Consider the following 446,270-nt stretch of genomic DNA (forward strand, 5'->3'; position numbering starts at 1 on the left):
CTGTGCTTAAAGAGAAGCCTTTTTGCCTTGATGGAGATAATTTATTCTGTATTCTGTATTTATGCTGTGTTCTGAATGTGGAAATTGGTTGGGACTAGGAGGCTGGCTTAAAGGCATTTTGCAAACGGGATTATTATTTTTGATCATTATTGTAATAATAGTTTTTTGATCAAAACCAGCCAAAATTATTTGTAAGCATTAGGCATATCTGAAGAGAATGCCTTTATTTGAATCGGCAGTTAAGGTGTAGTTTAGTCTGAGGCTGTGGTTTTATCTGCTTCTGGTGAATTTTTGAAGTGATGAAATCAGAGATACAAGGTATACTAAGAGTTATGAGGTAATAAGGTAATAATCTAAGTAAGGGTGCTGTCTTTTATATCTACAAGTGCAATATGCTTTTATGTAGCAGAGAGAAACTAACAGTAATGTTGCTTGAGCGAGATGTGCATGTGACAACTTGGGAAAAGGGATATCACAACTGGAGTGCAACAGTGTTTCTATGTCTGGCAGAGTGAAATCTTTCAAGACCTGAGTTTAGGCAGTCTAAAATAAATTGTTAGTATTCAGAAAACCCATCTTAAGCCTCTTTTGCTTACATAGCGTTATGGAAGTCAACTGCTATTGTAGAGAATTAATGATTTTTTTAATACATATTAACAAATACTACTATTTTAACTTGAGGCAGTTGAGTGAGAAATACTCACGTGTAGCATTTGAGGGAATGTCAGCATAAATCGCACTTACAGTAAGACTGCATTTTTAATTACTGTACTCGTTAAGATTCGATGATGCCACAAGGCTAAGGCCTTTTATCACAGATTGGTTCTGAACTAAAAGGTGTGTGCACACGTAGATATGCACATTTGCGTTATTTTCCTTAATTGGCTACAAACTAATATAATTAGGTTGGGGACTAGATCTTGGGAATTTGTCTATTATACTTCTGTTTGTTAAGGAATGTGCATAACATACAGCACCCATGTAGGCTTGGCTTGTGGCATAGTTGTCAAATTTAGCATAGACATTCAGACAGATAAGCAACGTACTCTTCCTGTGTGTATCACCTACAAGCCATTATGGCTTAGTGTGTAAATCTGTATGTAACTAGTGAAAAATCCACTTATGAATGTATATAGCTTAGAACTAATTTTTCCCCTTTGTTAATTCTTTGATATCAATGAGGTATTCTTCAGAAAATGTATGGACTGGTTGGTTGCATAAGGGCAGTTGTTATTTGGACAGAAAGCTGTTAATGGTCAGGGATTTTCCACTAAAATATTTGCAAATATTCCTAGTCAAACATCAGTTTGGTTTCTTTTTGGGGTTTGAGCTTGCATTAGTCCATGTTCAGAACTTTAAAATTACCTTTGAATTTTTTAAACTTTTTATATCACTTGAACAGAAAGAGCATCTAAATTAAAGCTTCAAGCTAACTTTATTTTTCAAGTAATTCTGGAATTATACCTCTGAACTGAGATTTTATAAGTTGGCTGTGTATTATCCTGTGTTAAAACGCTGTTATTGAAAATGGTCAACCAGGCCTATGTCACCCAAAATAAAAACGGGGGAATTGTGGATAACTGGCTAGCTGAAAAGGGTCACATAGACATAGTCCAGCTGGCTGGACAAAAATGCACATCGCTCTCAGCTTATCTGAAGTAAAGCAAAATACACCGTCTTTGGCTGTTTTTGTTACACAATAACAGGAAGATTTCTGTGGGAAAAGAATGTTGCAGGTGGGAACAGATAACTACAGAAGGGAAACTAGGGGCGGGCTTGGTATTTAGGCAACTAACCAATAATGAGCTTAACTTTTGTAATATGTATGAGCTAATTATAAGAAGGCATAAAAGGTGACTGTGAGAGACAATAAACGAAGTCTGCTGATCACTCATATTGAGTGAATGTGTCTTCCCTCCGTCGCAACATTATTTGACTTCTTTTTAGCTTAGGGCTTTTTTGCATCACCTTAGCTTAGGGCTTTTTCACATCCTTTTAGCTTAAAGGCTTTCTGGCATCCCCGTAGGTTAGGGCTTTCTCGAGTCGTCTTAGCTTAGGTGTTTTTCGCATCGTCTTAGCTTAGGGCTTTCTCGCGTCGTCTTAGCTGAGGGCTTTTTCTCCTCGTTTTGGCTTAGGGCTTTTTCGCATCGCCTTAGCTTAGGGCTTTTTGGCATCGTCTTAACTTAGGGCTTTTTCGCGTCGCCTTATCTTAGGGCATTTCCATGTAATCTTAGCTTAGGGCTTTTTGGCATCATCTTAACTTAAGGGCTTTTTCATATCTTTCTTAGCTTAGGGCTTTTTGGCAACGCATTTAGCTTAGGGCTTTTTCGCGTCCCCTCTAGCTTAGGGCTTTTCACGTAGCCTTTAGCTTAGGGCTTTTTCGCATCGCCTTAGCTTAGGGCTTTTACATCTCATCTTAGCTTAGGGCTTTTTCACGTCAATTTAGTTAGGGCTTTTTGGTGTCGTCTTAGCTTAGGGCTTTTCCATGACCCCTTAGCTTAAGTTTTTTTCATGTCGCCTTAGCTTAGGGCTTTTTCGTGTCGTCTTAGCTCAGGGTTATTTGACTTCTTTTCAGCTTAGGGCTCTTTCGCGTTGCCTTAGTTTAGGGCTTTTTCACGTCGCCTTTAGCTTAGGGTTTTTTCACGTCAGCTTAGGGCTTTTTTTGCGTCATCTTAGCTTAGGGCTTTTTTTGCGTCATCTTAGCATAGGGCTTTTTTGCTTCGTCTTACCTTAGGGATTTTTTGCGTCGTTTTAGCTTAGGGCTTTTTCGTGTCATCTTACCTTAGGGCTTTTTGGTATCATCTTAACTTAGGGCTTTCTGTCGTCGTCTTACTTTAAGGCTTTTTGCACGTCACCTTAGCTTAGGTTTTTTGGTGTCCCTTTAGGTTAGGACTTATACGCGTCCCCATAGCTTAGGGTATTTTCGCATCGCCTTAGCTTAGGGCATTTTCGTGTCAGCATAGGGATTTTTCACGTCCCCTTAGCTTAGGGCTTTTTCGCATCTCCTTAAGCTTAGGGTTTTTGGGCGTCATCATAGCTTAGGGCTTTTTCGCGTCCCCTCTTGTAAGGGCTTTTTCCATGTCTTTCTTAGCTTAGGGCTTTTTGGCGTCGCCTTTAGCTTAGTGCTTTTTCGCGTCCCCTTAAGCATAGGGTTTTCTCGCGTCTCCTTAGCCTATGGCTTTTTCGCGTCATCTTAGCTCAGGGTTATTTGACTTCTTTTTAGCTTAAGGCTTTTTTGCATCACCTTAGCTTAGGGCTTTTTCACATCTTTTTAGCTTAAAGGCTTTTTGGCATCCCCGTAGTTTAGGTATTTCTCACGTCGTCTTAGGGATTTTTGTCGTCGTCTTAGCTTAGAGCTTTTTGGCGTCGCTTAGCTTAAGGCTTTTTGACGTCGTCTTAGCTTAATACTTTTTCACGTGGTCTTAGCTTAGGGCTTTTTTGCGTCGTCTTAGATTAGGGCTTTTTCGCATCGCCTTAGCTTAGGGCTTTTTCACGTCCTCTCTAGCTTAGGGCTTTTTGGCATCGCCTCTAGCTTAGGGCTTTTTCACATCGTCTTAGCTTAGAGCTTTTTGTGCGTCTCCTTTAGCACAGGGCTTTTTGGCGTTGTCTTAGCTTTGGGCTTTTTCGCGTCGTCTTATCTTAAGGCTTTTTTGCGTCCCCTCTATTAAGGGCTTTTTCATGTCTTTCTTAGCATAGGGCTTTTTCACTTCCCCTCTAGCTTAGGGCTTTTTCACTTCCCCTCTAGCTTAGGGCTCTTTCATGTCTTTCTTAGCTTAGCGCTTTTTGGCTTCATCTTAGCATAGGGCTTTTTCGCGTCTCTTCTAGCTTAGGGCTTTTCGGCATCTCCTTTAACTTAGGGCTTTTTGGCGTCGTCTTAGATTAGGGCTTTTTGGCGTCGCCTTAAGATTAGGGCTTTTTGGCGTCGCCTTAGATTAGGGCTTTTTTTGTGTCTTTCTTAGCTTAGGGCTTTTTGGCGTCACATTTAGCTTAGGGCTTTTTCGCGTCTCTTCTAGCTTAGGGCTTTCTCGCCTCATCTTAACATAGGGATTTTTCACGTTGTTTTAGCTTAGGGCTTTTTTGCGTCGTCTTAGCTTAGGGCTTTTTCATGTCTTTCTTAGCTTAGGGCTTTTTGACGTCGCCTTTAGCTTAGTGCTTTTTCGCGTCCCCTTAAGCATAGGGTTTTCTCGCGTCTCCTTAGCTTATGGCTTTTTCGCGTCATCTTAGCTCAGGGTTATTTGACTTCTTTTTAGCTTAGGGCTTTTTTGCATCACCTTAGCTTAGGGCTTTTTGGCATCGTCTTAGCTTAATGATTTTTCGCGTCATCTTAGCTTAATGCTTTTTCGCGTCGTCTTAGGGCTTAGGGCTTTTTCGCGTCATCTTAGCTTAAAGGCTTCTTCGCGTCATCTTAGCTTAAGGCTTTTTCACGTTCTCTATAGCTTAGGGCTTTTTCGCATCGCCTTAGCTTAGGGCTTTTTGGCATCGTCTTACCTTAGGGATTTTTCTCCTCATCTTAGCTTAGGACTTTTTCGCGTTGCCTTAGCTTAGGACTTTTTTGCGTTGCCTTAGCTTAGGGCTTTTTCACGTCCCCTCTAGCTTAGGGCTTTTTCACGTCCTTTCTAGCTTAGGGCTTTTTCGTGTTCCCTGTAGCTTAGGGCTTTTTGGCATCGCCTTTAGCTTAGGGCTTTTTCACATCGTCTTAGCTTAGGGCTTTTTCGTGTCTCCTTAAGCTTATGGCTTTTTGTTGTCATCTTAGCTTAGGCCTTTTTCGCCTCCCCTCTATCTTAGTGCTTTTTTACATCTTCTTAGTTTAGAATTTTGTCAGTTCTCTTATGTTGGGGCTTTTTGGCGTCGCCTTAGCTGTAGGTCTTTTTGGCGTCGCCTTCGTTTAGAGCTTTTTGGCGTCGATTTAGCTTAGGTCTTTTTCACATCTTTTTAGCTCTAGGTCTTTTTCACATCATTTTTAGCTTAGGGATTTTTTTGTGTTGTCTTAGGTTAGGGTTTTTTTCTTTTCCTTTTAGCTTAGGATTTTGGGGCATCTTTTTAGCCTGGGTTTTTTTCACATGGGTTTATCTTGGGGCTTTTTCTAGTCACCTTAGTGTAGGGCTTTTTCGCATCACCTTAGAGTAGGGCTTTTTCGTGTCACCTTACCTTAGTGGTTTTTTGCATCACTTTAGATTAGGACTTTTTGATGTCGCTTTAACTTAGGGCTTTTTCACCTCTTTTTAGCTTAGGGCTTTTTCACGTCGCTTTATCTTAGGGCTTTTTTGCATTGCCTTATCTTAGTGCTTTGACACATTATTTTAGCTTAGGGCCTTTTTTGTGTTTTAGCTTAAGGGTTTTTGCGTTGTCTTAGCTTAGGGTTTTTTCATGTCGGTTTAGCTTAGTGCTTTTTTGCGTTGCCTTAGCTTAGATTTTTTTGCATTTTTTTAGCTTAGAAGCAAGTTCCAAAAGAATGGCAACAATAGCCTCGAATGATGTCGGCTACTGGTTCCAAAACTGAGTTTATGCTGAAGTGAAATTCTATCAGTGTGGTGAATTCAACATGCAGACTTTTTGTGAAGACCCTGATGACTACCCAAAGACCACCAGAGAAAGATGACTGCACAGTGGAGAAGACTGGAAGACTTTATGTGAAGACCCTGATGACTACCCAAAGACCACCAGAGAAAGATGACTGCACAGTGGAGAAGACTGGAAGACTTTATGTGAAGACCCTGATGACTACCCAAAGACCACCAGAGAAAGATGACTGCACAGTGGAGAAGACTGGAAGACTTTATGTGAAGACCCTGATGACTACCCAAAGACCACCAGAGAAGATGACTGCACAGTGGAGAAGACTGGAAGACTTTATGTGAAGACCCTGATGACTACCCAAAGACCACCAGAGAAAGATGACTACCCAAAGACCACCAGAGAAGATGACTGCACATGTAGACCAGACATTTGACTATGTTAATGAATTTCAGGATATCTCATATATCTGTCAATTATTTGTTTGAAATCTTTTCAGTATGTAAGACTTTAAGCTATATAGTGTATAAAAGTTTGCCAAATTATGTGAGCACTTATGGTGGAGCTATCCTCATTGCTGCCCCAGCACTGCATTAAAGAATACCTTGCTTAATAACAGTCTGCTTTTATTGAGTTTTATTATATGGGAGTCCTTACCCAGCTGCAACTAGCTTCCCACTTCAGCAAGGTGAGAAGGCAAGGTCATTTTGATGCTACTGCTCTTTGTATCACTGGCACCGATTTAGCTTAGGGGTTTTTGGTGCCAGGTTAGCTCAGGGCTATTTGGCACCAGTTTAGACAAGGGCTTTTCAGCACAGGTTTATCTTGGGGTTTGCAGGTGCTGGTTTAGCTTAGGGTTCTTAGGCTTTGGTTCATCTTAGGGCTTTTTGGCATTGGTTTAGCTCAGGATTTTTGGCATCTGTTTTGCTTAGGGATTTTAGCTTCGGATTTTTTGGTGTCAGTTTAGCTCAGTGCTTTTTGGCATCAGTTTAGCTCAAGCTTTTTGGTGCCGGTTTAGCCCAGGATTTCTTGACTCAGGTTCAGATTAGGGCTTTTTGGAGTCAGTTTAGCATAGGGCTTTTTTTGTGCTGGTTTAGCTTAGGGCTTTTTGGTGCTGGTTTGGCTCAGGGTTATTTGGCTCTGGTTTACCACAGGGCTTTTCAGCTCCTGTTTAGCTTTGGCTTTGCAGGTGCCGTTTTAGGTTAGGGTTTTGGTGCCATTTATCAAAACCAGGTGTAGTTATAGAAGAGGAAAAACAGGTTTAATGACTTTGCATAGAGAGATAAAACTGGTCTTCCACTGATTGAAAAGAATAACCAATATAGTAGAAACTCATCAAAATGGAGGACATGGTCCAATTTATAGTCTGTAAGAGGACATCAGTGCTGGCAGATAAGTTTGAGTGGCTGTGGAATTGATGACACTTGGCCTCCATGGTTTCAATAAATGTGGTAAGTGTTGGGGCTCAGGGACTCTGTAGGACCTTTGCAATAGCATGCTTTTATTATGTTGTGTTTTGTGATGTGATGCCCTATTTGGACCAAAATCTCTGCATGAGCTGCTTGTTGCATCTGGCGGACTTGAACATAAATCTCATAGCATCAGGCAAAAGCCCCATTGAATCAGAGACTGTGAGTGAGTCATGCATGAATTGCAAGCAGCTTGCTTTTTTAAAATCTCCAGAGATAATGTACAGCCAAATTAAGCAAGTACTATGATGGCCAATGCATAAACATTTTACAGGTTGGGAAGAAAAAACTAGCAACTGCATACTGACCTAAAGCTTTGAAGCATTGAGGGACAGTATGTTTCAAACAAGATGCACTAGACAGAATGGCAGATATGATGATTTAAACTTGTTACTTTTCTCCTAAGAGCATTTTTTCTGAAAGGCATTGCTCTGAATACCTGGATGTGTTAGGTGACTTGCAGGTGTGGTGTCCTGTGTCTGGTTGTCTAAAGTCAGAATTTTTGTGACAGGGTCATCTCACCTTTCTTTTCAGTGTAGCCAGGCAAAGTTTCATGATGTGAATTGCCTTTCTGCATTGTTTCTTAAATCTCCTTTTTGTAAATTCTGAATAACACGATGTCTTATGGTTTAGTATGCAACAATGAACAGCTCTTCAAAAAGCTGCTGATTTATTAAGACAGATAACATATCTAAAACTCAAGTAGAATTTCAGGCCTGACACATATGGAGGTGATGCAACATCAGAAGGTAAATTAGTTGAAGATTTCCAGGTATATACTTGCAAGCTGGTGAGCAGCAATTTGCTTAGAGGTGCTTTTTTTTCCATTAGAAAGCAACAGAGCAGAAATACAGAATGGGTAAATGTTTGCAGGAGGAAGGTAAACTTGTTTGTGACGACTGCCTGTCATGAGTGGGATGATGAGGGCAGTTAGCATGTCATAGAAAATATTTCTGTTCTCTCTGCAGTTTATGTACTTCTCTCTACAGTTTATTTATGTATCTTAGGTAAGTGCATCAGAGCCTTAATTCGGATACAATCACTCTGTCTCAACACTGCTTCATGCTGGAAAAACAGACCTTTTCCCATGACCAAGAATGAACAGATGCAGTTGGAAATACCTAGCAGATGCTAGAAGCAAGCAAGCAGGAATTGTCTTGAGGGGCCTGTCCGGGGGGAGACAGCTCTTCCTGGAGTTAGGAGGTGGGGAAAGAGCTGAGGAGGTTTTCCCTGAAGAGATGGTAAACAACGCTGGAATGATGTTTTTAGCTTAGGTGAACAAGGTCTCATTAAATTCCAGTAATTTCTATTGCACACACACACACACGCTTTTTTAAATTTATTTTGGAGACTTCAAGCATCTTGTGCTTCTTGGCTTGTTGTTTGGCAGCCTAGCTGAGACTGCTATCTTGGATAAATATTTAGTGCATAAGAATGGCCAGTATTATTATTATTATTAGTCTGCAGAAGTTGTCTAATATCTAAAAGGAAAGTACCAGCTTTTCTGTTGCCTCTTTGCAGAACTGGAGTGAATGGGAGAAGATGATAAACAGGAATAGGGCCATGTGAAAAAAACAGTGGCAAGAAAAATGTAATTAGTCCCAACTTTTTTCTCTGCAGCTTTGAAACAGCTGATTGTTCCCACCCAGCAATTCTGCAGAAGATTTAAAAAATCTCTTAAAAGGGGTGAGCTACTGGATGAAAAGCTGAAAATTACTGATGTAGGCATGGTGCTTCCAATGATGTAGGTTACCTGGCTCATTATTTTATATAAGATTTTACACATGGAGCATTAAGAAACTTGTTAATTTATAGAAATCTATTTTCAATCTACTTGTGAGACTGTGCTGTTGTGCTTCTCTGTTTCTTGGAAACAAGATGGTATGAAGAATCAGTTACTTTTCTTAAGGAAAAAAAAAAACCAACACAAAACCACTACCACCACCACCACCCCCAAAACATAGACTCCCAGCATTAATTGGGAAAATCTGACTGTATAAAGTGCAAGTGCAGAGAATGGATTTTATAGCAGATAGTGTGCCTCTGTGCTAATAAAACACAGATGGATTGGGAAGTGGGTGGAAAAAGTATTGTCATTAGCTCCAAAAGTATTGTCAGGAGCTCCTGACGTTGTTGAAGGGAGAAGGTGGTTAGAGCCTGGGAATCATAACTCCCCACTGATTACAACAGGAATCACAGAATAGCTGAGGTCGGAAGGCACCTCTGAAGATCATCTAGTCCAATTCCCACCCTCCAAGCAAGGTCAATTAGAGGTTTTTCAGGGCTGTGTGCAGTTGGGTATTGTCCATCTCCAAGGGTGGAGATTGCACAGCCTCTTCCAGCATTCTGTAACCTTTAAAGCTTTTTCTACTGTTTCTTGTTTGATATAGAATTTTCTGTATTTCAGTTTGTAGCCATCTTGTCCTGTCACTAGGCACCACTGACAAGAGTCTGACTTCCTTTATACTAACAATGTTGCCTTCCCTCCCACCCTGTTTTTATATACACACTGATCCCTCTGAGTCTTCTTTTCTCCAAGCTGAACAAGCCCAGCTTTCTCAGCCTCTTCTGTCTGATGCCCCAAGCTCTCATATTTGTAGCAGCCTTGCTCCAGTATGTCCATATCTCTCAGAACTAGACCTGGCACTGAAGATTTGTCTCACCAGTGCTGAACAGAGGGGAATAATCACCTCACTTGATTTCCTGGTGAGTCTAAAAAATATATATATATATATATATATATATATATATGCAGGGGATATAGGGTGGGTGAAGTCTCTGCTGCAGTAGCCATTCTATACATTGCAGCATTCTTTTGGAAGTATGTTCATTAAATGAGATCAGAGAAGAGAATAATGACCACTATGCAAGTGTGTATTAGGTAAGATAAAGGCTTAAAGAATATGAAATAAGATCAACCAGACATCCACTGCAGCCTTTGCTGGGGCTGAGAACCTTCCAGTGAGTGAGTACTCTTATAAATGGTAGCATGGCATTTCACTGGAAGTTAGTTAGTTCTAACAGAGAGGGAAAGAGAGGCTGATGATCACAGTATTATGTTTGCAATCATTAAAACCAGTCAGCAGAAACAGAGGTGAGTACTATCTAATGGCAGCCTTGCTTTATCTTTAAAAAAGAAGTGTTAAGTCTAGAGAGTACACTGATGGTGTTACATTTTTATTAATGAGAAGCTGGGGATATTAATCCTGCAGCAGGTTCTAACATAAGCATAGCTTCAGCACTGGTGTTTCATTTACAGCCAAAAAGCCATTTTATGTCTTCTGAGTAATTGAAGTGACACTACTGGTCCTTACCACTGAAAAAAAAATCCTGTGCAAATCTCTGGGGGAGAACATATTAATGGTTTGGCATTAAATCTATAACTGAGTCTAGCCCAGCTGCCCTGCTCTGACTTGTAGTTGTGGCTGATGTTGAGCTATTTAGCAGGGCTTTTACTGTCATTTTATTGGAGCTGATGTTACAAATCCCTGATCCCATGCTATTTAATGCTGTCTGTAACAGTAGCTTGATCCAATATGATCTGTGAAGTCCAGATGACTTTCATGAGATTGCCTATACTCTCTTAAAAGCAGACAGCAGTTTCCAGAGCAAAATTAAATACAACTAGATCCCTTCTAGGGCTCATGCTTCTCAGCATGACTGGTTACTGGTAGATCGGGAATTTATAAGCCCTTGGGAACACAGAGTCTGCCATACTGCCTGCACCCCACTGTGAATACTGTCCTTTTTGGAACAGAGGAGGGGCATGGGCAGGAGATGCTACCACTGCCTTTTGAATTGCTGTTTTAAGGCCTGTGCAACCTTTCTGACAACAATTTCCTTCATTTAGGAGCAGACCTCTGCTTCATTTCCCTACCACCAGCCTAGGACAGAAAACATCCCTGCTGTAATAAGTAATACACTATTTTTTGACTGGAGCTTTCCTATGGCATTTACAATTCAAGCACGAAATTGTTTTCTTCCAAAGCTCTTACTTTCTGTAAGTAGCTTTGCAAACCACAGTAAAGTGGTGTTTTTTAAAAGGGTAACATCGTTGTTGTTTGGGGGATGATAGCAGTCTTGTGCACCTAGCTTTGCAACAGTATAGAGGACTTGTCTCTAGTACATGAGTGGCAAAGCAAATGGGGCCCAAAAATAGCTAATCCTGCTCAGACTGTCCTGCACCCTCTTTTCCCAGTGCTCCTGAAGGATGATTCCTGTTAACAAAGATCAGTTCAAGCATCTAACTTCTAAAGATAGATGTTGTTGAATACATTCTTTGTCTGCACTGAAATACAAAACTATTTGCCTGTTAATCCAAACAGAAGACTGTAGGCTAACACACGGGTAGTTTAAGTATCTAACGACTTCCAAGCTTATGAGCAGAAACTTGTAACTAAATTTTTTCAGAGATTTGCACTGTGTCTTCAGCTAAGACTTGCATCTGGTCTCTTGTGCTATATTGGTTACCACAAGCTGTGGAAAGAAAGAAATATTTGGTCATTGATTGCATGGAATAATATACCAGGCATTCCTGATAGCTCAATTTGTCTTGTGTGAAACTGCTAAATCTTACTGTCAGATTCTGTACTTCTGTACTGACAGAACACTTTTAAGGGGTCACTAACAGTTAAATTAAAATCCAGGTTTTGTATTTCTGTCTGATCTTAACCATGTTATTGCAAGATTGGTGAACACACATGTATTTCATGCACCTATGTGCAGTTCTTGTCTCTAGCTGTTAAGATATACCTTTGGGGAAAACCAAATATCCAAATACTATTCTCACCTTTTCATTTTATCTGGTACCTATTGGTGACTCTTGTAAGTATGGAAAGTGTGACAGTGCTGTCATCAGTGTCTTGAGCAAAGATGAGCTGTTACTGCAGTAATAACACACGTGTGAATGTGTGATAAAGCATGCTTATTAAATAAGCAGATGCTGTGAAACTGGGGAAAAACCCCATTGTGTTTATATAGGATTGCTCTGTCTGTTACAGAACTGAGTAATGCTAGTCACTTATTCTGTCCTCACAAAGGTTAACACTTCCTTGGTTATACTGATTCAAATGTGAGCTCTTCCTGAAATGTAATCTGTGAAATGGTGAGGCTTAAAAAAACCCCAAAGCAACAAAATAAATGCAAGGAAATGAAAATCAAACTAAGTTCCTCCTCCTATTTCAAAGAAAAGCTAGTCAAAGATAGCTTTGATTTGTTTTTCATTATATATGATATATATATATATGTATGTTTGTATAAAAATCCACATAAAACCAAGAATAGGTATATATAGTTTAAAAACTAGCTATATACTTCTGATGGCAGATCTGCCAATGTGGTGACTCTTAGTAGGACACAAGGACGATGCTGGGAAAAGAACTGTCACCTGATGTTGATGATAACTTCCACTGCTGACAAAACAGTTAGGCAACCTATGCCCTTGGTATCAATAAGACAGCATTTAAAAAAAAAAAATAATCAAACAACGCCCCCAAACAAACAAACAAAAACCCCCACTCCTCAAAAAAAAACACCATAGGCCAGTTGAAAACTTCCTTCCAGATTGGGAGATCTTTTGGATGTTTGGCATTCCTAGGATCTTCAGGTAAATGAAGTCTTCCCTTGTAGGAAAGAAAGGATTAAGGGTCATTGTGGTTGCTTAAATATTGAACAGATGGGGTCGTCTAACCTTGTGCTGGGACTAAAGTAGCTCTTAACAGTTACAGGTGTCAGGAAATTATAGAAGTTCTTAACTTCTGCTGCCTCCTAGTTTGGACTCATACAGAGATCAGGCTGCAAGATTTAAGCACTAGGGACAAAATAATACAGGGTGTGTTATTAGGATTGGATTTTGTTTCATACAGATGTAATAGCTTTGAGCCTTGAGAGCACAGGCTAATGTAGAAATATATGAAGAAACAATGAAAACAGGTGTATGCATAGCTAATCTGACTTCAGGTTCATCTTCTATCTAATGCTAGTGCAAATCTGAAGGTCTTCTTATTGAAGGGGGTGTGTGGTGTGTGGGATTAGAGGTAGCCATTAGAAATCCATCCTTCTGATTTTTATTTTAGTTTTGTTCCACCTCACAATATACTAGTATCAGCTGGACTGTCATTTTTAGAAAAAATGAAACTTTGTGTCCTCTTTATAACTCTCTGTATCTGCTGTAATTTTGGAAACTGAAGAAAAATCAAAGTACAAAGAAAACGGAGTGCTTCTATCAGGCAATTTTCTGGTGCTTATTTATTTTAAGTTACACATTATAGATAAAATAAATTGTGATTTGTGTTTCTTCTTTCCTGCATAAGAACAAAAATCTGGTACTAGTATTTCAGCTGTAGCTATGTTCTATGGTTAAATATTGCCTGTCACTTTGCAATTAGGAAAGGTACCAAACACAGAAACTGTATTTGGAGAACTGAAGGGAAATATTGGTGAAAGCTGCAAGCACTTTAGAGACGAGTATTTTCATGCACTCTGAAACAAAGGCACCTTCTTGTGAACAAAAGAGAAGGGTCAGGAAACTGGGGAGTAAATAAATCTTTGTGGTGAACTTCCCAAGAAACCTGACAGTTTATCTCATTTTTGCCTTCATAAGTCTAACACTGGTGGCCACGAACCAGTCAATAAAGAAGATTAGATCCTGGGCTGAATATCTCTAGCCTTTACCAGTGGCTATGGTGGAGTCAAGATCATAATTTTTCCTACAGAGCTTTTCTAAAGATGAGTTAAAAACATATGGAGTGTGAATTATCACCGAAATACTACTATCAAGTCATTCTGGTTTGCCTCGTTATCAATAAGAATTTCACTGAAGTATCCAGTGACTGTTGTATAGCTGATAATGCTTTCTGTGATCTTGTGGAGTTCTGTATCATGCTGTGTCTCACCAGGAAGTCTACGTAGGTATCCTAATTTTCCAGAAGGTGGTGGTAGCTTGGGGAGATCTCAGTCTAAACAAAGGCATTGAAACACTTACACATAATTACTATGTAGAATAAGTTTTCACTATTTTCTATAGACATAAAGCTTTATAAATTACCTATGTGATGCCTTTTAAGAATAGATGAGTTGGAATTACGTTAATACTTCTTAAATATAAAAGTCCTGACCGGGGAAATGCTGAGACATTTCTCTGCTGTACAGGCAAGATCCTTGTTACAGAAGTAAAAAACCTCTTATCCTCAAAAACTGTAATCAGAGTTCTTCAATGGGAGTTCTGGTATGTTTTGAAGAACATCAGCATTCCTAAGATTTGTAAAACTATTAAATACCCATGTAACCTGCATCTCTTGTACCTTTAAAACCAACAGTGTCTACCCTCCTAAAGCTTCCTCTCTTGGCTGTTCCAGCATGCTCTGCATGTGGATGAGAAAGTTTAGTGAGTAATAGAGGGTATCTAGCCACTTAAGTTTGGTATTCCAAGAGAAATCCATCCATTTACTTTGACCAAAATGTCATCTGATGCCCTTGTTTAGCACTCTGAATGCAATCTGGCCAGACAGAGGATTGGACTGATGCTCCTGAGGAGTCTGAGTACCAAAGTAAACTGGCAGTGTTTCTTAAGAGCAGGCAGGTAATGTACCATAATTACAGATTTAGTCTTATTTGGGATTCTTGAAGCTATTAATACTGTATAGTATAGCTGTGGCCAAGGGAAAAACCAATTCAGTGTGCTGCTGTAAGTTTCTTTTACTGATTAGATTCTCACTTTCACAAAAGCCATCTCCTTCTTGATGTTTTTTGTCTTGTATTTTCCTTTTTCCTTGTGCCTTCATTGAGACAAACGGACACAATGCAAAAATACCCTTTGGGTGTGATCAAATTGTTGTTTGGTGGAGATGAGTCTAAATCAGTAACATTGCAATTCTGTAGATGTAGCCTGGCTCTCCCAAGCTTCAAGGAGTGCTGAAATTCAATAGCTTATTAAGAGTGCTTTGATCTTGTAGTCTTATAAAATGTGGCAATGTGTGCATCTTTGAAAAGAGCTAAAAGGGCTTGTCTCTGCTACTTCGAAAGAGATGTCATTGTTAGTCAAAGCGAAGAGTCTGAGTTAAACTTCCAGCATTCATTCCATAGGAGAATTCCCCCAACACAGTAACTTTTGTAAAAATGGTGAACCAGAAGAATGGTGGATTTTTTCCAGATGCAGCATGTTCTGTGCACAATACTAAACTACAGAAAGAGTGATATATCTTATCCATCGTTACAGGGACACTTAGAAAGTTATGACGTTCAGCCTTTTGAACTGGAAAGTCTGATCTTAAGTTTCAGTACCAGCAATTCCTGGCCCCATATCATGAACAGCAAGTTCTGAGGTTACAAACAATGTGTAAGCAGCGTGGGTTTGTTTTCTTGGCGACTACTTGAAGAGTCCTATGTATTTTGAAGAGATTTGTTGGATACAGCTTTTAGGCAAAACTGGAAATGGACACTATTCAAGTTGAGATCTCAGCTGAGGACTACATAACCTAGAAGATGTGCTGGGTCAGAATCTGGCTATGGTCAGTATCAAAGGCAGCTGAGAATAAACCCAACAGATTAACCCCATGTGCGTTTCTATACATGTCACTTATAAAAGGGCCCTGGAACAGGAAATTTAAAAGTTCGGTAGAAAATATGGATCTAACTGTATTAGCTGTCTTTTGCTGGAGTATTATGGAGGCATGCAGGTCATTGTAGCAATGAAAAAACAGCAGGACATTTCCTGGGGCTCTTCATTTGATTCATTTTTAGTACATTGGAGTGTTCCTGACTTTGCTCCCATATGCTGTGTGTAACTCAATGCTTTATTTAGATATTATGATGCTTAAAATCTTTTTCTAGTGTGTTTCAGCTTTTACATCTTCTTTTACCCAGTGCATATGCTCTGAGCTGGATATTAGGAGTTTTGCATCTCTGGTTTATCTGGAGTTCAACTAAAGCTCACTTAACACAGAGTGCTCTGAGTAGGGAGGCACTGTTACAGGGGACTGGAAATCTCTACTAAGGTTTTGAGTTGGGTTTTTCCTGTAAATGGAGAGCACTCATCTGCAGCACTTTGCTAATTGTAGATTGTACTGTGATTAAAAAGATAGAGAAGGAGAAATTGGAAAGGAAATGAAGCTTAAAAACAAAACAACAAAAAGCCTGTAAGGTTCCCTAGCAACAGGGATTTATAGAGTTTCTCTAGTGTGAGACTGCTTTTTGAGAATTTGCCCAAAACCCAGAATCAATGACCCGCTTTCCACTTGGGGGGTTGTAGGAAAGATAAGTAAATGATTTCTCTGGCCCTGGGAATATGAGGAATGGAAGGCCAAGAGAGGTGCTCTGTAGGGTTCATGTACTTTAGAGTTCTGCTTTTAATTCTTCAAATGACCCTCTGGAAATGCATTCACGTCTTAATTATGTTCTATTGTATATGGTCTTGTTTATTCTCTGTCTGTTTTCCCTTCCCAGAATTCTGCTATAAAACCTTACACTAAGGTTGGGCTAACAAACCTGTCATACTTGGATCATCCTCTCCTTCTGCCCACTCCCCAAAGGCAGGTTCAAAGTTTTTTACTCAGTTGCATAACCCTTTGCACTGAGGGCATGTTATGAAATCCTTCCTACCTTCCTACCTAATTCTGGGAATTAATTTCCATGTTGAAAATCAGAAGAAAATATTTTAAGTTAGGTTTTTTTTTTTTTCTGTCTAACTTTCATTTCCAAATACTTACTAGCCACTCAGTCCTTGTTAATGTGTTTCAGTTCATCCTCTTTCATTGCTAAGGGTTCACTTGTTTGGTGTCTATCTTTTGAGTAACTTTTTCCCCCAGTCTTCATTCAATGGTGCAATGAGCCAACTAGAAACAAATAGTGAGCTACTGTGGGACAACTTGAAATACTCACAGTGCTGAGTGCAAGCAAATGCCTCCTCACTTGCTATGGTTAGTTGCTGATGCTGAGCTTATATTGTCCCACAGCTCCTGTCATGTCAGTCTTGAAAAGATGTGATAGCTCATGTCATCTTACAGAAGTGCCAGAGAAAAAAGGTTCCCCAATATTTGCAGGACTTGGATTTCCAGTTCTTGGGTTTGTTTTATACTACTGAGGTTAATTTTTACAGTACAAGATACAGGTTCAGTTGGATATCTAGGCTAAAGCTTATCTGCTTTCCTTGAGCAGTAGAATAGGGCAGCTAGGTTTTTAGGAGTATATTTTCAGGCTTTGCATGTGGTCTTTCATTTAGGTGCCTAGAGACGATCTGTGCTTTTCCAGTTCTACATACATAAAATCCTTGGCATCCCTATGAGGCTTATCCACAAATTCTTCCATTACAAATGGCAATGTAATTACAATATTTAAGAAAAAAAAAAGGTAATCAGAAGCTTAAATTGAGAGGTATAATTCATGTTTTTCCAACCTTGTGGCACTGCAAAAACACCTTAGGTAAATTGCCTTGGTACACACTGTGCACATCTGCTTGTGCTCTAGATACAAGAGGCAGCCTATGACTGGACTTTGTTTTCTGACAGTACTGAATACTGGCCTAAATTAAAATTTCATATGCATAGGGACAGTGCCACATTCAGCTTTAGCTCATGTGACTTCATAGACTAATGGGTTGCTATGGTAAAAATTGCTGTGATGACAAGCCATGTGATGTCAAGCTAATATAAGATGGCTTTACCAAAATGAAGAAAATGCATTGAAAGAAGTATTAGGCAGATATTTTGGATGAATAATGCTCTTTATACTTAATGAAAGAAAATACTGTTCTACCTGAATTACTTCTCTTTGGCCAGTGAATTCAAACCAGATGGGGCTCATGTAAACATCTGGCCATTTGTTCTGATCAGTGTGCTCAGAAAAATGGGATCTAATTGACAGAGAAACATTGTTGTTTCATTTCATGCAGGCAATTTATAAATTTCCTAAGATTAAGCTGAATCACAGATGCTCTTGTGAGAGGAAGAATAGTGTGTTTAGAGAAAAAAACAAGTATGTCCAGGGACATGTGTTGGTCCTCGTTTTTGTTATCCAACTTTTCTAAATCTCCTAATGCTACTCTTTTGAGAAGTATGAGGTAGAACATCCATCACATTTCAAGATTTGTAGAAGTTCAGTGAAGCCTAGTAGATTCACACTAGGATTTATTAGTCATTAAGCTGTAAAGAAGGGACATACGAGTCCTGTATCTTTGTCAAGTGAGCTAAGATGAGCCTTATTTTTATTGTGGGATTTTTCAGTGCTTGATTGTTTATATAGTAGCAATTTTTATTAAAATGTCATACTAGTCTAAATAGTACTCTTCTCACTTTAAAGTTTTGTGATTTTTTGGGGGCTAATTTTTCAACACGGTTGTGAGTAAATGGCAAGAGAGACACTGCAGTAATTGAAGACATTTCCTGTTTTAAGTTCCAAGGAATGAAAATATTGAGGGATGTTATCAAATAATCAAGATGCAACATAAAACTGCTTAGAAATACACTAAGGAACTAGGGAAGTACCTGTTGAGAGAGCATTATGAGACTTGCATGAGTTCTTTAAATCTGAATTTGACTTGAAGCTTTCACTTGCAGATGTTAAGCCACTTCCTGTAAAGAGGATGTTAAAATGTTCTTCATGCCCTGGCAATGGTCAATTTATAAAAGTAGTAAGTTTACAACCATAAAATGGGTATGTGGGCTTCAACGTGGTAAATCTACTAGTTGTCTAAAGTGCTTAGCAGAAAATGGGTAGGTAACTTGCTTGAGTCTCTAAGAATAAAAGAAGCTTATTGGAATGGAGGAAGAGCAGTATAGCATTTAAAGGATATTTATTTTCTCCTTCACCTGCTAGTCCCCTTTTTCTGACGATAGCTACTCTTAAGCTCAAAGTATGATGTGCTTTTTTTAAATTTTCTTTTTTATAAGGATGAAAAAACTTTGCACTTGACAGTTTGTTTACAGTCTGAGCTGATTTCCTGTCTTGTGACCTCTTGGACTGCTGGGCTGAAAGAAATGGCTGCAGGCTTCATTTAACACTTGACTTATGTCCTTCTATTCATCTCCTCTTATTGTTGTTGTCACTTTCATCCAGAAGAAGTTATTTTCAAAGCTTCCTTTCAGCTTTTCTTCCTCTGGTTTCTAAAGTTTTTTTCCCAAATGGATTTTTCTCAGCTGTGCTGCATGCTGGTTGGGGAATGAATCTTTTACATCTGTAATACATAGATGGCTACTATGTTGCCTTTTCTCAAAGCAGTATTGAAGCACAAGAACACTGGTGGTGGTGTGGTTTAACAACTGCTGTGAACACCTCACTGATACTTCCTAGTGCCTACCCCTTCTGTGATGTTATGCTTGCCCTTGCATAGTCTCTCTGGGTCCTAAGGTTGGCTCAGGCTGGAGTGAAGGGTTTAGAGTGAGTCATTACTCTCCCAAATCACCATGACTGGGAGGAGCGTGGTGTATTTTTCAAATGTTTTCTGGCAAGCTTTTATACCTCGATTTTCTTGACTTGCATCGCCACATTACATCTAAATTTACTATATATACGGTGCGTATTTCATTTGTCGGGTTCTTTGTTTTCTGTTACCCCTAAAATTATTTTTATCCAGCTTCTGGCTTTGCATTTATTTTTATCTGCCTACTGGTGAGTTACTCATAGCCTTGGGATCTCCAGTGTCAGCCACATCACCCCATCCCTGTATGCCTTGCACCAGGGGATCTTTGTGTGAGTGGTTTTGTTTGGATTTTTTGGTGTGTGTTTCTGTGGTAATGTGGGTTGTTGGTTTTTCTTTTTTCTCTTAAAGAAAGAGTTGTCTCTTCAGCTGAAGGGTGACATGTGGCCTTTGCAGAGTACCTGCTGGGATGAATCAGCAAATGTTCTAGTGCTTGGCTTTCCCAGCCCTGACGGATGCCTTGGCTCCCTTCTGAGTCGCTCTGTGCAAAAGAGATCCTGTACCCCTTGGGGAAATCCTGTGGCACTTACTACTGCAATGGGGATAGCAAAGATCAGCTAGTACCGTTGGGGGAGGTCGAAGTTTAAGTCTCTTTGACTAAGGGAAAAAACTTCTATGGGCCATAGTAGGCCAGAGGGCTGCATTTTTAATTCTTCTTCTAAGATACTAAATCTGAGTAGCTTACAAAGAAAACTGTAGAATAATGCAGGCTAAGGTACAAATTCTACTTCTCTACTCATGTTGCTATGATGGCAGCTTAAAAAAAATAGTTGTATCTATATTCTTCCCATGTCAAAACAAATCCATACTCTCTCCCCCCAGCTGCAACACCAAAAATACCTTCAGTAGAATTTTAACACAGATTTTAACAGGATTGAATTAGGGGAGAATTAGGCTATCAAGCAAACTGACAGATGGCTTTTCTTCTACAAAGAAAGCAGTTAAGTACAGAATATTGTGCCATCCTCTAGCTATTGAAATATCATCAACTGGATTTCCCTCCCTTTCCTTCTCTACCTCCTTTCTTCCCACCCAGGCTGCCAGGTTAATTCCATGGATACACACACACTTATCCTGGGCTGCTGCCTTCCAAGCCCAAGAGGCTGGTTGGTGCCAGCTGGAGTTCAGTACCCAGATGTGTAGGGACAAGTATGGCCTTTTGATTCATGATCTGGTAGAGAGCTCATAACTGTTGCAGTACCCTGGTCTGTGGGAGAGTCTCTTTCTGCCAGCTTGCCCTACACAGCCAGCAGTGTCGGCTGCACTTGCCCCAGGCAGTGTTTGAAATCAGTCCAGCGCTCAGTGCACCTTGCCCTATTCTTGTTTCATGGTTTTCCTACTGTCAGTCTCCTCCTGCACCATCTTCCATTTTCTGCACTTTCTGCTATAAGTTGCTCTCTTCCTATCCCTCATAATGGCATTCTTATTCTCAGCCTATTCCAATCAAGTGACTCTATTTATAATGCTGAGAAGAGCAATAACAAATTGAGAAGAGAAGAGTATGAGAACGAAGACTCAACAATGTTTTCTTGATCAGGATTTAAATGCATCATTGGGAGTACAATAAAGTCCATTAGCTGGTCTATGTATTCTTTTCATATAACCTTGTCTCCATTGTGCTGAAATGAGTCAGTGGAAAAAACAGATTTTTTTTCTGCCCTCTAAAAACACTTAATGAAGAAAAGTTCCTTAAGGAAGCTTGGAAGCAAAGATACTTCTCATTTGTGTATTTATTTCTCATCTTTCACAAGCTTATATGGAGCAGAGGTGCAGACTTCTGCAGTGGTGGATGCTTTATCAAATAAAAAAATACTACAATCCAATCTCCTTGTGATGAGCAGAATAAATGGATTCCTCTATTCAGGCAGCATCATATTGTATTTTGAGGACTTGGTAAACAGCATTGTCTGCCAAGTCTCTTGTCTTAAAATTATTGGAAATGAGAATATTGCTCTTAAAAGTCAGAGTGACATACGTAGTTTAAGTTTGTGCATCATCCAAGTTTCATGGGCAGCTGAATTCATTCTTGCTTGTAGACTGCAATGTTTTAAATTTGTTTTCAGAATTCTGTTTTAAAGTTGGTTAAGTACAAAAGTGTTTCTTAATCACTGCTGTGCTTCATGTAAGCTTCCAAGAGAGAATACCTCCTTAGCTTTTAGCTATTCTGATCAGAAATGTGACCTGCTGTTCACATTTTCCAAGCTGTAAACCCCTGATTTTAACACCTTCCCTAGGAATCTGTTCAAATGCCCTCCCTTAGCAGTGGTTTGAGGAAAAGGACAATTCCAGGTAAGTGGGTATCATGGCAAGTATTAGTTTGTATCTGTCTTTGGTATTAGAAGAAAACAAGGGAGAGAAAATAAGAGCTCCTAAGGCTTGACCTTGTGTCAACAGACCCCTGGTGAGTGACAGTATTTGAAAGCTGAATGTCACACCCAATCCATTCCTGTTGCTTCAGAGGGAGCAGCTTCAAAGAATACAGTCTTACTTGCAGGGTTGGGGGAAGGTGTAAATGGCCCAAAGGATTTGTGAGTCACTCCCCTAGGTGTGGGTTTGAAGGCTGCAAATAAAGATAGCTTCTGACAAGTCAATGTTTGCCAGTAAGTCAGTAAGAGAGCTCAGGTACATGCAGATAAGCGAACACTTTCAAGTGGAGGTCAAAATTTGAACCTGGCTTTTGTTTTAGTTAATGTTCTTCTTTCCTGCTTGCTTCAGCAGCCCATGTAGCCATTCATTTCCCAAGGGAAAGATGCATTTGAAGCCCAGAATTAAATGACACATGCCAATGACTACAGATATTCTACTAGTGTGATTATTACAATTTTATGTCCAGCCTGGTCACTAATGAATTTGGGCTCCCTTGGTCTTCAGTGAGCTCTGCCTCTCTGGGGTAGAAGGGAATACATCTTCCCATCTCTGATTTGACTCGGGAAGTCTTATACTTTAAGTCACTAGCTATACTGTGCACAGGTCTGTATTTCTAAGTGCCCTTTCCAATGACAGCTTATTTTTTTATATCCTTCAATGCAAGTGCAAAATTGGACTGAAAAGAAAGGATTAGATTGAAAGTGGTTGCATATGTATGCTATTGCACACTAGATTTCTTCAAACCACTGGAGCTTTTTGAATTTTTATCCCTCAGCATTTGCTTTCTGGATCTTTCCTCCTCTCACTGAGGGACTGAGGGCTCTGTGGTGTTTTGTTTTGCTGTAGTGTGTCTGTTGCCGCCCCCCCCCCCCCCCCCCCCCCCCATTTTTTATCATTACTTTAAGTACTGTCTTGTCCTTCTTTAGATCTGGAAGACATTACCATAATCAGAATTTGCACTGGGAATAGAAGCAAAGTATAAGTGGATATTTGTCCCTTTTCCGCCCTGTAATGACCTGACATGTGATTGTATGTTAACAGTCAAAATGACATGAACCAATCTGTTTCTAACCTGAAATACAGTAGTCTCAAGCTCTTTTCCTTTTTTTTTTTTTTTTTTTTTTTTCTGTCTAGAGCCAATAATGTAGTTCTGGATTGCATTTATTTCATAAGACTTTTTAATTTTATTTTTTCCTTCTCTAATATTAAAAACAAACTTCTTTCGGTAAAGCAAACAGACTATGCAAAGCTTGTGTGATTTGGTAACTTACCAACTGTGGCTGCCAGGGAATGGGACCTAAGACTTCTGTCAACTGTTTTGAAAAATGTGTGTTTGCTTTCATAATGGAGCTGGAGTGTAGGCGAGTACATGAGGTAGGGAGCTAGCTTACCTCTTTACACAGAAAATGTTCTTAAGAAAACATGCTGATATGTGCACAATTATAATTAGCAATTATGGCCATTTCTGAGAGAGGCGAAAGTCAAATGTAACTGAAAGGACTGCAATTTTTTCCCCCTCCTGTAGAAAGCATTACATCAGACTGAAGCTAGTAAGGAGGAACAAGAAGAAACTAGCAGAAACAAGAATATGAAGTGAGTTGAGGCAACAGATTTTGTTTAGCCCTCTAAGTTACTTTCAGTTCTAGCATTAAAAATGTTAGACCTTGGTCCATTGCTAATATAACCTGATTTAGCTCCTGTTCTGACCTACTGTGTGGACTATGTCAAATTTTTACCACAAGATAATCTGACCTAATACAAAAAGCTTGTGTTAGTATGACATTAGGTCTTGTGCCAGGGTCATCAAACGCAGTGTAACTTAGTTTAGCAAAATGCAATGCGGATTTGTAACATGGAAGTGATTGAGAACACTGCAAATTGTCATTCAAGCTGCTGTGAGAAGTAAAGTTATTTTCTGAAAATGCAAGTTCTTGGAAAGAAAGTTGACATGGTAGTGTGCATACTGCTCTGGGAAGGTCTGTGCTGGGCATTGGTAGAACACTTCCTAAATATCAAATTAACAGGGTAACACAATGTACTGTTATTGCACCTGCACAGATTATTAATGCTGTTCTTGCTGCTGTTTCTTCCCTGTCATGCATATCACATCTTACATGGGGCTCTTATTTTACAAGTAGTTGTTTGTGGTGAAACTGCATGTAAGTAGTTCTCTTTTATGCTACACTGCAGAAACTGGGGGCTAATCACAGTGTTTGAGTCTTTCCTGAACCTGGCATTTATGGACATTGCTCTGCTCTCTATATAGTGTCAGGCCATTAAAAGTTTTGTAACAAGATGCATCGTCTCTGCCTATTCCTGTCCCATTCAGCTGGTGCTTCTTAGCGAAGGAGTGTATTCTGTGGTGCAAAGCTGCAGCTTTTTCCTGTAAACTACTTGAAGCGTGCCTGTATATGAGAGCCTGTGATATTCATACAGGGTTTTTTGGTTAGCAAACCTGTGTGTGAGTGGGAGGGGGTTGAGGGTGTGTAGATTTTTTGTTGTGGCAGATGTGTGGTCTGGAAAAAAAATAATTTCTGTGGGTAAGTATCTTCAGAGAGGTATCTTGAATCTCAAAAGGTTTTGAGATAATAAGGATAGTTAGCATTATTTATGAAAACTATTTGTTGTCCATTTTTCATTTCAATTTTCAATTGTACTGTAAAACTGGAAAAGCAAAAGCTAGAACTGAGGCATCAAAATAAGCTGAACACTCTCTTCAGTAAGTATGCATCTGCTCCGTTTCAATTTTTTATTTTGGTGTAAATATAGATCAGACATTTTGTCTCTCTAGCCCTTAACTGAGACCTCTTAAACTTATGCATGCAAGAAATATTCCTTTTACTTGAAAGTAAATGATAGACAAAGTTCATCTTTGGCATTCAAATTTCCGTTTATGGTTCTTCTTTTGCAAGATTGAAGCTACAGGTCACTATGACACAGCATGAAAATACTGTATTATTCTTACTGAAGTTAAGGAGATATGAAATGTTTTTGACATTTTCCAGAATAGCTGCAGTTATGCTGCCTGAAAGATAAATCTGGATGGGAGCTGCAGTGCCATAAGATGAGTAGGAAGAAGTAAAATCACAGATTTTTACGTTGCGGTGTTTTAATGATTTTCAGTAACCTTGACATCTGATACACTGATTTGGGAGTAGATTCCCATTTCCCCCATCCCAAACAACACCTTGTATCTAATTGTGAAATTACTCAGCATTATCTACAAGCATAGATTATTATCTACCAAAATCTGGCATCCTAGCTTTATGCCAGCTCAGGTAACAGCTTGTGCTTGCAAGATGTGTTGCTTTTATTTTGGAAGTTGAGTTTTTGGGACAAAGCAAGTCTTCAGTGTCCTTTGACCATACTGATTAACGCAACCTCTGTAATCTCCTGTACTATGAGAATGTGGGGTGAGATATTTTGTACTGCTAGTCATCGGCTCGAAACTCAACACGCAAAAGAAACTGGCTAACTGATTTGCTATGAGAAATAACTAATATATTAACATTTGCTTTCAGCTGTGATTTGCTGTTGGTCATTTTGTTAGACTATGGGGTTTCTGTCTCAAGTATTTATTACCATGTGTTTATGTGCATAGGACAGTCACCTCCCACACTACAGCATCAGTATTCAGAGCTCAACACTGCAAGACTGGAAATCCAGAGTTGAAAGTGAATTCACTGTAAACACGGCTGTGCCCTCTCCAGGGGTGTTGCTGCATGATGCATGAGCTTTGCTAGACTTTGCAGTTCTGTGAGTGCTGGTATCCCCACAAGCGTGGCGAGTGGTGGCAGTGGTAGATGCCTCTGGTGCTGCTGATCATGCTGGTAGCTGGATGCTGCATAGTATTTCCTTGTGCTGTGTAATCAAGTCACTGAAACACACTGGGCAGAGCATTACTGCATTTTCAGTCCATAGACTACCACCTGCACCCCAAAGCACTTTGCTTCCTTTAAAAATATAGGTATTGTATCTTTATGTATGAAAAAAGTGTCAGTTATTCCTCACATAACTAGAAATAAGGGCAAGAGAGTAGGGGAGGGAGCAGACCATGAGGTACTTCTAACAGAAGATGCATGAGGGATTAAAGGTAGGAGAGCTATAGGAGGAAAAGGGACTCTGATGCCTACAACTCAGTAGCAGCAAAGCAAAGACAATTTAAGAAATACACTGTAACTTGCAATAAAATGCAGTAACTCCGAGTACAGTGAATAAGACATTAATTCTTATTTGGGGTATGCGCACTCTTTATGTGAAAGCGAAGCATTGCTCTGTACAAATATTAAGTTTACAGATTGCATCATCTTTATAAGATTTAGAGTTTTTTCCTTAAGCAGGTCTCAATGTGCATTGCAGAGGAGGGGAGGACCGACTCTTTTCCTCTCCAGCTCATTTTTGGAACCAGGGTAATTGTGTGTCCTATCAGTAACTTGCAAAAGGTGGCATGACCCAGGAGCTACTCCATGCATGTTGGACCTCAGGGTAGGTCTCAGTCCTCTTCAGCCTGTCCACAGAGACCTACATGTAGAACCATGCAGTATGTATGACAGCTTCAGGTACTTTACATAAAAATAGGCACCGGAGGGTTTTCCTATTTACCCTTCTTTTGCATGGCTGGCACTGCCTACTAATACAGGAAACAAGAAATGAGAATTTAGGTGCTATTATGAGTGAAAAAATGGCACATAGATATATGCTTTTACATTGTCAAAGCAGTAATTGTATCTTGCTTTGAGTTTTGCTGTATCAGTGGGACTTTAGCCTGGATGTTAAGACCCTTGTGTTCTTGTGTTCTTGCATTGTGAATTGCATTTGAAGTTGAAAGTGCTCACAGTTAAAATATGCCCATCCTCTGAGGCCTGCTGGGGCTTTCGTCATCTAATTGTTCATTGTGTCTGAAAAATTCAGGCATGTCCCCAAAGGCCTCTCTGCCCTCCCAGGTACCCATGGGAATTCTGCAAGCAGAAGGAAGGCAGAAAGCCACTGCATGTCAAAGTACTCACTTTGTGAGCGTGCTGATGAGCACAGGGAAGGATGCATGCCTGGGATACAGGGCAGAGAGGAGCAGGGTGAATTAATTGAAAGCTCTTAAGATGAGTGTTGCCATGGAAACCACTGCCTTTCCTTTGTGTGTGCAGAGGTATGTTGGATGCTTACCTCTTGTGAAGTCAAGCTCATATCTCAAATCTGTGATGCAGAAGTGCCTCAGAGGTCCCTGGGGCTGTGCCTGCAGGAAGTCAGCAATGTCCAAATAGGGCTGCTTTCATCACAGCAGCTGAGGAGCTGGCCCAAAGTTTGGTATCTAATCAATATCTGCCTAAGCTTTCATGGTTTGTTGTGAGAGGGAACAAGTGTGGTGCCTTGTCAGGCCTGCTCTGATCCCTGCTGAGGAAGAAAGCATGACTGAGCCTCATGGGACAGGGAATCTGTATTCAACTCTGGACTCAAGTTCCCTTTTGTGCCTTGATTTACCCATCTGTAAAATAATATAGATTTTTTTTTTTAACAAGTACAAAAAGATCAGACCAACAACGTTTGTGATCCAAACTGATGAGAAAATCCTCCATAAAAAGCTCTTTAAGATAATCAAAGAATGAGCACAACATCTCAAATAGCTACGTAGCTGAAGAAGAGGCATCTGGCATCTCCTTATGTGCCCCTGCAGTCAAGGAGGGTTTGCATGGCAAGATTCCTCCTCACAACCCAAGTGCCAGCTTATTTGCCAAAAATCTTAAAATTCTTTCCCAATCTGTGCAGATGCTTTAGTTTTATTTTTTGTTTTGCAACTGTGGGACATGGGACACGTGGAGGGGGATGTAAGAAGGCACTGGAAGCTGAGGTAAGTAGCCTCTGGGTGGATTACAAGTCATAAACACCCCTCCTGGAGATGTCTGGGCCTTGTGACAGGGCATGTCAGTGTGGCATAGAGCTGGGCAGAGAGGACCTGTGCCCCATCTCAGAGGGAAGAGACAGGGACATGAGTTCACATTGTGTGTCCCACAGGACACATACAGTAAAGTGCAAGTGATTAATATTATACCTATAGCTCTTTGGTCAGATCCTCAGCTCCTATTTTGTTAATTTTGTAGGTGCTAGAAAGTGATCTGTATTTATGAACTGATGTCTTGGGTTCAGGCATGTAAATGTACCTAAGAAGTCTCTAATTTCATCTAGGATTAGTTTACTCTAGTACTGAATGCTATCTTTGTATTTTGCTTTCCTGAATTTGTCTTTGAATCCTTTTAAATGATTGATCACTTTTTCTTCTTGACATTTAGGTCTTGTTCTTTCTTCTCTTTCCATTAAAGAAAATATCAAAGTGACCAAATCAGTATTTCTATCTACAAAGCTGGAATAGCACTTGCACCGTTCTAATTTTGTGTGGCATGCCTCCTTCATTTTAACCTGATACAGTTGAAAAAAAGTCAGGCTGAAAACATGATTAAGTTTTGTGATCCTACTTTACTTTCTACGTTTACTAAGCCTTCAAAGTCCCCCTTTTAAAGACTTATAGAGAAAACAAAAATTGGGAATCTGAGAGAAGAATTGGACCCTGAGAGCTGGAATTCCAGGAGAACCTGTGGCTGTTGGATGCAGATCTTGTTAGTGTGCTGGACCTAGAAATCTTTACAATTTTCACAGAGGATCACTCATTTTGAAATGTATTTCTTGGTCTCTGCTCCCTGTGTTTATGAAATGGAGATCTCTTGCCTTTCATTTATCATGCTGGAGGCAGTCAGCCTCTTGGCAGGATAAGGAAAGGATGTATCTAATTACTGTTTGCTTCATGCTAATGCTGCTTTCAAATACTGCTAATGATAACAGCAATAGTTTCAAACTAGTTTCATATAGTTTCCTTTTGGTTTATTGTGACCTTGTGTGCTTCCTTATTGCCTTCTGCAGTTAGCTCATTTCATTTAAAGATACAGGGAAAACAAGAGACTGGAATCCACTGATTTTTAAAGACTCAGAGCAAAGGCTCTGGAGCAGAGCAGTTTGGTGACTAACATTTACAATAAGCTCTGATATGCAAGTCTTAAAGTTCTCCCAGCTCAGAGTAGGTGTAAATGAAGGAGGTGTGGTGACTGAGATAGTTTAGTTTGTTGGCACCCTTCTGTGATCTATGTGAAAACTGTTACAAAATCTTCTAGTTGAATTTATATTAAAAAGTGGGGCTGTGGATGTAAATTTGGAGAGTGTGTGCAGAAATTTAGGACCCATGTATTCCTTTAATAGGCGTCATACTATTTATGGGTTGCCCTTGGGAAGACTTTGAAAAAGTTATACTTGCTCACTGTTTCTGTATAATAAATGGTGTTTAGTCTCCTTTATACATTGTGTGTTATGTCATTGTAAAAAATCTTCCAGAAAGCTAGTATTTTAGATGGATTCATGGCAGTCAGGGCACAAAACTGTAATTAGCATGTGTTGACTTAATTGTTCTGGAGTGTGATAGGGGTTCAGATGGGAACTTCAGTCACTGCTGCTTTAAACAAGGTTAGATAACTGTTCTGGAAAAGTACAAAGCTTGCAAGATCAGATATTTAACGCCAAGATTTTCACTGTCTGGGGAAAGATAAGTTTATTATGTAAAAGTGAATCTGCCGAGGAGAATAAAGTTGCTAGTGTGCTACCATTGTGAAATGTAGAGAGGTTTTTTAATAGAGGAAGCAGAAAACAACTAGTTTCTATCAGGGTGGAGGTTGCTAAGAGTTGTGGATGATGGAAGAGGCAGTTTTATTGTGTTCCAGTGTAATGATGCAGTGCAGGAAAGTTAGAGCTGAATAGGAGCTACTCTGTAATCATTCATCAGGGTCAGGAGAAGGGTGTTCTCTGCAGAGGGAACATGCTGTACCCAAGATCCAGGGGGGATGTTACTGGCCAATGTATGAGTGTTCTTCCAGTATGATGCTGCATAAGAAATAGGAAGAAGGGATAAACAGTTTGCTGCTCCTGTGGCTTGGACTCCTGCTGAAACGGATTTGAAACAGACCATTTCACTGCACAAACATCTGTCTCCCCAGTGCAACTTGTTTACTTTTGCACACTGACAAATACATTTAAATAAAGATGCTGAAGCAATATGTAGGTTATTCCTTTTTCCTAAGTACCCCAGGCAGAGCTTAATTTTGAGGAAGCACCTTAGTTCTCAAATGTCATTAACTCAAAATCTAGACACATGCAAAACCTGGGTGCAGCATTACACCTGCCCTGCTGCAGATGTTTGGTATTTGTCATCCTTAAGAAAAACAAAAAAGGAATGCAGATGATGCAAGTTCAAGTGTAGTAGCAACAGCTAAGAAAACTAGAGTAGAACAAATTTCACATGGAAGAAGAACAGGTGGCTAAAGAAGTACCTCCGTATTAGAAGTAACAAAGTATTGAAGCTGGTACTTTAAAATCTTTAGATCAGGGGTCTGGAGAAAGGAAACCATGCTATCTCTGACAATAAATTGTTCTGTGACCCTGAGTGAGTCTTGGCCAATGCAAAAAAAAAAAAAAAAAAAAAAAAAAAACCAAACAAAATCACAAAAGTATTTGGGTCACCTAGATTTTCAAAGAGATTGGATGGTTTTACCTACCCTTAGAGATTCCAACTGATCTCACCAAAGGAAAAACAGAGGATTTAGCACTCCTGTATTTTGAGGAAATGTAACTAGTAAAATAATGCTAGAGCCTAGCCCTGTGGAGAGTAAGTAGATCCACCAAGTAAGCGACATAGGAAATTAAGAGGCTAATGCCTTGCTGCTATTTACAGAAGAAAGCATTCAGCAATTGTTTTCTCTTTGGTAGAATTTCTTCCAAGTCAGGAAAGTTTTTTTCTGAGACAAAATACTTGCTTTAATTATCTGAAATCAGGGCTAGAATTTGAAGGCCAATGCCAGTCCAGAACACAGTATTTGTCAGCTGATTTTGTCAGGTTATCTCCTTCACACTGCAGTACGAGTTCTTCATTGCAGTAATGGAGCATGTGAGTAGGGTGAGCTGAATACAGTGAAGGGCCATTGTATTTTGTGGAGTTCCTCTTGCCTTTTGTGCAGGAGGGAAGGCTCAGGGAATGGTGTCCTCCTGTAAATGAACCTAGGAACAGTGGTTCTTGGCACTGCTCTACTGATTCTGTGTTAGTCAAGAGGCAGGTCTGGGGATTTGTTCTTAAGAGAGCTGAATTTGTGTACCAGGGGAGGGTAGGTGGTCACACAGAATATTTTTTTGGAGTGAGGGGCCACAACTGAAGTCTTCCTAGCAAAGGTCTGTGGTCTCCCTCACCACCTGTAAGACCTTGCAGGGTGGTCTGTATGCTAAGAGATGGGAGACATGGTGTCAAACCTCCTGAGGAAGAGCAGGGATTTGAACCTGGACTGCCCATAGCTCTAACCAAGGGGAGCAGGGAACATAAGCAGACATGCAACTGAGTGCTACATGCCATGTCACTAATACTTCTCTCTAATGGTGCTGTAAAGCAGCAGCACAGTAGTGTGTTATAGGTAAAACACTAGAAATGCACGATGGAGTTGACTTGAACACCATCTGGGGGCTAGTTTTGTGACCACAAGACAGACGTGCAGAAGGTAAAGCTTTTATGGCCATAAAAAGGAATATTCAACAGAAGCCTAGTGAAGAGCTTATAAAGATCTTTGTGACATCCTAAACATGTTTGAGGGAAGATGACTGATAAACTCATGGCTAAAAAGCAGCCTTCCATGCAACATGTAAAACTCTTAAAATCAATTAGAAAGCCTTTATAAGATTTTGTCCCATGTCAGGAAGGCTAGGTTGAAACCTGTCAGGAAGCAGGTTGTAGGGCTCTGAGTCAGATGCACCCAAGGAATAATAATAGCATTTAAGAACTCTGGGAAAGTAAAGAACTACAGTAATTCAGCCTCCAGAGGAATACAAAAAAAAGGAGGAGAAGGAAGAAGATAAAAAGATGACATTTACGGTAGATCAACAACCCTTGTCCTGAGGGGCAATTCTTCCAGGCAATGTTATGCAGAGGATAAATTTAGGCTCTGCAAATTGTTCTGGAGACCATTGTCCCTTTAAAGAGAGATCCCATTCCAGGCATTTCCTTCCACATAAGTACAGCTTGTGCAAATGAGGAAATCTTTTTGCTGTTTTTAGTGGAACCTGGGGAGCCTGTTTTGTAATTAGAACAAATGCAGGAGGGAATCCTTAATGCTCACTACACCAGCTATTCAGTACAGCACTTTCTCTGTTACCAAAATATCCGTGTCTGACCTTTCCCGAGTCTTGGGGAAGGGGGTGAGCATCTGTTTAGCACTGGTGGGAAGAGAGACCTCCTGAAGGTAAGGTCATGTATGATTGTGTCAGTCTGGAATATGGTTCTGATTCTGTGGCAGGTTTCTAATATGACTTCAGGCAGGTTAATTGGTGCTGATTGACTTACCCTAATGCCAAATAGCAGTGATAAAGACACTTCCTTCACGAGAGTACCGTAATAACTAATGCTTCCTGAAGTATTTAGATATGATAAAGGTAAAGAGTAGCAAAGAAAAATAGATGCTTGCTGGTTTGAAATGTACTGCATACAGTCTGTGCTTATTTAGCTGTGGTAAATGAGCTGTAGCATATAATAGAGAAGACCTGACACTAGATCTTTTTCATTATTAAAGTTATGTGGTTCTGTCATTTCCCCTCCATCCTTCTAACATGCTGTTGTTATGGCAACAGTGTTTCTTCTATGAAGAGATTCATATGAACTACTAAACCCTCTTTGTACTTTTACCTGTTTTGCACACTCAAGATACTTAAATGCATATCTTCTTGAGTTGTTTTTTTTAGCTAGAAGGAATTTAATCATAATTTTGAGCAGAACTTCACTTGTTCAAAGAGGGCTTTGGCAAAATCATCATATCTGCTGTTAAGTACTGGGTTTTTTTTTAACACAACCTATATTAAAAAAATGTAATGTGATATTTCTCTTCCATGTCCTAGGGTTGGACAAAGAGGCCTTCACAGCTACCTCTTTCCAACTTTTAATAATCATGGATGAGTGGAACATGTATCATCAAATTCACACATCATTTACTACAAAGGATTGCATTTCATTTTACTTTTGCACACCCCATTTATGAGCTCCTGTGTTCCTCTAACAAGAGGCTCTGGAGGCAGGAGATGTCTCAGATACCACAGGATGTGCAGCTACGCACATAGCAATGTCAGAGCTAGCTGTTCATCCCCCATAATAAACAATAACAGCAAAGCGGCACTCTGACAGGATCATGGAATAGTCATGAAGAGTCCCAAAATAACAGATGGCAGTGAAGTGTTATTGGGTCTCCTAACCAAAAGGAATGGAGGTGTGTGATATTACAAGCTTCCAGATGGCAGAATATGGAAAAGACAGCTTCATGATCTGCTCTTATGAATCCTAACCACTGCATGTCACTGATGAATGAAAGGTATAATTATTTAGAGGGGGAGGGTGTTTTTCACTTCTTTGATATTTTGCTAGTTGGATGTGTTAACTCAAGTTGCCTTATGAAATATTTTCTGGGCAGATAGAGTAGGAGCTTATGCACAGTTCAGTTCTTCAGGTGTTTGGTATCTTCAGTAGTTTTCCTTAATTGTGCCTCAAATCTTAGTGTTTTTTATTGCCCTGAACATACCAGTAACTTGTTTCCTTCCTATAAAAATGGCTAGAAAGCACCTCATGAACAAATATGAAATAAACCATGATCAAAACTTGGCACACTTTAGTTATGCTGAATTGTGCCTTTAACTTTCTTGTGTTTATTTGGGGAGCATTCCTCAGTATGGATTTCCTTGAAACATTTCAGATTTGACAATTCCAGAGGGATGTGACTGAAAATCCTAATCTTTCTACTAATTAATTACTACAATCAGTCTTGGGCAGTAGCTGCTTCTATGGTATGAAAAATATAAACTACATCCTGATGTTAGATATATATATTTGGTTCTGTGATATTAGTCTTAATGTAAATCATAGGGAAAAGTTATCTTGGGCCACTGCCTTTGCAAATCATTTGAAACATAGTTTGTAATTGTGTTCTAGGTGTGCCAAAATATCTGTGTTTGGGGTTTGGATGGGAAATGAGGGTATGTTGATATTGGGTTTAATTAAAGAAACCTTATCTACTATTACTCTAAGCAAATGCATCTGAAGATACTTACCTGCTCTTTCACAAGCTGTATAATTTTTAGTCTCTACATTAGCTTTTGCAGATAGCAAGCTGTTACTGACACTGGTCTCAATAACCAGCTTCTATGACTTTTGTGTATAATTTAAACCTGCAGGAAGCCCTCTAAGAAAATTTGTTTTCTTTGCCTGTTGCCCTTAGGCTATATCTATATATGCTAGTAACTTGGTGCACTAGCACCCAGTAGATGAAAACAAGATGCCACAGCCCTTACATCAATATTGTGTGCTGCTTGTCAAGTTTGTCTGGGACTAGATTTAGCCTGGCCTTCTGGACTGAGTGCTGCTACCAAAAGGGCTTCAAAGCTGACCAAAGGGTCAGTCATTGATTCAGACTCTCCTGTACCAGTGACGCTTGGGAATACAGTCATGGAGCATTTTTAGAGGTGATGGTGTTATTGGCCTCATGCTCTGTAGGGTTCTGGGCAGTTCTGTACACCTGAGATGGGAGCAGCAACCTCCAAGGCAAAATCTGGTTGGTACAAATATTCTCAACTTGTATTGATCGAATGTTCATTACGTATGGATGATTGTCACGGGGGGAGACTGGAACGTGGTTAATTTTGATAGTGTTTCTAATTCTCTTTGCTGTCTTTCTGAGGTGTTTGCATGGTAAGCTGTTTACCTGACGGCTCACTCCAGTTGGTTTTTTGCTCCTCTGTCCTCTATCTACCTGTCTTCACTGAGATGCCTCATACTATACGCTGCCACCTTGTACCCTGTGTTTTGTCCTCCATCATGTGCTGGTGGAAAAACCCTCACTAAGGTGCTCTCAGATACATTAAACATACAAATGGAAAAGACGGGAAGGTGGGGAAAAGAAGAGAAGTTAGTTTTTATCTTTCAGTTATTATTGGGGTGCCTGCTGCTATATTGAAATGCCACCAGGAAGATTTCTTCTCCACGCAATGGTGTCTTTTTTTGAATAGGTGTGAATAAATTGCAACTGTAGTGCATTTTGCCAGGCTTCCCCATCTTTTTAACCACACTTCCTAAGGGTTTTTTTGTTGGCTAAGCTAATTCTTTTTTGTATAAAAGGAAATACAAAGATGCTCTGACGGGTTTTCCCCCCACTGCTGGTCTCTTTTCCAGTTGCACAGTGTTATTAGAAAATCTTTATGGTGTACAATAAGCATTTACCAAAAAAAAGTAAACTTTTTAAAACCAATTAAATACAGTTCTGTCATTAGTGGTGTTCATCATGCATTGGCATTTGTTAGCTGACCCAGTTGGTTTGCATTGCAAATTAATTTAATTGTCCATGGATGGCTATAAATGTGAACAAGCTATATTATTCATATGTAAATATTCTTTTGATTAAATCCATCTTCACTTGCTAATGCCCTAAAGTGCTTTGATGTTTATTCTTCTACAAGCTTATGGACCAGGATTTCAGCTACGCTGCATTTTTTCAGTGGTTTATGTCCGTTGCCTCAAAGTAATTTATTTTTCAGTCATTAAAAGTGACTATTGCAACACTTCCTGTGACTAATTAGAAAAATTGGTTCCAAGTATATCAATGTTCATCATCTGTTTCATCACAAATGCTGTTTTGGTGAATTTTTTAAAATTAATTAGGACATTTTTTCAAAAACAGTTTTTTCCTGGGTTAAAACTGAGATGAAGATAAGAACTTCTGAATTCTGTCAAGAGAGCTTTTTCACGTTCTTACATGCTGTTCCCAAACCTCTCATTAGTGGGTCATCAGTTTTATAGCCAGAAGGTAGTCTCCTCCCAAAAGAAAACTGTGGAAATTCTGTTTGAAACAATCATGCTAGTTTTATTTCTATAGCTAGTGATTATAAAGATAAACTTTCATGTTAAGCAGTACAGATGAATTAGAGGCTAATTGTTATCAATTTATAGAAGCTTTTTAATTTTCTATTGCCTTCAGGACCTAGTCTTTGAAAGCTGGCCTGAAGAATGCAAATCCTCATGAACAGATTTCCTTACACAGTAACGTGGTTGTGTACCACGTCACCTAAGACCAAACTGTAGTTTAGGTGCTAGTGATTCAGGGACTGGGCAAATCAATTATTACTGTCAATGTCTATTGGATCTTGCCTTGTATCTTAATCAAGGAGACTGGTTCATCTTAGATCCTAGTGGCAATTTTGTGCTACAGACAAGTGTCTCAGCTATCTATAGCAGACGGACATGTGTGCTTTTGTGTAATAGACCACCAGAAGGCATAAAGGCCAAGAGTATAATTCTTCTGATTTCAGAAGAAACTCATCCTGATTTACATCCATGTGACTGAGAACAAAATCAGACTCTGAATGTCTTAGGAGACATTATCCAATTAGAGAAAAGGTCAGGTTTGCACATTTACTGTCTATAATAGTATTTCTCTTCCTCGGTTACTGTTGGTCAGACCTGTGTGTGAAATGCAAATGGGCCTATGGGGGAGTGAGAATGTCATCTCATAGAGCAAATTTGAGTAGGAATAGAAAGTTTCCACAGAGAATATATTCAGAGCAAACTTGTCCATTAGTCACTTACCCCTATTGCTTTTCCAGCTGTCGTTCATCTCCTCGCTTGCATCTCAGAAACATTTTTTTTTCTTTGTGTGTAATTGTAAAAAGGATAAACTTAGGCTATCGGTAATGCATTGTTAAGAACAACAACACTAAATCAGAATTAATCCATGATTCCAAAATAAGAGGAAGCAATAAATGTGCTGTCTTCTTGTCTGAGAAATGGACATAACTATGTGGTAATGGATCCATTGTTATTAGGAGATACTTAAAAAAAATGTGAAGGTTTACCTTGTGAAGGCACAAGGAGCACACTTCAGATATAACTAGCTCTCAAAGTCCTCTCCTATAGAGAAACAGGAAGAGCAATTTTTATCTTCCTGAAGACCTTTCCAGCTCAAGGTCTTCACAGGGAAAGAAATTAAGAAATTGCTTGTAGAGTCCTAGATACACTAATTAATATTTGGTTTACATTATGTAAAATTATTTTTGTTAGTACAACTGGAACAGACTTGTAAAGAACTTGTAGTCTTCAGCCTAAGATACTGGGGAGAATAATGGTAAATGAAACTAGCATTTCCATGGCAGTGTAATTTTAGAGCTGTGACAAAGCAAGACTCCTGGGTGAGAGAGAGCAAAGCTAGCGGTGTCCCCTCTGCTGCTAGCACTACCCTATGTCTATGATTGCAGCCATGTGATGGAGAGAAAACTCCTTCTCCCTGCCTTCATTTTGTCTTCCTGCATATACCAAGACTGTGGGAAACCTGAGTGAAATGAGCCCCACACATATGAGTCTAATCTGACCAGGAAAAAAAGCCTTGCATGTAATTAAGAAGAGCTAAGTACTAGTCTAAAGAGAAAATTGTTTCTAGTAAAACTCACGTGTGACTGGGATAATACTGGAAAGCAGGTTGCTTTTAGGTATTAGTTGAGGATGTATATCTGGGACAATAACATCAGACAGAGCCTTCCTTGTGGGCAGTTATTTTGGTTATGGTCTATTACGGGAGTTTCTCTATTATTTGAAGTCTCAGGTCAGGACTACAGTGCGATGTGGGACTGGGCAAAGTACTCAGCTGAAGTTCTGTATTAGCTTGGATATGTGCTGTTTAGTGCAATGCAGTGGTGCTTCAGAACTCCTCGCTTTAGTCCCAATATATTTACGTGACAGAGTAATAACATCTGAAGTACATAAACCAGTCTACTGCCAAACTGCAAACTACGCTGACATCGCTGTTCCATTTCTTGAAGTCCCACAGACCTGCTTCACTCTGGTGTTGGTGGGGGGTGTTGAGGTGAGTTGTTAGCATCTGGAGTCCTTCACCAGGAAGAACAGGATTTTTTTGTTGGTTGTTTCTTCCTTTACCCTAGGGAATACTTGTTGACCTAGGATATACTTGGGCTCCTTTTTGTCTGTCTGCAACAGATTTTTTTACCTTTGCTTTTTCTTCGTTGTTCTGCAGCTCCATGTTACATTCCAATTTACTATATATGGCCTTTTGCTTGTGTTAGATGTTATTTCTTTGTTCCTTCTTTTGTTCTTAAATGAAGATTTTTTTTCTGGGTTCATTCTGCATTTCTCTAACTGACCATTGTTGTTCATAGCTGTGGAGTTCCCCTGCCAAGCCTGTGGCCCATCTCTTATCCCATCCCTGTGCTTCTACACTGCATCCTGTGTCTGCACTTCACAGGCCTGTCGTATGATGCTGCATTTCTCTGTACCGCGTGATGTTAGTCATAGAACCACACAAGGATACACAGAAGTAAACCGATTTAGCCATAGATATCTAGTCAATTAGTAAAATTCATACAGCTAAATGGAGCTAAAACTGAGTTGCAAGCAGGTCAAGGTAAGTCTTCTCACTTACAGATAGAGCAAGCCTGGTAAGTCTCAGTCCTGAGGTCCTGCAAACTCGGTACAAAGCTTACGGGCTGTGACTAGCAGTGGTATCGCTATATCACAGGGCTAGTCAGTTATATACTGCATGATGAATATATCCTGTGATGACTGGTTATGCTCAACTAGGACAATTGTTCAAAGGCTATTTTGAGTAATATTTGTTCTTACAAGTGAAAACAGCTATGGGAGAATAACTTTTAGCATTTCCACAGTGATTCTGTAACCTAGTAGTTTAAATCTGTAAAAATCAATTTCCACTGCGGTGTCATTGTTGTTGGTTACTCATCTGATCACCATGGGTTCCTAAAAGAGGTATGTTACTAAGAAAAATATTCATCAAAGAAATTAAAGTAGTTTATGTAACACATCTGTTAATTTTTTTATCCAGTATGGAGAGTCTGGGGAGTTGCAGGTGGCTGACAATGGAAGGTGATGCATGTAGGTGCAGCAGTGGAATGCTGGGCTTGTGGCTTTGGAATTTTGTGCTCTCTTACCAGTCTTCATTTGCTGCCAGGTCTCTGCTGAAAAGACATCTTCAGTGAAAAATGGGAGCAATATTTTAGTTATTCTCCTGCTTGGCCCACTGAAATAGTGGAGATCCAGGAGTGTTGATTTGAAAGTATAATGCTATGCAGTCACAGCAACTGATGCATCCTACCCTTATGGAACTGCTATTAAAGTTAAAAAAAGACCACAACAAAAACCAAGAAACCACACACAAGAAAAGGAGCAAAAGAAACCTCAGTGGAACATTATTGTCAGCCTTAAGACAAACTCTTTTCAGTCCCTTCTTCTGCCCCCCATTTCTCTTGTGGTTTCTGTAGAAGTGAGAACTTCCAAATAATCCCTTCCAAAAGCAAGCTAGGTAAAGTTTATATGGCCATCTCTTTCAGCCACAGCTGGTAATGTTTTTTCCTAGGGCTGCTCTTTCTGCTTGCTGCTGCTGCATGCTATTGGAAAGAACACTCCAAAAGGAAGTTTTTCTCTATAAATGTTCAATGCACGTACTTCTAGATCAATTTATTTTGAGAAACGTTAGAGTTCCATCCATAAGCAATATCTAAAATACAAGATAACAGGAGAGGAGATACAGAGGTGTGGTGTTCAAAAGTAGTCTTTCCTCAGATTTGGGGTTCCTGAAATATCTTTCCTTATAGGCCAGTATACCTGCAGAAGCAATGACTGCTATAGCTACTCTGAAAGTAGAAAGTTGCTTGATCAGGCTATGTTTAAGAAACATACCAAAAGGAAGAATAGGACCCAGCCTTTTAAGAAGCAGGGTGGGGAGTGGGGGGTGGGGGGTGGGGGTGGCGGTGAGAACCGACCCCAACCAAAGCATACCGCCTTCACGGGGATCAACTGGTATTACCATTTGGTTTGCCTGGGGACAAAGTAGCAAAGTTGGAGGAAGACTTTTCCACGTTCACCAGTTCACATGTGTCTACTTACCAGAAGGACGTGCGTTTATCTACTCTTTTTGACCCTGTTTAAGCTATGTGAGAACAGAGCCTAAGCAAATCCTTGACGCCCACGTAGTGTTAGCTGACCTGATGAGCAGCTTTGAAGTACAGAGTTGACCTGGATTTTGGGGGTCTGCTAGCTGGAAAACTGTCTGTAGAAGTTACTTTCTTTGGTTTAAGTTAGTTTTACAGCTGAAAGTATATGACAGTAAAATCAGACAATATCCTAGGTATGTTTTCTCTGCAGCATTGTTGTAAGCAAGGAGACATCTGTTTTATGTTGAGATGCTAGCTCCACTGACCAAAGATGTGAAAATGACCATTAGGATATCCTGTCAAAAGAGAGAAGATTCTTGAACTTATACACATTGTGTGTGGAGCCTGAAATTGCCACTCATCATATGAGACCTCTTAAACGGCAAAGACTGTATTACAGACCACTCTGGGCAAGCTTCAGCTTCTGGTAAGCCTGTTTTCTGTGATAACCACGTGTTATGGAAAAAGTGAGGTTACTGTTCTGTCTCACTATCACAGCATCCTAAATTTGTAGGAGCTCTCCCAAAGGATCCCACATGGCACGGTTCAGTCTTTTTTTGAACAGCGTGTAGGTCTTTGCCTATAGGTCTCTTACTATAGTTTCTGAAGGCAATTTCATGCCTGACGTGCTTATTTTGTATCGATTAGTAACACAAAATGGTACTTTGAATTTTTCTTTTCCTCTCAGGGTAAGTTATATTCATGTGATTGGGAAAACAACAATGTCTGCAATATGAGTAATTAGGAAGACATCTTACTTATTTTTGTTTTGACTTACTGCAGCCAAAGACTAAATATGTTATTCTCCCTCTCTTTATCTCTTCCCCCCTCCCCAGTAAGTGAAAACATCCTGGTTTTAGTCCCTGTTAGTGGAAAGGAATAAGTGAGTATCATACAATGGAATGAATATTTTTATATAACTTTTTGCCAACTCAGTACCCCCAGTGACTCATGATATTTTTAGAAATAGAAATGACTGGGACTCTAGCTAATATTTCAAACCATTTCACAGAATTTTTAAAATATTGTGAAAGGGGGAATGTAAGAAGCTGCCATTTTAGCTGTGCAAAATGTTCAGTATCAAACTTCAAAATTACATAAATTCATTGAAAGAACGTTATTCGTACCAAATGCCCTTAAGAGGGCGCTTATTCACCACTGCATTTGTTTTGCACATCTGTTATAATAATGTGATTTTAAAATAATGTTCTACTGCACTAGGTTAATATTTGACTGCAATGTGTTTGGGCCAGTTATGGTTACTGACATCAATAAATACAAAGTATATGACAATATTGCATTAAGTAGGGTTAGTTTGTACAGTAGTTCTGTCAATTTACAGGAGTGCAATTTCCACACAGATCAGCAGGCGCAAGGCAGTCCCACACCTCTTAAAAGAAACAGCTTTCCCTTACACAGCTGGATTCTGATTTGATTTGGGGTTTTCTTTGGCTCTGCCTTTGCTTTTCTGTGGCAATCGTCAGCTGTGATAAACATTCAAGCTTCGTCCTCTGCAGTCTTCCTTTGAGTAAACTATCACATAACTAGGGATGCAGTAGAAGACTCTGAAGGATACAGAACAACTCTGGTTACAAAATTGAGCTATCAAATGCCTGTTTTCATATGCTGCTGAGAAATTATCTGCTGTTTTCTTAGAAAGGATCTTTCTGATAAGAAGTTCTGCCGTGAAGTGCTTGTTTGTAATGATCATGGCAGCTGGATGGAGGTGCCAATGGTGTCATCTGATAGTTTTCTGCCCTGTTTCCAGTGTCTTCATTTTGAGTTTGGCTAAATTTAACAAAGGTACCTTTTCATCCATCTTGATGCTGTTCCCATAAGGGACAGCTGCCAGCAACAACTTGGGGAAATTTCTTTTGGTGGAGAGCAACCCACTGCCTACAGGCAATGCTGACCACTTTTGTATTATTTCTTACTCCTTTAACATAGCATAAAGCAGTACTGCATGGATGGGACATGTGACAAATCTCCCGGCACTGGATTGCTTATGCATGAATATGGCTCCATCTTCACAGCCCCTCTCATCTTTGCAGTTTCTGTAGATGTCTGTCGAGCCAAACACCCGAGAGGAGACAAGCTGTAGAATGATGCGTGTCCTGTGTTTAGGAAGACAGGACTGGCAGCGGGTATTAAGGCAAAGCTCGAGGTAATTAATCACTGCTTTAGCTGCATCCTTATAAATTAATGCTTGTTCAGAAATAAAATCAGGTTTGTGAAAGATCTCCGTTAGTCCAGACCTAAATCTTGGCAAAGAACACTGGAAAATGGAAGTGGTTGGTATAAACTTGGCATCACTATAATTGGATTATGCTGTATAACACTAGCAGTAATTTCAAAGTAAATACTTACGTAACTTTTCTATCACATAAGTGAACACAAAATGTACTTATGACATTGTCACTTTGGAATGGAAGGAGAGCTGATTTCCACCACCACCATCCCTCTTTACCGTGCTATCCTTTCAGATTTGGTGTTTTCACATGGACTTGAAAGATTGCTTAACTGGAGTCATCTAAACTGTATCACCAGAGCTAAGCTCTTCCATGCCAGTCAAAGAGCTGACCTTCTGCTTCAATTTTAAGCCTTCATTTTCCATCTTTAATTAATTCCTTTCATCTGAATCTGAAGGAGTCAGAACATCTCAGTAGCTTGTGCATAAAAATTAAGATTGTGTATAGGCCACAGACAGAATAGCCAGATAATCACCTTGCAGATTCATTTCTGTAGCAACATGGGATGTTATAATGATAGATATCCAAACTTCACATTGTGAATTTATAAAGGCATCAATATAAAGGCTATCATTTCAAACCATGCTGAATGTGTGTGCTCTCAAAGTTTGTGGTCATACAGTTGTACAAGTGAAGGCAACTACTTTGTTACTTCTAGGCAGCAATAGAATTGATTTTTATGGGTTTTTTGATACTCCATAAATGAAATTCAGTCTCTGCATTTGTTTCTCTCACAGATATCTGTGTGGCATTCTTCAGCTGAAACCAGCTAATTTATTCCAGTGGTCTATAGGGGGATCTGGCTTTTTAATAGCTTTCCATATCTTGTTAGCTTTTGTTTAATATTCACCTGGACAGAGACCGGTGACATTAAGAAGCACATATCTCCAGGATAGCATTTAATTTCTGTATCACTAGATATCTCCAGGATAGCATTTAATTTCTGTATCACTAGACAGGATGTAGCTTCTGATATTGGAATAATAAGATCTTCTTTTTGGAGGTTGTGAAATATTTCTTTGCACCTGTATTACCAGGTAAAACTGAGTGTCATGAAATATGCAATACCTCTTGTGCTTGAGGTTAATTGAGGAAGACATTTAATTACTTTTCCATAGACCTGTAGGACTGCTGTCTATTTTTAGGCCTTGACCACCTTATTGAATATTTTGGTAACAAAGCTGATGAGAGCAACTCCTTTTTTCTTTCAATAAAACTATCTGTTTTAATACATAAAACAAACTTTGTACCTATTCTGACTTGTAAAAAGGGACTCAGGGCTTTACAAGCTCATGGAAATGCTTTGACTTCTCCATATTTTAGAAGAGGTGGTTCTGGGGGTTTTGTCACAAAGCAACTTCTGCACTCCTTGTCTTTGTGTTTTGTTGCTGGTGCTGGGGAGATCTTGGGTTGTCAGGCATTCTGGGTGTCATTGTCCTAAGTCCTTACAGGTGTCATTGGGTGGTACTAGTGTAATAGGTATTTGGTGAACAATAGTGACAAAGGTGCTCCCTTCTTGCTACTAGGAAAAAAAGTCAGTTTAAGAAACCACAGGTTTTCTTAGCGCACTGAGCTAATGCCATTTGTTTAACATCTGAGGCATTCCTTCACTGGCTGAGTGACTGCTGGCATCCCAGGTGAACATGTAAACTCATGTCTGAACCTGACCTTCTAGATCTCATAGTGTCTTGCACGAGACTTCACTTGTACAAGAGTTTGTTTGCAAAACTCTGGAGTAATACATGCTTATGCAAATTTTACATTTGAAGACTATTTATGGTGGCGAGTTTAGCAATACAGAGCATAAAAAAATAACATAATGAGACTAATAATGGAGTTGCTCAGACATTGGTTACAGCTCCATGAAGCAAGATTACTCACTCTCAACTCTGCACTACAGAGTAGGTTTTGATAATCTGACCTATTCTCTATTTTTTTAGTAAATTAGAAAAATAAATTACAGAGACAGGACAGTTCAAGAAAAATATTTTTCTAACTTTTTGTAAAACATTTATTTAGAATGACAAAAATTACTCTCTTGTCTGTTTATTCAGATTAGGCAAGCCCATATATAATATTCTTAAAGGTAATATTTTTATATTACAAGCTTGAGGAGCCTTCATTTTCTTTCACTTTTAATTCCTTAGTCATAAGAAATCTCTCCCAATCACAGATTTTGTTGTTTTGTTGTGTTTTGCTTTTTTTACAAAGTACATAACAAACAATGGTTTTGTGGATAAATGTCTTGCTAATCTTTCTTCTATGCATATCAGGGAGTTGCAACTCAGTCTGGTAATCAGCTCTGGAATTATTTCTGAGGAAGTCTATGCTTACAGAGGAGATCTGTTTGCACTCAGATTCAGAGATGTCAGATCTCTTGTGTCAGCAAACACAGAAGTGGAGTTTGCCAGCATGTGTGATAAGGTCAGAATAAAAGAAGGGATTTTGATTTAAGCTTAAACAAAAACTTAAGTAACACGTTCCCAGTTTCTAAAACCGTGGTCTGCAGTATAATGCAGAAATGTGATCAGAAAGTCACCATTAGTTAAACAATTCAGTTTATACTACAATGGGTGGAATGAAGGCTGTGTCCACCTTCCATGAGATTTTGGGCTTGCATGTTGAATGAGTTATAAGCATTATAAGCATTATGCTTTGTTATAGTAACTGGGCCAGCCCCCCACAGGGCTCAGCTTTCAAAAAGGTATCTTCCTTATTGCAAATGATGGAGCTAATTGTCAGAGTGCATCTGAGAAAACTGCATTGGGGTGATGCATTTGAGGTTTTTTTCTTTGTGTAGCTTTTTTTTGCTGTGATTCAAATGTTAACTTCTCTTGTGTAGTTCACTCCCTTAAGGGCTTCATCTGAATAGGGCATTTTGATGTGTCTGAAAGGTTTATTGTAATCATCTTTACAATGAATTAAAACATGTTGATTAATATAGTTACCATTAACTCTGAGGAGTGCTTAAAATGGATCGAGATTCATGGCAGGCTATTGTACAATTTAGAACTTAATATAATTCTCTCAAGCTGGAGTCCTAATTTTTAGGCTATTCTTTATCTCGTACTAGCTAATATCCTTTCCCTATATGCCTTTCCCCATAAATAAGGAAATGTTTGTGATCACTCCAGCAAAGATTTACACAGGATTCTCCTCCTTCCAAATAGGATGCACACTTCTTAATATTTAAACATGAACTAGATTCCTAGTCTATTACTGTAAAGACAAAACTATCCATTTTCAATTATATAATTGACCGAGTTATATGACATTTGAAAGCTGTAGGAAGAAAATACAGGAGAAGGTAGGATCCTGAATCTCAACTTTCGATTTCTCCCAGACCCAGTTATTAAATACATGGCCTTGAATAACTCATAGAAATTTAACTTATTTTTTTCTGTGCTTGGTTCAACTTGTTTTAATATAGCTGTCTGCTGTTGGTTTTCCAGAAAGCAGTCAAAAATGCAATTCTTTCTTAGTAAGAGTAGGTTCAGCTTCAGTCAAATGCCTGCACTCTGAGCTGGTCTTTATTTGTAGTATTGTATCTGCTTTTCCATTGTATCAGCCATCAGTGTGTCAGCAGGGTATCCAACTGCTGAATTAATAGAAAAACTATAGAAAAAATAGTAGCACAAAGGTGATAAACACTGCCACACAAATTGCCCTCGGTACTAATCACTTAGGCTTTGTGAGAAACAGTGCGCTGAAATGTTCCTGAAATAACCTTACTCTGCCTTCAGCTTTTTAAAAATAGCCCCCAAAACATGCATAAACATCAGATGCTGTGAAACAAACCTCCCCTGCTAACTGTTTGTAGCTCTAATTAACACAGATTTACACAGTTAGGGAATTTGAATGCCTGCTAGTATTATCTGTATTGTTTAGAAATGTGTGTTGTCAGATGTATATTGATAAACCTCTTTCTCATAGTATTAGCATTTCTCCTTTTTCATCTTCTATGACAGAAGTGGAAGTTTTAATTATTATGACTGTTAGATTCATTACAACAGACTGAGCAGTAAAGTTTCAGGGCAAATACATCACTTTTAACAATAGCTGGTGGCGTGCCTGCTTACAAGCACCAGATTGGTGCTCTTTTAGTCTCAAGATGATGGGAAATCCTTCAGCATGTTAATTTACCTTTTTCAATGATGTAATCCACTGAACATGCAGAGCAGAGCAGAGGCCTTTATCCTTCCTCTACCCCCTTGCAGAAGTACCTATTTCACAAGAAGTCAGAGAGTGTTTTGGCATGTCTGTAAGAACGTGGATGGGGCCCACACATAGTATCTAAAGGATGAATGAAAGATGCTTGAGTCTCCTTGCCCTGGGCTTGATGTTGGTGACCAGGCAAATCTGGCTTTCTGTCTTATACCAGTGACAGTGACTTTGCTTCTAGAGAGTATCTAAACCAGAAGCACAGACTGCAGCATCTCCAATCCCAACACAGGTGGTCTGTCACCATAGTTATATTTATGGTTCCTTTTATCTCTCCTGCAGGTTACAGTTGGTTCTTGATTGGCCCACAAGTTTTTCCTTGCAAGAAACAATTTGAAATGCTTATGCTGTCTCTTCTCTCAATGAGCTCGATCTTCAAATCAAGCACCAAGTATTGCAAGATACACCGTGAAAACACCAAAACCTGCGGTGGTAAGTGAGTAGCTTTTATATGTCCTTTAATATTTAGATCAGCTTTATGTTAACTGCAAGTATCTCTGCCTTCCAGAATCCCTAATTTGTAGAGGAATGAAGGCAGTGGGTTGATTTGCACTGATGATGTATAGCTGTGGCCTTGCCTCAGAGGCAGTGGGTTGATTGACATGGATGATGTGCAGCTGTAGCTCATTCCCACTAAGTGGTTAAATAACTCTGAGGATGGTGGGAGAGGGGGCTGGGTGGGGGAGCAGCAGCAGAGTGGTCTGACCTCTGGAGGAAGGAGAAACAGCACAGACAGTAGAATCTGACCAATGGTAAAGCCTTGTTGCAGCCTACTAGTTTTTTTGTGCTGCAACACTAATTTACATAAGTCAGCTTTTTCCTCCTTTCCTTTTAATGCAAGTTTATACTTTACTCAAGACCATTTTTTCCTTCTAAGTTCTCTAACCTTATGCTCTATGCAATGTTGTGGCTAGATGTAGATTGGTTCACTTCAGTATGTAGTAGGATTCTCCAGCTTCCTTAACCATGACAAATCTGGTGCTTGTGCTGTTTCTTCAATGTTGCTGAATTTAGATCTGATCAGCTAAAGGGTAGTTTAATGCACCCAGGGATGCAGAAGATATTTTTGGTTATGAAAGTCCAGCCAAACTAGCATGGAATGCACTATGTAACAGCTTATGGGAGGGTGTCACATCAGCCTGCAATGGGCTGCCTTGCATCGCTTTGCTGTCCCAGCAGCCAGATCAGCTAAGACCTTTTCCTCTCTTATTTATTCTCTGTCTGAAGCAATGGCTGAAGGTTGCAAGCCTAGCCCAAGTGTATGTTCTGAGCGGTACTGCAGAAGCTGTAGATGTGTGAGGTACCCGAAGCTCCTGTAACACTGTATAGTCACTCATTTCTTTGCTGTCATTCGGAGGCTGTCAGTCTTGCAATGCTGATATACACCCCCTGGGAGCCGGTGTCACACTACTCAAACTCTTTCCCTTGTGCATTGTCACTGAACAGTAAAGGCCTTTGATTGCTGTCACTTTGGCTTGGCTTTAGAGGTTGAAAGCCTCTGCTCTGTATTGCTTTATTTGTATAATAGCAGCAGGGATGAAATAAGAACCCACTTTTCCATTTGCCCTTCTCACAGCTTCTTGCAGCTCAGCAGGAGTTGAGGGATTTGGACTACCTGTTCTCAGCCCAGCTCCTCCCTGGAGTGGTGCTGCAGCGAATGCTCCTCTCGCCCAGCCAGCCACAATAGCAGTGAGTCCCTGAAATGCCTAGCAAATGTTTAACCATTCAAAGCTGACGTAAAGAGCTGCCAAGAGGACACTACTTTGCAACATTCTGTCATTTTTATTGGTCCAGCAAAACCATAGGACTCCATCTTTGAAAGCCACCTAGTAGTGTTTGCCTCTGCCTCTGTACTGACACAGCCGTCCCCCAGAACATTTACCAAAGGTGAGGGACAGCCCCTGCAACTAAACTGAACAAAAGTAGCATTGTTCTCCTCTAACACCTGAAAAATCCATATAGGGATAATAAGCTACTAATCCAGATGCTATGCATCTGCCACAACCAGAGTTCAAACACAAGTTTATTCTTTTTTTGAGGTCCAGGCTAATGTGTGCTGAAGGTACGTGCTCTCCTTTCTTTTGGGGTTATGTAATGGACTGCATGAACCCACTCACATTCTTTCTAGCTTGCTTTACTGAGATGTGATGAAGTAATAGGAACATCCCTACAAAGCCATTTATTTTAGTTAAGATTTTACATTGGGATATTACTGTCAGTAAAGTACAGATTTGTAAAAAAATGTTAACTTGCTTTCTACAAGTGGCTGCACCAGCCCCCAGCATTTTAAGAGACAACCTGTATTTGGCTGTCACATAACAGGACTTCCCTCTAAGAACTGGAATGATGCTCGTGCATTACTTACAAGCTAATCAGAATTGCAGAGGACAAGGTTTAAAAATGACATTTATTATGACGTTTTGCTAAACAGCAGATGAGTTTTTGCTCGAGCATGTAAATGTCAAGGAGCAGAGCACCTAGCAACCAATTTGAAAGATGTTTTCAGCATGCAAAGAAGGCTTGTGGAGCCTGTTGGCAGATATACCTTCCTTAGTGTTCAATAACTGTCCCGGTTGCAGCCTTAGGTAGATAGACCGTCTTCCTCACCATTTTTTAATCAGCAATCCACCTAAGAAAATAATATTATGGCGTGATGGGTGTGCTCCAACCAGATGTCTTCTAGCTAGCCTGGGTCTCTGAAAGCAGTCCAGAGATCTTTTATGCAGGGAGGGTGTTGGGCTATAACAACCTTTCAATATTAAATCCTCATATCGTGAGATAAGGCCTGATGGTCATTCAGTCCATTCTTCTCTACAAAGGCAGGATTTGTGTCACTCCTGACAAGAGTTTCTTTTGAAAAGCTTCCTTTGATGGAGATCCTACCTTTTTCTCTGAGCAGTCTGAAGAATCACTGTCCTTATTGGTAGGAAAACATTTGGTTCTCCTGTTCTTCATAACTAACCTGAATTTTCCTTTGTGTAGATTTAAACCTAGTAGTTTTGTCTTCTACTTACTATGGGTGTGGAGAACATGTAGGATTGCAAGGGCTAATCTTGTGGTCCAGAGCAAAGGTCTATCTAAAAAAAGTCTGTCTCCAACAGCAGTCACAACAAGATGCCCGAGGAGGACTGCAAACAGGATAAGCATTTGTGATGCTGTCACGTTACAAAAGCACGGCCAGATCCGTTTTGGCTCGCAGGAATTTTTCACCTTGTTGTGGCTTCTCTGCTTAGTGACTTGCAATGGATTGTTCTTCCAAGTTCTTCTTTTGGTTCTCTTCTTGCAGCAGTTTTTTGTGGTTTTTGAATGCTTTTCTATCTTGTCCTTTTTCAGATGATTCTTCTTTAAACTGAACATTAATTTCATCTTCTCTCACAGGTCATGCCTTCTAGACTTGTAATCATTTTCTAAGCAATCTATGACTTTCTTCAGCACAGTTTCTTGGCCATATTACATCAGCCAAGCCTTCACCCCTGCTGAATATGTGCCTTCTTTATGTCCCAGATATATCTTACTGATCCCGTTAACATGCTGTGTTTTCTGGGAAGTGTGTGCTGTTACAGGTAGCATAATCAGGATTTTTGGCTGTGATTTAAGTAGGATCTGTGACTTGCTTTTGAAGATGCTTCTGCTTTTATTGAACTAAATGGGACATGAAGGCACTCACTCTTCACATGGCTATGTTTGAAATCTGTAACCATGGAGAGTACTGATACATCTCCCTCTGCATTGGAGACCCATTCTTACTGTGGTTATTGTTAGCGAGCCCTGACAATGCTTGCAGTAGTCAACTCATGCTGAAAATTATCTTTTCTTTTTTTTTTCTTAGCCACAAATTTCAGCCTGTCCCTGCAAGCTTGGAAGGAATCCTTTTCTTTTCCTTTTTAGTTTAGAAGAAGAGCTCATGCTTCCATACCCTGCTGTCAGCTAAGTGGTGTGTTCCTGCAAGTGGCATGTCCAACTTGTGAGTGTCACTATATGACAGTGCATTGGAATGCATTTAGTATTGTGGCTAACATAGGAGAAGGTAATCTATAAAAACCCACGTCCTCTTCATATTGTTATATATTTTGTTGTGGGGGACGTTCTGTGAGCATCCAGAGAAGTGTAGCAATACTCAGACATTTAACTCCTAGTTTCCTTAGCTTCTGTGTCATAACATACAGAGCCTTTAAAGTATCTTTCAGATATGCTGCAATCATATGAGGGCTAAGGCTGAAAATCATACTTGGTCACGGACACTGGCCCAATAAAGATTTAAAGGGGAAATTCAAATGACTGCAACATTCAAAAAAAGCTAAGTCTAGCTGAGCCCAGAAGAGCCCAAATGCATGTGTGGAACTGTTTTCCCTTTCTCCAAAGGGCTGTTCTTTGCAGGAGTATTAAAAAGCAACACACACAAATCTGTGGCTCTCAATGATGCAATGGTGGGAGGGATAGAGTGATGTAGATAATAGACAACCCAAAATGGGCTCAACCCTGAATTTTGTAGTGTGCTGTCTTTGTCATTGATACTGCGATGTGAATGAGTAACACTCATTCATCAACACTCTGATCTCTGACTGTTGTTCAGGGTTAGGACAGGGTTCGGTATCTCAAAGGACAGGTATCCCACTGAATATCTGTGTGACTGAGAACACCTTGCCTCTGAAAGGAATGCAGTAAGGTGAAAGCAATCAGAGCCCAGTGTCGTTCTCAACAGCTGCATTATTTAGTGGTTTGTTGCCTGTGCTGCTTTCTCAACAGCTGTCTGGTTCAAGGTGATATTTTTGTTTAGAGCTGTGTAAAGATTGTCCAGCCATATATATCTTGGAGGGGTTTTTAAAGAAGAATTACATTTATGGAAGAAAAAAAATAATGCTGCTTTCTTTTCAGCCCCCTTCCTCCCCCTGCCCAAATGAAATCAGCAGTCAGAAAACTCCAACTTTTACCAGTTAGAAAACATCAGCATTGTTCTGAATGCTGACAAAATCTTGCTTCTCAGTGAGTTGCAGTGTTTTCCTTCTCTGTTACAAATCAGTTGGTAGGAAGGAGGGTAATAGATCTGACAATTTTGTGCATCCTGGTCCTCAGCAAGTACTCTATCGTGGCTCTTACAGCTGTCCCAGCAGCTGAGAGTCTGTGCCAGACATTAGAAACTCTTTATCACCATTCCTTTCAATCCAAATCTTATTAGCTTTCATTTGCAGAGAGGTTGCCCTGACATGACAAAGATCTTGAGCGGTGTTTTTCAGATGCTGTTACTGCATAGCAGCCAGGTTGGCCAATGTATCTTTAATTTCCTTTTGGCATCCAGCCCACGGGAACATGCAATGAGCAATTTCCTCAAATATAGTATCAGTAGGAAATTCATCTTTTTCCAAGCCAGCTATGTGATCTAAGCAGGGGACAGTATAATTTTTGGCTTTGATACTCTGAAAGGGAAATTGGAATGTAAAATCATCCTCAGTCCTTGGATGTTTGTACTACCCCAGGGGGCATTTCAAGTGATATAACTGATTCCTTATCCTGATATTTTCTTAGAATTTCCTCATACTGTAGCTATCAGTAGGCTGTTTACAAAGTACTGTATAGTCTACCAAACCTGTGCAAATATTTTATTTCATGGTAAGAAGAGACAGTTTAGAAAACCAAACCAAACCAGGCAGGATGGCATTACATTTTTGAGTCTTCAAGATCCGCTTCTCCATTATTAATTGACCTCCTTAGTTTCTAGTCCTGATCTCTGTAAAACCACACCTATTTTTCTAACACTTACTACACTTGTCACTAAATTTCAGTGGTTTTATCTGATTCTTACCTTTACCTCACTTAGTCTTCCCCGTTGCCAGATTGTTCAAATATTTGAGGTTTTGAAACCATTCCTCGTGCTCGATTCTTCCCATTTATCTTTTTTAAGTGACAGAAACCAGCGTATGCATTACTTGCCAAGCCTTGGATAGATTTGCAAGATTTTTTGCTGAGCTAAAGATCTTTGTACAGCCTCCCACTCCACCTGCATCACTGAATTTCATAGTTCCCACAGAGATTTTTTTTTTTTTGGTCTGATACCTGTTACTATTGTATTGCCACACTGTGAGTTCAAATATAGGGCTTGCTTTACTGGAAGGACTTTGCAGTAACCACTACTGCAACTTAGCTGTTGTTCTCACCTCTCCCATCCATTTCTTTCCCTTCAGGTTTGATCTTTGGGGTTGAGACTTGCTGCCCAGGTGAATCCTTGAAGCTGTTACGTGTCAGGAGCAGGAATGCAGGTCGTTATGATAAAAAATGAATTATCACTTTGCTACTTTCATCTGATTTGTGTTTTCATGATTAATAGATGCTCAGTACATTGCTCCTCAATCCCTCTCAGCTGGAGTATTTTACCTGTCCATAATGCACAGGTTGTTTGGAATACAAGGACTTCAGTATAATTACTTGTCTCTCCCACCTCCTCTCTTTCTCTTCCACTGGTGGGTTCCCCTCTGTGATGGCAATTTCTTGAGGGTTTTCTTCTTTGTAATTGCTTAGGCACCCATCTAGCTTTGAGTTAGGACAAGTTTCATTGTCCTTGCTTGATGTGCATAAATGCACTTTGGTTTTCTTGGTAATCAGCCTTGATCATTAAAGACTGTCTTCTTCATTACTCCCTCTGTTCTGCTCTTAACATTTGTTAGTTCAGATGGTACCTTCAGTTCCTGTGGGGTTTTTTGAAACAATTTTCTGAAGTTTTGTCTGGCTGCCCAAGGCATCTGACACTTGCAGAAACACAGTAATTGTAAGTGTGTGTGGATGTTGTAGTTTGTCCTCCCTTTTCCCTGATGATTTTTGAGTCAGTCAACTTTTAGCTACATTTGATGAAAATAGTTGAGCAGCTGGACATCTGCAAAGAACATGCCAATGTATTTCCTGCAGAAAGGGAAATCAGCTCACAGTAGATGTTTTTGCTCTTTCTTGATCTTGATTCAGGAACGCTGGTCGTGTTTGCCTATCTAGTTAGTGTTTATTATCTCTTCCCCAGCATTATTTTACTTTCTGGGAACTTATTCATGTCACTTTCTTGAAGGAACACTTAGAGCACTCTCTTTGCTTCCTTCATCTTTGCTCATAAAGCGGAAAGGCTGACTTGAAGATCCTTCTCCTTTTTCTCACATTGTCTCAATGTGATATAGTTTTTTTAAGAAAGAATGTCTAAGTTAACCCAGAACTCAAGGTGGAGCAGGCAACTAACATTCATTCCCTTTCTCCCATCATAATAGTTTGATGGTTTATATTCTGCTTTACATTTTCTTCTTTATCTACTATCAAGCCAGTCTTATTCAAGTAGTTCAGCTGCTCTTGCTTTGTGTTGTTCTCTTATTATTTTGGAAATGGTTCCAACTGTTTTAGGAGTTATTAATGATTTTTCTTCTTCGAAAGAGAGCATGAACTCAGTAAGCACGCAGATGGTAGCATGGCAGGCAGGGTGAAAAAAAACCACAGAAAATCCAGGTCCACTCTTTGGGTTCGTTATTTCAGTAGCTGTGGCATCTCTTCAGGACAAGGGTAAATCTACCTCCCAGCAGAACCTCTGTCATAAACCATGAAGGAATGGGGAGCAATAAAAGCATTTGTGCTACTGACAGTTTCCTTTAAATTCAGCTACAAATTTAAGTACAAATATAGAGCAGTGACATTATGAGACACCTGGCAGAGCAAGAAGTGGTCTCTTCTTTTCAAAGAAACCCGAAGTGGCCCATGCTTTTTCCTCTTTTGCATGATACAGTATAGTACTCCTGGAGATTGTAGTCTTTCCTTTGCCTTCCCAGTCAAGTCAGCCTGCAAACTGGGTCAAAGCTAAACCTGCAACAGGAGATTTGAACATGGAGGTACTTCCTCAATGGCATCAAGCAACTTTTGTCCAAGCCATAAACAAAAAAATAAAAATAGAGAGACAGGGTAGAGGAGAAGCAATGATTTGCAAATAGCAGTATCTTTCACAGTGTTATAGTGGGTCAGTACATTTGACAGCAATGATAGTTTTAAGCTAAACAGTGAGGAATCTCATTCGTTATGATCACAAAAGAATTAGGTGTATGAATGTTTAAAGTGTATTCTAATGGTGCCCATCACTTTATTGTAGTACACAAGCTATATGCTCTACTTTACACAAGCTGTGTGGCTGCGATAAGACTTACTATCTTGTAAGTCGTCTTATCTTACTGCTAAGACTAACTTAGTAGTTAGTCTATCACTAACTACTGTGTTGCCTAATGCAACACAATGACAGGCTTGAGTTTTGTCTTGGTTTCACCCAAGAGATTTCCAAGCAGAACTGCCAAAATGTATTAAGCATAAACATTAGTACTGTAAATATTCTTTATAAAACACGTAGAAAACATGCTTTTCAGTGGGCTGCATGGGTGATAGTTCCTTTATACTTAAAAAATATAAATCTGAATATAAGATTTCAAACTAAAGGAAGTTGAAATCTGATGATATTAAATGATCTTATCTGCAATATACATGCTGTAATGCATTTTCATCAATTGTCTATATGATGAAAAGTTTGTAAATAAAAGTTGCCCTACACCATCTCTGTCTCCATGGGTTAGGTTAATTCACCACTGCATGTTTCGTCTTTTCAGAAATACAGCAATACTCACCATGGGATTAAATAGTATTTCTTATGAACCTCATGTGTTATGACTTCCATTCAGCCTTTTCCCTTGCAAGTTCTTTGATATTTTTTTTCCTTCCTTCCTCATTAGTGTAAAATTTAACAACACTGATTTTTTTTTTTAATATATAACACTGTAATTTCACTTCGTAAATTTTGTTGTCCTCTAGTTGCTTGATGAAAAAAAAATTTGGCTTTTTAAAAAGGCCTTGTGTTGTGTGTTGATATTGCTCTTGTTTACTGGATTCTGTTTGGCAGGAGTATTTGGCAAGTCAACAAGCTTTCCTCCTTCCCTCTCTTGCTGAATTGAGAACTGTTGTAGAAAAGCTTGCGCTCAGAGGAGTGGTCATCATTGTCCTCCCTGGTGCACAGACATGGGATGCTCTCCATATACTCTTCTGAATATTTACCTTATTCATCCGGCTTGCGTTAAACCCACCTAATATTTGTCTTGAATGTCATTAGTTGTACTACTGCTTTTTATATTATTTGCCTTCTCCATTTTTTATATTTGCCCATGCATTTTCTAAGTAATTTTCTTTATAGTCTGTGCTTTTTCTCCTGTTCCCCTATGACTGTTTCTTATTTGCTGGTTTGCTGAATTAGAACAAGCCTGCTCAACTGTAGAGGAGAAGGTCTGTGCAATATGCACAGCTGCAGAAGAAACAGGCCATTGTTTTGTTACTGCACTTCTAGCAAAATAGTGAGCTTGGAAAAAAACCCAAAAATACTTCTTCTGAAGAATCTAAATTTTGTTTGAAAAGTTAAATCAACTGCCAAAAAAAGTCAAACTCCATTATTTAAAAATGGATTCTTGGCACTTTTTGTGGCAAATGCTTTGCTTCTCTGGGACATGAAGTATTTTCCATGTAAGATTGCTGTGGGGGTTGGTTCCTCAGCATGTGGGGCTCTGTCTGTAGGTGAATGAACACTTTATACTTTCAAGAAAGGTTTGAAAATTTGTGTAGTCTAATCGTGTGATACGTATGGGCATGGGTCTCTATTTCATAATGTTAGGTGGGCTCTTAGCAGCTGCAGACCTGTTGATACGTGCCTCCAGGGATGCCTGTTTCTGCTGCTTCCAAGGGCAGTGATCCAAGTCAAGCTCCCGGTCAAGTCTGTGGGTCAGATCCTGAGCTGATGGAAATTGGTGCATGTCAATGGAGACAACTTGAGGAACTAGATTCAGGCTTTTTGTCAACGTTTTGCAATGAAGCAGAGTTATAAGATACACTAAACCCAGGTCTCATGTCACATGCTGGAAGTGGGTGGTACTGCAGTTTGAAAGAAGTTTTTCCCCTCTGATTTGACAGCACTTTCAAAAGTGCAGCACAAGAAATGCAACATCATAAGGAAAGATTGTTCCTACAGCTGTAGTTTCCTAACTGCAATTAAGATAGCTGGTGGCAAAAGGCAAATCTCAAAGGACTGCTAAAAAAGCGTGTTGTTCTATGGGGGGTAAATGGAAAGAAGCTCACCCATTTTCTGAAAGCTTTGGGTTTGCTGCTTTAGTGCAAACCTTGCAGCATTTCTGCTCTGCATACGAATTTGATATGTATTGTTCTTTATGTGTCCCATCTGTTTTTGTGTTTGTTTTTCATTAGATCACGAGAGACTGTTGTGAGGGATAGGATAACTTACATGACCATATTTGTTGTGATTCCACCGTAAAATACCTAGATATTTTCAGTGCAGACTTAACAATAGTTAGTGCAGTTCTATTGAACTCCAGCTCACGTTCAGTGTTCAGACTTTGGAAAACAAACAAAACTGGAATTACTTTAGAGTTCTTAGTTCTTTTTCTATGTCAGAGGGATTATGTTTGCTATTCTGGATTGGTCCAGAAGTTGATCCATCCTAACAAATGGTCTCAACCAGTAGCTACTTAGGAAAAACTGAGGAAGAGAGTATGTGACACATTGTGTGCCTAAAAATCTTCCCACGTGTATTGGTTTTTAGCTCTTGGTAATCTGCCGAGTACTGTTTTCCTGTCTGGGTGACTGGCTGAGCCATCCTGATTAATACCCACCCATGATGAATGAGTCTAATTTCTTCAACCTATTTATAATTTGGCTTCCACAACAGAATGGAGAGTTCTGGAATTAAACTAAGTATTGCATAGGGGAGAAAAAAAAAATCTTGTTTGTTTTTGGCATGCTGCCAAGTAATTTTGAGGCCAAGCACAAGAAATCGAAGTCTTGCAAACCTCTCAAAAACCATTTTGCGCTTGAGCTGTACCTGCCACTTTCCTAATGCTGAAGTTTCACATAAAGGGCTCAAGACTGGTAGTCTTTCAGTAGTACCAGTAAATGGTGATACCTAAATGTAGGGTCTGCATCCATGCTTTAAATATTGTATTTGGTTTTCTAATTAGCTTTGACACTGTAAATATGCCTGCTTTTATAAAGGAGGGTACTCTGTTGTGGTGGTAGAGGGATCCTGTGCTCTGTGGAGTTCTCGAGCGAAATCTTTAGGGGCTTGGTTGTGTATCTGAAAATACTTGCACCAAATGGCAAAAAGCAATTAAAGATTTCTAACAAGGCACGCCAGCCATTATGCAAGCATTGCTGTTTAATTATGCATCACCTTTTCCTCTGCCAGTTTTGCTTTCCTTCCTCAAATATCTGCTCTGGTTTAAATAAAAGAAAAAAAAAAAGTCAGGGGAAGAAATAAGTCATGTCTCTCCTTTAGGTGCTGTCTGATAGATGGTACAGATTCTGTGTGTATATCTCTAGGGAATGGTGGCTGATGGTGAAAAATAAGAGCATGTCTCGGGAAAAATTGCATGCAGTGGGTCATTGATGTATTCTTTGTACACAGCCATTTGATTACAGTTGCTACTATAATGGAGTATAATAAGACAGAGAACCCAATTAACAGTCCACCAGGAGCAGTGATGATGGTCGTTGTGTACTGTTGGGTCAGACTTACATCAGGATTTAGTCAGGCTGGAGGCTACTGCATTTACTGAATATTTTCCCTCGGTGGCAGAGAGGCTGGCTTTGTTCCTTTAAGGGGAGGAAGCAACATGAAATCCAAAAGAAAGCAATGAGTGAAGGTTGCTAACAACAGCAGAGGCTCAATTCAGTTTAATTTTGCCTGACAATTTATAATTACAGATCCCTTTTACCTAAACCCCAAATGATTCTATAGGAACAGAGCAAGTATGCTACTATTTAAAAAAAAAAAAAAAACAAACAAGCAAACACAAACCAACAAATTTCACAGTAACTTGGGATGGCTCAGTTCTGTTGTTTCTAGATGACCTTGAAGTCAGAAATCTTTAGTGAAAACAATACGTTATTTTCTGTAAAGGTATATTTATGTACTTACTTGAACTGAGGTCTTGATATAGTTACTTCACACAGATGCAGATATTTACAATGTTTATCTGCTTCCTTACTGATATTTTTTGATCAAGTTTGTACTTGCTAAACAAAAATTTTTTTGGCGCATTCTCTTCCTCAAATGACTTGTTTCAGGAGAGATGGGCAGGTCTCTGTATGACTGAAGTACTCTTTCAGGGTGGAGTGGGGCTATATGTTTGGAAACAGTCATGTTGGTGATTATTTTAGAAAGTCAGGCAACTGTATTTCAAGAAGTAGGACATTGTGTCTTGTTATTGAGTAAATAGAGCATCAAGGCCTGTGTGTTCCGGGCTGTCTCTCTGCTCTTGGTTTCTTGTCAGAGATATGATATTTCATGTCTACCATAATTAGGGGATGTAACTACAGTCAGTCCTAGCACTCAAACTGGCTTTGGTAGCTTGTGACCTTCCCACTGACAGACTTCAGTGAGTTCACATGACCTTGCTCGTTGTAACATTGTCAAGACTCTGTAAGTCACAGAAAGTTCTTGTTTCATGATAGAACGAGCTTTTCAACATGGAGCAGACAATTTTGTTGTCTTGAGCAGGACCTCAGTGTTCACTGTAGTAGTCCATCTATGGCTGACATGGCATTTCCTAAACCACTGCCTGTTTCACGCTTGTCATCTGTGGGGATTCACGCCTTCATAAAGGCAGAAACAAAAAATATTTATTTTAGACATAGGCAGACAAAGGCTAGTAAAGAAGAATCATTGCCCATTTCACCTTGGGAATGTATGCGAGCCAGGTCCTTTCACCCCCACAGAACTGTATGTACAGAAATCATGCTGCAGAATTGGGAATGAAATCTTGAATTAACTAGAAACTTAGCCTTCCCCTTTGTCTTCAGTTTCCTGATTTTATACTCTGTGCCGTTGTTCTCTGATAAACCCAAGCCCAGCCTTACCTTAGAAAATAAAGATATTAAGGCTCGAAGTTGAAAGCATAAATATTTGAAGTGCTAAAATAAAGCTGTATTTGCAGTTTTGGTAGTTTGACAAAGTTGTAAGCAACTGAACATAGGATCTTATAATGGGAAATGTTGGTGAATTCTAGTTGCAGTAATTATAAACTGGATTGTATATGGTTTCTTGTAAGAATAACAGTAACGGCATTAAAGAACAAATCTACAATGGTCTCTTTGTATGGTGATAGAAAAACCCTGCTGACTTCATTAATTATGTTAGCCTGTGGGGTCCATGCAAGGACTAAAACACCAGAAATGGCAGACTGATCCTTTTCTCATTTTCATGACTTCTGTTGCTTACAGGAATATCTGAAATAGCTTTCTGGCCCTTGCTGGAAACACTTGTTCTTTGCCATGCCCTGGAGTTGTCAGCACTGCTCAGCATGAGCTTTAGTTAGGATTGTTTTCTTTTTCTGGCAGTTAATTTTCTTTTGTTAAGTCCTGAGCACTCTAACAGTCTCAGTCATTTCAGTGTAATTTATTCATGTTCACTTTGGTTTTCCTCCATGGGAAATTAAAAAATGCTCTCATTAACATGTCCATTACCCTCTGGAATTGTGTCCAATAAACCTCCTCTCCCACTGGGACCTCTGGCACAGCCACATCCAAGACATACTTGCTTACTTGAGTTTTATTGCTCTTGTAAAGCTATTCTGTGTTTCTGCAGGTAGTGCTCTCATTTGGGCTGTGGAAATATTGCTTGTGTTGTCCTTTTCGCTAAGTATCTTCGAAAGCAATAGTGTTTAGCAAAGATTTCTCATTCTCTCTAGCAACATGCAAGCTGCTGCTACTTTCACAAATGGAGCTCCTCCTGTTTTAAACAGATTTACACACTCAGACCGCTACAGGAGTTTGTTACAACTTCAGCCTGTATTGGGTCTGGTCCTTTGTGCGTAAGCCTAAAAGAACAAGCTGCAGGTGTCCTTCCTGTGGGATTTGGCAGCTTTGTAGGTTCCCTCCAAAGCATGTAAGTTCATACAAATATCAAAAGGGGTTGCCTTGGTAACAAAATCTCTAAGCCTTCATTTAACTTCAGAGGAGCAGAAGGTCATATGCCCAGTCAGCAGGGCAGTGTCAGGTACTAACAGTGTAGGGAGAGTTAGTAAGGCCAAAGGTACTTTTGTTTTTAAATGTCAAGAAAATTGAAAACCATATAAGAAGCAAATGATAAACTTCCTTGTTGAAGATACTGACCTTTTTGCTTTCATGAGGGAAGAGGAGTCATTTTGCCAGGAAACAACCCTCTTTGCACATGTTTAATCATGCCGTAATCACAGGTGGCATTAGCATCAGTGTGGTCATGGGGACACGCTTTTGTGTCCCTAACAGCAAATGTAAGAGACAACCAGCCACTGACACCACCAGCCCTGTGTAGCTTGGGAATTACATTGAGACCAAGGAGAAGTCATAAAATTTGGACCAGACCTTTATGTGGTCTAAACACTGCTGCTCCACAAAACATGTTAAATCTACCCCACAGTCCAGCATGAAGAGGTGTAACCTCACTTCTGTAAATTGTTTCCTTGCCTTTTAGTGATTTACTTTGTGTACCTGATAGCAAGTGAGATTTAAAAACGCTGTTCAATTAAATGCAGCTGTTTAGAAGCAGCACATAATGTTACTGCATAGAACAAATACAGAGACCATGTCAAGAAGAACCCCGATGGCTCACCAAGGCACAGGTGGTCAGCTCTGCACTGGTGGTGTGATGAAATGGGCATATCTTCCTTGTTAAGGCATGGGATCCTGCTTGCAACTGCCTCTGTATGCAGAGAAGAGCAACTAAATGTAGTGGCAAGCAACTGTTTGAGGTTGGTCAATAGGGGTTGAACACTCAGCTGCACAGCAGCACTGTGCAAAGAGTGAAAAAGCCCAGCTCTCTCCCATCCTTTTTAGGTATTTTTCTGAAGTTCTGCTCTAGCCTGTATTGTTCTTACAGGAGAATTAGTCAGAAGTGATTTGGAAGCCCTAACTAAGCTGTATATGCACAGATAAACCAGCAAACATTGTAGGAGAAAGGTGATAACGGGAAGAGTGCTCTGAATGTCTCTTCTCAGTCCACTGATCCACTCCTACCTGTCCAGTCAAACCAAAGCATTGGCATCACACTACAATTACTGTTCTCCAAAATCCAGGTATCTTATGTGTGCTTCCCTGCCTAGATCAGAGAAATCAGGAGAAACAGAAAGAGAGGAAAGGCCAGACTCTCTTGGAGCCATTGGTGTATCAGTGTACACATTTTTTTTGGCCATCAACTTGTATTGACATAGCCCGCAGCCCTTTGGCTCCAGTTCCTTACGATGTCTGTTGTTCTGTTTAACAAACAGAAGTGAGTGTGGTTACTATTTAACCTGCCACTGTTCATCTGACACCATTTCTTATGAGTCATTTCCTTCCCCATGGATTTCTGACTCTCCATGTGGATTGCCAAGTAGAAACACAGATTTTTGAAGGTGGCTATCAAACTTGAAACCACCTGAAGAGCAGCCAGTCAAGTTGTGGATAAGAGTGTGCTTCAACATCCTATTTGTTGAAGATGTTCTCACTACCTACCAACTCTGTCACCATCACATCATGGGTTGATGGAGTTTGAATCTGTGCAGAGCGTTTTGTTCAAAAATATTTTGCTATGAAACTGACAGTTTTCTAGGTCGTGTTATCCCTGAGGTCTAAATGGTGAGATGAGAAATGGTTTTGATAAGAGAACAGGCAGAAAGTATCTGTTAGTGCTAACACTTCTACAGGTGACTGCATATTCATTCTCCTGGCACTGGCTCTGGAGTCAGCTGTGACATTTAAAATGGAGAACTGGAAAATCCTGAGACAGAATGGCAGCTGTAATCACTTTAGATACGGTACAAAGCGGATTGGAAGAAGTCAATACGTCGTTGCATTACTTTTGTGTTAGAGCTAATTAGAAGAAGAGAGGATCAAGTGTTCCTGCTTGCTCAAAGCCCTGGTTTACTGCCCTACCAGCTGCTCTTGTCTGCCTCCCTTCTTTCTTGATACAACCATGACTGAAGGAGAAAATTTCACCCGTGGAGAATTTGTGCAAGTAGTCTTCTGTGATCATGAAAATCAGGGAAAGCTCTGCTGGGTCTCGGCTCTTCTGTAATCAGGAATAAAAAACCTCTTGTGATTCTCTCTCTTGTTCTGCAGCTTCAAGTTGTTTTGTGCAAATCCATATTGTTCTGGACTGTTGCTTCAGCTCAGGACAGTCCTGCCCGTCAGGGTAGGTTATCCCTTTTCCTCCACAGCAATTGCGTGATCACTCTTGGGAACCCTCTGTGCAAAAACCTTCCTAGCATGAAACACATGTAGCTTTGAGGAACTTGCTCCATTTGAATAGGCATGGGACATGTTGTAGCAATGTGAAAACTGGCATGCTGGATAATTTCTTTCTAACCTCACTATGCCAACAAAGGAATAAAAAGGAGACTCAGAGTAACTATGTACTAGGCTGCCTTAATTGGGAAATGAAAACCTTGTGCAGAGAGCAATGTTTCAGATCACCAGGGTTTGCAAAACCACTACATGTCCTCATAATCAGGTTGAGGTTAAGTGGGAGACATGTAAGAAAAATCTGCCTGGAGATGATCATTATTTATAATCCCTTCGGTGCTGTTGTCAAAACAGACCTATTAGGCAGCTATTGCACATAAGAAGGGTCACTTTCTGCCACTTTGACACCTTGAACTACATGCAGTGCTGCTGTGTTTGGGGCATAAGAGAATTCTGCAAGGCCAGCTTGATGCCTTATTATTTGTTGTAAGTTCTGCTTCAGAGGTTCCAGATAAATGCTGAATCCTGATGACCATTTTCTTTCATTTGTAAAAACAAGGAATCTGAGAGTTCAGTCTGCCTGGTTCTTAAAAAGCAGTATCCATACTATTTTAGTTCATTGTCACAAGGTTGGGGTTTTTTCTGCACCCCCCCCCCCCCTTCCCAATTTTTAATGAGACAAGCTTATATAGCACAAAATTATGCTTGGAAAGCATATTAATTCAGCTTGATTGGAGCATCATGAAGATCTTAAACTTATGTACATAGATAGAACTGGAAGCAAGAATTACCCAGTAGCATTATCTTTTAATGGTTGTTTCTATTTTTGTGCTGAATTGATTTGTTTAGAATAATAGCTAAAGTCTTAAGTGGTATACGGTGAAAGCATCACTGATGGTTCAGTTAACAAACAAAGGAATAAATATTTTAATTTCTTGGAAAATTTGTTAATTAATTTGTTTCATGCCAAACCAGCATTTTGTTTTTTATCTAGAAATAGTTAAGCAGAATTGATGGCTAATAAGTTAGCAACAGGCTGAAATGGACTATTTGCAGAATAGTTGCGTTCACACTGAACAAAGAAGCAACATCAGTGTTAAGTATCTTGATTATCTCAAGATATCTCAAGATAATCAGTTATTCATCTTCTGAAGTATTCTGCTTTTCAGAGTTTAAAACTCATGGTAGTAAGGGCAAGAAACTGAAACCTTTTTCTACAAGATGCATCGAAGATAGAGGTTTTTTGTACTGCTTATGAAATACATATACAGTTGGTGATATTGCATTTTTATTGGGTTTCAGTATATTTACAGTCATTTGTTTTCTTTTTCTCTGCAGATAATTCTATATTTGATGTATGATGCTTAGGTAGTCTTTTAAAAGATTTCTGGGCTAAATACTAGATTCTAGAAACTACAAGGTAAGATCTGTCTTCTTGTGCTTTTGGTGCATTTATGTTGTCTGATAAAACAAGTGCTGTCTGTATGTGCAGCTATAATACCATCTTCAGTTTGGATTTTCATTGGTCAGGTATATTATTTGATTTCTGAAGATGAGCTTTAAAGATTAATTTCTTTTCATCTCCTCCATCTCAGAGATCCATTTCTTATTATTTATCCAGCACGGTCTTCAGGTTATTTGATAATGCAGCTGCTGGTATCTGCTCCATGAGATGAATTGTCTTCTGAAGGCAAGTGCCATGAGACCCTGTGCTGGTTGTTTTTATAATGACAATTTTCCTGTGAAAATATCAGTACACTTCTACTCAGGTTCATAAATGCATGCTACGCAGAGCTTTATACTATACAGTCATTTCCAATGAAAAAAAAAATAAAACCAGACCAAGCAAAGCTCTCCCCAAGTAGTGGGTGAGTAGAGCTCATTCATGTAATGATATCGTTTTGAAATGGATGCTACTGAAAAACGCACGGTGTGTAACTAGCTGCCATTTCCAAATATCATAGGAATCTTTGCCCTTAGAGAGTGACAGCAAAGCCTGGATCATGTTAGCTTTAAATTTAATATGGCTTGCTCTTGTGGTATATCCAGGCTTAGAGTTGAGAGAGGGGGAATGGATTTTGATTCCGTAAGTCAGTTTTCTATTAATTTTGCAAGATTGTTAATGATCTGGGTAAAATGTTTAATATACGCTTGCATATTTTTCAGCCCATATCTTTTAGTAAGTCTTAATTTTCTTAATAGATTAATGAATAGCTACTGAGCCCAACTGCAATAATGTGGGCACTGAATTTCATCTAAAATGTATTGACTTACCATTTTGTGTCATGTCAAGAAACATGCCAGATTTAAAAGAGGAGTTAACTTTTGTAAAAAGATGTAAAAGGAGATACATTAAAAGCTGATAGGGTATGTCAGGTGTGGGGATGGGGCTGGTGCAGAGGGGCCAGAGAATAACAACATGGGATCAGAGGAAGAGCTGGAAATTAAATTAACCCTCTAAATTACCCTTGTCAGTTAATCTTTATACAAGCCCCCTATTCCATTGAAAAAATAATGCCTTCCCTCACTAAAACATAAATACCTTTATCCTATTGAACAAAAACTATTTACAAATCAACTGAGGCCAAGCAGAGTCAAACCTTCCCACTGTTTTCTGCAGCACAACACCAAAAAGTGTCCTGTGGCTTTTCCGTATAAGAAGTTCAGTTGCTTTGATGGCGTAACACAGATATGCTCTCATGTTTGACATATTAAACAAAGATGTGCCACTTTGTCTTTGCACTGGCATTCTTATCAAACTAGTAAGTACCTGTGATCTGTATTTTTAGATAGATGTGAAGGCACAGATATGGATACAGATGCATGCAATAACCTAATACACATCTTTCCTGGCATCTGCATAAGAAGACTTTTCCTAACTATTTACCCTATTCCAAGAGATTTCCAATGGCTATGGAAGCCAAATTTACCAAAGTGTTCATCTTAATTTATCAGTACTAGGGGACAATGTTATGTGATGTGTGGGCTTGGACAGTGTAATATTTCCTGGATAAAGGTTTTTATTAAATAAAAGGGGGTTGAGCTCTATTTCCCCTTGAGGAACTTCAGAAGAAAGCCAAAGTGTTTCTAAATCTGTTTTACACTTACCTGAGGGACTACAGATTGCTGCCTGGCTGCATTGCGCCTGCCTCAACAAACAGCATGAGGAGCTAGTCCTTTGCTTCTCTTTGTTCCTTCACCTTTTTGAGTCATTTCTACCTATATTGAAGAAGAAATGAAAAATCCTAGTTTACAGGAGGACCTTTTTTTCTTATGTAGGTCTTATCTGGGGGAGAACTTTCTAAGTCTAAAACCTACTTGGAGATCTGCCCAGCCCTTCTCCTTTAGAAATTTCTTATCATATTGTTTGAAGACACTCTTATTGTTTGGTATAGACCAAATCTGATGTTTGGATTGCTTGTGCAGGAATACAATCTTTCATTTAGATTGAATGTGCTTTAATGGGATATTTTATAGGTGATTGGGTGCTCCGTTTTAAATAGAAGGCAGCCCCAAATTGTAGAATGGGTTTTGAACCCTACTGCCCCAATCGCCCTGCAGTCAGGTCTGCTTTGGCCAGCACAGCAAGAAGGGAGACTGTCTACCTGTGGAATGGCTGTTATTGGGAAGTGTGGCAGGAATGACACCTCTGACCTAATGTGTGAAGTGGCCTCCCAAGCAAATGTCATTTTGATAACATGATGCTATTTATAGCATGCTGTACTTCTTAGTCTTGCTTAGGATGAGGGTGCCGATTTGCAAGCACACAGAGAATCTTGATCTAAGTTGATAAAGCAGACAAAGGGATAAGAAAGGGAACAGGGAGGTAAAATGTCTTTCTCTCTGTATAGACAGACGCAGGAGTAAAATTCCATTGTTCTGAATCTCAGCCCTGTGTTCTGCCCCAAGACCTGTTCTGCTGGAATCAGCTCCCTTGAGGTACCGCAGTTGTCACAAATTTCAGGTCTGACCGACTTCCTGCTCATCTCCTCGCTTCTTTCCTGGGCTGGCCGAGGCACACAGGCTGTAGGTTAATTACTTCACCTTCCACAGTCAGAAACTGCAAGATTCCCAAGTGCTAGCAGTTTTCAGCAGCTCCCTAGATACTCATTCCTGCCCAATACCTGACTCTAGGGCTTTTCTGCTCAATCTCTCTAATTTTCTTCAATCATATGGGGTAGTGTAAGACAAAACTCAGCTTTTTTCCTTTTTTTTTTTTTTTTCTTGTTAGCGTTTCATGCTTGATTCAGGTATTTTGAAATTATGCAAAGACCTCAAATCTTTTGATGACTTGGAAAGAGAGAGTAAGACATGCAATTAAGTGTAACAAACCTTTTCCTGTGACAGAGGATATTTTAGTTTGCCCAGCTAGGAACTGTACTTCAAGCAGCACAACAAATTAATACTTCATTGACAGCTTCTCAGGTCTGGGGGTGTATTAACTAAAAAATGTTGTGCATGTCTACAGGAAAACAAGTATGTTTTCACCAAATAGCAGAGAGCTTGCAGAGTTGATGTTAGAGGCTGGTAATTGAAATGTAAATACAAAAGTACAGTCATCCACTCCTGGGAGGAATGTGCATATGAGGGAAAACTCAAGTAGTCTTACTCTAACCTAAGGACATCTCAGACTACATTGCAAAAAGACAGTAGGATGCTGCAGGAAGCCTGTATCAGCACCTTCCCCAGGGCAGATATGGGGCACAAGGAAATTGTTGGTTATATTTCTTTCCCAAGTAAAGGGAGAGATGCTCCTGTGTATCTGGGGTTTGACAAGTTTTGGTTGAATCCAATGTTGATGTCTGTGAATCCCAATAGGGATGGTCCAGCAGCTGCGGTACTATAGGGTTAAAAGATGATGTTTTCTAGATGTTCAGCTCCAGGACAGAGTAGCTCTTTCAACCCCTCTGATTTCAGGAAAGATCTGTTAATTCTGGAAGAGATTTGGCTCAAGACCGAGTATCAAAATGTTTTGATGATTGCCAGTTGGAGAAGGTCCATCTGTGTCAGTACTACTAATTGCCTATTAGAGAGCAGGGACTCTATGAGCCCCAAGGAGCAGTTCTTCCTGGGATCCTTCTGGGTGTTTCCTGTAATTGCTTAGTATGCTGTCCAGATTTCCTTTCTGTTCTGTGGGCTATAGGCTACATGGGAATGATTTCCTTTTAGAAATACTGCATGTTGGTATTTACAGAGGGGGGGAAAATCCCCCAAAACCAAACTTATTTTATCTTCCAATTTTGCAAGGAGCTTTTCATTTTTATTTTTTTTTTTTTTTATACTTCTGGCCAGCTGTAACCAAAACATAGATTTTAGCTTCTTTCCTTGCCAATTAGTCTATGTACTTTCATGGCTTGGGGGTTTTGATTTTTAATTCTAAATCAGTGCTGCTGTCAAGGGAGTAAAATTGTGGTGTAGCTGCTCAGAGGTGTCAGGCAGCTGGTATGTCAGTGGGTAATGCAAAAGCAAGGACAATTTCTAGCTTACAGTAAATCACTGAGTGCTAACAATTTCACTAGCTAGCATTTGGCCCTTGAGAAAATGTTGTCTTCAGTCTCGTTACACTGTCTGACAAAAAGAGTAACAAATCAGGAGTGCAAGCACGTTTGTATTCTCCACCATTAGTGGATGATGAATAAGGTGTCAGGTGAAGTTGTTTACTTGGAAAGCAAAATGGAGGAAAGCAACCCTACAAAAGGAGACGGTCCTTCAGGAGGAAGACAGTTGCTGAAGGAGCACAAAGCTGTTGTCAATTCTTTGCAAAGTATTATTTGAATTAGATTTCGGTAGCAGAAAAACTTAGATTTCAGTTGGAATTTAAAAACATACCAGATACTGGAAATTGGATAAATGTCTTCTTTGTTTATATTGACTATTCCTCCATCACGAGGCTTAGTGTATTTCTACTGTGAGCAAGCTTTTGATAGACTGAGACACGGAGAATCCCATAAACTATTCGTTAATAGGAAGAGATCAAGGAAATATTAAATATGGTGCAGGGAGAGGCTTGGTAGTGCAGGAATTTTCTCCTAAAACTGGATGAAACAACTTTCATATAAGAATTAGAGCTGACCTATCTCTTCATGCACAAAAGGAAACCTTGAGCTCTCTAGAGATTAAACCTACGGAGGGTTATACAGTCTGGATGGTTTGCTGTATTATTCTCTTTTTCAAGTCAAGTCTAGTAATTTAAATGTGGTCTAACTAAAAGTATAGCCCGACTAAAACATAAAAGAAGAATTTTTACCCGTTCCAGAAGCTTTTATGTTTTCTTTGGGCACAATAGTCTTCACTTTCTACTTGAATTATGTTAAGTTATGTTTTATTTAATGTTAAAACATTTACTGAGTTCTTCCGGAGCTGGTTGTGTATCCCTGCTTAAAAAATAGATGTTTATACAAGAATTAAAATTATTTTCTGACTGGTTGATTGGATCATTGCAATTAGGTTAGACCTATTGTGTCCACAGAGAGGTAAGACTCACATCTGCTTGATACTGTTTTTAAAGCATCAGCAGTGAGCATATCTGAAAACATTTATTATTGCCAGGATAGTTTCAGAGAGCTGTAACTGACAGTTGGGAGTTGCTGAGCTGATTATCTGGAGCATTAATATATTGCCATCCCTCAGCCCAACCTTTGCACTAAGCCAGAATAGCATTACTATTTCATGAGATAAACCTGATAGCAAAACATTTTGAATACAGATTGAGTAGCAGAGAAATGAGAGAAGCTGTTTGGGTCAGATCCTGAGCCATCATAAATTGGCCCCATTGGGCCATGGAGGTGTGCTGCATTTTGACATTGTTCCTTTGAGAGCTTCCCATCTGACAGCTGCAGATGAGGAAAGCTGTTTTCTCAAACTGTAGGCTGCAGGCTAAGAACAACAAAATGTTCCCCCTACTTATTATAGGCCAGAGGCATGGGAAGTCAAGCATGAGAAATCAATTCCAGATGCAAAATTGCTGTTTAGGGTGGGAGAGAACTGTGACTGCACCTCACATCTCCAGTTCCCTCCGAAGCAGTCCACCAAGGCCTGAATGTCTCTGTCCCAAGCCTTCCTCTTTTGCTAGTCAATTCCTGTGACAAAAGTAGCATAGCACAGCCCAGCCTCCGTAACCTTTCGGCACGTGATGAGAGGAAATTAGATCTGAAACTGGCTGCCTACGTAAGTGCAGGAACAGCTTTGGGGGTCCATTCAGGCACTACAGGAATGCGACAGCAGGCGCAGTTGAGACAGTGTGGTTAAACCCATGATGGTCCCTGCCCAGCACAGACAGCTCTCCCACTTTTTCAGCTCCATGGTTTTCTTTCCATAGCAGATGCACTTTCAGTCATCTTTGCATCAGTAACACAAGCTCAAAAGGCAGTATGAACGATAGGGAGCTGCTTCAACATATTTCTCTCTTACAAGGCAGTTGTGAAATTTTCATTAGTTGTAGACACAACAGAAAAGATTTTATCATTCAGGAGATTAATTGTACCTCACAGGGACCAGCATCATGCTTTACCTAAGCTCATCCAGGCAGTGAACAAAACCTGCTATGCTTGATGCCTGAACCTAACCCTAACAGAAACAGCTCTATTGTATCAGAGCACCACTGATAAAGACTAAACCTTATCAAGAAAGCTGTAACTCTTGTAAATATTAACCCATTTTGCTCAAAGGCAAGAGCCTCTGGTGCTTTGTAACTCCTAGAATAAAATAATTGAAATCCCATGGTGCAGGCTAAACAGGAAACCAATTTTTGAACAGGCTTTATCAGTGAAAGAGGCAGCCATTTTCCTGCTTTTAATTTAGAGGTTGGGTAACTAGAAGAGAGGCAGAAAATGTAAAATTAATTTTTTCCTGCAATTTTTATCCTTTGAAATTGAAATACACCTGGATGTAGCAGATGTCTCTGTAACTGTCAAGCGGGCAAATATAGCATTTTCAGAATGGATTAGAGGGACAAGGCGTGTTGAAAGGCACCTGGGTAAACTGCACTGAGAACCAAGTAGGTGCTGAACTCTTACTGAAATTTGAAAGGAGTAAGACTTGTATTTGTGCTAAAGAAAATCCTTCATTCAGTCTTCAGGTCTCATTCACACAGAGCAGGGTGGGCTTTTTCGTTATGCATTGTTTTTAAACCTACTTCTTCCAAAGGAAGACTCCTACGTTGGAAAAAGGGATGCACGTTACTTTAGACTGCATCCAGCAAGGGACTTGAGAAAAGAGAAGTTGGCCTGGCAGCCTTCTGACATGCTCAGGTGGAACCCATGTCCTGTAAAGGCCATGGGGAGAGCTTGGTGTTTGAGAAGAAACTTTCATCCTAATACAAACCAGATAATAAGATTTAAAAAGAGGTGGCATGAATTGTGAATCTGTTCCAGAACAAAAGTGAAAACCAAAAAGCTTTTATGGCACCCTTTCTTGGTAGCTATTTTTATTCTGTCGGCCTGCATGCTTCTTTTCCTGCTACCCCACTTAGTTATGTGCATTTTGCTTTTGCTGATGAACCTGCAGGTTTCAGATGAAAACAGTTTGCAGCTGATTAAGCATGGTGTGCCTAGCAATTTCTTGCTAATCTCTCTTATTGTGCCCTTCATAAAAATGGCCGTCACAGTATAAATCCTAGTTTAAAACAATACCTGCAAGTGCTAATCTCTGAAGAGGAAAATGTCAAATGCCTCCTGCTGTGTGCAAGGACTCAAATTGTATGGCATCAAACATTAAAGGCTACCTAAACTGTTCACCTTATTTTTTTTTTCCTTGGCCCTATACTTTGTACTTTCTTTTCTAGCGCTCATTATGTCATTAACCACTCCCACATAAAGAGTGCCTTAATGATGATAGGTGTCATGAGATATGACTTCCAGTACAACATTGTAATTTCTTGCCCTGTGGTGGAGCCAGCAGTGCTCCTAGCTCTCACCCAGGTGTAATGTCTTGGACACAGTGCCCTGAGTTCTGAGGTCAGCCTTCTTCCTTATTCATGCAACCCCTTCTGAGAAACGTTTGTAAAAGCTCTGAATGTCAGTTTTATATTTAAGTGCAATGTAGCACTTGAGGTGACCAGTGCTAGGATCTTGGGGCCAAAGTCAGTGGTAAATTTAGTCTTTGGTTTGGGACCCTAAACCCAGATTTAAAACTTACAGTCAGCATCCTATCCCATGCCCATGGATGCTTTTCTTGCTGATTAACATTAGGACACACAGCAGTTCCAAAAGCCTGTTTTTTTGCTCAAAAGTGCCAGAGGGTAAAAGCAAATAAGTAAATTGTAAGATTGAAAGATCACTTAGAAATGAGAACATAGTGTGTTTCAAGGTAAAAAGGCTTTACCTGCCCACTCTGCATCTGTTCCATCTCTGCAGAAGTATGTGCTCTGTTTTTTAAATTACAATTATTGGTTAGACCCTTTTAGCTCATAAAACTGTTTCAGAATGTAGAGAGAATTTCTGCTTTCACTGACATCCTTGGTCCTCTTTGAAAGGCAAGCTGCTCATGAATCTTGGTGCATTTGGGACCCTAGTTCTAGGAAGTACTTGAAATCATAGCTTTTTTCATGACTGAAATTAACAAACTGATAAAGACAGAAACTCCGTATGTTTTTTTACAACTTTTAGCAATTTTATGTGTTTTTATATATATATATATATATAAAGTACATACAGGCCTGAATTTTGTTTCTCATTGCATTAGTTCTGTTGCTAAAATACCAAGCCAAATTTTGGAAATCCTTACTCTCCTGTCATTGCATCCTTAGACAAAAATATCACTGACACTATCTCAGCCCAAGGAAGAGCCCAGGAATACTGTCACAAGCATCTTCAGATACATCTAAGTTCTCTGTTTCTTAGTTTCAGACAGCGGCTTCTGAAACATGTTATAGAAGCTCTTCAAACACAAGCAGCAGAGAGTGTGTCAGGCAGGAGTAGTTAGAGCTGGGGAATCCCTGTAATCTTGAGAAAAAAATTAAGTATTAACAGATCAGAGTCTCCAGCTGCACTGGGTGAAAGGCTTCCTAGGAACAGACATATGAGTTTGGGTTGTGTTCCCTTAGCCATGGAACAGCATTAGAGAAGTCTGACCACTAGAAAAGAGGCACGGTATTTCCAAATGGGCATCTGCAGATACACCAGGAATGCTGGGGTCTGTGGAACTAACTCTTAGGCATTTTCGTGAGCTAGGGAGAGCTCCCCTCAGAGGAGCAGCTCTGTTCTCCTGAGGATTTTTCTGTGTGTTTTCCAACAAAAGCTGCTTTAAACTGTCATCTTTGAGGAAGTGCCCTTGGATTGTGCATACCCACACTGATTTCCTCCGGTACAAATACAGTCAGAAAGAGCACATCTAACAGCCCTCATCTTTTCACAGCTCTGCAGCTGGGAGGACTGCCACTGTTCTGTCATATCACAAAAAAAGCTGTAGTTTTTCTGCTTATGGAAACTTTTGGACGCCAGGAGCAAAGTAAGTGTTGCAGAAATAACACAGGCTTATGAGTATAAAATTTGCACTTTTACACCTAAGACAGCTACTGCCAAATTCTGTTCACATGAACAGTCCTGCTGGGGGAACACCAGGTTTGTATGAAAGCAGGCTTCAGGGCACAGTCTGCTTTAGAGATGTTTACTACCACGTAAAAACAGTGCAGAACTGCAATCTGTTCTGCCTCCTTTGTGTCACTGGAATTTGTGTCAACCTCAGTAGAACTTGTATTGTCTGATGAGGCTGAAGCAGCACCTTTACTTTTCCTGGAATGAGGTCATTTAGTTCATATTAAGGGGTGGAAGCATCTCGCACCTCAACATTTTCATATTGCAACAAAAAATAAATGTAATTCAAGCAATCTCTCAGGAATTTGTGTGGTGAATCTAGTAGGCGGACTGAACCTTACTGTGGCTGCAGAGAACTGCATGATAAATCAACAACCGTTCACTGGTTAGATTTGTTTGCAGAGGCTTAAAGACATGCTGTAATGGTGCGGTACTGAAAAGGTGCTGCATTCCAGCCCTTACAGCTGTGCAGAGAGCTCACTAGCTGATTATTTAGAGTTGTTCTTAGGTGCTTTGCAAGATGCTATGTCATATAAGAATCAATAGATATGGAGATGAATATTTAGGCTACTGGGCAGATGTACCAGAAATGCAAGCTGTGGCAGGGAAGCTGCTTGGAAGGAGGCAGACAGGAGGCAGTGGGTTTGCCATGACAAAGAAAAGTACATCTCATTCACATATCCGCTCACCTTTCTTATTTCTCATAGCAGGTTTGCCCACTGTTCTGTTTGGGATTTGCACATCTTTTGCCCCCATCTCTTCCCTATGTGTCTCCTTTCATATCATCTTTGTTTTGTATATTGTCTTTGGTTTATCCATCTTCCCCTTCTTTCCCTCCTCCATACTTCCCTGCATTCCCATTGCCTTCCCTCCCTGCTTTTCTTTCCCTCAGTCTCGTGCACTCTTTTGCTTCAGCCCCCTTACTTTGCTACTCTTCCTACATTCTTTCGTCTCTACATTTTCCTGGACAGTGTGTAAAGGGCCAACTGGTAGGGTACAATCACCCTGGCCACATCCAAATGGGAGCAGGGCTGCAGCTTCTTGAGACCTTAAAACCGTAACATCCTCCAGGTACTCCTTGGATCTGAGAAAGAAGAGGACCAGGACATGGTTCCTCCAGCGCTGAACTGATCCAGGCAGTGTTGAGAAGGGCAGCTCAGAAGGGGAGCTGCCTCTCAGTTTCTTCTTCAGGGAGCCTCTGAGACTGGCATCCTTCCCAGGGAGGCCCTCAAGGTACAGTAAGTACCTGAGCTGTTATATTCATATCAAGCCTTGCCTAGGAGCACTTAGGTCTCCTGTATCATTTTGTAAAGAAAGTCAGGTCGAGAAATACTAACCATATATTTTGGGATTTTTGCCCCCAGTCATCTTTGGTCTAATGTAGTGAGAACTGGTGAAGTTTCATACAAAAGGTACAGGTGTTATTCTGCCAGAGGGATGTGTACTATAGAACATGCCTCGGGAACAAAGGGTTAGTACATTGTGTTGGAAACCGTCCTTGCTGCTGGAGAGTTTCTGTAGTCTGAAAAAAATCAGCTGCCATGTTTGGCATTTGCTCAACCCACAGAACTTGGTTATTATCTAGCATGAGCTTGTAATTTATTCATTAGCTGCCAAGCCCTGCTGATAGACTTATCAGAAATCTATCAACCTTTGATAAAATGCTTAGTCTTAGCTCTTTGCCTTTCTTCACCATGTAGTCACAGCAAATGTTTTAATTGTAATAGGGGAAAAATGAAGTTTAACAATTTTTTTGCAAATCCACAAGGGGGAAAAATATGTGGATTACTTCCTGTGTTTGTTCTTGAAGAAAATTGCCTTATATGAGCCCTGCCTTTTTTTTTTAATTATTATTATTTTTTATTATTTTAAAAGAAGCATTGGTATGAAGAACTGGGAGTGTTCTACCAGGTTAGCAATTCCAGTTCCACCTTATTAAATGCACCACATCGCAACCTTTTCCATAAGCTTAGCAAGCTATATCTTAAAACCTATTTCTCAGCCAGAAGACCTCACTCCTTTAATGCTTTTCTTTTAATGTTTTATCTTTTAGTTTCCAGTGTAATCATGCCTCAGTTTGGATTATTAATACCCATTTGTTCTTATAACAATACCGTACCTGGTTTTAAGTGTCATTACCTTGTCAGCGCTTTCCCCTAAATGTGTTTTTTGTGATTCTGTAACTGTGATTTTTCAGAGCAGTTCTAACCCTGCTCTTCTGTTGATTTGATTGGGTGGGAAAAAAAAAACAGCTGGACTTTGCAGTCTTTGGGCTGGCTCTTGGTTCCCATGACTGTCCCCATTGTTTTGTTGTGGATTTTTTCTTTAAATATCTACAGCAGTTTCTATCTTCCTTGAATCTGAGTGACCAGAATTGTTCACATTATTCCAAATATTCCCAGTGCAACTCATCAAATTCTTGAATAAGGAGAGAGACCCTGCTTTTGTCAGAAATGTTAGGTAACTAATAATTACCAATGACTACCAGCAGAAAGATAGCTAATAAATACTTCAATCTCAGATGCTCTTTCATTTTAACCTTGCAGCAAATACTGATTTTAAGATACAATTTCCTTTAGATATACATGAGTAGTTCCTATAATGTTATAATTATGTCTTCTTTCCAGAAGGCATTCTTCCTTCTAGCATTTGCCTCATTTGACTTTGTACATTCAATAAAAGAATTTCAGAGCTGGCAGCCAAATCCTCGGAGGTCAAGAAAACTGCAATAAGCCTATGTGCCTGTAGCCACAAAACTATCCTCCTCTCCTGCTGTCATGAGTGCCAGCTCACAGCCCACTCCTGCTTTGATTTCCTAGTGACCTTTCATTTCAGTGCTCATCCCTGTTGAGACTCTCATGAGGGATGCTACAGAAAAGGATGCAGTCGCTTCCTGAGCAGAGAAATGCCAGACCTCAAACAAGCAGCTGAGGCGGGCAGGGGATAAACGATTCTGAGTGGTCTGTTCTTGAGAAGGAAAAGCTTGGTTTTCTGCCAAAAATTTAGAATCCCTGTCAGTTGCTTCTGGAGTGAGCAAATGTGGGGTTTTGCATTTCCTCATAATTTTTCATGCAAATATTCCAATACTGGGTGCATGATTAAATTGAAGATGTTTAATATATGTAAATGCCCCCATTTTGTGGGTGAGTGCAACACTGGAAGTGAGTGGCAGACCTGACAGAGAATTCAGTCTCTGAATTTATGTATTTGAACCATGGAGCTCACTGCCTTTGAGGGCATGCTATCATCACACAGGTTTTCCTTTTTAAACCCTATCATCATCATCATCATCTATCATGTATATGTGGGTAGTTTCTTGAGATGACTAAATATTAATAGCAATCACTGTTCATTTATAAGATTATTAAGACTGCTCAGTTATTCCTCAATGGCATAATGGGTATGCTCAGCCCATGTCTATACACAGTGTCAAGCTATGATAGTCACCTGTTAACCAGGCTCATTCAATGTATGATTTTCAAAGTACGTACAAATTAATTTCATTGGTCCATCTGTACTGGGCTGTTTCAGGAAGAAATGGTACTTGCAAGGCAGCAGGAGTGGAAATGAGATGTTAAGCAGTGGCTGGCATTTGCTGGATTGGATGAAAGTGAAAAGAAAAAAAAAAAAAAAAACCAACAAAAATTCCTGGACACTTCATGAAGGAGGGGCTGTTTTCTGGCTGTACCTGTCAGGGAATATCTTTCAGAAAAGAAGGGAGAGAAGGAAGGCTGTTGTGTTAGGACATCAGTGGTGTCTCTCAGGCCAGCAGCACTCCAGCATTGTGCCATGCACCTTGGGCTGGGAGCACAGCACACGGCTCTTCCTGCTTCCACTTAATGGTTCAGAAACTGATTTATAGACACTTTCTTGAGAGCCAGCATAATGCTGGTTCACTGATTTTATCCAAGCTGTTTCTAAACTGATTCAGCTAAACTGCTAAATATTTTTTCCCATTTTTTTTTCCTAATATGTATTCAAGGCCTTTGTAGATTAAAGACAATAGTTACCATTTGTGCTAAGCTGCTTTCATCCCCAGAGCTCAAGTGCTTTGCAAGGATGAGTAAGTGTTATAAATCTGATTGAATAGTTACACATGCTCAATTGCAAAGACCTGAAGCAATTGTTGGAGAACTAGTGAATGAAACCCAGGCTGTATGGGCCCAGAGAACAAGGAAAGCTGTCTCTTGCTTCTCAGAGCTCAAGGACAGTCACATGTGTGTTTATCAGAGTGAGAAGGCACATAAGGAGGATCATAAAGGAAATAAAGGTTGTTTTATAACAATTCTTGCACTTCTGGAAATTAACTCTGTATAGTATTGAAACTGAAAATAACTATTCTTTTGACTGATGGAAAAGGAGTCTACTTTTACTCTACTGAAAAAGCACTCTGTCTTTGCCCTGAAATGGTTTCAAAGGAACTGGAATGGCCATGTGACTGTTACATATAATCTCATTCCTAGGATAAAATATGTTGAACATGAGCACTGCTGGTCAAGAGCTACTCTGACCTCTTGGCGTTGCTCTAAGCTCAGGAGAAAGGGAAGGGTCATTGCTGTTGACTTAATGAAGTTGATTTGTTGAAACAGAGGCAAACACGAATCAGGTTGTCAAATTTGTAAAAGCAGATAGTGCTATCCAGGCCATAGAATACATTTTATTAAATGCTCTGTCTTGAAAAGGAAGAAGAAAAATCTAGCAATGGAACTGGGGCTGTAGCTGTTAAGGCAGTAAATATGCAGGGATTTCTCATGCAAAGGGTTGAATGTCCTTGCTTGTTATCTCTCAAATATAGATGTGGAAGGATCATGATTTCTTAGCTGGTGCCTGAGGTCCTCAGGTAACAGTGAGGAAGTTCAAGCTCTAGTCCCTTTCCCAAGACTTTGCAATATTTCTTATCCAGTGACTCCTGAGTACGAAGTGCATAAAAAGACTTTTTGTCATGTCTGTGCTTTAGGTAACTACAGGCTAAGGGATTTCAGGATTGTGTTTCTGGGCATGGCTAAACTTTACCTCCTTGGAGCTTTAAGCCTTCTTTGGGATATGGTATCGTAAGCCTTAGACACAATACGTAGGACTTAGTTATTGGAGTCAGAATGAGATTTCAGTAGTTTTAAAAATTTAATTGGACACTATTTTTTTGCTAAGGTTATTCCAAAATGGAGGTTTGTGTTCTTGTATCACTTCTCTGCTGCTGAAAACTATTCAGGTTTAGAGATAATACTGATGCTAATTCTTTCTTACACCTCTAGTGCACAACTTGTAAACTTTTTTTTTTTTCTAATTCCATGGGCTAATGAGTCAACCCAGTGGTGCAGTGAATTGTCAAAAAGCCCTGGCTTTACAGCTGTTGTACAAGACATGAACATGAGCTGTAACCAACTGTATTGTCCCTGATGGAAAGGTTTGTGGGAGTGAATTGTGGAAGGGGGGAGCTATCAGAGGGGGCTGGGGTTATTTTATAAATGCTGCTGAGTAGGCCGAGGCTTTCGTTTGAAGTAATTGAACATTCTGGTTATGGACCGTGTTTATGTCTATAGTACTAAACAGAGTTGAGGCCAAAGTTAGAATACAATCTCTTACTATATAGTTTTGCTTTGTGTTTGTATACACATTTTGAGTGGCAGAGCTGGTGCCACCTCAGTGAAACTTGTGTGTTTCACCAGCTGTTAGAATACTACCCATACAGTAAAGAGCTCAGAAGAGGGGCACTGAAAGATTTAGAGCAATGCCACCTAGTGATAAAATATAATCTCCTGAAATAAGTCAATTCTAATTTTACAGGCTTTAAGATGCTTATTCCTTTACTACACTTTTTGGCAATTCCACTTGTTAGCATTTAACTTGGACGCCAAAAATGCCCTGAGGTGTAGTTAGAGCTTTTGCTCAGCAGCAGCTTGGATTTGTACATATGGCACGTATCCCACCGAGAGCAGCAGGTAATGCTGACCAGGACGAGCCCTCTTGCCTCACTTTTCTCCTGTCTTATCCCACTTAGTGGCTGAGTGCTGGTACCACTACTTAGCAGGAGGGAATGCATCTGAATCTGACTAGATTTTTAGCCTTTCATGCCTGATAGTGAATCTCTCCCCCCACCCCCCCACAACAGCTGCTTGAATAAAGTGACCATCTGTCCCTTATTAAAAAATAAAAAACAAAAAAAATCCTTTATTCGGTGCTTAATGCTACTCAGCGCTTAACATTATTCAGCCTATATCAATTAAATATAGGGTGTACTTTGTCCCACATTTCAGCAATAATCACACCGAGGAGTCTGTATCAAAGATACAAGGGTATGATTTGATGAGGTCAGTGACTGTTGCATAGCAAATAGAACACTGCAGGCTTTTCTTTCCCTTTACCAGGGTTCATTTTTTCTGTTTTTCATATTTCTTTCCATTATTATATTTCCTGGTAACACAAATGGTTATTCGATATCTATGATGCATTTACCGTGACCTTTTAATAGCCAAAATTATTTGCACTGTTCTATATTATGCACTTCCATAAGAAGGCTGAATTGATATATTTCCTGCTGAGATTATTTTTGTCTTCCAATGCCCTTCATGATGTGATGAACCTGGTGCTTAATTTCCTCATGCAAGGTATCACTATGGTTCAAAAGGATGGTTCCTGAGAGTAACCCGAACAGGACATGGCTAAAAGAACCTGCCAAAACAAACCTTTGGGCAAAACATTAATGCACATTGGGGACGGGGGGCAGAGTTTTTAAAGTAGTGGTCTGTGACTTCTATAAGACCATTGTCCTATCATATCTATTACGTGAGATACATATACAAAGGCAAACCTGTCTTTAAGACCAAACCTTTTGCTTCCTTTCCCATCTAAACTCCTTTGTCCTGAATTTGAAACTTGATTTCAAATGAAGTGTCAGCCTCTCCTCTTTCTTTGGCATTGTTGTAGTCTCTTCTCTGAAGTGAAATTCAAACAGAAAATTTGCTGTATCCCAAGTCCTCCCTTTGGATGCTGATGTAGCTCTGCTCCCATTGAGAGGTACAAGTTGCAAAGAGCTAAAAATTGTTGAGAAGTCTCTTGAAGGGCTCCCCCACCTTGAAGCCAGCACAGTAGTCCTGATGGAAAATAGGTTCTTACTCCTTAAAATCTAATTGTGTAGCAGAGTAAAAACAAAACCAAAATCAGACCCAAACCAAAAGCCAAATTAAACTAAACTTCCGTTTTGCCATACCAAGATGTTTATTGAAGGCTTGAACTCTCCTCTGCTCCTTATGGCTTCTTTATTTTCTACAAGTACAATTAAGATTTGCCAAAGATGGGATTTTTGCAGTGGTTTAGAAGTGAGCCTGTGAGCAGGGCCTGCACATGTATTTGTGATGTTGATTATTGTTTCCTTACAGCAGAAGGAATAACGAGTAATGCATTTCTTTATTAAGAGAATGATTATATGAGAGCAATTTAGGGGACAAATGATAGGTTTTTTCCTAATGATTTATTTTCTCATATTTTTTCCTTTTTTCTTACACTGTCAGAATTGACTTTTTGTTTTTCAATTATGAATGTGCAGTGGCTTTTTGGTAATTGTTTAGGAAGCCATGATACTGCTCAGTGTGACAAGATGTGTATATACACTTTGTAATGATTTGGAAAAGGACAGCACTATGGAAAAGAAGGCGTAGGAATAGATGTGTTTGTTTTCATGGTAAAAATCCAAACAAAATTATTTCTGCCAGGGGAGAATTTCAAAGAATAGATAGGCTTCATCATCCACCTCCCATTGAATTTCAGTAGGCTTTGTATGGCCTGCCTTTTAGAAAATCCTCCATTTTTCTTTATAGAAGGCTGTTTATTGTTGTCTACAGCACAGCATTCTGAACCTCAGACTGGAATGAGGCTTCATTGTGCGAACAGTCTTAGTAATCATTATACGAGGTGTATGTGAAGTGGAGGGAAAAATCCAAGTGTTTATTTCTCCCTATGTCCTTTCCCATAGCTAATCTGTCTCTTCCATGCTGGCTGTGGCCTCTAGCAAACAGCTTTTTGTGGCACAGTTAGTGACAGAGGGCTGGGCTGGTGGGGGGTGGCAGCCGACACTCAAAGCTACCATGCTGGGATGTGGCACACTGAGCCTCCCAATGCCCAAGCAGGTATCTGTAGAAGACTGCAACATCCTCTGAGCTTTGTGCCCCAGTTTTTGTCCTCTGTCAGCATCCCAGGTCCAGCGCCTCCATACAAGGAGTGTGAGAAGGTCACTGGTTGCAAGGGGAAAGGCTTTTAGGCAGAGCCTGGGAATGAGACAGCTGAACGTGACAAAATCTAAAGGTAGCTATGCACAGATCTTGAAGGAAATTAATAACTTAATAGGGGTAAATATCTTATTAACTTATAAATGTTACTCTGGCATGATGCTTTAAACTATTTTGGGGTGGGGGTATGTTGTGTTTTTTTATAGTGATGATTAAAACTATTTTTAATTCCTGATGACATGAAGGAAAAGCTGCAGGTTTGCAGTCTTTTCCAGGGTGGGAGGTGAACTGCAGGCATGTGAAATTGGTAGAAGAAAAAGCAGAGACAAATTTACCTCGGTCATGTATCAAGGTACCTAACTCTGGTAGTACTTGGCAGCTGAATTATGAAAAAAGTGATCTAGGCAGCCCAGCAGACATGGTGAAGACTGTTTTCCTGTCTTTGCCTCTACTTTTCAATAGGCTGCAAGGCTTTAATTTGAAATGGAAAATACAGAAATTTTGTAAGTTCATTCCATCAAAATGATATATACACAATGAAGTCTTGAAATGTTTACTTTCCTGTAAACAAGGAGAACAAAGTTAGTACTGGAAGCATTTAATTTACCTTTTAGAAACTTGGAATCTCAAAGATAAAGTCAAAAGAAACCTACACTTACCTAAATACATGGTGCCACATCTCTAATTTATGGAAGCGTAACTTAAGTCTGCCCATAGAGAGATTTCAGCTCAGACAGGAGCAACTTCTTGTTTTATCTTCACTCTTGCCTTTATAAATTATTTTTCTGTGATCATACCTCCTTCTTTTTTTTTTTTTAGCACTTGAGTTTGGGGGGGGGGGGGGGGGGGAAGGCTTTTCTGAGTTTTTGTTCTTGATCAGAAGCAAAGCCTGAAATTTTAATGCATGGAAATAAAAAAAAAAATCTGAAAACATATCTTTGTTTCATACTGATGATGCTAACTAGTGAGATTAAAGTTATTAAACATTCTATGGGGACCACACATTTGAACGAAATCAAAAATGAAATGGACAAGAGTAGAACCAAAACTTTTCAACATTGTTTAATTAGGAATCAAACACCTGTTTTTTACCCAACAAAATTTTCATGGAAACTGTCAACACTGCATATAGGTTTTGATTGCAATAAACTGCATTTTTGGTGGACAGCTGGTTTGTCCCATGTTTCAGCCAAACATTCACAATTAATGCTCCACCAGAGTCGAAGAGCTCATTATTAGTTGTGCCACAACTGTATATTGTCACCTATTTCTCTTTATCAAAGAGATGAACAATCACAAGGGCCCAGAAAGTTGAATGAACCGCAAATAGTGCTCTCTTCCCCAGCTTCCCTGAGCCCCTCTGTAATCCATTTGGAACACAGTTGGGAGCTTTCCAAGGCAAACAGTTAGATCTGTTAGTAATTCATGAAAGTTTTATCACACGTGTGGGTGGATTTCTTGGAGATCATCTTGCTGGATCTTTTGATGCTCCACTTTCAGTCTTTCCTCTGATGTATGATCTTTGTCCCTAACCCCACCTATCCAGCCATTTGCCTTTGGCCCAGTCACTCCCGTGAGTTACCAATGTCTTTTTTACCTTGACTTTCTTCTGTCCTTTTCCATTATATCTGCCGCTGTTGTTGGGTTTGGGTTTTGGTTTGTTTTTTATGCTAGTATTTCCAGGTCTCACTTGGGAGCTTTCTTTCACCCATTGTTATCTTCTAAAATGTCACCGAGAGCATCTGCTCCAAACTGACTCTGCCGAGCAATTCTAGTTCTCTAATGTCATTTGCACAGGCGTCATTTCCAGACAGATTTGGTCTTCAGCAAAGAACTCAGTAGCATAAAACCCAGACAAGCCTGGTAAATGTGTCAAGCGTGTCCTTTTAATATAAATGAACTGCATATTTTCATTACTTTTAGCACTTCTCTGCCATGGCTGCCCAAGCTGAACGTTTGCCTATGTGGGTATTAAACAGTGGCTAAGAGTCAGATTCAGGAAACAACTTCAGTACATGGGCAATCATATTCCCGTGTAGCAAACACACGTACATGCTGTAGTCCCAGTGAAATCCAGGAGGCTTTCAGCATGAGACTACCTTAAGCATATTCAGATGCTCATTTAAACACACTCTTCTTTCAAGAACTTTTTTTATTTTTCTGTTTTGTGAACCTGTATTTTACATGTAGGTCATTTCTCTCTGTCCATTTCAGATCGTAAACTCATAAAGTAACCATGGAAGACTGCTTTGACTGGTTATCTCGACAGTTTTCACTTTCTGCTTGTCAGACATCATGTTGTTTACCAGCCCCTCTGTTGTTCCTTATGTCTGGAGGTAATAAATGAAAGAAAACACAAACTGCTTGAGGAGGAAATGACACCTTTCCTCCTCCCATCCACTTTGCTCAGCCCAGCTGGCCTGCAGTCAATGGATGCTGAAAACAAATTCTTACACTCTTCTTTTTTACTCTTTGCATTATCGTGTCACTAAATTAGTACATAACAGTTCTTGTTCACTCTGACACTTGGCAGTATAACACTTGTATAGATAAATGTGTGCTGAGAGGATTCTGCCTGGAACTTTAAGTAACCAGAAACTGTGGATAAGGCTTCCAGTCTTCAAGTGTCCTTTAAGCTTGAAAGGCCCATGCAGTCCGCCAAGGTGAAATATTTCATCTTAGTTCTTAATTCCTGTGCCAACCTTCCTGGGTTCATGTATCTTAGGTATGAAGCGGTGCCTGCTCTATCCCTCTCTCCTCATTAACAGCATTTAATATAACATATAGCAGATCAGGAGCCATGTGCCTGTAAATAATGCTGCCATTGTTAATATATTTGTCACAGCAATAAAATATTTCAGTAGCATAAAGCAATGAAAATGTTCAGGCAAGTACTTTTAAATAGGCCAAATGATCTTGAAATCATCTAAGATAGCTGTATCCCAAGATCTTTAACCTAGAACCTCCACACAGAACCACTGTTTTTTCTTGGCTTCGTCAGTTTGCTGCGATAACTCATACATCCATCTTTTCATCATTGTGCTCAAACAGCCCAGATTTGTTTCATGAAAACCCTCTTTAGGGCAGTCATGGCTGATTTGGCAATCAGTCCAAAGTGGAGCAATAGTAGCTGTGCTCTCTCTGAACTCATTTACTGTGGTTTCTGCTTTGCTTTCCTCTTACCCCATGATGCTCAATATTGAAACAAACAAGTTTACAGCTTGTTCTTATACACTGTTACAAGATGATCCACAACAAGGTTGATAAATAGATGCACCTTTAGAGTGCTTATTCTTGAATCTTTCTGAAGTGACTTTTATCCTGTAGCTGAAGTGAGCCAACTCATAGCGGTGAGCTGGTCCACTCAACCAACTCACAGCAGCGAGCTGGTCCACTCATCCAACTCATAGTGGTGAGCTGGTCCACTCAACCAACTCATAGTGGTAAGCTGGTCCACTCAACCAACTCACAGCGGCGAGTTGGTCCACTCAACTGCTATGGCAGTTCCTGATAGCATTTCCCTCTGTTCTTTTCATACTGTACATTCAATTACACGGGTTCTCTGGTGTTCCTGATATGCAGAGAATATAAAGCTCCAGTTCTTGCTTTTATTGCTCTTTCATTCTCTGCCTTAGCAACTACTAAACAAGATTATCAAATGCTGTTTCACTTTCTTTCAATGTGGACTTTTTAACTATGCATCCAATTCTTTCCTTTTGAAATTTCTTCTTATGCCTTTTTAGTCCCATTTCTGTTGCTCCAAATATAGGTATTATCTTTAAGCCTGCTTCAGAGTCTACTTAAAGCGTGGTTGTATGCTCACTTCAAAGCTTCAGAAAGATCGGTTTAAGGGAGACTCAGACTTGTGCGAAAGGGTGCTCATGTGTTTTGCGGTCTCATAGCACATGAAATTTGACTATTGCAATATTTTGTTTCCAGCTCTTCAGAACGCTACTGCTCGTGCTCCTGCTAGAATGAACAATTAAAGATGAAAGCAATTTAAATCTTGTACTTAGGCCTTGGTTGACTTCCACAACAAGGAAACTAGTTCTTACAACTTCCTGTGATATACTGGTCTCTTGCCATGCTACTACCATCCTGTGTCGTCCCCAGGGAAAGAAACACCTCGTGTCAGTACTTTGCTCACCTCACATTGAATGCCAACTACTTGTAAAACGATTGTAGCAATTTAACAGCTGTTTTAAGATATGGCTAGAAATCCATTTGGGAACTGGAATTGTTAAACTAATTTTATATCATTTTTCAAACATTATTGTAGTTTTGACTTGTAAAAATAGTGGTTTGTTTATTTGCCTTCTGTTAGATAAGCCAAATTTATGCAGAATCTTAGTGTCTTTTACTGGACCAACTGATGAAGTTGGGGGAAAAAAAAATGAGGTTTTTGATCCATCATGTCAACAATATTGCTTGTGTCTAGGAGACCCTTGATATTGCATGACACGTTGGGCAATAAATTGGATACAAACCCAAAATGGCTTTTACGAAACAGACTAAAAACTGATTAAATGCTAGGTTCTTAAGTATAATTACAAAGTGGGAATCATTGCTGAAGTTGATTTGTTCCTGGAGAGGTTCCAGAGGACCGGGGCCAAGAAATGATCTCTGTAAGATCTTGCTAAATCCAGTACATCTATGTAAATTCATTACTAGTAAAGTTTGTAGGTTAAAGAAGGAAGTCATAAACTATAAAAGAGGAGTGCTGAGCGATCTGGATTGTTTGGAAAACTGCATGCAAGTAAATTGTGTGTATTTCAGTAAAGTAGGGTAATATATCTAGGGACAAAGATCATTGGTCACACAGGATATAATAACCTGTCCTAGGGAATGGCACTCCTGAAGATGGCTTGAGGGAGATGAGAACTGCACGAGGCAGCAGGGGTGCTGTGCTGCACACCAAGGACACTCAGTGGTAAGGAGACTGAATGAAATCCTTGGTGAAACACTGGCTACCCATTAAGAATAGAAATATGACGTAACATCCATTAGCACTGGCCTGACTTCTGCTGAAAAAATACCTGATGTAGCTATGGTTCACAATTCAAGGAGTAAAAAGATTTAATGGGAATGGTTGAAGGGATGGAAAACATGCCTTACATAAAGAGACTCAGGGAGTCCTAGCTAGATGTCTTTATCATCACAGTCTTAAAGCTATCTGGGGATAATAATAGTTCAGCAGCTCAATGGACAAATTAATAATAAAACCAGCACCTAGAAGTCAATGCAGGACCAATCATTATTTTAAAGAGAGGCAGAGTTACAACTTTTTACAAATGGCTGTAAACAATCATTAGAACATTTCCATGATGGCTGTAATAGATCAGTCTTGATTTTTAACTCAAGATTGGTACATAAAGGAAAAAAAAGAAAAAAAAAAAAAAGAAGAAAAAGACCAGAAGCCAGAATTAATACAGATAAGCCCTACAGTTTACATAAAACACAAGGTGAGAAATCCCAGTGGTTGTTTCTGGTCTTAAACTTCTGTACTCATTAACTCATAATGACTACTTTTACTTAAATGGCCTCCTCGATTTGATTTTTCGCTTGGCGTATTCATATCTGACTTTCTAAGCCAGTTTTTCCTAACCTAATTCCTCTCTCTTTCTTCTTTTTGGTGCTATCTCCTCATCACCGCAATGTCCCTGCCATATACTTCTTCAGTGGCACCAACTTGCAGAGTAATACTGCCAGCCCAGGGTGTCAGGAGATGAGCAGTGAATGACTTAGTCACACTTGTCACCCAGACAGGTGATATGTCCTAGTTTCTGAATGCTGTCTTGCTGATTTGAGAGAGCCAGAAGTTAATAATATTGCCTTTGTTATTGATGTTCCTCCTTCTGTGGACTGGCAACAAAATGGAAAGAGGTATGTCAACCGAGGGAAGACTTCTGGGAGCAGAAAGGCTTACATATGTATATATAGATAGATAAAGATAGTATTTTTTTTCAGAGACAGAAATTTAAAATACAGAAAATCTCTTTCCTCTGCTTCTTTTTTATTTTCCTTTAGTTTATGATCCCAAGGAACAGCTGTGGATGGAACCAGTAGGGCCTCCACTGGCTGTCAAGCAGTCGCCTGCAGGTATTACTGATCTGGGAGTCTCACGGGCCCCAAGTCACCTAGAAACACGTAATACAGCAGGATCTGCTTTAACACTGGGAAAAAGGTTGTAAGGAGAAGTGTTGTAGAATATTGATGAAAACAAACAACTTGGCTTAAAGAAATAACATAAAGTTGTTTTTAATAACTGTCTATGCTTAGAACAGGCATCTAAAAATATTCTATTGACATAGTCTCTTAAAGAGGCTGCAAAGATGTTTTCCTTCTCTGCTGTGTCATTTCTAATGTTTTACCTTTCCTTCATGCTTGATTTTTTTTTCCAACATCAGTCATTCATTTACAGCACTTCTGTTGATTTAAATGGGCTTTGGATCAGGCTCCAAGTTACCATTTCCTTTCTGTTTGAATAGGGATTTTTGTTTATCAAGAGGAAGGAAATCAATAATTTGTCATGACAAACCAATGCTTATTTGGATTCACAATCATGTGGTGAGTTCTTCTGTCATTTTCTAAAGCATTTTAGGATAATGGAAGAAGTCTCACTTGTGATCTCTGCTGTTTTCCTTTGTCTTCCCAGATTGATTTAAGGTCTGTGCTCCATCTGACTATTTGTGGAACAGAAACTGTAAATCTATCATTTTGTTTGTTTTAAAGGCAGTACTAACTTTCTGTGCCCTAAGCCTTTCCCAGGGGACTATTCAGGGATCCATCAAAGGATTAACCTTCGGCATGACAAATTCACAGACTTACCTGTAGGAAGAAGCTAAACTATACCTTGATGTAAGCTTGCATATACTGTACCATTTGTTTCCACTTGGAGTTTTGCAGATGACAGATTGTTTTTTGCAGAACAGAGTTTCTGTCCTCGTAGGTGATGCCACCTCTGAAATCCCACCAGTGCATGGAATGCTCCCCATCCTCTCTTGCCTCATCACAGGGAACGCCCAGGTGCTTTCCTGCCAGTGATTTCCCTGCAGACTCATGTTTGGGGATTGCTCAGGAAGCCTGGACCCCTGCGTGTCCCTGCACGGCTGAGTGGCTTGGCAGTGCACACACATCAGTGGTCAGAGCAGAGCGGGGGACCCTGGGCCTGAAGTTTTCCACTGGCTTCGTCCTGGGACCACCTCCCAGGGCCTTAGCTTCTGCAGAAAGAGGGATGGCAACATGTTGCTTGTTGCCCTGTGAGCAGCTGGTGTGGGGTGCAAGCTAGAGCGGGGTGTGCGGGGGCTCTGCCAGGCACTTCGTGTTCCCTGCGCTCAGAAGAGAAGCTGGGTGCTGGCCCTGGCTGGGGGTGGGTGTTGTGTGTGTTGCCAAAATGCTTAGCCCTTCTGACCCTACAGCCAGCTGCTGTGGGCTCCTGCTCTGGGGGGTTGGGCTCCACTCGCCCCCCTCCCCAGCCCCACGGGAAGAAGAGCTGGAGGGACTGGGGAGGTCCAGGGCTAGGCTGGGGGTACGGGGTGCTGCTCTGGATGCTGAACGGGGGCTGGCGCGCGGAGGGGGGGGGGGGGGGCGGGGGGCGGCTCCGTAGGGGGGGATTGTGAAAGGTGTGCGAGGTGTGGGTGGGGTGGGGTCTGTCGAGGGGGGGTGCGCGGGGTGCAGGGGGGGCGCTAGGGATGCTGCGAGGGCCGCGGGGTGTGTGAGCTGCGTGCTGGGGGGCCGGAGCGATCCTCCTCGCCCATGATTGGCAGCGCCGCGTCTCCCCTCCCGGCTGGTGCTTCCCCTCCGGCCGCCGCGGAGCTGGAGGCGAGGAGGGGCCGGCAATGCGGAGCTGGCAGCGCGCACCCGCGCTCTCACACTCGCCCCGGCGCCCCGGAGCAGCCCGCCGCCGCCCGGCCGGTCCCCGCCGCCCAGCTCCCCTCCTGCCTCCGCCGCTTTAAATTTTTTTCATTTTAATTAGTATTTTTTCCCCCTTCCCCTCCCATCTTTTGGGCGCTTCCCCGCCTCGCCCGCCCGGCGCCCTCCCCGCGGCGCGGCGGGCTGCCTCCGCGGGCGCGCAGCGCGGGGCCATGCCGGCGGGGCCGCCGCTGCTGCGGGGTGCCCTCCTCCTCCTCCTCCTCTTCCTCAGCGCCCCGGCCCGGGGAGCCGTCTACACCAACCATTTCTTGGTGGAGCTGCACGGCGGGGACCAGGCGGAGGCCGAGCGGGTGGCGGCGGAGCACGGCTTCGGCGGGGTGCGGAAGGTAAGCCCCCGCGCAGGCTCGGGGCGCTGGGCAGGGAGGGAGGCGGGCGGCGGCGGGGCGGCGCGGTGCCCTTCACGTTGGGCTGAGGGCATGCGGCGTCCTCCGGGAGCATCCCGGTATCCCGGCACGGTCCTGCCGGCTGCTTACCTGGGCAGAAGGGAGGGAGCGGAGCGCGTCCCGACCGGCCCCGCGGCCACCCCCCCTTTCCGAGGGGGCTGTAGGAGCAGCGGTGCCGGGAGCCCCTGCAAGCGCTCCTCAGCAGCGGCCCAGAAGGGTGGGTTTCTTGGACTGGAAAGCAGAGGAGTTTCCCACATGGCAGCTCGGTGCCTTTTGACTTACTATGTAAACATCCTCCAATTGAGCGCCCATCCGGCGGGGCTCGGGCGCCGGGGCTGGGCGCAGGAGCGGCTGGGGCCGCCCGGGGCTGCCTCGGCACGGCTGCAACCGAAACGGCTCGGAGCATTTCAGGAACAGTGAGAGCCCATCTCCATGGAGAAGCTCGCACACCATTTAAACGGAATATTTCATAGGGGGGTTGACACTCAAGTTTGTGAGGCTGGTGGTTTCTTCATAGATCTTCACAGCATAGAGAAACAGGATGCCCCCCAGGCTGGCGGAGCTGCATCATGTTAAGCATGATAAGCAATCAGTGCTTATCACTAATGGATGTAAGCTGGGAAACTTCAAGTGCCGTTGGAGGTTGTTTTCTCTCCTTGAGGTCCCAGGAAATCCTGGGTAGCCACAGTGGCAGGGAGTCTCTTCCCACTCATGGGGAGCCCAGGTCCACTAGAAATCTCTCCTATTCAAATAATAAGTAGATTTCTTAATATTTTAGGGTATAGTCACATCTAGGATGAAGACAGGGAGAGGCTAATACAGAGAACCCTGGTCAGTACAGTTCCTGGCAGACTTAATGCTCAGGTGGCACTGGGCTTGGAGGAGAGTGGAAAGTGAGCTGTGAGCGCTGCTGCTGCTGCTTGTGTAGGGTTTTGTTCTCTGCTTGGTAGTTATGCAATGGGAGTCTGATCCTCCTTCCAAGGAAATGGATTGGAATGGTACTGTGAACTTGGATGAGTGAAATGGCTTAAGATCTTGATTAAAAAAAAAACAAAAAAAAATATCAAAAAAGCATATGAAGTGAGACTCTCTCCCTCGGGCTGCCTTGTCTCAGCTCCAGTGGGAGCTCGTTAGAGAAATGAGGACAAGATCATTGTTACTTTCACCACAGCCAACTCCTGCTGCTGATAAGATGCTTTTGTTTTGGGCTCACAGCCTTGTCCTGATACTGACAGAGCTGGGCGGCTGATGCCCTTGGGAAAGGATCCATTGTGGGGATTAGGTCTTGTTACATGAAACTTAGGTACGGCTCTTTGATCAACAGTTTTCCCTTTTCCTTTCCCTCCTGTTTGCACTTCCTCCTATCCTGGGGATATCTGACTGATAAGGCCTTATGAGGGTGGAGGGGTACTTTTCTGCATGGCTAAATTTGTTACTACTTTTGCTAGACGCTCTCAAATGTCCTGTGACCCATGTAAGGAAGAGACAGGGAGAGGGGATTTTGTAGGATGAAGCAATGCAGTTTCTGGGCTGCTAGAATACTTTCCCCTCCACCATGCCTCTCCCCAGGGCGCCTTGGGCACATGAGGAGACATACGGATTCTTCATGGCAGTCAGTCTTGTAGCACATCTCAGCAGAGAGCTGGAGGGAAGTCCCTCGGGTGTGCCAGAGGAGAGTACCTGCTTTCCAGTACATGCCGTGAGGGGGCTGTTTCCCGTGGACGCGGGTGTCTCTAGGAATGAAGCCTAGCTGAGCTGTGGCATGATGTGTGTGTGCTTGCAGGGTTGGGGGGGGCAGATGGTGGCGGTGGCTCTTGTACGGAGCACATGCTGTCCCAAGAGGTTTCCAGATTACATCATCCTGGTCCCTGAAAAGCTAGAAATCCTCCCCCCCTCCCCTCCCCAAATGTGGGAGGAAATGTCACCCTGCTATCAGCAAGGCAGAAATTTTAGGGAATGGCAAAAGTTCACAGGCTTTGGCATTTAGCTGCCTGTGTCGGAGGATAATCGATGAGAGCTATCAGCAGTCTCCGTTCTGCAGGGGAAATCTGTAACGGGGCTTGGGTGGCGATAGGCAGCCGTTAATAAAAGCTTGTGCCATCCTACTCCTGACTCTTCAGTACTGCTGAACTGAAGAGTCTCCTGATCTGTTTTGCTATCATCAGACTTGTCTAGCATCTCTTCTTACAGTCTGCAGACTTAGCTTTCATGGCGATAACAACAGTGCAGAAAGTTGAACATGGCCATGTGTGTGTATGAAAACAGAGCTGTTAGTGGTAAACGCTCGGGGAAAAGCACCATGTGTAGATATGCTGTCTAATAAAATATTCAACAAATAGCAAAAAAAAAGTTATACCACAAAGAGGAATTATCTTTTCATACTTCAACCACACATACTGTTTAAGTAATATGAGTTATTTACTTAAAGCAAATCCAGTTACCTTTACCCATATTGGAGAAAATATGTTATCTGAAAATAATCACCTTGATTTCCATGCAGGGACTGTCCCAATAGGAGTGTAAGGTCAGATTCAGCTTTTTTTTTTCTGTGTGTGGATTTAAGACGTATATGCAAGGGATTTCTTTTACACTTGCTATGTATCACAGACCTCTTTTAACATGACCTTACAGGAGCTGATTTTTAAATTACATATCTTTAGTTCACGTACTTTCTTCCTAATAACAAACAATTTCTGAGCAAGTGCATGTTACATTACTTAACGGCAGGCTTCTGCAGAAATTCAAGAGAAAGCATTGCCTTGAAGATTAATGTTATGAACCGTGCGATGCACTTTCTAATTGATTCTTTGGCCATGCTTCCTACCATCATTCAGAAACCACTACAAGACTTCAGGTGGGCTAAAATGTGTACTCTAAATTCAGTGATTGATGAATTGATTAAGAAGGTCTCATACTTACATGAACAGACACCTGTGTTTAGATTTAGGATCCTAACACAAGACAGAGTCTCAAAAACACAGGTCAATTTTTCTTCAATCTTCCCTGAATTAATCCTGAATACAGACCTCTTTGTAACTCTGATTGTGCTCTCTGATTATTTTTTTTTTAATATATATTTGCAATTCTTCAATCCATTTGTACCTGCCAAAATTGATTCTATGTATTACTGGTAAAACAGATACTGTGATAAAGCATATTATTTTCATAATATGGTTAGCCTTACCATCTTTGAGCATTCAGGAGTCATGAGGATCCCCCCCTAAATAGCTACGTGTTAGATTGTGAGAACTACAAAAGGAATAACTTGTCTTTCTTTTTTTTTTTTTTCCTCCTTTTATTTGTCTCATGGCATGGTTGCCACTAGAATGCGTTTCTTAATGCAGGATGAAAAAAAGCTGCTTTCTGACCTTGCCTTGCAACTCTTAATTCATTTCTAACACAGGGAATTGGAAGAAGCATTTGGAAAGGTCTCCTATTTGGAGATCAGAGTTTAGACATCTCTTTCCATTTCATCAACAACACTGAGACAAGCTACTCAATGCCACAATAGCTAAATATTCCACTTCTGGTAGCATTGAGGTGAAGGGTTTTAAGCAATTAGATTTTAAAATAAGAACCAAACATGGATTTAAAAACATAGAGAATTTTGTTCCGCAAAGCTGGTCTGTTTTTTTTTTTCTTGGCGTATTTATCACCTGATCACCTCTCCCTCTAAATCTTGCAAAACTCAAGCTACCTCTTACAGCTGTGACTTTTGTGCTTCCCAATTTTGCTTAGGAGGCTGCTGGTTGAGGACCAAGCTTTCTGGAGCTGACCAGGAATTTCTGGATGAAACATTGGGAGCTTTGAGGTTTTTTACATTGCGTAAATACAGACTTACAGAAAGCAAAACTTTACAGATAAAGAAGGTGTATTTCTTGCTGCAGCAGCCCACTTCTCTGCATCTAGGCTGGGAGCCTGCGAGGTGGGTGTTACGTGGTGCGGAAGGCAGACCAGGAGGCAGAAAAATGTGTTTGCAGGTTCAGGAGCTCTTTGCAGGGATCTGCTTCAGGGATCCTGAAATCTTCACCCTGAGGTCCATGCACTAAAGCCCTGAAAATCCCCTCCTGTGCAGATCAGCCCCTAAACCTCAGGAGAGGTGTTTGCCAATCTTTGTATTTAAGGTGCCAGGCTCTGCTTCTGCATGGCTGGAATGCACTGTGATGGACAGAAGGGATTCTGTGCATGTAAAAAATGCTGGTTGCGGATGTGGGCTGATATGTGTATTTATATACATACGTATGTTTCTTGTTCCTTTTTCCCTAATACCTGTGCTTGGAGCAAAGAAGAGGAAAGAAGGGTGAATTCTTAGCCAGGCTCCTGGCTGACCCTGTGTGTGTATATATTAACCAGCCAATTTGTGCACATACATGGTGGTCCATACTTTACAGAGAAACGTGCCAGTGTTATCTTCACACCTGCTGCTAACCCCGGCATTCATGAAAGTGTTAGTTCTGGCTAGGTGAAGGCAGCACGGAGGGTGCAGACGTGCACCAGTGTGGAAATGGATGCTGAAGCAATGGAGCATCCCATGCAAAGAGGAGGCAGAGAGCCCAGGCCTCCCCACATGGGCTCGCTGGAGTCCAAGGACTGAAGATCAAGCCTCAGACTACATTGTTTCCATGCACAAAGACGTATTTAATAATTAATTAGTTTCGTGTTTTATGCTGGCCTTAGAGGAAAGATGTTTGCTTGCAAAAGAAATCCTTTATTAAAGAAACAGAAAAATCTCTTATAAATGGAAGATGCAAAGTAATTTTCTTGAGGAAATCAAGAGCTTAAATTTCCTAGATTTCACTGTTGCAGTATGTTGCAATCTTGCTCTAAGATACAAAAAAGTAAATTCCATGCAAATGTTAGTTGTGCAACTACTGAGATTTCAATAGGTCATCACACCATAACAGTGAATGCTTCAGTTTCCAAGAGATAGTCTGAGCTGTTGTGTTTAAATTAGGGGGAAGAAGCAAATAACTAGCAGGAAAAGTTTGATCCTGCTGTGGGAAGGCACACTGCAGGGTGGTGATGGAGAACTCCCTTTTCCAGAAAAGCCCTGGAAGAAAGTAATTGAGGAGATGCAGAGAGAGCAGCCATCTGCGCAGGGAGGGACCCTTGTCAGCTCCTCACAGGTGGAGTCTGGGCATATCCCCCAGCACAGACTGGGAAGTCCTGTATGCTCCTGTTTACACTTGAGAGAAATGTTAGTGGAATTAAATAAGAGTTTTGCTGTGCTAGGAGAGAGTTTGCCTCGTATGTGGAAATACAGTATTCCTTTTAAAATTAAGCTTTTTTGGTTTGAGGTATTTTATTTTATTTTATCCAAGGCGTTCTGCCTTGGATGCAGGTGCAGCCCCGGGAGGAAATACTATAACTGGCTAACTCAAAACAAAAAAAAAATGCCCTGTTATTTAAATGTACTCACTTATGCATGTGACAGCTGTAAAGTATCAACAAGAAGAATGTAAACCACAGGCTGAAGTACATCCCTAACCCAGTTTCTGTAGAGCTGCTTCTCTACTAGAGACTCAAACCAACTGCATGTTGGTGGTGAGTGTTCTATTTGAGGTATAAAATAATTACCTTGTCAGATTTTCATAGCATTTATTATCTGAGCATAAAACAAGGTCAGACTCCCCTACTATAGTTCCCTGTTGTAATTGCTCCATTACTGTTTTGAATACACGGTGTAGTTCTGTTTCTTGGCAAAACACACACACTAAACCTTACCTTTACAGAGAAGTTTTGTTTTGTTTGCTAAGCTACAGCTCAGTAAACACAAAGATATGAAAATATGGCTATTTATAAAGCTGCCTGCATTTATAATTTTGTTTATTCCATATTGCTTGAGCTCATTGGCAAAATTGAACGTGTGGTAGAGACCCAGGAAATGCGCTCTGAGTAACTCTTTTTTCACTTGTTTTTTTTGATGCTGCAGCCTAACTGAGGATGTGCAGTTATTTGTTTTCACTTCAGTTATATTTAGCTTTGCCAGTGTCAAGGAGAAAAACAGAAAGAGAAAACATACGAAGAAGTGAACAGCATTTGCAGAGTGTTGTGGTCCCAGCACCCCAGAACTGAACGTGGTGTGTACTAGCCGATCTCCCGCAGCCTAGCCCCGAGTGCCTGCCTGATGAAAACTTGTGGTGGTGTGGTATGAAGGCACCAGGGACAGCTTTCTGCTCCAAGGAGTAGCTCGACGTCTGAAGGGCATAAGCAGCTGAGGAGTATCAGTGTTGAAAGCATGGATGCCGAGGGGTGTGCCTACTGCTCCTTTCCTCACTTGCCAAAAGCTGGTGGAGCAGAAACATTTCACCTGGGCTTCTGTCTGCCGGAGGCTTCCTGCATGCCACCAGACTGCAGCCAGCCGCCCAGGCCAGCAGTTTCAGGATGACATGGCACTGTGGAAACCAGTAGTAGCCAGCAGCCTCCTGACTTGTTTTCTAGAGCCCCTGCTCCAGAGGCTACTTGCGAGGTGGGGGAACCCCCAGCAAAGCAGCCACAAGTTCTTTGTTGACATTTTATGGCAGGAAATGCTGTGTCTCCTAACCCTGGTGATGCTCCTTTTCCTAGTTTTGTGAAAAGTATTGCATGGAGTGGCTTCAGCTTCCCAGGTTATTTCTCTTCTTTGTACACCTCTGTGTGAAAGAGTCATGATGGCATGTGGAGAGCCAAATCTCTGGCTTTGTTTCCTTCGCTTCAAGTCTGCCAGTTCCTTAGCTATTTTGGACCTGTGCCGTGGAATTTATAGTCAAAGATGTTACTTTAATATCGGCACTAGATAAACAGAGATCATTAGTATGGCCTGGCTGTCAGTCTGGGATGTCCTTGCTTCTGCCCAGATAGCTTTCTTGCAGATGACTTCCAGGCTATTTCTGGACTCTAAAGCATACAGCTATATTAATTGCCTGTATGTGTTTGAACTTTGAGATCCCATATGCTGTGGCTCTGTCTGTGGCCCTACTTGAAGCTCTTACTCCTCCGGGCAGGTTTTTCAGGTATTGAAAGCAGCCTGAGAGCCGTTTCTAAGAGGCGATATGGGTATCTATTGCTGTTAACCTACACTAAAGTTGAATTTGTCCCCTGGCCTCAGGTTGCAGACCTGTGCAGCAAAAGGATAACTGTTTTTGTAATAGTAACCTGTCTTGAAGATTTGGTTTTTGGTATTGGGCCAGATGGACAGATCCTATTGTCATGCCTACATCCAGACCCAGATGGTTTAGGTTACTGAAAATGAGCTAGAGCATTTTGTTTCTAGCTTGGGAGTTCAAATCCGGATTAAAACTCTAGACCAAAATACATTGTCAGTTCATTCCCAGTTTGAAGTGCTTCCATGTGAGAGCCTGCAGCATCTTTGACATTTGTTTATTAGTGGGCACATGGTCCCAGAGACTGGGAGTGCTGCTAGGCTTGGCTCCTTCAGAAAAGCACTGAGGTACTCAAATTTATGTTATCTTTTAGAAGATCCAACCATTGTGTGAAGGTGGATGATAGCCATCTATCTTTCTCACAAAATGTGACAGATGACAAGATGTAACACCCTACCCACTCTTAGAAACTTTTACTGCTGTATCTATACTGACGTTAAAATTGGAAGACAAACCCAATTGCAGCACTGTTACTATCAGTGTAGGAGTACCAACATGTTTAACTCATTCCAAGTCAGAACAATATTAGCAGAAATTTCATTTATACTAGAGCTTTTACCAGTAAGACCATGTTGATTTAAAAAACAAACCACACCCAGCAATAAAACAAAGGAAAAAAGAGCATCAGACTTACTGGAATAGTTGTACTAGTAATACTTTACAGTGTAGCTAGACTCTCCCTCATCCATCTATGGAATTATTACAATTAATTAATCTGTGCAACTCAAGTTTCAAATGCTTATAATAAAGTACCTACAAAGTAGTTGCTGAAACATATGTAGAATTTATTTGGTAGGTAGTTTCAATTAGTAAGTCCTGAGAAATGTCTGTGCTCATGGAAAATTCTGTGAGCTGGAAATCAAGCCAAAATGCTAAAACAAATTATAAGTTCTGCCAGTTCTTACTAAAATATTATACCTGGGAAAGCCTCCTGTGGAGTTCTAGTTCGTCGCATGGGTGGCTAGTTTCTGTGAGAGCTGTAGTAACAAACTCAGTGCTGTGGTTAATGGATCTAAACTTTACCTTTGTCTTGTAATGCTATCGTAGTTGTCAGAAACCCTGGGTTTTTTAAATTTTTCTTCCAACTTTTTCAGATAATTAAGTGGGTCAGGTCTCTACAGGATGCTGGCTGCATGGTGGCTATAAATATTGCAGTGAGCAGCCCACAGCTTCCATCCATCCTTGGCCTCTGGTGGGAAGAAGATGAACTGCTCGACTATTTCTCAAAGACAGGATTTCTCTAACTTGAAGCAGTCTGGTGTGTTGCTCTTGTTGTAAATCAAGGCAAGTTCTACCTTTAACTCTCCTAAGTTCACTGAAAAGGTTAACCCTGTACTACTGAAATGGAGATTTAATTTCAGCTCAGCGATCCCAGGCTGTGCTTTTGGACAGAGCGTGCTATCCCAGAGAGAGCTGAATTTGGTGGTGTGTTGCGTGAAATTCTGCATGGCCACCACACACAGTTTATCAGCCCGTCTGAAATCTCAGTTTGGCCACGGATTTATGGCAGTAGCTCAAAAATCTAACTCAGCTGAACACTGGCAGTGTTCAACAAGTAGTGGCAGCTTGAACCTAAAAAAGGAAATTATGAGCTAGCCCAGTCTTACCATTTATACACTGGGGTTATAGACAAATAAATCAGGTAGTGATAGCTCTAGTTTACTTACTCAAGGAGTGAACTGGGATGTAACGTTCTTTGTCGTGTACTACCTACCTTCTCAAACAAAACTTCTGTGTAAATGTTACATTCTTAACTACTTTGTCCACAGAAAGCAAATGGAAAGAGTGACCTCAGTGTTTACATCAAACCAGTTGGCAAGCGTGTCCCAGATACTCATGACTGAACTAGATTATTTGCTTACCTGATGAGTAAGATGGTAATATGTCAGAGCTGCTTTCTCCTAGAGTATAGAACCAGAGTGTGAAAACTTGAAACCCGACAAATATCTATTTAATTACTGTTGTTAAGTAGAGAAACTTGTGCTGTCATTGGACAGGTATTGGGTTATCAAACTATGGCCAAACAGGTGAATCTCTTCCTTGTGTGGGTAGTGAAAGAGGTGGGATATAGCCTCCCCTCTCCTGATGACTTTTCTCCCTTTCCTTTCTGCCTACTCATTCTTTATGAAACACAAATAAAACGAAGGAGTGTGATTCTGAAATCTGCTCTGTGGGTGAGCGCGGTCTTTGTCACCTGCTGTGTAACGCCAAGGCTTTTAGCTGCAGCCAAGGTATGGTGAGTTAGCTATAACCACGCTGGGTAGCTTCGCACCAGTCCCGCAGGGACCTTATGCTTCCCTCTGTCAGTTAATTTTAGAACTGTGTTTCAAATGATTTTAGTAATTCAGAAGTTACTCTGAACCAGTTGTTAAGTGGAACTGTCAATTCTGAATTTGGGTGAAGTATCAAAAATCAGAACTGAAACACATTTGCAGGTTTGGAAAAATCAGTCGTTAACGTTGGTGGAATGACAGCTGTGGATCAGGACATCATCTGAAGTTTAGTCTTCACAGCATTTCCATCTCTTAATTTTTATATTACTGTTTAAACCCCAAAACTTCAGAGGCAAATGTACTTTCCTTCTTCCTCTTAATTGTAAAAACATTCCATTTCTCCTACCATTTAGATACAGATTCAGAATAAAAACCCAGACAGAAAAGCAAGTGGATTTTTTTCATCTTTCTTCTGATCTGTACTGAAACACTCAATTTCATTCTGTAAAATCCCTTTTATTCCCTCCTGACTGTACATATTTGATTCATATTAGGTATATTGTACCTTGGTAGGGAAACTAGTATTCCAGGCTCTAAAGGCTGGAACATGCTGAGTGATTAATTAAAAACCTACATTTGCCTTGCTTGACAGATGTAATAAAAGCAAGAAAATGTGTCAGCACATGCTGGATCGACCACAGTTTCTGCCAACAGTAAACTTATGTCATTTATTAATTGGTGACAACAAACAGTAAAAATACTTCTTTCACAGCTGCCTGAAGGGTCGGTGAGGTAGGTCCTGGGAAGAAGGGGGAGAGGTGGTGGTGCTATTTTCTTTCTCATCATTATTGCTAGCATTGGGGCAGATTTGGGTCATCCTTTTTCTTCCATCTAACATGAAGCTCTTGCAGGCACTCAGAGCAGTTGGTCTCTGTTGCGAAGTGATGATCGTACTGCTGTGTATTGGAGCCGAGAGGAGCTCTCTCCAGTTCATGATGGCGTTAGTAATGGAGTAATGGCAGAATTTGCCTTTGACCTGATCTCTTAATAGTGGGGATTAAAGTCTGTGACTTTCTCTTAGCAGAGTGAAGCAACTTTACAAAAGTAAGGAAAACAGCAGTGTCCCAAAATTTCTCTTTTGCTTGGCTCTGCTGAAAATGTTTTTCTAAAAGCTTGCTTGTCCTGCTCTTCCCAAGTCTACTATCTTAAGTTTAGGAAAAAAAATAGAAGCAATATAGCACGCACGTGTGTGTGTTTGTCTCTACTTTAATGTCACAGTTTTGTTTTGAATTGTTGCCCATCAGCTTCACTCCTGCAAAGCACATGCTTTTCACCAGGAATTAACTGCTCCTGTTGGAACTGGAAGACTTCTTCAGTGTGGTCTAACAACAGAAACTTCCCTGTGAAGCATTCTTTGCCGATCAGCTATTGCTTGGCAGCCTAGCATTAAACAGACGGGGAAAAAAAAGGAAAGGATAAATATTTTGAACAGAAAGAGAGCTACAAATCTTCCTTAAGTGTTGGTAAGAGCTAGCATCTTTGCATTAGTGCAATTCACCTTTTCTGTCCTTTCTTGAGTAGCTCTTGTCAGTAACCAACTAATTTTGGTCTGAGCTGCTTTTATAGCACCACTTCATTAGAGCCTGAGTTCATGACTTTGCTTTTAGGCACTACGTTAGCCGAGCAGCTGCACATGTTTGCCCTACATGCTTTGCTGTGTGGACATAGATTTAAAAATAATGCTGAAATGCTCTGTTGAATTTGTGCTGAAGTTCAGGGTGTCAGTGTGTAGCCATGTTTTGCCCCTTCTCCTTCCTTGAGATACAAGTACTAGTAATTTGTGGCTGCAGCACACTGCATCTTAATGATGTTTTAAGAACAGCAAACTTCTATCTCATGGCTTTTATCTCAGAGTTTTTAAAGCTGATGTGACACCAGGTTCCTGTGTGACAATAGTAGTCAAGCTGTTTGGTTACCTGCTTAAAAGGAGAGGTGGGGTGTAGATCAGGAGTGAAGCAAAGTGACCTTTGTTGGCAGTGCTAATTGGTGTCAGCAGTATTGATCCAGCTGGGTTAGAAATATACCATGGTCACTTAAATTTGTGGACTAACTAAATCAAGCTATTTCTTATAACATGTGTTTTCCCTAAGGCCAATTTACTGATATGAAGAAGACATTTCCATCATGTGTTATTTAAACATGTTAAAATATTTACTAAATATTTGTTGCTAAAGAGGTACCTGATTGCATACATATATATGTAGAGATATATGCATTAATATGTTTGCAATGGCACTTGACATTTTATAGTTATAGTTTTATAGCATAGTCTAGAGTGCTGTGCAAACATTAATTACATGAATCCTATCAATAAATAAAATAACTAAACAAATGCTTACTAGACTGTGCCATTTTACATGTAAGGCAATTGAAACAAGAATATTACAGCTGTAATTGCCTGAGATTTTTTTAGTATTAGAAGGTGCTGGCATTACCAAGCATCTCTGAAGATGCTGAAGCTTACATTTTGTGAGTTTTAGTCCTGGCTCTGTCTTAAAGCAACAGCGGAAAGGGGAAAAAGCAAGTGAAACAGTCCTGGATAGAATGATCTTGGCAAGAAGGTTATTTGATGTGTGAAAACTTTCACAGAATATTATCACCTTGGGAGACACTTTGAAAACACAGAAGAGCCTTGAAAGAGTGGCAGGGTACCCGGAGGAGCCCCAGTGCTCCAAACAGGCACTTAACAGCAGTTTTGTTTGCCTGTGGTAACAAACTGGAGAACTGGCAAAGCCACTTTTGCGGTACCATCCATTTTTTTCCCCCTGAATTCTTAAAGCATTGACTGTCACAGGTAAAATGAACGACAGTTAACTAACTGGGTCAAGTACTGACCGGCTTTCTGGCTGTAATGTCATTTACACTGCACAGTTGAGGAGCAATTCCTTGAAGTCACTACTAAAATGAGCAAGTTAAGAGAGTTAAGCCTAGGGGCAAGTGTTCCTAAAGAATGTCTGGGGTCTTTTTCTGGTTGGTTTTTTTGGTTTGGGTTTTTTTTTTTTTTTTTGGGGGGGGGGGAAGTTGGTTTGTTTGGTGGTTTTGGTGTTTGTGTTTTTTTTCTTTTGACAGGATAAGTAGAATTCTCCCAAATTGTGGGAGGTTTTCATTTTGTGCTACTGATATGTGTTTTAAGAAAATTTAATTGATTCAGCTTCTGATGGAATCGTATCTACTTTATTTTTCCAAATGATGTGTATGTTTATCTGTTGTGGTTGTGGTTGTTACGGAGCTGTGTAGCTGAATGATTGGAAGGGGCTGTCTCATTTTGCCAGTGGCCATTTGTTGCTGCTAAAAATGACAACACAACTGTTAGATGCTCACAGTGACTTCAGGGTGCTGAGCTCCAGGATTCTTCCTGATGCCCAGGGCTTGCGTGAGGTGCTGCTCTTGCAGGATCCTCAACATCTATGTAAGAGGACATAATGGTTGCTAAGCCTTCACTTCAGGCTGTCAACCAAACAGTAACAATCCCCTGCTCCAGGTAATGATGACCTGGATTAATCCAGACAGTCCAGTGCGAGTGCTAGTGTATAAGCAAGAACATTCTCCTCCAAATCTGAAAAGTAGATACAACAGTGCATGTGGCAGAATCAATAATGGGTTTTATGGTTACTGGGAAGTAACAGATAAAACTCTCTAAACTGCACGGATCCATTCACGTAAACTAGAATAACTCTTTTAAAAGCCTCAAATGGCTTCTCCAATTCACTGATAAAGCTATCAGCAAATCCACAGTCTTGGCACTGATGACTTATGACTGTTACGTGCTTGCAGGATGAAGCTCTTCAGTGACAAACTTAACAGCGATATAAATACAGTAAAACGTTAAACGTGGATGATTCATCCAATTGCAAATCAAATTCCAAATATTGCAGACTTGAAACCAAACCAATGGAACAGTGTTTTGTAAGTGCTTGGAAGCACTGTGTTAGATAATGTAAGAACAAAACTGATGAGAAAATGAGAGCTAAATGTGTAACATCAGAATTGATCTACCTGAACATAGACAGCTGTGCTGCTCTTATAGTTCCTGGGCTGAAAGAGGTGCTCCTGGGGCTCAGCTCTGCTCGTTTTAAAATGGCCACCTGAAACAGGTCGGATGAATCATGGTCTGAAAGTGCCTTTTCTTTTTTTGCCATGAATTGTATGGGGAGCTCAGATGAATTCTACATGGATAGGCTGGACATGTAAGCATAAAGCAGTCAACAACTGGTTCCATTTCTTCCATTTGCTTCCCTGTATTTACTAAACTCCTCATGTCCAGCTGTTGGGAAGACTGTTCAGTCTCATGGTTGCTACATGCAAGAGGGACTAGATAAAAGGCTTTGTTTTATCCTTTAGGATAAAATAAAATCCAAAGGCTTATATTCTTCAAAGTCTTTGGATATCACATTTGGCTTCACACTGTTTCTAGAGGAAAAGTCATTACACTGTGGGGGTGAGGGAACCTTTCAGAAACCATTTGAAACTGCTTCTGCTGCCTTGAGAAAGATTTCATAGAACTTTTTAAGCAAGGTTGCCGTGTTCTTACAGGATAACCAATATCCTAAATAACGATAACAGGTAGCCCTGTTACCATGTGTATGGCAATATTTCCATTGACTTCTGGATCTCTCAACCAAGTAGTCACAATCCTTTCTTATTACGATCACCTGTTTCCGTTAGGAGGTGGTTGGATGTGTATATGAAACACAGCTGAAAACATGTACTTGCGTAAGTGAGGCTTTTCTGAATTATTTTGTAGGAGAAACGTTGTACTGTGTGTTAATAAGTTAATTTCACAAGGATTGTCTTCTGATGATGTTTTAATATGAGATTTATATTTTGGGAGTGTTAAAGCTATGGCTCACAGACCCACCTGCCAGATTTGCCAAGACAAGCAGATTAGGCTTTAGTGGACGCAGCTGAATAAGACACAGGTGCAACGAGTAATGAGCCAGGAAGACTGTTATAACGCTCAGACCTGGACCTGGCTGTGTCAGTCTTTCAGGGTTGTTTGGAGCTTGTGCAGATCTCTAGCTTCACCTGAGATCCTTATGCTGAGCCTTCAGAGTAATTATAGCACACTAATGAAAGTGTGAAATCCTTGCCTGGGGCTGCGTGGATGTGGTGGACTGGATTTCAAGTTGGGTAAGCTCTGGCACAGCTTTACTCCTCTGTGCTATTTCACATTTCTCTGCTAATGTTTGACTTAATCCTTTCCTGTTCGTGCTTTGTTCTATGTTATTTTGATGCCGGGGGCTGCTTGTGTTTCTAGCTGGCTCTCCCCTTACATGGCTCTCTTTGCGATAGCGAGTGCGTGCCTTTGACTTCAGACTTGGCTCCCATCTGTGTATTTAAAAGTAAAATGATTTCTAATGCTAATTGGGGTGAGGGAAAATGAGAGAAAGAGTTTAAAAATTCATATTGAATATTTATAAGCATCCTCAGTGCATTTGGTGAAACTGGGATGAAAAGGTTTCTAAAAGGTTTCTAATTTCTGCTGGGAGGCACTTTGTTGTGCTTCAGCAGTAATGGCAGCTGAAGGAGTGAGGCCTGTGGGGCCCGGGAAGGCTCCAAATACATTTACTTATGCCAGGTTTGGGTCATATTTTCCGTTGGTGTAATTACTGAGTGGTAATGGGATGAAAGAGCTCACCTGTGTAGATTTATGGCCCCTTTTAAAGGCAGGAGCTGTACTTGGGCTCAGTGGGGGAGAGATGCTTTTTGTTACACTTTGTAAAAAAAGTATCTTTTTATTTATTTTTTTTCTTTTGGGGAATAGATATTGGTTTTTTTCCTCAGAGCAGACAAAGGGTTTCTTTAGCACCGGTGTTTGTTTGAACCCTTGCGTGCCTGGCCACATATTCATGCTAAGGCAGGCAAAGCGCCTTGAGGAGGGTCTTTGTCAGCCTGGCTGGATGAGAGCTTTCTATGAACCTCGTTCACTGATGGATCTGTTTATGCTGATTTTGGTGATGATCAAAGGAGGCAACCCTGGGGTAACTTGTTATAAATCATCCTCTACTTGTATTTCTAAATTATTTTGCTCAAAAGAAAGTCATTATGGACCATAGCCTCCATTGCCAGTTTTAGAACATTGCAGTGTCAGGGAGAAGTCGTTGGAAATGATGCACAAAAGCTAGTGATGTACTGTAGGAATGCTGCATTATGTGATGTAGCATGAAAGACAGTGTGGCGAGACTGGGCATCAGTCCTGTTAAAATAGGAGGGGGCAATCCAATCTGTTCTTATGCTTTTTGTGGGCGCCATAATTTGCTTGTTAGAGGTATGTAGAGAGAACCCTGAGGTGAGTCAGTAAAATCTAATGTTAAAGGTAAGCCTGGGAACCAAGATTCCTCTTTATTTTTGTGTTGCATTTGTCTGCTCTTAAAACTAGTTGACAGGCTGTGAATGCTGGACCTCTCACTGAGAGCCAGGTAAATACCTGATGGCACTGGCAGTTTTATTCAACTTTTTTTTTTTTAACTGTGTTTTTTGTTTGGTTGTTTTTTTGTTAGCATTTACTGCTGCTTTGTGATAACTTCGCTATTGCTAGGCTCTTCTGGTCAGATGATACTGATGCTCTTCCAGTTGTTTTCAGCGTTACCTCTGCTCAAGGTGGCCCCAGTGTTGCTGTTTTAGAATGCAGAACAGCGTCTGCATTGAGTCTTTCTGTGGCTTCTTTTCTTTAAACCCCTGTACCATTTTGCAGCTGATACCGATGTTCTTTGCTTTATGACAGGCAAAACTACATCTACTGCCACCATGTGTATTGCCCAAGGCAAGACCACAAAGAAAGGCAGTTTGATTTTCTCTGTCAAGTAGGCAAAATGGAATGGGAGCCCTCAGCTCCGAGGGAGCTGTGTGTGCAGCCCCATCCTAGATCAGGTGCTGGTGATGGACAGGCTACCTTACACCTGATTTTTCTTTCTTGGAGCAGATCAGTGGTTGGAGGCTGAGCAGTGGACTGTGTCTCTTCCTCCCCCCTCTCCCTTTCAGCACCAGGGCATGACTGCCCAGAAGCAATGCCTTGCAGGGGAGAATTGTAGCTGGTTATTTACAGCCATTCTTCCTGCGGAGTGGCATCAAGGACAGCACAGAGTAAACTTATTGCTCTCTTTTTTTTTTTTTTTTTTTTTTTTTCCTGGGGAAAGATTGTCAGATAAGGAGGAGAGTGCAGAAAGGCTGGGAACCATGAATTTCACTTACTTATTTTTATTTCAATATTAATTACACTTGGACTTCTCTGGTGGAGCAGCAGTCTAAGAACAACCAAGATACTTCAGAGTCAGAGGTATCGGTGCTAAAACTGTGCATGATATGAAGCATTGTCTGCTTCCTTCTATACCAAACGGTACCTCCAAGCCATTTTGCGTTCTAGATAAGCGTCTTCCATTTAAAGAGGCTTTCTTTCCTGCATTTAGTTGAACACTGAATTTTTAAAAGTTATTTTCTGGTCCATACCCTCTTCAGGAAGGAAGTTAAACTTAAGATTTTCATCTTTAGATGGTATTGTTAATAACCACAAGGAACCTGCAAATCTAAAGAAAAGGAGGAGACGGGTGGATGTATAAGGTTTTGCTCTACTTGCTGTGGTGTTTGTGATTCTGATTTTGTGTGTATTTTTGACCAGTAATTTTATACAAATATTGCAAGTAACAAAGTGTCTGTAATTCCTGAGATTTTCAGTTGTACTTCATATTGGACCATATTTATGTATCAAGGCAGTAGTAGACCCTTTTCTAACTCTAAATAATCCTCACTTGAATATTCAGGTGCTTTCCAGTACTTAGTTATCGTACATAATTGCTAATTTTTCTCTGAGGGCAGGAAGCTTTCTTTCTGTCTTGCAGAAAGAACCTGAGCCACCAGGCTGAGTGCATCACTTTTCCATGCTACATGCAGAGCCTGCTGCTGCTGAAACAGGAATTTCACTCAAGTACAGTGCCAGCTTTACAATGAGAATAATACCCAGTAGTTACCGCTGCTGACCCTTCGGAATTTTGGGTTTTTTTATGTACAGCAGCCCTTCTGTTTTCATCTCGCTTCATTACATGCACTGTTCATTTTGCTATTCGCTATTTTGCTTTAGCTCCCATCAGAGCAGGCCTCCTGGAGGAGCTAATTGCGGGACCGTAAACCCCGCTGGGAGCTACCTGCGTCCTGCCATTTGGTTGCCGCAGAGGAGTTACTGGCTCGGTAGCAGGGGCACTTCAGAGGTTGCTTGTCGTCAGATCTCAAGGCAAAATGCTCATCAAAATGTGTGATGTTTTAGGCCTTTTGCTGGCATCTCACTTCTCCTGTGTGTACATTCATTAGTGTTAATGTTACTGTGGAATTTAGATTATTCCAGCAAATTGCTTGGTTTCTGCTATTAATTATTCACAATCCATGATGTTTGATCATTTAATATTTCACGTACTGCCTCACTTAGCTGCCTTCCTGTCTGTCGTCGTGTCCCCCCCCCCCCCCCCCCCCGCCCCCAGTTTCATTAAGCAAGTGTGAAAACCATGTGAATTGTAAAATATCTGAGTTCCTGAAAGATTACTGGGATTATCTGTGGAAAGAGTGGAAGAGTCTCAAATTTATTAATTTAGTCCGTAAGTGTGATCACTGTTGTACTAACTGTAATTACCTTTGTTTATGGTCAGCCTTGAATACGCTGGCTTTAAACGTTTACTGTATCATATATTGCCTCATTCTAAGTGGCACTGGAAACTAACCCTGCACAGAAAATGAACAGTGAATACGAGCTGTATGTTGCCGATATCTTCAAAATTGCTGAGAATCTTCCTTAATGGAGGAACATCAAGATCAATGTTTGACCGGAATTGATTTGAATGGTTGATACTGAGATAGAAAGAAGGAAAATAGCCTGATTTCACTGAGGGAATTAGAGGGGTAATTGGACCACAGCTTGCGATGGATGGCAATGGTTAGTACAGTGAGTGGATTTCAAGCTGTAACTGATCTGGCTATGTGAGCTTTTTTCCCCTGCATATTTTTGAGGCATAGAGTAATGTTTCTGACGTGGGGAAGGGCTTTTTCCTGGACAGTCAGACCTATTGCCAAACTCTCTGGATTATGGAAATAACGTGATTCCCAGTGGGTAAAGATGTCAGATACAGGCATTTTAAACATAAATTTCCTTTTAAAAAGTTATGTAAACCCAGACAGAATTTGAGCCTTAAGATCTGTGGCTCTGAGGGGTAGATAGGAAGTATAGGAGACTTCTGTGGCCACTGCCCTGAGCTTTCATAGCCTCATTTTTCCTTCTGCCTCAGTTGTTCTGTTCTTCACATGCATGTGGAGCTCATGCAAAAAAATCTGATTATTTGCCCAGAAGAGCTCTCCAGTCAGCCCTGCAAATCAGCTCCAAGGAACCATAATGATTTTGACAAAATCTCCTTAACCTTTTATATACACTTAAAAAGAGGTCTTTCTATCAGAACAGAATGCTTTGTGGTGGTTTTTTTTTTTTAAGTTACTTTGCATTTATATATTATGTATCATACACGGTGCAATTTTAAAAGTGAAAATGAAATGTTTTTATTTCATTGGTATTAAATGTTTCAATTAACATAAAAAAAGAATTTGTAGAAAAAGAAACCCACAAAACTCACATACTCATTTTTGGAAAGTTACCAGATTTTAAACTTTCAGAATTCACTGTGAAATTTCCATTCCCATACTGCTCCACATGTATGCTAAAACATGTTTGCAGAACCACACCAGATGTACTGATAGATTTAATGAAACAGAAGGTAATTTAATAGAATGAAAATTGTATTTGTGAACTATGCATACCTGTATACAGGCATGGAAACTGTTTTATGGCAGCGAGATCCTGCTACCCTTATCCAGCCCTGGTTTTCACAATGAGTAATCTAGATGTCAGTCACAGTTTTTCAGTAAAGAACTTTGAACTCCTGCTAAAGAGGTTTATGTTATGAAGTATGGATAATAAAATAGAGAGGAACAGGGCTGTCACGGCTCTGGAGTATCTCTTTTAAGTAGTTATTTTACATACAGGGTAGTCTAACCTTTGAAGTCAAAATGTTCACAGCATTAACATATGACTTCCCAACAAGAATTTTTTTTTTAACTTTTACGAAGAGAAGCATAGTTTAAAAATAGACAGTTAGTTGCTTAGATTTAAATGTTCAGCTGGAATCTTCCTATTAATTGGAATGAGGAAAAAGCTGTACAATTTGAGCTGCAAATGGAGCTTTATAATTGACTGCTAGAAGTGAGATGCTATTCTCCTAATACCATGTCTTTTAGCCTTCCCAAAGCTAAATGTCTGCTAGCCTTCCAGTCACTCTCTGCCAGTCCCGTGGAGACAGGTGCATTTAATATCAGACATACATCTTCCTTCCCTGGCACCCGCCTCAGGTGGGGCTGGAAAGCCCTCAGGAGGTGTTTGCTTGCTGCCTAAATGTCTTGGACAGTAAAGTTATACAAGACTGTTCCCAGCTGGACACTGCGAGCTGTCTGTTTCCTTAAAGTTCTTTGTACGTTCTGTTTGCTGGTGTTCAGAAGAAATTCCATATATCATATTTTTCTGAGTGGAAATCACTCTGCTTCTGCCTTACCACTTACAGCATCAGCTCGGGTGCATTGTAATGGCTCAGAAAAGCACTTGTGTAACGCCTTATGGCTGAAGGATGGTTTGTGGTAGTTTCAAATAATTTGTGGTTCATTCTGTTCTTTTATTGTAGATTTTTCAGGAAATAATCTTGATGTGATTTGGGAAGCCCTTCAGAAACTGGCACTGTTGACTTTAAACATCGGGTGGTAGTACAAAGTGTGTACAAGTGAAGTTATGCGTTGTAAACCTGTAGCAAATAACTTCAGTGTTGTGGGCACACTTTTCAAAAGTAACATGGAGTGACATTCTCAAGAGTGATTTGGGTCCTCTGGTGTAACTCTTTGTAAGTTTTACTCTAGATTCCTGAGTCTCTTCACAGGTAAAAGTTTTCCATGTCATCCTTATTAGTAGCCAATAGCTTCATGATGTTTTTTTCTCTCTTCCTCAGCTCCCTTTTTTAGATACTGGGTACTTCTTTTATCACAATGGCATTGCCAAGGCCAGGAGAAGACGCAGTCTTCAACACAAGCTTCACCTGGAAAAGGATTCCAGGGTAAGTGACTCATTACGTGCACCTGTCATGTCGTCTTTGTGACACAGACTATTGTTCATGAGACCAGGTGATGATCAAATCTGTGGTTATGACTATGCATTTTTCCCCATGCTTGTTCCAAGCTTTGTAACTGCCGTATGCACACACCTCCCAGACGGCCCCAGCTTTTATCTTTATTTCACTACTACAAATACTTACATTCTCTGAGGTGTATGCTGTCTCCAGTAAGACTCAGTGATGCCACAGTCTCCAGGGCATCTTGGTGCACTCTGTGCTGTGGGGAGGGGTGATCTAGGGTATATCTTACAGTCACCCTGCCCCACCCCACCCCATGCATCCTGCTAGTCCGTGGGTTATCCACCCCAGAATATCTTTTGGTGTGAACGATGACATTTTCTCTTCAGTCACACTGGGGACTTTTTCTTGGGGAGTAGCTTACACACCAGATGCTAAGAGAGTGTATGTTGTCAAACTTCAGTATTTCTTTCAGAGGCTTTTGCTTGCAACTGACAAATGGCATGCTCTATTTTCAGAAGCACAAACCCCTCAGACGAAAGGTTAAGGCCCCTTTTGCAGAAGGCTACAATCTGGCACTAGCACATTCTTTTTTCTATTCTTCAGAGTTTTTACACCAGTGTAATGCTGGGCTGGAATGGGGCCAGGTAGCACAAAAAATGTATTTACTGCCCAAAGAAAGTAGATAAGCCTGAGGAATGATATCATGACAGCAAATAGATTATTTTTTAATCCTTCAGCACGATTTAAACTTTCTACACTGTGAGCAAAAAAGAGGGGGGAACAATTTTATTCCAGACAGAATTCTATTGCCAGATATTATATGGTATTGGAACACCTATGAAAATGAAAAACTGAGTAGGAAGAAAAGAAAAATAGGTTAAATAAGATTGTCACTGTTGTTGTGACAGCAGAGCAAGCAAGGTCTGATGAATTCCCAGCTTAATTTTCCTACAGAAAATTCAAGTGGTTCTGGGCCCAGGTCAAACTGGGATCCACATGGCTGGGCACTCCTGCAGCTGGCAGCCATGTGAGTGAACTACACAGGTTCCAGGTGCTGCCTGCCCCATCACTTCATCTTGGGATGCTGAGTGCTGGCAGGTTCCTTGAGGCTGCTGCTGGTCTTCCAGTGCTCTAAGGTACCTCTTCCTGGCCCCCTGCTCTAAAGCTTCCACCAGATACAGGTGAGGGGCTATAAGGAAGAGACGCATTCAACCTGCCTTGCACAGAAATTCTCAGATTTCCGTTTTCTTTACCAAGCAGGGATTGGAAAGTAAACCATTGAGAAACCATCCACAATTAGTGGATGCTAAGGAAATGTCCTGAGAGGTGTCTTTCATTTCCCTGAACCACCTGCTGTTGTTAAAAGCCGTTTCTGAAAAAGCATACAGCTAAGTATGTTGCAAACCAGTGACTGAGTACAGTCACTGTGCAGGTGACTATACTGGAAATAATCCTCTGACAATTTTACAAATATCTGTGATACTTGTAAGAATCCACCAATTCTCATTGCAGTCTCATATTGCATGGCTGAGCACTCCCGTATAATTCCAGACTGGCTTTTGCATTGACTACCTCTAAACCAAGTGTCTGCAGTGCTATTAAGAACAGCTTAAATGAATCTACCTTCTTGCTCAAAGACTCTCTGTTTCACAGTCATCTGATATTTGCAGTCTCTAGACTCTTAGTTGGCTTCTGTCACATGCAATGAAATCCCATTTTTGCTGTTAATCTCCACTTCTTCCTGGTGCTGCATACCAATAGCTCAGCTCTCCTCAGCTCCTTCCTTTGATCTGAGGGAATAAAGCCCCATGTTTAAATAACTAAGAGTATCACCCATGTGAGGAAAAGGATGATCCTGGTTGTATCTTGACCTAGTGGTTATGCTGGTGGCTGGAAGGGGGATGGAAGCAACATTTCATTTCCACATGTAACATGACATTTTTCTTGTCTAGCCCTCCTACTTACTCTGTCCTGTTGGATAGTCCTTGGCTCTTATGATACCGTATAGGTCAGTTGCTTTTTGTAATAATTAAAATAATTACTTTTATTTCCCTTCTTTGTTTTATATCTGGAGTTTGGAGAAGTCATTAAAATTCCTGTCATATTTGCAGATAAGTGGAAACATGAGTTGTGTTGGCAGTACTTAATTTCAAACTCCAAAAATAATTTCTAAATTTAATGGCAACTTTCTAGACCATTTACATTCAATTTTACTTAGCAACAAATGTCAGCACTGTCATGGTTAATATGTTAATGCATGAAGCCAAGAATAAAATGTTCCTGTTGTCAGGCTAGCCAGGAAGCAAACTTCCACCGCAGGGCTGTACAGATCTCTTGGGAACCGTTATGGTGACTGCTGTAGTTGCTTATCCCTACCCAAGTGTTGTGAGAAGGTGGGCTGCAGTTTCTCTGTATACTTTTCACTTTTAAGGAGATTACAATTCCTAGCTAATTTTAATTCTTAGTTGCAAAACAGCACAGATGTTCACTCAATTAATTAATGTTCTTTAATCAAGTAAGTCCCTTGAGGAACCATGTCAGTTTTTCAAGAGTCTGGGGAGATAGATGGCAGAGCAGTATGTGAACAGGTTACTGCATCATTTTCATGCTCTGCATGTCTTTTAAAATGCTTGAAAAAGCTTCGTTGTGTAAAATTTATTCTGTTTTTACCAAAATAATTTTGAAATATGCTAAACATACAGAGCAGTTGTGTGATAAACGTCATTGCTGTCAAAGGGGTGGGAATGGAGCATTAAAGTGCCTTCCTAGAGAATCCAGTAAGAACTGAACCTGCGCTCTGGAGAGCAGCCTCAAATATGATCAATTTGACATTAATACATCAGCGTTGCTGAAGCCTGAAGCAGCACTGGCAGCAGGTGAAGGCAGATGCAATAGTGGCAAATAGTGTGTTGTGCTATTGAACTGTTCAAGAGAAGTGCAGGCAGATGAAGCACCGTGGCTTTTGCTGTCTGTACTGACATCCTCTCAGGGATCCTTGCGTCAGGATGGCAGATGCCACAGTGAACTGCTTCAAATGGAGACTGTTTAGTTATTTAAATTTAATTCTCTGAGGTACAGAGAACCTTCCAGGAGAGGTTTGCTCAGAAACAACCGTTTTGCATCAGTTGCAAATTCCCATGATTTCCAGGTGTTCTTGTATATTGTTGGTTTACCATGTGTGCCTTTGGTGCCAAATAGATTTGGGGTGGGGGGCAGGATGAGAAGTCTCTAACATTTTTACATGTTAAAGCTGGAATTTTTAATGAGATAAGGCATAGCAGCTAGAAATCCAGCATTTGCCATGCAAAATTGCATTTTTGTCTGTGTTTATCTGTTAATTGCTTCAGCTGAAATTTCTCAGACCGAAAGGTCAGCCGTTAGGCTTGGTTTGCCTTGGGGAGCTTGACTGAAGTAGCTGCTGTGCTTAGCCCTGGAGTTGCAGGCAGGGAGGCACTCCTTGCCATGGCCCCTGGGCACAGGCAGCTGGGAGGAGGAAGCAGCAGGGTGACAGCAAGGGGCAAGGGCCCCGAGTGACATAAAGCCAATGAGGAGCCAGTGTAGGATAGAACCAGACATCAGCGGGAAGGTGAAGAGAGAATAAGTGGGACAGGCTGGAACAAGAGCCCAGAGCTGGAAAAATAGTTGAGTGATTTGGGCACAGAGCCAGCCCGTGAGCTGAGGAGGACGTGGAGAAGCACAGGGGTAGATTGGTGAGACTAGAAGCAGAGTGTCCACATTGACATCAAAGCACTCTGCCTTCCCAGTGCAGGTCAGGATGCAACCTTGGAGCAAGGTGACCTTTTTCAAGGGAGGCAGCTGTACGAGCCAGGGGAAATACAGCTTCTGTAAGAGCAAACTTTCATTATGAGAAACAGTGGTATGTTTCATCAGTGTGATTGCTCTGGAAGAGTAACTTAGAAATACAGCAATATTTCACACTGCCTTGTTTGTTAGGCTTCCTGTCTCAGAAAGTACGGTAGAGGCGGCGTGGGAAGTGGAGACCTTTTCTGCTCCACCATTGCTAGAAGAAAACCAGGGGATTTGCTTCACTTTGACTTTCAAAACCAACTTAGATTCTAGCCTCCTATGGAGAGACTCAGTTGTATTATTAATAAATGTTTTGAAAAGTTGCCACGTAAGTGAAAGGAAAGAAAAAATACATGGTCATTATGTTACCTTTCAGAGCAATGCTTCCGTAGTGTTGCTGTTGTTGAGAATTTTCTGTTAGTAAATAGTCTCTCACTGAAGGAGCAAGAGTTGAAACACAGTAGGTTCTCTCAAAGATTATTTTCCTTTCTTTCAAGTTTTAGATAAAACCTTTTTCCTCCCACACAGTCTCTCCTGTCAGACAGCTGCCAAGATTAATCCCGCTCAAGAAAGAGGCTTTAATAAACAGGGAAGAGTTGAGTCCCATTACTGGTATCTATATGCGAGTGCATCTGTGTTGGTATTGGGGGAATAAATATATATGTGCAGAGGGAGGAAGGTGAAATGAAAATCTTCCACTGAGAGTGAGCGAGTTTGGCACTTAGTTGATGACTTCTTTGGAAATAAACATCCCAGTGATGGCAATTGTTATGTTGCAGAAAGGGATTAAGAAAGGAGACTTGGCTGATACCTGAGCTGGTACAGGAGTCTGGGGAGGGCAGAACTGTAGCTTCTTCAAGGCGCAGTCTCTAGGTGCCCGTGGTTAACAGTACTTCCACATTTCTTGTGTCATGGGACATGGAAAGAAAAGAGGGCTGTAAATGATTTAATAAATCAAAATCTTCTGTATCCTTCCCATGCCCCTTAACATGACTGGCTTGTGGTCAGACCATGGCAACCTGTGAAGGTGGAAGTGCTGCCAGCTGGATATTTCATGCATGTTCACCTTTAACAGGAGGAAGGAGGGCCGGCAGCTTGGGCAGAGCACTGCCACTTACCAAGCAGCAGCCCTTAGTGGTGGCGGTGCAGTGTAAGTCAACTGTCAGTGCCGTTTCTGGCAGCATTAATGACAGGCTTGAGATGGGTTAAAGGTGGAGCCTTTTGCCTCACTCCCTTAGATGCCAGCACAGATTTTCCATTTGCAAAAATGAAAATCTTCCTGGTAAGATCAGGAGAACCCAGTTGTCCTCATTTCTCCCCAGTTCGCCAGCAAGTGTACGGTGCGGTGACCTGGGGCTGCAAGGGGGTAGGAGCCATTATAGCTTTCCTTGCAGATTTTGTTATCTAAATGCTGTGGAGGTGTAACCTATTTCTCCAGCCTTCTAGTACCAGAGACAGGCAATTCCATGCCTGGAACATAGAAATAAGAGCAATTTGCTGTCATTTTTATTAAAATGGCTACATTTGGCATCTTTACTCCTGCTCCATGCACAATGTGTTGATTTCTCAGCTTCCTGACCAGCGCTAATGATCTTCATTCCCTGATAAGTTTCTGATCAAAGCTTGGAAGGTATCTCAAGATGCTTCCTCCCTCTGAGAAGAAAACTGGCTCGCTCCTGAAAGCAAGGGGCAGCAATACCAAAATCCACCCTGCAGGAAAGGGCCAGCACTTGACCTGTGCACTGTTGTAATCCTGCTGTTGACTCCCTTTGTGGGTAGAGGGAATAATTTCCATGCAGTTCACCACAGCAGTGACCCCAGATCTATACAAAACTTTCAGCCTCTGTGGGGGCAAACATTATGTAAAGTGGATGTAACGCCCAGGACTTGCTACCCAGCCTCACATCTTAGGGGGAGGCGTTGGGTCCCCCAGCCGTTCTGCCATGCAGGGAGGTATGCATGTGTATGTTAGGACAGAGAGACGGGAGAAAACAGCAGGATAAAAAACTCTTCGTGTTTTCAGCTCTTTTATGTAGATTCATGCTGCAGATGGTAGAGGTGACAGACTTCCCAGTGAAGCCTATTTAGCATTGTCATAATATATGCTATCATGGGACTGGCATGCTGGTAGGATTATGCCCAGGAAAAGTTTGGAGCTGCTATCAATTTTATGAGACTATAGGGCAGCATTACACAAGCATTGGTGTTATCCTTTTGGAAAGAAATGGAACATTAAGTAATAAAAGCTCTGCTTAAGTACCTGTAATAAATACTGAACAGCCAAGGAAAACTCATTAGAGGAAATGTCTTCTTTCCAATGCTGAAAAAAAAGCAGCCACCCTCAAACACTGTTGGTTGAAGATGCATTGCCAGCTTGTTCACCAAACAAGAATGGAAGGCATTTCTGTCATCAGTCATACCGACAAAATGAAGCGTGTCATGCAGAAGAGAGTCAAAGTCTTCCACAAATGGATCCCTGGTTTATTTTTTTTCAGGTGTAAGTTGTCTTATGCTTTACCCAGTGTATTTGAGGAAGAGGTGCCAAGAGTCTGTTCCAGTTGACACAGGGAGGCCTGTTCTTGTATTAATAACTTTTTTTTTCAGGTTGATAGCATCTTGAACTCAATTTGTTTTGCTTTGTCATACAGCTCAGGGCCCATTTTGCAGATTTTATATTTCTAAGTCATAATGAAGTTGGTTGGCAAGCATTACAAGAAAAAAAAACACAACTATTTTCTTGAGGATCCTCTAGTCAGATATATGTAATCAACCATCTGATAATTGATCTGGTGTACGTCTTATTACTGAGAGAATTTAACTTTTAAATGAAGAAATTTTCTTTATGATATTTAGACCCTTTGCAGATGTTGGCAGGTGGCTGTTTAAATGTACAGGTTCAGGAGTGGGGCTATTTGAGAAGAAGAAAAGGAAGATGCAGCAGAGATTAAAGCATACTGTTAAAGTCAGATGCAATTAGCGTCAGTTCATGGGATGATGGAATTCAACCTGCACTTCAGATATGGAAAGACAAAGCCGGTAGGACAAAAATGAGTAAGTGTAGGAAATATGCTACATGTGTTGTATGATCTTTGTCATTCCAAACAAGAAGTTGACTGGGCTGCACAGAGGAGATTTAGGTGTCTGGTAAGTGAAGAAAAAAGTTTCCCACTAATTTGCCCTGTTTGTGCTCTGACAGAAGTAAGGGGGTACTGCTGTGCCTTGGGAGCATGAAGGATAAACTAGTCTTTAGGCCATGAAATTGTTGTAACGTCAAACAAAAGATACTGGAAATTCAGTGAAGTAGCAAATTCAGTTCATGACTCTACTGGACACATAGTGTGGCTGTTGTCACTGTAAATAATGACTGCTAAATTCCCTGTGATTGCTTTTTGAAAACTGAATCTCGGGGAGCCCCATTTCTTGATGCCAGTGGCCTACAGATTCTAATACGTGCCCAGCAAGGGTCGATGGGGATTAACTGCTGACAGAAAGCTCTGTCCAGCTACATCTTGCATAGTTGACCAACAATGACTCCAACTGTAAAGCACTTCCACTGCTCTTTGAGATACTACAATTATTGCATAGGAGTTAGTTTCTGTAATAAGAATAAAAATAACTCTGATATAAAAAATAACGAGGCCTAGAGTTACTCAGATACTTAAGCTGTCACTTAGGTTGACACAGTAGTACACTGTGGAGTGTGTTAAGCATCTGCTGAAGAATTTCCCAGTTTCTGGGTCTGAATTCCTGATATAAAGTGTGGGAATACTGGCTCATATTTGGACTACGTATATTGTATTTGTGATGTGCAATACAGTCCTAATGTAAAATATGACAGCATGGCTAGGGTTGGAAGGGGGCTGTGGTGATCATCTAGTCCAACCCCCTGCTAAGGCAGGGTCACCTACAGCAGGTTGCGCAGTCATGTCCAGGTGGGTTTTGAACATCTCCAGAGGAGACTCCACAGCCTCTCTGGGCAGCCTGTGCCTGGGTTCTGTCACCCTCAAGGTAAAGAAGTTCTTCCTCATGTTCAGATGGAACTTCTTGTGCTGCAGTTTGTGCCTGTTGCCCCTTGCCCTGTCACTGGGCACCACTGAGAAGAGCCTGGCCCCGTCCTCCTGACACTCGCCCTTAAGAGATGTGTATGCATTGATAAGATCCCTCTCAGCCTTCTCTTCTCCAGGCTAAACAGGCCTAGCTCTCTCTGGGCCTTTCCTTGTAAGAGAGATGCTCCAGTTCCCTCCTCATCTCCTTAGCCCTCTGCTGGACCTTCCCAAGTAGTTCCCTCTCTCAAACTGGGGAGCCCAGAACTGGACACAGCGCTCCAGATGCGCCTCACCAGGGCAGAGCAGAGGGCGAGGATCACCTCCCTCGCCCTGCTGGCCACGCTCCTAATGCACCCCAGGGTCCCACTGGCCTTCTTGGCCACCAGGGCACACCGCTAGCCATGGGCAACTCATTGTCCACCAGAACTCCGAGGTCCTTCTCCACAGAGCTGCCCTTGCAGCAGGTCAGCAGCAGCCTGTACTGTTGCGTGGGGTTATTCCTCCCCAGGTGCAGGACCTTATGTTTGCCTTTATTGAACTTCATTAGTTTCTTCCCCACCCAATTTTCTAGTCTGCCCAGCTCTTGCTGAATGGCAGCACAGCCTTCGGGTGTACCAGCCGTTCTTCCCAGTTTTGTATCGCCAGAAACTTGCTGAGGGTGTGTGTGCTCTGTCCCTTCATCCAGGTTACTGATGGATAAGTTGAACAAGACTGGACCCAGCACTGACCCCTGGGGAACACCATGAGCTACAGGCCCCCAGCCAGGCTCTGCGCCACTGATCACAATTCTATGAGCTCTGCTTTTCAGCCAGTTCCCCATCCACCTCACTGTCCGCTCATCTGACCCACACTGCCCGAGTTTACGTTTGAGGATGTTTTAGGAGACAGTGTCAAAAGCCTTGCTGAGGTCAAGGTAGACAACATCTACTGCTCTCCCCTTGTCTACCCAGCCAGCCATTCCATCATGGAAGGCTATCAAGTTGGTCAGGCATGATTGCCTCTTCATGAGTCCATGTTGACTGTTCCTAACGATTTGCTTTTCTTCCACACTGTTCAAGGTGACCTCCAGGGTGAGCTGTTCCATCACCTTTTCAGGGATGGAAGTGAGGCTGACCAGCTTGTAGTTTCCTGGGTCCCTCTCCTTGCCCTTTTTGAAGACTGGAATGACATGACGTTGGCTTTCCTCCAGTCTTCAGGCACCTCTTCTGTTTTCCGTGACCTGTCAAAGATGATGGAGAGTGGCTTAGCAATAACATCTGCCAGCTCCCTCAGCATTCAGGGATGCATCCCATTGGGGCCTATGGATTTGTGGGTGTCAGGTTTGCTTAAGTGATCTCTAACATAATCCTTCTCAACCAGGGGAAAGTCTTCCTTTCTCCAGACCTCCTCTCTTGCCTCCAGGGTCTGGGATACCTGAGGGCCAACCGTGGCAATGAAGACTGATGCAAAGAAGGCATTTAGTAACTCCCCCTTCTCTGTGTTCTTCGTCACCAGGGCACCACCCTCATTCAGCAGTGGGACCACATTTTCCCTAGTCTTCCTTTTGCTACTGATGTACTTGAAGAAGCCTTTCTTGTTGCTTTTGACCTCCGTTTCCACATTTAATTCCAAATGGACCTTAGCCTCCCTTGTCCCATCCCTGCATGTTCTGACCACATCCCTATATTCCTCTCAAGTGGCCTGTCCCTTTTTCCACGTCCCATTAAACTTCCTTCTTTCATTTGAGGTTTGCCAGAAGCTCCTTACTCATCCATGCAGGCCTCCTACCCCCTTTACTTGATTCCTTACTCATGGGGATGCACCTATTTTGAGCCTGGAGGAAGTGATGCTTGAATATTAGCCAGCTCTCTTGAACTTCCTACCTTCTAGAACCCTAACCTGTGGGATTTTTCCACGTTCCTCCTTGAAGGGGCCAGTTAGCTCTCCTGAAGTCCAGGGTTGCAATCCTACTTGTTGTCCTGTTTCCTCCATGGAGGATCCTGAACTCCACCATATCGTGGTCACTGTAGCCAAGGCTGACCCCAGCCTTCGCATTCCCCAACCAGCCGTTCTTTTTTTGTGAAGCCAAGGTCTAAGAGCACATCTCGCCTCATTGGCTCCTCCAACACCTGTATCAAAGTTATCATCAACATTCTGCAGGATCCTCCTGGACAGCATGAGCCTAACTGTGTTGTCTTTCCAGCAGACAGCAGGGAGATTGAAGTCCCCCGTGAGAACCAGGGCCTGTGATCATGAGGCTACCTCCAACTGTCTGTAGAAAGCCTCATTGACTTCCTCTTCCTGATCAGGTGGTCTATAGCAAACGCCCGCAACGGTGTCCCTGTGTTGGCTTGCCCCTTAATCTTCATCCATAATCTGTCAACTCATTCTGCATCCACCCCAAGGGAGAGCTCAATATGTTCCAGTTTCTCCCTCACATAATAAGCAACTCCACCACCTCTCCTTGCTGGCCTGTCTTTCCCAAAATTTACGTAGCCGTCCATTCCAGTCATGAGCTATCCCACCATGTCTCTGTAATTGCAATGAGATCATGGCCCTGTGACCACACACACATCTCTATAATCTTTCCTGTTTATTCCCCACACTGCGTGTGTTGGTGTATGGGCATTTCAGAGAGGTAATCGAGCGTGCAGGTTTCCCAGGAGCGGTGCAAGAGGATCCACTGTAGTCATGCGCATCCTCGAGATGGCTGGCCTTCTGATACTCACCTTGGGAGGCAGCTAAGGAACATCTACTGCTGCTCTGGTTGGGCTGGCTTATTCCCCAGTTGGGTGTGATGGCATGAACATTGCCACATTGGACCACTCCCTCCAAGTCCTTCAGTTTAAAGCCCACTTCACCAAGCTGGCCGGCCTGCTGCCAAAGAGCCCCTTGCCTTTTCTAGACAGATGGATCCCATCCCTCCCTAACAGGCTATAGTCAAAGAATGTCCTGTTGTCACAGAAGCCAGACCTCTCATGACAGCACCAGCTGCAAAGCCAGAAGTTGATGCACATTATACGCCTATTTCTGGCTGTACCCCTTCCTCTTACTGGTAAAATGGAAGAGAAAATAACTTGGGCACGAAAATTTTTCACCTGCACCCCCCAGGTCTTTAGTTTTCTTTGATTCTGCCCAGGTTCTGGCTTGCGGTGTCATTCGTGCTTACAAAATGATGCAGACAATGGGAGTGGTATGTCTCAGTCTTCAAATTTTGAACGATTTGCTACTGATGCCCTTGGTCCAAGTACAAGTGAATGTCTTTCTGTGCCACAGTCAAGTGAAGTTTCTGCTGTTCCATATTACAAACATTACTGAGTATGGAATATTAAATACTTCCAACAGTTTGCTACTGGAGCAAATACAGGTGTCCAGCATGATGTTAAAGCTAGAGCTGAAGTGATCTATTATTTCTATTTGTAACTAAAAAGACAGCTTCCAGCAGAAAAAAAACGATCCATCAGCATCAGCATTAAAGAATGTTGGAAATAGCTGTATTATATGAAAAAGCACCATTAGCTGCACACAATAAAATAACAGACCATCAAAATGACATCAAACTCAAACATACATGTGTCTTTTTATGGAAATAGTATATAACTAAAATTACAGGGTAAGCTAAAACGGCTTCTCATAGAAGGGAAATAAATGAATGTACTGCAAGATAATAGACTGATAAGTGAAGACACTGCTGTGCAGGTTCACATAGAATTTTCCAAAAATAAAAGTACTGATGCGCTGCAGTCCTGGTGCCACTGGGGGCTGGGGGCTCTGTGTGGTCAGTGGTTTTAAGACGGCGTTAGACAGTGATCATAACTGACTCAGGTGTGGCTGATTCCTCCCCAGGGCCCTGGGGTGGTTCAGTTGGCCTGTTAAAGTTGCTTCCAGTCATTTATTGTATCATTTTCATATGGCTGGACGTGGTAATTGGGGTAAGGTGGGGCAAGGCAATAAAATGAGCTTTATCCCTCAAAAATACTTGTAACCACGTGGAAGTTCAGTAATTTTACAATAAACCTCTCGAGACTGATGATGACATTCAGCCTCTAGTCTGCTGCCTGTAAATTGCTGAACTGGCGTTAGTTAAGTTTCTACTTTCTTGAGGGCTGTTCTCCTGACTGCAGCATCACTCTGCAGTCTCCCTCTGCTTTTTCCATCTCCCTCTTCTTTCCTGCCTGACAAATAGAGTCTCTGTTTTGTGGTGCAGGGCTTTTTTCTGTCTGTGCAATATGCCTGTGCAATTTCCAGCCTTGAATCATCAGTGGGGTCTGTTTAATACTATAGTGTAAGCATTGGTGAAAATGTGGTTGAGGGTTTTTAGGATGTTGAGAAGAATGGACAGTGTGAGCCAGTGACTTTGGATTAACATGGAACCTAGTGTGCTGCACAAGTTTGTTTTAGTGTGGGATAAGTTTGGTTTTGAATAAGAAATTAAATGTGGTGCTTTGACATGCTGAGCTAACAGTCACTGAAGGTTGTAAATATCTTGGCGTTCACTGGATCCAGGAATCCACAGGCAATAGTGTTGGTGATAATCATGCCTTTCTCCCTTGGGAAGTTTGAGCCAGCCTGCATTGGTGAGATGAAGGAAAGTCTTCTCTGGGCTGTCATCACACCAGCATCTCCTGGCCCTGTGTGGTGACGCTTTCCCTTCCTCTTGCCAGGGCTCAGTTCAGGACAGCTGGGGTTGACTTGGAAGAGTCAGTCATTTCCCAGGAGTGCTTCTGCTTGATGATGGCAAATATGTGGGCTTCAAAAGTGCTCTCCCTTCCCATGTCACCACATTGGAGCTATGACAGAATCCAGACTGCCATGGGAAAGCCCGTCTTCAGGGTTAACTTCACTTCCAGTTTAGAAAGTGTGTATATGCAGCTATACTTTCTTATTTTCAATACAGGTAAATTATACGCTAGTAAAACTTCCTTAGGAAAACACAAGACATTTTGAAGTCTTATTTTCTTTTAGCAAATCTCTAAGCCTAACAGAAATTTTGGATACTGGAAAATTGCATTTGAGTTAGACTCTTTTGAAAGGTTGGAAATACATTGGTTGACATATACTTTGGAAAGAATATAGACTTAGTTAAAATACTGCATCTGGTAGTATATGATGGCCATGCATTTTAGACTGTGACATGGCAGAAACAAATTAAATTTTTAACAGTTTATTTCTATTCTTTCTTGACTTTAGAAAATCAGCTGTTAAAACAGTGACTGGTTTCTTGTGTGTACAGTTAGGTGACCGGAACCATTTACTGTATATGACATTGGCAATAAATAAAAGTCAGTGCAGCTGAGGGTGTACAGTTCAATCAATAACAACATAAGACTGGAACGTTTTTTTGGTGTAGTTTTCTGGGGTATCTGAGCAGGGCTTGCATCTGAGGGCTGTGTCGTTAAAAAAACCCACCACCTTGCTACTTAGAGACTCAAGCTAAAAGAGTCGATAAAATAGCATATGTTACTATGTCACACAATAAATATATTATGTAGTGCATCCACTCATGCCATTTAACATACTTTACTGTAGTTTAAAATTTGATGAGTGTTTTTTTTGTGAACAGCATTTCAGTGTATTGGTTTATTGCAATCTGTTCCGAAACACTTTTGCTATCAGCATTCTGTGTTTCTAGATCTTCAAAGTGTGCATGCAATATCTTAAGTATAATATTTTAATTATTTTTTTTGCCACCAACTCAACAGCCCAGTAGCCAACAAGGAGTTATAAATACATCTGTGAAATCATTGCTTCTGTACATGATGTGTTCCATGAATACAAAAAGGGATTTACAAAGGTCAAAGAAAGTTGATTGCAGTATTTGGCGATACAGTGGAAATTAATTAAAGGTTTATATTTAAATAATTTCTGAATAGTTTTCTGCAGTAATTCTTTGATGCTGCATTGGAAGATGGCTTTTCAGCAAAACAGGTGCCTCTAACAGCTGAGAATAGTCAATAGTAATTAAAATGCTGATATGTATGTCATAGATTAGTGAAGTTAAAGAATGCTTCTTGACCTTGTAAACTTCTGTACTGAGGGGCAGAGTAGGACTGAGTAGGATAAAACATTGCAGAAAGACAAAGAAATATCTCAATGGTACATATTTTTCCTAATTAGTTGTATAGTATCCATTCCATACTATCATACATGGACTCAGGTCAATATTACAATTTTGCTTATGTGAAGTGATAGCTGAACGGCTAAATTTCTGTGAAGATACAGCTTTATGTTTTGTATTGATAGTCATCTACTGACTGAGTGATAAAAAGAAATATGCTCTTATTATGTGTACAGATTTGATATTTCATAAATGTAAGTACTCACTCTCCATTCATTTTATCTTTATTGATTCCAAGCATTATTGTTTCATACAGAGGATACACAGTAAGGTATCCATGAGCCTTGCAAATGTGAAGTCTTCACAGAAGAACCAGATCTAATTATTATTTTTATGCTCCTGGTCTCGCAGCAGTATCACTAAGCTGATTACTGCTGGGCTCTAGGTTATATAACGCTGCAGTGCTATGCTCAACATTAATAGCTGGTTCTCTTCTTCCTTACCAGCTCCGCACACTCTCTCCTGTTCCTTTTCTTTGGAGGAAGTCCAGATGCATTGGTTGTATCCTCATCAAGAACCTGAAAAACAAAATAAGCCACTGGGGCCAGGAGATGCCCTGTGTTGTGTCTCGGAGTCTGAGGCCGAGTGATTGATTACATTTGTTCGCATCTAACTTGGCTTTGTCATTGGGCAAATACGATAAACTCAATACTGAGCCCATTTTCTGTGTTAGGCTACTGATGTCCCTGGCGCTCAGCCAGCCTTCCCCTGCAGAGCTTCTGGGTCACTGGATCACTTTTGTCCTACTTGTGGTTCCACCCAAGTCAGTGCTATTATGCCAGGAGGCATTTTTTTCCCGGCAAAACAAGGAGCTCAAGGAGCTGCTGTCCCAGCCCCTCTGCTCTTTGGAAAAGCCACGTTCTACTCAGCGTCTGTACAGTGTCTTAAAAAAGTGAGATACCTTTTATAATCCTTACAGGTACCATTGTAACTTTTGTTTTTTCCAACTCAGAACAATCTGGGTTCTTCTTGTAATAGCTTGCCTCATGGATTTTATGGATCTGATACCATGAGGCAGCAAGCAATCTCTGGCAGAGTTTGGACAAAAAAGCTGATTCTCTTAGGCCGGGAGATACTGACATAATTGAACAGTGCTTGGTTTATTTTCTTTCCTCAGCTGTGATGCTCTTCTGGGAAAATGTTCATTGGAATCCATTTTATTTGTTTTGGAACACGAGCTTTTATTGGAATAATTCCCTTGATTGCTATAGGAAGAGGATTTGTGTTTGGGCTATTTATTTTCTGAAAAGAGGAAGGAAAACCTCGATGTTAAATTTTCACTTCCCTGTTTCCAGACTTAACCGTATTCGTATCTCATAAATCTCAAGGGTCTTTCCCCAAGTTGAAAAAAAAAAACTTATGAAATTTTTTTTCTATCTGACAACCAACTAGCTAAAATTATTATTTTTGTAAAGGAAAAAAATATTTGTAAGACTTCGACTAATTTTATTTCTGATAATGCAGTCACAGAGTGACAGGAGCAGAATCTACTTTTTCATATTTGAAATACTGAGTCAGGGCAAAAATATTTTATTGCGCCAAATTATTTTGTTTAGAAAACAAAGAGTTTAATTTTGTTTCAACATTTCTGGTTGGAACCTTTGTAAGATTTTTGTTTCATTATCGGTTTTGACTGTTTTTTCAGTTTCATTCTTTCCAAATGAATGTGCTATTTCCAGACATCCGTAGGTCCGACTCCAGTTCCCACAATGTGAAAAGTATGTTGCATGCGTGGAAAAATAGCTAGTGGGGGACAACATTTGAAACAAGCATCTGACTATCAGCCAGGGTTACAGCCTTCTGCTCTTAGAAATGGGTAACCCGCTGCTCACTTCACCGCTCTTAATTGTCTCTAAATGGCTAAGAACAAACTTAGAGGCAGCGGTGCTACTGTGAGGGCTTGAGCTTCTCACAGCTGTACAATGCTGTCATGCTGGTTAACTCCAGCAAACCTCCACCGGGTCTTTGGTCCATGGCCATTTTGAAAAATTGAAGCAATAAGGCTTGGCACAAGCTAAATGCTTCTACCGCTAATTCACCGAACAATGCCAATTCGCTGCACATCTGCATCAAAAATTTTGGGTTTTTTTTAGTCCTGTTTGGATGTTGGTCTATGAAGCCATTGTTACCCAAACCTGCCTGAAGAGTTTATCACAAACAGATCCAGGGGAGCTCAACTCACCCTGCCTTTGCTAAAACCATCTAAGGAGGCTGCGATTTCCCTCAGTCAGAGCATACTTAGCAGCTGCTTAAACCCTGTTCTGAGGAGGTGGTGGGGGCTAAGTGATGCATTCTTCCAAAGGAGGAAGTATTTTATTTTTTATTCATAGGCTGTAATTTACTGAAAATAATAAACCCCCAGTAGTTAACTTGAGACATACAGAAGATGAGGTATAAATATTTTTTCAGCAGCAGGAAGCTACTTGGAGAAAAACCTGGAAAAGGGGATAATAAATGATTGGGTTTGGTTAGTTAGCTCTAAGAAAGAAAACTTTTTTCTGAAAAAAAAGTGGGGTTTTGTTTCATTTCAAAGTTGCCATATGCAGACTTAGTGGAACTCAAGAGTTTAATTATGAATGTTTTCACTTTCATGTGTCAGTGAGGTTTGGAAGAAAGTTTGAGTGTATTGAAGAAATGCAAATTCTGGATTGAGATTGGAAGGTATGAAAAAAGACATTGCTGCTAGGAGTATGAGTCAAACTGACGTCTGCTGGTGCCCTGACGTTCTGTGGAATACTGAACATTTTTGCTTAGAGAAAGGACGTGTTTCTGTAAAGACAGCTGTTTACCTGAGAATGTTTTTTGTCAGAAAAATCTACCCATCGTGGTTTTCTTATTAGCACTGTACTTGAGAAGTGTGCACAAGGTGAATTACCTACCTGACTTGCAAACAATTAATAATTCAGTGTAAGCCAGAAAGTCAAATCGTCCCGAATACTTGCTATCTGCCTACAAAATAGATGACAGTGAGAAGGGGACTGCTTTGGTGACTTAATGCTTGCAGATCTCCCACTGAAATGATCTGTTTGTTAATCAGAATTTGTGGTCTTTTACAGTATGTAATGAAGTAATCTTTGCAGGTTTCAAAGCATGTTTCAAATACAGATTATGCCCATTTCACAAATGCTGGAAATGAAGAGAATGGGGACTTTAAATTTTCTAAATGCTCATACAGCAAAGCATAGCAGAAGTAGGAGTAGATTCTAGATGACCAATCTACTGTTCTGGAAGGGGGAGGAAAAAGAAAAAAACAAAAAAGAAGAGGTTGGATTACAGCCATTTGTGGTCTTTACAGCACCTGGGCAATAAGAAAACTGAGATGAGAACAGTGGGGAAAAAATAAAAACCAAGAGATTAGCGCAGATCCTCTGAAGCCTGAAAGACTTAGGCAAAGGACGGTAACCTTAAACTGTAATTACTGTTGTCATTTAGTGCTTCCACATGCATGATCTGGAGGCTCAGGGGAAATTACTGTGCTAGAGGCTATCTAAGCATAAAATAATAACAGAATTGCATGGAGGCATTTGTCCCTGAATATAATCCAGTACTAGTTGCCCTGCCTCTGCTCCTATCCTTGCTTCTCTATGGCTCATTCCAGCTTTTCCCAGGATGGCACTTCTTCGACCTGGGTAACAGCAGCAGCAGATGGAGAAAATACATTTACCTCTCTAGTGTTGACAGAGATTTGAGTGGGAGGTCTTTGTGCTCAGGAGACTGTGAGCCAAGTAACATTTTTTCATTACCTATTTCATTCTTTGCTGTCCAATAAGCAACTAATTTGTTGCAGAAACTATGCACAAGTTATTTGACTGAACATGCTGCAGTTTAGAATATACAGGTTTATATACAGTGTTTCCCAAAAGGTAAAATCCAACACTCCTCTGTGTTTGCATTTTCAGATGGAAAGAAGCAGAAAGTCAGGGAATTTTGTATCTTTGTGCTAGTTTAGACCTACTTTAGATGATGGTACTGACCCCAAATGTGTGTTGATTGGCTGGGGAAGGTATGGTTTGCCAGATGTATCTGTGATTTTTTACCACTTAGGGTTATGTAGGTGTTTCACAGGTTTTATTATAATATTTGCTCATGGAAATGGGAGCTCTCTTGAATCTCTGCACGTAGGAAGCAGACATTTAGCTTCTTTCAGTTCTCCTGCCCTAACTGCCAGGAGCAGCGGTAGTACAGCAGGACAAGGCATCTTCTTAGCTCTGATCCCAAACTGCAGCACTGCCTCCAGGCTGAGGTTCTGTCTCCATGTGCATTACCCTCTGGTGAAGATGTAGAATGCAATGATAAATAGTTTTTGTCACCTTCGTGAGGTGATTTGAAACCTCTTTTAATATGTTTTGCCCGATTGAAACAGCAGCTATCTACCGCCCCTGACTAGAGGAACTACTGATTTTGTTGAAAGACAGGATGAATTATTTTCTTGAGATTTATGTGAGTTTTTTGGTCAAGCCCTGAGGTAAATTGAGATAGGACATATTAAGGGGGAATAGGAGAGAACTTTTCTCAGTTCTGCCTTTATTTTTTGTTGTGATGGTTGACAACAGGAAAAAAATTTATTTTCTTTTCAGCCATGTTTTCCATAAGGGCCTCAGATGAGTTTGTACTGGGCAATGCAAGTAGCTTTCCAGGACTCTGTTTTCATAACAGATCTCAAGGAAAAACAAACAAAGTAACCATCTGCTTCCTTCATCCCTGACCAAACCATGACCTCAGTTACAAGCTTGTGTAAGGTACAAGGAGCTTGTGCTTTCTTCCTCTCTAAATGGTGCTGCTTTGTGAGTTACGATAAAGGGAAGAAAAATTCTCCTGGACAGTTTTTATCACCTGTAGGCACCTGTGGAGAAAGAGGGAACCTGGCCTAAATGGGAGGGAGAAGAAGCATATGAAGGGACAACACATGTCTCAGGTGAGGCTAACACTGGGATTTTTGCAGTATTTCTGTGCAGTTGGTCATGGGTGCTTATGTTGACTCCTCCATAAGCTCCAAGATGGAAATGCTGGAGAGAAGTGACCTGTGAGCCACCACTTCTGAGGTGCACCAGCAGCAGACCTACATCAGGAGGTCTGCAGGTCATGTCTGTGTGCTGTTGCTGCTTGAAGAGCCTGAACATACTAATTCATGAGGCTCTGCATGCTGCTCCGGCTTTGTAGCATGCACCTCCTGAGCATCCCTGCTTACTTGTTCCCCCTCAGTATCTCAGCGTCTTTTCCTCACCAGTGAGTTGCATATTTGGTTACTTCTTTGGAAATAGGCATTCTACCCTGAAGCAAAGAATAATAACTCATCCTCACAAGTTCAGCCCCACAAGTCCAAACTTGAGATCAACCGGAGGGAGGCTTTTAACAGGATTTCTCCTCCCAGGGATGGTGTTAAACACAAGAAATAGACGTTTCTCCAATATGCAGCAGTGAAGATCTGAAGTAGTATCACTGAAAGGAATGGAGTGAGTCTGTATTTACCCTTGGACAAGAGGAGGTGGCACCTGGGTCTTTGAACTTCTGAAGAATTGAATCTCAGCCAAGAAGCTTATACCAAATATATACTGTTCTTCCACTGTGGTGGTTTCACCTGATGTTTTTCTCAGTGGTGTTCCTTAGTTTAGGTATTTCTGCCTCCTTTGTCCTCAATGTTTGCTCTTCTGACATCATTTCTATTTTTTTGTTGTTGTTGTTGCAGGATTAGCTGGTGTTGGGATAGGGCATATGACTGCATTTTGAAAACTTGTTTCTAATCTAGAGCATTTTCCTGATCTCATTTGCATTTCAGTCCAGGGTGGCACGTGGTAAGGTGCTGGCCCTTCCTGAAAGGGGAGTGAGGAACAACAAGGGGCACTACCCAGTAGAAACGATGGTGATTTTCAGTCCTTTTCAGGGGCCTCAGGGTTTTTTTCCCCTATTTTTTGTTCGTATTTCCCCATTTTGGAGAATAATGTTGTTACTTTCCGTGTCATAAAATGACATTTTGAGTCAAGACTTTGGCAGCTTCATCCCTTACATAATTCTGGTGTATCTCTGGCAGTGCTTCATGGTTTGTCATTTTCCTTCGTAACGGTCATTCGTAGGTACAGCTCACCTTGCTCTTAAAGGAAAGGTCCAGAACAAAGGACATCATCTCTGACGTCATTGTGTTGTCAACAGCTTGCCAAGTCCATGATTCTGTCATTTGGCACTGGATGTTCTGCATTCTTCAGACTGCAGTGACCCAAGACATGTGGAACTTTATATCCCCAGTCTAGGCAGCTGTTCAAACTGCCATAAAGTCAATCCTTCTGCTGTAATAGTTTATTTCCCCAGATCTCTCTTTTGCTACTCTGTGAAGTACTGGTAGTCTCAAGCCACTTCTTCAGTGCTTGCTGTAACACAGGTTAGTGCTGGCTTTTTGGAAATATGAAGAGCCCCTAAATGTGTGTGCAGCAGGCACTGTTAGTATTAACCAGAGATCCATCACTTTTCATACCAAAGAAATGTAATTTCATGGGGGAAGCTTTTCCATTAAATTTTAATTCTGTGAAAACCATAATATGAATTGGGTCTCAAAGTCTGGACACAAAGAACGATTTCCATAGAATTTGCATGCATCATTTTTGATTGCCTGTTTTGTGAAGCCTGAGCAAAGGATTTTCTTCCATGGCATGCTAAATATTTGTCTCAATGGAAATAAACTAGGAAGAGCAAGAAGTATGTAATGAGGACAGCAGTTTACAGGAGTATATGGAAATCTTCGGTGATAAGCAGAAGCATATTTAGGGTTTAGTCTTTCTCAGTCCCTTGGGGTACACCTCCCTTTCAATGAGTGTGAATAGAGAGGTCCCTATTAATATTAATGCAAGTTATGTATGTGTGCTGGAAGGAAAATATACCCCAAAGTCTAATTATTTTATGCTAATAACTGAACTGAAAAGATACTCCCTCATTCCTGGCCAAAAAAGCAGCAATAGTTCAAAGAATTTGCAGCAGGATGATCATGTTATTACTTCATTTAAGCCAGTCTGTGCTCTGACCCAGCGGGGACAAGGGAAAATTCTGGCACCAAATCCCTGCCAGTGCAAATCCAACTCCGATTATAATGAGTTTTGTAGTCTTTGGGGGCCATTTTTAATAGCTCTCAGCAGTGGCTAAATAGAGGGGATTGTGACAAATCAGAATCAGTTGGATATCTCGGTCCCTTGAAATCAAGGCATAAACCCCTTTGTTTCTAAGATTTTTGAAAATAATTTTAATTGTGCAGATGTGCTTTGGAGAGAGGCTTGGCCAGCAGCCAGTGGGACAGGCTGCTGGAGAACATGGGCAGGGATGTAAAAAGCATCTCTGCTAAGGGGGCTGTTGAGAAGACCCATAAAGAATATTCAGACCAGGCTTCTGTGCCTCATACTGCCCTGTCTCTGTGAGAAGCTAAGGAGAGTTTCGGCTAGGATAAACTCTGAGGGTATTAATACTTGTCTCAGTTTCACAGGTTTTTCCGTCTCTGTTATTTCGCGGTGTGCTCTGTTATGCTGGGGCCGACTCTGTGCCCCAGCAGGCCATCTCTTCCCTGCTTTGTTGACCCCACCACTGCACAGTGTTAGGTCTGCCTACAGTCTCCTGCTAGATGGTGATCTCTCTGCCAAATCACTGTGTCCTGGTGACTTTCTTGACAAGAGCAGAGCTGTAGACTTTGCCTGGGGGAATGTGGGTTTGATACACTTCTCAAGCTGGGTGCTAGGCAGGTCGGGAGTTCAGGGGCAGAAGGGGGAGGTTTCTGCCACTTGATGGCAGCCAGATTCTGGGAAAAGTGCCCTGATGGAGACCTCTCTGCCTTGGCCATGCTCTCTGCCACTGTGCCGGGTACCAGCAACTCCGCAACTGTGCTCTCTGTGGGCTCCAAGGCAGGAACTGAAGGTGTTTAACTAAAGGATTCTGATGTACAACATGTCTTGACAAGGATCAAGGTCAGTCCTTTGAAAGCATCAAACTAAAAACTGATTTGGGTAAAGACCAGAACAGTAAGGCATTGGCTGTTTCTTCCCTTTTTGCAAACTGACCTCTTACTTCCCGGCTTTTCCTATCTTTCCTCTTCATACAGAAATCGTTCTCTAGAAACAGTTTTGTTTTGATGCTCCCTCTGTGGCAGATGGCCTGTCCCTGGCAGCTCTACACCACTAACCCACTGCAGTACAGCAGTGATACATAAACCTCTGCTGATTTTATTAACGTGCTCTGTGACAGGGATCCATAAACCTCTGAATCTAGGAGCTGAAGAACTGCAATTGCAACCTTTACAGTGCACAGCCCAATCAATACAGATCATCAGTCGCTTCCTGGGCTGGGAAAGGCATGCATGGGAGCAAGCTCCCTTGTCTTTTCTGTCCAGTGTATTTATGGTAATAGAATAAAGTGGTAGCTGTGCTATAAACAACTACTCTGCTGTTGGGTGCATAAGCAGATCCATGAATGTGAGCAGCAGCATAATTGCAGTTTTCCCTCTGTCATAAGGTTGGCTTCTGTTTTGTGTCTGGCTTCTAGTTATGAAATTTCCTGAGAGAAGACGTTGTACAGCCCATGTAATTCCCAGCAGGCAGCACTTTAGGAAGATCAGTGGTTTGCAATTCTGTATGTCGTCCCCACTGAGATAGCAACAGAGCTCTGAAGGCGTTAAAAATGGACAAGAAAGGCTCACTAATATATCACTACTGCTCATGTGGACCTTGAAGTTTAAGTATTACAGGTTTGAAATATTAGAATAAGCTTAGACTTTTTGGCAGTTGTTGCTATGTCACTCCAGGCAAGCAGCTTTGTAAAAATAGGCTTTCTTTTTTATTAAAGCTAAATGGGCCTTCTGCAGATGTCGTTACCACCTGGCTGGGGAGGTGTTGACAGCAGCGGGCAGCAATCAGTGGTAGCAGCCTGCTGCATGGTGCTGCGGGGACCTGAGTCAGAACAGCGATCGCGGGAGCTGCCGGGGAAAGAGTAAGTGGGCATTTGGGACAGCCGCCTCTGTCTGCGTGGAGGGGCTCCCTTCCATGTTGACTGAAACAGATGCCTCTTCAGGAGGTATTTGCCCCGATTCAAACTGCATTGTTTGCTCACAGAGCAGAAGAAACAGGGAAAGGAAAAACTGTTTCTAGCAATGACAGTGCTGAAGAGGTAACAAAAGAGAATAGTTGTATTCTCTAGGACCCTGACAGGGTTGCAGTTGGGAAAAAGAAATCAAAAAGCATTCTTGCCCTTTCTGAACCCAGGTTTGAGAGAGCCTGGATTCTGTACGGTGGAGCCAACCATTTGTTCGCTGTCACCCCCATGAGTTCAGGTTTTGAGGACCCACAGCTAGTTTTAAGTAATGGTTTTAATTCAGACTTTGTTAAATGAATTCAAATGAAATTGATTTTCAGCTCGGCTCATGCGCTGCGTGTAGGGCAACAGCACTGACATTAGTCTGCCTGCTTTCCCTCCTAGTGCCATGATACAATTTTTATTTTGGGAAGCTGCTCTTCAGCTGAGATCCTGGCAACAATTTTGTATGAAAATGTTTCACCACCACTGAGTCCAGTAGAGCCCATCTGTTCAGAAGGGCCATAAACAGCAGAGGAACCTGAAGTAAAATTTTACTTTAAGCCCCACTGCATGAGAGGAACCTCAAATAGCTCCTACCACAGTTACCATGACTGAATGCTGTCACTGGGCTTGCGGGGCAGTTATATAAAAATGGTTTGGGTTTTTGACTTGGTGTTTAGAAAAGGAGTACGCATAGAAAGCAAAATAAATCACAGGGCAACATGCAGCTTTTCAACGAGTCTGACATTGTGGTGTATTTGCTGTTAACATGAGAAGAGGATGATCCATGCCAGCAATTCCATGAGAGAAAATGTGCATTATATTTTTCCAAGCAGATGTTTCATGGCGAATGATGAGCTATTAGATGAAATTTGAGTGGGAAGGAGGCTGTGGAGAATGAAGTGAAAGTATGATGAGTTATAGCACAGGTCAGAAGCCAGCTTTTAGGTGCAGAATCACTTTGGAGACCAGGGGGATCTATTTTCAGCACATGCTGCAGACTGACTTTGAGGTCTCAATCCCCTGCTGATTCAGTTTCTCTAAATGATGATGCATACTTACACAGGCATATAACAAGGCACGTCTAGTCTGTGCATATGGAGTACGTCTATGTCTGTAAAGCAAAATGGCATCTTTAGAAAGGTAATACATGAAGTGAGGTAAAGCTGCTACAAATGATGCTTTATGACTGAAAATGCGTTTGGGCATTAGTAGGCAAATCCACGTGTTTACAAGAAGTCTCTTATGCATCAGGGTGAGTCAAGGGTGTGCTTCAACAAAGATAGTAACTTTACCTGGCAGTTGAGTCTTCCCATACAAACCAAACTGAACAGATTTTTTCCCAAAGGGATATTTTCTGACAGTCCCCACTTATCTGGAGACTTTCTTCATGAAATAAATTAACTAATAATCAACAGAGTTAGAGGAATCTTTAGCCTGTGAGCACTCCTGTTCTCTTGGGATGTATCAGATATTCATTGCTTGTGTGGAAGCAGCAACCATACTCATGGAATCTTTAAAAAGGTGGTTATATAAAGGTGGACTCTGTAGTACCTCTCTCCTTGTAGGACCAGTGAGCTATTGTGGAGCAGGAGGAAAGTCCTTTGCTGGAAGTCTGCCCAGGAATATAAGAAATGATCCAAAGATATAAATGAACAAATGACGATAAAGAGTAAATTATTAAATTAAAAGATTCAGCATCATCTGAGCACCTCTTTTCTTTGTATTGCACAGATATAAGCAAAAGCTAGTCTCAATGCCAAAAGGTTTGCAATCTTAAAGATGAACTGGGCCTGATTCCCATTTGAACAAAAAGCCTTTTATACCACAGAGAGGTTGCAAATGTAACGTAGACCTACTTTGAATATCATCTCAAAGCTTGATGGTGGCCTTTGTAATAATGAAAAGCACTCCATGAAAAGACTTTTACTGTGGAAGAAGAAAATGGTGGGTTTTTTCCTAACATGATGTTTTAAGAAAGGCGTATCTGCAGTACTTGGCAAAGGGATGTAAAAGAAGAGAAAACTGTGACTTGTAGCAACCAATTTTGCAGCTAAGAAGGGAGGATCTGCAGTCAATAGTGCTCTACGTGCACGGAGCCCAATTTTGTTTTCTGTCACCAGGCATGCTGCTGTTTACGCCTGCACTGAGAGGTGGTTATTCTGATTAATTTGAAAGACTGATCATTTTTGTGGCCCAATGTAACTGGTGAGACAGCAAAGTGTGAAATTTACCCACAAGCTGCTGATAAAGTGTCCCTGTGGTTTGCAGCCTCTCCAGATCCACTGGAGAGACCAATGCCTGCAGTTATAGCCCATCACTGGGGAATTTCTTTCTTAACAGAGGTCTTTGATTTTGTAACTGTAGTGACTGTCCTGCTGTCTTGCAATAAGACATTGTTTGAAATGTGAATTACTTTTACTTTTCTGTTGTTACATACCATAAATTGTAATGTCGGCTTCTCCATGTAGAATAAGCAGTTTTTCATTCCTTTTGGAAACATCTTAAGATTTCAGAAATGCTCCTGCTCTCCTGTTGGCTTGTTTAAGCAGTGAAAAAATTGGAATTAAGAACGAAGTTCCTAGAATAGCTAGCACCTGTGATAGTGTAGATCCTGGTACAGCCCTCATGCCAAACTGAGGAGAGAGCAGAGGTGTGAAGCAGTTTGCTTGTTCTTGAGGCAGTGCGCTGCATATCAAGATATACAGGGCTTATTTTGCTGTCTCAGTCTTTCCCCTTAATAAATTCTATCCCAGAACAAAAAAACTTTGTCAAAGAGGGCATGATCCTATGAAAATTTCTGGTTTACTAGACTGGCATTTCCATTGCAGACCATCCCTACTCAGCATTCCTTTTACGTTGCAGCCTAAACAACTCGCATTTCAAAGTAGCAGCTAGAGCAGCGCTATTGATTGCTTAGCTGAGCAGGTTGAATGTGATCTGCAGCCTCCTCTTACACATTGATTCCTTCTCTCTTTACTCACTGCTTCCTGAATGTCACTGAACTGTGAGAGGCCTGCTAAATGGACAAAAATATTGATTTCTTTTCCCTTTCTTTTATTTTTGAAAGCTCCTTATTTACCAAGCACTGAACTAATATCAGGAAAACAAAAGGTCACAAAACAAGGTAGAGGCAAGTCAGTTCTTGCATACGTTTTTGTAAAATATGAACTTGGTTGAAACACAAGATCTTTAAATTGCATTTCCATCAAGAAAGGTTAATTGCCTGAGGGGAACCTTTGAGTTCAGCCTGTTCACCTTCATATTTTATTGTTGTTTGATTGATGCGGAACTTCTGGGACAGTTTCCTAAATGGCCATACCTCTAATGTTTTAATTTGCAGTGGGTTTTGCAGAGAAAGTTAGTAAGCAGCCCAAACTACCCCGTGATTTGCTGTGCAAGGCAATCAGTGACAGTTTTGTCACACTTTAATGGTGCAGTATTTTGTCCCTGTTTTGTTCTACTGGAAGTGTGACACTTTGCAATACCATGTCCAGAGAAAGGGGTGGGGGGGTGGGGGGGTGAAGTTCAAAGAGCACAAGGTGGAGTCAAGTAAAACTGAGAAGACATCCCAAGAGGGATGCCTGGGCACAGTGTAAGTATCCAGAGGCTTTAGTATCTGCTTATGGTCTATATAAACTTAGAAGTGTTTGGGCAGGTAAATGGGGCTGGTTAGAGAAAGTAGAAAACTAGAACTGGTCCAGAACATCTAAGCGTAATAAACGAAAAAAACCCCAGCAGGTCCTTGATATCCAACACTGTTTCAACTAGTAACAAAAGAAAGAAGTAACAGCAAGTTAGAGACATGGTAAGAACAATGAAAAATGGATGTATTTTACAGTTGACATTACTTCACCTAGAAATCAAAGCAATTCTTATGCTGTCTATGTTTGTCTTTATGAAAATAGCCATTTAAAAATGTATAAAGCAAGAGTGATAAAAGTATTTTGATGGAAAGACGTGTTTTTACTTCAATGAAATCTTTCAAATTGAAAAAAAAAAAAAAGTCTTCCTCTGTCCTTTGCTTAGAAATGGCAGCAAAGGTTGTGTTGATAAGCTTTGTAGTTTCAAAGGACTTGTGCTTAAACAGCTGCTACATCTTTGTGGTAGCGGCTCTAACTGCACCTACCAAGGAGTGGCAAGATAGCTCGGGGAAGGAGTCCCTGTACGGAAAACTCCCCAGGGATTAATGGATACAGGTAGAATAGGCACTTGGAGACTCTGTCACGAATAATCTGCCAGACACACCTACAGTTAACAACAGGGACTTGTTGCTATGTATAGAGAGATCCATGAGAACCCTTGAAAGTTATTAACCTGCTTGAGAGGAGGAGCAGTTGACAATTAATAAATATTGAATGGTCAGTGAGACTCACAAGCCCCCCTCATATCCCTGCTTGTTCTTTCTGGGCCTTGAAACAGGCTCAGAAAGTTTCAAATCAAGCAGATGGATCCTGCTGTGTCAAGACAAAGGGCATCAGTTTTCTGCATTGCCATGGCGGGATGGAGTCTAGCAGCCTCACCGCCCCAGGTTGTCAGTTCTGTAGCAGAAACGAGCTGTCCCCATTGCCATTGAAAAGTGATTCAGTTTTATTCAGTTCATCTGACTTTAGTTGCAGTTCAAGTTGGTCTGTACTTTTCTTTTGCTTATGAGGAGGGTCAGCATTAATCTTTTTATTTTGTAGTGGAGAGTCACACAAAACTTGGTTATTTTGGGGCTTTAACAAAATTGTAGAATAATGCGAGATGGGTGCTCCTCTCTGACATCTTCAGAGCTCACCAGCAAGCAGCTGCCAGACAGTACAGGTGACAAGTGTGTACCTGGGACTGGGGTCAGTATTTCCCTAGTAGATATATCTGTTTTATGTTAGTTACATGGATAGTAAAATTAAATGCATTTGTGTTTACCTATACAGAAATCAGAGGTGAAAAAGACGCCCTCAGTCATTAACTTTGTACAGCATTTAGGAGCAGAGGGGTTGTCATTTATGGGTAAGACCCCCAAAAGCTGCTGTAAGTGCATGATATCTCATTCTCATTATTTTTTAAAGAGAGTTAGGTGTGTAATCACTCTGGCGCACTTGAACTGTTCTGCCTCCATGTTTTTTTGGCTGATGTGTTTTATTGGATATCAGAAATTAGTGATAGCAAGAGTCAGGACAAATTTCCACTAGCTGAAGGTGGGTTATTTGACGACGCCTTCGTGCATGTGGACACACTGTTCCAAACCAGCTTCACGGGAGACAGATTTTCAGTACGATTCATAGGGTCTGAGTCTGGCCACCAGCCTGACTTCTTCAAAATTCAAACCCAAAGAGTGATAGTAAATGGAGTTACATCCATTTGGTGGCCAGTCACCAGTGGTGTCCCCAGGGCCCAGTACTGGGGCCAGTTCTGTTTATCGCTGATGAGGGGACCGAGCGCACCCTCAGCCAGTTCCCAGCTGCCACCAGGCTGGGGGAGTGTTGACCTGCTGGGGGGCAGGAGGCTCTGCAGGGGGGTCTGGGCAGGCCGGGCCGATGGGGTGAGGTTCCACAGGGCTCAGTGCCGGGCCCTGCCCGAGGGTCACACCAGCCCCCCGCAGCTGCAGGCTGGGGCAGGGGCTGGGAACTGCCCGGCGGGGAAGGGCCCTCAGCACTGGTGGGGCCACATCTCGCACCCTGGGGTGTTTCAGGCCCCTCACTGCAGGGGGGACGCTGAGGGGCTGGAGCGTGTCCAGAGCCGGGCAGGGGCTGGGGACGGGGCTGGAGCACCAGGCTCACGGGGGGCGGCTGAGGGACCTGGGGGGGGTTGGCCTGGAGAGGGGGCGGCTCAGGGGGGACCTTATCGCTCTCTGCAGCTCCTGGCAGGGGCTGTGGGCAGGGGGGTCGGTCCCTTCTCCCGGGTGATGGGGGACAGGACAGGAGGGAACGGCCTCAAGCTGCCCCAGGGGAGGTTTGGATGGGATATTCAGAAAAATTTCTTCACTGAAAGGGTGGTGAAGCATTGGAACAGGCTGCCCAGGAAAATGGTTGAGTCACCATCCCTGGAGGTACTTAAAAAACATGCGTAGATGTGGTGCTTAGGGGACATGGTTTAGTAATGGACTTGGTAGTCCTGGTTTAATGGTTGGACTTGATGATCTCAAAGGTCTTTTCCAACCTAAATGATTCCATGACAAATGCAAGCGATCAGTTTCCAACTTCTTTAGTCACCTTCAGGAACAGACCTGTGTTGACCCTGAAGCTTTAGAGTAAGAAGAACCACTACTTCCTTTGGCTGGTCATCTCACTGCTATGTTGGTTTTCTGGTTTGGGTTTGTTTGTTTGTTTTTGTTTTAAAGCCATGCCTATTAGATGTCATCAGTGGGACTGCATTTTGCCTCTGGAATTTGGTCCAAATTCTCCTGTCCTGAAGTTCTTGATTCTTCAGGTTGGAGTTCCATGTACTGTTCCACTTTTGTGCACCCGCTGGTATAATTCAGTAAATCTGTCATTTATGCTTAGTATAACAGAGCCATTTAACTGCAGGAGCTCACCAGTACAATTAACCCTGTTCTGTCAAAACGAGGGGCTGATTATTTTGGCATTCATAGGAGCATAGAGCACAGTTAGTGCTGCGGTTTCTGGCCCTCCCTGAGCAGTATTGCAGTCAATTGATTATTCTGTTGATTTGTTCTGCATCAGTATCCTGCTGGTTTATTATTATCCAAGTGACTTTATGCGCCATGCATAAGTACAAGTATATTAAAAATCAATACTTGAACCTTTTTTCCTTATGAAGATCTTATTGTCCATAGGCTACCTTCATTCATACATGACCTTTATTCTCATTACAACACAGCTAATAACTTTTGCATGATTTAGTCACATGCTAATAAAGTAGATGCTCAGATTTTGCTCTCTACTTAATCCTGTATCCTGATGAAAAAGGAATAAATGAATTAAGAATGAAATAAAGAAAAGGCTGTTAATGCTGATAAATAAGCCTGATTTTGAGACAGTAAAATTCATACTATTTTAGTAAGAAAATCTCATTCCATCGCTAGGTTCTAATAAGTATCATGCTTAACAGGCTCAAATAATTTAGAGATGCAATTATCAGAACCCTGAGTCTTATGAATATGATCTTTCCTGCTTCAGGTAGAGAAAAAAGTATTTAAAAGATGGCATGAGGTTGCATTGTGCATTGGATTGAGGGCTGGATTCAAGGTTTGAAGTTGACACAGGCATATGGGATTATGGCTGTTACAAGATCAGAACGTTTTTCAATGATTTTCTACCGTTGCGCATGCAAAGCTGTTCTCTCCTGTGTGTGTTTGTGAAACATACTAGCTGCGACATGACACTTAATGCATTCATATTACTGATGTCATGGGACAGCCTCATCTCCTGTAAGAAGAAAACGAAGATAAAAGCAGAATCAGATGTGGTCCCTCTCCTGATCCAGACTAGATATGAAAGCACAAGTTCCCGGCTATAGAAAACACCATTTTTCTGCTGTAGATATCCAATTGGCAAGAAGACTAGGATTCTCCGAGTCAGCTGTCTGCAGCCCTAAATGGGCGGTTCTCCACTCAAATCATTGGATTTCCATTATCATTTTCAAAGTTTGTTCTGTTGGGCTTTTTTTCTGGAATATATGGATGTTGTCTGCTCGTGGGATCATTGCTTTCTAGACACGTTTTCATCAGGAGAAAGGCGAGATCTTACATGCAGGCTGAGATCCTCATACAAGGCAACTGAATTGAGGCAATTTATAGCTTACCTAAGTGAGAAACTACCACAGTCTTACCCAAAGCTTTCAACTCATTTCATGATAGAAATGCTTAATCTTTTCTGGATGCTTGTGAGCTGATAGTTATGAGTTACCAAAGGGAAAAAACCCTTAATTCTGTAGTGAAAAAGAAGCCTCTGAATTTACATTTGTGGCTAGTTAACATCCTGTACTCCTTTTCTCCATGTGAACTATTCAGAAAACAGCCTACAGAGTGATTTTAGTTCAGAGAGGGTTATAACTCCTCGAGGGGTATATTTCCTTGTCTCAGGAAATTATAATATAATGTAATATAATACAATACAAAAAATAAATTGTGTTTTGTTGTGAAGATGGAACAAATCAGACAAATGAGATGATCCTGAAGCGGGAAAGCAGCCTGTGCTATTTCTGCAAATTGCTCCCTCACTTCCTCCAGGTTGTCTTAAAGAAAAGCCAGGGCTCCGCAGCATTGCTTTTTAATTAGCAGAAATCCTTTTGTACTAAATCCTAATTCAGTGCCTTAATGCAGCATGTCCTGCAGAGCCAGCAAGCTTGCGTGGGAGCGCAAACGCATGAAATCTTTTTCTCTGGCATCCCTCTAAGTGAGGGTTGGCTTCTGTTCATAATTATTTTCTGTGGTGACAGCTCAGGGTTTGTAGTCGCAAGCAGAGAGGCAGGGGTGGTAACGGAGGAAAGCATAATGACAGGTGATTGCTCTGTTGTCTCCATGGCATCACTGAGCCTTATCTTAGAGGTATCAAACAGTATGCTTATACCTTTCTTCACTCTGTACAGGTACCTGGCACCACTAAGTACACCTAGCGTGGGTCCTGCTTAATCAGTGTTCTCCTTCCAGCTTATTTTGTATCAGTTTTTTTCTTTATTTTCAATTTGCTCCGCTTTTAATGAACCTGTGCAAGTAACAGAAACATACGTATAAATGAAAGCACCAATCAATTCAGTATTTTATCATTTGGTAAAGCACCCACCAGTTCAGTATTATATCATTTGGTACCTTTAGGAGTTAGAATTCATGCAAGTAGAATTTTAGGCACGTTTGACACTGCCTTTTCAGGGCACACTGCTCCATCCTGCTCACTATGAATTGGTATTCAGTTTTCAGGGTTATAGTGAAGCAATATAGCTGTGAGGAAAATAGTTTTTAGCCCCCATCAGTTAGATCCCAGTTTCATCTGAGCCTTAGGCACCTCACTGAGCACTGTATTTTGAGGCTTCTGCTTTAATTAACGGAGACAGAAGGACACCTCCAAGAATGACTCAACTGACCTAAGATCTGATTTAGCCTTTGAATGAATTTCTCCTCTGTTGATTTTCACTGACACTGTCTGAATTACTGTGACACAGCAGTATGACTCCTGTATATGTATTCTTAATCAGAAATGCCAAAGCCACATGTCTAGAAGTGGTTCTCTGAGTTATTAGATTTATTTAATAACCATGCATTTTTTTCAAGAAAATGCCAAAGGAAATGTTGGTGGTATTACTGCCTTCTTGCAGCACACCTCAAGGTGTGCTTAGTTTATGGTTTTAAGCATTTCTCCTTGATCAAGGCTAGATTTTTTAAACATTTTTTTTCTTTTTAATTAAATGCTGGGACTCTTCATGCTGTCTTCATTCCAAGTGTTAGGCTAAAGAATACAAAAAGAGCATGCCAAACTTGACAGCACTTCTGCAAGGTCTGAGAATATGTTAGCAGATATTATAACTCCAATTACAACCATTCAGTGGTCTCGTTTAGGAGTGCTCTTTTATGTGGGTACAAATAACATGATTGTGGTCTGACATGTGTAGTTCCTGCCTCCAAGTATATTTGTGTGTCTGACTTTTCTGATTTTTTACAGTGCTTACTTAAATGTTTCTATGGATTTGCTCTTCATAAAGAAAAAGATCTCTAAAAAAACCTATGGCTATTTGTGTTTCATAACCAGCATTTTCATATCTTATACTTCAGCCAGTGTGGTCAGCTTAGTGGCTTTTTTGCCATGTAGTTTTTCTTGCCAGTATATTTATTTATCACTTATTTCAGGGATTTTCCTTGCAGTAAAGTAGATCACTTTACAAGACGTGTTTTTTGAGAACCTCAGGAGTATGCCGAAAGCACACAACACCAGATTTTTTTTCTCCCAGCAAATCTGTTTGGCAGGAAAGGCTACGTAATACTCTGAAAATGCCCTGGAGAAAAATCTGAAAAAGTAAAAGCGTGGTTGAGACCTGCATCCTCATGTTATCAAATGCCAGCAGCTTGAAACAGTGACATATTGGCAATTAGTTAAATAATTCTGGCTTCTATTAACAACAATGTTTTGATTTTGCTGGCAGTGGAAAAGTAATGTATGGCAAGAAGATCCATGATAATAATGATGCCTGGATAGGGGCTCTTTCTTATGCAGATAGGTGGGAGCCTGGAACATGTTCAAGCTGTAGCCTTCCTCCAGGCAGGACACTTGTGGGTGTCTCTGCCCCACATAGCCATTGTAGTAGTCCTGGAGCTCTCTACCTCTTTGCAAATTTTCACTGAAATCAGTTACCGGTTTAGAAGTTGCAAATGAATGACACAGATACAAACAGTGTGATTTCATAAGCCTTACCTCTCATGAAAGCAAGGCTAAAAAAGTCTTCGTATATGTAGTTAAGGATGTTGAGCTAAAGATGTAAAATTTAACCTTTCCAGGTACGAAAAGCTGTGCAACAGGAAGGCTTCAGCAGAAGGAAGCGAGGATACAGAGACATCAATGACATTGACATCAACATGAATGATCCTTTATTTACCAAGCAATGGTACCTGGTAAGTTTTGAAAGAAAATGACAGTAATCGTAACTAAATAATTGGCATTCAAGCCATTCTGTGCTGTTGCAATGTTTTGCAAGAGTTCTTCCCCTGTATGTCACAAAAACTTGGGAATGGACCCAAGGCTCGGTCCTATTGTTTTTAACTGTACCTCTTTTATGCTGGGAGGACCCAGCACATTTCAAGAGCTAAATTTCATTTCAGTCAACGGAAAGATCCTTAGAAGGCTTGAAAGAGAACTGTATTGGTGTCCTGTGGGCATTCCTGGTGTGCTGATGTGACCCCTAAAACTGCATATGAATCATGTCTTTGAGCTGTTGCCAGGTAAAATACTGTTATAGAATTTCAAAAAAAGTTCTAGTGTATTGGCTAGAAAAAGTTGAGGTTTTTCTTTTCTTATGGAAATCTGAACTCTAATTTATTTTCTTCTGTCAGAAGCAGAACAGCTGAAAACTGATGAATTTTAGCTTAAGCTAATGTCAAAAGAAATTAATATTTTGCTAAATTGTTTCATTTTTAATGTGTCATATTTTGTAGGGAGAAGTCTTCAATCTCAAAAGAAAAATTAAACTTTTACATAGAAGTAGCCAAAATCATTTTTTCTATTAAAAAATTTGATAATGTAATGTTGGCTAGTTTTTAATGTTGCAACCTATGTATGATTAAATTCTTAGTCAATGTACTGCCTTGTTAAGTTAAGAAAGGTCTTTTTGCTTAAGAGTAGTGTTTGTTATTCTCTTTCCTTTTAATCTGTGTCTTATCTTTTATGACTCTATCTGACATGGCTGACTGTTAGGGTTTTTTTCCGCTCTAAGGCGACAAGAGTTTTCAGATGAATGAAGGCCCATTAGCATAGATGGGGCTTCGTTCTTAATGAGATGATAAACTAAAGTGTGGATTAATTCACTTCTTTCTGGTACTTCTATCAAAATATTGCAGTGATAAAAATGCCATTTTTATGAAGCTATAAATTTTTGAGATTATAAAGTACACTAAAATGTGTTTTGAAGTGAGATGTGTCTGACACAAAATTGAAAAATTTTGCCTCAGGAGCAGCAAAAGCTGTATTACTTTTCTCCTGGAACTTGAGAAATTTGTGAATGAGGTTGGGGAACATGAGTAATGCCTGATGAAACAGGGGATTACCTGTACTGCAGAACCATAGCATCACACACACACAAGGTGTTGGAAAGGACTCTTGAAGTTCATCTAGTGAACTTTCCTGCTTAAAGAAGGGCCCACTTGGTTATCAAAGATGTTGTTTCTGGTACTAAACCCAGTGGTCATGAACGTTGATCTGTCCTTTCAAGAGTAAAAGTATTTCCTGCTCGTAAAAAGTCTTATGTAAAATCTATTGATCTAACTTTTTCTGGATTGACCCACTGCCCTGACGTGCTTAAGTAGGAGTCTTATAAAATCTTATAAACCACAAAGAAGTGAATTTACCCAGAGTTGTTTTTTTAGTTTGTTTTGGTTTAGGTTTTTTTACCGCTGCATTATTGCAGTAGATATGATTATGTACAGATGTGCACTCCAAAGCAAATGGGATATATTTTCCATACCAAAAGATACATGCAGAGACATAAAGCAAAATTCAGCAGCTGTGGAAATGTATCTGTCAAGTAAAAAAGAGTATTCTTCTTTTTCACTAATGTATTAGATTAACACTGGTCAAGCAGATGGGACTCCTGGACTTGACCTTAACGTAGCTGAAGCGTGGGAGCTGGGATACACAGGGAAGGGAGTAACCATAGGAATTATGGATGATGGTAAGTGAAGACTGAGTGCTAATTTAATATTTTTAAAGTCGCTTTTTCCATATAATCAAAGTAAAAAAAAAAAAAAAAGATTAAAAAGTAATAATGGATTGCTTATAGTGGCAAGACTACCAGCCTCCGTAAAGACTTTGAGATCTTCAGGGAAAATACATTATAAAGACTTCACTAGGGGTACTGTAGCATGGATAACCAAGCTTTAAAAATAGTTTGCAGTTATCACTCAGATATCTTCCAGGGCACACCGTAATGGCCATTAAGCCAAAGGAGAGACTCCCCTTGACTTCTGTAGGCACTGACTGGGGAATGTAATTGCTGTGCAAAAACTATTTAAGAAAACATTTTCTGGGTTACATTATTCTCAAAGTCATACTTGACAGCTGAAATAATTAAACACTTTGATTCTGAATGTCAATAAAGACCTGCATATTAAATATATTACTAATTTGAGGTTAAGTTCAGGGAAGAAAAAGATAAAAGGTACGGTTGAAGTCACAGCTGTTCTTCTCATGGGTTCTTTGCTGAAGTACAGGAATTCTGTGCAGTCTCTCAGCACTTTTCTTTGGGCTACATTTTTTTGAATGTTTTCCTTTTATGGTGACTGAATAATATTAAAAACAAGTAAGTAAAATGTCTGGATCCATGAATGTTTTCTAGAGTCAGCTGAGATCTGTCCTCACTTAATTCTGTTCCTCATCTGCTTATTCCCAAGGCAGGGTTTTTGTGGAAGTCTTTAAGAAAGGAGACTCAGACATCTGCATGTTGAAGAGAGATCAATCACATGAGACATGACCTCTTACATGATGTCATGTGAAAACTCAATTTCCCTGATCCCAGAGACAGGACTTGGCTTTCAGAATAGCTAGGCCTGACTGTGATGGGTATGATGGCAAACTATTTGAGCTTCAGGTCAAATAAAGCTGTTGGCCCATCAGGTACAGCTTTTGGAGAAGGGGTTAATTTGCCTTATATTCACTTCCAGTAACTGTGGAAGAGAGCACTCGAATACCATGATTCTTTGTTGAGATTTTTGTTGCCCATCTGGACATTGTTGTCAGATGCTGTCCATCTGGCCATTTACATCAGTAAGGCTCTCCACAGATACAAGGGTGTCTTCATGCAAATCTAGTGCTAAGGACCCTGAATAATGGGAGGTATTCATTTCATCAGAATAACCAGGATAACAGCATCCTCCTTGGAGATAAAATTGAGCATGTAATACTGTGGTGGTTGGTGACGTGGGATAGAGTAATGATCAAAATGTAATATGAGATTGGTGGCCATTTCTTTGTTTGTTTTAACTGGTCAGCTTATCCCATCCAAGTGTAGATCTGCAGCTTCTGTTACACCATCCACTGGGATTTGTGTATTTGCCATATGTAGAAAGATGCCATGCATTAGAATGAGTATGTTCCACACCACTGCACTGTGATAATCTTTAGCACACTACCAAGGTGTGCTGCCTGTGCTCAGAGATTTGCTAAAATGGTCTAATCTAACATTAAAAGTTCTTTCATATACATAATCCAAAATATTTCCCTTAGTTATCTGCCCAAGTCTAGACTAGGTAATTTTCTGTCTACTTAGATGACAGTTTTCAGTGGTTAAAAATACTCCATCCTGTACTGATCCGCTGCTTACTGATCTTGTTAGTTTTGGTGTGCTTTGAGTTGCAAAGATAAATTGTGATTTAAATTAACCTTAATAAGTAAATATCATCTAGTCTACAAAACAGGTCAATAAATTTTGTCACTGAGCTTACCTTTTCAATCGGCACTTAGATTTTAACATAAATGATTGAAAATTCTGAGCTGGGACTGCACCAGAAATGGTACACCAGTTTAAAGGTCCACATTTAAAAGCTGGAATCTCACTTCAATCAGTTGCATAATTTGCCTTGATCATTTTCCTATTGTTGCAAAGTTTTCTTGTCTTGTTCTGTGATCATAGAAAATCCTATTTGAAACTCTTAACCTTTAGTTTCTGTTCTGTCATTATCTTATTGCAGGAATTGATTATCTACATCCTGATCTTGCATCAAATTACGTAAGTACATGCTGACCTTTTCTGTAAAATGTGGATTTTCTTATTGTTATAGTCCCTCTGCTACAAAATTTTAAGTAATGAGTGGAACAACAGTACAGCTGAACTGCTAATCTTACAGATGATAAATTTCACACTGAAAGAAGCAGACTAAAAAGGGGACTGCCTGTGCAGGGAATGGAAAGGTGACAAGGCTTTTTGCGGAGGAATGACAGTGCTGCCTCGCATTAAATAAGCCGCAGCTTGCACTACTGGATTTAGGACAGGAATGAGTAACCTGGGAATTGGCTTTAAATCCTGCTATTAAGATGCAGAATTCACCTGTCACTTGGAGGGCCATGGAGCTGTGGGCTGTGGCAAGGCATGTATTAGCCTTTGAAACCTCCAGGAACAGCTTAATTCCTTTGTAACAGGTGATTTGATCCAGTGCTTCGAAGCGTGTGCAGGGCAGATTGTGTATTCTCAGCACATGCTGTGTCCATTGATTATTCCTCAAACCTCCCTCAGGCTTCAGACCTTCAGACTAGAGGATTTTTATCTTTCTTTATTCTTCCAGGCTCTCCCCAGCCCCACTGACGGTAGCACTCCTGTCCCCAAGCATCTACAAGGGCTCCCAGCACCGATGCACTGTAGGCTGCCTTAGTGGTACGCTGCCCTCACGCTGTGCTTGTGGCAGGCTGGTGGGCAGCAGGCTCAGGAAGCTGTGGCTCCTTGCCAGGGGGGGTTGCAGTGTCTCTGCTTTAGGTCTTGCTATTCTCCTGCAGGCAGTGGCTTCCTGAGGGAAGCCCAGGCTTCTTCAGCTGAGCAACGTGGTTTAGTTTGCAGTGGCAATTTCATTAAAAGAAGACAAAGACAACTGGAAATTTTGGTTAAAACATGAGCCGTTCAGAGAGAACAGCTCCAAAATGACAAAGAGTAAACCAGTTATTTCTACATACTTGCAATGTGGAAAATAATAACACACAGGATGAAAATCTGTTTGTTGTTGCAAATAGCAAAGCGCATTTGGTAGAGAATAAATGGATAAAGAAGGCATTTACTTTGGGCAAGAAGTTTGGGAAATAGCTGACCACAGATGTAAAGGGCAGGACAGCCAGTTTCACTCTTTGTGAACTGGTGTAATAACTAGATAGCAGCTAATTAAACCCTGTCCCCTGGCTGCAAAATTCTCTCCCAAGAGTAACTCAGTAGGATGTTCCCATAAATTGATACAAATAAAGAAGTTTGTAGAAGGCAGTAATTTTCTTTGCAGGAATTGTGCTCCGTGTGCATGTTCTAGCATATGATTTGGGTAAAGCACACGCTCTTCACTCACTTTTCAGCAGCAGGTGTGGAAAGAGTATGTGGGAATATTCTGGTTCTGAAAATCATGTTTTGAACTAACAAGCAAAAAAGTCTGTACACTGTATCTGATACAATAGCAAATTGTTCTGTTGTCAACAGTGAACCTAGGATCATGCCCAGAAACTAAAAATAAGTGTCTCAGCAATGCAGTGTTTTCTCTTTTAATTCTAAAAATGTTTTGTGTTTGAGGGGTTAAATGCTTGTCAGGCTTAGCAGAAATGTATTGTTTTTAGAGTGGCAATAGTATTCTGGACATTAATGGAAAATGACACAGAGAATGACAGTGCACAGATACGATGCAAGGAAACCAGAAAATACTAGAGGTGGAGAGAAGTCTGAGAGTTCAGAAAAGAAACGCTGGGATGAAAATTGGAGAAGAGCTGTCTGGGTACGGGAACAACAAACCTTTCATGGCAGTCAAGAGAGGCTTGTGAGAAGGCTCATCTTGAGATGGGAATCTGAAAAGGTTTGTGTAGGAATGACTTTGTCCAGGGAAGGAGTGGTCCAGTAGTGGAGCAATGATCAGGCTGTGGAGGGACAAAGAAAGATTGTCTGGCCAATGCAGAGCGCAGAATTGGGCATGGCTTGTGCAGGGCAGATCAACAGTCAGACACAGGAGAAAAGACTGAGGAGCAAGTGGCTGGTAAGACAGTCTTTAAAGGACCAGCAGAAACCCCATCTGAAAGATCACAGTCTTAAAGGACATATCTCCCCAATGCTTTTAATACAGAAATACTAAATATGAGCTATCACGTGAAATCTGTGGTTCTAGGCTACCACAGCACAGAGGGGAAAAAAGGGGAAAAAAAAAAAAAAAGAAGCTTGAGTTTGCGTAGTTTGTCTGTATTGCCTAACGTTCACTTTTAATCCTGTGCTGAATATACCAGAGGACACAGCAAGGAAATGTGCTGGTAAATTAACACATTATATGCAAGGTAACTGGTAAAAGGGTAAACTTTGTAACCAGTTAGAGGTGCTGGCACTTCCTCACACAGAGCCAGCTGCAGTTGCTGTGTCTGAGAGATGACTGCCTGAAGGGCAAGGTTGGCTCTTGCTCCTGCTGCTAAAATCCGCCATCTCCTCCCGTGCCCAGGTACAGAACAGCAGTTGCAGGGCTTGCTTCACCTGCACTTTGCCTCTCCTCCTCTCGCTACAAGGCTGGGCAGGCATCCTTGAGTCCTAGGAGGTCCTGCTCTAACAGCATCTTCTGTGTCTCAGAGAATACGGGGGCCTTTTTTCCCAGTAGGTAGTAATTTGGGCATGAACTAAGGACAAGGACTTAAATTCAACTGAAGGAAAAATCAGTTAGATGTAAAAATGCAACGCTACGAGTCTCAAGGAACGAGTTGTTAACCCAGTTTGAGGTGGCATAGCAATTGCAGTCACCTTTGTACAATTCCTACACTACACGTTTGGTGTTTCAAGACACTTGCACCTTGGAGCAGCTTTCTTTTAAGTTATATCGTTTATTTTAGGAAATTAAAACTTTACAGATTGTGTTTCTCAAGAGTGTGAATCCTGCATACCCTGGCAATGTCTGTGCAACTTGCTTGAAAATTGGGAGCAATTAGAAAGTCTCTCAAAGGTGGTGTCTTTGGCACTTGAGCATTTTCAAGTATAAAAACTTGGCATTGGTTACTCAGTTTAATTTGGCTTTTATGTTTTTGATTTTCTGGGTTTCTTCCTTGAATAGATTAATGGGTGTTAGCACTTAGACAAAATGGAGGGTCAGGGAAGAGAAAAAGAGCTTTCTAAAGAAAAAAACGATTTGTATTTTCTCCTAAAAATTGCTGAGCTATGACCTATCATATGGAGTGCACTTCTATCCATATTTTACTTTGCAGTTTCTGAGCTTTACTACTTAAATCATCTATTTCTCTTTTTAATGCACTTTATATATGTGGAAAGGAGTGTTCTTGCTCAGTCTGGATGGACTGCTTTCTCAGCACCCCCTCCCAGCTTGCTGCAGTATAGCTGCTTGCTTTTCTGGGATCAGGGGGTTATGGCAAAGCTGGAATTTTCCATTCTGCACCGTGAATGCAGAGAGACTCATTGTCAAACAATCAATATTTTCTTCCAAGCCTTGGAAACCCTGCAGAGGTTCAGCCTTCAGGAAATTATTTTTTTCCCCACAAAGAGAACCCTTCATTATGAACTGATAATTAAAAAGCTGAAGCCTAGTGTACTCCATGGTTTTCTTTCAACTCAGACTGTGCATACAAAGCCACCGATTTTCAGGACTGACTCCTGCAAGATACAGCATCTGAGAAAGAAAAGTGAAGTAACAAGGGCTGCGTATTAGATACATCTAATAAAAGAGGAGAACAGCAGCTGGGGGTGTGCGTGTGTGTGTGTGTACATTACAAATCTCAGTGCATCGTTTTAAAGAAAAATTTTAGAGAGCAAATGGAGATTTGTTGTGCCACAAACAGAAACATAAGCTGATCTCTCTCTCTTACCAGTTTGTATTGTGGTACTTCTATCCTTGGCCAGTGTCTGCTGGTGAAGGTCAGTGTAGCTGCATTATACCATTTACAGCAGGAGGGAGCTGATCATCCCATGTGAGTGGGTTTGTCCCTGATCAGCAGTAGTGAGGAGAGACGAGAGACCACCAAAAGACTTGGGCCAGGAGTAAAAAATTCAGTGTCTGAACTCTGCCTGAAGTTGAAAGCTTGCTTAAAGAAATTGCGGAGGAAGGAAGAACAAGACAAGCATTTACTGTGGGGGAACGGGAGGTGACTGTGAATAGGTAACTGTGTTACAAAGTACCGATACATGTGAAATGAGAATCGTGCAGCCATCCTTAGTAACAGATAGGAATGTAACGTTCAGGTAACAAAAAAGATTTTGAAATCTGGAATGGCACAGATTTAACTTGCTCAAACCAACATGCAGTCATCCTAGCAGTGCTCTGTTGCCATCCTTCCCCTTTTTGTCTTCTCTGTAACGTGTCTTTACGGTACAGCCTTATGTTCCATCTTCCAAGGGTCCTTCCCAGCTGTCACTCAAGCTGTACACTGGAAAGGGTTTGCTGAGCTAAAAAGGCCCCATGTAAGGAATGAGGGAAGATTTTCTGGAGCTGAAGTTTTCTGACATCTACTATTTCTTACTCAAAGGTGAACAGCAGGTAGCCTTACCTGTCTTCTCCTTCCACTTTGGTGACATCTCCAAACACAAAGCAGTCTCTCTCTCACAACTTTTGGTAACTTGTCACCAGCTAATATGCTAACAGCTTCCCCCACCTTGCTGAGAGGCAGGCAGAAGCATATTTTTGGAATAATTATCTTATCACATAAGCAGTGAAGCAGAGAAATGTTCTACTTCTGTTATGAGCTGCAATTTCCATTGTTTGCTAGAGGAACAAAAACATTATTGAATAATCTTTACGGCCATGAAAGAAATAAAAAATAGTACAGGCAATAAATTAGATGCTGCAATATGTGCGGTGAAGCTTAGCAACAGCATAAAGGATCTTTTAGAAAGTCTGTGTTTCCTTCATTAGCATGAATTTCTGAGTATTTCTTGGCCCTCCTTGCATGCTGCCAAAAGGACCGGCAAATTGTGCTGGAGGCTATGAGCCTGGTCTCAGTGATCTACCGGTATAAATCATCAGTATCTCCACTGAAGTCACTGGGGCCTAGTTGTGGGGTTTTGTAAGTTGACAAAGCTCCATTGACATCTACTGAACCGTGCTGCTTTGACCCTGATGATCTGCCCCACAGAAATCCCAGCTGATGTAATTCCCCGAGTCAAACAGAGTTCACGTATAACTGGTGGCGAGAAAAATGATACCCTGCCAAGACTGAAATTTGTTGGAAACCCTCTGAAGACCTTGAAAAGTTCCCAGTGTCTCAGCACTGTCATTAATATCAGCCCAGGGGATCCGCAGTAAAGCCAAACCATAGCAAGTCAGGTTCATACCTGCCTGGCATCGGCGGGTGATTTCAGTTAGGTATAGGAGATCCGATTCCTACAGCACGATTTTCAAAAGAGCCAGAGACTGCCGTTTCCTACACTGCCATTCAAAGGGTTATTGAGCCCATGCAGTAGACACTTAATTTCAATAAACCTTTCCTGCTAATACATCGGTATTTTATGGGCAAACTCTGTGCTTGTGATTGTTGCTAGTACCTATTTTTAATTGCAGTGTTGAAGTATCACTTACATTATCAAAAAAATAAAGAACAGAATAAACTGCTTCAGATGCTTCAACACAGCCAGCACATTGGTTGGAGTTGGTTTTTTTTGCAGACAGGTTTTCTAAAATAAACTCTAGCATAACAATTTCAAATTATCAACCAAAACCTGGGATAAATTCCCAATACATCCTTCTACTAACACTGAAAATTCAGTAAGCACACTGTTTGATGCATGCTGTTAAAGCAGATGGTGGCAGAAATTTCATCAAGAAATTGTTGAGACAAAATGAAACCTCTCTTTTGCCAGGATAGGAAGATGGATCAAGTGTTTAAATGCCAGGCTGATGGATGCCTTAGCAACTGAAACTGATGGCCTTCTGCTGGGCTGTTTGCACTGCTCGGGTGGCTTCATGCAGCTAAGGGGCTGGTTTTGGCATTTAGAAAGATGATTGTTCGGGACATGCAAGACAATGAAGTTTCACTGGCATAAATTAGAAGTTACTGGGAAAAGAATGAAGTTCTCTGTTTCAGACTTGGCTATTTTTTTCTGTTGTTCTGTGCAGGATCAGCTTCTGGGCTCCTCTCTCTGTTCTGTGCAATCTGGGGTTTTTCTCTGAACATATGAAAGGCTGAAAAAGAGATGATGCCTTCTCTGATAAAATCAGCCAGGCAAATAAGGTTCTTTGTGTACTTGGAAGAGGGTCCTGGGTTTGTCATGTAGAGAAAATGCTTTGCATCTTGGAAAACGTAGTGCGGTTGTGCAGACAGTCCTCCCCTGCTCACAACAGTAACTGGTTTTGCAGTACATGTCACAGTGGTGCTCGTGTACTGAAGTCTAAATAAGATGACTGCACAGCTGCTCTTCTCTGCCTTATAGCTAATTAATACAAGCACTGCTAATGGGAGAGAGAAGCCATGGTGCTATGTAAAGGAGATGTCAGTGTCTTCTTATTTTGTGAAAGATAAAAATGTTTTGTAATGATAGACGTTATAACAGCCTTCTAGCTTTCAACTCAATTAAAAAGGTGGAACAGCAAACAGAATTTGAAGATGATTTCTCTGGATTATTTCGTACGGCCAGAGGGCATAGAAAGAGGCTTTTTCTGCAAAGGAGACTGCAACTTGTAAAGGAGGTGTGATTGCCTTAAGGAGAGATGATTTGTGCCACATACAGACCTGTGTTTGCAGCTGAAAACTGGATTTCTCTCACTGAAAGATGTTCTGCTAACTGCTTTGCTGAAGCCAGTGTGAGAGATCTGGACCCTGAATGCTTGGCAAATTCTGGGGCTTGGTGCTTCACGCTATCTATATAGCTGGAGTTGGTGCTGCTCTACTGATGTTGGTCTCTTCAGGGAGAGGCACTGATTTATACTGGGTGTAAAAAACAAAGTACAATTCTTTTGGAATCGAAAAGATACTAATATATTGTAGTTGCATTTGCCCGAGATTATTTTCAGAGCAATGAATGCTACAGAAAGTTTCCAGCTTTATTCTAGATTAGAACCACCTAAAAAGGATAATCTTCAAGTTAAATGCGTGCCTCGTGTGCAAGCAATGTGAGATGCTGCCAAAGACACTTGCTTTGCAAGCTAAAGACCTCACATTGTCCACAGCATTTATTTTTCTCTATAATCAATGTACTTAATTAATCAGCTGCACACTGAGAAAGTGCAAGGTGGCTAATTGCTTTAATCATTAAGCAGTGGTATTAATTTTCACTTAAGGCATCGTCAGTGGAAAGTAAATTAAGATTGCTGAAATGAGAAATGCACAGGAATAGAAGAGAGCAGATAAGGACATTTGTGCATCAGTTCTGGCTGGAGCTTTTGAAATTGGCTTGTGCCTCTCTCCAGGATTTCTCAAAGTAAGTTTTTTGGAAAAACATTCTTCTTTTATTTGGGCAAGAAAAGTAGAGGGAATATGTTAGTACTCACTGTTTGCCATGAAGGGACCTGGTATTGCTTTGTTTTGCTTTTTTGTTACTTCTCTTTCTGCACGCCAATTAGCTTTTGGAACTGTCCAGAAATCTTCCATTGGAACAATATTTTTGCTGGTAAAGATGAGTGATTTATAAAATCAAGGTGTCCATGGGAAAATAAAAGTGAAACATTTCTATTTTGGATCAGTTCAACCTCACTTTAAATGTTTGGCTTGTAGAACATGCTGAATTAAAACAGCAGCAACAAAATCCCACTCTGGTGTGTGGTCCACTTGGGAGAACAGGGTCAGACACACACACAGTCCCCTGGAGGCAGTGCACAGCGTGTAATTTAAAACCAAGTTCAACTAAGTGAAATAAAGCGCTCTGTTTCCCCAAAGTGAATATACCACTTTTGGGCTTAAAAAAAGCAAAACCACTTTTGAAGATTTTTCCATTTTGAAGTGTTTTGGTATTTTTTTAAATTTTCTATTATTCAAAGAATAGTTATTTTAACCTCTTGTACTGTTTAAGACACTAACCAATGTAGAAATCCCTGAATATCCATCAGTATTTAAATGGAACTTAATTAAAATTCATGCCGTAGTTACATTTTGGCTGCCAAGGTATTACCAGGGAAGTCTGAATTAGATGGGGTGTGTGGGAAACACTAGTCCCTCACAAAGCTTCGCCTAAATTTCACAGGTGTTAGGGAGAGACTTTCAGGCCTAGTGATGATTTTGGCAGAGTCTCAAACCCACTGTTAACTAGTGGGCATGCAACTGGTTTTAAAAGGGGAGTTTTGGTCAAGCCCTTTGGATAAGCCAGACTTGCAGAAGAGAGCAGAGAGGCACGAGGAGTCCGCTTTTTTCGGTGAAACTGTAACAGCCTAAAGACAGTAGATAAAGATGCAGATGATCTCCAGTACTTTAAACACCTCTCCTTCACTGAGCATGTAGATTAATTTGGTTCATCTGAAATGAATTCAATTTTTTCTGTCCTGGCACTTCATCTTGGCATGGTTGCTTTGCACTGTTTGATTTTAGTTGTATACATTTACATTCTTCGTATTAATATTTTACTTCTCAGTAGCTGTGTAGGTGGTGAAGATGTTTTTAAATGCCTGCCCTATTTCACATTGCTTTGATTTAAATATAATGTTCTTCTTTTCTGTTGCATTCCCAACAGAAGCAATAAGCATAATGTCTAATAAAATGTTGGCCTCTTTGAAGTCACTGGTAATTTTTCCATTAAGTTCAGAGCAATCAGAAATCTGGCAGATCATATAAATAACACATTTGTAATGTTTCTTCTATTGTGTATTCTGTATTCTGGGTTTTTTTAATCATCACAGAAAGATGTATAGGCCTCCTGGCTTCAGCTGAGCACATAATACCAAGGGCTGTGGAAACATGACTGCCCAGGATAACACGTTTTACTGTAGAACAGGAGCTTGTATTTGATGAAACTTCAGCCATTTCCAGTGCTGTGTAGCTGTTGTTTGGTGAAAGTTAAATGGATATGGTAGTGCATACCTCAGTCACATGTTCCCTGTGCTGTCTTTTCTCATAAGCTTTGATATAGGTTAGGGATCGTTGGAGATGTTCTGCAGGCGGATTGTGGTCTGGATTTTATTAGAGGAGGTGAATCTGTCTTTGAATATATACAAAGGAGAGCACAGAGGCTGTGCTACATTCAAGGGCTTAATAATTCCCATGCTAGCACACGTTTTTTTAGAATTACTTCTTGTGAGAAACTAAATCACTTTTATTCAGTGGCACTTAACTCAGTTGCAGAATTAGTCAACAGTGATACCGTGTCTGACGGATGTAATTATGAATCTTTATTTCAGTCAGCTAATGGTGTCTAGGATTTTTCTTAAATTTACACATCCAGTAAATTACTGTGAAAACATTAGCTATGATCAAATACACTAATCTTTAAGAGAAGAACCTGTAATGATCATGTACAATTGAAAAGCATGAACACTTGCAAAATGTAGTGTGTGTGGATTTACATGAGAATGTCTGTTCTGAAGATCCTACCTTCTCTCCCTGAAACTTTTTATGTAGCTGTCCATCGGTTTTGCTAATTCCACATGGAATAAACAATGCAAAATTTTTAATTAATGCAAAAGCATATAAAGTGGTCCATTAAAATCCCTGAGAACCCTGCATGTCTTCACAGATAGTCATATTACTAATGCTCCCCTGGGATGCTCTCAAACTATGCTAATGAGGTTAGCATGCAACTGGGATAAAACAAAATAGATATTCAAGACCTTTTAACTTGAAGGCATGCAAATCAACCTGTGTTTGCTTTTTGTGACAAAAGAAATGTAAATAATAGTTTGTATTATGGTTTTTGAATCTCTTCTCTGAAATTTTCAACTCCTTTTGATTCACCTACAGTGTTGCTTTTATGTGCTCATTCATCATCATCCATATGCATACAATTTAGGTGAGGTACCAGTTGAGCAGTTGTTAACAGTTTCTTCTCTTGTCAGCTGAGAAGGAGGAAAACACCAAACCACTTTTCTGTCTCATCTGTTCTTCCTTTCAGTTCTTTTGTATCACTAGAATAGCTCTCCCTGTCCTGCGCTCTCCCTGAGCACTGCAGATCGGGTCTGTCTGTTGTAGCTAACCCCCAAACCATCTAAGCCACTTCGATTTCCCTCTTTGGGAAGCTGCAGTTTGCCTCTTTTGTAACAACAGATTGGTGTAACCTGTTAAAGTGGTCATCCTGAATATCCTGCCAAATTTGGTTTATGCCATTATAACTGCATGTCCAGTATTCCTGCACTTTTCTGTGCAAATTGCTGATAATTGATCAGTTTTTAATGACTGTGACTGCGCAGCCTTTGCGGTCACAAGAGTGATGTGGGTGCCAGCACCCTCTAGCCACGCACAGCAGCAGGGAAGTGTTTGCTCTCCCAGTGCACGTGGTCACTCTTCACCCAGACTGTGTCATGCTAAGTGACTGGATTCAAATGACTGCTGAGTTTGTATGGAAAACTGAGCTATAGATTTTCTTACAGTGACGGAAGAAATTATCCCTTATCCACCATTTCCCACTTCAGAGACCTCTATGCTGGGTGTGATCTGAACCCAGCGGGCTGTGTTTGGTGCGAGAGCCCATGGCAGATTTTGGTAGATTGTAGTCTGGGCTCACGGGCAGGAACAGGAGGGCTTAGCTCCCTTCAGTTCCAGCTCATCCCTCCAAGAGGCTGTAAGTGCTGGCTGCCATCAAAACACTGCCAACACAACCTGTGCTGCAGCTCAGCACCCGGCGTGTGTCTCATGTATGGACAAACTTGTCAGTTATTTTTTACAGGAATATAACAAAGAATAATGGACCTGAACCTCATTTCTCTGCTGCCAGCTTTATACCTCTGTTGCTCTCTCAACTTCAGTAGGTCATGCTAATACGTAATCAAAGTATCTGAAGGCAGAAAAGATCCATGTATTTGGCAAGGGAGTGTGTGCCAGGTTTTTAATAAAATGGAACACTAAAGCTAGATGAAACGTGTGTTCACAGTATTTTTCAGTAAAAGTCATTACAGTGTTTGTATTTGCTTTTATGATAAAATAATCCAATTTATCTCTAGCCAGTTAGATGCCAGGTTTTTTCTTCCCCCTCCCCCCCAAATTAAAGATATCAAGGAGTTCACTCCACAGCCTGAAACTTTAAAGCTTTAAATTTGCTACATGCCCTGAAAATCTTTAACAGTAACTAGCTGCCTAATTTATTTTTATTGTACTAATTTTGTTGTCTTAGCAATATGCCTCCCTATGAACATTCAGTACCCCTTCAGTATGTTGTAGGTATAGCTTGAAGATTTTTTTGCAGCCCCTCTGAAAATTAAGGAACGTTTGACTGAGCAGAAATAGGTTTCGGGTTTTTTGTAGGTTAACTTGCTGTTGCCTTCAGAGCTGTGGCTCCAAGTAATTAACAACTGGTGATGTGCTTCAGCTTTCCTCCACATCAACTTGAAAATTGTGGAGCAGGCTAAGAATGCCAAGAGGTGAATTGTGAAGCAGCATCTTTATTACAAGCACAAGTTCATTTGGCTGCTTGCTTTTTAATAAAGTCTCATGCCTGCCTCAATTTCTTAGGCTTTTTCCTATGTCAGGTGAAGATGCAGGCTTCCCTGGAGGAAATGGAGAGTATCTCAATAAACTGGTTTTATTTATTAAAACTTTTGTTAGGAAAAAAAATTTAATTCTCCACTACTTAAAAATTCTGCCCAGCCTAAATTTTCTTTGCATATTTGTGATTCTTTCTTTTTTTTTTTTTTTTTTTTATCCTCTTTGACTATATACCCCTGAGCTGAGCATTAGCAAACAGCTGCAGAGAGTTAGATGGCATTTAGTTGGATGTGTTTGCAATTCCATTTTGTTTACTGGAAAAACATTCAACAGTGTTGGTACCTACAAATGGAATTGATCATTTCTTCTGTTCTTTGAAGCTTTAAAAAGTTTGTGCTTAGATCTACCTGTGTGGTATACATCACCGCTGTACTGCCCAGGTGCTTTATGCCCACGTGAAATAAAAAGTTGTTTATCCCCAGCCTTTCTTGGCTTGGAGAGCACCAGCCGGCAATGTAACTCATGCTGGTTTTCTGATTTGTCTGCAGGGGAAGTAGGAAGGAAGTTAGTGCTGAAAAAAAATAAGAGGTTATGTGACATTGTAGTGCCAAGTGATACGTAGAGAGGAACATCAGTTGCTTGACAAAGGAAATCTGTTCAATGTAAAGAAAGAACACAATGTAAGATGATCTTGGTGAAACTGTTTTTCTTCATAACTGTAATTTTAAACATAATGCTGTCTTAATTAAGAGAAATGTAAGAGTTAACATGAGACTCCATGAGGTTTTTTGGCTGCATTTTTTGTTTGTTTTTAAAGCTAAGCAGTGAAAAAAGTTTCAGCTTTGCAAAATACAAAGTTACATCAGAGGTTGGACAGCCAACCTGTCTTCCTATAAGTTCTAAGAACTGGAGGATTAGAATTGTTACTGCTTGTTATCTCAACTATTTTTACTATTCTAAATTAAGCAGTAGTCACCTGTTGTGTGTAGTCAATTTATCCTCTTTTGGCTGTAATTGCACTAGATTTGCTTTTGACCTAATCCCAGATGCTTGGTGAATGTTGAGGAAAGTGAAGTAACTACAAACAGAAATCAACATTGCAGTGTGCTCTGTACTTGCTCGGTCTGTGGCCAGGCAGGGACACTAGTGAATACCTGAAACTGGAATACTGGGAGGGCTTATGGGCACCTCAGGTGTTATTCAGGACCCAGCACACTTCTCTGCTCAATGCGTTTAAAATGATGCTCAATGTATTATTATTCAGTGACTGTTTTGAAAAGGACGGCGGAAGAGTGTGCTGCAGTCTTATCCATTATTCAAGATCTGGCTGTTGGTGTCTGGCTGTGTCTTTTTACTTTTGTGATGCACCTGTAAAAACAGGGTAAAAGGCTGATGTTTCTGGAGGGAGATGACAGCATTTGCCAGCAATGAATTTGCTCTTTAAGGTTAATATTTTTGACCATGGCCCATTATTTTGTGGATGTATTCTCGGTCTCCACAAGGTCTTGAATGCAGCTCTGAATTTGCTGGATAGTAATATAGGATATGTAAATGAGTTCATGTGAAGGCAGAGCTATTTAAGAAGTTGCAGGTTTTTTTCATGTCCATTTAAAAAAAAAATAATCCACAAAACAAAGCAAAATAGCATGTTTCCCCTGGCAGAGAGAAAAGGGCTTACTGTACTGACTACTGACTTAGCAACAGTGCCTCAGTTTTTCATTAGTGACCTGTGTGCCTTACAGCACCTCTCCTAGGAAAAATGTTGCCTCCTGGTGAGCGTATTCCATTTTCTTAAAGCTTGTGTGTACAAAACTGAATTTCATTTTTCCACATGACATTCGGTGTTATTTTAGAACAGTTCCTCTGAGATGTTATATGTTGTAATTTGAGCCCAGGGGTTTGCTCACTCTTTGGATCAGGAAAGAAATCAAACAGGCAAAAGGTATCTTTCTGCCTCAGATCTCTAAGGATTTGCAGTTGCCTGAAGAAGCTATGACCAGATGCCACCTGTGTTAAAAATCTTTCTCCTCTTTTAAAAGACACAAATCTCTGGGCTAAATTCAGCAGTGCTTTAACATCATGAATAGAATCAGACTGTGACCAGTGGGACTTGTGTCTTTAATTGTTTGTCTCCTGGACTAGCATGTGAGCATAGGCACATTTCTTGAGTCACAGAGAAAAAGAGAAGTGTGTGTGAATTATGCTTCAGAGGCTTGTAAAGCCATATAAAAAATTATGGGCTTGCTGCATTATTCAAGGTACATAATTTTATTATACATCTGAGCAACACATGGGACAACTGATATATTGTTATTGTCATATTTTACATAATGAATGTTTTACACAGAAGGTTTTACTGCATGTATTTTTAAAAGTACAGGCAAGTTCTTTGGGAAATGTCAGTCTAAGATTATTTTTAAGGCAAGCAGAATTTTATACATAGGCAAAAGTAGTCTATTCATGTCGTGGTATATAAGCCATTACTTAATAAAAGATTGAAAGAATCTCACCCGCTCATCCAGTACTCTTCTGTTAGCATCTTATTTGGGGTAGTGGCTAGAAAGGAAAAATAGAGATATGCCTTAAAATACGATACCATTCCTTTCTGTAATAGCATTTTAATTATATAATAGACATTATTTATAAGTAATTGTGTATAGATGGTGACTGATAAACATCAGGTTCTAACTGCTTTGCAACAACAAACTGGTTTTGATTGAACCTGAGGGATAGGATTATCTCATTCTGAGACTGTGTGCCTAATGACTAGTCTAAGGCTGGACTGCAGTCTGTGATCAGTGCCTAAGATTGGTGGCTGGAGTTGCTCCCTGGTGAAAAAGACCAGGCAATTACCTTGAAAACCAAATATTAGACACTTCAAGTCTAGGAGAATTAACTGCCAGACGATGAGTTTTGCATTAAAACTGGGAACTGAGTCACCTGAATAGAAAAGCAAAGTGTTTTCATTTCAGTATGCCATTGCAGATCCTCATCTGCACTGGTTTTGGTTGCCACCTCCTGGGTTCCTACCCTGATTAAATCCTAGCAGTAAGTTCCCACTTGCTGCCTGCTGGGGAGTCCAGCCTGTGGAGGAGAATGGCAGACCACAGATTTTAATACTGACTTCTCAAAACACAAGATGAAATATTCTAGCTGTCCACTGAAGCAGTTCCCTTTTTGGTCCGGTGCTGAAACTGATTTAATTTGTCACTGGTTTGTGCTTTAAAAAAAAAAAAAAATTAAAAAAGGTTGAGGCTTAGATGTTTGAGGATTTGATCTTTAAATTAGGAACTTGAAGCAGTCCATTTGTACTTGTCGCTGCTGTTTCATTGCCTGTTCCACTGCTTCCATAGTGTGGGCGGAATATTCCTTCATGAAGCTGAAACTCACTGTCTTTTCTCAAAGGTCCTAATGAAGATAAATTGTGCAGTCAGCAGTTGCTTTCTTTCCAAGAATTCTTCTTAATTTTGCCCTTTGTGGATGGTTCCTGCCACATTAGATATCTTTTTCCTTTGAGTGCAGTGATCCAAAATCAAGCAAGTAAGAGACACAGGATGTGGAAGAGTGCTGCAAACTTTGTTTATAGCCTGCCTAAAGCAACCTTTCCATAAGCTGACATTTGGGTTCATGGGACATACAGCAGAGCTGCAGTCTGCTGTAGGGTGGCTGAATCTTTCATGCTGGAATTCCTTTGCCTGATGCTACTCTGGCTACGAGTGGTACATCTGCACAGCTAGAAGGGCTTTTCCGTGTGTCATTTTTGCACAAGGGAATTCTAGAGTGGTTGATAGGTACCACAAGGTGCTTGCATGTCTGATGATGTCCTGAAAAATCAATCTCACCAGACCCACTTTGAGCTTAGGGTCTTCTATGGAAGTAGGACTGCATTTCTTCCAGATGGGAAAAAAACACAGCAGACCCGCAACTGAGTTTAAATTCTCGCCTGTACAATATTTTTAGAGTGAAAACAGAGCTTCTGACTGAATAAGAAACTGGCAATGTATTGAACTAATTGCATTTAGTACTGAGTTAGACCATACTTACCTGAAAGAAGCAATCTGAAATCACTGCAGCTAAGCTTAGTTATTTGCAGTCTGCATAGTTTCTAGGCCACGTCTGGTCCAAGGCAGTGAAGTTTCATTAATTTGTGATTGAAATGCATTTCTCTCCAAAGGTTGCCAAGCTAAACTCTGTGACAGAGTAGGTTTTATCTGCTAATTAAATTACTCTGAGAGAGTCATCGTTTCTATTTTGACTTTACTGTAGGATGTGATTCTCCAGCTTGCCCTGGTAGGAGCAGATAACTGCACTCGTTAATAAAGAACAGGACTGGATCTTCTGCTGACAAGCTCATTTTCTTTTACTGCCATGTGTTGGATGAAACCCGGCCCCTTGCACAAATCCTTGTCACCACTCCCCTGGACACTGCAGAATTCAGACTTGCTCTGTGGCATTAAGATGGGACGTCTGTGCCACGTGGCTTTTGTCAGGCACACTGGGTGAGGCCCGAAGGCTTCTAGCTCAGGATCCTGCCCCCAGCCGGTGGCCAGCAGCAGATGCTTGGGGACCAGTATGGTCACCAAGTCAGAGACTGTCTCCTGTCTACCCGATTATGGCCTCCCAGCTTCTACATTCACTGTTTCATGGACTGTTAGAGAAGGAGGAAGCACAGCATCTAATATCTCTTCCAGATTTATCTTCCGCTAATTTGCCTAACCACTTTATTATTTCATTCAGGCTTTGAACCTCTGTATTGCTGGGGGACAGTGACTTTTGTAACTCATCACATGTTCTGTGGAAAAGTAGTACTTCTTGTTCACTACTGCTTCTAAATCTCCCCTCTAGTGATTGCAACGGATTCCTGCTAGTTCTTGCATTATGAGAAGCAGTAAATAATAACTCCCTGTCCACCTTCTCTGTGCTATTCATGATTTATAGACCACTGCCAGATTCCCCTTCTTTCCCTGGCTGAAAAGTCATGTTCTGGTTACTCTTAGTTCATACAAATCTGTGCCATTCAGAGTGCTGTATAAGCAGTTGTGGTAATTAAAGAGGTAAATTAAACACACCTGGTCACAGAGACTTAGAAGCCCTGCGAATTTGTGGCTATAGCTGACATTATTGGAAGGCATCTTTCAGGCTGAAAATCAGGGCCTTGGTTTAGAGATACGGAGAGATCAACAAGGATATTCACCTGTGTCTGAGCTGAGAACAGCATCAAGCCGTGTGGTAACCATTCTGCAGATCTCTCTGCCATTCAAATGCTGCAAACTGTTTATTGTCCATGCTGAATCTAAGCAACGAGGCTTTCTGAAATGATCACCCCAAAAAATCACTGTACAGTAACTTGAAAGATACTTACTTTTGCCCTCCAAAGATCAAGGACAATGTTGTCCCTGTTTCGTTCTGGCACAAGTTTGGGGGAGTTAGGAGTTTTGAATCCAAAGCCCAAAGACTTTGGTGCTACCAATGGACTGTCTATTCCTGTACCCCAGGAACTGAGAATCTGCTGAAGGAGAATGTTTTTAGGAGCAAAGCTATTCATTCACGAGTCTCAAATTATCTTCAATAGCATGCTCAGCCAAATCTTAGAAAGAATGCAAGTACACATTAATTAAGAATTAACATAATTATGTTCCTTGAGTATAGTGTTTATTAAAATATAAACTCTGTGAACATACACTTGAGAGGAAGCTTCTAAATATTTTTAAAAGCTTAATTTCAGTCACCCTTTATTTATTTTTTCATTAAGAGAGAAGAAGGAAGATGGCACTTGACTTTCTGAAACTTTCCATTTGTTTCTCAGATTTAGCATCCGAAAGTTGCTGAGTGTCCTTAACTCTGCTGATAGGGCAAAATCAGAAATGATTAGATTTATATGAAAAGCAGAGACATGAGCTGACATTTTGAAAAGCGCCTGAAAGCTGCATTTGTGAATCTGTTCAGACAACTAAAGGACCAAGAAAATATGCAAAGGGATTTTCAGGCATATGTGCTGACCATTAATGCAGTTTTTACATTTGAATTTTGATAAATGTATGTTCTTAGGCATTGAGAGGCTTCTAGAAATCTGTCTGTTGTAGTACCACGAATGAGTTTTTGAAAAAAATAGTTCTATGATGACAGACTCAAGTGTGGTCACTTCCGCCACTGTTCGGGAAATGGGATTTAACTTTTGTCCTGCCACACCAAATAGCCCAACACCTATATACTGTTGTGAGTGTTGGTGAACGGTCCCTCAGCAGTAACCAGAGCTCTCACACCACCTCACCAGTTAGCCCACAGTTTGGAAATACTAATGGTCTGCAGGAGGCTTTGCACTCCAGAAAGCATCTTTCCCCAGGTGGCTGGTGTGGGAAGTGGCACAGCACAACAAGGACTGGTTTGTGTCCAGATGCATCGCACAGAATGAAGTGGACAAAGTTTGCTAATGATTCTCAGCTCCCCCTTCAATTTGTGTTCCGCTTTGCCCTGCATATCTGTTTTTCTGCTGACTTACTGAACAACTTTGTGTTTTGCAGAATGCCAAAGCCAGCTACGACTTCAGCAGTAATGACCCCTACCCCTACCCCCGCTATACAGACGACTGGTTTAACAGGTAATGGATTTTGATCAGCCTGCTCTTTGCTTTGGTTTGCTAAAGAAATTGCAAGTATTTCCTGGGAGTTGTGGAATGCCTGTTTTCTACTAAATTCAGCGGTTGCCAGAACAGAAGCTGCAGTCTCACTACTGCTTGAAAATTAGAGGTTAATTATGACTTCATGGTTTTTAGGTAACCTCTAAACAGAACCGAACAAACATTTTATAAATGAAGTTGCTGCTTCAGAAGAGTATGTATTTAGATTGTTTGAACACGTAACAGCCACATACCTTTTTCTGTCAGCTCTCCTAGGATGTGAGGGTAACCCAGATCTGTATAAACTGGTTTCCAGTCTATCATGTCTGAGGCAGTATCACTGCTAGTTTTAAAGGGAGTAAGCTAGAGACAGGAAAAGGCTTTGGGGGGAAAAAAGTCTTTTCACCTGTTCATAGACTTAAGAGGGCAGAAAAGCAGCATGGTGTAGAATGACCAGTTTAAAAACAATTAAATCATGTGTTAAGTTCTGGATTGTCTGTCTTTTCAACTTGATTTAAGGACAGTCTGCATGGGTGGCATTTCAGGGCTGATTCAGAGTTATTTCTAGCTGTTGGAGGAATTCAAGTCCATGTACTCTACTGGGAACCTGTTCCATTGTGTTTATAAACCTGGAACCAACAGTGCAGCTGTTCTTGTTGTGTTATTGCCCCTGAACACATCATGATTGCCCACAGCCCACTCCACCTTCAGTGTGTTCTGAACTTACCCAGCTTCCAGCAGGAGAAGGGCTGATCCTCAAGGTATGGTTTAGATAAGAATGGCTCAGAACAAAAGGCTTCAGATTTTGGAAAGTGTGGCTTTTTTGCTTCCCTAAACTTATTTTTTCTTAAAATGGAAGATGTTTCAACAGCCCTTTAAAAAACATGTGTGCCCTGAGTTCTGCAACTGTCCCATGAAAAAGCCCTTTCTGTCAGGCTCCTAGCAAGATGCTAATGTGGGCAAGGGTGCAGAGTCCAAGGCACACCTATAAGGTGTGTTTATACCCGGTGATCTCTGCATCCAGCATCTCTGGCTCTGCAGCATACTCCTCAGGGTCTCAGGTTCTAGCTTGGATTTGCAAAAATGGTTTCAGGATATTTTCGATGAAATTTCCAAATGTATTGCAAGCATTTACATGGCAGCACCACTGAGAATTTGAAAACTTCTAAATGTTTCAGGGCTCGGTCTTGGTGCTTATCAGAAAACATTTCAAGCCTATTTAATGTGGTTTTCATCTCTAATTTATGTATGGATGGTCTCAGAGTTTTGTATGAGGGTTTTGTTTTTATTTCTAAACAAATTAATTTCAGTTCTGTCAGAGTGACACAACAAAGAAGTGGAGCAGCTGTGCTTCCACCTCAGACACAGGCTTCCTGGAACGGATCAAACAGATTTAGGAGCTGTTATGTCTTCCTTTGTAGTCCTGCCATTTTTCAGCCAAAGCAAGATGCCAATGAGATTTCTCCTTCATTTCAGGAAAGGGCATCTGACACTTTTAAACTAGTATGAATCCAATTAGTGAATGGAAAGTTGGAGAAAGACTAGGGCTCTAATTTGTGAAGGTCTGCTGCCTTTCTCACTTTATTTATGCAAAGGATCTTTGTAGGAGAAAGGTATCACTTAGCTCTGGAGCAGCACGGAGGAAAATTAAATTTAGCTTTAGTGGATAATGGTAGCTTCTGTCATTTTCAGTGTGGAACTTCATAAAACTAAGTGTTTTCTGCCAAGCCCCATTAACACTGATTGTGCTGCTATCAAGTATTTTATAGTGGGGCACAGTTTGCAGTCCTCACGTGTTCTGCAAGGTGGCCCTGGAGGCAGAATTACCTCCTGGAGTCTCATAAAACGGGCCTCACGCATCCTGGATGTGGCAAGGGTTATGGTCTCTGGCCCCAGGTGCCTCTGACTAACTTCAGACACCCAAGTGAAGAATCCAGGGTGGAGCAGCATGGTCACCAGTGACCCGATCTGTAATCATTGAGAACAACATGATTCAGGGTGGTTTTTTCTATTTATTTTCTTGAGGGGATGGGGAGCTCAATTCAGGAGGAGGAAAACAATGCAGGATTTGCTTTGCACGTTTCTTTCATTATTCTTTCCCAAAAATTGGATATCTAGGAAGTATAGCATTCATTGTCATGAACCTTGAGATTTCTTTGGTGAGACGGAATTTTTTGCCTTGCAAGGTAAATCATGGGAGCAACACATTCAGTAAAGCAGCCCTTTCCTTCCTGCATGATTCAAGAAGGCTTTGCAAGATTTCATGTTTTCTCCAGGCTAAGATGCAAACCAACACACCATATCCAGCTGTTCAGGAGTAGTTGTGACTGTGTTTTATTCTGTGCATTTCTTTGCTGTGCTGTTAATCAAGCTGATGTGCTCATATAAGCTATTGTCATAACTTCTGACTCCTGGATTATTATTACTGGTAGGTTACAACTGTCTACCTGTGACACAGTCTGTCTATCCATATGTGTAGCCGCACAGGTGCGTCTGGGAAGAGAGTAGTTACACAGAAAAGCCATTCAGAGAAGCCTGCAGTAAAGGCTCCGTTTTGCTCAGTTTGCAGTCAGTGTTATATCTCCCATCGAATTTTATGCATGCAGGAGAATCAGACTCAAAATAGGATAGCATAATATCCCTTTTTCCATAAAGAATACATTTCTATGTGAGCAATTCAAGTGATTTGTGGAACGAGAAGCAGAGGACTGTTCACCAAGGGGCTTTTGTGAGCTGCCAGCTGCATGTGCAAAGTGTCATTACACTTTAAAAAAAAAAAGGATAGGTTTTTGCATGGAGTATTTCATTAATTGCAGCTGCTATGCTTGTAAGCACAGATTCCCCTTCTACTTTGTGCTTTTTAAGGCTTCTGGAAGCACTTTGGCCTTTGCATCTAGCAGCCACTGGCCTATGAAACCAAGCGGGGTGGGTTTTGGAAGGGGAGAGTGTGGTGCCTTGGGCGGGGAATTGCAGTCCAGCAGTTTGGCTGCTGTTACAGGGAGAGGCACATAGATGACTGGGTAGCTGAGGGATTTATTCCCGTGGTTACCACACTGACTGCTTGACTGTGTTCAGACCCACAGCCTGGGGACCAAGCCAGGATAAGGGGACACTGGGTGCAGTATTGGGCAGGGCTGTGTTTGAGCCTGAGGAGCAGTGAAGGAACCTGAACCAAGCCCTGTTCCCAAAAGCAGAGGCAGCCCCACAGCACTCACAGTGTTTTTTAGGAACAACTTTGGATACTGCCTGTCATTTTTAACACGCACTTCCCCTGAACCACATCCAGTGCCTTGGCATGCACCATGTTGTGCAGTGCAGAGGTACCCACAGGAGTCAGCAGTAGCTTGACGTGTCTGTACGGCCCCCTGATTTCTTGTTGTGAGCATGCAGAAGGAACGATTCAGGGCTTCCCATCTCAGAGCACTGCAATTGCAAATTTCTGCCATGATACAAATAGCCAATAATTATTTCTACTCCTGTAGCCTTTGTATTCTGTATATTCTTTCACTCAGATATGAGTTATCAGGGCAAAAATTTTCTCTGTCCCGGAACCCCATATTCTTCAGAGGTAGAAATGTCCTTTACCTGTTCTGGATCCAGACAAAATATCACTGAGTCAAGGAAAGAGCTCCCCTCGGCTTCCAGACAGCGCTCATTAACAAGGCAAAACCACCTACTCTGCTCCTCCTCCTTTTTCAATCCATGCAATGGAAACAACAAAACAACATAATAATTGAGAATTTGTATAAACAGATTTAGCAGCTCTTTCTACCTGCAGTGTTACGGCACAAGTGTCAGGGAGAAGTCACGGCACTGCTGCTGGTTCTTGGCGTGTTCGGATGCAGGCGGAGTGGCACTCTCCCCAAAGCAGGGGAACGCTTTTGCTTGTGCAAACGCTCAAGTGCTCAGAAGCTGACAATGTCATGTGAGTAAAAAGGGGATGGCATTTGCCCCACAAAAGTGTCCCTCTGAGCTTTGCATGTTTGACTGCTGCCCAATGCAAGCAACTAAAGTAATCAAGATAGGCAGATTGTCCCAGCTATTGAGAGTGCAGCTCTACACAGCCCTCCCCTGCAGACAGCTGAAGTTAGAAAGGATGGATCCTGTCCTTTGTTGTCTGCAGAAGCATTTCAAACCAGATGAAAAGGAACCTCGATGAAATCTGTGCCATCTTTGACTCTTCTAAAAAATACGTCAATAGAAGGGCATTAGAATAGCCTTGGCAGTGGGTTTTAGAAATAGAAATAGTTTCAAAGACAAAGCAAAGTGAAATTTTCGTAACTAGTACAGATGTGTTATTTAAACCAGATGAAGGCAAAACTGTTTTTCAATTGAATCACCCTCTCCTACCTTAGTTTTTCATGAATGTTCATGTAAAATGTTTGCATTTATATAATGTTTATAGAACATTTTCTCTGCATGCTAATACATGGTTTACCTTTGAAGTAATTTATTCATAGGTGAAAATAATTGTTTTCTATTCCTTTGTTATAAACACTGAAATAATGGTGAAGGGGTGAACGCTGGAGAGAGAGAAGCTGTGATTTGTGCCCATGGCATGGGTCACTTCATAGAAACCACAATGGGTTTATCAATGATATATGAACAGCGGATAGGGCTAAATTGGAAAAGTCTGCTATTTGCCATTAATAATTCAACCAAATGCTTTTCCACTAACTCACATGTGATTTTTTTTGTCTCCAGTCAGCAGCACAGTATCTAAACCCTGAGCTGCAGGAACAGGTCTGCTTGCAGTCCCTATCATGCAGGCCAGTGCACTGGGGAGATGAGATGGGGAGAAGGACCCTTCTTCTCACCAGTAAGGTCCTAATACAGTTTTTCCCTCTGTGAGAGAAAGAGCTCACCTGGCAGTGTCACCAATTCTTTTGCACCCCAGCATCGGTCAAGACAATTTTTTAACAAAGCCATTTATTCTGCTCTGTGGCTTGCAGCTAGACCACAGGTGACTAGATAATGAATGCCTAGCAACGGTATATTTTTTTCACAGTTCCTTGAACAAGGGCACGAGGGAAAATCTGCTTGATTGTTGAAAGAAATTTCTCCAGCAGCTAAATAAGAATTCTGTATCACTGTCCTCTCTGCCCCATTTGTGAAAGGAACTCACATGAGATCTTCTCCCTTTCATGATCGAGACACTGTACATTCAAGGCCACTGATTTTCTTTCATGGAGCTGCTTTTAAAAATATATTCTTCCAACTACAGCAGGAAAAAGAATGTGTTGCTTCTCACCTCTTCATTAGTGTTACAATCACCTTTGCCAGAGGTGCTTAAAAGGAGAGAGGGAAAAAAAAAGATTAATAAAACAATTCTACTGCCTCCTGGGATGGTTGATCTGGTACTCCGTATAGCCTTTATAGCACAGCACTGCTAATTGCACGAGTCCTTAGGTTGCTGTAGGAGCAATGCAGCTTTAACTCAGAGTGGATTGATGTGAGCGGTAGGATGGATTCATATTAATTCAACATCTTAAACTTAAAAAGGCTGACAGGTTTCACTGGTTTCTCTGCTGCTGTGCTATTTTTTAAAAACTAGATTGTATCGTCCATATTTATCTTCTCTGTGGTTTAATTTCTGTGATGAATTAGGAGGAAGGGAAATGCAGTCTGCCTTCCTGCAGGACTGCCTCAGAGGCACTGCCAGTTACAGGGTCTCCGTTAAGAGCTGTAAAGCACTTCACAGATGCCAAGTGTTCTTGAAATGCCATGTGTCAACCTGAACCTGGACCCCTGTGTCAGAGCAGAGACATTTCCCACTTGAGCAGAAAGCAGTAACTCTGTGAGCTGACAGCTGGAGCACCTTGTCAGCTCTCCTGGGAATTAGGCACTGGAGGAGAGCGATGCACATGCCCTTAGGTTTGGCCAGTTTTGGGCCTGGCTAGCCAGGCCACAGCTCCGCTGCTGAGGAGTGCAGCGACCATCATGGTCCTCCCCTCTGCTACTCCAGCTTGATATTGCACCCCCTCATTCCGTAGCATTTCTTTTGTGGGCAGGGATACGCTCCTTGCACGTGTTTGAACAGCAAAAAGGGGATCACACTCTGTTCTGTGGGGTTCAAAATAACGGGTGTCACACTGTCAAGTCACAAACCCAAAGGACTTAATATTGATCTTATTTTTACACTGTTTTGTCAATGGCCTGTTTCTGCTGACTAATAGCTGGTAACAAGGCAGAACCTGTTTGACAGACTTAAAAAGAAAAGGTCTGAATAACTTTACAACCGAATGCAGCATAAGTATGCATGTTAATCTCAGAGCAAGCATCCCTCATACTGCAGAGGGGAAGATGATTATCTCCTGCTTTAGGAAGGAGTGAGCTCATCTGAGTATCCAAGGGCAGCATTCAACACTTGGCCATGGAACGGTTTTCCTCTGAAGCACTGGGAGCTGACTGGGAGGCGAAAACAAGACCATGGTGATCCACCTCCACTCAGCATGTGTATTAGCTGGGATTCACATGGTGTCTCTGTCTTCCCTTCTGCAGCCATGGGACAAGGTGTGCGGGAGAGGTGTCTGCTGCGGCCAACAACAACATCTGCGGCGTGGGAGTTGCGTACAACTCCAAGGTAGCAGGTACGGTAGCAGTTCAAGGTGTCAGTGGTCCTTAACACGCTGTGCCTCAGGCAGAGCTTCCCCAGCAGAGACAGGGAGCGTTGCCCAGGACCCGACTGCAGCTTGGCTCTGGACCATGTGTTTATTACTTTTCACAGCAGCTGGGGAGAGGAATTTCTCCATGGCTTTGCCTTTTCAATTGAGGGCCTTATAGAGCCTCTTTAATGACATTGCAAAGGAACAGCTCTCTTCCTTCTTATGCCAGCTCCTGTTTGTGTACTGATTTTCACTGCTGCTTCCCTGCGTAGCTGCAGTATCATTTGTGACAAATCTCATTTCGCAGGAGGTAAAATACAAATTCCTGCTGCACTTAGGAACTATTTGAAAAGGCAAATCCTGTGCTGCTCTTATTCTCTAGGCTCTCACAGGGCAGGGCCTGCAGTGCTGTGAATCTCTGCGATGGTTGGTTTTCTTTATTTTAACAAGTGATGCAGAGTGGTAGGAGCAGATGCACAGAATGAAATGGGTGGTGCCTAGGACCCAGCATTCATACTGCGGGTGTATTGGGTATTTTTACTTTTAACTAGCTCTTGTCTGCACTGAGAGACTGAATACAGGCTTGGAGTGAGTTAGGCTCTTGAACAGCTTGCATCGGTTTAGTTTAATCTGAAGAAATCTAGTTTTCCCACTGTAAGACTGTTTCATGATGAGAACTGAGGCACAGCGAACAGAGATAGATGCTTATAAATTTCATTTTCATTCCCAGTCCACACCAAAACACCAGTGTGGATGTATCCATTGCTTCCTGGGACTGGTTTACAGTGTGTGTGCATGAGCATCTCTGCTCTGCTTGGCCAGTCCCTGTTTCACCCCGGTGTCAGAAGAGTCTGGGGGAGGCTGCATTTCACCTTGTCACCTACGTGATGGAAGGCTGAATCTCCACTGTAGGAGGGCACCAAGCAATGTTGCTAAGCTGTTACCCCAAGAAGTATCACTGAGAGCTAGTAACTCAATCACTGAGAGCTAGTAACTCACTTACTAGCTTACTGCTAGTAAGGCAGGTCTAGTGCTTTTCCCCTTTCTTCAGTAATAGTAGCATCCCCTTCAGGGATGGGACATTTTCCAAAACTTACATTCTGACAATAGCCACTTTTAGATGAATGTGAATTAAGTATGGGATTTTTACGGGACCTCATTTGTATTATTAGTACAACTTTATAACTTCAAGATAATTGCTTAAAAATCAAGAGGTGAAAGCCTCTTTTGCTGACCAACAGCCTACAAATCATTTTCCGTGCTTCTCCACTTCGTTCAAAATCCCCACAGATTTTTCAAAGTGCCAGCCTTTCCTGCCTGAGGACAGTACGCACCTGTAGCACCATCGTGTGGGCAGCGGGAACGTGGAAGTTGATTAGAGCTGAGAGTGTTGCTGGCATGGTTCAGGGTCTGTGGAAGGTGGAACTGGAAATTGGTAACGAAGGATCTGGGGCATTGTGTGTTTTGCTTCTTGTATGTCTTTTTTGCCCTAGAGTCAAACCAGATGGCTTGGCTCCTCCTGTGGCTCCCCTGCCTCCCCAGGCTCAATAATTAATTCTGTGGTTTCAGTGCCAAACCTCATTTTAAAAGCATGTGAAGGCACTTCTTAAACTCATTGAGTTTGACTTCATAATTTCTAGCTTGAATTAGCAGATCAGGGATATCCAGATTTGGCCTGGTTTCTAGTCGAGGTTTATACCACTTGCTCCAGCCTCACATTTGGCACATGGATTTTGTATTTAATATAGTAAAAGCACTGGCTTCTAAATCGGGGTCCTCGCTGCCATTCACAGTGGTAGTGATTTCTGTGTCCTAAAACTGTTGGGAAAAACTGAACTGCAACTTAAGGCTACCAATGAGAGTTGGAATGTACCCCTGGTTACTCAGGTCTCATCCAAAGGCCACCAAGAGGTTGGCTGTCAGTGAAACTGCCCTGTGTGGGGGGCATGGTGGATGTAACAGCTTGTGCTGTTTTGGTCTTGGTCACGCTCTCCGGCTTGCTTAGGGCCAACACTGAGGGTTTATGAAGTTGGCTTGTGCTAGGATTGTATCATTAGGACTCTGACTTGGTTTTTACTGCTGTATGGGTTAAAGGAAGCAGGTTTTAGTTAGCTTTGGCCATGTTTTGCTATTACATCTGCATGTTGACACAATTATATTTTTCCAGGAAATCATTGTGTAGTGTGTTTCCCCTCTCTGATTAAATTCTAGAGAAGAACCAAAATAAACAGGAAAATTACTTGAAAAATGAAGGGCCGGTGCATCACTGAGTATAAATTAGAGATGGGGAGGCCTTAATCCTTTCCCTAGTTGTTACGAAATACTATTGTAAATACTATTAACATTACTTCAACACTATGAAATGCTGAGATTGCTAAATACTACTGGTTTTAAAGTGTTTTCAAATAGATGGAAAATGCAATGTAGTTAGCTAACTATAAAGCACTCTCTCTGGGCATTGCTGTAGCTGGTGTTTAAGTGCTGGCATCCTGCTGGCCAAGCACACCCTGGTGAAATGTGAATGGCGAGTGCGGAATTACTGAGTGGGTGAAACTGCCAGAGAAGTAAAATACCTGTAACTGTGGGACTTCTCCAGGTGCTGGGATTTCATTTTGTGCTGGGTAATGTATAATTCACGTTCATGTTGATTAAATCGACAGGTATTCGAATGCTTGACCAGCCATTTATGACAGACATTATTGAGGCTTCCTCTATCAGTCATATGCCTCAAGTCATAGATATATATAGTGCCAGCTGGGGACCAACTGATAATGGGAAGACGGTGGATGGACCTAGAGAGCTAACGCTGCAAGCGATGGCAGATGGTGTGAACAAGGTAAGACTCTTATTAAATAATCTGGTTATTGGGGCAGAAAGACTTGTACACGCTCGCGCTGAAACCAATGACTTGGGAATGTGCGATCCTCCCATAGATGTTGCAGAACGCTATGCAGTTGTGTAAACTATCCCAGATTTCAGCGTATTCCAAGGTCCATTGATGTTCTCCTTGCAATATTGCGGCATTGCCTTTACCGTATAGTCTTGGCATACTGTGCTGTCTTACATGAAAATGTGTTTATCTCTAGTCAGCTTACATATGCTTTTCTGTGCCCTCACAGTCAAAATGGAAAAGCTTGATCCTGTAAGTATGCCCCAAGTTGAAACATGCCAGTGGTACTACCATCATCACATTGGTTTGGTGTGCTAGCAATTTAGTTATAGTTTTGGATTTGTAGTGTTTTTCAGGTCACTCATATATGGTCATTATTATAGCTGTGATTGGACCACAGCTGTTCAGGTATCCATGGAGTAATGTTACTCCACAGCAGCAGGAGCCTCCTTGTTTGTTCCCACCTTTCCACCTCCTTGTAGGAACAGTCTATGGTCTCTCAGTATCATCCTGGAATTGGTTAAACTTGCACTCTGTTAGAAGGTCGGGTAAAATGTGTGCCACAACTCAAAAAGAAGACGAGTAAGTTCAAACAAACAAACTCCATTTCTTCAGTGTCATGCAGCCAGGACAACCACAGCTGCTCCTGGTGCTGTGGGGAATGAGCCTCTTCCCCTTGGTTGTTTGTAGATAGGTTTCCACAATTAAAAGACCTGAAATTCCCCAGATTGTCTGGGGTAGTTTTGTGTGGGAGCTCTGCAATTACTCATTTTTCCATCCAAATTATTTCTTCCTCTTACTTATGCCAGTTTCTCCCACTCTTCATCACCACCTCATAGTGAGAAGCACATTCAATTTACCATGTTTTGTGACTTGGTAATTAAATCCACTGCTGTGGTAGGTAGCGGAGCATCTAAATCTTTCCTAAATCCTAAGCCTCAAAAGTTTTGCCTATAACAGGTGAATTATAGTCATCTTCATGCTCTTGCCAATAAAATTGGCAGTGTACTTCAATAACTCAGGAAGACTCATAAGAAATTTCTCCCAAGTCTGCTCAGTTTTGTTGTATAAAATTTACAAACTTCTGGGAAGCTCGAAGTCCCTCTGAAGTCATCTTACACAAGCTGGTGTTTCTTCTCATCACTTTCATTTGTCTTTTCCGTAAGGATCCCCTTAAATACTCCTGTCTTGGGGAGAATCTTTCTTAGGTATGTGACATGGCTGGTATATTTTTTGCAACACCTTGATGTCTTATACTTAGTGGACACTTGGTCTTCCTTCCACTAACAGCAGACATAAACTCTGAATATAGAAAAATTCCCACATAATTTTTGTGTTATTCTCCTCCCATGCAGAACTTGTCTATAAGTAACAGAAAAAGGCACTAATAACCCTGGCAGGGGAATGCAAACTAATAGATAGAGATATTTTACCCCTACAGAGAAGCAGATTTTAAATTTTAGTCATGTTTGGGGTTTTTTTGCAATTCGGTATTTAAAATGTCTTTGCATTACCTTGTTATTTTATCACCATATGCTTTAGTTTGTGGAGTTAACCTCTTTGAATGTTAAGTATAGGAGTAGGGATTTTTATTTTTTGTTTTACTGTCTAGCCATAGTCCCATACTTGGGAGTGTTGGGCACATTGCTTTTTTAATGTCTTCCTCTCAGAAGTGTTTGTAATTCTTTTTAAGAAATAATTTGCAATATTAAGATCAGAAGGGCCCCGAGATCTCTCGGGTTGAATGCTTGTGAAGGAGGGGGAATGGTGACGGTGAGCTGCGCTCTGGGAAGGATTGCTCTTGTACCTTATCAGAAAACATAAAATTAACAGGAGCATCTGCATTAGGAAACCAGTTCTATCTAACAGGCATTGCAGAATTAAGAGCAGAAGGAATGGTGGTGGATTCTACCTAAGAAAGACGCTGTTGTCCAGGGACAATTACACTTGTCTAATTCTTCCTAATGGCAGTGTCCCAGCTATCTCCTGGCAATACAAGCCCAAGAGACTGCTCCGCCCCAAATAATTCCCTTTGCATTGTGATCATAGCTTTAGCTACCCTTGTTTTGATTATTACATTTCCTTTCATAGAATGGGGTTTTTTTGGTTATAGTTTGTTCTGATCTCTTTTTGTGGAGAGCCGGATTTTCCAAAGATATTTCAAGACATCAGTGGGTGCTGGGCACTCTCCATGGTGCTTGAAAAACCCACTGCAGATGTTCCTGCATGTAAAGGAAGCCTAACAGGCCTTTGATGTAATACCCTTTTACCTAGTCTAGGTCTATATGTGCATCAAATTCTCATTGACTGAACAAATGTCAATCTAATTTATGATAATTTTTCAGGATAAAATCCTCTCTTATGAAATATAAATGTATCTTCTATAAACTGAGAGACAAATAAATGTAGGAATTTTCTTTCTCAGTCTAGAGCTGATTCTCACCAGAGGGATGGTTCACAAATTCATGATGAAGCTGAAATATTGGCAGGGAAGAAGCAACACGCTGAGAATAAAAACGTGTTATTAAACTAAGGGCAACACTTTCAAATGTCCTAGAAGGAAATGTAACATCTCTTGTACAGAGCAAGATTAATATCCTTACTTCTAATGCAGTAATCTAAAAATAAATAAGGGGGAGTGACACAGAATTCTTACAGGCAATATGCAGTTAACCAAGTTGACAAACACAGGTAATATTTACCTTGTTGCCAGCACACTTGCGAACCTGACTCCAGGAGAAACTCACTGTTTCATCCTTCCCCAATCTCTGTTCCACTGTTACGCCCTTTACAAGTCCTCCTTCCAGAGCTGCTGGGATGCCAGGGGTAGCTCATCACCTGATAATGGTAAGATGATGAAAACTGCAGAAACTGAGATTGATGTGTCTGTTTTTATAGCTTGAAGCAGTGCAGCCATAACCAGGTGGGCAAGGCTGATACATCTTAGCTTTCCTCTTCCATTTCCCATTCTTGGTGTTAAGCTAGTTAAGCTAATTCTTGCCTTTTGTCTTAATCATACCTTCACTTTGGTGTGCTTTTCACTTGTAAGGTAAATAGCATGCATAAAGGCAGCACTAAAATAGCATTATTAAGGATGGCAGAATCTGTCCATCACATTGGCAAGTCCTTTAAGGGCCCTTTTACTGACTGCGTTTCTAAGGCTGAACAGAAAGGGGATGGCGTGCGCATGAACTTGGTGTCAGCGTAATACATGTAATCAGAAGATATTGGGAAGGGGACTCAAGCTGCTTTTTGTTATTAAGACTCATTTTTTTAGTGCAGTCTACGCTTCGCTGTGTTATCTCATTACTTTTGTTCAGGGGCAATAGTCAGCAGTGTAACTGGGTCACTGAAAGTGGTAGTTGGACTGCACAGATAAATGAGCTCACAGCTGAATTAACAGGAGCTTGAGAACAGGGATTGGGAGAGTTTCACAGCAACATCCACAAGAGTTTGGCAGTCACCGGCACTGGTTTGACACAGACGAACAACCTTACCTAATGCAAATTGCAGCTGCTAGAAAAGATATATTTGGGGCGTAATTGGAAAGGACTTAATACAGCTTCTAGTTTGCAAAGGCTAGGTTGAAACTTGTGAGTACCCAGTGCCTGTCTAATCAGGGGGTCTTGCACTCGCCCTTTGCTGCGAGGCATCTAGTGCTGGCTGCCAGCTGTGACAGGAGACTCTGCTAGCCTGTGCCCGAGCAGCCAGGTACCATTAGGGCAGCCTGCAACAGGCGAAGGGACAAGTGCTGTTCTCTCTGATGAAAGAGAGATCCAGAGAATGTGCTGTCATGCGTGCTCTCTCTCTTTCTTTAAACACACCTGCACTTGCAAAAGATCAATACCTTTAATGAGATTCTGTTGTCTGGCCTCCAGACTGTCTGAGCCACATCTGTGATCATCAGCAGGCTATGGGGTCTAGGGAGGAAAGGTATGTGTTTCTGTACAGTCTCAGTAATCATCAGCCTAACGTTGTTCTGGGCTGTCCTCAGATATCTTAGCCCTGCACCAAGACCAGGATTTTCATATGCTCAGTTTCATTGCTCCTAATTGCTGTGTCACACATTTGCAGATGTATTTCTTTAATGAGCTATGGAGGGATTTTACTGCAGGTGCAGAAATACAAACTAAAAGGCAGAGCAGAGCAAGAAACCAGGATGATGGACTTGGGAACAAGCAGCCTGGCGGTGAACACAGCTAGCTGTCTCATCTGATTGAGAGGTACTTTTATTTGCAGAGAAGTGAAGAGTGAGCCAGTGATAGCATTTTATATATAGTATGGCTGGAGAAAGCAATGCTGTGCAATTTACATATCCCTTGTCTGACCTGTGCTTACCTACTTTGGGGGCTAGACAACTTGAAGACGGAGGTAGTGGTGGTAGATGGGATTCCTGTGACAGCACAACTCTCTTAAATATAGGCCTTTTGTTCTTTTTGGTACCTTGCATCCAGAGTTGTATTAGCAGTCATCTTAAACAGGGAACAGGTTACAATCAAGAACTAATTCCACCCATGGTTTATGGTACGTCCTGCCTTTAATGCAATATCCAGTAAATGTTTCTTATTTGCTGTTTTCATGAGTCCAGTTCTTTCCAGCTTCGGCTGTTGGAAGTTAAGGCAGTAAAAAGAAGTAATCGAGCTAAGCTGGTTTCTAGCTATTGCATTTTTATGATGTAGGCTTTTGTATTTGTATGTTGTGAAGAGTTGCTCATGGACTGAATTAATTTTTTGAGACTTCTTCTGCTCAGCCAGATTATATAAGATGCGATCCATTTGTGCTTGTGCTGGTGAAAACGTTATTGCTTCCATAATACAGTTCTACCTAAGAAAATGCTTCACAAGTACAAATTGCCAGGGGAGCAGTATTAAGAATTTATAGTCTCATCATGGCTCTGTAATTGGGCTCACCAATGAAAAAAGAAAGGACGGTGTTAAAAATGAAAGGAAATATTTCTCATTTGCCCCTCTCCAAGGCCACAGACATTGTTTTATTGTTCTTTGAAATATGCTGAAGCTAGCATGTTAATAGAGTATATGCGGTTAGATACCTCTAATGTTATTTTATTTGTTCAACAGCCAAATGAGGATAGGGGAATTAGTTTATGATCTGGCAGCCATCTGATTACTCCATTTCTGAGGAAGCCTTACAGGGTTCTTTATAACTTGCGAGCCCTTTACTATCGTATTGCTGTTGTGTCTGGAATATGCATTATGATTCCATGCCTTGTCTTATTTATATAAGATAAAATCAAACCTTATTAAAACCCCACATGAGTATGTTATATCTGCTTGGAATTCTGAAGTCACCCCATTCATCTGATGGGATATTTTCAGGCTTTTGTAAAACAGCACGGCCAGCTTTTCTGACCTGTACCCACGCAGCCTTTGTCTGAGTGCGTGACCCAGGTCTGGAGATCAGTCTGTGACCATCTGCTACCCTGCCACAGCTCAGGGAATGGACATGTGCCTCTGAGGGCAGGGTAGGGGCAAATCTCAAGTGCTGCTGACTTCTGTTGTGATACTGGTCTCCTCAGGGATGCCTTGGTCAATGGCTGTTGCAGGTTTGTGACAGGGTTAAATATTGCCCTTCACAAAGACTCAAACAGCTGTCACATGAAGAGCAGAAAGCTGCTGCCTCAATAGGCTGGGCCAGCATGGCAGCATTTGTAAGCTCCAAATGTAAATATTTTCTTTATTGACGTGTAAATTACTGTTTTCTAAGGAGGCTAGGCAATAATATAGCCTCAGAGTGTAGACTTTGATGTTTTGCTCTGACCCCAGGAGTGTTTTTGTCTACTCTCTTGCTGTAACTCAGCAGCCACATGCTATAGCTTCCCAGCAAGGCTGATGCTGCAAGGTGGGGAAGCTTTGTGCTGTGTTGCAAGAGCCACAGGTGAGGCTGTGAGAATGGGGTTGGTCACACCAGTTGGGAGCTCTGGGCAGGGAAATTAGCATTGACACTGGTGGAAAGTAAATTGGGCCTTTAGAAATTTTTTTCTCAGTGATAATACAGCTCAGAAGTACTGAAAAGAGGATGGGATTGGTTTTTCCAAATACTATTGATACCAGAATTAGGCCTGCAGAATTGTTGGACTGGAGTAATGCATTATTACTTGTGGTACACAGCCCAGGATCCAACACAAAAGGAATAGATAATTAGAAGGTTTTGCCTCATCATTTTCAGAGTTCCCTCCCCATTTTCCTGCTGGACTGAGCCCTAATTGAAACCTAATGCTGCCTCTCTTCACCAAAAGTGTAATTTTCCATTTGTTTCTCTTGGCTAACAGAAGTCTATCCAGTTTCAACAGTAATTTAGACATAGAAAGTGGCTTGAGCATTATTTTTAACCAAAGGAGGTATTGACAATTATGCAATTAATTAGGGGTTGGTGAATGGGAGTTCAGTACTATTCTGTGACCAAGTTTAGAATAAGTTACATAAAGCCTTTTGTTAGAGTTTAACAATTGCAGGGTGTAGTTCTTTGAGAATCTCATATGCAGAAGTCTCTTGTACTTTGGTGATTATTACTTGACCCAAATAGTTTCAGAAATCTACTAGGGGGAACCAGACAACCAGTTGTTGCAGGCAACAAAAGATGAAAGGGACAAAAACGGGAGAAGCATGACTGAAACATGGTTCTGAAGGATGGTTGTCTTCTGCATAGCAGCCAAATACTTAGCTGAGTTCTTGCTCTGCCAAAATGGCTTTTCCTCCTTCTCCATTGAATGCCTGAGAGTTAGACAGGCCAGCAGCAAAGGGACAACACCTTCAGCAGCAGTGACTGTGAGCAGGATAACCCAGCTGCTGTTTCTTCTCTGCTGAACTCCATGACTTGTGCTGGGCAGGCCAGACATCCTGGGCTTTTCCAGGGGCACAGTACAGCAGCTCCAGGCTTTTGGAAGGGGCTGGATGTGGGAGAGGTGCTAAAGGTGTACAGCTCAAATAAGACGGCTGTCCCCCTGAACGCGTGCAGCGGCAAACTTTGGAAATAAGGTATGTTTCCAGCTTAAAACTTTGGTGTCTGTGGGGTTAAATTGAGATTAGTTGACTGGCTGTCGAGCATGTGTTCCTGCCTAGATTTTGCTTTAGATTTTAGCACTCCCCAAGAAATCAGTATAGGAAAGGAGCACGGGGATCCAGAAAATCACAGGCTCCCAGATTGCTCTGGGCAAGTCAGCCTGACAGATGCCGAAGTAGCTGGTGGAGCCAGGAGAGTGAGGGCTCAATGGGCTGTCCAGCTGGCTCCATGTCAGGGATGCAGGAACACGCAGCAGGCTCCAGAGAACCCTGGCAGTGCCAAGGATGAGCAGCGGTTCAGCGATGCCAAGGGCTCGCTGCCTCCAGCTGGCTTACGCTGCACAGCCAGACCGGTCGTGCGCAGGGGGGGTGGGCAGACCAAGGCAGAGTGGGGTCTCCGCGTAGGCTCCTGGATGTCTCGAGAGCCCAGCCCAATGCTCCCCACCAAGTCATGACAGCGGGCAAGTGGTCCCACAGCTCTTCCACAGTCCCCCCTTGCCTTGGCATGCCCCAGCCTGCGGGTGCGATGATCTTGTGTTGCCTGCCCGGGCTGCAGAATGTGCTTTCTGAGATAATTAGCAATCATTACTGAAGGATGCAGTTTTAAATTAGGAAACACATAAGAATTTTCAAATAATTTGTCCTGAAGAGAAAGAAATGCTCTTTTCAGAGGAAAATACAGTCAAAATTAATGGGGGATAGAAACTGAGTCCAATTCATAACTGGATAGGACCCATGGCAAAGACTTGAAAAAGCTGTAGTATTTTTTGCTTTTCCTGGAAAAAACAGTCTCTCTCCTACCGTAGCAGGCACATAAATTGCTATTAAATTATATAGAAGGTGCTGAAACACTTCTGTTTCCTTAAGGGGAAGATTTACAAAATAGCTGTCATATGTCATGCAAAAAGAAGGATGCTTATAAAATAGTATATGCTTTGAAGTTGTTACAGAAAGCAATTTCCAGTTCTGTAATTTTTCATATTTTTTTCAGATGTGCTCCATCTGCATTTTCTTCCTTAGAAATGTGAAAATCCATAAACATCAGCAAACCATTTGGCTGCCCTTATCCCGAAATACCTTTTCACCATGCTTAAAAAACAACACAAAAAAGCTCCTCACGGACAGGTGCTGCTTTTTTTTCTTTTTATCCTGAGCCCATCTGCTTGGTGGTGTTCTGATGCTGTTGTTCCCTGGTGTTTGGCTTTTCAGGGCAGTTCTTTGTTTTTATCTTGTGCTGGTTGGAAACTGTTAGTCCTGATCGATGACAGAAGAATTAGGCCAAAGCAAAAGGGCATCAGAAACATGTTGTAAAGACTGTTCGGTTGTTTCCATCCATCTTTAACAACCCTGATGGCCACGTGGGCGTGGGTGAACTAGAGGAGTCATTGCAGAGGTAGTGCCATGTTAGAGGCCCAGCTGTTATGCACACGGGCACTTGCCAGCCTTGGTGGGAAGGGTCAGGGAAGCTGGAGGAGATCTATTTGTCAAATACCACCCATTTTATCTGGAAAGTGTGACTCACTAGTCAAAACTTTGAGAAACACTGGCTTTGGTGCTAGCCCAGCAAGCACAGTGAATGAACGCAGTAACAAGGAGGAAAAAAAAAAAAAAATCTCAAGATATGCCTGAAGTTACATAAGGTGAATTAGGCTGTAGTCCCCTGCCAGCTCACTTTTGCAAGGTAGTTCAGTAAAGAAGTTTTTCTGGGATTATTCTCTGCAGAAAATCAGAAAAGGGGTAAGAAAATGTCTCAGGGATATTTTTTGCTGGTGGCACAACATCCCACGGATGCTGGAAATAGAAAACCTGCTGTTTCTGCAAAGAGAGCTTCTCCGTAGCTGTCTGAGACTTCCTAAGCATCTAGCCTCATCCAGGATTTAATTCTGGTTTAGCCTGGATTGAGAGGTGGGCCTCTTTTGTGCTGGTACAAATGCACCAAGATCCACTTTCAGCTCTGAGTGGATACAACCTCAGGTGGCTCAGAAGAGTGGGCGCAACACTGTGCATGGCTTTTGGGGGAAATGAGCAGGTTTCAACAGGATCCTGGAGGAAAGACACTCTTTAAAATCTATCTTATTATCTCGGTGGTCTTCTCTGTTCCTCCTTGATCTTCTGTCACACTCCCTCTGGTCATTGTAGTATGTATTACTGCCACCTTCTCCCATCCTCCTTTTGCCTGAAGTTTACAGCAGCCCAAGCTGAGTCACAGCACTGAAACTTTTTAGGTTCATATAAGGCTGAGATGCAAATAGGGGCTTTCAGTTCACTTTAAATAAGGCACTTAGTTGACCCAACTGGGATTTTTCTGGTTTAGACTGTTACCATCCAGAGGTGGTAGTATTCACTTCCCCTGAAGCCATATCTTTCTACTTGGTAAATGAATTGGTGCCCGAGGATGGCCACCAAACGTTTGCCAGTGCAAACTGTCCCACTCCTGCAGATATGGCTGTAGGAAATGTACGCAGCAAGTCCGAAGCATCATTGCAAATAATGCACTTGGGCTGCTATCAGCTTATTCCCGTAGCATTTGCTCCCCTTTCCAGTTCTGGCTAAGAAGTAAAGGCAATTGAAATTAGAGTGTTAAGAGGTGAATTATGGGTTTTAACACTAAGCCACACTTGTGGATGTGACTCTGATAGAAGTGATACCCTGAGGTCATTCTCATGTTAAAGTGCATAAAACCCGTCCCCAGCAGGACTCAGCGGGCCAATTCCAACCATGAACTCAAGCCCAAATTTTGGTTTCTCTGTGAATTCCCCCTGCTCCCCACCAGCAATCTGTTACACCTGTGTTCTGCCATTCTGCCACAAATCCTGCCCATGGAGTGAAACACTTCGCAGCAATACCTGGTTTTGGCAGCATGGAACAATTTGCTGAGGGCGACTGAGTCTGTTTCCCTATGCCGAACGCTGCAGAGGCTAACTTCCAGGCACCAAACTACTTTTGTGAATTTATCACATGAAAATTAGGTGTTTCTTCTCCTTTTAAAATGGCTGGAAGGCAAAGGTTGTTTAAGAACAGGGTCATACATGCCAAGCGTCCTACTCCCGGCAGCAGCAGCCACCTGCTCTCTGCGCTGGGCAGCACCCTGTCCTTTGGGGACAGACAGAGATGTGCTCGAGCTGCCGCAGAGGCTGTCCAAAGGAGCCAGATGGTGGCAAGGTGGTGTGATGGTGTACATGGGCACGGTGGCAAGCTTGGGATGTAGCCTCTGAAGTGAGTCCAAAGCCCAGGTTTGGGCCCTGTAGGCTAACGGCAGTCAGAGCACAAGGTGGGATATGGGAAAAGTTAAAGGGCAAAAAGGCATAACTGTTTTTGTTATGCTGATCTTTGTTTATCATATTTTCATAATTTGCTGGAATTATTTTGTTGTTAGAGTGTATATTTTTGCAACAGTGTCCTCCTTCCTTAAAACTCAAATGATTGATCTCAGATCTTTGTGGGAGTTCTTAGACTGATTTCAATAAGCTTTTTCATAGTCATCATCTTTATTATGAAAATCTGTGTCCTGAGATGCTATATACCCGAGTGGCAGCAGACCTGCTGTGCAATTCAGTGGATTATAATGCAGCTCACTAACGTGCTTGAAATAATGAGGTTGCTCTGTTCAGTGGGGTATGATGAAAAATAGAAGCTACTGCTGGGAGCTCAAATTTGATTTAAATTCCTGACAGAAAAGGTTCCCTATTAAAATAGCATTGCAGGTTACTATGTTTGTATATTCTTTAACTTCCATTTAATGCTAGACAATGAAGAGGGCAGAAGGGATCTTTTTATGTTCTGCCCAATGCATATGAACAGCATGTTAAATTGAGGCCTTGCATCCTTCTGGTGCCGTTGGAAGTAAACGTTTGATTAGATTGGACTAAACGCAAGAGAGAAAGCAATTGTGCTGGAATCGGTGGGAGATCTCAGCTTTGGGTTTCCCTGAGCATCAGGGTTCTCAGGTCTAACCCTCTTCCAGGCAGCCCCTGCCTCTTTCTTACTGTGGGGTGAGGAGAAGGAACCGAGCTGATCCCTTCCCACTCCTTGCCGTGTGGAAGCTGGGGAGAGGATACAGATTTCTTTCTGTTAACTAATGGGAAGCCTTTATAGCTCCCCTGCAGCTTCAGTCTCTCCTGTCCATCTCTCGCTTTCTCAGCGTAATTGCTAGACTGTCTTTCTGTAGATGATTTATATGGCCTCATAGCTTTATTTTCTGCTTAGTAGTAGAAGCTGGTTTGTCAGAAAAACAGCTCTTGAGTCAGTGATACCTTTGGAGAAAGATCTATTGAAAGAAAAAGGTGCCAGTTTTACAGAGTTTTTTAGCCATTGCCTGAACCTAATTGGATCTTACAAACCGAGTGTGTGAGATGGCCTATATCCCTTTTAAAAGAACACTTTCCTCATAGCACTTAGTCCTTGACATAAACGCTAATGAATCTATAAAATGTCTTGGCGTCTGGCACAGGAGCCTTCAGGGCGTCAAGCAAAACGGGAGATAAATGTACATAAGATTGCATTGTCTGGGGCTGCCAGTTAGCCAGATTTAATAACCTGCAGAAGTCCATGTTATGTCAGTTTAAGGTTGATGTATATTTTGTTTGGACCAGTTTTCTCCTTTATAGATGCCTAGCTTTACAATTAGATGTGCAGTGTAACATAGCTGCTATCTCCTATTTGCAGTTTAACCCAAGAGGGTTGATTTTCCCCTTTCACAGGGCCGGGGTGGCAAAGGAAGCATCTATGTCTGGGCCTCTGGAGATGGGGGCAGCTACGATGACTGTAATTGTGACGGTTATGCATCGAGCATGTGGACTATCTCCATCAATTCTGCTATAAATGATGGACGGACAGCTCTGTATGATGAAAGCTGCTCTTCAACCTTAGCCTCCACCTTTAGTAATGGGAGGAAGAGAAATCCAGAGGCTGGCGTGGTGAGTCCAGATATTATTGTGCTGTTGCTGCTGTCTTTGTGCACTCCCACGACCTATTACAACTCTGTCAGCTTTGGAGCAGCAGATGGTTCTTTGTTGAGATGGATATTTTCTCATCTGCAGTATGTGATGGTGCCAAAACTGTCAGCTGAGGAGATGGGGGATTAACATTGAGAATAGCAATGATCTTCCATCTTTTAGAGCTTCATATAGTTGGTGCTTTCCTTTACCAGATACCAGATTTAGAAGTTCAATTGCAGTCTTTCCACAGGACAGTGACAAAAGGTCTCTGTAAAAATCTAAATGAAAGGTCTCGACATCTGAGATCATACTTACATGTACTGGCAGAGCAGTCAGGAACCAGGCTTCTGCTGTACTACAGGCTGCATGGAGCAGAAAGACATTGTCAGCCACAGAGGAAACGTGGGGGTTCAGCTTACCCTCGGTCTCCTGTTGAGCGGTGTGGAGCATCGTTCTCGAGTCCCTTACAGGGCCATGCCTACACCTGGAAAATACGCAGTTTCTGTTCAGGTGATTCTCTTCCGCTGTCCTGATGACGGCTCTTCAGTGCCTTCACACGAGCCAGGCCGTAGTCTGATCCACAGAGTGGAAAATTCAGGTGCAGTAACTCAAGGTTAGTTTTTGCCAAAAGCTGTTACGCATTTTCCATGGCCCTGTCTCAGACCCCAAAGGCACACTGCATGATCCTAAATGCCCACGTGCAGTAGCAGATGGAAAAATACTGTTCTCTGCCTTGGTATCGGGTCTCTGCTGGTATCGGCCAAGAGGATCTGTGGCACCTTTGTAATTGTCACCATAAAATCTATTTCTAAGGTTTTCGTCTGGTCTCTCCTAGTGACTAATCTGCATAGAAGGTATGCAGAAGGTATGCAGCCTGGTACTGCTGTTGGTTCTGGAGTTGCACAGATGTTAGAAAGCTCGATACTGTTAACAAGTCTAGTTTCAAATCCTTCTGATAAGCACAACAGAAGGCCTTTGGTTAAGCTGTGATTATCAGAAATAAATGCCGTCTATGTGAGTTTGAGTTCTAAGTGGCAGTGAACATTGTTGTTGCTACATCATGATTTATTCTTGCATGCACACCTTCTGTAACTATGTCTCTCTGTGGTTTTAAAGGGATACGTGATTCTAAAGAAGAAAACAGATCCTAGGCACAAACACACAATTACAGAGCAAGGACGCAAACTCCACTTTCTGTATTTTTCTGAGTCTGTAGCTGTAAAGAAAATGGACTAGCTGGTTTCGTTAATTACATCTAATGTCATTGCAGGCTACAACGGATTTGTATGGAAACTGCACGCTGCGTCACTCAGGAACGTCTGCAGCTGCCCCTGAAGCAGCCGGAGTGTTTGCCTTGGCCCTGGAGGCTAAGTATGCTGTTGAGAAATTCCTTGTGAGCTCTAGAGAGGAGAGGGCCTGTGGTTTGTTTAATGTTGTTCATCATCTAAGTTGGCTGCCTGTGGCACGGGGCTAGAACGAGCAGCTAACAAGCTGCCTGCTACTGTAGTGACGTGCAGGGTAACTTACAGATGGAGCAGCAGTCCTGCCAAAGCCATATAGCAGGAGCATTTTGGCTGACTTGCTCACTCTGTGTCCTCTCCATCCCCTGCTTCCAGGGTTTGTTTTCTCCAGCACCGTTTGGAGAAAGAGATTATTTCATTTCCTCACGTACCCAGCGTGGAACACCCAGCCCACATTTTTATGTACGAACGAACCTGTAATATCAGACAGGAGTTCACCTTGTGCCACATACTGTCTGCAATAACAGATGCTCAGGGGAGAGTACAACAAACGGGGATTAAGAGCAGTCCTTCAACAACAGCTCTGGCGCTCGGTGGTTTGGATTGAGAGCAGTCAGCCTGTCCTGTGTAACAGCCACAGGCAGGTTTATCTTCCTTGAGTCTGTCTAACTCTTTTTCAGCTTGTCTGTGTTTGGCACCCCTGTCAGCCAGTGGCAATCGGTTCCACAGTAATAATGCTTTTTGGCAATGGTAGTGGGGAATGTTTCCTTTGTTTCTTCTTAACCCATTGCTGGTAATTAACTTCTGTGCTACATAATTGCTCTGTTACGTGAAAGAATAGATTTCCAATTGGCTATTTACCATCTCCGTGCTGTTTGTGACACTGGAGCCCTCTCATAGGTCTTGCTTCATTATCTTCTTCTCTAATGATTAGAAGTTTTCCTTACAATAACCTATACCATTTTTTTACTTTGTGTTAAATTATTTTATGAAGTAAGGCAACATTTGCTCAGTTACACAGCTTTGGTTGCTGTAACCACAGCCTGGAGTGAGCACTGTGTACATAGTTTTCTTCAGCACTGCAGAAGAACTAAGGTTTGGCAGAGACAAAGTTTGCATCATTACCAGAGCAGTGATGGTTGTGCTCAGAGCGTGACTTGGGCCAAGTCTAATTTTTCAAGTTTTATAACATAAAACACACATGTCAAGTGTTTAACCTTGGATGATCATTCCTTCTACTGTCAAACTCATTCAGTGGTACAGCCACTATGTAGTATATTAATATGATCATAAAAATATACAGGTTTAATGAATTTTCTGACCACTGAACATTTAACTGGGACTACAACCTTAATACCTCAGTAATAATTATCATTCCTTTTCATTTGATCTGTCTGTGAAGACTTGAATTACTCTTGCCAAACGATCACAAGTAGAAACGAGACTAATACCCCTGGTTTGCAATTGAGTCTTTAGCCTTTGCTGGGAGGAAGGCGGGGGAGAGAAAGAACTGGCAGTGTCTCCTCACTTCTTCCAGGCTGGGTCTATTAAATTGCGTCACGCAGAACTACCCTGGGTGGGGTACGCCAGGCTTCACGGGGATCATGAGCAATCTCCCATGCAGACTCCTCTTGCCTGCAATATGTCTGTCAGCTCCTATACAATGTATGTCTGACATGTCCCTAAACACAGACCAATCTGTGAAATGGAAAATACAGCTTTAAGATAGCAGTAGCTCTTAAAAGATTTCAGTAAGAATGATGCAAGTGATATCTGGTGTTCAGCTATCTTGTGTCACCTTGGAAAAATGACAGTAATTGGCTATTGTGGTGTGCATTTGGCATGCACACGTGCTTATTACTTGGGGCACGGAAAGCTGAAAAGCGGATCCTTTTAGGTTGATGCTTTGAATCAGATATATTGTAATGTTGAAAGAGTTCATCATAAAACAACTGGAATAGCTTTAGTTATGTAGAATTAGAATGTCAGTTCTAAAGGTTCCAGAATAATAACTTGTAAGTGCCCTTCCTGTCATCATAATCACTGCAAATCTAGGAAGACAAGAGCTGATGATGAAAAATGATCGTCGAATCTTGACAAATGTTACTTGACTGCATCCATCCATGCTAGCGTATCGCGGGTGACAAACCCCTACCATACCTTATAATGTCAGCTTACAGCCGCCCGCAGCCCATGAACCCAGAGTCACAGAATACTGAAATTACTGACACCTCGGCTGTTGTAGCTCATCTGCTTCATCAGACTGGGGCTTCTTTCTTTTTGTATTCTTTTCAGGATCTGGTATAATATCCTACTCACTAACTTAGAAGTTGCATGGTGACCTATAATGGGTAGTTAAAAGCTGTTATTTGCAAGAATAGGGAAATAATCAGAAATTATTTTGCATTTATGTTGAATATATTTTGGGGAAGTAGTATACAATTAAAACCTATCCTTGTTCCCACTGAAATCAACAGAAGCTTTATTTATTGAAACGTATAGGTACAATTTCTATGTGATCCATAGAAGCAAATTTTACCAAAAGGCTTACTCAAACACACTTTCTTTAATATCTGCTTGGAAGTACTGTGCTGTTTATTTTCCCTCTTTCTCTTCTACAGCTTGGACCTGACATGGAGAGACATGCAGCATCTGACAGTGCTCACCTCCAAGAGGAACCAGCTTCATGATGAGGTTCATCAGTGGCGTAGAAATGGCGTTGGGCTGGAATTCAACCATTTGTTTGGCTATGGTGTCCTAGATGCAGGAGCAATGGTTAAGATGGCGAAAGACTGGAAGACTGTTCCCGAGAGATTCCATTGTGTTGGAGGGTCAATACAGGAACCTGAGTAAGTAAATACTCTGGTACGTGTGTTTGGCTGCTCCTGGGCATTTAGGAGACCCCAAGTGTGCAAAAACCTTGACAAAGACATGTATAGTCAAAGAAACATAATGAACTTCTCTTTCTATGAAAGCTTAACGTTACCAATAGCATTCCAACTATTTCAATAACTTGATAAAATGCACTATGTGACCTTTCAGTTCATGGTTTGCTGCAGGAGTGCATTCTGCAGCTCATCTGTGTCATCATTGGTACTGCCAGTAGCATTAACAGCAACATCCATTTCTCCTGGGTACTTACAGGTATGTCTGTGACAGAGACATAAAAAGCCTATGCACAAGTGAAAAGCTGGGAGGCTGGCACTCTAAATTACATAAACTGCTGCCACATGAAATATCTGTCAGCCAGGTCATATCTCCTTGTGACATATTCCAGCAGACAATTTTATCTCCAGAGTACTGAAACAATCATCTACAGGTACTAGTGATTCAGTTTGAACACTACAGCATTTAATTGTGTTTGGTTTGTGTTCTTCAGATCTCTAATTGCAGGCTAGGTGGTCAAATTATCTTCTGATTTACCTTCATGCACTAAAGTGAATAAGTCAACAAGTGAATGTATTAATACTAATTGACTGCAACAGCTATAGTTCAATTTAATTATTTGAAGTACTGACCTAATAATGGCCAATTTATGCCTATACCGTTTGAAATTGGACTTTTCAGTGCCATTTTTGAAGGCATAGTTATTCTATTGGAAAAAGAAAGAAAACCAGTATGCCACCCTGGGCACATAGCTCAGCTGGGCAAAGAATCAGTTGGTTCCCAACCTTCCAGGTGGGTTTGTATTTACAGGATCCAAGGCTCTACAGCTGAGGTCTGAGTTCCAGTTTATCTAGCCTACACATACTCACAGGTAGGAAATAAAAGGAGAGGGTGCTGAAGCTCATTTTGAGCTATCTCTTAGTTGATTCGTAATTTAAATACAGACAAATAATCTCATTTATCGTAGTGCAGCCCTTTACTGGAATTAAATCCTGGAGGAAGAGAGAAAATCTCTTTCCGTAGGCTTGGCTCCATGCATTAGACAACGTGGTAGAAATATTCTGGTAACAGACTGAGCCAGAGTCAGGCAGATGCTACGCAGTAGTATTGTTTCCTTCTGCCTTTGTTTTTCTGTCCCATTTCTGCTGTTGAACAAATAGAAGAGCAGAAGTGATGGTGCGTTTCCTCCAGCCCAGGAATCTGGAACTGTAGTAAAGCTTCCCTATAGCTGTCGTTGCTAACAAGCTCCCGAGTTGAGAAATACACTGCCTTGTATCTGTGTCGTTAGAGAGCAGCACCCAGGACAGGCTCTGTGCTTACAGCACACAGATTGATGAAGTTCAGCCGAGTCAGTCACCACCTAAGCCTCGTAACATTACCGCGATGTAACCTCAGTGTGTGGCCCGAATGGGTGCCCCCCTATAATTGCACAACATATCTATATGTTAATAGGACTGCTGTAGTATTTACATTCCCCAATGAAAATGTCCCTGACAGGAGATAATAAGCATTATGACTTGCAACATCTACATACCTCAAATTACACTGTAAATAAAACTAGTTAAGTCCCAGCATCATTTGGAAATGAAAACGACGCTGCACTTCTGCCATGGATAATTGGGTTATTTTTCTAGTTTGGCCTTGCTGGAGCAACATTTTCTATATAAGTATAGATATAATATATCTATATTTAGGCGTTTGATACAGAGGTGTGTACCAGAGCAGCATTGTCAGTTGGCAGAAAGAGTCCAGCACAGGATTGACAGCCTAGAATATACAGGGTGCTGAAAGCACTCAGTATTTGAAGTGCAACATATCTCTGCTGCATGTAGAAACACTTGTTAGCAATGGGAACTTTCCCTGAAAAGGGATTTTTGTTGGTCAGCAAAAAGAAAAAAAATTGGTAAGTCTGAGTCTGGCTGGTTCAGGGAGGTCAGAAGGTGATTTAGAACATCAAAGTCTGTTAGCTGAGCCAAAGGAGCGTGCTTGTAGGGAGAGCTGGCTCCCCCAGCTCATCTCTAACTGGGTACTGCATTCCATGCAAAAATGAATATACTATATATATAGCAATCGGGCAGCGGCACACCGTGAGGGTCTGAAAAACCCAACTCCTCTTCTGCTCCTTCTGCGTCAGGCTTTTTCCACCACCCCTGGTTCTCTTTGTTTCTTTGGGGAAATTCACCTGGACTATAGTAATTATCCTAGCAAAGCAGAGAGTATTGGATCCTAATTAACCAGAAAGGGCGAAACAGAGCAAGCCTTTTCTCTTGTGTGTGTTTTAGAGAGCTGAGATAACTTTTGCACTGCAGCACTTAAGAAGGTGGAGAGAAAAGCTGTCTGCAGCTGCCAGGCTGTCTGCAAAGCAGATGGAGTGGTAACACTGCTCTTATTTCTTTGGGTTTGGTGTTGATAGATAGAAAAGACTCACATTGTGGTGTCCTCCCTCATTTACTGGAGAAGATACAAAGCACTTACCACAACTATCAATGAAGCACTGTTTGACACAGCTTTGTCCACTGAGTTTGCTGGAAGACAACATGACTTCAGATTGCTTTGGGGATGATGCTCCCCATGCAGAGAAATTACAAGCATGTGGCAATTGTGAGATTATGAGCCTTCGTCTCTGACTGCATATAGTGCATTTTCCTTGTGCTTTGGCACACCAAATAAATCTTGAGGGTATTAAATACTGTATAGCTGAAATATTTGAACATATATGTTATACCAGCTTCTGCTCCAGGACATCCTTAAGATTCAGAGCAACAGTTTTTTCAGTTTAAGGTAAGTGTTTCAATGCCTTGAGCACCCGGACCTGAATATCATTTTACTCTGCAAGTACTCCCAGGAAGGCAATACTCTACAAAAGGGGGGCTGAGATTGGCCTGAGCCAATTAGTGATGTACTAAGCTGTAATACCTGGAGCTCATCTCAAGAAGAGAATTCCTGGAAGCTAGGCTTGAATGAAACACTTTCACTTGTCTCTGGAGAACATGCTATTTCGTTAGCAAAGGGAAAAGACTGGTATTCATTTCTTTTGAAAAGAAGCTGTTCATTACTGCGGTGTGGTCAGTGCCCTTTAAAAGGGACTCGGTTATTTTACTGCAAAAACCTAGATCAGGGAGAAGCCACTGGAACAGGTAATGACGAGCTGACTGAAGCCTTTTGTGACTTATTCCCGTTTTTAATGATTGCAGTAATTCTTGTCTTTCAAGTATTTCTTTTAGACAAGGGAAAAGCGTCGCAGTGCTCACAGCACACTGATGGTGAAGACAGAGACTTTTGTTTATGCTTCTGGTGTATTTTGCCAGCCAAATGAGGCAACTGTTAATTGCCAGTTGCATCCTGACCCTGTGGGGCTTAGCAGGCGCTCGGCAGCCTCAGCTGCTGGCAGGGCACTGCTCCCAGGCCAGGCACCAGTGCCCTTAGGCTTGCACTGAGATTCCAGGCGGGACTGCCCAGCACACAGTAGCCACCGGCCCCCTCTGTGAGAGCTGGAAGGGCATGAATGCACTGTGCTGTCCCCCAGCACGCTTTGGAAATGATGCTGCCTCATGGGTTTCCTCAGCCACAGGTGGAGCAAACACACACTGTGGGTGCCCAGCACACAGGGAGCCAGGAACACCACCCGACGTGGTGGTGTTCCCTGTGGTGTTCATTCATCCAGCTGACAGACACGGGTAAGATCATTAGCAGCTGAGTGCCTGCACAGCCCAGGCGCGAAGTGGTTTTCTCCTGGCGTGCTGACCTCCGGCGTTGCATCCTCGGGTATCTGACTCTCTCTAGTAAAGGAGCCCCATGTGCTGATAACGGGGATCTGGTTTCCATTTGATGACACGGTTCTTGGAAAACAAGTGCAGCAGGACTGAGCCTGTGTTCCAGCTGCGTGTCTGTCTGGTAATGCTTGAGGCAGGTGTCCTTGCAGTGAGTGGTTCATTTGCCTTCATGAGGACTGAATTATAACACCCAAGAAACTTGTGACTTCAGGGTGCAGCAACACTGGCAACAAGTGTGATGTCTTTGCTCAGTGTGTGTGCTGCCTTAGAGGAGCCATTCAAGGATAGCAGTTTTTGTGGAAAAATATTTTTCAAATGAGCTGACACTGGGATCCCATGTTTGTGCTGGTTTCCAGATCAGAACAAAGATGCAGATTTTAATGTGACTGCACTGAAATTCCGTGCAACTGGCTCCTCTGGCTCCAGACAGCCGTTTGCTCCTAAATTTAAAGTGACTGTCAGACATGACTGACCGCTCTTGATTCTTTTACTGAATACACACATTATTATTTTTTTATTACACAATATACTAGCGATAAGTAAAAGCCACTACTAAATATACGTGAATATTTCTTAAAGAGCAGTATGTACTTCCTAACTGTATTGCTTCTCTCTGTAGGTGTGCATTTCATAATGTATTTTCAAATATTTTCTAAAAAGCGAATGTTCTCTTTCTGGCTGAGTTTGCAACTGTTATTTCCTTACTTTTCCATATATTAGTAAGGAAAATAGCATGGGTTTTTCTGAGGCACCAAAACCTGGTAGTTTTAGCATGAGCCATGTTGCGCTGTGTATATCCTTTTAATTTGCTTATCTGTCTTTTGACCTGCAGAAAGATACCACCAAGTGGCAAGCTGGTCCTCACGCTTACGACTGATGCTTGTGAGGGGAAGGAAAACTTTGTCCGATACCTTGAACACGTCCAAGCAGTTATAACTGTGAATTCCACCAGGCGAGGAGACCTCAACATCAACATGACCTCGCCAATGGGAACAAAGTCCATTTTACTGAGCCGGCGCCCCAGGGATGACGACTCCAAGGTGGGTTTTGACAAATGGCCTTTCATGACCACACACACTTGGGGAGAAGACCCCCGAGGCACCTGGGCTCTAGAGATTGGGTTTGTCGGCAGCCTGCCACAGCGGGGCGTGCTGAAGGAGTGGACACTGATGCTGCATGGGACCCAGAGCGCACCATATATAGACCAGATAGTAAAAGATTATCAGTCCAAACTGGCCATGTCCAAGAAGGAAGAGCTGGAAGAAGAATTAGATGAAGCAGTGGAGAGAAGCCTGAAGAGTATACTGAGCAAGAACTAGTGCTGTTCTGCATGACGGTGTCTTTCCTTCCCCAGATCCCTCTACTCACCTTTCTACTATCCAAACCTCCGTGTTAGACATATTACAATGATCGTCTCTGTAGCCAAATTATCACACTTTCTTCATTTTAAAGTCTTATGTCTCGCCAATAATTATTTTAATTACCACTGAAGCAATCCTTTTTTTACTCTAAACCATAAATGTACTGTCCCCCACCAAATGCTATGTACAGTTTGTGACTGTAAATGATTTTTCTTTTGTGTCATACAGATAGGTAATAACCTGCAAAGAAGTTGATGGCTTTTCCCTTCATATTTTTGTGGTAAATGTTGTTTGTATTAAAAAAAAAGACAAGTGAATATTAACATCAGCAGTTGGTGATAATGGGCACATTTTTAAAAAACTCTTGTGAGAGAGGGAATCACAGAGAGGTTGGCTGGAGAGGTCTGTGAACGTCTAACAGCTCCTTCTGCATCACTGACTTCAGTGGGACTTTCCCCATTGGGTTCAACCAAAGTAGCACTAGACCCTACAAAAAATAATAACCCAGAGATGAAGAAAATCTAGCAATCCAATTCTCATGAGAGTTTTCTTTACTACGTACACTTACACAACATACACGCTAATGCTTCAGCCACAGAATGGGTCAACAGGCTTGCAATAAGGAAGGCAAAGCGATGCCAAAGCCGGGTGACAGGGGGAAGTGCTTTGCAAACAGGGTCAGGGCATTCTAGAAGCACAAGTTTCAGTTTTGTTTTGTTTTTTGAATTTTGGCAATTTAAATCAATTTACCATCTTACAGCAGAACGAGCACATAGGGAATGAGCTGTAGGATTTCTGGTGTGCAAAAGTGCATTTGCTTGTCTCTATACTGAGATGTACTACAGCAGCGCAAGATGAGGCTGTGTCAGCATTTCCAACCGCAGACCCCTGTTTTCTGGGGTTTACAACCTGGCAGTACATTGCTGTGGGAGAAATTTGAAGTGTGCAGTTTCCGTCCCAAAGCAATATTTTATTCAAACTTTCATTTTTAAAAATAGAGATTTGTTATTTTTATGTTAAACATATATATTTAAGGAGAAAAATATGCCTAAGTTATTAATGTGTGATGCAAAATTGACATTCTTGAGAAATAAAATGTAGTGTGTTCAGGAAGATTTGTTGGTAATCATTGCTCTTTGCTGTTTATAGAGTCAAGTCCCACCTTCGCTTTTCGTACATGAGTAAAATCAGTCTCTCAGAATCTGCTCTGGCTATTGCTGCAAGACATAACATCCTCCTTGGTGGGCATTACTCATGGTAGCAACCACTACATGTTCTCAGGTTTGAGATCCAAAATTTAACCTTTGAACAATAAAGGGTCTTGATTCTGCAAATATTTAGGCACTTGCTTTACAGTAGAGGCTACCAGTGAACCTACTCAAATAATACTTTTAAGCAGGTGCTTCAGATCTTTGCAGGATCCAAGATCTAATTTTTAGCAGTGACTAGTTTCAGAATTTTATTATGTATTTTTAATATGCAGAGTATTAATCTAAAACATTTTAATAAGTTGTCCTGGTTGATCAGGTGCATAGTAGTAGAAACACGTTCAGTAAGTAAATATTTATCTAATAAATTAAAAACATAACCCAAAGGTTGTATGGTGGACACGTTTCACTTAAGAATGTATTATCTATGCTGTTACTTCTTGTGAATATCCATCTTTTATCTTTCCATAAGAGGCCTGTTCTTTCCTTTACAAATCCAAATGCAAAATAAACAGCTCAGCCTGCTCAAAGTCTATGTGAATTACACTCTAAAGGCAAGACAAGCAGCCTCACGCTACTCACAGGTTCCTCATTGCGTGCAGCAGTCCCTTCAGACAATCAGGTCACACTGGAGTAAAACAGGCATCGGCAGGAGAAGAATCAGGCCCTGTGTGATTTTTATTTTTGAAGTGCTCTTGGTTATTTGTTCAAATACATTATAGTGCCAACTGTGTTTAATTTAGTGATTTAAAACTTAACCCAAGGACAAGATGGGTCCATTTCAAAGCATGAACTGGAGCTCAGGAGGCGTGAGCTCCCTGAAGTCGATCGGGTTGGGGACGGGTTTGCTGCTGTCTTTGGAAGTGAACGGATCACACTGATGGCAGTAGGTTTCCGTGAAAAGCACCCAGTTTCAGAAAGAGCAACATATGCATATCAGAGGGAAGAATTTACCATATATATCTCTCTATTTTTATGCATACACCTGTATGTCTAAATGCATACAACACATCTGTATCTCTATTACATACAATATGTGTATTCAGAGTCTGTTACATATATTTGCTTATAAATATATGTAGAATTACATATGGTATGTAATGTACAATACACGTACACACATCGTAACTTTTGGTGTGTATGTGTTCAAAGAAAGAGGTAACTGGAAGCTTTTGAAGGACTTGTAAAAGGTGGGAGAAGTTTTGGAATAAGCAAAGTCCATGTGGAAATCTTAGATGAACATGTACATGACTTTCCATTGCATTCATGTAATTTTACAGTTCTTTGTTCAATCATTAAATATCTTATTAAGCAGCAAAATAACTAGATGGCTGTTCATATTTTCATAACGCTGACATAATTTATTAAGTGAAGGATCACGATAATGAGTGATATACAGAAACGGTGAGTTTTGATATAAGTATATATAAAACTAAGTGTATATACAATATAGAGATCTTCAAATTCATCAGGATTTTTGCATCAGGGGATCGCTGAAAAATATGTCCAGTTAGACTAAGTTTTTATGGTATTGCTGATGGAAAATAAAGTTAATTTGTTAGTATTTCTAATAAAGGGGGAAATGAAGCTCATGATTTGAAATAGGTGAGCACTGTTTAACTAAAGCCCTGTGATGATGTTTTATAATATGAGTAAAATAAAGAGCTGTTGTAAACTGGCAGGTCCTATCATCATTGCCTATCCAAAGGTACACGGAGATAATACGCTGCTCTAAGTGGGATGACTTCCTACTCCTCTGCTCTTTGCACTGACAAAGAAATTTGTATCCTTTGTATGTGGGATATTGAGAAAATAAGCAGAGTCCTCCAAAAGAGTTGACAGCAACAGATGGAGAGTAACAGGCTTTGTGTTAACTCCGATACAGTGGGACACCGAAGATGAAGGCCGCAGGCTAGGAAGAGCCGTGGGCATTACTTACATGGTTCAAACCTGCTGGCTCCAAGGGCAGAGGCATGCAGTGATGCGGGTGCCGAGCTGCTGCCCTCAGTGGGAAAGGGGATGCTCAGGCGGACAGACAGTGACATTTTTGCACTCCACTTCATAAGCAGTTCTGGCCCCAAGGAAATGCTGCGGCAGATTTTATTTCTCTGCTGTTTGGAGCACTTCACAAAAAACAAACAAGCAAGCAAGCAAGCAAGCAAACAAAACAGAACAAAAGCAGAAACACTGCCCTCTTCCTCCCTACTTCCCACCCACACCTTTGGGTACTTTTTAGCTGACGTTCCCCTAGCACAGGGCACATTTCTTACCATGTCTGCAGCGGTAAAAGCTGGCAGGGAACCTCCCGGCACAGTTCTGACTGGCTCTGCTGAGTAGCTGCTCGCAAGTATTTCACTGTTACACTGCAGCGTTAGCATTTGGACACTTTGTTGAGAATCTGCATTTCAAGCAGCAGATACCCCATAAATCATGAAATTTACTGTACCTTTCAGCGGTCAGGTTTTACTGTACCTTTCAACACAGAATACTAGTGTTTTTTCTCTATAATTTTCATACAAATTCACAGAAGGATGCCTGTCGTCTGCAGCTTTACTGGGCAACTGCCCCATGGAAAGCAGGTCAGAGATCATAGCAGAGTTTAGGCCTTAGTTCTTCATGGCCCTTGACTTCTGCCACTGTCCGTGGTGCAACTCACCACCAGCTTGGTTCAAGTCTTGAACCTCGGGTTGCTGCCTGTGCAAAGCAGTACATCACTTCTTCAGTAACACGTGCCACCAAATCCACTTTAGGAGTGGTATTTATACTGCACAGCTGCTGAACAAGGTTGACGAGCACCAGAAAAAAATTTCAGTGTCAGCAGCGAAGAGTGGTGGAACCCAACCCAAATGAAAAAACCCAACACGATACAGAGGAAAGTCTTAGGTGATGTGAGAAGGCAGTCCTGAAGCGCAAGTGGTGCCCAGCCCCCTCCTGCACAGCTGATGGGAGCAATCACCCAGAAGGAAAAGGCACAACAATGCCAGCAGCTGAAACAAAAACTGAGAACTGGGATGGGATGGGAGAACGAACATGTAGAGCCCAAACCAGTGATGCACTCCAGTATGTGCCTCGCTTTAATGGGATTATCTGTATGCCTGAAGTCAAGCCGAGGGCTAAATGATGCAGCAGCAGTGTTTGCACATACACAGTTAGCAGTTTGTTTGTTGGTTTTTTTTTTTTATTCCTCCCCCCCCAGAGGCAAAAGGTTCTGGAAACTGCATGAGACGGTTGCAGAAGTGTTGCTTTTTGCGTCCCCAGGGTGCTTGTTCCAGCAACCCCATGGAGCTCTGTGGCACCGCCGGTGACGGGCCTGTGACAGGGCCCCTTGGCAGTATTACGCTCTGTAAAACGCTACGGTCTGAGGAAGTACTTAACAAGAAAATACCAAAACACACAGTCTTTTGAGTTGGCTGCAGTCTGCTCAAAAGCTTCTTGGCATCCATAAATACCTCAATTGTGTTGGGAAAAGGACAAATATTGCCTTTAGTATCTTTTATAAGAATTATTCCCCACTTTGGTGGAATTTCTAGTTTTATTCTGAGAAGATACGAAGTAAGAGCTTATTTCAGATAGAGTTTGTCTTTTGATCCAAAAAGAAAGGTCTGCCAAGCTCATCTCTAAAGACTGTAAACTGAGAGAGATCTAGGTTGACAGGCATCCAGCCCTTTCCCTGGAAAAAACGCTGCACACCCAGTCAGCTGACGTTTACTAGTAGAGACTTCTAGTCAACGGTAAAGGCAACACAAACCCACAGTGGGTATCTTCATTAGAAGGCAAAACTTTTATTAAATGAACCAGATGTCACAAGTTAACATTTGCAGCTGTCTGAGAGATGGGGAATCGTACGGCAGCTATAGGAGCAGTAGAGGAATACGCAGATTTGTTCCAGATACTGTGGAAAGCCAGGTAGCTCTGTAATTAATAATAATTACTTTCAACTTGTCCTAATCATGAAAATCAGTTGCATAGGATGTGCCTATTACTTGTTGCCCTGGAGCACTTTAGCGGTCGTTGCACCAAAGGTGAGCCTACATCAGACAGAATTACCATCACGGTATCAATCTGTTCCATACCAAACAGCAAAAACCTCACTACTGTATCATTCGGTCAGGAGGAAAAAAAAAAAAAAAAAAGAACAACACAAACAACCACAGTCATTTAATAACTATGCCAGACAAGTTGACTATCGAGGGTGGGGGGGGGGTGGGGGGGTGTCACTTAAGAGCCTTTGTCACCTGTTTTCTTCTTGCTTGTCTTCTCTATCATTGTCTCCACAATCATCGCTGTCTCTTCGTATGTCTGAATCCTGTCATCTGAAAACTTCTCAATGGACTCTACCACCTCCACCTTCTCATAGCTCATTGAGCCAGGCAAGCCTGCTTCCCTGAACAAAAGGCCCTGCTTATCTTCTCGGTCATATTCTGCCTCTCGAAGGACACCTGGCTCAGTTGGGCTTACCAAACCAGGGGAAGGAACTGTCTCAGGCTCAGAGATGTCTGGATACATTGTGATTTGCTCAATTTTTCCTCTTGCTTTTTTGCCCCATTCAAGCACATCTTCTTTCTCTTCCTCTTGGAGTTCAAACTCTTCTCTCCTTTCATAGATAGCCCCTTTCTCTTTTTCTGATGGTTCAGCAGGTTCTGGCAGCTCTGGTATGGGTTCCACATCACCACCGTTCATCACCTTCCCGTTGCCGGTGGAAACTGTGATGCCTCCCCCAGCTGGGATGGAAGGGGCCAGGATGCAAGGTTCTTCATAGCCTTCCTCCCCTGTCACCAGCACGTAACGCCCCTTAGGATGGGTATCAGGTTTAGGCTCTGGTCTCTTGCAGACTCTTATTTTCTCCCTCACAATGTTACACAATTTATCGAAGGCTTTACTTATGCGGGCTCCATCAGGTACGTCCTCTGGGCCTGCTTCTTTTTCGAGTTCTAATCCTTCCTGCCTGGATTCACATGTGACTGAGCCTTCATGCCTAAACTCCAGCGGATCTTGGTCAAAACCTTCCAGAGTTCTTTCATACATTCTTTCAGGCGAGAGACCGTCAGTTATGTCTTTAGACATCAGCTCCTTTTTCCTGGCAATTTTCTTTGTCAGAGCTTTTTGTCTGGGCTTTACACTGGCAATGTCTTGCACGGCCTGGGTGATATCTAGGGAAAAATTAGAACAAAGCAAACAACAAACAGTGCTGAACACAGTTGCTGCAAACGCTAGAGCCGCCTCTCACCCTCACTGCTGCAGGCGGAGAGCTGAACACCGCAGCAGTGAGCATGGCTTCAGTCAGCACCTTAATCAGCCTCTCCTCTTAACCTTAACCAGCCTCTCCTCGGCCAAGCGGCTGCTTGGTGTCTGAGGTCACCACTGTCATGCGCAGCGTGAGGACAGGACAACCATGCATGGGAGAGGCAGACCTATCAGGCCCATGCTAATACTCAGCAGAAGCGTTGGGCACCGGCTGCTGCTGCCAGGCTCAGCACCTTCCTCCCAGGCACCGTGGCAGGGTTCAGCCCTGCTAACTAGACAAGAAGCATCATCTCCTACAGCAGAGGTTGAAGCCAGGTGCCCCAAGTTAGAGGCACGGCCTTGCAGAAGGACTAAGTGCAAATGGCTTGTCTGACTTTTACAACTCCTGCTAGGGTTTAGGGGGGGAACAAAACCCAAAAGCCCTATTTAAAAACTTCCTGGCTGAACGCAGGGTTGCTGGGCGAGCGGGCCAGGTGCGTGTCACCACCAGCTCCTCCAGTGCTCCTGAAGATGGGCTCAGCAGGGGGACGCCCCGCCGTGGGGCTAAGGGCAAGCCAGGCACCCCCACTCACTTGGGTGTATGTGATGCGTGGGGTATGGCAGACGCAGGAGGTGCGGCAAGTGGCCACAGAGCTAAGCAGCCGCCCGGCCAGCAGCACGGTGCCGAGGAGCAGCATCCCGCATCACTGGAACACCAATGTTGAGCTCTAGACCCCAGAGAGGGCAGTCCTGCCCGCAGGCTATTTCTGATCCCCTGGGTTGTCAGTAGTCCCAAACCCCACGGCAGCTGAGCAGCAGCAGCAGCCACAGGAGCACAGGCAGGCTGCTGGCTTCCCTGGCACAAACAGCTAGAGCAGAGACACAGAGGCTGGTACTGGGAATTATGGAAACACATGGACAGACAGATATTAATATGCTTTCCCCAAGGAAGCTGTTTTGTCCCAAGTCACAGGTATCGCAATATACATGAAATGCCCTGTTTGCCTTACAGGTAGGAAGCAGAGGTGAGGCTGGAGACAGGCCGAATCTTCAGCAGGTATAAAACAACACTTTGCAACAAAGTAGTTATTTACAGCTGCTGAGGATTTGGTCTCAGGCATTATGGACCCATTTCTGCCAGGGTACACAGAGCAGTTGTTAGAAAAATTACAGCTGCACTCTAAAACCCCCTCAATTTGACAGTTTGTCTCCATTCTCAGGGCAGTTATTAGTAAAAGCACAGCTAGCCTTGGGTTTAAGCTACGCTAAGGTCATCCCATATGTTAGCACCTACAGCACCTTTCTATAAACCAACTCCCCTCTGTTAAAAGCAGCCATGCTACTTCAGTCCTGGCCATTTCTTTGTCACCAGGTTTACAAGCATTCTAATCCTAACTAGCAATCATACAACACGGAGGTACCACCATTCAAAGGAATCCAGGCCACGGGATGTAAACAGGCCCAAAAAAGCACCCTCCGCCTGCCTGCGGCGCTCAGCATGCCTTGACTGCTCTTCGCATGAGACTGCGGTGTGAGCCAACAACTCTCAACAACTCAGCACAAAACCCCTGGCTCCTTCCACAGTTTCAGGTGCCTTTTGACTTTGCTCTATCGATTGGCCTAGGTAGTAAATTGCAGAAATTAGCAAAGAAGCTCTTTTGCTTGTGGTTTTGGCCTTTGACAGCTTGTCCCAAAGCCAGCTGAGGTAAGCTGAAATTGTCATATTTACTTAGCAAGCCTGGAGTCAGGCTGTCACGGCTGGTGTTCATATGGAAGACAAATGGAAAAACATCTTAAAATACAGTGCTGCTGCTCTGGACAGACAGGAAGACATGTCACAGTTTTACCTCTTCCCCTCGAAGCTGGAGGCTGGACAGGTCTATAGATCTGCGTGAAGAGTGTGACTGGCGTTCCTGCTATAGCGGAGTTTAACCTGGCAGAGAAGACACACATCAGTCAGATCTCTCCCCCTTATTTCCATCAAGAGCAAGTGAAATTGTGCAAAATGAACCATGGAGGCTAAAGGAATGTATTTCTCTGTGGTGTGGATTCAAAGAGAATGATGGCAGCCTGTTTCTTATCTGGGGAGAATCGACAAAGCCCCAGCACCTTCACAGGACTTAGGCTGGTTTCCACCAGCAGGAGACGTGAGATGCTCCATTAAGTATGAGGTACGCCAGTGATTAAAACCCATAGCACCAGGTTTGTAATTTAGCACAGCACTTTGAAAGGATGGGAAGATTTTGGATGGGCAAACGGTCCATCCATGCCTATCAGAGGTCAGCAAGCGCTGTACATGCTGGCCTTTTGGTAGCCGTTACAAAGTTACCTGCGTATTCTTGTTTTCAGAATGGCAAGAAGAAAACTGAGCGGTCTTCCTTTGAAAGTATTTGAGGAGTCAGTGGTATTAAGGACTAAAAATTAAAACTGAGAGGCTGGCTCATATGCAAACCAGTTACTGTATCTGTGGCCCTTCTATTCTGCTCTGCCCGAATTTGAGAGAATATTTTGGCCTTTAGGGAAGATATATACCCTGTGTAGATACGCAAGAGATGCACGTTTTGATTTTTGGCACTGAGAATATCAAATACTGATCAAATACTCCTAACTAGAACTTGGTGTCCAAAATGAAATACTGAAAATTGATAAAATATCTGTTCCCTGCGTGAGATGATTGACTCTTAGTGAGTGTCCTCCCCCTGCATCTTCTGGACAAGCCAGAGCAGCGGTTTGGGCGCTCAGGGGTCTGGCCCTGCTGCATCTGCCTCTGCAGGCCCTGCTGTGAAAGCCCAGCTCCTTTTCTCATGTGAGGCTGATGGTTGGCATTAGAGGGAGCCAGCGCTCCTCCGTAGGTTTAAGCACAACCCAAATCCCTGCAAATTTCTTATATTCTACTTTTTTTCCTCCCACCTTGCCTGAAGAATGGGTTTGCTGTGAAGAGCGTTTTGCTTTACAGGACATTTGCCCTGCCTGAGCCCTGCAAAACCAACCTGCCTGTACAGCAGCAGCTTCACAAACGCCCGGGCAGTGGAGAGGGCGTTCAAATTGCTTTCATATATGTGCTCCTGACTTCTGCGTACTGATGCCAGGACAGTATCTGAAAAGGGGACCGTATGGAAGAGAGAAGTTCAAAATGGCTCTGACCTTTTCCTCGGCAGAGGCTTGACCAGATTAGGCTTCTATTTAGATTCCTGTCCCTGGATAGCTACCAGTGAGAGGTATGAAATGGCCATAGCTTTGGGTGGATCAAATGCCCTTAAAAATACATTTTTCAAAGGAGATAAAAGAGATCACTGGCCCCTTTGGAGGAGTCCAGAAATCCAGCCTTACCGGCTGTCCTCGTTCTCGATGATACGTTTGTACCGTTCCAGCTCGTTCTCCAGGGACTGCTGGTAGATCACCAGCTGGCGGCAGTCGGTCGTGTACTTCTCCAAGGTTCTCTCGGCCTCCTCTATCCCCTTCCTAAGGTTTTCAATCTGCTCATTGTAAAGCTGAATTTCATCGTCATAACTCTCCTGGGTGTTTTTAATCGCTTGCTCCAGCATGGTTGTCTGGTAAACAAAATTGGTGCGTAAAAGAAGCAGCTCTGAAGCATTCAGCATCCCCATATTTCAAGTGTAATAAAACATGTCTTGCCTTTAATTACCCTGTGTGAGGCCGCACTGCTGAAACAGCAGCCGTTTCACTGCATTTGTTTGGGTATTCAAAATCAGTAAGTCCCCCTGCTCCCTTATCTATCCCACGGCTTCTCTTCTACAATAAGCGTGATGGGATCAGCATGAACCAAGGGAACAGCTGTGTGATGTCTCCTGCCCCACACACAGGAGCCTGGCTGATGTCTCGCCGCATGACTCGCAGCTCAGCAGAGATGGCCTTGGCAGAGCCAGCAGTGTCTTACAAGGAGAGCAAAAGTTCTTAACCAGGAAGATGCACCTGGGCAAAACCTGTTCTTCCTTCTCTGTGGTCCGAGACCAAGCACTGAAGGTTAAGGAAGGGTCTTTTTTAAAAATAAAAAGCTTCCTTTTTAAATTCAATTCCTTGGCTTTTTTACTTCAGCAGTAGAAGTAACTGCTGTGCAGTAAGGCTTCAACTCCAGCCATGGGAGAGCACATCACCCAGGAGGTGGCGATAAGTGCTTTGCAAAAACAAGGGGCAGGCGTTACCGGTGGGTTATTTGACGGTGTAATTCTGCTCTTGCTTTCTTCTGCTATTTTCAGCCTTTTATAATAGTTCCTTTATCACCTGGGGGCTTTTTTCCCCCTTTTCAAACAGCTTTTAAAGAGGTGAACTCACAAAAAGCTAATAGGGCAATAACCGACTAATGGATTCTTTAATAATTGATTTATTTCTACATGTTACAGGCAAGATTTTCAAAAGCCTTTTCAGAGCCTAAATTTACGAGCTAAGTCCCTTGCCATTAGTTTGACTGCATTGCATTGTACAAGTGGACCAACAAGTTCTACAGACCTCTTTAGTATTTAGTGCTCACAAGGTGGGGTCAATAACATCTCAGCAGCACAGTCATCAGGTCCAGAAACAGGAAAGCAAAAGAGCTCGAGGACACCTCAGTCATCAGATCCAGCCTTCATTGTCACAAGCAATCGTGCCATCAACCTCCACTCATAAAGTTATTACACTCGTTTAATCTCAGGGCATGAGAATGAATGAACTAATTAACGCTTTCTAAATGGGACATGAAGATTTGATTTTGGAAGCAGTATGATTAATTCCCCAAAGAGCGCCTCTCTCCGTCTGCCAGCAGAAGGCTGATTTTCTCCCCTTTTTTCTATACTGATTCGTTATCTCACTTATCACTGTATTGATTCTTGCCCTTCCCAGCGTGCATGTGTCCTTTCCACCAGAGCATCAGACATGAGAAAGAGACCAAGGAAAAGACCTGGGGGAGCACTGTCCCCAAGTGCCCTAGTGAAAGGTGTTAAGCTCAGAAAGTTCAAAGCTGCTGCTATGGCTGTCCAGAAGAGTCCAAAATCCCACCAAAAGGTGTTTTATGCTATCATATCATTCCCCTCACCCTGGATGGACAACTCTAGGCACAAAGGAAGCTGGATTTGGAGGCCATAAGGTGGTCATTCTCCACCCCTATCTGCTAAGAAACATTCAACTGTGTGGACATAGACCTGCCATGGGAAAATTATTCAGGTCTGGTTTCTACTAACTTTAGTTGCTCCTCCGTCTCCTGCCACTCTCATCCCTGCATTGCACTCTCACTTGGAGACACTGGCTGGAGAAGGAAGATTGATTTACAGCAGGTTTGGCTGGGAGATGGGCAGGAGCAGTGAGTCAAAGCCTTGGCCAGCATTTTCTGCAAATCAGGAACTGGCAAAAAGCAGATGGTTTTGGTGCGAGTAGCGTCTAAGCACAGGAGAGGCCTTGACTCAGTGCTTAGCAGTGACAGGGATGAACACAGGTCGCCAGTGTAGCTTGGCACCTATTTCAGTTTTGATTACTAAGCCTGTCCAGTCCTTCTCACAGCAAGCTCAGCGCTGGATGTGGTACTGATGGAAAGGACTGGGAAGAGCCCAGAAGGTCCCCCATCATTTTTCGTGGAGCCAATTTCCAGCCTGAGCTCAGTAAGAAAACAAGCAAGACCGGCCCTGTGTGACTTTTCCATCCGTGACCTGCTGAGTCTGTCCTGCAGGAATCCAGCTACGATGTGGAATCCTTCTCCCGCCAGCTACTCCGATAAGTAAAGACAGCTTCATTTTGGCTATGATACTTACAGCCCTCCCTGGACATCTAAACCTGACAATTTGGACCTTTGGACCACTCAGAGAACGGGAATGAAGCAGCTGAAGAAAAACATGGAAAACTAAAAAGAAAACACAACTCCAAGTCAACTGAGTTCACAAGACCCTGATAAAGGCCACTCAGGTTTTATCATGTGACCATAAAAAGAGCTGAGTTCATGAGCATCATGGTTGTGTTTGTGGCTAGTGATGACAGTACCTCTGTCTGCAGTTTGTATTTCTGCGCCTGTAGCTGGCAGAGGATGCTCTTGTATTCCTCCAGCTGGCTCTGCAGAACAGGGATCCTCCTCTCTGCTATCAGTTTTTCCTGGTTGGAAGAAAACAACATGTGTACAGGAAAATACGTTACACTCTTTTAAAAAGAGCCAAAAGAAATTCCACTACTGGAAATAAACCGTAAAGACAAACAGAAAATTACAAGAGACAAATAAAAAGTTAGATACTGAACCTCAAAGTAAACCCCTGTGGCAGGGCTTTAAGAATAAAAGACGTCAAATGGCAGGACTGTAGAAGTACAGCTTATGTTGAAATTAGACCCTATAGATACAGCTGTTCCTATCTTCTTCCAACTAATAAATGTTCTTGGATAACAACTCATATTGATGGAAATCACCAAGTTTTCATCTTGTCTGTAGCAATTTATTTGATTACAAATTTTCACCACATCTCGCCCCTTCAGGACAAGATTTACGTTCTCTGTAAATACTCAGATACCCTGCCAGTTCCTTAGACAGGCAGCACAACTAATTCAACTAACTGAACAAGCCATTTTTGGGGCTAATACGTACACTGGGGTGCACCTGACTAACGTAATCTCTATCTCTCTTCTCCTGATCAATTCAGTTTTCCAAAGCTACAGTTAGTTTTCTGTCCCGTATTCAGTATTCAGTACTTACTCATACTTACTATGTACTTACTCATAGTTGTTGCAGTTTTCATGTAACTTTGGAATGGGAGTTAGAGGATCTTGGGGTGCTTTAGGAGAAAACATTGTCTCTGACTTGAAGCATTTATCAGCAGCAATACTTACCTCACATATGCCAGTGGTTATAGGGGACACGCGAGGTGTTGTCTGGATGATCTGCTGCAAAACATTGACATAGGTCTGGATTTCCATAAGATTCTGTGGTGAAGAAAGAAACATTTTCATCAGAAAATGCCATAGCAAGGTACTCCCCTTAATGTGCTCCACTTCTGGGGCTTATTCCTAGATATTTACTTCTCTCAGTATATAAAAGTCCAGTTCATGTTCAGACTTGGTTTTGCAGTGTGGTTTTAGACCTAATTTTGAGTGCATGTGTGCTAACAGTTTCATCATACTAAGGGTGCATTACAGGCATTTGACTAAGTGACAATATAGTTCATAGTCTTAATTAAAGATTCTCTGATTTCAAATTTCACACGAGATTTTCAAAATAAGAACCACAAATACCTTTGTATGTGGTCCAAAAAAGTAAGTCTCTTCTTTCAAAAGCAGTAAAGATGGGACAGTGGCCTGACCCCAAGCATCATATCTCTCCCAGGAAGGAGAAGGGGGCTGCATGTGTTAAAATTTGGCTGCAGTGTAAAAATATGGCCACAGGATTATGTCTGCTGATTAACTGGAACGTTCTGGCCCAGAAAACTGGGTATCCCCTTCTGATGAAAGAAATAGATTCTTAGCATGAAATACAAGACAGCTTGACCAGCATGCTGGGTTGAGTCATGGTAACAGGTCAACAAATTCAAGAGATTGCTACAGCTGTAGGCACTGGACACTGAAGGAGTGAATCTGGAAACTTGCAGCCATCCAGCTGTTGGGCTTGACCTCCTCAGCTGCAGCTGTTGGGCCCACTGAAAATATATAGTACTATATTTACCCACCAAAACACAAACGAGATTTGCTTTAATTTGCCACCGAACAGACCATGGAGAAGGAGAAAGGCAAGGCTTCACACGTGTCTCTAGAAGGAAGAGCTAAAGAAGATGGCAAATTCGGCCAGTTACCTTCTTGTATCTGTCCTTTGTGGCATTAATGTCATCCTGCAGGAACTGGGACTCAATCTGCAGCTCCAGGTTACACAGCAGTGCTTCATCAGCTTCCTGCAATGCAGAGACACGTGGCACAGTCAGCACATATGCCTGGAGTGCCAAAAACACAGCAGCCACTTAGCCATAATGCGAGTCATTGTACATGCGTAGCAGCCTGCGTGGAGGATTAAAGCCTACTGGGAGAAACAAAAGAATTGTGAAACCAACAAAAAACTGGCACCTTATTCATCATGTTCTCCCACTGTACACATTTCTCTTCTGCACAAATGTAATTTATGATACAGTTCAGCACTGGCACTGTCAAAATTTGTTTACCATATGCTTTATGAATGCTGGGAGCCAAGTAATAGATGCTATGAAATACCAGTCTTTGACACTAAAAGCTTGCAACAGTGCATGCATCTAAAACAGGTAACATCAACAGACTAAAGCATTGATTTCTTTAGTGTTTATGACAGGACCTGAGGTATCCAGATGCCTTTTTAATATCCCCAGTAAAGAAGCCCTTAAAAAAAAAAAATAAAAAAAAAATATCCAGGCTGGTCCAAAGTATTTTCACTCCTTTTGGCATGTTCTCAAGTACCACAGATGTTTATCAGTTTGGAGCCATTTCTAGAAATCAAAATGACAGATGAGCAAGTCCAGGAAAAATCACCTTGCTGCAGAAGTTTCTAATACATTGGGATTTGTGAGGACAAAAGTTCATAATGTCTGATTAATTCAGAGAATAAGGTGTATGACTCACAATCGTGATCTCAAAGTACATAGGTATGAGTGGCACCGGTATTTAAATCCAGTGAAATCTCCATTTCTGTTCAAAAGTGTAATTTAGATTTTTTTCCTACGTTATGCTATTCAATACAAACCCTTGAACACAGAGTAATTTCCATGGAACTTGGCAATATATTTTAGAAATATGTAAGGGTGAAAGCAACAGCTTGATTTTTCTACTTAATACACACCTTCTTGGTTAGGTTTATCATTAACTAATACTGTAAAATACCACTTTTGAGAAAGTAGTCAACTGAATCTTCCTTGCAACTCTACAAAATTTCTACATTCCTCTGCGAGTTTGCAATTTTCCTCAAGAAAATCTTGATTTCTGCATTTAACTCGAAATGTAAATAAAAAAAAAAACAAAACAAGGATATAAAAGTCCCCCTTTAAAATTACCTACGTGCTGTAAAAATGTCTCAGTGAGTGGATCACAGGTTGCAAATAAACCACTGAAATCTATGGGTGCAGCATATAACTCGTAGAAGGGAATTTTCCTTTTTTGCATGTGCACAGCATGCACTATTCCAAAAATGTGTAGATGTTAGCTGTCTCATTATGCCGCTGAGCCTCCCGGCCAGAGAGCTCTCCAGCAGTCTCTCTGCTTTGTGAGACAGTGGCTGATTCAGACACATCCAGACCAGCACATTCGGAGCTAGTCATCAGGAATGCCCACTGCTTTTCCGCACTCCTCTGCCTTCCTATTGAGAGGAAGATCAGTGGGATAATGGCCATGTTGGGAGGTCTGGGGGAGGGAGCCAGAAAAAGCCCCCAGGCCCCTAGAAAATAGCAATAAGCAAATATTTCTACATATAATAAGCAAAAGCAGCATTGGGTTTTCCAAATGTTCCTCCAAAGGGGAAAAATATTTTCCCCTTTATTCCCTTATGCTGAAGCTTTCAGATAGATCAGCTTCACCGATGGTGTATATCAGAACAGCACAGTGCCCAACGCATTTTCTTCTGAACTTTGCAGTATTTGCTAGTCACTCAACTTCTGAAAAACCATTCTGCTTTAGGTGCTGATTCCAGAACACTGATCCATGTGCTGAAGCAGCATTTTCATTTACCATGGAAGAGAAATCCCTTAGATCTCTCCAGAACCAGTGTCTGCTGATTTTCCAAACTGATTCTCCATCTGTCAGAACAGGCATGGGTTTACATCGGCACATGCAGGTTTTGGGCTACATCTTGGACACCGTACAGAAAATCAGATGCATTCCCTCCAGCATTCGGTGCTCCAGTGCAAGGAGCTGCTGCAACAGGGGCAGCCTGGGATAAAAGCTCCCTCCACAGCTCGAGATCTTATCAGCTGTGCCAAGGGTTGTCAAATCCATTAACTTTTCTTTAGCTACAGATTGGTTGAGAGGAACCATGAAGATGGACCCACCAGCTCCAGCTACCCCTCACAAAATATTTGCCTCCATAGGTATTTTTTAAAAGCTTGCAGCGCCCCCAGGAGCCCTACTAGCGCATTGGAAAATAGCACTGATGCAGGGTATCTAGAGCTCACTGGAGACAAAAATGCTAAAATGCACTACTATTTTTTTATATAAAACATCCTTATCATTGACATGACAGTGCTCAAGCAGAACAGCTCCTGCCACTTGTAGCAGGGAAACAGTAATTTTAAAAAAATCTCTATTTAATTCACACATAACTGTTCCCAAATACAGAAGATGAAGGACAAGCTGTGAAAAGTAGAACTGAGGAAAGATATAATACAACTTTCTTCACTCAGATAAAAGCTAGTAGGCAAGAGAGGATGAATCAGGTTTTCTCAGTTTTACAGACCTGGCTTGGAAACTTCCTAAATATGTTAGTAAACTTTCATCTTTTCTTCTTTTGTTGTTATTATTTCTCTTCCCATGGTATTATAACTCAGGAAAGTACAGCTCAATATAAACTTTCCTTGTGTTTTACTGTGTAAGGAATATATCAGGGTTTTTTTGTAGCTTCTCTTTTATCTGGAAACCTAATGGCGAGCTGAAGGTTTGTCCTGGTAAGGGATGACCACATCCTGCAAGGGACTGAGGAGCTTTGAGACACACCAGACTTCACAACTTTGACACAATCAGCATTTTCTCATGCCATGACATTAGTACTAAACATACTTTAATTTATACGGAGAAAGTATTTAGCAACACTTTTTCTCTGGTCTAATTTTGGACTCAGACATGTGAATTGGTTGCATGGTTTGACTAATAAATGGGCTTTTTCTTACCTCTGTGTGTAGACTCTAATTTGCTCAGAGAGAAATTGTCTTTCAACTTTAAAAAAAAATTGTTAAGAGTTAAAAAGAGTTATTAAAGGCACCTAAAGGCGTGCCAGATCTTCACCAAGGGTGAATTTTCAAAGTTCACATTGGGTGTGGAAGAAGCAACATGTGTGTCAATTGCAGATCCCAAAATGAATGCAGGAGGCATTTGCTGATGCTTGAAAAGGAGTGTTACACAGTTACACAGTAGGTCCTCCTAGCCCTTGGTCTTCCTGAAAAATTCATGAAGTCCTGAGCATAGCTGAGGCTGTGGGCTACGTGACCAAAATCAGGACTGTACAGAGCAGGGCGCTACACAGTGCATACACACAGGCTGAAGCTCAGCCATTTGCACCAGGCTTCAGGAGGGGGATGAAGGGGAAGGAGAACTTTTCATCAGTGCATAATGACAAGAAATGTCTTCCTCTGACATTTTAATTTCCCACTGCTGCTTCAAAGCAGCTTGCTGTAGTAAATGAAACCCAAAGAAAAAAATTATAAAGACCTTTTCTTTTCCACTTTTCCAGGCTTACCTTATTAAGGCGTTCAAGGGTTTCTTTTAGCTTCTGCTGATATTCACGTTCATTTCTATACCTGCAAATAGAACAAAGGAGATGAAGTTCAATGGTTTGTCCTTCTGCAAACTGCACTTTTGTCTGCACTATCATGCACAATATGTGCGTCACACCAAAGCAGAACATGAATCTTGAAAGGGCCCAAAAGATTTATTTATGCATTAGCATTAATTTTTTTTTTTGGTCCCAGATGCTGAGAGTAATTCTAGAGTTGAATAACTTGCCTTCAACTTACGTAGCAGAAGACAAGGGAATGCCACACATTTTCTATCATTTTTTCACAGTAAAGCCCAAGAACAGACTACTTAAAATAATAGGATATTTGATTGGCATTGGACTAGAGTGACAGCTGTGCATCAGTGGTTGCTACGTGAGTATTTGGTACATTAGCACATTAGCATTTCATTACATGGTACTTGGTTTTCTGTTCAACCTGACGTTGTTCAATAAGCATTTTCATGACAGACTCCTTAAACACAAGGGTTGCAATTTCACATATTGACTACATATGAATAATGTTATATTTAGGATGCTTTGATGGATCAATCTGTGTGTCCTCGTTAACAGCAATTTATATTTTAGCTTGGTCAAAATCACATGTGAATCTCAGAAAGGACTGCACTTAGCCAAGTATTCTTATGCATTTATAAAACGTCCACAAAAGCACAATGTGCATGTTCCTGTACTGAGTGAACAATGGATACATATTGTATTTATCTTTGATTTCAGGAATCAGCACATGTTCTTCAAGAATTAGGACTCTGTATGTGTATGTTAGATAGAATTGCCTTCTAGAAAACCCTTTTAACTGCAGAGTATACAACTTTCTAATTGTTTAATATTGTTGTTTATGCTTTTCCCTAAATAAACTACTTATGACATGTTTAACGGGAAATATGGTTTAATGAGACCCCATCAAAAAGAAAAACCAAAAACCACCCGCCAGAAGCATCCTATAGTACAAGGTAATGAGACTTCACCATCAGTACTGAACAAGTAGCTCATCAAACTCCATCTGCTGCCAGTGCAGAAGTACGTAAATATAGTCAATTCCTGTTTATCCCTTTGCTTTCCCTAAAATGAGATACAGAGGGATAAAAAGCTGTCATTTTCTTACAAGAAAACCTCATGGCACATGACAAGTCAATTCCGGTGGTGAATGTCCTTCATTTGCAGTACAAGCAATAGACATCAACAGAAGCATGAACCTTGGCTGAAATTCAGAATAGAACATAAGCCTTTGCCTGTCTTCTCAAATCATCGACTGAGCCCAGATATGCTGGTGGCATCTAAGGGACTTGCTCCATTTAACAGGGAACTTGCCAGTTCCTGGACTAAACTTATCAAGAATCAAGTTATAATGGTCATGTTAACCTCAGTTCTTTCTTTTTACCTCCTGAAGGACAAACAGCCAATGTTATTCTCATCTCTGTCAACAGGTCTTGGAAAGCTGAAAGGATGGGGTCACTCATGAACTGACCAGGACCACAAAGGAAGAACTTTGCAGAACAAAGAAATGGACCCAACTTGGTGCTCTCATTTCCCAACTTTCCCTTCTTTTGAAATCCCATAATATTAGCAGGGTTGGTCACTGGTCTGTTTTCAAATCTTACAACAAACAGCAAAGAAACAATTGGAAATGATGAGGTTTTATGTCATCATCACTCCTACAGACTGCTGGGCCTCTTCAGCTGAAGTGCTATTATAAAAAAAAAAAAAAAAATTCCATATCTTTTTGTAAATTTGTATTAACATGGGGTTCAATTCCAAGGATACACCCATGAACATTCAGCTTCAAAAGCAAGACTGCCATTGTTTCTGTTGTTCATTAAGTAGCTCACCTTCAATCAGTTTTCTATCTTCCAAACTTTTTGTGTGCAGTTGGCAATAAACACTTTGTTAATATAGATTCTTTCTGATAACTGAGCAAGAACGAAGCAGACTGTGGTAGCTTATGAAAATCAAACACACAGCTACAATAAAAGGCTAGATTTACACTCCTAGTAATATACAAACATTCAATAATCAGGGTCTAAACCTCAGCCCTAATGTCATTCAGAACTGCCCAAATCTGCCTAGTTGCTAGGTTATCACTCAAAAAATTCTCTCAATGACTGAAATATTCAGCTACATTTTCCTTCACTCTCAAATGACCCAAATACCTGCTGTGTCACACAGCCATAAATCCACCTGGCAGCCTTGAGAACATTTGTATTATGTGATTATCCTTTGAAGGAGCATTGCTTTTAAGTGATGTTCAACCTACTCTGAAAGCTCAGTGGAAAAAAGCTAAGGACCTCTTAGAAATTATTGAGATACCTCATGATGCTTCTGTGCCTGCTGAAACGTATCTATGTAAGTGCAGTGGCAGACAAATTGCAGCCCTGTTATCCTTCAAAAGTGATTTCACTGTTCAAGTAATTAGCTGGATGTGTTGAAAAGAAGTGAAGCTTTTCTTAGGTGGTTGCTGGTCAGCCTTTCCTGGACCTTAAGAGCCATAAGTTTATTTGCTTGGTTTTTAAATATAAAACAACAAAACACTTCCGCGCCTGGTCAAGTAGATATAGGGTTGCCATAAATGTTTTTGGACTGTTTAGAAAAAAAGGGATATTAATTGTTTTTCACATAGGGGAAAAGAAATGGAACAGCAGGGGCTGCCGGGCTCAGAGAAAGCAAATCAGAGCTTTAAACGTTCCCATCACCTCACCTCTCTTAAGCTAGCAGCTCTCTCTGGGGGCACGAACAGATTTACAGGTATTTGTTAAGCCCCTTGAGCCACCCTACAGCTCAGGGCACTGGCCCAGTGAAAGCATCGGGCATACAGGAGGGAAGCCCACCGCTAGGCTTGTTTCTACACCCAGAAAGCCATGGCTCCAGCACCACTGTAAATCTTTTTTCCCATCCCCAGCTGACAGACAGGCTGTGCTTACTCTTAAAAGATGGGGCCAGGGCAAGGTCCTTGTTTTTTGGACCCTGCCTCGGCTGCAGTGCAAAGGCTAGCTCCGCTCCAAGAGAAAACAGTCACAATATATCCAAGCGATGCTCAATGACCAGATAATTTCATGTCAAGCCTGCACCTTTAATACGATGAGAAATGCTGCCTCTCTGTTGAACCCTACTGAACTCTTCCAGCAATATATAAATCCTCTTGCCTTGCTGCTAGCCAAGGTTAAACTTCTCTACTACTTTTCTCCTTTTTGCTCTCCCTGAGGCACTTCACTAGCCTTTTCCCAATAGATGACAGTAATTTGTGTGCTAAAGAGAGCACAAACTGCAAAATGCTGGTCCTGCAAGGACAACAAACAGGGCAACAATGCTTGTGGGTTATACCCTGAAAGGTAGGACGAGCCCCGCGGGGGGCTTCACTCTTTTATGAACAGATTGCTACCTGTGTTATCAAGAGGCTGGGCTGACAGCCACACGGCAAGATTTTGGCAGTCTGAGGAGGGGGTGGAGGGCAGGCTGGACCTCCCTGCCTGCAGCAGGATAAAACTCTCCCTATCACCAGAGAAGGGGCAGCAGTGCAGAGATAAGCCCTGCAGACAGGGCTTGAAGCTGACTTTGCTGGTGGAGTCCCTACTGCTCCCCATACCCCATCTATTGTGTTTTCCTACTTGTTTTTATGTTTTCTCACACAGGCGTTGGGTCTCTGCTCTGGCCTCCAAGGTCAGAGCATCACCACGTGGCACAGCTTGGAGAACACAGCATCAATTTCCATGTTTAGTGACTTCCAAGGAATCATATTGCATGCAAAACCCACAAGATTAGCAGCGAATTAATTTTAAATGAAACAATCGATTAGCAAGACTTTTAATTTCTCAAGTTAATTAATCCTGTTCAGTCAAGGGCACTAAAATCTGGGTTTCAGCATCTTTCCTAATATCATGGAGAGAGAAATACAAGCCTTTCCCACAGCCAGATGCAATGTTGCTATAATAATGATGCTCAATAAAATTAGCATAATTAGCCTTTTTATGAGATGCATCCAAACAATCCCTAGCAATGCTTTTTTTTGCAACTTCAAGAGGAAGAATTCTCCACTGGTACAGAATTTGAATTATTCATGTTAATGTGAAAAGCTATGAATGTGACTACAGAGGGTTTAAAAATAAATTTTAATGTAAGATCTACTTTTCAACGGTTCATGCGCATTTAATTGTACAGACCCAGCAGTTCCAGGCCCTACTGTGTTTAAATGTAGCTTTAAAAGGTCTACTTATATATATAAATATATTTCCCAAATTGTTAATGTGAATAAAGGAATGGGTTGTAAGAGCTAAAATTCTTTGCGTTAGTGAAGGACAGAGACATTCGTCAACTAATTGATACACGATGCTCCACTCTAAGAGGGTTTTTAAGTCCTAGTGTGCCAAAAGTAGATGCTTAATGTTTCAAAAGGAAGCCAGAAACTCATGCTGCCCGCTGCCAACCGAGTGCAAACCCAGGTAGGGAAGCAGGTCTTCAGCACAGGAATCTTCTTGTTTTGGTAGCGTGGCAAGGCCCTACCTCAACACAGAAGATTATTTCTCCCATACTTTGTTTAGAGAGCTTTATTTATAAGTTTAGGTAGCTGAAATCATAACTAGCTGTAAGCTAGAAACATGGTGAGAAGGCAGAGCACGTGGTGTCAGAGCACTGGCCTTGTTTTAACACCTGCAGCTCAAAACCCAACCAATTTTTTTTCAGACACTGAAGAGACTTTCAAGTCTTTCTTCAGGTCAGATTCAGCAGCTCCCAAGAGAAAAAAAAATATACCCAAAATTCACTTCTTTATGTAAACCGAAGGCAACTCAGTTAAAAGTCAGTCAGAGCCCTTCCGTGGTAGCGGTTCTGCATATGTTTCATTTTTAAATGGCAACGTGTTGGCTTGGATATAGTCAAAGTATCCTTTTTACTTTTGTTTATTGCTGACTGAACATCCTGGGACTGTATGACAAGGCACCATCCATTTTCTCTTAAGTCATCACTAACTACCCCTGTAACAGGTCCTAAATCTCACTTTCAAATAGCACAACGCCTTCTCTGGGCATTTCCCCCCAAGGATTTTCAACACCCTGTATGCTTCCCCAGCTATTTACAGCTTGTGTAAAGCAACTCTAATAAAAAGTAAATTATCTTCGTGGCAGATCACAAATCCTTCTGCTGGGGAACTATACAGGCAGTTAATCCACAAAACTGCTCAGTTGGATGCAGGCAACCATCGAAAGGTAGCCAGGACAAAGTAATTTTTTCTGGCCAGTTTTTCTAATGTTTTTCTTGCCAGTTTTTGAAATCAAAGAGGGAGTTGTGTGTTTCACTGCACTGACTCTTCACCTGCCTGAAATACCCCAGACAAAGAGTATGCAATTTTGTCCAGCTGTATCACAGGACTACATGCTTCTATACAGTTTATACATACTGTTAATTAATATGCAGCTAGACCTTTAAGTACTGAGTTTAGTCAAAATCTCATGGACACCACATAATAAAACCATCTGAACAAGTATCAGAGTCAACAGCTAAATTATAGGATTGGCTCATAGCTGAATTTCCTGCTCATAAATATTGGAACACAAAACTGCCTAATCAAGTGCTTATTACTCACTGGCACCGAGCCAGGGCATCACGGATATCTGACCATTTCCAGCATTAAGCCTCAGTGCCCCGGGATGGGCAATTCTCTGCCATCAGATGAGAAAGAGAGATCAGGGCTTGGCATATCTACAGCTGTGCCGTAGCTCACAGCCTCCATGGGCTGTTCGTGTGGCAGCCCGCTGAACTGATCTGCAGATGGGTTTTGTTTTGTGGTTTGTTTTTTTTTTTTTTAGCTGGTTGATTTTCTTGATTCAAATCTCAAGGCAGCCACAGAAGTAGCTGTGGCAGCATGGCAGGTCAGATGGTGTGTGCTGAGCAGCACGCAGGGCTCGGGAGGGCAGGATGAGGGTGCTTTAGGACTGTACAGCTGCTGATAGCGATACATCATCAGACCACAGCCCAAAGGCACAGATGGCCTCAACGTCAATTATCTCACATCTGTTTTCTGGCTCTTTCCAGTTGAAAAATTATTTGAGACAGAAAAGGAAAATATTATGAGTCTTACACTTTCTAGTCCAGAGGAAAACCAGTAGAGGATCAGACTGAAAAATCCTGTGGTTTGAGCAAGTCAGACAAGTCTGTTATGGAGACAAGGGGTGAAATCTTGAGGGACCTATGTTTCTGCAGCTACAAGACAGTGCTCCAGAGGATTCACTTTCTGCCTTACCAAAAATGTTTCTGATGAAGTGTGGTAAGCGTTGCCTGGGAGTGGCTACACTTCTACCAAAACTGCATTTGTTGAAAATATTTCAGTTTTTTCCTTCCCATCACTGTCAGTGAGAAGTTTTTCTAAGCTAAAAGCATGTTATATCGAGTCCATCCTTCACACTTTGGTGGGGAGGATCAAAAGCTCCTCTTCAGCCTCCATGCTGCTGCCAGATTTTCCTGGGTGAACTAGCCAGGTGAGCATTTAGGGGGAAAAACCTGACCAATACGTAACAGGGAGCCAGAACCCTTCTCTCCTGTGAGCAGTCCCTTTTACGAGCAATACTCACCAAGTCTCATTGTGTATTTAATTAACCAACAGGGCCAAAACTGCCTGTGCCTGAGGGGAAAGGACTAGACATGGCTGCAGGCACTCGTATTCGTATGCCTCAGCCCCCAAGGCTCCTACTCTGATTTATGGCACCATTGAGGTTAAAGAGGTGCAGTTAGGGAAAACTTGTTCTTATAGCTATTGCTTTAGTAACATAAGATGGAAACAGCGGGATGCAAAGAAGAAGGGGAGGGGAATTAGGCAAATTTCACATACCAGGAAAAAATTTATTTACTCTTTTTATCTGGTATCTGTAGTGGTTGGCACAGACTGGCCCAGGTGCCCCACAATGCCTGTAAATAAGTTTCTCAGAGATATCCCACACACTTCAGGAGATGTTTGGGGTCATGTAACTCTGTGCTGCTCAGACACGAGACTTGCTTCAAGCTGTTTGGTTTTTAATTGTGTTAATCCCTCTTTGCAGCTCAGAGCACAATCCTTCTAAAGCTAATAAGCAGCGTGTACCATGGTGAGGACCTACTGCCACAGAAGGGAGAAGGCAGTTGCCCATCTAGTAGCAGTAAGACAGTGAAATGGAGCTAGAACTCTCTAGGTCCTGGAACCTTGCTTTTCACCATGGGCTTACATGCCATCCCTGATACAAGTCTGATACCCATAGAGAGGTATCACCAAAGCAGCCGGTGACACCAAACCCATCCTTACTACAAAGATTAACTCTAGAAATGGTACCAGCTATCTTCCCTCTGTTTGCAAGACTTACTTGTTGCGGTACTCATCAAGCATGCGCTGAGCATCCTTCTCCTCCCGCTCCAACTTGGCTCGGTCAGATGCCAGCTCCCGCATTCGCTGACGGTTGAACTCAATCTGCCCGGCGAAGGCTTCGTCCAAGCCCACCAGCTCGTCCATGCGCTGGAAGGTCTCCAGCTGCTTGCGCAGGATGGTGTTGCGCTGCTCCAGCACACGCGCCCGGTTGATGTAGCTGGCAAAGCGCTCATTGAGCTCCTGCAGGTTCTCCAGGCCCCGGGCTTGGGCCAAACTGTCAAATTCTGGGGAGCCTCGCAGCTCATCGTAAGCATCTGACCGCTCATACTTCTCCTTGCGCACCTCGCGGAGGAAGCTGCTCCTGTACATGGCTCCGGGGGGGCTGTGCGGTGCCGGGTTCCCCTCTTGTGTGCCTGCTTGTCTCTCCAGTTTGGATCTGAATTATGTCTGGGGGGTTTGGGGAGGAAGAACTGAACATAATCACCCCCCCAGATGATTAGGACTTGACTCCAGGGCGGATTGTGGCACTAAAGGCATCATCTGCAGCAGTGAACTAAATAAATCCCAATGGCCCCGCCTTGGGGCTGCCCACCCAGGCGTCAGCAGTTCGGAGGAGCAGCAGGTCTCGGGGGGGCGAGGGGCTTTTCTTTTTGAGTGTTGCAATTGTGTGCAGCCAGAATAAAAGAGAGCAACATCCAGCTTTTGCCCGGCAGATTAAAGCATTGTCCACACACAACAAAACAAGTGCTTTGCAGTTTTGGAGGCTGAGCTCAAAGCCTTTCATGGCTGTGTTGGGGGGGGGGGGGGGGGGGGGGGGGGGGGGCGGAGGCGAGTTTTGTCTCATGGCGGTGTCCCCAGGGCTGTGTGCAGAGGCCTTCTGCTGAGCCAGGAATTTGGTGTGAGTGGATGGCAGCACTTGATTTTTGTTATTTGACAGTTTTGCAATTGTTTAGGATGATGGGATGGTGTATAAGTCAACATGACTCCTGTTCCAAGTAAAAGATCTGGCCATTTGGTTCTCACGTCACGCTTCTTCACGTCAGCCTTTTCTGCAGGCTATTTCCACCTGACATGAGAGGCATCAAAGGAGCAGTGGTACTAAAAAGCCCATGCTTAACACTGTCCCATTGGGAGGCCAGTTTCCTAGGGGACAGCAAGCGCCATGTCTTTTCATGACTTGGTGGACCTACCATATTATACTATGGGGATCCACCATCCATCCCTCCTTCCTTCCTTCCCTTCACTCCCACCGTAATGGCATCTCATGTGCTGTCATTCGCTGAGAGGTTTCAATCTCTCTGAAAATGATAAATGTATTTCCTCCAGTACTTTTTTCCAGATATTTCCTTTGCAAAATCCCATTTCTTAGGCCTGTTGTTCCAGAAGCACATCTACTCGCTCAGCCGAAAAGCCCAACACCAAAACAGTCCAATGCTGAGATCCCTGTTAACAATTGATGTAGAAGTCACCCTTTCATTTTTTTAATGGACACGTCTTGTGTGAATATTTAAATTGCATGTATTGAAACCTTAACAGAGAGTGGCCTCACTGATGACAAGTGCAGAGGTGAAGAAAGAAGCTGGGTGTTCAGGTGACTCTAAAGTTTGGGTTCTGCACCATCAGATCTGAATCAAAAGGAAAAAAAGTTCATTAGAAGTTTTCTGCATCTTTCAATTCTGCTTCAGATTATTTGAAGCGCAATGGGGAAAGATCAAATGATCTTTCAGAAAATCAAAGTAGGCTCTGCACATGCATTGTGCAGCTCCACAAGCAGCCTCTGAACTATATAAATAGCAAAACAGGTAGATTTTTTAGAAACATTTGGGATCTTTACATAGAAGTGAGTGTGAAATCACTGTTCACGCTGCTTGAACATGTCGGCATTTGCAGCTCTTTGGCTGGACAAGCCTGCCCAGCGGAACAATGAGCTGAGCTTTTTATAAAGTTAGTCTTCTAGAAGAGATCAGAAAGTAGATGTTGCTGGATTGTGGGCGGTGTATTTCATGGCAAGAGATTTTTAGGCTTTATTGTACTGAAAGGCTATCTAATAGCCTATATGAGTTACTATCCCATCCCTCTTTCTGAGGCTGGAAGCAGCACTGACTCCATGCTGACCATACACCTTCACTCCTTAGGTAATGAAATGAAAATTTTTGTCCAGGCCTCTCAGTGACCCATCGTGTCCCTAAACAGAGCAGTCTGTCTGCAGGCGAACACTTGCAGCGCCAATTTTTGTTATTAAAATTTATCCCATGCTTTCTGCTAGGAAAATCTGCATTTGCTACGGCAAGCATTTCTATATGCTGCAGCATGTTTTGCTATTACATGCATTTCTCTGAGGTGGGCTTCCTGACTCCAAGATCTCACCTTGGGCTGTTTCCTTTGCTGACTTGCTATAGACACTGCTTTACTGAGGCCAAAGCAAGCTTACAGGACTCAGGTTCTGTGTTGGCGCCTTCTTGTGACAGAGGCTCTGACTTAGGTGGCTTAAGGAGACCCTGGTCTCCAGACAGCTCATGAGCACCCCAGTGCAGCAAACCAGAACGAGACAGCCTGAAAGGAAAAACAGCCTGGCCCAGAATGCAACCATTATTCTTTTTTTTCAAACAAAGAGCATCCAAAAAAACCACATAAAATTCAATCTGCTCCTGCTATGCACTGAATTATTTGGCTCATCTAACGGTCCACCAAGCTGAATTTCTTACAAAGGGATCCCGTGCACAGCTTCCTGTTTAGAGATGGCTCAAAGACTGAAGGGTTATCTAGGCACATTAATGAAGCATCTGACAAACTGGTTGGAAGCTTTTTAGATTTAAATCAGTGTATGTGTATAGAAACACACTTGTACACAAAATATGCAAACTTTTTAACCTCATGCCTGCAGTATAAACAAGAAGAACATAAACAATTTGTATCTTTACCTTTTCATCCACAAAATACACGTCATTTGCTCTCCTGAGAACAAAACCTAAAGGCTAGGCTCTTTGCGGTTCAAATGCACTACGTGATACATCACCATCACCCCAGAACAGGTGTTTACCTACTGCTGCAGAGCTCAGTAAATTCCTGGTACAAGAGGGTGGTTTGTTTCTTCTTTAATTACTTGTATTACTACGAACTCCTTTGCAGACTATAACCTTCATGCACAATTTATTTCGGCAGTGCCATCAACCTGCTTGTACTCCTTGTTGCTTTAAATCAAAACAAATAAAATAAAAAAAAACCAAACAAACTAAAACCAATCCAAAGAATCCTTACCTTTCTGCTAAGAACAGGCCCAGCCCCAGCTGTGGTCTCCCAGGTTGGCAGCAGAGCTTATGCTGGCTGTGGCGGTGGGGCAGCCCCGGGGCTCCTGTGCCCTCCTTACCCAGGGCCCTTCCAGCTCTGCTCCTTGCCTCATGGGGAAAACCTTCTGGCAGCAGTGGGTCGAGGCAGGGTAAGAGTTGAAACAGATCCCCATAGGCAGCCTGCTCAGGGTTTTCAAATTAATCCTCCAAGCTTCGTATTTTCTTAGAAATGACATGACAGCTTCTTGGTATGCCTACTCGGCTGCTATGAGATGGTCACAGTCAGCAGTGGGGCTCTACCAGTACAGTTGAGGTGTGGCACTCAGGTCACTATTGCCGTCTTCCCAAGTTATTTTACTTTATTCAAAGCCTGATAGTATATCTCAGTTTCCTGTTCTGTGGTCTGGAACAAAACTTCTGAGCAGGGCGTGCTAATGAAATGTGTCACGAGCATTTCATAGCAAGGTCTCATCAGATGGAAATTGAGGTTATTCTGCATTTTGAGGACCGATGCTCAGAAGCCATGTCCAAGTACGTCATGTCACATGACTGAAAATAGCTGCTGTAAAGGCATTCAAAGCCAAACTGCTTTGTGAATATGACCGATGAGAAAGATGAAATGAATTTGTGCTGATTAGCTTTAAGGAAGATTCAAAGGGACTTACATTCAAATATGGAAGAGTCCAGCACACTGAACAAAAGGTTTTGTTTCTTCTTCTTTTCCATGTCTGTAGTGAATAGGACAAGAAATAATGAGTTTAAATTTTACAATGTGATATATAAATGAGTTACAAGGACAGCAGTCTAACTGTTCCTCTAATGAAGCACAGGAAACAGATTGCAAAATCTCAGTCAACGAAGCACTTTAAAGATCAGGCTAAGAAAATATCACCCAGGACTGAGGGATGTTTTGTTCATCCTACCTTAGGAAGGAGAAGCGTTTATAGATGACTGTCAGAACACCGCAGAGGGAGGTCCTTACTGGCTCTTAGAGCCCCCAGGGCCCCAGCAATGATTTCTGAGGTCTCTCCCAATCTTGAGAGATCCATACCCTCTCCTGTTTCTTAAGCACCCTTGCATGCAGTCTTTGTGTTTGCTTTAGAAATTATTCTCTGGAGGATGATTTCCCTGTAGTACATCACAGCTGGATGCTCACTTGCACCCTGCCTTTTGGACTTTTCCCCCAGAGATAGTCCTACCTCTCCAGGCAACACCATAAAGGTCAGGGCCCAAAGCTGAGTTTTAGCTATAACGTCATGCAGCTTCTCGCAAAATACACGATCAGGTACCACCAGAGGGCTGTAGTCCTACAGCAGGAGTAGCCTGTGGGCGGGAGATTCCAGTACCTTGTGCACCAGTTCCTGACATCAGTAACAACAGTGATTCCTACAGAGAATTCACTCTGCAGTATGAAACAAGCTGGGGTTTGTCCTTATTATGATAGTAGATGTGCTGCAACAAGCTGTTGCTTCTGCTCAAGGGGACCAAACTCCTCTGAGATTAGGCTCAGTCCCCCCAACAGAAGTGAATGTGCTGTTGTAAAGGTGCATATCTGCTGCATTGGACACACCACTGTCCCCTGAAACCAACTTGAATAAATGTCCCAAAGTAACAGCAGCCCTGGGACAGACCCTTTGCTAAGCTCCCACGGTGAAACCAGGCCAGCAGATCTGCTGCACACCCCTGGTATTAGCTTGTGCTCTTCAGAGAGCTGGGCATGATACAAGGAACTGGATTAAAGAAAAGGACACTTAATTTTCTGTAGCAATCACAAATAAAATAAAAATGGCAATAGATTTTTGATCCATTTTGTACCGGCAAGTCTGTAGTAGTAACTAAGTTTCCCAGTTGCAGTGTTAGGCAAACAAGCTTTACCAAATTAAGTTGAGAGATTTCTTTTTCCCTTTGTTTTTGGCTACACAAGCAGAAGAAACACCACTCTGAAAGATGCCCTTTCAGTCAATGGATCAGACACGAAAATGGGGTAAATTCTCCAGATTATGTTTTTTACTTTCTACTTTCTTTTTAATCTAACCACCTGGGGGTTTTTTGTTTCCCTTTCCGAATAATTCACAAAGCAGCAAATGACAATAAATCAAAAAGAAATGAGATCTCTGGAAGATGACAGTTGTTTTAGACCTCAGACTCCTGGGAAAAAAGTGGAACTGAAGAAAATAAGAAAAACGTTTGAGCTAATCACATACAGCGCTCCTTTCAGCATTCAGCATCCTCTGACCTGGGGCACAGAATGGCCCCTATCCATATAGCTCATTACTTAATAATACTGCTTATTTGGAAGAATTGAACATTTTGGAGATACTCTGATACGTCTGCATGGCATCATCCTGAAAGTGCTGAAAATTGACATACCTATTTTGTCTTTGTAGAAATAACACCCATTTGTTAACATGTTGACTCAGAAAACTTTAAGTACTGTGACTATTTTCTTGGTACTTCAGAACAAACAAACAACTCATTTTAACAACTCTTGTTATTCAGAATGTCTCTTTGCAATGCAATATTTCAGCCCAAATTTTCCTATGCAAACTTAAGGTTTTTCCCATTTCCTTTTTTGGGGAAAAACATTGTAGTTTATACATAATTTTGATAGGGCCAATAACATACTTCACTGTATAAAAGAGAGAAAATTAAAGACCGGTTTTGCTCTGAAGAGTTCATAACACAAGGAGATGACGTACCACACTTCATAAACTACATAGCCTTTCCTTCCACCCAGGAAAAACAAGAGTAGGCAGCTTTGTTTTCTGATGGGATGTTTGTTTGCCATGTCAGGGGAGTGAGAAGGCAGTTGGACGAATCTGGACTCCACTTTAACCCTGTAGGCAATAATCTGAATTCATGTAACAGACAGAAGGAAGAAAACAGGAGCCAGAGGAGATGTGCAATCTCTGCTGGGAAATGTACCCTGAATGAATGAACTAACAGAACTGGGGAAGGGACATGAGAAGAGCCTGAAAAGGGGTCAGAAGGATAACTTAAATGTTGGGCCGGTATACAACAGCTGTCTGTACATGCCAACCTGGCTGTTCAGGAAGCGCAGCTAATGGTGATGCAGAGGTAGAGCTGGCTGCATCTCAGCAGTGACAGTGGTGGGAGGTCCAGGAGCCCCCAGCAGACTGAGGAGAGGGCAGAACAGCCTGAATCTCTGCTCTTCTCCTGCCCCTGCCCCAGGTGTGCCTCAGTGTGAAGGTCTTGTTAAAGACAGATGGTTGCCTTCAGCTGCCTTCACAGAGGAAGAGGAGTGGGACTACAAGCCACAAATGTTCCAGCACACGTAGATCTGAAAAGCTGTCTCTGATCATCCTTACAGCTACCAAAGTCACCTGCCACCCAGATTAAAACAGCAGTCAGAGCTGACGAGCCCTTTCTGCCTCCATGGACAAAAAAACCCAGTGAGATGGAGGCTGGACACTGGTCCCTTTCCCCCCACCACAGCACCAGAGTGTGCACAGCACCCCTTCCCTGCCCCTGAAGTCAGCAGCTGCTCTTGCTTTTTTCTGCCCAGGAGTTCATGGTCTAAACCCAAACAACTGACAAACGATGATGTTTTTCCTAACAGCATCCACACAAGGTGGTGTTTGCTCACTTTAGGGAGCTACTGTCAGACACATCTTCTCAGCAATGTCTCATCGTGATGCTGGAGCTGAACACATAGCCCCAGAATGGCATGGAGCATTACACACACAGCACAGAGAAGACTGCAAATTGTAAACATGTGCCATTGATTTTTTCTTCCCCCTCCTTCAATATTTAGCAGAGACCTGCTAAAATCCTGCGTTAAATTTCTAGATGTTTATAAAACTAGATAAGATGTCTGAATTCTCTCTGGCAGCAAATATATAATGAAAGGTACTGAGCAGGGCTGATTTCTACTGGAATATGTCTTCAGTGCAGTGTCACAAGAGTGAACCAGACAGCTTCTAATTCAAAAAGCAACTTTTAAAACCTGCACTGTCTTTCTGGAAAATCATTCTGCCCTCAGAGCTGCCAAAGCAGTCTAGCAACAAACTGAAACTTAGAGAGGCATAAGTAAACAACCCAAAGTTTGTGTCTTGGGGGCAGGAAACAGAATTCACCAACTGCAACAAAACTGATCAAAAGCAGGGGGAGAACAACACACCAGGCACATGTTTACTTGCTTCTACTCTTTCCTTGATTTCTTTTCAGTAAAGATGAAGGGGGAAATGTTATAGTATGCAAGACATGTAGAAGGATAAATTAAGGCATTCTGAGTGAATGAAAGCCGACAACAAAATTTTCTCCCTTCCTGATTGTATTGCTTTTCAGTCCTACTCACTATGAATCCCATTAAACAGAAAACATCATAAAGGACTTTATTAGCTTTCCCTCACTAAAATTTCAGAAAACAGGAAGATAATGTCTATGACTGGAGTAAAAAACATAAATATTTTTTAGAAATTAAACCCTTGCTATTGTTGAAGCAACAATACACCTGTCCACTGCCATCAATATCGGTTGCAATGGTACAGCAATCAGCTTGTTACAAGTTGCTATGGCGTAAGACTGGTTAGAGGACATGCAGGCTACAAATATAGAAATTAGTCGGGTTAATGCATATTGGAGAAAACATCAGCAATCACAATAAATCCAAGGTTTTCCATGTTATAAAGCTATTTACAGAGTCTCTTGCTCATCTCTCTGATTGCCTACATCAGGGAGAAGTTGCCCATGGACACAGCATTAATCACTGACATTCACAACTACTTAAGAATAAGAGTCCTGTTTATTCCCGGCCTGTTTCTAACTGGTTCCTGCTGGGAGCAGCTTGCCACGAAGGGCTTGGGTGCCTATTTCAGATTTTGGGGGAATAATGACAACCTTTGCTTGACTGGCCTCTGGGTATTTGAAGAGCGAGCTCCTGGAGACACCAAGAGTTTCTTAGGTTCTCCAGCTGCTCCTTCATCCCAATGGGTTGTAAGGTCTTTCTGACACATCAGTCGCTGGGATACGTAGCTTCTTAGGAACCCCCAAGCTTGCACAGAGGCATGAAAAGAAAAAAAGACCACCCCTGTGGGATTCACAGGTCCTCACAAAGAAGGCATAGCAGAAGTAGACCTGAACGTGGGATTTCACCTTTGTACTTCCTACCCTCATCTGTGCTGCTCTGCAAAGCTATTATCACTCTCCTGTAACACAGAGCACAGGTCACTTGAATGTATCACTGCACTGGTTTCCAAGCTGTGCAGGTATTTGGAGGCAGGATGGGAAAGCGCAGCTTATTTAGGAGGTACTTCATTACCCTGCCTGGTGATTGCTGCCTGCTCATCTCACTAATAAATGGCCACTGGGGTTTTTTTTTTCTTTTTTTTTTTTTTTTTTTTTCAGGGGGTGGGGGTGGGGAGGTGTCTTAGTACAGCCTGTTACGATTCATCTATTTAAACACCTCACTGTTTCTATAAAATGCATTTTAAAGCCTGTGTACTTTGCAAACAAAGTGCTTGTTAGAAAACGTATGAGTAGCACTTTTAATGTGAAGTGCTTCATCTTCCTTCATCTGTCCCTAGCTTCAGAACAGTGCTAGAAAAAGCCTCTTCAAGGCCATAGTCCTAATTAGCGTTTTAAGTGATCTGCTTTTCATCAACTCTGTCTTATACCAGTGCTGCTGTGGCCTGAGTCATCAGAGATTTCCTTGCTGGTACCACTGGCTGTCATCAAGCCTCCAGCCTTGCATCTAAATACCGACAGCAACAAGCAGGGTAGCAGTTCAAGACGGCTGTCAGCTGCATCAAGCTTCTGAAATGAACTTACAATCAGGAAAGATCCTCTCAGCAGTGAGAAAGGCCACAGTTTTCTTTCCTTTCTGAGATCCTCCAGGCAGATGAAAAGACAAAGTTTATTTCTTTAAGAAAATATTTTTTAAAAGAGCAGCTTTCCCTACAAGATCACAGATGTGAATAAATGCAGGGTATTAGAATACAAGTATTCCTCTAATTGAGTTTATCAAGGTGCCTCTCACATTGTGAAAACACTCAAATTCACTGCTTCACTGTTGAGAAAAATAACTACTTGTTTCCCCAATTACATTTCTCTGTGAATACTTGCTAATCGTAAATCTTCTAGAATATAAAAAATACCCTCGATGTTAATACAGAAACTACTTGTGTCATAACAAACCATCCAGCTTGAAGCTACATAGAGCATCATCTGCTGCATGTCTCTATACAGTTAATAAGGTGCACAGAAGGGTTCACACAGGTCATTATTGTCCAAAAACACTCCTACCAATTTTTCAGCACAAAATAGATCAGAACATTATGCAAATAAATCCTAGGGTCAATATATGGCTGTTTGCAGCTGGTGAGGGACCAGTTGCCTCTTGAGTTAATGTGAAAGGTATTGGCACCGATTTTGAGCAAGACAACGACTGTGAACCTCAGCCCTCTGGGGATGGCAGTGAAAAAAGGCCAAAACGTCAGGATCCTGCAGATAAAATATGTGAGGCAGGCGGTAATGGAGAAACAGGGAAACAATGCCAAGATCTCCAGCATGAGGAAGCCGTGTTTCAGAAAACCCATACTGTCCTATCTGCCCTTGCTGCTAACAGCCCCCAAAGCAAAGCAGATATGCTGAACTTTGAGGTGTCATCGCATGAGGTAATCTTCCCCACCTAAGTGATTCTATGATTCTAATGCCATGGCCTTTGCTTTCCAAAGCATTAAAAATGTCACTCAGCGTTCACTGCAGGATTATTCAATAGCCTCCTGCACTTACTCTGCCTAAACACCAAGTATTTTTCATGGAGCAAAGTTTTGGTCTCAGGTCAGTGCTTTGAACAACCTGATTTCTTGAAGCACACGAAGTAACTGCGCTCTGAACCATGCTAGAATCAATCAGTCTAGTGCCTGGACCAAAGGAAACCAGATACAATTCACTCTGAATTCATTGCATCAGCGTTTAGAAATTATTTCCTAAACACTCAAGGGAAATTCTCCAACTCTGGTCATGCAGAATTACTCTGGGGTCACTGCCAAGTCCTCCAAACATAGTATTATTTTGTGACCCCCTAATACAAATACAGAAAGTGGTCATTACTATGCAATCATCTGTGTGATTTAAATGAGGTGTGTTAGGGACAGAGAAATCCCCAGTGCCAGCTGGAAGAAAGGACACCAAGTACCCTGTGATGAGATGCATCTCAAGATTGATTCCCATTTTCTCCATGATATCACAAATTCCCTTTGATGCTTGGCAGGTTGAGTCATGGAATTAGGAAGGAACTGCCACGAAAATAGCAATTCTTATTGCCATGGAGAGAAAATGGCATTGAGAGAGATAATGGGGAAAAGCAGCTTCCAAATCTTCTGGTGGCTCCCAGTCAGGTGGTACAGCTCTTCCCCCGTCATACTGCTTGGCCGTGGCCACCACTGGTTACAGCTCTCTGGGGAAGGATCTGGCCTGGCAGTGCTGGGGTTTGCAAACGCCTGTGCTGCTCCTCTCGCTGCCTCCTGGTCCCAGCTGTCACTATGTACCCCTGTGTCCTTGGGAGCAGGGGAGGGGAACACTTCATGTCATTTGTTATCTGCATTTCCCTTATCTTCCAGCCTCTGCTTCACATGTGAACGGACTGTGCCCAAGTCACAAGTTCCCAGTTCTCTTGAGGTGTCTGGACCAATTTATCCTTTTGTCATCACTTATTTTAAGCATATCCACTCCACCTCATCCACGTGCTTTTTGCTTTAAGACCACACAATTTCTGGTTTGACCCGATCTTTTGCTCTCTGAAATTCAACCTCCTTCTAGCTCAGAGCTGGACTTGCTGGTTTTGTTTGCAACCCTCCGCATGTATTTTGCTGCAATTACTTTGATCAGCTTTGCTATTGCCACATCCACTGCAATCTGTGCAATGCAAAGCAACTTCACAACTTGTCACACCAAACTCACACACTATAGCTCCATTTTCTGAATTCTGCTCCTTTTCTGCTCTCAGTATTACTATCAATTTTGCATGTACAAGCCATTTTGTGTAAAAATTTATTTCTTGCTACAAAATATATAGAAAAGTATGGCTACCATCTTCAGAAAGAACACAATTTATTGGCATTGGTAGTGTTTTACCGTAAATCTCACAAATCATTAGAAACCACATGCCAATGTACAATTTTCCTTCCAGTGTCATGTAATTTATTTAGTGGTTTCACTGAAATTTCCAGAACAGGGACCAGACTGAACTGAACTGCTCTATTCCACAATCTTACCCTTTCTATCCTTACAAAGCTCTTTTTCCCCACTCCACCTGGAAGCTAGAATAATGTGAAAACTTAAGATCAATTTTCCATAAGGTGCATATGAAATCACAGAACAGATATTAGCAGAAGTTTTATTGGCATTTTCACCAACCCAACTCCTGTGTTCCTGGCACTGTTCAGAGGTTTTGCAAAACCAAAAAACTGGGACAAAAATTTTTGCCTTACCTTTGTGTGTAGATGAACTTGTAACACCAACTAAAGGTAGTAGCTGAAATCTTCTTCCAACACGTTTCGCTTCTGTAAAGGTCTTGCTGTTCTGAGATTTCTGAGTGATAAAATGAAAGGCCATACCAAAGCCTGCAAGAAAACAAGGGCTCAGTATACACCATAGCTATTTATTCCCTTGTGTGATACTGTTTTTCAGTATAGTATATTTGTTTAGGAAAAAAAAGAATATGTCCCAATAAACTCAGAGACCACTTGTTCCCCAGTCACTTCCTGACCTTGAAGCATCCTCTACAGTATCAAAACACTGAGTCATTATTTAATGAACACTGATTTTTCATATATAATTGACAGTTCATACTCTTTTCCCTTAAACAGCTTCCCTTCAGTGAGTACTAACTAAAGCACTTCAATTGTGGCAGGGTGGAGGCTGTGTGTTCACCAAAAAGAGTAAATTTGGAAAGAAGTTATTTTTATGTTGCTTCCTGCAGTCACTTAACATTGGTCTTCACTGTGGACATTTCCTGTTTTAGTTAAGTGTTGTTTATCTCCTCCCTGTGAAAGGTTTGTGCAGGGCTGGAACATCACAATTATTCTAAATGGCATCTAGAGACATGTTTATAACAAACTCCCCACTATGTGTCTTTTCATTTTAAGTGGCTTACAAATGTTAAAAACCTGACATAACAAAATAGCAAAAGAAATTATTCTAAATTATTACTGCAATTGTGCACAAAAAGCTAGTTGCCCACAGCCATGCTTAATCCTCAATTTATGTCCAGCTTGCTGCAAGGTAATATCAGATAATGTAAACAAATCTAGCTGCAGGATGGCAGATGTGTGCCTGAACTTAGAGATTTCCTAAGTGCTGTCCCAGCTTGCTCTCTTGAGTTCAGCAGAAGGCAATGATATTTTACTCTGTAAGGGGTAAAATAAGGAAACTACTCAGGGACCATGCTTTGCCAGTAAGAGTGGAGCCGCTGGTACCCCCAAGTTCCTGGAAGAAATCATCTGTGTGAACATTGCACAAAGCTGTGTTCCTGCTCAGCACTTTGGGTCATTGCACAGTGAGTGGCAGTCAGCCGGCTTACCCCGCTCAGGTCAGCTCTTTAGCAGGAAAAACAGGCAGCTTACAGACCTGCTTTTTGTTTAAATAGTGCATAAATACTCTCTGCAGATCACTTTATTAGCCACAGGGCTGTTTTTTGTTCGAATTGCCTAAGGCCAAAGCATACTTAACATGGAGCAGTTTCACCAACACCAGCAGCAATTCCAACACAGAGTCCTTAAGACCAAAAATTGAGAAAAGGAAACAGGAAAAAAAAGAAAAAAAAAATAACATGTAAAACCTACCACTGCCTTTACCAGGAGCAAGGTTTCCTGTTCTCCACCAGAGAGCAAGGTAGTCCAAAGGTGTGCCAAGGTTTAGCTGGCAGTTTTCTGTAAAAACAAAGGGAAATATTATCCTCATGCATGTAAAATACTATTTATACATTGATATGAGGAATCTTTCACATGTTGCAGTTGTTTTTCTTACACTCTGTGGAAGAGCTGGTGTCCTTTCTGTTAGCCTGCAGCCTAAAACGGCCCACGAGTGCCATAAGACATAATTTTTAATATGTTTTTCCTGTTCAAAGTATCCAAAGCCCCCTGTATACATTTGGTGGCTGCACTGAAAGCCATCCCCAATGATATTTTACAGCACAAGACTGAGCTGTGTTTTGCACTCAGTGGGGTCTAAAGCACAGCGATATAGCATTGGAGGCTGTGTAAGGTGGGAAGAGCTAAAGTTGGGGCAGTCACATCCCGCTGTCACTTGGGAGTGACCTGTCCCTCCAACCATCTCCCGTCCTTGTGAGAAGCAAAACAGTTCAGCATTCAATCCACTACAGCAACTGCTGGATTTCATTATTCCCCCTGCCTTGCCCTTTCCAGCATGCACAAACCTGTCCTGCATTTCAGGTAATTGCAAGCTTTTTATGTTCCCTCACTGCAGAGGCCATAGCCTTACGCGCTTGAAATGAGCAGCACACCCACACCAGCAGATCTTATTCCCTTTCCATTGATTTATTAGCTGCTTCTGAAGCAGAGCTCAAATCAAAGCGTGGGCCAGAGTCACTCTGGCTGTAAAAACACAGTAATTCCTACACACGTATGATGTTGCTGATGGCACAAGCATCTCCAAGGCATCTTTGATCAGACACACCCTTTTATAGCTAGTGTTGTTCATGGTGACATATTCATATTAAAGTGTATATAAATCAGGGAGATTTCCTTAAAAAAATTGTGGTTAGTTCCACGCTTCCCCCTTCAGTATCCCGTAATGCTCCTGTTAATCATCTTTTCCTCTTATCAGTTAAAAGTCCAGGTTGAACCTGTTTGAAGCTATGCTTGTAGATTTAGTGGCCTATCAGCTAGTGGCTGAAGTCTATCCTTTATCACTAGTTTGCCCAGTTTATGTTGCTGTGCTTGTTTATCACTTTCCCTGTTGCTTATTACTCCCTTTGAATTTATAGCATCCTACATCAGGGAGCCTGAATGAAGCAGGTGATTCCCATCTTTCCATATGCCCTCGCCTAAGAGAGTAAAAAAGTGTCTCAGGGTGGTTCGGACGAAAAGCAGCTCTTCAAAGGTCAGAGGGATTTGCAGTGCTAAACATACATTCCAAAAAGATCTCTTCTGCTTTTCAGTCCTTACCAGCGGCAGGACAGCAAGCACTTGAGTCCACCTGGTTGTAGCTGGTGAATAGCCCTGGAAGCTATTGGATTTCATTTGCTTTTTATACATTTTCAGGCTGCCACCGTTTTGCCCTCAAGGCTTTGGGCACAAGTTACTTGGGCTAATTTTTCCATTTCCCCTCTGCCCTGTAGAGAAAATACTTCTTGTTGCTTTCTGTTAAAAGAAAGCTATACCTATTTAAGCCTTCTCTCTTTTAGCAGCAACTCTCAGATATCACAAATGTCTCTCTATTGACATCTATTTGGCACCAGAAAACCCTCTATTTCTCAAGCAATATCATTTTGGTTCTTTGCTGCCTGAGGTGAAATGAAAGTAAGGATTTTTTTTTTTTTTTTAAAAAAAAAGTGCTTTCCAAGCCTGCTCACACCCTCACAATCCAGGAAAGGAAGGAAAAAAAAAGAAAAGCTGCTGTGGAGGGTAGATCTGGTGCTTGCCTTTGAGGGCACATGTAAAGCCCTCTGGTAGCTCTTCTAAGAAAGAAATTGTTTCACAGCCTTTCCATGAAACATTTGTTTGTTTCTTCCTCACAAATTACTATGACTAATATAGCAATGCTTTTCCTTCCTAAGCACAAACAAACCCCAAATTACAACAAATTATATCTGTTGAAAAGAAGTAATAATGCTGCCAACAATAAATAGCCTTCAGCCCTATAAATTAGGAATTGCAAGCCAATAAACACCTTATCCTTTCTTTTCTCCTGAAGACAGCAGCAGGTACCTCATAAGATGATTTCGTTCAGAAGTCAGAATTTTTTCTTTCTCCTTTTTCAGCTGACTGCATGGGACATACTAACTTTGTGCAGTAAAGTTACATCACTATCAGTGGTTCAGTAGACATGACTGAAGTCACCTATATTTTTAGGAGTAAAAATCAATGGATGCACTTATATGTCCGCTTCTTTAAAGAAGAAAGCTACACGGTCTGGGATTTGTCAAAGACATAGCTTGGTCCTCTTAAACTAGTATTACAGTTTGGATCCCCACCGCTGTCAACGAACAGACACCAGAGGTGTTTCATTTTTCCTCCCGTGTCTGTTTGCTGAAAAGATTGAACACACTGCAATTAAAAAAAGCCACTGCAAGCAAACTCTGATGAAGCAGAAAAGTGTTACCATGACTCCAAACTTCATTAACAAGGCAAATATATGTAGGTTTCTTAGAAACATTATTTGTTCCCGATATTTTCACATCTACCTTGACTCATTCCAAGCCATGCTACTCCATTAGCAACTGAGCCTTAATTTCTGTTTCCTTAACTTGCAGTTGGTATAATCTAAAAACGCAGATGACTGCAGCTTTGATTTTTCTCCTGTGATGATGCATCCTTTTATTGCTGTTTGAGGGTTTTTTTTTTAATTTATTCTTAATATAACTATTTACTTAGGTATGTCATCTCATCAAGCATGCTCCCTCGTTAATTAGGTTTGCTGAGTGTTTCTTAGCGTCACTGTTGGGCCCTCTATTTCCCCTTAACAATGACTCCACCAGACTGTCCTGCAGCGATGAATCGCCTCTAAGTTCTTATTTTGAATGTGTATTATGTATGTGCTTTTCTAGGCCTATTTAGGACAAAATTCAGAATACCCTTGAGAAGTTACAATAATTGACTGAAAAAAGAAGGGCAAATTAAAGATCCTACATTTAGTTGGTAATAATCATCTACCCAAGTACGAGATGAGGTGCAATTAGGTGGCTGACAGTTCTGCACAAAAGGATTGATGATAATAACAGGGAGTCAGCAATGTCTTCCAGTTTGTAAGGAAGATAAACATCAAATGGGGACATGATGCATGAGCATTAGACATTCACAGCAGTGACAGGAAACCAATAACAATTTCCATATACGAAAAGGATTTCTGTATAGAAAAAGAATAACGTGATCTCTGTGCCCTCTCTAGGAAAGATACCCATAACACTGGCAGGATGCTGAAGCAGTCACATGAAATGCAAGAAGCTTACTGCCTGGCTTGACATGCATCTCATGTAACGGATGTCTGCTTTTTGATGAATTAATGTCTGGATAGATGTGTCATTACACTAGGACGTACTCCACACAACCCATGTTTGGTCTTTAGTTCCTTTGTTTCCTAAATAGTAGAGTGAATTAGCAGAATATTCTGCTTTCGAGTCAGAAAGTGGGACTTGAGATGCAGTAATCAGTTCCATTCCATCTTTTCAATCAAGTGAAGATTGAGAGGGGTGTTCAGGAACAGATTCTCTGAAAAAAACCCAAGCCCGAGTATCTGGTTGATAATAAGAAGAGGAACAAATGAAGTCAAGCGTCTAGAAAGGTTAAATGCCATAAGTAGGCAGGAGCTAGTTAATAACTAAACTTCCAAAAAGAAAAATGAGAAAGAGCAGTTTGAATTGTTCAGTATATGTAAAAAAAAATCATCATCATCATCTTCCTGACAATGAATATAGCAGGTAAAAATGCTTAACTGCAAGCTAGGGGAAAAACATACAAGAATTCCTCCAGGAAATAACTTGATCTTCAAGATGTTTTCAAACAGATGTAGCAATGACAGAAAAGAAAGTGGGAAGGGTACTGAAAAGCTGTAAGTAATGTGACATTAACATGTAGTGAAGAAAATACTGACTGGATCTGAAGAGGATGTTCCTACCTAGAATAGACCTGGCTCTGGTGGCCTGATCTGAGTTTTGGCATCTGCCTCGCTCCCCTAGGCCTCCTCAGCCTTCAGCTTAGGTCAGTTTTCCCTTCAGCCCTCTCAAAGTAATTATTCCTCTTCCCAGAATATCCTCCTGCTTGTTACTTCATCTTTCCTTCTAACTGAGTTTAGTTATGTTTCTTTTTTTTGTTTGTAAGTTTACCTCCTACACCTGCAAGATCTGTTGATACTTATCATTACAGTTGTGGTTCATTAAGAAGCCTGAGTAACTGAGATGCAATTCAGTTGAAATTGCATGTATAACTTAATGCCATTTCATTATTAATTGTTTTCATTACCATTAATCACCTTTCTACAAAACCAGTGAGATCCTACAGTGCCTAGGCTCGAATGACAGAATTGTTAACTGAATTCCTGATTGAAGATCTGAAGCACTGGTAACTGCATCACACTGAAAACCATAACTGGCCTCTGGTATCTTAATAGAAGTCCCTGAAGGGCTGAAAGAAACAATTTTATTTCACTGTCCAAACTGAGGGAACAATGCCAAGGAGATATTAGGGAATACTTGATATCAGTTAAGAATTTTGAAATAAATGTACAGTTTCACATCTTGCTGTTGAGGTGCAGAAAATCAAGACTTTTGTTTCAGAACTTTGTGAGCTGATACTAAGAATTCCATACTTCATCATGCACTAGAGGAGACACAACCACCAGAGACATTGGAAGAATAATTATTTCAATCTCTGCCTTGAATAACAGATTGCCCTGGGTTGCAGCCAAGTGTTCTGCATGTCCGATTTGATTAACAGTGTCACAAGCCAGGTACCCCAGAGCCATTCATAATTGCATTACAATTCATTACAACTTTAATTCTACACACAGAGGAAATGCTAAGTTGGATGGACACCTTCTCAGACGGTCTCAGTAATAACCTGTTCTTATTCATCAATAGATATTCAAGTGCTCAAGGACTCTCTAGTTTTCAGCTCTGCTATCTCAACAAAGTTGAGGCTTTCCAACAAGAGGTCTGCAAACTTCCAAGGCTTTTCATTTTGTATAAGGCAGAGAGAGAGATTTAAAAGTTCAGTAAAAATATTGGCTTCAAACATCTTAGAAACTTTTTGCTCAAATTTTTAGCTCAGAGCTCCACACCACAAATTTCACCCCAGACTCTTATAAACTTCCACCAAACTTCAAGTGTATCCAATTAGAGTACTATAGTGGGAAATAATTAGCAACTTTAACAACAGATATTTTACTAGTCAAAATGTAGTAAGTATACTCTGTAATAAATTATCAATCTCTGGTTTTCCTTTAAGCATCTTCCCTTTTTCATTAAGATATTCACCATATTTGAATTTTCTGTTTGGAATGCGTAAGAGAGCAATAAATGACCAAAAGCTGACAAACCATTCACTGGCTTCTCTTTCTTTTCTGCCAAAGTGTTGCTGGTAACTTTGACACCAATCTTTCTCAAAAAAAAAGTCTCCCTCTCAAAGAGTCTATCAAAACCCAGCAACAGTTCATTCTTTCTTCTTAATACTTTCTATGGACACTTAAGCCCTGGCATCTCTGCCCGCCAACCTTATGGTTGTCCACTCTGTCCACTACAGGAGCCAGTCAGAGCACTGAAGCTGGAGGCTTCTTGTGAGAAGCAGATAATGAAGAGTAGTTAAAGCCCCTCAGAGCAGCCTTCTTGAATGACATGTGGCAGAGCAGTATGGGAAGCCCTCATACTAAAACCCATTTCTGTGCAAGTGTCCCTACCTCCAGCTCTTACGGCAATACTGTGGTTTCAGGATCAGCCGCAAGTTCTGCTAGTCAGGTAGTGTTTAACAAACTACTGCCAACACTTAGATTTCTAAATGCAGGACTAAACCAAAAAACCCTTCCAAAGCATTGAACTTGAACACTGAACTCCTAATAATTACGACAGAAGCCAGCTGGAGCTGTCAAGCGCACAACGCTTCCGAAACTCTGGGTTGCTAATTACCGAGCCAAGAGCATAACAGCAGATGTCCATCCACCACTGAACATCCAGGCGGCCGCTGTCTTACAGATTTCCACACCACCATTCTCTGCATGTGCTCAGCTAAAACATCACACTCGAAGCAAGCAGTTACTAAGCCAAAATTATTCACGCATTGAATTCAGAGTGCCTTTGAGATTATTTTTTCCCCCTTTTTGTTTCACCACTTATTTGATGGGGACAAGCATTTGCTTTCACTCCTATCTCTCTTCGTAAAGTCTCACTCTCTTGGTTTAGTGTCTGCTTCAGGTTTATTGTGGTAATATTAAGTCACAAGTCTTCCATTTTGGATAAACAGTGAAGGGTATGTTTGCTTATTTGTAGTTCGGCGTTTCTGAAGGACAGGGGTAGAAACTACAGGCTAGTGCTGCAGCAACAGTAACTACAAACACTAATGGTTTCCAAAGCCCAACATTTTAAATTGCCTTGTGTACAGTCTATTTCTTCTGCTGTCAAGAAGTCAGTAGAAAGTCTTGCAGCAATTTACTCTTTAGAGAGAGCATGGTGGAGAGTGAATTATTAACACTCAGAAGTCACCCATTACGTGGACATGCACATACATAGTAAGAAATATTATTTTGCAAATATGTGGTGATTGACCTGCCGATCACCACAAATTCAAAGCTGAAGCAGCTGCTCAAAGGCATGCCTGCATAAGAGTCTCTAGGTCCAACAGGTTGGGCTCCTGCTCATCACACCATCCTGGAGGAGACCAGCAGGTCTGAAATAACACATATCCACTGCTGGATACGGGGCTGCTTTAAGTCTTGTGCCTGCCAGCAAAGTTCATTAATACGTGTCATCGCTCAGACTCTCACCTAGCTAATACTGTGTATTCCTCACTGATACACAAAAGCCAACACCATGCGGTAGGCAAAGTTTTGCATACAGCCTAATGTACCCCGTGCTTGCTAGTCCTTTCAAATGCATGCAAGGTATGTCCCCCAGCAGCAGCACTGGCAAACAAAAATACTCCTTAATGAGGCATTTTTGGGTTTGTGCTGAACCAGCACAGCCTTATTCACGTTTCATGATTTCACTGATGCTGTCCGGCTGGGTTTGTGTTCTCTGGTTTAATGCTTCTGGACGTGAGCCCCATCATTGGTACAGCAAAGCAGAGCAGGTAGCAGAGTGAATTCTCCAGTTGCATGGCTGGCTGGCACCAGCAAAGGGCTTGGCTCTTCACTTAGCAGATGTCACTTTGTATTAGTCAATTGTCAGAGATCACTTTTTTTTTCCCTGACAGCACTGCTCCTATTACAGTTTGTGCAGCCTCTGTAGAGAGGTTTGCCCTTGCTCGCATGAAGCATTTAAGCACAGAGTCACATTTCATGCTGCTTTTAGCTGAACCCAGTTTTCACATCATTCTTCCATGTTGCTACAGCACCGTCTTGAACCACTCAGACATCTCTCCAATGCTGCCCACTATATAAAGCGTGGCTGTAAGGTCATTTGTTTCTTCAAGTAAAGATAAGGAAAAAGGAAATTAATCCTTTTGACTAAAGCTTCCATACATGGGTTTTTGGAGATTTTTGCTTGTTAGATTTTAGATTTGGCACCAGGGTCCATGATTGAGTGCCTCAGAGGGAGGACTACCTTGCTGCCCCACCTTTCCTTGCTCAGATGCCACCTTTATTTTTGCTAGGACAGCAGCCACACACAACCTGTGCTCCACCACCACAGGGGAAAAAATCACACTTCTATTGGTAAATTTTCTGTTTCTCTAAAAACATTTGGTGGATGTTTTTCACATTAGCCTTCTGTGCCTCTTTTTTAATTGACATGAGCAGACTACTTCATTTGGGTCTTCATATTGACATGAAAACGCAGCTCAGAAAACACTGACGCTGCCTTAAACCACAGCACTCAGTAAACTAGAAAGTCGTCGTTACACCAGTAGCTTCATCTTTAAATCAGTTCTAGGAGGGGGTGAGAGAAAGGAGAGCAGTGAGAGTATGCAGTAATTACACACTCCCCCTCATCAGAATTGCATTACCAATAAATCAGCTAAGACGACTGGCTTCTTTCTAGTTTCCTTGCATTTAGCCATTGCCCCACAACCTTGTAACAACAGAGCTGCAGTGTAATTAATCCATAGTTAATAATGACAGTATTTCAGCCCCACTCTGCATGTGCTCAGCCCAGTATGGTCAGCCATAGTCCTCTCATGCTCAGAAACCAGACCCCTGCCAGACCGAGAGGAGAACAGGAGCAGAGTTACAGGTCTGAACAAGGTAGGTTAGTCCATAATTATAGACACTGATCATGAAAAAGCACAGGAGGGTTTGTGTTAAGGAATAACTGGCACACAAGCGTCCAATGAACAAACTTAACTTATCCTCAGCATGCTGCCTTGCTCCTTGCTCTTTGTTCCCTGCCTTTCAGGTTTGTTGAAGAGCCATGAGGTTTAGTTTTAGAAACGCCTCATATCAATTCCTTTCTCCAAGCAATGCAGATCAGCACTTTCAGACCCCCAGACTCTGAACCTTTTAGCTTTGGCAGACCATACGTATATCATATTTATTTATTTGTTCTGGAAGAAGAGAGTACGTTTGGTTCGGATATAATTATATGCTGCATGTGTACTCGTAAAAGTGATTTGTGAATGACCTAAGTGCAAGTTAGCATCAGAATCTCTGTGTTGCAGATGGACACAGAGACGGTGTAGAGAGAAATCTGCTCTACACAAAAAACAAAACACATCAACACACTCACACACCATACACACAAGGGCCTCTGGAAACTACGCAGGCTGTCCAATTTCCCTTAATTAAAGTTATTGCAGATTCCTTCAATGAAATTAGACTAATCAAGGCTTATCAGTGAACCAGTACAAAAATCTTGTGCTGTTGAAGACAAGCTGTTTGTTGCAGGACACGCCGGATCACAAGGCAGTTATCTGGGTAATACACACCATGTGCATTACCATGGGATGCCAGATATGTTACCAAAAGATAACAGCTCACAATTCACAAGCAGCTAATTTATGCAATTGTTTTTGATGCACTGTATTAAACGCTCACAGTGCAGTCAGATGAGTTATCCAAAAACAAAAGCCCCCCTTTCCTCCTGCTGCTAAGATCAAGCCCAACACTTTGCAAAGCTGTACTGCTATCACAGATGAGTTACTACCGGGCAGAAAGATCACCCTTATGCTGAAACACACCTTAAACAGGAGAAAAAGTTCTGCCCCCAGAACAAAAAAAAGAAGTAACTTACACCCTAGGCTTGGCTGCGATCTGTCCAGGAGACAGGGCTAGAGCAGTGCCTGCACAGCTCAGCTTAAAGAAGGTTCTAGGTGCCTGGGGCTGACCTTAAATAAGCCTGCAGGTGTGACTGAGCCCCAGGTGAGGCTGTTTAGGGTAACGAAGTCATCAACGAGCTGGGAGTCTTGGCTAGCTCCTGCAGCTGCTGCTCCAGGAAGCCTGTGAGGGAGCTGGTAGCATTAGGGACTGGTGGCAGGGGCTTGGTGGTAAAGGGCTGTGAGCTGGGGCTGGTGAAGCAGGCTATGGTCTGGCGGCAAGAGTTTTTTGGGGTTACCTTAAAGCTAAACCTAGGAGGAAGACCTGTGCCTTACTTGTATTTAGCCAGGTTAACTGGGAAAAATACCTCTCCAGAGCTCCAGGTGGCATCAGCGACTGCTTAGACCCAGGCAATCCCTGGCCTCGTGCAAGGCCTCTGCTTAAAAGTAGCAGCTATTTGCTGACACCCAGAGTCCTCTAGATACTGGGAAATAAACCTGCTTTATTTTATAAGAAAACAGGATTCTTACTGAGCTTACGGAAGACTGCAGCTCTCACAGGGTATTTCCCATTGAGCTTCCTAGCCATGCAATGCTGAGCCTTAGGTGGTACCTCAGCCTGACGTACGCAGTGACTGCAGCATCTTGCTTCTGAAGCAGAGAAGTTGCGCTTGCAGAGATGCTATTTGATGACAGGGTGGGGGCATCATGTCAGTATGCTGCTTTTTGCAGTGGGTGTTTTATATAAACCTGTCTTTAAATGTCCTTTGCTGTGAGGGTGGAGAGATACGGGGAAGAGAAAACTCATCTGGGCTTAATTCCAGGTTTTATATAAATAGGTGAAGGAGAAACAATTGACCAACAGCCAATATGCTTGAGCTGAAGAAGGAGAATGGCAGCAGCACACAAGTAGCATTTTGTGTGTGGCAGATCCCTTAATTAAAGAAGCCTTGTCTTTTATCTACCTGAATCAAGCAGCTTGCTCTGAATACTACCGCATTTGACCCCGTTCTGTGTACCCTGTTCCTGACACCTGAAGATCACCCATGATGTTTGACTTTTCCTGGAGCACTGTGCACTTAAGCACTTGAGATGTGACACATGTTGTGCACACCATGATAGACAGGGAGCCTTAGAGAGGGACTGACCCTAGCCTGCAGGCAGAACAACCCGGGCTGCCTTTTTGCATGGCTATTTCTCCTGGCTGGTCTGAGATAACAAATGTAGAAGGAACAGACAGCCATCAAGGCCATCTTCTGCCTGGGTTAACAGCTCCTGCTCTACCACTGAACTGGTTGGAGCTGGCAGTGGGGAAGCAGTGTCCAGCAGTGTTCATTTCTAGCATACATGCCATCATATTCCAAAAAGCACTTTAACACTGTGATGGATTTAAAAACTACATATCTTCTACCTTATGAAGTTTACATTGACTAAAAGAGTAAATAAGCCATCTTCTGCTATGTGCCTGTACGATGCTTGGCACGCTCAGGTTGTAAGCTCAGCAGAGGCCCCTAAGCGCTGTGCGAAGTGAACAAGGAACGCTGGCTTTCAAGAAATCAGTATCTCCTGTGCTGAAGGGGAGAAAAATTATTCATATTCTCCATGCACTCTCAGGTGGGTGGCTTTGCACTGTGACCAGTGCTTTTCCACACTAGTGAGTCAGGGATAAAACTATAACTGGTAAATTTTTGTAAGAGAAGTGGCAGGCGACCTTGCAGAAGCAAACATGGTAACTTAAAGTGAGGCAACGTCCAATTACAGGATTTTTCCATTGAAATTACTATCATTTGCAGTTTTGTAAGTGCTGTGACAAGGCTGGCAATGGAGACATGTGGGCAGGAGGTTTTAGAGCCAAGGGAACCCTCACAAACACCCTCCCTACAAATGAATCTACTGAAAGAGGATGCAGCAAGCACTGATTCTGCAGCTAAATCAAACCAGCTCCTACAGTCCTTGTTCCTCAAATCCCAGCTATTTCCTTCTGTCCCCTTCTCTGGGCTTGGCTCCAGTGTAGTTTTGTTCTGTTTACCCCAGAAAGGAAACCCAACCCAGGGTCCCCTTCCCCTTCCTACCTGCAGTCAGAAGCAGTCAGGCAAGGCTAACCAGTGCTACCCCACGTACGTCCGTGGTGGTTCTCAGCTCAGTCCTGGACCCCTCAGTATGGCATGGCCTGTCCTACACAATCCATCTTCGCAGCAGGCATAATTTATCAGCATATCAGACTTCATGGTGTCTACGCAGCCTAGGTTTGGTTTGAGGTGAGGCTGGTGCCAGTAGCTTGGAGGAAATGCAAAAACATCTTTATATTATCTCAGTTACCTACCCCTTCCTTATCTCCTCACCCCCTGCCTCATGTCTTCCCCCCCATTTGGAGTACCCAGCCTTACGCTTTGCATAGCATCAGAGGCAAAAATTGCAAGATAGAGACTCTCCATTAAAACACCGTCCTTGACTTCTCTACAGACCCTTACCCTGTCTCATCAGTTCTGAACTGAGTGATTAAGGACTGAACCACTAATCTTTACTGCTTAATGAATACTGAAATACTGCCTGGAAATGAAAAAGCATAGCTTTTCCGTGACACAAACAAAACAAATATTTTCCACTGCAAATAGTCCTTGAAGTGTTCAGAGTCACCCTGGGAGAACCTCAGTTACGTCCCAGTCTTTGAACTAAACTGAGAAGCAGGAATCTTGTGGCTGATAAAAGCCAGGCCATTATTTTAAAAGTAAGAATGTTTAATGTACAATAACAAAGCACACGATGAGTCTTCAAATGAACAGAGGGGTTTTTTTTTCAATGCTATCTTCTCAGAAGCATAGGAATAAATGGTGACTTTTGACTCGGGAATCAGCTAAGCAATTACACTGGCACATTCTTACAGAGTATATTTCAAAAAAAAATAATATATATATATCCTGAAACATGCAGTGGTTTCTGGTCACTGCTTTGAAGTCAATTCACATTCACTTCATCAGCACTACATCAAAAGGAGTGTGGAGTTTATGTTTGCATTTAACTATGAGTACATCCAAACTAGCTTACTTTTTCAGAAAGGAAGGATGGGAAAAGAAGAGCAAGAAGGCATGGATTAAAACTTTTTTTTTTTATGTCCATAGGAAAAATAATAGTAATGACACCTCATACAAATGGGGTGTTATGCCCTCTATGCACTACATTCCATCACGCTTAGGCGATAGTTAGAGAAGGAATATTTCACTTCCACCTTCTCCTATGGACACAGATATTTCATGCCTTTGCAGTGCTCAAAGATGCAAATGCTTTTTGTAACCAAATCACAGACAGGCAGTTGGGAGGAACATTTTTGGTGGACAAATATTTCTCAGGCAACATGCTCTGCTGACAAAGGGCAGAACTGACGGTGGGGAAAATAGCAGGCTGGAGCAGGATGCAGCCGTGGTGACCCATCCTGCACCCGGCCAGCCATTTGTTGCAGCCACAGCTTTAAACACAAGAACCAGTTCCATGGAGCTTTGTTCCTGCACCGCTTCCTCCCAGCGGTGCAGGCAGAAAATGAGTGGCGCATTGAAGCTGGTGATAAATGATTTTGCTCATTAATAGTGAGGAACAACATCTGTTAAATGTTGATGCTCTACAATTACAAAAGAGTAAATAACGGTGCTTCCATGGAGAGAACTGAAGGTGAATTCCTCCTTGATATTATGTCTGAGCCACTTTCTGCCATGAGATATAAGACTGCCACATAGCCATGTTCCCGAGCGTCTGATTCTCCCTTCAAGGATGTAAACTCATCCTTTAAATAATGGTAATTCCCAAGCATAAAAGGCAGAAGTGAGGTGAGGCTTAAAGAGAAGACACCTAGTTGGTTTTAGAGTTTTTTGGTCCTTCTTTCCACCAAGTAGATAGTGAAATAGATGTGGGGTAACACCAACTAGGAAAAAATTGTCCTGCGGGAAAAGACAGTGAGCTAGTGAGGACTGCAGGCAGCTGAGGTCTTCCTGGGGGGCTCTAACCCCTATCATAGGAGCAGGACCCTGTGTCTAGTAGTGGGACCACAGCACCAAACTTTTCTCATTAAACCACACCCAGGGTGATATTATATTCAAACACTAAGAAATGTGCCACCTGTTGAACACTGTACTATTTCAATTTATAATATTATTAGAAAACACTCTGAATATACGTTAAAACCACTCAGATGAAATATGGCCTTGTCTGTTCAAAATACAGGCAGCTGATAATCAAAGGAGTTTTTAGGGCCAGGGGAACTACTTTTATGGAAAGAATTGTTTAAGAAAAAGCTGGTAACTGGGATGTCTGAGATCAGGATCTGGCCTTCTGCTTGCTGTGTAACTGCAGGTGCACCAGTTACAGTGATGGTCTGACAACAGCGCATTTCCATTACTGAAACTTCCCATGGATTCAGCACAGCAGTGTTCTGCCCAGCAGCATTCATAGTTTGCCTGTTCATAAGCAGGAGTCAATGACTGGAAGTTTTGCAAAATATTTTGAGAGATTAGGGATAAGGCTTCATTTTTCTTTTACCAAAACTGAAGGGAAAGCAATGCTGTATTTTTAACATGCAGGATGAATAAGTTTGATTCTATTGATCAACTTATGATTTGTAATACAGCATAAGATGAAATTAAACCTGGGTAATTTCAGCAACACTTTAAAAGATCCCAAAAGAAATGTTGGTTTACAAAACAAAGTTCTAGTACGCAAAATCTATGTTTTGTCTTTTTTACCAAAGGCTAAAACAATCTACCATGTATGTTTCATAAGAACACTTCTTTTGCTTTTAGCCCAAGACCTAAGGACCCTGCTTTCCTAATAAACTCATGTTGGAGCTCCAAGATGAATTTCTCATAACTGCATCCTGAAGAATCTATTTTGTGAAAATGAAAAATGAACATACTATTTACCTGTCAATACTGTAGCACATTCACCAATGCAAAACAGTGCCTCGCTTCCCCACTTCCAGCATTTTGAGAGGCAGGTTGCCATGACTTAGCTGTGCTGGGACATTATCTGTAATAAAGAGCTTTCAACGGCTGGGCAGACAAAATGCCTTTCTGCCAGCCAGCTGTTAATTACCATCATCTGAGTCTAATTCACTCCTTCACTCCCATGCAGAGTAGCTGTCTGCTATTTTGCTGCTTGCAGCAGCATTAATTGAACTGGCTTCCCATTAAAGTTGCTGTCATTCAGTAAGTGCCACAACACTGCAGCTACCAGGTTCAACCAGGTGTTTCCAGAAGATGACCCACGTTTGCACTACCCTGCCTTGAGTATTTTTTATTCCAACTGTTCCATAATGTGCAGCATAACATGCTTTAGGGGTTGTTTTCTCCAAGCTGCCTCAGAGGAAAAGTACCACTATGCAGCACCACCAGGCTGAGCTGTGTGTTTGGAGATGGGATGCTGCTGCCTGAGCCTCTTTCACAGGGTGATGTTGTGATCCAGAAAGGTGGTCACTGCAGACCACATGCTAATAATCCATCAGAGGTGCAGGATCAGTGTCTGGGTACAGCTTTTCAATTAACAGACACACTCTGATCACTGCTACCCTGTGCTGGCCATAATAGAGCATCGCTGTTCCTTGCAGTAAAAATAAATTCAGAGTATGACAGATAACACGTTTTGTTAGCCAAGAGTGCAGATGCCTATTCAGAAGTATAGCAACTGACAGAATAAAGCAACAGCAGAAGAGTTCCCACTACAAACACCTCATCCTTTTCATTAGGAAGCTCAACCACAAACCTCAATCTGTTATGACCACCCATGCTTTCAGAAGAAAGGTATTTTGGGGAGCATTTTAGGGTGGAAACATTGTGACAAGCCTCTGTCAGACCTTGCTGGTAGACTAAATGCTTCAAATAGATTGGAAAAAAGCACAGATTGTGGGCTGGGCTCTCATCTTGCATCTCATCTGAACATGCCACTTTCACCTTGATTTGCCTTGAATGTTTATTTTTCTGCTTTCAAAGTTTCTCTTTTTTCTACACTTTCAATGAGAGCAACATTAAATACTTTAAATTAATTGCATATGTTTCTGAAAACTAGAAATTTTGAGGAAAATTAGTCATCTTTTTAAAAGAAGTGGGATAAGGTAACTGAATGTTAATACGATAAAATAAAGTTCCAACAGCACCCAAAGCTTCCTGGAGTTTCTTGAACAGTTTAATCTGTTAATCTTTTGCAATGAGCAGACCTTTCCTGGATACCAACATTGAGCAGTAAAAAGCTACACTGAACGTATCAGTGTGCAACTGACTGCAGTTGTAATCTTCAGGGCAAACCCTAGCTGGAGCAAGGGAAGTCAGTGGAAATTTTGGAATTTATTTTAATATAATTGGGCTCTCTACTTTGTTTCTACCTTGTGGCCTCCGAGATGCCTTTTGTAGAAAGTGGAGCAACTTTAAAAATTGTGGGGAAAGGCTGAGCTCCCATAGGTACCTGCTTGGCCATTAGCTTCTGAGTTCATGCATCTTCCCAGGAAGCAGTGCACACTTCTGAAAATTTAAGCTGCTATAGCCCAGCTGCTCCCCACTTAGGTACTGCCACAGTTCAGGGAAATGGTCCCATCCCACTCAGTCTGAAAGGGTGAGCTTTCTAGTTCAACTGTAGTTTGACAAAAACAAAAACTTCAGTTTCAAGACTGAAACTCCATAGTGAGGCTGAGACATGACAGACAGCATCCTGCTGCCCTAGGCTGGGATTTACTTCCCTGCGGCACTGCCGACAGGGAGCAGTTACCTATCACTATGGGAAAAGCTGGAGAAAACCAGTAGAGAGGCGCCAAAGGCTGCAGTGAAGCTAGTCAGGAGGGAAAACCTACTAACAGATGAGTAACTGGCTTGTTCAACATGAAATTTATTCTTATATTCTTTTTGTTTTACAGCAGGAAATTGATAGCTCACTGCTTGCATGCAGTGCAGCTCCTACTAGAATTGCTAAAAAACGGAATAAGAACAAGGAGCAGAATGAGCAGTTCCTGTGTACACCTCCTCCACCACATATGGGATAAAAGTATTCCCAAAAAGCATTTATTTGCAGTGGTAATAGGAGTGAAATAAAAAGAAAGATAGATGGGGCGTCCAATTAGTTTTGCCTGTTTCCTTCCCCACATCCCCACTGTATTCACTGCCTTTCCCAATCCTCAGGTCTTTGCTGGCCTGAGCAAGTCAGAAGATGCTACCCAAGCTGTGGAGATCGCTGGATCCCTTCTGTGCATAAATATCTTGCACATCTAAATCTTTTCATCTTCCACACTGTGGAGAACTGCTCTAAGCTAAACCTCCTGCACAGAAGCTGTAAAAACAGTAAAAAAAAGAGTGGCGAAGAGGAATCACCATACATTTGCAGAGAAATAAAAGCCCATCATTATCAAATATGGTCATATCGCGCACCTACAAAACTTTCCAGGATGTGAATCTGCTGAGATAGTCCCAAGACCTGAAGACCTCTCCATCCTCCTGTGACAGATGTGAAAATTATGTACAGCCGTTTCCTAGCAGGCTCTGACGAAATCTAGAATCCAATATCCCAAGATCTCTTCTACAGAAAAGTACAAATTTAAAAATCTTGATAAACTAATGAAAGACCTCGGCAATACAGAATGAAACGTGCAATTGATAACAAGTAAAAGTATTTAAAAGAATTGCAGGAATAATATTTTCCAGGACTTCCATCTTTCAGAAATCATTCAAGATTAGGAATCCCAATAACTTTTAATGAGACTTCAAGGTAAACATTCAAAAGTGAGTTTGTGTTAGATTCCAAAATTATTTAAGCATCTGAGTATAGACAAGGGGTTTGCTACAGATGTTACTCATGTTACAGAACTAAGGGAGTTCATACACCTAAGACTATAAACAGACATCAGCATTTTTTAAAAATTTTCTTAATTTTATTTCATTTTAATTCATTAATATCCTACCTACGTCCTCGAAAGAACAGCATTTTCTGGAGCAATCCTAATTTACTTGCTGTAAAAAACAAAACTGAAATCACAGCATGTTTTGGGCCAGCTTTTGAGCGTTCATCATCCAGCTTCACCGAGTGAGACATTTCATAAAAGATCCAGATTGTCAACCCTCAGAGCAGCATGATTGCTCCTACAAAAAAAAAAAAAAAAAAAAAAAAAAGTACATTTGCAGATGCTCAAAGCTGAGCACTGTTGTAAATTCTGCTACATTACTCAAAAGCTTACACCACAGCTGAGCTGTTCTCACTGTCAAACCTCAACTGCCAGCACCAAATATTTTTCAAAACGTAATCCAATATAAGGTAACAAATGAAACTGAAGTCCTTGAATATACTACCCAGGGCTTCTGCAAACAGCCTTTGAGGCTTGAATGAAATATGTATTGAACCTGAAAGCCAGACTCCTACAGATTGTAAAAGGCTCTGAAACAATTTTAGTAAAATTCCCATGTTGTAAAATTTTGGGGGGCAGTGAGAGGAGGAATGTGTTGACTTAGGAATGGCAAAATAATGAAGTGTAAGAAAATGGCTCTCAGGGCAAACCCTGCACAGGTCACTGATGGTGTATTACCCTGTGTCCTTAGATCCTCAGTTACTGACACTATTCACCACCAAATTATCCTTGTCCTCTGAGCGTAGTAGCACAGAAACTTCTTTTCTTATGCTCAGAATCTAAAGCCATGACAATTAACCTTTTTGGTATCTGATGCCAAACAATCTTTTGCAAGTTTTATATTTTTTGGTGGTTAAGGGCAACCTTAGTGGCCTTCAGTGCTTGATCAGACACATCATCATTGAGAACTAGAGAGGAACTGACACAATAAAGACCCTGGCTAGTGATAGGCACCCTCACAAAGCTGCTGGGTGCCCCAGAGCCGTACTTGCAATCGTTCTGCTCCCTTACGGTAAGTTTAATATGGGAGGAACCCAAAGAAAAATGGACTGGAGGCCAGGAGATGGCTAGGATCGGCATAAGGGGTTCCCAGTGCCCTCTGAGACCTCTGTGGCTGTTTCTGTGACAATCATTACACAGAAACACCTCCCCAGGCCTCAAAAGCAAGCTGCAAAGAAAGATGACTTGTTTCCCTGGTGTGGGAAGTGTGCTCAAGAGAGTCCCCAGCTAATGGGAGGAGAGTTTCCAACTTTGCAAGCCCTGTAGTCTGTCTGCTGTATTTATTCCTTCCTGTGCTTACCTCCCCATACAAGCAGGTATTTTCTCTTGGTGACAGCCACCAAGTAACTGCCTATGTGAGGGAAAACACCAGTTCATTTGGGAGATGTAGAATCTGCCTGAGAACAGAAGAAGAGCAAAGTGTTGGAAAGATTTAGAAGATGACCCAGAAACTAAATTAAACTAAATGCCAGGACAATTATCTTCTGAAAAATAAATTCAGGTATCATTTTCATACACTGTCAAATTACAACAGATAAACAGACCACATAAAGAGAAAGACCTTTTAATTACAAAAAAAAAAAAAAAAAAAAAAAAAAAAAAAGGTTTGCGTACGGGGAGGACCAACCAGCTAGTATTTTGTATTTCTAGCACATTTGTCACTGATGTTTTGGTTTGAAGCTTTCAATTCTCTATTGTCAACAAAATTACTGTCACCATTCAGTTCACATAACACACCTCACACAGATCCATCCTGCAGAGACAAAAGTGACTGTCACGCTTGAAACAGATACCCTTGCAAAAGGGGTCCCACAGGAAATTTTTATATAATGGGAAAGTAACACTTCAAATAGTCTGGATACAGCTTAGTCGCCCATAATGAGGTAAACTGGTATTTTTGCGAAATGCTTACATAAACCAACCTTTCATATTTTAATAAGCAGGTGCAAAACGAAAGAATTAAAACTTCCCATTTTATTGGGATACATTAAAATGTGTGTTGCAGAGGATGCATGAAGCAGTCAAAAGGCTTGAAATTACAGCGTTGGGAAATTCATTTCCAAGGCAGTAGAAAAGGAGCCATGCTTGGCTTTGGGTGTCTGAAATCTGTTATATGCCTTTTCTCCCCCCACCTTATTATCCTGGTACTTCCTAGAGATCTGTATCCACTGGCCTTTTCTATGCTCTGTAACCTCTTGTGAGGAGGACTGTCACCTTGTTCAGTGCCACAGGTCCTATTCCATAGACACGGATACTAAGGAGTTTGCTAATGCAAGTGCTAAATAACAATAAAGACTAACGTTTCTTTGATATAAAGTATGCCAGAGGATCTGAAAGAGAGAGGATAATGTAATATTCTTTCTTTTTCTTTCCCTGTGAATTGGCCAAATCTTAGTGAACACTGGACCAATTTTCAGCCACTTCAAATGAAAAGGATCAGAATCCATGGTCTGCTGTGTCTAGAAGGTGGTAACTGTCAGCAGGAGTATTTTGACACCTACTTTTAGCTAAATATGATAACTTATGCTGGAATGGTTTCTTTAAAGATGTACAGCGTCAACAGATTGCATTTGTTGTTTTAAAAGGACAGTGGAAAAATCAGATGTCAGTTGATACACCAGCTAATAAGAAATACATAGGAGTCATTTTTTGTTCTGTTTTGCTTTTACAGGGGCTACAGAAGTACAGAGAGGAAGTTAGGAGAAGCCATCAGGACAGGCTATGTTAGTGCCTTTTAAGACAAAACGCTTATTGATTTCAACAAAGGATTCATTATATTTAGAAGTGCTTGTGTGCTAAATCGACTGGTCTAATGTGATAACTAGGTTTCCAAAGCTGAAAAATGCCTAGAGATACATGAAAGAAACCTGCATAACTCACAGCAACATCCCTGAGCTTTTAAAGTTGATACCTAAAGCTAGGGGGAAGAGTAAAGCAAGATAACCCTTGTAATAAAGCACAAAAATCACTGTCTTCACTCCCTTCATCATCTCCCATAAGCTACTTAGGAACTTTCTTAACACCTTATTGCAGAAATGAACTTCAAATACTTATAGAATCATTTAGGTTGGAAAAGACCCTTAAGATCAGCCCGTCCAACCATTAACCCAGGACTGCCAAGCCCAGCGTGAAACCATGTCCCTAAGCACCACATCCAGTGTTTCTTAAACACTTCAGGGATGGTGACCACCACCTCCCCGTGCAGCCCATTCCAGCGCCTGGCCACCCTTTCAGGGAAGAACTTTTTCCTACTATCTCATCCAAACCTCCCCTGGGGCAGCTTGAGGCCGTTCCCTCCTGTCCTGTCCCCCATCACCTGGGAGAAGGGACCGACCCCCCTGCCCACAGCCCCTGCCAGGAGCTGCAGAGAGCGATCAGGTCCCCCCTGAGCCGCCCCCTCTCCAGGCCAACCCCCCCAGGTCCCTCAGCCGCCCCCCGTGAGCCTGGTGCCCCAGCCCCGTCCCCAGCCCCTGCCCGGCTCTGGACACGCTCCAGCCCCTCAGCGTCCCCCCTGCAGTGAGGGGCCTGAAACACCCCAGGGTGCGAGATGTGGCCCCACCAGTGCTGAGGGCCCTTCCCCGCCGGGCAGTTCCCAGCCCCTGCCCCAGCCTGCAGCTGCGGGGGGCTGGTGTGACCCTCGGGCAGGGCCCGGCACTGAGCCCTGTGGAACCTCACCCCATCGGCCCGGCCTGCCCAGACCCCCCTGCAGAGCCTCCTGCCCCCCAGCAGGTCAACACTCCCCCAGCCTGGTGGCAGCTGGGAACTGGCTGAGGGTGCGCTCGGTCCCCTCATCAGCGATAAACAGAACTGGCCCCAGTACTGGGCCCTGGGGAACACCACTGGTGACCGGCCGCCAGCGGGGTGTAACTCCATTCACCACTGCTCTTTGGGATCAGCCAGCCAGCCAGCTTTTAACCCAGCGCACACCCATGCAAGCCACGAGCAGCCAGTTTCTCCAGGAGAATGCTGTGGGAGATGGTGTCAAGAGCTTTACTAAAGTCCAGGTAGACAACATCCACAGCCTTTTCCTCATCCACTAGGTGGGTCACCTTGTCAGAAGGAGATCAGGTTCATCAAGCAGGACCTGCCTTCCATAAACCCATGTCAGCTGGGCCTGATCCCTGGGTTGTCCTGCACATGCCACGTGTTGAGCCCAAAATATTGGCTGTTTTAATTCAGTATGTCAAAGCAACCTGCTCAAGGAAAAGGCCAAGCAAATGCATCATTATTTAAAATAAAAGTTCACCTTCTCCTTTGCAACTTCCAATTTAGCCATGAGCAATTTTCCATCTCATAGGTCTCATTTTGATATCTTTAATCGCAAGGCAAGGGACCATTCAGTAAATGTATTAATAACACACAAGTCATCTTCAGTCTTGCATTTCCTAGGTGGCAAAGTTCTTGGAAATTAGCGGAACATCTAATACAACAGTGGCTAATAATTGCTGAGAAACATGTGGATCCATTTGAGGAACAACCACAGCCCACTCTTAAGGCTTATGGGCTTTGCTCAGATACCCTCCAAGCTGGTTTCAGCACACTGCTGTAACACTTCACATAAAGGATCACTTTTTTTGTTTTCTCTTCCTTAAGAAATTTCTTACACCTACATAAGGGTCACTGCACAGGAAAGAAAGCAAGAATGGCATGAGTATTAAGTTTCCTGGAGTGTCTGCTCCTAAAACTAAGCATGAAAGATGAGAAAGAGAGAAGTATGTCACCAGCTACTGCATTCTGATGGGAAATCTAGAGGTTTTTTAGCATCTTCGGAAGCTCTTGGCAATTGCCTGCACCGCACAGTTGCGGCATCCAGATGCAAAGCAGCTGACTGCCTCTGCAAATATGGAACTAAGGCACTGCTCCCTGTCTAGCAAACCCTTGTGAAATGACCCGAGTAGCACTACACCAAAGCATAACCTGGATTTAGTCATGGGTTTCTGTTTCTGGCTGTTCCTATTAGAAGATTTGCATTCACAGTCTGTCCTCGATGCTTTTCAGGTACCTCTTGTTTCTCGCATTACTTTATAATATCAACATTCTTTTAATCACAACTGGACAAGTGCTTGAAAGGCAGAAATGCCCTGGGAAATCTTCAGCAGCCAAAATGCATAAAACCTCCAAACTGAAGTAGCCGTAGGCTGGGAGAGAATTAGGGGATAGTCTCATTTACATGAGCCTTGTACTTACGCTTTTCCATATACCTGCTTAATGGCCAGGGCTGGTGACAGTGCTGACCTTGAACCACACGTTTCCACCAGCACAGCTGCTCTGAGGTTGTTTCATATTTCACAATGAGCCTTACTCTGAAGTAGGGTGCCTCAGGTCCTGTAAAAGCAATTTGCAATGTTTTTATTTATCCCCCTCAAAGATATGCCTATCATAGCTGAGAACCATCTAAAACTTGTTGAGGACTAATCAGATATGAAGCAGTGATCACAAGGAAACAGCATATCTAACTTTGACCATTCAGTGGGCTGCCTTTTATTTTTATTCGCATTTCAGCCCTTGCACAAGTGACAGCTATGGCTGTCAAGTTCCAGAGTATTAAATGCACTGCAAAATATTGGAGAAAAACACAACTGCTGTAGAAGAGGTAACCTTATTATAGGCTTTATCTCTTTGGACATAAATCTGAAGGTTTCAAAATCTCTTCACGCCCTTACCCCTCTCCTGATCCCATCACCATCTTCCCCTCAGCATACTCCCTTCCAGTGTGTTTCTCCCTGAGCCTTTGGCTCAGCTCAGTTTCCCCAGTCTCCCTCCCTGAACTGAAGCTCCTTTTTATTCTTCCACTTTGGTGTATCAGCCACATCTTTCTCAGCAGCCCTACACTTTCATTGCCCTTTCTGTGAAATCAGCCAGCTGGTGCCAGATGCACTGTCTGAGCAATGTTTCAGCTATAAATCCATAGCTGCATTGGCTGAGCCGTGATCGAAAGATGTGGCAAGAGGTACCAAAGGCAGACCAGAAGGCAGAGGAGTTAGCATTGCTAGCGGTGCAGTTAAGCTCTGTTATTTATGCCAAGGGCTCTTTTTTGATAATTGCTCAGCAATATTGTCTGATCTGCTGGAAGATGTTATTTCTAAGGCAGAACATTTTCAGTCACTGAAGCCATCCAAGGAGACAGAGGGAGGAAAGCCAATTGAAATTAAATTTTTCATAATGAAGTAGGAAATGAATTTGCAATTTCTTATTTCCAAGTGAATTCCTTACCGTGCATTGTGAGGTTGCAGGCTCAATGCCATTAGGACCCAGCAAACTGGAAGTCTCTCACAGGTCCTTTTGGAGGGCAAGCCCTGAGGTGAAGGCAGCAGGGTCATCCCGTGGGACAGATCAGATTTGTAAAGCCTCTATTTCTCTCATGCAGTATAAAGCAAACAGTCCCATCCCAAAGCTGAAGCTTCAAAGTGGGCACTAGCTTCCTGTGGGAGTCATTCTCTGAATTTTGCAGGTCAATTTGAGCTGCTTATTTAGCCATTGCTCTGTGTCCTGTGCTTTAATAAACAATGCTTCGTATTTTGTTCTGCTCCTGTCCTCAGCTGCTGTCAGCAGGCAAAGCATTATTGATGTTCTCGAGAGAGCCAGGCTGTGAGTGCTTTGACTGTAAGAGCAAATAAGGTTAAAAAAGGGCTCATTGCGCAACAGTCTGTCTACTACAAAAACCAAGACCTGGCAGAAATCGGTGCGAACAGGTATTTTGTGATACTTTCCTCATCCTCCAGTAAATTCTTGGCTGAGTCACACCTCGGTTGTATCATGTCACCAATTAAAGGTGTTGAAAATGTTAAAAGTAGTATTAGCAATTCTTAAGGGCCTGGAAGGTTTTCCAGGCAATTTAAATCAATATATTCGGACTTCTCCAGAAAGGGAAACGTGGCCTCTCTCCTACCTTGGAGCATAGCACTAACCATTCAGTCATTGACTTTTGGAGCAATGGATGTTTCATGTTTTGTAGCTAGGGTTTTGGTTCTGGTTCATTTGTTTTCATTCAGTATGGCTTGAAAGGAGTTACAGGATGCACTTGCCAGAAATACAGTGTAACTTTTATGGTTTTCCCAAGAAAGTGATGATGATTTTGAGCTTTTTTTAATAGCTATCTTCAATACACAGATATACATGCACACACACACACATGTATTTTTAAACTTGGGTTTCTGGACAAATATACTCAGATGCATGCCTGCCCTCCTAGCTGTCAGTATTGCTAGATGCAGAAAATTTTCCCTGAAGTTAAGGTTACACATCAGCATGCTGCTGAGCTTAAAATGACCAAGCCCTGCTTCTCAGGGTTGCTTTTGTAACCTGCTTCAGAACAAGTTTCTTTGCCCCAGAAAAAGCATTTAAAGTCTTTCAACATAGCATGCAAACATTAGCAATATCCACTTTTGAAATAAATTGCAATCCCAGTCTTGCAGGCAAAAAATGAGCTGAAAGAGAGCTGCCCTGCCAGCAACCCAGCTTCGACAGCAGGAAGATCACCTTCCTGGAAGTTACAAGACACAGGCTTAGAAAAAGCTCACGTTCTCTCTAAAGAATGAGAAAGATGACTGCATGATCAGAAGAAATCACCTCAAAAAGCACATGCTTGGCTTAGGTAAGTGAGCTCTGCAGATGGGACCTGGCATGGTCTACACAGAGGGGACATAGGGACAGCTCAGTTAAAGGTTGTACCAGTGAGGCAGGGAGCCTACAGCCTCCATATGGGCAACTTTCTGTTATCATTTTACCCTCATAATCTGCTTCTGAACTCCCTGTTTCATGAGGAGCCAAACATTTCTCTAATAAACCCTGCAAGGCTGCCCTTTCAGGTGGACACAGGCTTCTTGTGAAAGCTTCATAATTAACATAAGCCTTTGAAAGCTGTTTCTTTTCCTTTCCCCACAGTAAGGATGCATGGCTACACCATGACCTGGACAGACATCTTAAGGTAACATAACTGTTAAAGCTCGAATCAGACATAACTTTTCCCCTTGTGTTGAGATTGCAAAGGAAATGCTAGTTTCCTCATGCTTGGGATACCTGTTTCATGAGGGAAGGTGAGGGCACCCTTAAGTCCATTGCTCTCTGCATGGAAAGAATCAAGGATTCACTGATCTGAAGAGCTCTTCCATCAGTGTTGTCCACTTCCCTGTAAAACAGTTGAATGCCCACTAATCCTTGGAGAAAGTGAGATTTTTATCACTTACTGTTGAAAAGCAATACTATCACCTTGCAGGTATATTGCTTCTTGCAAAACTGAGGCAACAGAAGTGGTTAGAGCTGACTCCTTTTACTTTTCCTGCCTCTTGGCTGAAGAACTGGAACTTCCAATTACTAAGAACAGAGCATGTTCTAAGACTGTCATTTGCATCTTGCGGAAAAAAATTCCTTAAATTTATGAGGACGTATAAATCTCTTTTTGGATGGTAAACTGAGGCACAGCCTTAAGACCCAGGAGTTAGTAACTGCACAGTTTTAGTGTAGATGTGGGTACATGTTCACACAGAATTCAGATTGTAGCACAAGTAGGGACTTGGCATATCAAGGCTCTGCAGCGCTCAAAAGTGGGAAAAAACCCACCTGCTTTCTACCAGGCCAGCATCTGAATAACTATCAGCTCCAATCCCCTCTTGTAATGTTTGTGATCATTCCGAATAACAAAGTATCTTATGTGTGCCTGGCATCTTTCAACAGTACACATCTGCATTTTGGCAAGATGAGACATGGCTGTTGATCCTTGAAGAAGAGAACACCTTAGGTGAATTTGGGCTGTTTGCTCCAAAGCTGCACCTGAGTCTGACCCCAAGAGATGCTGGACGTCTACAGCTCTTAACTGACCTTCCCTCTGCTAATGTGACTCTGCTGCTAATGGTGCAGTGCTTCCCTGTTAGTTATGGCTTTGTTGAAAGCCTTTATGGTATCTGGTTAGCTGCAGTCTACCTGAAATCTGATCATGGTACACAGTGGAGCAAGAGTTCACTGTTTATTACTGAGTCTGCCTCCTTTGGTCATTAGTCACTCAGGGATCGTCTTCCCAAAATGAAAGAGGAATGCCTTCGAGTTATATGTGTGAGCCACTTCAGTGTACTCACAAGCTCAGCAGTGTTCCAGTGCATCACCTATTGAATATGCCTCATGTCTTTCAGCTAATTTATATCCTACTTGAAATTTAACCCAATGAGTAAAGATAATTATATGGGTCAAGAATGTGCATGGCCTTCAGGTGGTGTAAAGCAGCTGCAGAAGACTGAAGGGATTTTCAAACACACCTACGCATAAACTGCTGCTGTTTGGAATAAATGTCCTGTCTCCAGTGTGACTACTTTGATGAGACTCCCTTAATAAGGTGCAACCTATGCCAGCATCTGTTATTATGATGTGCAGCAAGATTTTAACACTCCAAGGATCTGTTAGCTGGTGTCCCCGTCTGCGACTCCTCAAGCAGTCTGCAGAGGCGCGTTTCAACCATGACAAGCAATTAGGCACCAGCATGACTCTTAATGATCGGCAGCGAGACATGTCTGTCTTGCTGTGTCACTGACTGCTACAGTTTCAGGGTATTTGCTCTGCAGGCAGGGGAAGAGAGGTTTTATGTGTGTTAATAGAAGCCAATAAATTATAAGAAACAACCAAATAAAAGAAAGATTATATTGTCCTGCCTTGCAAATATTTAATTCCATTGTGGAAAATGTTCAGCTTCAACATGAGAGTACGTGATGGCCAACGCTCCAAAGCAGCCTATGGCCCTAGTGTGTTATGGCAGTCCTCCTCTATCAGGGCAGCTGGCACCCACCAGCAGATGAATTTGCTTATGTTTCCTCCATGAGGAAAAGACTTTACAATGCCTTCTGCATGCTTCCCTCCTTATTTACTTACTTTGCATGGCTTATCAAAGAGACTGAAATCCTTGCCTTAACGGTACCTGATGGCTCTAAGTTCTGTACTACTACAGCACTCACTCCTCATTTTTCTCTTGGAAGCTTACAGTTTTCACCTTTGCATCCTTTATTTTTATTCATCCTCTCTGTTCCACTATTTCAACTTGCCTTCCTTGTTCAAATGTCACTCAGTCTCTTCCCATACCCATATGCCGTCCCAAACACCTGACCTTTGATTTGCAGAGAACTCTGTGAGCAGTATCTGGCAGTTCCGTGGGAAGAGTTGCTTTTGGAAACCTCTCAGTCATATTTCACTGGTTTCTCCAGGCTTTATGTTTTGACAACCAGCATAAATTCAAACAGTCAGGGTACAAGTAGAGTCAACCAGTACAGGGACCTTATCAGAGGCGCTGCAAAAGGTTTTCATAGCTATAAACTGTTCTAAAGAAGTTTTTCCCTTAAATATTTTAGACTTCTAGCAAAAACAGACCATATTTTTAATGTTCTTAATTTTGATCTAGTGAATTCCAGCACTTCCAAACAAGTCTACAATGGAAATTTCTGTTTCATCTGCTCCTGGAAACAGTTACCAGCATGGCTTATATGCATAAACCACCAGATAAAAGACTCCTGAGACCCTCTCATTCTTCAGGTAAAAAAATAAATCATAAGAAAGTGCAGTAATACCTCCAAGAATCTGAGTTCAGATCCTATGATTCAACAATTAATTCACACTTTTCTGCTCCTCAACTGCTTATGCTTAGTCTGTATGCATGGATAGCCCTCATGGATGTGGCTGGAGTCAATACACAACGAATGCTTAACCAACTAATCAACCAATCAATTAACAATCAATAAACACTTAATTGCCAAAAGAAGAAAGGTCCTTTAAAGCTTGGAAGCCATTTTTCATCTGATGAAGACCACCAACACTGTGGACCCCCAAGTGTGGTACAGAGACCGGAGAAAGAATAAAATGTTACATCCAAATAACCCCTAGCCACAAGTGAAACTAAGTGCACTTATAATTTAAACTCCCCATGGTATGCAGTTTTGGGGTACATATTTTAATTCTTGCTTTACTTCACATCACAACCTTTTGACAAACACTTTATGCAGTATTTAAAAAGGGAAATGGGTTATCTGAACAGTGTCAGAACACAATAGCTGATACTTACAACATTTTAGCCTGCTGCTCAGTCTGTACAAATCCTGATGAAGTTAATCCTGTTGATGCAAAGTGAGCAGCTCACGTAAATCTGCCAGGGACCTCTATCACTGAGCTGCAAGAGTTCAGAGCACGTGAGCAAAATCACTCTCCAAAGTAATGGAGCTTGAGCATTACAATCAAATAATCATACTCAAGCTTCTTTCATTTCTCTTTTCAGCACATACTGCCAATTGGTCGTCCTGTGGGGAAAGATTAGGATGTGTTCTGTAATGACATTGAAAATGTACATTAACAATTAATGCAATTCATTATCACACTATTTTAAAAATGAATGCAAATTGTTTTTTGAATGGTATCCAAGCCAATTTGATTTAGAGTAACTGCTTGCAGCAACTTACCTCTTTGTGGTGCTTAACATTTACTGAAATAAAAATGCACTATTCTAAAATTTATGAGAATTGATTTCAATGTTTTGATGAACTTTTCAGAAACTGCAAACATCTTGGGTAAGCTGCTTAGGCTGAGATTCTGACACTAACTGGCTTTTAGGAGATATATTTTATTCCAAGATAATTATTAAGGTCCATCAAGGCCATTTGAAGTACCTAAACAAAAGTGTGTTTATGAGTAAACATAAAAGTCTGGTGTTGTGCAGTGTCAGTTATCAGAAGCATTGCTGTTCCTATATTGAATCAAAAGCACTCACCAGTTCCAACCACCTTTTTACAACCTCACAATCAATTAATACATCATCACTGGTTAATGTAAGAATTACAGGAAAGCAATGACAAGGAAGAATAAACACAAGCAGGAAATAGTTATTGAAAGTCCCAAACTCGCTAATGGCTATTTCTGATTAAATATAAATAGATGAGAAATGTCTGGCTCTAATCTTCTTGTCAGATCACCACGGGGTAAAAACACTCAAAACGTGACAGATCACACAGGCAAGCAGTTTTTCATGTAAGAAACAAGCCAGATGATCAATTAACTTATTTGGATTCTGCTGCAGGAAAGGGATCAAAGTGAGTTTGAGACAAACTCAAGAGATGTGAACCTAAACCCTGGTGACAGTTTATACTATTACAGATGCAGCAAGGCTTCCTGGAACTATACAAAAAGCCAGATCAGAAAATCACCATGCTATCATTATGCTAAGAAGGTGAACACGTTCTCTCCATCAAGTAGAGTCATTAATATAAAGGATTATACTGTTTGCACCTCGAGATTTTTGCAAATGTGAATTTGAAAACATAAGTGGAGGTTTTGTTCCTGCTAGTCAAGAAGTGGCCCACAAGGTTCAGAAGTTTACCATGAGTAGTCAGAAACTTTTTTAAAACAGGACAAGTTGGTGAGCAGGGTCCAAACTCCAGAATGGTACGCAGCAAAAGATAGTTCAGTAATACATATCAACTAAATATGACAAGGTAAGCACAAATATTTTTCCACACTATAATAATTTTAAACCAAAGAAGTAAACTTGTTATCTCATGGGAACAGATTTCAGTTAAATGACTTGTAGTTCACTGTAGCTTCACTTGTAGCTAACAACAGTCAAAGCAATAATAGAAAAAAACAACACAGCATTTATAAAACCTGGTAAAAGACAGTCATTTCAAGTCTGGTCAGTGGTTCATTTAATTCTTACTCAATATGAAAGCTTTAGACATTTCTATCTTTTTCTTCTTCAGTTTCCACATATTTCTTTTGAGAAAAATCATTATCCTCATACACATTTTAGATTTATGTCTTTCATTACAGCTTAATTATTTTCTCATCTGTTCCCAGCTGCCTTATCACTTCTTCATGTTGACTTTGCCATCCAACAGCAGGTAAATAAAAGTTTATTTACGTTGGTGATTACCATTTGAAAAGTATCATTCATGCTGGAAGAGAAAAATACCTTCTTCAGCTTTTGCTAAAGCCCACAACACTGACTTTAAAGAAACTGCAAACACCAAGACCAGTTAAAATAGGAATTTCACAGTAAAGGCATATAGTGCATATACCCTCACAAGGTCCTCAGCTTCCAGTGGGATATCAATGGCCACAGAGCTGCAATGGTATCAAACCATCAGCTTGTGTAACGTCTCCACTACCCAGCAACTCAACACACCAACACAGGGTCACAAGCCACTGTTGAAAGCCAGGAATGGAAAAAACAGTCCCTAGCTGGCTACATCTGACTCCAGCACTACTCGCTCCAACATGGATACTGCATGCCCTGACTCCCAGCTTTTCCCAAATGCGTTCTTTTTAGAACCTCTTGAAAATCTTATCTATGATGCTACAGGCACATCCGGACAGGTTAGTATGGGATTTACAGGCAGGGTAAGCCTTTCTATACAACCAGATCTTTATACAGTTAGGAAGCTATTGAGCTCCAGTAAAGCAAACAGTGTGAGGGCTCATAATCTACTTTGGGGCTAAGTAGTGATAAATTGTGTTGTTCTGTTCTGGATTGCACTGAAATGGGCTACAAATGCTCATTTACACTGTGCAAGCTGCAAGGTGGTGATGGATGAGGGAGGCATGTACAAACCACGCAGTTTGTACATCTGTCCCTCCAGCTATAACGTGAGAAGCTGCTCTCATCTCTGAGCTTATCACAGCGCAGGTACTTTCAAGACCCATCTAGAACTACAACAGGTGACTCACAGTATCAGAAGTTCTGTTGAAAACACTCTCATACCCTTTGAATTGCACCTTTTGTGAAATAAGTGACCTTTTACTCAAAGATGTTTCTTCACATGCACTGTAAGTCCACCTCTTTTCTCACAGCTTTCTGTATTGCATTCCCAGCACAGGGAGAATCATTTTTTCCAGGCATTAAGTGGCCCACAAGCACAGGGTAAAGGTAAATGAGCATTTAGAGCCTGCAAATGAGATACAAATGCTGGACCTTTCTCAGTCACTGTTAATCATTGATGCTTCTCTCACTCACTCCCAGTTAACTAAATTTTGGATTTTTCTGGTATGATAAAAATCAAAACGGGTATCTCCTGCTCCTAAATTGTAACATGTTCCCAGAAGCTGTGTGACACAGAACCCAGCTGATATCCCATGTGAATCTGAAAAACATTATAGTCATCTTTCCAGTGTTAGCACTTAAAGGCTAATTAGAGTCCCTGAGCAGAAAACCACTTTACATAGTTTTTAAATCAGTGGGACTACAAGCTAAAAAAATAGTAAACTGCAGGCTGCAGCTTTTGCTTTCAGAAGAGGGAGATATTTATGGAGTCAACACTCAAACTCCTGTTTTCTCCAGAATAATATCAGGGCCACGTGACTCCTTAGCAGCACCATGACAGAAGATGGTTGCTCTTGACTCTTGCTGGAAACTAAAGGGAGCAAAGCTCTTCCCAAGGAGCTCTCAGCTCTGTAAAGTGTCACATTTCTACATATGAAATATTTCCACACTGCCCACAGGTTCCTTGCACATTTGCTGTGTTATTTACCCATCTCTGTTTAAGTAGTAAATCTCTTGGGGCAGGAGCTGCCTCTCACAGTGTGTTAGCACAAAACTTTGCTTTTAATCTCAGTTGAGGCTTTTAGCTGCTACTATATGACAAATGATAACAGATAACCACAATATAGATGCTTTGTGGTCTCAGGAATGATCACCTGTCTACAAGATAAGTATTTCAGATATCTCAGCTAAAGTGTATGCTTCTTGTTTATATATGAGTTGAAATGACCCATGCCCAAAGAGAAGCAATCAAAACCAATTCATTTTCCTTTGGAAGAATAGATGTCTAAAATTCATTTTAACCCAAGCTTTTCTTGTTGGCTACACTTTGCAGAACCTTACAGAAAGGCACAGTTTTTTGGTTTGCTCAAGTCATGGAAAATTAGAACATAGTACCAGGCAAACATGGGGAATTGGTTTATAGAGAACTCCTACAAAATACTTCTGTCAGTATTCAGTCAGACAGAAAACACCCTTCACTTGTTCTCTCTGACCTAATCAATACATTAAGCAATTTAAAAGATCCCTGATGCCAGCATTTGTGGGTACAAATAGGTAGTGCACTTGATTCTACAAATGAATTCAGTGCAGGACCACAAAAAGAATCCTTCATTTCTCTTTAACGATTTCTACCCAATAAGCCTCTTGCAAAATACACTTTTAAAAGTCTTTCCATGAATTCAGGGCTCACAAACAGTACAGGTTTATCAGCCCTGAGGCATGAGATGCACAAAACACATACTGGAAAAGAAGAAACTTGAGAAAACCTCATGTTACCTATTTCCCAGCAGCTCCCCCACTCCCATCACCTTCAGAAAACATTAACCTCAAGGCTCATTGAGTCTTTCATTTCTCAAACCACAAGCAAGGAATAAGCCCTAGAGTCTGGGTAACCAACAAGCAGAATCTGAAGCAGCAGTGCTGGGACCAGATGGGAGGTCTTGTCCCCTCATTAGCATCCCCTCCCAAAAAAAATACAGAGGTACCCTCAGGAATACCCTTCAGTCTGTAAAGTGCTCCCTGGGGAGGCAAACCTCAGTTCTACTCAGCCGTATGGCAAAACCTGCCTGGCTGCATTTGCCAATAGCCCCCTGATGATTTTATTCAAAACAGCTACCACTTGTAAATTTACTGGAACTTTATTAGCCATGTCAAGCAAAGGGAAGCATTTAGCTTATTAAATTTTTCAATAAAGTTGGTGATCTGCTGTTACATGGAGATGGGAGTTTCCTGTGTGAACTCTTTTGAAATATTGCTGTTTGATTTTAGCTTAAAACAGAACATAGGACATCAACTTTGACATTCATCTCAAGGCAACATGTTGACATTGCGAATGGTGAGTTACCATAGTGTTTCATTGTACTTACTGTTTTTATTACATGCTATAAAAATCTAAAGAAAAAATAAAAACACTTAAATATTCAATTTTGAAAAAAAGAGAAGCTGTTCATCTCATGAAACAGAATTCTGACAAAGACTTTGAGGAGTCAGATTATGGCATGATTTCCTGCAGCAATGAAACTTGTAAGACCACATTTCTGTGTGACTGCCAGGCTGCCAGTCCCAGTGCCTATTTCTTTCTCCCGCTGAAACTCAATTCCTAGTATTGGCCACATTTGGGTAGAGGCTTTGCACACCTATTAAGTCTGCAAATGGGCAGCTGGCAGCAAACTTCTCTTGCAGAGTATATTATGTTTTCATGTTGTGTTTATGATATTAGTTTATTTAGGGTGAGAACATGCTAAGAGCTATTTTAGTATGAGAAAAAGTTACTTTGTCACTGGACAATAGATACAAACAATGTATTATGGGCTCAAGTTTCTTTCCACAGGCTGTTTTTCTTCTCCACTAGGCTTGTGAGCACAAACTTGATTTTTCCAACAGAGGGACACGGTAAACACAAAGCTCATCATAATAATCCAGAGAGCAGAGGTATTCTGGCTTTGGGGGAGTTGAGGAGAACAGTATCAGCAGTGGAGAAAAAGTTATGTATGAAAAGGGGTGTGTTTGTGTGATGCATCTTGATTTCAGGAAGACAAGGTGGTGAGAAGACTGAATATATACAGGGTGACCATTGCAGGTAGAAATCTGGTACTTCTGCCCTGCTGCATCACTCACAGCTCTCAAAACAGGAATCTCAACAGACTTGGCACAGTTTTGTGCTACAAGCCTCTGCACACTGGCAACCAGGAGTGTATTTTGGTAGTAATAAACCATCATGAAACAAGTTCCTGTCCCCCCAGATGATAAACCCATTTAAAAGTACAATTGAAACCAGTTGATGTCAAATTCCATGACAGGTGGCCTAAGACAGAGAAATGGACATAAATAACAACTGCTCCACAGCACACAGCCATTAGCTTTTGATATTTCTTCATTAAAAAAAAAATATTCTGGGATGGGTTAAGCAAGTAACTACAGGAAGGAGAAGCAGAAATGGCTATCTGCAGTAAAGGGTGGCTGTACGTCCTCCTCCTGTCCAATCCTTTCATGTTGGAGAACATAGGGACAGCTTTCATTAACCTCCTGTACCTTTTATTCCATTTCCTCTTAAAATACACATTCTTTTTGTTAATAATCAAAAAAGAGGAAATTATCAGTGAAATTATACATTTTGTCTAGAACAAAATGTCAATTCTCTCACTCTGAGGCATAACCAAACTCTTGTCTCTAGAAGTTAGTAAAAGACTTGCCTTAAAGGGCAAATTTTTCCATAAATGTACAGTTGCATTCTGCCCACCTCCAGACTCAAGGGTAATAACTTGAAAGCAAGTAAAACGTGTCAAAAACCAAAGGTCTGCACAAGTCAGCTTTCTCTCTCTAATTGTGAATACAGAGGTAGGCCGTTCCATAATCTCTTTATTACTGTTATTTGTTGTCCCCTGATATCAATTGTTTTTCTCCTTGTTTTTTCACTTCTCTCTTTTTGCACTTTCCTGCCCCAGATGACTGCATTGTTTCATTAGGTTCATGCCTGCCCATACAAGGAGGATCCAGTGGGGGCCAGAGGGAAGAGCCCAGGATCAGAGCAAAGAGAACAGTCAGACTTTTCCACAGGGGACAGAGCCTCAGCCTCACCTTTCCCCTCTGTTAGCAGCATCCATGTTTATGCTCTCTCGAGCTGCAAAGCAGAGTTTTTGCCACTGTGCATTAAGCCACGTGTGAATACTGGCTGCACACCACAACTGAACCTACAATGGATGATTTCTGAAACTGTTCAGAGACACTTTGTGAATATTTTAGATAGAAATAGGTAATAACTCGGCCTACAAATGAAATATACATAGAGTTGCCTATTACATGAGCAATGAACAGGTGTAGCATAGTAAATCTCCATTTTTCCAAAGAATGCCTAAACATTCATTTCCATTAATACGTGGTTAGGGGTTAGGGGATGTTTTGGACATATGAAAATCAGGTCTTGCATGGAGTCTTATATTTAAAAATTTTTCTGTGTCCATAATCAGAAAAGCTTTATTTTAATCTACACAAACCACACTTTCTTTTGCTTTTGTCATCAAAATCATCAAAAGTAAGGTTTGTTTGATCAGTATAAAGCAAAACCAGATAGAAATTTCCAAACTATGTACATTGTTGCTGAAAGTTACAACAGGCACAACATTTATTTCCGATACAGTGTCACTGGTAGAGGTTTTTGCTAGTCTTACGACTTCCATTACTGAAAAATATAAGTAACAAAATGTCACTGAGTTTTCAGTACTTCACTATAAACTAGAGTCTGGAAAACAAAGAATGTGCATTCTCTATTTGCATTTAAGAAATACTGTGTATGCTACTTTGGACATGCCAGTGAAAAAAAACTAAGGTGCTTATGACCAAAAGAAGTTATTAAATACATCCTCTTAAACTAGGAATATAAGGAATAAGTCACGTCCCCAATACAGAATAATCACTAAAAAATTATTGGGTTGAAAGTCTGACTTTTATTTATTTCCTGTCTTCATGAATTTGGGCTGATCTCTTTATGTTGTCAATGTCTTAGAGAAAATATTTTTTATATGGCTCTTCTAGCCTTACGAACAACCCTCCCGTCTATATATTCCACATGTAATTTCTGTTGGCTTTCATTTGTCTTGTCAAAATTTGCATTATCTCCCTTAGTCAGTTACACAAATACACAATCTAGAGTAACTTCACTGAATATAACAGGGTGATCCCAGTTAGGATCTAGGTAATGGCAATATGCTTCTGTCATTTGACCCAGAGCAGTCAGGAAAGATGGCCAAGACCCAAATCTGACCTTCCTAGCTGAAATCTTGTTCAGAGATTCCTGCTAAGAAGCATTCTCCCATTCCTCCTATGTGACCTTGCCGTTGACTTCCCAAGTTGAAAAAGCCAAGACAAAGAAGTGAGGTGGTGATTACAGGGATGCCTTTTGTCTATTCCAAAAATATCATGGCCAAACAATGCTACTGGTCAAACACCAACTGTGTACATGTTAACACAGGTAAATAGATAGGATTTGTTTTTCTTTCCAGAAATCCCAACTGTAGGGAAGTCAGTTTAGTTCCATGACAAGAACAGACAATGTAAAGATGAGGCATTTACTCATGTAAATAAATCAAGAATCTGCATCACGAAGTCCATATTCCAAGTGTTCAACTTGGACGTTACCTCCACTTTTATGTTCATGAAAAGTGAAAAGACACCGAGAATATAGGCAACCAAATGCTCCAGCAGAGAACTCAGTGTTAAATAGAATCAAAGTAATACACAGCAAGTACTAAAGCTCAGAAAAAAAAAAAAAAAAAAATCAGGAAATGTCAATGTAATTCATATTCCTGTGCATTAAGGCATAGCCTTTTAAACCAAGATCTTACACTATTTTACTAAAAGATCCCTCACCCATCACGATAGATACTTCACTCTTCTCACTGAACACCTATAGACTCCAGAGCCTAAATTACTTTGCACCAGTGTGGATCCTCAATTGGATACAACACTAAGAATTTCCCTGTGGGCACCCCATGCATTACTACAGCATTGCTCTGCATCTGACTGGCAAGGTTTGAGCTTTTCAGATTAGGTGGTATTTTTACGGTATTTTATACATCCAATGTACTAGCCCAAACCACAACCAAGATTACTCAGAATTACTGCAATTTTTTTTACCCTAGGTGTCTTTTATTAGACACCCATTATGCATGCTCAAGATCTGCACTTGATCCAATGTAATGGATCAAAGCGGTCCTGCACCTCCCTCCTCTTTCCTTATATTAAGTCTACTGATGTTGCAGCTGCAGGATGGTGAGTCAAATCAACGTTCATCTGAGAATTTCTCCTTCAGCACTGCCAGCTGAATTGTCCACTGGCCTGGTGGACTGATTTCACCCATTTTGCACCTACCCAAACACAAGAGCTGATACAGGTGAATCAGTTGGAGGACAAAGCCAGGGGTATGGGCAGGAGGAAGTAACCACCTTCAGAAGTGGAAGGTGCAACATGAAACCCTTAGGTCTGTCTGCGAGAACATGATGTGAGTGAGTATCCATGGGGAAAATTGGCATTTCCAGCATTAGACTGAGCTGCTCTGAGCAAGGAGGACAGCAGCCCCAGGAAAACCTCCTTTCCTGCACACTGTCAGTCTGCATGGATATGCAAACAGACACGAGTCTGCCAAGAGATGAGCTGTTAACGTCCTTCACCAAGAATATAGGGAAGGTTCAAGCAGCAGTTGTTACTCTGAGTCCCCATTTTAGTCCAGAACACATGAAAGACCATGTGGCAACAGTGGTCCTTGGCAAAAAGCAGCAGTCCAGAAGTAAATGGGCATCAGGTATGCTTCAGCTCAAATGATACCCATTTGTCATCTGACTTCCAGGAGCCAGACGCCTGCCTCCCTGATGGCATCTTTGAAAATCTCCCCAAAGAAATTTCTCAGAAGCCTGCAGTTACTCAGTGCCAGCACCCCCTTCACAATGTTAAGATGGTGAAGTGCATTATTTATGGATTCAAATGGCATATTCTTCTTCCAAAATAATCGTTGTATAATTGGGATAATGCCTTTGATTGTGTGCTATGGCCTAAGTAACACTTGGGTAGTAAATAACACTTGGCCTTCAGCCATTTGATCAATAGTCAGAGCTGACTGAAGACTTACCATCAAGGCATTCAAAAATAATTAAACTTTTGTAAGAAATGAAAAATTTCATGGTAATGTAGTCTTCCTTAAACTACAGCATTTTTTTAGGTCGGAAGAATTAAAACATTTTCCCCCTTTTTTAAACTTCTGCAACAATGTACAAAACAGTTATGAAAATCCTTTCTACTTTTTATTCTCATTAACCTCTTCCTATCATTAATCCCCTTGTATATGTCGATGACTGTCATATTGCAATAGGGAGCTATTACCTGTGTGTAGGCAATAGCTCTAGTGTTCATGCTGCTGCAACTATGGGAAGGTTTCAGAAGTTAAGAAAAGGTCTCCAGATTCTAGAGAACATGCTTTAGAATGCAAACCAGAGGAAACTGAGTCAATTTAGCATCTAAAAGAGAGAGTTACAACTATGGTAAACTTATTGGATGTGTCCACAGTGCTATCGTGGAAGTAAACATGCCCAGCTTATCATGGCACCACTGTAGCTGTATAGCCACAGTAACATGTCACTTGGCATGTTAATTAACTCAGAGTTAACACAGCTTTTAGCAAATTTAACAAGAACAGGGCTCAGCACTGTCTGCAAAGCTGGAAGGGCGGAGAACTCTTTCTTCTTGTGAACCTTGAAGCTATTTGCTGTGCTGGAAAGCAGCTTTTCCTCTTGACTTTCATGTCTAATTTGGAGAGATTCTCCTTTTGATAAATGTATAAAAGTGTCCTTCCACACTGCACTAAAAACAAAATTTCAAATCCAGCCCTAAAAAAGGCCTTGCAGAAGCAGACCCAAAGGCAGGAACTGCACCACTGAAATATCATATTTGTGAAACAACAGATCAACACTTATACATCGACAGTACAGCCAGTACTAAAGACCTGTGAGAGGATGAATAAAATGGCTCAGACACCTGGGACCACATACAGATATACCTCTTCAGGCTTACCAGCTCTAGCACGATTTGAATGTAATAAAGCACTGCCTCTCAGTATAGAGTTTGCTACTGCTTATTAGCAAACTCTTACCTCTCTGTAAACCCCGCACAATTTCTCATCAGCAAAATTGTGAAGATCTTTTCCCTTAAGTATCCAGCATTTGTATTGGCAAGGCTGAGCCTCCAAACAAAGGCAGATGCATTTCCTACAAAGTTTTCAATACTTCAAGGCATTTAACAGCTTCTGGTTTATTACTGCTAAGAGCTTCGCTTGCATCTGTTGCCGTTTCTGCCGGGCCGGTACTTTATTTCCCCCTTTGTAAAACGTGATTACAAATAGCGTTTCTTTACATCACAAAGATGCTACTTGTTTAGATGATTTCAACCGAACAAGCAGCCTACAACGGCAACAAAACTGTAGGAGAGATCCCCCAGATAAAACTGTGATTTAAGTATGGAAAGATTCAATGACCAAAAGAACCCCCAAAACATTGTTCCCTGTGAGACAAACTGGTGGGGCCAGGTGCTCCCTTTCTCCTCTCTTTAACATCTGAAGATATTAAATAATGACTGAGAAGGGAGCAACTAGTAAAAGTGAAACAGAATTATACATCAAAGAATCAAAATACATGGATGGATAATAATTTTCTGAACTTAGACATCTGCTATTACTGTTACTTCACCAAATTACTTTATCTCTGACTGTGCTTTAATTTACAAGGAATTATTTCCTTTTGTATGTGCAGATTTCTGTCTGGGTTAGGAACCTGGCTGTAGTATTGCATATCAAGTGACTGCTATTTTTCAGTTCAATTTTCTGATCAAATTATGAAGGTAAAAAAAAACAAAGCACAGTAAATACAATCTGTATCAAATCGGTTCTGTAGGTTTCTAATCCAGTAAGGAAGCAGAGAGAGGGAGAAAAACCATTAATCAATGAAGTGCTGCCTTTGGCCTTATTGATCTGCCAAGGGAAAAAAAAAAAACCAACCTACATCAAATATAAAAAATACTTGTTGATAGTAACGATACTGAAAAACACCATGAATCTTCCTGGCTAATTAATATGAGCTTTTAAAATACCATGATAAATGTTAATTACATGCAAATGACAACAGTAAAGTTGTTATAGCAGGACTGGGAGCTTGGTGATTAGCACTGTTACTCTTTGTTCCCTTGACCTCATGTAGTAAACCTGGAAACAGTTGTAAGCAAATAATGTAATGATTGATCATAACGAATCCTTTTCGTGCTGGGTAAAGAGGGTAAAAACTGTGCACTTCCTTGCACTGCATGAAATTGAGTAATGACAGTAGAAACCCAACCCATCAAGCAGAGTGCTGTGCTGCGAGACATTACAAGAAAAATGGACAGCAGCTCATTTTCTTGCCTTTCCTCCACAGTTCCTCTTACCCTCCAAGCTTCCTCTGCAGCAATACAAGCTCACCATCTACTTCCTAAATTTTCAGATTACATATCCTTGCTTAACAAAACAGAAAAACCACAAATAAACAAAAAAAATCAAATTGAATTACTGTGTTTGCCTCTTCTTGATTGTGCCATTGAGATTTCCCAACAGGAAGAGCTGCAAAGTTTCAGCTAAGCACAACTGTGAGACTCCTTGAACATCAGAGGTTTGCCCTTTCCTTCCCTCCTTAAGGTAACTACAGAGCAACACAGCTCAGGCTGAGGTAGCAGAACAAGAATCTGGCATTCAAAACTTTCTGAAATGCATTTGTTTACTACTGCATTACATCGGATGTCAGGCATTCTATGGTATTTCTTTTGGAGGAATTTTTAATTTGTTTTGGTTTCCAGAAGACCAGAATGCACCAAGGATACCTCTGTCAAAATACTGCAGAGCAATGCTAAATAGGCTGTTTCTAAACAAAATAATAATTAAAAAAAAATCTAACCATATCTTGCAGGCTCATAAGGGTTTAGGCTTTTAAATTAGTTTTTAGATGGCTAAATGAATGTTTAGGTTCTTAAATGAGTTACTATACCAACCGCTTTTCTAGATTTTGGGGTTTGGGTTGGGTTTTGTGTTGTGTGTTTTGGGTTGGTTTGTTTGTTTTTGTTGTTGTTTGGGTTTTTGTGATTTTTTTTTTTTAAATGAAGTCTTTAGCTAGCCTTCCCTTAGCTGAGACAGTTTGGGTCAGCTGCTTTTCCACAATTAGTGGATAATTAAATGACCAGTGTAGAGTAAGTACCAAGAGAGCACACACAGCTGAGGCGAGCTGCAATGAAAGTTGTGCCGTGGTCACTGCAAAAGCATTAGGTGGCACCAGCCGAGAACCCCTGCCAAAGCCAGGGTGCCAGGGTTACACCCTCCCCCCAGCTGTCTCCTGCCATCTCGGACACAGCGGACAGCCTGAGCGCAGCACATCACCAGCGAGTAGTGATGCAAACATGCAAGTGTTGCTGTAAGACACTGGAGACTTCCTCCATAGCTGGGCATGTCCTGCCCTTATATAAAAGAGCATAGCTGCGAATAATAAAAGTGGCTCTGTGTGGTTTTACACAGACGAGGATCTCACTCACAGGAGCACCTATCAAACTGTTTACACGGGATTACACCAGGTAAAATGTAACCCCAGCTGCTCAGAGCTGGGCAGACTGAAGTAATTCAGAAAACTCAAGCTCCATGGCCAACACCTCCAGAGGCTGACACACAGTGGAGTTACACACTCACACATCCCCTGAGCTGTGGAGTCTACCCTTGTGTGTGCTCTTCAGCCTCAGCAAACGTCATGAGTCATGCCTTCCAGGAATGAAAAGCTGAACATACTTGCAAGCACTCCACTGCCTCGGGAACGAAAGGATGGCCATCTGGCTCACTTCCCTACCTCTGACTGTGGCCAAATCAGGTACCTTGGGAGGAGGAGGTCAGGGCAAGCAAACATGGATTACCATCTCCCAAGTGCTCTCCCAGCCTCCACCAGCAGAACTGCTGGCTGTGGGCACACACCTTGTTGGCTCCCATGGCTGAGATGGTTTATGTGACCGTGTGCAAGCCCCTGAATTATAAACAGTGGTTTATACACTAATCATCCCATGGGCTGCATTATCTGTTAAAGCTGGAGCAAGCAGAGGCAAACATTCTAGCACAGGTATGCCTCAAGGAGAAGATGGCCAGACTCTACAAGACACTGATCACCTGGTCACAGCAGCGGTCTTGGGACCCTGAACAGATGAAGAGATGTCCTCATTCACAGACAGACCTAAGAAATGTTCAGGTGTTTCCTGAAATATTATTAGCTCTACTCAGGTATGAGAGCATTTCCTGCTAAGAGGCACAGATAACTTGCACAGGCCAGGGGCTCAGTGGGATCCCACGTCTGCAGACCCTCTCCCTGAACTCACTCAAAAACTACCAATATACTCTTGCCTTGTGACCTGACACACCCAAACTCCAAAAGCCTCATCCCTTATATGATGCCAGGACAAAGTATGACATTCACTATTTCCCTAAAAGACCCCAAGCTCAGTTTCATTGTTTTTTGTGGGTCTGCTCTGTCTGCTGCAGATGGTGACCATGAATTATCTAAGTGTTTTGGGGAAGAAACAACTGACAGCCTTTGTTCTGTTTCCTGTGCCTTTCTCATGTCTGTTTTCCAAAGACAGACAGATGCATGCTATTCTGCAACTCAGATGTACTCTAAGATACAGCAATGCATAGTAGGTGCCAACTTCAATCATATTTCAAGGCAGTCAGACTTCTTAAGGTCCCCACACTGCTGCAGTCTAGAAACCTGAATGCTCTGAAGATAGCTGTGAAGTTCCAACTGCTTTATTCAAATTCAGGATATCAACTTGGACTTGTTCATGAATACACAGATAAATGGGACTTACTATAGCAAATACAGTAAATATCTAGTCAGTAAACTGACATTTGCATTGTTTGCAGCAGAATTTGGATAAAGCCTCTGATTTGTCTCCGAGTGGTCAAAGTTGGGATGCCGGACACATCCCCACATGGGGAAAAAGCAATGTAAGAAAGGGGTATGCACAAAGAATAGAGTGACTGCTATTTCCAAAGTCTTATGATATTTCAATGCCACAGCCTGCTGTTTATCTTTGCCTGTTGTTATGAATAAGCCTCAAGTATTTATTAGAGCAACTTATTGCTAATAATGAGAAGCCGAACAGGAAATCAATATAGACTTCCTTGGGGGGGGGGGGGGGGGGGAGCTTATTCCCACTTCTGATAAACAGCCAGGCAGGTAAAGCTGAAGCACCTCCATGTCAAATGAATATCTCTGAGGCACTGAAAAATAAATTTCAGTAAATTACAGCAGGCTCATCTTCAAAGATGCCAAATGTAGCTTCATTTTTTATTCCTACCGGGCATGAAAGAGGTTTATACACAATGAAATCACTAGATGAAAGTACAACATGTATGGGACTTAAGCCTATTAAATTGCATTTCTATCACTTTGCCCAGTTTAGGTAGAACAGATTAATCATTGCACAGGTTCTCCTTATTTGGAATAAAAGGGCTCAATTTCTATTAAGTTTTATTGCTTTATTTCTCATATATGTCTTCTTAAAAGAGCCCAATTGCTCTTAACCTTACCCCACTGATGTCATAGCAAATATCTATCTGGCAGTCACTTTTCCTCAGCACCACCCAGCCCACAAGACTAACCAAGGCAGACCACATAGAAGTCCTCCACTCATTTCATGGCACTCAAAAAAAATCTACCACAAGGCACCCTCCAATTATTTCCTTTTCCCCCCCTGCTCTTACTTTTTCTCCATTTCAGAGCATCATCTGTCATCACCTTAACGCAACTCCTAGCCCACACATGTTGGTCTTTTTCCCATGACTTTATATCATGGGGTCATTCTCTGCATTTCATAGATGGGGACACTGCAGCAGGATGTGGTACTTAAGGTGAAGATAAAGAAAAGTGTAGGTACCTGTGGACCTCTCCCAGAGTATAGGAGGAAGAGGGTGACAAACATTAAGATACGACAGAAAATTACAGAGGGAAAAAAGATTTTAAAAAATAAATCTAAATTTGGTTTGGGCGTTTGAGGAAACTAATGCTTTGGGTACTTTCAAGGCACAAAAAGAATTGTATAATTGCTATTAATAGCTTTTCTAACATCATTGTATGTTATTCATGTTCCTGTTGTATTTTTCTCCACTAGATGGTAACCACAGAAACCAGAAGTCAAACAAAAAACGAGCTCACAGTGATAGAAGCATGGTGATACAGCGCAGAATGATATACTCTGTGTTTGTTATCTGTGACTGCCAGAAAGAGAGAGAGAGAAACAGAGAGAGAAAAGCAGGGTTGCTTTGAGATGTGTATTAACTCTCAAGATGTCAAAGCACAAAACCAGAAATACAGCATCTGTGAGAAACTTCTGAAGGGAGACAAGTAAAGCGTTACCCAATGAAATAGCTTTGGAAGATGAAGCTGGGTTTTTTCTCAGTAAATACAGCTCCATGATACAGTCTCTCTTAAATGTTGAATATAAGCTGTCAGCAGAGGGATGGGTCTAGAGAATATCTATGCGGTTAGCTGTCTGTAAGCTGCCTGCACAGGTCAGCATTCACTACTTGTGAATTCACTACTTGTCTAGCACATACACTCAAATGGGAATGAGATTCATCTGCTTGTTACACAAACAAAGCTAGTCCTCCTGGTCCCACAGATAGCTGGAACACAGGGAAGAGCCATATATTTAATCTATTCTTGAATAAATCTCCACTCGTACAAGCACAAACTTTTATGTCCACCCATACATAGAACTTTTAGAGGTGAAACCACCCAGAAGAACACTACCTTCTGGAGACAAGAAATGCAACCAGTATTAGGGTTGCACATTAACCTTGTGTTTAGGTGAGTGTTGATCCTTTCATACTTTTTTACTTGGAATAGGACAGTCACCATCATGAGCTGTATCTAAGCAGCCTCAAAAAAAAAAAAAAGTTTGTAACCTGGTTTACTTTCCACACAGATAGATTTACTTATCTTCTATAACAGTGAAAATGAATTAGACAGATAATACAGAGAAGCACTTCCAAGTCATGGATTCATAGCTCTTGCACTCTCCCTTACCCAGTGAGGCCAGAATTTCCTTGTGCGTGTGGCAGGGGAGGCAACTTCTGTTTGGACTTGTCTGAAGACAGACACCAAATCTTCTGAAGTCTAGACCATCAAAAAGCCAGCCTTAGTCAAGAGTCTTCAGCATGCAAGTGTCTGTCTCCACTTAACTAAATTTCATCATCCATTTTCAGTTTTCCTAATTTTGCATCTCAGCCTCCACCCTGCAGCACTCCACATCATTTCAGGGAGAATCTTACTCGAGTTCTCCATCCCCTTTCTCCAGACACAGTAATTGCCAGCTCTGAGGAGTCAAGAGGGCAAGTCCTCAGAGAAGCCATAAGAATAACTGATTTTAAAAATTGTATAACAAGCTACCCAAGAAATAATAATTACATTTTCCCCAGAGCCATAAGGTTTGGGAGCTTAAAGTTTTTTCTGTCCTGCTTAAATAAAATATGAGTGTCTGTCACAGGTTTCTAAGAGACAATGCTCTGACAAATATACAAAAGTTCTTTGCTGAAGTCATTTGGGTTGGCAATGCAGGTCATTGCTTCTTGTTTTCTTTTCTCATTTCATACTCAGCCAAGATGCCCAAAGCATAAAACACTCAAGTTCAGTTTCTGTTGAAGATCTGCCAGTGCCATGTGCTTCAGAAAATTTTTAGGCAGATGGTGAATGTTTTGGAAAAAAAAAACAAAACCATTTTTCTGATGCAAGATGAAGTTTCACATTAAATTGGAATTGCTGCCGCTTAATAAGTCCTACATCTGGAAGCAGCGGTAATAACTGTATCATGGCCCTTACCCCATGCCGGCTTTATAATATCAATACTTTTTATCTTTTCTGTAAACGCAAAGAGTAATTCATGTTTGTGCAACATGTTAGAAATTTCAAATGACATCTAGGTAAAGATAAAGATTTTTTCCCTTTAGCTAATCTAATGCTGTTATGTGCCTCTTCATACCACACTCAGGGCTACACTGGCCCTTCCAGCATGCCACATGGATACACTGCTACGTGGACAGACACTACACCCCACAAAGAAACCTACCAGTGTATCAGGGCTGAATAACCTTTTTTCAGATCAGATGGCAATGAACAGTTCCTGTGTTTCATCATTTAGGGTGTGTCCCAGCTTTCTTTTACCCATGGAAAACTGCATCCGAAACATGCATGGAATGAGTCCCCTTGGAAAACAAAGCAGAAAGTTTTGCAGAGGCCCCTTGGGAGACTATGCACAAGCACAAGCTGTGGTACGTTTGCTGGTCAGAATCTTTTTTAATAGACAGTTCTTATTGGAATATACTGATTTATTTTTAACAAAATTAAACAGAGCAAAAGTCAGTTTTGAGGAATTTCTCATCTGAACTTTAAGCTATGAAGATTTAGAAAAAGTTCCTCTTCATATTTCTGATAAACTCTGCTTCCTTTCTGCTTTGAAATCACTTTTGGTTTAAAAGGAAAGTAAATGTTAGAAATGAGAGGGCAGAATTAAGGCAAAATGTTTCAAATCTAGTCAGATGTTTTTAATTTTCATTTTATGAAAATTCTCAGCACTGACTTTTCACCTCAATTAAAACATCATAAAAACCAAGGGAAATGTTTCTGTGTACACTATTAAAAATGTGCAACTTTACTTTGTTGAATATAAATTGAAGAATATGTGGCGTCCAAGGAAACAGATATCTATCTTTTGGTTTGTGTAAAAAAAAAAAAAAAATTAGTGATGAAAGCATTTAATGAAGAACATTCATTTGAAATGGAATAGAAAGGACTTTTTAAAAGACTGGCTAAAAACCCCCAATATCAGCTATGAAGTGACGGTTTCAAAACCAAGTATTTTGTTAGCTGGGAATAATTCCTACTTTTTGAAAAGCTGATTTTATAAAGATCAGCTCAGCTACATCCACAGAGATGGCATGCCACAGACAGCTGCCCTAATAAGCCTGTGAATGATTTATTACCCTTCAGTGATCCTCAGAGAAACATGATTTGCAAGCATAACACAGACTTTTTCTGCTACTCTGGATGCAAAGGCTACTTATATTTCTCTCTTCCCCAGGTCAGGATGGGACACAAGCACTTTCTCTATACAGCAGCCAAGTACAGGGAAATTCCCCTCTACAGAGGGAAGCCCAGGCTCAGGACTTTGATTTATTCCAATGTTACTTGGTGCAAGATTTGCCCAAGAAACCCTTGATCCTGGACACCTCTGATTTCTGACACCAGCCCCCCATCTGATTTTCTGGGGCCACAAGTCATGAATCACATCAGTAGAAGAGGAAATCTCACTATTTTTGTGCACTTTATTCAGTGGCTTTTGAATGTGACAAGCCTTGCCACACCCAGTGAGACCCCCTATCACTTGCACACTTATATAGCATGGCTATGTGAAACAAAGCAGCTCAGCTAAAAAAAAAATAAAAATAAATAAATTAAAAAAAAAAACCACCAAAACCCCCCCAAAAAGTATTAACTGTTTAAAATTGAAATAATCTAACTGTGGTTAACTCCTCTACCAGCATCACACCATTGTGGACCTGAGGACATTCCTAGGTTGTGTATACATGTAGGCTGTGACTTTGCTATCCACGCAAAAATAATCACATTGCAACATTAGCATCCCCTCTAGCCTCAAGGTGCTGGTGTCTGCTGAAAACCGGTGCCAGGTATAAGGGCTAGAGGCAGGACTTGGGGCACAGAAAGTTTTCAGGCAGTTCTGACAGAGATTCTTTGCAGACTGACTACTTCAGTGGTTAATGATGGATTCATCTGGTGCTTTACCCAGCAGGGAACATATTGTCAAGAGCAAGGGGGTAAAGGTACAACACTCCCCAATTTTTTTGGCTGGTTTAATGCTGGGCTTACTTATGTTCTTGATTTTTTTTGAAAGACTGAGGTATGTTTCATATTAGGCAGAGTCCACTGTTCAGAGTATCTCATTCCTGCCCTACCAGGATATTCAGGGCACCCTTTGGAGGGAACCTGTTTGGATATACCCTTGAAGATTATGGAGCTTAGATCTCCTTGCCAAAAACAGCAGCACACCCTGAATCCAAATGATCCTCAATATGCTCTGGTGCTTTTAAACGGCTTTGTTGTGTTTTAAACCAATGGCATTAAGTGCTTGAGGAACCTCCATGCTTTGGAGAAAAACAGATAAATACAAAGGATTTACACTAGAGCCATACACAATGCCCTGGCGTTGGCAAAGGCATTTCACAGATAACTGGAAATGAAGCCAAGCAATTCTGAAGGACTGTCTGGCAGTCCCCATTGTTTTAACATCCTCAAGGATGGACAGGCAAGTACACTTCGCTACTTTTTGTTTCTGAGCCTACCAGTGACCATGCAGCCATATTAGCAGAAAGAACATGTGCACTCCAAGGAGGGCAGACAGATGTGCATTTGCTCTGCTCACACTTGTAAAACAGGTAGGTGCAAGCAGGTCTGGCTGGCAAGCCGCGCAACTGCAGTATCGCTGTGATGCTCAGAGGTAAAACACATTTGCTTGGGCACACCGCCACACTAATCCCATTATTTAGCTTCCGAACTGCACTGGTCCATATCAAGGTAAGATCAGAACCTGGACTGAGCAAACATTTGACTACCCACATGTTCCCACTGAGGCACAACCTGCTTGTTACCTGCTCCATGCCAGGCACGATCAGGAAGGAAGAATTGCTTAGTGCAATAGATAGGTTACTTTTGCAAACCCTTTTTGTTTGCCAGCATTCATCCCTTAAAACATTGTCTAAATTCACATATTCACAAACCAGGGCAGAGAGTCAAAGAGAGCAGCATTCCTGGGCCATATAGCTTTGATGTAGCTCCAGGAACTTGGAGTCTCTGTCTGCAGTTTATGGAAAGTGTGAGGAGTTACAGGACTAGTAGTGGTCCATAAAAAATGCTAACTGTAGGGGTGAGCCAGAAAACACCCCTCCTTCCACAGAGCTTTGGCACCTGACTCCAGTGCCCTGATCCCCGTAGGAACTGCGAAACCCTGCCCTGTGGGAGAAACAGCACTGGAGTTAAGAATTTTGGCACAGCTCTGGCACTTCCCATTCTGGCAAACGGATTTCAGTTCTGCTGATGGAAAAAGATCTATTTCACCTAGACAGAGACTGAAATTTAAGAGGTATTTTAGCAGCCAGCAGTCACAAATGCAAGACATTTTCTGACCTTTCCGTTGCTGCGTACCTGTTTATTTTAGTGTCACACAGCCTATTCTGACTAATGTCATGGTACTCCTGCCTTATGGGACATTAGGGCCTGCTCCATCCACACAGAGTTTAATGCATAATCAGAGAATTAAAGGACATAAGTGGCTTCTTCAGAGTCCATTTACCACTTCCTATATGTACTGAGTTGTGAACTGTTCATTGATGGAAACCAAGAGTACCATCTCCCCAGTACTACCATTACAAAGAAGTACTCAACACACTGATGCCAACAACAGACAAATATGTCTCTTTAGAACAATTTTAGAAATCATGGTCAGCTTGCACTGAGCAGAGGATACTATATCTATTCAGTAGATAAAGACTGCTTTAATGCCCAGTGCATTCAGGCAGAAGACCCTCTCACTCCAGTCTGACACAACTGCAAGCACAAAAACCTGTGACAAGGCTGGGTAAGACTAGTAAAGCTTATTATTTTGTACTAGTCCACTATATGATCAAGTGCATTTTCTTGCATAAGAGAGAATTAGGACAAAAAAAAAAAAAAAAAAAAAAAAGAGTGAAACTTTCTGACTTACTAGAAAGTAAAGTTAAGGAAAGTGCATGTTGCCAGAAAATTGTAGTTATCGATTTTGCCTCCAGCCTCAGTGACAGTGGTTAAAAGCTTTCCTACTCTACTGGAAAAGACGCTGTAATTTAAAAAATAAAATAAATTCATTGTAATGTTCAGTCTTAAAGCAGCACTGTGTGTTACAACCAAATGACAGAAGAGCCTTTGGGTATTAAACAGATCAAGAGGTTTTAAAGGCAGCATGATTTTGACAGTCTGCCTGTCACACTTTCTGCTTTCTGTATTGAGCTGCACCTAGGAGCAGACTGAAGATGAAAATACTTTCCTTTTCAAATAACCTGTTTCAGCCCTTATGGGTCCCTAGGGGAAGCATCATTTCCCTTAGAAATGAAAGAGATGAATACCATATATTTACTTCTGAGAGAAAAAATTTACTTTGTGCTGGGTGAACATCAAATATAGTATTTAAGCCTCCAGCAGGCCGACTTCGTACACACCTTGCTGTCAGTTTACAGCCACTTAGAGCTCTACAGAGAAGAACTGAAAGCATTTGCCAGGGAAGTATCTCAACATTAGCTGCTCTGCAGCAGAAAGGCAGCAGCTGAGAATGGATTTTTGCACTAAGCAAGCAACCTGCCTTCTTTACAGTCAATCAGCTCAAAAGGCACCTCTGAAGGCTGCTTCATCTTTACTGTCTGATGAGAACTACTATGGGATGGCCTGAAGTTTGGGATAAAATGTTCAACCTAGGACAGGCTGCTTAAGGTTGGCCGTCTAATTGACAGAAGTGTAAGTTTAGGAGAAACCACTTTCACCCATGATACACGTGTGAGAAAAGGAGAGCAAGCAAGGCTGACCAGCAGCACCCAAGGGACTGGCAGGATGGGTGCCCTGCTGAGAGGCATCCAGCAAATAGCTGGGACATGAGCAGGACACCTGAAGGAACCTTTAAGAGTTATATGGTGGCACTTGGCATGCATTGGTCCCAGCAAGCCAATGTTTGGGAGAAAACTATCAAAATTAAGTAAACTCAATCCTTCTGGCTACATCATAAAACCCTTCCCAGAAGTACTAAAGCTTTAATTGAATTGCTGTTTTCAGCCATTTGATTTTAAAGACCAACCTCTTTTCTGGGAATATTGGGTGGTTTTTTTTAACAGCCCTAGTATATCAGAGCAGCATAGTTTATACAATTAAACCAATCTTGCAGCAGTTTCCAGCTTGGTTGCACAGCACAGCAGTCCCTGGGCAGTCCACACCTTACTCAATATCTGCTCTTCAGTTAGACCACGCTTGGCGATAGTAGGAGGAACACTTCAACTCAGAGAAGAGTGAGAAAATGGTGAAATACATCCTCTTCTGAATGCTTGGCCTCTCTCCCCTCCCAGCTACACAGCCTCAGGTCCAAAGGCTACACGGCTAATCTCATTCCCTCATTTGAGACGCATGAGCATGGTTCATTCATTCCAGGCACAAATGGAAACTGCATGCCAGTGGGGTAGCCCAGTACTTCTCTGGGGCTGTTGCACATCGCCGTTGGAATAAATCAGAACAACCACCTTGAAATTACTTGGAGTATATCTGTGTACACAGTAACAAGGGATCTGGTCCCTTGTGACTTAAACAACTTTCCATTTCCCTTACTTAGCAGAAAGAGATCATTTAAATCAAATACTACACTTAAAATCATGTCCTTTCTTCAAACTAAAGACAATAAGTCCCTAGCTATTATTTACTTCCCAATTTCTTTGCACATACTGCAGTTCTTGTTATTCAAGCATAATCACAAGAGGAAAAACAAATGTTCTTCATGTAATTATATTTCAAATGTTTTACTTTCAGGTCATTAAATCTCTGGTATCTTCCTCCTGCTCTTCATGCACCCTCTTATTTCATTGCTCTTCAATGGCTGCTGCCTATGTGGCAAGCCCTTTCAGCTAGGGAGCCACTAATACTGCAAATATCATTATACTGCCATTAATGTAACACCCAGCAAGGTGCCCAAGTAGCTAAAATTATTTCTCCCAAACTATAATCTCTTGAATTTATTGACCATGAACTTAAAACGACGCTTTGTCATGCTATTGTGTTGCCTGCTCATTTCTCCAAAGAAAGGTGATCAGTCTTTTTTAAAACGTTTTTCTGTATAAAAAGTTGTCAGAGGCGCTTCCCCCCCCCCCTTTTTTCTCTTCCACTATTCTGCTACTCCTTTTTTTCCTCCCCTAGTCACTCATTACTACTCTTAGTATCAAGATCATTACATGAAGGGAAGTTCATATCATTGGTGAATAGACAGACTAGCAATTTGATGCCAGTCACCGCCCTGTCAGAAGGTACTACAGAAATTCAGCACAAGGCACCTGTAGTCTTCCATAAAATGAGGGAACAGTGTTCTATGCTCCAAACCCAGAGGTATTCTGAGATTGTCTTCAAGGCACTAAACCAGTGCCTCAAAGAAAGTTCCATTCTACTAAAAAAAAAAAAAAACAAACAAAAAAACCCACACACCACAAAAAACCACAACCCAAGAAAACCCCACTACGACAAGTTCATGATCTGAATACTTTTTCAGAAGAAAACTTCTAAACATGACCATGATAGAAATGAGGATAATCAGGATTATGATTGTCAGGATCAAAACATATATACTTCTGGGTTTGGGGTTTTTTTCCAGAGAGTATTTATGTTCTTGTCCTAAACTTCCACAGGTATCTTCCAACATGGTACTGACAGAGGACAACACAGCATTCATCACAAGGACAATGTGACTAGAGCAGCTTCCCAGAACTGAGCTACATTTGGTTCATGCAGAGACTTGTGAAAGGAAATTGTTCAAACAGCAACATGGATATATGAACAAACAGAATAAAGAATGGGAGTAAAGGTGATTAATAAGATTTTGAGGTGCTGATGCTGCAACACTAAAGTGGCTTGTAAAACAAAGTGATTTCCAAGTGCCTGAAGCCAGAGTAACATATCAAACTAGGTATTGGTTTGAAGAAGATTGGACCGGTAATCATGCAGGAGCAGATCTCTTGCACGCTTTAGGACACTATGGATTCTGGAGGAATTGTACTGGCTTCACTCTGAAAAATCTAGTTGACAGGTTGTTTAAATAAACATGCATTCAGTCCAAACAATAATGTTTTCTTCCTAAAGTGGCTAAGCATCATTGCAAAGTGGATTAATTGTTGATAAAACTCCAAAGTAGAGGGGACAGCCAGCAGTTTAAGCCCTGCAGCATGTTTGTATGAAATCAGGGAGTATAGAAATGATGTCTCTGAAATCAGTAGGATTGTTTTTATTTTTGTTGAACAATGATAATGCTGAGAAGGATTATCAGGAGCAGCTCTCATGTGCTGGTTTTCTGGCTGGAGTCAGCTCATTACATCCATAACAGAGAATGTCACTGATTTCCTCTCTTCAAAATAAAAGGATTGACAAATGTAAAAGAAGTGAGCTGAAATACTCACTGAAAGATTACAAAAAGCAAGGCAAAGTCTATAGAAATAATTGTTCTGCACTTCTTTTTTCCTAAACTGTGTGTGCTTGTAAAACATTGTGGCCAGCTGTTGTTCTTACACATAAAGAAGTTCTCACTGTTATGATCAAAATGATAATGAGCTCCCCGATGTCATACACAACGCTCAAAACATTGTCTTCTAAAGCATACAAAAGAATTGAATAAATATTTGTCTAGAGCTTCAAAAATGACATTCCATATGAATTTAAAAAAAAATCATAAACTGATTTGTATCTTAACCATGCAAAACACTGGATAAATTTTGAAAATGTAGAGGTTTAGAGATTTTAATTCATAGAAAATAGTAACAGAGGTATTTTGATGAGACTATCAGAAGTGGAAGTATGTTGAATACCAGCATGAAAAAACATTCAGAGAATAAAGAGATCAAATGCATAAAATTACTGGAAAAGTGAAGAACTGTTACTGCCTGAACTTGGTAGCCTGGTATTACTTCACTATCTGTATCCGCTATATTGAGTGTTGAACGTTTGTGTCATTAAGATCAAGACAAAAGATGAATTCAACTCCTTCACAAGTATCTCAGTAAAATGTACTTTACTCTGTCAAAGCAGGTGCATGGGAAATTACAAAACCAACATTGCTGGGGTTTAAGTTTCTTGGGTTCTTTTTGTTTGTGGAAGTGATCTGTGGATAATATTCTGCATTCTTTTGCAATTAGATTTACTTCAGTATACATGAAAAAAAATGTAGGTTTTGAGTATGGGAATGTAGTATTAACTTAGCAGTAGACAAGCTGTCACAGAACAAACTAGGAAAGTGATAACTGGGGCAAAGCATTGACGGGGATAATAAGAAAATAACTACACTACTTGTAAGCTATTTTCACTGAAAATAAAGGCTGATTCTAACCATACAGAAGCACTTTCTACAGACACAGAAAGGTTCTTCTAACTACTGATAGCCATCTGATACCAATGTTTCTTTGCCTTGTTTTTACCTAGCATTTAATTCTCAGCCTGCTCATGGCAATGACAACTTTATCCAAATAGAAATAAAGCTGGTTTCTTTCTCATCCTGTATTTTATAACCCAGTTTGAAGGATTCTTTGACTTACTCTGATTAAATCCTTAAACTTTGCTGTGACCACTCTTACCCTCAATAGCATCCTGAGACCCAAACACTGGTCATAACTACAAACAACAGAACACTAGATTGGGAAGAAATTCTACAACGTGAGGCCACACAAAGCCATTGAAGTGGTAATTCCTAACAGCATCGTAAACCTTTTCCTGTCTTCTCCTCTGCAAGACAAGGCATATTTGGTGATGAACACAGACTCTGGATGCCTAGAGAGCCAACAGACAGAACACAATTGCTACAAGGGGCTACCAAAACTTGATCCTACTATTTTCCAGCCCTCTTCTGCAACAAAAATTATTCTCCCCCAAGAACTGCACAGGCCAAGCGAATGGCACAGCACTCTCAGAGCTGGGCTCCTGCAGTGGAGGCTGTGAGAATCCATTTCAGGAAGTAAAAAAAAGAACAAAACCCAAACCCTTCTTAATGACTACACAAATTTAAAGAGAATAACAAGATTATCATGAATTCACAGTGATTAATTCCCACTAAAATCACAACAAAATTGATTCTCCTTTACACTCAAGTCTTTTTATGGTAATCCATCAAAATGAAGTAATAATATTTAAAGGCCCTTTATACTACTGCAGTAGCAGAGTCCCTAGGGCATGAGAATCAGATGTCACATGCACACAAGCAACTAAAAGCAAAATCTCCTCAAGTGCCTACATCTGTATTTATCATCTATGTATACAAAGAGATAACAGCTGCAGGGCTGAATAAAAATAAAACTGTGGTCAGCCTATAGCTGTCTTTCCTGCTTGGGGTTTTTTGGTCAGGAAGGCAGCTGAGGTACCTGAATGTTTTAAGAACTCCAGTATAATTTGATCTGTGAGAACTGAAAGCAGAATTGGAGAAAAATTGAGTTTTGGCAAAGCTATTTGGAAGGGTAAGTGTTCAGCAATGAAAAATGCAATATTGCTAGACTTTAGGGTCATAAGCCTATCTTTAGGCAAAAGTATGCTATGGCCCTACAAGCTGTGCTTTTTGAGAACTAGATGTCATAACTGAAGCAGGGTTTCTACAGAATCTTTTTGAAGGAGGATAACAACTATAATTTCTTAAAAAATTAATCACAAAACAAAGTCTTTTCACTTGAGTAAAGGATTACATGGAATGGTTCCATACCAAGCTGTCGCCAGCTTTCAGAAGTTTCCCCCCATTCAGCAAGCATCTTAGCAAGGCCACACTACCGAAAAGAGCAAGGACATACCATCAACACTTGGCAAAAAAACGTCAGTAGGTTCAGAGAGAAACATCTAATGGCCATGCCTTGTTCCACAGGGAAAATGCTGGGACAGATAACCCAGCCATTACACCACCAAACCCACCCTAAGCCTGCAGGGATCAGAATTGCTCCTCTGGCAGAAAAAGCAATTATGAAACACCACATGTAACTGAGTGTACTCCCAAGTGATATAAGCAGAGTAGCGCACACAATTAGAATGGAAGGCCCTTCAAACCAATGACACCCTCTGTCTTACGCTAATTTATGCCAGTTCAGCTCTGTTGCTTTGTACTGCAAAGCTTAACCCAGAGGGACTCAAGGCATATTAATTTTATTAAATGTTCCATCCTATCCACTGCTCTAAAGTAACTTATTCAGCTTTATCTGCACAGTCCCTCATCTGCTTCAGTGCTACCCGGCTCATTAAAAGACCAATATTTTTCTAATTTTCTCTATCTTTTTCTCTGTTGCCTGTCCTATAATTCCCCCTCTGCCACCTTTTCTGTATCAGAACTATACACTCCTTAAATTTATGTTGTAGGTGGTGGTTTTGGGGGGTTTTGACTGGGGTTTTTGGTTTGGGGGTTTTTGTTGCTTTGTGGGGGTATTTTGGTTGGTTTTTGTTTGTGTTTTTTGTTTTTAAAACAAGAATGCATAAGACTAAGAAGGAACATAAAGAACACCTTCCTACAAACCACATTTTCTAATCAGAGTAATGAAAGGAAAGCTATAATAAATAAACAATTTGGTGATTCTGTATTAAAGTCACAGGAAGTTTCTTAATGTAGCATGATACTGCCCACTAGGAAACCCCACAGAGAGTTAATAGATTCAGTGTCATTACAGAGCTGCCATCCAAGTATCCTAATATTGAGTCTAGCTGATGTTAAGGAGGGTGACTAAAAGAGGAGGAAGAAGCAAGCTTCCCTTCCCCACCCCACCCCTCCTGAGATGCAAGGGGAGAAGCACTGGCAATGTCCATTTTGATCATCTTTTGAGTGTTGGGGTTTTTTTTTTCCTTTACTATTCCTTTTAAAGTAAAACCACAGTCCCTATTCAGCAACTCCAATTTGTCTTACAGGGACATGTAAAAGCTCCACCTGAGGCCAGGGCCTCTGTCTGGTATGTCAGCAAAACCAAGGGCAATGAAGATTTGTTTATACTGTAGGTGTCAATACAGTGCTGAAGTATGGGACCTAGTGCAGATGTCAAAAATGAACTAGTCTTTGTAATGTGCAGCTTTTGAGAAACTGAATCAACAGGTTCACATGAGTGCATCCCAATAGCAACATATAATTTATCCTACTGCATCCTGTGCTGACGCTCTTAAGTATATTTGAGCATAAGCCCCATGTACATCCCATCCAAAACAGAAAGGGAGGAGAGTGAGATGATCTGCTTACTTCCCCTGAGGACCTACACAGATCCAGGAACTAAGGTGTCTAAATGCTCTGTCACCCAGTGCGCTACCTCTTGGGTGCAGCTGAACCAAATTTAGCATTTGTTCCAGGAGCGAGGATGTCTCACATAGGTTTGAAAGCCATATCCATCAGCATACTTTCCCCTCAGAAAACACTGCTTGGCTGGGTTACAAGGCGTATTGGAAAAAGAGATACTAATCCTAAACTTGGATAGTTTTGTTACCATGCTTCAGCACAGCTCTTACCAATGCCTGCTTCCATGTTCTCCATTTTCCATTTGCAATATGAGGAGCTGAGCTGCAGGGACATGAGCGAAGGCCCACAAGTGTGCATTTTCAGTGAGCAGGGTGCTACGGCTCAATCTGACAAAAGCAATCGTATAACCTGAAAAAGCCTCCCTACATCACACAAGCACCATTACTTTGTGGAACACCTGACACAAAGAAGACACAGGCGTGTACTAGGATACAACAGCTGAGCACTACAGTGTGAATTTTCTTGCTTTCCTTGTATCCTACCCAAATATTTAATAAATTATGTCATGGCAGACTTGTAGAATGGAGCGAAGTGCAGCTAGGAAGGCCCAAGTAAGTGATGGGGTTGTTTTAGATATAATAGGATTTCACATAAATATAAGAATCATAGGATAATTTAGGTGGAAGGGACATCAGACCCATCCCCTGTTCAAAGCATGCTGCTTTTAACCTAATTTGCAAGGGTTGCCTTAGATACATTACTGAAGAGCCACAGCAAGACCAACAGAAGCTGTTCCATATGTTCTCACCTCAGAGAAACACTTAAAATGAATGAACAGGATCGACTACCATTCACTTTGACACAATCCATGCGCTGCTGTTCATACTAGAAACACTTATAGAAGGAATGATTTTGTTCGCACAGATGTTCTTAAGAAAAATATAATTAGTGCTCTACTCACAATTACATCCTCAAACCTTTTACTAAAACTATCATTCTTTCACTCAAAAGTAGAAATAGCTTCAATCAAGCTATCTGATAATTCACAATATAAAAACATTGAGTGTCAGAAAGAAAAAAGGTACAACCTGTGTCAGAAGCACAAATTTAAAAGCCCTTGCATAAAATCTATTCACCCTGCAGCCAGCAAACAGAAGAGGCAGTTATTTACCCTTTTGATGTACAAATAAAGCCTGAGAACATGTAGTCTCTCATATCTGCTTTCATACCTCTATATGCATTACTTACAATGGTTCACATTGGCTGAAGCGATGTTGGATCAAAAGTCTGAATGGTGTATCTTTGATAAACATCTTAAGATTTCCTCCTTTCAATATTCTCAGCCTTAAAAAGGCATGACTAGTGTCAAACGGACTGACACCTACTACTACTTTAGCAACTGTAATTACAAAGTAACTGAGGAAAAAGAACACCTGTTTCAGTACTTTCCAATATCATGTATAAAGAACATTCACACTTTCAGAAGCCTCCAGTAAAAGAGAAGCAGCAAGTGTTGTGGACTAAAGAACTGGAAATTACCATTTTTTGTTGAGATGTGAGCAATTATTTTTTTGTATAGAACACTCCAAACACACCACATTAGACAGCATGCTTGCATTCTTCACTGGAAATAAAGACATTTAAGGATAAAATAAATTATTAGCTTATAGTTAATGAGGGGGAAAAAAACACTAGTCGTACCTTCTTTTCAAGGAACACACCAATAGGTATTCCTACCTGCAAAGTCTGTTGTTTCAGTGTCCCCACAACTGAGTTACTGACTGCTTGGCATTTGATGTTTGCTATGGACTTGCCTCCAGCTATGTTGCTCTTTCCAATGTGTCTGCTGTAACTTTGCATGCATACAGTAGGAACTGTCCAGTGCTGATTTTAAAATAATAGGTTATCTTTTCCAGCAGTTTAGCTGTATAGACACAACAGAAATACTGAACTGGTGAGTTGTACTGCTGTCACTTCGTGGAGGTGTTACTGAGAAATACAATGCCAATAATTAGTGTGTACGGTGGGAAAACGCATGTCAAATTGGCCTGTAAATGCCTGTTGTACCATTACTGCTAAATGGCATCTCACTGTATGTAATTACACGTTCACACAATATACTTGAATGATAATGCAAAAATAGATAATTTATGGAAGAAAAAAAAAACATACTAGACTGGATAACTGGAACTGTGCAATACATATGACCTGCACTGAAGTTTTCCGTGTTTCATTCATTAGCAGCCTATCACCTTTTAAAAAAGTTTAAAGAACCATTACGTGTTTCAGAAAATTGGCTCCTGCACTTCTAATAGGATTGTAGAAGCAGCAATAGTATTCTTCTGGAGCAACTGGTATATCCAAAAGAGACAAAGCTTGTCTCCTCCCACTTCCACCGACTTGTGAAATAAGTATTGTAGGGAGTGAGACAACATCTTTTATTTCACCTACATCATTGCTGCTTGATGATCCTGAGCCTGCAGAAATGTGTTTGCTCTGACCTCAAGGAGAGCAGCAAATCTGCCTCCAGGGACAATGTGCACATTACAGTTGTGTGCCCTGTGTGCTCAAAGCTATGAGAAAGCATATGGCTGGTATCATATGGGCCCATCATAGTGGCAGTCCATCACTCTTGGGCATGCAGCAAGGCTAGATGTCTCTCTGAAAAGCATGTTAGCTCAGGTAGCAGTTAACTCTCACTGAAGAGGCAAACAAATGTGTTCCTTCACTCGGCACTACTCTGCAAAAACATCACCTAGATTTTAAAGCTGATGAAAGAACACACCACCAAAAAAATCCCAGAATACCTAAGCTGTCACTTCAGGCTCTGTATTTATAAAACAGAGAGCCCTGCCAAGACGGAACACCCAACCTTCTACCACACACTCTTACTGCCCCATACCAAGGCTGCACCCCAGAAACCACCGGTCTTCCTACCTCTGCAGTTGAACAGCTCCTGCCCTGAGGGGCTTTTTCTCATTGTAGCAGCTGTCCAATGAAAACCAAGACACACCAAACAAAAAAAAAAACTCACCACAAGCCCACACAGCCTGCCTCCGCCAGAAAAAAAAAGCCAAACCTAAGGTTTGCCCTTCTTCAGCGCTATCTTCTAAATGATCAAGACTGATCTCTCACAAAGTAGCTGTAACGACAGCTGAAGAGTTCAAGAACAGGTCTTGCCTTTTTCTTCTTTGTGAAGAATTTATCTGGTTTGCTTTTTACCACACATGGATGGCACAGAAAGACTTTCCCAAAGGAGTAGGACTCCATGGCTCCACTGTAACAGGTTTGTTGGGTTATAATTCAGACTTGTCCTGTGCAAAATACACTGGGTTGTCAAAAACCCTGCAGTGTTGTTAATAAAAACATCTACTGAGAAATTAAACTACTGTATTTTATTTCCCAGGTTTCAAGTTTCTCTCTGCCTTCCCACCCTTGCCCCACATCTATCATCCAGCTTGACTCCAAAAAAGTAATGGCTGAGCAGAGGGCATAAACTGCCCTCGTCTAAATGCAGGAGGCAACTCCTTCTGCAGCTCCTGTGTTTCACAGTCATGAATTGCAGAGAAAACAAAAACTTGACTAAAATAATCATCAACCTTTTCAGAATCATTGTGGGGCAACTCTTTGTCACGATGATAAAAAGGTATTAATCGCACAGTCAAAGAAATCGCATTATATCATTCGTAATAAAGAGACGTCAAGATCATGCATATAGCATGACAGCTACAGTGAAGCATGTGCATCATTCTGACCTTAACCATTCCAAATTGTAGGAGTTTCAGATTGGGGTGTTTCAGTGTGTTGCATGCAAGCACTCTGTAAATCCAGATGAAAGCTTGGAATACACTCCTTCCAATCTATCCTCATTAGTGACAATACAAGGCAGTGACCGAAGAGAAAAACAAGTGAATTTTCCTAGCACAGGAAAGGCACTCACAGGAAGAAGAGTTTCCTCAAGGCTGAGAATTCTTTTAAATACTTGCACCCTACCTACGTAAATTGTTTTTAAGACCAAGCATGCAGCATGGCAGGCCATGCCATTTGGAAAATCCTCACATCTGAACTTCTGATGTGCAAAAGCTGAAACGTTTCACTTGTCAGACAAAGGCAGGGTCAGTGTAAGGTGCCCTGTGCTTTGCTGGAGAACTTCACCAGTGTACTGGCAGCAGTCTGTGGGGCACAGTGACATCCCAGTAACCTGGAGCACTTCAGCATATGTATTTCTAGGATTTATTCATGGAAAGCTATTCATATGGCCCCTGCAACACCCATGGAAGAATCCTAAATACAAGTATGAAAGCTCAAGATTTCACTTTTTTAAATTAAAATGGGGCTTAATTAAAAATTTCTCCCCGTCTCCCTCATTAAACAGCTAGCTCTCCCTCCAAATGCTTGCATGCAAAGCACATACAAATCTCAAAACACAAATCCCAATTAGTCTGGCACAGACATCACTTCAAGGCTCTCTGCTTCTAAATATTGATTTTGTGAAAATTTAAGCTGGTTTTCTGCCCTTAGAAATAAACAGATTATCTTTTACAAATGACGAAATGCACAGGTTACAGTTATCCATGGCCATGCCCCTCATGACAATCACCAGTAATCAACAGCAATCAGATCACTACAAAAGAGCAGGCTGAACAGGTATGTATGAAGTGCTGAAATTCAGCCTCCCTGGGAAAACAAAGTCACATTACCATGTGCATAAGAAATGTTCATTTTTGATTGTCAAAAAGCTGGGAATATTTCTAAAGACTCTTTTTTTCAGTTTTATATCCTCTGTGCACTTAGCCCCCCTCTCTGGATCCAGTTCTCAGCCTATGTACAGGGTACCAGTCCTCATGGCTCGGGCTCGGCACTATTGTGAACATACTAGAAATTCCACCTTGTTTCCCATTACCTTTTTGGCAAGGAAGAGCATCATAAACCCATCCTTGCCAATGCTGCAATGACTGCCAAGAGCAGAGCACATGCATATCATCATTCAGGATCTATTCACTATCTGGACTAATCCTGAGCGTGTTAGGAGGGGGCTTGTCAGCCCTGATGAAACATGTGCCAAAGCATGATCTGTTCAGGTCTGGCAGACAGTAAAAGCACTGTATATCTTCTTTTACACCATGTACACTCTTGATTAGCTCAAGTGCTTGGAAAGTTATCTTAAAGCTGCAGGAGTAGATAAGTAAAAGCAGAGGAGAATTTAGGCGATGACCATGAAGAAATATGTCTCAGTCCCTGCTTTATTATGAACATGAATTAGTGGGATGATCCATTCATTTTGGAGGTTTTCTGTATGAAAACAAATTATCCATGACCAATATGCAACACCTACATGGATTAAAAAGGAGCAAACATTGCCTCTTCTGCACAACTCTTTGTAAACAAAAGGGTGGCAAACAAACTCTCAGAATACTAAATAATGCATCTTCATATAATTAACTATATTTATTCAGAAGCCTTCAGATTCTATACTATTTAGACAATTTTCAGAATAATTATCTGGAAAGTCCAATTTGGACATTGCAGCCAGCATGGATTATTTTATTTTTTTTTCCAACTTATGATTGAACAGATTAAATTCTATTATCTGGTCAGGGCAGAATGATTTCTGAAAGTTATAAGTACTAAACTATCATGGTTTCCACCATTACACATATTTTCCTCTAATTAAAATCTCACATTTCTACAGCCACAGGATCATTTCTTTTACTAGGATACTAACATCAGCAATTCGTTTTTCAACAGTTTCACAAAGCACACACTTGGCAGCAGCTGGAAATCACATCAGGTTAGAAACGCCAAAGTAGAGGCCAATACCTGGGAGCTTTGACAGGAAGGGAAAGATGCAGGAAACCATCTATATAATGCTTCTGAGGCTGTTTCCTGCTGCTCCAACAGCACTAACACATCCCAAATTACAATGTGGATGGGGCTGCTATCTCCTTCTCTTAAGAGCATCCTCTCAAATAGCAGGTTTTCCCTATTCACATCTCGTAATCCCATCAGCAGTGACCAAACTAGTGAGTATACAGTAATAGAAGTCAAGTGTGGAAAGAGTGATTTTAAGAAAGTGATTTACAGATTGGATTTCCATCTCTTACAGCCACTGTTCTCACTGCACAGCCACATCCCATAAACTCAGTTAAATTCAGAGCCTAGCAGAAAACAAGGAATACCAGTGAATCGCATGTCCTGCAACATTAATTTTCTTAAAGCACGAGAATTCTTTTACATAAATGCATCACCCCTTCAGCTTCAAAGTCAGGTAATAATTTGTAGGGCTTGCCACTCACGAGGCACAAGCAATCCAGTTCAGCCAGCTTCAAAGATCATCATGATTATAAAGCAGCAGAACAAATGAATGGTGAAAATACATACTTGCAACCAGACAAATAAATAGCAGGTAAGAGAACAAAACAAGTTCTTCCTATTTTCACGGATGTTGTCACAGAACTAGCATTTTGAAGCATGACATGTTTGCATGCTCTGGTCAGCCAAGTGAAAAAGGTTTAGGAGGCTCACAGACCCCCACATAGGAGGCTGTGCAAATGCATCACCTCACAAGCACCCATGTCCTTCCTCAGCCAGGATGCTGGACTCCTTGGGTCCCTACTGCGGGGCCTGTCAGCCAAGCAGTTGCAGCCTGCAGGAGATACTGCGACTGCAGCTGTGCCCTGCCCTAGGACACAGAAGCTGTTCTGCAGACTGCACGGGGGCAGAAATGCTAACAGAGTGTGCTATGCTTATATCCAGCTGTGAAAAGTTCCCATCTGTGCATCCTTTAAAATTTTCCACATCAGAAGAAAAACAGATTGTGAAGTACTATCAAGGATGTTCATTCTATAGACAGAATGACTGCAGTTTTATTTCACCTATACCTTGTAACTGAAATATTACCATAGTCACAGAACTGCTTTTCTGCAGTTCTGGTGTATGACAGTTATTGGCAACAACTGTGCTATTCAAAAGTGATGTTCTGTAACTCACCTGCATTACCAACAAACCACAAACCTTCTTAAATAACTGCAGAATAAGGAAGGCTTGTGCCATTTGTCTCAAAAGATCTAGCTAAGGTCTAATATTCTGTTCTATATCGCAAATAAATCTGTTTTCCAAAGAAACCAAGAAGGCCCAGAAAAACTCAGGACTGCCCTCTTGCTGATGCACAAGTGCAATACTCAATGCTGGCATTTGATGTCTCTGTGCTGAACAAAATCCCTTCAGGCATGGATGGTCCCCTGCTACAAGGCTGCAAACAGCAGTGGGGAAGCTAATTTGGTTTTCTTCACTGCATCTCTTCAGCACCCATCTCTCTGAGACAAACTGCTGTGCAGTATGATACAGATGGTGTCAACCGAGAGACAACAAGCCAAAAAGTTGAAGGTATATAAAATATGCAAGAAGACCTTACAACTAATAACAGGAAGATCAGGAAGAAATAGATACCCCAATAGCTGGAAGTAAAGAGGAAGAAATGTGTCAGTTGCTTAGGAAAAATGAGCAAACGTAGTAAAAAGTTGAAACGATAAACATTGAACTACTCAAATACAAATACTGGCCAGTCATCCTTAGAAAACTGTGTTGGAAAATGGATAAGGAAAACCGAAGTATGAAAACATCTGCTTATTTCAGAGATAGCTAGTTAAAAAGTAGGTCAGCTGTGTTTTCGATACACTTCTAAAGTGTTTAAGTTACTCTGGTGTACCAGAAACCCTTTGCTTTTCAGCCAGATGTACTCTGGCTTAGAGAACTTGTGAGTTAGAAGCAAGTATCACCAGGGTTCTTCTGTGGTTATGCAGGAAACTGAGGGATGCACTTGTCTTCAGCGATCTTCCATCAACAGACTCGTCAATACAAGCCACTGACATGCTGATCCTCACAAGCATTTAGGAAATGTCAGGGCATCTTAAGCTTCCCCAGAAAACTACAATCCTCTAGTAACTTCTCAGCTATTCCTTCCCTGCTCCTCCCTGCATCTTGCAGAAGACAGTAGGCTGATTTTCAGCCCTACTAGATCTACCTGGTGGTAGAAAGCCAAGCTGAAAACCTGATCAGTGACTTCAAATTCCATTTGCCGAGTAAACTGCTTTTCAGAAGGGATGGAAACTGTGATGTAAGCTGGTCTGACATACAGCCAGTAACTCAAATGAAATTAAATATATCCCTTGTGGGCTTGATCTTTGATTTTATTTTCAGGTAACATGGAACAGTATGCAAATCTAAACTATAAACATGCTACTTTGTCCTTTCCATTTTAATAAGGCTATAAAATCTCTCTCATAACTTTAGAGTGTAAGAACAAAGCAATAAAATCATCTATCACCAGTTATTTATTTTAATATAGATTGCATTCTTACCATTTTAAAGCAATTTGCCATTCAGTGAACTTCAACAAATGAGATCTTTGAAAATACAGCTATTAAGAGAGATTAATAACAGTTTCTCACCTCTTATCCCAGGAGCCTGAGATATTCTCCCATTATTGCTATTCCTGTCCTCAACATACTCTTCACGCAGAATTAAATAAAAGGGCATGAGAATGTGGAAGCCATAAGCAGTTTTCAGTTGTGAAGATATGGCAAGATAGGCAATAACATTTTGCTTCAAAGCATAGCCTATTTAGTCTAGTGAAATTATTTTGGCTTTTAAAATCGCAAATCCACTTAAAAGTGGAGGTCACTGAGCATTCAGGCTGCCATGCAATATTAGTACAGTCAGGTGCCTTCTGATGCTTGCAAAAAATGTTAACAGATATGCTGTCATACTGTAATGCCTTGTTTCAATGCTCTCTTTCATTAAGGTTTGTTTATTACTAAGGAATGTTATCCCTTTAACCATGCTCCATATTCTACCTACTGTATTTTGGGTAATCAAGATGCTAGACTTTCTGAAAAGTGAGATTTCTTCAGAGAAAGGTCAGAACACTGCTTACAAAACCTAATTGCTCTGAATATACATATATGCCTTCTGAACCCGTACAACTTTCCTTTATTTAAGGAAATAAACAGTGAGCAGTTATCAAACATCTATATCGGATGTTCCAGTGTGAGATCAGTGCTGAGACTTAAACAGAGCCAGCTCTCTGTTTTGGAGGTCATTTGATGTTGACTCAGAGAAATTCTGACAGTTCCTCTATGAAAAGTACAGCAGTTAATGCAATACAATACTATAGATAAAACAGAATGTTCAAAGCCAATTAAATCTCTTTGGTAACATAACTACTTGTTATAAATCAAGACAAGGTTGTCACTCCCTTTGGATCAAGGTTAACCTACTCATAACCATTAAATTCACACATCCATTATCAAGGATCTATTTTATAGCTTCTCACTCCAATAATCTAAAGCATTACCAGCTGAACAGGGAGCAGAATGACTTCTTATATCAGATATGGAAAAGCAAGAAGGGATTTATACTGTCATGTCTGGCTTTCATGTATGTTTTTAGCTGTACTGGAATAAGATCAGTAGAAACCGGTTAGCAATACATAGTAACACAAAGCTATAAAAGCATAGAAAGACTGGAAGACTATTGTGGGTTTTTTAACCCAGCAGAGGATAGAGAATATTTCTGCACAGCAACAGAAGTATTAAACTATCTCCTCAAAAAGTGTAGGTGACCAAGCTAAGCCTCAGCATTCCCAAATGCTGGAAATTAGTGAATGCTGAAGCCCAGCCTGTATTCCTTTTGTTAACAAGCTGAAACTTTAATGTAATAGACTTTGCTGTACTACGTCAATGATACCTAACTAAAGATACCAAGTTTTCCTGTGAAAAATCCTGAACCACAGAGCAAAATCAGAACTCAGGTCTACCATTCACATTTCCAGGAATCATATTAAAAACCCTAGCAGCAGTAAAAGCCACATGTTTCGTTAAGAGTAGACAGACTACTACGTAGTTTTGCAAACAGTGCAGAGCAATAGTGGCTTTACACCACCTGAAGATTCACCCCTCTTCCTCTACAGCTATGTATTGGAATATACCCTGTTAGCCTAGTATGCTGCAAACCTGCTGGGCACTTTGTGAGAGCTATGTAGCACCTATGCTAGCTCAAAAGTCTAAGGAAAACCAATGATAAACAGAAGATAAATGCTAACTTGAAAAGTTTCCTCCACAATCCAAGAGAATTGCTTTAAGGCATATTTAATCTAGGCTAAGTGCATTTAGTGACCCGTTAGCATTTGCTGCTGAAAACAGCTGGATTTGAAATGTTAAGCCTCAGCTTTGATTAACTACCCCATAATCTAAAAGAGCAGCTCTGAGACACAGAACAGATTTATCTTTAAAAGGAAAAAGCAGGAAAACGCAAGCAAAATGCTTCCTCTCGTTAACTTTTGAAAAAAGAAAATACACAGGTCAGACTAACACGAAGATGAGGCACTGCCATTCTTTTTTGCAGCAGGAGTGAACAACGTAAATTTTAGACTAACTGTCCTACTTTAATGTTACCAGAGGTATTTTTGGTGCCCAAGATTAAACTCACAGCTGTGGCACGTTTTAGCATATGCAGTGCATTACTGAAAAGAAAGCCAAAGCTGGAGGCAGAGTAGTTTATCTTACATTTAACAAAACTCAGAAGATCCTCCAAGAACCATCCTGCATGAAAAGGCTGTACTGATTATGTGAATGCTCCCTAGGAGCATCACACTGATGCAGGATGAACAGACAAGGAATGGATTCACAGCACCAGGCATTCAGAAATTTAAATGCACATTTCACAAACAATCTAGTAACTAAGGTTTAAAACAGACTATAAAAAAAGATTTCAGCGAATTAGAAGTTCAATGAGTTCATCCATTGACATACGCTTTCCAAAGTGGCATTTTCACAGATTAAAGCAGCGCCAACCTCAGTATATTACAACAGGTGTAATTACCTGGCACTAAGTCACACAGTTTCTCTAAGGACGGTGACTGAGGTTTTATGAAGACCTGCATAGGCACTTCATAGAATATCAGCAGCACATTTAAACATCCCACATCATACCTCATCTCACACAGCCAGAAGACCTGGAGTTTTCTCATGGGGGTCTGGTGAATGTGGGGACCCCCAGGAGTGCCGAGGGAGGGGAGTGTTGCACCTGGGACAGAGCACACAGGAGCATGCATGGCCTCAGCACCGCAGGGAGCTCCAGGAAGGCTTCTGCTCCCAAGGGCACTCTGCCTCTGCTTCTCTCTCTTCTGGCAGAAGACACTAAATCTGGGGTCCTCAAACTACAGCCGGCAGGGCAGATACGGCCCCCCAGGGCCCTCAATCCGGTGCCCAGTATCTACAGAACCCCCCCCCCCGCCCACCCCCCACCCCCGCCAGGGGTTGGGGGGGAAACCAAGCAGCCGCAGATGACTGCCTGCCACTTCATCCGCGCGCCGGCCCCCTGGTTAAAAAGTTTGAGGACCCCTGCACTAATTGGACATGATTTGGAATACAGTTTTAGCCAGACTCCAACACATTTCAGCCCATGTGAAAGAACCAAAACTATACAAAAACATGTAACCTATATACCTGGTTTCATTTTTGTAGTAGCTTTTTTGAACCCCATAAAGTATAACTCCCTCCTAAGAAATCCTCCTGTTTCCAAACTAGAGAAGACTGGCATTGGTTTCAAAAGACTCCCTCAGGCACTTTTTCCATGTGCACAGTTTCTCAATACAAAATTTTACTGTCATGCCTTCACCTCTCTGCCAGTGGTGTGCTCATGGCGCAGTCTTAACCTGCTCATACTTCTCTGAAAGAACAAATGCAACAAGAACCACCCATTGTCTAATGCAACAATGCAGCTGAGTCCAAGACCATCAGATCTGTACAGGTAACATGGTAACGTCTACTCTGCTCTTGCACAGACTGAATCTCAAAGAATTGCTGGTCCTTCAACCCACAGCCCTGCTGAGGACTAATCAGGCTAAGTAAGCTGCTGGGCTATGGATTAAAATACCAAACTGAAAACAAGTTCGTGGAGCTTTCCCTTCTAATAGCATTTCTCTTGTAAATGAAGGGAGCTTCTACTCAAACTGGGCTCCCAGGCCAGGAAGGCAGCAGTGTCTAAATGCAAATACAGGTAAAGACAAATACTTTTCTTGCCACTTGGAACAAGAAGCAGCCAGCTGAGACTACTCAGCATCAAGTCAGTCAACACGAGAAGCCTTTCTGACAAGGCGCTAAGAATGCCCATATTCTCTGCCAAAATTTAACTTTAAATAGATCTAAGCATTTAGTAATGAAGTAAACTGCAGCATAACTGTACAACACTGATGAAGCTGAGGCAGGGATGATAGTAGCAAGCTTTTCACCCAAGAGGAAGGGACACAGCTGCATAGCCAGATGCCAGTAAGAACAACACAGTCCCAATTGTGTTGGACATGGCCATCACAGGCCAACCAGATGTCCGAACAGCATGGAAAACACTTCACAGAAAGAAACATGCTATCAAGAGCCCAGATCATAATCGCTGTTGATCCCCATTCTATTTAACCTGCATGAAGCCTTTTGAGGTGGCATTTATGCACACCCTAACCCCTTTTAGGAACTAAGAGAACAGTAACCTTCCTACTGAAGCAGTTAAAGGGAGAGAAGGGCTTCAGCATACTGAATACACTGTCCTTATTCCCATATCTCTACACTAACTCTTTCAATCAACTAAGTGTACCTGCAACATTCCTAATCACTACTGCATATTCAGGATCACAATGTGTTAATCCCAGCATTTGCAGTACTGAAGGTAATACAGGTTGGAGATTAGTAAAGTAATTCAATAGACTAAAATACTGGTGATGTTTTAAATATCATTATCAACACTATCTTTATTTTACAGGGTGTGTATATAGGCACCGTAAAAATCTTTTTGCCCTTGGGAAGGAGCGCAACTTGCTTTAACTTTATGGCATCACAGGTTTTCTTAATCTTTCCTCAGAGCTTTGGAACGTTTCTATAAATTTCCCAACTTATCTTGCAAATTAATTCAGACCTGCAAATATGGCTCTAGAGGCTGACTCTCCCTATGCCTGCACTCTCTTTAATTATGCCTAAGGAAAAGCAGCAGCAGCTGAGGACAGAATGCTGCTGCTCTGCCAGGTTAGCATTCACCATCACTGGGAACAGGAGTAAATGCACTGCGGATGCCAGGACTCTGGGGATCCAATGGTTTCAACTCACTCATACAAACCTACTAGAGAGGCCACTGCAAAGTGGGATGGCAGGTCCATATACTCTAATTTTGGTCTCTAGGTATTTCTAGGTCTTGGAATAACTCACAGAGAAAAGATAAATGCTATTAAGGAACACAAACAGTTCACCTCACATTTTGGAGCTTGGGAATAAAACCCACATGACTAAAAGCTATAATCGGCAGTTTGGCATTGGGCCATCCAGCTACAAGCATGATTGATATTACATTTGGTTCCATCAAACACTATGCCTATAACAGAGCTATCGGCACCTTAGAAGCAAAATGTCTTTTCTGATGCAGTTTTCAAGGTCACCTGTGTAGCACACCAAAAGCTTTAATTGAAGAAAACTTCTGTTGTAGGTCACCTGCCTCGGTGGGGTTCTGAGTCTCAAGCCTGACCCATAACCTGTCCCCATTTCCATCTACACAGAAACTCCCAATTGTTCACGGTTATCTCCTATGCAGTTCATCTGCTGACAAGTCACCCTTTGATATTAATGATGTTTAAACAATTTTCTATCAACCTGCTCCCAACAAAAGCAGATGACTGATTTTCTTCCATGTGTTCAGGTTTTTCGGTTGCTTGGCTCTAATTAAAGCTTGCCTTTTACAATCATGTATAATTTTGCTTGTTTTGCAGCCCTGAAGGCACAAACTGCCAGTAGTTCCCGTTCTGCCCTTTTTTTTTTTTTTATGACTGAAAATGTTTTTAGCTTAAGTCCTTCCCAAGGTAAAAGTGGGTCTCTCAACATGAGATGTAACATGAAGGTGCACAGTTTACTTCACTCACAACTAAAATCATTCCCTGTTAATATTCTTCTCCACAGTGGAAAAGACAGCCCAGCAGTGAATTAAGGTCCAAAACAGAAAAGAACAGCAAGACATTTCGGTAAGACAGTTTCTGATTGGCAGGTAAAATATTGTGTAAAATTCAGAACAGAATCTGTCCCTAGTCACTAGCTCCTGTTCCCTCAGTTTTCTCCTGAGGCTGATTTTAGTTCTCCTGTTCTTTCAGCTAAATTCCTACAGCTCTTTTGCAGATAATCAAGTCATTTCATTCCCATATTTTAAAAAGCCTAGGTGAATACAATTTTCCTGAAGAATAATTAGGGAAGTGGGGGTGCGCACAGGGAAAGATTGTCTTCTATTATTTATGGACAACACAGCTAGAACAATATTCTGCTAGATCAGTATGTTCTGCCACATCTTCATCCCTGCCTTTTAATTCACGTATTTGTTGTCTTCAATAAATTTGTTCAAGAAACATGTTGTCAAATCCTTGGCATTTACACCAGAGTGTTTCAGCAACTCGCCATACTACCAGAGGTTGAACCATGTCACATCTCCAACTATCTTGTCATTACTTCATAATGCATTTACACTGGTTCCAGAGGCCAGTCATCACATCCATAAAGAAATGTCTTTAAAGGGCTATTTCAACAGAAAAAAACCCAATTTGAAGCTTTAAAGAACCATGAGGAATTTAAAACACCTTCTTCAAGTTTCCTTCCACAGTCTTAGAAAGGCAAAAGCAGTTGCTTCTGCATATTGTGCGACCTGAATTTAATCTCAAGGACAGAGTAAAGTGTGTTATCCCAGGCAAAATAGTTTTAGAATAAGTGTTGAGACATTTCTGGCTGGTGTGGCGCCAAACTGTTAGAAAATAAATGTTAAATCAATTTAAATACTAGCTCCTAGTACAACCCAGGATTTGCTGAGCTAACAGTTCATAAACAGATTCATATGTTGGTCAACATAGGTCTGATTCAGCATATCATCCAACAATCAATACCTCCCTTTGTGATATTCCAGCAATCCAAAAAGCTGTATTTGAACGCTACCCACTTCTATGCATCACCAAAGCTGACCCTGCTTCACATAAACCACTGCTTTGTAGGCCAGCTGTTCCTTCTTGTGGGTAATGTAGGTTCTACAGTTGCAAATACCTGTGCATCCTTAGACAGCTGCAGAACTGCTTTCAACAGACCTGTGAAACAAGAGTGAGCATAAACTGACTCCTGCAGCGTGGGTAGGAGGGACGTCTAGAGTTAGATGAATTCTGAAAATTTTTCAGGTGTTTGCACCTGTTAACTGTGAAGCTATAATCAATAATTCGTCATGACCTAAATGATAGTATGACTGCCTTATGTGGTGCTTGTCATCTTCAGGTATCAAAACATTTTTCAAAAGACACTGGTATTACCCTTTCATTTCACAGTGAAAAAGCAAGGAAGTGTGCAAGTTAACCACAGCTACCCACTGAGTCAACAGCCAAATCAAAACCCCACAATTTCTTCCTTAAATTCCAATCCCAAGCTTAATATATGAGAACCCAAAGATTATTGGAAATACAATTTTGTTAGACCCTACATCAATTTCCATGACCTTTAAGTTCTAATACTAATAGTATGGGCATCTAAGCCTCTTTTCCCTGCCCTTGGCAAGCTATTTGATTCATATATCAAGACATATAGTGGCATATTTTTGTAAACTTTCTCTCTTTGGTGTGCAGACTTTGCAATTGATTTGGGAAGAATTTTTGCCTCAAAGCAAAATTATATGTCAGATTGCAATAACATCAAGTAAGTATGCTTTACAGAGCTTCCTTTAAAATTTAGTAATGTTTATCTCATATCTATCTCAAAAATATTATTTTCCAAGCATCACAATTCTTCCACAAATGCAGGGGTTTTTACCTGCTTATTCTAATATCATTCCTAAACCTAGCACATATACATGACTTCATATTTGCTTACACATTGTATACATCAGACCATAAAGGATAAGAAACTGCTTTGAAACTAAGAAGTACCTGAATCCTTCTTGAGCCTGCAGATTCAAAATAAAATCCATGTTTCCGAAGCACTCTTCTCAAAGCAAATGTTGCAGCAAAGGCAGTTTTCCAGACAGAAACTCAAGATCCATCCAGAACAGGAAGAAAGAGATCTGGAAGCAAAGCTGCAACATGAATCTACGGTCCATCCAGGAGACACAGCTAGATGCAACATAGCAGACAGGCACAGCTACAGTGTGCCTGATGCAGAGGGTGGGGATGTGCCCAGGGCTGACCCCAAACTGGGCTCCTGGGCCCCTGGGCAGGGGTGTGGGCAGAGGCTCCAGGTGAGTCTGGTTAGGGTCATTAAGGGCTATTAGTGCCTACAGAGCCCTGAGACTGAGTTTATGGAATCAACGTTTGGAAGAACTGGGATTTATCATTTTGTCTTTTTTAGAAGCTCGGTTTAAAGATGAGATTGAAATTATTTTTCCCCCCATAGAGAGCAGACTGATGTTTAGAGCAATGGAGGGGACCCTACAAAGTGTGTCTTTGCCAGCTTTGAAGCTGAAAGTGATCAACATCACTATCTGTTCTGAGAAATCTTGGCCTGGTAGTTTACCCTACCAAAGAGAGTAATGAGAAATACAAGGTTCGTCCCATCATTCATCATTTCTACCCACCACACAAATGAGAAAAATAAAATAACCTTTAAAAGTTATGCATACCTGAATACTGATTCTGGTACTGTGGGAAATTCATACTTGATGTATGCTGGAGGGTGGAGGGGTGGAAATTTTCAGCCATTTGTATACAGTCCTGTAGGCTCTATTAACCATGTTTCTATCCCATTCACGGAAATGATCTGTCAGAAACTGAGAGGCATCATCATATAAAAAGTAAAATCTGACCTTCAGGAGGTAAACAGAAATGTTTGATCCGGTATTGACAACTTGCAGAAACTTACAGGAAATTAAAGGGTTTGGAGTTTTTTTCCCTTTATGTGTTAGGTCACATAATCTCCTGAAGAACATCTGAGTCATTCTTGAAATCCATTGTGTGATATTTGCTGGACAAGAGTAGAAACAATTTTTCTTTAAATTTTAAATCACATCAATTTTGTAAAGACAGATCTTGTCGCTTCCTTTGGCAGGGGAGTGAAGCAGGCATTGACAGATAGAGAAGGCTTCAACGTTGTTTCAAATGTATCATTTCATAATTCATATAGTCAACATTCATAATATAAAGTTAACTACAGCAGCCTTACCATGGTGCCAGAACATCCACAACAGAAAAAACCCTTTCCAACTCCCCTTACCCCCACCCAGCTTAGCAGTAACTTGTTCGTCTGCCTGTGTGACTTCTGGAGAGGTTTATCATCTCTGAGCAATCCCAGGCAATCCAAATAATGTGATTAATTTTTAATCTTGTCCCAATAAGATCTTTTTCAATAGTTCACCTTTATGAAGCATTGTTTTTAATAGCCGGCAATTTGTGTTGCCGGCCATTTTAATTGCAGAATTTAAGACTCTTGCCTGCCAGCATTAAGGCTTAAACCTTAGACCACCCCACCAGCATCAGGAGACTTTCTTTAAAAAAACAGCAGAAGGGCTGCCTCAGGCAAGAGGACCTGTGTACCAGAGCTCAGCAGCCTGGTATTTCTGTTCATATTAGTAAAGTTTCAGGAAAAAAAAAGCAGTGCTGGGGCAGTGCAGAGCAACGCAGGTAGAGGAAGGAACTCTAAAGCTGCTGCAGCAACCCTTAAAATTATCAAAATTATCTTCGGGTGGTTTTTTTCTGAATAGCCGCAGGTATAAGTGGCACTGGTTTTAGGACCTGTTATCGGTATAGCGGAAGGTTCTCAATATTTTCTCGTATATTTCCAGCTGACTTGTCAGCTATACTACAGACTGTCCTACGGCTGGTGCAAACTGCTGAGGAGGAGCAGACTGACACATCTCCATCTGACATTAGACCTCCTGACTTAATCTCTTCAGTTAGAACTAGACTAGTAGGATGCCATGTCTCACTGTAGAAAAATGCATACCCTGAAGACAACGGGCAGCTGAAGTATTCTGGGGAGCACTGGTCCTTTGACTTTCGAAGTGTACTTTGAAATTGCTTTTCCTTAGCAGGGGATAGAGTAGGCTCCTTGCCTCCCACAGGTCTCCTTCACGCAATGTTTCACACCATCGTGTCTGCGCCTTTCTCACTAAGGGGCTGAAATAAATTTATACATGGTCTGGTTTTCTGAGTGTTTTAGCAAATGACCTCTTAACTCAATCAGCCAAACAGAATAAAAACACAAGCAAAAAATGTTCCTCTGCCCAGGAAACCAATACAGAAAGCTCAGGAAAATCCATTTGCCCTAGCAGAAGGAACATCACTTAATGTCCCTGTGCAGTAGGGAGGGGGCAACTTCCAGTTATCTTCTTTCATTGTACTTTTTGGCTGAAGGCTGTGTCAGGTTCAACAGACAGCTAGAGAGCTGGAATATGCAGCTAGCTCTAAAAACAGTAAAAGGTATACAAAAGTAAGATAGAAACCTGCAGTGGTAAGGTAATGTTTCAGGTACTGGATAGAAAAGAATCTGACAATGATTTGAGAGAGGGTTAGTAAGTCTGAAAGGGAAATTACCCTTAAAAAAACCTTCTGAATGGTACTCAAATATCTAATCTGTCATCCTTTTCTCTTCAAAATGAACTCCCTGCAGCAAAATTACATAGATTAGGGTACTGGGAAACTGTGAATTTTTTATATAGTTGAAAGTATCTTTATATGGGTGCTTCCTGGTGGCTAATGACAACAAATCAGTTAATAAACAATTTCATTTGAAAAAGGCCAGCTGGGCTTATATGAAATATTTCTTCTGGGAAAACTTTGGGCTTAAAATTTCAAGTTCATTTAAATACAAGTTTGCTCAGAAGAATACTGTGGGAAAGAGCAGGCTGTCCATCAGCAGGCCATCCTGCTACATCCCCCAGCCCGGGAGCTAACACACAAGCCTGCAAGGGCTTCTCTCCCCTGCCTCCCTCTTACAGCCACATGGACAGAAGCTCCTCCGAAGGATATCTCACAGAAGCTAAATTATGCTCTGATTCGCAAACAGCATTAGATCCACTACGCTGGCCTTTGTGCACTATATGCCACGGGATGGTATTTTTCACAGTGAGCTTCTACCAATTTACCTTGGTATCAGTAGTCAACAGGCTCAAATGAACTCTGAACACCTCAATTTCTTCCTAAAAAAACGTCTAGAGATTGCATTCTAGCTGATTAATCCATGAAGCTGAGAGATGGCAGGTTTGGCTGAACAGCCCATTCTTCCTGAGTTTTGTGGTGGTGTGACTGTGTCATAGCCCCTGTACAGTAGGTCTTTTAAGATGCTTATGATCAATGGGGTTTAATTTCAAAGCAATACCATTCCCTGCAAATTTTGGTCTCTACCAAATATAAGCAATAACAACCTTAGAAAAGGTTGGGACTTTGCTTATATTTTATTCTTCAAGGAGTTGTAATTCTGGAACTGAGGGCCACCCCTTCCCACCCAGCTGTAGCCATGCCACATTCTTCTACTGCTTCTAATTTGTTCACATGGTTTCTAAATACTCCATGAAAAACAGACTACCACTGTTTTGAACCAGAGGTGCTAATTTGTTGTGATGCCAGTCAGCAAGGCACTCAGACTGTTAATTATCACCTAAAATGCCACTTATTAGAGCTAACACTACAGAGAAGATAGTACAAGATGATCTGACACTCCCTTCAGACAGGGACCCCTAAGCTGTGCAGTACTGAATGGGTCTCCAACCGTGGTGCCGCACACCATGCCGGTGCCATCCACAGAAAGGTGATCCCACTTTGATCTTTTGAGCTTAAACAGGGTTTTCTGGAAAAAAAACCCCAAACAATTCTGTTCATCATTCCTACTATCATACAAAAAGGTTGTTTATATGAGAACTTGTTGCTGCGCTTTTAGTTAAAGATAAGGACGGACAGGTGGTATAATAGCCAGTACTGAGGGGATGCTGCCCACAGGCTCCTTTGTTACAATCGGCCACCCAAGATTATCTTGTAGCAGGGAATATGCACAGCACCACACAGGCATGAAAGCCAAGTTATACATGGGACGCAGGGCAGCACAGCACACTCTATACTTACTCAGGTTAACTGGTTGTGGATCACTAACTGCTCCACGGGCAATGGTCTTCCTGTTAGGACCGCTGTGACCACCAGCAGAGAGAAGGGCAGGTCTGCCTTCCTGCCACCACCAAATAGCAAAGAAGTGCCTTTCTCGGTCATTTTGTGGCTCCTGCCCCATGGTATTTAACTCCGTCTATATATTGCACCCCTGGGCTCTGACATCCGTGCCCCTGAGCTGTCCCTCTCAGATAAACCAGCATCTGTCTCCTTTTAAGATGGAGCCACAGAGTCATGGACAGGCCGCACATGCATGCTGCACCACACTCACAGCCATGCACATAGCAGTCAGCCCTGGGGTGCCCAGAGGGGCACAGCTACCATCCTAAAACATGGATGTGCTCCTTCTGGGATGGCTTTTCTTCATCTCCACCTAGTTTGGGGAGCACAGACATACCTTTCAACTACTGTCAGAGCAGTCACTTCTACAGTGCTACTCTCAGATTTCAAAAATATTATGAGAAGGTGGCTGATCTGGCCCTGAAGTTTTGACACCACATCAGAAGAACCACAAAACCTTTTTAAAAGTCAGAAATAAGGTGTGATAGCATTTTTTCGTGACTCATCCTGACGCCAAGATTGTGGTTTCATGCTTTGAGTAACTTCAAATGAAACTACCATTAGGCATTACTCTGCTGGGTTAGAATTCATTTCCAATGTGTGCAGAAATAACAAGCAGTATATATAATATCTGCAATAAGGCTTTCACAGTATACTAATCCCTTTCTCAGGTAGATACTGAACTCTGTCAGCCTTTTAAATCTCCAATAACTTCTGAGAAAAAGAGAACTATTAACTTTTCATGAATCATCAAAAAAAATATCTCAGGCAGTGGAATGGGGCATGTGCTTTAAATACCTCACATCTTGCTACAGGGAGAAACTGGGGACATGGAATAGATAAGACACCTCTCTGCATGTGCCTAAGCAAGCCAGACCTCTGTGATGCGCACTGCTTGACATACAAGGGCTTCAGAGTGAGTGGCATGCTCTGGTCTGCATGTTTATGCTGAGGCGGTAGAAATAAGGAAAAGGGGGGTGTCTTTTAAGTGAAAGTGGGATAATGGGAACTGCAGAGGGAAATTTTTGGAACAGTTCTGCCTGACATATAAATACAGGGTGAAATGCCAAATTGCCAATGAAATGGCAATGGCAAAACCACCACAATAGTCAAAAGAGGAGACATGAAGGAGCAGGATTCTGTCTGTGGCAAATGATGATACAAATCAAAGGGCTTTCTCAACAGAAAATAGTAATAGCAAAGGAGATTGCTGACAATTTAGCTTAAATTTGAGACTGTAGCTGTAATGGATGATGGTTAAATTTTTTAAGAAATGCAGCATACAACTTCTCCCACTTAGACTTACAAAGAATTCGGCAGGTTTTTGGAAGGCTGTATCTCCTACTGAGGCACTTCAATTAAAAAGCTGCTTCATTTCCAAAAGCATTCTGCAGCTCACAGCACCCACTGAAAGAGAAAATGTACTAAGTGTATCTTTGAGTAAGATCCAAAATAAACAAGACTGTCTCTTAAAATCCAAAGAAGTGACAAGCCTGGCTGAGATACAGGACATATTAAGATCCTTTTAGATCTTTCTAAATTCAAAGGGTTTTGAATATGGGCTGTGAGTAAACCAGTTCTTGAAGAGGCCAGATGCAGACTTCAGATCTGGATCAGAGATATTAAAATGAGGAATTTAAACTAGGACCATTTAAGTTCTATCTGGTACAGCTAAGAAACACTTAACAGTCTCATACAGAAGATGTGAGCTCTACATTACAAAATTTCTTCACCAACAGTCCAGGAAAGCATTTGTTACAAATTGTTTGGGTATATATAACACAGCCCAGGAACAGCAGTATAGATCAGATGATAATCCTGAGATCTCTTTTCAAAATGTTGTTCTGTATGAGCTATACATTATTTTATCTTAATTCTCTTAGAATAATGTTCAGAAATAAAGACAAACTGTCCACCTTCTGCAATTGTAAACCTTACCTTGTAAGTGTTCTTCTCTATAATGAAACAAAGGCAGAAGAAAAGGAAAATTTCCAATTTCCAGGTAAAACCTCCAGGTTTTGAGTTTGAAAAGGCATTTCTAGAAATTCAAAGTAATTGTAGTAAGATTCATTAGAGGCTGATACCAAGACAGAACATTTCAGCTGGCTAAACTGATCTTTATCTCCAATTGGCAAAAGTTTCCAAGCACGGATCTTTGCTATTCCACATGTCTAGCACAGGAGAGACAGAACTTACAGTGACGTGGCTTTTCGGGAATCTCTGGTAATGGGCTTGGCAGTCTTAGTCTAAAATTAAGCAGTCCCTAACAGCTGACTGGGACTGTTGTGGCAGCGAAGAGTCTTGGCCGAGAATAAAGCTGGTGAGTGGGGCAAAGAAGGTGGGCTCAGCAATCTTCTGCCTCTGCCACAGCGAGGAGATACCTTGCTGCACTCTGCCACTGCCCATGACCGGCACATTAGTATCCACCAAACTATGAGTGTGCCCAGGCACAGTTTGGGAAGAAAAGCACTTGACACTGGCCTTTCAGAGGCCTTCTGCTCAAGAGAAGGGTTTGTGGTAACAAACATTTGCTCTAAGGAAAGCTGAGTTACAAAAAGGCCACAAAGCATAACAAACACATTCAAATGAGAGGAGGAAAAAAAAGTAATATTTAATAATTAAATAAAATGTTGACTGTTTAAAGACTGAAAGGTTTTCTTTGTGATCATTCATGTTATACTACTGTGGCATCAAAACTTGTGCACATTCCCAGTGCCGGTTCCTGCTTTCCTGCACCACCCCAAATACTTCCACTTTTGCTTTAGGTAAGATGGGCTTCTCCAGTAAGGGTGGTAAGTGCTAGTTAGGAACAGAAGCTTCTTATAGCTATTTCTACATATTTCATAGACCGTTGTTGAGGGCAGGGGCGTGATTCTCACAGAAGATTGCCTTGTTAAGTTGAGCTGAGCAAAATAAACACCATTTTCTTACACAATCACAAAATGATGAACAAAACAGGAAAAGAAATAAGAACTGGGAAAAAAGAGACAAGTAAAGAGAAAGAAAATGTCTTCTACTTTGAAGAAAGTTGCTGAATGCCCCTGGGTCACCTTGCACATTAAGTGAGCTCTGTGCAGTACTGCTAAACCTTGAGTCATTTGGCTGTGACATCTGCCTGAATGCCAGTGTCCACAGAAACCTGTGCAGCTCTGAAAGAAAAAAGGCTTTTCTTTGCTTTTCCAACAGCACTGACCACCATGTTTGCAGAGTGTTACTGTGGTTGCTGACAGCCTGCTCTTGCTGCTCCTTCAGATGCTTTGCCCCTCTTTCTAAGCCAAGAAACGATCACTCAGGAAGGAAGCAGAAAGAGGTGGTAAGAGGTGTGTAGCAGGATGACGTAATCCATGAATAAAGGCAAACACCTCTCTGCTCTCTCCTTCCCAGGACTATTCCACAGCCCAAGTCACCATTGGAACAGCTGAGTATGGTGGGATTACTCCTGTGTGCACATTTTTGCCAAGCTCCATGCAAAAGTCACTTTTCTCTAGCACCACAAGGCCTGTTTTCATGTATTAGAAAAATACACCTAACTCTTTATGTAAGCAAGTCTAGTGCCCTCTTGAACATTAATGTCAGTTACACACTCTCAGATTTAGTAAAGCCCCTGAGCTGAATGTCTGGTTGGAACAGTGAGCAGAAATACACATGGCTGTAACCCATGAGTGCTGCTACCTTTTGTTTGTTTTTCCAGAAAATCACAGGATGTCTGATGCTTTTGTCACATTTCACCAACTGATTTGTATTAGCAACCTTTGTAAAACTCCAGCTATACTTTATGCAAAGCTTACGTAAATCCTCTGGGATTAATTACCTCCCTCAGAGTCCAATTTATTTAGCAATTAGGAAAAATTAGACAGTAGCTGGTGAGTTTGCTGTTTTGAAATGAAAGGCCAAAGTCCTTAGGTCTGTTCCCAAGCTAAATACTAGTTTTAGAAATTCATTATTTGAAAGTCTCTAAACAAGTACTTTACGTTGCAATCCTTTTTTGCATCATTTAGCCTGCAAATAACTTCCCTGTTCAAACTGTGAGCATACTAATGAAAAAAAAAAAACACAAAAACTAACAAAAAGGAAGTAAATTGTTTACATGATAGTTTTCAGTATCAGCTTCTCTTTCTCAGCCTGAATTAGTCAAACTGGTGGCACTGGTCTCAGGAAATGCATTGTGACACTGTTAAATGTTGTGACACCATCAGGGAACCACCAATAAATGCTGTAAAGGAGAAACCTGGTCCTATGCAGAAATCCAACATCAGAATCATGTGCTCTCTAGAAAATAACGGGGACTTTGAAATACAATGTAATAGAGTGTAATCATGTGACAAATGTATGTCATATATGTGCTGTGGGGATGGATTTCTCAGTGTCTGCAAGCCTCCCAGTGCCTGGTTCTAGGAAGAGGAGACCTGTAGGCTGCAAAGCTCCTGGACTGGGCAATCTGGGACCACAAAAATCCCAGTTGTGCACAGAATGGACAGCCATACCACAGCCCGGCTGCCCAAGGGAGCCGCTCTTTCATCACATTTACACCAGAAGTCACAAGAGACTACGGTTTTTGAAGGCAGCCTTTGGAACTTCTTATACAGTATCTGCAGCTGGTAAAATCTCCTGCATATACCCCATGGCTTTAGAATCCTTCCACTATTGCCCCAGCTCTTGTTATAGCAAGGCAGGTTACCAGAACAGTTATTTAGGCTCTAGACCCACCTTTTAACTTTCACTCTCCCCGTTTGGTTGTAAAGGTAGCTCTCTGCACCATTGGTTTCATTGTCTATTCAACAACTTCTATTCAAAAGCTTCTATTCAGCAACTACAAACCACTGCCTTGCACAGCACACGCAGATCACACCGTTTCACAGTATTTACTAGTATTCTCTGAGAAACAGTTTGACACATATAACAGAATTGCTTGGAGCATGGCAGGTGAACAAGTGCTGTTCGGAACCTACGTCCCAAGCATGAAATGCAGATCCAGAGGGGCTGTAGTTTGGTTATCAGGGCTCCAGTGCCAACTTGCCTTGAATCAGCAGGGACAGACGGTTCTGCAGCAGCTGCAGTTTGGGCCTAAAGGATTATAAATATTTGGATATCATGTTGCTTGATTAACTCACTAGATAACTTAATGTGAGACAGCTGAGCAAAGTCTTAAAGAGATCATGCACATTCCTAATGTAAAGCTTGCAAAAGCTCCCTTTAGTGTACTAGCTTTTCTTAAGGGACATTTAAGGTTTATGTGGCTCATTTTAGGGATCTTTGAGATGTGGTTCTGATGTACACCATAAGTTAACTTTGTCTTTCCCTATACTTACTATATTTACATTGTTTGTGACAGAAATCAACAAATGGACTGTATCTGATTTCCTCATTGTTCATTTAGTTGCACCATTTCAGGATATTAAAAATCCATTAATGGCTTTTCACCTATTACACTGACTGTTAAAAATAAAGCCAAGAAAAGTATTTGCCATGAAATTCTTAATGCTGTCTGCTGGATCCAGACAGTGGAGACTCTCTAGCTTTCTACAAGTTTTCTGTAGTGGCCTTTTTACCCCAGACGTATTTCACATTAACAGATTTCTTTCATTATCTCCTTTTTCCAGAGGTAAGTGCTCATAAGCTCAGGAAAGCTGAGTCTTGTGAGTGTGCATTGTAGGGCACGTATTTAAAATTTTCTGCAAAACTTCTACACTCTTCATGACCTTCTACAGCCTCCTACGGTCTCATCCACGTAATGTGTCTTAACTATGCATCTTGGAAAATGTCAGCTAATGTGAATAAGACTGGAGGTGCAGAAGAGGACAGGGGATCTGCTGTGTGTTTCCTTCCTTCTGGAGAACTGGGAAGCAAGAGAACTGCTCCCTGCAGTGCGAGTGCTTCAGAGCAATAAGGAAGCAGCATTAGCAAAGGACACAAAGTCCTTAAGGATTCACTACCGCTTTTCCGCTCTGAGTAATTCCCTGAGAGGGCAAGGAAGGCTGTCATGGGTCCTCTGATTTATGGCTATTCAACGTTTGACCCTTTTTCTGCAGGAGCTGCCACAGCTGCAGTCCTAAACACAATAGCCGGGGAGAGATCTATGGAGAAAGGTTCCTGGGAAAGTAGTTCAACCTCCTTCCTCCCCCTCCTCTCCTCTGGGAGGTTTGTGTTTTGCTTCTGTGTCACATCAGGTGTAGGTAGCTGCTGCCCAGCACAGACAAAACTCAAAGAACAAGTGCAGACTTGGGGTTTTATACCTTCCATGCTCAGACTTGGTAACAAAGCCGCTCCGCCAGTTTGATGCATTCAGGGGGTTTAAAGCAGAAAAAAAGAGAAAAAGGCTGTGCTCTATTGTCTCCGTATTGCACTGCCTCTTTAAAATCAGAAATGCATGGACAGCTTCAAGGTGCCTCCCACTAAGAAAAGGCTTTAGATGCATGCACAGAGACAGCAGAGCCATCCTCCCCTGAGCAGCAGGGCAAACCTGCTTGGGAGAGAAATGATCATTCAGCAAAGCCCTCTGGCTGCTTTCAGTGAGCCTTTCTCTGCTCTGGTCACAGCAGCACATTTGCAGGGGAGAAACTTGGTGGCTATCCCCAGGGTGCCTGAGACCTCCAAGAAGATGAGAGCAACTGCAGGTACAGTTAGCTGATAGTGTTGTGTCAATTTGTAGATGGTTGTGTTGTCTGTATTTATTTTAAAGCTCTCTCTTGGTATTTTGCAGGGAAACCTGTCTGAAACAGATGCTGCACCTTGCTTTGACCAACATATAGATTTTGCATCCAAGTATTTATTTAGTACTTCTCTTAATTGAATGTTCACATTTCCAGGCAGCTGTGGGGATGCCTTGTAAGGCAGTCAATTGTTTGAACTGTTACTGAGTTTCAGGCTTTGGCTTTCTATTATTCTGTTGTTCTGCAACTCTCAGTTTGAAAAGCAATGTGGAGACAGAAGTTGTACAAGAGAGTTTCTCTCAGAAATTTATTAAGTGTTGGTACATCAGGGGCTGAGGGTGGCTCCAGGGAAAGAAGGATGCAATAGCTCCACTATGCAGATTGTCCTTTGTAGCCATGATGGGCGTTGTTCAATAGCATTTGACACCCGGAAGACCCACTGTCTCAAAGCAGAAAAAGTCATAACGCCCCGTAATTTCCTTCTGGGATGGGGTGGGACTGTCCCGACAGCTGGGATTCTGGTGTGAGGACTCCCAAATGTGGCATGGGAAGATCCAAGAAGTTAGCCCTCCCAGCATTTTGATACAAAGTAGAGGCAAAATTAGGGAGTAGATTAGATCTTTTTCTTTCCTCAGTGTGGAAAATAAATCAATTTTTAACATTTGGTACAACCGGCAGTACAAAGAGGGGAACCTGCTTCTCCTCATTCTCAAAAATGCATGGCGCTTTGCCTTGCTTAAGGAAGATTTTCCCTTTCACCTCAAGAGCCTGTTTGTTGAAGCATTCTCCTTGTGAATGGCAGATCTGCCTTCACTGCAAAGCCCTACAAGCTGGGTCACGGGGCAAAATCTTGCCTATGCAAATTGTCAGAGCTCCACTGGTTTAAGAGGAACAATAATAGATTAAGCTGGCTGAAGATTTCATCCCCCTACTCAGTTAATGGCTGCCAAAAGGAAAGTGCTGGCTTCACTGTTTTCTTGGGTCTTGGCAACTCTTGCTTAATTAAGAAATGTACTTAGAAGCCAGGACATCAGTTGTCTTTTCATTCTCACCTATCACATCGCTCTGACCGAGACACCTAGAATAAAGCAAAAACTTTGTCCAAAAGGCACATCAGGTACTTTTCAGCAAATTGAGGTGTCATCTCATTTTAGTTTTTTTACCTTGCCATAAGCATGACAGCCTGTGGGCCTGAAGGCTGGCAAAGGTTTAAACTGGATTTTACACCCCTCCTAGATTGTCACTTCGCTGTGTGCTGAAAACAAAATTTCATCACTGGTAAATAAAACTGCTGGGTGTAACAACCAGTGTATTATGCAACTCAAGGGATTTTATGATAACAGAAGCATCCTTTCACAGTGCATTTCTTCCCACTGCGCACAGCCAGCTATAGAGCTGTGGGGCAGTAAGGTGGCTATTGCTTTCCCTCAAGCACATTATTTTTTTCTGTTATTTCCTCTCCAGAAATATTCTCCTCTTTTTGTTCCCACAGAAGGAGATAAATGAGGCTGTTGCTCTATAATATTATGGGGACAAAGACAAGGTGACTCACCGCTCAGAAGGAAGCTCTAGATGAGGTCTCTCGCCTGCCACGCCTTGTAATTCTAACACGAAACCAAGGGCCAGCCAAGCCACGTGTCAAAACAAGACAGACATGACCATGGAGCAAGCTGAACATAAAACAAATGCTACTGTCAACCTCAACTTTGCAGCAATTTACAATCTCCACGATGGGGATTTAACTGTCTTGCGAAACTTCTCTTTCCCTTTCAATTTCAGTTACAGCGATTATGACCTGCCACTGGACAGTGAAGATGACGTGACCAAAACCCGCACCTTCTTTGCAGCCAAGATTGTGATTGGGGTGGCTCTGGTTGGCATCATGTTGGTTTGTGGCATCGGTAATTTCATCTTCATTGCTGCTCTCACCCGCTACAAGAAGCTGCGAAACCTCACCAACCTGCTGATTGCCAACCTGGCCATCTCAGACTTCATCGTGGCCATTGTGTGCTGCCCCTTTGAGATGGACTACTACGTGGTGCGGCAGCTGTCCTGGGAGCACGGCCACGTCCTCTGTGCCTCAGTCAACTACCTTCGGACCGTCTCCCTCTATGTTTCTACCAATGCTCTCCTGGCTATAGCTGTTGACAGGTAAGTAGGGTGCTATGACTACGCAAGTAGATGGCCAGAGCTTCTGAGGTCGGCTGTCCAGATCTCTAGGTTTTGAACATACTCAGCTGTTCTGCAGGATTTGCTGATGTCCAGGTAGGTACTACGCAGACCTGGGTATCTTGTTTCATAAAAAATTTAATCACGTGAGGTCACGACTTTACCCCAGAGAAAACTCAGTGGAAATGTCTTGATTGGATTTTTCAGGTGGAAAGTATGTTGATTTATTAGAACAATTTTTTTTCTCATAAAAAAAAAAGTGTAGGAGAGGATTTATGAAATAAGGGAAAGAGGCGAAAGAGAGAGACAAATCAGAAACACCCAGACATGAGGGTGTTCATCAGCACTATATAACTGTGATCCAAACCATACATCTCTAAGGAACTTTCACTACTAGCCTACACAGCTTTTCTGAATCTAACCTTTTCTATAAACAGTGAAATACCCTTCAGCAACAGAAATAGTTGATTAATGATATAGAATTTGACAGGTGAGTTTCCAACAAGGAGGATATTTATTTCTGCCTCTAAGGTATTTTCCCCAGTTTTTATTTTGGTGTGAGAGTAAAAGATAAGACTTCTGCAAAGTAGAGTTCTTACTCTCTGTCATGCTGTACTGAGAAAACCCAACAATTATTAAATTAACCATTTGAGAGTACCGATATCATAGCTGGATGCTCCAGTCCAGAAGTGGATGCTCAGTGAGCATGGCCAGCACTCTACTCTTCATTAAGATGCTCTCTTATACTCTCCTCTCTCTTTATATGCCTCTCTGAGGATGGCACAGCTGCAAGCCAGGAAAAAGCCACAGGTCATTTATGGCACCCATATTTATGACACTGTCCAGAAAATGATAAAATGCTACACCAACCCAGTTAGGCTGAGATTTTCCTACAGCCTTCATAATGGGGTAAGCAGAACATAATGATACCCACCTGTTATTCTACCTGCTTTATACTGCAGTCCTGAGATATTTCTATGGTTGCCTCTCACCCCAGTAATTTTAACAATATAGTTTAATTATATGCTTTCTTAAGAGTCCTGGTCTCTTAGCCTTGTGCACCACAGACTCTGATGGACCTAGGCACTGAGGATCAGCTTCATGCTGACATAAGTCTGACACAACTAACTCACAAAAAGCCAGAGACCCGCAGAGTAAACTATAGAAAGACCATCACAACAAATCATCCTTTGTGTACAAACACCCCCTGCATATACACACTGTATGATTCCCACTCCCTCTTCCCCTTTTTTCCCAATTTCTCTCATGTGCCATTTTACGCTTCAGTCTAATGTTGCGTAGTTTCTGGTACCTGATCCAAAAGGCAGCTCAGGAGCAGTCAACCCTGCTGATGGTTGTATAGGTAACAGCTCCATGCACAGCTGCTTCAGCTGTGATTGACGTCAACAGAAGTCTGTGGACAGACTCTGGGGAAGTTCAGAGATGGTGCCTGGTGTAGGGAAAGGACAAACACCTCCTATGAAACAACTCCTTAACAAGTATCTAACAAATAACCTTTAAGCAGCAACTGAAGATTCAGGGTTAAGCATATAACACTATCATGTATGCATTACCATTTTCTATTACTTTTTCAGCTTCTAAAAAACTTTCTTGGAAAGCTCTGCTAGTACATCCCAGGTTGATGAAGTAACATGGGTCATTGAGCTCTTATGCCTGCTAAGAAATCAGAAGATTCCTAGCATATTTCCTCAGGCATTTTTAAAAACAATCCTGGAAACAATTAACCACTGAAGTCTGTTGTAAGAACACAGTGTTTTGGGTTCACTGAGTTTTGGTTGTTGGTTTGTGGGGTTTTTTTGTGAGCTTTTGATTTAGTAAACAGAGAAAAATCTCATTCATTTAACAATCAACAATTCCATGTTGGTTATGTCATGTAGGTTGTTGACTTCTGCTTCTAAAAAAGAATAGGCTCCTAGCAACAGCTTCCCATGTTTAGTTCATTTAAAAGGGCTCACTTGTGTAGAGAGGGTAAGCCCGTCCCACAGGATTCCCCTCAAGTAGGGTTCTCTTCCATCTTCCTTGATGTCTATTCAAATGAAATTAGGGATTTCACATATTTAAGGCCACATCTACAGTAGAAAATAATGCAATGTGAAAGGAGAGGATCTGAAGAGCAAAAGTTCATGCTAAGGGCCCAATATTCATGCTGCAAATATTCTGGGGGCTTTAGCTTTAGTTGGGTCCCCTGGACTGAATGCCCATGAGCACTTGGTGTGTTCTATGTACACTTTTGGAGCATACCTTCCAGGGCAGCTTCATCTGAACTCTGTTCGTGAGCTCCAGGACCACTCTGCAGTCACAGCCCAAGTGTGGTAAGCAATGACAATCAGGAAATCCAGCACAAAAACTCCCTCCTGACTCTCTTGTAGAGATTTACACCATGCAGCCAAATGTTTTGCTGAGCAGATAGGCATACTTACGAATGCATACACATACATTATCCCACAACCTTGTTTCCATAGGACCCAATCTAAAAATATTCATTTATCAGCTCCACAATGAGGCTGATATAATTCTGCTGTCCCTTGACATCCAGCCTGCACTGTTAAGAGCGATGAACAATTCATCTGCTTCCAAGATCTGGCTGATGAAATGTGCCGCTGATTTTCCATTTTATTTTAGAATTAATATATCCTGTGGATGCTATCTATGTATAGAATATATACAGATAGAAAAGCCTTTAAATGAATGAGAAATTCCTTTTTTTTGTAACAATCCTTTGTGTCAAATATAATTGTACTGGCAACTCTGGAGAGTCTTTGATAAAAATCTCCTTTTAAGAGAAATATCATAATCTTTCTGGGACAGTGTACTCTAACGTAAGCTCTTCTTACATCTATAGCTTCTTAAAAAATCAACACCCCCAAATTCCAACCAAAAAAATACCCCAGAGTGAATGCCATTGTCCTAGCTCCTTTTTAACTGATTTGAGGGCAATTGATGAACCTTGCAAGTAATGTACTTCCATTTCTCCACACTTCTTTGTGAAACACTGCAGTACACCTTGCAGCTTTACAGTCATAAGGAGTGCAACACCTAACTCGGGTTTTATGGTTTGGCATGTTACTTAACACAGCATATTTAAGATTAATTAGCAATAGTCACCTCCAGCAGAAGACACAAAAATTTGCATGGACAGAAAATGGATACACAGCCCTTTGTTGGTGGCTTGAAAACACGCTCACTTGTAACCATTCATTAGCATCAGCTTCAACTTTTTGTATCCCATGGAAAAAATATGAAAATAATAAAAACATTGTTACATATATTTGACCTGCTTGGTAAAAATATGTGTATTTAAATAGTTCTATGCCCAGGGAAACCTTTTTCCTGCTGCTGCATGTTTGCCTTTTTACCCGCACCTGACTAGGCATACATTATTGCATGTTTCAAACTCCTGCTTGAACATGCACTATCCAGCAAAGAGTCCCCATGTACTATATCATGGTATGTCCTGAGTATGACATCACCTGTGTATTGTGCTAGGTCCTGCAAACATATTTGTCAGTAATAGGAATATTCCCTCTCTTTCTCCTCTTCCTATCTTTTCCATAACTCCCAGATATGTAATCCGTGTTAAAAAGGAAAGTTTGTGATAAAAATTGCAACTCTTTCTGATCTTGTGAACAGGTAGGAGTTTTAAGACTCAGGTCTTAAAACCATCCTCAGACACCCTAACATACACTGAGATTTTCAGATTGTCAGGTACCCACTGTCCTAACAAACCACTCAGCCACTGGCTCCAGAGTTTCTAGAACCAGGAACTGATTCTTAGACATAAGAACCTTGCTTTAGGCTGCCACATCTGAAAATTTTCTTAACTCTCCTCACAGGCAAATTTGTCAGGCTTTCTCCTTAAGAATGACAGCAGTTTCCTTCTGCCTAATTCTGTCCACTTCTGTTTTGAAATGCGTTCTGACTAAGAGTGTTTTCAGACTTCATTTTAAATGAATTTATCTGTTCCAGGTACCTGGCCATTGTTCATCCACTGAAACCACGAATGAATTATCAAACAGCAACCTTCCTAATTGCCTTGGTCTGGATCATCTCCATACTTGTAGCTATCCCATCTGCCTACTTTACTACTGAAACAGTGTTATTCATAGTGAAGAACCAGGAAAAAATTTTCTGTGGTCAAGTTTGGCCAGTTGACCAGCAGATGTACTACAGATCGTATTTTCTCTTCATCTTTGGCATCGAATTTGTTGCACCTGTTGTTACGATGGCCTTGTGTTATGCCAGGATCTCTCGGGAACTTTGGTTCAAAACTGTACCAGGATTTCAAACGGAACAGATCAGGAAGAGGCTTCGATGCAGAAGAAAAACTGTTATGGTACTGATGTGCATCCTGACTGCCTATGTTCTCTGCTGGTCACCTTTCTATGGGTTCACAATTGTCCGTGACTTTTTCCCCACCATCTTTGTGAAAGAGAAGCATTATCTTACTGCTTTTTACATAGTTGAATGTATTGCTATGAGCAACAGCATGATAAACACCATGTGTTTTGTAACTGTAAAAAACAACACCATGAAGTATTTCAAGAAGATCATGTTGCTCAGATGGAGATCAACATATAACGGAAGCAAATCTAGCACAGATTTAGACCTGAGAACAAGTGCAATGCCAGTCACAGAGGAGGTAGACTGCATAAAACTGAAATAAATTTTCTGAAGTTCTAATCTCACATATTTTGGAAAGGGGGTAAAGAGGAAATAATGCCTCCTCAGAAGCTTCTCCCTTGTCTATAGGAATATCCACCACTGGGCAGAGTCCTTGAAAAGCAGCCTACTACATGTTTCCACCAGAACTCTTTTCACTGGACTGCTGTATAATCCCATAACTCAGACCGATGCTGTGCTTCAGGTCACAATATGTAAATACGGGATGTAGACCCTCATTTTGGAGTTGTTTAAAATTTAAGATGAACAAAAAAGTCTATGAATGCATTAAAATATATTACAGTGATGGAAGAATTGATTGCTGATCCTAAAAATGATGATTCTTTGTTTCTTCTTAAAAGGAATTTCTTTGATCTTATCATTTGTACCTTTAAGCTATTCCGTGTCCTTTTCCTTCTGTTCAAAAGATGTAGGATGGCAAAAATGCCCATTTTCCTTCGTGTCACACTTCATCCTCTCAGTTTACTTCTCAGGATGAAGCTCCTTGAAGTCTACAGACTACCAGCTTTCTATTGTACAATGTGCAGCACGCTCTTTTGAAAGAAAGACACATTCTCTACAAAGCTAAATACTGCTTCACAATCTAGTGAAAAACCTCAAGTCTCTTCCTGTGACACCTTGTTTAAGAGTATTTTATCAACATTCCACTCTGTAGTTTTATGTAGAATGGTACTCTGTTTATTGTATTTGGAAATGTCACAGCTACATATTGAAGGGAGCTGTTCCCTTCTCTTGTCTCCAGGCACCCTGTGGCCATATTCTGCTGCTTTGAGTCACGGAGCTCTTCACAGAATCAATCACTAAATCATAGAGGTGGGCAACACTTCCAGATTATCTAGTTCACCCCTCTGATCAAGCAGGGTCAACTAGAACATGTTGCCCAGGATAGTGTCTAGCTGGGCTTTGACTGACTCCAGGGATGGAGACTGCACAGGCTCACTGGACCACCTGTTCCAGTGTTCAACAGCGCTCACAGTAAAAAAAGTGTTTTCTTATGTTCAGACAGAATTTCATGTGTTTCAACCTGTTTTTCAGCGGGACCCAAGTAAAATTATAGCATGTTAGTGGGAAAAAATCCACTCTGCTGAACCAGGCCTAGACATCTTACCAAGTCTGTATACACCTTCAAAATAAAATACAAATAGGGCCAAATTAGCATAAGGATCTTGAGACAATCTGTCTTTCTGCAAGCAGTGGAGAGACAGACTCTTGGCTGCAGCGAGCCAGTCACTGTTCGAGTTGAGTAGGTCGTTATCTGGTCAAATGTGAGGCAACAACTCAAGATGAATTCTGCATTGCCTCCAACAGTGCTGTTTCTACTGTTCTGATTTTGTGCAACTCCAGGACAGGTGTTTTCGTAACTGATACGCATGATAAAGCAGGTGATGTAGCAGTAATACCTACTCATTTAAACTACACATAAGATAACATGAACTTTTGTGTATTCTTTTGTGTATTGAAATAAAGTCTTTTCTATTGTGATGACAAATGCTTCTTTCTGTTTTAAAGTATGTAGTACCACCCAGTTTTGGAGTAAATAGCTTTTGTAAATAATGTCTATTTGTGAATTTAAAGTGAGCAGCAAATCCTGCTAATAAAACAGTAAATATGGAGTCAGTACCAGCATTGTGAATTATTTTTTATATTCTTCCCTTAACCATAATTTTCCTACACAAGTGACTAATGTGAATTATCCCATTTCTGCTACAGAAAAACTACCAAGCTGACCAATTAAATCTAATGGCAAAAGGATATTCAAATCCATTAAAGTGTTTAAATGCTCTCATCATTAGCTGCTCTTAAAAAATACACATTGGAGAGGATCTCATAATTTGCTGTGTTAGGCAAAACAATTACTGAAATCATTCTTCAAAATGATGTTTTTTAATAGGGATAAGTACTAAATCTATTTGTTTCCCAGCCTGCCAAAGAAGTTTAAAGGACCGGAGAGTTGCAGTATTTTATCAAGAGGCTTAATCCTGTAATTTCTCCTGAAATCTCACGGTTTCTTCTGAAACTATGCACCCATATTTATCTCCTGAAACCTGTATTAGTTACTGGAGATTAGCTAGCAATCCTACTTGTTATCCAAGTGCCCTGATGCTCCTTCCATCTATTATTACTAGACTTCTCTTGGTGCAACAGACCCAAACAACCAACAACTTTCCACACCTGGAAATCCACCTCAGGCTGAGTTATCGAAAAAACAAAGCTCAACCCCCACCAAGTGATATAGTACCAAGCAAAAACTAGGGGAAAGAATTGCTTTCAAATTCTAGAAATCCCTTTAAGAGCTTCAAGAAGAGCTCTTCTGGCCCAGCCTGCAGAGTGTTCTAGGCCACCACCACATCCCTCTCCCTGTGAGGGGCAGCAAAGCAGCAGCTGCCACAGCCCCTGCTGTGGATTTAGGTTTTGGAGTCTGCAACATTGCTGCATTTTGACATTATGAGGTTTTTCCAGCTGCCAAGCAGTGTTCCAGCCTGAACCACTGGATAGGGCAGGAGAAAAAGCTGTGCTTTGCCCCCCACTGCATTTGTTGTGAACAGCATCCCCAGAAAGAGGGGGATTCCCGCTGCGGAAGGACAACCCTTCCCTGATGGGAGCAGCCGAGCAGTCACAGCCCCCTTAGTTTGTGTCCAGCTCCAAACACCCCAAAACTGGTCACAGGTTCCACTTTCAGGGACCAATGTCTGCTCCTAACCGAGCTGCAGTACCCAGGGGCCCAGGGCAGCAAGCCCACCGGCCTGGCCTGGCGACAGAAGCCCACTGAGCTTTCTTGACCCCACAGAGCTCATTTCATGTAGGGAGCGAGAGGGCACGGCCCCTCCATCAACCAGGGCCTGCCTCCCACCCCTGGCTGCACTTCAATGTAGAATTTAAGACTCATAAAGTCACATCAAAGCTCCCTTGAAGCACAGCAGCATGCGGCCATGACAGGCCCTGGGCCAAGCGGCTCCCTCAGGCCGGGGGAGCAGGCAGGCCGCAGTTCAGGCCGCAGTTCCCTCAGGCCGGGGGAGCAGGCAGGCCACGGTCTGACCAGAGCAGCCAAGGGAGAGGGCCAGACCCCAGGCTCCCTGTAGCTTAAGGGAGTTGTGCAAGGGGAAAAAGAAAGACAGAAAGGTTTTTTTGTAGCCACACAGCTGAAGCTAGGGAGTGTGCATTCCAGCAGGTGCTCTGGGGCTGCCCAGCTGCCTCCTGCCCAGCCCTTCCCTGCAGGAACACCCCCACCTACACAGAGCCGTGTGGTGAGGGAAGCCAATGGGGACTGCGCCTGCCTGGTGCTCTGCTGCAAGAGCTGTGCTTAAACACAGAAAGGGGAGCACAGGCCGGGAGGAAGGCAGCAGCTGTCATGGAGGACAGGCAGCCCCTTCCCACACAAGCTGTTACCCAGCAGAGCACAGCGAGCCCCCCGGCTGCCCACGGTGGGCTCCAGGGCATGGCAGCCATACGGGCTATGCCAAGGATGAGGGATGCCTGAGGTGAAGCACCCTTCTAAGAGCTGGTAACAGGGTTTGGATAACCACACAGCAAATAAGCCAGATGCCACCGTGTCTCCGTTGTGGCTGGCTCCGATTTCTATCACCAAAACCAAAAATGTCGTGCTCTGGTGCTGGATTCCTGTTCAGCTGTCCGCTGCAGCACAGCTCCCAAAGCCAGAGGCTCGTTTCCCCCTGGATATCCTGGATATCCTCCAGGGATAACTGGAGGTAAAATCCAGTCTCTGCTCCCCCACGCTGGCTCTCTGAAAAAACCCCACCAAACACAGGTGTAAATGAAAAATAAAATGGCGACCCCACGTGGCTATGAGAGGAATTAAGAGAAGTAAAAGCAGTCATTCTCAGCGAGGGGCACTAAGAAAACAAAGCACTTATTTTAATAAAGCAACAGCAGGAAAAGAAACTCCAGGCATTGCCCCGCTACGAAAGGAGTGCCTGCAAGACCCAGGCCAGGGTGGGTCACGATAGCCTGGGCATGAATTTTCCCTGAGGAACGCCTGCCCGGTCAGGAGCCCAGACTTCACGCTCCTCCCCGGAGCCCGGCAGCCTTTCCCGTGGCAACAGCACCCTCCAGCTGCTGCCTCCGCGGCCCGGCACGGCCCGGCCCGGCCCGGCACGGCCCGGCACGGCCCGGCACGGCACGGCCCGGCACGGCCCGGCCTGGCACCGCCCGGCCCGGCACCGCCCGCCGAACCGCACCGCCCGCCGAACCGCACCGCCCGCCCCCGCCAGCAGCAGCAGCAGCGGGTGATGTCGAAGGGAAACGGAAACGTGGTCACAAATGGCAGTTCTGCCTGCACGGAGCTGGAGGGGCGCGTTAAGAAAAACAAAGTGCTCTTTCTTAAGGGAAGTGACACAGGAGTAAATCACAAGAAGCCTTCAGTAACGAGGCGGTGCGTTTGCAGACAGAAAGCACCACAGCGGGGAGTGATGCCAGCAGCTTACAGCAGTGCTGGAATCCACTGGGCTACAGAAAGGTGCCGATGGAGTGGGAGCATCCAGCAGCTACAGAAGCTGTACTGCAAGGCTAAAAACATCGCTCCTGCTTTATAGGAGAGGTATGGTGCTATAAACATTCAGTACCCTATAAAAGGTGTATGGAAGAAAGCATTAATTTTCTTTACTGAGGTCCTGAAGACTTCTTCATGAATACCATGTGCAAGGGTGAAGTTAGGAAGCATAACAAAGATTAAAGGTCAGCTCACTGTACGGTAGGTAAAGGAAGATCAGCATCTGAACAGCTGTTAGAAAAAAGGTTTACTAAAACATAACATTTTTGGTTCTTATGTAAGAAATTAATTACACTTGTGACAAATTATCTTGTTAAGAGTTTATCTGTAAATCAAGCTGTACTACATAGGTTTTTTTATTCAATGCTATTTTATAGGAACCACTATGGCTTGTACTGTAAGCTGCTCCGTATACTCATAGTTTCTATTATATACTGATTTAAAATTGAGTATTTTAACATACAACCTGGAAAGATCTTGGAGGTAAATGATACTTCACACTAATCCCACCTGGTACGGCTTCTCCTTCTCCCCGTTCCAGGCGGCTTTGAGGGATTCTTTGCACACAAGGATCACCAAGCCTCTGCACAGTATCTCATCATTAAATAACTCTTCTCTGAGCCGATCTGACCATACACCAGCAAAGTACTTGCCAGGCATTCTCCAGCACTCTTTTACCAAGACCGTGAGACCTCTCCCTAGAAAACAGCCAAGTGCATCCTGTTCATGGATAAGCAAGCAAATGCATACACAAGCACTGCTGTTCAGTCGGAGTGTCCCCACTAATAGTTTCAATTTGCAATCAAGATTTGCAAACACACTTACGAGTAATACCGAGTTCCAGGATGACAGAAATGTAGATGAAGTCTACATGCTTCAAACCAGTGAACCGAAATGCCAGTCATTTGCATTACAATTACATAAACGTTAATAATGGGAGATAAATGAACCGACCAGTCTACAATTGTCTATTAGCTAAAACTGCTTTTAGTTGATTCTTCGAAGAAAATCTTACCTGGCCTGTGTACCTCTTGGATCCTGCGGAGATGAGGATACCATTCTCGTCCTTTAAGAAGCCACTGTGAGACCGACAGGCCAGATCAAAAGTAAAGGTCTTCCCATGCCCTGGATTCCTAAGGTCATAGATATCTGCGCTGTTGGCGTTCACAGAAATCACACCCTACTTCCTGCATCCTTCTCTCTGTGTATTAAAATTACAATTGTGCTATCAAAATACAAGCAATCAGTCATTTACTAATAATTCATTTTTGGTCTGGATTTAAACCAAGTTCAACAGCAATGCACGCCACACCAATGGCTGCTGTGGGATAAGCCTGCTCTCGGCTGCGTGTCACCTAATGCGATCTAAGGAGGGTCCTGAACAAACGGACACATCAGTAACCATTACATGTATTTTTCCCCTCTACCTCACATATTGGTCATCCACACAGCACAGTGCACTGGAAAATGTATTTTATTTTAGGAACAGCTTTCATTCAAAATGAAACACAGTACATTTATCTCCAAGCATATCAAAGAGACTCATTATCTTGACTAATTTGGTGAAAAAATGCATTTCTGGAATGGAAACCTGGAAGTTTTGCACAGAAGACAAACAGTACAAAAAATTAGAATTCTGTTATTTCGTAGTAGTTTCAGATTGGCCTAGACTAATAGGTCACAAGCATTGCCTAACAACTCACAAGAAACTATGATTTGGCTTCTGCCTGTATCTTGATTTTCCCCATCAGAAATCAACAAGCAAGCTATTTATGATTAGTTACATGGGAACTGATGAAATTGCAGCAAATGAATCTATTGTGCTGACAGCCCTGAGAGTAGTCTCCCACAAGAGGAAGTTCTGATGGGGGATTAAATTAGTTATCTGCAGCCTTATTTGCACACTGGGCATGTACAAATATTAAGGCAAATAAACCAAGTCAACATGAATCAGTTAACACTTTAAGCACCAAGTAGCTATCAGAAGTAAAATAGATTCGCTTTAATCCTCCTTCATGTTATAACCTGGAATGAACACTTACATCAGCCTTGGCTTCTAAACATTTGAAGAAAAAGCCTTGTGAATATTTGCATTAACTCTCTGAGTAACTCGGGGAGCCATTTCTACTAAAACGTTCATTCTCTTGACAAATTCCCTTTAACAACAGCCCTTAATCTTATTAATATTCATTCTCCCTTCACTAATATCTCCTACTATGTTTCCGGGAAATAAAATCTGCCATTATGCCGGTTTTTGTTCTTTCTGAAAGGTGTCTGCTATCCCAAGGCAGTCAACCTTCCAGTGGAATCTCCTCTGGGATTACAGCCCTGAAAGGTACAAATGCACAATTTAGCTTCAGCTTTTAGCTGTCTGACATTAGATCAAAGCAGATGCATCAAAACACTCCTGAGAAATTCCAGCTTTTCTTTAGGGGGAGAAAAACACACACCCCTCAAGCAAGTAAATTTCCTATAGAAAAACTTCAAAATTGCTCTATTTAGTGATGAACTATACCGAGTAGCTCCTGGGAAATTCACATCTCGGTCACAAGAGAATTGCAGCTCTATGCCCCTACAGCCTTACACATGCATCCACTACAATGCATCCCCCCCTCTTTCACGGCCCCTTGTCCCCTTCTCTGGCACCAGAATTATCATCTTCCTCTCAGATACATGTGCAAACACCTGCAATTCTATTAAGACTCCCAGCCAGCTCAGCCACTCACCCCGAAGCCATTTTAATCATTTAAAAAGGCAGGCTCCTTCCCCAATTCATCCGCTTAAGCAGCATGCCCATGCACTGGATCCTTCCCACCCTTCCTGAAATGATCTTTTCCACTCCATCCTTCACACGTTTGTAGCAAGCCTACACAAAAGAACACCCATGTAAAAATCTATTTTCTCCACTTCAATATAAACCCATCCTTAAGTTGCCATCATAACACTCTTAGCTAGCTTCTTTTCCTTTTCTCAGGCTCTAAATAATAATTCATAGTGCCTGTTTGCCCCTCTGTTTCCTTCTATGTCCTTCAACTTCCTGAAAACCCACTCCTCGTTACACATTATGCTTACACTCCTTTTTAAACTTCTCCCTGGGGAAACTGGTCAGCACCCAAGAACTATGCACTCAATTTAACTGGGGGGGGGGGGGGGGGGGGGGAACAAAAAAAAAAAAGGGGAGGGGGGGGGGGGAGGAAAACATTTTAACATACAATTGGATTAAAACTCCTTTAAAGTAAAAAATCACAAGACTATTCCAAACCTTTAGGAGGTTATTGAATCTCATGCCAATTTTGTTGTTGTTACTAATGCTTTCTTTTTTCCTCCAAAGCACTTCCAAATGATGGTAATTCAGCTGAGCTGGTTATAAAATAAAGAGGCTAAAAATCACTACAAATCTACAAATTATTAATAAAATTAGTTAATACCATGTTATCATTTGTTCTAATGGGTTTTCATACAAAAAAAATATATTGTAAGTACAAATGACAGAAACACGTTAAAACCCTACGAGGTAATCTTCACTAGCACTTCACCACTCAAGTCTATTTGATCAGGAATCGGAACATTTTATAAATACTCTTGTGCACTACACACAACATATATTCAGATTTGACATCCATTTTCTATTCCGGTTTTGAAAGTTTGTATTTTACCCCATATTCTGAGCTCTTTGCTGCATTTCTGTACAACAAGAATTTAAAAAAATATTGCTAGAACTTCCCCCCCTCCCCCTCTTTGACGATATTTATATTGTAGTTCAAATACAAAATATTCAGAATGAATTATTAACCTGACTGAAAGGTCTCACTCAAACCGACACTTTCAACATTTGGCATCTTTTTTAAGCTTTCATTCAGTGATGAATAATCCCAAGGAGAAAAATACCCTACTGCATGCAACTGCTTCTCTAGAATGACCTGTTCCAAGATAGAAAAATCATGGCCCCAGAAGAAACTTCTTTTACAAGCTTAGTCTGTTATTAATACATTCACCCACTATGTACAAGGTATTAGTTAACCAATAAATTATTTCTTAGAGTAACTGTACTAGTTTTTACTAATTGAAAAGTTTAATGTCACGTTCCACCATTCTGTAGTCTTCAAAGTTGCATCCATATATAAATTAACATACATAAAAATAATCCATTGTCTAAAAGACTGCACATCAAAATAGTATTTCCATGTCTGCTTTTAAAAGAATATTTGTTGAATTTATTTTTACAAATTGAAGCTTTATAGGGACATTTACTCCATAACCCAAGATTATTAATGAAACAATTATTAAAAAATATGGTTTGTAACTAAGATTTCTGTACATTTTTGTACCTTTTTCAGACTACTATGTTAGCTTTACCATCAGGTTTTCAGTGCTGTGATATGCAGGCTTCAAACACTGCAAAATATGTTTACAGACAATAATTAATTCAATTATAGTAACATTGCTATTAACCTTATGAAAATAATTTTGGCTCAAATTTCCAAGTATATGGGTAACATCCCTTTAAACCTGATATGCTATTTTAAGTATCACATCCTCTATACAGTCAATTTTTTGCTGACAACAAACTGTAAAAAATAGTGAAACATCTGAGATGTGAACTAGTTTTATGAACTAAAGAGCAGCTTTTGCAAAGTTTAAGACAAATACAAAAAAAATATTGCACACCTTAAAATACAATTGTTTACATTCTGACTTCGATACGGTACAAGTTAACCGTGAATGTAAGGAATTACTCGTTTATATTGTGAGCCCAATTATTTGTGCCAGAAGGTCAAATGTCATTTAGAAAAGTCAAACTAGTATGTTTCAAACATTTACTTGTTATAGGAATTCTAAGTAAACTTTTAAAAAGCTTAAAAAGCTTTAGGCCTCACTTTTGAGGGTCAACAACTCCTGCAAACCAACATTAACATTTCTGAGCAATACAGGCCATTCAACCCACTATTCCCTCAAAAAGCTAGAAGACAGTAAGCATATTGTGAAGTATACATTTTTATTTAACATTCCTAAAATAAGCTGTATTTACATATTATATAAATGTATGAAGTCTTAATATAAAAAACTGCATTGACTGAGGAAATCACACTCCATATGGAGTTACTTATTGAAGACCATTTGTTTATGAAATTTTACAATAATTTATATAAATTATCTCTTCCAAATTAGATAATTTTTTCTTTTTACTAATCCACACAATTTTGATGACTTTGCAAACAGTGGTGTATATTATAAACTTTAAAAACAGTTACAGCATCTTCCGGCGCACAACTGGCTTTGGAAAATTAGACAGTCTTTTTTTGTTCTTTCGCAGAGTCTTCTCTGCCATGTCTGCAGTTTCTTTCTTTGTTCCATCCACTGGACTTCCAAAAGGAGAGATGAATTTTATTTCCACTGGTGGAGGTGACCAAGAACCTTCTCTTCTTGTGGTTCTGAAAAGAAAGAGAAGTACCAAAATTTATTTTTTCTTACCCACAGCTTTTAGTGGAGGTAAAAATTACAAAATTAATGCCAAAGAACTTATTTATGGGCTTCTTTGTAGGCAGGATCAAGGCAAAAAAGGTACACAAATAAGCTTTCTTTTGCTTTCATTCCTTACCAGATTGTACCAAGTATTCTCAGTCACTGGTCATATTGAGCCTTTAGAGCACCCTAACCCAGCTTTTAAGAGGCAGATATCCTCAAACAGTTTTCCAGAATGAACCAGGAAACATGTCCAGAAACAAGAAGTTCCCTCTGTTCACTGACCCCCTCCTGCCTTGTATGGGCAACTAAAGACTGTTAAAAGTGAGTGTGGTTTCATAAAGGTGGAATACAACAATGTAAGAGCCCACCATCACTGCAAAGATCGGTATCCATTCCTTTTCTATCCCCTCCCTCTCCCATTTCTGTTAGAAAACTAAACCGTTAAGTGGGGGAAAAGGTGCCTGTTAGACCAGCAAGCTGGACAGGCTCGTAAGGTCAGAGCAGAACTGCTCAGCCAAGCAAGCAGAAGAAATTAGGTGGCAAACAGCTGAACTTGTGAAAACATAATAAAGGAATGCAAATAAGTGTTCAAAAATAATTTCATACTTGGTTGCTTTCCTCATTTTTGATTTTGCAGTTCTACCTCTCTTCAATTTTTGCTTTCCCACAGACTCTAAGGATTTGGTATCCTCTTCCTCTTTAGTTGGAAGCTCCTATATTAAGGCAACAAAAATATTACTCATACACAAGTTCTTACACTTCTACAGAATACAAATCAGTCTTTCTTTCATGCAGTCATGCCAAAGTTTTCTCCAAAAGCATTACAGTTTCTCTCAGCAAAACAAACCTTTCATCTGAAATTACTGTACCATCTTAACAGTTCAAATTCTGAAAATTAAAAGATAACACACCAATTAAGTTTAAAGAAAGCCACTGTGCCTTTTGTTAAAGGCAAAGCGATACTTACTAATTCTTGACTTACATAGACTCAAAACTGACTTTTGTAGCTAGTTTTCATGAAGGAAAAACCCACAAATTGTCTAGCTGCTTAATTTAAAGCTTTCTTTTTAGACGTACTTTCAAGAAAAAAGGCAAGGCATTGCAAAGTATGATTTGAAAAAGCAGTACAGAGCAAAAGTCAAGAACATGATACATCCAGAGTTTTTACTTACTGGTTCTTTCATAATTTGGGAAACGCTAGATACATTTTTTCTTCTTGACCTCAAAAGAGGTGGTGAAAAGACAAATTGAGAAGACAAGTCTGGGTCTAAATCCTTAAGCTGCACAGGATGGCCTGCTTTTCCAGCTAAAATGACAATGCATTGTTAACACGCACGTACATTACAAAGGACAGTGACATTAAGTTACAGCTCATAATCAAGAGCACAATACCTTCCCGAAATAAAAGCTCCAGTCAGGCTTATAAATACTCAGTGTGGAGGTGTCTTTCCCCCAGTAACTGCCTCTTGGGATCCATTCTTTTTCAGCAAATTGTGAAACAAAACCAAGCCAGTGTAGTGGTTTTACCTGCACTTACGTAATCAGAGGTATTATGCTCAAGAGGCATCAAGAGTCCCTACGCAACTCAAAAAAGAAAAAATTTATCATGTACACTAATAAAAAGTAACTTAAATAAAAAAATATATGCCCATGAAAAACAACCACATAATTAAACAGCTGTATAGTTTGCTGCAAGATGGAGCAGCCCAGTTGCAGTTAAAAACTGAACAGAATTTGGAAGCACGTCTCCTTTATTTCTCCATCGGGAGGAAGAGATAGCAATTGCATATTAACAGATACCCTCCAGTTTTCAAAACTGACAGAAATTAAGCTCATGACAAAAATTCACCTTAAATTTCTTTTCACTCAGATCAGCCTCCTCATCTATTCCCACCACAACTAGTCAGCCAGTCATGTAGAGTTCAGAAAGAAGATGAAATGCCTCTTTCCAAATTTGTTATTTTGCATGGTTACATTCTTTACAATGCTTAAAGCCAGCCTCACAGTCTGTTTTCTATGGTTTACAAAACAGGAACACCCCCTATTTTGTATATAAACACAGCACACTTGCCTTTAAATTTCTTTGCCAGTTTTGTGAGAGGAGGAGAGAAAAGGAAGGACTCATTTTCCTCAACAGACAGTTTCTGATGCATGGGAGTTTTGCGGGACCTGGTTCTTGTTACAGAATCTGTTAAAGTTCTTGATATTTCAACACGTTCTGATGGGTTTACGTCTTCAAGCAACATAGGGCTGCCATCAGGTCCTTTGGGGGAGGCCTCCTCCCCTGCGCTCTTCTCCAATACTGACTGCTTCTTCCTGCCCCGACGCCCTGTCCTTCCTGGAGTCCTGGGTGTGCTTGGTTCCTCATTTGGCTGTGCAGGTGTTTGCCCATGAGTATCTGCTTTTTCTGGTTTAGCATGTAGAACTCTTCTCACTCTTCTCCTAGGAGTATCAAGGATCTCCACTTCCCTACCTGAATGTATGTCTTCCTGAGTAGAGAGAGATTCTGCAGCTGCCAGGAGATTTCGTGCCACCTTCCTAGCACTTCTTCTAGGAGTGACAGGAAGTTTAAGCTCAGTTTGAGAAAGCAATGACTTAGAGAGGTCAAGGTCAGAATTTTCTGAAACTTCCGATGAATTGATCTTTTTTCTTCTGCCTCTTTTAGTTGGCACAGGTAAAAGTAGTTGGTCACTAGGCTGCACCTCTTGACTCTTGACAACATTTTCAGTAAATTCTAAATGAGTGCTTTTCTGTTTTCTTGCACTTCTACTGGGACTGGTTGCCAGTTTTATCTTATGACCTGGGTCACTCTGGCCAGTTTCTTTTTGTCCTCTATTCCTTTTGGAAGTAGCAGAAACAGTAACACTACCACCTTCAGCAAGAGATCTTTCCTCGTTAGCCTCTTCCAAGGGTTCAGATGCAGCTTCCTTTGCTCTCCTTAAGCCTCTTCTTGGAGTAACAGCTATAGACTGCGTACTGACGGACAATGTTTGTCCATCAGAATGGCCATCTTCTGTTTTTTCTACGTTAGTATGTTTCGGCTTCCTGCCTCGCCTAGGAGTCACAGGTATTTCCTCAGCTTGAGCATTTTCTTCTGTTTGAAGATGAGAAGTCTCAGCTGCTTCTTTCTTTCGCCTGGTACTTCTTCTAGGAGACAATCCAAACAGAACTGGATCATCCGTCTTCAACAGCTGCTGATCGCCTGCCGATGGAATCCTTAGATTTCTACTCAGTTGTCCCCTTGCACGTGTTCTAGGAGTGATGACATACTCTACAGGAAGTTTGCTGGTTTCATCTTCCACTACTTCTGGCACAGTTAAGGCAGATTTTGCCTTCTGGAATCTAGTTACCTTTTTACCTATGGTTTCATGAATAGACTGTTCTACAACTTCAGATGTAAATTCTTTACTTCTTGTGTCTTTGATTACATCCAGTAAGTTCTCAGCAATAGCCACTTTAATGGGTTCAGGCACATATGGGAGCGACTCTGTAACATTTTGAGACTCCTGATCACTAGTTACAGTGGACACTGAGTTTGTAACATGTTCTTGGTTTTCAGTATTTCCTAAATTGTTCACAGGTTTCTCCTCTGTTGTGGTACCAGCCGGTTTAGAAGCATCCACTAACACAGGGTCTCCCATCTCTGCTTCACCTTCTTCTCCTTCCAAGACTAAACTAAAATTACTCTCAGATATAAAAAGCTCTCCCTCAGCTGCATCACATTCACCATCTCTATTATCAGGCAAATCACATATAAACTGTTGTTCTGCAGTATTGTAGCTGTATTGAAAATTGCCTGATGGATGTAGTTCACTATCTGGTGATGTTTCAGGTGCATCTTCGGAGATCTGTGCCTTAACCGCACTATCGTCAATAACCTAAAGTTAAAAAATGTCTGTTAATGCATGATTAATTACCCAACTGACTTCAAAATGAGCTAGATGAAACTGAGGACAGTGAAATGCTGCTTTTCCTTTCAGATCACCACTAAATGCGAAGTTAGAAACATACAATGTATTCTCTCAATGTACTACAGATAACAAGTTTATGCATTTAAGGGACAGAGAACAGAGTATTCTGTGTATGCAATCACATGCTCCATTTCTGATCTGTTCATGACTAAGGATCTGCTACCACCCATGAACAAAGTGAGCCGTTTTGCAAAACAAAACATATACACAACTGGCAGTAACCATCACATGGCAGTACTTGCCCGACTGGCTACAAATCCAGACCGACTGACGAACTCTGCATCTGACAAGGTAAAACACAATCCTGTCCCCAGAGTTTAAAGTTTCAGTCACGATAGTTGTGACTGCAACACAGTCAAACCAGCCAGGTATCACATCCAACAACTCAACGCTGCACATTTAAGGGATCACTTGGATTGTGTGAGACAACACCTATATTCTAAGTACCTACAGCTCATGTTTTGCTGTAGCAACCACTCTTTTCTTCTAGATCCACACGAGACACTCAAGCTTTTATGTCGAGAACAGAAGTAGTATCTGTTACATATTTCAAGTGACTCAGATGGTCAAGATAATTTAATCAATGAATAAAAGACCTCTGCCCAGCCCTCTAAGTTGTAGTGCCAACGATGGCAGAAGGAAGAAGCCACTCAACGGGAATCTCCATAGAATCTGCTTATTTTTTTGCCTCCTGCCTTGTAACAAGTTGCTAAAGCATCATGTTATAGCAGCATGTCACGCTTCAAAATGGAATTTACGAAAAACTATCTGCATAAACTTTCCCTTTATGCTTACAAATCTACGAACAAGAAAGCAGGAAGTCATTTATCCTAAATTCAGTGAAAGCAGACAAGCCAAACCCAGATGTTTACTATAAATCTGTAAGAACCAGTTATAACAAAAGCAGAAAAACCTTCACTGTACTGCTACATGAATGACTGCAGAAGCTTTGTGACTGTCTCATGTACCTGCTCCCTTTTTCCCGTCACAGATTTTCCATTTACTCCCACAAGTGACTGATGTATTCCCAAGTCTGAAATCATCTTCTCTACAGTGTTGCCCTAAATCCCAAAGCTGAGACAAGCTAAAACAGTAACTGCCTATTTAACTTCACCTGCAATCTGGGACATGGAAAAGCATCGCCTATTACTTAAGACCTATCTGTTTGTGGTAGGCCTACCTTTCAGTTTGTATTTCACTCCATTATTAATTCCTGTGAGTATAACCCTACAGGAAATTGACAGTATACTCTCTACGGTACTTAGAGGACATCCACAATGAATCCAAGTAACTCATCAGCCCCTGTTGAAGAACAACACGGGGAAAACCTGGGACAACCAGACAATCTCTAGTTCTGATTTTCAGTCCATGTGAACAGCCTTTTAGAATACATATTTTACAACGTTTAGATGTTAAAAAAAACACGTGTTTTACAAATAAGTTTTAAGTAGCTGGAAGTACCTTCATACTGAAATTAACTCTTTACCTGGCATGTGGTTTATGTTAGTTAGGAACAAACAGTAAAGGCTCTAAGCACCTAAATCATTCTGGAAACGAGCTTGGTTCCCACATGATCTCATCATCTGGCAAATGGCCCCCAGTACTGAAAAACTGCGTTCCCCAACTTTTCCTATTAACTTTAACATTAAAACTATTTATTTTTAAAGTCAAGTAAGAAACATTAAGTTGTAGTAAACCAAATGAATGCATAGTTATTTAAAAAAAAATACCTCAGACATTTTTTGTACTACTACAGCTCTCAAAGGCCCAAGTCTTGACAGGTTCTATTTTGTGTCACAGATACAAAAAATGCCTAAGAGAAAAACCTAGCTGCCCTTAGGTAATGAGGTTTTAACTTGTGTTTTTGTGTGTGCGTAACTGTCAGTACAACAGGACTGCCCTCAATTTGCAAAGTGTGTTCTATTTTGTAGAAAATGGGAAAATAGTTTACTTACATTCATTTCCTCAGCTTTATGAGCATTGTTAGAAACAGCTGTTTCTTCCTGCAGCAAAGGAGCTTCAGCTTCAACTTCAGCCGCTTCTAGGTTATGTTCTTTAGAGAAATCCACACACTTCCCCTCAAGGTGATTTTCTGAATGAGTACTGACCACATCCTCACTGTCAAGAATACTTATCACAGCTGGAAGAGATTTATGTAATTTTAACTTAACTGCTATATAAATGACACAGGTTTAAGCAACAGAGTAAGAGAGGGAACAGGAGCCAACAATACAGTTCTCCATCCTGCCACACATATCGAGCTTTCTCCAAAAACCAGAAGCCAGAATTACCGTGCTGGTTTTGGCTGGGAATGAGATAATTTTCTTCAGAGTAGCTGGTATGGGACTATGCTTGGGATTTGTGCTGAAAACAGTGTTGATTATACAGGAATGTTTTTGTTATTGCTGAGCAGGGCTTACACAAAGCAGAGGCCTTTTCTGCTTCTCACCCCACCCCACCAGCGAGTGGCCTGGGGGGCAGAAGAAGCTGGAGGGGACACAGCTGGGACAGCTGACCCCAGCTGACCAAGGGGATATTCCATATCACATGATGTCATGCTCAGCACAAAGCTGGGGGAAGGAGGAGGAGGCAGGAGGACGTTTAGAGTTATGGTGGTTGCCTCCCCAAGTAACCATTATGACTGACAGAGCCCTGCTCTCCTGGGGATGGCCGAACACCTGCCTGCTGATGGAAAGTAACAAATGAATCCCTTAGTTTGCCTGTGCAGCTTTTGCTTTACCTATTAAACTGTTTTTACCTCAACCCAAGAGTCTTCCCACTTTTCCCCTTCCAATTTTCCCTGCCATCCCACCAAGGGGAGAGTAAGCAAGCAGCTGTGTGGTTTAAACCATGACAACTATATGGCAAAGGAGGCAGCCCCACAGTAAAATACGAAAAGAGGAAGGGGAATACCAGCTGGCAAGTCCATAATGAACAAGAACAACAGAGGAAAGGCTGGAAAGACACTGATACTACTTGTTCTTCGCAGCCCGAATACTGAGGATGCATCATCTTTTAAAATAGTAACTCAAACAGCAGATCCTACAGTACACAAATCAGTAGTAGTGCACAACATTAAAATAAATACTGATCTCTCCTAGTATTTTAAATTCTACCAGTTTTCTGAATATCTTTATCAAGAACAAGACCATTCACCATGCATTTCCTACAAGGACTTTGAGGAGGGAATTCTCTCTATAGTTTAATGAAAGCAGAAACATGCTAGTACTACTTCATTCGGAGACACTGGTATGGCAAGCTACATGTTTTACTTCAAGAGTTCAGCTACCTTAACTCACATAACATCTCCAACATACTGTACATACATTCTCTGTCTGCCTCCGGCAACTCAGAAAGCTGTGGATTTATTGCAACTGGTATGGCTTTTTCTTCTGATGAAGAGGATGTTTTGGACTCCTGGTGGTTTGTTTCGCTTCATGAACAGAAAGAGAGAAATTCATCACCAAGCTTCAAAACAAACATTGAAGAGCTTTACAAATTACTTTCTAATTTATCTTAATTTTTTCTGTTCTGTAACTTGAAGATTTTACAGTGAGAAATTCCCTTACAGACATACCTACCTACGTTCAATTCATTGCATAAAATGAGTCACAGGTACTTAACTACATTCCCAGCTATCTAATAGTAAATAATAACACAACAACAGAGTTGTATTAAAGAATAATAACTGATTTCTCTTTGGCAGGAAGAGTGCAACTGCTATACTGGATGTTTAGAACAAACTGATGAAAAGTCTGTACCAGTGTTAAGTCACCACTTGAAACTCAGGGTTATTTCATTGCTAACATTCTGTCTTTATTACTATGCAGTTGCAGCTTTTAAAGAACCTGGTGAGAAAACTGCTTCCCTTTCCATAAATAAATAGATGCTAATTGAACACACACAGAAAACAGAAATTAAGTGTACAAAATACTGCCAGAAAGTATTCAAAGCCCAAAATAAACCTGCTGAAGTTACAGGAAGCTCAGGCGTGGTTTTTAGCTACACAATTTTCAGGCAAAAAAAGGGCTTATGTTCACAGTATCTGCTTAGTAACCCTCAATCTAAAAAAGTTTGTATCATCTGTTGAATGAAGTCTTTATCATCGTTATACTTTGGGGTCTGCAATAATTTGAGAAAAGAGGCTCAAACCAACAGTTAGTCAATTTGATTTACATTTATGCCAAATTAATTCTGTTCACAGACAGAAAGGAATAGAAAAAGCATTATACATAAGAACACAGGAAAGAACCAAAAATCATGGTTTTCAAAGACAGGAAAGCCAGAAGTTACATGTTGTATGAACCCAAAGATGTATCTATTTTATAAACTCACCCTTCACTTGCAGTTCCAAAAGTAGCAGCCTCAGCAGCTTTAACCACCGATTTAGGATCCTCATGAAGAATAAGACATTCAGCATTTGATTCTTCCACAAATCCTACAAAAACAGACAGATGTATGACTTCCCTGTTGCACTTAACATCACTTCTTTTAAAACACTCATGTATTTTCAAAGTCAGCCTTTATACATTTCACCTATGATAGTGATCTAACAAAACAATGCTACCAGGCACAGAAGGTCTGAAATACTCTTTCTTTTAAAACAAGAAGTCTGATGCATAATTTCAGTCAAGAAAACAAAATGACCATCGATACTCTGTTTACACACTAGATTTGATACATGACCAATCTAATACATAAAACATTCAGAAAATACCCCTCCTTAAAATTGGGTAGGAAGTTCTCTTTTTTTCTCTTTGGGTATTTATCACATTCCAGCAATGCTTCTTTCTTTTCTTGACTCCATTTCCCCTGTTCTACAAGAATGCATCTAAGGTCTTTCCTTATTCTTTCCTCTAATGGTCAACTGGTGGTGTTGAAACCCAACTGTTTGCTAACTTGTTATCTCAACAGGTTCAATTTTAGAAACATCCTCCTTTTCTTTGTTTCTACTACCTGCTTCCTCCAGCTCCAGAGATCACCTTTGCAGACAGTATGCAGGACTGGGATAATTTCACTAGCTCCAGCCAAATAAGAGCTATACTGACTGCCCTCTAATGCCTCCAAACTACTGAAATTGTACAGAACTGTTTGTACCGTAGTCCAGCAATAAGGAAGCTTCTTTATAAGCTTATTCTTTAATAATTAGTACCTTATTATTTTAAATAAAAAGCAGCTTTAATTTCTTGTCCAAATACAAGGCAGCTAAAATAGGTAAGGCATTTAGGCACTCCCATTGTTTAAAAAGAAAAAAAGACCTGAAGAACTTCAGTATACAACAACCACTCTCCAGGATCCTTAAGAATCATCTCAGACTTCAGACTGAGTCAGGATGCATACGAGGCACTGACACTGGAGTACACACTCACTGCTACAAACTGTTTCAAGACCTCAGACAAAGAACTCTGACATGTGCATACCTGTCCCAGGAATAACAAACTTTTTTTAAAGAGCTGAACAGACTGAGCTTTGTTTGGCAAAATGACTCCATAGCTGTGCCTGCACATCTTGCTGTTCCTGCACTACTTTCATTCCCAGCTCATCATTGCTTAACAGCTAGTGAGCTACATCTCTTCTAATCTGCCAGCAGACCTGCTCATACGAATCCTCGGCAGCTGGATTGGCTTGAATGAGTTGAACAGAGCTGAATAACCAAGGACCAACTGAACTAGGTTTGGACAAGGCTGCAGAAGCTGTTGAGCCAGCAAAATGAGCAAGGAAAGCTGTAACGAGAGGCAGGCAGACAAGCAGACTCACTTCCAGAAGAAAACTATTTAACTGAGCACTAATAAGGTGGTTAAAAAAACAAAGAAAAATAAATCTATCTAGTCAAACCAAGCCATACAGTAAACTTGCTGTAAAAAAACCTGCAGCCTAAGGTATACCTGCAAAACATAACCGGAAGCATAAGTTTTCAACTTGCATCCCTCTCAAAACTCCCACAAGTCACTGCTGCCCCTCAGCTACAATTACAGCCAGTCAAACCCAGTATATATTCATAATGCCCAGGATATCTAAAGGAGGACTCAAACACAGTAGCGATTTTAAAAGCCTAGGACAAAGAAGTGCCTAGGACACTCAAGAACGCTCATCATTAAAATGCTGCACTCCTCATCTATTTAACCTTTTGAAGACATTTGAAAAATTCAGAAACTTAGGTTATCATAGGATGAAACACACCAGCTTCTTTTCTTAGTTCTGATGAATCTGGTTGTTCTATCTGGGAAGGTTTATTTTCAATAATGTCACTGTCTTCTTCCTTCTCCAGTTCTTGAAAATCGCCAGTTTCTTCAGTGGAAGAATTAGCTGGTTTAGCAGCTATAAAGATGACATCATCTTCAAAATCACCAGGTGATTTTGCATCATGATACTCCAAAGTAGTGTGGTCTGATACAACAGAGAAGTTACTATTTTCTTTGCTGACATCCATTTTCTCCAGACCATCTCCAGATATGCTTTCTAAAGACTCTTCCATTTCAGCTTGATGATCCTCAGGATAGCTCAGAGTAAACAGAGTTGTTTTATCTCTACTTTCAGACCAGGCATCCTCCACTACTCCACAATGATGCTCAGATGAAGCTCCGGGCAACGGTTTATCATCTTCTGTTACCTTTTTTTAAAAAAAAAGTTCACAATCAATAACATGCATATGCTTTTTGTCAAAACAAGACACCAAAAAAAGAACATATAGCAGTATTTTGTAAGTTTTATGAGTGTCACCTTAAGCAAGGTGCTACAAAATTAATTTACATCTTCACTTTTAAAGTTGAGTGTAAAAATTAATCACGCTTTTGACTGCCTACTGAGTTTCAACAACCTTGAGGAATTCAGATGAAGTGGGTCTTGTAAGCGCTTGCTTATACTGTCATCTCAAGGCTCTTCATTGGGTTCACTACTGTGTTTTCAAGAAGGAGCTCTGCAGACCTAAAATCATAACTCAGGATTTTACTCTTTTTTATGCTTGCTGTTTCAGCTTGCCTGCACTACTAAAATATTTAGTGTTCACTATGCCTGTAGCATGGAACAAGGAAATTAATCTGGCCACAACTGCATTATTATTAAGAACTTCATATAAGAGTGAGTGTCTTGTTACAATTGAGTAGTTCTTTATAACGGACAATAAAAGGTATCATAAATCCAGATTTCTTAGTTTCATATATGGAGATGTAGATACTAGTGCATGTATATACATATATAGTGCATGTAGATACTAGTGCATGGCCCTGCTCTGCCTCTGATTTTGGTACATTGATTCAGCAACTGCACGATGAGCTGAATCAGGGAATCCAACTGACAGAACAAAAGGAGTAGAGAGAGGCAACTTTTACATGGACCAACTTAATTGGACAACTATACGAATGCCATCCCTGGTGCAAGGTGAGAAGCAAAACTCAGAACTTTATGGCTAGAGAACACAGCTCTCTCCATCAGGAGTCTTGCTTTTACCACAATTTAAGTAAACCTAGCCTTGCGAACAGAGACCGAAAGTAAATGCAGCTCATGAGTTTTATTGCTTTCAAAAATACTTAATTCACAAAGCTTAACAAACCCAAACAACTGGCTCAACCTATATTCTTTACCTTCCTGCCACACCGCTATTTGAAAAGGTATAGCGGGAAGCTAGCACACAGCTCCTAACAACACCTGAGTAACAACCACCAAGGTCACTCACTGACTTTTATTTATGAACATGTTCCTGCAGGCATATGATTTTACAGAAGGTCTACCATAATCTTTTCTGTCCAAATTCAAGCCTGCCATTCTGATTTGCAATTCAAATTCTCAATATAAGGAGTTTTTGAAAACTTTTTAAAAAAATCTAAATCACAGTCTATAAAGCCTTTTAAATGTAAAAATCACTACCTTCAACCCAGCTTACCCCAGCAGTCCATTTTGCATTCGAGTTCTCTTCCCTGAAAGATATTCTAGGCTCCTTTGCTCGTAGAGGAGGAGTAACCGATCGCCCTGGTGATGCAGAGGGAGTTGCTAGGGGTGTGGTGCGAAGGCTGGATCTGAGAATAGACTGAGGAGTAAACCCAGGAAAACCAGAAGGAGCTGAGGCCAAAATCTTAGCTCGCTATGAAAAGAAATAAAAAAATTCATTTAAAACCAGTTAAACCTTCAAAACAGAAGGCTGCACTTGTCAAAGCTATTAGTTTAAATTATGAACTGGATATGTACAAGCAGAGAGGACAAAGTTTAGCCTCTGCTCTTTTTCCAAACATACAAATACCTTAATGATAAAAAACCAATGCTTTTTATGACTCTTTTGGTGGGGTTTTTGTTGTTGTTGGTTTGGGGTTTTTGTGATGAAACAGAAAACATTATTTTTCAAATTAATTTCCTGAAGAAACAAGGATATAGAATTCTTGTCTGCAGTGTTATCTAGATAATTTCTGCAATTTTGACACTGCTCTTTTAAAATACCTGCAGCTTCAAATGTTACCCCAGATACAGTGACTGAAAACACTGCCATGCAAAATGGCAATCAGCAAAGCAACAGCGATAGCTTAGTTTTTCACTAATTAATCAATCCACACACTAGACTAAATTAAGTGGCACTGCTGTAAAAATACCTGCACATCTTCATCTAGAAGTATTCAGGTCTGCTTACCTCAGCTCAGAAAAGATTTTACAGTACTGAAAGGGTTTAAAAGGAGGATAATGGAACTAGCTTAACAATATGGACAATATCAAATAAGAAAAAGGTTGTAATTCAGAGAGATCACAACTATTTTGTTCAGGTAAGCAAGTCAACTGTTATTCCCTTGCATTATAAGAATTTGATGGCCGTGAATGGAAATACAGTTTAACATAATTGATAACTAAAATTACTGCATAAGTCATCACTGAATTCGACACAGACTGACATCACTTAACTGACATTAAAGTAGTGTAGTTTCTCTCAACCATTTTTGTCGTTTTCATCGTTCACTCAACCAGATTAAGAAACTGAAGCATATACACCTTGCTGGTAGGTACGCAAGTCAAACTAACACAGAGCTACTGAGCTCTCAACAGGACGGTTAAGCTACAAATTGCATCTTTAGGTATCTAAGGATATTGAAAAGTCCAATTTTAACTTCTTTGGTTCCATGCAATAAAAACAAGTGTATTTCACAAAGCTATGGGACAACATGAACACGGCAATTAACTTAGAACTAAACTTTTCCTCTCTGAGACTGTTCCCAACATACTGCTTCCAAAAAGGACTGCATATACAATAACCACACGCATACTGAAAATACTCCACAATTTGAATGCAACAGTGTTTGTGCTAAATACTTTGATGGTTTTGTTTTAAACAAAGTTTCCAGGCTTTTGGTTTTGTTGGTTGGTACTGTTTTTTTTAAAATACAAACCTTAACCACAAGAGGAGTCTCTAGTAAATTCAGCCCTGATGCTCCTAAAAAATTCTTTTGTGAGGTGGAACCGTGTATATTTGATTGCAGCGGGCTGGATGCCACAAATGAAGTAGAAGCTCTGCATGGTGACTGCCAGCTATCCCCCTGAGCCACAGAACATGAAGGAAGAGGACGAACCACCAAATCCAGCAATCTGTTAAGATACGCAATTTAAAATACAAGAAATAAATACATTTAAAAAATCATGTTGCATTCAAGAAATCTGAGATGATTCATATCAAAAAGATTCAATGAACAAGAAATATAGGTGTACCCTTACTGTTGGGGCAATGTATCAGGCCCACAAACAAGTTAGAGGCGTTTCTTAATTTTTAGTTGTTTCTTTACATGTCACTATTTCCTAGATCACTGCCTCTGAGGCAAGAGTAATCCAATCCTAAGTGGCACAAGTGATGTAATTTTCATACCAGAAGAAAATTCATCTACACTTCAATGCTGACACCGTTTCAAATTCTCCACTTCTTTGCACCCTAACAACCTTTAACCTAAATGCAAACCGAACACTTTGCAAACACAGACAGTATATGCACTCACATACATATATATACACCTAGGAGAAGCAGCATGGTTTTGAAATACTCCTTCTGTAGATATACCGTACCTGGAACATTTGTGTGAAGATTTTAAAACGGGTGTCCCAACAAATGCATCAGGCAACTCTGTCTCAGGGAGACGGTGCGTTATGACCAGTGGTTCTGTAACTCTAGGACTAGAATTAAAAAGGAAAATATAAGTCTGACTTCCACTCTCCTGAAGGCCAAACATACCAGAACTCAAGTCTATGTGACCATACCACCTGTAGAGAAATCATCTGATAACCACTAGCCTCTTTTCTGCTCTTTCTAGTTCTGCCTATTTTTAAGCAAAGAAGGCAGAAACTGGGCAGGAAGTGGTATAAGATTACTATTTGATCACACAATTAAGTCTATCAAAATCTGTACACCAACAGCTTGGTGGTAATCACAGTTTTAGTTTCAGCAATATTAAATTCTGTAAACACATTTACCCTCATGTAAATATGTCTTTGCATAAATAAGATTACCACAGCAGAAAATCTCTGTCCAAATATTACTTATATAACATTTAAGAATCATATGTACAAAAAAGCCAAAGCTTTATTTATGTCACCTTCCCTCCGAAATACTAACATAATTCAAACGGATTTCTCTCTGTCTCTTCCCTGAAAACATGCAGCTCAAGACTAAACTTTGTTTAAAAGGCTGCTTACCTATCATATTGTGAGAAACTGGGTTTCTGCTGATTTTCTACCCACACTTCTCCAATTTTGGACAATACATTACTGATGAAAGTTGCTCTTGTAAGCACATTTCCCGCATTAGCTTGTTTTGCTACTGTTGATAATGGCTTTGGTCTTGAGACTGTAAAGCAAGAGGGGAAGAAATATCAGCCTTGTGTAATCAAAGTGATGGTTAGTTGTCCATGGCATTCTAAAAATTACCTTCTCTGAAGACCGATGAAGGCAAATGGTAAGGCCTGGCTCTCTCTGCAGCCAGCTTCCTTTGAACTCTAGGAAGGATCTTGCCATATTGATCTAATATAGAATTTCTGGCAACTGCTCTCTCTCTCAAGCAAGGATCACGATCATTCTGACAAATGAAAAGCGTAAAACAAAAAGTTAACTATTTACAAGAAGTTCATTGTGCAGAACAATCTGTGCTATTTCTAATTAGCGAATAAATTTCCTCTACAGGTATAGTAAGATACGTCCACTGCACAGAACTGCAGAAAGTGCTACCCAGAACTGCAGACAGCTCTACCCATCAGCACACACCAATTCAACTTGATATTTTTAGCAAAGTGGAAGGAAGACTAGATAATAGAACTCGCAAGTTATAAGTTAAAACAGTTCTGGTACTCTGAAGCACTGTAAGCTAATACACTTGTTATCACCTGCAACTTCCAAATGGTTTACAAATTAGCAGGCTTTCCCCTGTTTTACATAAAACACCAACGTCCGAGATGACTGAATATACAGGACAACTCCAAATCATGTTGCAAAAACACGTAATTTGTGAATATTAAAATGTATAAGAAAAAGCTGCCTACAGACATATGCAGGACCTAAAACTTTCAAGACCACCTTTTAAGTTTGATTCACTGGAAAACTATCACTCTGGAAAACAACAAATGTATCGCAGATTTGTAACAGAAGTTCACCTCACACAAAATTTCATCTGGCTACTTTGAGAAATGGAAGTTAGATGAGATCTTCTGTCATAGAAGTGGTAAAAAGTTGTGGAACTGCAGAGCTCAGGCTGTAATGTGAGGAAATAAATAAATGAAAAAAAAACCCAACCAAAGCACCACACAAATTTTACCTGTGGACTGGCATCCAGACTGCTCTCACCTAGAAAAATATACTTGCATGCAAGATAAAGAGAGGACATACAACATACTCTTTGTTCCACGGAAACGAGTGATACAACTTTCAACAGTCTAAAGCAAACATAACATACATATCTGAATAACTGAATGTTAATACTGGCTAACAGAAAAGATACAGATTTATTCCTCAGATGCAAACAAATGTTCTGAAGCGGAGTTCACAATGGTCTGTAACACGTAATTTATAACTTCTCAGAGTAGCTTTGGAGTAGCAAAATATTTTGTTCAACTTTCAAGTTCAGCTGTAACTTAAGGTATAGAAACTTATTCTAGTATTTCAAAAAATAGTATGAAAAACAAAGCAGGCTTTTCATTGAGTACTATCAAAACCAGTTAGTAACACCTAACAGAAACTTGCACACTGGACAGAATTTTTACACTTACCGGAAGATTAACATTCATTGACTGATTCAGCTGCAGTGCTGGGATATAGTTGGCACGCTGCAGGTGGTGGACCAAAAGATATTCATGATTTTGAACGCCAGCATTGGTCTTTAAAAACTTCTCCAAACACTCCTGTGAGAAATAACACATTTCCAAAAGCTGTTATGATTCTGCCTCTTCTCTTTTCAAAGAGACAAGTATGAGTTATTCTTGTCCACACTTACTTGTTCAGTGTCTGTGAAAGGTAGCTTCAGCAAGTCTTCCATTAGCCCCATCTCCTGACAGATTTCATACATGTGTTTTAACAGCTCTTCCATGTTTAACTTGGTGGTGTGTTGCTGCAACAGACCCCAAGCCTCCACCATGCACCTGTGATCAATTTTTTGAGATGTAAAGGAATATTAACAGTATAAGCAAAAAGATGCCCCCAAATCATTGCAGGCAGAGTTTAAAGGAAATTTAGGGGATCGTGTTTTGTATTATTTGTTCTCCACTTTTTGCAATATTTGAATTCCAAAATGGTGGAATATATTTCTTTACCTATTGGACAACAACACCGTGAGGAAAAGCCGCACTTCACTACTGCTTGACATTGATGGCTTCATCATCTGTATGTATGTCAGGGCTCGCCTATGCTCTCCTTGGCACATGAGGCATTGAATAATTCTCATGTGTTGCCACGATGCAGTTTTCATTGTAGCTGGATGAAAGAGCAGGGCCAGTGCATTCTGTAGAAGTTAGAGATCAGGTTTATTACGACATACACATACACACATGTGAAAAAAAAAAATATTCCAAAGTTTCTTAAGTAAGGGTGAATGTGTGTTAAATAAACTGATATAACTACCTAATGAAATACTCTGTACAGGACATATAAATAAAAAATCTTAAGTGTTTGCAGAGAAAAAAAATCCATTAGCCATACAGACTAAAGTGAGCGTTTGAAAAGGAGTAATTCACTTTTCTAGGTGAAGCACATGCTGGTATACAAACAACACTTTTTATAAATCCATTACTAAATAAAAGTTGCTCTCCCAATTAGATTATATTAACATCGTGATAGGCAAAGAACAACCTTCAGCACCAAAAAAAGCATGAATTAGGTTGAAAAGTCCCTTTTGCAGTCTTCGATCTCAAATCTTGCTGCTATGATCATAGTTTTAATATTAAAAGTTCCTAAAACACTGGTTTTGAGAAAGTGCTCAGCCGGTCTGCTGAAACAACATAAACTGATAGCTTTGAAAACTCAAATATCAAGCATTATTAACACAGATTTCTCCTTTGTTTTAATCAATTTCCTTTCAAAGTAATTAAATCAAAATTTCAAATCATAACTTACTGCTGAAGATGTTGCGGCAGTATTACAAAAAAGCTTTGAATTTTTTAGCACCTGTTATACAAGCGCTGATTTTATTAAATCATTTTGCAGATTACAGCTTTGTACTGTAATCTAAGTCTAACTGCAACATACTTACTTCATAATCATTGTGATCTAGAAGCCAGAAACCTTGAATAAGCTTAACAAGACCCCAAGGGATGGCAAAGGCTGTTGGGAAGGAGTCAATTGAAGTTTCTGTTTTATTCGGAAAGGAATGCATGATGTCTAGAAGCAGGTAAATTGTCTGATATCAAGTATCTAATTAAGGCTAATAAATTTGTAAGACCAAAAATTTATCACTTAATCTGTAGAAAAACACAATGAAAGAATATAAAAATGGTAGGAAGCGGGAAATATGAATTTACTAGTCTTGCCATTTTAAGCTACTATAACCTGAAGACAGTCAGACCCTAACCACAATATTGCATTCTGAATAAAAAGCCAGATTACAGATATTTGATTTCTGTAAGGCACTCAAAAAGGTTAATTTTACCTATTGAAACACTTCAGTTATAAACTCAGGTTCCCACTTTGGTCAGTGGAGCTACCGGTTGGACATTCAAAAGATCTGAGCATCCAATGCTTAATTATTAAAGCAACCAAATTCTACACTTGGTTTTTTTCCTCATTTCCAGAACATGTCAATTTCCAAAACAACATCAATCATGGTGTCCTTACAATACAACTTAGCTCTGAATCACTAAGACCAGACTCAAAACAGTATGCGGACCACTCATTGGTAGTGTCATTTTCTCTTGACACCCATTTTTAGGGACATGCTCTCAGAATACAGCTCTGGGGTACAACAGTTTTAAAACCACTTGCTCTCCAGGTTAGGCAACAACCAACCAAAGCACTTCCGTATATTTCAGCAGCTTAAAAATTAAGTTTCTGCCCAATGACTTCTGTGTTTATTAATTGTGTGCCTGCATTTTTACAAAACAAAAGCAAGCACTGTTAGCTGTTCTGGAAAATGGATGGTTTCGGCAAAGATCAGGTACTGGTGAACCACTGTTAGAAACCCTTTTGCTCTGAAGCAGAGCATTTTAGTGTACCTACAGATATAGGTGCCTTAAAAAAATTTAAAACAGCGTTAGATTTTGAGAAAAATTAAGAGTGTTCTTTATATTTAACATTTATTAGTAAATCTGTTTTCAAATATCAGAAAGGACTGCAACAAAACATAAACAAGAAATCGTAACAAATCCACAGTACGAAAATAAAACAATGCTTCTGTCTACAACTTCATTCTAAATTAAATGCTGTGGCTTGCATTGTGTTTGAAGCATAAATTAAAGGAGGCTATTAAACACACAGGTGACAAACATTTAAGAATATTTATGTTCGCACACTGAAGGTGTAATAAAAACAACTAGAAAGGATACAATCGCATGTTTGTAGCTTTCTTCAATGCTTTCTAGCAAATAGAGATCCAGCAGTGCCTGAAATGAAAAATTTAGATTTTCTTAAAAAACTCCAGTCTTTCACAAGTCACTGGCTTTTGGGTGGGGTTTTGTGGAATTTTGCTGTTGTTTTCAGTGACCATAACACTCACATGTAAACTAGCAGGTGGGTATTTCCCTGTTCCTCCTTCATCCCTCCGCCACAACTTCTCAACCTGGTCTCCTAACTGGGAAACCATTCCATCAATCATCAAGCAGTCAGAATCCCATTTTCCTCTGGAACAAAAGGTAGCAAGGATTGGGACAGAGTAAAACACTAATTCCAGCCTCTCAGGGAAACAGATTTCCTCCAGTCAAAACGAAAAAAAAAAAAGCTCCCATGAGTCAAAGAAAGTAACACACATACAAAGGCATGATTATGACTTGGAATACACAAAAAGGAAATTTGAGTCAGATGAAAGAAGTTGGTTAGATCACATTCAATTATTGAAGGACTTCAAAACAGAAATCCTGAAAGCTCTCTTACTAAAGGAAAAGTTGCAATGACCCTTTCGTTTCCAGATTTCGTTTTTTGTTGTAATAACAAGGAAGCGTAAACAAACGTTTTAAGTGTCAGAAATAACCACTCTCATACTGCCTAACAGAGGAAACCTAACATTCTCAAAACAGCAGGTCTATTCTTTATCATGAATCTAAAGCCTCAAATTGGAGTGTTTCAATACACAGCTCTGAGACAACATAATGGAAATTTCAGATTTTGTTCTCAGCATCTCACTTTTGTTCCTGAAAAGCTGTTTTCAGAAAGATGAGCATACAGGTAAATTTCAGTATCCTCCTTCAGCGGCATTCATGTTTCTGTACACATACAGTACAATTACGGCTGGCTGAACTTTCTTCAGAAGTCCATCACAGTCTTCTGCTGTGACGCTACCCTTTAATACGATGATAAAAAGCAGAACAAGCACACCAGAGGTTGTATGCTTCTACGCAACACACAAGCCTCTAAGTAAGTTACTTGAGAAGCAAGCTATGTAAGATGAACGTTAAAGTCAATACATAATACACTGCAGCTTCCACCTTAACCTTGCTCACAGTGCCATAGCCTAAGCTTCTTCAAGTCTTTATTTAGTTTTCAGTATAATTTCCAAAGAAAAAACTATTATCATTTAATCCAGGGCATATCACCTCTATGCTGGTAAGCTAGCCCTGTAAAGAGTGCGTTCATCTGGAAGGGACTTTAATGTTAATCACATGATCTTTTTAGTGGTAACAAATTATACCAATTAGCCAGTAAATTAAGGACGCTACCAAAAAAATGATATCAACTAATGGTACTAAGCAGAAGTATATATATACATTTTAACATAGGAAAGTAACCTCTGTGTTCAAGAGAACACATGCATCACTCAGGAGTACTACCAGCAAATGCATTAAGCACAGCAAACACTTTATTACTGATAAAAAAAGCCATTCACTTCTGCTAAATTTACAGTGGAATTGTTCTAGAGTTTTCCTGTAAGGCTTACCTTGAGAAACGCTCAAGTTTCTGTCGATGACCAGTATAGTAGCTCTGAATCAGAGGATAATTGTAGAAAGGTCTAGACAAATGCATAGCATCATCTACAAGCAAAAAAGTAAAAGCAAGTTAAAGAAGTAATATCACGTTTTAAACTAAAACTCTTGACTAAAAAGACAGAAATCTTACAAGCTAAGCATCAAGAAGCCTCAGACTTTGAAAGAAGCCAATCCCATTTCTGCCTTTGCTAAGAGATGTAAGACACAAGACTCAATATCTTCTTGCCTCGAGCACCCTTTCAAGTTTACAGTTGATGTAGCATTCAGAACATGTAGTATAAGCTGAAGTTCACTATAAAAAAACCTTAACAATTCTCAAAGGGAATGTTTTTTTCAACATGTCATGTAAGCATCTGTAAGACAATTACGGCTGACAACAGAATTTATAATCCACCCAAATAAAGAAGAATTTCCAAGGTGTATTTCTTCCTCAAGCAATAAACAAGAAGTTCAACAAAACATGCAGGTAATGCTTTTATTGTAAAAACAAGCACTCCAGTATTGATTTTTTAACAGTTATTTGATCAAAATCACAAATATACTTGTGCTGGGGACACAAGCAACTCCTTGAAGTCAAGAGGCTTATCGTTCCTTCTAAAAAACATCCAAGAAAAACTGCTTGCATTATTCTACACCATTTGAAAAAATAGTAAAATCCCAGTTTCACCAACAGAACTTCAGCACATATTGTCACTGAACCCACACGACTTACTGTCTAAGCATGTGTACACAGGAATCACTTACCAGACAGTCTCCTTGTTACACATGTATTAACAGTTTACACTTACCTAAACCCTCTGGAAGGAGACTGGATCGACAGAACCAGATGACCACTTGGGCATACAAAGAAATGAGGCTAGTTACCACCTGCTTATTTGTCAAGTCTGCAAAACCTGAAAAAAAGCACAGGATTATTTTGGTAATGCAACTCCTTTCATTTTTACAGAACTCCCTACCTCAGACTAAATAGAAAGTATAAAAATAACATGGTAGAAATCTTTGTCTTTACATTTTTCACTCTGTATCACTTTCTTATTTGAACAAAAACCTCAGAGCCACCATCAGAACTAAAACCAACCTCTCCAAAGAGCCAGATTCTCTAAAGGTTAAAATAATAAGAAAAAAATAAAGACTGAACTATTAAATACACTAATGAGTAAGATAGTTGTTTTTCACGTAGTAGAGATTTTTACTATAACAAAGGAGTAATTTTTTTCCTCAATATGCTAAGAACAATTTATAATTTAAAAAGATATAGAAACTCAAGTAACTTTACAAGGTACTCATTTATGCTTCCTTTATAATTTCTACTAATTTGCAATACAATATTTCCATGTGATTATAAATTGCTAGGTAAGAATTAAAAAGAATAGCGTTCAGCATCACCACATTCGATTGCTGTAATTTCAACCCAGCTGCCTACATAGCTTCTTGCAGAATGTAGAATGCAGCCTCCCCTGCCCACTTGCGAGAACTCCACAACAAAGTACTTCCCTGAGCCCAACCTTGCAGATTTAAGCCCCTTCTCCCAGCTAAATTTGACCGTCTTCTAATAATCAAAAATAACAACAGCTCACGTTTCCACACTTAAAACCTAAGCATAACCCCAAATCTTAATGAAACATACCAAAGACTTAGTAATACTATTACAAACCTTTCTCAGTAAGCTCTTGTGCTTCTGTTAGAAAACAGGTTAAGACTGTACTAAGGTTGCTCAAAAGCAACTGGCAGTGCTGTAAGGACTGTAGTGTCTGCGGGTCAATGAAGTTGCAAGAGCCATCAAACAGTGGAATACCTGTTCAAGGACAAATACAAAATCACCAGCCTGCAGAGAAATTTCAGATTTTCGAAGTATACTTAAAGAACTGCGTGCAAGGTTGTATACCAGCAGATTACTGGATAAGCTCAATTAGAAAGAACAATTTTATGTTTGCTGAATGACTACACCAGTACTCACATATCTGGTCAAATTCCTCTTTTGTATGGATCACTTTGTTCCATGTCCACTCAAGAACAAACCGTAAATTAGCAGCAGAACTTGGCTGCTCTTTAAAAAAAAGGAAACAAAAAATAAATGAATCAACAGTTTCAAACTAAAAAACATATAACACAAACCCAATGTAAGCAGGATTACCTTCAGATGTCCAATGCTTAATGCATCCAGTCAGAAGTTCTAAAGAACCTGACTGGACAGCAGCTGACAATACCGCTTCTAACTGCTCCTCCTAAATGTAACAGACAAAATAAAATGAGAATCTTACATAATTGGAACTTGGAAAAGTGTGTGCAAGTAACTATTTGCAGTAACACCCTCTGCTAACACCCACTCTGCATTTTGTGCATGGGCGTCTGCCACCAGCAATGTATGAAAGGGACCGAATTAATCCCCTGTTTGTGTGGAAACAGTGAAGCTAAGGTCAAGCACTTTTCTGGACTATGAAGACATGAAGCAGTTCTGACAGCCAAAACATGAAGTTGTAACTTTCTAAAAAAGCAGAAAAGAAGTGAAACATTTAAATTCTAACAGGTTTAAATTTTAAGTTGTTCCAACACTGTTTTCCAATGCAGCAGCAGTCCTTGAGAAGGATAACAAACAGGTATGCACAGGCAGGTGATAGTAAGTAGTAGCTTATTTCAGCCAGTGTTCTGATAGTTCTCTCAAATGAGCTGATCCTTCATAAAATTTTACTTTTTTTCTTTTTGTTTTTTTTGTTTGTTGGTTGGCTTTTTAAACACATTCAAAAGTATCTTTCCCTTCTAAATAAAATCATTACATTCAAAGCCATTTTTACGTATCAGAATACAGGTGTGCTATTTCCATCTTTTTCTGAGAGCGGGTCTCAGACAAGGAAACGCACCAAATACTACTTACTGTGGCAAACAAAACCAAACTAAGCTTCTGGCTCCTAATACTGAAATTTGCCTTCATAACATTTGAAAGAAATCTCTGCTCAAATGGATAGGAAGTCTCTGAACGATATGGTCACAATTCACCAAAGGTTATTAAAAAATCTCTTGATTTCCCAAATTATTTCCAAGCTGGAGTTGACAGCAGAACATCAAATTTGAATGCAAGAGTCTACCTCAGGCTCACAAAATAAGCAGTCTACCAGCTAGGTCAACTTGCCAAGAAATGTATTTTAGCTACCACACTGTGCAGAACTGTTGTTTGCCCTAACGCGCTTCCACAAATCTGGTGAAAAATCCAGTAGACGGGAAGACGAGGTCAGTGGGAAGACTGCTCTCCCCTTCCTCCTAATTGCTCTGCTGTATGATGACTAGCTGACGATTTAGCTTAGATCCTGCCCAGGTGAAGATGGGCTGCTCATCACAAAGGCTCCATCTCTCATGAAACCCTTCGGAGAGAGAAAGGTTGGTGCACTGCAAATGGAAAACCTGTAACAGGCAGGTGACATCACTATTGTGGGATAAAGCAGATAGCAGGTGGTGGACATCATCAGATAAAGGTGATAAAGGTCTTGCAGCAACAAGAGGGCAGACTAAGAGCAGTAAATTGGGCTACTGTAGCACAACACGAAGGCTACAGAGGTGAAGATCTGCTATGAGAGGATGCAGAAGACCCTACTGATGAAGGGAAAATGAGGGGAAGCAGTGATGAAACTGTCAGGTAGAGCTAGCAACGGTAACTGTTACCAGAGCCCACTTCCTTGGAAGCAAATGATCATGTATAGTGCAGCAAGCTGGTGTCTGCAATAGCTCACATCCAAGCAAGATGCACCCATCGTCAGCTACTGCATGGAACCTCTCGCCCTGAGAAACTGACAGGGACAAAGGTTGTTCTGAGGGAAAGATGCTTTACGTTACACGTGACCAGCACTGACCAACACTTCCTTGTGCGTATCTGTAGCAGAGAAATAAGAGAATGTGTCTCTAAAGACAGCTCTGTTAGGGCTGTTACCAGTCAAACTCAGTAGTTCGGATCTAAAAACACTACTACTTCTGCTAACTAAAGCCAACACCTACATTTTAATGCAACTTGCAAATAATAAGAAAATCAGATGATTATCGTGTCTTGTAGCCTCTACGGACCTGTCAGACAACACAGATGTCTTTCCCCCTTCACTCCCCAATATAAACTCACCTGACTCAAACTGGATGGCTGGACATCAACTAGTCTTGGAGACAGCAAGCCAGCTACAAGACACCTGTTGTAGCTGTCATGAATGGCTTCGCTTATTGAAGGACCAGACTTCCTTAAAAAATTCAAGGTCTGAAACATCAGTCAGAAATGACAGATTAAGACAGCATTATTATTCAATCACAAAGGATAATCACTAAGAGCAATAATCTAAATGTTCCCTTAAACTGTCAGAAAGCTTGCATCAGTAACATGCTTTATGTTAGCAAGCCGAGTAAGCATTACTACGTAGAGTCACAGTAAAGACTACGGAAAACCTTTAGTGAAGTCTATAGTATTCTACATATTATATATACATTAATATAGATACTATAGTAGCTATAGTATAGTTTATAGTAAAGACAGAGTAAAGTCATAGTAAAGACATAAAGATGGCAGCCAAACTAACAGTTACAGTTTATAATTCTCTGTCAAGACACAGGCCTTCCTTTTCCCCTGAATACCAATACAAAACACATCCTATATAAGCTAACACTAAGACACAACTTGAAATGACACACTCTGGAAGATCCTTTCTCCACTTGTTTGTGCAGAAGCTGATTTACATGGGAAATATTTAGAGAGCTGAAACTTAAGTCAACATTATTTGTCACAAGCTGCGCAGTGCCTTAGAAGTTACAATTTCGCCAAGTTTGGGAGAAAAAAAAATCCATTTCTTCTGAAACAGATAAATAGCTTTTCATTTTCTCCATTCTGTCCTCCTTTTTCAAGTTAATCAGGGATCAAAACCCTAACTCCAGACTATGTAGGCAGTTTGACTGGAGAGCAATAAAGTAGTAACAGCTTTTCCTGACTTGTATATTTTTGTTCTTGCTCCAAGACCACTGCTGTGTAACTTCCTAGACATTCAATCACTGATTATGCCTTACGCAGGAGACAACGGTAGATTTACAGTCCCAAGAGTGGACCTAAAACATGACCATTTACACAGAAGTGGCAGGATATAATTGCGATTATGCATGTGGATGAGCAGAATGAGTATAAAATGGTCTCTGACACTGAAAGCAGTGCAACTTCAAAAAGGTATCTCTCTTGACATTCTCCACAAAAATACAGTAAAAGATCACCTCCTTCTGGAAGCCAGTGCAAGTCATGTGAACAACTCCGGAGTTCAGCAAGCACGTACCATCTGCAGAAACAATGAACATTTAACAATAGTCCACACTCTCAACAGTTATGAGCAGTTTATATTGTTTAAGCAGTGGCATCTGGAAATTTCTAACAGTTCCCGCGTTCTTCGCTTTAAGTTGTTTTTTTTTAAATAATTACTGAATGTAGAAATTTCACCTCTAATGCTACCAAGGTGCTGTGCTTTGGCTCCAGTTCAAAGTAATTTCATTTTATAACCATCACCACTTCACAGGCTACATTGCAAGAGCACTAAAACTCAGCAACTGTCAGGTATGTTTCACAATATTAAATACCTTGTTAGTACAACACAACCCGAGTAGGGTTTGCAGGGGTTTCATTTAGTTTTTAAGTAACAAACAATGAACAAGAGAACCAAGAAATGGTATTTGACCTCAGTTTAGGCTTATCACTATCAAAAGCAGTGAAATACTTACCAAAGCTATAGGTGCTTGGATTAAAAAACTGCTCAGGTGGTGGATAAGAAGGAGGAACTCCTCGACTCAGACTCCTCTCATGTACCAAAATATCCAAGATGAGGTTTGGAGAAGTCATGCTTACTACAGTATCCAGTGACCACAATGCAAAATAGGGGCAATCATGAAGGAATTCTTCTGGCCTTAAAGAAAACAAGTGCATAAGCTAAACACCGACTTTCAGATGAATTATTTGTAGGGGTATTGAAAAGAACTTAAAAAAAAAAAAATCTACCTTAGTGAATCTGGCATTTGAGCATGATACCAGCGATTAATGTCAAATACACCCAAATAAGTAGATGGCTTTCCCTGACCGTATGTATTCACTTGCCAACTGAAGATCGATACACTGGTGTCAGGAGATATTACTGTAAGAGACAAGAAATTGTTTCTTATTTGTAGAAAATGTGGTATGTCTGATCTTTTTAAAACACCACTTTCTATTTTGGCGTCACCTTGTTATATTGCTAACGAAAAACAACACTTACTCAGAATAATAAAGAAAACGTACAGAATAGCAAACATCTCTATGACAGGTTTCAATCACACTGCCCCTTTTTCTTGTTCAAATGTTATCAGTTCTAAGTCAAATCAACTAGACAATTATTAGCTAATTAAGTTTCCCATACATTAGGAGTTGTTCAAGACACTGAACTAGGTGAATAGCTTAGGAAAAAAAGTAATATGCTAGCAACACATACATTGCTACTTTTAGAAAGCATACAAATATTTATCATATAGACTTGTATCACTCAGCAGGCATTATTACTTTCCAAATTTGACTCAATTACAAGTTTTAAGAATAGCTGCTTTCCAGCATATTCAGAATGAAAGAACATATCATCACACAAAATAAATTAATTCAAAACCCCCAAACCCAACAGGAAATAGGAATAAAGATTTTGACATAAAACATTGACAATGTTATACTCTGCTTCCCTAGTCCTGCTGGCCACACAGTTTGTGACACCAGCCCGGAGCTGGTGGCTCCCTCGGCCCCTGGGCACACAGCTGGCTCATGCCCAGCCGGCTCTGACCAGCCCCCAGGCCCTTCCCCGCCGGGCAGTTCCCAGCCCCTGCCCCAGCCTGCAGCTGCGGGGGGCTGGTGTGACCCTCGGGCAGGGCCCGGCACTGAGCCCTGTGGAACCTCACCCCATCGGCCCGGCCTGCCCAGACCCCCCTGCAGAGCCTCCTGCCCCCCAGCAGGTCAACACTCCCCCAGCCTGGTGGCAGCTGGGAACTGGCTGAGGGTGCGCTCGATCCCCTCATCAGCAATAAACAGAACTGGCCCCAGTACTGGGCCCTGGGGAACACTACTGGTGACCAGCCACCAGCTGGATGCCAATACAGTCATAGCTTTGAACAGGGGAAAAAATAATTCAGGTAACCTTCCTAAGTAATGGAGAGAAGGATCTTACTGTTCAAAGGACGCAGTTGGAGTAATAAAATGACTGACCAGCATTACACAGATGACCCCACAATACTATACTTTAGAATAACCAAACAGAGACATCAGAACAAACCTTCATTAATGCTATCCTCTCTGTCAACGTGGTTGTGAAATTTTTCTACAGTCTGACAGCTGAGTAATTTAGTATTGCTGGTCTGCCCTCTCAAAGGGAAGATTCCACCTGTGAGATCTAAACTGTACCTTTCATCACAGTATTCCAAACCCTGGGGAAAAAAAAGGAAGATAAGAAAGGTTATTCTGAGATAATAACATACGTTATACGTAAATATGAAAGAATGTCGTTATCTAACATAATATACATATTATACTGTATATTTCCCATGAGCTTATTTCGGATGGCAAATAGAAACTACATCTGACATGCAAGAGAATTAAGTGTCAAAATCGTAACAGACAAGTTTGGCTGTAAATGCTCTGCACATTTTCAAAAACTAGCATTTCCCTAGCTATAATTTGCTCTGAAGCATGAACAGTCCATACTGTTTCATATTTGTAAAAGCTGCTTCCTCTTGAGGAACTGAATTTATACAGGCTCTCTGCAGATAAATGTAGTTGGAACATGCAACACTGCAGCACAGAACTGCATGACATGTTTTCAAAAAGTATCGACAAGGGCCATGCCCAAGAAGACTCAGCAAAACATATTTTTTTTTTCTGGTCATCTCTGCAGTTTGATGGTAAATATTAGGCCTGCCAACTTAACTGATGCTTACTTAAGAGAAAATAACCATTTTCATCTCTTCACATACATGCATATCTTACCTCATACATGACTCGTCCTGATGCCAAGCGTTTTCTGTCACCAAACGCTAACTGCAACAGATGTAAACTCACAACATCACCTTCACTGAAAAAGGTATAAATTATGAAATTTGATTACAAAGCTGCTTTAGAGTCCTCAGTATCATTTTATTAGATCCAGACTGAAGCAGCCATCAAGAAACACCAGGTAGGAACTAGCAGGTTCCTCTTCACGTCTGTTAAAGCCTGTAAAATTTGCATTGCAAGCTTAACACCTTCCATACCTGAGAGAATCTCCTGCACAGCTAAATAAACAAAACAAATATATATGTATCAACTGCATGTGAACTAATATATTTATATAAAAAAAAAAAATCAGTGGCTTATGGTAAGTTTTTATTCACCTTTGTTGTGTAGACTGAACAGCCCACAAGTAGCAACAATTGCGAGGATCATTCTCAGGCTCTTGAAAAGTAACAGCATAGACAGGAATCCTTCCTCCTTCAAGCTGAGAGTGGTGCCTACAGGTTTACAAAAAAACCAAACAAAAAAACAAAAAAAAAAAAAAAGGAAAAAGGTAAGATTACTGGCCCTAACTCTTTGTAGATGGGTAGAAGCATCTCCTGAGAAAAGAACACCTGACATACTTATCCTCAAAGTAGAGAAGGTCATACTTCCATCTCCAGCAAGGGAGTCCAGGAAGTGACGACTACTTACACAACAGTCAAGAGGTGAGGAAATTACTGTCCTTCATACGCAGTAACCCAGGCTTATATCCTCCTCTGCCTGAGGAGGAGGAAACAAAATCCTTACCTCAGCTGCCAGGCAAAAGATTGTTCCTAGTCTTGTAGCCTACTTCAACGCTGAACATAAAATGCAGCGTATCATCTGAACAAATTTAAAGCAGCACCAAATAGTAGTTTCTCGTTTCTTTACTTGGACTACGTAAAGCATTTTTCTTCCAGACATCTGAACCTTATCTGTAACTTCACAATCTCTTCTTCCCACTTAACTATTCCTCCGCTGTCTATAAAACATCTAATAGTTGCTGGTGAATCACTCCAGATTTGCTTAACTGAATTCCTATCTCAATTTGGTCAAACATTTCAAGTGAGGTTGTTCTTTGACATATTTAAAAACGTCTCTTAATTTTTCTGTTACTTCTAAATTACATGTCCCTTATTCTCATCTCCAAGTCTTCCAAGCAAACTTGTACTTCTGAAAGAACAAACTGTCTCAAAAAAAACAGCTCTATCACACCCTAACTGACATAACCCACAGAAGCATACTCTCCAAAATTCCGCAATCCACAGGCACTGTGGAAATAATAATAAGGAAATATAATATAATAATAAAAAAAAAAAAAAAAAGGAAAATAATCCCAGCCCACTGGGAGAAGGTGGTCCACTTAATCCACATATGACTTGACAGTTATTTCAGAAAAAGATCTCTAAATGTTCCAGGATTATACTCAAAAGTATTTCAGTCCCTGAAAAAATTCTCTTTAAATTAACATACGTCCTTAAGCCAAAAATTGAGACCACTACACGCCAAGTGCTAAAGCCTACTTACTCCCTCTTCAAAGTTTTCATATTCCATAGCGACAGGTAGCCATCAGAAAAACCCACAACGAGCTGATTGCTTCTGCTTATGTAGCACAGGGTTGTTATTGCAGTTCCTGAAGGATTTTGAAATTGAAAACAGAGATGCCTCCCTTCTCTGGTCACAGTTTCTCTTCGTTGTGGAACTTCAGCTGGAATTCTAGTGACAACTTCTAGATCTACACACACAAAACCACACAATAAATCCTTGTGTTATTCCACTGAGGTTGCATTTTAAACACTGACGTGACAACATGTACAATCTAATTCTACCATCCTAGGCTAGGAAAAATACTCACTAATGCAACTTGGGTTTTGCTATTTCTATTTTGTACACATATTCAAGAACCTAAGAACTCTCTGATTGGGTAGGGTGTTCTTACTTGTATTTCAAAACCAAGTAAAAGTGTAACCTTCATAGACAAATTTTCTTGGCCTCAGTAAATCAGGAGTAAATAGGGTAAATCTGGCAGTCGCACTGACTCAGATGGTAAAATCATTACAACTTCACTGGCAAGAATCCTAGTGTCACAGGGATCTTGGTGGCAGAGGGGCATTTATAACATTAGGGAGTATTAAATCACTCCCATTTTTAATCAGTTCAGGACTGTATGATGTCAAACCGCCACCTGTAACCAGCAGTCATCAATGTCTGCATACTTGTATCTTCAAAGTGCAATGCATATGTTTTATTGAAAAGACAGTTTTCTTACATTTAAATTCAAGTTTTAAAACAGCAAGCTTACCTGATGCTTCTAGCTCATTCTGACTGCAAGATAAATCATCCAAACAAAGGTCAACCAGAAGCAGATGACCAACATCTGTAGCCACTGCTGCCACTCCAAAGAGCCATCGCAGACTTGGATGGAGGTGCTGAGTGCTCACACTGGCTCCTCCATGATTAGTTATGGGTTCTATAGCAGTTACCTACAGGAAAACTACAAGTTAATACTTAAGTGGTTTGACGAGTGAAAGAGAAATCACGCAAAAGTGAAGCCAGAATTAGCCCATCAGAAACAAGTAAGTAAATACAGGATCATAAAACTTAAGAACAAAGCATTGTTTCCAATTGTAACAAGAAGGAAAAAAAAAATCCCTGTACAAAATCTGTTACTGCCTTTCATTTACTTTATTTCCTGCAGCTATTTAGCTGAATTAACTTCAACTTAAAAATGATGCATTCTATTATTGCAGCTTACCAATTTCCATTTCCTACTTAGAAATCATTAACTAAGAAAACATAGAAAATCTGTTATATGCAAGAAACTACATCAATATTTACATCAATAAAAAAAAGTTTTAAATGCACACCAGCACTTTTATGAACGTAAAAAAAATTATAAAAGCCAGCCCAAAACAAGGGCAAAACCCAGCAGCTTGTTGGATAAAAAGCTAACTCCAACAAAGGAAGAAGTGCATACTGCTCTTTAACATGTGAAGCTGTCTGCATGCAACTTTATTACAAGGTGAAGACAGACCTTTCAGCACCGGCCACACATCCCAGGGACAATGCTGACTGCTACAGCACAGACAGAAGCACTTGAAGACTCCTGCACTAAAACCATGCAAAAGAGCATAGGCTGCCATTTAGCCTTCTTACAAAATGCAACACAATGAACAGGAAGCTTTACATCAATAACAAAGTTTTACACGTAAATAAACCAGTGAGCATCACAAGGTTGTCCATTTTGTTATTTAGCTGGGCTTTTTTTACTTCCAGAGGTGGCCAAAAAATAACAAAATCCATAAGCCCGGAAGTTTTCTCCTCTGCCATATCAAGCCAGGTTGGATGTGGCTTTGAGCAACCTGGCTTAGTGGAAGGTGTCCCTGCCCATGGCAAAGGGGTTGGAACTAGATAATCTTTAAGGTCCCTTCCAACCCAAACCATTCTATGACTATACTGACTGGCAGTCTATTATAGAATTTACCTTTCATCTTGGTCACAAGAATTCTAACCTTAAAAGTGCCTATGATAATTTAGACAACTCTATCATGATTCATATTTCCTATACATTTCTAATCTTCTCTGCTACTCAAAGGACTATCAAAAGTGTTTTGATTATTCAAATTCTTGCTGCCCCAAGTCTTGATGACCGTTATGAGGAAAGCAGAAATACTGTACGTATCTTGCAGCAGAAATCGCCAAAGTTCAAGTGTTGCTGCTAAATTCCTTTTAATTTTTTTTTCATTGTACAACTGGCTCCAAATTAGTATTTTCCATTTTTGCACGGTCTTTGTAAAATGTTTCCCACTCTTAACACTTCAATTTTCCATGTAGAAGCTCCTGAAAATGTGTATTTTTCCACTGCACTATTATGCACTGACTTTTCATATTCTCCTAGACTACTGCCAACTCATTCTGGGAATGAACAAAGAAAACTTTTCTCAGCTCACTGAAACTGAATGCTACCCTTCTGCCTCATACAAACCAGGAAAATTTGTGAAAACACCGTTCAATAGTTCTGAAACATACAACCATTATACAGCAATTTAATATAATTAATGTTTTTAACTCAGATTTGCTTTTACTAGAACCCAATTCAAATAATAGTCCATTAATGTTTTATGTTTTCTGCTGCATTTCACATGTATACCTAGAGGGCAATGAGAGATGCTCCCACAAAAAATAAAAATTATGCCAAAATTCTTTCTAAGCTTCTGAGTTTGGTTTTTTTGACTCATTCTTTTGCTCTCTGAATGACTACACATCTATTTCACTAAAAGGCAGTTGCACAGTCACTGTAAATGCCCTGTATTAACACACTAATGGCTTGACACCTTGGATCTGAATTACTCTAAGTGAGCGTTAACTTGTACAACTTGTTGTCCACAAAAGGTATACTAACACAGAAAATAATCCATAAATTAAGGTGCTTATTAAAGCCCTAAGCCAATAATGACAAAAGCTACAGAAAATGATGTTAAGAACAGATTCACATTTTACTTTTAAAACTAATCAGTGTGACAATCAGAGAAACATTCAGGAAGATTAAAAAAAAACCAAGTTATACATTACATAATATGCAAGTATGAATTACAGAATAAATTCAGAATATATGGTGAGTGGCCAAGTGCAAGCTTTATCTACTTGGTTTTGCTTACCCTTACTCTCCCTCTCAACTCATGAGCGATACCCATGTCCTGCCTATGCTGATCTAACTAATCTGACAGCAAAAAGACAGAAAGCAAAATGAAAGGAACAGGCCAAACATGCTTGTAAGCAAGAGTATTCAGGACATAAGAGTAAAAATTCAGATAAGCTTTGGCTTCATTCCAAAATTCATAACCTTCATCACTCAGCCAAGTTCTCCCCCCCAAGGCTTCCTATTTTCTCTTGAACCTTTTCTTTTTTGTGATATAGAAAACCACCCTAATAACTGATGTTTAAAACTACATTCTATGTCAAAACACTTCTGTAAACACAGATTTGATGTGAAATGACTCTTCTTAACCTTCCTTTTCCTATTCCAGCTTACACAGATTTAATAAGTAAAACTTAACAAAGTTACGTTATTTTTCACAAATATAATTTACCCATTGATTATACGCTTATATCAGCACACAGCTTGTCTTTCTATCTAAAACTCTTAAGATTTATCAAGATGACAGGTAAACTAAGAGTGGAGCACTAAACTGAATCATTTCTTCAGAAATTACCAAAATACAAATGCTTTCTACCAGTAATCCCTCTGTAGCATTTCAAAAACAAAAAGCCACCCGCATTCTACCAAGTCAAACCAAATCCCATTATAGAAAGCTGACTAATAAGTAAGCATTTATTTTTTGCAGATTCTAAGATGATAAAAATACAGCGAATCTTGATGTTCTATTAATTTCTGCTGATCCTCACTTACATTAAGATAATGAGACTAGGGGACACTACATCATTTGAGTTTATGGGTTATGGAAGACAGGAAAAATTAGTGACATCATACCAGTGTATCCCATCTACACAAACACAGTATTCAATGAGCAGAGAGATTCAAGGACTGCAGATCGAAAGCCATCCTTTCAACCACCTGTCAGATTAACTTTTTTCCTACCCTAGGTCATGATGAAAATGTGTTCTGCTCAAAAGTCACCTGCTTGCTGTCCTGGTTTCAGCTGGGATGGAGTTAATTATCTTTTAGAAGCTAGTACAGTGCTGTGTGTTGGCTTTGATGTGAGACTTCTAAGTTTCTCAGGACTTGTGAGAAAAAGGCTGGAGGGGCACAAGGAATTAGGAGAGGGCACAGCCAGGGCAGCTGAGCCAAACTAGCCACAGCAGTATTCCATACCATGGGATGTCAGGCCTGGTATATACACCTGGGGGTTGGCTGGGGAGGGGCAGATCTGCTCAGGGCTGGCTGGGCATCAGCCGGTGGGTGGTGAGCAGTTGCATTGTGCACCACATCTCTTTCTTCCTTTCCCTCTGGATTCTATTCTTTCCCTCCTCCTTTTCATTATAACTGTTATTGTCATAATTATTATTGTTCTTTCATTTTTATTCTATTTCAATTATCAAGTTGTTCTTATCTCAGCTTCTTGAGTTTTACATTCCTTTCCAACTCTCCTCCCCATCCCTCTGGGTGAGAGGGGAGTGAGCAAGCGGCTGTGTGGTACTTAGTTACCAGCCAGGGTTAAACCACACCACCTGCTAATCTGAGATTCATGGGAATATGTCCAAGTCATTGACAGCACAACTATAGAAGCTGTAGATATTTTAAAGACAGTATACTGACATAAATCAGCCATTTAGGAAATGTGTGATGTTCCAGACATTTTAAAGAGTGGGGTGTTTTTCTTTTTCACTCTGGCCAAAAAAAATTATTTTTTAATGCCTTTTTTTTTGCCACTTTTTTTTTTAATTTTTTAATTTTTTTTTTATTTTTTAATGCCATTTTTATTGCCACTTTTGTGGAAGTGGAGAATTATGTAACTATGTATTCTACAATAAAACAACACAATTTGTTTTACTATCAGTAAACTCAAAAAGTAATGGTACCGTTAAGCCCAAGAGCTTACAAGGCTTGGACTGAGTGGACCCTCTGAAGCCACAGGATGTTAATGCAAAACAGGAAAACTACCTCCTACAACGAGATGCTCCAAAGCTTTTCCTGAAACAGGATTATGCGGCACCTAACAATACAAAACCTTCATTCCTCCAATTAAGAGGTACATACCCTTCCTGGAAGAACAACTGCTTTAACCACTCTCGATGTTCCAAGGTCGTACAGACAGAGAACACTTCCCTCTGCTTCTTCCAACCCAACCAGCAGTCCAGTTCTCTTCTGCCAGGAAAACTCCTTTACCGTGCGAACAGTGGGAGGCTGTTCATTTACTCCATTGAAACGATAAGCAGAGAGCCGCTCTCCTGTCACAGAGTTCACTACCTCAAGTTGAGGACCACATGCCAACCACGCCAGGCCATTTCTCCCTGTGAGAGAAAAAGAAAGCTGACCAAAGCGAGTTTTCAACAGAAGACTGAAAACAACTGAACAGTCACTGTTGTTACCCCTTTCCGTCAAGAGAAGTACCTAATAGACAAAGACTGACTTTTAATTCTGGTCTGTTATTTAAAATCACCCACTGAAATCCTTAAACAATACCTCTTAAAAGTAACAACCTTCTTATTTTGCAATTTTACTTGTCATTCCTGCACTGAAGAATTTTGCTTGTGTGTGATAAAGATTACATACATTAAGCTAGAGTCTTCATACCCTGGTTCAGCTTGGTATTGACAGAAATCATCAAAATACATACAGGAAACGTTAAGTCTTGCAGCACACTTCAAGTATAAACCAATTCATTTCTAGTTTATTAATTTTACTTTAATTGCCTACTTTGGGCAGGGATTTGGACTTCAACAATAAATTATCTTGAAACAGGCACTGCATGTGCAAATTTAAACTTTTACATGTGCTGATCACAGAAAGAATTTAACACATTTTATTTCACTGAACTACTTCAAGTTCAAAGGAAGAATTAGCTCAATTACTGCACTTACAGTCAGGCAGATAAATTCTACCTGGCCTTAAGAGAAGCCCAGACAACCAGGAAAGCACCCAGCTCTACTTGCAGATCACCCAGAGAGTCAACTACCTAATCTGCTTAGCCACTTTCAGCAACTCTCACTGGGTACTCATTGGCAGCCTATTAAATACTTTGGAACTATGGCTGCAGTGCTTAACAGTGCTATCCCTCTTCCTTCTGTTTTTATTCAGACTAAGAAATAAGCAGGGGGGGGTTGCCTCTGTAACACTGTAGAAGAATTCTTTCTGCACATAACATTATAGTGGTCACAGAGCTTGAGCTGGTACAAGGAAGTACAGCCCAAAACAACACTACTACTTTCTTGAAATCTGCCTTTTCTTTCTTTAAAAATTGAGGAGGGCTCACTAACACAGGAAGCTTAAGGAAATTATTTTAATAGCACAAGATTGGTGCAGGTTGTTGTACTATGACCCTGTGTTTCAGGTAAGCTCCTGGGAGTAACAACCTTATACCAAGGCCAAATATAAAAGAAAATGCTCACCTCCAGAAAACTTCCCGCACAGCACAGAATCTAGGGTTATCTCATCTTCCCCAAGAGCCTGAACAGTCACCTCTGGAAACTGCAGTAGACTGCTCGTTACTTGAGCCGTTAGGTCTCGCATTCTTCACTGTAAATAAAGAAATGAAAAAAAAAAAAGGCAAAAAAACTCACATCAACCATAAATATTTTTGAGAGTGACAGAAGTTTCAGCAGTAGACAGTGAAAAAAAAATCTCCTATACATAGCCTGTAGCCCTTTTCCTTTGAAAAACAATGGCACTCAAGACAGTTTATGATCTCACAGCAGAGCAAAAAGAGAATCCTTTGCTTTTCTGAGGTCACCAACAAAAAGAGACACAGAGGTATCGACAAGATGAATAACAGGAAAAAAAAAACAATACACTGAGTTCAAGTCTATTCACATAAGTTAGTAAGATGTAACCTGAGAAAAATCATGTTGAAAAGCTTCTCAGTAAGAGGTATAAGTTTCCATTTGTCCTCTCCCTTATTATTTATTGTCAATTGTCTTCTAGTAGATTTCACACATAGTTTACGTCTTGTTCACTTTTTGCATGTTTATTTTGCGCATTAAGGAATACTAAGTTCTTAACCACCCTCATTCTCCAATTCTTCCAGAAAATGTACTGTTGATATTTTCACAGAAGCAGCAATACAGACTTTCATAGCTCATCAACAAGAAAGCAGTTTTCCATACACTTAGGATGCAAGTATTAGACAGCACTTCAAAACATTGGGGTTTTTTTCTGTACTTAAATCCTTACATTCCTTATTCCAGTCCCTTCCTTCCTATTACCCGTTCTTTTCACATCTCTGCAGTATTTTACAAAAACATCTAGGCCTCTCAGACAGCTTCCACACTTCTGTAGGTGCTCCACAAAGAGTTCATATTTCACTATGTCAAGATAGATGTTTTTGTGGAAAAACTGAAGAGCCGAAGCGATTTACAAGATTGAAGAGGTGCTGAAAAAAGGTGTTCACACACATGGAAATACAAACTGCTTTAAGTAACTATGTTTTGCAAGTTCTATAGGTTATTGAAAAAGCCTCCAGAAGACGAGATCAAACTTCGTTCAAACAGCACTGCTTTCCTCATGGTTTCAAAAGGCAGATACTCTACATAGTTCACTATTCCTGGATGTTACACATGCTGATCAACTCAGGCATCAAACAGAACCCTCACCCTATGCTACAAACCAGTACAGCAGCCACTTAAAAGCACACAGACTACTGCATTAAATGCACCATACAGGTTCTCCTGTAAGTAATGTTGTATCCCAGTTTTGTCCAGCGTGCGCTAATAACCTCTTTTCCTTACAGCACAGGAGGTTACAGCGAGTTTTGAAGACTAGGCTCTGGGAGCAACACCTAGTTATTAAGGGGAAATGTTTATACATAAATGCAATCTATATGAATTGTTACTACTGTGGAGACAGATTACGCTGTAAAACCTGGGCACTGGAACTACTACAGTTCAAGTCACAAGCGCTCAATTTGTGAACACGTTCCAGTAGCTTCTGCCAGCATGCAAATGAGCATGTGAAACACAGCAAGCATAAGTCAGGGTCCTGCACTAAGCATAAATCAATGTTTTGAAAAATATGTTGCCGATGCAAAGCCAGTATTGCAGAACGCTGCTGCAGCCGGCCAGGCTGACCACTCTGCCAGTGTTCATGACCAGCACCAATCAAGTTCCAAGTGGGACAAGGTATCTGCAGTAGTTTTGTTGTGTTTGCTTTTTGGTACTTGTCATCATTTCAAAGTGACAGCAGGATGAGGTTTTGCACTGCATCCAAAGGCTCCAGAGTAATAAGCCCCACAAACTGACCAGCATTCTGGCCTAGTTTAACTGCAACGATCTCATGAATATGTTTTATGAGTAACCCATCATAGCATCTTCTAATATAGACACATTGGGTCGGTGAACAGCACCTTTCACATGTTTCAGTGCGTGCCCGCTGTCGGGCACCACTGGGAAGTGCTTGGCTTTGTCTTCTCTTCCCCCTCCCTTCAGGTATTTATATGCATTGATGAGATTCCCCCTGAGCCTCCTCTTCTCCAGGCTGAACAGTCCCAGCTCTCGCAGAACTGGTACTCCAGTCCCCTCTAACCACCTTTGTGGCCCTTGGCTACACATTCTTCAGTACCTCCATCTCTCTCTTTTGAGAGCAGGGAGCCTAGACCTGCACAGAACACTCCAGGTGTGGCCTCACCACTGCCATTCAAGGAAGGATCACCTCCCTCCACCTGCTGGCAAGGCTCCTCACACAGCCCACCATACGTCAGCCACCTTCACCACAAAGGCACACTGCTGGCTAGTGGTCAACGTGTCCACCAGGATGCCCAGTCTTTTCTGTCCAGCTGCTTTCCGGAAGCTGGGCAGCCCCTGCATATACTGGTGCACAGGGCTGATCCTTCCCAGGTGCAGGACCCATCACTTCCCCTTGCTGAACTGCACAAGGGTCCTGTCAGCCCATTTCTCTAGCCTGTTGAAGACTCTCTGGATGGCAGCATGAGCCACTCTTCCTGCTCCTGCATCATCTGTCAGCTTGCTGAGGGTACACTCTGCCCCATCATCCAGATCATTAATGAAAACACTGAACGATCAACACACACACACCCCCAAAAGCAGCCTACTTTAAAATGTTCAGCTGGTCAATCCGGCTTGAAGGGAGAACATTGTCTATGCCAACAGGAAACTAATCCAGAAAAGTAGATTGTTTTCCAGCAGGTTAGAGAGCTAAACTGGCTTGCAGAGAGAACCAGCAAGCATAAAAGCTGGCACAAGGAAGGAGACAGGACAACGCATTGGGAAGAAGGAGAGGGCACTTGTCTGTCTCCATTTTGTGGCAGCAAGCCGTTATGTTAGCTCATACATGCATGAAACTACACACTCAGTTTGCAAGGAGAGCTAAAAAACCCTTACTTTTACAGTTGTTAACACTTCATTACCAGCATACCACACCAATAGGCCACAAACTCCAAAGACGGTCCAAATCACTGGAAATCATCAAGCAGGGTCACCTATAGCTGGCTGCCCAGGAACACGTCCAGGCGGCTTTGGAATATCTAAGTCTGGAACGGTCTTTCACACATAGCAGCCTGATGTGCTGAGCTGCAAAAACATTTGTGACACATGCACCAGGCCCCAGGGTTTTGGTGACTCCTACCCATTTAAGTATTCTCTCCACCACGCAAGCAAAACCATACCACACCAGCAAAGGCTCATCACTCTTATTTCTCCAAAACTACACCCGCCAGCTTACTAGGTAGAAAACACAAAATTAATAGAAGTCCGATGAAGTTCATTTCACTGACTCAGAAAAGCAAATCCCAGGCAAATCAATGCAGGAAAACTGCAGCTGATGCAGTAAGCAAATGAGGAGCTGTCCTCAGCAGAACAGGGGCCGGCACTGTGTGCCCAAGCGCATGTGACAGCAGACAGCCCAGACCCACACCGCCAGCCCGGCTGCCGGTCCTAAGGCACCACCTGAACCGCCACACACAGCCGGCACCCCCAAAGGCCTTCGGCACCCCCAACGGCATTAAGCCCCTACATTACCCATAATATGGCCAAACCTGATCAGGAAGCAATTACTAGACCCGAATGACTCACCACGCTGCTTTCTACCGGCAGAAGTTCCAGACCTGGAATCACAGATTATTACGGGAGAAAGCAGGCGCTTTTGTGAAAGTCAGCAACTTTGCAGCCTGCCGCACGCCTCACGCAAAGGGCAAGAGACCCCGCACCAGCTGCGCGGGGGTGCTGCAGCGCTCCGCGCCCCGGCCGCCCCCAGCCCCCCGCCCGCCGCCGCCGGCCCGGGCAACGAGAAACGGCACCGGAGGGGAGGGGGGGGGCAGTGTTAGAAAAAAAGGCCAGAGAACCCCGCCAAGCAGGGCCGGCCGGCCGGGAGGGAGCGCTCCCGGCGGCGGCCGCCGCAGCTCCCACGCCCCCCGGCCCTTGACGACCGCCTCTCGGCCGCGGAGCCTCGCACGGCGCCGTCGCCCCCCATGTGCGCTGCCCAGGCCGCGCGGCCGGCCGCCCCGCCGCGGCCGGGCCACGTGTGGCGGGGCACGGCGCCGCAGCCCCGGGGGTCACTTACATAAGGGGCCGGGCGACGCGGCCGGGCCCGCCCAGGGCCCCCGCCGGGCCCGCGCTGCGCCAACGGCGGCGGTGCCGGCCTAGCCGCCTCGGGAGCGCCCGGTGCCTGCCGGCGCGGCGGAGGGCGCCCGGGCGGGCGGGCCGCGATCAGCCGCCGCCGCCTCCGCCGCCTCCCCCCCGCGCCGCCGCCTCCCCGCCGCCCGCCCGTCCCTGCCCGGTTTTCCCCCGTACGTGCCGATGAGGGCGGCGACATCTCCCGCAGCGACTACAGCAGCCTCCGCCTGCCCGCGGCTGCGCGGCCGCCACACGCACTGTTCCCTGCGGCCGGGCCGGGCCGGGCCGAGCCGAGCCGTTCCCCTCCCCCCACCCGCGGCACCCACCTCGCTCGCTCACCCGCCGTGCGCGGGGGGCGGGGCGGGGCACAGTTCTCGCGAGAGCTGCCGCCGCCACCGCGGGAATTTTCAAACTGGCGGGACAGGGCCGCGGCCGGCGGCCGGCGCTGGACTACGCGTCCCAGCGCGCCGCGCGGCCCCGCCGCCTTCCGGTGCGGGCCGGGCTCGCGCGGTGCACGCCGGGAGCTGTAGTTCCTTGCCGGCGGGGTGCGGGGCCGGCCCCGTTCTGGCTCGGGCCCCAGCGTCCGCGCCGGGCGGCCTGGGATGAGGGTGGTAGCAGAGCCCACGGTGCCCTCCCACCCACAGCAAAACCACCCGGCGTGCAGAACCAGCTCTGGGCCCACCGCACCCAGCCTGCCCCCGGGGGAACCAGCGCAGGGGGGAGCGGCCCTCTCAGGCCGGCTCCAGCCCGTGCGGGGTCCCTGTCACCGCGGGAACTGCCTGGCCTCCTTGTGCCAGCCCAGCCTACGCGTGTCCCGCTGATCGCCGGAGCCCCCTGCCCTCCCTGGGGCACATGGGTCTCGAAGGAGCCTGGCCCTCCTCAGGCGTGAGGCCGCGCTGGCAGGAGCCACATTCCTCCCCTGGCACCTCACCCCTAGCAAGCTTAGCCTGGAAGCCACCCTCCTCACTAGTCGTCTGCAGGCTTCCTTTGTGGCATTTTTCACACCTCGTTACCGACTCTTGCCAGCGCAGCTGTTTCAGGAACAACTAGCGATTTGGCAGTGGCAGTGAAAACACAGAAGATGCAACCGTATTTGGTGTGAGGTGTCTGTCAAGGCAGTGGTTCTGTATTAATGTCCTTCAGCACTCCAAATGGAGTGTATGCCACCAGCATTTGATCGTAAAATACACTAAGTGCCAATGAGAAGAGGTCTTTGAACATTCTACAAATGAACATATTTCCAGGCGTGCTTGATTCCTGGTCTCTATTGCAGTTGTTCCTATGTGCTGCAAAGGTCTAAACAGCAAGGACACAGAAACAGAGCTGGACTTTAATGAAATAATGCTGGCAACTAAAAATACTTATAATAGGTTAGCTCTAGATGGTAGATAAAATTTCAGACTAAAAATATACCAAATATGGCAGCATAAATAAGCATTTCTTTGCCAACAGAGACCATGACTATCACACGCATTCACCACTGAAGAGGGCAGCTGAAGGCACTTACCTGTACAAAAACATTCTTTACAACTGTCATGATCATAGTTCTTTGTGTCGATTTGCGAAGCTGAGTTGTGACCAACACAAAGGACCTGTCACCATCACCTTGGCAAGGCACTTACCCTTTCAGGTTTTGCCTCTTGTGGGTAGAACATCAACAACGTTAGGAGAGAGAAGTATCGCTGTGCTTGTGAATCACTGTTCGTTGAAACCTAGTTCATTACTTTTGATGTTCTGGATGTTTCAGTTAGGATGAGATGGTGATAACAGACTGATGTACCTCTTGTGCAATACTTTTTACATACAGAGAACAAGCAAAGTCCCGCCTTCTTGTACAGAGCAAGAATTAGATGACACAAGGTATTTCTACCCCCCTTTCCACCTGACAGTTGCTGCTAGGACCCCAGCTCTTTCTCCAGGTATCCAAGAACTAAGCATTTTGTTCTTTTTTACCGTGTGTATTCAAATGTCCATCAACATGCATAATCAATCTGCATAAGCCTGTTCAGACTATGGTACTCCTTTTATTTCAGCTACCAAAAAAGCTCCATTTCTTTTATACTTGCCTTAAATAAAAGAAATCCATTAGCCCGACCTCACCAGAGCATAATGCAGCCACTAACACACTTGAGAGGCAGCCACCTAATTTCTTTTACGTGAGTGTTTTGCTGTTGCCACAAGTTAAGTAAAGCTCACTGAACCTACAGTAGTGCTTGCAGCATAATTTCTTGTCATCCCTCAGTTTAAATTAAGGAACTAAGTCTTCTCTTTTCAACTTCAAAAACAAAAGGAGAGAATTTTGGTCTTTGACATTGTAGCAGAATTTTCACTTTCATGCTGGTTGTTTTTTTCCAGCCCACATAGTATCCTTCACAAAGATTCATTGCACATTGCATTCAAGATAATTTTCATTACGATTTACAAATTGTCCAGAAAATGCCAGAGCTATTAAGTGTCACTCCATCATTTTAATACCTACCTTTTGTCTCGCACTCCCACATGTATGTCCTAAAATACCCTACAAACAGTAAGAGTGAAAATCGGAATACAAGCCAGTTTTTGCATTCCAGATCTCTTCAGCACATCCATAATGAATTTAATTGATTTTGGAAGCAAGACAGCTAAACTTTGAGATGAATGTTTAAACCCACAACACAGTAATACGTGCTCAAAAATGTTTACTGAGAAAAAAAATGAACCAGATAATAACACTAAATGATCCCACTTGAGATTCCCGTATACTCTTCTAGAACAATAGCTTCTTGTAAGTAAGGACTAATCTGTTTCCCATCACAGCAAGGACTCCCTGCTAGACTCAGAGTTTCTTTAAGGGCACAAATTTATTCAAAACAAAATTCAGAAGAAAAAACCCATAATAGAAAACATTCTAACTGAACACTCTAGAATACACTCTACCCAAACCACCTAAGGTGCGTGATTCAAAGATGACTAGCAGGCACCCACCCCTTTCTTCACCTCCTCTTTCCCAGGAGAGGAACTGCTGCCATATCCCAAACTTGTCTGATAACTGCTTGCCTCGTGTCCCTCCAGTCCCTCTGGATTTTAAAGGGGTATGCTATCTAGATGCAGTTTTCTTCTTATTTTTTATAGAAAGGCATATATAAAAAGCCAACACAGTTAACATAAAATTCGGGTTACACCATTAGTCACTTAAAGGAGAGAAAGTAAGTGTGAAGTTAAAAATGCAGGTCTAATGCTACCCCTTTTAGTGCATGTATTGTAACACAGTCAAAACACTCTTTGTCTTTAAAACAGACATTTTAAGATATTAATAAACAAATCTGATGTTTCTAAGAAATGGCAGGATCATCAAAGCAGTGACAAAAACATTCAATGTCTCCCAGCACCATTAACAGCATACATTATCTCTAAATTAACCAGCTGTGCCTCTTCAGGTTAAGTCTACTATTCGTCATGTTATTATGCAAATGTTGATCGTGACTCAGTGGCTGCTGCTGCCATTTGAGACCTACTAATTTGTAGCAGGTAAGAGCACTGTCATGGACAAGGAGCCCACCGTGCCAGGCAATGAAGTCGCATGGGACAGCCCAGGTCCTCACCTAACGGGGGAGGTTGTGCACACAATCATGAGGCATCGGTGAGACAGTATTTGCCTGTGCAAAAGGAAGCCTAACGCCTGTCAAGTGTTTCTTTTGAGGAAAAGGGGAATTTTGAAGGTGCATTAGTTTTGCAGCTGTGTGCAGGCAGCTCCTCCCAGACAAGCTGGGCAGCGTGACACCCTCAGGGCTACGTATGAGAATGTACCAAGCGGGTGATACCAGCAGCTGATGGGTGATGGCAGGGCTGACTCTGTTAGGCGTGAAAGGCTTTCCCTGAGACAGGCAGAGCTGGGGTGGGCTACAGAAGGTCTTGAAAGTGAGGACAAGCGGCTCTCATCTGAGGTGACAGAGAGCAGGAAGCTAGGGGAGAAATGCAAAGATAGGCATGGCAGCACCGGGGGCCCGACTAGTGTCATACACTTTGCTGAGGCATTTAGATTGACTATGTGCAGGACAGGGCTGCATTTATTAAGGGCAGGACAAGCACTTTGGCAGAAAGCACAAATGAAAGTAGCAACAACTTGGATGAGAACCTTAGCTGTATGGATGAAGGCAGAAAGGCTTCTGTCAGGAATATTTATAGAACAAACCTTGCGAAGCTCAGACATGGCCTGAATAAGGACTCAGGGAGAGGTCTGGACCAAAGATGTCCCCCCAGTTGTAGACATACATGAACACTGGCCTAAACAGCAACCGAGGAGCAGCATGATGAACTGGTCTGGTTTAGCCAAGCTTGAGCTTGAACTGGCAGTGAGGCTGATTGGAGCAGGCACCAGAGAGGTGGAAAGAAGGTCTGCGATTCATCTTGCCCAGCTTTAAGTGTTTACAGTGCGGTCATCAGCATCAGAGCCACTAAGCTGGGCTCTCTTCCTAGATAGGGGAGGGAAACAGGTTTTTGTGCGGTGCTGTTAATCTGACCTGCTTTAGATACCTCCTATAGGATTAGCTGTAAAGGGAGTACAGACGGTGTTGCTGTTGGAAACATCTACACTGTACCCTTTTATTTTGGGTCAGGTTGATCTCACCTTGAGGGACTGATCTGAACAGAGCACTGGATCTTTAAGTTGCTCAGAAGTTGAATTTGTGTTTGCGATTGGGATTACCCAGTGATAAAACCTAGAAGAGAAAAAAAAAAGACAAGGACAGAGCTTTACACTGCCCATGCTGGAGTCTGGCACGTGAGATAAAGAGGAACCTCCAAAAACCATGCTGGTTGAGTGAGGAAAGTGAAAAGAGAGGGCAGAGCTGCAAAAGACAGAGGGAATAACCTCTCAGGGAGAGAAGCTCAGTGACTTGTGCCAAGTGCCGATGGAGATGTAGGGGAGAGCTGGAGCTGCCTAAGAGGAGGTCATCCAAGGCTCCCACAAAAGAAATGCTGACTGAATGCAGGGGCAGAGGCTAGGCGAGGGAGAAAGAGCCGCAAGAGAAGGGCTCCAGGCTCTCACTGAGCTTACAAAGCAAAGAGAACTGAGTTGCATGTTTGTATGGGGTTTGCATGGCCAGGTTTTGGTAGCGGGGGGCTACAGGGGTGGCTTCTGTGTGAGGCTGCGAGCAGCTCCCCGATGCCTGACAGAGCCAACGCCAGCCGCTCCAAGGGGGACCCGCTGCTGGCCAAGGCCGAGCCCAGCAGTGACGGCGGCAGCGCCTCAGGGACGGCGTTTTAAGAAAGGGAAAAAGTCTCTGTGCAACTGCAGCTGGAGAGAGGAGTGAGACTATGTGAGTCCTTCCCCTGGGGAGGGAGAAGCGTGGAAACAAGGTGTGAGGGACCGAGCGCAGCCCCATCGCCGTCCCCCTGCACCATGCTGGGGAGGGGGCAGGGATCTGACTGGCAAGAAATTAAACTGCTTTCCCAAGTCGAGTCTGTGTTGCCCGTGGCGGTAACTGGCGAGTGATCTCTCCCTGTCCCTATCTCGGCCCACCGGCCTTTCCTCATGTTTTCTCTCCCCTGCCCAGCTGGGGCGGGCAGTGACAGAGCGGCTGTGGCAGCACCTGCGTCCAGCCAGGGTCAGCCCACCGCAATGTTGTTTAAAAGAAAGACAAAAGTATAAAAACTAGTTATTGGGGGGTGAGGGGCTGGGGTTGGGGTTCGTTGGTTGTAAACAGTAAGAGGATTAACAGATGCATTCATTGCAATGATAAAGAGTCAGAGAAGGGTGAACAATTAGAGATAAAATGGGAGTGAGGCAGTTAAGGAGATGAGAGTAAGTGGAACCAGGAGCAAGCAGAAGATCGAGAGGACAAAACCAAGGGAGACAGCTCTGCATCTATAGCACCAGCACAGAACTGGAGAGAGATTGGTAGTGGATGGAAGCGGATGTGAGACAGTCAGGGGCAGGGGATCCAAAGTCAAAACAGTCAAAGCCTTCCCTACTGAAGTAGACCTTCTCCTCTGGGAGAGCTGGGGGAAGAGCCCCAAAGTGGTTTTTGAATTACAGGGAGCTGGAGGTGGGGCTCAGGCTCCCTGCTGGTGTCCTGGAGAGCACAACCTTGCTTCCAAGTCAATACGTCGATATCTAATTACGGATAAGACTCACTAGCACTGTCTGCTGCTGTGTGCCGCCCTGGCACTGTGGTGTGGCTATCGCTCCAGTGTATCCAGCTGGCATCCACTTTTGCCTTTGTGTTGCACTCGAGCAGCTGCAAATCTGCCTCGAAAAGCTAAAATGGAAAGTGATGCATGTTTGATAATATTTTTTTCAAATCATTGTGAAAAGCCCAAAGTAGTATCCTTTACAAGCACTTCTTAGCTGATGCTCACAGTCTGAAATTTTCGGTAAGCTGTACGAAAATTAAGCAAATCCTTAGATGAAGAAAGCCCTCTGTTAAAGTGAAGTTCAGACTGTAAGCATATATCAGGGACTTAAAGGTGAAGCAAAAAAGAAAACATTGTAGTGGTATAATAATTATTTTCAAGCACAGGACGGTTTATAAAAACAGGATGCTCAGAGATGTGCTTATACTTATCCAAATGTATAATTACAAGGATACAAGTTTAAAAACAAGAATTAAATACTGCCTTTCAGTAATTACATGGGAGGAATCTATTTGGAAGACATATGCGATGTCTTTAAAGCCAAATATTCAAAAGCCTCAAACACAACAGACAGGAGTTTGGGCTGTTTGAGAGGTTTCATTGTGAATTCTTTCAACTGAGAATTTTTTATTGAGTCTGTTTTGTGGTTTTTAAAAGACTGATCTTAATTAATTTTCTAGATTCATAATGCCTGGTTATGAGATACTGGCAATTAGTTCTATACATTTTTTACTCAAGTATTTTAAAAATATTATCAACCTTTAATTCTATTATATATTTCACTTGGAATAAATATTTCCTATTTTTCTTTTAAAATGGTATTCATTCTGTTGTAGGGCATTACTAATATTACACATTGAAAGCTTTAATTAGTGCTTCTCAATATCAAACCCAATGTAATTAGAAACTTAATGAACCAAAAATAGTATAACAGGATCTTTTCTATTCTCCACTAGAGCGGCAATAATTTAATATAAAGAGAGGCACTCCACAATTTCCCAGAGAAAGAGAAAATTAAATGGTGGTTGGAGCTGGAGTTGCTGGAGAGTCATGCAGCCATTAAAAAAAAAAACACAAACAAAAAAAAAAAGAGGCAAAAAAGTATCCACATTTCAGTTCAAGCAGAAAAAGGGACCTTAGGAGACCCTGGAAACTGCTTTCTTGAGCAGCACATTGTATTGGTCGCATCTCAATTTCATCTGTAGAAAATGTTACAGCTTGATTGTCAGAGCTACTCCCAGCTGCATTTTATGCATTACAAAGTTATATATTACAAAGTTTGGGGTATTTTTTCCTTTTTTCTTTTTTCCCATTGGGGTAATTGTTTGAAACCTAGACATCTTTCTCGTGCTGATTTAAAATGTTACTTTTCTTCCTTTAAATCGAGTTGGGACAGGAAGGTGGGTTTGGGGTCTGATGCTCTGTCACCCCTGCGCTGTGCGCGGCAGCTGAGGGGGTACCGTGGGCAGCAGGTGTGGTGGGAGCTGTGGCGCTGAAAAGACCTCTCTTTGCTCTAACACTGTTTGTATACACGTGCCCCTAAATGAACAGCAGAGAAGACAAATGCTGTAAGGTCTGGCCTCAGGGAGGTGGGAAGCTCTGAGTAATATTAGTAGCTTGACTGATGCCATTTAGGCTTTTAATTTCATAATTTAGGGACACCACTTCATCTACTTAAAATCTACAAATAGCAGTCTTTTAGAAGTGAGGAAATGAGGGATTTCAAATATTTTACACTGCCCACATAAGCAGGTCTTTTCTCCTCAAGCACATGCATTTCTTCACAATGCAATAATCTTCATGTTAACCAAAAATTAATATCGTTCTGTCAATAGCAAGGCTGAGAAGGAATGCAGATGTACCTTCAAGGAGATGATTGCTTCTAGAAACAAACTGGTCATTGTAACAGGGTTTATCTCATCTGACTTCAGCTGTATGAAAGATGAGTATCTAGTTTACGTGTGCCCAAAAGGCTGTTTTTCTTCAGCTATGCTGACTGATCCATAAGCCAGATTTCCCTCACTTACAGCCCTGCAGTGCCCTGGGCCTTACACCCTCCCACCTACAGCACCACTGCCAACAAATGAAAGTCCTTTGGACTCCTTCTGGAGCTGAGGAAAAGAGTATGCACTTCAGGAGACCTTGTTTGTCCATCACAAGAGAGGCACCGAGGTGGGTCAGCAGGAATGTCCCACTGGGGTGCCTGGGTCTCCCTCTCACATTAGAGGGAACCTAGACAGATTGCAGGGAAGGGTGTTCCACTTTTAGGTAGCTCCTGATGGCTGGGAGGAATCACTCTGTTCATCAAGGGTAGAGAAGCTGCTGCTGCTACACCTTGTTTAACGTGTAGCAAATTAAATCTCCTTAAAGCGAGCTTCTCCCATATGTTGCACTTGTTAGACTGCTCTAAGGCTTTCCAATTATCCACACAGATCATGAAATGAAAGGCAAAATAACTCCCCAGGTGCAGGAGTCTCTAATTATATATCACAGCTCTTGATAGGGAAGTTCATGGCCCACATTTTCTTACCCTTCCTTCTTTGTTTTTAGACTCTTGAAGGTAAAGGTAGGTGGTTGTTTCAATGCATCTAAAATGACCAACATACCAAAACAAACGAGGGGTAACGTGGGTATACCTCACACCGGTTACTTCAGAGCAGGTGGTTTCTTTCTTTTCTGTTTTTTGTTAGCTGATCACACAAGAAATTCCCAATTTCTCCAGCAGCATTTCCTTGCTCAGCCTCTCTGATAACTGATGTCCCTCATTGTGCAACGTGAAGGTCAGACCACAAAAGTACCCACCACTCAACAAACCAGAACGTTCACATTCCAGTAGTAGCACTTGGTCTGCATTGCAAATCTGGAGCAAACTGGGGTTTGTACTTGAGGTGTAAACAACAGATATACACCTTTACATAGGAAAGGAATAGAAATCCCTGCACAGCACGTGCCATGTGGCTGGATTAACTGTGCTGTTCAAGCGTGATGGTTTTTATGCCTATGGTTTTGCTGATAAATCTCAATGGTCATTAGTCCAAATTCAAGCTTTTCCCACAAAATAAAAAAAGAGAATCTATTCAAATCTGAGGTTTCATTTTTGGTCTCTCTTAGGGCTCTGACAACCCCCCATTGTATTGAAACAAAGGAATAATGGGTTTGCACATTTGGATAGAAAGAAATTAATTGTTAAGAGTAAGATCTTAAAATCTAACATTGAAATACAGCTTCCCTGTGATTTCTGGTGCAGCGGGATTTTTTAGCTCAGTTTATGTAGTACAATAGGAACAGGAGGTGCGGTGGAACCGAGAAGTGGGTTGCTTTGCTGAGGTGCTGCAAATTAGCCTGCAGATGCTTTCTGAGGTCTAAAATAAAAACACTCCAATAAATAAGATGGGGGTTGTTTCACTGGCATCAAAATCACTCTGCTGATTGCAGTTCATTACCACTGTGCAAATACTGCATGTGTAAGGTGTTTTATACCATGCTCAAATTTGGAATGCCCTAATTTAACACAGCTTGAGCTGGGAAGGGATCAATTTGAGATTGTTGGTATTAGGCACTTTCTTTGGTGGTTGTAGTCTCCATGTGTAAACTTGGGTCGAAATACCAAAAGGTGTGGACTAGAAAACTTGGAGGCAATCAAATCTGAAGTTATGTAGTGACAACCTGAATGCTGGAAAATACAACGTGAAAAAGGAACATAAACCAGACTGGCTTCTTTTCATAGGGAATATGGTCATATATGTTGAAGCGACTGTCACGTACAGATTTTTTAAAAGCGTGCGTACCCGGCAGTTCCTCTCTAAGCAGACAAAGCAAATTATAAAAGTTCCTCACAGCCACATGCAGGGGAGTGCAGGGTATCCAGGTTTGCTCAAACCATCTGCAACAGACCAGGTCTTGAAAATATTTGAAAGAAAGAGTCATTTCCCTGTGCAGGTAAGGTTTAATGTCAACGTGCCTAGCTGTGTGAGAAGCACTGCTGAGTGTGAGTGACTAATACATTTGCCAGCACAGCAAGTGTGATGTCTAATTTATTGCTGTGTGGGCTGTCTGGGTAGCTCAGCCCTGCAGCCTTTTATTCTGCCAGATGCTGATCACCTCCCGAGAGGTGCTAAGACGTGTCATTTGTCAATGGGTGTTTGGTGCCTTGCAGAAAGTGATCAGCGCCTTGTTGGGTTTAACCAAGGAGCACCGAAAAATAAAGGTTATCCATCGTCTTGTGTACAGAGACAGCGAACACAAAGCCGGTGCCCTTGAAAGCGCCACTGTGACCTCTGTTGTGAGCAATTTAGAGAAGGAGACATCACTCAGTCTGCTGAATCTGCTCATTAGCTGCTGGAACAAAGATTCCCTGTGAATAAATAGTCCTTTTAGCTGCTCCCACTCCTCCATTTCAAAGCTAGAATATATTTTTCTGAAGTGGCATCATGGAAGTGAACTGAGTGCCACCAGCTTGAGGGTGTCCCCAAGCAGCCTCAGGCACGGGGCAGTGCCCAGCAGGGCACTCAGTACCCCATGCTTCACCCTCCGGCCCGCATGCGTGGGTTGCTTTGTGCTGTGTTCATGTCCCTGGCACAGCAGGGGCAGCTCCAGCACTGGCACTACCTGACCTGCATCAGGCTTCGCTCCTTTGCCTGGGGCTCTCGGAGCCTTTCTGGGGAGGGATCTTTGCCCTGCTTGTGTGTGGCACCAGCTCCGCTGAAACACATCACCTGAAGCAGGGATCAGCTGGATTATCTCCACTAGAAACTGCCCCAGCAGCTTGTACCATGCCAATTAAACAGGTCAGTGCAGCTTTCAGGAGCAAAATGAATGTTGATGTCCTACAAGGAGCACTGAAAATGCGTTTGTTTGCCAACTTGTGTTGCTGTTCCTTTGCTGATTGTAAGAAAGTATTTCTTTTAAGTGAGGAAAACAAACAGGTGTATTTACTGTTTTCTCCTTTCTGCTAGCAAATGTTTCTGCTACAGATTGTATGGCTTTCAGCATCAGCCAGTGGGAAAAACATGGGGTTCCCTAAAAAAACGCTGGCAAAGAAGTAATTTATTTTCTTGTTTCTTTGCCCTCTCCTTGCACTCTAAGCCTCAAACAGTGGATGAATCTAAGAATTATTTCAATAGCTCAACAGGCACTCAGGGCAGGGTGCTGCCTCCTTGCCGCCAGCGCCTCCAGCAGAGCCAGCTCCTCCTCCTGGGTGCCACCGCACATCTGCATGGAGCTGGCTGTGCCCCAGCACCCTGCCTGGCACCCTGCTGCCAGCTAACTACGGTATTTAGCTTTCTCCCGTGGAGTGTGATTTCCATCCAGAGTTTCACAGGATTCAGAAGAGGAGTGAACATGTAAGGGCTAGCAGGGGTTTCTAGAGCAAGGAAGTACAAAGCCAGTATGGGTGTCCTGTTAGAAGTGTCACTGCCTGCGTGATCCACAACCAATTGTGAGCAAGTTGTATGATTTCACTTACAATCATTTATATTATAGCAGCATCTAAACCAACACCAGTCAGGGAGAGGACTCCAGTCCAGGATCTTGCTGAAGGCAAGTTTTGCCTGGTTTCACTATGTGAATGGTCCTACAGTCCTAGAGGAGATCCCAGATTTCTTTGCAGTCTCCCAGTCACTCCAGTGTTCCCCTGGCTCTGCTGCTGCTGACAAACAGGCTGCTGAGCCCTTCTGGTTTTGCGGTTTGGGTTTTTTAATGTACCTAGCTAAAAGAACTAAGTTCAACAGGTTTGATCTAGGTGCGCTGGCAGAGATCAAAGTCCTGTTTCACTAGGCTTCGTATAAAGACAACATTATACTCAGCCTGTCTCACGAAGTGCTTGCAACTTGACAGACTGGAACGGAAACAATTATAATGAGAGATGCCTTGCCAAAATTCATGCACCAGGTTGAATGCTGAGCCAGAAAGGTTAGCCAGGTATCCCAGTTCCTGCCACCACTTGTTCAAGCAGGCCTGCTCCAGACAGGGTAGCAGGTGGATCTGTGTATTTATTCATACCAGTGGCTGCTGCCTCTTAAGAAACATGCTCAGAAAATTACACTGCTAAATTAAATATGCTCTGGAGGAATTGCTGGCCCCTGGCTGAGCAGCACTTCAGCCAAGGAACAGCTCCAGCAGCAGCTGCTTGTGCTGGATGATTAACATCACCTTCCTTGCATTTTGTAAAGCTAACAGCATACAAGGACCCACCGAAGGGCCAGATGGCACCATTGACTTCTAGTCCACATTTGCCCTTCATTTCAACAGAGAACTCTACCTAAAAATAATCACTGTGACTTTGCCCTGGCTTTGGAGAGTAAAGATGTATAGACTCTTCAAGCTCCAAGAGGCTAATTCAGTATTCTAATTCCTCTTTCTGCATGAAAACAAATCAATGGATTTTACCTAGTCATTTCCACATCAAGATCGTGATTTTTAGTCAAATGACAAATTATACTGCTATAGTATGCTTGCTAGCTGAGCACCTCTTGCTTCAGCTGGAATTAAACTGTGGGATCAGTGGTCCTCCTTGCCAGCCCCCTGCCCTTCTGAGTGAATGTGGTTTGTCCCAAAGCATCACAAATTATTCCAACTACTTGCATATGTGACAGATTCTAGCTGCTCTGCACCTTCTCGTTTATTAATCAACATCAGCTCTCTGTGAAGTAGGATTAGGTCTAGAATTTGCTTTTGATTGTGTTGCCCATTAGGTCTGCCAGGAAAAAAGTACTGCTGTAACTCAAGAAACATAACCCTGGAGATTGATATGCTGGATTCCAGGGCATGTGCTTAAAATTATGTACTTAAGAGTTTTGTTGTGGTTAGCCCGCTGGATTTTCAATAAGGGAATTCAAAGTCCCTCATACTGGTCAATCTCTTTTAAGACTATTTTGCAGCTAGCTGATCGAAATAGTTTCACCTCCACCTGAAGCTGTACTTGGACAGTACTAGGATCTAGTGCAACGTACCAGTGAGACAGACAGAGGGACAAAGGTGAGGTCCTCAGAATGAAAAGGAGAGAAACAAGGAACTGAACTGGGGAGGTTACATACAATGTTAACCCCCCCCCCCCCCAACCAATTGAGGGAAGTCAGCAGTGGTGCTGAAGGCAGTAATTGCTTGGCTGCAAAGAAGAAAAATCAGAACTCAGGGGTTGCCTGTACTGAGGTGATTTTTTTTTTCCTATGATACATAATAATAGGGATTGGGTTTGCTTGGCAAAGGTTTAGCTCACTGTAGGGCTAGGGCTGTATGGGTTGCCGGTTGCTGTACATCCAGGCTGCCTTGACAGAGCTTCCCCTGAGAAAACTGTTCTTGTGGCCACAACAATGGATAATTATAAGAAAAAGCTGTGAACCACCAAAATGATGTGTTTCCATCTACTTCATCAGCTCGGGTAAGGAGGTGTCGTATTTCTGAACCAGACAGGGCTCGCAAGTGCCTGCCAGCAGCAGAGAGCAGAGCAGGCGAGCAGCCACACGCAGGGGAGCCCTGCCGTGCCATTTAGTTGTCACAAGGTGGGCATTTTCTCATGGCTCAATGTAGAAGAAATAAATCAAGTTTTTTATCAAGAAAGCAACTTGCTACCAAGAAGGAGAAGGATTGCAGTTGTTGATACAGCAACAGAAAAGGCACTTGTAGGAAATGCGAGGCAGTGCCCCACCGAGTGACAAGCGGTGATAATTTCTTCTGCTGCTGCCCTTCTTCCTAGGTTAGTGAAAGGGACAGGTCTGGTTTCAGGGCCATCACATCTGCATGTGGTCACATTATTCTCCTTTCTTATTTGGGTGCCAACCATGGGAAATTAATTCAATTAATTGCACAACTTTTACCATTTTGGTGGGGGTTTTTTTGTTTGGTCTGTTATAAAATTCTGTATGGGATGAGCATCAATAGGGCAAAAATTATACTTGCCAGAGGCAACAGCTGTTTATACTTGTGCTTGAAGAAGAAGAAAGAAAATCTTTTTGTGATGACTGCCAACAACAACTTCATGCTTTTTGGATAAGATTGAAATAACAGCTGGTACAACACGTGCTCCTCTCCCTCCTCATCTTGCATTATTAGCAACTGTTAGTGCAAGTCAAAATAATAGTCTTTTACTGGTAATAAGTAATTTTATCTGAAAATAGTTAATTCTCTACATGTGTGAACACATTCTCAAATGGAAAGATACAAATTAGCCATGGTAACTTTATTGAAGTAAATGGAGTTTTAGGCTGTTTGGACTGAAACTTGTGCAACATCTGATGTTCATGGCTATAGCAATAAAACGATCATGATATTTTCATCAAATCATTTGAACAAGAGGTTAGAAACTTGTGATGCTCTGTCTGAGAAACTACGAACCTGACAGCACTCTGCATTAAGCAATTGCAGCGCTGCAGTTGGTAGGAAGCGAGACTGTCGACATCTCCTCAGGCTGAGGGACAAAAACATCAGCAAAACACACTTTGCTGCAATTGAGAAATCCTTCCGGCAAAGAGAAATAAACGGCAGCCAAAGGGTTTCAAACCCAGCATCAAGAGCAGGCAACACGCAGCACCTGGGCCAGCTCACCAATGTGCTGTCGATGAGCTGCTCACCCAGCCACCTGCCGCCCTCGCTCCTTGCTGCTCGGAGAGGAATGGCCCCAAAGCACCTTTGCTGTTGCCATTTCCACTCCATCATTACCTCTGTTACCCTCAACTCAAGGAAGAGGCAGGAGGGAAATAAATCCATGTCCTACCTTGGGTGCATATATTTTTTTTCCAGGGGAAGGGGTCCTCTTCACTCTTTAAACCCTTCTGAATATGTTTCTTAGCCCTTCCTGCCATTTCCCAGGATAGCAGCTGGGCAACTGGTTTTCATGCAGAAGGACTGTCTCCAGCAGGATGGGGAGGGTGTTGCATCCAGCCCAGGAGAGTGAGCATACAGCTGGCTCACACAACAGCTTCCCTGCGACAGCCCTGGCTGGAGGGTGGTACCAAGAGCTACTTCTTGCAAGGATCAGCTGTGAAAGCCGAGCAGTTCTCCGAGCTGGGTGAAGCCTCCACAGAAGGTCCTTTCAAGTGCCACAGAGATCCTTTGAGCAGGTGTCATGGGTGGTCATCATGGTGCATTAATCAACCACAGGACTGTGATGAGTCCCCAGTGCCATACTGGTATGAAACAAGTTAAATGTAGCTGTCGGATGTGTTAGGCCAGGCATTTGCTAGGCTCTGGTGCTGTTGCATAAAGGCAGAGGCTGAGCCCTTGCCTGCAACCCTGTGACTAAGCCTGGTCACTCATGTTCAGGAAAGATTAAGTCAGATGGAAGCAGGTGAACATTTGGGACATTTTTTGGCACAGAATGTGCTAAGAGGTGCCAAGAAGAAGTCACTGCATCTTTTGTCAGGGCTGCTAGCGAGGAGAGTGTGCTGGGAGCCTCTCCAGCCCCACCACTGCCTGAGTCAGACATACCAGCCCTGTGATACAAGCTGCAGCGGGCTTGGGAGCCAGCTCCACCTCTGAGTCAGCGCCTGGTCTGCAGCATGGCCATGACTCATCCCTCCTTGGCTGTTCCTCCTCTCAGAATTTAAGCACAGCAGAAAACTCCAGGCAAAAGCTTTCGGGTAGAAGTGTGGTGCTCTCATCAGAAACCATCACAGGCTCGTTACCCTCCAGGGACCAACTGGCACGAGGTTTTGCCATCACGGGATGCTATGAGAGGAAGAGCTGTGTGGGTTGGCCTCCAGCCAGCCAGAAGGGCAGATACACCCAGCTGGCCTGCAGGAGTGGCAGTGTCTACCTGAGCTCGTGGCTAAACCAGGCAGAAAGTCTGATAACCACAAAAAAAGGGAAAGGCATAGTGGTACAAACTCCGTCTAGTCTACTCTCCCTTGTAGTAACACATTGAAAGCCCAAGACCTAGGGAGAGAAGAACTTTTGAAATACCTGTGAAACAGCATCTCTGTCAGAAATGAGGGAAAACGGCAATAGTGCTTTATGAAAAGAAGCTCGCCTGAGTTGCTATGGCTAACACATGGCTGGATGCTGAGTAGGAACAGTGCTGGAAATCACTGGCTACAGGCCACTGACACATCTGAACAGAGAAGACACGGGTGAAACCAGAGCCTCGCTGAAGTCAGGGAGAATGTTGCCATTTCACGTGCTGCGAAGAACCAGTGCCAAGCCTGAGTTCAGCCCAATGCTTCAGGGCATCCGTCTCAGTTCTGGGACAGCCACTGCTTTGCTGTGTCTGGCTGTCTACAGACATGCTGATGAGCACTGGGGCTGGGGCACCGGCTCGCTGGCAGTGAAGCTGGAGCTGTGTCACACGAAGGGGACCGCCTGACATGACACAGCTCAGTGAACACCTCCAGATGCGTTTCTCGTTTCTCGGTGTGCGAGGCTGCCAGGACGCGCGGGGGCAAGGTTTCACCCCACCGCGTGGAAGGCAGGATTAGTGCATTCAGTGCTGAAATACACATTTTCCTATTTACTACCAGAGTGCCAGTCATAAATTCCCAGCAGTGGGAAGAGAGGATTTAGATCTGGCGGCTCAGTTAATGCAAATGTATTTTAATTCCTCCAAACTAGTTTTTTATCCCAAGAGTGATGTTTGTCAGTATTTTGAAATTGCAGACCTGCCGGAGCCAGCTTCCCACATCTCTAGAAATCCACTGTGAACATTTCCTTGCTTTCCTCTGCTTGCATTCCTTCTGAGGCTGTGACTGGTGAAGGGGCAGCTTTTCTGCTCCTGTGGAGGTCTGAAACACAGATTTTCTGGTCAAACAGCAGAGGGACTATTTTGGCAGAGGCAGATTTCCAAATCATCTGTGAGCTGCTCTCTTGCCGGGGAGACAGGAGTCATTTCTGGAGTTTCCATCACCAAAACCAGATCCACTCAGGGCTGCGTGTGTACCTGGCCACACTGGGCAAGGAGGACTTTGGTGTAACATCCCGAGCTGTGGTGGTCCCCTGCTAGGGTAGACGAGGATGAGGAAGATGAGGATGGAAAGGATTGGGGGGGGAGCTCTCCTGGGGTGGCAGGAGAGCTGAGTTCCCCTTCTCTGGGTGTGATACCCAGCACCCTGTGAGCAGGGGCAGCCCGTGGCCCACTCCCCAGGGCTGGTGGGCACAGCATGGCAGCACCAGGGCCTCGTGGAGCAGCTCTCCCGCTCACCGCTCAGCCAGGCAGGGGAAACCCCCTCCATCCAGACCCAGCTCAGGCCCGAGCAAGGCTGCTGTCAGCCCATTAAGACCTCAGCAGCCTCCTCATCTTTTACCACACAGTGTAAAAACGCAGCACATCCCCGTAATGTGTGTGAAAGGCCTTTCCTTGCGGCAATGCTGCAGGCTGGAAAAACGTCCAGCCCGAGCAGACGTGGTGCATTTGGTATGGTAGGGAAGTGTGGCTTTGACAATGTCATGTGTAATCCCACAACTTGGGAAAAGTAGGCAACAAGACTGGAAAGCAACCCGGCAGGTGCCTGCGGTGCTGGAGCTGGTTTGAGTAGGATAACGCTGAGAAGTGTTTGGGTAGGGTAACGGAGGATCTGGGAATGACCCTGCAGGTCCGAGTGCCCAAACACAGCTGCCTCCTGCCTGGCCGTAAGCAGTGCAGGGGCCCTTAATGGATGGCTGGGGGCTCACGGGTGTACTGCTAGCATCCCTGCCTCCTGTGCGGGATTGTAGGCTTCTAGCTTGAGTGCTGTGAATCACTGCCTGGAGGAGCTAACGTCTCCACTGACTCTGCTGCGGGGGAGAGCCCTTGGCACCCAGCAGAAAGGCGTGATGGGATTACTCCAAACTTTGCATCAGTTCAGCTCAGTCTGTTCTCTTCTGAATATGCAAAGGAACTAACGTAATGAACTTCTGGAAACTGTATCTTTTTCTTTTACCTTTTAGACTTAACAGCACTAAAGAACTGTTCATTGGAAAGGCACTTGTAGCATGCGGTAACATAAACCAGAATATCTGAAGGGCGAGTGCCAGGAGCACAGGACCAGACTCTTCCCAGCGGTGCCCAGTGACAGGACAAGGGGCAACAGGCACAGGAAGCACAGGAGCTTCCATCTGAATATGAGGACAAACTTCTCTATCTTGAGGGTGACAAAACCCTGGCACAGGCTGCCCAGAGAGGCTGTGGAGTCTCCTCTGGAGACATTCAAAACCCACCTGGACATGACTGTGCAACCTGCTGCAGGTGACCCTGCCTTAGCAGGGGTTGGACTAGATGGTCTCCAGAGCTCCCTTCCGACCCTGGCCATGCTGTGATTCTGGGAGAACCAGATCTGAACGTCTTCTTTCACTTTTCTAGGTGTTACCATTAGGCACTCAGTGTCTGCCCACCAACTGTGCTCCCATGGAGACCAGACTTGCTGCCTCTGTAGTGAATAATGGCATATTCTTCAGCAGCTCAGTGGCCATCAGTGCCTTTACTCACAGAGTATGGTAGGGGGAACCAGCAGGCCCTGGCCCTGAATTAGTACCAGTTGTTTGTGTTTTCTAGATCACATCACTCCTTCAGGGAGTGTGTGGGTTTGAGAGATGTCTGAGAAATTAGATTGGTTCAAGAGGACCCCAGAGGTGGCAGAAGAAAGGATATCAGGCTTCCAGGGCAATGCTTGGGTTGAAATGAGAACCTATGCTGATTTGCATTAAAAAGAATTTTGTTAATTCAACAAGTGAATCAAATACAAACAGGTAATCCCTCGGTGGTCAGGAAATGATCCTAAAGTTCAGCGGGTGACATGTATTAGCCTTTTTCTGTGATGAAATCTCACAGAAATATCTCCTTAGGGCGCATTTCAGTGCCTTTGGATATCTTATACATCTTTAGAGTATTTGGCAATATTACAACAACCCTGCCTCCCGAGAATATGCAACAGGCTGTACCTTATTTGTGTTATAGTGCTATCTACAGGCCTCAGCTGAGCTTGGGGCTGCTTTGCCAAGTACTATGAAAACAAATCCTGGCCTTCAAGACCATTTCCAGAGAAAAGCAATACAAAGGGAAAAAAAAACAAAAAACCAAAGTGGGTTTTTTAACCTGAAGTTCGTTGGTCAGTCAGTGACACCATCACGAGAACAAAACAGATATTCTTGAGGCCAAGCCATTAGAGCACTCTGCCTACCTAGGGAGAGTTCCTTCGTGTTTGTTGTTCCAGGACACGCCGTGGTTTGGCATTTCTGGAGAAACATTCAGAGCTCCTGGCCAAGCATAAGAGGTTTTGTGTTCCAGGAGAGCAATGGGAGCAGGAGTGCAGGTCCCAAACGAGTGTTTTTCCTAAAGATAGTCACTCAAGGGCCAAAATTCAGTGGGTTTTTTTTGCCTTTTGTGTAAATATATTATGTAAAATATGTACTTTAAAACAATAGCTACAAATGCCCAACATTGCCTGGAGCTGGTTTTCTACTGTCTTGAGTGACATCTCATCTGAAGCATGGACTAAAGCCAGGCAGAGGCTGGAGCGTGTGTGGCACACAGAGATGGGAATGAGGGCTGGCAAGTGCCATTGTTCTCCCCGTTGCCTCCCAGCATTTAATTCTGCTTTCGGTTGTCAGAAGAGATTAGATATCTAAATTCTGGTATCAGTAAGTGGTCTGTCTGATCACTTAGGTGCAGAAAACACGTTCCACAGAAGAAACTGTTGGATGCATGATTAAGCCATTTGTGTACTACCACAGTGGTATAGCCCATGTTTATGGAAAGTCAGCTTTTGGAAAAAGTACTCAAACAATACAAAAATAATTAAATTAACAAGAGTCCTGGGGATAAAGGATTAATTTTCCCAGCAGGCTGCCAGGGGGGATGAAGGCTGAGTTATCAGCTGCATATAAGAGAGGTCTTTCTAGCAGAGCAGTGACACTGAGAGCTGTCTGGAGGACGCCCTTTCCAGGGGAACAGCACCAAGCATCAATGTTCCTCAAAGATAAACGAAAACTAAAATGTGAATGATGGGAGGAAACCAAACAGAAAAACAGTATTGCAAAACGGGGAGAAAAGGAATAAGCTACTATTTTAAATTATTACCAGCAGAGGACACTTCTGTTAGATTTTAGCAGGACAAAAGGATGTTGCAAAGAAAGTCAGAAAAGTGCTGCTTTTCAAAACATTTTTCAGTCCACTCTGAAATCGTATGTGTACATAGCCTCCAGAGGCTTGAGCAGAGGGATATGCAAATATCCGCCGTGTTTTTTCTCCCAGGACAAAGCGAACATATTTTTCCTTATAAAAATAAGGGGTGATGAAAGAAATTTCTCAAGAGCACTGTGGCCCCAGGTGTGCTGCCCTGGGGCATTCCTGTGCACAGCAGGGCAGGCTGGTGTCCCTGCAGGGAGGGCAGCAGCCACCAGCCCCACGGGGGAACTTGACATGGGGAGAGCCTGTGTCTCCTCTACATCACCATTAACTGTAGTTGTTGCTCGTAGAGGGCTTAAAGCAGACATATGTCATTCCTGCTCTCCAAAAATGCCACAGGAGGGGGAAGAAGGAAGACGGGTTCCTTTCCTGCCTGCTGCCCTTTTCCATGTGACATGTCCGAGGCCCATGACGGAGAGGACGGAGTTGCTCCTGCAAGGCATCCAGCACCTCGAGACACCCTGTGCTCAGCCAGCACAGGGGTGTCAGGCTGGGGGCCCCCAGCCTGCGGGCAGGCCAACCCCACTTCGGGCCAGCACCAGTTCTCCTGCCCTGATCTCTGGCTTCTTGCAGTGGATATCCAGGCCTGCAACTGCCAGTGGCAATAACGGTCCAGCTGGTGCAAACATTAAGCAAGATAAAATAAATGCAGGGAATAGTCCCATTCTGATGGGAGGAGTAGGTAGAAGGGCCAGAGAAGTCTGCACAAGCCCTATTCTGGTCCAAAGGGGCAGGCAGACCTTGGTCCCTGCTCTCCCCCTGGCTCAGAAATAGATGGAGGAGACAGCAGCTGGGAACTCTGGCACCCACAGGCTATATGCTCTCTCATCACTTGGAATGCTTTGGGGAGAAAAAAGCACAAGGAGGAATAGTCAAGGAGAGGCTGCTGAGGCAGGGAGCTCCCGGAAGCACGGCTGCTGCTCACGCTCAGCATCCACTCCCTAGGGAAGGGGCCATCACCTCCCACACGCTGTCCGTGCCGTCTGTGCCGCCTCCAGCCTTTCTGTCCCTGACCTCACACCCAGCAACCCCCTTCCCAGCATGTTTCCACATGGAGGATTTAAATAAGGAAACAAAAGGAAAAGATGTTTGTAGTGCTGATGTGAACTAGCGGCACGTGCAGTGACGATTCTGCTTGCACCTTATTTCATCCCCCCTTACCTTTGCCCACGCATGGCAAAGGGTCCGGCTCTCCCATGCGCTGTGCAGGGGCCGGTGCAATGGGACCCAGCCCCAGCTGGCTGCTCTGCTCTATGGTAATGAAGACAATTAATAATAAGAGCAAAGAATGAAGGGTTTGCCATGAAGGAGGAAGCCAGTGTGAGCAGGACTTGGTAAGCAACATCACAGAGACTTGCTTCCGCAAACAGTAAGTTCCAGGCTAGCACAGCTCTGTGTTTTACATAAATTTTATTGTGTTTTGGAGAAAATTGTGTACAGTCAATCAGGTTACTTCAGCAGCAGGTAGTATGTTTAGTATGTGTGGTCTGGTCTTTTTCTTTCCAGCTATTCAGCATAATGCTTTGCAGGATTTTATGCTTTAAAGGGTAACTAAAACTGTCAGCATCCATGGGGACGTCTCTTCCTATTGGGGATAATGACATTTTTGGGAAAATTCCCAACTATATGCTGCAATTAAGAAGAGACATCATGTTTTTTGTCAAAATTCAGTAATATCTCTGTATTATTTCCTAATATGAGTATCTGAAAATGTTCTCCGTAGACAAAATGTACTGCCAGTGTTGGGGAACATTTTCTTCAACACAGAGCTTTTTATTTGTTGTACTTTTTGTCTTACATCATCATCTCAAGTCTTTTTATGAATAACAATTGAGTGGTTTTGAGTAGACAAATTTTTATTCTGAAAAGAGCTCTGGATTTGCAAGAGAAAAAATATTCTAACGGAGCTGCAATTGCTTTAACAAAATACATTAAAAAAACCCAAACTGATGGCTGACAATTAATCATCTGACAGTAAGGAGAGTATTGCTTAAGGAAGGAACACAGACATCGTGCTTGTGAGTGCCAGCAGAAGATACTCCCATCTCCGTGTAGTTTGCATCGCCTCTGTGCCACGGCACACTGCTCCCAGCCTTGTGTTGGCACAAGTATCCTCTTGTTGCATTATGCTTCTGGGAGCTAAGCTGGCTTTTAGATGAAAAATAATGGGCTGAGTAATTTTCCTGGCAAAGGAGACCCCTACTCTGGTGTGTGGCAACACCTTGGGCAGTGCCAGCTGCAGAAGCAGCTGCAGGAGTGCTATGAATTGTAGTGGCTGCTGAAGACCTCCTCTGAAGTCATGGGCTTACTTTCCACTTTTCTGCACCAGTTTATAGCCAAAGCTTTTTCTCTGATGCCAGTGCAGTTATATATCCATTTCCCATAGGCAGAACTTCACTAACAAACACATACATTGTCTGGGGACTCCCTTTGCCCACAACTGTCTGCAATTTCCCCTGTTAAAAACAAGAACTTCAGTTCTGAATTACCTTTTTGTCTGTTACAACCCCAGGTTATCATTTGTACAATTAATTACAGTCAGACCTAACATTAAAATCAGAAATTGAAAAAAGCCCTATAAAAACAGAACACAGAGTCCATATTTCAATCATTAAAAAACAAAAGGAATCAAGGCTTTCCTTGATTTTGGATAGTCCGTAAATGTCTTGAGATAGTACCTGAAAGAAAATAAGCGAGAGAGTGAACCTGCATACACCTGAGGAAACTGCACAGTTTCAATACAGCTCAGCTGAGGAACCTTAAAACTCCTCCAAACTGCCTTGCTTTGTACCCTCTGCGTGTTACTCTGCAAAAGAGCGTCCCAAAACTCTTCACACCAGGTTATTTAATTAAGCAAAAGATAATAATACTGTCAAGATTCTAACAGACCTAAAGTAGAAACTTTAGGAATTCAGAGCAGGAGAACATACCTGTTCCAAAGCACTGCAAAGGTTGCAGGGGAACCCTTAGGAAAGGTTTGCATTTACAAGGCTTACTAAAAAGAGGTTGTAACACAGCGGATGCAGCGGTGTAACTCATGTCGGGTTAAATGACTGTCAGGCCCACTTGACCCAACAGGGACTCCAGCCGACTGCCTTATTTTCACCCCATCACAAAACCTTCTTGTACATAGTATTCAATTTCAATTTTATCTTGACTCCTGGCCCTGTTCCTCTGCTTCTCCCTGGCATTTTGCAAACTGCACTCTGAGAGCAAGCAGCAGCACACGGCAAGAAATAGTTTGGTACCTGTGATGGTGATAAGCGCGTGGCCCAATGCAGCAAAGGGTAAAAAAGGCAAAGGCGAAGGCTGGTAGGGACCAGGTTGCTATGGCAAAACCAAACCATTCCACAATTTCTCCAAAGTAGTTGGCTCCAGAAACGTAGGTGAACAGTCCCCCTGCATTGACAAGCAAAAGATGGAATTTTTACAGTCAACTCATGCACATGGAAAGTTCTTTCCCGTAAAGTCAGCAGCAGAATACACCACTTTTCTCATTCAGAGCCCATAACAGCAACCTATGAAGCCAGTGGAGCCATGCCACAGGAGGATCTTGTACAAGGCTCTTGTACAGGAATCAAAGTGGATTCTCACCCAGAGACTTCCAGCACTTTCACAATGATTTATTTTCATTTGGAAAAGGACTTAAGAAAGCCCGTTATTAGATTTAAGTTTAAATGATTAAAATTAGTCAGTTCCCTTCAGGCCCTGAAAATATTTTGCAGCTCCACTACCTTTGGGGAATGCAAACTCTGGGTGTCGCTTTTGCATCTTAGCTGATCACAACATCTACAAGAGGCAGGTAAGTATTGCAGGTGAGAAAGCCTGGAAGAGACATATCACCATCCATAACAAGCCAGCAGGAGTCAAGACCAAAACCAGGAAAATCCTGGCTCCCCATCCATATTGCTCTACAGAACTAGACATCTCCTGGTTCACCGTTCTGGCCCACAGCCACTCTTCCTCACCTAGCCCCACCTTGAAGAAAACGGATAGGAAATTCTGCATGTTGCATCCTTGGTGTTATTTCTTCCCCTAAATCTCCCTTCTGCAGTGTAAGAAGTCCACTACTTCTTCCTGGGCATGGAGAAAAATATTTCCTTCTTTGCAGTTGCCTTTTACAAGGCTTAAGTCCTCTTCCTATGTCCTACCTCAATCTTCTCTGAATTACCCAGACCATTGCCTAAACAGTCTCCTCACAGCTCACGTTTTCTGGATACTCTTGTTGCTTCCCATGGACTGTCTGCAGCCAGCTCACGCTGATCCCAGCAGCTCCGAGGGGCACCTCAACCAAGTCCCAGTGTGATACTGGCATCTCTGCTATTACTGCTGCTTTGCTGTGAATTCAGTTAAAAAATGTTACCTCTCCTGCCGCCCTGCTTTCTCCAAGGAGGGGCAGGATAAGAATATACCTTGAGGAATCTTGTAAGTCACTTCCCCAGGTTTCCTCAGCTGGCGCAGCAGAAGGTCACTGTGAATGTTGATTCCCATTCCCAGCAGAAATAAGAGGAGGCCTAAGAAACAAACAAGAAGTGTATTAGAAAAACAGCTCTGCCTGGTTATCCCGACTGAAGCCCATATGTGAGGTTTATCTTTGGAGCAGGCAGACAGGAGACCTAATGTGAGGTGAGTGGATTCTTTTCCAAGTCAAAAGATGCACTGCTTCTGAGAAGGCTACTCAGCGGAAGCATCAGTGACTGGTGACAAATAACTCTGTATCTCTGTGGCAGTTGTGGGATCACAGTCCACTTGGGATCACCTACATTGGATAACTTCAGCGTGGAGAGCAACTGTGGACAGAACAATGACCATCCTGAGCACACCACCTTGTTGGTGAGACCACAAAACCATAGAATCATAGAATGGTTCGGGTTGGAAAGGACCTTAAAGACCACCTAGTTCCAGCCCCCCCTGCCACAGGCAGGGACACCCCCCACCAGCCCAGGCTGCTCCCAGCCCCATCCAGCCTGGCCTTGAACGCTGCCAGGGATGGGGCAGCCACAGCTTCTCTGGGCAACCTGTGCCGGTGCCTCGCCACCCTCACAGTAAAGAAATTCTTCCTAATACCTAATCTAAACCTACCCTCTTTCCGTTTAAGGCCATTCCCCCTTGTCCTGTCACTACAGGCCCTTGTAAAAGTCCCTCTCCACCTTTCCTGAGGGCCCCTTTAGGTACTGGAACTGCTCGAAGGTCTCCCCAGAGCTCTCCTCCAGGCTGAACAACCCCAACTCTCCCAGCCTGTCCTCAGAGGAGAGGAGCTCCAGCCCGCTGATCATCTTCATGACCCTCCTCTGGGCTTGCTACAACAGGTCCATGTCCTTCTTTATGGTGGGGGCCCCAGAGCTGAATGCAGTACCAAACCAGAGCACATTCACTTGGTGTCAGAAAAAGCTGAAGTTCCCAGCCAGCCATGGTCACCGTTTATTGAACACCAAGGAGGGACACAAAGCACCCAGCTGACACCGCTGGCTGGTGGCAGCCAGCCACAGCTGTGGACATTACTGCAGGGTAACCACAGAGCTGTAGGCAAGTACCACTGCTCTTGTTTTACAGATGGGGAAAAAGAAGCACAAAAAACACATCACTGGAGCCAGGAAGAGACCTACGTCTCGGCACAGCTCAGTCCACCACCAGCGAGGCTGCTTGGACAGAGCTATGGGCATGCACATGGAGCAGTTACTCGCTGAAGGATGCCAACAGCTTCTGGCCAGAATGATTCATCAGCTGATTCATCCGTCTAGCTGAAAAACTAGAGGCATCTGATTGAGAAACTCTGCAGGTGACGTGCCCTACATTTCATGCCACATTAGACACTGAGGAAGCCACCTCTGACAATGATTGAGAAGCAAGGAAAGAAATAGAGGTGGTGTGTGCTACGAAGTATAGAAAAAGGACTAAGCACTGATAAAACCTCAACATTTCCAGTAGCAACAGAAAGTTGGTAAGAGTCTGTAGGGGAAGAATAAACTGTTTGTTTTTTATTTAATATTTCAAACACTGCTAATGCCAATTTCCCTTTTTTTCCCCTTCGTTAAATGCATATTTTATTTATCTTGCATATTATGTGATGTGGTGTTTTCTTTGTTGGGTGTGGGAGCTCTTACTAGACAACGTCCAGGATTTTTGATGTGTGATGCTGTCTGAAAAGGCTGAACTTGCATCCACAGCCTGAAACAGGGTACAAAAAGTACCTTGGTTATTTTGTGTTTGTCATATCCCAAACATTTCCTCAGACCTCCATGTTAATCTTCACTTCTATGCGTGCATTACAAAACATCCTCTGTGCAGCACCAAATGTGCAATGCCACCTAGCTGCTCTTGCTCAGTTGTTCTTGCAGGGATTTTACAGGGTGAAATTAATCTAGGCTATTAAGTTATGGAATATAAAGGAAACATATTAACATGCAACCAGGCTGTGTGTGATCACTAATCTTCCCATGTGCCTTACATGAGAAAAAAAGAGCCCTTTGTCTCTAACGCCTCATTTATGCCGGGGTTTTGCCCTTCTTTTCTCTCTCAGCCGGAATAGCTGCATCAAGTGCAAAGCTCCCTGGCAGGGAAGAGAAAGCCACAGTTTGCACTTGCACACAGTTGCTGCTGGGTGGACACTTCTGGCTGAGCCAGGGCGCATCCACCTGCAGCTGAGGTCTGAGCTTGCACCTCCACAGCCCACAGCAGCGGGAGGCTCTGGAGCAGTGTCAGTAAAACAAAGCTGCTGATTTGAGACTAACACAGAACATTGTATGCCTTCAAAGGTGCCTGCCTAGCAGGGAAAAAAAAAAGTCACTGCACATTTATTTGTTTTATCTGGGCCAGCAGGCAGGTTTTATGCTGATTTCCATCACAACTGATTTGACTCACATGTTCAGTGAAGATTAGGGCATAATTCAAAATGCTTACAAATTGCTTGGAGATTAGATCTTGGGAATCCTGAAGCTGTAATTACCTGATGTAAATCTGATGTCGGTGCACCAATCATTTGGATATTCAGCGCAGTAAATCAGGTAGTACCCCTGGAGGAAGCCATTATAGATACAGAATAACGTGCCAAAGAAAAGCAATTGCAGTGGGAAAGGTCTGCCTCTAGTGAAGAAGGGGTAAATAAATGTCCTAAGGTAGATAAGAAAACAAAGTCAGCGCATTACTCATGATAACATTGTATTTGCAATTTCTCTGCCGTAGCAAAAACCGCTTTAACAAAACATGAAATATAAAAGTGGTCAATAAAGAGAAAAAAATGGAAAACAACTGCAACAAAATAAGATCAGCAGTTAATGGGAACAAGAAATACTGCAGATACCCATATTTTCCTGGTCCTTCAGGACTGCACACAAGGTGGGAGGCCAGCAATCTCATCCAGATTCACTGCCACCTTGGGAAGGTGTCTCTGCCTTCCTTCTCCCTTGTTGGTGAAATAAGGAACTTGTGCCCACAAACAGCATTTTCGTTTTAAGACCTTGCTATAATGCTGCAGGGGGGTGAGCAAAGGATGCTGTGGAGGCACACGAACACACTGATGTTCAAACCAAAGTAGCAAGGGGCAGCACCAGTTACAATATTGATTTGCCAAATGAATGTTACTACGCCACAAGCACGGTGGAGGAGCTTTGTTATCAAGAAGACATTCTTGATGCCACTATGTGGGCAGATCCCTGGGGGCTTTAGCCCATGGTGGCAGCTGGAGTTGAAGGCAGTGTCAAGACCCCTTTAGCTCTCTCATCCCCTGTAGTATATAGCCTAAGCTGTAATCCCATTCCCAGCCGCTCCACTCGGAGACCTCCGCTCATCTCCAACACACAGCAGCTCTGTCATGCTCGGCTCGGACACTTCGACACAGAGGCAGAGCAATGCTGTTGGCTGCCTGGGGGACTGCTTTGCCTCCAGTCCCTGCCTTTCCTCCATGCCTCCAAACTCTTCTTTAAGATAAGAAAAGCTAAACCCCTAAGTTGAATATGCTAAGCTCCAAGATTTCCATACAGCTTCAGCACCTAGGTCCTCCTCAGAAAAAAAGCTGTGCCAGCGCTAGCATTAATGTGTAGGAGCAAATACTTTGTGCTTGCATAGTTTTAAATTTCATATATATCTTTGGTTCAGGTGGGTGTACGCCTCTTGACACTTTGGACAACCCATATCATCCTTGGGAGAGTGAAATGGAGACGTTATATTCATATTTGTTAGGTATTTTCTTACCTGGCCATCAAGTTCTGTATGTCATAAAATCTACACTTAATTTTTTTCTTTTGCCCTCAGGCTTTGGACGGTGCTGATCACACCAGTATATAAACACTGCTGATTACTTAATCCAGTTCCCAGGCTGCCACTATCAACTTAAGCAAGCTGAGGCATAAAATGTCATAACGTTATAAATGGAGAGTAAATCATACTGAGCATGTCTGAAAGTGAGCAAGCAGAGTACAAGCAACAACATGCTCATGCATTCACTGCTTTCCAAAGCAAGCTAAGACAGATTTCCAGCAATCAAGACAGTTGTGATGCAGAAGTGATAAATATTTCTAAATATAGTGAAACCAAATAGGCATGGAAAATATTTTTCAGACAGTGGTATCACATTTGTCATATTTATTAGTGTGGAAAGAAATGCTCTTTGGAATAATGTTACCAATACTCATTGGGTTTGCCCTTTGGGAATGGGATGCTGGAGTTAGGAGCAGGCGAGGCCAGCTTTAGCAATCCAACCTGCCTGTTGAAGTCCTATGGATGAATTAAACCTGAACAGCTATGAGAAAAAAGTGGGAAACTTGCAAATGGAACTCAGAGAAGGTGAATTGTATAGAAGAGTATATCAAACCACACAAAGTGAATTTAGGAAGGGAATTTATACAGCAGATCGGAGTGGGACTTGCATTGGTTCATCCTTTGTCAAAATCAGTCCTGTTTGAGAGTCTCTTAATTTTTACAGCTGATGCAAACAAAAGTTTCTAGCACAAGCTGGCATTTCTCAGCTCCCAGCGAAGTTAACTGTTGCCAAGGTGTTTCTCGATGCAGGATAAAGGTTACAGGCCCTTGAAAGGTGGCTTATCCTGCAGTAACAGAAGGGCAAAAATCATTCATAGATCTATCTGCTGTGGATGCGGTGGATACAGGACAGGAAGAACCTGCATGCAAAGCAGAAGTGCAATAGCAGGGGAGCCAGGAAGCATCAGCTTTTTCTTTGTTGAGGGAATGAAATCCTGGCATTGCTGAAATCCCACCTCGTAGCAGTTTTGAAAATCCAAGTCAGGATTTCTTCCAAGAATCTTTGTTGCGGAGCAACTTCTCCACAGAAATCTCCTTGGGTCTGTAAATCCAGAGGCCAGATTTGGTTCTCTGTATCTGAACAATGTCCTAAGTCTCTGTTTTAATACAGCACTTGTTGGCTCGCACGACATAGCTACTTGGGGGTGTACAAACTATTCCTGATGGGTTTCAAAAAAGCAACAGAGACAAAGCTAGGACATGTTATAGGTTTAAATATTCCATGGAAGAATCTGCATCTCTGCTGGAATTATTTTACAGAATGAAATTCAAAGGGGGACTGAAGGCCACCATTTTACAATAACAAAACCTGGCCTTTTGGATTTAGACCAATGACAAACTTGACCTTTTTCTTTCAGTGCAGTATTGGTGACTAATCCTTTATTCCTTTATTATCCTTACTGGCCAAAGGCATTGCATCTGACTAAACCATTGCCAAGAGCTTCTTTTTAAATGAGTGAATAATAAATTATTCATCTTCTTCTCCATCATTTATTTTCCAGAAGAACAGCTTTTGAAGAGAAAAGCATTTCACATTGCATCAAATTTCATCTTAAAGGTATTAGTCCAGCTCCTTGAAAACTCCAGAGACCCTCACCCAAATGGGGGGAAACTACAGATTTGCTCTTCTTTCCACAAAAGATGGAAATCTGTTCACAAACATTACCATAATCCACTAAGAGTGGGCTCTTAGTCCTCCTCCTTGTTAATTGGAGATGTTTATGCTGCTGCTCTTGTCTTCTTCTCCTCAGGGCCCAGATGCAATAGGTCAGTCAGCAGCAGTTCACATTTTCCAGACACGAGTCTGGAAACTCAAGGTGCGAGTGCCAGGAGGATGGGGTCAGGTTCTTCCCAGAGGTGCCCAACAACGGGACAAGGGGCAACGGGCACAAACTGAAGCACAAGAAGTTACTTCTGAATATGAGGACAAACTTCTCTATCTTGAGAGTGACAAAGCCCTGGCACAGGCTGCCCAGAGAGGCTGTGGGGTCTCCTTCTCTGGAGATGTTCAAAACCCAACTGGACATGACTCTGTGCAACCTGCTGCAGGTGACCCTGCCTTAGCAGGGGGTTGGACTAGATGGTCTCCAGAGCTCCCTTCCGACCCTGGCCGTGCTGTCTGTTACACTAACTACAAACCAGTCAGACCTGAAAGGACTTCCCTGCTATGAAACAGTGGAGTTCTCTTCCACCTGTATTGTGCACAGGTTGAAAATGTTAGCATCCAAACCTGGGGAGATCGCACCGACCTCAAACCAGTTTTATTTGCACTGACATTTAACAGCATAGGAGTCTTTGCCACAGGTTGCCACTGGAATCGCATTGCCAGGGAGCTGCTGGCACCCTTGGCATACCTTCCCACTTGGGTGAAGGCTCAAGATGTTCACAAACACGATGGACTTCTACCCATGGTATCTGTGATGTCCTGCAAAAAGCCTCTAATTATTTTGGAGACATACAGATGTCAAATGACATGTCCCAAAGACATCTGCTGCTGAAGAGTCTGTGCTAAAATCTGCATATACATTCTCTTTTTGAGCCCAGTCCTGTAGGTTATTTGTGGATTGCACTCTGAGGTAATTTTTTAACTTTTACTGGTTTTGAATTGTGTTACACTGATGCTCATTGAATACTTGCAGGAGAAGACTGTTAAGTCTACTCTCCATGTATAGTCAACATCAGGGCACAGTCCGGCACCTAATTTTCCTGTGCCCAATTAAAAATTTTTCAGCTATCCCAGACTGGGTTTAAACAAACAGTTAAAATGTCAGTTCCAAAGCAGCAGGCAATCTTGCTATCAGTTCAAAAGGCAAGTAAAACAAAATACCCCAAAATACTTTAAAAAGTTAAATGAAGCATTTTAACCCCCCTTCTTCCTCCTGACACCTACAGGTGCCCTGGCATCACAAACCATCTAGAATCCCCTCATATACCTCTCCTCAAACATCCTGCTCGGAGATACTTTGTCCTTTCCCACTTAACTCTTACGGACTCTGCAGCAGCCTGAAAAGGTCAACATGTCAGGAATATTTAAACAAGGAGAACAAGCAGGCTATTAGCAGTCACTTGTACGGTGCAGGGTGGACCTTGTCCCTTTTGCTAAGAAGGTGTTCACAGTGAGACATGCTCTGGCACAGCCTCAGGAACAAAATCTGAGCAATGACCCAGGTCACACACACACCAGCAATGCCAGCAGGCTGTTAAGCCTCTGGCAATACCCACTGCAGGTGCAGGACAGATGGGAGATCCCTTGACTGCTGTACTGCGGTTGGATCTCGTCCCTGGTGTAAGGAAGGCTGTAAGTTCAGGAGCTGAGCCAGTTTTGGTGAAGCTGATGTGCAGCTGCAGCTGCCTGCGGAGCCCACCGGCGCGAGGGTGGGCAGCGGCAGGGGGTGCCAGGGGGTGGCTGCCTGCTGCAGGGCAGGGGTCCCTCGCCGGGGCTGGGGGCTGCTCCCTGCCCAGTTCCTGCATCACCGGGACTGTGTGAGACCATCAGATAACTGCAATCACTTGCTGGGCCATGGCCCAGTTTGTGAACTCGCCTTAAATCATTGTCCAGTGACTCTTGGGAGCAAAAGAACAAGAATAAAAATTTTAATTGTGCAGATTTACATATCTAGTTATGACTAACACAGAATCAGAATTAGGTCTCCTTTCCAAGCCTCATGCAAACCATCCTACTTCCATGTTCCTCCAAAGATCTTTGGACAAACTTTTGATGGCTATAATTTAGGGAACAAGACAGATGTATTACTAAAAAGCCTACAATTCAGTTGTATAAAACAATAGTAAACCTGCCATGGCAGGTTCATTTCCAAGTATTCTGCCTAAAAAAATTTGCTCAATCTACCATCCTTAGGCTGTTGGTGGCTCACTTACGAAATTCATCCAACTTGAAGCCTGTTTGTAGGGACACTCTTTCTTTGTGGTCTCTCAGTAGCAAGTTCAGGGCTGGATGAAGATTTCTGGCAGGAGCAGACTCGTCTTTCCTGTGCAAGAGATGCAGGCACACATCTGATAGAGGGGTACAAGAAGGACTGAGGAATCTCTGAGTCAGATGGCACCATGCTTGGGTTTGAGGAGTTCTTGAGAAGAAGGATGATGAGAGCATAAAGTCTGGACAGCACTGATTTAAGGCAAAGACAGCAGAACTGCAGCAGGATTCAGTGCCAAAATAAGAAGAGGTGTGGAAGAGACTGCCACACTGAACTATTGGGACTGCTGAATTTGGACTGGGGATTAATAAGAGACATATTAGAGATAAAATATAACATACAATATTAGAAAATAATTTCTTTGGGAAAGCTGAATAGCTATGACCCAGAGTTTCATGATAATAAAGAAGTAAGTTTGAATGCAATGAAAAGAAATTTCTGTTAAATGTAATACAGAAACAACATTGAAGTGAAGAGCTTGGTAGGACTGAGAAGAAGGGGGATAACCACAGGTTAAAGACAGAGGCAGGTCCTTTAAAAGAGAGAGGAAAAAGTCTAAAGGTTTGGAATGCATATTCATTTTCATATTTCAGGGGATAAATCACATTCAATTTAAGAGAGGCAGAAGGTGGCAGCTGCCCTGGGCGACTGACTGCACTTTCTTTTGAACGATCCGCTATTGTCTTCTGGCAAGGCAGAGTGCTGACCGTGAAGCTCTAATCCCGTATGATAACTACAAGGTTCCATAATGTCTCACGGCTCATCTAACATTATACACAAACGGAACAAGTCAAAAACCCTACAGTAAACTCCCTAGAACAGATAAGCTATTGCTTAACACCAGCATTTACGAGTGAAGCTCCAGAGTGATACTGTGCCAGGAAGGCTGACACCATGGGTGACAGCACTTGCAGAAGCCAACTTCATCAAAGACTGACAGTCAAAGGGAATCAGCAACTGCGCTTGACTTCTGGCCACACAACTAAACACACACTTCAGGTTGAATCCTTGGGGCCAGGTCAGAAAAGCTCAGTAGCTTACAACTGCATGTGAATAAAGTGGGATTACAGGAAAAAACAAACACGTATTTGCAAAAGCATGTGTATCCGATGTAAACGGCTAAAAATAGAATGTTGCTTCTTTATTACTGTTAATCATTACTGAAAAAAAACATGATGCATTTGATCTTGGATAAATTTAAGGCATCTGAACTATGTAACACCCACTTCCAACACTATAAACACCTGAAGTCAGTCATTCTGACCATCTAGCACCAGTCAGTAGTGCCTCATTGCTACAAATTTTAGGCGTGCTATTATACAGTTAGCAAAGTAAGAAGGACAAATACAGTTCAGGGATAAAACTGATTCCTCTTCAAATTGATATAGAAATTATTAAATGTTCTATAAAACAATGTAAGTTAATAAAACATAAATGGTTGAAAAAAGGAAGGAAAAGGAAAGGAACAGGAATTAAGAATGGTTATTTGGGTTTAATTAGTAAAGAAGAACCATGTAGGCTCAACTCCAAGGAAAAAATTCTTGCTCTTCCAGCCAGGTTCCAAAAGTGTTTTGCAAGTCTGTTTATAAATTAATTCCTTAATCCACTTGTTCTCCTTCCATTATTTTTGAAACTGCCACTGGAAAAATCCGGTATCTCCCAGTGATTACCAGCATCCAGTTAGAACCAACAAAGGAGAATTCTTCCTTGTCACAGGTAAAAGAGGCATTGAATCATGAAAAGCATTGATCTTTCCTATTGGCTCTAGCAGGTATAGGAAAAAAAACTATACTTCAATTACTAAGCATTTTCTAAAGGGAAACCAAGAACAACGCTGTTGGGGCTGGTGCATTAACAAGCTACACCAGCAAGTCACAAGCCACCAGCAAGTTACTCTCAGTATACACTTATATTGCTATATTTGTTTCTCAAATGTTTCCATTTTGGTGTACAAACACCAAACAAGTTTTACATACCCTTAATTATGAAATATTATTTTATTTATATTTGTTATTAGCTAACCACCCTTATTTCTTCCTTTTTGTTTGTAATGCAGAAAGGAGACCCGAATGAGAGCTGAACTAAACACTGGGGAAAGTTGATTGAACGCCCATAACGAAAGGCAACTGAAGCAAGAGCCTAGAACCGGCTCTTAATATCCTTCTCACCATCTCCTGCCAAACTGGGCAAATTAATTGGAAAGATGGGGATCTGTTCTTCAAATAATTTGCTCTTTTATAGCCAAAGAAGGTAAAGTGAAGCTAACAGAGCAAAGGAAATGTGTCCCCTGTACAGATCCCTGTTGAAATCAATACCACCCCAGACAGAACCGCAGTTTGTCCCTAGGGACGACACAGCCAAGTACTGGAGTCTGGGATGTATGGCATAACGGACTGTCTGTCTAAAAGGCCAAACACTAACACTTGTAACAGCCTCCTGGACTGGGGGTCCTATATATCCACAGCAGCAGGAGGCAGGACTCGTTTCTCTATTTAACTTAGGCAATCCAATTTTCCTAAAACAGTTTTGAGTGATGGAATTGACATAAATCGGATATATTGTAGGAGAGGGATGGTAGCAGCAGCAGGTGTCCCATGTCTTAGAAAGTTTTTTGACACTGACTCACATGTCAATTTTAAAAGTAACTTGGGGTTTCCTGGTTTAGAGGATGTTATTTTAAGTGGCTGCAAAACTGATTGATATATTGTATCATGGAGTAGTTAGCAACTGTTCATCACTATCAAACTAGTAAGGTATTTTGAGAGAGGTTCTGCAAAAGACTGCTCTGGTACTACTCAGGGCTTTCTTCATGAATGATATGTCTCTGGGGGGAAAAATAATATTCCTAACGTTTGTGGCCAGCACAACTCTGGGACATGCTGAGCGCACCAAAAGTGAGAGCTAGAGTTTCCAGTAAACCTGAAATACTGGTTTCATAATGTGAAAACATTAGATTTGGTTCAATAAAGACTATGGCAAAATACTACACTTGGGTAAGGCTGACCAAACGTAAAAGACCAGCCGGAGAACAGGCTGGATAGCAGAGGGAGTGCTGGTAGGTAGCAAATGGCGCATGAGCTGATGGTAGCAGGCTGCTGTGAGAAAGGCAAATGTTGAAATGTAACGTGGAAATGGGAGTGCTGTTGTAGACACCTGCAGAAATCTTTCCCCTTTGCATGGTGTTAGTAGGAACTTAAATTATACTGCGTCCAGCTGAACTCTGCACTTCACAAAAGACAAGGACCAAGTGGAAGCTGCCCAGAGAAAAACAACTGTGGTCTAGGAAATGTGACATGTAGAAAGATTAAACAACCCCGAGTCCTTCACTCTAAGAGAAAACCAGCGGAAGACATTATAACAATGTACAACTGTATGAAAAGTTGCTGCAAAGAAGAAAGGAGTAAAACATTCTCCTGGTCTACCAGGAACACAGCAAGACCTAACAGGCCTGAACAGCTATATGAAAAATGCAGCGCAGCTGTCAGGGAAGGACAGAGGAGCTCTGGAACATACCAGCTGAAGGGCTGGAGGAAACTTCACCAATGGCAAGTGTTAAGGACAGGCCAGACAAACGTCCATCGGGAATGAGAAGAAAATTTGAGGACTATACGTGGTCAGGAACTGCCTGGGAATGAGAACTTGGCGCTATCTTGGTGAGACAGAGGTTCTGACAAGAAGCTGGGGCGCAGGGATGAGATCTGGAATTAGCTGAGCGCAAAAACTAGCATGAGCAAAACCTTTTCTTGGGCTGCAGACTGAACCCAATGCCTGGCCAGCGCTCTCAGCTGAAACCCTAACTAAACTTGATCCAGATTTATACTTGTATGAGGATTAGAGAACAGAACCAGGGTCAACATGACTCGATGGATTGTGGTGATGACAAATGTGCAGATGTCACAGTGCTTCGTGATTACCTAAAGTGTAGCAGTACTTAAAAGATCATGAAAATGCTTGTTGTTTTATCTAAGCAACGGTGTGTCAAAGGCTTACCCAGCCAAAGCATGTATTTCAGCAAGGTATCTCTCTTCTCCAGAAATAACCACTTGGTATTTATGAAGACAGATCACTTTGTTCCTATTGCTAAACTGTGGGTGTCTGCCAAAAGCCTGCAACATGTGCCAGAGTAACTTAACCAGACGCTACACTATGCACTTGAAAAAGCTCCCTGCTCCACTGGAGCAGAGAGCTCCAAGTGTTCACAGAGGCTGAGAGCGTGAGCCGAACAAAAGGACGCACCTACATGAAAAGATATAAAATCCAAGGATGCACAGACCTGTGCCCTTACAACTGCACTTTCCGAGAAAGTATAATTATTTCCCATAAATGGTCCATGTGGGGCTGAGAAATGACCAAAGGAAGCCAGGCATGTGGTAACCTGTCCTTCTCCAGATCTACATCTTGGTGAGACTGTACCCAACAAGACGCATTGCTAATAGCCTTTAAAATACTCTTAACTGGCTTTTTCCACTCTAGTAATTCCTTCTTTTCCTCTTTTACGCCTAAACTCCTGCTCTGTCTCCATTTTGTTCTTCCAGCCTTCCTGTCTGCCTTCCTTTGTCTTTCCTTCTTCAGATTCTCCCTTCCTTTATGGCTCTTTGTGTGCTTTTTGTCCCTTTTGCTGCCCTACCACTGCACTCTGCCTGTCTTTCATTGTAGTGCTTTCACCTGTGTCCCTCTCCCTTTGCAGTTATCACTGGGTATCTTTAGCAATAGGATTGCTCCTCTTGGGCTTCCTAACAGGTCTTTGTTCCCTCTACAGCAGCTTTTCTGGATCCTGTACCTGGAAAGGCCTCAGCAACAACAATGGATTATTAGTATGGATTATGTTGACCTGTACATGAAAATGCATCATGCTTCCTGTACCATTTAATTCCCCATTCTGTTGGCTTTGCACTGCCTCTGTTGTGTCACGTTTCAGTAAACCACAAACTCTTCGCATAACTGGGACATGTAACAGCATCGATTTACACAGTTGCTGTAACAGAAGCTGGCTGTTTGTTCCAGAGCAACGCTGGGCACTTGTGGACATCAGGGGAGATGCAGAACTCCTGGGTTTCTTCTCTCCCAAGTCCCCATGCAATTGGTTTGTGTGAGGGAGGAACAGGCCAGGTAATACGTAATATAATAAAAATAACAGGTGGTGGAGGGTTTCCAGTGCTGGTCCGTAGCTGGGGAGCATGTCCACCCACGAGGACCAGTGAGCACGTGTTGAGGGTCAGAGGCGGCATGCTCACTGCTCCCGCGCACAGCGAGCAGGCTGCTGGCTTGCTTCGCTGCTCAGCCCACGCAGCCATCGCTGGCAGAGGGGGGGCACAGAGCAGGAGCCATGCTTTGGGGCTACAGGAGGCTGCCATACACACCTAAGGACACGGGTGCACGAGGTGACAGGCAGCTGCAGAAGTCTCATCCTCAGCACATGAGACTTGACACATCTGGGTTGTTTGTTCTGCTACATGAGGTAGTTTGAGATTGTAAGATGTATGTTGTTAAAAAAAAAAAAAAAAAAAAAGCTGTGAGAAAACCAGGTTGTCAGCTACATTTCTTTCTTTTTAGGTCTGTTTTATAGATGCCTCTGTCAAAAACTGTTCTAAGTCCTGTCTCTGCTGAGAGGCTTGTTTCATCGTGCAGCAGGGTAATGCTAGGAAGACTTTTGACCATTTCACCGCAGTCCAGAGAGTTCAGAAGTGCACCACCGGGTCATCTTCCTCCTCATTTGTTACTACACAAAGACATGCTCTAAGAAACTGAAAGATTCAGCAATAAATCTCCACAGAAGTTGAGGCCTGTGGTGCGTTGGGAAAGCCCTCTTCATAATTGAAATGGCCAGAAACACTGCAGAGATTTTTTTCCAAAACAGTGAAAAAATGTTAAAGCTGAAAATAATAACTTCTAAATCCTTAGGCTGTTCTGAAAAACATTGGTTGAAATGTCTTACATTTAGAAAGACGGTATTCCAAATTTCTCCTGAACCTGTATGACCTCGTGGCATCCATGGCAGTGCATACACACAAAGAGGAACAAAATTTGAAATGGTCAGGTTAAGTCCTGAGTTTACGCCCACATTAAAATGATCAGAGGACTTAATATTCCCTTTTTTTTCCTGAGGCAAAGCAATACCACAGGCTGACTCTGAGTCACAGTCATCTTTACTCCCTCCCAAAACATGTCCACAGATTTCCTAACACTGAAAGTTGCTAAGTGAAACACTCAGCACATAGACAGTATCAGTATTAAAGTGTCTTGACACCTGGATACTGCCCTCTCACATCATCTCCTTTTTCCTTCCATTTCTTCTCACCCCCACCCCACCTCCTGCCCTAGCTGTTTTTAACAATTCTTCTACTTGTCCCTTCCAGTGCTACTCTCTTTCACCTGACCTTTTTATCTCTTCCCACCTTCTAGCCCTGACTGTGAGCCACACAATGTTTTTTATTTTCTCTGCATTTAAGACAACTTGTATTTTTCTAGTCCATGCTGCCAGGATTCCAGCTAGGAGAGCTCTTCTGCCCTGTTGAGTACCCTGCCAGCCAGAACGGCATGAGCAGTCCTGCCCTGGCCCTGCAGCCCCGGCCAGGACAATACTTGGCTGGGTTGCAGGCTCACACATGGTGGTCCTGCTTATAGCCTCACATGAACCAGAGAAACTGTTCTGCACGGGCAGACTCTCAAGATGTTAGCTGACAAACTTTATGTTTGAACAAATACAAATGCATTTCTCAGAAACAGCTCCGCTGAGTCTAAATTGCTTTTCCTGAGAACAACCAGAGATGCATCTCTACACTTCAGTAACCCTAACCCAGGCCAGGTTTGCCAACATGAATGCTTTAATGACGCTTTTTTTTTTTTTTTTAAAAAAAAAGGTTCTAAAAAGAAGCACACACAGAGAACTCAATAGCATAAAGTAAATACAAGGGTTTTTTCCTCTTCTTCATTGTTCTCAGGAGCAGCCAAAGTTGTATAGATATATGCATTCTCCTGGCCCAGACATGTGACAGGAGTCACTGAAAGAATTGCTTTAGGACCACACCGTCCAGAGGTATTTTCACTTGCATCTCTAGCAGGAGACCACGCTAGTGTGATTAGAGTGCTTTGAGTAGCCCAGCTAGCTTACTCAGAGCTCCTGTGAGCCTTCCCACCCTGCACCAAACGATGACATGAAGGGCTATCCCAAGGGGATTTGGCTTTCTAGGAAAGACGCCCATCTTTACCAGCACATCAAAGTGCTGCAGGGTGTCACTCTGCCCCAGGACCTGCTCCAGCATAGTCCTGCCAGGGAATCGATCTGTTCCTTCATGCAAACCCTCTTTCTCTAGTAGACAACAATCTCTTTGCAGACAACCCTGATAACAGTGACATTCTCCAAAGACATTTCTGGGAGACAGTCTCCCAGCATGGAAAGTGTTAGATTAAGTCGGTGAATTCTAGCACATAAGCAAAATGGTGTCTTATATATGGCCAAAGTTGACTGTGGGTGTTGCTGCTCTGTTACATGTTTATAAAGAGTGATAACGAAGGAGGAGCTCAAAATCAACTTCATTCAGATGTGACCTTGTTTCATTGCTATTGCAGGTCACATTTCTAGGATTGGTGAAACTTTCTGCCCATCCTTAGGTATTAGTATGGTAGCAATTGATGTTTCAAAAGTTCACAGCTAGATAGAATTTAGCTGGGTCTTAAAATGAGTTTGGATCCATAGAAAAATATATACATGTTTCTTCTTATCAGTTGACTTTTCCCATCTTCCTGCACCAAATATTTTAACCCGGTTTTAGTATGATTTTTTTTTTTTACAAAATAATTCCATTGCTATTGCTGTATCTGTGAGATGTTCCAAAAATAATTATAATGTCAGCTGAGTGGTCAGCAAAGATTAACACAGCTCTTATGCTCAAAGGGGTGTAGATGTACATCGATTAATTATTTTAGTAAGAATCACCCTACTGATCAACTCGCCTGCCACGTTTAAATCAACATCTAGAAGAAGACGACGCTTCAAGGTGTGTAACTTAAGAATACTCTCTTGATTTATAGTTTGAAAGTATTTCTTTATCGTAATTCTTCTCTTCTAAAATTACTTTAATTTTGAAGAAGATACAGAGAACATAACTTACACCAAGGGAAATAGGTCCAGTGTCTGGGATGGACATTTATTTATAAACACTACTAGGAGGTTATTTAATAATTTTTTATTCTTAACTGAGCTACCCAAAACTGGGAAATGACCTAATTGTATTGGCTTTTCAAAACACAAAGGGGCTTGTGAAAAACTGTCCTTGTGCCAAACCATATTTATTGACTCAGTAAAAAAGTACTACCTGACCCCAGTCTCCCCCCTGCAATGGCTGCCTCTCTTACGGTAAGAAATAAAAACACCACACTTTTGGACCTTGAGAGAGCAACGTCCGTAATAAATTTCCCACTGTGCATTTGGAATGAACCTTAACATTTTTCCCTTGCTTTTTATTTCCTACTTAAAGGAGTAGCCCCCATAAGGGAATACTACAGGCATCCCATGATTAAAACAAGTAACTTCCTTCTTTGGTAAAAGCGTTATTATTTCTGAGTAAAAACACTTACTGAAACTCCTGTGTATAATTTAATCTTTTTTTTTTTTTTCTCTGTCTTAGTATAGTCCTTTATAACCCTGCTTTTCCAATACCAACAGCAGGAATCCAGTAATGCAAATCCAGATCTTTACATCCCCATCAGTCTTAACAAAGCTCAGCGGAGTTTGGTGCTCAGAATATATCTTCCTATAAGACTTTAAACTCCCAGGATATCAGGTGATATCAAAAGATATCAACCCACACACAGGTGAGATCAGAGGGTCCTGCTTGTGCCTTGGTGACAGCCTCGTGGCTGGGACCTCAGGTCCCTGCTCTAGGACTGCAATCTGAACCGGTCTCTGCAGCGCAGCTGGTACCGAGCACTCACCAAGTCTTTGTGCCTTTAGCAGTGACAGGAGTGACAAAGAAGTTTCAGAGCCAACATGAATACTGCTTTAGCTATGGCCCCGCTCCAGGTAGTGGAGACGGGATGAAGAGAAAAAACTTCTGTGACCTGCTCTGCATGCACCATGCTTCCCTCTGCTTCTGGAGAACAGGATAGACACCCTGTGGCTGGAGCTCAGGCCAGTGGACTGACTGCAAAACAAATGGTCTGGAATCATAAATTGCAATACCATGCAGGACACAAAAACTTCTTAAACAACCAGATTAGGGAATTATGGCCCTAGGTGGCACGGTAGGAGCAGGTGGGTATGATGGGGAATGGACAGCAAGAGCACGGCACGCAATAATGTCTGTCTGGGAGGAAAACCTGGGGCATAAATACAAAACCATAGAGGATTGTAAAGCTGCCTGGTAAAGACAAAATGGCACAAATTAAGTGACACCAGATAGCAATATACTGTCAACAGGCATGTTGTCTTGAAAAGAAGTGAAGAACGATATGTCTTAAGTTATCTCTGCAGAAATTCTTCCAGTCCAACAGATAAAAGGAAAAATAATGTGGATACACTTTGGGCTGGGCAAAACCTATAGGTTTTTGTAATGTTAGCCTACTTTCCAATGGGAAAGGAATGTATAGATAAGATCGTTTGTGCTAACAGTTAGGAAGGCAATCAGCTAGTATGCTGTTTTGAGAACATAATTGGCAAGGTATTTAATAACGCTAGAGGAGACTGCAAAGAAGCAAACTCCATACCAGCACTGGGTACATGAAAATTTTACGCATCTGTGGCTAAGCATACAAAGAGATATTTTTGTTGATTATTTTTACATTAATTTGAGGAACCTGGCTAAAAATAGCACTGAATCTATTATCTTCACTGAAGAGAATAAATTAGGTATTAGCATTACTGAAACTCACTGGGTTGAATTGCAAAAAGTTAAACTTGTTGACTTGGGAGCAAGGAACACATGAAAGAGGCAGAGCAAACGGCCAGCCTCTGTTAGGGATATCACTGCCAGATCCAGTTACTGTTAAGTCCAAACAGCAGAAGAGGGGATGCAAATGTATTGCTGTGTGGCTGGTGAAGGCCAAAAGGAATCTGGTTATGTTCTATTGCAAAGCATCAAGGTGAAGCAAATCAGAGAGTAAGATTTGTTACTTGTGAAACAACTGCATGTTGTGTATCGGGAGGTGAATGATAAAGGTTTCATGAGGCTGTTAACAAGAACGTCTTTAGTTATTGGCATTTAATGATGGTGACTTTCTAAGACAAAAGGATAAAATAACTATTTTGATAAAGAAAAAATTAATCTCCAGATTGAGTCTGGTGGTTATTGTATGAGTCTATTATATTCACTATTTGCAAGGAGAGTACCACCTAGAAATATATAGATATACTTCAAACTCAATCTAATCTCTGTTTATCCACTTCATGTTTCAAAAAACACAACTAAAACTCCTTACGAACTAACAAAATATACTCCTATACATCATGAGCAAATTAATTTATAAATGACTTACTCATTTGCGGTCTGCATCTGCCTGCATCTCTCTGGAGGCTTGAGCTGGCTTTGGTACTGATCGCAAGCAGGCACACCTACATGGAAAAATGACCAGCATGTCCAGGTAAATGCTGCACCTGCCTGCCCACCCAGGCAGCACAGATCAGCTTAGAAAGGGATGACACGTGCCATGTTCTGCAGAGCCTGGGGAGAGGGAGTGTCTTTTTCCCCTCCCAACTTAGTTTTGGGAAGAAGGGAACTAGCCAAAAGAAGCATGAAAGGATTACGCAGGGATATTGTTTTCAAAAGCTCTTGGTTGCCCATTCTTTTCTCATGAAAGCCTGCTTTCCTCAGTCTTTTTAGAAAGATGTCAATTTGGAGAAAACCCAACCACAGGCACACCAAATGGGTCACCTGCAACCAAAGGGGTTTGGGGATCCAGGTGTGTCTGGAAGAGCAGCCTACTTGATGTCTGGCACATCCATCTGAATGCACTTCAGAAATGAAAACAATTTTTTTTAACCTAGATACTTACACTAGCAGAGTAGAAGATTATGCTCTTGCTCGGAAACAAAGTTGCAAGAGAAGAAAATAAATAAGGATGTAATTCTAGGTGGTAGTTGAAACTGACACACCTCTTGAAATTACTGGTGCCTGGGTTACTATGGGCAGCAGAGTGGGGGGGCAAGGCAGCACCTCGGTTTTGACAGCAGTACCTCAGGATCAGCTTCATAGGTCAGTGAGACAAGACCTTCCCCCCGCCACTGTGCACGGGGGCATCTCCTCTGCTCCCTCGCCACTCTTTCTTTCTCACTTCTAAGAGAAACGCAGCATTAAGGTCTATATGGAATTCCATAGTGATGGCTTCCTCTCATTACCTTCTACTTTACTTCTCACCTCTGGTTTTGCAAGCTGGACTGCAAAATGCTGGCGGGGGGAAGCTGGAATGCAAAATGGGTTGCAGCAAACAGGCTTCTCCCCGACGGCTCCAGCTGGTATTCTCAGTGTAGTCCCTGACCAGCATGGCCCCTCCAGCAGGAAAGGCTGTATCAGAAATGACATTTCAAAGCAAAATCCTTTGCAAGTCATTTGTCACAAGAAGTATTCCTGTACATTTATCTTACACCACTCATCATTTTCAGCTCATGGCCAGCTCCTCACAGGGATTGCATACACAGATGGCAGGCTTGGCATTCAGTGCTTTTCTCACTTTCTTCCTCATTTTCTCTGCCTTCCCACCCCACCAGTTTTGGGGGCCCTACCATTGCAGGCCCTGCCTTATGAAAGCAAAGAAGCTCTATGAGCTTACCTAAAATAGATGTGATAAATTCAGAATTTTATAGGATGCTTGCCGTAGCACCATAGAGCATTTGGATTTGATTAAATTCACACCATGTTGTGGTAATAAAGTGCACATTGAGACACTTTATTATCTCAGCCAGGGTGGCAGAGGTAGGGGGTGGGACTGGGGATTCCTTCCTTCCCTCCCCTCCCTTCCCCAGCAGCAGCAGCCTGCCCTCAGCCCTCCCTGAATGCCTCAGGGACACACCACCTTGTGCTTGCCACGAAGAGAGAGGCTGCTGCCTAGTGGTGGCAGAGAAAGATGGAGAACGTACTGCTGTCACGGTTCACCACAGGCCCGCTGGACTGCTGCTCCTGGGCCAAGCTGGGAAGGTCTCCTGGTTCCATCCGCCTCCCTCTTGCACCCTCTCGGGCAAGAATCTCCGTACTGGACTGCGCTAGGGGAGGGATGGCTCCCTGGGCAGCAGCTGGTACCCAGATGACCCTGGCCTTTCTCTTCCAGCAGTGGGCTGGATGGGAGCACCCCACCAGTCAGAGCTGGCTCACGGGGCAAGCAGAGAGGTCTTACAAGGTCCTTGTCAATGAGGAGCCATCGGCATTAACCCAGGGAGTTTCCAGAAGAAGATCAGAGTGGTCCTTACAACACTCTGGTGTATTCTTCAACAACCTAACAACAAATACAAAGTTACCGCTGAGAAAAGTGGCACATGGCAAAAATTCTAGACAGCTGGTGAGTATCAGCATGGGTAGGACAGCATTACTGAGCACTAAGCCCAAGCAGAGAAGTTACTTTAAAATCAAAGAAATACAGTCATATAAACACAAGCCATTCCTCGGGAGTGGTAGATTGTAATCTTGGCTAAACTCAAGGTTACACCAGCTCCGTGGTGTTCAAAGTAGCCTGGAAATACAGGGCTTCCTGGTGTGACCCCAGAACAAAAAGTACTCCTTCGATCCGTAAGCATCAGAGTAGCATATGCAAACAGGGAGGTGATGTTTTCTCTAGATATGCTACTACAAGTCTCTATTGTATTCTGCATCCAACACCGATGCCTTCATGTTAAAAAGGATATAGGAAAAGAGGAGAAAAAAGCCACAGAAATCATCTGAGCACTGAGGGGAAAAAAATGTCTTGCACTGAGGGCAAAAGGTGTCTTGCATCGAGGGCCTTCAGCTGCGGTTCAGTGACATTATAAATCTGCTTTAGGAAGCCTCAGATCAAATAAGAAATGTTGCAGCTACCTGACACCATGCCCAAAAGCAGGACAAATTCATTGTTCTGGTTTAAACCTGTTCCTAAATTTATGAAAAGGTAATTTTATCCCGACCAACTCTGTGCGGGACAAAGTATCATGTGTCGGCACCGCTCTAACTCTATGTCAGATCAGGTAATGTCTGTTCCCCTGTAGCTGGCATAAATCCACCACAAAAACATAAATTCAGCATGTACACTGTATCACGTGCAGCAGCTAACTCATCAGAAACATGATCACGTGTGCCTACATTATCTGGATCACACGGGTGCAGGTGGAGGACCTGACAGCTCTGTAACAGGCAAATTGAAAGATGACCTGATTCCTGTATAAGTGATATCATGGTAAGAAAATACTAAAGGATACTAAGGAGTGCTTTAAGTCAACACAGAGCGAAAAATAGCAAGCCCTACTGGGAGAAAATCAAGGCTAGCCTCATTCAGGCAGGACATTTTAAACACATTGTTTCAGTGATAGTAAAAGAGTTCCGAAGACTACCCTACCAAAGGACATAGTGGATTCTCCATAGAAAATTATGGATTCTTCATCTTCTGGTGCCTTCAGATCAAGACTTGAAGTCACTCTGAAATACATGCTTCAGTCAAACACAAGCTACTGGGGCAGCACAGCTGGTCCTAACGTATAGGAAGGCAGAACAGCTAGCAGAGCGGTCTGGTAAAACTATGTTTCTCCCTTACGGACTATATTGTCCTTTTGAGCATACCTCTAATCAGAGCTTCCCTCCCATATGCATGTTTGGTATAATAGAAGAGACAAGATTAGGAATGATAAAAGCTTCCCTGTGGAGAGAAAGAAGTCACTAAATTATGCAACGATATAGGAAGAAGCTTTTCTCTGTTCCATACAAACATCAGGAAACATTTAACTACAGATGTCAGATCAGTAGCGAAAGTAGTAGACTGACATAATATGTTTATAATTAAAAGTGGAACAGCTTTATTCACTTCATAATTTTAAAGTCAGAAAAACTGCAGTAGGCTACAGCCATTAAGTAAATGTGATTTTATTATTAATCACCTGTGTGTTTTACTTGTTATACTAGCAGCCAAGTTTAATCACAAAAGTATTTAAAGGTGTTAGATTATTTCTAGTAAAGATAAGTTGAAAGAATATCAAGATAAAGTCTGGCTATTGTATCAAAGTACTGAACTTCTTTTCAAACACTCTGTGCCGATGAAATGCCCTAGCCCATTGTGACGAGTACCCCCTGCTCCTCACCCCTGGAAACACGGTTAGCATAACCAATGTCGATTTATAAAGCAAACTGCCATAACACCTAAGCGTGCTGACCACGTATCACACCCCCTTCTTTCTACCCCCTTTTCAACGTTGTGGTAAGATCACTTGCCCACCGGCATTGTCGCCAGGATGTGGTGGGACCCGCTACAGAACAGGGAAGTGTAACAGCACATGAGATGCTGCCTATGAAATGCAGCAGCTGCAAGTGGACTTAGATGGGAACTGCTGCTGGATGGCAAACCCTGCGATCCCCTGGTGGGCAGGGATGCCTCCACCATCCTAGTCTTCCTCCTCTGAAGACTGGGCGAGGAAATCATGTTCCTTTAGGTAAGGTCCAAGTCTAGATTAATTAGTGTATCACGTGCCAATTACTGAGAATTTGACCCGATCTGCGGAGGGTCCAGGTGACTAAAACGTCTAGGTAAATAAAACTTCTAGATAATAAGAAAGCTACGGAAATTATTATAAATCCTGTGTAACTGTAAGTGATGCTAATTGCTAAAAGTTCTGTGTAACAATAAGCTATGCTAACTGCTAGAAATTGCAGATAACAATAAGCTATGCTGACTGTTTAAATGTTTATGCAATAATAAAGCTCTATTTATAACCACAATGCTGTGGCTGTTGGTCATTTTACCAAAGATCCCTCAAAGAACCTGACTGTCCCCGTAGCCTCAGGTGACACCCAGAAAAACTCCTAATTTGCAATGTTTGATGCTTTTTTACATACCAATAGGGCAGTTACTATTTCATACAACATTTCAAACATTGTTCGATTCAGTAAAATCTCAGAACAGCTTGCATGAGAAGAGACTGCACACTGCAAGAACAGTGCTGGAGTAACATGCAGTATTAGAAACAAAATTGTTTGTTTATACAGACTTGGTTAAAATGAGGTCTTTTATGTTTACAAGGGAAAAAGTATACTCCAGCCACAGATGAGAAGATCCCCAAATTATCTGAAAAAGAAAACGTATGAAAACACAGTGCTCCTGTCTAAGCCTAGCAGAAATGCCAAAGAAGAAGCCACTGACTCAAAAGCTGTATGCATACCGGCAGGGTAACATTTCTTTCAGTTGTCTAGTGGTGCTTGTTGATTTCTGGGTTTCTGAAACAATCAAAGACTCTTGAGAATAGCAGAATGCATTATGTTAAATTTAGTGTAACTACATATAATGAATACATCTAGCTTTCTGGGAGCCATTTGTGTTACAGGTAGTGCCCTCCGGCTGACAGTGCAGCAAAGACAAGAAGACAACGTTAGCGGTAACTACTGTGTCTCTAACATAGCAATTTAGGATTTAAAACCATTCCCTGCTTTAAGTTTCTCCACAACAGCCCAGCGTTTCTAGCCCTAAACTGTCAGTAGAGATACTGCAGCTGGATTTTCAACACGCTGATTTTGGTTGAGCTGCAAATAATAATTTCTGATCAATTATTACATGAATGTTTTCTATTCCTATGAAGCAAATCAAAAAATGGAAATAGGAATTGAGGTAAAAAACGGCAAACCAAGTCAGAAGAAGTTTTGCAGGCTACAGGGCTCGTTACTGGGTAATGGCATAACGCTGTCACACACGCTTTTGCCATTTGTGAAAAGCCATTGTTTGCCACGAACAGAGAACCGCAAGTCAAACTCCTCGCGAAAGAACTCCATAGGAAATGGAAGCGGAGCAGGGGATGAACCAGGCCCGGTGCAATATGCCAGGAGGTACATCCATCCCGGCGGTGCCATGCAGAGCCAGCTCCCGCCGGCTGCAGAACCACTTGGAGAGCTGTGTCACTCCAGAGCCATCACCGACAGCGCCTCAAAACTCTACTCGTGCTTTGAGCTTCCGATTAGGAAATACAGGGTCAATTAGAGTTAAGGCATTAGTGACAGCGGATACGACCAAGTTTCTAAAAAAGAAAAAACATAACACAGGGAAGAAAAGATAAACTGGGTACTGTGGTAGTGAAAAGATAAACTGGGTACTCTGGTAGTGAGGCGGGCGTGATGAGTCGAGCACGGAGAACCGGCGCTGGCGCGGGGGTACAGCAGCAGCGCTGGGCGCCCCCTCCCCGCCCGGGACCGCGCCCCCCCGCCCCGCCCGTGCGGTCCGGGCCGCGCGTGCCCCGCGGCGGGCTCCTGCGCGTGCCGCGCTTGTCCCACGCGTGTCCCGCTTCTCCCGTCCGCAACGAGCGCCCCGCCCGCTCCGCCGCAGCGTGCCTGGCGTAGTGCCATCCAAAACTTTGCTCCGTCTTATCGCAACCTCGTTCTGTTTATTTTTTTTTCCCTGTAAGATTGCAATGCCAGGCGTACACCCCCCCTGCCTGCTCCCTCCCCGCAGAGACGCCGCTCGCAGCGGCCCCGGCACCGCGAGCGCAGCCGCCCTGAGGCGCCGCCCGGCGCGGAGGGCAGCGGTGCCGCAACCCAGCCCGGCCCCAGCCCCCCGCCCGCCCGGCGCCGGCTGCGCCCCTGCCCGCCGCCCTCCCGCTCCACCGCCGCTGCCCCCCGCGCGGCCGCAGCTCCCGGCAGCCGCCGCTGGCCCCGGAGCGCCGCGGGCCGGCGGGGGCGGGAGCCGTGCCCGGCCGCCGTACCTGTAGAAGTAGTGCCAGCAGAAGAGGCAGCAGAGGAGACGGCAGCCGAGCGGCTCGAGGCGGGGCGGGCTGCGCAGCGCCAGCAGCAGCGCGGGCACCAGGAAGGAGGGCAGCTCCTGCAGGAACCAGGCGCAGCGCGCCGGCAGGCGGCCCCGCGGCCGGCACAGCCGCTCCTCGTGCTTCCCGTAGCGGGACGGCACCCGCAGGTACAGCGAGAGCTGCAGCAGCGCCAGGGCGCCCAGCAGCGAGCTGAGCGCCAGCACCAGGCTGGGGAAGCACTGCATGCTCGGGGGCGGGCGGGGGCACCCAGGCGAACAGCCCTCGGCCGGCGCCGGCCCCGGCCTTATTAGAGCCGCGGCCGTCACCCCGCCCCGCCGCGCTGCCTCCCATCGCCCGGGCCCGTCAGAGGGCGCAGCCCCCCCAGCCCGCCCCGAGGGGAGCTGCCCCCCGCGGCGCCCCCTCCGGCCCCTCCCTCGCCCGGCCCGGTTCGGCCGCGCAGCCCGCGGCCGGTCGGTTCGGGAGCCCAGGCGCAGCTCGCGGGGGCGGGCGGGCGATCCCCGGCGGGAGGCGGCTGCTCCCGGTACTGCGGGAGCGGCGGCGCTGCCTTCCCGCGCCCCGGGCAGGTGCTGCGGGGCTCGGCGCGCTACGGGACCGCCGGGCCGGGGAGCGCTGGCGGGACGCGCCGCCCTGACGGGGCCTGCAGCGCTGCGGCCACCGCGGCCGCGCGCCGGGCCGGGCCGAACCGAGCCGGGCCGAACCGAGCGGGGCCGAGCCGTGAGGGCGGCTGGCGGTGCCCCGGCCGCGCAGCCCTGCGCGCAGCCCCACGTGTGCGGTGGCGGCGGCGGGCGGCTGAGGCCCAGGTGAGAACTGGCAGACGCCGACGCCAGCGCAGCCCAAGCGCTGCCGGCCCGACAGCTCCCGCCGCCATCCAGCGCCCCCGGACCGTGCCTTCAACTTCTGGAGCGCCCCAAGTTCCCAAGATGGCCCTGGTGTGAGTGCTGGCCCCGGGGCATGCCCAGGAGCCCTTCGGTCTCAGCCCCGTGAAGCGGTTTGGACAACAGTTTGCCTAAAAGTGCAGTCCAGGGAGGGGGCTGCCCTTGGGCCGTGTCCCCAGGGAGCGTCACTGCCACGGGGGCTGTGGGGAATGGCGGGAGGGCTGCGGGCACGTAGCACCCTGTGCCGCCCGGTGCCTCGGGGCCCTGAGGCGCAGCGCCCCTGTTGCTGTGCAGGTCCCCAAGAGCCCTGTGAAGGACAAGGACAGGGTGCCATGCAGCACGCTTTCCTGGAGCAGAGGTGGTGCGCGGGGGGTGGCTTTGGAGGTCTGAGTGGTGGTCTAGGACGTGGGAGGCTTGGGCTCCCTCGCCACCTCTGAGGGGATCCTCTTTCTGCGGAGGCCAAGCACACCACCCCGCTGCAGCTCGCCTCTCGTCCAGGAGGCGCTTGGCTGTTCCGCTGGCGGCTCTGTGGGGTGGTTACCCAGACCTGAGCTCTGTCAGCCATGGAGAGTTTCTCCCTTACCCTTGCAGAGTGCTGTAGTCACTAAGGTCACGTTTGCTGCAGCAAGTCAAACAAGTCAAGGCTTTTCTGGCCTCAGAGTCATGTGGCATACTATGACTGTCAGCCAGAGCACTCTTCCCCCCACAGAAGATGCCTCTCTGCCTCCAGGCTGCCTGCTGGAGACAGTCTCTGGCACATGCCATCTCCCAGCTGTGTATAAAACAAGGTGAGCTGGGCTGGACCAGAACTGTGCCAGGTATGCAAGCCATAAAACAGCACAGGTGATAGCAGGCTCGTGGCATTGGCACCTGTGCTCAAGCAACAGTTCCTGGCTGTGAAGCATCAGTGGAGGAAGGTGTCTGTAGGAAATATTTTAGCAATCTAAGGCTGTATCTGAATTAGGAAGAAGTACAATCCAAAAGAAATGGCTCTGCAGCGATGCAGCTGGATATGAAGACCCAGCATCCATAATACGCAAGTTTTGTGGGGAATTACTTCAAACTACCTCTAGTCTGATCCCATGAATGGAACACACGTTAGCGATAGAGGCACATTAGGGGCACTCATGGAGTGCATTTTCTGGCTTGGCTTCATCCAAAGGAGAATCAGTGAAGGACTCAGACTGTTCCACGAAGCAAATCAAAGCTCAGTAGTTAGCTGGAGATGATGATGGCAATCACTTCAAAAGTATGCTTTGGATTCAAACTAAAACTCTAGAAGAGGCACAGCATAAAAACTACAGGGGGCTGTGATCTCAAACACAGCACTGGTAGCTTCAGGTAGTCCCCTGCACATCATCCAGGTTGGTTGGATTTGATTCAAGCTGAAGGGGCCTAGTTGTACTTATTTACAGGGGAAGGCAAGAGGGGTGTGAATTCTTCTGATGTTTAAAACAGTGAACTAGTCACACAGAAACCATTTCCAGTCCACGGAGAGGAGGAGGCACTTTTAAGGTGAGATTCATTTCATTAAAAGAAGTAATAAAATGGATAAATGAATCATAACGTCAAAAAGCCTGTTTCTCTCTGTTGGCTCTAAAAGACGTTTAGACAAATGTGTCAGGAGAACTAAATCCCACTCTTACTCTGTAAGTTGGAGCTCTGCGACATTTCTATTCATTGTTGGAAACAAACACTGCATCATTATTCATCACATTCAACCACTAGATAAATCTTCCCCTGAGAATTCCTTCCTCTTGCCTAAGCACCATAACAGGGGTTGCGAAGAGAAAGGTGAAAGCAGTGCTGAAGAAACACTCTTTGTATATACATCAGTGGTTTTTGAGGTGGCAAGGTGCAGTGCTGAAAGGGTGTGCTTTGTATAGGATTACCAAAACTTTATTTTAAGCCAAACTTTGTTTTCCCCATGTGTGCATATATGGATGTTCATTTCACCAGCCCAGAGGAGCACCAGGCAGTAACGAATCTTGCTCTGAAATCATCTTGAGCCAGCATGATCAAGCTACAAAACACAGACCATTTAATTCAGACTTTTTTCTCCTCCAGTAAATTGCAGATATTCTGAATGCTTTTTTATATCTCAACAGTAAATAATTCAGTAGGAGTATTTGTTGGAAAAAAATACTTCAGCAGTAAAGTGTTTGCAGGCCTGCTGAATTTGAAGGGAGAGGGGGAAATCATACAGTCTAAGCCCCATTTGCACATCTGATAAGACTTCAGAACCCTTACTTTAAGTTATTATCTTTCCTTGAAGAGAAAAATCCAACTCTTCTGAAGAACTGAATTGTACAAAATGTGCAGGCGGTACAAGACACAGTATGTCAGAGGTATAAATGTATAGATAGGAATCATATGGAGGAAAACTGCGGATGATTTATAAATCTAGAGGCCTGTGGATTTAAAAGACTTTTCAGAAGAAAATTATAGATGTAAACAGAAAATTATAGATTGAAATCAAGGTGGGTTTGTGCTACTGCAGGTCTCTTCCCTGAGTTTAGGAGGTAGCCGAGAGACAGTATGGCCCACTGCAGAATCCCAGAATGGCTGGGGTGCAGCATTCCCAAAGCACAGCCTGCTGCCTTCTTGACACACCTGTGCCTCCTCTGATCCCATGGTGGATGTCCCTGTTCTGGTGGCTCTGGCTGATAACAGAAAGGTTCTGTTTGATCGCCTTTCCATGATCCAGAGAAGCTTCTAATCCGAGAAAGTTCCCATAAGCCAGAATCAGAGCACAGTGAAAGTAAGAAGTGCTCTGTCACTTTTACTAAAAGGAGCTGGAGCTTGGGTGTAAGAAAGCGCCATGAGATGTGCAGTCCTTGCAGCTGCACATATGTAATCTTTAGGAAGGGCTGCAGGATTAAGGTCTGAATGAGAACACTCAGTAAAATGAACAGTTGCGTAAGGTAGTTCCTTAGATCTCCCAGAAGTTACGTGTGCGCTGGTGCAGTTTTGAACAAATCTCTTTCCAGTGCTGACATGAATGTAGCTAGACTGAAGTTAAGAAACACTGGGAGACATCATCTGCCGTTAACACTTTGTTTTATATCATACGTGTCCTGTGCTGAATAAGAAGCTGTTAATTTCCTCACAGTTCATTTCCTGATGTGCTATCCTCATATATTTTATAATGCTGCAAGAGCACAGAGTTAATAATCTAATATAGGCATTTCTCTCTCAGTCACAAGTACTCTTTTAATACTTGTCAGGAATTGTCATCTACTGCAATAAGAAGCTGCATGACTGTCACTTTGTATCACATATAGAGCCAGCAGGTAAAATTTAAAATGTTTAAAAAAAGAGAACGTTCTTTTCATTTTCCTTCAGTCAAAGATGTTGGTGCATAGAAAGAGTAGGAACCAAACATCATGTGGCTAGTAAAACTACAGTTTTAAAGACCTGCTCTGTAACTTGAGCAAGCAGCTATAAAAAAGCAATTAGACCTGCAGAAATTAGCATTAAATTGGCTTGTGAAAATTAATAAATAAGCTGCTGCTTCTTTTGGTACTCCTAACACTGATGGAAGTGTAAGAACATGTTTTAGGAAGACAGGGCAGATTACTCCAGCATAAGGAGGAATAAATCTCTTGCAGGATTAACTTTAACCTAGTGCACACAGTTTTGCAGCAAGTTATTTTTAATAGTGTGTCTGCATCATTACTGGGACGAATATAAAAACTATGACAAACAAAAGCCCACAAACAATAGAGAGAGGCATAGTATTTCAAGGCTGGCTTTCCTTTTACTTCAGATTTTCTTGAACAGCATCTATATAAATCAGCCACGAGATCAGAATCTGACCCCCAGTTCTCTAATTCATTTTATTTTACCTAGTGACGTTATTGCTGTGTTGTCTGGTTTTCACCTTCTGATCTCTGAGAACACAGTTCTTTCAGCAGAGAAGATACCTTTACACCCACACTGCCCCACCTATTCCAGTTTGCTAGCACTAAAACATCTTAGTCACTGAATGTTACAAGAAGATGAAGAAACACACTCAAATTAACTGTCTGGCTCGTTGAAGCTGAGCCAGAGAATCACAGAATGAAAAGCAGGGGGAGCTTGAGGAGCACAAGAGAATCTTCCTCATCTGGGATCTGGTGTAAAGCACTGAGTCCACACAGCCCAAAACTGCAGTTTCTGTGCTCACCAGAAGCTGGGACATTGTCGTTGCAGACAGTTTCTCCTGGGAAATTAGCTATAAACTCTAACATGTTTCTCCTGATCGTTGTAAACCACAGATTTTCAAAGACTTCTTGCTTGGCATGTCCCAGATGGGAAGGCCACCTCCTGACAAGTTTCTTGTGAACACTCCAAAGCTTGGGGGTACTAGAGCAGCTCAAAGAAAACATCACTTCTTTTTAAACGTGGTTAGTTACTTTCTTTTCAGAAGCAGTTGAATTGTTGGCTGGCCTTTTCCAAAAACTTTGAGAAGGCACCAGACTTGGGAAACTGCAGACTGTATGGTTAGAGCTGGAAAAGTTGTAAACAACATAGGACAGGGCCTATCATGGGGAAATGCCAGGCATCATTAATGATTTTTGGTATTTTTCCCCCCTACCTGCCCTGTGTGGAAGCAACAAATGGGCAGAGTAGCCCTTCTGCTGCTGCATTTCCCCGCCTGAATCCCAGCAGCAGGGGTTGCCGCTGTACCACTGTTGTTGCCTGCCCAGCCTGTGGCTCAGTGGCTTGGGTGGTCTAAGCCAGGGCGCAGCACCCTGTGGAGGTCCTCGGCCCTTTCTTGTTAAAATCGGGGATCTGCCTGGAGCGTGCCACAGCTCCCAGCTGATGCAACTGGGTCTCTTCTCCATGGCAATGATGGAGAGTCCAGGAAGGGGACAGGACCTGGACAGAATAAGGTTGGCATCCTTATGTAGAGTTGGCTGGGTAGTAAATCCCGAGTACCCAAGTCCTGCAGATACATGTTATGCCTCAGCTGCCTGTGTAGGGTCTGTTTCCAACCACGTAAATTAGAGAGGGTTTGGGTTCTGGGCTCTTGTGATGGTTAGCAAGTTCAGAAACAGGAAATTTGGTGAATACTTTAGGTCTGCAGTTCTCTAAACATCTAGCAGTTGTTTTATGTAACTGGGAGGCATGGAAAGTTTTCTCACCAACAAACACCCACCTTCCTAGCCGGCTGTGCTGTTTCATTCTGCTTTTTTGCTCTGTGCTGAGGCAGCAGTCCCACTTTGTCTTCTCTGAGCCACTCCAGTATCCAGATAACCTCCTGAAGGCTCTCCATATCTAAGGAGACTCCACAGTCTGAACTGCGGCAACCCTCATGCTAGAAAACCGCAGGTAGCCTGCGGCAAACCAGGGTAGCCCGAGCCCTTACCCACAGAAAGACAGAATGGGCTGCTTGGGATAGTTCAGTGCAATGCGCAAGACCACTGCCATGAATATCTCTGCATGATTATCCGTTTGCATTACGCAGTATCTTGAACACTCAGAACTGTGGTAGCACAGCAGCATTAGCGTTCTGTCTGTATTTTATGGCACGTCAGCTCTAAACTGGGCCCTTGCGGCAAAGAAGGCTGGTGGTGTGTATCCTGGGCTGCTCGAGGAGGAGTGTTGCCAGTAGCTGGAGGGGGGTGATCCCTTCCCTTTGCTCAGCACTGGTGAGGCCACGTCTGGAGTGCTGTGTCCAGGTCTGGGCTCCCCAGCGTCATAGAGAGATGGAGTCACTGCAGAGAGTCCCACAAGGGGCCACGAAGATGGTTAAGGGGCTGGAGCAAGGACAAGAGAGCTGGGATTGTTCAGCCTGAAGAAGAGAAGGCTCAGGGGGATCTCATCAATGCCTATAATATCTGAAGGGAGGATGTAAAGAAGGCAGAGTCGGGTACTTTCCAGTGGTGCCCAGTGACAGGACCAGAGGCAATGGGCACGCACTGAAATATCAGAGGATCCATCTGAACATCAAGAAAGACTTTTTCACTGTGAGGGTGACCAAGCACTGGCACAGGTTGTCCAGAAAGTTTGTGGATACATCTGTCCTTGGAGATAGATACTCCAAAGCGGCCTGGACATGGTCCCGGGCAGCCTGCTCTAGGTGACCTTGCTTGAGAAAGGGGGTTGGACCAGAGTACCTCCACAGGTCCCTTCCAACCTCAACTGTTCTGTGATTCTGTCAAATTCTGTGGCAATTTCTTTTAAACTGAGGTGGGGAAGTTGTCAGGTGAACCATTTACTATTTGAATGTTGCTAACACATTTATTTCAGTAACTGGATGGATCTGTCTGTGCTTCCAGTGCATTTTCATTTTACTGCAGATTTTGTGATTATAATCACAGTATATATAGCCACAATTGTACATAAAGATTGCTGATCTTTACATTCCAATTGTTTACTCTGCCAAAAGTACAAGACTTGAAGCTAACATTTTCATGTAATCTCTTGATCCTAATATTTAAGGCACTCCAACAAACCTCAGTTAAAGTAAAAGTTGCGATAAAATTAAGATGATAATGCTGTATCGCTCATATATAACTTGTTTGATTTGGGTGAGTGCATAAGCCTCATGTGAATCAGAACTGAAACAACCATTAGTGAAGCAGCTGAGAAAACTGGCATGTGAATTGCAATCTCAAAGTATAGCTTGGAGTATTGGCCCATTGGAAGGAATGGAGCAGATCCTATCTTTCAGTGGTGATACTCCAGGCAGTCTGCAGACTCCTGGACCTATTTTGCATGCAAGCTGTCTATAGGGAACAGACCCTTGCTGACACTAACTGCCAAAGCATGCATCGTAATCCCAGCTGAGAGTTATTTGGTTTAGCCCAAAACTGTGCTGAGGATCATTCTAGCAATTGAACAGTTGCCCTCTAGTACCATGCATGGCATTGTCCAGTTCAGTGGAGTACGTGCAGCCAAAGGTTGCCAGAACATATTTATTTTTAATGAAAGACTAGATTCCTCTACATCAGTCTGAAGCCATTAACAGTTTCTAAAACAAATCTGATAGTCACAAAATCAAGATGTTATTGTTTGTTATGTTTTTAAAGAGGCAGAACAATTGACAATTTAATAAATGAAATCAACAGAGTGCAAATAGTGAAAGAGAAATTTCTGCTTGAACCATTTATCTGAGCAAGAAGGTAATCATGGGTGTCTTTCCTTTCAGCCTCAACTTTTGTGGAGGCACCGAGGCCCCATCTGTTGATTCGTGGAATCTGGATATCCTCTCTCCTACCTGGCAGGATAGCTCCTTGCTGATTTTTGGCTTCCTATCATCTTTTGCAAGGTTGATCTTCACAAACTACATTAGATCAGCACCTCACTTGTTTCTCTACAAAAAATGTGAACAACTGTTTCAAATTTGCTTTCTCATTGGTGAGACCTAATGGGATACCTTGTAACATGAGGACCTTCCTTTCCGACCTCAGGTGAAAAAGAGCAGAGTTCTGTTTTCACCCTCTCAACTCTTCCACCCTCCTCTGAGATATTTTGGATACTTTTAGATCCATATGGTATTTACAAGTGATGGTGCCAGTTACAAGGGGAATTCTGTTTCCAAATCTGCTATTAACATTATCATAAAGAATGTTTCCGAAAGTGCTGAAATAAGCTATAAAATAACTCTAGGACTGCAAAAAAATCATACAGAAATATTTTAAGGTTACTTGTCTTTTATGATTGAGGGGTGACTTTATACATGTGAAAGTACCTTCATAGAGATAAAGTATGTGGTGTTAAAGGACTCTAGCTCATCAGAAAAATGTGTAACAAAACCCAGTACCTGGAATTAAAACCCAGCCAACTTCAATAAAAAAGTCATGTATTTTTAAAGCTGGAGGTGACTAACACAGAACAAACTTTCAAAGAGAAGCAGCAGTTGATTCTCCATTGCTTAAGGCTTTCCAAGTAAGGCTGGCTGCATTTCCAGGAGGTATACTTCAGGTGACTATAATTACTGAGTTCAATACATGAGTGGCTGCTGGCCTCTGTTGGGTACCAGATAAGGTGAATTAGGTTCCTTCTGGCCTCTAAATGAGTGAGTTTATGAGAAGCAAGAAGAAGCCGCTGTTGGATCTATTAAATCCACTTCTGTTCTGGGTATACACATTATAAAGCAGTACTGCTCAATCAGAAACATTGTTCACTTTTGTGGCCATTGAAGAAGTCAGGATACAGCCTAGAAATGAAGTGCACTCCAGAGCAGTGTGACGTGCTAACAGTACCCAGCCAACTCCACCTGTCACATGGAGCATGGATGAGTTTCTCCAGCAGAAGATGGAGAAAGTGAGCAGAGGCACAAAGCCACCAAGGGAGCTAGCAGCATGTGCGCTTACCAGCCTAGCCTGTGGAGTTCAGCTTCTCACATACTGCATTAGGTGGTTCAGTTAGAGTCGCAGCAACAGTAAAGGTAATATGATATTAGAATTTTTAAGAAAGTTTATGTGATTGAGTAATCAAGTGGATTTTTCCATGCTTATGATTATTTACTACTTGTAAATAATGGAGTGTGTTTAAATAAGGCAGTGGTGACAGTAAAGACTGTGTAATGCAGAGGCTGGAAAAACAGTCTCATTTGACTTGGCCTGCTGGAAGCTGATATCCTTGATTAGACCTCTGGTTGTTTATTGGTGTGTTTTGTTATCCTCACAGTTTGTTTTAATTTTGCTCATTTACTATTTGGCACTGATCTAGTAACAGGACACCACATGTTGCTTGTGTTGTGACTTCTCAAAGCCTGGCTGGAGAATCACTATTTGCCAATTCCTACTAACTTTCACTTCTGTCAATATAAGCAATTGGTAGACCCTCATGAAAGTATCATGCAGAATAAGAATCAATTGTGTCTGGCAGTTACGGTAACCCACCATCTGGATAATAAAAGGCACCCAGACTCTTGTGTTACTTTTATACAAAGATCTGGAAATGCTATTAGATTTCTGTTATTACAGCTAAAGAACTACTGTCCAGCAAATGAAGTGCCAGCAGGAACTGGAGGGGAGACCCAGGGAGGGTTGGTCATGGATTGAGCAGAGAGCAGTGGCTGCTAGGTCTGCAGGGGGTAAATGTGAGGAAGGAAAGGTGTGTGATGTAGGGGCAGACCATCTGTGTACTGAACATATGATTAAATATGTTTGTGGATTCAAGCAGAATGTGTGAAGTAACTGGTATGAAGTGCTCAGTACAGGGTTACCAGTTACATGATGCAGCTGAAGGGACTGTTTTCTTAACTGTAAACTAGCACCAAACACTATGGCTTTCTGAAATTTACATATCTGTCATTTTCATATTTTAATCAGCATACCATCTGTTTAGCATGCACTTAATCTCTGTTTGCTACGTGCTTCCTCCCTGCCCCTGTAAATTCATCGTACATGAAGAAAAGTTGGATATGGCCTTTCCTTAGAATTCAAGACAATATTATACTAGTCATGGGCTACCATTTTGTATTAGATTTAATCAGTACCATACGAGAGGAGACCCTGGGGGCATGTGTTTCCTCATATTGTTTCTTCAGACTTTGCTGTTGCCCTAAGTATACACTTGAGCAGACAATAGCAGTTTAGCAGGAGAAAGAGTGGTTCAGCATTTTATCCAGCACTTGGGAGATCTACATTCACTTCTTAGATCTGCCAGAAACTCCCCAAGTAGTTTTGAGCAAGTTATTCTGTCACTTTTTCCCTCAGTCCCTGGTTTGTGAAATGTCAATTATACCACTCTAGTAAGTCATAGTTCCCTGGTTTGTAAGAAGGCTAGCGTGTTCAGGACTATGAGTTTTTTGAATACTATGATACTATGAGCTACTTGCTATTGGTACTGGTGGTGAAGCATCTCTGACTTCATCGTCTGCAAGGCTGACGTATTCCTGGCACAACCTTAAAAAACATGGGCCACACTGATTTTATGACTCTGCTATTGAAACGCAATTCTTTTATTTTACCCCTGGCTTTAGTCTTTTAGGAATAGTTTGTCGTTTTTCTTATTTACATAGTAAGCAGCTTTAGTTGTTCTTCTGTTTCAGCATTTCCCTTTTGTGTCCTTGTAAGCCTGGTATACAAGAAGCGGTAACGGAGGGGCCGTGATAGTGTTTGCCTCTGTTTTGCCGAGCTGCTCTGACTACTGTACAGGAAGGAGAAATCTCTGTGTTCAGTAATTCAAGCCTTTGATTGCTTTCTGGTTGCTTCCTTTCTAGAGCTGCTGAGCACGCCTGCCTAAAGGATTGGCTAAGGGATGTGTCAAGCTTATGCTGACTGTTTAGATTGTTATTTTATTTAATGTGCTCCTGATGTGTCTTATGAGGGTGCCCAGTGACGCCACCCATCCTGCTGTCCGTTTGGGAACCACAAACTGTCTCAGCTCTTGCAGGGGCCCTTCTACTCAGCATCGCCATTCCATACTCTGGGCAGCTGTGTTGCAGAGCCCTGGGTAACGTTCACTGCCCGATTCCTTTCACTAAACCCCAAGGACATGTAGCAAAGGTGGGGCGAGTGAAAGGAACAGGAGGGAGGAAGCAAGTGAACCAAAAATTGCATCTCTGCAGTAGTAGCTTTAAAGTCACATTGTTCCCTGTAAGCGGATTTCCTCCTGTGCAAAACAGGATTGCCAACAGCTATCCCCAGAGGCTTGGCTGAGCCTGAACGCCAGAGCAGAGCAGGGAGGCCCTTGCTGCCAAGCCTCCTCTTGGGTCACAGTGACAGGATCTGTGGCTTTCCTCCATCACGTCCCTATCCCTCACAGTGAGCTTACAAGCCTGGTCCAAAATCGACACAGCTCAAAAGCACACTGAGACTTGGCATGGGCTATGGGAAGAGAAAGGACATGACCTCTTCTGGGGGGTATTCTGGCAAGATCTTCTTCAAGTTGTATCTCCTCCATGGCTGGAGTCAGGGACTTGCTATTTGGGAGTACTTGAATCTAGGCTCCGTTTCAGAAATGTGGCATTTGCCATTCTCCTGGAGAGCCACATACGTTTATTCAAGTTAGAAGTGTTGTTATCATTAGCTAGAGCTAAAATCACAATTTCTAGCCTTCATTAGGAGAATTAGAATAAGATCAACATGATTCTGGCGGAACTAGAGGACAACTATAGCTGAAGTGCTGACCTGCATAAAGAAGAAGAACAAACTGAGAACATTTTCACTTAGTGTCATTGACAGGAGAGAAGCAACCTTGCCTGCATTAAGCCATATGCCAAATCCCGTAACTTAGAAGTTCTATATATTGGCAAGCGTACAGAACTCAGAGGCTTTTAAAACTTAGCAAATGTTTACTTACAGCTTTATAGAAACTCCAAAAATGTCTGATTGTAATAACAAGTGGACTAAAATTAAATATCTAAAACTAAAATGAGCATTTAAACTAGTGCACATCCAGGAACAATCTGGGACAAATTTTAAGTTCTCTTAGGAATACGTTCTGAATTCCTGTATCGTATATCAAAGTAGCATGTATTTTTACAAATATGCAGGCAATTCAACATATATGGAATTGTAAATATGTGTTTCTACATGATGCTTTTAATATAAATCCCACCAGTCCTGTTGAATGTATCTAATTGTTCACTGTTACCAGGCGAGTGGCTGACTGGTGGGCTTGCTGCGTTTACTCAGTACGAAACCATGCCTTTTCCTTGCTGTAAGACAGAACTGGACAGAGAAACATCCACCTTTCTTGGACAGGCACAGACTGGCTGTTCAGCCACCAGCCAGCTGCCTGACTATGTATGTCAGCTGTAGTTTAGTTGATGCATGTAGCTAATAGATAGCTGCTGGTTGCACGAAGAACTGAATGAGAACTGATCTGCACACAGGACAGAACATGAACTTGGAATCAGTTCATTACTCTGGAATCGAAACACTGCAATTGGAAGCCTTTGGGAAAAAGACGTGGTTTAAACATCACATTCTAGCCTGAACACTGGAAAAAGACAAACATTTTTGTGTGGAACTAACTGAGCTGCCACAAAGGCAATCAGCACAATTAAGCCATGGTAAATGAAGGTGCCTTTGTCGCTTGAGTTGAGGGAACTGTTGTTACAAGTAGCAGGTTCCTTTTGGTGTTGACCTGCTGCCTGCTGAGGAGGGATGGAGGCACCCACACTGCTGTCACACAACAAAGGTGTTCAGGAAACTCCGTGAGAAGGGTGAGAAAGATCCTACAATTTTCATGGAGGCTGTTTGGCCATCTAGTGGAGATCAAATACGTTCAGCCTGCTGGGAGGCACTGGGCCGTACTCATGACAGGCAGGTGCTTGGAGAATTAGCTGGAAAATTTTGAAAAGTTTCCAAAAAGCATACAAGTCATCTAAAGTGTGAAACTGGGACACATCTCACTATATTTCAGTGGGGATTGGCACCAGGATAAATCACTGCCAAGTGAAAACTGCCAGCTGTAAAACACAGAGTTTTTTTTTCCATTTAACAAACAAGTTTTAAGAATTTTCTATGAGGGGAAAAGACACTTGTTTTCCCTTCACCTCATCCTCAGAAAGGCTCATATCTTCTTCAGATTGAATTTTTGAATGATTTTACTGTAAATTACCATATTTTAGCTAAAATATTTTTGTTTTCCTAAAACCAGAGGGAAATGTGTTGGTTTTCCCATATGAGTGATGTCCCCAGAAGTGCCGAACATTTCACCTTTTCTTTTAGCCAGTCTTAGGCAGACACCAAGAAGGGAAAATACAGGAAGGAAGAAAATAGTAAAGTGTCAGCAACCTTAAGCAGAGGTGTTATTGTTGGTGCTGCTTATCCATGGCTTCTGGAACAGTGGAAACAAGCTGAGTCTATTTATCCCCCTTTCCAGTATGCTTATCTTACTTTACTTAGGCAAATTAGTTTTCTTCATCTATGTTATAACGTGAACATTTGGATGGAGAAGAGATACTGCCAAAACATTATAGGCAACTGAAAAGGAACACAGGAGTAACTGTGGATTATTTTTTCCTGTAGGGAAATAAATTTTTTTAAAAAACCAAACAACCAGCCACAAAACCTTTTATTGATACTATCCCTTTTTTTCCAACTTAACCCATATTTTTTCTCAAAATAATTGGAAAGAACTTTGCTGCTTTCTTAAGAGTTATTTTAAAGCAAAATATGTAAAAATGTCATGTTGATGTATATCCAAGCTTGAGCAACTGCTGCTGTGGTTATTCCTGCCTCTGCCATCCCGCAAGGCCTTAGTTTGTGCTAGGCTTGGCCAGCCTAACCACATTGTTCTGGCGCAGCCTGGGCTGAATGTCCCAGTTTTCTCAGAATGTTACTGGCATACACCAAAGAGCTCACGAAGGAACTTACGGAGGATCAGGCTCTATCATAACAACTTGTTGAGGGGTCTTTCCATGGAGATGTGCCTCCCCATTGGCTTCCTCCCAGCAATCGTAGAATGCTGAAATATATCAAAAGCATATAAACCCTATGTGGGAAAAAACCCCGCTCCTGAAATACAGCAGGTGTTGTGACAAAACCAGTGAAGAGCATTAAGTCTGCACAAAAAAATAAGGATAATATCATCTAATCACCATCATCAGAACGTCTCCAGTAGAACTCATCTGACAAAGGAGTGTTAAATTAGGACACATAACAATGGTACAAGAAGTTTGCCAGGAGATTTAACTGGAAAAATGCCTTTCCATTTTCAGGCACTCCCCACAATGGCAAAAGCAAAAAGAAATTAAATTCCAAAACTGAAAAAAATTAAGGGAAAATAACATTTTAGCTATGCTGGCAGTTGTCTAACATTGTTATGCCATGTAACTATGTGGTTTCTCTGTTCTGGTAACCCCTGCCTGAGCATGGCCTATATAGAAATGCTTGTTGATCTCATGAGTCATTCCCAGGAGATGGCAAACATGACTAAAAGATGGGAAGACAAGACACACGCCACAGGATGAGAACCAAAAGGACTGGAGGATGATTGAAAAGCCATCAAGAAAATATCTATGCGGTGACTCTGCAAGGAAAAGGGTGTGAAGGAAGATGCAGAACACAATTGCAGCACCTTGTTGCTCCTGTTCCTCCATAGCTGTTGTTCCCATGCAGGGAACATGTTGTTCCCATGTAGAGCTGAGAGGAGAGACAGCTGTCTCACTGGTCCCAGCCCCAATACAAGGAGACCAGTAATGGTCCCCCTGGCATGTAACTACCATTCTCCATTACACACGTACCATAGCACTTCAGTAAGCTGTGCAATAGTTTGCTTGGCTCAGGGTTGACATTGTCTTGCTATTTATGAAATCAATAAAGGCTTTTTGTTTATTGAGCACATGTTCTTGGTTAAAAGGTTTAGTGAAGCACACTCGTCCTTCATAAAACATGTGGATGTCTTTTGGGACAGACAGTCAAAATTTTAATGTCACAGGAGGTCATGTTCAATTACAAATACCATAGCATATTAATAACACATGTACAGCAGCTTTAAAATTGATAATGTGCCATAATAATCTATTAACGTTCATTAGAGGTTGGAAGCTTTTTGTAAATTGATGCACGAAGAAGTACCAGGTCACATTTAGTGCCCCTGAACCCTGCTTTTGAAGATAAGTGTCTCTACACACTTGCCCAGCTGGCAGAGAAACTCAGCAGTCACCTCTCCTTCTCTCCTGCACTCTGCTAGAAAGAGCTTTCTGCTACTCTGCCACCCACTGAGTAGGCATTTGCCTTTAGAAACTTCTGAAACACAATATGCATTGGTAACACAAGGCAGAAATTTCTCAAATGCTTCAAGCCGTGCCCTGACGAGTTTCCATTCTTCTTTCCCTCTTCCAGAATTCATGGTCGTTCTTCAAACGCTGGTACTGTAGCTCAGAAGATATGTTTTCTCAGATTTCCACTTACTGAAAAGCCAATCACCCTGAGAACAGATAAAATCAGTGTTCTCAAAATAACAGTACTATTAACATAACATTTAATGTCTACAATATGGGGCTGTGGAAAGTGGGGGGGATGCAATATTTATGCAACCAAAGAAGTTTTGAAACAACTTGGCACCAGAGACTACTCCAGTACTTTGTAGACCATGTCACTTAAAGCAATTCAGGGAGAGAAATATGGAAACATGTTTTCAGGTTCAGTTCAACATTTCAACAAAAGAGAAGCAAATGAAGGGGAAAAACAGTCAATATAAATCAATTACGCATTTGAAAATAATGTTTTCATTTAAAATCTGAAGAAATAGTATTGAGTACTAAAGCTGCTTAAACCTACAAAGCATAACTAATATATCATTCAAATTTAAAAAAAAAAATTCTATTTTGCCTAGTTTTTGTTTTATTGAAAAAGAAAAGCCACTAAGCAATTAGTTGTACAGCTCTATCTGAGGCTGGCTGCTGTATGACATTTCCTGTTCTCTTGGTTTCAGTCTTAACACCTTTTTTGTGCTTTCACACACTCCATCTTATTATCTCCATCTCGTTCTGCACCTTTCTTTTTAGATAAAAAAAAATCGAATTTTTTTACTTTGAATCTAGCAGTGAAAGATAAGAAGATTTTTTATATAGGTGTGTGGTTTTGTTTGCTTGAACAGCCGAGATAACATTCTCAGCTATGTTCTTTAACAACAGTTTCTGACCCAGAATTCTGTGTAAAAAAGAAACACAACAGTTGACATTGAAAATTAATTCTACATTACCAAAACCAAGTTTTAGAAACACAGCAGCCTATTCTATAAGATGTTATTGTATTGAATAACTTCAGCTAGTGTAGGCTGTTAATTTTGTATTATGAGCTTTTGAGAGGTGACAAAAGTACACTAGACAGTAAGGATAAACGTATTACCATTGATTTATGAATTTTAAAATGTGGATCAGTTGGCAAATGATCATTTTCTCTTTCATGGTGCAAAACTTAATCAGAACAAATGGTAGTAGATCTAAGCACCTGTTGTGTTTTGTTTGTTAGCACAATTACATTCAAAGCTTTGTCTTCATTTCCTAAAGGCCAAGTTATACATACATTCAGCCATGGTGTCACTGAATTTCCATTTCTGCCAGCAGCACAATCAGTTGAAGCATCACCACATTCTTACATTTTTCTTTATGGAAGAAGGAAAAGCAGATTTAGCAGCAAAGGAATGTTGCAGCAGAAATGTTCACAAGATAATAAGAGCTGGATGAAAACCAGGGCTGTCATTGTGCCAAAAAAATTAATCTAAATACGTTTTATTTCACATTTCAAATGTGTTTTAAATTTAAATGCCATTTCAGAGCAGAATTTCTTTGCTTTGTGTAACAGTGGCTAGTAATAGTGAGTTTTACTTTGGAAAAATAAACTTGGGTTTACTTCAGGTTTGTGAAGACTTTTTTTTTCCTTACCATAGCACTGTCAGTAGGCACTGAACAGTGTTTCCTTTTGTAGTTTTCCATGCTCTTCACTCATTTGAAAAGTGTCAAAGAAATTGTCATTTCTTGAGAGACTGGCATATAACAGTCAGCGTTACAAGTCAAATGTTAAGCAAACTCCTTCTCCACACAGAAGTTTGATTTTTCTAATTGCAGTAATTTCTGTGATGTGTACAGTAGGATGCTGAAGTAAGGTTTGGGAAGGCTTCCTAGCTCTAGCAGACATTAAATGCAGGATAACCTTACCTCTTTTGTTTGTTTCTGAAATCACAGTGCTTTTAAAAGTATTTTCTTTCAGATTCTTAGAAAACTCTGAGAAAGCTTGCCCTGAGTTCAGCAGGAATACCTATGTGGGAGGATGCACTGGTGTACTTCAGCTTTGCATTTCTGTTGTGTGGAGTATTGACTCATGAAATACATGTACCTACAACGTGCTGGCTCCTGTGGAACCCTGCTGACTCCCTCCCCGTGAGCCTCTCAGTGCGTGGCCTTTCCAGGGGGACGTGGGGTCCCAGGGCTGCCCAGGCCAGAGGCGCAGGGACAGACATGGGATAACGAACTGACCACAGCCCTCCACGCTGACCAGCAGACACTGGGGACTCCTGGATCTGGGGCATCCTGGCAGCCAAACTGTCCTAGGCCCATGTGGCTTTACCCACCTTTGATAAGAATATTTTAAAGTCAATATTCCTTCCCATGTCAGAAGGAAACAGGTTCCCCCCCCCAACCCCCAAGAAAAAAAAAGAACTGGCTCTTTCTGGTCATCACTATTAAAAATGTTGAAAGGAGAGCAGGAAAGCAACACACCATAGTCCCAATGGATGCCAGTGGGAAGCGGGTACCTAACCACTCGAGGTGCCTTGTAAAATCCCAGACAAGTCCGAAACCAAGCAACGCTCAGCTGTCATCGCACATTCCGACAAAGGCTGTACGTCTCTCATTTGCAGGCTCCAGACTGTCTCTAACAAGTCATGTCTCTCTTTTTAGCATGGGAACAGTGCTGCTTCAAGGAACAATGACACGTTCCTGGTGCATTACAAAGTAAAACTCTGGCTGCTCTGAAAGCGCCCATGGCCTGCAATGTTGGGACAACAGATCCCACTGAAGATAGGTTCATACTCCGGGTGTCAAAATGTTACTCAAGGACTGGGCTTCCTGTTCAGGCTTTTGCTATGTTCCCTGGTTTGCATTTTGCCAATATTTTTTTCCATTCTGCTGCTGCTAGCTGTTTTTCATGAATATCTAGTCAGCAGGAACCTACCCTGTTTCAACTTTACAAGAATTTTGACAATTGAAATTCACCCCATCATGTGTTTCAAAGCAGATCTTAACAATTCTTCATCTATTCCTAGCTGTGAATTGCCCAGACATCTGACCCAAATTATGGCTTCAGCTGGCAAGAACAGGAATTTGCTCAATGCAAATCAATTGCTTCCAAAGAGTTTGGTTTATCCATGCAGTATTTTTAAATGCAAGTTTGATGGCCAGATTGGTAAGAACTCTTTGTTATCACTTATTACTAACTAAAGGCTGTGATTTCCTCCGCTATTTTCAAAACAGATGGAAAATTAATTTCACTGAAATTTCATTTTTTTTTAATGGGAATGTATCAATTCTGATGCAAAATTTCAAAAGAATAACACTGGAATGACTTAAAATTAAAATGGGAGATTGCAACCCAGCTCTCTCCATTTATTTTCAGCCTTCTCATTTCCCTTTCATTGTTACATTGCAATGTTTGTAATGTCAGAAATGCTGTTATAAGGTGGTTTCTATGTCTGGATATATTTTTCTCTTTCCTTCCAAATTTTTATTCTAGATTTTCTTTATTCATTTAAATGTTGTCTTTTCATCCTAAATTAGAATGAAAACAAGATTCAAAATACAAGAATTCATCTTGCTGTTGAATTCCTTTCTTCATTAGCAGCTCAGAATTTGTTCACAGCTGAATCATCTCAGCAACAGGTCTTCTATCACACATGGGATTCCAAAGAACTGACTGCAGTTCATCTCCATCTCCAGACAGATGCACTATCTTCATCTCAGGCTGCCTGAACCTGGGTCAGTACCCATCTGCCATGCTGAGGAACTCTAAGTGAGGGCCCATGTGTCTCCAGGCAGATGGAGTGCAGTTATAGCTCGTCACCAATTTCAGCCTTTCCTAACGATGTGAAACCCTATATTCAAACCCTCCCAGGAACTGAAACTAGTGGCACAGGTCACTCCGTGCCCTTCTTGCCTAGTCTCATTTCTTGGAGATCCACCTATGCACGGGAGCTCACATCTCATCACTTATTTCCTCCAGGATAACAGAGTAAAAAGAGGATGCAAGGCAGGTGCAACAAAGGATGCCTTAGCCACTTTAATATCCTAGGAAATCACACACAGAGCTATCCTGAGCTGTGATGTCCCCACAGCAGGTCTTGTCCTTGTCTGTAAGTCTGAGACAGCAGACACAGCCAGAGCTACGATGGAGACCTTGCTGTATCATAAAGCCCCACTTAGGCCCTCAACAAAGCCCAAGGATGCTGCTTTAGACACTTCCCTTGTGATTAATGTGAATGAAATATTCTCCACATGTGTCCAGTCCGTGTCTAATTTCTGTATGAGTTGTGAGCTGTCTGAGTGACAGCTATCTTGGCAGAGGGTTACAGCTCCAAGCCTAGGAGCAGGGAATCAGGGATGCTTTTGGTCTCACCATGCACTGAGGAGGATATACTGTTATTTTTTTGGATGGATCTGCAGATGGGATAGGGGTGATACTTGTTTCTGGATTTCACCTTGTTTTGCTTGTCCAACCAATGAATTGTGGGACATGTCTCTACACCTGAAGCCTGGCAACTGGAAATGATATAGGCTTAAAGAGAACGGTAGTTGCTGTGTGAGTCGGACCAGTGGTGATGCTGGGGATTAGTGACTATCAGCTGGTTTATTTTCAGCAGCTTGTCTGAGGCTTGGCAGCTGGCTCCTTTTTAGTCTCTGTACAAAGTGTCTTCTGAATAATTCAAAGTGTGGGTCTCTGCAGATATGTCTTCTCAGAGAGATGCCTCTTTTCATAGGGCATGTTCCAAGAGATGATAGATGTATGTTTTGTGCCAGAGGTGCAGCTGGGTAAAGACAGTTAGACTGACAGGTTTACTGAGTAGGGAAAGGGAGTTTTTCTTAGTTGTGGTGCAGAGCTTGCAGCTCCGGTTTGATTTGATTTCTGTTCAGGAAGTTATTCCAGGTTGTTTATTGGTGTTTTGAGTTCCTCTTTTGATCAACATAATCTTTTCTTTAATTAATGTTTATGGTTTTTCCATAGGGATAATTTGTTCTTTTGGCAAATTGTTTAATGACCGACCTTTTATTCTGGGGGACTGATTTGAGACACTCTTAACTAGATGTTACATGGAAAACATTTGGAATTGCATCCTCTCTGCTCAGTGATTTAGTCTTGGCTGATGTTTGGTGACGTCTCCACACGGAGGAAAGACAGTATAACTCAGTGTTTTAGTGCCAATCTCTTTGTGGCCCGTTGGACAGGTTTTAATGCAAGGATAGATAATTTATTTTCTATCTTTATTGACTCTAACAGAGCTGTAGATAAGAGTTTGAAATTATACTTCATAGCTCATGACTTCTTTTAAACCTTTTCCGCCCATGACCTTCTAAGAGTCACATTATAGAAAACATGGAATTGTGGTACTGTTGGGTTTTCTCTTCAAGAGATGGATTCACTTTGAGGGATGGCTTTTCCTCAATTTAAGCAGTGCTGGGAAGTAGGAAAGAGAATATTAATTTTCTGCAAGCAACACATGGACTAGACAGCCCTGGATCTTTGCCATCTTGTGGGAAAAGTTCTGGGATCCACAGAGCTAACAAAACCCCTTTCTGATGTAACTAACCTTAGACACTACCAAAAGTACAAAATAGCAA

At 41.9% G+C, this 446,270-nt stretch overlaps 6 protein-coding genes and 1 long non-coding RNA gene across 12 annotated transcripts; 3 read left to right on the forward strand and 4 right to left on the reverse strand.

Annotated features, from left to right (window-relative positions):
* The first annotated feature begins 88,896 nt into the window (after positions 1–88,896).
* Positions 88,897–196,664, forward strand: PCSK2 (proprotein convertase subtilisin/kexin type 2). Its single transcript, XM_080407837.1, has 12 exons — positions 88,897–89,555; positions 110,049–110,153; positions 143,590–143,703; positions 145,367–145,475; positions 147,490–147,527; positions 165,535–165,611; positions 172,131–172,219; positions 174,895–175,070; positions 186,844–187,059; positions 188,351–188,451; positions 190,943–191,170; positions 195,813–196,664. Exons 1-12 carry the CDS (start codon positions 89,382–89,384, stop codon positions 196,297–196,299), a joined length of 1,914 nt encoding a protein of 637 aa, XP_080263963.1. The 5' UTR covers positions 88,897–89,381; the 3' UTR covers positions 196,300–196,664.
* Positions 196,665–199,329: 2,665 nt separating this feature from the next.
* Positions 199,330–222,323, reverse strand: BFSP1 (beaded filament structural protein 1). The gene is made up of 8 exons (XM_080407836.1): positions 221,508–222,323; positions 214,135–214,195; positions 210,527–210,622; positions 209,571–209,663; positions 208,740–208,847; positions 206,103–206,323; positions 204,620–204,705; positions 199,330–202,699 (listed from the first exon to the last, which is right to left on the reverse strand). The coding sequence occupies exons 1-8, from the start codon at positions 221,876–221,878 to the stop codon at positions 201,768–201,770; spliced, it is 1,968 nt and encodes a 655-aa protein (XP_080263962.1). The 5' UTR covers positions 221,879–222,323; the 3' UTR covers positions 199,330–201,767.
* Positions 222,324–222,328: 5 nt separating this feature from the next.
* Positions 222,329–308,121, reverse strand: LOC308071824 (uncharacterized protein). 2 transcript variants are annotated; one of them, XM_080407841.1, is made up of 5 exons: positions 308,036–308,121; positions 234,603–234,689; positions 233,250–233,381; positions 225,462–225,524; positions 222,329–223,134 (listed from the first exon to the last, which is right to left on the reverse strand). In XM_080407841.1, exons 1-5 carry the CDS (start codon positions 308,112–308,114, stop codon positions 223,097–223,099), a joined length of 399 nt encoding a protein of 132 aa, XP_080263967.1. In that variant the 5' UTR covers positions 308,115–308,121; the 3' UTR covers positions 222,329–223,096. The 2 variants fall into 2 exon arrangements, 1 of the variants encoding a protein (XP_080263967.1); XR_013931319.1 differs by lacking the exon at positions 308,036–308,121 and having other exon boundaries at positions 224,768–255,614.
* On the forward strand, positions 280,023–326,700 carry LOC308071823 (prokineticin receptor 2). Of its 3 annotated transcripts, none has more exons than XM_080407839.1 (3): positions 280,023–319,627; positions 319,710–320,368; positions 324,374–326,700. In XM_080407839.1, the coding sequence occupies exons 2-3, from the start codon at positions 319,872–319,874 to the stop codon at positions 325,068–325,070; spliced, it is 1,194 nt and encodes a 397-aa protein (XP_080263965.1). In that variant the 5' UTR covers positions 280,023–319,627; positions 319,710–319,871; the 3' UTR covers positions 325,071–326,700. The 3 variants fall into 3 exon arrangements, with proteins under 3 accessions (XP_080263965.1, XP_080263966.1, XP_080263964.1); XM_080407840.1 differs by having other exon boundaries at positions 280,023–318,181; XM_080407838.1 differs by having other exon boundaries at positions 280,023–320,368.
* A 2,608-nt stretch (positions 326,701–329,308) lies between these two features.
* LOC308071825 lies at positions 329,309–332,742 on the forward strand. The gene is made up of 2 exons (XR_013931320.1): positions 329,309–329,642; positions 330,136–332,742. It is a non-coding gene; the product is annotated as an uncharacterized lncRNA (long non-coding RNA).
* A 1,829-nt stretch (positions 332,743–334,571) lies between these two features.
* On the reverse strand, positions 334,572–376,328 carry AHCTF1 (AT-hook containing transcription factor 1). 3 transcript variants are annotated; one of them, XM_080407834.1, is made up of 36 exons: positions 376,192–376,328; positions 371,693–371,819; positions 370,341–370,594; positions 365,925–366,105; positions 365,150–365,357; positions 363,982–364,098; positions 363,599–363,683; positions 362,889–363,039; positions 361,601–361,733; positions 361,327–361,508; positions 360,829–360,890; positions 359,705–359,833; positions 357,737–357,827; positions 357,560–357,649; positions 357,257–357,397; positions 356,391–356,495; positions 355,554–355,647; positions 354,180–354,303; positions 354,010–354,066; positions 352,722–352,868; positions 351,787–351,974; positions 351,471–351,615; positions 351,247–351,378; positions 349,916–350,063; positions 349,685–349,835; positions 349,058–349,165; positions 348,394–348,589; positions 346,911–347,108; positions 345,212–345,641; positions 343,367–343,469; positions 342,358–342,464; positions 340,987–341,171; positions 337,132–338,938; positions 336,233–336,366; positions 335,667–335,773; positions 334,572–335,026 (listed from the first exon to the last, which is right to left on the reverse strand). In XM_080407834.1, exons 2-36 carry the CDS (start codon positions 371,811–371,813, stop codon positions 334,843–334,845), a joined length of 6,795 nt encoding a protein of 2,264 aa, XP_080263960.1. In that variant the 5' UTR covers positions 371,814–371,819; positions 376,192–376,328; the 3' UTR covers positions 334,572–334,842. The 3 variants fall into 3 exon arrangements, with proteins under 3 accessions (XP_080263960.1, XP_080263959.1, XP_080263961.1); XM_080407833.1 differs by having other exon boundaries at positions 376,047–376,196; XM_080407835.1 differs by lacking the exon at positions 376,192–376,328 and adding an exon at positions 375,326–375,520.
* A 21,575-nt stretch (positions 376,329–397,903) lies between these two features.
* On the reverse strand, positions 397,904–437,330 carry SRD5A2 (steroid 5 alpha-reductase 2). The gene is given in 6 exon segments (XM_080407842.1): positions 397,904–398,746; positions 399,317–399,467; positions 400,481–400,582; positions 403,015–403,178; positions 425,109–425,405; positions 425,407–437,330. Coding segments are annotated over 6 exon segments (873 nt in total). The 5' UTR covers positions 425,499–437,330; the 3' UTR covers positions 397,904–398,679.
* Between the last annotated feature and the right edge of the window lie 8,940 nt (positions 437,331–446,270).

Source organism: Falco punctatus, assembly GCF_963210335.1.
Source record: "Falco punctatus genome assembly, chromosome: 12".
Taxonomy (NCBI): Eukaryota; Metazoa; Chordata; class Aves; order Falconiformes; family Falconidae; genus Falco; species Falco punctatus.

Bases quoted from the DNA above. Each gene is read 5' to 3' on its own strand.
- PCSK2 (XM_080407837.1), top strand. From the start codon at position 89,382: ATGCCGGCGGGGCCGCCGCTGCTGCGGGGTGCCCTCCTCCTCCTCCTC. The intron at 172,220-174,894 runs GTACGGTAGCAG...TTAAATCGACAG, and splicing joins GTACAACTCCAAGGTAGCAG to GTATTCGAATGCTTGACCAG. The intron at 187,060-188,350 runs GTGAGTCCAGAT...ATGTCATTGCAG, and splicing joins GAAATCCAGAGGCTGGCGTG to GCTACAACGGATTTGTATGG.
- BFSP1 (XM_080407836.1), bottom strand. From the start codon at position 221,878: ATGTACAGGAGCAGCTTCCTCCGCGAGGTGCGCAAGGAGAAGTATGAG. The intron at 209,664-210,526 runs GTAACTGGCCGA...TCTTCACCACAG, and splicing joins CAAAGGACAGATACAAGAAG to AATCTTATGGAAATCCAGAC. The intron at 208,848-209,570 runs GTAAGTATTGCT...TCTTCCAACCAG, and splicing joins TAACCACTGGCATATGTGAG to GAAAAACTGATAGCAGAGAG.
- LOC308071824 (XM_080407841.1), bottom strand. From the start codon at position 308,114: ATGGCTGAAAATTTCCACCCCTCCACCCTCCAGCATACATCAAGTATG. The intron at 225,525-233,249 runs GTAAGGCAAAAA...TATTCACTACAG, and splicing joins AAGTTCATCTACACACAAAG to ACATGGAAAAGAAGAAGAAA. The intron at 223,135-225,461 runs GTAAGTCCCTTT...CTTTTGATTCAG, and splicing joins GGACTCTTCCATATTTGAAT to ATCTGATGGTGCAGAACCCA.
- LOC308071823 (XM_080407838.1), top strand. From the start codon at position 319,872: ATGACCATGGAGCAAGCTGAACATAAAACAAATGCTACTGTCAACCTC. The intron at 320,369-324,373 runs GTAAGTAGGGTG...TATCTGTTCCAG, and splicing joins CTGGCTATAGCTGTTGACAG to GTACCTGGCCATTGTTCATC.
- AHCTF1 (XM_080407834.1), bottom strand. From the start codon at position 371,813: ATGCGAGACCTAACGGCTCAAGTAACGAGCAGTCTACTGCAGTTTCCA. The intron at 357,828-359,704 runs GTGAGTTTATAT...TGTTACATTTAG, and splicing joins AGCCATCCAGTTTGAGTCAG to GAGGAGCAGTTAGAAGCGGT. The intron at 335,027-335,666 runs GTATGAAATTAT...CTTTCTTTTCAG, and splicing joins AAAATGAGGAAAGCAACCAA to AACCACAAGAAGAGAAGGTT.